The 576,716-nt window shown below is 45.0% G+C and overlaps 2 protein-coding genes and 1 long non-coding RNA gene across 6 annotated transcripts; all 3 read left to right on the top strand.

Moving 5' to 3' along the window:
- Positions 1-14,539: 14,539 nt before the first annotated feature.
- DNER (delta/notch like EGF repeat containing) lies at positions 14,540-199,324 on the top strand. Its single transcript, XM_081142149.1, has 13 exons — positions 14,540-14,833; positions 86,448-86,744; positions 89,170-89,264; positions 91,747-91,913; positions 108,540-108,685; positions 129,637-129,790; positions 137,858-137,971; positions 147,100-147,324; positions 167,975-168,097; positions 176,563-176,676; positions 185,524-185,655; positions 192,638-192,884; positions 198,326-199,324. The coding sequence occupies exons 1-13, from the start codon at positions 14,555-14,557 to the stop codon at positions 198,435-198,437; spliced, it is 2,205 nt and encodes a 734-aa protein (XP_080998275.1). The 5' UTR covers positions 14,540-14,554; the 3' UTR covers positions 198,438-199,324.
- Positions 199,325-214,691: 15,367 nt separating this feature from the next.
- On the top strand, positions 214,692-224,001 carry LOC308559297. 2 transcript variants are annotated; one of them, XR_013999126.1, is made up of 3 exons: positions 214,692-214,802; positions 222,793-222,885; positions 223,437-224,001. It is a non-coding gene; the product is annotated as an uncharacterized lncRNA (long non-coding RNA). The 2 variants fall into 2 exon arrangements; XR_013999127.1 differs by lacking the exon at positions 214,692-214,802 and adding an exon at positions 219,942-220,028.
- Positions 224,002-239,362: 15,361 nt separating this feature from the next.
- Positions 239,363-401,766, top strand: PID1 (phosphotyrosine interaction domain containing 1). 3 transcript variants are annotated; one of them, XM_081141892.1, is made up of 3 exons: positions 239,363-239,603; positions 322,845-322,991; positions 399,706-401,766. In XM_081141892.1, the coding sequence occupies exons 1-3, from the start codon at positions 239,574-239,576 to the stop codon at positions 400,180-400,182; spliced, it is 654 nt and encodes a 217-aa protein (XP_080998018.1). In that variant the 5' UTR covers positions 239,363-239,573; the 3' UTR covers positions 400,183-401,766. The 3 variants fall into 3 exon arrangements, with proteins under 3 accessions (XP_080998018.1, XP_080998020.1, XP_080998019.1); XM_081141893.1 differs by lacking the exon at positions 239,363-239,603 and adding an exon at positions 245,832-245,850; XM_081141894.1 differs by lacking the exon at positions 322,845-322,991 and having other exon boundaries at positions 239,439-239,603.
- Positions 401,767-576,716: the final 174,950 nt, after the last annotated feature.

Raw genomic sequence — 576,716 nt, forward strand, 5'->3', positions numbered from 1 at the left:
ACATGCTGGTGCGGTAGAAGCCATGTCCTTTTCGGGTGTTCCGGGTGCTATTGCCCATCTCCATGAGCAAGGAGGATCAGACTTTGATCCATTCCTCTCAGTCTCTGGGTTTTTTCACCCGTTTTCCCGACTGTATTGAGAGTGTTGTTTGGAAATTCCATACTCTGTATTTCTGATTCTCTGAGAGATGCTTTTGTATGAGCCTCAGGTCTGCTGCGGCAGGTGCTGGCATACACGGTCAAGGGTAACTAGTGACAAGTCACTGAAAACGCTTCCTTTGTTACCTCAAAAGAAAAAAATTTCAGACAGAATAGAGCATTTATATTTCTAGAAAAGGGAGGACTGGCTGTTTTCCAAGAACTTCACATTAATGCTTGTGCAAGGAAAAGTTCTTACCTCTAAAGACTTACCTACATAAAGGAAACATCCTTTAACCATGGGAGCGGCGTTTTTATTTTTACAAGCAGCCTACTCATGACTAAACCTATAACCAATTGCTGATTTGTGTAAAGCATTTTTTCTCTGCTCTGAAACAGTGGTTTATATGAACTGTTGGAACAATGGAACCTCAGACTACGGATGTGTATGTAAAGTGGCATAAATGCACTGACTTCTCCCTGAATGTATTTTTAATAAACAACATTATCCTACATGGTCACTTTTGTTAAATTATGCACAACTAGGGGGTTCTGAGCAGTGGCATGCTTGTCTGGGTGTCTTTTGGAAAGCTTGTTTCATAAGTAATAGTAACCTTAGCCTTTTTTGGAGGCAGGTAGTGGAAAAGTTACAGGAGACATACATTCAGAGACATGATCCGATGTGAAAGCACAACGTTGATCTATCGGCTGCCTCCTGCACACCACACGCGGGAGATCAAGCCCGAAACCCAGGCATGCACCCTGACTGGGAAACTGGCAACCTCCTGGTGCACTGGATGACGCCCAGCCAACTGAGCCACACCGGCCAGGGCCACACATACATCCTTACATACTGTCTTGGTGTAACCGCCTAAGGATAAAACCGTATTTTTCCTTTGATGAATCTCTTGGTCTGTAAAGTGACTAAGTTCCAGGTGAAAGGGGCTGCTAAAGCGAAGCCTACACAGGGCAGGCATGTACGTGAAGGCCGTCATGCATGCAGTGTCTGTGCTGCCAGTTCTCGTGGGGGCTGGATAGCATCATATTTTTGGTTGATGTGATGATGTGAATCAACATTGGCGTGTGGGTGGAGTGTGCAGGATTTTACATGTTAGTGGCAGTTGTTGGCCAGTATTCCAGTAGGAAGCACAATGTTCCTTCAGACCCTCGAGACCAGTGCATTCTGGGGGGGGGGGGGGGGTGTATGTGGCCATTTAAATTATGACTCACATCCTTGCGAAGGAACCTACAACATCCCTTCCTCTGGTCCTCAGCCAGGTTAGAGCCCCAAGGTTCAGCCTGTGCTCCCGCGCTCCCACTTTGCGTGAGAAGGACTGGAAGGGGCAGTGCTGGGGCCTGAAATGCCGCCATCCTGCCTGTGCAGGGAACTCCCAGGCGGGCAGGCCCCAGAAATCCTAAGTGCATATTTGGTCTCCAAGAGTCGGCCTTGGGACTTGGGAACCTTGATGGACACCTAAGGCGTTTGCATCTCAAATGCCCTGTTGTGGCTTCATGGCCCAGGCACGTGTTGGGGATGGAGTTCTCTGGCAGCTCAGGTTTCAGGACTAGATTTTAATGTCCTCTCTGTGACAGATGCATTCATTAGGGACATTAAGAATTTGCAGAAAATGGTGCTAAGAAGTAGGAAGGCAGAAGACACAATTTTTTGAGATTGCAAAAGGGACAGGTCTGTGTGCACTGACTGGTGGTTACGTGTGCAGGTAGCTGCCATAAGGGAGCAGGTTGGTTGAAATGATTGTTGAAAACCCAGTGATGGGAGGAAAGCCCAATGTGCCCCCTTTGGTGTTGCCTTCTCGGAGGGGATCTGGGTCTCTATTTAAAGACCCGGTCATCCAGTCAGTTCTGTTCTGTTCCCAGAGCGCGTCCTGATCAGGCCTTTAAGTAAGACGGAGCGCCCAGCTCAGCGTGCAGGCAGCTGGTACCGTGCAGAGCCGCGGGAAGGCGGCGCGGGACGCGCCCTGGCCCCTCCTCCCGCTGGCCATGGCCCTAGCCCCTCGCTCTTACTCTGCATTTGTCATCTCCAGGCGTGTGCCTTAGTGTTAACATCATTACAGTCCTGGGAGTAAGTCTTAGAAATACCTTCTGGTGTTTCTCGACAACGGGAGGTGGGCATTTGGGTTGGCACGTTGTTCCTGGTGGAGGGCTGCTGGCGCTGATGGCCGTAGTTCCCTCTAGTGGCGGCGACGCACACTGTTGTCTCACACCTTAACCCCCCCCCACCCCGGTGCCACCCCCAGCTGAGCAGCGGTCATCGCGTGTTGCAGCTTTGGGAGGCATTCGGATTTTATATTCCGCCAGGCGTTGCGGTTAATAACAAACAAAACTGTGCGGAGCTTAGGAGCAGCGCAAGGTAAGAAGAGAAAGGCGTAAATTACCTACTCAGCCAGACTGTTTTTATCCCTGTTTCATACAGAAGACTGAGGTTTGAGGACTTACTGTGACTTGCCAGTGTCCCCGAGCTAGTAAGTGACATCGGACATGCTGAGGTGGAAGGGCAGCTGTATGTATCAGGCGCTTCCTCTGTGCGTGTGCGTGTGCGTGTGTGTGCGTGTGCGCTTGTGTAAGAGAACAGTAAGGAGAAAAGTCACCTCACAGCCACAGAGGGAGAGTGACAGGCCCCACTACCGGAACAGTACTGCAGCATTGACAAGCTCATCGGACCCATTGACCTTAAAAAGTACTATGAACATGTTCTGTATTTTTTCTACCAGTGAAAAGGGAAATAGCCCCGCTTCAGGCTTTATTGAAAATTGAGAGCCCTGGCCGGTATGCTTAGTGGGTGGAGCCGCGTCCCATGCCCCAAAGGGTGGCGGGTTCAGTTCTCAGCTAGGGCACATGCCCAGGTTGCGGGTTGGATCCCCAATCAGGGCACTTTCGGAGGCAACTGATGCATGTTTCTCCCTCACATAGATTTTTCTCTCTCTCTCATAAATAAAAGTAGAAAAGCCAAAACTGAGAAAAGGCAAATAAATGTTTTGGCTTAAATAGAAAACAGAGGGCAGAGCCGCTTCTCCTGCCCCTTCGTCCTGGTCCGCACAGAACTGGAAGCAGGAGGCCTCGGGCCTTGTCATCTAAGCAGCCACTGCCGGCCGCCACCTGGACCCAGGCAGCAGCTGGGCCACTGAGAGGACACTGACCTGCCATCCTCCTCTGTTAAGGGGTCGTTGGCCTTGTGTTTGCGGAGCGTGAATAGACGCGGGTGGTTCCAGGACAGAGAATGACACCCGATAACTATCTCTCTTCCACTGCCAGTAGGAGGTGTTTAATATTTTAACGGCAGATTGAATTATTCAGCGGCATTTCTTTTCTCATGCAGGTGATAAAATGTGCTGTGAATCACATAGAGCTTAAAAACAAGTTATTCATTTAAAGGGTTTGGTTACCTTTGCAGTTTCAGGTTGGTGTCATTAACTGGCTGCCTGGGTCTTACTCCCTTTTTGGGTGACATCAGTTTTGAATATGTGTGTGAGCATTTTCGTATGGAAGTTCATTTTGTCCTGGTGTATCTGGTCTCTTAAAATAGTCCTATGGTTAATAGTATGGCAGTTGTCTCGGGGTCCAGTTTAATTGTTAAATGAATGCGCAAGGTGTACAGGGTAGGCCTCTCTTTGCTGTCTGAAGCCTACCATCCAGAGCTGGCAAAGTTCGTAGCCATCACCCGGTCCAGCTTTCTCATGTTCCAGGTGGAGAAAGAAGTCGAAGAAGTTCAGCGACCCGATCATGTGGCTGATAAGTGACAGAGCCAAGACCGAGCCTGGGCTCTCTTTCCTACACCTGGACCTGGACGCTGGGAAAGCTCAGGTCAGAGGGCATTGGCGTCCCCCCCCTTCCCATCCAACACAAAGTCTCTTCCCGCCCCTCGCTCACGGGCCCCTCCTGTTTCTCAACCTGTCCTTGAAAGCTCAACTTATTATAAGTTTCTTCCCATTTTCTTAACTTATGCTGGAAAAGCATTTTCTATTCATTTCTATATCTGACTTTTTAAATCTAGTGACAAAAAAGTTTACTGGAAGTCTGTGCTCTTTTATTATTTTTATCATTGGAAAAATGGATGGTTTATAGAAAATGACCATTCCTAGGGAGTTTTTCTCTCTACTCTCCCATATTTTCCTGAGTTTATTATCAGTAATTTCATAGAAATCTTCCTGAAGCTACTGCCCAAGGGAATAGCAGACTGGTTTCTTATCTAAATGGCCTTTAATTAACGTCGAGGCTAAGTTATGCCGAACGGAAGAGGCCATTTCTGGGAAGGAAAGCTCATCGTGGTGTGGAGGCGTCGGCCTCCTCTCCCCTGGTCACTCTCATGCTCGCACAGCCCTTTCTAGTCGGTCATTCTCAGTAGCATCTAACCCTCTTTCCATGAGGTGGCTCTGAAAATACTTGGGATGCAGTCTCATCTCTTCTTCTGACTTCCCCAGGCCAACTTTTTTTTTTTTTTTTAATGCTAAGCATAACTTAACGTTACTACTTTTTTTATTATTGTTGAAAGTATTACAGACGTCCCCTTTTTCCACCCCTCATTGATCCCCTCCACCCGGGCCAATATTTTTCTTCTCTAGCTACACTTCCTACACTTTCTTAAATTCCTACTCTGTTCCTTTGACAATGCCGGTGTTACTCAGTGTCCCTCTAGTACCTGACATCTTGCCATTTGCTTCAAATGGTAGTTCTTAGACCTGAGGGAGATGCCCTTTCACTGTAGACACTTCACCTACATCCACAGAGCCCGAGAGTGTATTCACTTTCTTGGCTACTGTGTCAACGTGTGAATTAATATTGAACGTGTGGTAGATGTTCCCTCTCATTCTATTTCTTCCAGCTCAATGCTTCCATCCGCCCATGTCCCATTCTAGGTCTTGTCCCTGGGCAGCGAGTCATACGAATACTTATTTATGCTTGGTTCAGAGATTCAGGGCCATGCTCCCAGGGACCGAGGGTGGAGAATGGACTGTCTGAGCCCTGGACTCCTCGCTTAGTGCGCAGAACTGGAGACAGTGCCAGCCACACGCCTCTCCCTTCTTCCCATGTGTTCCTGGGACCCTTCTCAACGTTTGCTACGGTCACTGCAGGTCCAGAGCTCTCTCTGTCGAGGGTCTTTTCTCTCCTTGTTGCTGCTGATCCAGCCATTTGCTGGATGGTTTTGCAGAGGATGGGAAAGCAGCTCTTACAATGACCAGAAGAGAAAGTGACTGGGGGTGGACACAGGACAATCCTAGGTGTGACCATCTTAGAGCCATCAAGACTTGGAGTCTTGACCTTGCCTCTGGGAACAGGAAATGCACAGCGTAGGTGTTTCTCTCTTATTACCTGTCTGTCCCATCACTGGTAACAGTGATACTCTGTGGAAACCTAACACCTCAAACTCTTGGCTCAGAGACACACCATCAGCACCCTGACGTGCTGCTTGTGAAGATGGCTGTGTCCTCTCGTGGGCTCACTTTCCCAGAGATAACACACAGCGACTATTATTTCCATTCCAAGCTGCGCTCTTTCCTTCTGCTCGCTTTGCGTGTAGACCGCTCTTTCCAGTTTCCTGAGGTGGAAGGCTAAGTTACTTAGGAGATCTTCACTCTTTATTTACTATCTCATTACTGATGACCTCTAGTTGTGGAAACGTTTTTATCATGCCTTTAATTGTTGATAGTTTCTCTTAATTCTCTGAGCCTATTTATTAGAGCTCTTTAAAAATCTTTGTTTAGTAAGTCCACAAGAAATCTGCATCTAGGTGTCTGTTGACTACACCCCCGCTGTGTATAAAACATACTTTTCTGTTTCTTTGCATGTCTTCTAATGTTTCTGGTAGAAACTGGATATCTTTGATAATACAATGTAGCAATTCTGGAAATCATATTTCCCCTTCCCAAGGCTTATTGTTGTTGTTTGTTTAGTGGCTTTTTTGGACTAATTTTGTATAATTTGTGTTTTTTATCATGTGTCCACTGGTCTCTGCTTGGCTAGTCTAATGGACAGCTAATGATTGGACCTTGATTTCTTTAAATGCATGAAACAGTAAGTGCCCGAGTCTTCGCTGGGAGACCCTGTGTGTGTGTGTAAATAACTCTACCTGACTTCTTTTTTAAAAATACATGTAACAATGGGAGAGAGAGGTAGAATTCATCAAATCACTCTTTTCTTAGCCAGAAGGGTGCACCCTGAATGAGGACTTGATCAGAGTGGAGGCAGGGGTTGGTGAGAAATCAGGATGAGAGAACAGGGCCGAGGAAGATGAGGCACCTGAGAGAGCGCGCTTCTATTTCCCTAATTTCCTGAAAATCCCTCTTGTGGGTCGGGGCTGATGGGTGACAGGCGTGTGTGTGTTCATGGTTAGAAATCCCGGGAGAGGTCAGGAGATAGAGAGGGCTGCTCCTGGATGGGCGTTGGGAGGCAGGAAACTGCTCCTCCAGGTCCTGGGTCTCTGGTTGGGTCCCTCTTTCTGCCTTAGTTTTAGTGTCAGTGAAAACACTGTTGAATTGCTAGTCTAAGGTTCTTCTGGCTAGAAATTCTATAGTACTTTGAGTTAGAAGCCTGCAAAATGGAGCAAACCAAACTTAAAGTGAGGTAGTAAGAGCTTGAAACTTTTTGAATTTACTATTTTTTGAAAGTATTTTTCCCTTTTTATACACAATGAAACAAAAGAACTACTGAGTCCCACACGGAGCTGAGACGTCTTTACTCTTTACTGACAATGGACTGAGGGCCCTGATTCAGCAACTGCCCCCAGCGTGGCCTTTCTGGGAGCAGAGCATGGTGTGACTCATTGGAGGAAGGAAGCTGCCACTTGCTCCACCAAGGACAGATTACACCAGATGGGGTCGGGCCACTGTCACCAACATTAATAATGGAAGCCGGATGGTTGTGTAGGGCACCAATAACGCGTGCTGACGAATTCTCTTTCTTGAGAGCTGATTGGAGTTCTGCTGAGACCAGGAGCTGAGTTAGCAGCACATTTGTGAGCTGAAATCCCCACTGGGGACCCCAGGGTCTCTTCCAGTTGCCCCTAATTTCCAGGAGGTTAAATTTATCAGCTTAACTTTATCAAGGCGAGTTCACTTTGAGGCAAAATAGTGGAAGAGGCAGTTTCCTGCAGTGCCTTGGAGCCCCAGGCCTGCACTGATTGCGGGCTTTCCCCTCCGCACAGGCCTCCAGGTTCACTCCCAGCTTCTCCATTCACAGCCGGAGGCAATAGCTAGTGAGAGCTTACAACCTCCCCAAGGATGCTGTCAAAGGAAGAGGGAGGGCGGTTTCAAAGGTATCTCCTGTGGCTCAGGAACAGCAGATAAATGGCACCCCTGGGCTGGTCCCCTTCCCGCTAGGGTTGTCACAGGTGCTGGGAGGAGGCGGCTGGTGCGGCCACATGCGAAGGGGAGGGAGGGAGAGTATCCTGCCGGTGAGTGATGCTGCTGGTGAGCCGGGTTGTCATGGTAACGAGGCCTTCTGCGTCCATCAGGACTGGGCTCCATGAGCCCCGATGCTGATCTATGGGCTGAGTTACCTGGAGAGCGAAATGCGAAGATGGGACTTAGATGCGAAGATGTGCGGAAGGGGGTCAGCGCGGGAGGGATTGGCAAGTCCCTAGGCTGTGAACTCCCAGGGGTTCACAGGCCTGTCTCCCATCTTTGCCTGCCCCGCAGCGCCTGGCCCACAAGAGGCCTCCGTCTCTGTTGGACGTGGGCTGCCTCTCAAAACAGCCAGAGGAATGAACCTAGTGGTTGGTTCTGAAGACTCAGCTCAACAAAGGGGGAAGCTTTGGGCAGGGTGAGGGGAGGTCACTGGTCACTGGGGCGTTCCCTACAGGCCCCTGAAGTCACCCTGGCTGGGTTTCCTCCTATTATTTTAAACTTAAAAATTATTATTGAAGTAAAAGAAACACACAGCGAGGTGTGCAAATCATAAGGGGAAATAGCTCAATGAATTCTCACACACCCATGGAACCAGGATCCATGTGAAAACGGCAACAGCGGCATCCCAGAGCGCTGGTATTGCCGCCTCCCTTCCCCCAGAGAGACCCCTTATCCTGACTTGTGACCTTAGTTAATTTTGCGACATTCAACCAGTAGTTGCATGGAGCTGTAGTTTGTTCGTTTTCATTGAGGTTCCACCCTCCAGTGTACGCTGACGCCAGAATCGGTTCATCTGTTCACCTCGGGGGGAGCATTCGGGCTGTTTCCAGTTTGGGGGCTGTTACCAATAGAGCCGCTGTGAACTTCTTAGGTCACGTCTGCTGGCGCTTTTGACCCGCACTTCTCTTGGATGTGAGTCAAACCTTGGAGATTGCCAGGCCCTAGGCCATGTTATGTTTGACGTTGGGAGATAGCACCATGGAGTTGTCCAAAGTGGTTGCACCAATTTGCGCTCCTCCAGCAGCGTCCACAAGTCCCCACTGCTGTGTGTCCCCGCTGCCACTTGTCATTGCCGGTCTTTTAAATTTTAGCCATTTTAGTAGATGTGTAATATTATTCGTTTCCATTTTAATTTTCATTTCCCCGATGAGTAATGCAGTTGAGCATGTTTCCATGTATTCATCGGCCCCTTGAATGTCCTCTTTATTGACTCTTCCTCTAGCTTTCAACACTGTGCCTTACCATTGGAATTTTCGTTTTTAATACATGTTATTGATTGTACTTGCTAGGATTATCAAATCCTGATTTCCATAAACTAAGGACTCCTATAGTGCACTTGTTGCTAATTTCTTTAATGAGAAAGCTCAGCATTTAGAAGTGTATTTTCTCTATTTTCTCCAGCCTCAAGGAGAGCTCTCATTCTTTCGGGATGGCCATCAGGTACATTATATTGTGTATTTTAAAACTACATTTAAAATAAAAAAGGGAAACATTCTCCTGCCCGGCAAAGGCCCAGGCCTGGGCCAGGGCTACCGTGTGGCTTACCCACGCATCGCCCTGCCAGAGAGAATCCAAACGCTGTGTGCATTTTAGATCTCTCAGCAGCGTGGCCGAGCCGGGTGGTGGACACCTGCCCAGGGGCTGCCTTTTCCTGGTGTCCCTGGTCCCATCCGTTCCCTGCGCCTGGACTCTGCCCCGTGCCCAGCCCCTCGTGCTGCCTCTCTGGTTGGACTGTTGGCCTCAGATGCTGCCTGTTGCCTCAGCTGTAGCTCCAGGCTCTGCAGCTTGTGGGCCACTCGTGTCCCCTCCGACCGCCCTGCCACCACCCCAAGCCCTGCTCGGACCACACGGTTCCGAAGTGTTTGGCTCCATCGGTGGTCCTTTGGAATTTATTCCCAGGATGTAAGCATGAGTCAGCATCAAAAAAATCTAAGAATCTTTCTGAAATTGAAAAATGCCCTGTGATCCCTGGATTATGTGGTGAGCATGCCTAAATATTTGATTTCTAAAATTCACCATGGTTGACAACCAGGACAGTGATATAAAATCCTGATGGCTTTATAATGCAGTGTCATAAATGACAGGAAATTCACAACTTAAGCAGTTTGCCGAATAGGGGGCGGGCTCACCTGGGCTAATTGGTATATTCAGAAAAATCCCTGAGCACAGTTGCCCTGATGAGCTGTCGTGCGTATATGAATGCTGACTGGCTGTGTCTGTTAATTCTCGGCTCAGCAGCAAATGGAGTATTTGCTACTGAGTCGTTTTTAATCAGTCTGTGACACCTGCATCTAAATAAATGGGCTTAATCGTGAGATAAACGATTGCGGTTGGTATGGCTCAGTGACACGAATGTCCTTTAATAGTGCAGCCTGTTGTTTGAAGGATGCTCAGACTGCACGTTGCCCCCTGACGCACAGAAGGTCACACGGGGCCGTGATGACATTTGCTGATGACGTGGATCCAGTGCTTCAGGTAATCAGGAGACAGTGACACGGCAGCCAGGACTTCCAGGGGAAAACTTCTGCCTGTTACCAAGTCTTCAGCTTCCCCTAGTGATTTAATTAGATCCCATAAAACAAAGCCGCTTTCTTCGGTGGCTGGTCAGCTGAAAGAGAACAGGCACTGTTTCCCCAGTTGCTGATTTTATGTGGAGAGCAGTTAGGCCCAATATTTTCCGTATTTCTTCAGTGGCATTGTTTTTGGAAATGTAAGTTAGGAATGTATGACATGTACCAAATAAAATAAAAGGCTTTTGTGGGCTGAAAATAGCAATTTGGGTGTCAAATTTATTTTTACTCATAAAATAACTGGAAGTAGCTAACGAACCGCTTTATGTACAGAGTTTGAAATATAAGTTAACCTTCAGCAACACTTCCATCTCTGTTGAATCACTCTTGTCCCTTATTTTTCTTCTCCCGATCACCTGTCACCCTGCCAGTAAGGTGCCCCCCACTGAAGTAACCACGTCTCTCCCTCCACCACACCCATCCCTTCCCCTCTCCCCTTCCCTTCCCCCCTTCCTCACCATCATAGGAAATGGCAACTGCATTTATCCAGTTGTTCAGGACCCAAGCTAGGGGTCCCCTTTCACTCCTTTCTCAACTGTACTCCATGGCCAGTGTGTCTGTTGTTGCTTCTATCCGCCCAGATACATCCCACATGTGACCCCGTCTCCCCACCTCCAGCACCCTCCTGGATGAAGCCACCCATCACTGCTGTCCCCCACCCTCTTTGAAGTCCATGCATCCGCAGGGATCTTCTCATAATGTGAAGTCAACCGTATCGTTCCCTTGCTTCCCCACTGGGGAGAAAAGTCAAAGCTCCATATCACGGCCACAACCCCGCTTCCCTCTAGCCCTTTCTTGCTCATGTTCTGCAGCTGGTTAGTTTTATCTCGGTTGCATGAACCAGCTTCTACAAATCAGTAAGAAAGAAACTAATAATAGAAATACGGGCAGTGGCTCCTCCGAGACGAGACTGAGTTTATTGCTCACAGAGCCTTGGCAAGGTCTCAGAAGGGGAAGGCAAAGCTGGAGCCTACTGGGAATCGGAGGTCTGGTTGAAGGCAGATCTTTGAATTCAGGGGCCTGATGAGGGTTGGGTGAGAATCACGATAGGCCAGGATATGAATGTCCCAGAATGTGAGAACCTCACTGCTAAGAGGAGTGTTGCTTATTGAGACCAGTGGTTCCCAAAGGCCAGTCTATGAATTTGTGCTGGCCTGGAAAGATGTCTTCTGTTGTGTCAAAATGCAAAAAATACAGTCAATTATATTGCATTGGTTTGTGACATTTTTATAACCCTACGGTATAACTCAGTTGAGTTATAACTTTGGAGTAGATCCATGAAGAGAGATGAGCCAAACTGGTTCTTGAAAAATTTCTGTTCCATTAAATCCAAAGGCCTTGGAATCCTTAAGTGGATCCAGCCTTATCCCACAGGACTAGCACATTGGAGCTAGCTGGTCACGCTGCCTGGCTCATAAGGAACAGTCAGATCTGCCCTGTGACTTACCAGTGTGTGACCTGGAGTTATTTCTCATTGCTAGGACTTAGTGGCCTAAAACTACAGTGGTCTGTGTCTTACACCGTATGTCCATTGCAGGTTCCCATTGCTTTACCAGGTGGTCCTCCCTCAGGGACACAGGCTGAAGGAGCCTCCGCCTCTTGGAGTCTTGCTGGTTACCACGGTCACATGACATGCACTGCATTTTAAAGGATCCCACCTGGAAGTGGGGTGTGCTATTCCCCCTCACATTTCATTGGCCGAGGCAAGTAATATGACCCCACCTCACTTCAAAAGGAAGTCCTACGAGAAGCTCTGGGACGGAGGAGAGGTAGCAATATTGGTAATAGCAGTAAGGTCAAATGCACTATCATTCCCTTCAGACCCTACTTTTTATCTTAGCTCAGCATTTTTACTGGTTGAGATAATGTTATGTTTTGGTTCCAGTATGAATTGCATTAGCTACCAAATTTTGAGAGTCTATGGCATTTCCCAAAAAACTTCATCTAACCTGATAGTGGTCCACTGATTAGTATCTTCAGACTACAGTTGCTAAATGGTTTCAAGCCCACTTTTCCCAGAAGGTGATCTTGAGAAATTCTATCATGTTCTTTGCTGAAATCAGATACCTTATTTGGATATTTTGCCCTTGGCTTATTAATGTAGAATCTCTACCAAAAAAAAAAAGAGGTGAGATGGATTAAGGTGAACATTTGATGTTCTGTAAGTTTGGAACAGCATGAACCAAAGGCCTGGATAACTGAGTTTTTAGCTTTTATTTAAACATAGAGCCATTATTTTAATAACTTCTGTTAAAAAGTCAAGGACATATATTAGTTGGACTCTTTAATTGGGTACTTGGGGGTCTTGTAGATGGTTGGAAATTGTCAGCCAAATACCAAATCAGCCTTCAGAACCACAGAAGTGACCCATGTCTCCGAGAGTGACCACAGCAACAATCACAGTGAACACTCGTTTGGTATTTAATGCGGGAGGGTTTGGGCCATGGCAGGCACGCAATGCATATTCCGTTGTCCAGAACTAATCTCATGGCTCCACCTAGAAGTAAGGGGGCAAGAGATGGAGTCTTCCTTTCCAGCTTGGACAAAAATGAAATGGTGTCCAATTGTCTCTTCCATAACATGCCTTTTAAAGATTAAAGACAGGATACTTTAAAAAAAAAAAGAAAAAAAGCTGAATGTTATCTTCAAAAGTCAGAAATAGACCTTCAGAAAATAAAACCACTTTTCTTCCATATTTTTAAATTCATATACACGGGGCTTGCTAGGCAAAAATAAAGTAAACTGGATTGGGATTTTAATGAGCTCACAATCTTTCTTACACTTGATTTTGCTTGCTGTGTGTCTATGTGTGTGTGTGTGTGTGTGTGTGTGTGTTGATGGGAAGGAGTGAACACTAGTCCCTTAATCCAGGGTTTAAGGTCAGAGAAAGAAGGCCTTCTCCAGGGGCACAGTGGAAGGACACCTGAAAGACGAGCCCAGCACCAGCAGAGGGCGCTGGCGTGGCGCAGAATCAGGATTTTTTAGAGGTCGCAGATGAAAGAGCAGGTGTGAGCTGGGATCCGCCAGGAGAGCCGAGTGCCCTCTGCCGCAGGCAGGTCCGTCGGGTTTCAGCGCCCTCTTGCAATGGCCCCATGAATTTTCCGCGTGTCCTACAGCGCACACGCTGACACTGGCTCCCGCGCCCGAGCGGGGCTGGGGGAGCCTGGGCGGCGCGCCTCCGGCCTCCCCTGGACACTCTGCGCCGCCTCTGGCCGCTCACCGGGCACCTGCACGGGTGGGTTCGTGCACGTGCCAGCTTTTACAGAACAAGGTTTGCGTGCCCTGAAAAATTTGCTCAAATTGTCAATCCAGGAGTCACATTTTGCATTCTTTACGTGGGCATCTTAAAAAAACAAGTACCTGGGAGTCTCTGCCTGGTAGAGGTCGGGGAAGGTCAGCAGAGACGGGTGAGCGGCGTTTGCTCGGCGGGGCCTGGCCCCCGAGGCTGCGGGGCGGGAGCGGGCCCAGCCCCGCGCTGCCAGGGGCCCCCAGCAGGTCGCTGCGGCCAGGGTCCCTCCCCCACAGCGCCCTGCGGAGAGTCCTGCCCGGGCCTCTGCGAACCTGCCCTCGGGGCGCCTTTCAGGAGACTCGCCGCGCTCTGGGCCGGGAGTCAAGTGACCCACTGGGGTGCAGTCCAGCCCGTCTGGGCCTCAGTTTCCTCCTCGGTTCAGCGACAGGATCGGGCCTCAGCGCGCACAGGCCGCAGCCGGACGGTTCCGAGCGGCGAGCGAGGCCGCGCCCGCGGGAAGGGAGGCGACTCGGTCAGCACCAAGGACAAGGGCCCGGCGGCGGGCGGACCCCAGGTCACTCCCAGGGGCGCGCTGGCCCGCGGGCGTCAGGGCTCGGCGGGGTGCGGGGAGGGCTGTGCCGCTGGGCAGGCTGGCGGGGTGCGGGGCAGCCCGGGGACGAGGTGAGGCGGGTCCCCGCAGGTCTCCGAGGCTCTGCGCCAGGCGGCAGCGGGCGGCGGCGGCGAGCCCGGGGCGCCCCGCCCTGCGCTGTGCAGCGAGCCCCCGGACCCTGCCCCGCAAACTGGGGGGCGAGGGGGCGGCTGCTCAGCACCCCGAGGCCCGGCGACGTCCTGCCGCGGCCCGCACGGACCCTGCAGCCCTGGCTCCCGAGCGCGCCCAGCTCCAGGCCGGGCCGCTCCGCCGCCGCTGCGCACTCCGCGTCCTTCTGGACACACCCACGGCTCTCACCGCACCTCGCGCCTGGGGCCCCGGTGGCCATTCGGCTCCTCCCGCCCCAACTCCTCCGGGGGAAGGGTCCCACGCCCCTTTCTCCCTCGCCCGCGCCCGCGCCCGCCCGGCGCCCCGCCCACAGGCCCCGCCCACAGGCCCCGCCCGCCGTTGCCCCGGGAACCACGGTTCCCGCAGCTGCAGGAGGCGCCAGGCCCCGCGGAGCAGCCCTTGTCGCCGCCGCCGCCGCCGCCACCGCCGCCGCGCCCCGGCTCCACTCCCGCTCCGCTCCCGCGCCCACTCGGCCAGCCATGCGGTCCCGCCGCGCCCCGGCGCCCGCAGCGCAGCTGCCGCCCGCGCCCGCCCTGCTGCTGCTGCTGCTGCTCGGCGCGGGGCCCCGCGGCGCCTGCCTGGCCAGCCCGGTGCCCGCCGCGCCCCCGTCCGCCCCGGGGCCGTGCGCCGCGCAGCCCTGCGGGAACGGGGGCGTATGCACCCCGCGCCCCGCGCCCGGCCCTCAGGCCCCCGCTCCCGCCGGCCAGCCCAGCTACACCTGCACCTGCCCCGCCGGGGTCTCGGGCGCCAATTGCCAGGTGAGTGGACGTGGCGGCCGCGGGGCGGGGCGCTAGCCCCGGACCCGCAGCCCCTCGGAGCGGAGCTGGCCGCGAGCGCTGCCCGGCGCGGGGCTCCAGCGCGCCGGACACTCGCGCTCCCGCCTGGGGAAGGGGCCGGACCCGGCCTCTCGGTCCGCGTACGCGCGGCCCCTGGCTGACCTTGCAGGCGCCACGTCCCTGCCCACCCGGGCTCTCCCGGCGCGCGGCTCCAGGGCCTGGCCGCCACCCAGCCCCGCTACTCCTGCTACGACCACTGGCCATCAAGGGGCGCGCCCCTCGTTCCGGGGCTGAGCCCCTCTGCAGCCGGAGCGTCCCCCGCGGAGTGTCCCAGGTCCAGGTGGCCCCGCTCCCTGCCCCCGAGGCCCCGTGTGTGTCCAGGGTGAGGGGTACGGGAGGCGGGTGGGGGCGGCCCGGCGCCTGGTGGTCGGCGCTTCCTCGAGGGCCCCGACGGGGCAGCCGGAGGCCCAGAGGGCAGCCGCCGCCGCGCGGCCTGCGGCCAGCCCTGTCCGAGCCTGGGAGGGGTGCTGCACGGCCCGAGGCGTTCGAGGGGGCTTCGCGCGTGGGGCTCGGTGGGTCGCCCTCGCGGCTGGACGCTCCTCGGGGGGCGCGCCCTGGAGAGCTTCGCGGAGGCGCGGGGCGCGCGAGGGGCGGCCCCCTGCTGCCCGCGGGCTCGGGCTTCCCAGGGAATTTGGCAGAAAATGATGGATGAGGCTGGATGACGGGTGTGTTAAAGCTCCGTGAGACCCATTAACCTGTTAACATCGACGTTTTTCAGGATCGGCCGTGCCGCGTGTAGAATCTCCCCAAGTCTCTTCCAGGGCGGGGACAAATAATGACTTTATCTAAAATGATTACATTAAGTCAAGTGAATGTGAAATGTATTTGGGAGCAAATGCTTTCTTTCTTACATTTGGAGTGCGGGAGTTTGTTTCATATACATTTGATACAATGTTGCGAGTTACTTTGAGGATGCTGGAGGAAAGTCCACATGCGCTGTGATACCATAGGGTGGGACAGGATGGGACAGGATAGGACAGGATAGGACAGGATAGGACAGGATAGGTTTTTCATGTTTAAAATAGAGGGGGAAATGGGATTGAGAAGCTTGACCTTGGCAGCCAGGATTATTTTGTTGTTAGGAGCAGATTGTCCTCCTGAATTTATCGTGGTTTTTTTCCCAGTCGGTGTCATGCTCTTTGTTAACTGGTTCCAATGAGCTTTAATTTTGTCTAAGGGGCTGCTGCTGCTGCTGCTGGTGATGATGATGATGCTGAGGATAGGATGTGATATGACCATCTGGAGGGGGGCAGATATGATGACTCTTCAGGGAAATGCCTGTTGGAGTCATTTTCACCATTAGGACAAAATCTTGCTCACCAATTTCCCATTGTTGATCGATGACTTATCTTACTTTGCCCGAAGAAATAAGTTGCCTGAATGCTTCTCTCAGATGTTGTTCCATTTCCATGGCCGAGTTCCCTCCTTGAAAGAGACGGAAGATTCAGAGTGTAGTGGGGACGGACGAGTGCCCAGCAGCTCGAGCGCCTGGGGAGCAAGACTGGACACTGGGAATTTCACTCCACTGGGAGATTTGTTTTTGTGACTCTAAAAATAGATCTAAGCAATCCTAGGGAAAGGCAACGACCTCTCCAGTGCTTCCTAAATGTGGCTAACGGAGAAGCATAGCATTTGCTGTCCCCAGTAGTGGTTTGAAATACAATGCAATTCATTCAGAAAAGAGTCATGAACTGATGCATAAATATTGCAGAACCAGCTGCTTCCAAACAGATCCGGTTGCCCGGGCAGCTCCCACCGAGGCCATCTTGGCCGTGCGGATGCTGCCCACCTGAGCGGAGGCAGAGCTGGGTGTCCCGAGCCCGAGCCGGAGACAGAGCCCGGGCCGCTGTAATTCTAACGGGAAAGCGTAGCAAATTCGGAACCCGATCCGGCTCGGTTACCCAGAAGGACTTGACGGAGATGATTCAGAGCCTTATAACCCATGAAAAATTGATGCCTGATCATTTAAATTTAACCTTTCGTGATTTTGCAGTATGCTCGAGACTTAGCGTTTCCGTGGGGGCTGCAGGGCCATCTCAATACAGACATTGCACAGAGAGAAACAAACCCTACGCACACCCTGTCACAGAGAAGAGAAAGGGATGTGGCCGCTGCTGAGTGTGACTGCTGCAGCGGAGGCGAGTGCTCGGGGGACACGCTGGAAACGAGCTGTGCCTGTGTGGAGGACGCTCCTTGACACAGCCCGCGGCACCCCACCCCAGCTGCAGGCAGTAACGTTGGCGGCGGAAACATCAGAGCCAGACTCCGAGACCTCCCTCCCTCCCCCCCTTGCTCCCTTCCTCCAGCCAGCGAGTTGAGGCAATCATAACCCACTAATTGGGGCTACAATGGATCAGGGCTGCCTTAGGGATTCTCTGCCTGTTTCACCCGGTGACAGGAACTCTCAGGATCTCGGAACTGGGGTCCCGGGAGGCTGCGTGAGTTTGCGTGAGGCGCCGAAGTTAAACCTGTGGTGCCGGGTCACCTAGACGGACCCAGTCCCGCTTCCTCATCTCGGAGATGGGCTCCGCCTCCCCGCGGTTGGAATAAGTCTGATTCTGTGTTTTGATGTTTGACAGCTGACAGCTTCTAGGCCTCCCCCAACCCCCTCTGCCCCAGGTCTAGACAAGCTGATACAAAGCCTAGGAGCTCTGCTCTTTGGTGCTGGTGAGCGGTTCATGCAGGTAAGCCCCAGGCCATGCTAGGCGGCCCCCTCCCGCCCCTGTAGCCCCCCCAGTCTCCTTCCCGGCCCCGGGAGCTGCCGGCTCTCCCCAGGCAGCCTCATTATGTGAGCAAGGAACCTCTTCATACCGGGGTGGCGTGCGTGTGGCGCTTTCATGCTGGACATCCAAACCGAAATCTAAGTGGGTGACCAGCCTGTCCGGTGGGGCGTCCGCAGCAGGGTTTGGGGCCTGTTGCATTAATTGTTGGAAGTCACTGAGCCCCGTGTGGTGGTGCCTCCGTAGACGCCGCCTCTTCTCCGTTTCTTTCTAAACGTGTGCACGCACATTCCGTGCGCTCATTACCTGGCTGACGGGGGGACAGAACAGGTACCCTGCTGTCCCTGTGTCAGGTGGAGAAATCGAGGCTCATTTTGACTAAGGGGCTATTCCAAGATCTCACATTTTGACACTACCTTAAAAATCATACGACACTTAAAATAAATCTAGCCTAAGTTCTCTAACAGTGATTTTCAACCTGTTTCACTGCAGAGCCCATAAACGACTGAAATTCTGGAGCACACCAAAAAATACATTAGATTTTTTGCCAATCTGACAAAAAAAAAAATAGGTATAATTTTGATGCATCCACACTGGGCAGCTATTTTTGTGCTGGATGTTGTCATTTTTTATCTGACAATCTAAGGGGAAAGAGGTCAGTGCCCCTGACTAAATAGTCAGGTGTTGCAGGTTTTAAGAATTCTTGCAGCACGCGGGGTGAAAATCGCTGCTCTAACACGTTTAAACATAGCGACTCGCGGGGGTTCGGTGGAGTCTATGTGGAAACCTAAGCTACAGGGACAAAGTAGTGTCGGTGATGGTGGTGGCGGGTAACTCTTCTCAAGCACTTGCCATGTGCCCGTCACTCACTGTTTTAGGGGCTCGACAGACGTAACCGACCAATTCTCGCAGTGTCCCTTGAGCTGGGTGCTGTCACCGTCCCGTTTTACAGATTAAGTGCCGAAAAGTTGAATGACTGGCCCAAGGTCACACTGCGAGTAAGTGGGAGAGCTGGGATTTGAACCAGGCTTGATTAGTGGGCCGAAGTCCAGCCCCGGCCCTGTCATTTTTAGCTTTGTGACCTTAAGTCAGAGCGACAATCTTTTGTGTCTTATCAGTCAACAGGTCACGAAGTGACTCCCGAGTCTGATTTTGCTTGAAAGCACCGAGCTTGTGCAGCTGTGCTCGGCTGGAGTAAAATGCCACAGGAGTGACAGACGCAGCAGATTCTCCGTTACACTTACCAAGCAGGACCTTCATCTCGGAGTTAGAACTCTGGGCCCTAGTTGCATTTTGACACGCAAATGGACAATAAATAAAAGAAATATAAATATATCTGATGGGTTTGAGAAAATGTCCACTTTTAAAAAAATTGAGGCTGTTCTTCTTGACTTCCTGGCTCATTTGGGGAAACAGACAGATACCAGAGTGGCCGCTGCTGGGCCAGCTTTCCTCTCCCGGTGGCCTCGCTTCTGTTGGGCCCTCCAGCCAAGGTAGGGATTCTTTAAACCTGTATTATTTTGTTTGTAAAGCTTTTTTATTTTAATGAGATAATTCTTTGCTAGATACTCAAAGCTGGCAGATACCTGTTTGTTTTTTCATTTCATGTTCCCTGGGAGTCTTAGCCTTTGGGATTATAATGACAATGTGTCACTTTCTGCACTTGGAGGAAAAAGGAGCCAGTGCAGCTGCCTTTTGTGCAAGTTAATTTCACTCAGCTGATTCTGTAATCCTCTTTTTTTTTTTTAAAATATATTTTTATTGATTTCAGAGAGGAAAGGAGAGGGAGAGAGAGAGAGAAACATCAGTGATGAGAGAGTCATTGATCGGTTGCCTCCTGCACACCCCCGACTGGGGATCGAGCCCGCAACCCGGGCATGTGCCCTGACTGGGAATCGAACCCTGATCACCTGGATCCTAGGTCGATGCTCAACCGCTGAGCCACTCCTGGCCGGGCAATCCTCTCTTCTGATTAAATTTGCTAACTTGAAACAATGGTTCTACTTCAGATGAATCCATTTTTAATTTCATTTTATTAAATATTTTTTGTAGTTTTCTCAGGTTTTTTTTTATTGTTGACACTATTACAGTGCCTCCTCCCCCCCCTTGCCTCCTTCCACCCAGACCCGCCCCTCCCCAGATGAATCCACTTTAGATTGAAGTTTGCTAATGAACAACAACAAAGAATTCTAGTTCTTTGCACAGCATCAGCCTTAGTGGGGTTTTCACACACTCACACACACACACACACACACACACACACACTTCGCACTGTAATATGTGCAAAATGTCCAATACTGGCTGAGATGTCAAGCGAGAGACATTGCTTCTCTCTGGCCTTTGCTTTAACTCTTGGTGACCTTGGGAGAGGAACTGAATGTCCTTCAGCCTCACTGTTCACATCTCTAAGGTGGGCTGACACTGCTTGTCTTATTTTCCATATAGAAAAGATGCAGTTTGTAAGTGGGGACAGAGTGCGTTCTTTCCAGTAAGTGTAAGGAAGTACGGGAGAATGAATTTTAAATCATTTTGGGAAAAAGTAAAATGCTGCGCAAACACAAGGCCTCCTGAGCAAGTGGTGCTTCGTGGTAAAATGCCGGGCCAGCAGCTCTTCGGCGTCCGATTGTTCTCCGTCAGTGAACAGACTCAGCTTGTCCCTACTGGGGTGAGTTGGGCCGCGACCCAAGTTTAAAAAATGGAAAAGTCAATGTATTAAAATTTTGATAAATGTGTATTTCCTTCTATTGCAACATAAATAATTTCTCGGGAAATTCTCAGTGACTTCCAGTTTTCCTGTGACATGAATGGAGCAGCCTGGTCCAAGTCCTGGTAACAATTTTAATCAAAGAAGGAAGCGGCTGCTTCTCCTGGTTATTGAAGTGGAGCAGTTTTCCTACGTTATTTATATGCTGCATTCTTAGGAAACATCAAATTCCCGGCGTGGCCACCTGACAAGTGCATTTCTGTCCTTAGCTTCTTTTCTGAAGCTTCTCATGTGACTCGGTGCCACCCGAACGGTTTGTCCGCGCCTCACGTCACAGGCGTCACGCGGAGGGAGGACCGGCCGCAGCTGAAGGGTGTTGGCCTCAGGAGGCAGAGGCCCGGCTGTATTTTTAGATCTTGTCACTCATTCAAGGGCAGCTGTGGTCAGAGTGCTTGACCCCGAGGCAGGGACTACAGCAGTTGCCTGCAAACAGAAAACCCAGCAGCACAGCTGAGTTTTATGGACAGATTTTCTTTATATTCCCCCTCCTTCCCCTGGCTGCTGACTGGGACCGTCTGGGAGCTTTACCCAACGTGAACGTTTGGGGGTGAGCGTAGAGGTTTAAAATTCCCGCTCAGGCATTACAGGCTTGTCCCAGCTCTTTTTCTGGTCAATCCTTACCAGAGGATGCTCTTTCCATTGATTTTCCGAGAGAGTAGAAGGTAGGGGGTGGAGGGAGAGGAGAGAGAGAGAGAAACATCGAGGTGAGAGACACATCAATTGGTTGCCTCCCGAACATGCCTGGACTGGGGCCGGGGATCAACCTGCAGCCCAGGTACATGCCCTTGACCGGGAAACGACCCCACGACCCCTTGGTGCGCAGGGCCCACGCTCTAACCACTGAACCGCCCCAGCCAGGGCTTCTTAACCCCAGTTCCTCATCCGTAAGTGAGGCGGGTGGAAGGATTAAATGAGCGGCTAGTAAGGGCCCTGGCACAGAGTCGGCCCTCTGCCCGCACCAGCTGCCGTCTTTATTCAAGTGGACACGGTTCTCCACTTTGTGGCTGGGGGCCTCACCTGGGGTCCCACAGCTTGGCGACAGGGTTGGGCGCCTGGGCCCGGGGCTGTGGCCTTTATCACAGTGCTGCGCTCGCCTCCGAATGCGCCCCCGTTCTGACTCCAGAGTGAGCCCAGGGACCACAGAGGAAGGAGGGGCGCGGGTCCCAGTCCCTGCAGCTCCGCGTCTGTAGGGGTGCTTCAGGGGTGAGTTAGGTTTTCTTCCCAAGCAGCGGGAACAGGCACGGGGCTTGGGAACACGAGCGATGAAGTGGCACCGGGACAGAGAGGGGCCCGACAGAGGACGTGCCCGCTGTCTTCGCAGCTCTGGGGTCCCGGGCTCACACTCGCCTGCGGCCCTGTTCGTCTGAGGGAGCGTTTGCAGTTACTGCCGGGCTCCAGGGGCAGGTGGAAAGTCCTTTCTAAGAGGCAGTCTGTGCGGGAGGTGAGCCCGCAGGAGAAGGGTGTGGTCCTGGCTCCGCAGGAACCTGCATGAGTCTGTGGGAAACCCGCCCAGTGAGGGACAGCCCGTGAGGACGGTGGCCACTTTCCCGCAGCGTCCAGGGTGGAGTTCCGAAATATGTATGTGGAGCAAGATCCTATCCTTAATCTTCAAACAGAGTAGAATACTAGAGCAGGAGAATTGGTAAATATATCCCCAGTGTGTTATGTTAGGGAGGGATGGTGGGAAGAAAACCAAACTCTAACTTCAAACTAACCCCCCTATCGTTGCTTAGACAGGACTTTTAGGCTCTTATATTATTTTTTTAAATTAAGGTATAATTTACATATAGTAAAGTTTACTCCGAAAAGCCTTCAGTTCTATGAGTTTGTCCTACAGTGTGTAACTATCACCACAATGAAGATACAGAGCAGCTCGTCACCGCCATAAATTTCCTCGTGGCCCTCAGAGTAAACCCTTTCCCCAGCCCCAGCCCCAGCCCCTGGCTGCTACTGGTTTCATTTTACTCATTTTTGGCATAAGAGTATCCAGCTGTTCCAGGAACATTTGTTGGCGAGACTGTATTTCCACTGAATTATCTTGGTAACTTTGTTGAAGAGCATTTGCCCATGCACGGGTGGACCTATTTCTAGACTCTCTTCTATTCCATTGACATTGTATAGCGATCCTTTTGCCAGCTCCACACCATCTTGACTACTGCAGTTGAATAGTAAGTCTTGAAATCAGGTTGTGTGAGTCCTTGATGCATTTGTTCTCCCTTCCTCCCTCCTCCCCAGTTGTTTGGACATTCTAGATCCTTTGGAACTTGCTTTTTCGAATGGCATAGAAGGGAGGTGGGGACACACAGTTCTCCCAAGCACATGTTGAGATGACAGGAAGGAATGCCAAACATCAGGATAGCATTTCACACCTAGACAGAAATTAGGCTACTTAACCTGGAATCGATAGATGGGTTTAAGAGTACGTGGATGTCCTGAGATGCCAAATTCTGTATGTGTATGTTCTTCCGGGGATGGCTCACAAGTTTCCTGAGATTCTTAAAAATGTCTCCCACCAATAAAAGGACCTTGGGAGGGAGGAAGAAGCAGCTGGTTGAATACATGGGGGACTCTGGGCATGGACCAAGGCATGGACAAGAGCCTGGGACCACAAGGTGTCCCCAGGATAGGGGTGCCGCATAAAATCCAGGATGCTCAGTTAATTTTGAATTTCAGATAAACAATAAACTGTTCTTCCTATATGTCCCAAATATTGTGCATTGTTTTTCTGAAGTTCAAATTTAACTGGGAATTCTGTATTTTTAATGTCCTAAATTTGGCAACCTTACCCGAGAGGCCTAATTCCTGCTCCGATTCCCCACTTTGTTCCGAAGGCTTCATTAATGACACTTTAAATTCTTGCCATATAATTACAGAAGGCAAATTTTATTAATCTGCATTTAAAATATTAATGTACTTCATAGTTCAATACCTTTATGGGCAACTGTCAAATTTGCGTTAGGGCATTAAAAACCTGTGAAAATATGATGAAAGTCCATCCAGAAGCTTACCTTACCCTCCCTCCACCTCATCTGCTAATCTCATGCCTGTGCAGTAATTATTGCTCACATTTTGGTGTGTAGCTTTACAATTTTCTCTCTCTACATAGAAACAAATACGAAGCACACGTAAGTACTCATATATCATGCAACTATTTTATGTAAAAATTAGATCATTCTATGCATACTGTTCTGCAACTTTTTTCTTAATCTTTTGAACATATTACCATGTCTTAAAACAGAAAGCAAATCCATTCTTTTTGATGGCTGAATAGTATTCCACTGTGTATTTATGTAGTCAGTCCTACTGAAGCACATTGTTTCTTCCATGATAAATAATGCTGTGATGACCACTGATATATGTATCACATACATACAACGACATGTGTGTGTGTATATGTATATGTATATAAAAAGTTACATACATTAAGCATTCTAATAAATTTTGCTTAATTGGCATTCAAAAAGGCTGAACAGCCCTAGCTGGATTGGCTCAGTGGTTAGACTATTGGCCCGTGGACTGAAGGGTCCTGGATTCGAGTCCAGCCAAAGGGACGTACCTTGGTTGCAGGTGCGATTTCCGGCCCTGGTTGGTGTTCAAGTGGGAGGCAACCAACTGATGTGTCTCTCTCACGTCGATGTTTCTCCCTTTCTCTCTCTCTTCCTCCCCTTCCACTCTCAGCAATGGAAAAAATATCCTCAAGTGAGGATTTTAAAAAAAGGGCTGAACATTTTTGCACATTTACTAAGAGCATAAGATAATGCCTGTTCACCCACATTTTTGTCCATAGTGGTCTTCCAGAATTTAATTTGTTTTGTGTGGTAATTGAGGGCTAAAACATGGTATCCGATCGAATCTCTTTGCATTTTTGAAATTAGGAAAGAGGGAGGCTATTTCTTTTGATTCGCCTGTTCTTACTTTTGCCTAATTTTCTTCCGGGCTGCTCATTTTAACTTACAGATAGGCAGTAGCCCTTTTTTAATGAAGAAAATCAGCCCCTTGTCCTTTGTATTATAAGTGTTTTTCCCTGATTTCTCCTTTGTCTTTGGACTCTGCTTACATGCATTGTTGTGCTCTTTAGAAGCTTATTATTTTTGGTTCTTATTTAGTCAGATTCATCCATGGGGCGGCCGATAAATTTTAATTCAAGCTCTCGTGTTGGATACCAATACTGTGCTTTACAGTGTTTTGAGAATTACTTGATTTGAGCCAGGAGTTTGCTTTTGAAGAATCCTGTGTTGGCCAAGATGTGTATTGATAGCACCGATCCTATTTGCTCCTTAGGATGTACAATTAAATGTGGCCCCGGTTTATGCCATTTTCAGAAGGGTTGGCATAGATTTTCTGAATCATATTTAAATGTGTGTAATTTATCTTGACTTTTTCTGAGTCTGGAACACTATAACCATTTTATTAAGATTCTTCATTTATTTTTGCAAAAGACCTCAGCACATTTTTTCTTTAATAATTGGCATGGGTTCTTCAGTGTTTTGTTAGAATCACCAAGTTAATTTTAATGGCATTATTGGATAATAGAGCGTTTCTTAAAAGTTCTTGATGCTTAATGGTCTGATTTCAAAGAATGTCTTCATCTGGGCTTGGGCAGAAAAAGTCTCATCTTAATATTCAGCAAAATGCAAATTTCCCATTTGCTTTAATCTCCATATTGCATTTTTAGCTTGTTTCCCCTTGGGAGTAACCTCGTTTCTCCTGACCAAAGATACATGGTCCTCTCTGTTCATTTTCAATCTTTAAAATTGGCCAGTGGGGTGTGTGTGTGTGTGTGTGTGTGTGTGTGTGTGCACGCAAAAAGGAATTCTTTTATTTCTATAGAAAAGCCTCATAATGAGAGAAATAATGAGAGCGAGAAATGAGAACTGATACTAGCATTTCTATGAGGCCTAAAATAAACTCTCAGCTGGAGAGCAGTAAATTTAATATTATTAGGTTTTTCTTTTACAAAGGCGAGGGGAGGCAGGGGGAATGCGGCAGGGGGTAGGGGGTTGGGGCTGTACTGACGGAAAGGGAGTCACTTTTCTTTCTCTTAAGGAGAGGAATTGTGATGATCATGTTCCACCTTAACAGTGTTTTAAAAAAATGATGTTCTGATGATGCTGGCGCCTTGTTAAAAAGTCCAGTTGGATTTTATGTGAAGCTCCCCCTGCTTCCTTCCCTCTCCTTCAGTGGACACTCTGCGTTTTGTGTGCTTAGAAGAGGTTTTCTTTCACGCGCGTCATGGGAATGGAGGGGTGGGTGGTAGGCAGAGGTTCACATTGAGCCCTTGACCCAAAGGTTCACTTTTTGGAACGTCTCTGGGCCATAATCTATCCAGTTTCCAGAACTGCCAGCTCCCTGATGGCGGCTTGATTTTGTTTTGGGGGGGTAGTGGTGGTGGTGTCTGTGCAGTAGGGACCATACTGAGCCTATAAACACCCAGTTCCCACTGCTTTCTAAACAACACCGCCCCAATTGCAATCCCTGAGGACATTAACCAGGCCCAGTTGTAAGAACCAAGTAGCCCGGTGGTGGTTGCTAAGCAACAAATGATCTCCAGGCCTCAGCCCTTTTTGGCTCATCAGTGCAGGGGGTCCCACTCCCCAGCCCACTAGAATTTCTCATTTATACTGAGCTCATTAAAATCTAGCATTAGGAGTGCTCTACATAAACCCACCTGAGCTAGTTCCTTAACAAACAAGTCAGCTCAGATGGTATTTCAACCACAGTGATTCCTGGGGAGCCTTCATTTCTCCTTGTGATGTATTGAATGTGCCTGTTGGATACCAGGGTCTGAGAGAAGGGGACTGAACAGGGTATCTGAAGGTCACCCTGCCAGATGCCAAGGACCTTTCTCAAACTCTGTGCCACCACTTACGATCTGGATGGCCTTGCATAATTTACCAAAGGTGAAAATGAAGAACAGAAAGGTTAAGTAATGTGGCCAAAGTCACACAGTAAGTGGGAGCTGAGCAATAAACCAAAGCAATCTGGGCTGCCTCCACCGTGCTATAGCTGTCTGTTTTGCTTCGGTGCTGGCCAGGGGACTTGCAGGATCGCCACTGCCCAGCTCCCAGTCACCTTGTGAGATTTAGCAGAGGGGATCCTTTCCGACTCACCAGGCATGCTCGAGTCTTTGCAGCTATGCCCCTGGGACTCCCACTGCAGCACTCATCTGTAATAGGCTCTGTGTTAGAGCCCAGGGCAAACTGATAGTAGGAATTAGTTCAGACGGAAAGGAGTTCAACAAATGGTGCTGGGAAACTGGACATCCACAGGCAGCAAATAAATAAGAAGCTGAACTCTTACCTCGCACTACACAGAAACATTAACCCAAAATGAACCAAAGACATAAACGTAGGAGCTAAAACTATAACACTCCTAGAAAAAAGCGTAGGGGAAAAACTTCTTGATATTTGACTTGGCTGTAATTTTGGATATGACATCAAAAGCACAGGCAACCAAAGAAAAAAATAAATTGGACTTCATCAAAATTGAAAACTTTTGTATCAAAGAACAGTATCAACAGAGTGAAAAGGCAGCCCTTGGAATGAGAGAACTATCTGCAAATTGTATGTCAGAGAAGCAACTGATATCCAGAATATATGAAGAACTCCTAAAACTCAATGACACAAAAACAACACAATTCAATAATGGGCAAAGGGTTTGAACAGACATTTCCCTAAAGAAGATATTGGAATGGTCCAAAAGCACCTGAAAAGATGCTCAACACTAGTCATTAGGGAAGTGCAAAGCAAAACCGCAGCGGGCCTGGCCTGTGTGGTTCAGTGGTTAGAGCGTTGGCCTGCAAACTGAAGGGTTGCAGGTTCAATCCCGGCCCCAGCTGGGGCGAGTGCGGGAGGCAATCGATTGATGTGTCTCTCTCACATCCGTGTTTCTCTCTCTGTCTCTCCCTGTCTCTCTCTGCCTCCTCCCCCTTTCCCTTCACTCCACTCCCTCTAAAAATCAATGGAAAAATATCCTCAGGTGCAGATTAACAAAACCAAACCAACCAACCAACCAAAAGCGCACAGGGAGATACCCTGTATGTCCACTGGGATGGATCTAATTAAAACAAACCACCAACCAGCAGGCATTAGTGGGGATGTGGAGAAGGCGGGACCTGTGCGTTGCCGGTGGGGATGCGGAACAGGCATCTGCTGTGGGAGTGGCTGGCGATTCCTCCAGAAATCAGCGCGGAATTATCAGAGCTCCAGCAGCCCCGCTTCCCAGCGTCAGCCCAGAAGACGCGAGCGCGGGAAACTGGACAGGCCGAGTCAGCTCAAGTGTCCCCGCCCGGTGACGAATGAGCAGGAGGCGGCGGGACGCCCACCCAGTGGGACTGTACCCCGCCTTAGGGGGAAGGAAGTCCTGAGGCGCGTGAGAGCACAGGGCCCCGAAGAGGAGCACCTTGCCCTTCAGAAGGTCCTGACTCCCAATGGGGGGACGGCTGGACTCCCCGTCTTCGGCAGGCCTGAATCCCAATTGCTCCCCCTAATCCAGTGGAGCTGCCATCATTTCTTTTTAATTTCTCAGCAGTTTAGCAATCTGCTTGGGAAAATTCAGATACCCCTGGAGGGAAAACTCTTCCCAAATGCTGGGTTTCCTTCTTATTTTTGAGCTGTCCCTGCAGTGTTTCACAGGCCTGCTAGCCATCCCTTATCCCATCCCCCAGTCTCTTCAGAGTACTTTATTTAATTCATTTAATTTATTGATTTTCGAGAGAGAGAGGAAAGGGGGGGTGGAGAGAGAGAAACATTGATTTGCTGTTCCACTTATTTATGCATCATTGGTTGATTCTTGTATATGTCATGACTGGGGATCGAACCCGCAACCTTGGTGTATCGGGATGATGCTCTAACCAACTGAGCTACCCGCCAGGGCTCTTCAGAGTACTTGAAATAACAGTCACCCAGTTATTAGTTGTGCTCAGCAGGATTAGTCTGAATAACTAGGTCCAGCTTAGAGGAAACAAGAGTCTAAAATTGACGTTAACAAACAAGTCACGAAACTTGACTGCCGCCAAGTCGAGTGTAACGCATTCGTTCTTAACCCACGGGCATTGATAAAAAGCAACTTGGCCACATGATGAGGTGTAACAAATGTGCTAAAAATTGCAGTCAGAAATAAAATAGCAATTCCAAGCTGTACAGACCCCCCCCCCCGCACACGCTTGTGTGGGAAGAATCAATCCTATTACTTGACCTGTTTTTCCTTAACACTTGTCACCTTCTACCTACTGTAGGACTGAGACTTTCATTGGGTCCCTTGTTTATAGTCTGTCTCCCTCTTGCTGGAACTTAAGTTCCACGAGGGCAGGAATCTTGGTCTCCTCACAATATAATCCATGCCCTTGGAAAGGACGTGCCCATAGTTACCAGTGTCAATGTTTGTTGAGTGAATGAACGTGTGGTCCTGGAAGGGCAGAGCTGGCATTAAAACTGGGCACTCACTTCAGCAATGGTTTCATCGGCAGAATGAATGTCTTGTCCACAGCTCCTCAGATTGTAGACGAGCACAGGTCCCACCCATCGTTCCCCAGGTCTCTGAAGTAGCAGGAAACATCCCATCCGCCTCCATGAGTGGTTCTCAACCCTGGCAACATATTGGGTGAGCTCCTTGTGCGCTTTAACAATGCAGATACCTGGGCCCTGCTCCAGCCCCGTTACGGCAGACTCTCGGGGATGACGTCTGTTATCAAAGGCGCCCCCTCCCATCCCTGCCCCCCCAGGTGATCTAATGGGCCGCTCTGGCCCAGGGTGCCGGCCCAGGTTATTTCTGTCGGTCACACAACCATTTGTGTGTTTTTCCTTCCCCTTCCATGAGAAATGAGACCCCCGCTCCACTTCTGGAATGTCAGTGTCCCTTTGCTTTCTTGGCCTAGAGCTTGGTTTGGTTTCTTTATTGCTGGCTCCACTCCAAGAAGGGAGCCTTGCCTGAGCAGCGTGGACGGCGACGGTCGGCAGTGACCAAATCCACGCTGCTGAGCCTGTTGCTGTCCTGTCCTCATGTTTATATGTCTGCGGGCTTCTATGACACTTATCCAGTCCCCTCACTCACTGCACCCAGGGGCCTGAGTCTCGGCTCTGTGGCCTTGAGAAGGTTACTTAACGTCTCTGAGCCTCGTTTCCCGCATCTGATCAGACCTAACCGAGCGTACGTCTTGCGGTCGCCGTGAAGGCCGTGGCAGCGCAGGCGGGGTGCGGGCACGGGGATGCTCTGAGCCGTCACTTGCCGTCTCCTCTCTGTCACCAACACCTTTCTGCCTCCGTAGGAGAGAACTTCCCCATTTCAAAGAAAACGAATTTCCCGGTGCATGTTGCTTTAATGTCTGTAGGAAATGGATTCAAATATTTGTAGAATCATCGGATGTATTTCCTACGAGGCATCTAAGGACACACTTTTCCTGGTTCTTTTAGACTGGGCCCCTCGAAAAGCTGGAAAAACAGTTTATTTTCACTCATTTTTCTCTGCAGAGGAATAAATTAGTGACGATGAGTTGTTTTGTCTCTGTCACCCTGTGTTGAATTTAAATGAGAATCGTTATAGTGGAAGGTGAGTTGTGTTCACACTAACGCCCGAAGGTGTGATTTGTGGTTCACTAGTCTCATCGGTGGGTGCGGTTCTGGCCTCTCGTTGGTGAATGGAGATATGTCATAAGACCAGTATTATGGTATAAATGAAGCATTTTGCGAGGGCCTACTTGACGTGTAATGATCTCCCTCAAGACTAGAGATTGGATCCCTTGCTTTGCTGTGTTTCAAATTTTAGTTTTTGTTGCTAGAGAGAAAGTGGGGTATTTCTTACATCGCCTGAGTCAGATCGGTTGGGTTTTGACTAGTAATTCCCTGTTTGCATTATTTGCTATAGTTCTTGACAAATGATTAATAAACATGACACATTCTTGTCCCGCATATGTTTCTTTGGGGAAATTACTGGAGGGAGTTGGCTGCGTGGTTGACGATTTGGTTGATATCTGAGAGTGGAGAAGAAACTTTAACACGGGGGTTGATCATTTGGAAGATTTACTTGGAAACATTCTGAGACTACAAGGACCCACAGAAGGGAAATAAGCGCAGCATTTAGATACAACCACTCCAATCACACTTGCCCAGGCGTGTTGCCTGTAGGAACCTGCATCTGAACGAAAGAAGAAACTTTTACGTCTTGGCACCAGGGTGGTGTGCTGGAAAGAGTTCGAGATGGGGAAGCAGGGCAGCCTCTGTGGTTAGCTCGCAGCAGAGCTGTGGGCAAATCGCCGAACCTTTCTGGGACTGAGGTCACATCATCTCAGTGATGGAGATTTGCTTTCAGGTTCTCCAAGCTCCCCTTGAAACTGCAATCATTTCAACAAACTGAACCACCAGGCAAAATAGAGACAGACTCATAGGTCGAGAGCAGGTGGACAGCTCTGGTGGGGGTAGTGCCTTGGGGGAAATGTGGAGGGATTGAGCCAAAGAGAGAAAAGAGAGAGAGAAGTCATGACGTGGACGGCAGTGTGGTGGCTGTGGGGGGGGGGGAGTGGAGGTGGGGAGGGCAGAGAGGGGATAAATGAAGATGGGAAAAAAGAAACTGTGATCATTTCAAAGGTAGGAGCTCTTAGAATTGTCCCGTGGAGCAAGAGGGCCTTTGGTGGTGTCTGCCCTGCTCCACTCCCCCCGTGAAGGGCGTGTGCGTGTATGTGTACATCCTTTCAGGGTGAAGGAGGGGCCAAGGGACTTTCCGACTGGTAGACGGTGGCATTTGCTCTCATCCGATTCGAGTTCACTGGGTCCGACCTATTTTTCTCTGGCTCGCTACTCTGCCAGGTGGCATCTCCAGCGCTTTCCAGTACGCGGATCCGAACACTGTCATCTTGCTCCCTGTCGGCGCACTTTCAGGCCAAGATGAATAGTGGGAAGAAACATACTTTTAAATGTTTAGGCATTGCACCCATTTAAAGGGCTTTTAACAGGAGAAACAGCTCTAAGCTTTTTACTGTAGGAAAAGCAAGGCTCTGGCAAGTCACCTGCTCTGTGGCTTTGGGAGAAGCAAGGTAGGGATCAGCTAACTCTCTCCGTGGTGGGAAAAGACACCTTTCCCCAGGGCCCAGGAGGGAAGGGGCGAAGGGCTCCAGGACCAGAGGCACCACAGGCTAAACGTGTACTTGCTGAGCCCAGATTCTTGAATCTATTTTAAATATGTGCTCAGGTGACACAGGCTTTCTAATATCTCCTAGGAGCCAGTCTTTTAGATTAAATTCTCTCATATGTTATTAAAGGTCATAGTCCTAGAAATATGGTATTTCATTAAGGATTCCCCTTGCTGCCCGGAAGGTCAAGATCCTAAGGAGATTCAAGTCTACCATCTAGTGGCACCTGCCACAAACTACAGACATAGGATCCCGGGAGCCCAAAGCTGGTCCCTGCGGGATGTGTTGGGCTTGTGGCAACAACCTGTGTTTTGCTGCATCCCGGTTTTCAAGCCGATGCTGGAGAACCTGGCCTTCCCCTCTGTAAACTTCCATAGTTAAACAGGAGGCCAGTGGCCTGTTCAGTGCTGCTGAGGCTACAAATATTCAAACTTGCACGAATGCCACAGGCCCATCTGATGACTGCTTCAGAGATGTCCAGGGTGGGTGGGGTCGGGGGCCAGTGGGACATCCCTAATTGTCGGAGGGAAGGGTGGGCTTCAAGGTGACTTTCTATGACCGTTTGTGTCCAGACTTCTCCAGGAAGGCCCATTTGCTGTACCCTGGCAGCAGAGGTACTCTCAGCGCCCAGATTGTACTGTTCTGTGAAATCAATAAAGAAAACTATTGTTTAAGCGAGTTTGATGAGCGATGAGTGGTTTCCAGCCAGTGCGTTTGCTGATGTGAGTTCACCACGGTAAAGGACCGGTGTGGATTTTACGTCAAACGCAAGCTTGCCAAGCTCATGCTGGTCAGTTGGCCGTGCCAGCCATGTTAACGGGGCTGAAGAAAAGACAAGCAGCGGTGGCAGTTACGCTAACGTTGACTGAGAATCCATCTGGAGATCGTTATGCCCGAAGCTGTGCCAGGTTTGCCAATATTGTGCGCAGTCCCTCTGTCAGCCTCATGACTGGCTTTGGCAGTGACTGATATTAAAATATTGTGACAGTAGAAACATACCTCATAAAGCGAAATGGACCCTTAAGGCGATCGATGCTGGTTGTGAAACTGGTTTATTTTTCTGGGAAGCAATTGGACAACCAGGAGCAAGAGCATTAACATTGTTGACTCTCTCATACCCCTTTTAGGAGTTTGTCCATAGGAAGGAGTTGGAAGTTTGAACAAAATTTTATAAACAAAGGTAGTCATCATAACCTTATTTACAGCAGTTCAGAATTGGGAAGCATCTAAATGTCACATTAATAAGAGACTGTCTAAATAATCGCATAGCTCTGGGATAGACTTTTTAATTGAGGTATAACTGGCGGACAGTATTATATTTCAGATGCACGACACAGTGATTTGGTGTCTGCCATATGCTGTGCAGCGATAGCCACACTAAGTCTAGTTCTGATAGAATTTTACATGGCCATTGTAAAGGACATTTTAAAAGAAAACTTGGTGCCCACGATGGTAAATGGAAAGAAAAAAGGGAACCGTGAGCCAATGTTATCATCACGATTAGGGTGAGGTGCATGGAACGAACAGGAAGGAAACAGACTTTATCCCTTGACCGAGGGGCATGAAAAACAACTGGACCCTGTGACTTTAAATTATTAAAAATTTTTGACTTAATGCGTAGTTTGGGCACATTTCATTGTGAATCAAAGGGAGTTGATGATAAAGTCCACAGGGATGCTCCTCCCTAACATGTTGGTGGCTGGGATTTCCACCGTGAAAGCTGCTTGTTTAGATTCAGGTAGTGGGACATCCAGAAGGTCCATACCTGGACTGTCCGGTGGGGACATGGCATTTAGCCACCAATGGTCATCACTCCCCTAACAGGGATTTCTTCTCTACCTGAGTGGGGGCTGAGATGCAGGCAGAGTGGGGTCTGAAGCTTGGGGGGTGGCAGAAGGCAGGCCTGAGTGAGGTTTCTTGGTAGGTGGTGAGAGGGGCTCCTCTGGTGCTGAACAAACCCCGGTTGGGCAGAGTGAGGGTCAGGATGAGGCACCAGAGCAGAATGTCCCTGGGGTTTGCCTCTGTGGGTTTATTTAAATTTCTACCTGCACCTGGCCCAGGCCCATGTCTCCTGTGGACCACTCCAGGGGCCACTGTGCTGCAGCACCCTAGGACTCCACCCCTCATACCCAGGTGGGGGTGTGGCTGTGCTGCTGAAAGCTGGCTCAGAACCTGGGGGGAGGGTGCTGATGGGGTGGGAATGGTGGGCAAGGCAGCAACATTCCCACAGTAGGGCCTCTGTTTTGTGGGGAAGGAAAATGCAGGTGTATTTTCCTGATAAAATGTGATTTCTGGAGGCCCCAGCACTTTTGGAATAGTAATTTTGTGAGGACACAGGTCCACATCCCTCTCCAACCTCCTTCTTGCCCAGGCTTACCATGTACATCCCATCCTGGGAGAGACTCACAACACAACATACAGGCTCTTTGCTGTCTCAGGCCCTTTGCACATGAAGTTCCCTGAAGCTTCTCTTCCTTGGCTCTGCCATGCCGGCCCCGCTTCAACCTTCATATATCGGTTAATTATCAGCTCCTGAAAGAGCCCTCCTCTGACCGCCTCGTACTGATCTCAGTCTCCTGCTTGCTTCCTTCCTAGTTTTTGCGATGACTTGTAAGTATGTGTGTGTTTGCTTGTTTCCTGTGTCTCCACACCCTAGAGAACCCATGAGGATGGTCGCCGTGTCTACTAGGAGTTGTTTGCTCAGTGCCTGCACAGTACCTGGCATCTGGAGTTGCTCAGAGGCCATTCGTTGAATAAATCAATCATAAATGAATGAATGAAGAGCTCGGAACCTGACTTTTACATTCACAGTCCCTGAAATGAATGGGAAGTGCTCACTGTGGAATGTATGTTATTTGCTAAATTCTCTGCACGGCCAGTTTACCGAATCCTCTTTGGTGATGGTGGCGATGATGGTGACGACAGCAACGGCTAACGTTTATTGGCCAGGCCTGGCCAGAGGGGCACCGTCCTTTGCAGTTTCCATGCATTTTCTCATTTACTTTTTCTAACAACATTAAGAGCTTTGCTAGGGAAGGGACACAGCGTGGTAAATACCACCCTCACCATATGTTTGTTCAAGTTACTACATTTATGCCATTTGTTCAGCGATTGGCTCCAACTTCAGATTCGGGGTAGGATAGAAACAAAAACGACTGATCCTGTGAATATTCATTTGCATACTTTATTTCGACAGAATAGTTTTAATAATTCTAAAACTTTTAAATAACCGCTGCATCTCAGTTGGCCTTAATTTGCCAACGGGCCCTTTATTCATCATTCTCCCCGGAACGGTGGGTTGCCGAGCAACCGAGGAGCGAGGCCTTTGAACTTGTTATTATCGAACAGCCGTGGTCCCGGTGGATGGGAACAAATCAGCAAAGATAAAAACGGGCCCGAATGATGGTAATAATTCAGTGATTATCCAGATTGCATTCTAGAAAATCGCATTTATTCCAAACCATATGCTCAGTCTCTTTATTTTTACTAGGTCAGGAGAACAGCTTTCATCTAAATTATCTTCAACTGTGGATTCTCATTAGAATTCTTCAAAAAATAAATTATTTTAAATTAGTTTCAGTTGGAAAATAGCCCGTGCTGCTTTGATTTGTGATGAACTGTGGGCTGTAAGTAGGTCGTAATTGTGAGGACCAGATTGATAGGAGGTTTGCTTTTTTAATATACTGTAGACTGTGGCCCAGAAAAATTGGGTCGGGGGCAGTACACTTGGAGTCAGATAGGTACGCGTGTTAACTTTGTGACTCTCTGGGCAACTTTGGGAAGATTTCTTAAACTCAATTGGCCTCAGTTTTCTTGTCTGTAAAATGGAGCAAGAATAGCTTCTCTCTTGTAGGGGAAGCCCCTGTAACAGATAAGATCAGAGGACGGTAGGGTGTGTCCAGATAATTTAAGCTTTGTATATTGTGGTCAAATTTATATTTTATCCTGAGGACAGTGGGGAGCTTTTGGAGTGTTTATAGAGACCCTTTTCCCACCCCTCACTCCCACTTTTCCCACCCCCCACCCCCACTGATGAATGGAGGATCATTTGGGTCCTGGGACTCATTGACCATTGCTTTCGTTATCCATTGTTGAGACACAAACTACCCCCAAAGGGAGTACTTAAGCCAATAATCACTTTGTTTATTTGCTCATGAGTCTGTAACTTGGTCAGGGCTGAGGGGCTCCACTCATTATCTGGGGCAGTGTGGCTGGGCTAGAAGAGGTCCACTTCCAGGGTGGAGTGACTTACAGGGAACACAAGTTGGCGCGGGCTCTGGTTGGAGGCTGTCAGGGCTGCAGGTTGGGACCTCCGTTTTCCTCCATGTGACTTATCCATGTGTCTGGGTTGGACTTCTCATGGTCTCAGAGTGGTTGGATTTTTTGTGTGTGGCAGCTGGCTTTCCCCAGAGCAAAGGAGCAGAGGCCTTCAAGTCTTCTTAAAGTGTAAGCCCAGCACTGGCACAGTGTCATTTCATCCAGATCTGAGAGGTCAAGGCAAGTCAGAGCTCTAGTCCAGGTTCAAGAGGAGGGGTCTACACTAAGGTGTGGGTATGGGAGGTCTGGTTCACTGACTGCCACCAAAGTCACGGTTTACCGGCACCTGCACATTACCAGAGTTCAACTTCCCAGACTCTGGGCATTAAATGTTCCCTTCCCCCTCCGGGCACATACATACTGTGGCAATGAAAAACCCTACCTACGCATTACAAAGTCCTCTGGTTGATAACCACTGGCAGTGTATACAAAGGGCTGGAGATAGGCAGTGAGGCTGTAAAGGGTACGTAGCAGAGTTGTATCATCACCATCATCATCATCATCATCATCACTATCACCACCATCATCATCACCATATCATCATCATTGTCACCATCACCATCATCACCATCATCACCATCATCACCATCATCACCATCACCATCACCATCATCACCATCATCACCATCATCACTATCACCATCATCATCATCATCACCATCATCACCATCACCATCATCACCATCATCACTATCACCATCATCATCATCACCATCACCATCATCACCATCACCATCGCCATCATCACCATCATCACCATATGGCATCATTATCATCACCATCACCATCATCACCATCACTAACACCATCATCACCATCATCGTCAAGAATTTAGCTTTTCTGGACTGACCTGATGGCCCAATTGTTTTCCTTTCCTGTTCTTTTTTTTTTTTCTTTAGGAAAATGTGTTTTGATTTCTAAACAACTGATTTAACAAAATTTTAAATACAGCCAATTTGCAAATTGAAGAAAAGGCAGACTTCTTTAGTTCACACACACTCTCTTTGACATTTATAATTTATAGATTTTATAATTTCTTGGTGAGTGCTGGATGATAACATTAATGTTATGAGCTATGAGTAGTGGGGAGGCAGCCAAATGTTAAGAATATCACTTTGGAATTCAGATTTCAGAATTATTTACAGTGGAATGAGCCCCAGTTTTCTCATCCATAGAATGGGAGAATATACATCCAGGAGGGGGGTGTGAGAGTTAAATAGATTATGTGTAAGAACCACCAACTGACTACCTTGCATTAACCATTTTGATGGAGCCACTGTTGTTAGTCTGGATTTTTTTTTTTTCGTATTTGTTTGATAAGAGTCAAACTTTGTGCTACATACTTAAGGTGTTAAATAACCACCTACCTTACCACATACATTTATTTCCCCAGCCTGCCTGGAAATTGTAGCCCAGCTTTGCAGTTTTGTAGCTCACTCTTAGGGAAGGCGATAACATTTACAACCACCCTCCCATCCTGCTTGATAACCGTGGTTTGACCTGTCATTGGGGTTGACCTTTTATTTTCATCACCCTCTGGTTCCTCTGTTCTCTTCTTTCTCTTGCTTTGCAGCTTTGAGATGAAATGACAGGTGTAACTTTTAAAATGCCACTTGCTTAGCTGATTATATAAGTAAGAACAATTAAGAAATAAGGTTAGTGGAATCTTCATGAGTATTTTAATAACCTCAGTGAAATATTTGGCTACAGTTAGAAAACTTATTGGACCAATGAAAGCTGCCTTTAGTAACGGTAATTACAATATGTTCAGTTTTATGCTAAAGTTCTTAGGAGCTGAGTATATTCTAACCAAGTTTTAATTTAAAAATTCTATGTAGAAGGTTTCTTAGGAAATACCAGTCTATAGTCTGCTGAATTTTATACTGGGTTTGGGGGCAAGAATGTGGGATACATTTGTAAACTAGTTTTAAAATACGCTCTCACCTGTTCAGATGTCATTATGATTCTAAATGCAGTGTAGCCTTCAGCTGGGGCCTTTAGATTTCAAATTGTTGGAACTCTCTCTTCCCTCCTCATGTGCCATCTCCCCAGCCCCTGTCTCGCTTACATTTTGAATGACTCCTGCTCCCCTTTAATATAGTTTTCTCTAGAGTATGTGCATAGCATCTGGCAATCTGTTGTGCCTGTTTCTAATTTCTTGAGATGACATTTACTAAATTAAGAAATACGTAATTATAAATGTATTACATGCTGCATAATTTTTAGTGGAGGTGTAATATTCCAAAACCTACTTAATGAACTCCCATGAATTTGAATGAAGATTTGGGGTAAGGATTCAAAAATGTTGAAAGAATAGTGTTTCCTAGAAAATCCTTCCTTGAGTGGGGTTGCATAGCTTCCCCAGGACTCTGGGGCTGGGCTGGGCAACTGTAGTAAAGAATTTGCTACATATAGAATTTACTACATATAGAATTTACATAGAAAAAGAACTGAAAATGTGATGGTGATTTTTGGTGTTACTAGGAAGGAATTTACTATTTAAGGGAAACTATAAATCACACATTCTGCAGAATACCTGATTTCGTGCATGTGGATGCTTTCTTCTAGGAGGGGCCAAACTCCTTCTTAACTGACTTAAGGGAATAACATCAGGGTTGACAAAGAGTGACCTTGACCTATCAGTTTACCCCTGACAGTGACAACCTGGAAGTCAAATGTTCTTCTCTAGTTATTATTAATTACCAGTCTACTATTATGCTTTAATGGTGCCAGAGATGAGATGTTTGGTATCCTTGACTTAGTGTTAGAACTTGGGGGCGGTCTGTTGTCTCTCAAGCATTCTGTACCCTTGTCTAGGTCATTTTCCTCTTAGAGCTTTATCAGTGGTTTTTCTGCATCTGGCTCGTACCAGTCTCTTGAGAATTGATTGTTAATTTTCAGGAATTTTGCAAGCCACTTGATGTTATGTTGGTAACGTGAAATCAGCCATGGTGGGAGTGTTTACACCATGGGAATTAGCAGAGGCTACAAATCAAAGTTCCCTCCTCTCCATAGAGTTGATTGTTAAAGTTTTATCAGCACACCACCACATAGACCTCGCCTTTTGAGACCGTATCACACTGTAACTTAGTATTTTATCCAGTTCTTTGATAATTACTTGATCTCCCCACTTCCAACCCCTACTAAAGCTAGGGGGGACCATGACGGTAATCTTTATCAATGTATCTTCAGCTGCTAACTCAGTGCCCTAGTGCATAGTAGTGGTTAAGTGGATGGATATTCATTGGCTGAATATATACATGTCTTTGGACCTGTCGCCTGTTTTCTGCACATCTGTCAAATTGGACTCTTGTGGTTTTTTTGTTTGTTTTAAAATATATCTTTATTGATTTCAGAGAGAGGAAGGGAGAGGGAGAGAGAGACGGATAGAAACATCAATGATGAGAGAGTCATTGATCGGCTGCCTCCTGCACGCCCCCAACTGGGGATTGAGCCTGAATCCCGGGCATGTGTCCTGACTGGGAATCAAACCACGATCTCCTGGGTCCTAGGTCAATGTTCAAATGCTGAGCCACACCCGGCTGGGTGTGGACACTTGTTAAAGGGGAACTTATGTGACCATTACTTTCAAGAGAAATGATATTGCTTAGAAAGATAAGCTATGTGAAAAGGCAATTGTTAGTTTTGTCAAACAGCTTAAAATATAAGTGGGTCTTCTGATTCTTTAATTTTGCAGCCACTAATACATGGTATTGCTCAGAAAGTGTGGCGAGCTTGCTTGTTTGCCTTTGGTGGGGAAGTTCCAGGCTCGGGCCTGATGTTGGGCACTCTAGTGTTGGGACCAAGTTGCCAGGCTATCAGATTCTGCACTGATACCTGCATTTCTGAGAAAGGACAGAATTAGCAACTACATGGACATTTGGGGGTCGTTGGTTCTTCTCTGGTTACTAATTGCTGATTACCAGGTGCATCCAGGCTGCTATGCGGGAACACAGGAATCACCAAGAGTGAGATCCATGGTCCATTTAACACGGGAGTTGGCTAATGGGGGCCCCAAAGGATGCACCATGGGAGGGGAGCTTTCGTCCCTGACGCAGATTTACAGGCTGGGTCTTTCTGAGAAGCATCCATGACTCAGTGGCATATTAATGTGTCCAGGCTCTTTCTATAGCCCTATCCCTTCAGCCCTGGGACCATATCTTGAGATAAATGAGGGACAAATGAGTTTTATGCATTATTACCCTTTGTAACCATCTGGCGTCCTTTCATTTGTCTTATATTTTGAGTTGTTGAGGGTGTCTCCTGAGTCTAGCATTTTAGGATTTGGTGAGTGAATCCAGAATCATTACTTCATGTTTGTGTCGGTTTGAATCAGACGCCTTCTGATTCTCTGCAGTTGGGGGAGACTTGACTTTTACAGCCTTTCCCCAAATGAGTCAGAGCTTTCACTGCATGTGATTAAGTGCAGTGCGCACCTTGACCCCCAAGTGGACGGGAATCGCCCCGTTTTTATGTGAGAGGCCTGGGCCGCCTGTGCTCCCGGAGGGCGATGGAACTGGAAGATGTCGGGGTACACGGCCAGCGGACTTACTTGCCACGTCCTGAAACTCAGTTTAGAGTGGGTGGCAGAAAGCGAACACGGAGAAGTGAAAAGCAAACGTGGAGACGGAGCTGCGCGGGGCCCCACGCAGCAGGCGGACCAGCGCTGGCCACCAAGGGCCCGGCCCGGCGCTTACGGGGCTGGTTTTAACTGTCAGCCTGGGCTCGAAGCTATGGCGAGCGACTGTAATTCTGTTTCCCATCTAAAAAACATGGAGTGGGATAGGATAGCAGACAGAGGTGTTCCAAAGATAAAGTTGGCACAAGTGAAAGTGCAAAATGATACCTTATATTAAATGTGTTAAAAAATCTTATTTAGTACATTTTATGACCTCCCTCCCTCCCTCCCTCCCTCCCTCCCTCCCTCCCTCCCTCCCTCCCTCCCTCCCCTTTTCTCTTTTTCTTCTTCCTTCCCTTCCTCTTCCTTCCTTTTTACGTTAAAATTTTATATTCTTTTTTATTACAAATTTAACATAGTCTTGTCGAGTTAAGTTATAGGGAAGCATCTCCGCCTTCACTTTAATATACAACATCCTGTCAGAAAGGTACTGGGGTGAGTAATAAGCAACAAGGACACACAGCTCTTAAAGGCTGTCATTTATTGGGGCGCACACTGCGGTATAAGTGTGCCCCAAATTCTGCAAGCATGAAACCAAAGGCGCTTACAGAGTAGAGGTACACCGGGGACCGTCAGCACCACCAGGCGCAATTTATATAATAGTCATTAAAGCTGTCTGTTTGCTCCCAGTAACTTTTTGATGAAAATACTGTGCTCAGCATCCCCAGAGGCACTGGTTTTTCAGAAACTCTCTGCAGCCTCATACAGTGCTGCTTTTTTTTTTTTTTCTTCCTACATGTTACTTTGCAGAGTGGTCAAACCGAAGTGCTATTTTGGGCAGGTGCATTTCTGCATCTTGATGAATAGTTCTGTACAGTGCTTTCAACTCATTAGTCGCCCAGATGGGCATTTTGTTGCCAGTGAATCCTGGTGGGCCCCTCTGGATGCTGTAGTCCTGCTGAAAAGAAATATTGGCCAGGAGCCATTATCCAGACACAATACAGAGCTTTTTTGACACAATAAAGAGCTTTTTAAAAAAAATATGTTTTTATTGATTTCAGAGAGAGGAAGGGGGAGGGAGAGAGACATAGAAACATCGATGAGAGAGAAACATCAATCGGCTGCCTCCTGCATGCCCCCTGTTGGGGATCGAGCCCACAACCCGGGTATGTGCCCTGACCCAGAATCGAACCTACGACCTTTTGGTGCATAGGCCATGCTCAGCCAACTGGGCTACTGAGCTATTTTAGAGACAGTCTTAGTTGAACCATCAGATATTTCTTGTCGTGTGTCTCCCCTAAGGTATCAGGTGGCCCTCTGTCAGGACAACTCATATTTTCCTGCCCAAACAAGACCTTTCCTGGCTTCCTCCTCAGAGGACCAGCATTCGGGCAGTTCCTTTCAGGTGCTTTTTGGTGGTTCCCATTTGGAATCATCTGATCTCTAATTTCAGTCAGAACAACTGATATCAGAGGGAGCTGTTCCTGCACCAGGCCATAGACCATAAAGCTACGTACCTGGATTATATTCTTCTGGCTCCCAGCAGGATTGAGTTAATAGATGGGTAATATTACGCTCAGTTTTTATTGAGGGTCATGGTACGAAATGGCTCCCTGGCTTTGCACTTTCTGTAAAACATCTGTTGAGGATGTTATCCACCATGTTAAATGTCTTTGGGATAATGGTACACATGGAAATTTCCTTTTTTGTTCAGAGCTGGGGAAATTGCATCTCTGCTGACAAAGTCATATGATTAAAGTCAGATGAAAACTACTGTAGATCATGTTTCATCTTTTGCCTTGGTTGTTGTGAAGCTCCCAGATAATTTTTGTGCTCAGTTGTAGAAACTTTTCTAATTTTAGTTTTTAAAATATTATTCCCACACTCCTTCACCTATATTATTTGCTCCCTGTCTTTGGGTTACTGATAAAATAATTTGGGGGGTTTGTTCTATGGCAACTGCACTTTTTGTGATGGGCCATGTCAGATTGAGTTTGGAAATGGGGATGGGAGGGAGACCATGGTTTGTTCTAGAGTTTTCCCAGTTTTCATGGTCATGATCACCATTAGTTAGGGAGAGAGGGGCAGGTGAAGGAGGAGGGATTTTGAACAGGGAAAGGGAGAGAACATAATGTGAGTAAAGGACATTGGGAACCAAGGTGAAAGGCGGGGTTTGAGGGGTCATGGTGAGCAGCCCGGCTATCGTGAGGACTGATGGGAAAAGACAGGAAACCCTTGCCAACAGGATCTGGGTCTGGAGACCAAGTCCATGCAGAACTAGGTTAAGTGACTTCTGAGAAATTTAGGGTTTTTTTTTGTTGTTTGTTTTTTAAAAATATATCTTTATTGGTTTCAGAGAGAGGAAAGGAGAGGGAGAGAGAGACAGAAACATCCATGATGAGAGAGTCACTGATCGGCTGCCTCCTGCACGCCCCGGCTGGGGATCGAGCCCGCAACCCGGGCCTGTGCCCTGACCAGGAATCGAACCCCCATTGCCTGGATCCTAGGTCAATGCTCAACCGCTCAGCCACGGCGGCTGGGTGAAATTTAGGTTTTTGACTAGCGGTGGGATGAGCTGAAAGTGTGATGCAGAGCATTTACCTGCCATGCGTGGTGATTGGAATCGAGCCGAGATCAGGGTGGAAAGATGAGCTGGCAGGAGGTCGCAGAAGTTCCGCTACTCCCGACGAAGGCCCAGGTTTGCAGAGATGGAGCGGGAAAGGCCTCTGAGCTCGGATGTTAAAAAGCAGAAAGACCCACAGCGTTTGGTGGCTCTCGTCCAGCCCTGTGTCCAGGACTGTCCCGGAGCCGACAGTGTCAGGAACCGACGAGCCTGTTTGCTTTCCCTTCGGATCGGGCGAGGCGTCGCTTGGGCAGACTGTATTTAACGCCCAGGGCGGCAGGAATGGTCAACGCTGACGGTTGGCCTTCTTTGCTATTGTTTCAATATCGCATTCTAACTATTCGAGGCTAACGTTTAATATACATTCAAGTATTTTTGCATTACACTGCTGATTAGGCATCCTCCCAACATTATATTTTCTAATAGATGCTTCAGAGAATCACTTTAAAAATGTTAGTGCTACTGGCCATTTGAAATCTCTGTTTTTCGGTTGCTTGCTCTGTCTCCAGCCCTCTGTGGAGCTGTGAGGGTGGCCAGCTCCGTACCCCGTCTGGACTGAACGTTCGTGGGGTTGGTGACCAACCTCTGGAGCGATGGCTGGCTTTCCTGGAATCCCTGGTGCTATGACTTTCTTTTGGATCCTTCTTTAGCTGGTGCCTTACATTTGGCAAGAGTTGCTGTCTTGAATTGATTCTCTAGCCTTGGTGACTTTTCTCAGCATCTCCACGGTGGTCACCCTGTGACTGCTTCTGTCTTAGTTTTCGCAGGCTTCCGATCAGATCTGCCGGGCACGGGCCTCAGCCGTTAGATTTCCCGCAGGAGGAAATTAGCCTTCGTGAGGTTCACGTTGCACGAGAATATGTGGCTGGATCAGCTTGTTCTTAGGGCTGCTCCCCAAGTTAAAGGGCCTGCCTGAAGCTGCTGGTGACTAAGGGGGGTTGTTCTACCGCTTCTCATGATAAAGAACACTAAAGTTGGCTCAATGGAATAAATAAATATATATATTTTTGCACAGGGTCCAATTTAATTTTCCTTTTCATTTCTGTAGAAATTTAGAATTATATGTTACTAGAGCTAAAGGGAAATTAAAGCTGAGGAAGTTAACATATTATTACACTGAGGAAGAATGAATTGATGTCAAGCAGCTGGCGAGAGGGAGAAAGCAGGCATCCCAACCGGGACCAGTGCCTGTTGGTTGCACGCACTGTGACCTCAGGCCTGGGTGCTCTGAAGGTGCCCTTCCTTCTGCCCAGTGGAAGGAATAAGAAATCCTTGCAGAATGCCTCGTTTTCACTTTGGAGGCCAAGTCTTTGGAGGGAAGGCAGTGTGAAATAGACCTATCATGGACTTTGGGGTCAAGACCCTGGTCCTTCATCTACCAGCATAAAGTCGAGTTTTTGAGCTTCTCTGTTCTTTTATTTACTTGCCTTGAGCTTGGTGATGAGCACAACTAACTGGTCTCTTTGGTCAGGTTTTTATGTTGCTTCTAGAGGGGGCCCTACCCAGGGGACTCATCTGCTGGGTTCAGCTCTCGGCCTCACCATTCTTTTTTTTTTAAAAATATATCTTTATTGATTTCAGAGAGAGGAAAGGAGAGGGAGAGAGAGAGATAGAAACATCAATGATGAGAAAGTCATTGATCGAGCTCTCAACCCAGGCATGTGCCCTGACCGGGAATCGAACCGATCGCTTGGATCCTAGGTCGACGCTCAACTGCTGAGCCACACCTGGCCGGGCTCGGCCTCACCATTCTTGAGGTCCTGGATGGTGCTTGCATCCTACCAGTGTATACAAAATGACCCTCTGTGAAAAACCATATTTATTTTAGCGATTTTTCTTTGACTTCTGAAGTTAGGCTAATTGCTTACTCAAAGTATACTTCAGTATAGACTGGAAGGACGTTCTTGTTCAGTTTGGAATAAACCAGTATCGAATAGAAATCTTTGCAGTTGAAAAACCACAAATACCCAACGTTTTATGAATCTCCTCAAAATCAGTCAAGTCAAGAGTTGAAATATGAACAGTGGTAATGAAGCAATTACTGGTTCAACGCCAGTTAACTTCAAGGACTTATTCTGAATGTCAGATTCATCTTGAATGTAGAGAGCAAAGTGGAGATGTCGTTCTCTGTCCCTGATTCCTGTGGCATCTCTTATAATTTATTCTTGGAGACCACCTTATGGGTGAAGCAGTGTTTCTAAGAGGCACTGGTGACCAGCCCCCAGCCCCCAGGCCCACCTGAGCTGCATGAATGACCCAGTACACGTGACCAGTTATCTGCTGCATGTGTTACGTAGCAATGGAAGATGTAAACTGAGGGCACATCCGCTCTGTACAATGTAAGTGAGAGTTCATCTTATTGGAATAATTTGTTAAAATTTTATATAAAAATGAGATTGAAGATAAAAATCTGTCTTTGAGAAATGGATGCTTGACTTTGGACCCATTTTGGTTGTCTCTACAGGGTCCCAGTACATCAGATTATAATTCTCTCAGGCACGTCTCCAGCAATCCGTGTTGTTTAGATAAATGATGACGGTTTGGTCATGTGCTCAGGAAGTGAATCCCAGGACAGGTCCTGGGATTGAATCAGGTGATAGAAAAAACTCACTTTGGAATGATTTTAGTGTATCTGCTTTAACTGTCATGTGAAAACTCTTCTTTGATGAACTTGCAGCATAAAAGGTGCTTGAATGGGGAGGAAGCTTGTGCTCACAAAATCCCAAGTTATGGTCTCCACCACGATTCCTTTTTTGGTGGATCAAAGAAAGAGCTAAAATTGAAACTGTTGTGGATTTTTCCTTTTGCATTTTTCCTGATCAAAGCTGAATATTCTGTTAGGGAAAAGAGCACCTGAAGGTTGCTTTCAATTCTGATCAATAGTTAATTGAGCAGTTACTTGGGGCAAGGCACGGGGGAGGCCCCGGGCAGTTTTTCTCAAAAGAGTGTCAGGAGCCCAGAGTCTTAGAATTGGAGGGGATTTTGGCAACTTTCTGGCGCAGTCCTCTCATGCAACAGAACAAGAACAGTCAGAGCAGACCTGTTCAAGGCCACAGGGGAAGCTGGCTGCGGAGATGCCAGCTTATTTAGTCCAGTCCACTCTCAGGACATTGATCTTATTGTCCCACCTCTGGCAGCTCTACCTGATTTCACAGGTTAATTCACTTTTGCATCCTACTGGGCGGGTTGAAGCTTGATTGCTCAAAACCTGGTTTGGTTTGGCTCTGCTGATCCGGTGAGCCAGGTGTGTCTGCTCTGGTCAGCAGAGGCCAGAGAGATCTGTGTTGTCCTTGGTTTGTCAGGAGGCTGGGCTGGTTCTAGATTCTGAGGTCACCTTCACTTAGAGGCCCCAAGGTGGGAGAAGAGACCAAATGGGTGTCTGCTTCCTTCCTTAGGGTCCACGTGTGTAGTGTGAGAACATGGCCTTTGGACCCAGGCCCCCTGCATCCATGTCTTGGCCCTGCCGCTTCCTAGCTGGGTGACCTTGAGCAGGTTATTTTGCTTCTTTATGCTTCTGTTTTCTCGTCTGTAAAATGGGAGCAGCAGTATTAGTAATTTATCACCAGTGCTGGACAGGTAACGAGTACTCCATAGGGTAACTTATTCATCTCCTTGGGCCTACCTTTGTCTGTTATAAAGTGTCCCCTCCTGGTCGCAGAGTCAGTGAACCAAGGACAGCCTGCATCCCCACTGGGTGACATGGCCTTGGCTGTCTTCACCCTGCTGACTCTGAAAGGCCTGTCCCAGTTCCTCTGATGACATTTGCTATTCTCCAGCCCAGCACCTTGGGGGATAGTACGTGCCTGTAAAAGTGACATAACTATGACCACATTTAGTGCTGTAGATCACTGCAAGTCTTTGGCTATAACTCTAGGATGCTAAGTCAAACATTAATTGAATTCAAAAACCAGTGAAACAAATTAGTTGATGTCATGGACAAGAAAAGCCGAGTTTTCCAGTTCTAGCTTTTGGTGTTGGCCTTGTGAGGACACAGCTGTGGAGTGTCATTTCTCTATTGATTATGATCATGAATCCTAATCCCAACAAATCATGTTTTGGGGAGGCATGTCCACTTTCTCAAAGGGGTCCCTATGGAATGGTGGCATCTGAAGTTCTCATGTAAACATTGACTTAAAAAGCAGGTTTACACTCCTGCTATCTTAGGGTAGTTGCTCTAATTTTAAAGGTACTTTTGGCTTGATTTTATGCTACATTATAAATAAAATATTTGTTTTCTTAACATTTGTGTTTTTCTTCACAGTTGTCTTTCTTATGAAGTCTTCAGTCTCTTTGATATTTCATGTTTGACTGAGGACCACGGGCCAGGTCATCTTTCTCTGGGCAGTCCATAAAGAGTTTAATTCTGAAGGCTAGCTGAAATCAGGTCTCATTTTCTGCCTGTCATAGTTTATGATCTTGGAACTCTAGGATTCATTTTGTGATGGCTTTTGGGTTCTACAGAGAGGCTCAGCACTTCCCATTCTACTACAATGGACCCTGTACTGAGCGACCAGTTGGTTTTTTCCAGACTGATTACAGGAAGTTTGGTGAGGCAGTTTTCCATTTTCTACCTGGTTGTAAAATCTAGGTAACTCTGGGTATCTATAATTATGAGCGGCTACTCATAGCCACCTTCATAACCACTATGTCTTTAGCATGAATTAAGGACTTTGTTTCACTCTTTCAAGAAGTATTTACTGTGCATAGCAACATTCCCCATGCTTAGGATTCATCAGCAAACACAGCAGATAAAAGTCCTTTCCCTGATGGAGCTGCCATTAGAGCCGGGTGGGGAGGGGGTGTTGAAGAGGGTCTGGGTTGGAGAAAAGCCATAAACCAAATAATTAGGGTTTTTAGCAGCATCTATATGCTAGCTCGTTATTTATTTCCTCTTAACTTCAATTATTTTTATTTCATATAGTGGTATTTCTTATGACAGCTGAATCTTCAGCAGACTCCACACAAGCAGCTTTAAGACATATCTTCCTCTTTGGGACTGAGTTTCTGGAAATTGCCGAACAGAGGTGTAGAGTTTCCCTAGGTCAAGGTTATAGATGTATTACCTTCTCTCCGTCTCCAGCTGATTAGAGGACAGACCCAATCACGACATTTTAACTTTCTGCTAATCATCCAAGGCAGAGCTTCAGATATATTTTTGGAGGATGTCATCGAGAGGACATGACCGTTGGTTGAACCAAGAGCTGGATCCATGGAGCTCCTTACCCCCTTACCCTTCCTCTGTCCTTGTGTGTTGTCCAGAATGCACGTCACACCCACTGTTCCCATCGCCAGAGCCATTTCAAGGACGCAGCCTTGTGAGAGTCAGGTGTTGTTGAGACCATCTGGACTTAATGCGTGACCGAACCCACTGTAAACTTTGCAGATCCTGGCAGGCGGGTGCGAAGATCCATTCATCTTGCCTCCGCCCAAGACAAGACTTGTCTATGAGATCCCGTATTTATTTCACCTGCCACCTACCCATCTGGAGCGGTCACCTCTTTCTTGGGTCTCTCCTAGCCCTCTGGGTAGAGGGGCCAGTTTACAAACCACCGTATTCATTAGTGTCACGCGTACCAGTTACATCCTGGGTTCAGGTGACTTGATCGTATTGTTTTTATTAACTTCCCTTTCTGCCCGCCCATGTCTGTAATGAGACCACTTGCCTAGCAGGTTCAAGAAAGGCTCGTATAAATGAGAGGCCACTGTCTCAGTCACTTAAGGAGCAATTTATAGTTCATTAAAATAAGTCATTTAAAAGTGTCAGCTATGCTAAAAGATGGGTCAGAGCACAGCCCAGCTATTTTATCTGAGTCCCATCTGTGTCTGTTCCTAAGGCACAGCACAGGTTTAATAAATACAGCAGGGTGCAGGCATGATATACTGATCCTAATAGAGTAGTTCTGTTAGTATAGTTACAATACAGCAACATATATAACATACAGTAACACATAGTACAGGCTGCCCTACTGAACAACAGGAGAATTTCAGCTCTGGAGGAGCCAGAGAGACTCTTTAGACCCGTTTTTAACCTGGGAGTCGGGGCTGCATTTGGTCATCAGATGGATCATAAACATCGGTGTTTATGTGGAGACGACCCTTAACTCACATCGGACTCTCAAAGTGGTTGTTTAAAGAATGCTCCAAAATTGAGACTCAGAGAAGCACTGACTTGTTCAAGGGCACACAGCGTTCAGCAGCCCAGGTCCAAACTACTAACTCAAAATATTTGTATGGCGGTGAGGTTAAGTGAGGTCGAATGTTTCTGTCCTGTATAAATATCAAATGCTGTGAGTGTGAGGAGCTGGGGACTTGCAACTGAATGCGGTGGGAAGCTATCCTTTTTGTAAGTGCAAACTGTTAGGACTTTCAGAATCTTTTTGAAATTATTAGTAATTTGTAGGTGGGTTTTTGGTGAGTATTAAAACGAGTAAACTTACTGTTTTTTTAAAACAAAGATTAGCCCTGGCCGGTGTGGCTCAGTTGGTCCCGTGCACCAAGAGGTCGCTGGTTCGATTCCCGGTCAGGGCGCAGGCCCGGGTCGCGGCCTCCATCCCCCGTAGGGGGCCTGCAGGAGGCAGCCGATCATGTTTCTCTCTCCCTCTCCCTTCCTCTCTCTCTAAAGTCAATAAAAACATATTAAAAAAAATAAAAAAGATTAATGGCTTAAAAAATCTCATTTTTCTGTGTGGCCCCCGTTTCCAGTGTTTACTAAAGTCTCATTTCAGAGACTTGAAAGGACGCCCCATCCTGGTCTGAGGACAGAGGCGCCCCCTTGTTCAGCTCGAAGCTGCAGGTGCGCGCGCAGCTGTGGCTCTCCGTCAGCGGCTGCCAGGTCTGGCTGCTGCAGGAGTCTCAAATGACACTGTCACATCTATGTAGGTCACTGCATCTTTTAGGACAAAACGCAGATGTAGAAGAGTGGGAAGTTCCAAAAAAAGTGTCACATTTCTTTCAATAGAAAGCTGGCTAATTTTGTAACCTCTATTTTTTTCAGGTCTATTTTTTAAGCCTTTCATTATAATTTAAATTTTAATGATATATCGTATGATGTGAACTAGAAAAGTTACATCCATTTTTTTCAACCTTGGTAGCCTCAGAAATTCACCCAGAATGTTTCTAATGGTTCCTAAGGATGGAAAAAGGGCGGGTCAAGGCAAGCTATTTTCTGAATAGAGTTTTGGTGTCTGGGCACTGATTCTCTGAACTGGTTGTCATTCAGATTAGGGAGTAAAATACATCTATTTACCCACGGTCTGTGTGATGGGCAGTTGGAAAATAAAAACACTCCTCCCCCTACAAAATACCCCTAAATAACAGGCACATTGTTAGTGCTCAACACAGCCTCACTGAATGAATGAATTCATGCTGAATGAATGACAATTCATTTTTTTTTTTCCTGAACAGGTTTTATCACACACAGAGGGGGTGGGGCTCGGTCCTTCTTGCCGGCTGCCTTCCTCACGGCTGCAAGGGCGTTGCTCAGCTCCTCTCTCCCTCTTGGCACAAGTGTGTGTCCCCACCCCTTTCTTTTTAAAAATTTTTTTCTTTCTTTTTTTCTTTATTTTTATTGTTTTTGCTATTGCAGATGTCCCCATTTTACCTTATTTGCCCCCCTCTACCCATCTCCACCCCCCTTCCCTCTGGCCATCACCGCATCGCCTGTGTCTCCGGGTCATGCCTGTATGTTCTTTGGCTAATCCTGTCACTTCTTTCATCCAGCCCCCCACCCACCCTCCCCTCTGACAGCTGTCAGACTGGTCCATGTGTCCTGGATTAACTTCAGGACCCTCTAGTCCTTAGAGACTTTGACTAGCTCCATGGCACGCTGCTCCCAGGGGCAAAACCACACACCTCTTGGTCAGTGTCCCCCGCGGCCTTGGTGTGCCTGGGGAGGTGCCCGCAGCAGCAGCTGTGCCCGGGCTCGCACACGTTCATGGTCACCCTGTGGCCCTCGTTGGGGTCCACGGCCACAGCTCCTCGATGGCCGCCGTGGGGAGGGCCCGAGTCTTCATTTTCAATTTGGGTGAACCATTGGGAGGCCTTTCGAGAGTCAGACAAGGGGCGGTCCTGCCTGGGTTGGGCAGAGCCCTGTAAAGATGCTGCTGTTGGAACCGTGCGCGCGAGACGCTGCCCAAGAAGGGTCATGCTCACGGACGCCCAAATCCACGACTCCTGCCGCTGGCGTCCCGGCCCGAGTAAACGGGACCAGGAGTGCCAGCTGGATGTCCTGGCTTCTCTGCCGTCTTCAGGCAGAATTCCAGCTGCTTCAGACACACCGGGGTAACATTTGAGTATAAGGTCATATAGTCGAGTGAGAGAATGAGAGTGGGGGGACTGAGTAAAGCCAGACACCCCCAAACCCGCAGCGAGTGCTTGTGGGGCAGGCTGGCCAGGTGGCCGAGGCCGCCTGAGCCTTCCTGCCAACCAGAGATCCTCCCAAGCTCCCGCCGCTGGGCTGCCGGGGTCTGGATTCAGCAGCATTCTGCTTAATCCCAGTTTAATCCACTGTTTCCTTTTTTCTCCAAATGGGTGGCTTCGGGGAGTTTTCCCTGTTTCTGCGGCCTCTAAGGAAGAACCGGTTTTCATCAGTTTCTGTGAAGTTCCCTTGTAACGTAGGTGTGATGGTCAGTTTCATGTGTCACCTTGACTGGGCTGAGGGATGCCCGGACAGCTGGCAAAGCAGGATCCCTGGGTGTCGGCGAGGGTGATGCCAGAAGAGATTAGCAGGTGAGTCAGTAACTGAGTAAAGAAGACGACCCTCACCCTCTCTCAGAGCAAACAGGCGGAGGAGGGTGAGCTTGCTGTCTGCTGGAGCTGGGCCTTCGGCTTCTCCCGCCCCCAGACAGCCATCCATGCCCCCGGTTCTTGGGTCTTTGGTCTTAGACTGGAACTTGCACTATTGTCCTCTCCCCCTTTGGACTCAGACTTATACTCTGGGCTCCCCTGGGCCCCAGGCCGTTGGCCACAGACTAACTCCGCTGGCTTTCCTGGGTCTCCAGTTTGCAGATGGCAGTGGACCTGGGGACCCCTCGGCCTCCATAACCACATGAGCCAATACCCATAATAAACCTCCTCTTGCACAAATCTCTATATATCCCGTTGGTTCTGATTCTCTGGAGAACTTGGACTGATGCAGCAGGCATCCCTCAGAATTGGGGAGCAGCAAGCCTGACGCCATCATGACCCTGTTGAGGCGCTGGTGACCCGTGTATGGCTGCTTTTCTCTCAGGCATGGAGATGCTGCTTTGAGAGTCTGGGAACAAGAGCCAGGTTGAAGGATGTCGTGTTTTCAAAAACAACCAGTTGTCTAGGTCTTATATTCCGTTATCCTGTCACATAGTAGGTACTCAGCAAACATTTGAATGGCTGTTCCTTAGCTAACCGCCATGAAACATTGTGGGGGTAAATATCTTTAGTATCATACCCACTTATTTTGTTACTTATTTCATGTAATGTTGAAATAGAAAATCATTGCCTTTATGTGTTTCAGAAAGTAAATGAATTGCATTATAATTTCGTAGCTCCAGGACATCAAGATATTTCAAAAACACATTTGCTGAAATTAAACTCCGCCTGCGAGAATAAATGGGTAAGTGCTTAGGTGTGATAGAGAGAATGAAGCTGATAATTGTAAGTGTTGTAAATAGAAGTGTGGATATCAAGGCCCTGGAATTATTTTAATCATTGACAAGAAGTTTACTGAGAAGAATAGGTTCAAAGAGCTAGATGCCGTTTGGAGTGAGCTTTCCTCCTGTTCCGTCTTGACTCCCCGACACGTGCATTGAAGTTGGCGGTGAGCTGGAGCTGAGCCCATGCTTGGCCGTAGGGAATGTATCTCACCATTTGCCTGCCCCTGTATCATGCACTTTCAGAGGGATGACCTCATTTATTCCCAGCAGCACTGTGAGGTAGGGATTGTTTCTACCGCCCACCTTTTTGGAGAGGACACTGAGGCACAGAGAGGTTAAGAAACATGTCCAAGATCACACAGCAAATAATTACAGAATCTGGATTATTTTTTATAATAATCAGCCCAGGTCTCTTTAATCTGAAAGCTTCTGCTTCCGGCCACTGGTATTCCTGCTTCCTACCAGACTGCAGGCCACACATAATAACCCAGGTAGAGGATGGCTTTTCACAGCAACTTTGTTAATGGCCAAGGTGTCTGCATTAATTTCCTAGGGCTGCAGTAACAAATCACCACAGACTTGGTGGTTTAAAACAATAGAAATTTATTCTCCTACGGTTCTGGAGGCCAGAAGTCAGAATCCAGGTGTAGGCAGAGTCAGCTCCCTCCAAACACTCTAGGGGAGGGTCCTTCTTTGCCTTTTCCAGTTAGTGGTGGTTCTTGGAGTTCCTTGGCTTGTGGCCACATCACTTAATCTCCGCCTTCATCATCACATGAGTCTTCTCCTGGCCTTTCCTGTGTCTAAGTCTCCTCCCCTCTCCTCCCCTTCCCAGGACCTGTCCTTAGATTTAAGACTCATCTTAATCCAGACAATCTCATCTCCACGTCTTTAATTTAATTATATTTGAAAATACCCTCTTTTCCAGATAAGGCCACAATTTATAGGCTCTGGGAGTTGGGACATGGATGAATCATTTTTGGGGGCCACCATGCAATCCATTACAGTGTGCCTTATAGTTCTTTTTATATACCCCAAATAAAACCAAGTTATTTTCTGGGAAGGAACAAAAATACTCACAAATGTGCTATTTTCTGTGAAGCATATATTCTTTATCTTGCTCGTTTAGACTTTCTGAACTGCCTATTTGCCTCTGCACTCCTGGATTGCAGGCTTGGGAAAACCTTGTACAATTTCTTTTCTTTTTCTGAATCCGATGGTGTTTAAATGGCTATTTTCTCCCTCCCCCCATAAAATTATTTTAAGATGCTTTTCTGGTCCAGTTATTAACATTTTTTCCTATTTTTATTATACTCTTTCGATTTCATTCCTTTTGCTTCCTTTATTATTTATTAATTTTTGTACTTTAAAATTCTCTTTGTTATTAATTCATGCACTTGATTCCATTCTTTTTTTTATTATTCTTGATTGGGCAAAGCCTTCCTGTGTTTGAGTAAAGATATTGTGCAGCTTTGAGAGGGGTTGTGGATGGCGACAGTGGTTCCACTGTATATTCCAGTGAGTTCCACAGCAATTTGGGGAAGTTTCCTGGGATTTGGCAATGTTTTAAAAGCTAGGTCAGTAAATTGTTCACTCTTTTAGATGTATCTCGGTACCAGTATCTGAAAGGTCCCCTACAAATTGCCTGCTGCTATTTCAGTGCTGCTTTTGGTAGTTTTTTGTGTATTTTTTCCCCCCAAGTAGAGTATGAGACTATAAAGTCAACTCTTCTAGTTAGATGGAAGTTAAACTGTTCACTTGTGAACAGTGACATGTTGGTGTTCTGGGTACTGGGACCTCAGGGATGTGTTCGAGCGGAGTTTCTGGTGGCTCCCTGGGACATTCCGACTTGACCTTGGAGATGTGAAGTGTGCTAATTTGATGGTAGTTTCTATAGCTAAGAGCTACTTGGTCTTGTAGGGACTGGAGCCTTCTGTTCTAATCCCAAATCTGGGTCTTGTTTGACGCGGGAGCTCATCAGGACTCGAGGGCCAGAGAATCAGAAGTCAGGACCATGTCGGGAGAGGGTTCGACCGCCACGGCCATTGGTAACAAACCAGACAAAATATACCGCCAGATGGGATTTCCAAAATGACTGCTCTTCTCCTTAGGTGTTATTTTATCTTTGTCATAAACACATATTGAAATAAGACCAATGCCCTTCCATACCCTTTGCCTAACCCCCCTCTAAATATGGACTGAAGACAACCTTGGGAAGCTTCCATATAACATGTTTTATTGTTCTTTTTGGCATTTTGCATCATGGCTATGCACGCCAAGGATTTTTTACCCTTAGCCAATTTTAACCCCCATAGTTTCCCCATGTTGTGCATTTCCCCTTAGATTAACTGTAGGGTGTAGGTTACCAAGCATGTGTGTGGCTCTGAATGCTAATATTCAGCATGAAAAGGGAAAGAAGTCCCAGCCTCTGGAGTTGGATTGAGGGAAGCTCAACAAGAGCTGGTCTTACCCCATTGTCTCCTGCTTGGGGATGGGGGGCTTGCTAGCTAACTTAATGAAAACGAGCCTCAATATTTTTCTCATCAATTTGAATGGCTCAGGTATAGTGGGAAAGGAGTGAGAATACTGGAGGTGGGCAGGGAGCTGTTGGCCATAGTCACAATTGTCCCAAATCTACCACAGCCTGGTTCATCTAGTATCTATGAAAAGAACACATGGCACTGAACGTGTTTACTTTTTATGTTCATGGCAAATGGCTCAGGAGAAGCAGTGACTCCTGGCTGGCTTGGGGCCAGTGATTCTTGACTCCACGAGAATAAATACCTGACTTGGCTTCCGTGGCTGACCCTGGGAGCCCGAGGGAGCTGACCCTTTCCCACCCCTCCCCCTGGAAGGTGCTTTGGCCTCAGCTGTCGGGCTCCAGCTGTTATCAGGGGGCATCGCCACCCAAAGACAAAAATGCCAGATGACTTTCTCCCGACACCCTGGCCTGGGACCTGCGTGCTTCTCAGGTACTGCATCACATGCGACAAGAGACCCTGGCTTCCCGAGGGCAGCGGGAAAGACTGAGGGAGCTGATGGAAATGGGCTCAATGGAAACTCTCCCTGCTGTGCCCCCCGAGACGCAGGTCCCAGTTAGCCTGTGGGTGCCCGAGTCGGTAGATCAGAGCTGTAACGGATCCCGGGAGGAGGAAGATCTGGGGTCAGCAGCTGCGCTAACCACGCCGCCCCGCTCGTTAACCCCTCCCCGCGCCCCCTCTGTGCCCCCTCGTGTGCAAGCTGCGTGGCTTTCGCAGGTCCCTTTCCAAACGCTGAGACAAACTGTCACCTTTGTAGCCCGGAAAACCCGCAGCCCGCGAAGGACCGTTTTTAGACCTGCGGAGAGCTCTGCATGGATTACTGTGTTGTCACACCTACAACAACACACAAGGTGCAAGGAGGAAAATCCTGGTGGTTGGTGTGGTTTTCTTGCACCCGCTCCTGCTCACGATCGCTGGTGTCCTTCACACACCGCCTCCTGCCTGTCGCTGGAGACGCTGGAGGGACAGCAGGCAGGTCACCTCTCGTGGCACTGCGTCCACGCTGAGCTGATGGCATTTCATACCAGTGACTGCTCTTTTCTTCCACATCGCTCGTGACCCTGATAGTGGGGAGGTTTGTTTCCTGAATATTGGTGCTCACGTGGTCCGTGGTCCGTGGCCTACTCTGATGTCCCGAGATGTGCGTCTGGCGTCCTCCCCGGCTCACACCAGGAACTTCATGGTAGTTGCTTTTGCGTGTTATCTCATTTATCCTGCAGAATAAATCTGCAAGGTGGTGGCCTTACCCATTTCACAGATGTAAAATGAGAGCGAGGGCCCGGAGGGGCTGGGAAGCCTGCTCCGCTCACCTGCTCACCTAGCTGGTCCTGGCTGACTCGCGTCTGAACCCGGGTTTTTCTGATTCGAGACCTCATGTTCCACTCAGTTTTCCTGCCACCCTTTCTCGCTGATTTAATTTCAAGCTGTTCTTGACGGCGGGGGGTGGGGCTCCATTTGTCTTTTGATGTTTCTTCTAGCTCTTTGATTCTACCTTAAGTGAATCTCTTTTGAGCACAGCTTTCCTTTCTGGAAGTGCTACAGTAATGACCAGTAATAGCTGGGATGTCAAACGCCTGTCACTTTCCTCTTCTAATTGAGACAAATCCATTATGTTCCCCACCGAGCCTCTCTTTCCCACCAGGGTGTCTGGCTTAATTGCCCCGTCACTCCTTTATGGCTGTGACACCGAATCTTGAAAGCATCGTGGTCGCTGGCACGCGGACGCTTGGCTCGCTCTGGCGGGTCGCGCTGACCTGCGTGCCCCTCGCGATCCAGCCTGCCTTCGGTTGCCCGGTGCTTCCTCATGATCCCGTGTGAAACTCAGGACTTACTCTGATGCCACCCACAGAAGGTCCCTGAGGTCCCCCCGGCTAAAACTGTACCAATTCAGTGTTTGGGAATAAAAGACCCTCCATCTGGTTGTATCCTGATAAAATGTGCTGTGTTCATTCTCATTTGCCTCTCGCCGAGTTACCTAAAGCAGACCCCGGAGAGCAGCCTAGGGGGACCTCTCTGCGTGACATCGGACCGAGGACTGCTCGGGTCCTTCTCTGCCCCCAGCTCCCACAGGGAGCTTTCCCTCCTGCAGTTCTGCTCTCTCTGAGACCCAGGTAATACCTTGAGACCCTGCAGGGGGCACAGAAGAGAGTGGTTCCAGGGCTTGCTCCTAGCCAGGGCGTGGAGAAGACACTCAGGTGTCCTCCGAGAACCTCAGGAGAACAGACGATTGAGACGACTTTACTCCTGTCTATCCTATCTGTCCCCGGGTCATCTAGAAATAGGTTTGTGCCCGAACAAGTCCTTCGGTTGCAAGCAACAGAAATGACTTTGGGTAATTTGAACATGAAAGGGATGGACTGAGGCTGCAGAGCAGCTTGCAGAGTGGAATCTGCTTTGACTTACGGAACAATGTTCTCTACTTACAGTGAATGGAAGTTTCTAAACAGGAGGACTGCTTGCCTCCAATGTGTAGCGCCCCATGGTTCCGTTGGCATTTATGGAGCACCTGCTATGTACCCCATGCTGGGTTAGACCCACAGGATCCGCACGTGATCCTGATGTGCCCCGTATCGAGGTTGACAGGAAAACAGGCGCACCAGTAAACAGGAAGAGAAAAACAGAAAAACACAAACTCAGGGATGGGGGTGAAGGCCTCAGTGCCTCCACAGGACACCAAAACTACACCCGAAAGCCTCCCGAGGACAAGAGCCATTCTAACTGAAGGCCCCTCTTTTTTATATAGAAAGACCAATACTATAAAACTGTGTACTTTTCTTTCTTATAAATGTAAATCATGCTGTTTGTAGAACAATGGGAACCTTTAAAGAAGTATAAAGAAAGTCACTTGTAATCTCCCAATTCAGAGATGGTCACATTTTAGCGTTTTTGCCCCAGAATATTGTTTATATATATGTGAATATATCACAGTTTTCAAGTTGGGATCATTTATATACACAATTTCATACTCTACCTTTTCCCTTAAAATTCTCATGAGCATTTCTGCATGTCATTAAATATTGCACAAAAACTTTGCTTTTTAATCGTTTTATTTATACTTCATTATGCAGACATATTGTAATCCATTTAACATTTTTTCTGTTGTTAGACTTTGAGGTGGTTTCTATTTCTTGCTATTATAACTGGTAGGTACCTTTGTATAAAAATCTTTGTGTAGATCTCTGAATACATTCTTACCACAGTTTCAGGAATCACTGAATCAAACAGTAACGGTAATTATAACACTTTTGATGAATATTTCCAGATTGCTTTCCACACACGTTCCCTGGTTTACATTTCCACCTGCCACGGTATCAATGTTCTTAAAGTGCATGCTTTGATGTTACTGTAGTGGATACAAACGGGGAAGCTGAGTTCTGAAAAATTATTTTTTGGTGATTAGTGTTTATGGAAGTGAAATGTTGTCCTTGCTGTCCCCCTGCCCAGTTTGCTTTGGCCACCCATTGCCATGTGACTTGCCCGGTCCCCTCATTCCACCCTGTTACACACCACCCTCTTCAAGGGGTCATTCTGGAACCCTCTGACCACGTCTTAGCCTGTTTTATTTTTCTTCTGATCAGCACTACTTGGTATTAAATGCGTATTACTTTCCCACTGCCTCTGGCCCCCTGCCTGTTGGCTCTGTGAGGACAGGGGCTTGTCTGTCTGGTTCACCGTGGGCCGAGCGCAGCCAGAGCGTGTTTGGTACACAGATGTTGAATGGATGCGCCATAATGCTTGTACAATTCGGTTGCTTTTACGCTGTGTGTTTTTATCCCTCCAGAAAGCCCGAGCGTGACGTTACATAACAAACACCTGCCAGATGTTTAGTCCATCCTGTTAGTAAGCCAGGACTGGCTGGCGCAGGCCTTTTGCGCCATAAATTATGTCAACCGCACCGTTGCACAGATAAGCGCGATGTACTTGGTTGGCATCAGCAAAGTACAGATACAAATTTAGGTTCATTTGACCTCTCATTTTCCATATTGAGGGTTCTCTGAATGAAGCCAGGGTAGCATTTATGTCACATTGTAAGCCACCTGTGTTTCCAGTGCTTTCCTAATAGATTTTGGGGGGGGGGCTATTTTATTTATTACAGATTTTTCTTGGCAATCCAAGCAGTATATTAGTCTGTACTTGTTGGGACTTGTTTAGTCATCACAGTTTCTTGTGCTAATGTCTCAACATGAGAAGGTGGATAGAGTCCACACTCCGGGTGCGGTGATTGGGCTCAGAACCCCCGGCTGTCAGCAAACTGCAGCTTTGGCAGAAGCACGGCTGGGCGGAGGAAGTAGGGAGAAGGCGCCGCCTGAAGTCTCAGGTTCAGGCGGCAGCAGAGGAGGGTCAGCACCCATGCTGCCGAGGACTGGCCCACCCCTCCGTCTCCCCGTGACGTGGCTAAAGGACTGGGTCTCCCTCCACACTTCGTTTCTGGCTGGGGAGGACCCCCCTCTTTTTCCCAGCCGCGCCTTTCTGGACGTGTCCCTGGACTTGTCCGTGCCGGCTGACTGCCCCGGCTGATAGCGCCGCAGGACTGGGCGCGGCGGCTCCTTCATCCCTGTTCTGCCCTGGCCCTAGGAGATATTTCCCCAGCGTGTTCCAAGGGCCCGGATCAGGTGAACTCTGCCCCCACATCTACGCAGGGTGCCCACGCTTCCTGCCTGTCTCCTGTACTTAGTAACAGCAGCCCTTTTAGTCTCAGTCTCCTGGTCTGGACAATAAGCCTCACTTCTGGGGTCTCCAAGTCCAGCATCTTCTGTTCCTCACTCACTCTTTCCCGCCACACCCGTCCTTTGACTTTATCAGGACCCCCAGGGCCTCCGTTTTCTCCTGCGCAGCCCCACCTGGACCCAGGGCAACTCTTTCCCATCTCCCCTTCCCGCTTGCCAGTCGAATCACACGGTCCATCACTTGGCAGCCTTTTGCCAGCGCTCTCAGCTCCCTCACCCTTTGGACATTCTGCTGCACCAGCTCAGCTGAACCGCGGCCCAGGCCTGTCCACCTGTCGACCTTCTTTCCCTTGAACCCAGGCTGTGAAGTTGTGCCAGGGGGAGCACCCATCCTTCGGACCACGGTGTGTCCCTGTCTCCGATGCCCGCTGGGCCCCCGCACTGCCCAGCCAGCCTTCCTCGGCTCCCGTGGACTGTCTGGGCCCCTCAGGATGAGTGAGCGCACCTGGGACGCTGAGCTCTCGTTCTGACATCCCGGCTCCAATCTGATGGCCAAGTCGTTGGGTCTCGTGAGGACTGAACCTGAAGTCCCAGTCTCATTGGGGCTTTGCCTTAGCCACTTTCCAGATGTAAATATAACCCCCAAAACTTATTTTTCTTTTGTAGCATATGGAGGGAATCTCTCCTGTGCTCTTATCCTCTAATGAATGTCTCTGAGTCTTCAAAGAAGAGATTTCAAACTGTAGGAAACTGTCAGAGAGAAGGCAGCCCAAGGCGATTGGTCCCATAATAATAACAAGCCCTGTTTCCTCAACCCGGAAGCTGCTTTCGCGCAGCCTTGTTGTCAGGAGTGGCGGGTAAGGGCGGATAGGCCTCGGTGTCCCGTCCGTGACCCCACCGTCCTGCACGGGCGCTCGATGGTGACCTTACGTAATGACGACCCAGCACGACGCAGCCGCGCGTGAGGCCCGGCCGTGTGTGATGACTCAGCACCATGCAGCCGCGCGTGAGGCCCAGCCGTGTGTGATGACTCAGCACCACGCAGCGGCACGTGAGGCCCGGCCGTGTGTGATGACCCCGCACGACGCAGCCGCGCGTGAGGCCCAGCCGTGTGTGATGATCCCGCACGATGCAGCCGCAGTGAGGCCCAGCCGTGTGTGATGACCCCGCACGACGCAGCCGCGCGTGAGGCCCAGCCGTGTGTGATGATCCCGCACGACGCAGCCGCGCGTGAGGCCCAGCCGTGTGTGATGACCCCGCACGAGGCAGCCGCGCGTGAGGCCCAGCCGTGTGTGATGACCCCGCACGACGCAGCCCCGCGTGAGGCCCAGCCGTGTGTGATGACCCAGCACGACGCAGCCGCGCCTGAGGCCCAGCCGTGTGTGATGACCCCGCACGAGGCAGCCGTGCGTGAGGCCCAGCCGTGTGTGATGACCCCGCACGATGCAGCCGCAGTGAGGCCCAGCCGTGTGTGATGACCCCGCACGAGGCAGCGGCACGTGAGGCCCAGCCGTGTGTGATGACCCCGCACGAGGCAGCCGCAGTGAGGCCCAGCCGTGTGTGATGACCCCGCACGAGGCAGCGGCACGTGAGGCCCAGCCGTGTGTGATGACTCAGCACGACGCAGCCGCGCGTGAGGCCCAGCCGTGTGTGATGACTCAGCAGGACGCAGCCGCAGTGAGGCCCAGCCGTGTGTGATGACCCCGCACGATGCAGCCGCAGTGAGGCCCAGCCGTGTGTGATGACCCCGCACGACGCAGCCGCGCGTGAGGCCCAGCCGTGTGTGATGACTCAGCACGACGCAGCCGCGCGTGAGGCCCAGCCGTGTGTGATGACTCAGCACGACGCAGCCGCGCGTGAGGCCCAGCCGTGTGTGATGACTCAGCACGACGCAGCCGCGCGTGAGGCCCAGCCGTGTGTGATGACTCAGCAGGACGCAGCGGCACGTGAGGCCCAGCCGTGTGTGATGACCCCGCACGATGCAGCCGCAGTGAGGCCCAGCCGTGTGTGATGACCCCGCACGACGCAGCCGCGCGTGAGGCCCAGCCGTGTGTGATGACTCAGCACGACGCAGCCGCGCGTGAGGCCCAGCCGTGTGTGATGACTCAGCACGACGCAGCCGCGCGTGAGGCCCAGCCGTGTGTGATGACCCCGCACGAGGCAGCCGCAGTGAGGCCCAGCCGTGTGTGATGACCCCGCACGAGGCAGCGGCACGTGAGGCCCAGCCGTGTGTGATGACCCCGCACGAGGCAGCCGCAGTGAGGCCCAGCCGTGTGTGATGACCCCGCACGAGGCAGCCGCACGTGAGGCCCAGCCGTGTGTGATGACCCCGCACGAGGCAGCCGTGCGTGAGGCCCAGCCGTGTGTGATGACCCCGCACGACCCAGCCGCGCGTGAGGCCCGGCCGTGTGCTGAAAGTATTATAGATGTTCCCTATTTCCCTCAATTTGTCCCCCTCCACCTGGCCCCTGCCCACCCCCCGGCCTTCAGCACACTATTGTTTGTGTCCATGGGCTATGCGTATATGTATATAAGTTCTTTGGTTAACTTCTTCCCATCCCCCTCACTCCCTCTTCTCTGAGATCTGTCAATCTGTTCCATATCTCCATGCCTCTGGATCTATTTTGTTCCTCGGTTTATTTTGTTCATTAGAGTCTACATGTGAGAGCATGTGATGTTTGTCTTTCTCTGCCTGGCTTATTTCATTTAGCATAATATTCTCCAGGTCCCTCCATACTGTCGAAAAGGGTAAGAGATCCTTCTTTATAGTTGTGTAGTATTCCATGGTGTAAATGTCCCACAGCTTTTTATCCACTTATCTACTGATGGGCACTTGGGCTGTTTCCAGATCTTAGCTATTGTAAATAAAGCTGCTATGAACATCGGGGTGCATATGTTCTTTGTGATTGGTGTTTCTGGATTCTTGGGATACATTCCCAGAAGTGGGATCGCTGGGTCAAACAGCAGTTCTATTTTTAATTTTTTGAGGAACCTCCATACTGTTTTCCATAGCGGTTGCACCAGTCTGCATTCCCGCCAGCGGTGCACCCGGGTTCCCCTTTCTCCACACCCTCGCCAGCACATGTTTGTTGATTTATTGACGGTAGCCATCCTGACAGGTGTGAGGTGATATCTACATGCTTTCCTTGGACCTCTTCTGATGGTTTGGTCATAAAAATCCCTATATTCAGATGCACTAGTACCACGTGGAAAGCATCTCAATTAAAACACCTTGCTGACTGGTCACGAGATAACTCGTGTCTGCACTGACATTGATTTAAGTAATTTGAAACGCCTCGCTGACCAAAATAGGTGACTGCACAGGCTAGTTTTGGCTTGAACTAGCCGGTCAGCAAGGTGCTAAGTGTGTTAAAGCTAGGCCCCCCTTCCAGGGACTGCCCTTCAGAAGGCAGAGATGGGGCCCAGGTACCCAGATGTCACAGGGATTCCCCACGTGGCTCTGCTGTAGGTGGATTGAGGTGGTCACAGACCCACTCTGAGAAACCCCTGGGGTAGAAGCCTGGAGACGTGGCCTTGTGATTTTAGTTTCTTTGAATTTATTTCTTAACCTACTGGCCAAATGTCTCCATGTTTGCTTAAAATAATTGCAAGGATGATGCTCAAGCATGATTTTATCTTAAGAGCAGTGGTAAATATTTAACAACTGAGTTTACAGAAGAGTCCTGGTTCGTAGCATTTGCCAATTTCTGTGGTATAAATACTCCCACTACAGTTGATTTTAAGCTACCAAGGTGATGTTTCTGAACAGAGTTGGCAAGAGATGTGCACCGGCGTGCCCTTACATAGAATTTCCATTATACAGATACCATCGATGTAAAGAACTTCAAGAGCCTAAATGATAATAAAATATGGTAAAATAATTAGGAAGAGATGGGGTTTGAACATGTGTATTAACTTTGCTTTTAATGTAATTTAGTTAATTGTAAGTCTGTTTAATTTAACCTTTAGTAATGGCTGCTATGTTTTAACAACTGGCTCACAAAATTCCTGAAAACTTCACATTCACAAGCAGACTGGCCCCAGCACACCTCTGTGGGCCAAGAATAAAGGGTAAAGCATGTTTAATATCAAATGAACCTAACGGTTAATGAGTTAATCGTCAAAACAGAATAAAAGGAGGCTTGTTATGTCGTGTAACTTTAAATTCTTGATTCAGCAATTTTACACTGATGGGGTTGGGTAAGCATTGTATTACCATTTTATAAACTAAATGATTTGCAACTTTGTGTGTGTGTGTGTGTGTGTGTGTGTGTTTTGAGGGGTAGGTCAGGGAAGATCAGCCGGAACTTTTACTTAATTAGGGTGGAATGGCTGCAGTAACAAATTGACCCAAACAAATAATGGTGCCTCACAAAATTTTTTTTTTTAAATTGAATTTGGAGTGACATTGGTTAACGATACAGGTTTCAGGTGGACACTTCTGGAGTACATCATCTGTATGTTGCATTGTGTGTTCACCACCCCAAGTCAAGTCTCCTTCCATCACCATTTATCCCCCCATACCCTCTCCTACCTCCCCCACCCCCTTTCCCTCTAGTAATCACCATGCTGTTGTCCGGAAAGTTTCTCTCATGTAGCAATGAGAGTGCAGGCCAGTTCCAGGTGGTGCTGGTTACCCCCCCCCCCCCCCCCCGGGGTCTGCTCCACCAAGACGGCTCTGCAGTCTCATCCAGCATCCCACAGGGGTCATTGTGGTCAGCAGGCGGGAGACTGCGCGTGGCCGAGCGTCCCCTCCGTTGGCTACACCTCAGTGACGTGAGCACGCTCGGCTGCGAGCGAGGCTGGGAGGGGTAGCCTGTAGGCGTGCTGGGGAGCGAAACAGATCTGGGGGAGCAGGTGGTACTCCCTGTCTCGTCCCTTCACCCTTGTTCAGCTGTCCTCATGCAGCACAGTTTGGGGAGTGTTGGCCCAGAGATGAGGAAACCTGAATTCAGTTTTATCATTAACTGTGCTCTTAGACAAGCCTCTCTGGGCCTCAGTTTCCCTGTCTGTAAGTCGGGGCTTGACTAGGTCCGTCCTAGTTCTGTGACGGTGCTGATGCAGCCTGTCTTCCCTGCTCGGCACTCCCTGTTCTCGTTGCTTTCCTCCCTGCTCTGCCGGGGTTGGCTTTGTTTACCTCTGGTCCTGATGCGGACCCCCTTCTGCCGGTGGAAATGGTCTTTCCTGTGACTCGCAGCTCTGTCCACCTGCCGGGCTGGGAGCACGGGGCGCTGCTGACTCGGGGTTCCGAGGGCCTGAGCCAGCTGCTTTGTCTCCTGTCTCGGGAGAACCTCGCGAGGCGCAGCTCGGGGAGTTGTGGGGAAGCGGGTCTCGTTTTGCTTCCCTCAGGAAAATGCCAAGTGTGATGTGCAGGTGCAAACGCTTTGTTGCGGCGAACAATGCCCTGAGGAATTACTGTGTCATGGAGCGATGTGGCCTGTGGAGTTAGCTGCCTGGGCTCAAATCCCCACTCTGCCTTTTGGATTTATGTAACTGAAGCTAAATCACTTAACCTCTTCGAGCCTCAGTTTCATCCTTTGTAAAAGGATGTTTAAAGTAAAATAAAAATATAAAACTTAAAAGTATTCATATGGAATCAATCTCGGGGTGTTTTGGGGCAATTAAGTGCACAGAACAGTGCCAAGTGTGTGGTGAATACTATAAAAAGTATTGTTTTCGCTGGTATTGTAAATATAACTATTTCAGAGCACTGGAAATAGAAAGTAAAAGGGTCAAGGTCTGATTAGTTTAAATTGGCAGTTGGTTCAATAGATTGTGCAGAGCAGAGTATTCACCCCAAACACCAAGGGTCCCAGTTATGCGCAGGTGGCCTCCCTCTTCCTTCCCTCCTCCAATCCCTTTCCTCTATGAGGAGTCAAGACGGTGGCACTGAGGGTGACACTGAAGTGCCAGACTGTGTACTGCAGACCATTTATCAGGCCGGCACCTCTCAGCAGGGCTGCCCACTCTGCCTCCTAGACTCTTGGCAGACGTTGCTAATCAGTGTGGGAGTTTTTTCCTGCTGAACCTCAGCACCTCCAAGGAAAGGGGTTATTATCATCTGAACACCGAGTATCTGATATTGTTGAACCAATCAGAGCCCACACTGGCCAGAGGGCTGGGGGTCCCCTGCTGCTCCAGGCCCAGTTTGTGGGGAGATCAAGGGGTTCACAGGGGGAAAAAACCAGGGTGTCCAGGGCAGTGAGAACAGGGGTGGGGGATCAAAGGAGAGGCCTTGGGGGTGCTCAGGGCAGTGCTGAAGAACAGAGTATTTTAGTATGTTAATAACTGGTATAGCTGCCCTTTTAAAGAAAGGACTGACTAGCCCTGGCCAGTGCTGCTCAGTGGTTAGAGCGTTAGCCCAGGCACGGAAGGGTTGCAGACACAGTTCCCAGGCAAGGGCATGTACCTGGGTTGCAGGTTGGATCCCTGACCCCAGGAGGCAACCAATCAATGTGTGTGTGTCACATCGATATTTCTCTCCCTCCTTCCACTCTCTCTAAAAAAAAAAAAAATCAAAGGAAAAAATATCCTCCGGTGATTAACAAGAAAATAACAACTAAAAAAGTCTGGACTACTAACCTGGCACAGAATCGTTGTCAACACTCCGGCTGCCACGGGCCACGTTGCACCTGAGACGAAGCTCAGCTGACAATCCAGTGATATGAGACGTGGCTCAAGAGGGTGGCTGCTGTTGGTAGTTATGGAGAAGACCTTGTAGAAGGATTTGGGGGGCTCTGAGGGTTTGCACTGTCAGAGGGAAAAGGGCATTTCAAGTGAGGAAAGGGGAACAGACGGCCAGTGTGCCCTGAAGCGGGAGGCAGGCCCTGCTCCTGGCCTCCCTGGAGGCGGCTGTGCCAGGTTGCCATGGTGATGAGACTCCTTGGGGCTGGCAGCCCTGGGAAGCCACCAGAACAGTAAAGGCGGTCAGTCCCCCGGTTCCCGTTCCTGCCCAGACTGTGAAATGGCTGTAATATGCCAGCTTGTTTTCTTCCAGAAAGAGTGGGTTTTCTTGGAGCCTTGCTTTATGAGTTCTAAAGAGAAAATGATTCACCAAAAATAAATGTAGTTATATCATTATAAAATGTACTGCGTTACTGTTTTCCTCTTTTTCGAGTCCATGTTTCTAGTATTCAGAAGTAAAATTATAACACTTTCAAAATTAGCCTGCATACAACCTAACTGCTTGAGAAAAATTGTTTTTCCAAATTTATCAAGGAAGAAATACTATAGCGGTTTGGTGAGAATAGAATGAATTGGACTGGGCGGGGGAAGGCGTGAGCTCTGTTCTTGGTTCTGCCTCTTTTCTGTGTATAACGAGGGAGATTTTACTTCCTGCCTCTCAATTCCCTCCTTACAAAGTGAGATATCATTTCATACAAAATTTGGCAAAAACAAAATAATCCATAACTTGAACTATTATAATTTTTTGCTAATCCTCTATTCATATTTGTTCAAAATTTTTAATTAAAGTTGTAATTATGGTCTACACTTAATTTTATATCCTGTCATTTTTCTGTATTGTTTGAGTTTATGACTTTTAATGGTTGCAATATTCTATGCACCATAACTCTGTCACCCATTGCTTTGTTCAAATTTGCTATTTCGATATTCAACTTGGAGCTCTTAGCTTTTCCCACGTTAAAGCTACATTATGCTGTTTGTTCACTGGCTGCCTGATAGGTTTCCCAAGAGCTTTTTCCAATTGACAGTATCACAGGTGAGCGGTGTTGAGAAGAGCCGTGTCATTGAACTCTTGCTGACATTCTGAACAGTATTAATTTATTTTTGCTAATTTAATAGGGAAAGAAGATATCTTGTTCCAATTTGCATTTTTAATTAGTGGTAGGCTTGAACATGTCCCTATGGTTGCCCAGTTTTTAGAGCTTTTATTTTGTGACTTCTGTTTTTAGATCACTTGTGTTTAGGCCTAGTGTGTGTGATTGTCTCGGATGAGACCGATGTTAGCGCTCTGGCAGGTGCTGGTTTTTCCCGGCGTGCCCCTTCTCGGACTGACGCTGCTGGGTCAGCGAGCTGCTTACACAGGGCTGCTTTGTGGCATTCTTCCAGGATTTTTATGTTCTTTTCCTCCCCGTTCTTATTTGAAAGTTACAATTGCTCAGTGAGTTGTCCCTACCCTACACCCCAAGAAGACCTGTTTGAGTTTCGAGCGTAAATAAGTGAGATCTGCACGTTAGACATCGGCAGGTCCTTTATCCAGGAGACGAGCCTTGGTGATCCTTTGTGGGACGAGTTCTTGAAACGCTTCCCTCGCTCGAGGCTGCTGCTGGTTCACGTGCAAGTGGTGCTTGATAGGTGCTGTGTGTAGCTCCCGGCCGCACGTGCAGAGTCGCGCCTCCCGATTTGTAAGATGGTGAATGGTGACAGCGTGGGTGACCGGATCCGCAGCCCTCTGTAGGAGCGTCCTCCCAGGGCCCGGAGGCGGCCGCTCTTTCTTTGCTATCACATTGGTGTGGGAACCAAACACTCCTTCCTTACGAGCTAAAAGCATTCTCTTGTAGCCAATGACATTGTCTTTGGCGCTGACATCTTAGATATTTAATCCTCACGAGAGGGTATTTCTTTCCATTGCTTTTCAGAGAGTGGAAGGGGGAGAGAGAAACATTGACTGGCTGCCTCCCACACGCACCCCAGCCAGGGCCGGGGATTGAGCCGGGACCGAGGCACGTGCCCTGGGCCGGGATCAGACCCGGGACCTTCAGTGCACAGGCCGGCGCTCTTAACTACTGAGCCAAACCGGCCGGGGCAGCAGCTATATTTTGACAAAGTATATTAGCTCCTAAATGTCCTATAGTGCTTATTTTAGTAGGGTCAGGGAAATACTGGCAGAAATATTATATTGGTTGGTACAGAATCAACAATGACTGTAATAAAAATAATTCCAGCTGACACTTGATGTCTCGCAGTCGTCACTTATTTTTCATAACTTAATTCTTAAAATCACCCTATGAAGTCGATGCTGTCACTATTCCCATTTTTAAAGATGAGGAAACTGAGGCATTGGGAGATCACACAATTAACTTCCCTTTCCCCTTGGCCCTTCACTAAGATGTGGGAATGGAAGTAGCTGTGTAGGAAGCATTCTGGTGCCAAAGAATTGAAGAGCTTGAGGTGATGTCTTCGTATCATTTAGTTTATGATCTAGTCTTTTCACCTTTAAGGTGAGAAAATCAGATCCTAGAAAGTTCTTTATTTTTTTTAGTTATGAAAACAGTACTGCTCAATATGCAGAAGTGCATAAAGAATCCCTGCATTTTTCTTCCTATCGATTTACTTCCCAAGAAAATCCCGTTAGTGGTTTGCAGTGTCTTTCTCCAGAACTTTTCTTTCCATATTTAAGTAGCATTTCTAAGTTTCCAAGGGAGTTAGGGCCAGAATGTAGAGTAGAAGGCAGAGCTTATGACGTGAGGGATGTGTTCTTCCAAGTGCCCACATTGGCTCCCAAAGAAGCTCCTGCTCCAGGGACTCACTGGGGACAAGGAGATGGTTGGGTGCTTCTGTGGCCACCAGGTACTATCCCTGGGGTAAGCCTGATTCACAAATTAGCTGATCTTTTCCAGGCAAGCCAATGGTTTCAAGGGATTTTTCCCTGCAGGTATGAAAATAAGGTGCTAACAATAAAAAGTCTTTGTTCAATTATGTATTAGCTTGTGATTTATGTGTAGCAAGTAAATGTGACATTTTAATCATCTGGCCAGATATATTTTCTGCGAGTCACGTAGGGTTCCCTGTTGTAGCTGTTATTGAGTGAATAAATAAATTTCTGTTTAAGAGCAACATGCTTTTTATGGGGTCACCTGTAAATAGAAGATGGACAAACTTTGCCAAAATAAACCTTGGAGAATGGTTAGGAATGATAGATTGTGCTCATAAATGAGGTTGCTAAAAGACACACATTCTGAAATCTTTAACGTGGATTTTTCTGAGCTATAATAACCTTGTAATGTCATGTTGGATACTTTTCGGCTGCCCTTTCTGAAAATGCACGTGTACTACATGCGATCAAGAAATGGCAAAAAACATTGCTTCAAAGATGGACATGGCAAAGAGCAGGGCACCCAGGTGTCAGATATGTTCTCCAAGTTTCTTTCCTATAAAGTGACTGGGTTCCCCTTCACAATTAGCAACTAATCTGTGGGATCTAGGCAATTGAAAGAGTAGATATGTTCCTGCGGGTACAGTACCAGTGGCCCATGTGAGGCTAGGACCAAGCATTGTTTCTGGTGGTTAATTTGAAGGGGAGATAGCTCCTGGTTGTTGGGTACCTAGAAGACTTATTCTGCATGTCAAGAGACATTCTGGTGAATTCATGGAGACAGTGTACTTCAATGAAAAGAAAAAAAATGCTTTGCGTGATCTGGGATTTTGGGTGAGTTGTTTAGCCTCTTGTGACCTTAGTTTTCTAACCTGATTGATAATGGGGTTTCATCCCATTGATCTCTGTAGTTCCCATCAGCTCTAAAATCTCATATTTTTAAAAGGTGAGTTGAATTGGGTAGGTATTCTTTGATTCTCAAATGGACATTTCTATCTGATCTTTTTTTTTTTTATTAACATGGAGAAAATACTGTATGTGCAACATTCAAAGACAGTTTGAGGACTTAAATTTCTCAATATTTACTTAAAGTGAAATAACAACTTAGAACAAGTCCAGACATCATGATTAGCCATTTATATCATCTAATAGCAGTGTGTGATTTTTTTGTTGAATGCACGAATTTACTGATTTACCTCCATACGTGGTAGCTGGTATTCCCCAGACAGGGAAATGCTACTTCTTAGTTTCTACATGATCCTTCCATATCTATCATTAGGCTTCTACAATAAAAGTCACATCGATTCTCTGTGACTGCTTGATTCTCTGTAACTGCTTTTGGTAATGTGCTTGCATTTATTAAAAGGTCTAAAGGCCTTAAATCATGGTTGTACAAGCAAATAGGAAAACTATTGAATTTGTGCTTTGTCTCTCATGTCCATATAATTTAAAAAGCCCATCTATACATAGTATTTTGCTTAGCTCACAAAATATGTATGTGCTTTGGATCAGTTTTGTGGAGTCGAATGTAATGATTTGAGTAGCTGATGTATCCCTCTATCACTCTATTTCCCTCTCGGCCTTTGGATTAATCAGAAACTTCTGGTCCGGCCAGTGTCATCAAAGTTACATGGTAGACAGCCCTCCAGCCTGCCCGTGAGCCTCTCATGTCCAGCAGTGTCTCAGCTCTTTCCTGCCAGAGTCTAACCAAACTGGAATTCCTGTGCTTGTCTTCAGTGTTGCTTTTTGCATTCCTGCTTCCAAACCTTACTGAACTTGTTGATATACATGGGACAGCTTTCCTGCCATGCCCCACAGGCTCTCCTCTTGATTCAAACTCGGATTCATTTCTTCAATAATTTGTGTTCCTACTAATAACACATTGACTTACAAGCTGTCAACTCTTGGAGAAGAGGCTCTGTGTTGAATCCCACCTAGGTTGTTTCCTTGGGCTCCTGAGCTCCTTTGTCTTCTAGACTTTGACACAACCCAGTGACCGTGGCCCTTCATAGTCTACCTGGCCATGACCGTTTGTCTGAGTTGTGGTGGAGGCTGGGTCGGGAAGGGGGTACACACTGAGCTTGGAGGAAGGCGGCAATAAGAGGAAAGCAGGGAATTAGAAGAGTTTGGATTAGGAGGAGGAGGAGGGAGGGACACTTGAAGAGATAAGAGCTGGCCTTAGCCTGCATTCAATTATTTATATTCTGCCTACTCTCCCCCGCTCCCCACCCCTCCCAGCTCTCATTGATTTTTCCATGACAATAAAATAAGAGAACCACTTTGGGGAAGCAAATTTTTCTGAATTTGATTTATATGATTTTCTTTGGTTTGGTTGCAATTTCTATTTAGCCTTGGGCTTAGGGGTCTATTTTAAAGAAATGCCATTATACTAGACATCTCATATAGTCTCGTAGATCCTCAATATAAGAAGATGAAATAATAGTGGATTCTCGCCTTCACATACAAGTACTTGCTTATATATATATTGGAAACCTGAGGAAACGACTAAAGAAGAAATGGAAATTGGAGTTTCAGAGTAAGGAGCCAACCTCAGCAGGAATGAAATGAGGGGCCTGGTCTGAAATAGTAATTTTGTGTAGCCTCCGGAAATGTGCGCAGATGCAAACGTGCTCGGTGGCTCTGCTGTGGCTCGCTCAGGGCTGCCTGGAAGTGAGGGCCGGATGTCACAGCCTAAGAAATGCAGAGAAAAGGGATTCAAGGTTATTTTTGTACTGCCGGAAACTGCTGATCGCATGCGGGCAAGCATACCTGAGCTTGTCCAAATCCGGACAAGCTACTATATTTAAGGCAGGGACCAGTTTGTGCTGTTAATTTGCTAGAGAAATGGAAAGACATGATAGTTTTGCTATAGGGAAACGTTTAGAAAGTCTCTTAAAGCCATTAACTTTTAAAAAATTTATATCATCCCAGAGACACTTTGTTTTTTGTTTATAGTGCAAAGAAGAAAACCTTGTAAATTGTTGAAGAGAAATGACTTAGAATCCTGTAATACTTTCCTGGGAGGGCATGTCCTAGATAAGACATTTCTTTGCTGCAGAACTTCTCCCATCAACAAAAGATCAGAGCTGTCACCATAGAATTTAGGAACCTCGGGTCTCTCGGTTTAGTCATTTCCTGCTTTTCCCCCTTCGCTTTTGGCTTACCCTTGTTTTCCTTTTTGTCACACTCTTCCTTTCATCTGTTTCTTCCTGACCCACCCCTCGGCCAGGTGCTCAGGGGGAGCAGCTCTCTGACCAGCCGTCTGGAGTCCTTCTGACACTTACAACGCTGTCTGCAGAAGACATGTTAGAAAGTTATTTCAATAAAAGAAAAAACATAGGTCAGTGACTACTTTGAAAAAAGAGAAAGTTATTGCAATAAATTCTGATGTCACACATATTTACATAGTTATCGCTTTTGTTTTAACATCTGTAATATTAAAACAGTAAAAGCCCTTTGCTATGCGACCATTGAGGACTTTATTCTTGGAAACTCATAGAACCTTCTTGTATCAGTCCACTAGGGCTGCATAACAAAATACCAGACTGAAGAGCTTAAAAATCAGGAATTTAGTACTCTAAATGTGCCACAGCTTTTTTATCCAGGTAGAAGAGGGTGAAGGGATAAATGGTGATGGGAGGAGACTTGACTTGGGGTGGTGGACACATACCATAAACAGATGATGCACCGTAGCATTGTATATCTGAAACCTGCATAATTTCATTAACCAGTGCCACCCCAATAAATTCAATACAAAATAAGAAAAATTTATTTCTTGCAGTTCTGGAGTCTGGAAGCCCAAGATTCAGAGAGTTGGCAGGTTTGGTTTCTGCTGAGACCTCTCTTCTTGGCTTGCAGATGGCCCCCTTCTGGCTGTGTCCTCACATGGTCTTGCCTCTGCGTGCACGTCCCTAGTTTCTCTTCCTCTTATAATGACACCAGTCCCACTGGATTAGGCTTCAACCCTAATGATCTCATTTTAACTTCGTCTTTGAAGACCTTCTCTCCAAATATGGGTACATTCTGAGGTCCTGGGTGTTGGGACTGCAACACGGGGATTCTGGGGAACACAATTCAACCCATAACACTTCTCAAGGGACCAATGCCCATCATAGCACAAGGTCGGTGTTCCTCCCAGGATTACGCAGGGATCTCTGCCAGGAAAGCTAAAGAAAACACGTGTCTGCAGGAGACGCCCACCGCACACCCAGCACCGTGTAGGAAGGCATCTGCCTCGTTTCTTCACAGTGAAGTGACTGACGTAGGCCCGTATTGAAAGGGATGCCGATGGCATGTAATTGGTTGGGGTAAGGAGAGTGTCAACTGTGTGACTAATGTATGGATGGTAGTGATATCCACAATTATAATTCTGATATGAAAATCTGAGCCAAAAGATACGTGAAGAAAATTAAGTGATAATGCCGCCTGGTTATGCTCGACCCTTCCATTGACGGCGCCTTAGCTCTTTTGGAATCTAACCCTTCTCCATTATTGTGATGTCTCTTGGGAGCAATGCCCTTCCCATACCCCATGCAGGCCCAGGAGGGGCAGGTGGTCCTGTTCCACAGCCACAGGCTGAGCGGGTGGCCATCCGAGTCACTTCAGAAAAAGTCCCAGTGAGTTCCACGTTAGCTCCATCAACCTGTGAATTCCATGTTGGCTCCATCAATCATCTGAATTCCATCATTCTGCTCCCTCCTCCTGACTGCTTTAGATCATTTTTCCATCCTGCTGTTACCTCCCACCTGTTTTCTTCTGTCATTGATTCATTCCATGGTCGTTAGGAGGATGGTTTTTGAGAATGAGACATGGGTTCAACTTCTGGCTTTATCACTTACCAACTCTGAGACCTTGGGCAAGTTATTGAACCTTCCTTAAGTCTGTCTCCTTATATATGTATAAATAGGACTGGCTGGGCCATTCTAGGAGGAAAAGTAGGTGAGATTCTTGACGTGGTGGTTGGTATGGAGTAATAATAGCTGCGTCATTATTTTAATTATTATTTATGCCTAGGGAAGATCCTGAAGGCAATCTCCTGTTTTTCCCCCACAGAACAGTTTATATGTACATAATATTTATAACTTTTTCCTTTTACTTTTTCTGGTTCCAAGCTGAAGCAACCAGATATTTTACTTAAATGGCTATTAGCATGCATTCATGCATGTCAGGTATTTCATGAAATAATGAAATACTAAACGTAAAAACAGACTGGAAATCATTGTAGTAATTTTCTATCCACTATTATTGAATTATTTAAAAATGCAGTTTCAGCTCATTTACCCAGCACATGATAAGACACTCAGAACGAGTTTCTAGCTTCCCGGACATGACTCCTCAACTTCTATTCTTCGTAGTCATTTTTAAGAAACACTTTCCAGTGTGCTCTATATGCCAGAATACAGAACATAATTTAGCCTTTGTTGACTCAAGGGCATTATTTTGAGCCTTAATTATGGATTTCTCAGTAACCACAATGATCTCCAAGTGTTGGGAAGGCCTGGGATGTCGCCTCTCCACCCTGTGGCTGCAGATGGCCAACCTGTTGAGTCCATGTTTTTCCTGTTGGAGATTTTCTTGCCTTTTCCTATGCCAGGTGTCACTTAGTGCTAATGTCCCTCACCCAGCCTATAATAAGAATTTCTCTTTCTAATATATTGCTTCTAATTTATTTTGGTCTGGGGAACCAGATAACTAATTTTGTTAGGTTTGTCTTCAAATTGAGAACAAAATATTCTAATCAAAAGCCTTGTCTGTGAGTAAAATGCATGGATGTTTAATGAATTCTAAATCATGTTAGGATTTTCAGCCATGTTCATGGCATGTGCTAGGTAGAACTATATCTAATTTGGATTGGACTGGGAGACCATTAACAGGTGTTAAAACAAAAACACAAAAGAATTAAAGGGGAATGCCATATCATGTAGCTTGTATGATAGTTACTGAATTAGCATACCTCCAAATTACTAAGTTAAGCAAATTTACTAGTTTTGTTAACCTTAGTCTACTCACCAAGAGAGTATAAAATATGCAGCATGAAAATTTGAAAGGCAACTGGAGCTGGTGCCAAGCAGAAGAACTAAGCCTGTGAAGTCTGCGTTCAGTGAGCTAGGCTGTGGGTTATGTCTTGGTCCCTGGGCACCAGCCTTGTGATGCTGACACACATGGTGAACTACATTTTCACGTGATGGGAGCATCCTTGGAAATGGGTCTTCATGGAGACAACAGAGGTTACATTGAGAATTACTGAGGCGACATTCCAAAATCACATATAAAGTACATTTGAAAAATATTTACTGTGGTTCCATTTTGCAGCATATTTTTCCCAGGGAGGAATTGGTAGAAATTCTTGCCTAAGTGAATTGTTTTTGCCATGTTTTGTCTCCTTTCTAGACTGAAAATATTTTCTCCTTTGGGTCTTTCACGCCATGAAGTTTTTTATGTAACGACATTAACTATTTTCAACTACCTCCAGAAATGGCGAAGAATTTTGGATCGACTATTTCCTGGCCAGTAGTACATGTGATTAAAAAAGTCATGCTCTTTTTGAATGTTTGTTGAAATATGAAGCTGGTGAGCTCTGAAGGTCATTGGGCTCAGACCTCCCTCATACAGGAAAAGTGGGGTTATCTCCATTTGAGGGATGCCAAAACCATGCCTAGGAGTCAAGGGATTTGTCCAAGATCAGAGGAGTGGGAACTAGATTTCAGAGCTGGGCCCCTGTTTTTGTTTACAGCAGACTTTTTCTCTGCCTTCTCTATGAAGTATGGAAATAAGTTACTTAAAATAGAAAGTTTTTCAAACTTTTTTATTAAAAATTGAAGTACAGAGGGATACAACTAATGTGTTTGAGGGGTCTGTCTGCAAGCCCTTTGCAGAGGGCTGCAAGTTGTTGAGAACGGTTGTATCTAAGCAAAGCTAATTTTAAAAATTGCAATTTTTCATTATCTGTTATGAGGAACTTATTTGGAATAATTGCCACAGGTGACAAAGTTTTAATTCAAATAGTAAGCAAATCAGCTTTTAAAATGGTTTTATATAATTAGGTTGCAATTATTTGAATAAATTGGATCTAGACCCTGGAAACTATAACTGTGTCATAATCTCTCTTCTAGAATGTAGATTTATTGTTAAAGAATCAAGAAAAAGCTTTTTAAAAAAATTACTATTCTCCTTATTCTGATTTTTGTCATAAAGCTTATATTGAGGTTCGATAAATTAGAATGGATTTCCTAGTGATTGAATTTGCATAGTTTGAATTTAGTGTGAGGTTGAAATGCATGCTCTTCATTTCTTGATATCTCTGACGGCTGTGCTGTGGTGTTAGCACTTATCAGTCATATTCAGGACTTTCCATGGCAGGTTGTCACACCATGGATACAGCAACTTACACCAGATCCTCCTACCTGCATAACCGTGCCAAAGTCATCCACCCAATGGTTACACCAGGTCCTCCTACCTGCATAACCATGCAAAGTCATCCACCCAATAACTAGGATGGGCCACATTAAACACTGTGAATTAAGGTACTTCAGGATCCTACCTATCTGCTCTTCCTGGAGCTGCTTGCATTGCAGCGACGAGATATATATATATATATATATATATATATATATATTTATATATATATATTTATATATATATATTTGCCACCAGTATGGTGGTGAAGGGATGACCAGTAAAGACACCCTGTCCTTTGTCCTCTAGAAAAATTCGAACCTCTTGCATTGGGCCATTGGGAACAAACTGAGGAGTGGGGCGGGGTGCCTAACTGCCCTGCCTAATTGAGGATTAGGGCTGTGAGCCCTGCACTCCTCCTTTCCTGCTGGTTAGGAACTGTTCCCTGGATTCAGAACTGAGTGACAGGAGGCGATGTCTCTGGCTATCAGAAGAACCGATTCTGTACAGAAGCCCTCTTGGTTCCCAGCCTGCACCTGCTGCTACTTCACAACCCAGCTTCCATTGGCCCTTTGGAAAAACGGCTTCCTCAGAGCAGGCTGCCACTTTCCAGGAATGTTTTCGAGGTATCCATTGTGCTGTCAAAAAAACATCAGCTCTGCTTATGTTCACGGGGAATAAAAAATTAGGGGAGCATAAGGTCGTGAGAGGGGTTAGAAGACAGTTTGAAATCTGTGCTCAAGGAATAGCCAGCGCGGAGAGACTCTATAGATCCCCTGGGACACAATTTTTCTTCGGACAAATTTGGGTGATTTCTATGTACTGCTGAGAATGAGACTGTGGTCAGTGCTACTGCTGGTCCCGATTGTGCTAAAGTTTTAAACAGCTACACATATAGGATGTGTGACTTGAAGTGACTATAGTAATGAGGTAAAGTTAAGCACCTTCCCTGTGCAATTTTGTTTATTGCACATGCCCTTATCTCCCCTGCTCCCTCACCCCCCCAATCTGGCACCAGAGGGGGGAAGGAAGGGGTGTTAATCCCCTCGGAGGGACAGTGCTGCGGTTTCTTGGGGTGTGAAGCTCTAGCTTCCTGGGGAAGCAGGCAGGCTCAGTGTCCCCTACCCTTTGCTCCTTCCCCTCAGTATCTAGCTAACTGCGGTAACACTGATCATCACGGAAGGTCGTATCGCACTGTTTCATTCCCCAACCAGCCTTGAGAAAGTGGGGGTGTCCCCGATGTCCCACACGAGGAAACTGGTTCAGAGTTGCCATCCAGTCAGTACAGTCTCTTAGCTCAGTACTTAGCCGCAGCCTCTGGCTGAGCGAGAACCCTGGCTTAGCCCAAGAGAAACGGCAGGAACGCCTTTGGGGCCTACAGGGCTACCTGTCGGCCCCAGGACACTGGCTCGGCAGCGAAATGTCCCGTGGGAAGGAGCACAGAGAAGAGGCCGGGAGCAGGCCCCTTGCTCCAGGAGAGGGGACTGGGGGGGGGGGGCACAGGCCGGGGAGACCCTCCCTTTCCGCCTAGTCACGTTTCATGTTCTTTTCTGATGTATCTCGATTTCCCCACACTCGCCTTCAAATAGAAATCTGAGGTCCTTGGGCGCCCGGCGTAGTGTGGAATCTTCCTGCCTCCCGCCTGCCGGCCTGTGCGCCGCCGAGCCCTGCCGCTAGCCCGTGGAGCGCGGGATTTTAGGCTGGGTTTCGGAGAGGGGCTGCAGGGACACGAACGCTCTTCAGACTTAACAGGATGCGTGGTCCTTGGTCCCAAACGTGCTCTCAGCGTCACCTACTCAGACCGTCCTTCCTGAAAGGTGAGTGACCAAAAGGAAAACCCCCCGGGAAACTTAGTCGCTCTTAATTTTTTTGGAAAGGCAAACGATAGGGAGGACAACCTGGGTCTGACTTGTCCCTGTGCCGCGTATCATGCTTGTGGTGTGCGTTCCCCTCTGAGTCTCAGGTTTGTCGCCTGGGAAATGGAGCCGGCAGGTTAGCTTTGGGTTTGGGAACAGTTGGCAGCGCTCCTGGCGCCGCTGCAGGCCCCCCTCGGCACGGGACAACGGCTGGCACCGAGCGTGGCGTGACTCCCAGGCTGAGTGCTGGGACCAGGTCGGGCGACCGGCCGCTCTGCGGTCACACACTTGAAGGCTTGATCCCGTTTTCACAGTGGTATGCCCTGGTCGCCAGGCTGCGGCAGTGATGGTGAGGCTGTTGGATTTTGTTTCTTCCCTTTACCGGCAAAACTTGTTTTCGGAAGCAATATTTATAGAATGAGCTGCCTATTTATCTGTACTGTGTTCAGCAAAATTAGATTTTCTAATGGCTTTGTGTGCCCAAATCCTCCCCAGCGGAGTTGGAGACAGTAGAGGTACTGATAGGGGCTCTCACGTCAGGCAGTTTGCAATGCAGATGCTGTAGTGAGGACGCATGTGACTGAATTCTAAATGGAGCCGAGCCATTGTTTTATTTCAGCAAGTCAGTAGCACTTTTGTCTTAAATATGCAAACACATTTTGGTCTAAAATAATTCTGTACATCGGTCAGTACAGTGGCATCCGCTCATGGCTCTGGTTGTGAGTTCTCATTTCTGAAACTTCAGGATTCCCCTCTGCCACCCTCTTTCAAAGCTCACTTTTGAATCAAACAAAGCATTTTCTATTTTATCTAAAATTGTTATATGGTTTTAGCTGGAGAAGGGCCTGCTCATCAGTTCAAAGTGTTATAAAGTCCGGAATAATGAAATTTTCCATCGATAAAGCTTTTATTTTTTGCCTGCCTACAGCATTTATATATGCAAGGGAAGTTACGGTGTCTATAATCTTTACACACTAACTTAATCCACATCCACACAGTCCAACTCGGGGAGCATTATTAAAGGTGATTGTTCCATCAGCATTCTAAAACACATCAGAGGCTGACCTGTGCTAAAAAAAAGAAAAGTGCCCTAATTCTACGTGGTTATGCTGTCCTGATAGTTTTTCCGCCCTTCTAATTTCATGCCTTATTTGGTAATGCTAAATATTTGTGTTTTTAAAGAGATCATGTGGATGATCAGCCTCGTAGAGGGTCTTCAGGATGCAGTACGTCTGTGGTGCTGCTCTGTAGACACAGTTGTCCAGGCAGCAACTCTCTCCTGATCTCAGGTTGAGCTTGTCACGGGGAGGAAACTCCTCTGTGTCTCAGACAAGGCCCTGAAGTGCAGCCAGAATGTTCTCTCCTGCTTCTCTGTAGCGCTGTCTTGTGTCCACAGGGCTACAAAATTAAGGCAGGGTGGCTTTCCATCCCTCGTCCCCCCACTCTGTCTTCACTCCCAGACAGACTGGTCTCTGTTGCTGACCATTCATGTTTCTGTGCCCCCCCCCCCCCCAGGCTGTTTCTAGTTGGCAGGGTTTTATGGGTGACCTCTTCCACGTTCAGCCCTGTTTTTCTGTTCCTTTATTATCTTTTGTTTCTTCTATTATGGTTTCAGAAGTCCAATCAGGTTCCTCTCGGAACAATCCCTGCCTTTTCCTAGACGTTAGCCAGTCGGGGAGCCGCTTCCCTGGGGTGCACCACGGTGACTAATCTGAGCTCGCATGCAGTTGGGGGGCTTTGGCTTGCTGTTGATTAAGAAACAATTGCCGCTGGGTGTGCAGAGCCTGCGCTTTTGGTGGCTTGAATTTTACCCTTTCCCGTCTCAGCTTTTTTCTTAGTGAAGCGAACTATGTGAAGCCGGCCGGTTCTAGAAGGCTCGTCTCTAGGTAAATGAGATTGGACAACGTGAAGATTGTAGATTTCTCGGCCGAGTCGCTGGTTCTTGTCCTCATTTCTGGGAGCAGATGGGTATTAAAATTAGAGCAGCTGTTTCCACTTAAGGTTAGAAAAGCCGAAAAGAGAGCAGGGGGAATTTCTATGCCTGCGGAGAGCACAGCAAAGTCAGGAGGCCGAGCGGGTACGGCCGCACGCGAAGCGCTCCAGCCTAACGCAGCCGCCTTCCCAGATGCGGTGCCCCTGGCTCCTCTGCTCTCACCTGGCTTGTTCCATGGGCACCCACAGAGCCCTCGCCCAGCTTTGCCTAAGGATCCCAGGCTGCCGAGCCTGGCTGGCAGGAAGCACCCTGGCTGGTGGGAGATGCTCGGGTGCTTGGAGCAGAGAATGGAGAACAGCCCGAAAGAAAGCAACGGCCTTTCCCTTGTTTCAGACAATAAGTAATCACGTGCCAACTCTGTGCCTGGTTTTGCAGTTCCCTGCTGCCTCTCACTGGTGCCGTTTGTCATTTCTACCTACTTTAAATAATAAAGAAATCAACACATTTTTATATACTTGGAGACTGCCTTTGGGATCACCAACAAGAGTGGAAGGCTCTTTTGAAAGTGGGAGTCCCCACCCTGGTGTAACAGGTTTGATTCACTCCCAAGGGCTTCTAGGACGGAGGCCTAACCCATTAGAATAGTGCAGAGGCGCTGTGCTCCTGCGGGCTTCCCCGGCCTTCTCGCTTCCCTGGCCCCCATGGCCTCTGGGCCTTGGAAAGTCTCTCTGGAGTCTGCCTGCTGCCCCACCATCTTGGAGAAAAGTCCAGAAGAGGCTTGAGGTGACTTTTGAGCAAAGGCAAGTTAGCTTCATCATTGCTGCCAGCAGCTCCAGGGCTCTTTCAGGAGGGGGTTCTCTGGGTGCAGAAAACTCTCAAAATAGGGGTGCAGTTGGTGCTATTCTTGCATTAAATCTGTAAATAGCTTTGGGGAAAATTCGAATCGTAAGAGTTTTCCAATCTCTCCACATATATATCTTTAATTTCTCTCAATATTATTTTACAGAACTCTTCGTTGAATTCATGCACTTTTTCATTTGATTTACTCCTAGGTATTCGATTTTTTTGATATATTGCAAACAGCACCTTTTTAAAATTTTATTTTTTGTTTCTGAAACATGGAGATGCAATCATTTGTTTCTTTCAAGAAATTTTGAACTGGTATCTAGCAACCTTGCTGAAATTCCATGTTCTAAATAATTGAGCTGCAAGCTGCATACATAATCACAGTCTGTGAATCATGAGTTTTTGTTCCTACTCAGTCCTTACAAGCTCTTTTCATTCTTGTCTTCTTGCGCTGGCCAGGACCTGCAGTGCCATGTTCAATGGAAGCGGGGGTGCAAACATCCTTGCTTTGTTCTCAGTTTCAGGGAGAAACTCTTCAACACTTCACCAATAAGTATTCCACCTGCTGCAGGGTTTTTTTGTAGATACCCTTTAAAGAAGTTCACTTCTATTCCTATTTGCCAGAAGTCTTCACTCTAAACGGATGTTGAATTTAATAAAACCCTCTTCCTGCACTGGTTGAGATGCCCATGTAATCTTCTAGAAAGTTAAATTCCCGGTTTGCTGCAGGCCTCTTTTCCTGAGTGGGCAGGCCGGTAAGAGTTGACACGTTTCCTGTACTCCTGGCGTTGTTGGGCTGCAAAGAGTTTGCTGGGATGTACGAGGGTCTCTGACGAGAGGCGAGACAAGAATGTAGACATTGAAACTTCTCTAAGTTTCTGATTCAGAAAATTATTTTTCAGTGACTAAAAGGAAAAAAGAAAGAACAGCATGTACTTTGAGGCTGGTGTGCCTACACCTGTAAGTGCAGTTGAGGGTTGTCTCTGGGAATTTGGTGAATAAAGAAAGCAGAATGCAAAGGATCTGCCAGGTTTTCGAAGGAAAGTTAATTTGTTCTTGACGTATCTGCCGCTGAAGGGGGCTTGGAGACTCATCCGTATGACCACTGACTCTGCGTGTTGGCCAGCCAGACCGAAGCAAGGACAGTGCAACGTCAAGGTAATGTCCAAGTTTAAAGAGATGCCATGAAAAAGTAGAAAAGTTATTGGACATGTTTATTGTTAAAGGACTCATTCCACCATCAGGAGTTTGAATTCTGCTTGTAATTTCCTTTTAGCCTGGTTACAAATGTGACTCAACCCACATGCAAAAATCAGGACAGGCTGGTTTTTAAGAAAATTGACTCAGAACTGAAAGGGGAAAATGACTGCTCAGATTAGTCTTGGAATAATTTTCAAGTAGACCTAGAGCCCCTGATACAGAAGGAAACAAATGTCAAAACATGGGAACGTGTGTTTCACTACAGCATAGCATCCTCGATCCAGGAACGTGAATGAGCATTTCTATTATTTGGATTTGGAAAAAAAATCCATGGGATGCATTTCTTGGCCGAGTCTACAGCTGGCATAAACGCTGTTGTGATTCCCCCCACGCCTTTAGCTCCTAGTGGGTAAGCAGTTGGAGGTGGAATGTAGTTAAGATCGTTATTGAACAAAGTGAGGAAAATAGCCTTTTTCCAGACGAAAGCTCTGTGACAGATGGACCCCAACACTGTTCATTTGCTTTCAGCAGGAACAATTTCTAAACAGTTTCTATTTTGGACGGAGAAACCAAATAGTAAGGAGTGAAAGGACACTGGAGCTCTCCAGTCCCACTTATTCCTTTTACAGTTGAGGAGACTGAGTTCCAGGAAACATCATTGTATTGGCCAAGATCACCCACAAACGGGGGTGGGACCCCAGGTTTTTTCTACTGTGCCATACATAGCACTTCAGGGTAGCAATTGCTCGTTACTATTTTTCTAGAAACCCTGAACTCCGAATTTGGGAGTCATCTGTGCTGTGGCCCCTTCCCAGCTGGCAGATGTACTCTGAGAAAGAAAAGGGGTGCATTCTGACAGATAAAGGAGCTGGAGTTTAGAGAGAGTTTGTAGATAGTAATACCGAAAGTGAGACTCCAGCGTCTTTTCTGCGCCTCTTCAGTCTTTCTTCCAAGCGCTGAAATGATAGTGGTGAAATTCAGATAATAGAATAGTTATCTTGAAGAGAAATGTACCCCTTGAAGTCACATCAGAGGGTCCAGCTCTACATCAGAGGAGAACCTTTGGCTCTGTATCTAGCGGGCCCTAAGCTTGTGCCATGAAACCATGGCTGGGTTGTGTAAGTTTTTTAAATTGAATTTATTGGGGTGACATTGGTTTATAAAATTATATAGGTTTCAGGGGTACAGTTCTAGAATACATCACCTGTATGTTGTATTGTGTGCTCACCACCCCAAGTCAAGTCTCCTTCCGTCACCATTTTTCCCCCCTTTGCCCTCTCCTACCGCCCCACCCCCTTCCCTCTAGTAGTCCGCTGTACTGTTGTCTGAGGAGGTTTTTAGTTCCTTTACCTTTTTCTCCCAGCCCCCAACCTCCTCCCTTCTGACAGCTCTCTCTGTATCTATGAGTCTGTTTCTGTTTCGTTTATCGTGTTCATTAGATTCCACATATAAGTGGACAGTCCTGCTATTTCAAGGCCCCGTGGTCTGTGTGATTCTTCCCTCCTCTCCCCTCCACAGTTCACCTGTTTCTGAGTTTAGCCTCTGCAGTGGACTGTCCATCACTCATCTCCATGTGGTTCAGTTGATGGGAGGGAGGGTCGGGGCAGAATGTCTTCCCGGGAAGGAAAGGTGGGAGTGTGACCCTGTATAGGGCTTTCACTTCATAGTGCATTATCTACACATGCATTCCTTTCATAGCGCCGAGGTTTATTGTCATGTTCCTGCACATAACTATGGTCCAAAGAGCGTCTGGTTCCGTCTCTGCATCAAGTTGTGCTGTGAAAAGTCCTTTCTGTGATTAATCACTTGGTATATGCCAGCCCAGTAAGGAAGTTGGGTGGGGAGAAAAAGTAGCAGTAATTGCTATCGACGTGATCATGTCCCTGTGCTAAGGTGTCGTCTTTGACGTTTGCCCAGATAAGCCCACCTACCTGTTTCTTCCTTTTGTGAACCCAGAGTTGGTCTACTCTGGATCAGGGCCGGATAAAGCTCAAGGGCTGGGTAACACGTATTGTAATGGCCTTGGGGGCCAGGTAGTCTCCGTGGCTGTTCACTGCTGGGGTGGTGCAGCCAGAACCTGCACAGAGGGCCGTGGCCGTGTCCCAACAAAACGGCATTTACAGAAGCCCTTGGACTTGGCCTGCGGTTGGTGTTTGCCATCCCTGGTTTGCACTGACCGACCCTCAGTTCTGGTGTTCGGACCATGCGCCAGAATCCAGGGCTGCTGAGAGATACGGCTTCTATCTAGGCCTCGCCCTCAGGCTTCTGATGAACACCCTAGAGCTGCAGAATATGTATTTTTAAAAGTTCCTTAATTGATTATGCTGCCGAAGTTATTAATTCAGAGGTCCATTCTGCTTTTAAAATTTGTATGTGTCTTATATACATACAATAGACACATGGTTTGTGTTTCACAATAATATTAAGAACGGCATGATTGTGTACAAGCCGTTCTGCAGGTTCTTTCTTTGCCCTTTTTATCAAGGTGCGTCTCTGTTACTGATATCCAGAATCGATATAATAAATGATGTTGTCCATTGTAATACATTGTACAATTTTTTTTCTTCCATCATGCTGCTGCCTTTTAATTTCATTTCTGGAGTCGTATGGATTTTTAAAACATTTCAATGGAGTAGAATGTGTCAATCTGTTCCTAAGGAATGACTTTGCTTCAGGGGCATTGGCGATGTCTGCAGACCTTTTTGGTTGTCACAACTGTCACGGTTGAAGGGAGGGAGGGCTTCTGCTGGCACCCAGTGAGTAGATACGAGGGGCGCTGCTAAACATAATTATGTGTGAACCACTTCAATAGGAGAAATCGAGGTTCCATTTCTGTGGTCTACTCTTTCCTGAATTCGGTTTTGTGATCAGCTGAGAACCCAGGGGTGCCTCAGGTGGAGGTCTGACTTTCTGCCAGCACAGGAGCAAATGCTAACCGAGTAAGCACGGAGAACACGTCTGAGCCCTCGAGCTGTCCCAGAGCAGCATTGCTTCATTCTGTTTTGTAGCATCTCCAGGTAATAACAAGTGGCCATTCAGAGGTCAGCAAAGGACTCTGGATAAACATGTAGAACATGTGTGTTAACACATGCAAGTGAATTTTATCTCCTGTATCCAGCAGGGTCACATTTCTCTGTAATCACCCTCCAAAGTGATGAGATAGGAACTTATATAAGATTCTGCTTAATGCTGGTTGACACCATGCTCTCGACTAACTTGCAGTTGTCATGCATGCTCATAATTTTGGGAGCCTCTAATTAAACAGCATCTTCAAAAGCTTTGTCATCAGGTAGGAAATTGAGAGGCCGAGGTTAAGCGCATCTGTGGGAGCAATGCCCTGGGCATGAGGAAGCCTCGTGATGGTCTAGGATGTGCAGAAGATTTCACTTTCGATCCCTAGTATCATTTACTATGACACGCAGGTGCAAGTATCAAAGTTGGTATTTTCTTAATAAGCCTCAATTTTATCTATTTTTGCCTTAGAAAGTTTCTTTAACTGACCTGTTCCTGAAATCGCCATTGTTTGGGGCCGCGGGTTTGGGAGGCTCTTCTCCGCTATGTGTGTATCTCTCCCGGATGCCTGTTACCTGTGGAAAGCTGAATGTCGGGGTGACCGTGGCCGGCCGCCCCCAGTAGCCCAAGTAGTTAACGTTCCCACCGGAACAGCGGCTGGGACACACCGAGCTCATCTTCCAGCCCTGGCACCGCTTTTCTTACGAGGGGATAATTGACCCGTTTATGGTCTCCTTTCAGATTGTGGTGGATCCTTGTGCCAGCAACCCTTGTCACCATGGCAACTGCAGCAGCGACAGCGGGGGCTACCTCTGCGCGTGCACCGACGGCTATGAAGGCCCCAACTGCGAGCAGGCGCCTGCCAGCCTCCCGGCCTCCGGCTGGACCGAGTCGGCGGCTCCCAGGCAGCTGCAGCCAGTCCCTGCCACCCAGGAACCCGCCGGCATCCCGCCCCGCTCCCAGGCCACCGTCACCCTGCCCACCTGGCAGCCGAAAACGGGCCAGAAGGTGGTAGAAATGAAATGGGATCAAGTGGAGGTGAGAATGTTCTGTTGTGCATCAGTAAGGTTAAAATAATCCCAGTAATTTTAATGTCAGCAATAAGAATGGAAAACTTTTAAGTTACCCCGTGAACAAAGCCATGCGCCCTAGCGTCTTTCCTCTGTACTTGTTTGGGAAATCTCTCTTGGTTTCCCAGCGGGACATTGGGTTGTGATTGTTTTGTGAGCATAAAAAGTAATTGAGAGAAGAATAGCAGTGAAATTATTTTGGGGAACATCCGCGTACATCTGTGAGGCAATCCTAGATTTGGGGGGCAGATGGCTCACTGAAGGGTCATATAAATGAATGTATTGCAGACCCTCAATTGTTGAGCTAATTTTACTTATGGAATATTATGCTCAACTTTTTCTTTGTTTTTGTTTCAGGTTCTATTTTTGGTGCCTTGCAGCACTTCAGTGGAATTTAGAGGGAAAAAAGCTATTTTTTTGATTAAAAAACTATTAAATTTATTGGGGTGACATTGGTTAATAAAATCATAGATTTCAGGAGTACAATGCTACAACACATCTGTATATTGTACTGTCCTCAAAGTCAAGTCCCTTTCTGTCACCATGTATTTGACCTACTTTATCGTTTTCTACCTCCCCCAGCCCCCTTTCCCTCTGGTAACTACCATAGTGTTGTCTGTGTCTGTGAGTTTTTGTTTCTTTGCTTGTTTGTTGCTGTCTAAAATATTTTGAGAATGCACTGGAGAATGAAATTTGCAAATTTTATTTAGTTTGGCAACAGCAAATTCTATTTACTGACGATTGTCCAGTCTGGGTTTGGCTTATTGTGTTTTCAAGCTTGTCAAAAGTCTCATTACACATAATATAAAATTTTCAGCACATCCCTAAAAGTTGACATAAAATATAAATTTGCTAGCTAGAAGAATTTGGGAACAAATCAAAATCATGAATTTGAGGTGACAACGATAGTGTAATTTCATTCCATATTTTATACTTTATATGACATCTATGTAGACATGGGGCTGTATTTTATTACAGGTTTCGTAGCATAAATGAAAGAAACACATAGATCTTTGTGTAGCACTTTTAGAGTGAAGGGATCTGTTTAGAAATTTCCCTTATGAAAAGAGGTAAGGCAGCATCTCTTTCATTTTCTGGGGTAATTACAACCAGTTGACCCACTTTTTTTTTTCATTACCACCCGATTTATAAAGGCCACCGGATTTATACCCAATTTAGGAAGGCCACCCGATTTGAGGGCCACCCAATTTATGAGTGTCACCTGATTTAGGAAGGCCACATTGAAGCTACAGGGCAGTGTTTTTCTCCTACCTAAAAACTAATGGACTTGTCCTGATTTCATACTTTTAATAGATGCTTTGAAGTTATGATGTCAATACCTCTTTGCTGAATGACTCACTTCTTGAATGTGAAATAGATTTGGTTCCCTGTTTATCAAGGGAGTGTCCTTCAATGAAAATTTCTTCCCAACCAGCCATTCCAGCCTGTTTGTTTAAAGACAAGCTGCCCGGTGGCTGGTAAATGTAAAGTAGAGACACCTCACCTTCCATCCTGCTCTTACTTAGGCAGGTGGAAAGTGCCAGAGGAAGACACCTTCCCTTTGCATGAAGCCATGGTGCTTTGGGAACCTGAGGCTATTTGGAGCCTTAGGGGACTGAAATTCATGGAACTGTTGTTTGTTACACAAACTTATCAAGTTGGACTCACGTCTTCGAATATCCATGGCGGACTTGATCTGTAGCATTTGACTACTGAGCCTTCCGGACAATAAGTTCTAAGTGTCGGCGGGTGAAAGTGCTGGGAATTTGTGTTCTCTGTTCATTCAGTGATGAGGGATAGATGAATGACTTGGTCAGAAGCACCTCATTGGACACAGCTCAAGTATTCACAGTATACTTTCTGATGAGACAACTCTACCCCCCAGCCCCCACCAGCTCCTTTTTTGTACACATCAGTATAATACTTTGGGGCATATTTCACTTAAAAAATGAAGGTGTAGTCCACAGGGAGGAAAAGGGCAGCTTCCCAGTGACCTGGCCTTAGTGTGCGCCCCTGAGACCCATCTCCGCACAGAGCAGGTTACTTCTTGCCTACTGCTTGTTTAAAGGCTCACTCTCCTAGCACAGAGCAGAGGCCAGTGACTCCTGTTAAAAGAAAGAGGAGCCAGCGAACCCCGAGCCCTTCCCTGGGATATCCTATCACAGTTTTCCCAATCCAGGCAACGGGTAGACTGTTCCAGAGAAACTTTCGCATTTTGAGAAACTCAAATGGCAAAGCTTTCATTATCTTTTGAGTTGGTAAGGCTTCACTTGTCCTTTCTCTGTCCCTTCCCCAGCATCATGGAAAGGAGTGGAAGGATGTATCTCATGGAATTTTGCTTTATAATATTATCTTGTACTGTGGACAACTGCATTCTTTTTGTTTTTTTCCAGGTGGTTCCAGATATTGCCTGTGGGAACGCCAGTTCCAACAGCTCTGCCGGGGGCCGGCTGGCATCCTTTGAAGTGCCTCAGAACGCCTCAGTCAAGTAAGAAAATTCTCAGTTGAAAACTATTAGCTTGATACTGTGACTGGATGGTAGGTGGTATCTCTCCATGTAACTGGTCTGTGACTTGTCCATCCAGTGAGAGTCATGCATGGAGATTCATATGTTAGGCATGGCCAGTGTCCCTCAAAAGCTCGAGGGTGCTGTTTATTTCAGAGGAGACTGTTAGAGTGAGGACCCTGCCAGGATGGAGACGCAGAAGTGTGGGATTGGACTGGGTGAGTCAGGTGTGAGATGAGAAACCCTGAGGCCTGAGATAAGGTCCAGGGCCAGACCCTTCACTTCCCAGGTGATTTTTGCTTCCAAAATTCTTTGGCGTCTTAAGATTTGAATGGACCATTGGTTAAATTCCTATGCACCATTTACCCCCAATTTAAAATCTCAGCATTATAATCTCTTTAAAAACAAACAGCTGAGAAGAGAGCATTTTGTTTTGTTTTTTTAAACTTAAGCTCTTTCAAATTACATGCTGCCCATTGCCACTGGTGGGGATGGGGGGACCAGGCACAGGGAGGCAGGTTGGCTGAGCACCTGCTGGGTGCTAGTTGCGGAGCCTTGCTGGGGACCGAGTGTGGAGCCAGCATTAGAGTATCCAAGTCCAGTTGCTATTAACTACCATCCCCTCTCTAACCCCCTCCCCCGGCAACCAGTGGCCATTTGCTGTCCAGTCTCCAGGGGAATAAGGGGACCATGGCCCTGGTTAACCAGCACACTGCATTGGCTCCCCTTTAAGGGAGCAGCGAGCATACAGACCTCTTTCATTTGTCCAGGGTTACTTTTGCCCACCCTGCCTTCTCAACAAGAGAGCCCCTGGAAATATTTGGAAGAGGGACTTTGTTACTTTGCCCCTGCAGCCCCTCCCCGAGCCGGGACTCACCCTGGTCTGGGAAGAGGGGGCAGAGCCGGGACCTACAGTGAGTGAACTCTGGGCACAGGACAGAGTCCCGCAGCCAGAAAGGTGTGGCGGCCGAGGCAGCTTCGCGTTCCACCAGCAGGGGGACCCCGCTCCTAAGGGTTTCACATGAAACCCTCACAGGCCTGAGCTGGTTTTAGGGAAATAAGGTTCATTAGTTTATGAAACCATCTCCCAGCCCTTTCTTCTCTAGGTCAGTGGTTTCCAACCTTTTGCATCTCCTGACACACATAAACTAATCACTAAAATTCTGTGGCGCACCAAAAATATATTCTTTGTCAACTGGACTAAAAAAATAGGTATAATTTGGATTCATTTACACTGGATGGCTATTGTTGGGTTGGCTGTTGTCATTTTTTTATTTGACAAGCTAAGGAAAAAGGGTCAGTGCCCCTGACTAAACAGTCAGGTTTTGCATGTTTTAAAAATTCTTGGGGCACACTGGTTGAAAACACTGGTCTAGGTCATACTATCTTTCATAAACCTTTTCAAATAGTTCTAATTTTCTATCCCTTTAAATGCTTCCCCTTTCCTCCCTCTCAACAAACCTGAAATTCTCCAGGATGCTCTTAGGCTGCAGAGCTGGGAGGAAATAGCGGAGTCTGACCCGGGCTGAGGGCTGACCGACCTCTGGGTGCCCTGAATTCTCTTGTGACGGTTGCTAACCCCTTGTACTTGGAGTTATTTATGAATTTAGTCTTTTATCAGTCCTTTCCTGAGCACCCTGCTGCAAGCCAGGAGCTCTGTGCTGGAGGAGGGGCAGCTGTCTCCTGGGTAGAAACCCAGGGAAGGAAAGGTGGCAGGAGATGGTCAGGCAAGGTCTTGGAGAGAGGAGGTGTGGGGGCGAAGCCTTGAAGATGGCTGTCTCCCCAGTGGAGGAGGTGAGGGCTGGGAGCTGGGCCGGAGCCTGTTCGGGGAAGAGACAGGAGTCCTGTTGCCTGACCATTGGGTTGCAAGGAGGGAGGTGCCAGACTTGAGTCTGAGAGGGAAACTGAGGCTGAGGTTGATCAGTCACCATGGCATCTTATTTTCTGGATTTTATCCTGAAAACAAGAAAAAGCCGGGGAGACCTGAAACACGGTACGTGACACACTTGCGCTTGGGATGGCTGTTTGGGATGCCTTACACCTCTGTAATAAATTTAAGCAGGATCCTTTATGTTGTGTGGGATGTCAGGTGGCTGTTTGGGATGCCTTACACCTCTGTAATAAATTTAAGCAGGATCCTTTATGTTGTGTGGAGATGGAAGGAGTTGTCTCTAAAAGAACTCAGTGTACCTCTTTATTTTTGGTTAAAATTGTTACCCAAAGGTGACTTATGTTTGTGATTTTGTGCTCTATTTTTGATCAAGTAAGAGACAAACATTTCTAACAGATGTGGGAGATGACAGCCGGGAGTGTGCACAAATTGGGGACTTGTTTATTAAGGTATTTTCATCCATCCCTGACACAGTGGATGTACATGTCTCTATGTTTATGCTTAATTTGATGGACTGGTTCTAAGATGAATCTTCCTGGATGGGTCACTCCATTTACACGCTCCTGTTTTCAGAATCCGGCAAGATGCCACTGCCTCGCTGATCTTGCTGTGGAAGGTCACGGCCACGGGATTCCAGCAGTGCTCCCTCATAGACGGCCGGAGCGTGACCCTCCTCCAGGCCCCCGGGGGCCTCGTCCTCCTGGAGGAGATGCTGGCCTTGGGGCCCAATCACTTCATTGGTGAGTTATGGAAAGCGTGGTGTATAGAGACAGTGCATAATTCTAGTTATCAGCACTATTTCCTTCATTTTAAGCGAGGCTCTGCTTATAAGCAGAATTGGTTTCTAAGGTAATACTTCCAAGGTGGCTCAAAGTGGGAAAAGCGTGGGCTCTGGGTGCCGTATTCCAGCCCTGGCCAGAGTGTCTCTGGCAGCGCTTAGTGCCCTGAATGTTGGTTTCTGATTTCCATCTCTTCCGTTGTCCGCTTTCCCCAAGAATCATGGGCCACCAGATGGAGGCATTGAATTCATTGGCTACCAACAAATTCTATGGGAAAAATTTATCTTTGAAATGTGTTTCTCCTTCAAGGGATCATTTAAAAAATTTACTTTGATAATACTATATATGATCTATTAATCACTAAATCACACTACCTTCTCAAAAACGATGCTTTAGGTTCTGATAGGAGATAATGATTTTGAGTAACATTCTTTATTTGTCTAAACCGTTATTTTCCATTTTGCAAGTTGGTGATCTGGTATCTTTTAAAATCCCCTACCTAGGTTTTCTGAGTGTTTCTGTGGCTTGGATGGAGCTCACAGTCTCCAGTGTGATGCTCTGTGAAGGTAGCAGACAGTCTGTTGGGCTCCTTCCAAGGAAGAGTGGCCAGGTTTCTCAGTGGTAAATTGGCTCACACCCACACTCTGCCAGCTCCTTCTCTTTACAGAATCTTTTCATCTTAAAAAGAAACAAGATTTCTCTTTTGTCGTCATTGTGGGAGCCTCGTGCATGTTGCGTTGGCATGTGTTGAATGCTCTTTTTCTTTCTTTATTTTTTTAATAAAGCAGCTTCTTAAAATAATTCATTTTTACAATACGGGGCTCTGTAGACATGAGTACATTTTAGTGAAGACCTGAAAGGCAATTTTGAAGAGGACAATGGCATTCATCTGACAGACGAACGGATCTCTGCGAGGGCAGGTGGGAGAAAACTTCCACACCACAGGGAAAGTCCCGGCATTGTGTTGCTGTGTTTAGTTGCTGCTGCTCCTTTTTGGAAATAAATATGAATTCACTTTCAGGAATCAACTGTCTCCTCTCTCCCCCTGACTGTCATAGATTCCATGTACACAACTGAAGACTGAAGTATTTTAATGTTTTTGTGCAGCAGAGCAGAGTCCCTTCTGTGTCTTTGAGACACAACCTTGGTGTCTGTCACCAGCTTTATGCAAATATTCCCTTTTAAAGTCTATGGTTGAGAGCCTAACGTTAAACTTCTGCATAGTCCAGGTGATGAGAGTAGACTTATATTGGACCTGTTTCAGTGCCACTGCACTTAGTTAGTTTAGCTTTCCTTCATGCCCACTGCCTTATGAGTATCTTTACTGTCTCATGGAAAGAAAGAGATAAGGCATTTTACAGAGCATCTAGCGTCAGTTTCAGCTCTTCTGTCCTCTCCTTAATTAGCCCTCTCTTTTCCCTAAATCTGCCTCTTCCAAATGTCATTTGCTTTATGCAGTGTTTTGGGGTAAATAACTAAATTGGCCTTTGTGTCTGCTCCATGGGAGGTATCGTGGGTGCTCATTAGCTCCCCGAGCGACTCAGTGGCCCAATGGTTTGTGTTTGCAGATAGGAAAGATTTGTTGTTAATGCAGTTGCAGCTTGCCTGTCTTAGTACAGGATTTTTGTATGTGTACTTGTGAAACCTGGGGTTGCTTGAAAACACTGCTGTGATGGATGATCTCGGGTGAGGGACAAACCAGCCCTCTGGTGGGTGGCTGTGCATTAGAAAGCTGTTGGGGGTCCCCATTTCCTTAGGATGAAATCCCCGTTGGACTCCGTAGGTCTTATTTCCTCTTGTCACCTGCTCTTAGTCATATCTCCCCTCACGTCTGCATGGTGGACCTCTGCTCTGTCACCCACTGCCTGCCCCGCCCCACCCTTCCCATGCCTCCCACCCTAAATCTGTTTCTCTTCAAGACCTCGGTGAACTCTCCAAATCTGGAGCAATTTAGGAGAAAAACAAGCAGCCAAAGATTCTATTCTGCGTGGATTCTCAGATCTCCTTAAACTCATAAATTTTTACAAACATGCAGACGACCTGGACCGTTCTCATGGCTGGTTCTCCGTTGGATCAGAAAACCCACGTGGGGCACGTCTGCTTTACCCACACGTCCGTCTACCTGCTGGCTCAGAAACCTCGCTTTTCCTTCCCACTTCTCTTATGGTTCGTTTTGGTTCCACCTCAGCCTGGTATTTTATCTCTTTTCTCTTCTCTGAGACGACTTTCACACTAATGCAGCTGCTCCTCTCCACCCGCTTTTCCCAGCGGTCAGGCTGCCGGAATCCACCTGTTCTCTCCCTCACTGTGCTCCTGGTCACGGCCCACTGTTTCTATTAGTTTCATGGCACATGGACCATTTTTTCTGGTACATTTTTATGTCTAATTTGCATCATAAAAGTAAGTGCATTTTTATGCTTAGCCCAGACCAGTTGCTTCATTTAAGACCTAAAAGCTGCTCTTAGTACCTGAGATGGAAAGAGTGAATGGTGCAACCACAGCCCACAGGAACGTCCTTGCAGGGGCTCGGATCACTTCTTCAGGATTATAGCTACTAAATTAGCACCGAACTCCGGAAATCAGGGACTTCCAGGTCTTTGTATCTGATGTCTTACCTGAATTAGAAACGTCCCCAGTCTGTGCACGACCCCTTTGTGCCTCCTGGGAGCTGCTAAGCGCTTGAAGTTTCCTCGATTCTAAGTGTCCAAGTTTAAAAAGATTCTTGTCCTGCAAAATAATTTCTAAAGCAGTGCGTTCTCTCTGTTTTCTTCTTGAGAAATAAGAAGGAATAACATGGCACTTTAGCAGGTACAATGAAGGGAGGAGTTTCCTTTCTCCAGGCTAATAAGACTGAGCTGGTGCAATGGACCTTCCCAGCCCCAGGGCTATAGATCTTCATGGACTCACCTGATACATTGATCCCACTGGCATCGCGATGCTTCTTTGGAGGTGGAGTCTTTTATAGTCTAATAGTTTATACTACCATTTTTAAAAAAAAATGTAATTTTCAATATACAACCAACTAACTGATGCTGTTATTTTTAGGCAAAAGTCTGTATTTTGGGCTCGGCCCCAGGTTTTGCAGCATGTGATCACATGAGAATACCTATGTTTTTCAACATTCTCTGCTCATTGAATGACGTTTTCTTTGATGGGTTTATCTGCTTCCCAAGTCTCCATATCAAGGAATATAACCTTCTATTTACTTACATTTTAAGGCAGCAGTTCTGTGTTAGTTTGAAAGATATACATCCTATGCCTTCGTCTCCCAGGCGCTATGCTAGTCTGGACACACAAAGATGACTTAGCTGTGGCCTCTGAGTAAATGGGGAAACAAAGGCAGACACAAGTGCTGTGAACAGGGACATTAGAAAGTGTGGGATGCAGGGGAAGGGGCAGCTAACGCTGCCTGGGGGTGGGGAGGTAGGACAGGCAAGGTCCTCTCCTTGGATGTGCAAAGGGCAGAATATGACATTTTGACTTCACAGGAGTCTCTGTCATTGAGATAACTTAATAAGAGTGTTAGAAATTGACTAATGGCCATCACAACTGGAAATAGAATTTAACTTCAACAAGCATGTCATAGAACCTTTGAAAATCCCATCCACGCCTCCAGCGGCCTCTCATTCTGGATATGAACAAAGTTATATAAAGTTAAGTGCTCAAGGTGTGGATTTTATTTCCTGGTTCTCTGTTTATCCTCAGCAGGCAAAGGAGGGGCCTTCTAGTCTTTGACATGAATTTTCAGCAAATCCTCTGGGATCCTTTATTAAAACTTTATTTTCTTAATCATGAGCTCCATCTCTTTCTTCCCAGCTGGGTAAACTATACCTAAAAGCCTTGTCCTTTCAAATGTAAGTTTCAAAAATAATTTAGCTGCAGTTGGGGTGCCTCATCCTCTAAGTATGAAGAAAGCCATTTGGGGTGACGTGTTCCACAGAGGACTGCACTAATTGGTAGGGGTAGTGGTGGGCAGTGTTCAAAAAAGTTCCAATAGAAAAGTAGGGACAGGAGATTTTTTAACATCATAGTTTGGCTGGAGAGCTCCCCAAAGTCATGCCTAGTGGCCGATATTATATTTTTGCATGTGCCTATTTTAGCAATTTTTTTCATTTTTTTAAATCTTCACTTGAGGATATTTTTCCATTGCTTTTCAGAGAGTGGAAGGGGAGAGAGAGAGAGAGAGAGAGAGAGAGAGAGAGAGAGAGAAACATCGACATGAGACATATTGATTGGTTGCCTCCAATCATGGAGGCCAGGGATTGAGCCCATGGCTGGAATCGAACCCAAGACCCTTTAGCCTACTGGCCGATGCTCTAACCACTGAGAAAGCCGGCCAGGGCTATTTTAGCAATTTAGGCATCAGACCTCTAGGTGGTCTTCCTTTAACCTCAGCCATTTCATGATGAATTCTTTTATTTCTCACTCGAGAGTTAAGAGTTAAAAGGCACCAGGAGATAAAGAGGCCTCAGGAGTACTACTTGGCCACTTGGACCATGTGGAGCAGCCAGGATCTGGCTCCCTGTGGAAGACTCAGGGAGGTCAGGGAAGGGGTGGGAAGAGACAAGGGCCAGGTACAGGCCAGGACATGTCAGAAGGAAGATCCCCATGTGGAGTGAAACATGCTCAGCATGCATGTCCTTTGGGCCTGTTGGGAAGGCCACCGGGAGATGCAGAGTCAAATCGGTCCTTCAGCTCTTGCGGCCGTGAAGATTGTCGGCCTGCTAACCTCTCTTCTACACACACTTTCAGTTGTACTTTTCCTGGTGCTATGTCCATTTTAATTTGTATTTCAGTATTTAATGCTATGTATTTTCAGTAAGCCCCTCAATCTTATGGACTGTTAGGATATAAAGAAGTAAGATATCGGTTGGGTACTCAATATTTCAGAATATCCTTTGCTATACCTTGATAGCATTTTCATTGATTTTGATATTGCTTTTTAGGTCCATTGCCATAGGATGGGTATTTGCACCCTAGCTCTGACCTGGTTAAAGCAGGGTTGGTTCTCTGAAATGTCCAAACGCGTCTTCCCAGATGCTGGATGCTGCCAGACTGTTCTCTAACCCGCCCCCCCCGCCCCGCATTCTCACAGTGTTAGGCTCTGCTTAGTTGCATGAAGCCTCCAGTCTCAGATCATTTTCAAAAAAGCTGCAATATGGTATCAGCTCTTATTGGTGGAGCTGGACCACATATGTACCTTACCAGCCATCGTAAACTGGGCCTCCGAGGTCTCTGGCCCCTTAGCCATGCACTGGGCTGGGGTTTTCGTCTGTGAGCTCACAGGTACAGAGACTTCTCTGGCTTCCTGGAGTGAAATCTAACTTCCTACAAGCAGAAGCCCCTCACTTCACAGCTGTCACCCTGTCTGGCTATGTCTGTGGCCTGGACCTGTCTTCAGGACCCCCCAGCACTTCTGCCTTGGATGCCAGCCCCAAGCGGGACTGCATTGCCCCTGCCTCTGAATCTGGTGGTCCGGATTGCTGGTCAGCCTTTCTGGATTTCACCCAAGCCCAGCCCTGTGTTTCCCTGCACAGCTGGCATCGTTCCCCAGCGGACTCCTTCCCCTTCTCCCAAGTCGTCTGCGAAACCTTCGCTCCGCCAGGTTACGCCACCCTTCGCCCCGGGGATCGCATTTACTGCCAGCGTCACAACTTAGTGTCCGCATGTTCCCGGTCCTCTTCGGTATGTTGGTTTTATACCTTTAGCTAGAATTTGAGAGAAGGGACCATATCACCGGTCCTTGTACCATGGTGGCCACATGGTAGTTTCCCGAGTGATTAAACCCTGTTCCTGTGTGGCAGTTACCTGCTCAGTAAGCGCTGCAGGAAGAAAGTTTCCTGCTGCAAACCTCAGTCTTTAGGAGTCTTTGTAGAGTTTCACACCCCACCTCTGTGACATTTACACTTTCTCCCCTTTTATTACATTGAAATGCTTTGGAGGGTCAAGTTAAAGAAAAACGGAGAGAAAAGAAACTTTCTGTCATCCCGTTGGGGATGCTACATTTTGCATTTTGTCTTTTAAGGTACCTCACTCGGGGGCTAGAGGTGAAAAAGTGAAGGAAAGTTTGGAGGCGCTACCAGCTATAGAAACATTAACATCTTTGCTAAAAGCTTAAGACTGAACAAAGGAAATGCAAATATTTCACCTTTCGCTGGTTGTCTTAAAACTACAGATGAAAATGTATGTTGAAGTCCCTGCGAGAGGGGCAGCAGCAACTGGGACAGGTTCAAACAGGAGGCGGGTCCCGGCTGCAGGCCGGCGATCAGCCCACAGCTTACCCTCGCCTCGTGGGAAGGCTCCTGTTAAACTGAATTTTACTTAACTTGAAAGCACACCTCTGTTATCAGTCATCGGCATGGTCCTCCTTGATCTTTTCATTACTGGTAGTGTATTAGGATTTTACAGTTAGTTGGCCTTGAACTTCGCTGCCTTGCTCCTGCCGTCCTGACTATGGTCATGGGCAGCATCACTTACTCCTCGGCTCCTGTTCAGCGTGGTTGTAAATTAGGCACCGGTAGGAAAGACGCCTTCCACAGGGACACGCGTGGTCCCCATAGTTGACCGAGCCTCGCAGGTCCCACCAAGTGCTGGCTGCTCGGGCTGAGATGGAACTGGGCAGGTGAGCCAAGATGAAGGAGACCTCGTCCCGCCCCTCAAGGCAGCCCTTGGGGTGAGCCCCGCAGAGGGGGGCTTGCTGGTCCCCCAGACCTCCCTGCCCCCCAGCAGAGCCTTTCTCAAGCCCCTCGGGCCATTCTCTACACACCGTGGTGTGTGCCAGTTCTAGGAACCCATCAGTAGTAGGCGGGGATCAGTTCTCTGGCAGTGAAGGACCCCGGGTGGAGCAAAGCCAGTCGGAGTCTGTATATATATGTGTGTGTGTGTGTGAGCGAGCTCCTAAGGTGCTGCTGCGGACTCGAGCACCAGCTTCACAGTGTGAAAATAGTTCTCCTGTAGCTGCTTCATTAGTTGGAGGGTTTGCTTTGTCTTGACAAGCAAACTCAAGGTATGTCTTCACAATCATAAATTCTCCCCCCTCTCTCCCCATTCTGCCTTATTTTCTCTCCCTCTGCCTCTCAGCCCTTTTCTTAAAAAGTAAAGATGGCCCATTTTGTTTATAGATTGATGTGGAAAAGTTGAATAATGAAATTCATTTTGATATCTTAAAAGAATTTCTTGTTAACTCTGGAAAGAAATACCTTATTACTTAATCAATACGACTGAATTTTAGCCCATCCTATCCATAGACTTTGATTGAAATATTACTTTAAAACTTTTCCAGCTTCTTTTAATGTAGAAACAAACTGGCTCAGGGCTTTGCCAGTTTATGGTTGAAAGCTTCTCTTAGCTTCTGTCAGTACAGATTTCAACTAAGAAAGTAATTTCTTTAATTGTTTTTTAACAGCCAAATTTCTGCTCCTCAGTAGCATCTCTTCTCTCTTCTAAGTGTTGGGGGGGAGGGAAGGAGGGAGGAAGGGAGGGGGGACAAGGAGGGAGGAGACAGGAAGAGCAGGGGAAAGAGAAGTTGACTGATTCTCAGGCCTAAATTCATAGCCCCCTTGAACTATGGTTTTCTCTCACTAGAAGGTAATTTTAAATTTACTCTTTAAGAAAAATGCTCTTTGACAGACGACAATATAAATAATATTCATACTTTTTTTTGAAAGAACACATTCATGTGCTGTCTGGTTATTGCCTTTTCATTTAATGCATCACTGATATCCTTTTACATTAATGGATATAAGCCCATATTACTTTTCTCAATGACCATATAGTGTTCCATTGAATCAATGTACTGCATTTGGTCTATATGCTATTACACAATTAGATCCTTCCTTCTTTTGGCCTCTTTAGACAGAATTTCAAACATTATTAGAGCCTTGTCTTTGTGTCTTTACTGATGATTTATTTGGGTTAAATTCCCAGGTGAGGAATTTGCTGAATCAAAGGCCCTGTATATTTTGACGAATTTGCTGCACATTAATTATCAGGTGGTTCTTAACTTCCTTCCAGCTTTCACACATGCCAACTGGTTCATTTCTGAAGTTGCGCACGGTCCCACTGCCATCGACTTTAGGCTAGGGGCTGTTGACCAGATTTAACTGGAAGCTTACACCCACCTCTTAGCAACTTCTTTAACAACCTGGAACCTTCAGGGAGCCCCTCAAGAAAAGTGGTCATTAACAGTCTCCAAAAAAAGGACAGTACAAGTCTCTCTAAACAGAAGATATTTAAAGTGGGTGCCTCACACTGTGGCATTTAGACATCCGCATCATGGTGAATGGAATAGTTTATTATATCATTGCATTTTGCACATTAGTGCAATTGTGAAATGCCAGGAGTGGGTGGGGTATGAACAAGTGGTGGCTGCTCTCACGGCCCCTGTCACACTGGTCAAGCTCTAGTGACATTTCTCCCATTTAATATTCTGCAAAGAACATTTGTATTCCAGAGACTGCCCCTCTTTCTCGTAGATTCTTTTGCCTTCCCACTTCAATATCTTGAAGGTAGATATTTAAGTTCCATTTATCAGTCTTTTTATGAGGTCCAGATTTATTCCAGGAAAACAGGTCAAAGGACCTTCCAGAATGGGCTAATGTTTTGAAAACCTATCAAGGAGGTTTTCGAGATGGTCATTTGGTTTGGACACAAAGTCATGGTAGTTGGAATTGCTTTTCACAAAGATGTTGGGTATAAAATTCAGAGCAGCAAGTAATTGGACCAAAGTAGGGCTTAGTCAATGGGAGGAAAGTGTCGTTTGGGTGAAGAATGTAAATAATTAGGATTACATTTCAGAAAGACCCTCTTGCCTTCTCTCGCACGCTCTGACATCTGGGCTTTGAATGCCGTGATAGTTTTGGTATCCGCCTGCCTCCTCAGCCAGCAGTGCTCTCCTGGCTGTCCTGTTTTAATGCTGTAATTGCGAGTTTGACCTACAAAAATTATATTTGCTTGGTAGACAAATGGAAACCTCTTTAAATAAGTACACTGACAAAGACTGTTTGGCTACATCACTAATAACAGATGACAGCCTCTGGGATGCTACCATGTTAACCAAACAAACTCTCCATCATCTGCTCATCTGTCCACATCCCTGTGGATCACCAATAAAGATTTATTGATTAATGACTCAGTGTAGGACACTGGACTCAGTTCTAGGGACACAAAGAAATAAAAGGTCCCAAGCCCTGGCTCTGAGAAATTTTCACCTTCAGGCCGACAGGACATAGTCATTTTGTAACCCAGATAAATCTCGTCCTATGACTGTCTCGTTCATGAAACCACATTCAAATAAACACAGTCTAGTAGCCAAACTATGAATTAAGACACTTGAAACTAAATGAAACTTGTTCTGGACAGATAAAAGAAAACCTCTCAGCCCACCGAGCTGGTGGTCCCACTGAATTTAAGAATTTAATTTCGGGAGAGAGCTGACTGGAAGCCGGGACAATCTAATTCATTCCTTCTTGCTAGGCCCCCGAAGCAGGATCTGCTGCCGTGTTTGTTCCTGGAGGAGGGCGTGGTTGAGAGGGAGCCTTGCCACCTCGGCTGGTTTGCGTCTCTGTTCAGGGCAGCTGCTGGCTGAGGTTGAAGCTGCTCTGCTCTGTGCTCAGCTGTTTCAATGACTGCACCCCCAGGGCTGTTAGCTCCAGCAGCAGGTCCCACCCCCAGAGATTCATATTTACTGGGTCAGGGTAGAGCCTAAATAAGTTTATGAAATAAACTAGATAATTCTGACTCGCTGCTGATTCTAGGCATTTGTGAGCCTGATGGAGAGGGGCCGAGTGGTGGGGACTTGGCTGAAGCTCCAGGATGTGCAGCAGACAGGTAAGGCTGCCTCCGAGCATCTTGGGGACTGAGCCCAGGGTGTGCCTGTGCTTGTGAGGAGACCACTAACATGAGCCAGAAATAGCCCTGCCAATCAGGCCTCATCTCCCAACCTCGCCATGCCTCCCGATTGTCCCCTCTCCAATCACGGCGACTGCTGGGGCTTTCTCGCAGAACATCGGCTGGTTCTATTTTTAGTGTAGTAAATACCTGCCCGAAAAAGAAAGGTGTTATGCATAATTGAAGAGGCACATGCATCTCAAATTAGAAACTCAACAAACACTTGTAAATTCAGGGCACATCTTTCATATGACCTTGAAGTTACCAGACAGTCTTGTCGGTGGCCACTGAAATGCAAGATTTTGTATCAGAGCAGAGCAGAGAGATGTCACAGAACAAAAGCAATCGACAGATCATGTTCACAGTGCTTGCAACAGCCAGGAAGGTAACCGTGTTAATCAACGGCTTTTCGTGTTAGCTCATCTGAGAGCCGGGTTCGCTGACTTCCTCACGTTTATAAAGTCGCCCGTAGCCCAATTAGCTGTGCATTTATAACCTCCCATTACCCTCACACCAACACAGACGTGATGAATTATTTCTGCATTCATACTAATGCCATTAATCAGGATGCATTCACTGGGAATTAATGCCTGGACGTGGTGGGCAGTTGTATTTGAGTTCTACAGGAATTTAGAGATTGATTGACTAGTGTTTGATGAGATGAAACTGTACTAATGGAAGATTAAGTGATACAATTCCAACTGATTATGAAAAGGTGACAAATAGACATTGAAAAAGATTAAATGAAGAATTTCCATTGTATGTTCTATGTGAGCCAACAAAATTTCAAAGGAAAGTGCAAATTAATTTCCATGTTCTACCAATGGGAACTGGCATTAAGAAATGTGTCCAATTAGGATGTGGTTTCACGTGCGATGAGAAAGGGTAGGGTTTTTTTTTTGCCTGTGGCTTGACATTGTCAAAAGGTGATTTATCCCTCAGGTTTTGTTCCCCAAACCACAAGTACTGAGGCACAAATCCACAGGGGTCTGACCAGCTTATTAAGCTTCGCGCTAGCCTCCGTCCCACCTTCTAGAGTTGGCACAGAAACACATCATCGTCCGTGTGTCTGCGGACCGAGATGCGGGCATGGGGTGCGTGCCTTCCCAAGGCCCAAGCTCACGCAGAAACCCTGCACCTCCAGCTGGAGCTGGCATCTGTGACATTTCAAACCTCTCATGCCGGTCATGGGACTTCCCCGACTGTGGACAGTTTTTATAGGTTATAGGTTTGTGCCAAATGACTCGCCAGTCTTAATAGGAAACCTTGGCAGTCTGTTTCCAACACCTACTGCTCAAGAATTTACAGCCAGAATTTTTATTTTGCACGTACGCGTTCCCTTTAACAGGAAAGAAAATGGTCTTTAGCCAAACCACTGAAGTGAGAAATGCAAATCTCATTTGCTATTAATCCCAATGAGGTAGTAATGACAAAGTCCATTTAAGGCTCTTTAGTGTTAATATTAAAGAAGACAAGTGGTAAAATCAACAGTTAATGGCCTGGAGCCAGCCATCCCGGCTCCAACTGATGCTTGACCACACCACTGCATTCCCGAGATAATGACGGACCCCTCTCAGGGCTCTCAACTTCTCATTGGCCCCAAGGGAGGGGAGTTTGCCCAAGTCACTGTTTTAAAAGGACTGTAATGATGGCAGAACATTTTATTACTGTGTTAATGAGCGCAGCTTGGGGGGTGGGCCAGGCAGAGCCTTTGTGCTTGAGTTAGGGGAGTGGGAATGGGGGGGGAGGGGGTTATTGAGAGGAGGGGGAAGGAAACCCAACATTTATTTGTCATGGTTACTAGTTAGTCAAGAGTGTTAACAGATCCCTGGATAACCTTTGGAGAAAATTTGCCTTCGTTACAGTTTTAAAGCTCATCAGGGAAATCACCCAGTTGTGTAGCAAGTAGAAGCGGGCGCTCAAGCCGTATCCCCCTCCTCCCTTCCTCTTCTCTTCGTTTCCTTCCGAATTTTGCGTTGAACTGTGTAGAGTCTTCGGGACTTTTTCTTTGCATGGGCCCCAGTGTCCCACTTGTTCTTTATGTTCTCCATGTGGCAAAAGTCTTACTTTTCCTTTTCGATCCCACGATGGAAAAATCATATATATATATATATGCGTTTCTGTCGTAGTTATGCTTTCTAGTGAGGTTCTGTTATGGTCTGATAACTATGCAAAACTAAGTTTACATTGGCCTGGGAAGCTTGTTTCTGGGTCCCGCTTTCTTTCTCTCTCTCTCTCTCTCCTAAGTTCACCCTCCCCTTTCTGTTGATTTAATGCATCTGTATTTAGTATGAGACCCAAATTTAATCTTCAGCTCTGATGTTTATAAGTACACGTGTCCTGTGTCCGCCCACCAACTTGACTGCTCCATTTCGGGAGGGGTCTCATCCGTGTCTCAAATTTAATATTTTCACAGTGGAAATTCTTGATTCCCGTGCCTGCCACCCAAAGTTGCTTATGCTACCTCTGTTCTGTGTGGCGTCTTCCTTCCTCTTCTATCCCACATCCAATCTATACAAAAGTCGTCTTGATTCTCCCTCCAAAATGTGATATTTGAAAAAGCATAAATCACGTGTTGTTCCCCTGTTTAAAACTCTTCAGTGGATTTCCATTGTACTTGGCATGAAATCCAAATCGTTACTAAGAGTCATGAGACCCCTATGATCAGGCAGGCCCCTCCTAGAGGTGCTGGCCATTGACACACTGGCCTCAGCTCTGTCCTTGGCACCTTCTCAGCCTTCAGGGTTCAACCTAAAAGCTGCCTCCTCCTTGGAGCCCAGTAAACACGGGTTGAATCTTGAATGAATGAGCCCAGCCCTCCCTCCATCTCTGTTCTGTTCCCCACCCCACCGCACGGAACGCATGGTCTGTCCCATTAGGGCGACTCCGCACATCAGCTTCGTAATCAGCATCATGGGCTTGGGCTGTGCACAGTTATGATCTGAACAGATGTATATTCAGGACGATTTTCAAAGAACTCTTAATTTTTCATTTCTTGTGGTTGCAATAAGGAATATAAGGCCCAGAAAGTGAAAAGATGATAAGACGTCCTTTTGTAATAAAAGGAGTAAGAGTCCCTGAAACATTTGATGGAAAGCCTTTGGTTTTCTGTGTTAGTGTCTCATGCAGTTTCTAGCCTGTGATTTGGTTTCCTTTTTGCTGCCGGGTCTCCCTTCCTCCCCCTGTCTCCTCCTTTTATAAGTCTCTTCTAGTTCCCTTTCCTGCTTTTAACTTCAATCAGGCCTTAGTTGGAGCAACTTCATAGCCTGTGTGACCCCAGTTCTTCGGTTTTTGAAAAGACCATGGAAAACGCAGGTGGGGCAAAGCCCACTCTCGACGTCTCTGCAGGCAGAACCGGGGAGTCCTCCTTAGAACCACTTGGCCGGATCTTGTCTCCAGTTGATCAGTTGGCCCACGGACCTTAGAATTCTGAATACGAGGGGAAGCTTTTCTATCCGGTCCTGCATCAGAAATTATGTTGTATATATTGATGTCATACCATTAAGGAAGAGAAAAATTGTGACCATTTGCTCTGCGTTTCTTCTGTGTGAGAAATGTCCATCGGTTTGAGTATTGTGTCAAAAAAATCACACTGGCTTTCAGCAACTCGCAAATGACCACGTGTCGGGCCCCAAAGAATGTCTTTTGTAGAAGATGAGTTCTGTTTCACACCGGATCCTCCCTGCTGTCCCTTTGTAAAGGCACAGCTCCTGATTTTGGCATGTGGGATTTCTCCGGGGCCGCTTGGCGCTCTGCCTCCGCTGCAGGTTGATAAAAGTTAAATTGGACAGTATTACTTTTCATTATGAGCAAGTCCAAGGCTTTTCCCTTAGACATGGTCAGAGGGAAGTGAAACAACTTACTGAAATGATACCCCGACCTGGAAGGAGCCACCGGGCACGTTTTCATCAGTGGACAGTATATTGCCAAAAGTAACATGCTTATCCTGTGGACTGACTTTGGGAGATTAGGTGACATAATTAGGCATTACACAGGAGCTCATAACACACTGTTGCAAAGACTGATTTCTTTAATCATTCACTAAGGGATTTTAGGGCCAAAATACTCAGTCTTATTAAGCAAATAAAGCTAACATTGAAACCTTGATCAGAGTTGTGTGCAAGAACTTCTGAGGCCCGTGAAGAAGGGGATATCAGTGCTGTCCAAATAATCACAAAGTTGCCAGAACTTTCAAAAAATAGATGCATAAAGTGTGCCTTCTGTGGCTCACTCAGATGCCTCTGATTCAAGGTTATTGTTTTTTTTAATACTATTACTTGCATGGCTTAGACTAGTTTTTCTGCCATACCATTGGTTCTTAACTGGAAGCCTGTGTCAGAATAATTTAGGAAGTCATTGGAAGTTTTTTTCATAAAATGTGCCTGCCAGGGGCCCATCCCAGACTATTGGTTCCGAATCATTTGTGTTGGAGCCTGGAAATATGTACTTGGAAGATGTCCCCACAAAATTATGTAGTTTCTGGTTTGAAAACAATCTAAGGCCCACTACTCAGGACTGAAAGCTGGCATGGCAGAAACCAAAGGTGACTCATCTTTGTAACCGTAGCGTTTAACATGGTTCCTGGTTTGCAGGTGGGAGCTCAGTAAATGGTCATTGGGGTAATGGAAACAAATTACCTAGAAGACTGTGCCGTGTGTATTTTTAACTACGCATTCATTTGAGTTTCTACCAGCTAAGTATGTTTAATAGCTGAATAGAACTTAAAAAATAACCTTTGGAGGGAGGTCGCCTCTACAGAATTACAAAGCATTGTGTGGTCTAAATGCATAGTAAATAGACAGATGATACAGATTTTAATAACAATGTGAAAGTAGAGAACATAGCAGGGGTATGAAAAACATTCATAATCACTGACATCTAATTTACCGCTATTATGTGTAAAAAGGTCTTTTCGAATAAGAACTCTGGTAGCATCCCAACATTGTAACAGGCTCTATCTCCTGATCAAGGCTAATCACTAATGGATAAGCAATTATTTCTTGAGGCAGCTGGGATCTATGCATTCAAATAATTGCACTTCCATGTGGGGCGACAAGACATTCTGGAAACTCCTCTTTGGGAATTGCCTATGCCACTCCGTCATATACGTACCCGTATCCTGACTTCCTGCTTGCCACCTCTCTGACTTGTTCCCTTGCCATCGAGGAAGCTTCAGTAAAAGTGGTGTCACAATAACCATCCAAGACGTAAACTAATCGGGGGCCTGTATGTGATGTGAGGACTCGGCACAGATGGACGGGTGGAGCCCAGGGGGTGCTGGGGTATTGAGGAAAAACTCGTGAAAGGATCTGAGCCAGGAGATGGAAGAAGGAGAAGTAGCCCAGACGGGGGGCATCGTGGAAACGTTCACAGAGTTGGGACGAGCGGGACGCATGAGGGTGGCTGGGAGGAGGGGTGAGGCATCTGCGGCCAGTTCGCCATTGAGTTCTCAATGGGAGATCTCAGGAAGAAAGTGACTAGTCTCTGTGGGTGTAAAATGCCACCCTGCAGCCCCTGTCTCTACTGAGACTCTGGGAGACTGGTCTCCTCCTTCCCAACTGGGGGTCGAGGCGCGTCTCCTCTCCACTGTGACTCTCGTTCATTTCCCATCACGACCTTGACGCTTGTGATTTGAGTTCAGTCTTCTGCTCTGCTTTGAACCTCTCTTCTGCCTGTGAAAATGATCTCTTGCATTAATGTAAGACTTTGCCCTTTTAGATTCCTAGTCTCTGGACGTCCCTCAGGACGTGAGGAGTAGGTGACCCTGTTGTCTCAATGCCTGAGACAGTCTCACTTCATGCTTCTCCCCAACTGTAATCATAAAAAGCCTGTTTTGATCTGCAAAGAGCCCCAGTTTTGATCAGTTCTGTGGTCCCCCTGAGAACGTTGGGACTCAGGCATGACTGTCTAGAGTCATTTTCACTACCTGATTCCAGTATGTCATTGATACAAAATACTTATAGTATTTCTTTATTCCAGTTGGAGGCCATATTTATTTCATATTTATTGTTACTTACTATCTATAAATAGCCACACTAGACAAAGATCATTCAACGATAAATATGATTCATCGATGATACTGCAATTAATATTCAACTGTGATGGATCCCGTGTTGTTAGTTGGTTAAAACCATGTAACTTAAACTGATACTGTGTAGGTAGGTTGGTGATCAAGTAAGATATTCAACGATAAACCCAGCATAGACTACGGACCCATGTTGCATGCCCGCCTGTGAAGGCAGAGGTCTGCTCAGGCAGGCTGGCGATGGGGCTCGGCCTTGGGAGGCAGTGCTGTGACTACCCCAGGTACCCAGGAGGCAGAAGAGTTGGGAGAATCAGGCAGATGGCTTCCTGGGAGAAGATGGGATTAAATCAGAGAGGTAGAATCCTAACTTGTCAGAGTAGGGATGGACTTGAGAAGGTGGCCCCCAGAGGGCGAGGGCAGGAACAGAGCCGCAGGATCTGAGCGGTGACGGAGTGCTGGCAGCTCCTCTTCATGGGCCTTGGGTGTTTCGCCTGATGCCTGGGAGGAGTGGCCGGTCTGAAAGGCCAGATGCTACTGTATGTGCTCTAGTCTTTTCCTAACTTAATGCACTTTGTGTTGTTGCCAGATTTGAACGCTGCCTAAACTAAACCCATAGTCTTGTAAAAATAATGTGGGCAAAACTTCACATTTCCTCTTGTCCCATTTTCTCTCAGGTTTTGTGAATGATTCCGTTAGTAAATCCATCGTGGCTCTGCGCTTGACCCTGGTGGTGAAGACCAGCACCTGCACCCCTGCGGAGAGCCGTGCACGTGACGTGGAGTGTTCGGGGAAAGGAGCATGCACCACGAAGCCCTCAGAGGTAAGGGGACACTGGGTAGCCTTAAAATATATGTTAATATAAATGTATTAAAAAAAAACCCCTACATTTCTGGTTTCAATTATATGTGAGTATATGACACAGAGATATATAAATCTCCACATGATTTCTGAAGTAATTATAATGAGTTTGTGCAGTGCTAGCCCTTCTTGCTTTGGTATGAACTAGAGACTTTGTGAGAATGAGTCGCCGTCATATCTGGTGAGAGGATACTTCACAGTTCCGAGTTGATGGGTGGTTTGTGATAAAGCTTTAACTTGCTGTTCTTAGATGCCGCACAACCTGGAAAGGTCTTTTTAAACGGTTACTATAGCACTGCAGGGGGCTGTCCTTTTGAAAACTGCTTTTGTTACAATGGTTGACTATGATGTTTTCTTATAAAAATTTTGAACTGTTGGCCACTATTTGTCTTTGAACTTTGTGTCCAAGGTTGGCTGCTGCCTATTTGATGTTTCCCTAATTATCTGGAAGGTGTGTCAGGGAGTAACAAGGCCTTTCTGCTGGTGTGGGTTTTAAGTTTTCTTTAGATCCAGTTAGGTTCCATGGATCCTGCCTCCCGCCTCCCAAGAGCAAGAGATATGTATTAGGGTTCTTCAGAGAAACAGAACCAATAGGAGATTATATATGATTTATTTTAAGGAATTGGTTCATTGTAGGTCCATTCATTGTGGAGTCTCAATGAGTTCAAAATTTGATTGGGGAGAGGCTGGCAGGCTGAAGACTCAGGAAAGAGTTGCAGTTCAAGTCCAAAGGCAGTCTGCTGGTGAACCAGGAAGAGCTGACATTGCAGATGAGTCCAAAGACTGCTGGGAGAATTCCCTCTTGCCTGGGAGAGATCAGCCTTTTGTTCTTTTCAGGTCTTCAACTGATTGGATGAGGCCCACCCTCATTAAGTAGGGAAATCTGCTTTACTCAAAGTCTACTGATTTAAATGTAAATCTCATCCAAAAACACCCTTATAGAAATATCCAGAATAATGTTTGACCAAATATCTAGGCCCCATGGCCCAGCCTAGTTGACATATAAAATTAACCATCACAAGGTTTTCTCTCCAATTCATTTTTGCATCCTTTCTACTCAATTGCATCCTTTGCCCACACAATTAAAGGAGTAATTTTAAAATTTAGTTTGCCTAAGATTTGCCCAAGGCCCTTAACAAAAAGCCATATTCCAGGCTCCTCACTCAGGTTGTGATGCTTTTTGTTAGGCAGCCTGGTGATTCTGATGAAAAAGTAGGTTGTGGACCATAATTCTGGAACTAGAGGTCTCAGGAGCAGTGTGTGTCATCTTCCCATTCTTGCTGATTCCCTAAAGCAAACATGCAGCATCTTTTTATTCAAGGATTTCACTATTAATACATGCAAGGTCACATGGAATTAATTTAAAAAAATAACTGCTTGATAAGTGATATTAATGGTTCTATATGCATCTCCAAACTATTTTATTTGTTGGCCCTCATTTATATTGATAGATAAATGGGGTCAGGCCTTCATTCTTAAAAGGTTCCTTAGAAAGCTCTCTAGCTCTTGCCTTAGGAACCCATCATCCTTAGACTATTTGGATCAGATACGGAGCTGACTATTCAGACTGTGTTTTGAGAGAGAATTGAACTGGCATCAAGGCTAGGAGCCACTCCCAGATCCCTCTGGAGCCTGTACCTTAATTCTGTCTTCAGGTGTGGGCCTGTGATGAGAAAAGCACTAGCATGTTGGGCTCCTGAAGATCCCTGACCTTCTGTTATCTGCCTTCCTGCTCTTGGAAGTCAAAGTCTCAAGTTCTCGAAAGTCCTAGTCTTCCTATGGCCGAGCTCTTCTGCTTGGGTTTGGTTTATTGGAAATAAATCACTGCCCTGAAGTTACTTCGTTGTCTATCACTTGTTAACACCCACTGTCCTTGTTCTCCAGCCCATGCAGCCTGGGCAGGCGACACTGTTTTTTCTTGTTTCAAAAGCATGTGCCTCTTTGTTAGGGCTCGCAGTAAATTCCCGTCTCTGAGGTTGGTTATTTCTGGTTGCATGCCAAGAATAGAGAGACCAGCATCCCTAAGCTGGGTGCCTGAGCACCCTTTGCAGCTTCCAACCTGGCTCCTCCCACAGTCCCTGCAGCCCCCTGGTTCCTTCCAACAGCTGCTCCAAATATGGTTTTAAAGTGCAAATAATAGAAAAACACACACGTACAAATGGTCTCATCTGTTTTCCTGAAGTCTGACAGATTGGAACTTTAGTTTGATGGTGGTACTTGCCTGTTCCTTCTGTGACATCCTCTGAATTTTTAAGAACCAGCCTGGCTTTGCAGTTTATCCTTCTGAGTTGGGAGTGTTAGGTAATTCAGAGTGACCTGTTATGTGTTAGGGGACCATCCAGCATAACTTCCTCCAAAGTGGACAGAAACACTAACAGGTTCTGGACATATGTTACTAACCAGTCTTACCCGCAGAGTTGTGGCTCCTTCCCGGTGTTAGATGAGACCTGCCCTCCAGTTCAGAATAGCTCCATGGAATAGCTCCATCCTTGTGCCTTGGCCTCCAGGTCTTGGTCCTATTCTCTGCTGCTGAGCTACAGGCATGTGAAGACTTGCCCAGTAGAGGCGGTGCTTGTAGTTACAAAACTGACTTCACCGAGCCCAGTGGTTTTCGGGCTCTCTGGTCTCAGAACTCCTCTGCATTTTAAAAAATGATTGAGGTCCCCAAAGAGCTCTTGTTTATTGGGCTCCCTCTATTGATATTTACTACATTAAGTTACAATGAAGAAATTAAAAACATTTATTATTTCTCTTAATACATCCATCACATGTTAGCAAAATGACACCTTTTTAAGGAAAAGTATATTTTCCAAAGCAAAAAGAATTTAGTGAGAAGTGAGGCCCTGCTTTCATTTTTACAAATCTCTTTAATAGCTGGCTTCAAAGAAGACGGCTGGATTTTTACATTTGCTTTTGTATCTGATCTATTGTGAAGCATTGTTTTGGTTGAAGAAGGGGAAGATAATTCAGCCTCACACAGATACTCAGCTGGCAAAAGGAGAAGTGTTTTAATAGTCTTTTCAGATAATTGAGTATCTTGAAAATACTCCAGAACCCGACGAGCGGCAGATTCATAAAGGTTAATTGAATGTGGGATTTGAAACTGTGTCAGTGATCTCTTGCTCTCTGTTACATAAAATCCACTGGTCTGCTGTGCATTTTGGACCTTCTACTGATGAATGGCTTTTATAACATCACACATTGGTCATTTGGAAAGTAACGGACTTACAAAGAGCTTCCAAATGTTGACACATTTCATTATACAATAACCAAAAAAATCACATCGTGATTAATATCACCACTAATCTCATCAGAAAAGTCTCTACGTGTTGGGGCTCTGTCAAGCTCATAATGAAAGACAAGAGTTTTCTAAAATTCTAATTTTTCCTTTAAGGCTTTCAGGGCCTCAAATTTCATCTCTAAGAAGAAAAACTATCTGTTGTTTTCCTTGACGTGACAGGCTCGCTCGGTTCATTTGAGAGACAGTACCTGCCGAAATGCCAGTCCTGAAGGAGCAGGGTGTGCCTCTCGGTCGCTGTCTCAGGGAGTAAAGGTGTCCCATGAAAAGGGGGCCACTTAGGGCCTCTCAGAAAGACAACCCCTGGACTTCGGGGAGCAGCAGGAATGCTGTGTGCATCCCTCCCATTTTGTTAAGATGTGCAGGGGTTGAGATTTCATAAAATTTTAATTTTTGCTGCTTCAAGGACATTCTAGGTGAAACTGCCCCCCCCCCCCCCCCCCGCAACCTTTTTGTTGCTGTTGCAAGCTCTTTACATCGTAAAGAGCAAGGAGATGGGGGATGGGCCTTCAAACTTTCGGCTGCTTCCCTGGAGAGGAGGCGGGAGAACTCAGCGGGGATCTCGCACTGGGGTATCTGCTCTGTCCCAGGTTAGCCTTTGACATCCCTGACACCCATTTAGAAGCCTGGCTAGTTCCTCGGGAATGTGAGATAAGGCAGATTTGGAGAGGATGCCCGAATCTTGCCTTGACTGGCCAGGAGCCCACCCCGTCCGTGGGTGGGGAAGGGGCAGGACGGGCATCCCCCCAGCACCCGACAGACTGTCCTGAGTCACAGAGCCTGTCTTCCTTCAGGCTGCCTTGTATCCCAGGGATAATCGCAGCCTCCATGTCTGATGCTCATGAGCAAGGAGGAGCTCATTCTGGGCTCGGCTGCCTTTCACATCCGAGGCATGTTTGAGGCGAAGGTCAGCATTTCACTGAGCCACAGGCGTCAGTCCTTCCCAAGTGCGCACTGGACGAGAATTCGTAGTTTAAGGATATTTTTGCCGTTGAACAGGACATTTCCAAGCCAATAAGGGAAAAAGAATCTGTCTCCAGAAGGGGAAGAGAAAGCTCTCTCCGGAATAGGACAGCTGCGCGGTGATGGATAAACGGAGCGAGGTTACCGCAGGCCCTTGGACGGCCGCCGTGAACGCGCTCCACCCGCCCCGGGCGGCTGTGTTGGTTTCCACACAGTCTCTGGGCGGAGAATTCGAGCTGTGTCTCAACCTCAGACAGAGGTGACTATGTGATATGTGCAGTGGGATGTCGCTTAACGCTTGAGTGCGGAGAGAAGGGCGCAGAGGACACCCGTGTGACAGTCTTCCAGGAGCCGGCAGAGGCCCCAGCAAATGTGGAATGTTTCGGAGCTGTCCAGAATTCAGAGGTCATTAATTATGTAGGACATCAGAACTGTCGCCTGCACATCTGTTTTTAGCACAGCCACAATATTTTGGCAGGAGACTAGGGGCAAGCAAAGCACACGGGGAGGAGGAACACTGGTGGCCGCTCGCTCAGCGGCGTTCGTACATTGGGTGGGGAACCGCGCGTGGGAGAGTCTGTGCCTGTAGAGAAACTTGGGAAAGTTGCCTTTTCTCTCTCTGTTCTCTCTCCACGTTATACTTTAATAAGCAAGCGCTTTTCTAACTTCACTAGGATGTTTTTGGTTTTTCATTTCTACTAACCTTCGTTTCTTCACGTGCTTTCTGGAGTACATTTTGCCTTTATTTTTTCCCTCTGTCCTTCTCTGGCCTCGGTTTGATTTAGCGCACATTTAAGTGCTGGTAAGCGAAGTAGAATACGGCGGCCTCAGACGGTGCCAGCTGAACCGAGTTATATAAATCGGGCCAGTTAAACATGGACGCGAGAGGCGTTGGTGGCCAGCGGACGCTGAAACATGAAAAGGAGGAGGGACAGCAGGGAAGCGCCGCCGAAGGGGCGATGAAGCAGCTCGCCCGGGAGCTGCCGTCACTGCTTCCCAGTCAGAGCTTGCCCTCCGATTTTAGGGTTCTCCGCACGAGGGAGCTGTGGAGGACAAGAGATGCGTGGTGATGCCTAAAATCAGAAGCGGCAGCCAACGCTGACTTGTCGGTAGGCTTTTTCAGGTTGCGAAAATAAGGAGAAGTGTAAGAAGCTTGGGCTTCCAGATTTAGGTTAGTGTCATATTATACTTCCATTTTCTACCATAAGAACAATTTATTTTGTAATCTAATCAAATATACCCCATTCAGTTCCTCTTGGTTTAAACTCCCAGGATGCTGATAGGACATGAGTTTCATTGCTGTGCCCTGGTAGAAAGAATCTGCCACTCGCCAGGGCCCCGGGACATGGACGTTTCTCTCACTTCAATTATGAGATAAGGGTATTGAGGCTCTCAGGGAATTAAGGCACTTGTTTCATTAAGGGCTGAAATTTTAAAATTTGATAGTACTGCTCAGCCACTCTGGCTCAGTGGTTGAATGTCGACCCATGAGCCAGGCGGTCATGTTACAGTTCCTGGCCAGGGCACGTGCCCAGGTTTCGGGCTCGATCCCTAGTAGGGGGTGTGTGGGAGGCAGCCGATCAATGACTCTCATTGATGTTTCTCTCTCTCTCTCCCTTCCTCTCTGAAATCAATCAAAACATTAAAAAAAGTGATAGCACTAACTTTTAATTTTGTGTAGATCAGTAAGAAACATATGAAGCCCTTATTATTTTTGTCATCTCATTGGAGAGAGAAGTCAAGGCTACAACAGATATCTCTGTATTTAGAGATCGCTGTCCCTGTACTTGGTCCAGACGATGTCAATGTGGCCTCCACGTTTGTACAGACCATCCTGATGAAATCTGAGGCTTTGTGGCCCAGTGGAGGCCAGTGGACATGGGGGCAGATCAGGGGGCAAGATCTGACTCTGGTACTTACTGAAATTGCATCACATGATCCCCTCAGCCCCGTCGATGATGGGAATGGTGAGACTGTCCACATCAGAGAGCTGTGGCTCGTGCAAGGCCGAGGTCTAGCACAGATCCATGTTGGTGCTGGAGAGTCCTAATGGAATTTGAAATGAGGTGATATATGTGCAAGTGTTGGCTGTGAGATGGCATCAGGATGTGACCAGCGACTAGACCTCAGTTCAGCAACCTCAGTTCTTGAGTTCTGGCTAAGAAGAATTCAGAGTCAAGGCTCAAACTATAAGAGCAAGTTTATTTAGAAAGTCGCAGAGGTAGGAACAGTGAGCCAGCTGGGCATGGGCTCAGGAAACAAGTTACAGAAGCAAAAGAAGGGCCCTTGGAGCCTAGGAGAAAAAGACAAGGAACTTGCCCCTGGGGGAAGGGGTGGGGAAAGGCTCTGGGTGCTCCCTAGAGGGGACCACACTGGGCCCTCCATCTTGAGGGCATTTATCTGGAGATCTCAGAGAGGATCCCAATATTCATTCAGCAGCTTTCCATGTGGATCTTTTCAGGGTCCTGGTCTGTGCTGATTGGTTGGTGCCAGACCTGAGGCAGCCATGGCATGACTTACCTGGTTTTACTGCTTTTCTGGGCCTGGAGTTGAAACAAGTGAGGCCTAGATGTTATCTCTAGGGTTAATGCTTAAGGGAGCAGTCATCCAAGGGCTCACAAGGGAGTCAAATGAGGCCACTCTTCGGCCCCATGTTCCTCCTTCAAGGGGGTCTACTGAATGACTAGCAACGTGCCAGAGGAAAAAAGGTGAGGGGAGGGTCTGAACCTCATGACCAGCCATATGCTAGGGTGGAAAGGTTACCCTGGGGGTGAGGTTCTTGTTTTCCCAGATTTGCCTGTTGCTAGCAAGGCACCCAGGGCTTTCCTCCCTGGTGACCTTCTGTACCTGGCCTATTGTTCTCTTGCTCTGCTCATGTCTGTCTAACTGCCTGCCACAGAAGCATTTTGTAAAGAGCTTTACAAATTATAGGTGGCACTTATGATGTGCAAACCAAAGGAAATGGCATCAGTTGCCTCCACCAAGGGCTGCCTTCCTGTGGCCCTTGTTGCACTTGGCATTCCAACACTGTTGTCCTTGGAGGTGCTTCCACTTAACATCTTCTGAGCAACCCAGGAATGCTCCTGGCCCCCACGACTGATTTTAACTGACTTTAGTGGAAATCATTTGGGGCTAGACTCATGTTTAATTTCCTTCTCAGAGTTCTAAATTTAAAATATAATTGTTGGGAGAAAGTCGATACTCAAATTTCTGAATCGAAGTCACTAGTGCCTGCTCTATATACTAGCATTTTTTGTTTTTAAGATCTGTGCTGTGACAGGAGTTGGGGCCGTTGGTCATACAAATGGGCCATCAGCTGCTTGCCTTACTTATTACCTACTGTTTTAAAGCATTGCTCAGCTAAATATACTTTTAATTTTGTAGTTAAAAAATAGAATTGTTAACAAATATCAATTGTAGCCGGTAATACTCATGAATATATAACTGCTCTCCAGGAAGGATCCTGATGAAAGGGTTTCTAAAAAATGGCAAAACCACAGTTACCAGCTAGCAGTAGTTCTAGGAGATAACTTTAAAACAACTTTTATTTTGAAGGTCTTTATTTCTGAATTGAAAATTCTTTTAAAAAAAATACTTCTAAAAAATAAAAGTAACTTGACATTGGTATAATTGAGTTGCCCATGCTTTTGGACAGAAGGCAGTGGGCTGGGGGTGCCTGCTTGGTGTAAGATTCAAGGATATTTAGGGCGGTCCCTTCATCCCAAATTTTCTTGACACATCCGCCTGGCGGGATGCCTGCCATCCTGCTATTTGAGCTTCATTCCTATGTAATTACAGCATGATTTCCTATTTAAATGCAAATGACCCTAAAATGGTATCCCATTAAGGTGTTATCTATCATTAAGACTGGAATAACTTAGTTCAGTCAGGGGTTGATTTCAGTAGGAAAGGGAATAGTAGATAATTCTAGAAGGCAGGTGCCTCCTGGAGGTGCTGGGTATGAGAACAGGGACCTGGGATGGGGGAGGTGAGATTTATCAAACTTGCCAGCAAATCTGAGCCTTGGTTTGGTTTTCACGTCTCCCTCGTTTAGCAACAGGGGAGGCTGGTGGCATGTGAGCCATCCTGAGACAGCTGCGCTGCCAAATAAACAAAACGACTTTTATTTGAGAGGAGCCTGGGAAGCTCTGAGAGAAGTGTTCATCTGGTGACAGAAATGACCTTGGGCCCATTTCATAGCAGAAGCCCATTTATGCTGCCCTCAGAGAAAACAGGAATTTGGGCCAGCTCATAGCATCTTTATTTCTTTCCAACATCTAAAAATTACAATTGCAAAAAGCGATTAGAGATTGGCTCTGCACCAAGGACCGCTGTGCATGGCAGCCTTTGTTAGCACCTGAGCGCAGGAGGAAGTGAGCTCGGTGTTCCTCCCAGATGGACCTGTGCCAGCTCAAGGGCTTCCACACCCCACAGCCCTGTGACATGGACATTTCATTATCCCCACTGAAGATGGGGACATGGAGGCTCCAGGGAATTCAGCATGCCTTTCCTTTTTTCCAGAGAACCTGTAAAAGAAGACCTGTTTTCCACCTTGCTATGCAGGGAAAACCCAGCTCTTCCCTTTGGTGTGTTTGTAGGGAACACCTCACTTCTGACACTTGTGGTTGCCAAGTGTGCAGAGGTTTCCCCACACCAACCAGGAATTCTCAGACACCATCTGGTGTCCTCCAATTTAACGAAATTCTGACACTATCTACCTGGAGATGGCATCAAATCCCACAGGTGAAGGCCTCAGTCCCACATAACTGCCACACCGCCCTTCAAATGCCAGTCGCATGCCAAGGTTATCTGTCACCCGAGCTCCTGATCAGCTGGCTATAGAGTGGAGGTCCCCATTACCCCTCCTTGGGTTTGGTTAATTTGCTAGAGAAGCATAGAACTCGGAGAACCACTTCTTACATTTACTAGTTTATTAAGCTCTATGATAAAAGGTATAGACGAGCAGCCAAATGAGATTCATGGGGTGAGGTCTGGAAGGTTTTGCATCACCCCTCCCCCCTGGTGTTTGCCAGACTGGAAGTTCACGGACCCCTGTACTGTGGGATTTTTATGGAGGCTTCATAATGTAGGCCCTAGTGCTCTTACCACCTAGGAAATTACAAGGGTTTTAGCAGATCTGTGCAGGGACCTGTGGCACAGACCAAAATACATACTTTTTCTGTTATGTCACTGAACCTAAATAGAGTGTACTATTCTAAGAGTCATACACGACTTAGAAAAGAAACTACAAACATCAAAATGATTAAAATAGGATACACTAACCGAAATTTTTGAAAGGAAGATATAAGCAGTGTTAACGTTCTTACATTAAAGTTTGGATGCAGGTTTCCTCTCTCATTCAGAATGGGAGGGCTAAATGATCACCCACGAGAAACCGCGCCATGTGACTGTCAGAGATTAATAAACAGTTTGAAAGCAAGCAAGACTCACCTTGCCTGTGAACTTACCTTTTGGATGAGTTTGTTCTGGAAATTATGATGATTCTTTTTCTAATTCTCCTGGAGAAACACATTTATTAGATATAACCTGCCATTTGCTCAATATTAAAATGATGAAAGCAACAAGCATTTACTGAGATAAGATTTAATTAAAATGAATGATAGGCCCTTCCCATCCCTGCTGGTGTTATTTCAATTTGTGTGAGTGTAAATTCAATAAAGGGAGAAGTGCATTGATCACAGCAGGGACTCTATAGAAATAAAAACCTTTCACAGTAAAATAGATAGTTCCCCCCCCCCAAATGCTGAAGAAATGTCTTCAGTCAAAGTCCAGAGAATCAGGGATTGTGTAATCAGGCAAAACAAACGTCTTGGAATTGAGGCTGTGATAGAGTGTTCGAGTTATATGTGGACATTCATTTCGGGAGGAAACCGGGCTGAATAATCGCGTCCACTCACCGCGCCGAAGGCTGAACTGAGCCCTTCCCTCAGCTCTGCTGTGTTTTCCTTTTTATTTACAGTCTCTCTTTGAATTGGATTTGAGACTATTCACAAAGGCATGTAAACTATAAAATGTTCTATTTAGAGGAAAATAGATGTGACGGGAAGGCAGAGGAGAATTATGGGCCCAATAAGAGAGGAAATCTAGGCCCGAGTTATAGTGTGCGGCGGGAGGCCTGAGTGCCAGCCGCCGCCGGGGATCGGGACGCGCGTCCTCTGGGGCAGGCGGTGTTGCGTATGCGCTGTATCATTTTAGATCCTTCAGCGGTTAAAGTTTTTAAATCACAACATAAATAATGGAATCTTTGCGTTCCAGCGCATCCCCTTTTATTTTTGCCTGTTGTTGAAGTGAGGTGGAACGGGAAACAAGGTGATAAATAACATAAACTACCCGCCCAAGGTCAGGGAGACGGGAGAACCAGGCACAGCGTCCCAGCCAGCGATGCGGGGTTTCTTTTACCGTCTACGTGGCCGGCTGCGGTCCGCTTCTAATGTTTGTGTGTGTGAATGTCTTGGCAGTGAGACCAAATCTGCCTCCCTCTGCCTCTCACTAGCTGTGTGACCTGGAGCAAGCTACCTAAACTCTCTGATCTATCAGTGGTGAAAGAGAAAGAAGACTGATCTTGCAGGACTGTTGGGAGCGTTAAGTGAATCCTTGTATGGTAGTTGGCATATGGCTTTCGTCAATAAGTGAGTTTGTATCCTGCCCTGTCCCCATCGGATTTACATCAGTAGAGAAAGTGACCACTGGTTGTTCATCTTGACTTTACATTTTAAAATGTAACTCACGGTGAGTTTTCCATCTGAGGTCACCTGAGGAAGATGTTGGGAAGGATGTCCGTTCTTCAGTGAGTTCTCCTCAGTAATTTATACATTGAAGTGTCCATTTTATTAAAGCTTTTTTCTTACCAGTTTCTTTTGGTATAATGATGGAATTTTAAAATAAGAAAGTAGAATGGTACGTCATCTACTTGTGGGATCAGGCTATTTTCAGGGAAATTCAATAAAAGGTGAATTTCCAGTGACATTCATTTCTTCAAAGTCAGACTTGACTTTGTGAAAGGGTTGGGATGTTGCAGCAAACAAGTACACAGAGGGTCGTGACTCGAAGATGCAAGCTGCTTGCATGGAGCTCTTGCGCCTAGTTATGGCCGCGCTCAGAGTGCTGAGAACACGTAAGCTGGCAGGATGTGGTTGGAAATGGCTGTTGAACGTCTCCATTTGGCACATGCATACATCCAGTTTTAGGAAGAGAGGTTTTACAGAGTTTCCTGAAAGACATTTACTTTTTTCTCCCCTGAGTAATAAAGTGAATTTCAATGTCCTTTAGAAGTAAAGAGTGGGACTCTCATTCATTATTATTTCCAGTCTTGAGAATTTAACATTTAAGCCAGAGAAAGGAATTCTACGAATTCACGAATGTCAAGTCTTGAATTTAATGGCTAGGTAATCTACATATTTCTAAGCTTACTTTTAAAAAAAATAAGCTGCTACATTTGCAATTAATGAATCCAAATAGAAGAGCAATGGTATGTCTAACGTCTAATGGGAAAATGAGACTATGTGCTGTAAGCAACGCAAGTATGTTGTTCAAATCACATGTGCAATGAATAGAGCAAGCCCCAGCTGACAGACAGGAATTTTAAAAATGTAGTTTAGGGCCAGTTTCCTTGGAGACAGCTCACTGTGTCCCGACGAGAGGTAGCAGTTTGTCTCTGTGGCTGGATTCCAGGTGTGCCTGGGTGGCCCGGGCTCAGGGAAAGGCTTTTATAAGCACTTTCACATCATAAATAGAATGTCTTAAATGTTGCATCTAATTCTTTGTTTCTTAAAATACTAAATCTGGGTTTAACAAAAGGCTAAACAGCACCCTAGACTGATCTGACCCTTTAATTATAGCTCGCCATGCAGGGCCAGATGAAAGCGCGCGCTGTGCTTACTGCTTTTTATCTAGATTGTAGCTCGTCAGCTCTGTAATTTCAGACCTGAGTGACTACGCGGTATGGTTCTCGTGACCAAGGAGTTGGGATAATAGGTCTCTGGGTGAGGATTCCTGGGACGATGCATCTGTGGCCTCCGTCTCCACCAGCTCAGGGTCAGTGCATTTGGGTGATGGGACAGCTGGGGCTACAGTGTGACTGATGTTGCGTTGTGACATGAGTTAGTTGGGCCTCACTGCCTTCCTTTTCCAGAGTCAGCTTAGAGCAATATAGGCTCTCGGTCAAGGGGCTGCAGAAAGCCCTTACTTGGCACACTTTTGTCCTAGACAGTTGCATCTGGAGCCCGTCCTTTAACCAAGAGCAAAAGATTTCAGAGCTTTCCAACGTTAGGAAACAGACTCTACTTCTTTTTTAAAATATGTTTTTATTTCAGAGAGAGGAAGGGAGAGAGAGAGAGATCAAGATAGAAACATCAACGAGAGAAACATTGATCGGCTGCCTCCTGCATGCCCCCTTCTGGAGATGGAGACCACAACAACCAAGGCACGTGTCATGATCAGAAAGCGAACCAGCAACCTCCTGGTGCATGGGGTGACCTCAGCTGAGCCACACAGCCAGGCCAGGCTCTACTTCTTGACCCTGCAGTTTGCAGAGAGCTAGTTTCGAGAGGTCTTCTGCATTTTGACCCATAGGCTATGTAAGCAGGAATTGCTGTCCCAGCCGAGGTGTGAGCTGGCTGTGCCCTGCTTGTGACCCCAGCATCCTGGGGAAGCTGAGAGGCAGCCAAGCCTGCCTTCTCTGCAAGAAGATTCAGTTGTTCAGAGGGAAATGTACTCAGTTACGTGGTTCCTGTTGTCCAGAGGAGCAAACTTGGGGATCCCTAGGATGAGTAGCACTTTTCCTGGTACTGGGATGTGAAATAAATGTCTGGAATGGGATTGCGTATGTGGGGACCAGGTGATGTGCGCACAGTAATTTTAAATAGATATAAAATTAATTTGGCAAACCACCGTGCCTGCATCACTTAGTTTCAACAGTTATCAACTCATTAGCCAGAGTTTTGACCTTGCAGACGTTCAGACATTTAATTCTGAATAGCCCAGATGTTGTTTGGAACTGGGCTAGCCCATAATGGATATTGAAATTTGCCTAGAGAATCTGTTAGCCAGGAGTGGTTTAAATACAAATTTTCCCCCATTTTCAGAGGTTTAGGGGCTCATTAGTTACCCTTTTGCTTGGGACTGTCCTCCTAATCCTTCAAGTATCCCCTTTAAATGAACGTGTGCTTGAAGACTGTATAAGCAGCTACAATGCTGTCTTAAAAGATAAGATCATCAGAGACAGGAAGGAAGCCGAGAAGAGGGTGCTGTGCCTGCACAGGACTCCTGCAAGTCTGCCTGGAGGAACCCTGTTATAAAGCCGGCCTCGTTCAACAAGCACGCAGACATCTATGGTGCATGATAACTAAGGTCCCTGGCCCAGGCTCACCCAAAGTGTCCAAGTCTATGCGTGAGGAATTAGGCTTTCAAACTTCAGGAGTGATATTCTTACTCCATTTGACACCTTATTTGAATAAATCTGGTAATTCTTAAGGCTAAGAGAAATCAGAATTGGTGAACTCAAAGGACAGTCAATGATACTGGCAAAGAAGGCAGCCAGATAGCAAGGGGTGTGTGTGTGTGTGTGTGTGTAGAAAAATGACTTATATTTGGAGCAGGATCTAAAATACTACAGTTGTGGGCTATTTTAGAGTAAGGGTGAAGGGCACCCCCACATTCCTTTACAGTGTGGAGAGACCATCATGGTGATGAAGGGACTGTGTGCAGCTGAGAGCAGGAAAGGGTTTAGAATCATGATACGGCTTAAGCCCTGACCTTGTACTTTCCTGCTGGGGCACCTTCAACAATTGATCTGACCTCTGTCAAGTCTGTTCTCAAGTCCTAAAATGGATCTGACAATACCCACCTGGCAGATGGGTGAAGATTAATGAGATAATCGAACGTAAGCAAGCTCTGGGAACAGCGATAGCCAGTGTTTGGTCAGCTGGGAGTTTATGTTGATAGCGATGTCCCTGGGATAGCAAAAAGAGATAACTGTATTTTCTGTATACTTTGTTTAAGGGAGAAAGCAAAATAAATTGATTCTTAAAGATGGACATAAAGCTCCTCAGAAAACTTACCTCTCTGGGGTGATTTGTTCAAAATAATTAGGCTTCATGAGAGGTTTAAAACTATAGAGAATGAGACAGAAAAGGTAAGTTGGGGCCAGATTGCAAGGGCCCTGTGTGCCAGGAGAGGGAGTTTAAATTATTTATTTATACAGTTGGCTGTATATTTTATAGAGTATTGAAATATAAAAATACAAAAGTCGGAGTCCGAGAAGATATAAATTAGAAAGCAGTTTCCAAGTTGGAAAGAGGAAATAGGACACAGAGCCCTGGGTAGCTGTTAAAGTTGAACCTTGGGACTCCGAGATCACTACAGCTAAATCAAATAGAAAAAACAAAGGGGGGCAGTCACCTGTCCCGCACTGTTCATGAGGGCAAAGCGTCAGCTCCCATGACCAGCAACATTTTTACTGGCACTGAAATGAGTGAATTTTCTTGAATGGAGCTTCGTAATAAGTGGGGCACCAAAAATGTAGGTATGCAATTTTCTCAACAATGTCCACACAGTAAATGCAATAGCAGGATTAGTAGGGATGTTTCTGTTAGGACCCTTCAATACGTAGTTGGCAGCCTAAGATGAAATAGCCACTCATTGCAAACAGTTCGCTTTCAAGTCAGTGAAAGAGAGAGCAAGAGGTTGCAGAGACTGGGGTCCAGAATTCAGTTTTCTGATGATTGGGTTTAGTTTCCATGGAAAGCAAAACCTTGACATTGAGGGGGGGAAAGACTGAGCCCTATGTAGGTACAATTCTTCAAAATCATTGGTCTTTCCAGCTAGACTTGGATTGAGATAAAAATCAACGTGCATCCCTCCCCCACTCCCTGTCCACTCGTGTCAATGTGCCTTTCGTTGTAGCTCTTCCCCGTATGTGACGGGGTATATGCATTTCTTCTCACTCTGTGATACAAGCTGGAATATGAGCCCCATGAGAACAGGGACTGTCTCCGTCTGTCCTTCCCCATGTCTCTAATACTCACAATATTGGTTGGCATCTGGAGGGGCCCCAAAACTGTTCACTGAGTGAGCGGGATTAAAGAGGAAACATTGGACATCCAGCCTCTGGTAAAGGCAGTTATGCTGTAATACTGAACACAGATACTTGGAAGAGCATCTCAGATGGTAGTGTTAACATCATACTATGACAATTGGAGAAGTAAAGTTTGCCTGATTAAATGGCCATCAACGTCTGCTTTGAGATGGCTGTGGGATTGCTTACAGTCAGGGTTAAGGTGTTATCAGAATAAAATCAGCCATAGCAATGAATCAAGATAACGTAATATAAAGCAACATTACTATGCACAGTATAATTTTGAGTCTTCTAGGGGCACGTGAACCATGGTTTCCAAAGCCTCTGCTGAGCCAGAATCTTACAGTGGCTTAGAAAGTTCTCTGTCCACCAGGGTCTTCAACCTGAGCATCACTGATATTTGTGCCAGAAAATCCCTTGTTCAGGGGCTGGTCCTGTGCGTTGTAGAGTGTTTAGCAACATCCTTGTCTCTATTCACCAGGTGCGTGTAGCAAGCCCCTAGTGTGACAACCAAAAATGTCTCCAGACATCGCCAAACATCTCCTGGAGGGTGAGGTGGCCCCTTGTTGAGAAGCATGGCCCTGCACAATCTGAGCCCCACCCCAATTACCCTCTTCTCTCCTGTCCCACGACTGTCCCTGCTGTTTGCTCTACTCCAGCCACACTGGCCTTCTGGCTCTTTTGGGCTGGGCTGGGCTGGGCATCCCGTGGGTGTCTCTTTACTGACTATCCCTTTTACCTAGAATATCTTCCCTGGGACTCCTCCATGGGGCACCCCTCACCTCTGTCAAGTCTTTGCCCCATTACCACCTTCTCAGCATCCATAACCCCCACCACTTCTCTTTCCCTCCCCTACTTTTCCCCATAGCACTTATCACCTAATTTACTCCCTTATTTACTTATTTTGTTTATGGTCAGTCACCCCCACTGGAGTAGCATCTGCATGGGAGGGCCTTGTACACATTTGTGCCTCCAGCTCCTAGAGCAGTGCCTGGCGCCTAGTAAGTGCTCACTTTGTTGAGTGGGTGAGTAAATGAATGCAGGGACAACTAACACTTTCTTAACCTAGACCCTTTCCAAGTAGGTTTTTACCACAACCCGAAAACATTTCATTAATGTCCAAGTGGAATGTTTGACTTCAAGCTGTTGAGGCAAATTGAGATTCTGCACTGGGTTTTAAAATTAATCTCTCAGAGCCACTTTTCATTTTATTTGATAGACTTTTACATATGAATATACAATAATTTAGCAAGGAAGTGCCATTTTGTAATTTAGCTAAGCTACTTTTTAAATACGTTCATTTTGCCTCTTATGCTGGATGAGTTAATTGGACCTAGATTAGTGATGTCATCATAGTCAGTGGGTTAAATATCTCACTGTTGGCATAACAGTTTACAATATTCAGTGATAAAACAGTTTTTCACAACCAATATACTAAAATCAGTTTCCTCATAAGTGTTCGTGGCCTCTTGAAAGTCAACAGTCTTGAAACTATGAAAAGAAACCTTTTTAATATTTATAGGAAAGCTCCTTATTGCTAGAAAATAGACAGGAAGAAATCTAACTTTATAAATGACATGATACAGAATACACAAAGATTTAAGTAAAATTTTATGGTCATGGGTATGTAAAAATTTTTTTTCCCCATCTTTTTCCTCAAACAATTTGAAGTTTAAGAATTAATTCAGTGTTTTACTTGGTCAAAAGCAATTGTTTCAACAGTTTGCTAAAGTTTTTTTCAAGGTTCTTGCTTAAAACAAAGTAAAACAAAATATATGGCTTTTGTTTTAGCTTTAAATTCAATCAAAACGAAATAAGAAATATTTGATTTGTGGCTTTTAATAATTTACTTTCACAAGCAGCATAGTTTCCATGGAACTCACCAGATAAATCATAGGCAAAATGTATCCCCCAAATAACCAAAGAAATTTATCTGCAATTTGGAACGTTTGGATACAAACCAAATACATTTTAAAGAAGAGCTGCCAAAAATAACGGCCCGTAGTGATTTATTATGATGCTGAAGCCCGCCTTGGGATTGTATGCGTTGGGTGTGCCAGTGCTTATGTTTCAAAGGTGGTCGCACATCTCCAGATGTGCAAAGGGCTCCAGACACGTCCCTGCTAATAGCAGAGGTGTGCTCTGGTGTCCATTTGTGCGCGTGTTAGGGGACAATTGCGCAGTTTGCCCTTCCCCGTTGCTAGTGGGAGTGGGGTCTTGGAGTGCCACTGGAATAAGCATTTCCAGAGGCCCCCCGGGAGGGTGAGATGTGGTAGAAAGCTTTATTTTCATGGAATTACATCCCTGGGTTTCAAAAGTCCCATTTCCCTTAAACCAGTCCTGCAGAAGGTGCAGCTGGGGCTTCAATAGAGCTAGAAGCAGAGCCAGTGGCCAGAGTTCCCGTCTCATGGGGGAGGCGGGTCCAGTGGAGCATCAGGCTCTTCGCCGTCCATCCGTCCGTCCGTCCACTGCATGTGGGGTCCCCGTGGCTGTGGGCCATGTGGGCGAGCGCAGAGCTCCAGAGCCCGCCAGCCAGGAGGCAGGCCCGAGCAGCAAGAGGGGCGGGAGGAAACGCCTTTGTCCAGGAGCTTATGCACCTCAGATTTCACGCTTCCGCCGTCATCCGGATTTCCCTGGGCATGCTTATAACAGTCGGCCTTCCCTTTGCAGGGTTAGTTTACAATGGTATCACGAGGACAGACTTTCTTTGGAATGCTACCGGGGAACCCCGGTGGGGTTTGGGCGGCCTGTCCCTGTGTCCAGTTCAGCGGAGGCAGGGGTGGATCCTCTAAGGCTTTATTGAGAAGGCCGGCCAACCGAGAAGACAGGGAGCATATGAGCATCCAAAACCTGTCTTCAGGAGTGGCCTGAGGGATAGGGTTATTTAGGGAAATGGGGTGAACTGAGGCTGGGAACGGAATGCAGCTATTGTGCAGCCCCTGAGGTCCGCAGGCGTCAGCTATTGTTCTTGGTCATCTGGTGAAGTTTCAATAAGTTGATATTTTGACTGCTGGTTGGGTCGCCCTGACCACGCCTGCTCAATGGTACATTGTTCACAGCTGTGTCACCTCCTTAATTGCTTCGTCTGGGATCAAGGGGAGTGTATGGGCACAAAGGCCTCCGAGAAAGAAACCTAAACTTCTGCTCACATGAGAGTATGTGTTCTATAACTTATAAGTGATATATTTCAGATTAATTCAGGTGCTCAATCTTTGGAAATTTTAAGTGCCCCATCAGGAAGACAGTTCTAGAAAAGCAGTTTCCTATTTAAAAGACTGCCTTTCTAACAGGCCTTGATGTAGGTTCTCCCAGCTTTCAACCACAAAGTCTATGCAAACACACAAGGAACAAACTCATGGCTTCGTGAAAATCAGACAGGATGCCCACTGTTGCCAGAATGCCAAGGGAACCCCCACTGGCCGCAGAGAGGGGCGAGAGATGATGGAGCTCGGAGGCAGAACACCCAGCTCCAACCTAAGAAGGAAAGGCCATAGTGTTTATTCAATTGTCTGGGTTTCTAAGATCTGGTTGAAGAGTGTGGTCCAACTAAAGGAGACTGGACTACACAGATGGCAAGGATGTGGCAGGTTCCTTAACCAAAGGGTATTCAATTAAGGAAATCAACACGCCTATGGAAAACCTGGCGGTTCGGGCTAAATGTCGTGGTTGGCTGCTGAGGTCAGAGGTACATCCACACTCATGGTGTAGTCACGGGGGCAAGGGCAGTCGTCTTATGGGGTAAAATGTCTCAGCATGCAAGGGACAGTTTTTCTTAGAAAAGGAGTCTTTGGGACAGGGCAAGAGAAGTGGAAGGCTTTAGAATGCAGTCATAAAACGATTTTGCGTAATGACCTCTGCAGGTGTCCCTCCCGGGAGTGCAAGTATGAGTCAGTCCACGGAAATTTAAACACTCAGCTCACATATACATAGGTTAAAGATAAAAAAAAGGATTTTTAAATCACGAAACTATCTACGTTTTATGTAAGCTAAAATGGCATTTGATAAAATTCAATAATCATTCCAGCATTCTACTCGGTGGTAAATTCTACAAGCCTCCCTTGAAAATCAGAATTATCCTGGAAGAGCCACCAATGTAGCCACGAGGGCTGGAGGAGGGAAAGCGATGTGGGCATTATCTGCGATTTGCGCGCGGGGGGTGGTTTTATCTAGAAAACACAAAGTCAACTAAAAACTAACCTGTAATGAGAGCTCAGGGTGATGATGGGTAACAACTCTAGCATTTTCATGTCTTTAATAACCACTGTTTAATATGATTAATACAAGAAAGGTATGAGGAAACTATCTCATTAACAAGAGCCACAGAAAAATCTAAATGTACAGCAATAGATTTTATCAAGAAATGGACACGAGCTCTAAGACTTGATTGAGAGACAAAGTAAAGACTGGACAAGGCTGCTTTCTCTTTCAGGAGGGACTGTGCTCTTGTACTTGGGCGGGGAGGCCCTGGGTGGGATCTGTTGGGCAGGGATTCTGGGCTAACACCTGGAGAAGAGGCAGAGTCTCTAAGGTTGGGTTGGAACCTGGGGAGCTGGAGAGGGAGGGAAGGAAGGTGGGTCCAGGAGAGGCTGAGGCTTTGGAACATTCGAGATTTGCTCACCTGCCTGATGTGTGGGGCTTGGAGGGAGCCGCAGGGAAGGGTGCTTTTGTCTGTCTGGTTTTGATTTTTTTAAGCAGTAAGACTTATGCAACTCTCCTGGGCTCCCTTTTCTCCCCCTTCGTGAAAATCTGCAGTAACCATCTATATAGCTTCACACGGGCTTTGGAGCCAGAGTTGCATTTCTTGTAGACACGTCACCCTGAGGGTGGCCAGGAGGAGAGAGAAGGAAGGCTCTGTTTTTTCTGGGTTTTACAGCTGTCTCAGAAATGAACCTTCCAATCAGATTCGTCCTCTGGGTCTGAGTTAAGGCCTTTTACTAAAAGAATGTTAATATCATAAACAAAGAGAAAGCAGGTGACTTGAATTATAGTCCTTTCATTTTCCCTTGCACCCGGGTCACCTGAATGGCTATAGATTGAGGTTGATTTACAGGCTGTTCAGTAAATTCAATGCTTTGGAAGGGTGGTCCGAGGAGGACATTTGATGATGATTTTGTCACAAGCGCTGTCTGTGCTGCAGGATTTTAGTTGGTTGGGGTGACATCTAATTTAATGACTGTAGCACAATATATCTGTTCTAATAAAATTGCTATTTTTATTAGAGCAAAACTTTATCAAGTCAACAAAACTTCATTTTACTTTTATTTATTTATATGCTTAAAATAAAGTTATCCTTTCCATTTCTAGTTTAGGAAGACTGAAAATGATTGAAATAACTGTGAGTAAAGAATCATAAAAAGTTTGAAATTAACCTATACGGACACCTATACCATTTCTTTTAAAGCTCTGATTTTTAACCAGATCATGATATAAGCAATGTGATTGAAAATACTAGTGTTGGTATAATTATAAAAAGAAGTGGTGCTTTTTAACTTTGAGTGTCACAGCCAAAGCATAAACTGTTGACTCAAGTAACATACGCTGTACACTTGTGTGTTAGGTGACCTTTTCCTGCGCCTGCGATGATCAGTATGTGGGGGCCTACTGTGAGGAGTTTGACGCCTGCCGGAGGACGCCCTGCCAGAACAACGCGAGCTGTGTCGACGCGAAGGAGCAGCAAGACGGGAGCAATTTCACCTGCGTCTGCCTTGCTGGTATGGTTTGCGGAGCTAACCGTTTACGTATCACTCGGTAGACTCTGCGCTTGTTAACTAATGGTGGTTAAACAATACTTCACCTGGCTGTTGGACAAGGGGACTTCAAGGTCACATTTGAGTCCATCAGTCTATGCTTTATATACTCGGGAGATGGAAGAAGGAAGTTCCCATGGGGACGCGCATCCTGCCCCTTGGCTGGCTTTCTGACTTTTCCATTATAGCATTTCACCATTTTTGTTCTGGGAGAATGATATTCTCGGTCAAACAGAGGCCTGGATGTTTCAAAAACAATTCTGCAAAGTGGGCACTGAGTGTGGGCTGGCGCAGCGCTGGGTGATTGTGCTAAATAACTTAAGAGAAATCCAGGGCAAGCTACCCAGGTTGTTAGGGAAAGCCACCTAATCTTTCCCTTTATGTTAATTTCCTTTTGTTCATGTATGTTCATTGGCCCGAGTTCTTGGTACACCTTCTCCACAATGAGGCAAGTCGCTAATATTCCTTGATTAGTACAGGGGATGCATGGATATCACAGGAGACTTTCAAATCCTCGAAGCACAATGAGCGACTCTTAGGAGACCTCGGTAGACAGTGGGCCGCAGACTTCAGTGCTCTGCCAGCCACCTTAACTGACGGACAGCGTAGCCAGCTGACTCTAGGCCTTCAAGGAGCAGGACTGGCATTTACCATGAACATGTTGCTATAGCTGTTTTGATGCAGCTTAAAAGCAAGCACTAAATTACTCCTTTTTTAATATCAAATAACGTGACTTCATCCTTCAAAACTGAGATCTCTCCTATTCCATCTCATTCTGTTGCCAACTTCTGGCACCGGGTGGGGATTCAGGACGAGGTAGGCGGTGGCGATAGAGAGGGGGGTGGAGTGAAGTGGGATTTGAGAGATTAAGTGCTCATTGTAAGCGACAAGACCTAACAATCCAGAAGTTTATAAATGAAAAGGTGAAAGTCCTTTACTTACCTATTAACCCAAACTTTATCATATCATAGGGGTAGGTTAACAACTTGGTATATTCTGTCTTGACCTCTGTGTGTATTTCTCTTGCAGATCAAGTATTTTTCTGTATGTATTGACAAGTGATTATAGTATATACATTGTTCTGTAAGTTATTTTTTTCTGGTAGATCATAGATATCCTTCCATGTCAGTACATATGGAGCTACCTCATTCATTTCAACAGTTTCGTAGTGTGTCTTCTCCTAACTTTGTATCTCCAGGTCGGGGGCCCCTCCAAACCCACTTATCTAACTGCCTACTTGGCATCTCCCCGATAGTCCCCGTTGTTCCTCGTGCTCTAGAACAAATCCTAATCGGAGGTAGAAGAGATTTAAAAAATGTTACCCTGGGACCTGAATTCTGTCTGCGTAAGCGGGTTTCTACTTTGTCAGTTCCTAAGTGCTTTCTTTGGGTGTCCTTAGAACAATCTCTGAGTTAAAAGAATTCTTAATTGTACCGATTTCATAAGTGAGAAAACTGAGGCACAGGGAATTTTGTAAGTTGGCCAAAATGGTTAGGGCAACGCTCAACTGTACTGCAGTAACACGTCACTCCCCACATCTCAGTGGCTTCCAAGGAAAGGCTAATTTCTGCTGTGTCGTAGTCGGATGAAGGCACTTGCCCTCCAGGTGGTCACTCAGGGATCTGGAGGGTGTTGTGTGATGCTCTGAGAACAGCGCCTGGAAGTGTCGGATGTCACTTCCATCACGTCATTAGACAGAATTTGGTCACTTAGTCCCTAAAGCTCTGCCTGGGAAGAGGTGAGCATTCTCATGGTCTTCACCATGCCAGGTGTACTTGCCAGTAACTACTGGGGCTGGGATTTGAACCCAGGTCTTCCTGCCTGCCTCCAAAACCCACGTTCTCTACCATCTTCTTATACTTTCTTTCTGTGTACAAAGCCACACTGTGTGCTGAGTACTTTCCTCATATAAATATATGACTCAAGCCCATGCCATTCAACTTCCTCCTCTCAAACAGGTCTCTTAAAAAAAAAGTATGAGGCAATTTTATCCAGAAAGGGGACTGGCTGCTCAAAATGAGGACCTTTATACTAAATTTAGTTCTTCATGTCTCTTGAAAAATTTATTTTCCATTGGAAAGCTACATTTCCTTCGTGGAAGAACTATTTACAGGTTAATTAACATGAACTCATTGATCCCGAAGCTCCAGATACAGACATCAGACCCCACAAACAGTGGAAAGTGTGCTTTCCTTTTGAAAATGTGTCCTGCTGGGCTCTGATTGTTTCACATTTGATTGCCTGACGAATGAATGAATTCAAACCAAAGCACAAAAATCCCCAATAAAGTCTTTTCGCTGAGGCATAGTCTTGCCTCGGTGCTTGTTTCTCTCATGAGGAAAACATTTCTTGGTAAGTGAAAATAGTATTTCCAGCCAAGAAGCTTCTGCTCCAATTTTGCTAATATTTTGATATTTCGCTTTAATCTCTACATCGAATGCCAGTACAGATAGAAGTTTCTGAGTCCTGGGTAATCTGTGAATGTGGTACATTGGATAGTGAGTTGATTAAGTAGCCAACTGTTAGTTTTCATGGTTAATACAATTTCTTGGAAAGCTAGGAGATGGTTTTTAAAATAGTAAACCATTGATAAATGCCATGTACATGTACATACAATATAAAATGAATCACAGAATGTGGTTGGAGCGGAAATTTTTATCAAGTATGATGGATTTTTTTAAAAACTTTCTTGCAATATTTTCAACCGCATCAGTACTGCAGGAGCACCTAAGAGGAGGTTACTGGCTTTGCCAATGGGGTTCGTCCAAGCCATTGGCAGCCTCCTGATTGCATGGATGTGATAGGGCTACACAAGCTGTGAGGTCTCCCTGAAAGAGTACATACAGAATGAGAAGATTTAGGTGTCGTAAGCTGTCTGGCCTCTTTCAATATCACGGCTTCTTATTTAGGTTTAAGGGAAGTAGAATGAAAGGGACTATTTAAAAAATAGCAATGGGTGGTGCTCATGTAGTCCTTAATGACTACAATAGTGGGTACCTATGGTGTCCCTGGCTCTGTGCTGGGAACTGGGGACAAAAATCACCAGCACCTGCTCTTAAAGAATAGGGAAGTATGTCTGCAAACAGTGCAGTGACAGGCACAGTAACAGCCTCAGAGGGTCCCACTCGTGAAAGGAAAAAGCATGTGTCCACAGCGCAGTCCGTAAGGGCTTTCTGACTTGGTATATTTGACTTCCACTCTGGGAAATTTCCTGTTATCTGCATTATATGTGTGATTCTTAAGTGACTAATATTCATCTTTGCTATTAACAACTGTTTGCTGCTAGTTTTCCAGATGAGAGGTCCTCAGGCTTTAGCATGCACCATGTATGAGAGTCACCCGGAGGCTGTCTTAAGACCCCAGAGCCCCTGCTTCTCTGGTCTGGATGCTGCCGGTGAATCTGCATTTGTAACAAGTTCCAGGCGAGCCTCTGCTGCTGGTCGGGGCACCACGCTGGGGGAGCCGCTGCTCTAAGCTGCCTGTTGAAAACAGAGATCAAACAATATGGGCACATTGCGTGGCAGTGTTCAGATGCCTGTTGTTCATTCATTCAAAAATATTGAGCTTCAGGCTGCACTTGGTGGGAGCGGCTGCTGCTCCTGGAGTGGGTCTCACTGTCACTGCTGCTGTCCTGGGAGGGACCCAGGTACATGACCCCTTCCTTTCGCCCCTGCGGGAAACGAAGGTCAAGGTCAGCGGTTTTGCTGCGCTCACTCAGCGGGTCCTTGCGTCACCATCCGAGACCTTTCACCCCCGAAAGGACCTTTCACTGTCCTTCCCACTGTGCCTTCTGCCCATGTACTTATTAGATGTGTTACTTTTCTTCTGACCTTGAGATTGATTTTCCTGATCGCGCTGATGTCAGCGTTCTCTCATGCTTTTCCATCCCGTAGCCCCATTTTATGCTTTATTAATTGCCTCTCACAGGCGGGCCTCCTAGGTCCTATTCTCTTTGCCTTTGGCTTTTAAGTCGTGTTTGCATGCGCTCAGATGCATTTGTCCCCCCGCCAGCGGATCTTACACAGTTTTTCTGTTGCATAATTCCTGCCTTCCGACTTTGATATTGGATGCCCCTGAGACTGACCGTCTCGATGGCACACGGGTCCCTGCTATTTATTTCTGACTTCAGTTGCTACCGTTAGGCATCCGTCTCAGTGGCAGTGGCCGAGCCCCAGCTCAGATCCCCCGAGGGCAAGGCCGGGGCCGGTGGGCTCTCCAGGGGCATCAGGCTTTCAGGACAAAGCCAGCACAGGCCAGGCTATTAAAAGACCGGGATGTTAAAAATAGTCCTCGCCACAGTTCTCACCTTGGAAGCTTTCAGAACAGCTCTCGGAAGAAACCATTAGATTCTGCCTCTCAGAATGAAGGCGACACAGAGGCTATTTTTATTTCAGTAGCAGAATCATGAAGAAAACATCATCTAGAAAAACAGCTGTGTAGGGACGGAGACTGTTTAGGAAACAACCAGTCGATTGCCTTGTTTTTTAATAATCTGACTCACTTGGCCAACTTTGCTGATGCCGTTGAACTCCAGGTGGTCTTCCTTCATCTGAAGAGTACAGGATAGGTATTGATTTGGGGGTGCTGGAGGGGGCGCTCAGGTTTTTTTTGTTATATTTACAGCAATCAAAAGACACCACCAGGATGTAGTTTCCTTCGAAGCCATTCTGACACAGGGAACTTAGCTAGGTTTCCCTCTCCATTCACTGACAAATTTCAAATCACATTTTATACTTAAATAGAAACTAGTATAGAATTAAATACTCCAAGTGTACATCAGACCCAGTGTAGTCTGGTAGCGTGCCCACCGAGTGGGTTTGTAGCCCAGTGCGTTTCCTTAACGGTGTCTGGTCTCCTACCATCTGCCGGCCCTGCTTCCCAGATATGAACATGATTTTATCTAATGTCATTTCTCAGGGTCAGCTGCATAAGCCTCAGTGTAGAGCTTCTCTATGCATCCCATGCGTCCTTGAAAGGCTTCCTTACTGTATATCCCGAGGCACAACTTTTCTCAGATCCTTTTTGTTTACTAGAATGCTCTCTGAAGAAACAATAGACCTTTGTGATTGATCCTACAAGGAGAGGTCAGTGTTGCCAATGGTCAGCTATTGTTGACGAATAAGCTAATTTATTCTTTGAATATCACAATGATAAATTCCTCAGTAATTAAAGTTTTTATAGTCGAATAATTTTTAAAAAAATGATCTTTAACTTCGTAGAGGTTGTAAATACTCTCAAGGATTCTGATCTCTAACAATGTTCTGAAAGAGCTGTTTCCCTACTTTGTAAAGGACCAGTTTCTGTTTAAGGGGAGATGAGAGGCACTGGGACAACACAAGTGTTTTTATTCTAAAAGACCAAGGTCACATTGACCTAAACCAGCATTCTTAACTCCCCCATTGGGGATATGCTGGGCTGAGTAATTTTGTTGCTGGGGACTCGCCTGTGCATTGTAGGGTGTTTAGCAGCGTCTCTGGCCTCTGCCCATTAGATGCGAGTAGCACCCCCACGGCTTTGACAATAAATGATTCTAGGCATTGCTTAATGTCCCTGGGGAAAGAATCACCAGTGGAGAACCACTCACCTCAGGGATTAAACCTGGTCGGGGCTGTTGCAGGAGGCTAGATGAAATTAAATGGGCAAAATGCTCGTACTTGTTGAAGCTAGGCGAGGGATATGTGACGGTTATATACTAGTCTCTCTAATTTAAATATGTTTACAATTACCAAATAAAATATTTGAAGAAAGCATTTCCATCTGGTGGGGACACACGCCTCTAACAGATGCTACCTGAGGGGCTCCTGGCTGTTTTTCATGGTTGCGTGTCATTCTGTGGTCACAGGGCTAAGGCCTTTGTAATGACAGGATTCATGACACTTCATACTTTAAGCCATGCTGCCGCTGAGAAGCTATCATTTGCAATGGGTTATCTTTTCCATAAATGTACTTTTGTAGCCATATTGTAGAACCTTCGAAGGCAGGATTTAAAGAAGTAAAAATTCTTGGCCTCTGCAGCCCGAGCATAACCACATACAGGCTGTGGGTTATGGATGAATATTTACGGTGTTTACTTTATGGCCATCTCTGTGCTTACCTATATGTACATTTTCTTATCGGTCCCTTTCTGTTGTTTTTTACATGCTGGTGGGTGATGTCATGCCTACTGTCGGAGGCATAATGCTCCTTTAAGGATTTCAGCTCAGGAGTTCGGCTCCTTGTGCGATTTGGTGCAAATGACTTAACCTTTCAAACCCTCAGTTTCCTCATTTGTAAAGTGGGCCAGATTATCATAGTACTGACCTCGGGGTTGCAGTGAGGATGAATTAATGTGCGGGGGAAATACCTGCTCAATTATAGACATCAGCTATTAGTTAGAGCCAAAACTTTACTTGTAACTTTCCTCTTAAAACCAGTTCGGTCTCCTCCATCCTGAAGGCAGAGCTTTCATTTGAAAATACGGTTTTAATGTGAAGTGGCCTATTAGAATCATTCCTTCTGGAATTGGGAAATGCCTTTTTGTCGCGGCCTTTGGATTTTCGGTCCACACGAATGTGTCACTCGCCTCCCCGTGCCCAGGGACTGGCCGGAACCTCCTGGCCGTTGGGAAGCATGAAGGGCGGAGCAGGGCTGCAAACAGGAGCCTCCGCGGCCTGGGCTGCGACCGAGGCGCCGGCAATCATCCCTCTCGCAGCATCGGGATTTATTTTTACAAACCTCACATTCAAGTGCTGATGACAGTTTTTCAAACTAATAATTCAGAGAGACACGTTTTTATGTATATCCCAGAAATGTAAACTATTACAGTATGATTATAATTGTGTAGAAAATACCTGTGCATACAATTTCTGTTGGAAATTAGCTCTGTCACTCAAATAAAAGATCTAAGGGCAACTTTTTTTTTCCTTTCTATTTTCTATTTTGTATTTTCCAAATTTTTTCATAACCATTTCCCACTTCAGAATGAAAAACATTGGCATGTTGTTTTTTTCAAACGTGTCTCTCTGGAGGGCTTTGTTTTCAAAGTTAATAAAATATTCAGAATTTATTTAAGCTTTTTGGCTACATAGGAATTCTAATAGGTTTAGGTCCTTACTCATCACAGGTGTGTGGTTATATGACTGTTCAACAAAATCAGCACTGAAGGCTCGCTTTACAGAGAATTTATGAGGTGCATTTGTGATTCAAATAGGAATTAATATTAATATATTGATGTGCTTAACATTGTGTCTAAATCTCTCTTTAAAATGAGGGGGTAGGGTATGGAACGAACATAGAGAGTTTCTTCTAGCTCTAAAATATTGTAAATTAAAAAAAAATTTAATATCTAGAAAATGTTCCTAATGCTTTTATTTTTTTAAATAATTTTTTTTGTTAATCTTCACCTGAGGATAGTTTTTCATTGCAAGGGAGGGTGGAGAGAGAAAGAGAGAAACATCAATGTGAGAGAGACACATAGACTGAGTGTCTCCTGCACACACCCTGACCGGGGCTGGGATTGAACCCGCAACCCAGGTACATGCCCTTGACTGGGAATCAGACCTGTGACCCTTTGGTGCTCGGGCCGACGCTCTAACCACTGAACAACACTGGTCAGGGCCCTAGTGCTTTTTAAAATAGGTGTTGGGGTGGCCTAGGGAAGGTGCCTGTCATCTCAGGTGGGTCAAGCAGAACATTGTGGATTCCGATTTGCCTCCTGTCAGAGGAAGCTATCAAACAGGCTTGGTGGATTCAGTCTCAGCTCCTGAAGGTCCTGGCTGGTATTTCAAAATAAAGGGCAGAACTGATGCCGAAAAAAGTCTGCCTGTGCCATAAAGATTCTTGCAAAATATACGAGTTTTGAACTATGATTCTAAATTGCTATGATTGTCTCTAGTTGCAAAACCAAGTTAGATGAAGGAGTTGGTGGGAGAGGTGTGCTCAGGGCTGTTGCCTTCGTTGGGTGGGTACCGGTTGACTCCATCAGTTCATGGGGTGGTTCCTGGTGGTTTTGGCATAACACATTTTATGAAATGTCTTTCTCGTTTTGTTCAGGCTATACTGGAGAGCTTTGCCAATCCAAGATTGATTATTGTATCCTTGACCCATGCAGAAACGGAGCCACGTGCATTTCTAATCTCGGTGGATTCACCTGCCAGTGTCCAGAAGGTAAATAGTATTGCCCCAGGGAAACCTTTTGTTTTCTGTTTTAAATCATGAATTAATTTGATCAGCTTTGTACTGTAAATTTTTGAAAAACACTGTACAAGAGGACTTCCTATTTTGTTCCATTTATAAAACAAAATATGAGGGTTTTTTTTAGCTCTATGCTAGAATGGCTTGAAAATTATGTTTGAATATTAGACACGACCTTGGAATGTCTGTGATTTTTATTTATATACTGAAAACAAATAACTATGATAAAATGGAATTTCTTATTGAGATTCCTATTTTGTTAAATTATTTGTTTCTTTGATACCAGCTCACATAAAAAAACATTTCAGCATAAAGTTCACCTGCTTTTGTTTTTAAACAACTTTATAACATCTCAGAAATTTCATGTCACCTGGAAACCACGTCTTTAAGAGCTGTTTTTAAAAAAAATCGTTTTATGAGTTTATTTGAGCCAAGCTGACGACAGTTGCTGGGAAGCAAATCTCAGATGCTCCCTCGTCAGAGCGGCTTTTATTTGTGAGATAGTTTTACGTCAGAAGTTTCACGTGAAGAGGCGGGCGGGTGAGCACAGCTACCGAGCTGGCGTCCGGGGAATGGTTTTGTACTTGGAGGACGTTTTGTTTCTAGTTCTGCTTGGGGGATGTTATGCGAGGAATTACTTTAAACCTTTGATGTTGCAAGAATGACATATTAGAGGTTTTTCTTCTTAAAACCAGCATGTAAGCTCCCGATTCACAGACGTGACGTTGACAACACACACAGGATACACGTAGAGCGCGAGTGTGGGAGGAAACATCCCGGTGCAGGGACCGCCCTGGGCGCCGGCCGTGAGGCTGGAGGCGGCGGCCCGGATGGGTGCTGATGAAAGGCCATGGCCACCCAGTGCCCAAGGGCCCGGGGTTCCTGGCAGCGTCTCCTGCTCTTTGAGATTTTGAAGGCCTGAATATCAGCTGAAGGTGGTCCTGGCTCCTGCTCACCTGGGCAGGGGCTGGATGGCTTGGGCCTTGGCTTGTTCCTCTCTAGCTGGATGTGCTTGTGATGACCATGGTCAGGGCACATGCCCAGGTTGTGGGTTCGATCCCGGGAAGGATGCTTATGGGAAGCAATGGATTTTTGTTTCTAACATCAGTGTTCCCCCCCTTCTAAAAAAAATTAAAATAATTTTAAAGTAAATTACAGACATCACGGCACTTCATACTTGTGTTTGCTGAGAATAAGGACCTGACACGCCAAGGGAAGTGACTAGCATTGCCTAGTAGTATTTGCCCTCTGCCCCTTTCATTTATTCTATTTGCCTGTATTGGTTCCGTCTGTCCTGCTTCCCCGTGTTATCCTTTGAGGCCAGAGAATGAGTTTTATTCTTCTCTTGCCCACCTGCTCCCAACGGCCAACCCATGAAGCATGTAGCTCTATATTTTATATTAGCAGGGGGTCAATAAATATTTGTTAATTATAAAAGCCAATAGATATCGCTTCCTATGTCTACCAACTTCTTCGATCGTTACAATAATCCTTTGAAGCAGATACTGTTAATATTTCCATTTAATACAGAGGGAAACTGAGGCACACACAGGAATTCAGTAACTCACCTGAGATCACATAGCTAGAAATTTAAACCCAGGCAACTTGGCAGTAGTATTTTTACCAATTTTCTGATACCATGTCTGAATCTATTCTTAAAATCTATTTTGTGTATTTTTAAAGATTATCTTCATAGCCAGTTATGAGTAAAATAAATGCAAAGTTTGTTGGGTTTGAAAACTTTTTAAGTCTGGAAAAAGTGAGAAAAAAATTTATTTTCTTTTTTTTCCTTTCGTAAGTATAGTGAAATCCCTTTACAACCATCCCTCCCAGGCCAGACGTGGTTGAGCTGGGTTTTCCCTCTGGGCGGTGCTTTCAATCTGCACCGTCACGTCCGGGCCTTTCCACCATTTTCACGTTCATTCTCTTTCCTTCAGGGACCCTTTTCCATCTGGCCTGGGCCGAGTCCTTAGAGCTTGAGCTCCTTGCTGGGTACCCGCATCTTTGACGGCTCTGTGAGTGTGAGTGTGAGTGTGTGAGTGTGTGTGTGAGTGTGAGTGTGTGAGTGCTTCGGGAAGTTCCAAGCCAGGCCGGCCGAGAGGCAGCCCGTGAGGACCATCGTCTCTCTCTCCTTCTGGCAGCGTCTACACTTTAATTTTATCCCTCAGCAGTGGCTTCTGTCTTGTCTTTGTGTTTCTACTTAACTTTCACAAGGTCCATATTTGACAAGTATAGTTTCAGATTCTGGGGGTGATAAGACACAAAAGCAAAACTGTCATGAGTGTTTTCTTATATTTACCTTGTTGAATGACAAGAACAAAGATTAGTAATTAGAAGCTGGGTTTATTGCCTAGGTATTTACTCTTTGCATTGGTATTGTCTTTGTGTTTGGTTTAGGACTTTGAGACCCTTAAATTTTTCAACTAAGTGCATTTTAAGTCTGGAGCTGTCTAATTATATGTACTTACCATCACTGCCTATTGTATTTACCTATATGAATATACTTAAGTATGTATATACATAAAATCTGAATATTACTGTCTAGCCATCCTCTGCTTCAGCATCTCAATTTTTATTCTCCACTCCCCGCTTCAGAATTTGAAGTAGAATATCACATAAATTAATAAGGAGTAAAGAGAGAAATCAATAGAGATGAAAACATTGTCAGTTCTGCACATGTGACCATTCACATCACACAGGTCACGTCTCACGTAATCTAATAACCTTTCTGAAACCTTCCTGCTATAGAAGGCACGTAGTAATCAAAGACTGAAGTGAGAATATGGGGCTCCATGCGACATTTCTCCAGTGTGTTTTAAAAGCATGAATGTAAAGACATTTTCTGGTGTTAACCTTCCGATAGGACTCTAGACACATAGCATTTGTATTAACTGCTCTTGCGTGACAGCCATGAAGACAAGCACTGCGCGCGGGGAGGGACTCATTCCTTCAGTCCCGTAACTGTTACCCACGTTGGGTTTTGCTGTTGGACGATGCAGATCTTATAACTTGGAAACTCCATTGCCAAGTGTGGAGAGCTGGTGTCCTGATTCTGGTCCTGATGACCTAGCAGAAGAGTGGAGTGGCTGCAAATGTGGATCTTTAGGGTCACACTGTGGGTTTGAAGTCTGGACACACCGTTTTCAGCTCTTAGAAAATAGGGGTGATACTGGTACACCCTTCGTAAGTTGGTGTGTGAAATATATGGCTTAGGTCTGTGCTTGGCAAATAGTAAGTGCTGAATAAATGTTAACTATGATGATGATGATGATGATGGAGAATTAGTCATATCACCTTGGGTGAGTCATATAATTTATCTCTCTCCCAGCCGTTGTTTTCTTATAAAATGATGAGGGTTGAGTACTTTATTACCTTTAAGGAGCCCCATTCCTAAAAGTCTTCAATTCAGATATCTCAGTTTAAGAGCCCCTTGCTGGGTCAATAAATCCATCTTGTTTATTCAAATCATGTTTATAGAGAAAAGTTTTAAAACCTCTAAGCGACTCTAAGGAAGGCCTGGGTCTAAAACTTAAGGTTGAGCCGAAGGCCCTGAAACTTAAATCCCATTGCAACATGCTCCAAAGTTTTATCCAAACTATTTTTTGTTTTTCTACACTTTATAGCCTTGAGTAATTTAGTCATATAAATCCTTTTGTTCAACGCAAATGTCAGTGGTGATGCTTTTCATCTTAAAGGGATTTACAGCAATAGTCACACATGTCATAAAAATTATCTCTGAGATTAATGTGTGTTGCTCAGGAAGTGGGCATGTCACCCAATAAGGATTTAGGAGTTACCCAGTTCTAGGATTTGTTTGTTTTCCCTCAGAATCCTGATATGTATGAATTCGCTGAAAGCCCTCTCTTAGGACCATATAAAATTGCATATATTTACGTAAGAAACGTGCCACATGTCCTCATAAAATTACCACGCCTGAATGAAATACTGTTCTTATTCTTTTAAAATTTGACTTTATCCCTAAATCACCATTTCACTTCGGGACTGTAGCAGCTGAGATCCTCAGGGTTCCAAGTGCTGTGTGGTTTCACCTTTTGGAAACAAAGCAGGGAATGAAGACTTAAGTGTGCATTCACTTTTATTTCTATGTTTGGTACATGCTGATTAATTTGTGATTTACAGCTGAGTCCATATTTCTTTTTTTGTTCTCTCTCCCTTTTCTTTCTTATAGCACAGTTTCTCTGAGGTGGTTGAAATAAAAACACTGCGAGGGATTTTGCTGTTTCTCCCGTTAGCAGTGGGGGCCAGCTGCACTCACTTCTAACGAATGCCTGGGTCCCACCCCTCACCTCGAGCTCTTCCCTTTGGGAACCATTCTGATGCCCAGCTTAGGGCTGGCACATGGTAGTGGTAAGTTAGAAAGGCACTCACTCTAGGTTCATGTTGCTGTACTCAGTTATGAATATTAATAATCCACATAGACTATTCCAAGTAGGAAGAAAGATGGGTTAAAAATGCAAGGATTTAAACTTAAAAAAAAATGCAAGGAGATGCGAAGGGTCCATGACTTTGGGGAGAGCCAGTATTTCGGTAAGGCCAAGAGGAGTGTGGAAAGTGGACGCAAATGAAGGCACTGGTCAGAGGCCCCATCACGAATAGTCTTCTGTGCCACACTAAGTCTACATTTCATTCTGAGGCTCCTGGATATCATCTACTTGTGTGTGTGGTTCGATATCTCTAATTGCAAGCAACGTGCAGAGTGAATTAGAGGAGGCCAGGACTGGAAGCAGGAAACCTGGTGTTTGCTCGAGTGACGGAGGTGAGAAGGGCAGAGGACCAGTGTGTAGCACTGGGGACAAAGGCCGAGACGGACTGGGCGGAGGTGACACAAGTTATGTCCTCAGTCACGAGGAAGGGCTGCAGGCTATCAATACCGCAGATTAGGTAAGTGAGTGCCCAGAGGAAGACGCAGGACTTTCTGGCTAAACCTCTGCATTTCCACTGTTAATAACCAATGATTTTTGTTCATACAATTCATCTGCTTTGTTTTCTCTCTTCTGACTTTTATCTATTTAGTCTAAACTGGGGAGAAGTCGATTTCATGGTCCTCTAACTATTTCCTAGCTATTTTTCATTTCCTAACTTAGCTCTAAATTCGTCTTTTTGTCCTGCTAAAAAGTCCTGAAGGTGGTTTTTATTCTCTCACGTGGATCTTCTTAAAAAGTTAAAAGTCCTGCTTGAAATGCAAGTGTCTTGGGTCTTTTACATCGGACGGCTTTGTAATTGCTTTTCCTAGATGTCCCGCTTCTCTCTGTCTCGCATAGCCGTCTGCTTTCTTAGAGCCCGAACAAGTGCGGTCCCCACTCAGTTGTCCATCAACAGCGGCCGAAACCACCTCTCTGATCCCGGCGTCATGTCGCGGGCTGGCTTTGGGCCCGGCGCGAGCCCCCGCTCCTGGGAGGCTTTCGGGCCCGCACACCCCGACAGCCCCCCCTCCCGAGTCACTGCTGCTCTTGGCCTGTGCCAGTCCCAGCGAGGGGTGTGGCCCGGGATGGGGCGACCAGGGAAAGCCCCGTGTAGCACTGAAGCAGGAGGAGCAGGGGCTCCGGGCCGTGGGGTGCCGCAAGGCTCCAGGCGGGGCCGCTTGTCATTCCCGGGAACTGGGTGGAAGGCAGGGGTCAGCTCCTGGAGAGGCTGGTCAGAGTGGTCAGCTGAGCCACGGCCCGCAGGACTTGTGGCCCGTGGAAGGGAGGCAGATTTCATTCTAAGGGCGATGGGAAGCGATGATATTTATACTCTAAGAAAATCATTTTCGTTGCTGTTTGGGAAATTGGGTGTGGGGGCGAAATAGAACAGGACTCTCACCAGAGGAGACTTGGAGCAGACGGGGGGAGAGAGAATTGTGGTTACACCAGGATGGTGGCAGTGAGGTGATACAGAACATTCGGGTTCACAAAGTACTTTGGAAATAGAATCTGTTGACATCACTGATTGGTTAGATCCGGGCGTTAAGGGAAAGGAGGTAGTCGGGTATGATTTCTAAGTTTCTGACTCCAACCATTTGCCACGACAGTGGAATCACAAGTTTACCATATAATTTCTTCTTTATAAACGGTCGTTACCAGGTCAGCAAAAATGCCAGTATTGCTTTATCCCATATCTCCCTTTATCAATCTTGGAGAAACTTCTCGCACTAGATAGCTTTCTCAACAGTGACTTCATGGATGATATTTATACTTGTAATTTAAAATCTTCCAGAGATGCTTTCTTTTGGTCTTAAATATGTGATTTCCATAAGGCATCTGTCTCAGGGGTGCTGATTTCGTTTTCACTTACAGAATGAATGGTCAGCCGGCATATTCATACAGATATTGGTTCTGATACAAAACCTGAAGCAGCAGTCAACTCAGTAAATTATAGCTGCTTTGCATTAGCCCCTCATTCCTTAGAGATTTCCTTTGTCGTTCTGTTTTGTTTTCCATTTAAATCCTTTAATCTTCCACCCTTTTCTAAACTTCCCCGTGTTATGAGTTGTTTTTAGAGGCTGTCACTGCTGGCGGTTCTCCCATGTGTTTGAGTTGCCCTCTGGAGCTCTCGGGTTTTCTTTCTAATATTTCCCGATGACCATCAATCACATGAGGTTGGGACGACCTGAAACAAACTATTCCAGCCAAAAAATGCCACTGTCTTCATTGCTCTCTGCACCTGTGGGTTAACATTATCAAATTGTTTCCCACTGTCTGCCTTCAGGTGGGGGTATAAATTCAAAGATATTAGCTTCCAGTCAGGACCGCGCGTCGCTCCTCCAGCGTGGCCAGTTGTCATTTCGGAGACACTGCTGCTATTGTTCCTGTTGCTTATGCGGCGACGTTCCACACGGCAGCGCCCGTTCGTTGTCTTACATTGAGCTCTTCCGGTCTGGGGGCGCGAAGGTGTCTGTGAATGTGGCTGAACCCAAGAATTTTGTTACATTTTGTTTTTCAATCCTCTTGCCTTTGCCACCATCCTTCTGTTTGCATTTCTGCAAGGGGCATTTTCAGAAATGTTGCCCTGAAGAGATCATTATTGATAGAGTGACCAGTCAGATGAACCTTCCAGACGGTTGCCCACAACCAACCCAAAGCAGCCGACGCTTCTTCCTCCCCACTCTGCACCTGTCCCAGAAGCAGCCCGGCCTCACCTTTCCTGTCTCCCTGATCTCCAGCCAAAGTGAATTCTTTCAAAATAACTGGCATCTTTCTTCCCCATGCTCATATTCAAGAGCCCTTCCAGCCCCAGGACGGGGCCATTGTCTTTGCCTCGAAGCCCTGATGCTGGTGGTTTCGATGGTGTGCCCCAGACCTGGTCCTCCTGGTTAGCGTATGGCTATAAGAAACCCTTTCTTTTACAAACACTTTTGGCCTTGCAGGTTATTATTTAACGTGAGGTACCCAGGGCTCTCTGAGAATATAAAACATTATTCGCATTCTCATCTTGCTCTTATCTCTTCTTGAGTTGGTAATAACTGGTAACTTGTCCTGCGGTCAAAACGGCATGTTGAAGTGTCTCCTTTGCAACCAGAATGAAATGGGAAACGTCTTCTGAAGGATGGGACTCTCGGGAGAATTCCAGTGCAATTAAAGCTGACTGTGTGGTCCATTCTTGGGATGATTTCTAAAATTTAAAAACGACCCAAAACTTTATAACATGTTGACTAACATTTGATAATGTTTGAACTTTCTATTTTGTACAGAAAAATACCAAGCTGATCATGCCAGTTTTTGGATGATGCTTCAGACGGTTAAGTCTGAGAACAACTTTTGCTTTGTGCACTCACCTTTTCCTTAACAATAGCAACAGCACCTGCCGGCATTGCTAGTTCTGTGTGCAGATAGCTAAATACAAACTTAAATGGCAATAAGAACAGTGAAATCGAATATCGAAATAAAAACTGTATACGAACAAAATTATTTAACTCTTGTTTCTAAAATTTGAATAATCTTCATTGAATTTCCAAAATTCTCTTAAAATATCAAAAGAAAATTAGATTTCACTCGAAGCATTGTTAAATACCTACACGGACACACAGGCCTACAGACCCACACATGTATATAATACTGTTAAAACTGAGAAATACGGAAACACACAAAAACCCAAAATAAAAATCACCTGTACAGTAAACACATTAAAAAATTAAAAAATGTAGAACCTTTAGTGAAGTATAATTTACAAATAATGTTACTCATTTTAAGAGTCCAGTTCAATGCATTTTAATCAGTATGCAGAGCTGTACGACCATCACCACAATCTAATATTAGAACATTCGCATCAACCCCTAGAGACTCGAAGTCAACCCTTCTTCCCACCCCAGCCCCAGGCAGCCACCAATTTACTTTCTATATCTTTAGACTTGCTTTTTCTGTACATTTCTTATAAATGAAATTATGCAATATGCATTATTTTGTAGCTAGCTGCTTTCACAGAGCACACTTTTTTGAAGTTGACTTACGTTGTATCATGTCTCAGAACTTACTTCCTTTTCATTGCTGAATAGTTTCCTGTGTATGGATATACCACAGTGTATCCAGTGCAATAACCAACTTTAAAAAATACATACATTCAAGAACCGCCAAGAGTGGCTGCTTCCAGAGAAGGGAATGTGGGGACAGAGGAAAAAGTGGGAGAAAGATTCTTTACTGTGTACTATTTTATATGGGTTTAATTTTTAAAATTCAGGATTATATCTCTATTAAAGCAAAGTAAGGAATGTCTTTCCCCAGGAATGTGTCTAGAATAAGAGGTGAAAGCTCTGCTGCCCCCAGTCTCACTTTCCCGAGGGTAATCACGGTTACTATAGTTTGGGCATCTTTCGGGCCTATCCGTGGACACACACGTGTATGCTGTGCAAATGCGTTCCTGCCCCTGCGTGTCTCCACATCTGAGCGGCCGCATCTTCTACTTCAGGAAGCACCGGCGCTAATATTTAACCCCGGTACCCCCACTAAGCAAGCCTTCCTGCCCGCCTTCGTGCTTACCTGCACGCTGCTGATGGATTCACCGGCCGGTCGAGTCAGCGAGGAAAGGGCTCTGTGCCCAGCGGGTTAGTTATGTGCAAACACGGCTTAACTTATTTTAATGCGCCCTTTGGGGCTGTCTCCCGGCAGGGTACTCCGGCGCCGCCTGCGAGGAGAAGGTGGACCCCTGCGCCTCGTCGCCCTGTCGCAACAACGGCACCTGCTACGCCGAGGGCCTGCGCTTCGGCTGCAGCTGCGCCGCGGGCTTCACGGGCCCCGCCTGCGCCCAGCTGGTGGACTTCTGCGCGCTCAGCCCCTGTGCCCACGGCACCTGCCGCAGCGTGGGCACCAGCTACAAGTGCCTCTGCGACCCAGGTGGGTGCCGCCGTCCCCGCAGGCCCTCCGGTCCCCAGTCGCAGAGGCGCCTGGCCCTGCTTTGGCAGCTGAGCAGACCAACATTTGCTGAATGTGCCTGCCTGTCCGTGTGAGGGACCTCCGCTCAGTGATGACATGCTTTTTCCCTTAGACTTACCCTTGTCAGGGTTTTAAAAAGGCCCTTTCCCCCTTTTATGAGCAGTTCACTATCGCAGAAAAAGAAGAAAATACAAGTAAGCAAAATGAAGAAAATTAAAAACGGTCCCGGTCTTACAGCAGCTTAATTATTTTTTAAGCAATTTACTAAAGGCCGTTCCACAGCTTGGACCGTATTGCATGTCTTTTAATACTGGGCTTTTAGGTTAATGGGATATGTTTTTCCATTTTAATGCACATAAGAAACAGAATGCGCTCCGTTCAGAATTTTATCATCTAGTAAAATTCTCACTCTGTGCACCGTAGGTTATAGGAGCTGCCGAGACTCCTCTTGTAAATGATCTAAAGTTCCATCGCTTATTTTCCAAATGTCTGCTGTGCTTTACTGACTCTTTATTGCGTGAGTTTTGATTCTCAAAAGTCAGAGTGGTTACTAGTGAAAGTCTGTGTTTGCACCACCTCCGTGTGGGTCTGAAATCCGTGCAGGCCGCCCTTTCTGCCCCTGCGTCCCCTCTGCCCATCCTCGCAGGAGCTCGCTCTTCAGACAACTCCCCAGCAGGACTCCCACAGGCGTCCGCAACCCATCCACGTGGATGGCTGATGCCCTGGATTTGCTTGACTCCTGGTTCTGCTCCTGCAGTGCTTTCCCATGGATGCCTGATCCCGACACCTCATGTCACCTGCCAACTTCTTCTGCGGCTGAATCGGCTTCCTTTCCTCGAGTTCCACAGTCACCTACAGTATCATTCGCCTGGTCTTTAGAACATCTTATCCTTGAATGTGTCTCTCCCCCTTGGGGTAGGAGGAAGTGTGTTTTATTAGTAACTTGTGTAACAATAACAGCCCAAGGCACCATTTCCTGAGCACTAATCTTTCTATTTTGAGCTGGATGCTTTGGTGATGCCCTGCAAAGTAGATACGATTGGACCATATTTACAAGGAGGTGTGAAATGCCTCCTACCCTGGTCCAGTCTGTGCCTGTGGCCACACACCCAGTATGGGGCTGAGCCCAGAATCTAGCCCAGCTGCGCTGGTTCCATAGCCCCAAAACTGATCCAGGGGCACACACACTTCACGCTCATGAATCAATCAGAGAAATCAGTGGGAAATACAACTTAGCATTGAAGAACGTTGAAAAGCCTTTTTCGTCTAGACTTTTAATTCTATGGTTTTCTAAGCAATCAAGGGGTTAATTATATATATATATGCTTATGTACACATATATATGCATATATATGTGTGTGTGTGTGTGTATATATATATATATATATATGCACAAGTTCAAAATCTGTAGTGCATGTTGGCAGGCTGAAAACTCAGGCAGGGTTCCTGTATTACAGTTTTGCAACTGAATTCCTTCTTCAGGAAACCTCAGTCTTTGTTCTTAAGGCCTTCAGCTGATTAGATGAGGCCCACCCACACTCTGGACAGTGATCACGTCACTCAAGGTCTACTGATTTAAATGTTAATCTTATCTGAAAATACCTTCCCAGCAACATCTAGACCAGTGTTCGACCACGTATTTGGGCACTGTGGCTTGGCCAAGTTAACATACGAAATTAACTATCACAGTAGCATTTTTGGGTTTCCCATAAACCTCGAGGTAAGTGTCTTCACCTCTACTTATGACATGAGGAGACTTGCGTGGGGTTTCACCTGCCCTGTCCTGTCACAGCCACGGTGGAGAAGGGACTGGCTTCCCCACGCAGTACACGTGCTGTAGAGCCGGGCACGCTGAGGGGGGCCACGCAGTGCTGCCCCTTTGCTGCTGGGAACCTGGAGCCCTAAAGCCACTCTGTGTGCAAACTAAAGAAGCCGTGGTTGTGCTGGGACAAGGGGGCTCCCGCGTGTCCTGAGTCACGTGTGTCCTGCCCTAGATAACACGGTGGCTCCCCCGGCAGCGGTCGGAAGCGGGTCTTTCTGTCGGAGCGTCGTCCGCATCTCCTGCTTCCTTCAGTGGAGCCCCAGCGAAAGAATCAAGTGCAAGAGCAGAGGGCGGCTGTGCTTTCTGCCCCCTTCTCCTCTGACTTCCTTTCTTAACCGTGGAAAATTTCCCGTATATTTTAGATGGTTTATTTTTAAAACTTTTAATGGAATGTAGTTAAAGATAAATGTTGCTTAATATGCTTTAATAATAATAAGATGTTGCTGAATAACAATGTCAAAGGGAGTTTTGAGCCTGTGAAAGGAGGGTTACATGGTCCCGCATGGAAGCTATTCTGCTAGTGTTTCTCCCTCCACACTGGGAAGGGCAGCCGAGGGGAGCAGAGAAACCCCTCTCTGAGATCCCCACTTATTGACTGTCACCACAGGAAATCACCGGGACATCTCTGGGCCTCAATTGTTGTTGTTTTTTTCACGAATAACATCTTAGAACCTGGTCAATTCAATTGCACTTGGAGTCACAGACGAGACCTGGGACAAGCTGCTGACCGCTTTCTTGTTGTGTGTGAGCGTGGAGCGTGCTTTCCGCGTGGAGCAGTAAGAGCTGTTCCCCTTCCTTTCCGCCCATGGGGGTTTCTCCTCAGGCCGCAGAGCGGGGAAGTGCCTCTCGTTTAAGTTCCACTCATCGCTCCTGCTGTTGTCTGATCAAACTTCACTCATGTCCCTTTGGAGCACTTAGCTTGGTGATAGCCGATGTCCAGCCCCCCAGGGGCCTTGAAAAGCCCGAGGCAGCGTCTGTTCCATCCCACGATACCTTCGTCCTTTGGGCCGTCACCTGCAGTAGAGCCTCGGTGTAGGGGAGATAGAATTCCTTTCGGAGGGGCCGCTTCCTCTGGTCATTAGGTGACATTGTGTGAAATAAAAAAGGTCTCTTTGCATCTGGCAAGAATTTACATTTTAGGAGGTGAAATGACAATTCTGAGTGCGGAATTTCTAGTCTTAATCTTTTGGTGTCTATAATTGCTTTACTGCTAGTTTGCATAACAGAGCAATCTCGTGAGAGGCGGTGAAATTGGGTGTCTAGCTGAAGCGTGGCCGGCTGATCATCTTCAGAGAAAGCACCCGAATCCCACTTCGTAGAAAGGCAGCAGGTTGAAAATGTGCCAGGTTGGTAATGAGTTCCCAGCTGACAAAATGCCATTTGAGTGACTGCACTCAGCTCTGCCAGGTGCTTTATTTTCAAACCTCATTTTTAGCTTATCAGGCTGGGGATTTCATTTGGGATTTTAATATCGAATAATGAAATGTCAGCACTGAGTAATTGCTGACATGTTATCTTTCAGTGACACTGTTAAGTGACAGGATACATGTACTCTAAAAAAATTGCAAATTGAAATCTCGAAGACCGGAGAAAGTGAGACCATGTAGCCCTGCAAACATCGTGGGAGGCAGTGCCACAGTGTAGGGGGTCACCCACGGGTGTGACGTCACCTGTGTAAGTGGCAGCCACGTGTTTCATGGGTTCTCGGTACAGTGGTGGCATTTGGAGATGCCTTTTGGACGATGACCGATACCGGAAGGAATCCCTGGTAAAGAGGGAGATGGTTTGCCTGAGTTCACCTGTCCTTGTTCCTGCCTAATTCCCTTGAGTGATTACTCTTTGTTTGGTGAATTGAATTAATCCTGCATTACAGAATGCACCGTAGGTTACTATTGAAGGACTTTAAAGCGCAAGGCATGAGAGGAATTTTACATGGAAATATAAAGAGCAATTTTTATTTTCATGGATAATCTTAGATGCTAATGAATTGCCGTAGACTAGACCTGGGACAAGTTGCTGACCGTGTGTCTATGCGGATTCTCTCCACCACAGGGCTGGGAACGCAATAGATCATCCAGACTATAAAAGAAAGGAAGTTTAGACTTTTTCCATATGAAGTTTTTAAAAAGGAAATTGTACAAATTTCAGGTACCGTTTTTCTGATTTTTTACATAGGCTCTACATGTGGGCTGCGTTACTGGTCTGTGTGGGCTAAGGGACACAGCTGGCATTGAGCTGGCATCGCTGCCTTCTGTTTAATTCAGACTTGGCAATATCAGCCACTCTGATAGTGTCTGCTGGAAACAGAATCTAAGATAAGACTAAATGGTCAGGATTTTAATTGCAATTTAACAGCTATAAAGAAAAAAGTACACCTATAAAGATATGAAGACATCTGGCTTGCTAATAAATGCCAGTCGCATTTAGATTCTTGGATAAGTACAGAGGACAACTTCTTTTATTAACCGGAAAACTTTACCAGGTTTACCAGGATAGAGACAACTCTTGCCTTTAACATGCTCCAGGAGGGGCCTGATCTGCATATCACATCATTTTTGAGAGTCGTAGCTCGAATGGAATGTATTGTCTCATTTGCTTATATCCCCGTCCTGTTACCAGGCCTTTCCTCTGTTACATTCTGAAATGGATCTGCCCGCCAAAGGGATCCCACAGAGTCCTGTCTACCTAACCACAGCTGTTGCAACTCTTCATAATCTGTACTTCACCTAAGAGAAAGTTACAGCTTCAGCCTTGCTCTGCCTGCCCTCCCTGATGATAAGATTTATTGAGATCCTTAAGCATAGAAATGTTCCTACTTTCTGATGGCACCCATTCTAGAGTGAATCCTCCCCAAATCTCCCAACCAGAGTTCAAATCCTATAATAAGTCCCATCGAATACCCTCTTCCTGAGACACCCTAGGGTTCCCTAAGGTGTGTGTGCTCTCCCTGCAATGAGTAATCAATCCAACTTGTTCAACAACAGATGTGTCCCTGGTAGCCTTTGGTTAAAGATCATTGACAGGACTTAGTTGATTGAAATGCTCAAAATACTGAGGGTTCCAATTGATTGAATTTTCACAATAACAGTAGTTCAGTCAGAATTTCCAACGAGTCGGACACTGAAATATTGTTTAGATTTATACACGGGGAAGGGCACTATGGAAGGAAAGTCCTAGGTGGGGGCAGGGTTGGGGGCAAGTTCAGAGAACAGGTCCAGGTGGCTATAGGGTAAGATGCATTGGACCCAGTAATGAGTAGTAATGCCGAAAATGCTCATTGGGGCAGACGGGGGAGATTCTGGATGTTAAGGAGTTTGGAAAAATGAAGACCTGGAAACATTTTGCATTAGTGGTGTATGTGAACTGATTTGTTTTAGGAAGATTATTCTCACAGACCTAGATAATACAGTCAAGAAAAATCATAAGACGGGATCAGGGAGGAGGCTCAGACAAGCAGAAGCGAGGACGTGCATTTCTGGCAGTGGGAACGAAGGATGGACTAAAATCTCATCAAGGAGCAGAGTCAGCTGAGTGTGGCTATCAGCTGAGTGTAGGGCACGGAGGTGAGTGACTCGGGTCTTGCCCAGGCTTTGACTCGGGCAACTCGGAGAAACGGGAATGTGGTAGAGGGGTCTTTTAGGTTTCGGGTACAGCAGGCCAACCGAGTGGCTGTGTCATTAAATAGTTGTCACTTGAGACTAGAACAGAGGCTGAAACCAGGGAAATCAGTATGGGGTTCCTGGCGCTCCAGAGTGTCAAGAGGACTGTTAACACGGGAGGGATGGGAGTATAGAAAGAAAGGGGAGGAACTGGGGGGCGTGCTGGAGAGCTCCTGCCTTGAGCTGGGAGCTGGAAGCCGCGGCAGAAGAGGGTGGGACGGGCCCTGGGAGAGGGCAGTGCTATGGACGTGGGGAGGAGAAGGGAAGCACAGGCCCTGCCCGGGGTGCGGGAGCAGCAGCAGGTGAGGAGCCCAGCCGATGGTGCTCACGGCCGCTTCCGCCACCGTCCTTCCTCTGCATTGTGTTTTGAATCTGGCTATGGGAGGCAGTCCCAGGGGATGTGGGATAGTCACCTTGTTTAGGCTAGGGACCTGAGGGATTACTCTGAGGGGACCAAGGACACTGGTAACGAGTCAAGGGCACTGGCTGGGGCAGCATATGGAACTTTTATGAGATTCCTGACATTAAAAATCTACTCCGAAGGCTGCTTTTTTAACCTTGCTTTAAATGGCTAATCCATATGTATGAAAGTGTTAATGAACTTGCCTCTAATTAGAAGGGATTTCTGCTCCTCTGCTCCCACAGCTCCTGGCTTCCCCTTAAAATTCAAATAGTTCAGAGCTCATTCTTGGCTGAAGGATTGTTGGAAAGGGTGTGAGATTTACCTGCTGGCGGCAGGAGGTAGCAGAGTCTTTGAGCAAATCATTTCCCATCATCTTACCTAGAAGGAAGGTCACCAGTGGCATCTGTTAACCGCTGACGTCACTAACCGGAGCGATCCTGAGGGTGGCTCTGTTTGAAAAACTGGGCAGTGCCTAATTTTGGGAAATTCTTATTAAGCTCATGGCCATGGAGGTCAGGTGGGGACTTATTTAAAACTATTTTGTAACTAAGCCGCTGACTCTTGTTTTGTTTTGTGGTTGGAAATTATTATGATCCAGTGGCTAACATTTTTTGGCTCTCTGAGAATGTCTGGGCATCTGGAATTTAGACCTGAACTTCGGCGTGCCTCTCCCCATGTGTGATGGAAGGGGGCCCGGGCTTGGAGTTACGAAGAGCGAATTTAAGTCCCAGCTTTATCACTGAACAGCCGTGCAATTGGCTTCTGTAAGCCTTGGTTTTCTCATCTCTAAAATGGGGATAAATGTAACGAAGCTCAAATGAGATGATGCGTGTAACCCTGCCTTTCAGAATTGCTAAGAGGATGGTGACAATGTCAGATAGTCCCCCTTTCCTGGGGAAGCCACTGAGAAATTATCAAATCTGTGTTCCCATTCTTCTTGGGAGGTTCAGGGTTGGAGTTGGACTAGAGCCACATGGGGTCTATTTTCATGGCCATAGTGGGCATTCTTGAGTAATGGGTCCAGGTCCAGCTTCTTACGGGATTAAGCGATCACTTGCTGCCTTGGCCCTGGTGACTGATAAGTATTTCAGTGCCAGGGCCGGGCAGAGCTCTTTAACTGGGTGGCCTCTGGACCCCTAGAGTTCTTGTGAAGTGGGGTGCGTGGTGGTTGCATTTCTCTGCCCATGACTCGAGCTCATTAAGGGCGAAGCTGGGCCGGGATCTGGAGCTTCTGTTACCTCAGAGTTAACAGGAGATGGGGTCAAACTGTGACCCTGACTCCCCAGTGTTGAATAACTGCCTGAAAAATGAAACATTTCAGCAGATTTTCTAAGTGGTAGTTGTCTGAACAGCCACCTCGAACACATTTAATTGAGATTCATTAAGACGCTGTTCTGCTCCGCGGACCCAGGCGGTGCGCTGTACCCACGCTGGCGTCGCCCCGACAGCTTCCTCCTGAGCGCTCCCCACGTCGGACTCTGTGCCAGAGCCTTGAAAAACATCTTCTCTTACTTAACCCCAGGTCACAGTATTTCTAGTCTTTTATTGAGGGAGGTGGAGGTGATAGAACATCACGTCTAACCTAGGTCTGCCTGACGGCAAAGCTCTCGACCAGTAGGCTGGACTTAGCAGAAGCCTAGTTATGGCCCCCGAATTATCTGTCTGAGCTATATTGTGAACCTGGATGCTTACCTATGCTCAAGCCAGTCACAAGCAGAAGCTTCTAGACTCCCCTTACACAGCTCCTGAGATGGGTGTCCAGGTGGCCACCTCAAAGCCAGCCTTGAAAAGTGGCCTTGGTTGCGGTCCTATGAATGGTCTTGACTAATAGTTTCTTACCTCCCAGCCCCGAGAAGCACGACTCTGGCTTCAAGGAGATTGAACTGCTTGGCGTTAGGGGGCCTCCTCCGCTTCGGTTTTGCAGCCGATTCAGCTGCTTCAGGATTGATGCTGAGGGCAACCTGGTGTCTGTCTGCTGGGTGCACCCAGTTAAAGAAACTGTTCTTCCTATGACTCAAATGAGAAATGCAGACACAGCCACATGACAGATGTGTCACCCTTTGGCTGAGGCTGTCTCTCTCTTTTTTTCTTGTTAATCTTCACCTGAAAATATTTTTTCTATTGATTTTTAGAGAGAGTGGAGGGGAGGAGGAGTGGAGAGAGAGAGGTGAGAGACACACATCAATTGGTTGCCTCCTGCACGTGCCCCAAGCGGGGCCAGGGATCAAACCTGCAACCCAGGTATGTGCCTCTGACCAGAAATCGAACCCACGGCCCTTCAATGTGAGGGCCAGTGCTCTAACCACGGAGCCATGCCGGCCAGGGCGGCAGTCTCTTTTGATGGGTGCTTTCCATCCCGGGTCCCCAATGCCTAGTGGCAATTTGACCTTTTTCTTACCACCTGAAGCTCTGAAAGCCTCCCGTGTCGATTACTGTACACCAAGGATTCCTTTGATGCTTTTCACCAGGCGCTGGTGAGGTCCCTGAAATATTCTTTCCTCTTCATATTTGATTTTTATATTTTTAAGTTCACTTCCTTGAGATAACTCTGATGTCCTCCCCTTTCAACATGACTCCTTCCCACTGGACTGGCTCAGTGGCAGTGATCTGCTGGGTTTCAGAACCCTGGGGATGGAAACCCTATGGCACTGTGCTGTTCCCGGTGATGTCTGAGCTATATTGTGACTGGGGGGTGACCTGTACCCTGACTCCCAATTAGATGACCAATAAGGAGATTTGTCTGCATGCTCTGCTTTTTTATGGCCTCCTAGCAGCCTTCAATATGCTTTAAAGTCTTCATTGATTTGTATTTGTATAAAAACCTGGGGACAATGCTTTGCATTTCTTCCATTTCTAAAATCATGGCCATTAATTTTCAATTTGAAAGTACATGATGAAAGTTGCTGTGTATACTGAGTGCTTTTACTAAATTGCCTCAGTTTTAGTGAAGATTCAGAGCTCTTAGGTTTCCCTGAAGCAGATTGATAGAGGACCTCTTTTTTAGTTCCAGGACATTGTCATTTCAAAGCACTTACTGATTTTGTAGAACATCATGTCCTTTCGTGTGTCACCAAGTGCCTCCTTGTACAATGTCACCTGCTCCATTTAGAGCCCCGTTTGGCTTTATAGGGGTCGCTGTGGGAGATCCTTAGCTGTTTGTTGATATGCTGATAATTACCAGGATCATGTTTCATTTTTTATTCTCTACCAGATGGTTTCTGATGATATAGCTCAGAGTGAAGGTCCCAAGTCATTAGTAAAAGTGTTTATTTTAGGTTGGGTAAGCCCAGCTGAAAGCAAGGACTGTGCAGTGCCTGGGGGTATGATTCTGGGATAACTCCCCTTCGTTCACCATCCTCCAAGGATACCTTTCCTTGTCGTTCTCTGATGCCTAAAGCTCATGCTGTGGTTTCATTCCTTTAGGTTAGGCATGGTCTCTTGTAGTTAAACCTTTGTATCAGTTAGATCTTGCTATGTAACAAACCGCTGCAAAACCTAGTGGCTTAATATGACCATTTATTGCTTATAACTTGGAGACTGATCGCTAGGGCAGGGCTTCGCTGCTCGGTCTCGTCTCTGCTCACGTGGTGTTGGGCCTACTCACTCATGCTCTGGTGGTCAGCTAGGTCCTGGTCCTGGTCAGCCTCACACATGGCTGGTGGTTGGCTGGAGTGATGGGGGCAACTGGGCCACACAGCTCTCCCCATCCAGCAGACCAGTCTGGATTTCTTCACGTGGAAGCTGGGTTCCAAAAGCAGCAGGAAAGGACAAGACCCAAGGCACACGCGCTTTGTAAAGATGCTGCTCCTTTTATGTTTGCTGCTGTCTCATTGGCGCAAGAGTCACAGGGCCAAGCCTGCAGGCTCCATTTCTTGACGGGAGGAGCTACAAAGAATTCGTGGACCTTTTTTTCCCGTTTACCACAATCTTAAACCTAAGTATGTGGAGAATGTGAATGAGTTTACACACACACGCATATATACAAATATGAGATTGAGAGATGAAAAATGAAAACAGCATGTAGGCATTGATTGCCTGAGGGAAAAGGGATGGGGCCCCACGGTACTTGCTACTCAAGTGATAAGGATTGTCTACAAGTCAACAGCTTTGCTTGCGTCATAAAATTCTGTGTAGACTGAGCCTCATCTCTGCTTTATTTCAAGGAAGTTTTATTTTCCACTTCAGATTATTAATGTACATAGTATACTAGGATCTTAAGCCACCAACCAAACCACACACATTCGATCTTCCCCTGGATTCTGACCTCCTAAACGCATATGTGGCTTATTTTTCGGCACCTGTAATATTTATTCAGTGGAAGCAATAGGAACAGGACCCGGGATTTACTCACATAATTGAGTTCTGACTCCAATTTATTTGCACTTTGAAATTTTCTTTGGAAGGCAGTTGCCTCGAGGTGCAGTTCTGGTGGTTAATTTTAGCTTTAGCTGAAGTCCTGACTGAGAGTCAGCTTTGCCCCTTGTGAGTTGGCAGCCCTTAGGGATGCTCGCCAAGTGGGAGATGGGTGCTTCTAAAAATGTTCTGGAGCGACTATGAGCACTTCCTTGGTGTTGAACAATCTTTAGGATTCAGCATATCTACTTGAGAATGACAATGACTAAGAGGGAGTTAGAGGATTATACTTTTGCATTGTGCCTTCAAATGTCCCAGTGATTTGAGGGTGAAAGTAAATACATCCGGGGGGCGGGGCAGGAAATCTGTGGTCTGTCTGCATTGCCTATTCCATGCACCAAAATTTTCTGGATGGACACCAATCGCAATGTTTTGTTTTCCATTACACAAGTTCTTTGGTACCAAGCTATGTATCCACGAGGCTGCCTTTTATCAGTAGAAACAGCACAACTTTGTCAGAAATAGGTTTGAGAAGTATATTTCTAAATTGTTGGTTTGTAAAAGTCATTATTGTAGATTGTCTATTATTAACATTTTTTTCAAAAATTAAAAAAATCCAACTTTGAGATATGATTGGAATGTAACATGGTTAAGGAATACAACATGTTCATCTGATATATTTACATATTGCAAAATGATTCCCGCCACGGCGTCAGTTAGCATTTCCATAATCACATTTGCTTTTGGTGGTGAGAACATTTAAGACCTATACTCTTAGCACTTTTCTAGCACATAATACAGTATTATTAACTGTAATCTCCATTCCGTACATTAGACCCCCAGAATTTACTCATCTTGAAACTGGAAGTTTGTACTCTTTGACCAACATTTCCCTGTTTCCCCCACTGCCAGCCCTGGTCACCACCACTCTGCTCCGTTTCTGTGAATTCTGTCTGCCACTTTCTGATGGTCTTCCTTTCAGCTGAACGCTGTCCCTGTGGGTCAAGGAAGCTGGATCAGAGAAGTGAAAAAGACTCACTAATCTGAATTTAAGATCATTTCTCCCCATTCTGAGCAGGTACATAAGATTCGCAGTCATGTGGTGAGGATTATAAATGTCAGTTCCGCACCCCGACCTATCCTCATCTTGGCCTTCCTTTTCAGATTTGGCATTTGCTGTCATTTTGAGATTTCTTTGCATTGCTTTTTTCCCTTAAGCAAATCTCACCCAAGAGGAGTGTAGTTTCACTTGGTCCATGTGCCTGTGGCTGGTAGGTCATTGTCTGTAAGCCTCACTGTTGGTTTACTTATATGCCTGTGACTGGTACGTATTCTGACTGCAGGCGTTACCGTAGGTTTATTGATACGCCGAGTGGAAGCCATGGCTAAAAAAATACATTGCTGTGCCAGTCCTGGCTGGGTGGCTCAGTTGGTTAGAGCATCGTCCTGATACACCAAGGTTGTGAGTTCAATCCCTGGTCAGGGCACATACAGAATCAGCGAATGAATGCATAAATAAGTGGAGTAACAAATCAGTGTGTCTCTCTCACTTCCTCCCTCTCTTAAAAAAGCAAACGAAAGGCCCAAAAACATTACTGTGCCGTATCTAGCACTTGCCATAGCTAACTCCTACCACTTCCCTGCATTTTTGAGAATCAGACGGTGTGGGAACTGTTGCCTTCTTTGCAAGCCTATAGCTCAGAGTTAAGCGTGATTCAGAATCAGGGAGCGGGTTATTGAATCTCAGAGCTCCAGGCCCCGCCTGTAGTTTCTGATTCGGTAGATCTTGGGCGAGGCCTGGGAACTTGCATTTCTAACAAGTTCCCTGGTGCTGCTGGTGCCGCTGGTCTGAGGACCACCCTGTGAGACCCACCGGTCTAGTGGGATGAACACCTCAAAAGAATATATTGTGTTAACTGGGTAAGGGTCAATTAAAATAAAATTTAACAAGCGGTTTGTGAAATAAATTAAAGGAATGATATATTTTAAAACTTTTGTTTTCTCTCCAAGTGCTGTGATAGAATCTTACATTTTGATTTTGCCCCGACACCCGTCTGTTGCCTGTGCTGGCTCCGTGTTGCTCATGCTGTGCTTCATACTGGAAACCCCTGGAACGTTAGGGCTTCAACGCACATCTCTCTTCCAAAGCTCCTCCTCTTTCTTACCCCCACTGGAAACCACGCAGTTTCCCGTGTACATATAAACATACTAATCAATTGAGTTTAGGGATCATTTCATTAAAGCATTTTACTTATTGTTTCTAGTAAACACACACAGCACCATCTTTAAAATCAAGTTGTAAAATATTATCTGGTCATTATACTTAATCTTTAATCTGGGAGCTTTAGTCATGGTGTTGCAAGCATTTACATTTTTGACAGTAATTTTTATAGAGGTAGGAAGAAAAATGGGCCACTTTACAATGGAAAATTTTAACTGCAGCTGTGATGTGTTTAGAGGTGAATTTGTTTGTGAGCCGTAAACAAAGATACGAACGTTAAGTTTTATTAGTGAAGAAAATGACATTTCTTCTTTATGTATCTGCATCCCTGGTGCTGTGTAGTCCCCTTTTGTAAAATGAATCTTTATATTTAAGCACATATATAGTTTGTTAAACTTAACATTCCCCCCCTTTATTTTAGCTGGTGTAGATCATAGGCAGAATCCACCCTCTAGTGGCCAAAAGCATCATGAAAAAAAGGACATTCATAAAACAAGGCTAACAAATGGTAGGAAGAGATGGGTTTTTTCATATGAATCGTTTGTGACCTTGTTCTGGAGGCAAATGCGTTTACTTGGATGATCGTTTGGGTCTTTCTTTAAATGGCCCCAGTAGAGGTATTGGGTCTGTTCTCACATAGCCTCAGGGCCCCGTTGGTCAGCACAGTGCCCGGCACATCGTGGGTGATTAACAGCTCTTTGCTGAATTGAAGAATGGCTTGATGGAGGGGCTCGCCAGCCTCCGGCCCGGCTAGTAGAGGCCGCTGTCTTGCCGCGATGGAGGCTACAGGCACCTCGGGAACCCTCGGGGTAGGGCTTGGACTCGGCTCTCCATTTCCCATCCCTTCAGCAGCCCGGGGGGTGGGGTGGGGGGGGTGGCTCAGTAACATGAACACCAGGAGGCTGCAGAACCCAAAACTTCATTTTAGTCTCTATTTTACTGTCCTTTTAATGTTTGAGAACCACAACAATGGAAATATTGACCGATTTGGGTCATTCCATGTCAACTTCCTCTCTGGCCACAGTGCCCCTCATAATGAAAGGGTAAGAAGTTAGGGAGCCGAAGAAGCTATGCCAGCTGTCACTGTCCCCCACACAGCAGCTAATGCTCCGTGTTCACTCACACAGCCTCCCCGTGTTCACAGGTGGTTTCTCGTGTGTGGGTGTGTGTGTGTGTGTAACAGGAGAGTACTTACTCCACAGAACCCTGTAAGATCTCAACACTGCAGGTCTGTTTAGAGCAGAGCCTCTGAGGCTTGATAGGTGTGAGCAGGCATGCTAGCTACTTTCCTCCGTGTTCTTAAAAAGATCCCTATTGTGAACACACTAGCAAAGAGAGGGAATGAGTTGCGCGCGCACACACACACACACACACTCTCTCTCTCTCATACACAGTTTCCTCTGCAGCAAAGCTCTCTGTTCAGTAAAATGAATGTGCTGCCCGGGACACGGCAGAGCTGAAGGGCTCTATGGCGATCAGCGAGTTTGGCCAGAGCGTGAAAGCTCACAGACAGTCACATTGTAATAGCACTGCTTTCCTTTGCCCACATCTTTAACTGCTATGGGTGAGGTGTTTGGAAGACTTGATTTCTGGGAGCTGGCCTAGGCTTGAATCGGGGAGTCTTGGGTTTTTACACTTTATCTATTTGACCTGAAGTGAGAGGAAACATCCTTTGGGTTGCAACACAGCCTTAAAGGAACCGTTCCCCCTCAATCATGTTGGACCTCAGTCTTCCCCGGACACGGAGGTTTCCCAGCCTAGTGGCAGAACATTCAGCAGGGCTCCCTGTAGCTCAAAAATCACCAGGAGCGGGGGGCTCTTACCCCTCTCCTCTCTTTATCCCACCCTTCTGGGGTGTTCCTGCCAGTGGAGCTGAGTGTGTTCCCCTGTGGGTAGCAGGGCTGGAGACAGCCAACCGCAGCTGGTGTCACATGAAACCCACAATCACAGATGGACCCCTCGGTTCTGCCCCGAACTCTTTTTTCTCAGTGACTGCGCTCCCACTGTTCACAAACCTGCACATGCTCGAACCTCCGCAAGGCGCGCTCATGTTGTAATAAGGGCCTAGGACGGTGGTTCTTCAAAGGGGGGGTTTGTCCTTTAGCGGACATATGGCAACATCTGGCGACATTGGCGATCACAGCTGGGGGGTGATGGTGCTACTGGAATCCAGCGGGTAGAGGCGGGGATGCTGCTGTCCATCCGCAATACCCAGGACAGCGCCCCGCCATGACGAGACCCAGACTAAAATGTTGGTGGTGCCGCCGTTGAAAACGCCTGCTTCTGAGTGTCATGTGCTGGATTGTGTCTTCCCCAAATCCCTGTGTTGATACCGTAGCCCCCAATATGACTATATTTGGAGACAGAGCCTTCTCCAAATATAGAGGTAACTAAGACTCAGCGAGGTCGTAGGGATGGAGCTCTAATCCAGTGTGACTGGTGTTGTATAACCATCTGAAACATCAGGGAGCTGTGCCCACAGAGAAGGGCCACGGAAGGACAGCAAGAAAGTGGCCATCTGCTAGCCAAGGAGAGGGGCCTCAGGAGAAACCCAGCCTGCTGACACCTCCATCTCAGACTTCCAGCCTCCAGAACTGTGAGAAAGCACATTTCTGTTGTGTAAGCCACCAGCCTGTACTATTTTGTTGTGGCGGTCCTAGCAAACTAATATACCAGGGAATACATTTTGGGTACAACCTGGGAAAGTAGGAAGGACACACAGGATCAACTGTGTGGCCTTGAGCAAGTTTCTTTACCTCTCTGACTCTTAATGCCTCATGTATAAATTGGGACTAGTCATGGCCATCATTTTCAGTTGTCATGGGGACTAAACAAGTAACACACACAAAGCGCCTGATACAAGCAGATGCCACTAACTTGCTACCAGACTCTGAAGTCCTTGCAGGTGAAAACTCTGCCATTTAGTTTTGTATTCATGGTACCTGGAAGCTCCAGGCACATCATAGGCACCTCTTAGACGTGTGTTCATTTAATCAATGACATTTTGGGTGTGGATTCAACCACTATTATTTGAACACCTTTTCTGTGCCAGATACTGTGGGTACAGCTGTGAACACTGCGATATGGCCTGTGCCGTCAAGCTTATATTCTAGTGGAAGAAGAGAAATAATTAAAGGACTAAGTTAGAAATATGATTTCAGTTATAAGCGCGATGATGGAAATGGGTTGAGTATGGTGGTGATTAACTGGTGGAGGAAGCAATTTTGGGTGATATTGTCAGAAAATTACCTGAATGTGATTTTTTGTTTAGTTTACTGATACAGGTGTGCTTGCTTTTGTGACTGAAATTCCTCTGTTGCTCTTGTGAAGAGATTTTCCATAGTGGGGAACAAGTCTTGGTACAGCTTTCTCTTGATGTACCCAGTAGTTATATTCTAGGAAAACTCGGTGTATCTTAAAGACCGTGCTGTCCATGTGAAGCAGTAGGTTTAGACCCAGAAGTCGATCCACAGGGTTTCACCTGCGTGGCTGTCCAGTGGGACTGTCCACAGCTGTGAGGAGGCCAGGGCATTATCTGCTGTGCAGGGGAATCCTGACATTGCATAATGTTTAATATTTCTGTCCCATACCAACTAAATTCAAGTAGAACCCTTCAATCATTATAATAATCACTCCCCCCCCCCAATCTCCAAAGCGCCCTCAAAAAGGCAGTACAGCCACCATTGAGAGCCATGGTTTTAAAGGTCTCCAGTGACGTCCCAGTCTTGTCATCCACTTGTGATTCTCCAGAATCTTTGACACTGTTAGCCAGGCCTCCTGGTTTCCTTTCCTCTCCTGGCTTCCACGGCTTTGCCCTCCTTGGTCTTTCCTTCCCTTTGCTCCATCCTTGCCCAGTGTCCTGATCTGATCTGGCTTCTTGTTTCTCCACCTGCCTGTCCATGGAGATCTGACCTTCTTTCCTCTCCATGTTCTTCTTTGATGAAAACTTTACTACTTCTAGGTAACTAACTCCCAAATGCTGTTTCTATGCTGCTGAAGTCCATTTTTTTCCCAACTGCACCTGGACCTCCCTAAGGGGCCCCCAGTTAAACATGGCCAGTTGGTCAACTTCCTCGAAAACCTGTCATTCCTTCGTCCGTACCTATTCGTGGAAGTGGCAGCATCTTTCACTCACAGCCTAAGCGTGGCCGCAGCTGGACCGCGCTTTCTCCCTCCCACGTCCAGTCGGCTGCTGTGTGTTACAGATTCCCAGGAAGTGACTGGAGCTGACTGTTCAGGAGAAGACCAGGGTGGTGGTGATGAAGGTCGTCAGTGCCCTGGGAGGGGCCACTCTGTTTATTTTATTTTTAAAAAATTCTTTGGACTAGGTTAATTTTTCTACACCCTGGGCATATTGCCCTGAGCTAATTTGTTTGTCCAAATTAATTACCAGCAGGGGTGGCAGCCTCATTTTTGCAGAATCCTTCTCTTCTGGAAGGATGGCCTTTTTATTCCAATTTAGATCCTTTGGCACCAAGTGTAAAGGGTGCCTTGACATTTCCATAAAGACATTTAAATGTTACCGTCTCTGAAGAAACACTTTTAGAATCTGAAACCTTTATCTTTTTTTTTCCCCCCTCAAAGGCAGGAAAACATCACCAGCTTCATTTTCTCTGTAAAATAACTTCCTCATTTGCTCTGCATGTTGCTAGTAGAAAAAGATGATACTGTTTTTCAAAAACAAAAACACTTATAATTTCATGAAATTTTCTTTTGACTTTTGCCTCTGTAAATACCACCTCAGTTCAGAGGCCAAAATGTTTATAGGGTTTATGTGCTCCTTCCCAGATGATTTTTCAAAGATCTGCTAGCAGAGCAAATACAAGGGAAAAGATGCTGTTTGTGGCTGTGTCTCCACATGGAGAAGAGGCCAGAAGACACACATAATAAAATCTAGCAGGACACACGTACTAAAATCCTATAACAGGAACGCTACCCTGTTGACGCATTTTAAGTTTGCCGCACAGTATTGTTAATTGTATACATGTTGTCATCCCACAGAGCTCTAGGATGTTTTCATTTTGCATAAATGAAACTATACCCATCGAGCATCCACTTCCAGTTTCCCTCTCTCCCCAGCCCCTGGCAGCCACATTTTTCTCTGCTGCTATGAGGTCAATTGCTTTAGAATGAGAAGTATTTGTCCTTCTGTGACTGGCTTATTTCACTTGGCATATGGCTTCAGGGTTCATCCATGTTACGGCATATGGCAAGATTTCCTTCTTTTTAAAGACTGAATGATACTCCAGTGTATACATACACCCTTTTATTTTTGTATCTGTTGATGGACATTTAGGTGGTTCCCACTTCTTGGCTATTGTGACTGATGTGACAGTGAACATGGGAATACAGATATGTCTTTGAGATTCTGTTTTCAACCCTTTGGGGTAAATACCTAGAAGTGAGATTGTAGATAATATGGTAGTTCTATTTTTAATTTTTTGAGGACTCTCCATACTGTTTTCCAAAGCAGCTACACTATTTTACATTCTCACCAACACAGCACAAGGGTTCCAATTTCCCCACATCCTTGCCAACACTTGTTTACGCACCCCGCCCCACGTATGTATTCGTAATGGCCATTCTAACAGACACGAGGAAACATCTCATTGTGGTTTTGACTTGCATTTCCCTGATGATTAGGGATGTTGAGCATCTTTTTGTATACCTATTGGCCATTTGTATTATCTTACACCATTTACAAAAATCAACTCAGAATGGGTTAAAAACTTAAATGTGAGAGACTTGAAACTATAAAACTCCTTAGAAGAAAACATAGGGGAAAAGCTTCATGACATTGATCTTGGCAATGATTTCTTGGCTATGTCACCAAAAGCACAGGCAACAGAAGCAAAAATAGACAAGTGGGACTGGATCACACTAAAAAGCTTCCACGCAGCGAAGGAAGCCGTTAACAGAACAAAAAGGCAGCCTAGTGGATGGGAGAAAATGTTTGCAAACCATACATTTGATAAGGGGTTAATATGCAAAAATGTTGTAAAAAGAAAGGTTTCCTGTTGAATCTAGATCCGGCGTCAGCCAACTTGTTCTGTAAGGGGCCAGACAGGGAAGGTTTTGGGCTTTGCGAGCCATATCATCTCCGTTGCAACGACTCACTCTGCCATTGTTTGAAAGCAGCCATAGACAACATATAAGTGAATGGGCATGGTGGTGTCCCAATAAAATGTATATACAAAAATAGGCCGGGGTGGATTCGGCCAGTAGGCCGTAGTTTGTTGAGCCCTAGTCTAGAACAGGACTCCCCCATATGGCTCTATTAACATGTTAGCCGGATGGCTTTGTTGTGGGGGGCTGTCCTGTGCATTGGTGGATGTTTCGCAGGGTCCTTACACTAGATGCCAGTAGCATCCGGTTGTAGTGATCAAGAATGTATCCAGCCCAGCTGGTGTGACTCAGTGGTTGAGCATCGACCTAGGATCCAAGAGGTCACTGGTTCAGTTCCAGGTCAGGGCGCATGCCTGGGTTGAGGGCTCGATCCCCAGTAGGGGGCGTGCAGGAGGTGGCAAATCAATGATGATGTTTTCTTTCTCATCAATGTTTCTATCTCTCTATTCCTCTCCCTTCCTCTCTTTCTCAAAATCAACAAAAACATGTTTTAAAAAATGTATCGCCACACTGCCAAAGTTTTCTGGGGATCAGAGTTGCTGTTAGTTCACTAGCTCTGATCTAGATGAAGAAAACAACCTGATGGAGCGTAATAAGAAATATTTCCCTAAAATGACAAAAAGGGTGAGGTAGAAGAATTGAGAACCGTGCTCTGTTTGTCTTAGGTAGGTCAAGGTCTCCTCCAAGCAGTCATTATCACCACCTAAATTTGGAAAGCACTTCAAAAAGCAACTGAAACGGCAAATGCTCGAAAAGTGCTCAGTTAATAAATGCCAGTCTGAGCTTGACCTACTTCTGGGATGGGCACAAGAAACAAAACAGTTCAACACTTTAGCAGGTCCTGAGGGGACTTTCTGAGTTTGAGGATTGGCTAGGGGTCGGAAAGCTGGAAAAAGCAAGAGGTTCTAGTTCCCACTTGAGCAAGGGTTTATTTTTCCTGCTTATCTGAATTCAGAACCAACACAGGCAGGGTGATTTTTGAGAGCGCTCACATGTTTCTCATTGTTTGGACAGGGCCAGACAAAAATGGTCCAGTTTCATCACAAATTGGCAGTAATACATGTTTTTGAAAGTTAAAAACAGCATAACACTCATAAGTGAACCTCAAAGAATGTTGTCTTCTTGTCCTTTAGAATAAACACCTGTTTTTGCGACTAGGAGGGTAGGAACCATCTTGAATTCAGAAATTGTTAGGTTTCTTTCTTTTTTCTCATTGCTATGATTATATTTTTAATAATTAAAAAATTTGAGCAAAATTAAAATACTATAATGCAGGTAATCATAACTTTAAATAAACAAAACAAAAATGACAGCCCACTCTTCCTCAGGAATTTCAGGTAAGCCTGCTTAGCTGAGTTCTTTTTATTTTTAAATATTTTTTTATTGACTTTAGAGAGAGAGAGGAAAGGAGAGGGAGAGAGAAACATCTATCAGCGGCTGCCTCTTGACACTCCCTTCTAGGGACCAAGCCTGCAACCCAGGCAAGTGCCCTGAATGGGAATCACATGGGCGACCTCGCGGTGCCTGGGCAGGTACTCAACCAACTGAGCCGCAGGGGCTGGGCTGGGCTGGGTTCTTTTTCCTGACTTGGAAAGCAAAGCAAATTCATTGACCCTTTTCTACTTTAGTCAAATTCTTTCATTAGATGTGTTTTTTGAATTGATTCAGGAAAGGTCCCCATCCTTGAGAGGAGCTGGAAGTCCTGCCACTCTGTCCTGTGGCCACAGCACACAGGAGCCCGCGTGTCCAGGCCACCAGTCCCCCTGAACACGCAATAAGGAGACCACCTGGTGGGTAAATGGATAACTTTTTATTCCTGGGCTCCTGAAAGAGGGTGCTAAGAACAGACTCTTCATAGCCTTCCTGGAAATCTGCATTCCAGTTATACCCCAGGAGACCCAGCTCCCAGGTCCCACCTGCCCGCGCCACACTTTTTGGTGAATCCCCAGCTGCCTCCCTTGCAGGCTGGTCCGGCGTGGGTGGAGATGGGACACGGTTGACGGCGGCCCTCTCTCTCTGTCCCTCAGGGTACCACGGCCTGTACTGCGAGGAGGAGTACAACGAGTGCCTGTCCGCCCCGTGCCTGAACGCCGCCACCTGCAGGGACCTGGTTGACGGCTATGAGTGCGTGTGCCTGGCCGAGTACAAAGGTGAGGCCCTGGACCTCCTTCGGGAGTGGCTGTGTGCGACATCGCAGATTTCTCAGCTTAAATGGGTGAACCTCTCTCTAACTGGAGCTCAAAATAGTTTCAAATAAAAATGAAATACTAGTGTTGGGATGATTTATGGGGCCGAGGAGGCCAATTTACAGGTCTCAGGCTTCCTCTTGATAAACTGGAAAATCCTCTCCTGTCCCTTCTTCTCACATCCTCGCCTGTTCCCGGCTGAATTAAGGAATGCTGGGGGACGGACCGGCAGGCCAGGTCGGAGGACACGGCCGCGGAACGGTGCCCAGCGCTTGCTGGGCAGAGTTGGGGTGCTGTGCTTTTTGGCGGAGGAGGCAGGTGGACTCGCACGCATCGGCCTCTGAGTGGATTCTCGTTAAGTGATTCAGTTGGGAGGGAAACGTTGGCTCATTTGGGCCGATGCCGGTCAAAGTCACTCTGGAAAGAGTGTTTAGAAGGTGTAGGCCCTGCTCGAAGTCCTGAGCGTCAGCCCTGCACCCTCACGAGGGGCTGGCAGCGTGGCCCCCGGCGCCCTTGCCTCCGCCTCCCCGTGCGCTCGGGCCACAGGCAGGGGTGGTGTGGCTTCACTGGAGCCGGCCACCCTCGGAAGCCTGTTTGCCAGCGGCTGCCCACATTTCTCGGAGCCGCAACTTCAGGGCCGCCTTCAGATCTTTGCAGCGCCCCTGTGGGCTCTATTTATAACCGCTTCACTTGGCCTTTGCTCCCCGCGCTGCTTGCTCGATTGATACCATCCGTCTGCCTGGCGACTTCGCGTAGCGGCCGCTGTTGATTCCCTGTGGACGGACCCACCCTTATTTTTGGTGAGCCCCAAGGGTTTGTAGGCACAGAGATGAACTTGATCCAGCCCCCGGATGGAAGGGCCGAAGCTGGGCCAAGTCTTTGCCTTGTGTTTGGCAGATCTGCTGCTGCTGTGGCCTGTGATGCCCATTTAGAGCCAAACTCTGCCGACTTCCATCCACAAGGGCTGATGTGCTGGGTTCACCCACATGGCGTCTGAGCCCTGGGAAAAAGGGAGTCCGCTCAGTTCTGGGAAGAAGACTAAAGGGGCAGTGAATCAGGAGCCCTAAGAAGGCCATGCCAATCGCGCCACTGGCTTCCTGCGGAGCCTGAGTCAGTCTCTTAAACTGCCCAGCCTTTATCTTGCCTGGATAAAGCAAGGACGGGGAAGCTTCCCGCGATCTTGAGATTCCTTGATGACAAAATTAGTAGTGGTGGGTGCACTTCAAATATTTTAAATTCCAGAATTCTTTAGTTTATGGTAGAATTTTATGAAGCAAATTTCATCTTCATAAATGACAGTCATCATTTGGGTATATTCTGAATCTGCTCCCCTCCAGCTTTGCCGTCTTTGAGGCGTTGCTCATGTCATCATGACCGAGAAGGAATCAGTATAGTTGCCTGTGGTGACTCACTAGTCTACAAAGTCGTAGGCTGGGACCCTCCCTAGACTGTTTCACTTCCTCCTCTCTTTTTTCTCAGTGTTATTTCCAAATATTCCCACTTCCCCCAAGCTCTGTATTAAATCACTTACCCTTAGAATATAACTGTTTTCATTCCATCTTCATGGCATACAAGAGAGGTTATCATTTGTAAACATTTTCAAATTTACCTAGTTTTCCACATTCTGTGGTAGTGGTTCTCAGACTTAAGCTTCCATCAGTCTGCTGGTGGGCTAGTTAAAAACACATGGCTGGGCCTCACCCCTAGAGTCTCTGACTCAGTGTACCTGGGGTGGGGCCCAAGAATTTGAGTTTCCGGTAGGTTCTCACGTTATGTTGATGTGCTGGCCCATGCACCACCCATTGGGAGCCCCTGCCCGACAAATTTCCCTGCAATCACAACCACTGAAACCTACCCACGTCCACTAGATGGTCATGTGCTGCTCAAGGTTAATCTGTCACGTATGTTCTAAATTCCACCCCTTCTACCTTTCTGTGACCTTCTCCCATCAATTACCGACTGTGCTGGGTTTGCCTCAAGGAGGTAGGTGACCCTGGAGGGGATGTCAAACACATCTGAGGAGCTGGGTTCTCAAGAAAAGGGTGCAGGTGCTGGGAGCCTTTGCATACAGCAGGGTTAGGGGACAGGGTTCTGAGCAGAGCTGAGGACTCGGTGACCAGCTGAGCCCAAGGGACCCCTCGGCCTATGGAGAGGGTGTATATGCTGGGAATGTGTTGTGTTACCCCATGAGGCAGAGGGCAAAATAGCAATAAATAGACCTTGTAAACTAAGAGAGATGGGGAAGTGGCGGCGGTGGCGGTGGTCGCGGTGTACAAGGGATTAAGAGAGAAGCGGAAGGGCTCAATCGTGCTTCCCGGGTGAGAGAAGAGGGGTGAGGGGAAGAGAGGTCACAAGACCCTGTGCCATTCTCTCCGTGAAGAATGTGCACTCTCTCCCTTTGGGGACCCTTTCTCCTGATAAATATGTTTACATTTAAGATGTGTGTGTAAACTTAGGACACTACCCGATGGGTGGGCTTCAGTTCCTGACTAGTGCTTCCCTCTGGAGTTGGAACTCGGATCTGATGGGTGGTGTGTTGTGGGGGAGGCCTGGGACTTTAACTTCTTATTTTACATTTGTATTTGTTAAGTGGTGAGTTTTACTGTTTACTGTTAAACAATTAAATAAATGAATATAAAAGCTCCCTAAAAGGAATGGATATAATAGGAAGGAAGGCAATGAGGGGGAACTTCTGCCAGATGTTAAAACCCACTCAAATGCTGCAGTTTTGATTCCATTCCCACGTTACAGGTGCAGGGTTGGACAGCGGACCCAAACTGAGGAATGGGCCAGAAACCCTTGTCGGTAATAATAGACGTGTAAAAATGTATGATTCTTAGAGGACTTGCTATGAATGGGAATTTAAAAAATAAATAAATGGTGCTAGAAAAATTGGGCTGCTAAACAGAAAAAATAAATGTTCTCACACTTCTAAATAAATTCCATATGAACTTAAAAACACACAACTTGACTGTGTCCTCTAAATACAGTAATTCCCCCTTTTGTCTCTCTCTTTTCAGCCAAGCTTCCTTAGAGTTGGTGTAGACAGCCACCTCTATTTCCTTAATTTTTATCTTTTCTTACCCCTCAGTTTGGAGCTTGTCCACCCCATTCTTCTAAAATGGGTTTAGCTGTGACTTAGCTGGAGACTTTTCAGTGAAATCCACAAAGCTTTTTCTCCAGCCTCTAACTCCGACTGAGTTCCTGCCCCTTTGCCCCAGTGATCACCTGGGTCCCTGCTTTACCTTCCACAGCTCCACTCCTGCCCCCTGGACTCTTCCCTCCCAGCCCCACTGCATCCTGGGCCTCCGGACACCGGGAGTGCAGTTGGGCCCCAGGGTTTTCTTCTGGATCCCTCTCTCGCCTTCTCTTTGCTCCCACTCAGTCCTCTGACTGCATCCAGTGTCTGAAACCTTGATCCCCAAGCCCATGTGAGTCTACCCTCCTTGAACTCTCCCAGCATCTCCTCTGTATCTGCTATGACAGCTGCGGTCAGCTCTGTAGTCAGTTCTCTCTGGCTTCAGACTTGCTTCTCACTTACACTAAATCATAATTTAGTGAAAGGCAGTGACTACATAGGTTTTGGTTTTTAATTCTCGGCAGCTTTCAAAGCAAATGCTAAGTAGCTATCTTGACTTGAATGGAAATTGCTGCTTGACATACTAATTAGAGGACACTGACTCGAACGTTTTCCCAGTAAGTTTCCACTGCGGATCGTGAAATTGTTGGAAATGAAATGCGTGGAGGGAGTCAGAGTAACCTCCTTTCGGAGATACCGAAATGCTGACGTTTCCTTCAAAACCAGCTCACAGCTAGTTCTTGACCGACTCCGAACCTCATAGTGTCATGAAGTCAAGTGACCTCCCCATTTTTGTGTTTATTTTTATTTCTAGTAGAACAAACCAAATATAACCATTTGGAATTTTTGGTAAGGAGAGTTAAAAAGAAAAAAAGACTTCATTTGTTAGTTGTGAAAATAACAATGATAAAAAAATTTAGAGAAATGTCAAAATAGCTTATTGCTTCACAACAGAATATAAGTAGTCATCTGTATAGTTTCAACCTTTCCCAGTATCCACGTTTTTACAGTTATAATTGAGTATACTTACAATTTATTATTCTTCTGTTCACACTTAACATTGTATTATGCTTGATTGATGTATTGCTAAAAAATCTTACTAATTCTATTTTAAGTTGTTATACAGTAGTCTCATTGTGGTGTATTTATCCATTCCCTTGTTGCATCTGATGTGAGGCTATTATAAATAATTCTTGAATGAATATTTTTATTCCTATAATTTTCATACTTTCTAGATTTTTTTTGGGGGGGTAAGGAGGGTCTCAGAAATGAGATCACTGGGTTCTAGATTTGATCATATATCTAATTGTGTATTTTTAAATTTTAATTATTATTGAATTTATTGGAGTGGCATCAGTTAACAAAATTATACAGGTTTCAGGTATATAATTCTACAACACGTCATCTGTATATTGTATTGTGTGTTCCCTTCCATCACCGTTTATCTACCCTTTACGTTCTTCCACTTCCCCTCACCCCCTCTTCCCTCTGACATTCCCCGCACTGTTGTATATTTTTGAAGACTACAGGAATTTATAATTGAAAAGATGAGAATTATTTGTTGTTAGCTAGAATTATTTCCTCTGTGTAGCCAGTAACAAGGATTTCTGGATGGTTTGTGTACCTAGCCCCTCTGGTGTAATGCCATAGATGCAGAAATGGATGGCAAGGTGCTTTCCCTGTCAGGCTTTTATTTAAACCAGAAGAGCAGCCCAAGGCTGAAACACGGAATAATGAGGCTGAGGCCGAGACGTCAATGTAGGGTCTGAAATAATTTGGAAGAAGTTGCATTCTGGGAGGGTAGACATCATAGAAAGGTTTTCATGGAGGAAGTAAGTTTGAATATAAGATGATGCGCTAAAGAGGATAGTAAATACAAAGAACACTTCAAGGCAATTTTCTTTCCCTGGCTAGCTTTGTTCCGGGAGATAAAATAATGATTTTTGTTTTCAAAATCTTAATCATCACTAAATCGTGATGACAACAAAGATTTATAATTGGTACACCGCTCTTTGAATTTCTGTTCAATTCTAAAATTAACTTCTATAAAGAGCCTTTGGAATAGAGATCGTTTCAGAAACATTGCCTCTCTATTCCTTAACATGAAAAGTATGAATTTTTATTAGTTTTGACTGCATTACAGTTTATTTTTGCTTGAGACTAAACATAAGTTTCGTAATAGTGCGTGCTGCGTCCCTTGCCAACGGGTGATGCGTGTGTCATTCCACAGACTCAGTTTGAAGTGTGGACCTGGTTTTCCCTGACAAAATCGGGTGTTTCTGAGGCAGATTTGGAACGACTTCTCGCTCCTCTGGCAATCCTACCCGTGTGTCAGCCAAAGTACACGGACCGTCGCCCCTCCCGAAAGGACAGGGTTCCGGTGGTATCCCCATAATTTCTCCCATGCATTGAGATACGCCTCTGCTTTAAAGGACCTCGGAGATTTGTGGGGGGATCAGACAGGAGTCAGATAAGTCACGATTTAACACGGTAAACTCCGCAACGGCAGGAACTCGGCCCGCTCTCCGTGCGCGATGGCCGGCGAATGGAGCTCTGTCTCGGGGAGTCGGGTTGTTTTCCAGAGAAAGGGGTCTGAGAAGGCTCTTGCCCTTTGCATGGATGGACCTAGAGGCTATTATGCTAAGCAAAAGGAGCCAGTCGGAGAAAGACAACTATCACATGATCTCACTTATAAGTGGAATCTAAAGAACAAAATAAACTGAGGAACAGAATAGGTGCAGAGGTATGGATGCGTGGGCCAGAAGAACAGGTCTCATTGGGGGGGTTGGGGGGACGGGACGGGAAGAGATTAACCAAAGAACATGCAAGCACATATGTATGACCTGTGGACACAGCAGCCTGGGGAAGGCCTGGGGTGGGTGGAGGGGGGCAAAGGGAGGAAATGGGAGACATCTGTAATACTATCAACAATAAAATAAAATTTAAGAAAAAAAGGTGCATGAGCTGGACTTTGACAGAAGGTGCCAGGTGATGACCAGCTTGGGAAGGGGAGGAAGAAAGCGCTCTTGTCAGGACGTAGGATGCCCCACACTCAGCGCAGAGCGAGCGCCTGGGGCCTGGGGAATGGCGAGGGGCCGGGGAGGGTCGGAGCAGAGGCCGCCTGGCACGTCACTGACACCCGTGACTGCGTGGCTCACCGCTTAAGACTGCTCGCTCGTAGCTCCAGGCATCAAGCTGAGCAACAGGACAGATTTTTTATATCAGGATCAGCAGGGCTTAGGGTAGAGAAATGTGAGTAACGGGGGACTCGCTGGGGACTTGGGAGACCGTCTTGCTTTGCACTCATCGCATTTCTGCGCAGATGAGCTTTGGCGCGCTCTCGCTGCCAGAAAACTCTCAATGGGTCGCAAGTGACCAAATATCTTATCTTTTGAAAAAGAGAAATAACAAGGGATAAAATTATTGCCAACCCCCCCCAAACCCCCACAAGATTGGAATTGCATATTATCTTGGATGTTTTCATCAAATCTGTATTATTGAAGGCTTTTAAGGTTAAGATGTTTAAATATTTAGTCTAGATTTTGCTGGTCGGCCTTACAAGAGAAATGTGGTAATTGGTATGTTAATGTATTATTTATGTCAATACCCTACAGGCGAGATTGGCTGACTAGAGACCCTGTAAAGATTGTGCCCATGGGAATGTTTTCTAGGCTCCAGGCGTCCCTGAACCTTGGTCCTGGCTCCGTTTCCCATCATAACTGAAAGCCTTTGTTGTCAGCTGGTTCCCCACTGGCCAGCCTCAGGGGGACTTGTAAATATGGGGATCCTTGTTTTCTCGTAAACACTTGGGAGCAGAAGAGGCCCTTTTGCATTTTAATCTTTCAGCGGAGCTTGGGCTGCTTGGTAATCAGTGGGAGATAGAAATAGAGCCCCCTGGACAAAGCAGCCCCCCCCCACACACACTCCCCCACCCACTCCCCCTCTCCCCCTCTCCCCCTCTCCATCTCTCTCTCTCAAGAGAGGAATGCCCAGTTTTATGCTAATACATGATTTAATCTTTAAACTACTTTGAGCTTGTATATTCGCATGCATGAGCCTCCCGGGCTGTGGCTCACACAAAGCACCAGAGACGGGCAGGGAGCTAGGATGTGGCTCGGAGGGGCCCCATCCCACTAAGCGCGAGGCCTCGGGGTTGGGGTGGTGGCCGCAGGGGGAGAAGTAAGGCAGGGCTTTGGAAAGCAGGGAGAAAGGCATGGGGAATACTCCCCAGGGCCGGGCGTGAGGGGCTCAGGGTGAAAGGGAGCGAGACGCCGCCCAAAAGGCTTGGCCAGCAGTGTGCGCCGGGCAGTTCTCGTTTTATTTCTCCCCTGTTCGGTCTTCACCCTTGAGCCCGCTTCTTACACTGAAAAGTAAATGAGAGAAGATTCCCAGCACGAGACGTGTCAGTGACTAAATGGTGAGTCACGGGGTGTGGCGCAAAGGAAGTAAATACGGTCCAGCCTGTCGTCATACAGATCCCCGTCCAGGGTGTAATGGGGGGGAGTGGGAGGGTCACCTGCCCCAGGCGCCCACCGTGGCCCCTCACTGAGGCAGCGCCGGAAATCCTGCCTTTGGAAAAGCGCAGCACTGTTAGATTTTTATAAAATGATAAAATATGTACTCATTGCAAAATCATTCCAACAATATAGAAATACATAGTGTGAAAGTCAAAGTAATTCATTCCCCTCTCCGTCCCACTTTGGGCATTTGCATGTATACACGCACACGGACCTTTTAAAATATAATGGGAAACTCACTGTATTCACTATGATTTTTAAAATGCCTCCCTTTTGTTAAATGGGTGCTGAGCTACATATAATTTTGTATATTTCTGTGGCCAGTCTGCGCTCTCCAGACTTGGATGCAGGCTGCCTGTGGTTCCAGGTTCCAGCTCCTTTCCCTGCCAGTCCCAAGGCCCCATTCGTTCCTGTTCCCTCTCCTGGAAATGGCAGAATGAGGGTACTTGTCTCATAGCATTGTCCTGAGGATCAGATCAGATGTAAAGCACAGTGCGGGGTCTGGGATGTAGTATGTGCACAACGCGTTAGCTTTAGTACGTGGGGAACTGATTAGCTCTTTGACGTCTGAGTACCAAGGGGCCCCCTCTCTCTCCAAAGAGCTGGGGCTCATTTCAGTATCTGTGAACAGGGATTGCACTTGTTATTTTCTCATAAAGTGTGTCTTTACAGTAATCTAAAGTGAAGTCTGGGCATGTGCTCGCTCACACACATGCACACACACACCAGGAACCTGCCTCTGCACATCCTAGGAAGTTGAAACCCTTGGCTTTCAAGGCCACTGGAGCTGGAGATTCCTTACTGAGCCACCCCTTTCATGTCTCTATCCGCAGGAATTCACTGTGAATCCTACAAGGACCCCTGCGCTAACGTCAGCTGTCTGAACGGAGGCACCTGCGACAGCGAGGGCCTCAATGGCACGTGTGTCTGCACACCAGGGTTTACAGGCAAGTGACCCAGGAACTGGGTTTTCAAATTTTCCAAAATCCCTGAGATTGCTGCTGTTAAAAAAGCCGAGGAGACTCTGCAAAACGTAAGCGGGCACTGCTGAGATGGTCTTTTTAAAAACAATCTGCTGTTTGTTGTTAAACGAGGCTTTTCCGAAATCAGCATTTGTCCTTAGACTTGCTGAGACTGGCGGTGCTGTGCTCCGGAGCTGTGTCTTTGAAACGTGAGACATGGACTGTTACACTGACACCTGAAGGGTTTGTGTTGGCGGGAGAAGGGGAAGGAAGGATCACACGCGTCCCCTGTAGCAATCGCACTCAGCTACCACTTTTATTTTTGTTGAGAGATGGAGAAGTGACTGGGTTTTGAAAAATGGAAAGACAAAGTGGTGATGGTGGGAACTACTGGTGACACTCTAGGTTCCGGTTGATTGTTAGTGAAGGTAGAGATGCTGCAGGTGGGGGGGGGGGGGGAAATGGCCCAGCGAAAGCAGGTGGGGACGACAAGGGCAGGTTCAAAGGAGCCTTCCTTGGTGGCCACTGAACTATGAGTGGGAAGAGTTGTTTCTGGACTAGGGGACCCACTCTTACCTGGGCTCCTTCTAAGCCACTCCTTATGGGCTTCTGGGAATGCGTATCTGCTAAGGAGAGGCCCCCAATTCTTCATCAGTTTCTCAAAAGGAACCACGAACCTCTGGGGTAGAGAAGATTCCATCCTTTGCTTTGCCAGCAGAGCCCAGGAATCCTGGAATGGAGAGGGCAGGGCAAGTCTGTTTTCAGAGCTTGGCTCAACCAACCAAAGCACCAGAGTCTCTCTGGTTTACAGATTGGAAAAGGTTGACCTAGAAGGAGCCTGTAGAAGCAGATGGGTACTTAAGCTGCAGGAAAACATGTTGTTATTGGCTGGAGAGCACTATGCATGCTCACCTCTCCCCTGCTGAGCCACCATGGCCACCTCCTAAGCCCTGGAGAATTTCCCAGCATCTGGGTCCCCGGTCCATCCCTGGGGAGTCTCATGTGTGCTTCTGGGGAAGATGCCAATGGCAAGATGTGGAGAAGCAGCTTCTGATCGTCTCTGTATTTATCAGTGTCACATCCTGTGTTTTCCTTTTGGCTTTTCCTGGGACTGAGGAGTGGGGTCACACCAGAAAATCACAAGCAGATGGTTTTGTTTTGCTGACTGGCTTATAAACACACACACAGACAGTTATACTCATCAATAGATGCAAAAATAATATTGAGGCATTCTATTTTTTCCAGATATTTTTATCCCACACATCATAAAAAGCATGGAAGAAATATTAGAAAATATTGTGTTATAGGGAAAAAACCCTACCACTTAAAACTCCTCTGCTAGGAGCTAACGGTTGCTAACATCTTGATATAACATGTACATGTATTTGAACATAAAAGGAATCATACTGCTCACACTTTGTCACTTCCTTCTCACTTAAAAATATGTATATCATAACTATTTCCACATTAAGAAATACACTTCTGTTTTATCATTTTTACTGGCTGCCCTTTAGTTCATTATATGAAATATCATGCTTGGTTTTTTTAACCCATTGTTAATTCAGCTTTTGGGGAGCGAACTTTTTTGAGAAATATTCCCTGTTATAAACAACACTGCAATGAATATTCTTGTATGTACATCTTTGTATAGTTATCTGGTTTTTCTCTGAGCTAATCTCCCAGGCCCAGGATCACGGGGTGCAGGAGAGTACTGACATATTTCCACACTGTTTACAGGAGAAAGCACTGCAGCGACGTTCTCTCCTCCCAAGAGTGCACAGCATCTGTTTCTTCGTCTTCATACAAGTACTGAGGCCCATCGTTCTGGTGGCCAAAATGCTTTTCAGGGTTGTTTGAATTTGTAGGTCTTTGATTTCTAGTGAGGTCGAATACTTTTAAAATATATTTATGGTCATTTGTGCTTCTTTTTTTAAAAAAATATTTTTATTATTATTATTAAATATATCTTTATTGATTTCAGAGAGAGGAAGGGAGAGGGAGAGAGAGAGAGAGAGAGAAACATCAATGATGAGAGAGTCATTGGTCCGCTGCCTCCTGCACGCCCCCGACTGGGGATCGAGCCCGCAACCTGGGCGTGTGCCCGGGAATCTCCTGGATCCTCGGTTGATGCTCAACTGCTGAGCCACGCCCAGCCAGGCTGTCTCTTTTTAAATGAACTTTCTATTCATGTCCATCTTCATCCTTGATTTGGAACAGCCCTTTATAATAAGTATTACACGTTTTATCTGCTGTAGGGTATAAATATTTTTCCAGTTATTTGCCTTTTAAATGTATACAAGAGGCATTGTTTTTCATATACCATATTTAAATTTATATTATTAAATCTTGATTTTTTTCTTGTTTTATGCTAGAAAGATCCTATGTATCATGCTTTTATAAATATCCTTACATTATTCCAGTCACCCATGAGTTAATTTTGTGCATGCAAATGTTTAATCCATTTGAAATTTATCTTGGTATCTTATGGGAAATAAAAGGCAATCTCTTCCCCAGAATATTCAGCAAACCTCCAGCTGCCTACTCAGCATTTACTCTTGGACATACCTCACAGACACCTCAAACTTACAGGCTTCTCTTTTCTTCTTTTAAATATTTGCTAGCCCATTACATGCAGTTACTGCCACCTCAAGCTGCCCTGGACAAAACCCGGGGACTCATTTGGTCCCCTCGTCTTCCCCTTGCCTGCATCCGGCCACCAAGGGGCCCTAAAACCTCCTGGAGCCTCTCAGTTCTTTTCAGAGCCGACGCCAGGCTGCCCTCCTCTCCTGCCTGCACCAGGTGGGCCCCTCCCCGCCCCTAGGAAGTTCCCCTTCACCCCTCATGCGTTCTCTACCCTGTGGCGACGTTATACAAACAAGATCCAATCTTCTTGTTCCCTGCTTAAAAATTGCCTGTTGACATTTCATCATTTTAAGAAAAAGGTCAAAGCCCTTAACTTGATCATCAGGACTGAGTGGCCCCGTCTGGCCTTCCCAGGATCGTGCTGGCCCCCTACCTGCTTGATCGTGGACAGCCCACGCCAGGCTCTTCTTGGTAATAGTCTCTCTCCTGCCTCCTGCCTTCCAGTGCCCTCTGCTCGCCAGGCCTGAACTCCCCCAGCCCTGGGCATTTCTTCTTGGCACTCATTCTGATCGCAGGAGCAGTGGGGCATTTCCAGTGTGATTTTATCACTCACACTCACTGGTGTTGGAAAACAACAGATGTCTATTTCTATTCGGGCCTGGCAATCTTTTACACTGTGGAGGACCACAGAATAGCTCCCCAAGTTGTCTGGAGAGCTGCGCTGTTAATGTGCTTTACAGAACACGGGTCCCATGAGATGCTTCACGGAAAAAGTGTCTGTGGCCAAATAAACCTGGGACATGCCACGTGGAGATTCATAAGGGTGTCTGCAAGCTGAAGGCTCCGAGAGGTTGCACAGTCAAGAATCTGATCTGCCTTTATTTTCCAACTATATTTAACCAGCGAACCTTCTTTTTCCCGTAAAAAAAGAACCCATTGTGTTCTGAGAACTAGTGTTCCATAGGAGGGGCTGATGAAGTGCTGACGACCACCATGAAGGGACAATCTGCTTCTGCTCTTGGCATTGCTACCTTGGAACCAAATACTCTTTCTTTATACCTGAGGTTTAGCAGGACTTTCTCTTGGCCAGATGTTGAGTGCTCAGAAGCTCCCTCCCTGGCTGAGTGGAGTGAATTGGGCAGATCATTGTTACATAATTAGATACCCAATCCAATGTCGCATTTACCTTATGAGACTGATTTTTTCAGTTTGGGTTTAAGTTGCTCTTACTTTCTATGTTCTTTAGGTGGGACCTGATATGACTGATTTTCCTCATTTCTAATGTATGTTTTCTGTGTGCTATAAATTACTCCCTCAATATTTCTTTGGCTTTGTCCCACAGATTTTATGTCGTGTTTTCATTTTCATTTAATTCAATGTTTTTGTTTGTTTTTTAGGTTCCCTTAGATTTTTCTCTTTGACCCATGGATTAGCTCTAAGTGTTATATAGTTGGGGCTTCCCCCCTCCCCCCCACACACACCTTTTGACATTTCTGGGTTGCTGGCTTCTCCAGCACCTAGTCTGGACTATAAAAACTCAGGCTGTTCACTGTCACGTTGCTCCTTGGGTCCTGAGGTTCCTAGCCAGTCTGTCTGTCTGTCTCTTGACCTCTCAGAATCTCCTCATGCTTATTTTATATATAATGTCCAGGGTTTTTGCTTGTACCTACTTGGAGAAATAGGAAAAATATGCCACCTCTTTGGAAGCAATATTCCACTGTTTTTTCCATCACTCTGGCTGTTTTTAGAATTTTTCCTTTACTGCTGGGTTTTAACAAATTGATTATGATGTGCCTTGATGTGATTTTGTTGGTATTCATCCTGCCTGGGGTTTCTTGCAGTTCTTGGATCTGGTTTTACAGTTTTCATCATATTTGGAAAATATTTTAGCCACTCTTCCACCAAATATTATTTTATGCCTCCTTCCCCTATCCCGGGACTCTTATTATATCTGTGTTAGACTACTGAAAATTGCCCAACAGGTCACTGATTTCTGTTCATTTTTTTCCTGAGCTTCAGTTTGTGTAGCTTCTATTGCTCTGTTTTCAGGTTTACCAATCTTCTATTCTACAGCATCTAATCTATTAATATCACTCTGTACTATTTTTGTTTTCATTTTATATTGTATTTTTTATATCTGCACATTCTATTCAGTTTGTCGTATCTTCCATTTTTACCTTTATTTTTTTTTCATGTTTTCCTTTACATCTTGAGCAAATTCCTTGTTTACTCACCATTATCTGTTTCTTCTGGATCTCTACCTTTAGAACTTATTTTTCTTCTGGTTATGGGTTACATGAGTCTGCTTCTTTGCATGTCTAACAGTTTTTATTGGATGCTGGTCATTGTTAGTTAAGTTGTTGAGAGATTGGATTTATTGCCTTTCTTTTCAAAGTGCTGGCCTTTTTTGGTGGCAAGTAGGTAAGTTACTTGCCAACATGACTTATCCTTTCAAGGTCATTTTTGTTTTTTGGGGGATGAGTCTATGGCAGCTTTTACTCAGGGGATAGTCCTACCTTCCTGCTAAGGCAAATGTGTTAGCTGATCAATAAAATAGCTACACTCTGACTTGTAAAAGTTTAAATCCCTCCCAGTCCTCCATGAGCTTTGGGAGCTGTTCATCCTTCATCTTGTTTGCTAGGCCCATGGAGTTTTGTTTACTCACGCACAATATTCTGTAACCGACTCAGGGACACAGCATATTTCTGATGTTCTTTTTCTGAGTGGCTCTATCTTCTGTAGTAGTCTGTCCTGCAAATTACAGCTTTCTTGGCCCCCACAAAACCCAGTTCTCCACAGCTCAGTGTAACCTTTGTGCTCTAAATTGGCTCCAGGCAGAGAGCCAGGATGCCTGTGGTCCTCAGCTGTTTTGTTTCCCTTCTCTCAGCAGTCACGGTCATGCTCTGCCTGTTGTCCAATGTCTTAAAAGTGTTTTTTAAAAATACATATTTCATCCACTTGTCTAATTTTTTACAAGGGAGGGCAAGACAGTTTTCCAGTTTTTCCATCAAGGTAGAAAAACGTTCCAAATATTTTTTCAGATCCATTTCATCTGGAATAAAATGCTTGTCAAGTACGAAGGCAGAGTTAAAGTCCCCAGCCCAGTGAGTGGCACATGGTAGTCATATATTTAATACTCGGTATTACAGTTATAATGATTTTTATTGATATCAATTCAGTGTGGGCTCTGTTAACCCAAGGATTTAGTAACGGCAGTGACTTTGGATTTTGTGTTCATTTCCAGTTTTAACTTATAGGAGGAAAGCATAGAGAATTAAATAGCACACTTGTAAACTTGCATAAATACTACCAGATTCGATACCTGCTGCACATATAGCCTCCTAGAAACTGGTAGATTGAAAATCAATGCAAAAGATTTAGCGTTCAGACCCTGATTTCCAGCCTTAGTCAAGTAGAAATTTCATTTTGTATTCCCTTTACAAATGTTATTTGCGCACAACAGTGATTTAAAAGTAATTGATTTTTCCCCAACTCAAATTTTTTAAAAAAAGTAAGCAAGTCAATGAAAAAGTCATCGGCTCAAGCCTGCAAAAGGACAAAGATTTATAAAGTCAATTATGAGTTAAAAAAAAGAAGCTATGATATACTAAGAACTTTTCTAGTAAAATAAGCTAGAATACATATTGCTTGGAGCTGGAATGGTGGGGTGTTGAAATGCATAAAACCATATAATACTCTCAATGTGGGGAAATGTAAATGAACCCAAACTTGTTCTTCATAATTTATAATCAAACTTCAACCACCTCGCCTGAGACTCATGGCCGTAAACACGGCCTCTGTAGGGCAGAGAAGAGCAGTCTCCACTGGGAGCCTTCTGGTTGAAATTTTTCTTGAATGGCTGCACTGTCAGAATCATTCCACATTCCTACCACCAGCATATGACACAGTGAAAGTGTCAGACAGAGAGCCAGCTGGGGGACAACGGACTCAACTAGAAGCGTCGGAGTGGCAGTGTGTCAGTGGCCATTAGAGTGAATCTGAAGGTCTCTGAGAGCCGTGCATCGCTCCAGGTTCTCTCAGAGCACAACTGCTGTGGAGATAGCTGCTAGGTCTTTGGGCCCCTGCCTGTCAGGGACTTGCTATCATCAACCAATGTCATTGAATCCCCAGTACAGCTCTAAGAACACTGGTGATGAAAGTCAGACTCGGGCAGGTTTGGGACTCTGGGTTTTGGATATTTGACAAATGTCTGTAGAAGGAGTTTACCCTATTCTCTCTTGCCATTCTCTATACCAAATCCATCCAATTTACTGGGTCCCAAGAACAAATCTAGGGGTCTTTCATTTCTGACTGTATTAGAGACCCTTAGACATCCAGGACCCAATACACACATTAGGGTGGCTCTGGTCCCTGAATTTGGCATTTACCTCCCTGGGAAAGCTCTGGACCAGAGCAGGACTGGGTGGACTGGATGCACAGCCCTGGGACTGCCTGTAGTTGAAGGAATTACTAGGGAGAAGTTAGGTTGTTCCTGCTGCTGTTGTTGAAAAGACCACTGGGCATCTTATTTCAGGATATGAAGTATCCCATTGCAGGCTAAATGGTTGGAAAGTAGTACTAATGTATATATTTGTCAAGGACTTTGATTTCAACCTTTTAACATTCTTGTTTATGTCTCTTCAAGTAGTCTACCTTGTAATGCCGTTTGTAACAGTTTAGTCTATACCCCTCTCGCTCAGAGCGATTGCCCCATTAATAGAAAGACAACCCTTGAAACACTTGAGTAAGAGGCAATCAATTCCATGTCTCTCCTATTGATGTAAATGACTGTATTTACTGCAGGGAACAAACTCACTTAGACGCTACTGAATCATAGTCAACCTAGTAGGACCTGGAAGTAGTCAATGTTTCATTAGACAGATTGCATTGGAAAAATGAAAGAGTCAGATGCCAGGTATGGAAAGAGTGTGAAATGAAACAGTTGTGGAATATTTTAGTGTGAATTCCTCCTCTAAAGTGGCCTGTGGGTGACATATGGTGGTTTTAGAAATGCGAGGTAAACCCATAGCAGACAGAAAAGCACTTCGGTGCTAATTAAGTCAGCCTGGAAGCAATTACCGAAGTGTATACTGAAACGGGGCCTTTCAAAAAGGGACCAAATATTGATTCTGCTCCATTTCTTTAGTCTACGACTATGGCAGTGCTAGGAGATTTATATATATATATATATATATATATATATATATATATATATATCGCTTTTACATTTCTGTAAGAAAATGGAGGCATATTTCAAATTTTTTTTTCTCATTTTCCAGCTTCTAAGAGAGAGCCTCAGTTTGAAGTCGCCTCTTTTATTCAGCTTTGACGAGATGCTTTACATTTCAGAAGCATGCCCAGTTTGTATTGACTCATCCTATGGCTTTAAGTTCACAGGCAGATGGCTTTGTTCACGTAACTGCTAATAACAAGCTATTTCATGTAAATTGGTTTTTGAGTCGTGGTGACATCTTCTCATGTTCTGGTTTGTAAGTTTCTACCAGGCTCTCCCCAAGGGGGGCAAGGTTTCCCCAAATGTCAGGTCCAGGCAGGGTCGGGACTCCAGGTCACAGTTTTTATTACGGAGGAAGGACAGTCTGCACTGGACGTGAACTTCTCTCGGCCACCCTTTCCCAGGGAAGATTATGTCCGACTTAGGTCAGTGTGGCCCGCTGCCTTCCCTGAGCATTCAGGCCCTCTCAGGAGCGTATCCAGGAACTTGGAAAGTGGAGTCAAGTTTTATAATTGACTAATCTAGCCACACAGCTGTGACCTAGAAGTATCCAGAAAATAGATGTCATGACTCACACTCAAATACTTGGCTACAAAAATATCATAAACTGGGAGTGTTCAGCTATCAGGAGTTTCAGAAAAATAAGAAGATTCAGCTGACTGACTACAACATAAAGTAGAGTTCTTTGATGAAATGAGGAACCCAAATTTGTTTTCCCGATAAACTTCGGAAGGTTCGTTCAGACAGGTGAATCAGCTTTAGTTAACTGGTTCAATAGAGTAAAGGAAATTCTTTTTTTACCAGGGATATATTTTTTTCCTATTTTAGTTTTATTTAAGAAAAAGATCCCCTGTCTGGAATTTTGGGAGAGCTCTGCACTTTATACAAATGGCAGCTGGGCTCCGTGGCTGGAGATCGGCACCCCAGGCTCGGATCTTGGCTTTGCCAGGGTAGCGACGGGTGGCAGAGCCGCTGACGCAGCTCCGTCTCAACACCGCTGCTTCTTATCCCCTTAGGCGAGGAGTGCGACATCGACATAAACGAATGTGACAGCAACCCCTGCCATCACGCCGGCACCTGCCTGGACCAGCCCAACGGTTACGCCTGCCACTGCCCACACGGCTGGGTGGGAGTGAACTGTGAAATCCGTGAGTCTTTCTGCCTGTTTAACCCCCGTGTCCATCCACCAGGGAGGGGATGCTGACCCTGCTCAGCCAGCTCCGGGCCACTCTGAGGCGGCGAGGCCCAGGGGGCTCCGCCAAGCCGCCGTGCCCCCGCCCCCTGTCGATGTCTGTGGGCTGTCGCTCCCGCCCTCTGCCGCGCCCACTCCTTCCTGAGCCTGGTGGCAGCCTTTCCCCGGGATGGGAGCGCACAGTGTCATCCAGAGGTCAGCGCTGCTCCGCGGCCAAAAATGCGCTCAGCAGAGACGCGTTAGAGTCAGAGCACAAAATAGAGGCTCTGTGTTGGAAATGGAAAAGCCCCACCAAATGCAAATTCACTTTGCATTTATGTCTTCAAGTGTCTTCAAACATATTAGGTTCCATCAGATGCCTGGAGAAAGGTCCAGTGAGGAGGAGCGGGAAAGAAAATCTGCAAAACATTTTGAGCGGCTTAGAGCTAAGTGTACTCTGAAGACGAACGAACAGAAGTTTGAAAATGTCACCGTCAAGATTTTACACATTAAAATAGCATGTCTGCTAGGATTGAGGTGAAAATGAGAACTGACAAGGAATTGGGGTTGCCATTGGTGTGTAAACTGCTAAAAATTCAACTTTGAAAGCTGCTTTCTTCTTCTTGCAATTAGCCTGGGCAGTTGGATCTTTCTGGAAAGCCACTCCTGGGGCCTCCGCGCCCTCCCTGCTCATCAGCAGGCAGAGGAGCGCATCTGCCTTGAGGTCGGAAGGGGCAGGTACTCACAGCTCCTGTCGGTCTGTCGGTCTGTCTCCCCGCCTGGCATCTCCCTCCGGAGCAGGCCCTTCTGCCTGCGGCTGGGTGGCCGGTGCTCGGTGCTCGGTGCGAGTCTGAGGTAGGACGTGGTCAGTGTTAGGGAACCTTGTTCACAAGTGTGGGCCACGTTCTCCAGCGGCATCTTGACCAGCAGCGAAGGTGCCGTTTGGGCTTACCTTCCTACTATTTGTCTTTGCTCCTGGCTCAGAGCGGGGTGGGGGGAGGGAAAGAAGGTTAATCATTTTTAGGCCTCTCCCTCAACATTCTCAAATGCTCCTAAACAGAACGACCTTAAGACCAACTGTCCTTGCTGAAGATGGGTGAGAAATACTCTCGTGGTGAAAGAAAGAGGCGGAAAGGGGTTCTGATAGTAAAAATGCTTAGTGCTGCGATTTGGGTAGGACGTTAAGACCCAAGTCGGGTAGGACGTTAAGTCCAGCCTTGGCGGGCCTTTGGTGGGAGGGACTGCAAACCTGGGTCAGCAGGACCTTGCTTCTCACCCTGGCCGTGGTGCTCATGTAGCTGTACGTAGTTGTGCTGAGCCTCAGTGTACTCATCCATGAAATGGGACCAATTTGGTAATTCTATGAAATTTGGTAATTCTATAAAATTTTTAATTGTAGAGATAAACACATAGGAGAGTTGAGTAAGAACTCAGGAACACACAGGATGCCCTCAAGAAGTTTGGAAGAAAAATCCTATAATTACAAAAAAATCTAAATTTTACTTCCTCCCTGTGATGATAGTAGAGGCAAAACATGCACAACTAATAAAAGGATCAAAGAGGCTTCAGGTTCTAGCTCCATCACATTCTAGCTGTGTGACCCGTACCTCGTGGAGCCTCAGTTTTCTCACTTGTAAAATGGTGATAGAAAGGCTGCTGTAAGGAGGAAAGGAGGCAAATACGTGCATATCTCTGCTCTGCCGTAGGCACTAAATAAATGCTAGCTGCCCCTTCTCTTTACTTCTACACTATTGTAGCTCTTATGCTATGAGCTACTCCTGGAGCGGATGAACCTTTGCAATTACCTTTTTAGTCGATGCACACGCAGGGCATGGGCCACCCTGGGCAGCCGAGGGCGACGGGGCCTATCACACGTGTTGGTCCACACTTGGGCTCTCTGTTTGTCTGGAAGAGTGCTTTCCATTTGGTGATCTCATTTGCACTCCCCATTAAGCCAATGTGTTAAAATGAACGTCGTCATAGATTAGGCTCTGTGGGTCCCGGTGTTGGGTGCTTCACCCTTGACCCGAGTGTAATGATGGAGAACATGCGTGGGAGGTTTGTGATGACATGTAGCTGGAGCCAGTGGTCAGTGTCTAAAGAGTTGGATCTGAATCAAATGGAAGGAATCCAAGGACCAGGAGTGCAAGCAGCCTGGCTTGTCAGTGGGCAGGGAAGGTCTAAGAGGCCTCCAGTCCTGTGTGATCCACGGGCCCACAGAGGTCTCTTTCTAACTCTGAGCATCTGCGAGCTTCTGAAGTGGCCAGAAACCAAGAAGAGGGTGCCTGGGGGGTACAAGTTCAGGGCGGTAGATTTCAACAGGAAAGCTCAGATGTGCACAGAGCAGAGAGGGAGCCGAGGCCCACACAGCTCCGTAGCCTTGACGGCTATTGATTTGTCAAAGGCAGTAAAGGAGCCCCCACGGGCGTGCCTGCTGCCTCCAGAGGCCATCTCAGCCACCTCCCTTTCTTGCTCACACTGCCTCAGCCGCGCGGTCCTGCTTTTTTTCCCTTGAACAGGTCGTTTATTTCTGCCTCAGGGTCTGTGCCTCTGCTGTGCCTTCTGCCCGGAGCTCTCCTCCTGTGGGTTTTAGCACAGCCGTCTTCTCAGCATCCAGATCTCAGCTTGAGTTCTTGCAGGTTCGAAAAGCTGAGACCTCCAGTGAGGGGCACTGCACGTGAAAATAAATCAACCTTTTCGGCAGCCGTCACTAGAGAGCCTGCTGCCTCAGTAGGATTTACATGCAAATTAATACCATTTTAGTGGTTCCGTTTGCGTGGCTACCTGTGCCGGTGTTCAGACTAGTAATAAATGTTTCTTAGAAATTTGCCCCATCAGAAATGCTGTCTGGCCCCCATCAGTAATAAGAAGCAGAAATCAAGCAGACCATACAGACTTAGCAAAACTACCCCAAAAGGACCATTCAGGTAATTCTGGGGTTGTACACATATTCTGAGGCAAAAGCAAATCCTAAATTCTGGAAACTAACAACCAACACTGGTGAAATTTTAATTCTCTGCCACTCATTTTTACAACCTTGGGACTGATTACAATACTTTATTTTGGATTTTAATAAAATTTTTGCCTTTCTACAATCAAGGTCTAAAGATCAAAATTCCTATAAATTTTTACCTAGTGGTGGTTTGTATCATCTGTGTAGGAGCTGGAAGGTTCCTACAGTTAGAGTTCCAGTCAGTCAGTTGGCCGATTATAGACACTGAACAGTTGAATCTGTGGTCAAACTATTGAATTACTGATGTTCTGCAGGTAAGAAATAGGAGAATAGGCTATCTTGGATTTATGCATTCAAGTAAATATGAAAGCACTTTGGAAAATATGAAATCTCAAATTGAGTTTAAGCCAAAACGCACATGATCCCTCAGACCCATAAGCGTGACATCTTTCCCGAACGGTTCGTGTGCATGCGTCCCTGGTCAGGCACCTGCTGGGCTCTGAGATCATCCTATCCAGCATGTGCTGGCGCGAGACTCTCCCCCAGCCAGGCTGTAGCCGTTACAGCAAATGATTCATGCAGTGGGACTCCCAGGATGCGGCCGAGTGATGACTTATGAGGCGTGCTCCTGGACCAGGAGGTGGCAGCTGCGGCCACCTGGTGCAGATGAATGTATTGCCTCTCAGACCAAGCGCTGGATTTCTTCCAACCCAGCCTGGCCACTAACCCGATGAGCGATGAGCATGTAAAGCAGCCACATTCACTTATCTTTAGATGAAGGTAAGGTGGGAAAAGCAAAGGGCGGGGCACGGGGGAAGCAGAGGTTTTAGGAGAAAATTTGAGAAAGTTTTCCCCAAAGTCCAATCAGCTTGGAACACAGAGTTTTGGGAAACAGAGCAGCTGGTCAGAAACACAAGCCGTTTAGGCAGCTCATCGGGCCTGGGACAGCTTGCCGAGCACATAACCAGTGCAGTTGCCTTTCCGCTGCAGTGGCCTTGTGGTTGTGAACTCCCTGTGTGTTCGCAGTTAGTATGATGTGTAAGCTATTTGTGTGGTTATGCATCAACCATGAGATTTCATAACTCGTGTGGCCCTGCTGCAGCAATCGGAGCTGAGCCCTCCACCAAGCTGGAGCAGAAAACGGTGCTGGCTGCCTTTGTGTTGATGCTAAACGGGTGTTAGAGCAGATTCTGTGAGTGTTGGGCTCCAGCCTACAACTGAATTTTTCAGAGAATGTCAAAATACTTGGAAATCAAGTGAGTCACACTTCTCTTCCAGCCAGAAAAATGAGTTGTCTCGCTCAGTGTGCCCCAGGTAATGCCAAATGCAATGACTGCCGATTTGGGGATTGAGTCTTGGTTCTGGTTTCATAAAACACCTTCTCTCTTCCATCCCGGCCAGTTGTTTGCAGTGATTTCTGTTGGTCCACCCGCCTGTGTGTGAGTTGGCACAGAAGGAGCTGTGACTGCAAAGTCCTAAGCTGCATGGGCTTTGTGAGCTCAGGCGGGCAGGCTCAAATGGCTACACTAGACTTCCAGCATGCGTGTGATGGAAAGCTCACGAGTTAGAAGATCTGGGTGCAGACTCAGTGGTCACTTCAGCTATCCTGTTCTGAAACTCTCAGGCCCCATCTGGGCTTGGGCATGGTTCCATCAGGCTTCTAGGAAAGGGGTCTGCGGGCTTGGGTCCTTGTGCTCTTCTGCAGGCTGTAACTTTCCAAGGGGAAGATTCCGTGGTCGCTGAAGATGTTGCTAAGATGAGGCTATGAGTACAACAGTGGGAAGAGTCCTGAGGGCTTCCCAGGAAGGCAGGCCCGTTCCCACCCACCCCTAAGTCCCATTTGCAGGCACCGGAGTCCTAACGTGGAAGTGGTGACGGTGTGAGCAGAGAAGGCATCCTCTCTTCCACATGCGTTAACTTCTCTTTGGTTTTGCCTTTTTAATTTTCACAGCTTGCTTTCCAATCCTGGTCGTGTTACCCAGAGCACTCCATTAGTGGGCAGGTCTGTAAACAGGACCTCTGCTGACACCGAGATTGCAATCCATTCTTCCATTTTGCCCCTGCGCATACAGGCTGGTGCTTTTTGGAAGGGCACAGGACAGTGCTCAGCTCGGCATGTGCCACAGAGGGCACTAGCACTTTATCCTTCTGTGTTCCACCACCCAGGAGCTCCTCTGTAGGGACCACCCATGTGCCTGGTAGTGGACTTTCTTTTTTTTTTTAAATGTTTTATGACTTATGCTCACAGCAAGCCCATGGGGTATATGTTGCTATTTTCATCTTATAAATGAAGAAACTGAGGCTCGGGAGGTCAAGTAAATGTTGCAGGATTGAAAACAAGTTTGGTGTGATCCCAAGGCCACACTCCTTCTACTAGTTAAGCTGGAAGATAATAACATGGGTGCTTTTTTTCAAAAAAATTATTGCTCCTTTTAAAATTATTATAAAAGGAATACATTTTTTTTTTTTTTAAAAAAAAGCTGGAGAATGCCTGAGGTGTATAAAGAAGGAAATAAAAATCATTCGAGATCACTGTTGTTAGCACATTGCTGCATGAGAAGAGGCCAGGAACTTGGATTGAGACTTGCATTTGAGCCCGGCCGGGCGTGGCTCAGTGGTTGAGCATCGACCTAGGATCCAGGAGATCGCAGTTCGATTCCCAGTTAGGGGCGTACAGGAGGCAGCTGTTCAATGACTCTCATCATTGATGTTTCTCTATCTCTCCCTCTCCCTTCCTCTCTCTGAAATCAATAAAGATATATATTAAAAAAAAAAAAAAAAAAAAAAGACTTGCATTTGACAACTCGCCCAGGAAGTGACATCAGTTTCCTGGGCCACATCTATAAAGGGGAGGGAGGAGATACGTCTCCTGGTGGTTATGATGATTAAATGTAATGTTTGCGAAGAGCTTAGTCCATAGTAAGAAAACAACAAATGTTCACCCTCATTATCGCTCTGTTCTTCTGAGCTTTTCAGTGTGTAGACAGACATTTTAAACTTACATGCGCTTGTGCTATACATCCAGTCCTGCTTGGTAACCTTCGTTAATTCTGTCTGATGAGCATCTCTTCATCGCACTAAGAGCTGAATAGTTAGGTTGTTTCCCACCGTTTTATTTTTTGAAATTGATTTTTGAGAGAGATAGAGACATGGATGTGAGAGATGCAACATTGATAGATTGCCTCCTGCAAGGGTCCTGACCAGGAATTGAACCCACTGCCTTTAGGTGTACAAGATGATGCTCTAACCAACTGAGCCACACCTGCCAGGGCAGCCAACCTTTTTACTTTTATAGATTGTGTTGTCTATTGTGGAATGAAGAGAGAGAATGGAAATGGGGACCCTAGGTATATCTAACATTTTATTTCTTAAAAAAACACACACTTGAAACAAAATGCTAAAGCAAAAATGGTAAAATATGAACATTTATTAACTTCAGTGAGTACATGGGTTTCTGGGCCTATTTTCTGAATGTTTTTCTAAATGTTTAATAGTTGATAATTTAACATTTTAAAATTACGATGCTGAGATGAACATCCTTGTACACAGGGCTTTGTGCTCTTATGGGACCAATTCCCCAGCATAAATTCTAAAAGTAGGATCTTTTGTGTATAAAAATACACCCTTTAGTCCACATAAGAATTGTGTATCAATTTGTGCAGCCCCGCTTCTGTACTCTTTTCAACTGTGGTTATCAAAAATTTTAAATAATGTTCAGGAACTGAGAGAGGAGTTGCATTTAAAAAAATATGAAGCTAAATAATTTTCTATATGTATTTCTGTGGTGAATTCCTTTTATATCCTTAGTCCATTTTTCTATGGCATAGTCATGGTTTTTCTTGATCTGTAAGAGGTCCTTATATATTAAGGATATTAGCCGTGGAAAAGAAGCCGCCTCAGTGTCGATGGCCCTTACATTTTAAGTTACCTATGCAAGGACAGCAAGGACCTTCCCATCGCAACTGCCACAGCTGGTTTCCAGCCATTTGCTTGTTTCTGCCTTTAGACCTCCAGTGGAAGTCCGGGCACATGGCAGAGAGCCTCACCAACATGCCCCGGCACTCCCTCTACATCATCATCGGAGCCCTGTGCGTCGCCTTCATCCTGATGCTGATCATCCTGATTGTGGGGATTTGCCGCATCAGCCGCATCGAGTACCAGGGCTCCTCCAGGCCGGCCTACGAGGAGTTCTACAACTGCCGCAGCATCGACAGCGAGTTCAGCAACGCCATCGCCTCCATCCGGCACGCCAGGTGGGCCGCCCGGGGGCTGGGGGCCGGGCGGGGACGGCTGCTCTCCCATGGCTTCCACACGGGCAGTCTCAGGACCGGGGTTACGTTGTGAACAGGACTTTACATCCACAAAGAGGGTTTCACAGAATAAAACCTAGGTTCAAAGTACTGTTGAACCTATTGGATGTTGTTGGGGGACAGATAATGAGGCTGCTTTATAAGCAAAGCCCTTTTAATTGGCTGCTAGCTTTCTGTTTTCATTGGATACATTCATTCATTCAATTTGTGTTTATCTGTGCTATAAATATCTGATTCTTAATCACTGTGTTTGAAACATTTTTAGATGATTTCTTTTTGGAATGCCTTTAGCTGTTGCTGCTCTCCAAACAGTAAGCGTAGATATAAATTATTCCATTTGATTACTTTAAAAATGACTAACAGCTATCATTTGGCTGCTGGGAAACCTGTGTGAAAAAATAAGGATGGAAAACTTTCCTTGCCTGGTGAAGGAAGCACAGAGAGTCACAGACAAGATGAACCCAAAGAGGCCCACACCAAGCACATCATAATGAGAGAATCTTTAAAGCAGAAAGAGGGAAGTAGTTAGTTACCTACAAAGGAGCTCCCATAAGACTGTCAGCAGATTTCTCAACAGAAACTGTGCAGACCAGAAGGGAGTGGCAAGAAGTACTCAAAGTGATGGAAAGCAAGGCCCCACTGCCAAGATTACCCAGCAAAGCTATCATTTAGAACTGAAGGACACATAGAGTTTCCCAGACAAGAACAAGCTAAAAGAGTTCATCACCACCAAATAGTATTACATAAAATGTTAAAGGTTGTCTTTGAAAAAAAGAAGAAAAAAAGATAAAAATATGAATAATAAAATGGCAATAAAAACATATCTATCAGCAATTGAATCTAAACAAAATACACAAGGAGAACAGGACACAGACTCAGATATAGAGAACATTTTGACAGTTGCTAGACGGGAGGGTGTTTGGGAGATGGGTGAAAAAGATGAAGGGGTTTTGAAGTACTAATTGGTTGGTACAGTCATGGGGATGCAAAGTACAGCATAGGAATATAGTCAATAACACTGTAATAACTCTGGTGCCCAGATGGATACTAGATTTATTGGAATGATCACTTAATAAGTTATATGGTGTCCAATCACTGGGTTGTACACCTGAAACTAATATAACGTATGTCAAATGTAATTGAAAAATAAGAAAAATGTTTTTAAAAATGGAGGTTGTATTATATAAAACAGGGTCCTTTTTTGGAGGAAAGACGCATAGAGGGACAAGGAGTTGGTGTGGCATCACAGAGTGTGAGTCCAGGTGTCTCAGGTACTTCACTGAGCCCAGCTACTCCATTACCTTACTCTGGATTTTAGATCATTTAACCTTTCACAATACAGTTCCTTCAACTGTAGAAAAGGAATAGCTCTACCTCCTAAGAGAGTTATGACAATCAAATTAATTTATAAATAATAAAGGATTGTGTAAACAGATAACACCATATTTACTTCTCCAAGTCTATCATAACACTAAAAAAAAAAAAAATCAGCTAATCTAACATTTCGTTGACTTTTGCAAAGAGTATTTATTTAAAAAGTAATGGCGACATCCTGTGTTAAAGAACACCATCTTTTCTTTTAATTGGCAAAACAAGCTAAAGCACACAATTCAGAAAGTCAGCCTGCTGCAGTAAGAAGTGGGCTGAGCTTGGTGTCTTAAGATGGGGCTCAAGGGAACTCTCAGCAGCATTGACTGGGTCATTGTATATTGATATGGGTCAGGATACAAGCAGATCCAGATTCTGTCTAAATGGTGCAGAAACTCAGAAGTTCAGAAAGTTTACTTTCCTCAAAAGGAAACCACCAAACCCAACACTCAGATCTTACAGCAGTCTTGCCACTCCAGTGGAAGAGAGAAGTTGGGGGGCACAGAGCTCTGGCCCCATGCCTCGGTGGGGCAAGGGCAGCTTTTCTGTGGGACCTGCACGAGCCTTACTTCTGCACTAGGAGGAAGAAAGAGTTCAACCCTCCCCAAATCAGGCCCTACACAGCTGCCTGTCATCGGCTCCTTCCTTTAAGTGTCAGCTCAGCAACACGGCTTCCAGGAAGCCCTGAGCCCATCCCTGCAAATCTCATCTTAATTGTTTATTTGACTAACGTTCCCACTAGCCCGTGCTTGAAGAGCAGGGGCATTCTTTATTCATCTCCGGTGGGCCCTGGCACATAGCAGACCTTACTAAAATTGGAGGTCTTGCTAAACTTAGGTCTGAAATGGCTGGGCGAGCTTGGTTAGCGGTTAATGGAGAATGTCTGCATCTGCCCGAGATGGAGACTCAACCCAGAACACCAGCTTGGTGAGTGAGGTACCAGCCTGCAGGTGTCTTTGCAGTGTCCTGAGATCAGTGGATGAGAGACCGAGGATGCGAAAAGGAGAGGCAAAGAGACAAGTTCGTTTGTTGTTCAAGAGTTCCCAGAGGGGTTTAGTTCACCAGGAGGGAGCAGGAGCCACGACTTTATACTGGGATGTACTGAGAGACCCGAGAAATCGGATTCTTCCACCCCAAGAGGGTCTGGAGCTAAGTAAGATCCTTTTGCATTCAAGAGAAAGAATATTTTATTTCAGCCTCAGAATAGCTTAAAATAGATCCTTCTGGGCTTCCTGCTTGTATAGCTCACTGGGAAGATATTTACCGAATCCTCTTGGAAGGAAAGGATAAGCTTGAAAGCAGTTACAAGCCTGGTTCTTATTTGGTGCCGATTTTATCAAAAGTATTTACCATGGGATTCCTAACCAGCAAGCTCCTACACGCACCAGTGACTGCGGATAAAACGGTTGAAGTTGAAACATACCTTCCCACATATCTGGGAATGTTCCCCTCTGAAGGTTTATTCAGTTACAACCTGTGGTTTCTAGGTCTCTGGGTGGCGGCCCTCTTGGCCCCCTTTTCCTGGAGACCTTGGGGAGGCGTGAGGAAGCAGCACTTAGGATATGACCCTCTTCCCAGTTCCAGCAGCGGCCTGTGCCTGACGATCATTTCACGGCCTGTCTCCCGCTGCCGGCCGGGGGGTGACCCTGGATCAGAATGACGGCAGCTTGGCAGACACGCAGGACGGAGACGGAGTGGGTCATCTGTGACATTCACGCGTGACTGAGGAAGGGTGGGGTGACTGTGACGTCAGCAAGTCAGCCGGTGCTGGGTTGTCCTAAGAGTCGTTAGTCCCGTGGCTGTTTGCTTGCATTCAGGTTGGAGAGAGTTTGTAACTGGCTGGCGGGAGCGATGGAGCTGAGGTCACACCTGATTGCTCCCTGCTCTGCCAGCTGTGAGTGCCTGAGCCCAGAAAACAAACAAACAAACAAAAGGAGAGCTGTGAAAGGACACGGTCCCTTTTCTCAAACAGCATCTCCTGATGCGGGCCTTTTCTAAGGTCAGGCCCGCCACAGAGTCATTCTCTGTGGCACTTTTAGCTGTTAGCTGTTGACTTTCAGGGGAATATGAACTAGAAGATGTGAGCTCTGTGATCTGCCTTATAGCGCGTTGCAGTATTTTTTTATTTTTAATTTTTTTTAGTGAAATATACGAGATTTGTCATTAGATACGAAGTTTGAAACTAATCCACCGTGGTTAACATGGCCAGAACTCTGCTAAGTCCATGGAGGGAGGGGCTGTGGTCTTCACCTAGGGCCGCGAAATGTTCCACCCTGTGGGCTGTCCAGTCTCCGTGCCTGCTCAGCTCTGCCTTTGTAGGGCAGAGGCATTACGGAGGGACACAACTTGTTCCAGTAAAACTTTATTTAAAAAACAGGCAACAGGCTGCAGTGGGCTTGCAGGCTGTAGTGTGCTAACCCTTGGCCTACACTATACTTTTCTGTAGCTTCAAAAAATTTATATATGATTAAAATTAATTAAATGAACACGATTGGTGGTGTATTGTTACCAATGTATCTAGCTATTTTATGAGAAATGGATATCTCACCTTAAAGTCCTCCTGAAATTTTCAGACGTGGGGAAAAAGCGTTGAGACCCAGTTGGCTTTTGCGCTGGTGCCCCTTTCCGAGCCTCAGACTACGCAGGCCTCACTCAGTTCAGGCATGCGGACCGCAGGCTGGGCGCGTTTATGCGCACAGCCCCGGGCCTTCGCGAGGCTTAGCAGTTTAGGCACGATTTTATCGAAGCCTTTCTAATGCTGCAGTGATAGCTGTGGCTTCTCGGTGGTAGCATGCTTAGCTCTTTATCTCTGCATTTGCCTGGCGCCCATCTGCCATGGTTTATGCCTCTGTGCTCCTGGAGGCCAGTAAATCCTGAGTGAATGTGAATATGAGATGGAAGAATATTTAAAAGTAAAAGATCATGTGAAAAATGCAACGCTTCTCATTTCCCACTCGATTCTACTCTTCTCTATACGTGAGAAGGCAGACTTTTCAAGATATCAAAGAAACAGGAAAGGGGGCAGATGACACGTACGCCATGCTGAAATAAGCCCCTTGATGTCCTAGGGTGCTTATCCGGGCAACCTTTTTAAAATATTAGCTTCTTTTAAAATCTCTTTTCTAATGGGCCCCACTGGACTTGAGACAGTTAAACCATGTTGTCTGTAACAGGCAGGAGGGGTGGTGGGTTCACGTGGAAGGGCGTGTGAATCCTCCTGACTCCAGGGGATTTGGGGGAAGGTGAGTCTTGAATTGAAGAGGCCACCCAGGAGTTGAATTGGCTGTATTGTAATAATCACCATCTCGACACTGGTTTTTCAGCAAGTCCTGAAAGTGGAGTTTGATACCCATGGCTGCTGCCCGTCAGTCCTGCTGTCAGGGAGACTCAGAAGCACACAGATCTGTTGGGACAATGACTTTGTGCTCAGAGAGGAACGTGGGTGTTGGGGAGTGATAGGTGGGTGGGACTGGATGGCACATTCTGTGGACAAACACCTTTTTCGAAGTCATTTCCCCTCTCGTCCCTTCTCCGTGTCTTGGGACCTCAGGAGACTGCCGAGCCTTCGCAGCCCTCCTGCTAGTCCCCCGCGACGGTCTGTCTGTCCAGGGTCCAGGAAAGACCACCCCACCCCACCACTGCGCATTCCAGGTGCCAGAACGAATTAAAATAAACTCCTCTCCTCGTCCTTATGGGCCTCAGAAGGAAAAGACAAATCAATATTCGTTCTTTAAAATCCTATTGTAGAGCTGTCACGGCTGGCTGCTTTGCCAAGATTTAACCTACAGGCTTCAACATTCATTTGGACTCTTGCATTTTGTGAAATCCATTTCTTGCCTCCTGCACTGAAGACTAATATTTTTACTCAGTATTACTACGAGGAAGTCTTAAACTTCTGTACTTACTAGAGGATATACTTGTTAGGATAGTTTTAATATGTTATTGCTACCATTTGCCTTGAGTAGGCCCTGAGATCCAATGTCAATCTAACTAGAGTCCTCTCTCCCCGATTTCAGGTTTGGAAAGAAATCCCGGCCCGCGATGTACGACGTGACCCCCATCGCCTACGAGGATTACAGCCCCGATGACAAGCCTTTGGTCACACTGATTAAAACAAAAGATTTGTAATCATTTTTTGGATTATTTTTCAAAAAAGATGGGATACTACACTCATTTAAATATTTTTAAGAAAATAAAAAGCTTAAGAAATTTAAAATGATAGCTGCTCAAGAGTTTTCGGTAGGATATTTAAGAACTAATTTTCTGCAGCTTTTAGTTTGAGACACGTATTTTAAAAACTGAATTTGAGAAGTCCATAGACTATGTCTCCATGTACTTTCAGCTCTCTAGACCCTGTGCTTCGAGTGGCGTGTGGTCTTTCCACGGTAGACCCTGTCGCGACACCCAGACTCACTTCTGCGGTTGTCACAGAAATAGTCTCATCGAGAAGTTTCTAGTTGGCGTGCGAGTGCCGGCTCTCTGAGTAGTTAGGAAACACGTAGAGTATGACACGTAGTACAGTATACCCGTGACTTAAAAAGAAGTCTGAACTGTTGTTTTGTGAAAAAGAAACTAGTTACCTTTACTCTTCCTAACCCGGGTGAATTGCTTCGCCTCATTCCGTGCATGGGTAGTGACTTCTTTCTGCACCGTTTGGTTGAACCTCGCGGAAACGTCCTTTTGAGTTTGTTTCTGGTCGTTTTCGTAACAGTCGTCAAGCTAGGCCTTGGAAACGTAGGTCGTGGAAGGGCCTAGTGAGGCAAACTGAGATCGAGTGGGATCTGTAGTTTGTTCAAAGTCAAGGTCTTTTCAATGTGAGTGAGCTTTGCATTGGAGCTGTCCGTTGCTAAGGGGTAGTTCAGGAGGGAGGGCCCCGGCCCTGCCGTAGCCAGTGTTTCTCATAGTGCATCTTTATTTATATCCGGGGCATTTTCGTGGCTGTATCTGACTGGTATGTGCTTCTTCTGATTCTTGCTAATTTCAAAGAATATTGAATAAATGTTACCAAGTCAAGGAAGCCCTTGTCTCTCTTTCTTTTAAAATGACGTAAAACACACAGTTTCAGGGGCTCCAGTTCTCAGTAAAGAACACTGTCATGATCGTGAGTCAGGTGGTGCTCTGTACAAATAAAAATACAACAGTGACAGTCCTCCAGAGGCGTGCCACGGCGAGATTCTCCACGCCAGCGGGCTGCGGGGAGACCTTCGCAAACATCCCTCATTTGTACACGGAATATAGGAGGCTCTCGCTAATGGGTTACTGACTTAATGAGCAAACTAGTGTGTGGAACTTGAGTACTGTTAGTTAATAGAAATAAGGTAAATATTGCCCAAATTTCCATTTCAATATTTCCCACTACACTTTGAAAATACCCCCCCTTAACCACCTCTATAAAATAGGTATAAATGCACCCCAGTTACACAGGAGGACATGGTGGGTTACCTACTGTGCACATGCAAACATATAACATGAAAATCACAACTGTAGTATATCCTAAACGTGATCCATCCGAAACTTACATGTAAACTGTAATGCAGATGGAATACTTAATTTACCAGAACTTTGTTCAGTTATGAGTATTGCTCATGTTTCATTAAAACACAATTCCTACAATTTTTAAAATTTGAGATATAAAAAAAGATATAAAACATTTTGGATTTGATATTGTCATTAAACCACCCCGTTTTTCACACTTTAAATGTTCGAAGGAGAACATTCCTGTGGCTGCCAGAGCCCTTCCCTGGGCCTTCTGGAACCCTCCAACCTCCTAGTTATCCGTGAACCATCCCTACCTTCTCGTAAACGTGAAAGATGGAAAAAAACCCCACAAGTTTTCATCTTAACTTGTGCAACAGAATTTGCCAGTGAAATGCAGCGTGTGGGAGTCTTGAGGTTCACTGACATCAGAAAAGCTTCTAGGTGTGATGTGCAGGGCACTGTGGCCTCGAGAAATGTCTTACATGCTGCCCTCCTGTGCCCCTGAAATGAAACTGCTCAGCAAATATCGCTGGGTCCTTAGAAACCTCAAGGCAGCTTAGAGCCAGCCTGGGCTTAATTATGTTTTGCATCTAAATTCTGTGCTGAAGTCCCAGGGTCATTAAAATAATTTTATCTTCACCTGGCAACATTTGGCAAGGCCAAGAGGGGCCTGGAATCAGGTGGGAGGGAGGGTTTTAGGCAAAAAGTACTTAAGACGCTTTTCCTTCCCTCACTTCTCTCAAAACATCTGTTCCTGAGCCTACAAATGACATCGCTATACACCCACTCTCTGATGATTAAATGACATAGGGCAAAGCATTAATATTTTTAGCCTAAGCGTTTGGCAGTGAGCTAAGAACAAAGTGTGGACATGGTTGGTGGGGCACCTGTGGGAACACACACAGACCTTGCTCGCGTCCACCTTCCCATCTTATCTGGGTTGCGGGGTCCACAGACACCTCCATCCGCAGGAGAGCGGTAGAAACGTGGGCGCATGTTGAAGTCTGCTGTCCCACTGACGCCCCCTCGCACCCAGGACAATGGCCGTGCTCTGCGTCGTCTTATTGATCTTCATTTGGAAGCTGCTTAGATCATATGCTCTCAACTGAATCTCCCCAATTCTGAAATTCATTGTATGTGATGCCCCTGAAGGGACTAGTTTGGAAAACTAAACCTTTTATCAATTACAATTTGTCTTTTGAAAGCAAATTAACGGAGCCTACGGCTTCAGGGTATGGGCAGGCTTGTCCGGTTCTGACAGTCTGAGCGCCGACACCAAAGACGTTGGAAGGCAGGGGCTCGCGCACTGGGACAGTCAGAAGTAACAGCTCCCTGAGCACGTGTGCGTCAGGCAGGTGGGAGCAGGAAAAGCCACACACAGGGACCCTGGCTCCCGAGTTCAGGCTTGTTTTGAACCAGACCTTCATCTAAGAAACAAGTGAAGACAATTCCTTGGAAGAGCGTGGCGAAGGGACGGTAAGCGCTGCCATCTGCCAGCTCACTGCAGAGGGGTGGAACCTTACTTGAATCATTCACTTGCTCACAACTTCGGACGAGTAGTTCTGGGCCTACATGTCATAGATTTTTATCTCAAAATCAATAAAAACATTAAAAAAATAAAATCCTTTGCTCTTGAACCTGGTTGAGGGGCCTTGGTCCCCAGCCCCTTCGGTCCCCCCTATCCCAGTGATCCCTGAGGGGGTGGGGGAGCCATGAGACTCTCTCAGAGGACAGCTTGAAAGCCACTGGACTGACTGATATAGGGTGTCCCCAAAAAGTAAGGCAGCGTTTATTAAAATACATTTCATTTTTAAAATTGAGCTATCAGCTGTTAAAGTGTAGAAACATTTTTGGGGGAGAGCCTGTCTATCCCCAGACTCTTCATCCCCCATGTGTCCATCCGGCCATCCATCCAACAGGCGTTAACAGCGCTCAGCACGCCTGAGGCTGGTGCTGGCCATACCTGAGGCAGGCGTCGTTAGCTGTGGGCCACACAGACGTCCTGTTTAGCCCGTGGGCGTTGGAGGCTGGGAGGAAGACAGCGATGAGAAGCGGCCCCTGATAAGGGTCTTATGGGGGCTCCTCGCAGGGACACCTGCAGATCTCTGGAGAAGCCAGGGACGGCTCCTCCATGGGTAACTTCTGAGTCAGGACCTGAGGATGGGTAGGAATCGCCCAGTGAAGGGAGGGGAAAGAGTGTGAGGCCTCAGACTGAGCGGGCACATCTTAGGAGCTGAAAAGTGTGGAGTCCGGGGAGAGCTTCCACGCTCAAGGTCACGGTGAGCACGCGTTGCTCTAAGGCCCAGCAGTTTCGCTCCCAGGCGGAAGCCCAACAGCAACAAAAGCGTGGGCTAAAAGCGTCTCGCACAAGAATGTTTATAGCCGTTTCGTTCATAATAGTCTCTAATACGGTAGAAAACCACTAAAAATTAAAATGGAAAGAACAGAAATACGCAGCAACATGTCTGAATGTCACAAAGTAAACGCTGAGCAAAAGTGAGGCAGCAGAAGACATAACACATGATTCTGTTTGTGTGAGATTTTAGAGCCGCCAAAACCAATTTATGGAGCTAGAAACCCAAAGAGCACTTGCTTTGGGTGTGGAGGGTGGGAGGTTTGACTAGAAAGGGGCCTGGAGGGCAGTTCTGGGAGATAGAAATAATCTATGTCTTGATTTGAGGGATAGTAACAAGAGAGTATGCACCTGTCAAAAGTCTTCAGACTGTACACTTAAGATCTGTGCATTTTACTGTATATAAATTTTTACAAAATTTTTAAATCTGTAGTTTTAATGGGGGGGTGGTAAGGGGTGGGTTGCTTTGTACCAGGACAGGAAGCAAGCCAAGGTCCCGTGTTGGTGGGGCAGGATGACCATGCTACAGAAATTCAAGCAGAAATGAAATTCAGTTAGTGCATTATAAGCCTCAGTTTCTGGATTGAATCAGAAGCCCCATGATTTTGCAATGGAGGTTTTGCAAGAAGGAATTTCCATGCTAGATATTAAAATTTTCTAATCCGAAGATTAAAATTTAACCCATAGACACATTCCCAGACTGCTGTGAGGCAGTAGAGACCAATGGACAACCATCATCATCTTTCTCCTGGCTTAATTGAAAATCTCCAAGTTGCTAAAGAGAATGTTCACAAAATGGAAATCTTTTTATTATTAAACTAGTCCATGTGGAAAATACTCCATGGCCAAATTATATTTTAATAAGGTGATTTCCTACTTTCTCAAGTCAAAAGGCCCTTTAACAATTTGAAATTCTGATACTGTGGTTTCCTTATATTGGAAAACAAGCAACTCTTGCAGTCTTTCAGAAATGTGACTCCCGTGGGGAATTTCAATTTGACTCATTATAGCAGGATCTTTCTTGCAGTGAGAGGGATATAAATCCCTTAAGGATGTATAGGGTATAATACATATACAAAGTGGTCCTTAGATAATTTTAGGCAGACCTACCCCAACACACACACACACACACACACACACACACACACACACATTTTGGTCTGGATAATTGTTTGTAGGGGCTGTCCTGTGTATTGTTGAATGTTTAACAGCATCCTTGACCTCTACCCTCTAGATGCCAGTAGTACCTCCCAGTTTGTCCCAGATATGTCCCAGATATTGTCAAATATCCCTTGGGGGGCAAAATCACCCCTGGTTGCGAACAAGACAATCTCATTCCTTTTCATTTTTTCCCATCTGCTCACCCATTCTCGCTCATGCAGTTCACTCCATCTGCTCATATTACAAATCTCCTGAGTCCCCATTGTGTGTGGTGCAGGTAGTGTTTTCAAACGCCTCCTCGCGACCCACCGGTGTTCCACGACTACTCTAGGGCTGGAGAGCCAACAATGGGCTACTAATTCCAAAGTGTTGAATTCTGTACATGTCTTGCTCTTTCATGATTTAGGCTGATTAAAGGTTCTCTTTGTAACAAAATAACTTGCACTTACTCTTTCAATAAAAATAGCTAATGTTTATTAATGCTAATTGAGTGCTGGCCAAACTTCTGATCAGGTTGTGTAGATTATCTGCTTTAATCCTCACAATAACCCAATGAAGGTGGGGGCTTTTATGAATCCCATTTTTTAGGGGAAGAAACTAAATCCTAGAGAGTTTAAATAGCTTTCCAAGGTCCCACAGTTTTGTAGCCATAGAAACAGTTTTAAAACATGGAATCAGAGCTGCTGCTCATAACCACTATTTATCCATCCACCCATTCGCCCATCCATCCATCCATCCATCCTCCATCCCATCCCATCCCATCCCATCCCATCCCATCCCATCCCATCCCATCCCATCCCATCCCATCCCATCCCATCCCATCCCATCCCATCCCATCCCATCCCATCCCATCCCACACCATCCCATTGGTCCATCCATCCATCCATCCATCCATCCATCCACCCACCTACCCATCATTAATTTATTAGACCTTCTTTAATTAACTCATCCAGCAAGTATTTATTAAGGGCCTATGATACACCAGTAAGCCCTTCCCTTATAGGAGACGAGTGCCGAGGCAGCCGATGGGCCAGGAATTGCTCACAGTCCTGGGTATCACAAATGTCCTCGAGGTTATTGGTCTATATGTCTTAACAGCAGTGGCTGTAGGGAAGCTCCCTTCTGAGTCTCAGTTCAGAAGACAAAGGACAAGAGCTGGCGCCGAGCTTTGGGCTCGGCAGTGGGGCTCCCGGGACAGGCGGATGCGGGCCTTTGCGGCCGTCTTCCCAAGTTCCCCACTGGGCTGCTCCTCCCCGCCCCGGGCCGCGTGAGGCCGCCAGTGGCTATGAAGAAGGCGCTGTCGGAGAGACAGCCACGCTTTTCACACCGACGTGGGCTTCCTGTGGCTGAGAGGTGGAGGGTGTTTGGAAATCATTCTGTTTTGCCCTCACTCTACAGATGAGCCAACCGGAGCAAAGGAAGACTGGAAGATGATTTCCCCAAGGCCAGTGGGGTACCAGTGCTATTAAGAAGCAGAAGATGGGTTCACGTAGCTGGAAGGGAGGGCCGCACATCTCCGGGCACACGGTACACAGTAAATAGTAGCTCCTTGATCCTGACGGGCCTCGTCTCCACGGACCATCCTGAGGTCAGCTGAGTGCACGGAAGACAGAGGTGGTTTGTACAGAGATCAGGAAGGAAAGTCAAGAGAATCACTTTACGGAACTTCGCTTGTCGCCACAGGAACATGTTGGCACAACTCGTCTTCCAGAAGGCTTATAAGTGCTTCAGCTCTGAACTCGGGGGATTAAGTGCAGAAAGCTTTCAGCGCAGAATAATAGTCATGTCGAAAGCAGGCAGCAAGGGACATGACTCATGTGCTTTGTGCTTTATATGAATTTTAAGGTGTGCTACAAATGAATTTACCTTGGTTCTCAGATAATCTCAGATGCTAGTGCTGAGATAATAATTACATGATAGAATAAGATCTGCAATTCAAACAGTTCAATGTGGAATTGTCTTTTGTGGAGGTGGGGGGTAAACCTGTGGCACTAAGGTTAAGTCCATGGTTACCGTACCGTCCATGGTTGGGTGGCCTGGCTGGTGTGGCTCCGTGGTTGAGCACCGACCTAGGATCCAGGAGATAGAAGTTCGATTCCCGGTCGGGGCACATGTCCGAGTTGCAGGCTTGACCCCCAGCAGGGGGCATGCAAGAGGCAGCCAGCCTATCAATGGCCCTCTCATCATTGATGTTTCTAGCTCTCTCTCCCTCTCCCTGTAATCAATAAATAAAATATTTTTAAAAATTTAAAACAAAACAAAAAACACACACAAGTGGGTTGGGTGCTTTTCAAGTCCCTATTTTCAGGGTTCAGCAGAGTCAACCTTTCTTGAAAAGCTACAACTGTTTGGATTGTCTCCATAAGGAATGCGTGGTCTCTACACCATTCCTCATGGTACTTCTTCCCTTGAAGGCAATCACCACTTAACACAGACAGGACCAATTTCCAGCTATTTTCTCCCAAGAAAGACTCATTCTCAGATCCATTGTTTCCAAGGCACCAAACAGCTTTTCCTTTGGCTCCTGCTGATTTTTTTATATGCTGACAGGACTAGATGGTATGGTCGTTCTGGGTGGAAACCTCACCTTTTATGCTTGTCCCACTTATCAAAAGTATCCATTATTTGTTACCCTTGCATACTCTCTTCTTTGCCTCTCCTACCCCATCACATCTGGGTGGTTGGAGAGTGTCAGTGAGCTCTTCCCAGCCCCAACACTTCCTTACCCAATTCCTTTATTTCCATTGTTCCAAAAGACTGTGTTTGTATCAAACCAGTTTCCCAAGCCTTCTTCATTTATGGGAACCACTGGCACGCTTGTGAAAATAACAGGCTCTGTGACCTTCTTCAGTGGAGAGTGATTCAACAAACATCTGTTCTGGGCCTGCGTTGGGCTAAACTTTGGGCCATGTCCTAACAGCTTATGGTGAACATATTGATTCAGATCCATTGTCTTCAAGAAACTGCAGTTGGGGAGGGGATGTGTTGAAAGCTTTGAGTAGAAAGTGGGCAGAGGGTATAGAATGTAGAAAATCCAGACAGCTTTCCGTGCGCTCAAGGCTGGGCCTGCTCCACAAGCAGGTCCTTTGGGTCAGCTCCGAGTAGGTGGGCTGCTATCTCGAGAGAGAAGGTAATGAAACGAATGATTGCCGATTATTTCTGTTCCAGCCTTGTCTATCCTTCTTAAACCCTACTCATCATGTTGGATGTTGCCCAACGATTGACACAAAATGAGTGCTGAGCAGTTTGCACTCGGGCTGGGGCCTCAGGGCATTTTTAAAGGTCATCGCTCATTCACAGTGAACTTGGAAGTAGAGATCACCCATTGCTTAGGGAGACCATCCAAAGACTAGGCTTAAAAAAATGGAGGATTTTTTTCCAGCGCAGTTGCTCATTTAAATCTGTGACAGAAATTAACCCCGATCTCTTATTTTCAAAGACCTCAGAATTTTAATCTATAAATTGTACATTGAATTTATTTGTATTAAAATAGATTTTTCTGTTCAAATTGCTCTCAGACTGAAATAACTACTTTCAGATCCCTGCATGGAAAGGAAGTAGACCAGGCAAAATTGGCAGAAGCCAGGCTTCTTGTCTTGCGTTTGCCTCAGAGTTTGGGGTTCCTTTCAGGTGACTGGGAGATGGCTGATCAATCTAGGGACCTGAGGTAGAGTGGGGGGACCTGGTGTGCCTTGAGACTTGGCTCCATGCGTCTTTTCTGAGCCTTGCCCTGGAAGTGGGTTTGGTTTTCAGTTATTCACTAAATGAAAGGCTCTGGAAGTCATTGCTCATCCTCCTTGCCCTTGCCCCACAGAGTAAAGCACTTTTTGCTCTTACTCTTAGGAGGAAATTTCCTCCTTCCTGAATGGCGATGAGAAATGGCAGTGCTGTGTGCCTGCAGGTGGACTCCCAAGCATGCAGCAGGAATACCTCAAAAGAGGGGGGCCCCCTTTCTTCCTGTTTCCCAGCAAGCTCTGTTTCGTTCAAATGACATTTGTTCAAATGACCTTATTCCTCAGGAAACCGACCTTCTGTTCTCAACTCATATTATTAAGCTTCGCTCTTATCCTTACAAAAGGCCTCCCCCCAAAGTCAAGACATACAGACCCTTCGCCACGTGCAGAGCTTGAGATCTGTCAAAGGGACCTTGATAAGGGCTTCTGCCCTGTGCTTATCCTTTGTGTCCACCTAATACCTGCCTGCTGGACAGTCCGTCTGCTTCCAGTAGGGGTCTTTACCAGGTATTCATCAATCAAAGTCCACTCTGCTTGGCTTCTCTAAGGTTGAAAGGCTTTTCTCCAGGCAGATTTCCACTTGGGCAACAGCACAGGCATTTTAAGTCACTGTTGAACAATTTCGCATTCTCACAGCATCCTGTTTTGTGGTTTCACAGACCGTGTGGAATGCAGAAGCTACTAGTGGGCCACTTCCCCTTCTGGATATTTCATTTTGTTCAGCTAGGAGAGGTCATGGTGGTTATCCTGGCCCATCCCTTGGTGGAGCCAGCTGTGTGGTTGAGCGTAGAGCTCATCGCCTTCTTGATTCTCAGATTTTTCCTTTGTAAAAGGGGGTGGCTCTTGGAGCCCTTTGGGACCTTGAGTTCTGGGATGCGTTTTCTGTTTATTGTCCAAATGTCCAGAAATCCCCTGCCCATCGCCAGTTGATACACAAGTACTTTAAAAGAATTGCTTCCAACAAATATATTTCCTAAATATATTTGCATTTTAACTGCTAGATGTTTTTTCTATAAGTTGCAGAAGATGTTAAATTTTAACACAAATACTTTATTTTTCCCCTTATGGCTTCTTCCATGGCTTGTACTCTCAGAATGTCCTTAGAGCAATGATCATATTTTTATTATATAAAAAGCTTAGAAATGTCAATATGTAATGTCCTAAAATTCGATAGAGTAGTGGGGAAAGAACATAGACAATTTACAGAAGAAATACTATGAATGCAAAAAAATCTCTGTTTAGTATGTCATCTGCAAATGGTGACAGTTTTACTCCTTCCTTTGCTACTTGGATGCCTTTTATTTCTTGTCTGATCGCTGTGGCTAGTACTTCCAGTGCCATGTTGAATAATACAGGTGAAATGGGGCACACTTGTCTTGTTTCCTGATCTTAGAGGAGAAACTTTCAGGTTTTCACCATTGAATATGATGTTGGCTGGGGGCTTGTCATATATGGCCTTCCTCAAGTTGAGGCGGGATTCTTCTATACCCACTTAGTTGAGCATTTTTTATTATAAATGGATGTTGAATTCTGTGAAATGCTTTTTCTGCATCTATCAGATAATTATATGATTTTTATTCTTGGTTTGGTTGCTGTGATGAATAACACTAATTGTTTTGCAGATGTCAAACCACTCTTGCATTTCTGGTATAAGTCCACTTGATCATGGTCTATGATACGTTTACTGTACTGTGGAATTTATTTGGCTAGTATTTTGTTAAGAATTTTGGCATCTATGGTCATCAGGAATATGGGCCTGTAATTCTCTTTCTTTGTGGTGTCTGGTTTTGGTATCAGGGTAATGCCAGCCTCATAGGATGAGTATGGAAGTGTTCCTCCCTACTCAATTTTTTGGAGTAGCTTGAGAAGGACAGGTAGTCATTCTCCTTTACATGTTTGGTAGAATTCACCTGTGAAGCCATCAAGTCACCTGTAAGGAAATGCTAAGTATAAATAAAGTAATGAAATGGCACCTTTCTCTTATAAAAATAGTAAAGTGCAAAGCGTCAGGGTGACCTTGAAGGAGCTGTGAAATTCACCTTCTCCTGTGCCTGGGGGCAGCAGCAGATCCCCTGAAATCTACCCCAGAAAGGCCTAAGTGAGATTATTGTTATTTTTTAACCCATTTTTAAATTTAACATTATTTTAGAAGCATTTTCCCTTCATTAAACATAGTCTGTAAATTCTCTGTTCAAATGTTTATTTCCCAGGGAGACCAGCCACGACCAGCACTAAAGAAAAGTCCCTATTACTCTCTGCACTAATTACTACCAAATCTACGAACACACACACACACAAATACATATATCCCACCAAACGATAAGCTGTGGGACGGCCGGGCCCCTCTCTCCCTTGCTCACACCTGTCTCCTCAGGGCCTGGGCTTAAGATAGGCACAGAGTGGGTGTCGGTGATTATTTGTTGAATGAACAAATGAATGGGAAAATGCTATGTAATACATGATTGGTTACTTTCTAAAATTTTAATCATAGAGTTCTCATTGGACAAGAGATTTCCAGATTTGCACTTGTGTCGGTCAAACTCCAATGATCACCTCTATGTAAACCTCCCTCAGCTTCCCTGAGGATTTCCTTCAGCCAGACCACCAGGTGAGGCCTGTGGGGGGTCTATGCAGGTTCCCCACTGGAGTTCTCTCTTAAGGCAGAGGCTGTCTTATTCATTTAGTACAGGGTCCAGACTACACCAGGGGCTCGAGAAATGTTTGGTGAATGAACCAGCTAAGCAGCAGGTGGAAGCAGAGGAGACGTCGTACCCCGTGGGCCTCGGCGCTGTCTCAGGCCCTCCAGGAGCTGAGGGCCAGGGTGGCCTGACCCCTGTGTGCCGCGCCTGGTGTCCAGATGGTTTCCTTGCCCACAGAGGCCTGTGGGTGGATGGCTGCCAGATGAGTCATTGTGGCCACTGAGAACCTCCAGGGAGCTCAGGCAGCCTAAGGAAGTGGGCTGTCTGCCCCAGGAAGCATTTTATAGATTTCAAGGATCAGAGGGGACCTCAGTGAAGAAATCAGATTTCATAGCCTTAACCTCAGGGGAGACAAATGTCTTCAAGAGTTTTCTGGGCTATAATTGGTCTTGTGTGGAGCAAGACCGCAGAAGCATCCTGGCAGAGGCCATTTGGGGCTCCAGGAGGGAGGTAGGACAAGGGCTGATGGGTTGTGTGCGTATCGGGTGGGAGACTGGAACCTCTGAACACTGGCTGGAGAGCCCGGCTGGCGAGGCAGCGGCTGGCTCCCTGGGCTGGGAGCCTGGGACACCGACAGAAGAAAGCCAGAGCTCCTTCCCACTTCCTTCCCGTGTGCTCTTTCGAAAGTTCCAGTCATCACTTTTCTCTCCCCTCGCCCACACATTGCTTGTCTTGGATTCGGGGTCTGTTTGGATGGGAGTTGGTCTTGGTTTGAACGATGCAGAACCAAGCCCCTTATTTTCCATGGGTACCATTTATGGGTTAGAAATCGGCGGCAAAATAGGAAAATGTGTGTTAGAGAGAACCATCTGCTTGTGGAACTGTGGGCGCAGGTTGTAAGGACATGAGCACTTCTACCAACTGGTGGCTCACAGGACTCGTTCTCTGTAGTGAGTTCGTAGTTTGCAAATCCCGGATGAGTCTGAAAGTTCTTGAGCTCTGGGGGGGTCAGGCTTATGGGATCACTTTCTTGGACCACTCCTGAGTGGCTGTGGCTGAAATCAGGCCACCGGCTGGAGGCTGCTGGCCCTGGGAGCTTCCCACACCACTGGTTAGCATCTCAGCTGGCACACAGACCCCCCTGGCCCAGGAAAAGCAGCTGGGCCCATGGCCGGCCTTTCTCTGGTCATCATTTCAGTGTTAGCTGTTCTGACTGGGACACAGGTACTTTGTTTCCTGATGGTTTAGGTGCATTTTAAATCCTGAAGGACTTTTGCAAAAGTAGACAGCATTTCTCAGCTCACTGTTCACCAGGTTTGGGAGACAGAAGCTGGTAGAAGGAAGGAGGGTTGTAGGAAGCCCCTGTAAATCACTTTCAGAAGCTGCGGGGCTGCTCTCGGACCCGAGGGAAGGAAATTGATGTTTATGGGGAGGGACTTGCTCCTGCTGGGAGCATTTAAGCCTTTGTCAGGCTCTGGTCCGGGGCTCAGCCATTTACTCTGGGTCTATGTGTGCGGAACCACATGAAAGGATGCTCTGGCAAATTGTAAGCTACACACAGCCGAGAATCACAAACCACTAATATCTACCACCTGCTGCACTCATTTGGCATTAAATAGCACCTTGGTTCTCTCTCTCTTTGGAGAGAAGTCACAGTTGTCAGGTCAGGATCCGGATGATCCATGAGATGCCACCCACCTGGCCCTGGAATCCTGTCTGAGACTGGTCAACTCTGGGGTTGAGGGTTACCAATCGGTGCACAGAGCTTGACACCTTGACCTTGAGGGGCATCCTTGCAGTCAGACTTTCTCTCAAGTCTGGCTCTCAAACTGGTGACTTAGGGCGGTCAGATGAAATCCAGGATGCCTAGTCAAGTTTGAATTTGGATAAAGAATGAATATCTCTTTAGTATAAGTATGTCTTATGCTACATACTAAAAAATTATTGGCAACATACTAAAAAATTATTGGTTATCTGAAATTCAAATCTAACTGGGCCTGCTGTGGTTTTATTTCCTACACCTGCCACTGAAGGCTCCACACTGAAAACTCCTGGGAGTCTCAGGAAATACTGATGTCTGGAACCACCCCACCAAGAAAATCTAGTTGGTTTTGATTGGGCCTGAACTCTGGAGATTTTAACAGCTTCTCTACTGATTTGAATATGCTAAGGATTTGACAGCCACTATCTAAAACAGTGACTTCTAAACGGTCCTCAGCTTTGCCAAGCTTCCAGACGTGCTTTTCCTTCTTAATGATCTAGAGCCCTTTAATGGCCTGCTTTCGTTAACCTGACACCATAGGCTCCTCAGCCACCCTGAGCCTGTTTTCTCAACTGTAGATGAGGGTGTGGAGCCAGGTTAATGGCTGATCCTCAACATCATTATCCATCAAATTGCCCCTAAGCGTGGAGAAGTGTGAGCTGTATCCCAAAGGGCCTAAAGCAGCCAGTCACAAGCAGGAAAACATTTCTGAGCTCTCCTGATTGAATCTTAATTATTCCTGTGAATTCTGTGTTTTCCTTTTATAAGAGACATGTGTGTGTGTCAATATACAAATAAGGAATTGTGGGGTTTTTTTCCTGTACAATGTTCACCTAAAATTGACAACACAGAAAGATGAACTCTTTATCCCACAATTTCATGGGCCTCCAGGTTCACCAGCGAGACCTCCTACAGGAAGCCCACCGTGACTGGAGAACCACAGAGGCTGCGCTCCCACGTGCTGTGGAGTTTGGCTCAATGATTTCATTCTGAGGCACTGCCCTTCCTCACCTGGAGAAATAAAGAGCTTGGCGTTAGGCCCCCGTGAGCTTGCTAATCAGCCAAGGCTCCTCCTTCCGCCTTAGTAACGGAGTCGATGAGTAGGGGGCAGGCTTGAAAATGGCCCACACTCAGAAACACGCCGAGCTCCATCTGGAGGAGGCGAAGCGAATGAATCACGGCATCTCAGCGACGGAGTTCTCTGTAAGTACTAACAGGAATGTTTTATGGTTTTTGGTGTTGACCCCTGGAAGTATGCTTACTCTCTATAGTTAGTGAGGAAAGCAGATTATGGAATAATACAGCCTGAAATATGAGAGACAGATGGGCTTGACCGCATCTAGGATGGAGGGAAGAAATTACATTCTCTAGACCCAAATTTACTAGATTTGTTGTAGCACCGTCTGCATCACCTGGGAGCTGGTTGAGATGTGGAATCTCAGGCTTCACCCCGCCCTCCCAGTTGGGATCTGCTATTTAACAGGATTCCTGGGTATTTCACATTCACCGTCAATTTTGAGAAGCCCTGCTTTCGACGCTCTGGGTTGATCCAATTGTAAAAACGACTATCTATTCCTTTTGCAGTATATGAATGAAGTTTAAAAACAAATTTGAAACTGTGCTTGTAAGATTAATTACCTAATCAATGTTTGCTGTAACTGCTCTTTAGTCCAAGCAGTTTCCATCACCGGTGCTGCTCTGCAGAGAAAGGGGAGTAGGTTGGGCCTGACTGGGTCAGCCACACACTCTCTGGGTCCAGCAGTTTCTCTGACCCCTGTTGGTCCCAGTTCTCACACCCTCCTGTGTCTGCATGTCCCTCCCAATGGGGACTGAGTGTGACTGCAGATGTGTCATGTCACTTGGGGCCACGGTGGCCGAGAACTAGGCCTCAGCTGCTGGCCTGGAGACAGCTCTTCCATGAGCTGACCATATTTGCTGAGTGGAAGGCCAGCTTTGTAGAGTTTGGTCTGGTCTGGAAACTGGCAGGGAAATATGATGGTTTCTTGAACTGTAAATAATGTTGAACAGATCCCTTCTTCTGGTAGTTTCCAAAACAGTCTGCTGTAGCCTGCTCAGGGCCTTGGGGGAGTTTTCAGTGGAGGGCGAAGCAAGGCTCTGTTGGCTTTGCTAATAGGATAAACAGTTCTCCTCTGGCTTGCAGACTGGTGGCAGCCCCACTGAGCGCTCTCCCTAAGCGTTTCATCACCCTGTAAGCCTTCCTATGAGATGGTAGAGAGCACAGAGAATGCGGGGGACAGGGCCACAATGTGGGAGCAGAAAGCCCGAACCTTTGGCAGGAACTGCGCTTTTAAGAAGAGAAGAGGGCGTCCACGTGGAATTATGGACCTATTACGAAAGGATCCCAGGGCTGTATCCTTAAGTCCCCCCCCCAGCCCTGAAAGCCAACTCCAGACTTACCCGCAATGGCACATGTGATTCCCTGGCCCTAGTGAGAAATGATCCAAAGGGAGATGCGGGGTGTAATGGGGCGTTACTAGCTCGCGGGTTAAAATGTGTCCAAGTCTAATTAGTAGAACAAAGGATAAACTCTTTGCCTCCACCGGGAGAGACACGGTGGCCTGGGTGACCCAGCCTGGCTGCTCCTGCCGGTCTGACAAAGATGAGCGGGGGACGAGCCCTGCTTTTGATGAGGCCGCGTGAGGTGGTGTCTGCGTTTCCCTAAAGGTCATGTGCAAACACGTGAGCCTTGCCAGAAACCAATGTGTAAACAGGACCGCAGAGGAAGCCCGGGCCCCAGGAACAGCCAGTCCCTGGACGCCTGGGAAACTGAACGGGCCCCTCACTGCCAGCCGCTGTCCCCGATTCTGCGCTGTTTATTTTTACCCTGTGTTTTCTGCCCCGAATGTTCTTCATTTAAACCCAAATGCTCTTTTAATATCAAAAAGTTGTGTTTCCTTCCCCCGACCCCCAACAAAGTAAATGTCTGAATGAGCCGTGCTTTCTAAAGGAAACGAATGCAGGTCACCTCACTCCTGAGTGGGTCAGGGGTCTGTGCAGAGGAAAGAGGCACCAAAATGGAGAGGGTGTCATTGGGGACATCTTCAAGCTCCACACGAGTACCTGATGGGGTTTTGCTGGGCCATCAAGTTGCTGGACTATGTCTGGAAGAGACTGAAAATGAAAGGAATTCTGTCCCTGTGAGTTAGGGATGAGTTAATTCCCTCTTACAGCTGTTCCCGCGTCTGTACGAGCTGTCCCCTCATCCCTAGAACACTCTGCTCCTTCCTCTTTGTCGCTTTCTTCCCAATCTGGCCACCTCTGTCTGAAGGTTTGTGTTATCCTCAAGTCCTGATCTCAACAGGGAGTCACGCTGAAAGGAAAAGGAGCCCAGCAGAAAACAAAATCGTGAGAGGCAATTTTAATCTTTGTTATAGGCTATTAAAAAAATACCTAAAGCTGAGTTTGATGGGGGTGGGGTGGGAGCAAAAAGGTAAGGACCTTCCTTTAAAATCCCCTCTCGGTATGTTTGTCACGCTCAGTGTCTTTCGCTTGAAGTTCATCTCTCTCCTTGCAGCCTCAGCTCCCAATGAAAACGCTCCCCGAACGGGGCCTGACAGCCCCTTGCCTCTGCGGTGTCACAGCTCGGGCTGCGAGCCAGCCTGCCTGGTTCCAGTCTCTGCTTTTTAAATCTGAAACTAAGTATTCCTTCTTTCCTTAGTCTTTTTCTATATCTATAAAATGGGGACAAAGTTTCAATGTGTTAATATATGTAAAGTACTTAGAGCTACACCTGGAAAAGGGAAGCGCTAGGTATGGGTTTAGTGCTATTCTTCTTCTTCATTTGACGCCCCAACCTATTCCTTCCAACAGCTAGTAGGACCCTCCCTTTCCCAACAAAATCCCTCAGCCTCTCTGTCTTCCCATTTCCCACCCCCTCAATGCCCTAGCTCTTCCTACTGAGTCAAAGGGGAGGGGGAGGGAGAGATACTGTGTCTCTCATACCCCTGCATGTGAAACTTCTATTCATCCCTCAGAACCCAGGCATTGCCTCCTCCATGATCCTGAGTAGCCCTGCAGAGAAAGCCCCTCCGTCCTCCTGAACCACGTCTGTACACCTGTCTGCTACTATCTGCTCCGTTGAGTTGTGAACGCCTTTGAGGGGAGGGACTATGTCTTATCTGGCTTCCTATCCTGAGCGCGGTGTTTGGTACACAGGAGGATGTCACTAAAGTTGGCCGAGTGGAATTGAATGAGATCCTTCACTGCTTAGTGTGAAGGCAGAAGTGTTACGAGCTTGGGGGGCTACAGAGGATGGTGTTGAAGGTTATGGGCTGTCCGTCCCCAATGCGGAGGAGCAGATTCCATGGGATTGCTTCACCCTGCGAATGGAGATGCAGTTATGCTCTGAAGGGCTCCTTTCCCTGCACAAGAGATTAATGAGTACTATTGACAGTAAATATGAACATTATCTAATGACTTGCATAAACGTCTGATATATTTGGCACAGTGCCTGTGATAACATGGAAGCCATTCCCCATTTATTTCTTGAAATGAATCTGACTCATTTAAAAATAATAACAAACCAATCACCACCAAAAAAAACCCCATAAGCTGAAAAAACATTTAGTCTCCTCTACGGCTCCCTCTGAGATCATGTGTATTGAGATTTCCCACCCTAAATATAGTGCAAAAACTTTCCTCTCTGATTGAATTTGCCTTTTAAGAAGAGGGGGCCTAGAGGGAAAGTGAGGCCTCTTTAATCCCAGCTGTTAGAGAGCTAAGCTTTTAATAAAAATACAACTGGACACAGTCCTATGTTGAAGCTACACTTGAGTTCTCCTGCAAAGCCTGTGTTGGGTGAAGGCAGTGCCTGGAGGTGCTGGAAAAAGGTGACGACCAGTGGGGTAGGTGAGCATTGCCTGTTCATTCCATGTCAAGGTCCAGATGACAGAAATGCTTTAGGTGCTGGGAGAAGACTCCCACTAAGGAAGACTGGGAACCCAGGTTATGCCCACAAAGAGGGCAGGAAGGGGACTCCACCTGCACAGGGACCATTTAGCTGAGGAGCGAGGACACAGTTCTCATGGACTCAAGTGTGAAAGGTGTGACATTCTTCTTGGTACTCAGGTACAAAAATGCCAAATTAAAAAAAAAAAATCTGAATTAAATTTAGCCTGTCTTAGGTCTCAGCCTTTTCCTTCAATAAGGTAAAAAAATCTAAGACTCACACAATCCTGAGACCCCGAGGAAGAGCCTGGAGTCTCTGGTGGCCTCTGAGCTAATCAAGAAATATGCCAAAAAGCCCATCAGGGGATGAAGGATGGGGGAGACCAGAGGACTTGCCCAAAGTCTCAGGGCCATGACGGGCACAAGGCACTCCCAACCTAGGTCACTGTCCCCTCTCTCCTCTCGTGTGCGAGAGCCGTTCACCAGGATGGTGGCCCTCGGCAGGGCTCCAGCGGAGAACTTGCTAAGTGCCCACACAGCAGCTCTGCGGTGCCAGCATTGACCTCACCATTCCAAAAAGGTTATGAAAGCTGAAGTGATAGGACTCCCTGTCTCCAAGTCTCATGCTCAGAGTTCAGAAGTCACATAGGAAATGAAACCACAGAACCATCTGTAAGTGAAAAAAGTAAAGAAATAAGGAAGCCAGGAGGAGAAAGCATCGAACGAACCCTGACCTGGGCACTGATGACGGTTAAATAGGGTCACGATATAATCAATGATGGGAAGTTTTAGTTGTAATAAGAGGTAAAAGGTTATCTCAACATCCATTTATTGAATGACTCCTCGGTGCCAAGTCCCATGCAAGGTGCTGGAGAAATAAAGATTAATTGGACCTCAAGTTCACTGCCTGGTCTGGGGACTGTCTCTAAGACGCCCAGTACTCTCCGCGCAGTAGATGCGACCACAGGCATCTATCTGTACAAGGCACAAGAGCTGTAGAAAAAAGAGTGATGTCATAGCTTAAGTCGCCTCAGTCAAGTGTAGCTGACATGTTAGTGGTCCTCTGGAATTAAAATAAAATTGACTCCAGCCCCAAACTCACGATTAGGGGGCAGCCAGTGCCCTCTCCAAAACGTCCGTCAGTTCCAGTCCCGTGGACTCCCAGTTCCTCCTGACTGAGAGCCTGACAAATGTCAGAGTCACAGGGCCACCTGCTGCGATTTCTTCAGCTTTTCTTTCCTCGGCTCCATCTGTCCCAGATGTGCAACTCATAGTTTTGCTCCAAAAATGCTTCACGAAAGCTGGCAGAAAGGCGAGTTAAAACACAATGGTATGAGGATGGCACCGAGGATGAAGAGGAAACCGTCGCTGGGCAGGACTGAGAGTGCTGATAGAAGTCTCCTGTGGGGACCCGAGGTGGCGGTGGATTCGGAGGCAGCGGCACTCGCTCCTCCCAGGACCAGCTGGAATTGCAGCTAACGGACAGAAAAACCGTCCCGAATAACCGACTGGCTAGCTGGAGTGAAGCCTTATAAGCAGGGGCTCGCAGAGGAGGCCGCGTGGAGACTGGCAGGAGGCGTGGAGGTGCAGGGGGCCCGCCGGGCTCCCCCAGGCAGCGGTGAAGGTCCAGAGGAGGCCTCAGCTGCAGGGGCTCCGCCTGAGAAGGTGGGGTCGGTCCAAGCCCCGAGCCAGGCTCCCCCGCCCAGGGCAGCAGAACCGGGAAAGGTGCCCACACTGAGGCTGAGAGGGCCACTGCTTTAGGCAGAAGTTCATCGGGTGTACCGATCTTCAAGATTTTCTTTGTTTAATTGACTTTTCCTATAATTTGCCCGTTTTCTATTTCATGGGTCTCTTCTTTAATCTTTATTATTTCTTTCTTTCCACTTGTGCTTCATTTGCCCTTCTTTATCTATTTTCTTAAGATATAAGCTAAGGTAATGGATTTTAGGCCTCTGTTCCTTTAAGTGCAAACACTCAAAGCTGTAAATTTCATTCTAAGCACTATTTTAGCTATGTTGCGTAATATTTGATATGATTTGTTTGTATTTTTACTTAATGCAAACATTTCTCTAAACTAATTTATGTCTTCTTTGGCCCTGACATGGTTTAATTTTCATAAAATTCCAAGATTAGTTTTCAGAAAATCTTTGGTATTGATTTCTAATTTAAGCCCTTTGTGGTCAGATAATATGATTTCAGTCCTTTTCAATTTCTCCAGGATTGTTAATGGTTCAGCATATGGTCTATACTGGTGAATTCTCCTGAGGCTGTGGGAAAGAATGTGTATTCACTGCCTCTGGATGGAGTGTTCCATCAAGGTCCATTAGGTGAGGTTGCCTGGTGAGATTGGGCACCCTGATTTTTTGGTTACTTATCCCTTCAGTTACTGAGAGAGCAGTATTGAAATATCAGGCTATAACTGTAGATCTTTCTATTTATTCTTTTATGTCAGTTTTTGCTTTATTTTAAATCTGTTTAATTAGGTATATACACTATTAAGACTGTTATCTCTATTTGCCACATTGATTCTGTTTTTCATTATGAAACTATTCTTACTCCTGATAATATTCCTTATTCGATAACCCACTTTGTCTATTATTTAGTCACTCTAGCTTCCTCTTTATTAGTGTTGTCATTATATATTTATTTCCATCCTTTTACTTTTCTAAGTAATTATAGTTTAAGTAAATTTCTAGGCAGTATATGTTTGGATCTTGACAATCTGCCACTGCATTGGAGTATTTCAGGCATTCATATTTAATGTCATTATCAATGTTTGTATTAATATTTACCATCTTCCTATTTGTTTTACACCTTACTAATTTACCCTATTTTTGCTTTTTCCTGATATTTTTTTTCAATCAATCAAGTGTTTTTTTATTCCATTTAGTTTCCTCCATTGGCTTATATTTCCTTGTTTTATTTTAAGGTTTACCATATACCTCTTAAAAAATCTACCTTTACATATGTTATATCACTTCACTTCATGAAAGGGACTTACATCAATGTATTTCTGGTTTTCCCCTCACATGCTTTGTGCTGTTGCAATAAATTTTGCTTCTACATATGTTTAAACCCACAAGATATCATTTTTGAGGCTTTAAACTATAAATTATCCTTGAAAGAACTTAAAAATAAAGAAAAAATTATTTATATTTATCCATGTATTTCCCATTTATGACACTCCTTAGTGCTTTGTGTAGTTCCAAGTTTCTATCAGGCTTCTAAGGGATGGTTTTAACAGCGGGTCTTTGGGAAGGATTGGCAGGAATGTCGGTGAAAGAGGTGGGGAGTAACCAGATCCTAGCAGGTCATTAGTGCCATTTTACAGACTTTAGACTTTACTTAGTCCATGATCGAGCCTGGATTCCAGGAAGTTCACTCTGGCATTGGTGGAAACATTTATTTGAGGAGCTTGAGAACACTCAGCTGTCTATTGCAATAAATCAGGTGACATTGCAATAAATCAGGTGACATTGCAATAAACTGGAGAGAATGATGCAGACCCGGAGTGATGTCATCTCCATGGGGATGCAGAAGAGAGGGCTGATCCAAGAGAAATTCAGGAGCTAAAATCAATGGGTTTGGTGGCTGAGTTGATGTTGGAGGAGAGGGGCTTGGAGAGGCCTATGGTCATGACGCCAGCTGAGAAAGCACAGAGGAGCTGGTTTGGGGAGAGAAGCAGTGAGTTCCGCATTGAATGCATTGTGTGTGCTGTTTGTGGGAGACCTAAGTGAAGCTAGATGAATATGTAGCTCTAAAAAGAGGTCAGAGTCGGGTCTTTAAAATACAAAATAATACCTATGAGTATATATCATATTAGACTATTTACACAAGGCAGCACTTGTCAAAGTATGTGGTCAGGGACCACCTACACTGCATTCACCTACAGTGCTAAGTCAAGTTAGCGGATTCCTGGGCTGTCAGTAGGACCAACGACCTCTGTTAATAAACCCCCTCAGCTGATTCTTATTAGTTTTTTTTAAAAAACCCACCCTGATTTAATTTTTTAAATTTAATTTTTCAATTACAGTTTACATTTCAGAGTCAATAGAATTGGGATGAAACCCAATTGGGACAGATGATGAGATTCCAACTGATAACAAAGAAAAGGGGGAGATACTTTTGTTTCTAGCTTCCCCAACAAGATTGGTAATAAAACTGGTTTGTTCCATAATCTTATTAAAAGGTGGCAAGGAAAGTTGAAGATAAGTGGGGGAAATATTAAGAGCATTCAGAAATTTCAGAAGACTATTTTATAGGGACCAAAGTGAACAAACCTGTATACGAGCTCAGAGTCACTGTCAGGCATCTTTGAGCCATCTGACTGAGAACGAAAACAAGGCCAGGAGATTAGTGATGAACAAATGCTCTTCCAGTTTGAATAAGAGGAATTCTGCAAACTACACACTGGCAAATCTGACTTTATTCCAGGGAAAGCTTCTAAAATAGAAAAATAAACAGATGGCGTGGAGCACAGAGAAGAGGAAGCAGTGACTCACTAGGCAAAGTCATGCCAAACTCATAATCATCCTCTTTGTTAATTATACCCCTAGATTGGTAGAACAGGAAAGTTGGGGGAAACCTTCAGAAAAGCCTGCCTTGGTTTCAAAGGAGCATTTGCCAGAGGCTCTCAGGATAGCTTGGTAAACACAACAATGAACTTACAGCTGGATGTTGGGACAGTGGGGTGAAAGTGTGGCTGCTTGAACGGTGACTTCCAAGGAGGTGTTGGTGTCAGCTGGAGGAAATGCTGAAGAGAAATGTTACACGGCTGGGCTGATTTCGACATGTCATCAATTGCTTGGCAAAGGACATGGAAGGCCACATAAAATTTGCAGATGATACAAAGCTGAGCAACAAAAAGAGCTACTATGACAGACGCAGGAATTGAAATTCAAAATTATTTTGACATCTAGAACTCTAGGAAGAAAGCAATGAGAAGAATTTGACAAGGATAAATGCAGACTTCTATACTTAAAACTTCTTGGATACAGAGTATTAATGATCTGCTGAAACTTCTGACCCCTCAGGCTCTAACTCTGACTATAGAATCATGTGTCCTGCCCTTTTACTCCGCTGGCATGCCCTTGAGTTTCTATGGTCTTAGGTGGAAATATAAGAAGTATTTTATCTGTATTTTCAGCCACGCTCTTGCACTCGCTCTGGAGTTGTGGTTGCAATCCTTACTTATATACAACATTCACAATAACAGAGCTCCTCCCTGGTATCCTATAGTCCATGACCCTGCCCTTCAGTCCCTCTTTGGCTGTGTCCTTGAATCAGCTGCTCAACACTTGCCCATTTAGATCTTCATGGTAGTTGACAAGATAGAACTTGGCGAACCCCCTACACTGGCCTTGCTCCAATAATTGTCCTTTATCTTGGGTTCTGTCTGGGCCTTCGCAGTGCATAACTTCTAAGTTTGATACAAGGTTTGGATGTACCTCAAGCTCTTTCCTCCCATAGGCTGGCTGGAAATACAGACTTAGGTACAAGGCGTGAAAGCGACCAGCTAGGTTGAAGTTGAAGCCAAAAATGTGACACTGGTACAAGGAAGAAGAGAGCTAAGAACCGAAGTCTGAGGGAAACCAAGGCAACTGTGGCTAAATAGAGCCTGCAAAAGAGGTGGAGGAGAGGGCCGCGGAACGACGGGGCTGGGGGTTCATCCAAGAGAGTTAGTGATGCCGGAGCAAAGATGTAGACAGTTTCAGGGGAAGGAGAGGATCAATCATGCTGAGCATTGCCGAGATGTCCGACAGGAGAAGACTTAAAATACTTCATTTAGATTTAGCAAAAGCGAGCAATTGCGTTTTCAAATACTCCTGGGGGAGATATGGAGGAAACTGCTAATTGCCAAAGGTTCAGAGGGAAGAGCTTCGGGGAACTGGAGATGGTGAGGTGGCCTTCACACGGGGGTGAGGGAAAGTGAACTACAGGGCAGGAGTTAGAAAGGGGAAAGGGTTAGGTGAGGGAAGTGTGTGTGCGTCATTTCTATATGTGCTCACTGTCATTTATATATGTGGCAGGGAAATGTCATTAGAGGAGGAAACAGAAGTTGCATAAAGTGTTTCGATGGAGGAAACTCCCTACAGGTGCAACTCTGTCTTCTCGTTTCCTCTCACTTCTCTCTTCCATTTTTGTATCCCACTTAGCCTTCCTTCCTCTCTCAGGCCTGTTCTTCTCTATGTCCCCCCTTTTTTGGAGGTCAGGGACCATGCTTTATATTTTTCTGTATTCACACCACTGTCATCCCAGCCTGTTGCCTTGAGTGGGCTCAGTGACAGGTCATGCCTGAATGGAGGTAGGAGCTAACATTTATAGGGGCTGCTCAAAACACGGGCTAGTTACAGAATTGTGTGACCTTGTCATTGTACTTTGCTTAGCCTATAAAGTGCTATTTCCAGTCCCAGTACTAGTTCATAATTCTATTGCACCCTTTACCCAGTACTCCTCTGAGCCACACATGATGATCAATGAACTCTGGGCTGGCTCCTGGAACGGCCGAAACATTTGGAGGAGAGGCAGAGCATCTGCACATGTGAGTAATCTGGTCATTTCTCTTTTTGGTGGGGGAAGAAAGCCAGATCTCCAGTTCACTTCCCCAATTGGCATTCACAACTCTGCTGCTCTCGTGATCATTGGGGATAAAGGTTACAAAAACATACTTCCAAGCTCTGCAAATTTTTGTGCTTAAATGAATTGTTTTCTAATTCGTTTCAGCAACGAAGACTTGGCAAAACCCATCTCTGTTGTGCTGGGTGCCACCAGCTAGTATCTATGTGGGAAAAATCATTAAAATAGGGTATACTTTTAAAGGGTAGACGACCCACCTGGTGTCTTTTCCAGGTACATATTGTTTTGCTGATTTATGCTTCCTCTTGCCCCCACCAAATTGATCAAGAATCATTTTGTTTAATTTTCTGATTCCGCAGTTATACACTGCAGTAGTCACTGGTCGGGAGTTCTCAGAGTCTCCATTTATTAGTTTTAGTAAGAGCACATTTAGTGCAATAACCAGATGTATGGCGGTGCTACTGTGAAGACGAAGAACCTGCACTCAGAGCGATAACTCTCACTTTGACCTTTCAGCAATTTCAGATGACACGAGAAAAAGAAATGACTCGGCACTTGTCTCCCCTCACCAGCGTTCTCAAAACCTCCAGGAGGACCGGTTAGTGCAACAGCAGCTTCAGCGTCAAAACATGGTGCACGAACTTTCTGTTTCTGAGAAAAGACGTAAGTCCAACAGCAGCCAAATAAAAACCAAACCAACCAACAACATAGAAAAGCAGGTGGCTGTGTGCCTGATGGTTCCAGCTAAGGCGTGGACGCCGGTGGAAGGGTGCCTGGACCCTGCCGCTCAGCCGCTTGCAGCCCACCCTTGCGGGCCGTGGGTCATGTCCTCAGGGCACGGAGGCAGCAGCAGCGAGAACTGGCTGAGCTCGGGTTCAGCGGGTGGTCACTGAAGGTCAGGGGCCCAGTTACTAAGGTCACCTCAGCCCCTGTCCCTTGCCCGCCTTCTAGGAGGCTGTTTCTGATTTACCAGAAGGAACATCAAAATCCAAATGACCCATGAATCACAATTACACTTGTTTGTCAGTCTGTACATTTTCAGATTTGTGCTTTTGCTTGTAGAAATTTGGAGGTTTGTCACAAAACTATGTTATATGAGACGCTTGATTTAAGTAGCGCTGCTGCGACCCGCAGTTTCCGTGATGGGAGGGGAGGGAGAGCATGGGGCTGCGGGGAGGCACCGGGCGCCTCTGAGCGGACTGCTCGCTTCTGCCCTGAGCAGCGCGGCTCTGCTCGGCCTACCAGCCAACCCCGGGGCGGAGTGAAGTCGGGGCCCAGTGGGGACGCCTCCGGGGAGTGCCCGAGGGCTCAGGACGGCTCGGAAGGCAGAGCCCGGGCAGGCTGGAAAGACTGGGCTTTTGTTCCTGGAAGCGGGATCCAAGGCAACGTTCGGGGGTGGCGATCCAGCAGGGAAAATTCCCCACTGCCCGACCCTTCCTCTGCCCCCAGAGCTCGGTTGACATTCAATTACAGAGAATGTCTGGTGAGATTTTCAGTATCAAGCAAACTGAGTACTTCTGGTTTCTGAGTCCAACAGTGAAGAAAGAGGATTTCTGATTTTCTCAGAAGGGTGGTATCAGCCCCCCTTGCCTGCAACAGGTCTGCTTTGGGTTGGGTGAACATTTTGATAAGGGAGTGAAACCCCATCTACCATCACTCCCCCCAAAAACAACAGCAAAGGAGCATCTTCTGTGATACAACCGAGGTCAGGTGATTTCTCAGGGGCTGAGCCCCTGAACCACGAGGCTGCTTGCCCTCCGGGAGTGGGGAGGGCTGGAGCTCAGAACAGCGGAGTGGATTCGGTCTGGGGGTGATAGCGAGGGGCGTGGGTAGAGGGAGAAGAGGCAGGTCTTGCAGAGGACATGTTCAGAAGGAGCACAGAAAGGACGAGTGGAGAACTCCTTCCATCATTACCCCACCTCTCTGAGGACTATTCAGTAGGATCGAAATGACTTGCCAACGTACTGTTTGGAAGATGGTGCAATGGGCTGTTGGTCTTCTGGCGGTGGTGTGTGTGTGTGTGTGTGTGTGTGCGCGCGCAAGTGTGAGAGTGTATGGGTGGGGGAGAAGAAGGGAGACCTACCACAACTGATCCCACCATTTGGCCAGCTCTCATTCTGTGCCTGGCACCATGCTAAGCCCTTTACATGTGTTTTCTCGTTTACTCCTCAAAACAGTCCAACAAGGCACTACTGAGCTTTCTGTTAAATGTGTGTCAATAGCCTCCCTCCTCGGGTAAGAGGCTGTGAGCATCTCACAGGCAGGACTGCGTCTCATTTATCTTGTATCCCTACTGCCCATTACACGGTCAGGCACAAAGAGGGTTCTCGTGATTATTTGTTCAGTTGAACTGAGTAGAGAAGGAGACATGACTGAAGGTGTAGATGGAAGTTAGATCGATTGACAGATCAAGTTTGGATTTCATCTTAATTGTTGGGGTGACTGGGGATGTGATAGGGTAGACCAACAGCATGCCAGGTTTTTGATCAGAAAAGTTCATTCTATTTGTCTTGGTTCATAAGCCTCCAGCAGGCAAGACTTACATCTTAAAGCTCAACTTGACTCAGTACTGTATCTTGCATGAGTACATTATTTTTTCTTGACACATTATTTTTGATGATTAGTTATAATGTCAAAGATCAGTTCAGGGTGAGCCCAAGGGGTATCTAGAAGCTCAAGTTCCTCTCTGAGCTGCCCTTTGCCTTGTAAAAGAAATGGATGCAACAAAGCTTATTCAAACTGAGGAACGTTATTATTTTTAACATTGAACTTTCTACAAAAAATGATTGGTTGCCAATTGATAATCAAGATCATTATTGTGACCATAACAAGAAGGAATGGTTCAGTGTATTTCTTTACATCTCCTCTCCACCGTCTTGGAGGAGACGTTGCAGGAGAGGACCACAGAGCTGCAAACGTTCCTGCTGGAGCAGAAACATGATAACCAGCTGTCCCAAAGTCCCTGACTTCGGAATCCGCCCAGATGATAAAAGGAGCCCACGAGCTTATTCCAGTTTTTCTGAAAACTTAGCAGAAACCATACATTTTCTCATGATAAGATCATGCAGGCTAGCTGAGCTAAGCTTATTTACTTTGGGCAAATATTTTAGCAGCCTGATGTGCTAGCCCTGTTCCTCTCTGGCTGATTATAAGCTTTGATGGATAGTTGTGCATGTCTTTGAATAAAAAAACAAGAAGACAATTGAGTAGCTATTTTTCTAAACCATTTTTTATTTTTGGTGGTAAAAATATTTTTAAGCAAATATTTCTCAAGAAACATACAAATAAAAATGACCTTTGGAAAGAATTGTGGGAAAGCCGGTTCATCCACTCCCCTCACTTCCACTGATGGGAAATTGAGGCCCGAGCATCCAGTTGCCCTCCGGGCTCTAGTCCAGGGTCTCGCTCACCCACCTCAGGGCTCACTCACCAGGGTGCCGCAGGCCCTCTGCTGAGCTGGTTGAAGATGTATCTCCCCAGCTATTTTTGTTCAGTATGAGAATATATTTTCTCCAAATTCGATCCCTGCGTTCTGCCTTTTTCAGTGAATCTAAGGAAATGCAAACCCTTTGTTTCTGGCACAATAGGACAGCAATCAAAGGATACCTGATTACATGGCGCTGTGGCCGTGTCGTTGAGGTGACGAAACCTGGCGGGGTGTCCTTTAGTGAGTCATCTCCAAGGCTTTGCCTGAGCGCCTGGTGTGCTCGTTGCCATCTCTTTTCCTCACCTGTCACTGCCGCCTCCTTGCCGCGACGGCCCTGTGATCCCCGCCGCTTCCTTCCAAGGACGCGGCCCTGAAACCGCAGAGCCTGTTTGCTAGGACCTCAGCCTGGGCAGAGCGGCCGCAAACCACTTCTAAACATTCTTTTCACCAGCATTTTCTCCAGGGTAATGGAAGAAAACATTACGCTTCTTAAGGGAAACAGATTGCTGTTATTTGAATCAAAGGAGAGCACACAGCCAGCCTGCGTTTCAAAAAGACAGGTCGCGTGTGAGCGGCAGCTAACCGGGGAAGAGGGGAGGCGGAGGACACGCGGCCGCGTCTGAGGGGGAAGCGCGCGTAAAATACCGACCTTTGGACAATGAAGCGGAACATGTGAAGAATCTTGTTTGTTTTTCAAGCTATTTGCTTTCATCTTCATGAAAAGGAACTCAAGGCCTGAGGAGTGAAACAGAGATTTAGAAAAAGCTGAGTGCGTGAGATAAGATGGAAATGTGACATCCTTTTATTTTATTATTTTTTAAATTGATCTTTATTGTTGAAAGTATTACAGATGTCCCCTTTTTTCCGCACTGGCCCCTTCTACCCCACACTGTCATCTGTGTCCCTGGGTTATGCATATGTGCATATAAATTCTTTGGTTCATCTCCACCCCCCCCAACCCCCCCTCCTTCCCTCTGAGATTCGTCAGGCAGAGAAAGACATTCTTTTATTTTAAAAAAGAAAATTGAAATGTAGCATTTCCCCCCCAAAAGAGTGAATATGTATAACAATGTCACCTGCAGAGCTCAGCCTGTGAAACAGAGGCCTCCTCCCCCGTCAGTTCATCTTAGTGACAGCCCAGGCTCTGTGGCACAGTCACATGTCAGCCAAGTCTTGTGACACTGACGGGAGATCTGGCCAGAGCAGGCCTTACGCGTCTCCTCTTCTTACTTGGCTTTTTCACTTGGGATGGGAAGTTCATTTTTCAAAATAATCGTTGAGTGCAATTTAGGAACGTTGAGGTCAGCCAGCTTCAGCTGCTCATGGAAAGTCGTGGAGCAGTTCTCCCCGGGGCCCTGCACAGCTGCCCCACTCAGCTGTGGTCAGGGGACCGGGGCCTTCCTTCCCGCGCATCCGTGCATTTCTGTGCATGCTCCTTAGGAAAATGCACACCAGTCTCTCAAGTCCATCTGCGGTAGGCGGTTAGACAGACCTGAGCAGAGCAAGGGCGATGGGCCAGGACAGAACATCCTGGACCGAGCGATGGGAGAGACTGGGAGAGCAAGCACTGGAGATAAGCACTGTCGATCAGAAGCTGTCCCCTAAGGCACCCTTCCTCCCCTAGACTGTCTCTGGGCATGCAGGTGGCATTCTCCCCCCACCTCCTCTCCCCTGGCGTTCTGCTGGCCATGAGGTAGCCCCCACCCTTAGAGGAGAGCAAGGGGGCTGGAGGGAAGTCCCTTCTAACTCCCATACAAGGACAGAAGACGACTGGACAGGCCCCGATAGGCCAGCTCCAAGAAGAAAGCAGTTAATCGCCCCTCCGAGGGGTTAAAAGGAGCCCTAGCCCACACCCTGCTCAGCTCCTTCAGCCACTTGCTGGAAATTTCCTTCCCAGTGTACTTTTCCTTCACTTGCTTAATAAATCTTCTCTTGTGAGTCTGAGTCTTGGCTCTGAATTTTTTTTCTAGCCAGAACTCAAGGATCGAGGTCTAGTTTCACCATTTACACATCTGGCCTGAGTGGAATGCGCTTCTTTGAAAATGGGGCTAGTGATCCCTACCTCAGAGTGTCCTCGGGAAGATTCAGCGAGGAGCTGTGCACAAATGACATCAAACAAAATGTTCTGGAGGTTTCTTTCTACCTCCACCTTCTCACCTTTTTTCTGCCTCCACAAATTCTTTTATACAAGGTCTGATTTAGAAGTCTGAGTGAAGAAAGAAAAGCTCATATAAGAAGGTTAGAAATGGAAGCTTTGGAAACTTTCACACACTATTTTTAGTGAATCCAATGGTGAAACATTACTTTAAAAGTTTTTCCTTAGTATATGAATTCTCATTTTCTTTCTCTCCTCATCAGGAAAGAATTTCTCCATAATAGTCTTCCCCTGTCACTCTGGGAATTATTTTCATGTCTTTTATTTTTTACCTTGGAACCACTGGGATAGAACTAAAAACATAGATAATAATTCTATGCTTACCCAATGGTTAATTTTTCAATATGAGAATGGCTTGAAATATACAGGTATGTAATATTTCTCTCTCCATATATATGTATTCCAGTGGGATCACGTGGGCTCACCTGTTTGGCGTTAGCTAGTTGTGGGGAAACCCGCTGGAACTAATACCACCACCACCATGCCCTTAGCAACCAAGGAGGAGTCATTGTTTTATGGGATGAAGCTTCCTGCTTTAATATCTAATCTGTCTTGGACCAACGTATTAGAACGTAAAATGCTTCTAACCCCACCCCTCTTCGTCTTCCCCACCCGTCCCACCCTTACCCACTATATTTGGTGTTAGGGATCCCCAAAGGGCAAATCACAAAGCTGTTCCTGCTCTTCAAATAGATGTGAGTGATGGCAGCGAAATGTGAAACAGGCACGGATGGGTCTTAAAGAATTCCATTAGTGTTATTGATGTCCTACATTATACACATTTAATGGGATCATTAGCCAACGAAGAGAATAATAAAATTTTAAATCTGGAACAAAGCTTTGGTAAACTAATCCAAACCATTTCTTTTACACAGGAGAGAAATGAGACTAGGAGAGGTGATAACTTCTTCAAAGTCACACAATGGCAGGGCTGAGCTTACTGCCCAGGACTGGGCTCTGTACACGCTGGTGGCCTCATGGGTGTCTGAAGACCTTAATTAAGCTTTCCTACATTTCACGATGACATCACTGTGTTCTGATGATCTAGGGAACAAGAGATGTTTATGAATTTATGAACTCATGGGAAATATATTATAGAAAAAAGCAAGGGCTTTCTTGTTATATACTCCTGCCATTATTAATGAGTTTTTTTTTTTCTGGGAAAATATCAAAATTGTGGCATGATGAATATCAGCCCTGAAACTTAATATTGTAAAGCTCAATAACTCATCAGAGACTCAAACCACAGAAACATTGCCACCAGTTCCCTTAATTCAACGCAGTGCTCTAAAATCTGACTTTTAGCTGCATTGGAAATTAGACATCAGAGAAGGGAAGATGAAGTTGACTCACTGTAGGTCGCCTAAGGGACTTGAGAGTGGCTGGCTGTTGACTGTCACACGCCCAATGGGCACATGCATGGAGTGCTCCAAGTTTACGCAGTAGCAGCGGGAGAGAATGTGACCTTAAATAAAAATACTCAAAATTATAAAAGTTACAGAACATTGCTTTTATCTGCATTGCTTAGTGTTTATCTACAGATGCAGTGGGAGTAACTTTATGGTTTTAGTTTCTGATGAGTGTTTGGAATCATAGTTGAACCCAGGCCTGTCTGATTCTGGCGCCTGAGTTCTTACCAGCAAGAGAAAGTTGAGAAAATTATAGAACAAGTGAAAGACAAAATTAACAATTGCCTATAGAATCATCACCTAGAGAGAACCGTTATCAACCATTGGACAGATTTCCTCTTGTTATTTTTTTCTCTTGCCTTAAAGATTTTCTTTGTGTGTGTGTGTGTGGCTACCTCCGTCCCTCCTCCTGTCCCCACCCTCGTCCCTATTTCGATGTCGTTTTTAAGATCATAGATAGGAATGAGGCTGGAGGGTAGAGCTAAAGGGTGTGTGGGGGTGCCTGTGGTGCTTGCTGCCAGGGAGCAGTGATTGTGGGACCTGGGGAACAACGTGAGTCTTTGACAGGACACTTTTGAAGTCAGTGCCTTTCAACAGCTGTGCGGAGAATGAGGGACAGGTGTTGGGGACTTGTTTCCGGGCGCAGTAAGATACAGTTTGGATCATGATGTGCTGTTTACACGCGTGCAAACGTGCAAGCGTGTGCCCCCTCCCCCGCCGGGCGTTTCCCAGGCCAACACCTTCCTTTATTCTGTGCGCGCTCTGACATGTGCTCTCCCACCCATCCCTTTAATATTTCACAGGCTGACCGTGACTCATTAAACCGATCTCACAGCCAGTGGAAAATGGGTTGAAAGCCTGAGTTAGAGGGAGCAGCCAGACCCGCTGCGTCTCGGGCTGACGGAGGCGCTGCGGTGCGCTCAATTCTGTTTCTCACGCCTTTCCGCATGGAGGATGGCTTTCGTTTCAGCTATAAAAGTAAACACAGAAACATTTTAGAGAAGACAGGGAGAATAATGTAGGGAAAACAGTACCCTAAGTTAAAATCCTGCCTCTGTGCTTGTCCGCGGCCCAGGAGGCCCAGCGTAACTGCACCTCCAGGCGAGCCCGCGAGCACAGGGCCGCTCTCCTGGCCCTGCCGGCCACCCTCGGGCCGGCGAGAGCGTCTCCATAGGCCTGGCCTGCAGCGGGTGGGAGAGGGCAGGGCTCAGCGTCGCACGCAGGGCATAAGCCGGACTGTGTAAATGTTGATAGGAATCATTTTTCTATCTCACTATCCAAATGCCTAAAAAATACACCAGAATATTTAAAAAGTGGATTTCTCTGCTGGACTGGATTAGATGGAGTAGTTATGTTCTTCCTGAGAATGTTCTGCATCTTCCAGCTTTTAAAAATTCTGCATGTTATTACCTTTTTTTTTTTAAATTACTTTCTATAATCAGAAAGAAAAAAAAAATGTTTTGTTTTTTTTTCCTAATGACTTTTTAGATGTTAGTGGTTCATTGCTCTTGTGATTTATAAGAAGAAGAAATCCTCACTCTTAATCTTAAAAGCATTTTTAAATCTTTCTGGACGTCCAGATTGGTCACAGGCTGACTGGCAGTTACTGTCCAGCCTCTGCAGTCACAAAAACCAGTCTCACTCCCTGAGGACCTCCTGCTGTGATGTGCCCACTGTCCCAGGGCACCACGAGTCAGTTCATAACCTGGAGGTTATGTGCAGGAGGTTCCTTGGGGAGTTTGCTATGGCGCCAGCTGAATTTTGACAAATTTTCGGTGTGATTGGACAGCATGCTCACTATTTCTCTGCTTATCTCAAGAGCGAGCACCAGAAAGGTGCTCTTTTATAATTCGAATCTACCACAATTACACGTACGTACATGTCCTCAAAAATGTTCCCACCACATGGTGACCATGCCCCAGCCCCAAACTTCAATAGTGACAGTAACCCCAAGCTGTCTGTTCTTTCTATTGGTCCCTTTAAAACCCTTGGCAATTAATCTATTTCACTGTAATTAAACAACTCAGGTGTTTCCTCCCATAAAATTTCTTTTGGCAAAAATAGATTTGAAAACATAATGTTAGGATAATGTTAGGGGCACATCATTGTAAAAATTTAAATTTTGGGAAGCTTCCAGAAATATCGTCTGTGAAATGTCGCATTGGAACTGGGTGCTGTTTGGTGTGTGTGGAAGGGAGGGAGGGAGAGACAAGTGTGCTGTCCGGGCAGGACGTGGTGATGCTGTCCCGGGAGTCAGGGCTAATGCGTATGGAGTCTGAGCCAGAGGAAATCAGTTTCACTAAATTCACATCTTTTCCCTTTTATAACTTCAAGCTTACTTTGTGTCTTAGGTCAGGTTCTCTGGTAGATAGACTCTGAAGCAGAGATTTATGTGCAGGAGGTTCCTTGGGGAGTTTGCTGTGGAGCCACACCTGGAAGGGGCAGAAACAGGACTAGGCCAAGGAAGAAGATGAGTGATAATGGAGTTATAACAGAAGCTTGGCTGACCTGGAGGGAGCCCTGGAGCTGGGGTCGTTCTTCCGAGGTGCCCCACACTACTACAGGCCTTTGTGTCCCTTCATCAATTAGTCATCACATTGGACTGTCCCCAGGGAGGGGGCATAACCTTGGGCAAGTTGGCTTCCTTTGGCCAAAAGCAGAGCCCAGGCTGGAACTCAGATGTGAGCTGTCATCAGCCCACAATCATAGCAGAAGGAGCAATGTGGGGGCGTCTGTGTGCACAGCGTCCACCACGGTCCACCCCTTACAGCTCAGCTCCACTTCCTTCAGATGGCGCGTTCACCCCGCCAGGAACAGTGCCTCTGGGTCTCTGACAAGTCTCTTCCCCTGGAGATTACCAGAGAAAGATTAGGGGGACCAAGCAGAGCCTCATCAAGGCCCAGCTGGTATCATCTCTCTACTCCACTACCTACTCCAAGCTCCGTTCAACCTGGCTGACAACTCTGTCGGCCTTAATGGCTTATGCAGTGAGATGACCCAAACTATCACACCCGAGAGGATCCCGAGTCCTGATCACCAGGTCTGTCTCAGGCCGTGGCTGCCGTATTTATTTATTTTCTGTTAAAACTGGGCATAGGAGTTCTAAGAGGCACCCCAGTGTGTCACATGGGTGTCAAATGTACCCCTCTCTGCTCCCACGTGTAAGAGCAGCCCTGTATCCTGAAAACGCAGGGCTTTCCCTCTGCAGCAGGGTAAATCTCCTTGAGTACTGACCTCTTGGCACGTGGAATTATAATTGGGCAACAGCGATCGCTAAAATAAAAAATAAATAAATTCCTTTGAGGTATAATTTATGTAGAATTTAACACATGTGTGTTAAGCGAAATTTGATGAGTTTGGACTCATCACTACAATCGAGAAACAGAACATCCCCATCATGCCACAAAGCGCCCTCGTATTAATTTGATTTCAATGACTGCCCTCTCCCCCACACTAAGAAACTACTGAATTTCTTTCTGTCACTATACATCTATAGATAAGTTTTGCCCTTTCTAGACTTTAATGTAAATAGAATTACATTACATATAGTTTTTTGTGTCTTGCTGCTTTTGCTCAGTAGGACGTTTTCAAGATCCACCCCTGTCATTGCACGTACTAGGAATTCTCTTTTCCTGCTGAAAAGTATGCTGTTGTAAGGATATACCACAGCATGTTTAACCATTTACTTGTGGGTCGGTATTTGGGGTGTTTCCAGTTTGACCTATGGTGAGTAAAGCTGCTGTGAACACTTGTGTACAAGTCTTTGTGTGGACAGATGTCCTCAGTTTTCTTGGGTGTACAGCTAGCAGTGGAATGGCTGGGTCACATAATAAGCATATGTCCAACTTTATAAGAAACTGCCAAACTGCTTTCTGAAATGGCTGTGCCATTGTATATCCCAAGCAGCAACGTTGGAGAGACCCAGTTACCCCTCTCCTTTTTCCTACATCCTTAAGGTAGAAGCTTAGATATTTGATTCTAGATTTCTTTTCTAAATGTAAGTATTTAAAACTACGAATTCCTCTCTAAAGACTGTTTGGGTTATATTATTATTTAATTAAAATATTTTTAAATTTCCTTGATGATTTCTTCTTTGATCCATGGGTCTTTTAATTTCCGTGTGTTACTCAGTTTCCATATTTTCCAGGCATTGCTCTGTTATGGATGTGTGAGTTAATTCTGTTGTGGTCGGAGACTACATTCTGTATGATTTTAATTCTTTTAATGTTATAGAGACTTGTGTTGTGGAGCAATATATGGTTTATCTGGGTGAATATTCATGTGCACTTAACAAGGAATGTGAATCTGCTTGTGTTGCAAGCAGTGTCCTATAGAAATCAATTACATTAGCTACTCTGCCAAGCAGAGTTCAACGCTTCTTTCCTGAGCGAAGACAGCAGCAATTCTCTTGGTACAGAGGGGTCGCAGAGTGTGGGAATTCAAGGTTTCCAAGGACATTGGCCTGCGTTCTCAGCCCAGTCCTCAGGGTCCCACTCCTTCCCCTCAAAGGCCTGAACTTGGCGCAGCACTTTCTGGAGTAGAGAATTCAGTCTTCTCTGGAGCGCCACTCCTGGTATAGCCAATCCTGCGTCCTGATCCTAAGCTTTCTCCACCATTTCAATGCAGGAGATGTGAGTCTCCTTCTGCGCTGGGAAAGAGGCACCTGGCTTTCATGCCTCCCTGTGGTCGCAGCTGAATTCCTGTCTCCCTCCAGTGCATCCACAGCACTCAGCAGCAGCCATCTGATTCCGTAATCCTAATAATTACTATTTTCCCTAAACCTGGCTAATGCCCGCCGCTGCACCCGTCAGCGCCTTCCCTTCCATTTGTATCCATTTCAGTTCATTGCCAGCGAAAGTGTTAACAATCGCCCGGCTACTGGGCTCCAGAGATGATCAGTCCTCCATCTACTGCCACCCAGTGGGTGGTCCGGCTCCCAGACCCCACTTGAGGGTCTGAAAGGAGGCAAGAGACCTGCATTTGGAGAAATAAGAAAGGTGGAGTGTGAGGCCGCTGCCCCCAAGCCTTCGGCTGCTTCGGGAGGAGGCCTGGATCTGGGATGGCCCCCACTGAGGCCTTTGCGCCTCACGCTGACCAGGCACTGGGAACGGCTGCCCCTAGGGGGGGAACATACACTTTGCCCACCGTTCCCACAGTGGGAGCGCCTTCAAGGGTGCGGCCTGGAGAGAGGACTGTGTTGTTGAGACCATCTGGACTGAACGGGTGACTGCACCCCAGTGAGGCCTCCTTATAAACTTTTAAGGTTCTGGTGGGTGGGAGCAGAGATCTACTTGCCTTGCGGGTGCCCAAGACCAGCCTCGCCTGTAAGTTCCCATGTTTTTACACCTGCCACCTGCCCGCCTGGAGCGTCTGCCTCTTCCTTCGGTCTCTCCGTGCCCACTGTGTGTGGGGCCAGTTTACAAACCAAGGTCCAGCACGGATTCAAGGGTGCAGATAAACTCCATCTGCTGCTGAGAGAAACGGGCAAGGGCAGGACTGCTGGGGGAGGGCGATGCTTGTGCCATCTTTGAAATTACCTTCCACGGTTTCAATGCGGGCGAAGGTGTGAGGAAGTTTCGACTAGAATTGCAACGTGCACCCTGGGCATTCGCCAGTCTTGTGCCGTTTGCCTTTAACCAAGTCTGCAGATGAACTGTGAAGGTTTCTTTTAAAGGGAGGAAAAGGGTTATGGGAGCACCCTGATAAGCTCCTATCACTGTGTAGGGACAAGAGCCCGTGGCTCCATCACTACAGGAAAATGGAAATGGTTTAATGAATTCAGACTTTCCTATATCGCTTATCTAGTGCTGTTTTGGTGATTCTGAAATAAGGTTTATGATATCATGAGGACATTCCCATGCTTGCTCTGCTAAATATGCAACCATAATATATTTTGCTGGCTGTCTGATTAAAATACAAAGGTAAATGAGCTTAAATATGGCTTATCACTTTTGTTTGGGCAACTAAAACAGTTAAGTGACATCCACAAATATTCTGCATGGAAATGACTTAACCAAAAAAAACATGGGCCGCTTTGTGAGACTGAGACTTTAATTATTTCAATAATAAAAAGGGAGAGGGAAGTAATGGACAAAACCGAATGTTTTTGCACACCTACTATGTGCCAGGCATGTTGTATACACTCACTCCGTCATGGCTCTCAACAATTCTGAGTGTTAAGTAATATTATCACCCTTTTTACAGATGAAAAATCTGAGGTCCCAGGAGGAAAATGACTTGCTAAAAGTAACCACCTAGATAATTCAGATGCTGGGACTCCACTGGAGTCTCTCCCCATTATCCTAGTTCCTTCCCAATATTTACTGAGATTGATATATATTTATACATATATTCAAATTATGCACACATTTTAGCTGACTTCTAAAAATCTGTAATTATACCATGAACATTTTCGGCTGCAACACAGCTTCTTCACTATCCCCCTTAATAGCTGCATGCTATTTACTATTTCTTGGACATGTTGGGCCATAATTTACTTCACCTTTCTCCTGATCTAGATGTGTAGGTTGCTTACCTTAGGGTCCAGAACCATAGACAAGATTTAATCTGGCTTGAAAAAATTCCTACGGATGGTTGTAACTCTTTCCCTGGACAAAACATTATTTTTATAATTTATCTAGGCCTTGTCACTCTTTTATAGTTTTATTTTCGGTCATTTTCCTTGAAATGGTATTTATTAAGATTAGACCTGCTTAGATGATCATGGAGGATTAAGGACACGAAATTAAGCACATATTTATTTGCAGAACATTTCTACTCATTGCACCCAAACGCCTCCTGCTTATTTCAAGAATATTCTTTGCTCAGAACAAATAGGTTTATGCTGTAAACAGCACCTCGGGACTCTCCGGGAGGGGATGTCCCAGAACACAGCTGGGAGAGCAGCGTGCATGTCCGCCTCTCGCCAGCAGGTGTCTCTGTTTCATTCACCCTCTGCAGCAGTTCCTCCTGAATGGGAAGGCTTGGGAGCAAAACTGCTGGGCGGGAGGCTGTCCCATCCCTTTCTGTCACCTTCCACCAGCCTCCACCTTTACTCCCCACCCCTCCCCGAGTTTTCTGACTCATGGCATAAAGGTGACTGAAACAGGAGTGTCGTTTGACTTACCAAACTTGACCAAATCTGTTGGCCGTGGGACTGGTAACCGAGAGCAGTCTCTACAGAGCTGAATACTTTTCTCTTTAAATAGCACCGTACTCTGAACTAAAAGCTGTATTCCTGAGTCATCACAATTAATTACACTCGGAGGTGAGAAGGCAGGATTTAACGCTCTAATGGGATGTGAGTTTAGGCCCCGTTATCTCATCCTGCTGCTATTTAAAACAAAATCGCTTTTCCCACGGAGGCCTCTGCAACTAAGGAAGGTTTCAGAGCTCAAGTCTGAAGACATCCCTGGCAACAGAATATTCCTGTTTTAGCTTCCTGAGTGGTTTAATATGCGCATTTGGATTTTTCTAGATTTTTGTCACGCAGGGCATCTCTTTCTGCTTGGGGACTTGATAAAAGGGAACTGGGAGGCTGGGAAGGTCTATTATTTTCATCAGGAATTTTTCAGGTGTGGGAGGTGTGCAGGAAAAGTGAAAATAGTGTCTCAAAACAGACCACAGGAAACATCCAAGATTTATGTCCATGTAGGGCTGACACGCCAACAACTCATCACAAGGGATTTATTGATGGGTCCAGAGCAAGTGGCAGGGACTGGGGAAGGAGCTGAGAAAGTAAATCCTTGTCGTCTCCAGGCAGGAGAGGGATTTGGGGGTGTCTGGGGAGGTTGGGGGGTGTGAGTGAACGGGGAGAGTCCTGTGGCCATTTAGGGAGACAGAAACCAGACTCTCAGAAGCATCTCTCTGGCTTTGCCAGAGGCTCCTAGGGCTCTGAGGGTCCTGGCCCTTCCTGGGTAAGTGACACCAACCAGTAACTGTGTGGCCCAGAAGGAGCTGCCTGGGGCCCTGGAAAGGAGCACCATGGGGGTGGGGGCTGGATCTAAAGCGCTACTGGGTGACTCTCCTCTGGGTGACTCCATGGATCTTGAACTGCGCAAGCCTTGGGAGATACAGGTTTCTGTCCCTCAGATTGCTGCTGGGAGCATCTGATGAGCTGAGTGCTGGATGCTGGAGTGCTCTGATATCACTATACATACACGTGACAATGGACACAGCGTTCCAGACATGGGATGTTAATTTTGACACTGCACAGGCTGTGTACGTGTCCCAGTGTGGTGTGCCATTAGGACCCTTTTCCTGCCAGCTCTGAGGCTCAGGACCCCACCTCTGGAGAGCCTTAGCCCCTCCCCCCCCCATGCACTGCGTTCTCCTTCCCCTCTCTAGACCTTCTGTCCCAGCACCTTCTCCTCCCACATTCTTCCCCAGGCCCCTAGGGTGCCCCCGCAGCTGGGCACCCTATCCCGCCAAGTTTCTGTTCCCTCAGCCCCAGGGAGCTGCTCCTTTTCCAGGTGTTTCCATGGTCAGAGCAGTCAGAGCTGCATGGCAAGAGCTCTGGCCTGAAGTGGTCCGAGTGTGCACTCCAAAGCACTCGCAGTGTGACCTGGATGGTGACCTGAACTCCAGGAGCCCGGTTGGTTCTGTCTATAGATGGGAATAGTAATCCTTATCTTGCCCAGTTGTCAAGAGCATTTGAAGAGCCGGGCCATTTTAGGAAAGGTGGTTATTTGCGGGGAGGGACACTAGCCTCTTGGCCTGGGAGCTGGGGGAGCTATGGCCCGTCTTTGGGTTCACAGAGCCTCCCTCCCGGAGCACCTGGCAGATCTCAGGGATGAAGGATGGGGGACCTTGGGGGGTCCTCTTCATCCAGCTCTAGGCGCCCCCGGCTCAGCTGGCATGCCATCCCTCACTGCATCTTTCAGCTCTTACTCCAGACATTCCCGGGGCCCCCATGTAACAAGCTCTGCCCTCCCGTCTCCCCGCATCAGCCCCGATTTATTTTCTTCCGGGCGTCAATCACCACCTGTCCTAACACTTGCTCCCTTGTTTCCTGGGACTGTCTCCCCAACTACAATGAAGTTCAGAACACCGGACCCCAGCGTAGGGACTGGAGCGTAATAGGTGCTTAGTTAACTGGGGTGGGAAGAAAGGATGGAAGTTTGCGCCCAGCCCAGCGCCAGGCCAGTCACAGGCCAGTCACAGATCCCTGCTGCCCAGGAGCTTGGGACCCCAGGGGGCGATGGTTCCCGCCCCCCAGGAGGCCCCGCTCTCCAGGCCCTCCGGCGCCCAGCCGGCCGGCCCTCTCCCGGACCCCATGCCCCCCGGGGTTCCCGCGGGGCGCAGCGGGGCCGCGCGCGGGCTGCCCGACCCCGCGCCCGGGTGCGGGCTGTGGGCGGCCGGCCGGGCATGCTCAGAGCGCGCAGGTCCGGAGGCGGGGGGAGCGCCCCGCGCGGCCCGGGCGGAGCTGCGCAGTCGGCTCGCAGCTGCGCCAGGACGGCGGCGGCCGTGCCCACAAGTTGCCGGCAGCGAGCGCGGCGCCGCCTCCGCCCGGCGCGCAGCCCCCGGCCCCCCCGCGGCGTGGCGGCTCCGCGACGCGCACCGCAGGCGCCCGCCCCAGATGTGAAGCGGCGCCGCGGCCCCTGGTCCCCGGGCGCACCCCGAGTCTCGCCGGCGTCTCCTCCGCCAGACCCCGCGGCTGGAAGATGTGGCAGCCGGCCACGGAGCGCCTGCAGGTAAGGGGCAGCCGGCAGCCGGGGGCCAGCCTGGAGGAGGAGGTGCCCGCGTCAGAGGGGCCGAGCTGCCGCCTTGGCGCACTTGCAGGGGTTTGCCCAAAAAACGATCGTGTGAGACGCACGGGTAGTAGGAACGGGATGCTGTCGGCTTAACCTAGCGCCAGGCTCCCGGCGGGGCGAGGGGGTGAGAAATTGAGGAACCTATCGCTGGGGGCGTCACAACTTTCGTCTTGGGGGTGCTCGTGTGCGTGTTGGACTAAATGAGGTTGGACTTTCTGGCCATCAATTTTAGATTGCATTCCACTGACACAATTTTGCTGGTCTGGGGTTAGGGTTTTTGCATCCAGATTTTTTTTTCTTCTTTCTTCTTTTTTGTCTTCAGGAAAGACAGAACAAATGATTTTTGAAAGCATCCATTTGCCAGTATAATTTGGAAATCTCAAGCTTGGTTGGGCTTGGTCATGGTATGCTCCTTATTTCCCCATTCGTTGGCGCCCTCCCTTCATCTCCCCTGAACCTCAGCTCCCCCAGATATTTGAAAATCAAAAGTTAAGTTGAGCCAGGAATAATTAATGCACTGGGTCATCCCATCAAAGTTTGTCACAGCCGTCTGCTGAAATCTCTTTCATTTGGATTCTGATGCTGTGGAGTTGGGAAGGGGGTGCAAGTGAGAAAGAGCTGCGTTGTCAGAGGGGACCCTTGGGACCCTGGGATCCCCCTGACGGGGTTTGATGACTTCCTTTTGCCCGCAGATATTCTCAAGAGGGAAGGCAGCTGCTCTGCCAGATAAAAATCCACTGAGTCCTGCAGTTAAACTTTTGGCAGGCTCAGAGCCACATTGTTCTGTAGTAAAGTTTGAAGAAGTGTTTAAGTGGTAAAATATAGCACCGCTGGAGGCTGAGTGCGTCTGAAGAGTTAGGACAGCGAAGGCCAGGCACCCTGGCTGGCTCGGAAGGTTTCTCAATGAAAATCCAAAGCTCCAGACTGCGCCTCGGATGCTGGGAGAGGCTAATCTGCCAGCGCTCACACTGAGGATTCACCTGCTTACTGCCACTGGGGTTAGCAGAAGCGGATGCCCCACAGCCCTTGTCCACGCCTCTCTGGGCCTGAGACAGGTGGGGAGTGGGCTCACAAGGACGGAACCGGGGCCATCAGGCCGATCCCCCAGGGTCTCAAAAGAAAAAGGACCTTTAGTCTTAGAGATGGGGTGGAGGGTGGCCAGCCTCTAGTCCCCTCCTTGTCTTTGTAAGAGAAAGCCGGCGTTGGGCTCTGAATGGCTGGCCAAAGGTGTTGGGGATGTGTTTCATTTCCGCAGTGGCACTAGTTATCTATTGTGCATTCGAACTCCTCCTTTAGCTTGGGTCATGGATTCTGTTCTACAGGAGGGGGTGACTGAGGGGTGGGGTGTTGAGGGTTCCCCATCACCTGAGGTGGGCAGCTCTTAGACATCCTTAGAGAGCTGAGGCCACAGTCGTTTAAAGTGGCTCTTACCTCATAGTGGTCAGTGCTGGCAGAATCTGTGGATTGTGTCCCTTGAAGTTTATTTCTACCGGCCTGTTTCCTTGAGGGACTCCTGTGCCCTCCGGAGCCCGCGACCCTTGGCAGGAGAGAGCTCTGGCTCGTGCTCGCATGGAGACCGTTCCTTGCTAGAAATGTCTTCCTGGCTCTTCTGTGAAATGTACACATGTCCGTTTGGCAGGAGTCTGGTTTATTACAGTCGCGTTTGCAATGCATTTATTTCATTTCGAGGTGTCGTGTTGAGAGGGCCCGGGTGTTGGCTTTCAAAAGCTGATGTAAACGTGACTTATCACTGACTAAGGTCAAATCACTGCTGGGAGGTGCTTATCAATATGGGGCTCAAGCTCATGCTCCCCAAATTTAAATTAGCAGACAGCCTGGTGCTGTTAAAACTCTACCTCAAGCCTTGTGGTTGTAAAAGTGAGCCAAATGCAGGAAAAACTTCTTCATGTTCATGGCTACTTCCCAAAGAGCTGCCCGACCCTTCTTCAACACACACTCACACACATGCACACTCACACATAGTCACACACATACACATGCACACACACACACACACACACTCACACACACACAGTCACACACTCACTCATACACACACTTTGTATGTTTTTACTTTTCGCTCTGGGGGAGGGAGATGTTGAGTGTGAGGTGGTGAGTGAGCCACTTGTAATAATATTTTATTTACATTCCTTGCGGTCATCTTTGTCACGGTCTCTGACGTCCAGGATTTTTCCTTCCCCTTTTGCCCTGGAGGCCCCACTGTATAGGAACGTCGGTTTCCGATTCCTTGGTGAATGGGGGATGCGTTAGCTTGTTAGCTTGCCCAGAGTCTGCGGCTGTGGGGAAATAGGTGATGAGTCCGGCTCTTTAACGAAGCCCCATCCTTTGCATACAAATCTTTTTGACCTTCTCATGTAACCTCATTAATTTTTTTCATTAATTTTTAATGCAAATATTCTCATTTAGATGAGCTGGAGCGAAGGAAATGCTCCAAGGGTGCTTTCCCAGACCTTCCTGTTAGGATTATGGAGTCAATTTATTGTACAGATACCTAGGAACAAAAGAGGCATGGGGAGCAAAGAACGGTGTTTGTTCTTAGTTGGTTTTATTAGCCCCCACTTGATGAGGCCCATTCAAAGGGTCTGTGGCCCAGGGAGTGTCGCAGAACTTTGCCGAAGCCTGACAGTGCCCTTCTAATTTGAGTTGAGCAAATGGCATCTTTGATCCAATTGGATTATCGTTATCAATAACCACTCCTTTGCCAAACAAAACAATGCCGATATTTTCTGATTTGGAGTTTTACTGTTTGACCCAGATCCCGTACAGCCGAAGTGACCGGTTGCCCCATCAGGGCCCTCGCTGGGCAGTTTCTCATTCAGTCACACACCGCGCGAGGCAAGTTCGCCTGCTCCCTTGAATGTTAAAACTCCGGCTGCGTCCCACTCCAGCCCTCACTGGGAGCTTCTGCCTGCGCGGAAAATATAATAGGATCAAAGGGGAGGTGAGGGTTTAAATTACCACCCCGGCTTTCAGAAATCTGAATTCTTCCCTTGCGCCTTCTCTGAGCAGCGCACTTTTGTTCTTGGAAGAGCCGGGGAAACGTATACATTTTTAAAGAGAGAGTGGAACAGAGCAGTAAAGGGCACTGTTCAGTAGGAAAAGGCTAAGTATGATTAAAAAAAAAAAAAAAAAGATAAAATGACCTCTGGCCTCAATATTTAAAGTTTGCATGAATGTCCTGATTGTCTTGATTTGTTGGGCTGGGGGGAGCAGCCAGTGTCCATTAGAAGCGACAGACTCATCTGTGCCAGGGTGTGGGCTCACTTAGATATAAGGGACATGAATTTCTCTAAGCATGTGTCTTCAGTGAGCTGCCAGATACATTTTTCTGTAAGTCAGGAAAGGAGGAGAGCCAGAGAAAGATGAGTGAAGACAGAGTTAGAAGCAAAGGAAGCCAACACATCCTTGCCCTCGGTGTGGATATTACAAGGACAGAGTGGATCGGGACAGTCAGAAACTATGAGAAGTGAGTTCCAGCAAATTCTAATTGCGGAGTCTGTGTGTGACCATCTTCTCATGAAGCATGCCGTAAAGGTTCCAGTTTAATCATTTGCCTGTCTCCCCTGAGATTAAAATTCTCCATGGTACATCCAGAAAATGCAGAGCTTTTATCCATAAAGCTAGATTTTGGTTTCCCAGCCTGGGCCACTTTTTCTGCCCCCCCCCCCGCACTGTGGCCAATGGCTGGCTGTACGTTAGAACTTTCAAAAAAGGGTGGGTGAGAAGGCAAAGCGTAGAGAGCAAACCAGAGCCTGAAGAGCCTTTCTTCTGGTTTCTTGTTAAACTCTTGGATGATAAAAAAGTTGATGTTTTTAACTAAGGACTATTTGGAGATTTTAGGAGGGATGAGGCCTTCCCCCAGGATTGTCCTGCCCTTTCTCTGCCTGGCCATACTGGGTAGATCTCACCTTGGCTTGGGGTGTGGGTTGTTTTAGATTTATTTCTCTATTATTTCGCCACTTCCACTTTCCCCCCGGGAAGTGAGACCGAAGAACCTTCCAGAACTTCAGCTGGAGATCTGGCCCACCAGGCAGAGAGAAAATCTTGGCAGTGGGACACATTCCTAGGCAGACCAAACGGACGGACGAAAGGACCACTGAGCAAGGAATGTGATGACAGCGGCCTGCTTTCCTGGAGCACGAGCGGTGCATGTGGCCCTGTGCCGAGGAGTTTTATTTGAATGACCCAGCTCACTTACCTCCCGTAACCACGTTTATCCCCATTTTATAGATAAAGAAGCTGAAGGCTGGAGAGTTTAAAGGATTTGGCCGGGGTCGGGCAGCTGGAAATGAACTGGGCTGGAACTGGCACCAGAGGGCTTGACTCCAGAGCTTACTCCTAAACCACTTCTCTGTAGCACAGAGGGTTAGACAAGGCAGGACGCCCTACGCGTGTTGCTGCTGCTGTTATTAATAAATGGAATTAGCACAGTGCTGGGCTTACTGGCTCAGAGGGGCTGCCTTCCTGTTTCTTGTTGCAGCAGAGTGGTTGCCTGGGTTGACCACAGGCTACGTTCTTTTTGGTGGCCCAGATCTCTGAGGGAAGTGAGCTGCTCTGTCATTCTTAACCTGAAATTCCCAAGTGCCATTGAAGAGTCTCTTGAGCTGGAGCACATAGCATTTGTTCAAACAGGAGACCTTGGAAGCTGGTGATCAAGCCTGGCCATGTCTCACTCATGCCATGTTTAGACCAGAAATGGGGGGAGGGGAGGAAGGAGGTTGGGGACTTCAGGAGCAATTGCTTAGGAGTAAGCAATCAAAACTCATACAGAGGCACAGGGCTCCCACTAAGTCCGTTCTAGATTTTGTTGTTTTTCTCCATTCCTCGTAGCTGAGCAAGCACAAAGCATTGGGCCTTATCGTTCGTAAAGAAAACTCGGAATTATCATTCATTTACTTCTCTTAGAAGTAAAATGCTATTTGACATCATTGGGTCTTTCTCAGAATTTGTCAGCAAAATCTGTACCAAGTGACTTGCAAAATACTAGGCTTGGAAAGAACTCTCTCCCCCTTGGTTACCCATTGCCTAATGTTGACTTTACTGGGTTATCTTGGGGTGTTCGCCAACTTCTGCACTTTCTTTGATGTTCCAGGTTAGCTCTCTCCTCCCCCCTTCCCAAGCACTGACTCCATTCTACCGTGTCAATTATTAGTCCTATAAAATGGATCCTGGAATAGTCGATCCTGGACAGCCCCAAGGCCACTGGGGATTAGGCACCCTTCCACGGTACTATTTGACTCCAAATAGCAGCAGTTCAGGGACCCGTTAGTGGTCAGCAAATAAAACTAGTCCAGAAACCCTCAATGACTACAGTGTGCTTGGCTCAGCCCCTTGGGCACACATCTAAACGGAGGCTTTGTCTAAGCAGAGCGAGAAGAAATAGTTGAGATATTTGTCCACAGACCTCCTCAGAGTTTAGTGGAGTTACTATCATTTTATGTTAACTTAAAAAAAAAAAGTTTTCATCCTAATTTAGCTGCTAACCAGTGTATTTACCAGATCCAAACCCTCAGGCCAAGAACTGGCAAAGGGCCGTGTCAGGGATGAGGCACAGACTCGCTTTGTGCCTTTGGCATGTTTCAGTGCTGCTGGGTCTCGGCGAGCATCGCAGTTAATGCAGATGTACTCGGGCTGCTCTTCTTCTCGAGGTGTCTTTCTCATACCCGAGGGCCCAGGGCCCCTTCCCTCTCCCCTCACTTGTGGTGCCTGAGGTCCTACTTTGATAATGGAGGTTTCAGCAGTGAGACAAATATTGTCACCTTCTGCTTGTGGAAGCCTGTATATTAGGCGGGTCTTGACTGACATGTATCTTTGGCCTTCCTGACTCACATGGCTACTAAGGGACCAAGGTTCAGATGCAAACCCTGGTCTCCATGACTTATCCTTGTGGGTTGACTTGAGTCCCCCATCGAAGATGTGTTGAAGTCCTAACCCTGTCACCTGTGGCTGTAGCCTTATTTGGAAACAGGGTCTGTGCAGGTGCAATAGAGTTAAGGTGAGGTTGTGCTGGCTTAGGGTGAGCCCTAAACTCAGTGACTGGTCCTTATGAGGAGAGATCTGAGGACACAGAGGAGACACAGGCAGAAGGCCATTGAAGATGGAGTGAGAATGTGGAGTTGTGATACCCCAAACCAAGGAGTGCTGAGGATTGCTGCAAGCACCGGAGGTGAGCAGAGTCAAGGCTGTAAGTGCTTCCCAGAGCCTTGGAGGGTGCAGGGCCCTACCAGCACCTTGGTTTTGGACTTCCAGCCTTCAGAGCTGTGAGAGAATACATTTCTGTTGTTTAAAGCCACGCAGTCTGTGGTAACGTGGTAGAGCAGCCCTAGGAAACTAGCACACTAATGAAACCATGCTGCTTTTTGGCTGTGTTCTCCGTGTTTATCGAGGGCCGGGTATGCCCAACATTTATACGTAGGGACACAATGGATGTACTTATGGAGTGTGCACAGTCTTTTTAATGCTGATTGTGAATTTATTTACAGAGGGCTTAAAAAAAAAAAAAAGACAGGAGAGGAAAACGAAAGCATTCCTTTTCTCTCCCTTATCTACTTCTGGTCAACATTCTAGGAAAAGGCAGCAAACTGGGCCTCTGGAGAATGCAGTTGATACCTGCTTCAGGAGGTCGTTAACTTTGTTAATTAAAATTGTGACTGGTGCCCTGCTGGAGTGGCTCAGTTGCCTGAGATTGTCCAGTGCACCTAAGGTTGCCGGTTTGATTCCCAGCCGGGGCACATAGCTGGGTTGCAGGTTTGATCCCCGGTTGGGGCGCATACGAAAGTCAACTGATCAACGATCGACGTTTCTCTTGCATATTGATGTTTCTCCCCACCCCCCGTCTCTAAGCATGTCCTCAGCTGAGGATTAAAAACTATTGTGGCTGGTACGTGAAAGCTAGTCATGTAAGGAGGATCACAGCGACACTGCTCCAGACAGGCCAAGGCCAAGGGAGAGCCAGGGGTTTACCCCCAAACAGCCCAGCCTGTGCAGGCCTCCGGGCGGCAGCCTCTGGCTTGGCCTCCGAGGCCTGGAAAATGCCTGGGTTCACTTAGAGTCCATTTCAGAGGGGCCTCCAGGACGGCCTCGGAGTGTGTCTTGTTGATTATTTGTATCTGGTTGAATATTTTGTTTTGTTTTCATTTTCTCTTAGTAACGGTATAAATTATTTTAATGAAGAACCCGTTCCTAGTCTGGAACTCACTTGTAAGACAAAAAGTAAATGTCACGAGGAGCCGTAACACCTGCTTTCCTGGGACGAGGCCTCTTCCTAGCGCAGCAGCCGTGGAGGCGCCAGGCCCCGGCCCTGACGGGGTGGGGAGCCTGTTGCCGCAGAGCTGTGGGGTCCCGTTTCTTAGGGTGGAGGGGCTCACGGCTCAACCTGGGAGGGAGTGGCACTGCCTGTGTGTGGGGAGGGAGGTGAGTAGGGAGCTGCCAGGAGCGAGGGGCTCCTTAATTGTCGCCCTTCCTCAAGAGCAGATCCATCCTAATCCCTTCACGACCCGCCTTCCCCTACAGTTTCTTTGTAATTGTGAGTCTGAGGATAAACACACAGATTCCGAAGCCCCTTCTGCCCACCACGTGCTTCGACGCCTTGACTCAGGCCGGCCGGCTTTTCCTCAGGTGTGTGCGACATCCTGGTGCCTAAGCCGCCTGCGGTGTGGGGTGGTGGAAACTGTTGTTTACTTTCTGAGTCTTCTGCGGCTGTTCCCTGGGACCTGAGGAGGGCTGGGACTGTGGGACTGATGGGAAGCTATGTTGCTTTTGACTTAACTTCTTGGTAGCTTAGCGTATTAGTTTCCTAGGGCTGCTGCAACAAAGGCCCACCAACCGGACGGCTTAAGCAACAGAAATGGATTGTCTCTCAGCTCGGGAGGCTGGATGCCTGACATTAAGATGTGGGCAGGGTGGCTCCTTCTGAGGGCTGTGGCGCAGGATCTGTTCCAGGCCTCCTGCCCAGCCTCTGGTGGTTTGCGGGTCAGCCTTGGCATTCCTTGGCTTGCGGCAGCATCATTCCAAGCTTCGCATGGTGTTCTCCCTGGGTGTCCACATATCCCCTTTTTATAATAAAGACACCAGTCATACTGGATTGGAGCCCACCCTCCTTCAATATGATCTTATTTTTAATTTAACTAATCGCATCTGCAAAGGCCCTCTTTCCAAATAAGGTCACAATCTCGGGGTTATGACTTCTACATATGAATTTTTGAGGGACACGATTCAACCCATAACACTTAGTATGAAATATTCTTTTGAGTAGCCTCCATTCACCAATATATTTCTCCCTACTTGGACCAACCATCCAAGAATTTTTTCCAAGTCGCAGTACCGATGCAAAGTGAACGGAGTTACATGTAATGAGGTTGTGACTACTATTTTACACTTGATTAAAAAAATACAAAATAATAAATATCTGCTTAGGGTAACAGGGTAACAAATCAGAGAGTTTAGAAGTGTATAAAGAAGTTAATAATATTGTCTCTTCCCTCATTCTCAATGCTACCCATGAAAGAAACTCATGTGATCTATCCAGTAGTTATTTTCCCAAAACTTTCCCCAGGTTTTTGCAAACATATACAAATATGTAGATACATATTTAGGCGTTCTCACATATTTCAAAACACACACACACACACACACATACATATATGTAATATATCACTCTACAATTCTTTTTTTGCTTTATCATGAAAATGTTTCAAGGGTATCACTTCTGGTCAGTACATGTAGCTCCAACTCATTCCTTTTAGTACCTGCATAGAATTTTGTGGTGGAGCTGGACTGTAATTTATTCAGTCTTCCCTCATTCATGAGTATTTCGGCTGTGTCCATGTCCTTCCCTTTTTCCCCCCTGTAAATAATACTGTTATGAGGATCTGAGCCTTAGCCTTTTACTTGTGTTTCTTTAGACAGAACTGCTAAAATTGGGGTTGCTGAATCAAAGTTTATGCATGTTTTAAATTTCAGCAGCTGTCAGTGAGGACTTTTTTGAGTGTTGTGCTTTTTGATCAAAAGTGTATGTGATTTTGACAAAGGTGCAAAGAAGATAGTTCGCTGGAGAAAAGATAGTTTTTTTCAACAAAATGATGCTAGAACAATTGGATACCCATATGCAAAACAACAACACCAACGACAACCCCCAAAACTTCAATCCATAGCTCACCTATACATATTCAAAAATTCCCTCAAAATGCATCAGCGACGTACATGGAACACCTAAAACCATGAACCTTCTAGACAGAAACAGCAGAGAATCCCTGTGACTTCACCTACATCTGTGTCAACAAGCAAGAGCAGATCCATCACACCCCAAAGTTTCTTTGATTTGGGCAGAGATTTCTTAGAACAATAACAAAAACACATTCAATAAAAGAGAAATTGGGTAAATTGGACTTCATCAAAATTAAAAAGTTCTGCTTTTTAAAAGATATTTATAGAAGAGTATAAAGATAAGACAGACTGGGAGAAAATACTTGCAAGTCATAAATCTATAACATAGGACTGGTACCCAGGCTATATGAAGAACTCTCAAAACTCAGTAATAAGATAACCTGATTATTTAAAAAAAATGAGCATATGATTTGAACAAGAAGTTATATGAATAGGAAGTAAACATATGAAAAGATGTTCAACATCATTAGACAGTAGGAAAATACAAATTAAAACTACAATGAGATACCACTGGACAACTATAGAAGAGCTGACGTTTAAGAGGCTTCAACTGTACCCAGTGCTGGTGAGGGTGTGGGGGAAGCAGAAATCTCAAGAGATGCTGGTGGGGATGTAAAATGATTGTCAGCAGATTAGCAGTTGCCTGGGGCAGGGATGGGAGGAAGGGATTTGAAAAGGGCTTGAAAGTTTTGGGCGTGAGGAATATGTTCAACATCTTGGTTATGGTGATGGTTTCATGAGGTTATCCATATGTCAAAACTCTCAAATTATGCAGTTTATTATGTCAACTCTGCTTACACAGAGCTGTTAAAGTGCCTGTGAAATATTCATTGTATGCCAGGCACAGTGCTAAGTGTTGGGGAAACTAAACACTGCAGAGTTTCTGCCCTCAAGGCTGTGAATTCTGTGTAGCTTTCATTTTCTTTCACTGGAAATTAAAATTCTAACCCAGAATGTAAATAATGTACTCTGTGTTTTTTCTCAGCATTCCATTCTCTCTTTTCAAACATTTCATTTAGTTCTTGAAATGACTTTTTCATCAACTCCAGTTTGCCCAAGGATCTTAGTGAAACTAGTCGTTGAGCAAGAGAAGAAATCCAGACCGAAGGGGGCAGTTCAGGTTGGCACCTTGTCGACCCTTTCTCACTCGGGATGGCCCCTTTCTCACTTAAGAAAGTGGCCACTGGCTCTGGCTGGTGTGGCTCAGTTGGCTGCAGCGTCATCCTGTACAGCAAAAGGTGGTGGGTTCGATTCCCAGTCAGGGCACATACCCGGGCTGGGGGTTCCATCCGCGGTCGGGGTGCTTGTGGGAGGCAGCCAGTTGACATTGCACTCTCCCATCGATGGTTCTCTCTCTCCCCCTCTCCCCTCCTCTCTCTCTAAAATAACAAACATATCCTTGGGTGAAGAATAAAAAGAGTATGAACCTTAGTGAAGAGCATATTGGGGAGCACTGACAAAAATAACTTTAAAGTTTTTCCCCCTCGGGGCATTGGAGCATTTGACTCAACCTCTTTTAAACTAAAGGACAAGATGTAGAGGACTTTGGTGAGCAAGTGTGTAAGGAGGTTATCTTCGCGTGGTCCCGTCTGAGGTCCTGTTGAGGGGAGGGGGAGCAGCAGGTGTAAACTGAACACCTCTTGGCCGCCTGTGCGATGCGATCCCCGAGAATTTCCAAGAGAGGGAGCGGATACCCCAGGCCCTGCTGGAGGAGCGTCCCCTGCCCAAGGCGCTTCAGCGCGGAACCTGAGCTCCTTAAAGTGGACAGACTGTGGGCCTGAGGTTTGGCTCCAGCTTAGAACAGTGTTTCCTTTGGCCCCCTTCAGTGTATATAAACTTTACAAATTAGTCTCCAGGATTAAAAAATTGAAGGGATTTATAAGAAAATCTGGGCTTGCCGATTCTCTTCAAAAATGGGAGGGTCTCAGCACCGGGCAGAGTTGCGGGATCCTGATGATTTTTAGCATTAAATGTACATGGAGTTAACCAGAAAGTGGCCTGAGCTATCAAGCAAGGAGTTAGACCTCCCACCCTCAGCCAGTCTGCTTGGTTCCTGAAAGCACAAAGCTTTCCCACTGCCTTCCGAGTTCGGCTGCCTAAGCTGCAGGTTTGAGAAAGTTGCCTATTGCTCCTCCATTTGACCCCCTTCCAATAAAACTTTATGAACTTTATTGGTAACTGTTCTAAAAATTATTGCACCTTATTATCATCAGAATCAGAGGTGTGTCTATCTGTTAATCTATCTATTCATTCTTCTGTCTAACCTAATCTAGTCTGATCTGTTTTTCCCTCTAGCACCTGTTGAAACCAGAAATTCATCTGAAATAGTTTCTGTTGCACAAGGACAGACAATGGTAAACGCAAAGGTCCTGGCTAATCTAAAAGTTCATAAAATGCAACACATATTAGATGCTTACACAGTTCTGATTAGTAAGAAAAAACACTCAGGTGCTTTTGAAGTTATTTTTAAAAATTAAATATAAAATATTGAAACATTAGAATATGACTGAAATAAAACCTTCAGATACCACTGGTATCAGGCAAGGAGACACTTAGTTGTGCCTAAGAACCTAGACTAAGCGTAGCTAATATAACTGAGCCTGAAACTTTCAGCTCTGAGCTTCCTAGCAGCCTAAGTAAGAGAGGAAAGATAACGGGTTGCTTAGTCCTCATGACCTAACAGAATAATGTGTCAGCTCATCTGGAGCCCCCAACTTTTCCTTAATTTGAAGACCTTGGAAACGATCACGTGGTTCTTCATATGAGACCTCGTAACACAGACTGTTGGGCAATCACATTAGCTGTTGTTTTTGCCAAAGCTGTCCCTAGAAGTTGAAAAAATAAACAAGTCGGTAGGAATGCTAGGAGTGTTTATGTACAAGGAGAAGCGGACATCTGTGTGTTCTTTCCTGCCCAGCTTCATTCCCAATTTCAGGCAACAGCGCCCTAATTTCTTCCCCCGCTGCAGTTGGTGGGGCGGACTTCATCCAGTTTAGGGGGGAACTGTCAACCAGGATGTCCTCCTTTAGCTAAGGGGCCAGTGTGTGCCCCAAACGTCTAGATTGATCAGACACTTTTCTCGGGAGCTGGAATCCTGAGCAGGGGGACAAAAGGCTGAGGGTAGCCCAGGCCGATCATTCTGACCGCCGTGATCTGAAGAAACCCTGTGGTCCTGCCGCATAGACCTGGGGGCTGCTTAATCCCTGCCTTTTCCGGGCTTGGTCCTCCTACCCTCCTTTCGGTCCAGTGTCACTGCTGTCCCTTACTTACTTTTCTGCTCCAGTGAGCCATTGGAGTCCGTTGCTCGCAGCCACAAACTCTGCTTGCTCTGCAGGCCGAGTTCTCCATGAGCCCACGGTGTGCGGCCTTCAGAGTCCCATTCACACGGCGTGATGTGTGCAGCGGAGGCGTGTGGAGAGAAGCGAGGGGTTGTGCTTGGAGGGTCTGTAAGGTACCAGCCCGAAACCCCCGGATGCACACAGGCCCCTCCCGAGGGGTGTCCTTTCCTTGTCCAGTGTGCGTGCTCAGTGAGGGCTTGAAGAAAGGCCGCAGACACTTTTTTCCCTCGGAGTTTTTAGTGCACATACCCTTCCCTTAGTGCCACCAAACAAAAATAGGCCTAATGATCCTATAGCCCCGGCCCACGGCTCCCATGTTCTGGAGAAGATTTTTGTCTTCGTTGTTTACAAGGGTGTAGCCTGACTTTGGCATCTGCTATAAATCTTACGGTTTTTATAACTTGGATGTCACTCTCGCCTTCCTGCCAAATTTCTGTACTGAAAGAGGAGAGTGTCATTTTAAGTAATGATGCTTTTACTGCATCCAAAGTAAATAAGGTGATTTTGGTACACATTACAAAACCAATCCCTGTTGTCTCCGCGTCTGGGGTAGAAATGGTCTCAGGGATGCAAACAGCTGTTTTGGCCAAAGTGGCCGAAAAGACACAGTCCCAGGCTGCCTGAGCCTCAGATCTTGAGAAGCATTTGTAGTTGCTGGTTAAAAAGGCGAATGGCTCCGTGAGTTCACTCTGGGACAGTGCAGGTTCTTCAGCCCAGAAAGTGAAATACCTCCGACTTTGGCAGCCCTGACCTTCTGGGTAGAGAATGTAGCTCCCTAGTTAGTCTTCAAGACCTGCTTTGCCGCTTTGATTTAATAGGAGGCGGGAATCTTCAGAACAAAGCTCTCTGGATCCAGGCAGGTTCATCTGGCATCTGTTAGCTTGGCCACCGCACCCCCCGTCCCTTCCCTCACCCCATCCCCCTGTTTTTTTTCCCAGGAGCCTGATGCTTTGTGGAAAAGGAATAGCTTTGCAAAAGTGCAAATTTGGGAGAGTATTGTACAACCAAAGAAAAGTCAAATTAGTATTCCCCCTGTGAGAATCCTCATGGGAAAATTGCAGTGATATTTAAATATTCCCGTATAGAGTAGAGCCAGTATCTGTTTGTGGATGTTGACCGACTGTCTGAGCGATACAGCTCAGTGGTTTTCTGGAAGCAGGCAGTCTAGAGAATGCAGACTAGAGTCTAAAACCCACTAATTGGGGTTTCCGCCTCAGCTATGCTGGTGGCGAATGGCACAGACTCAGTGCCGGTCCAGAGAACTGGCGTTTTCCTTCATAAGGAAATGTAACGCCCTTGTTGGACAGGGGCTGACCCTGAGATATGTGTGTGTCCTGAAGAGGAGGGGACATGCGCTGGCAGGGTGCCTAGGAACAGGCATGTGTTCCATGAAAACTTGGAGGGCGTCTTTTGGAAATAAAGCTTCACTTGCAAGGATCTCAACCCTACACGTTAGGTAGGCTTACTCTGTGATATGGGGCAACAACCGTGTTTTCTCCCCTTTGTTAAAAATTGATTTTTTAGGGAAAGAGAGAGAGAAACATCGATTTGTCATTCCACTTATTTATGCATTCATTAGTTGACTCTTGTATGCGGCCGGACTGGGGATCGAACCCAAAACCTTGGTGTGTTGGGATGACTCTCTAACCAACTGAGCTACCCGGCCAGGGCCTGTTTGCTACTTTTTTTTGACCCTCTCTCTTCCTTGCTTCTCTCTTCCTACTTTCCTCACAATTAATGAAAGTGGAGTTGTTTCCATTCCTGAGTTTCTGTGAACGCTCTTGTTAACTGCGGAGTCTTTTTGACATTTTTTTATAGCTTTCCCAAGGGGAAGCCACCACCTTCCTTTCAGCGGCCGTGAGCTCTTGGTGGGCTGGAGGTCACAGCCGAACTGGACAGGAACAAATTTGGCTGTTGCTTCAAAGCCATTGCTTTTTGGGGGCTATTTAAAAAAGAAATCATTCTTTTCTTTCTTTTTTGGCTTATGATTAAGAGGGCATTTATCTTTGCATTAGATGGTCATCAAAACTCATTTCTTGAGAGAACAAATGGATTCATTTTGATTCAAGGACTGGAAGAAATTGATATATTGTTGATATCTCATAAAATCACTTTAAAAAGTCTATCTTGGAACTTATCAGATGCCTATTGCTGTATGTAAAGGACCCGCTGCTATTTATCTTTTTTTTTGTTTCAATCATTGGCCCCTCTAAGTGGGACATTTAACTTTGCTTTGATGCTATTAATGCCTACTGGTAAATAAATGTGTGATAGAGCGAATAATTTCTCATCTCTTGCATTTCTGTGGGCATCTCAGACTCAGGGGAATTTTTATGTGGCATAACAATTTCATAAGTGTTAACATGTTTTTTCAAGCTTCACATTCTAAATAGGAGCAGAAGCCTGCCTCAGAAATGTAAAACTAGATTAAATTTGGCCAAAGCAGAAGGCAAACTCATAGTTCTGTTACAACTCACACCCTTGGGGTTCTGGGTAGCGTACTGACAGTGGAACAGACCCAACTAAAATGCTCTCAGTTCTTGACCTATGGGTCTTGGAACTCAAGAGGGTCATGGAATTATTTCAAGACATATATGAACCCTATGTGCATTATATAGACATACCCTATAGGCCAAAAACATACACCTTGAAAATAAATCAACCACTTTTCAAATCCTATGTGTTTATTAAGAAAATATTTATTTAAACTTATTAATGATTCATAGTGGCTTTTGGCCTTTACGCATATTTTCAGTTATTGAGTACTAAAATTCTATGTGTGGCTCAGCATCCTTTTGGATTTAAAAGGGATCATGGTATTTGAAAGAGTTGGACACTATGGATTTGATTAATGCTGAGCACAGGGGAGTAAACACACTGAATTTGGTTGGGATTTGTCTCAGTGTTTCTTCTCATGTCCCTTTCTCCCAGGCCTTACTTTCAACAAATGTTTATTGATCTTTTTTTTGGGGAAAGGAGCCAAACTAAATTATAAGGTGGTTCTAAAGAGGTGGTTATAGGAACTCCACATGCCCAAGAAGGTGTTAGTGAGTTAAATATAAAATAGATTGTTGTTATCATGGAGGAAACTTCCATCCCAAGACGCTGTGAATCTGTGAAAGGTGAAGGATGAGGGCCTTTTTCTTAGGAGCACGAAAGCTTTCTCTCGAGTCCTGGCTAGGAGGATTCTAACAACTCAGGGGCCTGGCCACGTGTTGCTGGGGAGAATGAATATTTCATTTAATGGGGTACATTTTTGCTCCCAGTTGAGTCAGAGTTCTGTTAGTAAGGCCAAGGGGGAAGGTGGCAGGTATTATGTCATCTCAACCACAGGTGCTAAATTTACAATAAGGGCAGATGTGGACAGTGGGGTATCCCCAGATTCTGTGTTTACTTGCCTTGGAACCTTGGTGCTTTCCCCCCAAGCAGCTGGTTTAGTGCAGTTGCGCTGAGATGAACACAGTCCTCCGACATGAACAATCCATTGTTGCCGGTCTGATATGGCATCAGGTGGTTTTCTGGCCCATCTTTCAATAAAAGCATTTTGTCCAATGGCATGTGTTGAGAATTGCCAAGGGTGCTAAAAAAAGAAAAAAAGAGAGACTTTGTGGTTAAAATAAAAATAGCATCTTGGTGTTCAGAAGTTTAGAACTTTTATGTTTACTTGGACGGATGCTATTTGGCTAATTTCTTATGTGGGAAAATTATACTTCGTTTGCATCTCTTGTTCCCCCGCCCCCCCTTTCTACAGGCTTTTGCACACTGGATGTGAGCAGACTATGGAATAAAGCCAGTGAATGAAACTGTGGGTGATTAGGTGGAACCGTGTCTTCCCTCCCTTCTGTGGTCAGTGCCTGTGAAGCAGTGTCCTTATCAGAGGCTAAGCACTTGCTCTGATGCCTGGGCTCAAACCCATACACTGTCCTCCCCTCTCGCTACGTCTTTCATGCACCCTGACCATTTTCTGCGCTTTTATGCTTTGTCGTTTGTTGCTTTTGCTGTGTTGTTCCCTTAAATGAAATGTTCTTCATCACCCTCATGGTCTGCCCAGGGGACCATAATCCTGCCATTGCAGGTGGCACTGTCCCTCCTCTGCCTTCCCTGATCTCCGGGCGCAGTCCGTCATCCCTTTCTTCTGGTCCACACTCTGTTCTTGCGTTGCAGTTACACCACGTAGCTCAGTCTAGTTGTTCTGTTTATTGGAATTACTTGTGGGCTCCCATCTCATAAGTCTCTAAGCCCCAGAGGTTAGGGGCTGGGTCCTTCTTCCTCATTTCGAGTCTCACTGTGCCTGGCACAGCGCTTGGAGTATAAAGCTGGGAACACAATACAAGCCCGTTAAATATGTTTGTTTCTATAGTGCTCCAGTAAGCTAATGATATTTTATAATTATTTGCCATCTCTCTTAATGTCTGTGGAAGGAAAAGCAGGAGGTAGTGTAACATCCATGCCTTTGTAAGTGAGTGAGATGCTAAGAGTAGAGGTTGACTTATGTATTGAGAGAGGGATGGAGAGAGACTGACTCTTTGCATTTATCTTTAGACCCAGTTATTAATGGGGATATGCACAATTCTGTGTGCCCACATTAAGCTCTTTGGAACATGTCCTAAGTCTCCTTGACATTTAAGTTAAAATATCATACATCATATCTACCTGGTACCCAAGTTATTGCCTGCTTATGATGGGGATATTATTTTGTTATATTTAATTTCAGGAATGTAAGAGACGTCCACAGTCAGAGCTATTTATAAATAAAGTATAATTAATTAAAATATAAAATACAGAATCTGTCTTGTTTAGAGTTGCATCTGTTTCTTGCTAATTGATTACAGTGGAGTTTCGGGTGGGAGAAATTATTAGGTTGCCTTTCCTTATGTAGGATAAACTGAACTGCTGTTGGGCACCATCGAGAAACCTGGAGGCTCCAGGGTTACTCAACACATTATTTGTTGTTATAAAGCAAGGGAGTTCTCAAAAATTTTTTGAAAGGATTATTTTAAAAGGACACAGAAGCCAGCTTTGTTTCCATTCACCAAGTATGGTACGTGTTGAGCTTAAAAATAAATAACAGGTATTGTGGATTATAGACCATTGAATAAAATAAGAATCTATGAGGCCATACTAATATACACTGATAAAAAACATAAATATATAGACGAGAAGGAAAGCTCTTTTTTTATTATACAATGTCAACTAGTAAATAAGGCAAAATAATGGAGTTAGAAAATCACCATTTTGCAACCGTCATCATCATAATTGACCCAGGCAAGAATCATTACTGAACACTAAAGTGAGTGGACAGATGTTTCATGGAGAACAGGATATTTGCATCACCTTAGAGTATCTCCCCACAAATTATCATTTGAAAAAAGGAAAATAGTAACTTTTCAGTGGAGAAATCAAGTGGGCATCACCTTAAACAAATAATCAAACTTAGCATCAGCCAGAATGGGGTGAACCATGATCCTGCGCCTACCGATTCGGTGCACCGGGCAGGCCCCTTGCAGAGGGTCCTGCCCCAGGAGCACATACTCCACCAAATAATTGCCCTGTGCTCTTAAAATACCAGTGCTGAGGCAGCCGAGGAAGGGTCAGGGCACTGTTCCGGACACGACCACCAAGGGCAGTGCCTGAGCCTGAATTGGATACTGGACCGGGAAAATAATTGAGTTGGCTGGTGACATAACTTTACTACGGGCGTGCAAGAGAGTGTCCTTGTTCTTGGGAAATGCATACTGGAGTTTCTAGGCATGAGAGGGGATGCGATCAGTGGTCTGTATCTTCCTCTGCAGTGCCCGGGAGGGCAGGAGGGAGGAAGGGAGGAGACAGAAGTGAGAGAGAGATGGAAGGAGGAGAGGGGAAGGAGGCAGAAAATGAATGCGTGAGAACAGGAATATATTCCAAAAGCAAATGTGGTTGTGCATTGATGGTGGCAGATCTGGTAAAGGGTGTAAGTCTTCTTGCTGCGTTTTGGTAAATTTGAAATGATCTCAAAGTAAAGTGTTAAAGAAAAACAAATTGTGTGTGAATGTTCACAAATGTTGTTTCTGGCGGTTTGGGGCAGCAGCGGCCACTGAGGGTGGCGTCTGTTCTGCTCTGCTCTGTCCCTCACCAGGCCCCCGGTGCAGAGCCCGGTGCCTGGCGGAAGCGGGCGGTTCTTAAACATTTGTTTGACGGTTGTGCGCACCCCAGGCAGGGCCTCGAAGTCTCTTGAGCAAATGCCGTTTGCCTGTTGTTGCCATCTTCAGGTTCCCTTGCAGCTGGTTAAGGCCATATAGCTAGTTAGCTGTAGCCAGTGGGATGTAAGCAGACGGGGCCTGCAGGGTAGAGCCTGCTGCTCTGTCCCTCCCGCTCTGTTCTGGTGGGAATGGGAATGTGATGGCTGAAGGCCGGGCAGGTCGGGCGGCTCTTCTAGGCCATCTCGGGGGAGCCCACGCTAAGGATGGTGGAGCAGGGAGCCAGGCGGTTGGACCTCGATGCCAGGAAGCTGCCACACTAGCCCCAGGCTGCTTACCCAGACTTCATATCTTGTGAGAAAGAAATAAACGTCTATTTTCTTTAAACCACTGTTATTTTGCCTTTTCTTTCATTTGCAACTGAAGCTAATCCTAAATGATACCCTGCCCTTCCCGAAAATCATCACCATTGCGTCTGTGCTCCTCTCTGAGCTGTGTATTCAGCTTGTCCCAGATACACATTAACTGTGGAAGCCCTCCAGCCTTTAAAAGCTGCGTCTCTTCTTTTCCTCTCTCTAGTTTCCTGGAGTAGATTCTTTCTTATTGTGACAAGGATTCTGTTTCCCTCCTGGAGTTGGTGGGTTAGTGTCGGTGGTTTGGGGAAAAGCCCCCTTCTCTTTCCTCTGTCACAGGAGACCCTCTCCAGTTTGCAGATTTGCTAAGCTGGTCTGAAAAGATTGTGAGGACTGGCCCGGGGAGAGCTCCTGTCCTCACAGAACCAGCTGGAGCCTGGATGTGCGGAGGTAAGCTCTTGGAATCACCAGAAAATAGGAAACTTTAACTATTGCCGGTTGTGACAACCGGCAATAGTTAAAGTTTCCTATTTGCTGATGGGAAAGTTTCCTATTTTCTGATAGGACTTGGAGCCTGTTTGAAGGTACCCCTTCTGCCTGGGGAGTTTTGCTGAGCACACCTTTGCCCTTTCTGGAATCGCTCATGTGTTCACCGGCTCGGGCCGGGCCTTCCTTTGGAGCTGTCCGTGGCCGCTAAGGGCCGCTAAGGCCTGCGGTGCGGTGCGTTGGTCCCCGCAGGCAGTGGCGGTGTGCGCGCCCGCAGCCCGAACCAGGCCTCACTCGCAGCTGCTCTGTTGTTAGGCTGGTGCGTGAGCAGCGGGCTTAGCGCCGCAGTGTGCGCGTGTGTGTTCCTGTGCGGGGACACGCGGGGTCCGAGACGGGCCTTGCAGGGATGGTGCGTGGTGTCCTGGTGGTTCCTTTAACGTGTTCGTTTTCTCTATGTTCCATGACTGAAGGTCGTGTGTGCCTGCGCAGTGCCCACTGTACTGATGTTTCACGACCTGGGGCCCTGTGCTTTGGAGCACACATCCCCTCTGTAGGCTGTATCGATTGCTGGGGCCCTGGCTCAGGAGACCCTGGCAGATAACTGATCATCACTTGAAGGTAAAGGATTTTATTTAGAGTTGCTATGGGTGAAGTCTTTCAGCTCTTTAAACTCCCACCAGCTCAGACAGGAATCAGGAATTGCTGTTGTATACACATTTTGACTTTATTCTTATAGAAAAAAGAACCAATAACTTACTTTCCTGGGGTCAACTGAAGAAGCCCCTGAACCAGTTCTGTCTGCAAGACAACACAAACAAAGTACCAAAAGAAACAAAGGAGCAAACAAACTACAACCAAATTGCAGGGGGGATGCGCGGTAAGAGTGGCTTAAATATTCCCTTGGCCTGAGTGATTCTGGTATAATGGGAACAGGGCAGAACTAAGAATCAGGAAATTTCCATGTAGTTCCAGTCCGACGAGGTCATCTCTGTATGACCTTGGGCATCTTACACCAACCCCTTTGCCTCAGTTTCCTCATATAAGAAAATGAATCTAATAATGGAGTTCTTCTGAGTGTGAAAGGAGATCATATATATATCAAAGTGTTTTATAACCTGGAAAATATGTTAAAATATTTTTTGGCAGTTAACTAATTAAAGGATTGGTATGCCCTTCCCTGAGACCTCCAATACTGATTTTCCTGTACTTTGTGCTCTCGTTAATAGTAATTATTAAGGATTTGTCAGAATTTTTATATATTGTGCAAAAATCTATTCTGATTAAAATGAATAGTATTCCTACACCACCAGGATTATTACTATTATTTAAAGCTAATGAGAGAAATTAGGCAAAGTATAACAAAGTCAACTTTCTCCCTTGCACTTGAGAGTAGATAGACAACTATGACCCCCAAGAGGCTTGGGGTGTTGCAAGAAACATCATTTCATCTTGGCCCTGCTTGGGATAGAGAAGCATGTATCCAAGAGAGAAACTTTATGAGGTTGTGCGTTCCTAACAACACAGAGAAGGTGGAGTGTGGGAGACTTACATGCACAAGAGTTTTAAACAACAGGCGGGTTTTTAAGAGTGTTGTCAAGGAGAAGGTGCCAATGCCATAATCAGGTTGAGCAGCTCTTTTAAGTGCAAAGAAAAAACCATGTCTACTGGTAAGAGATGGGCTGTGCTACAGGACAGACCTACATGTGGGACTTTGATCTTAGACTGTTGAAAGCAAATGACATTACATTTTTATTACCTGGGGTTTTCCAGGATGGTTTTCCTAGTTCTTTGAGCGCCAAAGTGACTAATGGCATGGCAGATGTCATACCAAATGCTGCCAAAAGCAATGCATGGGTTGGGGAGGATTGTGTAGGAACTGATGGGAATTCAGAGAACAAGTCTGGGAAATGAGGCTCTTAGGAGAAGAGAGAAAAGAAGACGACATGGTTTTAATTTTAAAAGAATCAGGACTTGCTTTTTCTGGTTAGGCAATATGTTGAGATTATGGGGGATGAAGCGATACTTTGCATTTGTAGTAAACACATTATTTGAGGAATGAAAAATACAGACCAAAGAGACAGAAGACAAGCAGCCTTTTTAGGAGCAGTTGCATAATTTTAATCGAGTTAAAATGAAGACAAGTGAAAGGACTTTGAAGGGTTGATTTACAAGGAACATTTATGAGGTGGTCTGCAGAGTTGGAATTTTGGGAAAGAGGGTCATGGGTATTTGTTGATGAAACAGTCACGCTTGGTAGCTTCGAGGGGACTCCCTACAGACAGACTTGATCTCTAGTTCTAGTTTTCACAGCTGCTGCTGCTGCTTGGATGAAGATAAGAATCAGGGGTATTTGGTTCTGCATTTGGAAAAAGTGATGCTCGACTGCTTAAAAATGTGCCTGGAAAAAGGCTACTGAGTATGAGGTCCTTTTGGACCCCGCTGAGTGCTCAACAATAAATCCTGGTTTCTCTGCCTTACATTAAAACCCCAAGTCTCAATGGAAATGGTGGTTAAATGAGGTTGTGCTCATTTTCTGTTGAGAACTAAAAGGAAACATATTTTGTTTACACGATGCTGGTTTTTGCTTTATTCTTATGTTTGTATTAGAAATGAGTAATTTAGTCCCAGAGAAAATACATGTGGGGCTTTCTGCCAAGGCCTGGTGCCAAACATGAGTTTTGTGATTAAACTATCCAATATTAATCTCTGCTTGACAAAAGCCCAATTAAGATTTTTAATTTTTTTGCTTTTCATGATGTAAAAGGAAAGCACTATAACTAAAATGCCTGAGCTGGGAAAAGTTGAGAGTTACCAAATTGGGCTTTGACCAGCGTAGATGTGACCTAGATCTCGTCAAAAGAAAATACTTCCATTCCTCCTGGAGAGATGCAAATTAAAGATGAGTGAGACGAAGAGTGTGCCTCCTTGTTTCTTGTTTTCTTTTATTACTGTCCTTGGGTGGTGGGCTTTGCTGTGAGGCAGACACTTTATTTCATTCCTGTTTTTCCTCTCTGGGCTTTAATATTCAAATGTCACGTATTCATTTATTCCTTCAACACATGTTTATTGAGCACCTGCTATGAGCCAGATACTACGCTGGATATTGTCTTTGTCTTCTGGGAGCTCATAGTCTTAAGAATGCAGTAGACATGTGAACATGCCATTACAGCAAGTGGAATAACAGTTGCGAACCGTGTCCTGGATGGAAACCCTTCACAGAGGAGGGGATGTCGTCTAAAGCAGTAATTGTCGGGGTGAGGAGGTGGCGGAGGGTGTGAGGGAGTTAAGAGGCACGATGGATTGACCGCAGGTTAGCAAGGAAAGGGACTGTGAGGGTGATACTGAGGTTCCCAGTCTGCGCAGCTGAGCTGAGCCAGCCAGGATGTGTGGTAGAAGGAGCGGATTTCTGCTGGGACCAGGGTGGGGACGGCCTCCCAGGTTTTCTTTTTGGATCTATAACTATTTTAGCTTGTGGGCACGGAGTTCCGGTTGTTATGCAGAGTACGCTGAGTCACAGCAAGCAGTGTGAGTTTTGATTTTAGCTGGCCTGTAATTAGGCAGAACACGAAAACTATATTTTAGCTGTTGGATTAAATTTTTTCCACCTCATGATCTAAAGGCAGAAATCTCTGCCTTTAAAATAACTATTTACTGAGCAATAGCTCTCTACCTGCTATTATGCTGAAGAGGTACTTGTTATAGCAAATATTTTACACGTGAGGAAACAGATGCATATAAAGGTTAACAAATTTGCCAGAAACTGTGCAGATGGAATCAAATCATGTGTGTATTAAATGTAAACATAGCCTTATAGTTGATTCTTAAAAAATGACAACTCCATGGGAAAATTATTGAAAAAATTAAAAAAAATTCTATTTTAACAGCAGCAGCTAAATTGTATGGTATTTTGGTCCTTATTGGTCATTTAGGCTGGTCAGTAAAACTTTTCTGCCCATGTGGGAAAAACAAAGCTTGATTTATGCATTTTGTGATTTTTGTAGTACTTAGAAGCAAAAATCAACTTTCCTGTTATCATAGAATGACAATAGAATCCAGAGTTCTAAAATGTATCATCCAACATGATCAGTGTAAAAATATATATATCTGATAGGAAATAGAACATATAGCAAAGAGAAAACGGAATCAGTAAAAACAGATCCTAAGAGGGCACGGATGTTGGAATAGTAGAAAAAGAATTTGAAGCAGCTATTAAAAAATGTGTTTAAGGAACTAAATTTTTTATGAGTGAGAAAATGGAAAAACAACAATAGAGAACTGGAAAGTATACAAAAGAATCAAATAGAAACTCTAGAACTGAAAAGTACACTATCTAAATTTTTTTTTAAGTGTTGCTATAAGGACTTCACAGCAGATTGGAGAGGGAAGAAGAACAGGTCAGTGAATTTGAAAACAAGTCAGTAGGAAGCAATCCAACTGAAGAACACAGAGGGAAAAAAAGACTGAAAAAATTAACAGAACCTCAGCAACTTGTGGGACACATCATGTAGTATAAAGTACCGGTCATTGTGATCCCAAAGAAGAGAGACTGGGGCAGGAAAAAACCTAACAAAGTTTAAATATTCCCCAAATTTATTGAAAAATATCAACTTACAGAGATGAGAACCATAGAAAACCTCAAGTAGGAGAAATCCAAAGTAAACTACACTTTGGCTAATTATCATCAAAATGCTGAAAATCAGAGTAATGAGAAAAATTGCAAAAACAGCCAGAGGAAAACAGTCTGTTACATACAGGGGAACAGTGATGGGAGTTATCACTACTTTTCATTAGAAGTAATGGAGATCAGGAGATAATGGGAGTGACTTCTTTTCAGTGCTGAAAAAAAATAACGGTCTGTCAACCCAGAACTCTATATCCTGAGGAGCTATACCCTGTACCTGAGAACAGGTTAGTTTAGGAACCTCTAAATTAAACAAAGTTAAATGGGTTTTTATACTTTACGACTTGTTGGGAAATTGAGTTCTACAGAAAGGACATCACATCATTACACTTGCCAGTTTCCAAGGTTTTTTCCTTTCTTTTCTTTATTCCATAAATCATTTATTCACAGACTGTCTCAGGGGATTTGTTTTACTTGTTAAACACTTCTGGAAATATGAAACTCCAGGAATGAGATTTGATATTATTTGTTCTTCATGTTTATGTTCCTGGTATCTCAGGATGGAGTGATTTTGTATCTGTAATAATGAAAATGTAAATGAAGTTTTACTTACATTGCATTTTCTTTCTTCTAATGGCACCGTTTTAGGGCTGAATGGCTTTGGGTTGTTGCCAGGGGAAGTATTTTCCAGCAGGGTTAAGTAGCCCAGTGTTGTCTCTTTAGACGGCTTCGATATAGGTGAAAATAGAACTCCCCCTTGAGTTCTCAGTGGATACTTTATGAGTATAAAAGTGCCAGGAATAGCGGTTGGTTTGGATTACAATGAAATCCTTATCTTTTGTGTCTGTCATATGAGTATTTATGTGTGCTCCTATTGGAATTTAAAAATGAAGTGTTGTAAATTAATGGTATAAAAAAGCAAGTCATAAAGGTAGTCTAGAACTATGTTGTGACTTAAGCCATCTAGTTATAATAAAATTTCAACTTCTTGAAATAATTCAGTGAAGGATTGAGCTAAATTTTATTGCTACTGACCAAACATGACCTTCTCTTGTATGTTAGAAAATGGAGTTTAAGATTAAGGTCATCATGTAAAAGATTTGTTTTGAGTCTATTGGTTGTGCTCATTTCCCATTTTTAAGTCCAGTGACAGCTTCCCTAGAAGTCTTAACTTATTACCTTTCCACAAGGACCACACTGAGGCTCCAGTCACACTAACAGTGATTGACAGATGAGCTTGTGTTTGTCTTCTTGCTTGTGGCTGTTAAGGATATGATGGAAATTCTTCTCTCTCTCTGTCTCTCTCATTTTCCCTAGGAATATTTAATTTGCCCTTTAAACCAAAGATTACTAACTAAAGACCACAAAGTTCTTGTATAGGCAGTGATCCTCTAATGGGTGGTCCCAGACCTTTACCATCAATCACTCGGAAACTTGATCAAAATGCAAATTATTGGCTCCTCCCACTGACACTAACCCTGAAACTCTAGGAGTAGGCCCAGCAATCTGTGTTTTAACAAACTCTCTGGGTGATTCTGAGCCTTGCTCAAGTTTGAGAACCACTGCCTAAATAAACATTTTTTTTAAATGTTTTCCCATCTTGCTGGTTTTTTCAACAACAAAGGTAAAGCAGAACCTAACAGTCCTTGGTGGTGGTGGCGGCAGAGTATTGCAGGAGTCCCTTTTGAACCAAATGGAATATTTTAAACAATAAAAATGATTAGTGCTAATCATCAAGAAATAATAGAACTTAATATTTAGAGCACATTTTTCTGTGGGCCAAGCCCTTTGCGTGTCTTATCTCCATCAATTCTCATAATATCGTTGAGGTCAGTACTAATGTGATGGCTGTTTCCGGGAAGGAGGTAGGCTTAGGGAAGATGTTGGCCAAGGTCAGGATGTGTAGTAGGACGGCAGGATTATGATGTTGGTCAGACTTGTACTCGCAGCAATGTCATGACACTGGTGATGCTGTGAGAGACTTCAGACAGTGCCTAACTCCTCCCATCCCTGCCCCTGTCTCCCCTGTGAAGCTAGAGACCTATTTGCAAATTCAAGGAGTGGAGCCAGAGTTCCTGTCCTTGCAGATAAGCTCATGTCTTCCTGACTCATTTGTGACGTACCCCTTTCTCAATTAATATTCAAAGTGACTTTGATCAAGTCGAATGAATCTTATACTTTACGCCCTGTGCAAACAAAGTTTTATGGCCCGTTTTCTTTCAAAGGTTTGTCTCATTCAGGAAGTAACCAATTCAGTGACCTTTTATCTTTGGGCTCTGGTTTGTGGTTTTTGGAGCTTTCCAAGATCAACTGGACAATGATATGTTTTGGCATTTTACGCAGTGAACACAGTATCAAGCTGGATGATTCTGAAAGTAATTAATGCTTGGATGAAGCTCTTATCCTGCTGAGTTATGGTGCCTCCCTTTTTAAAAAAACTTATTGGATGCTTAGAGGCAGGCTTTCAAATTCCATTCCTGGTAATTGAGGGATTTATTTTACCTCCGAGATATTTTTGTCTTCTTGACCAACAAGGAAATAGAATGTTTTAAAGAAGTAAGACAAAGCATATTAAATGGAGAGAAAGGGGCTCTCTACGTTGAAATTTAATGTCATCAATTTTTTTTAACATGAAACTAAGAATTTAAATGAACCTTCAAAGTTACTAATTAATTTGATGCTAGCCCCACCCCTCCCAACATGAAATTCCATTTAGTAGAGGAGTCTAAAAGATGGACATTAATTAAAATTGGGATGATTAATTTTATTATGTGTAAGTCAGAATAAATTAATTCCAATGTCAGTGTAAATTAACTTCAGTGTTAATAATTCCACAGACCTCTGTTTCCATGGTTTGCTTCAGTAATTGAGAGTTTCTCAGACATTCCTAAGAATTCGGAACAAGCCGTTGTGTATTTGGGGGACGGACCGGGGTGGAGAGCATAAAAATGTAGTTTCTTAAGAAATGTCATTTATACTCCAAAGTCTTATTTCTGTTAGGGTGGCTTTCGATTTAAGCAGAGTATCTAAATAGAATGAGAGAAGTTTCTCCTCCTAGTCCTTCCTCTCCGTCTGAATTTATGTCCATTTTTTCTCTTTCTCACATCACATACACGTGGAAACAAATGGGCGGCTTTGCTCTTGCCTGAGAGAGATTCAAAGACTGTTCTTTTTTTTTATTATACAAACTGGGTCATTGCAAATTATTGCTTCATCTCCAACCGAAATCGCCTGCTACCTAGAGAATAATGTTTGTTAGGTTAGACTGGCGTGGCAGTATTTTTAGGGGACACTCTCACGTGAATAGAAATGGCGAGTGGAAGTGTTCATGTGACATTGGTTGGCTTCTTGCCACCCAAGTAATTCAGCACCGCGCTGCTCTTTTTATGGGTCGGCTGTTGACTCTGCGACACCGAGAAGGATGATGGCTGCACATTTCCTCCTAAGTTCTTTCATGCGTTCGTGGAATGAGAAGTTTGGTTCCCGCTTTTATGACTGTTCTCTGGATGTGAAGGGATTTCTTGGTTCCCAAAGTGGATCATTGTCTTACACATGACCTACCAACCAGTTCTTCTATTTGCTTGAATTTACTCATGTTAGGGTGAGGCTTTACAATACCTTAATACGTTAGATTGTTATCTTTATTAGGGGTCAGCAGTGTGTGGGTGCGTGCAAAGGGCTGAGCAGGTTTATTGATTTTTTTTTTTTTGGAGAGAGAAGAAAGGAGGGGGGAGAGAGAGAGAAACACTGATGAGAGAGAAACATGGATCGGCTGCCTCCTGCACGGCCCCTGCTGGGGATCAAGCCCGCAACCCGGGCATGTGCCCTGACCGGGAATCGAACCAGCGACCTCTTGGTTCATGGGTGGATGCTCAACCACTGAGCCGCACCGGCTGGCCGAGCAGGCAGTTCATTAGGTTTTGTGGAACATTCGCTACCACAACTCTACTCTGATGTCGTGTGAAGACAGACAATGCGCAGAGGAATGGACATGGCCGGGTTGCAAAACAACTTCACATATAAAAACAGTGGGGGCCTGTTCGGGTCAGCAGCTGTGGGCGCCTCTGCCCTCCATAACCTGCCCCCCTCCGCTTCAGCCCGACGGCCTGGCCGTTCCTCCTCGAAGAGGGTCGTGTGCTCTCCTTCCCCATCGCGCTCGAGCCGGTCCCCCACCTGAATCCTTTCTTACCTGCTCAAGCCGAGTGCTGCCCCTCGAAGGCCCCGGCTGCGAAGGTGACCTGGCGGCTCCCCTGCTCCCCGCCGGCACCCAGGCCTTGTGCAGTTGGTCTGACCGGCTCGACTGGGCTTCTCTGCCCTTTGCCGTCCCAGGGAGGCCCTGCGCAGCTGGCAGCTGCACTCTCGGTGGGAAAGCGAGGTCCCCTCAGGTGGGGAGGCTGTCCTTGGTGACGGGGGAGTGGTGGCTTTGCCCTGAGCCGCAGCAGGCTCCTGGGAGAATCACCTCCGTGAAGCGCCGACTGGCCACTCTGTCTGGACGTGGCCTCCCTGCCCCTCCGAGTCCTCTAGAAGGTTTTGCACCTACCATCAGGAGGTGCCTCCTGCTTCTCCCTCCTCTCCCTTCTGTTACTTGCTTTTCCGGGGTGAGTTTCTGTTTGGGGGGACCTCTGTTCTTAAAAGAGGGCCTCTTTCTCAAAGTTAACGCCCCTTTGACCCTTCAGTGACTGTCTGCACGCCCATCACTTTCTGAAAGCTGACAGCCCTTACTGATGTGGTCGTAGAGCGAACTGCTTGCAGCCTCGTGCCGGTCATCTTCAGGGTCATATGTGTCACCAGACCTCATGGAGCGTTGTTCCAAGATGATGTTCGTGCCTTTTCCTCCGAAATACAGGCTCTGGTTTTCTGCTCCATTGAAGGACTCCGAGAGAAGTGTCTTGTAAAATATTCTGCCAGCTTTGCTACAAGCTGCCTCTCGTGCCCGGCTAGGATGAGCCCCTCTTTCCCTTGCCCTGAGCATGCCTGGAAGCCAGAACATTGACTGTCTTTTCAGAGGGCTCCTCCTGCCTGGGTTTCCTCGCTTCCCACTAGAATGCTAGCACGTGCTTTCCTCGGGCGATTTCAATCTCTCACGCCTCCAGCCCATCCATTTGCAGCACCCAGCAGGTCTCCAGTGTCCCTGTCATGACCTGTCCCCTTGCTCCAGATCAGTGATAATACTGGTCAGTCATTGCAACAGTGGAGGGGAGTGACAAGGTCACTGTGCTGGTGACTGTTTCACGGATTCATACCAGCCTTACAAAAAGGAGTGTCCGGGAGTCAGGTACAATCAGTGAAAATAATCTGAAATTTCAACTGGAAATAAAAAACCGTATCGGGAAGTGCCCACCTGGCTGCCCACTGGCTCCCCTGCCCCCCGGAGCTGCTGTCCCCGCCAAGTCCAGCTGCAGGACTGCGTGCGGCTCCGCTCCCCTGAGGAACTTTCAGGACCACAGCCCTGGGCAGCTCCTCGGCTCTGCCTGGCTGGGCTCTGGGCTCTGGGCTCTGGGCAGAGCTGCCTTCGTTCCCGTATTTCTCCGCCTGAACTGGATCATGCTTTTTTTTTCTTTTTGCTTTTTTCCCTCCTCTCCAGTGTGGAGCGACTCACCACTTCTAAGGGCTCCTCCTGCCATAGGTGTCAACGTTTTGATGATGAGGGGTCAGGGGTGGAGAACTGTCCCTGTAGGAGCTGAGTGGTAGAGAGGCCCAGGGGAGGCTTTGAGGGTGGGAGGGAGGAGGGAGGAAAACCTGGGGGGGTGTAAGGGGGGCTGCTGGTCAGAGGAACGAACAGTATCACAGCGAGTGGTGCAGTGCGTAAAATAAAGCATGGCCTGTGGGACGACCGGGTTGCAGAAAGTGGGACTTGGCAGTCACTAGCAATGTAAAATAACCGTTAAAATTCATTGAGGGTGGTTATAAGTCAGACACCATGCTAGGTATTCAACATACCTCATCTGTTATAATAATAATAGCTGTTCATATAGGCCCTCGCTTGACAGTAACGTGGCCATCAGGAACCCCAGGCTTGCCTGCCTGGTCCTGTTAGCTTGATGTTCAGTAAAGGAGATGAGCACACACCTGCATGTCCCCCCCAAAATGTCCACACTCTAATACCTGGATCTTCCTGCGTTTGCTTTTATTCCATCTCATTTTTGCCCAAAGACCACAGTGAATCTCTTCTGTGCCTCTTGCAAGCCCAAAGTACCACTTGAAATTCCAGCCGCCAGAGCTCCCCTGTGAAGCTTTGGACGCTGGACCTGAAGTCTAGCTTCTTGTTTCGGGCCCTGCGAGGCTGTGTGTTCTGTCACCTCTGCCTCGATTACTTGTGTTGCCTCAAAGTCTCCAGTTTCTCCTTATCGTTCAAAGTTAAGTTCAAGTTGCATCTTCTCCACGAAGCTCTGGCAGCTCTGGCCAGCACGCCCATTTCTCCCCATAGCATTTATAATGTTTGACGTATAGTATTCAACTTAATTATTGGGCATCGTGCATTGTTTTCCGGGTATTTCTTGCCTAAGTCCTAGCCCTCCAGGGTATATGCTTCTTGAGAGTAAAGTCATTTTTTTCTGCATCTTCCAGCACGATGCTCCATAGTTAATATTCAGTAAATGTTTGTTGATTGACTCACTGAAAGTGATTCTATAAAAATAAGTGGGGCATAGATTTGGTAGTAGAGGTTTTCTCATTGCACAGTAGTCATCAGCAGTCTCACACACGGGCCCTGGCTGCTGTGGCTCAGTTGGATGAGCATCGCCCATGCACCAAGCAGTCGCTGGTTCGATTCCCAGTCAGAGCACATGCCCAGGTTGTGGGCTCCATCTCCAGTGCGGGGCGTGCAGGAGGCTTCGGATCAATGTTCCTCTCTCTCATTGGTGTTCCCCCCCCCCCCGTGAAATCAATAAAACATATTTTAAAAAATCTCACACACTGGGTTTTTTGTTATTGGGACTTTAAGACCTCCAGTTTCTATAACTCTTTTCCCCATCTTGGTCCCGTCTCCTTTACCCCCACCCCGACCCAGTGCATGTACGTCTAAACTAGTAAGTGGTTCAGAAGCCCCTGTGGTGGCTGCTGGCTGGTCTGTCACTCTCTGAAAGTCCCTGCCTCTCAATATTTATTATTCTCACCCCCTCTCCCTGCATACCTAAAGTCCCTCATTCCGCCTTTGAACCAATAATCTGATTAAAAGAAAATAATTTATACATTATGAAAAGCTGATAGGAAATTTTAACTTCTGGTTTTTCATTTTGTAACAAAATCTTATTTTAACAGTTCAAACGGAGGGAATGTGGTCTGCGAGGACATCGTCTGCCTTCTCCTCCTGCCCTTCCCGTTCTTGGAAGGCTGTTGGCGCTTCCCATCTGAACACTCACGGCTCAGCTTCATTGATAAATGGGACACCCATTGGTTTTAGTGGCCATGTGACGATATTGGAAAGCAGGCAATAAATATATTCTCCGATCTCAGTTCATAGTGATTTTCTGCTGCTTCAGTTTGCATTTCAGTTGACATACTTTTTGCCAGTAGTTTCTGTCTTGCACGGGTTAGTGTGAGTAGATATATCCGCTCATATATGTCCCTGGTGGGGCATGGATGGTGGCGCTGGGTGTGGGTGGGTGCACACAGGCGAGGGCGGTAAAGCAGAGGGGTGGGAGACAGGCTGTGTGATAATGGGCTGTGCAGGATGGCGCCCACATCTGGGATATTGAGGTGCAGTGGTGGCAATTCACATGACAACAGCCTGGTTCTGGGAGAGGACTGACAAAAGTTGGAGAACTTTAGTACGGTCGAGAGAGTCCTGCTTTGCAGCCACGCACATTTGGGTTGATTCCTGGCTTTGCTACTTGATCCGCTGAGCGACTTGGGGCGGGATTCTCAGAAGACCTGAGCTCCACTGTCCTCATCTGTAAAATGGGGCTAGTAATCCTGGCTGTGAAGGGTTAGAGTATGGGTTGGGTACCTGGGAAGTGGTAGATATTAGGTAACTGGTAGCCATGGTTTTGTCCCAAGGCTGATGTGACATAGTCCTGTGATGATGGATCCCAGGATGACTTACTGTGCAAAGGGATCCACTCTAAGGATGGGAGCATCCGAATATGTAAATTACATAGAAGTCACATTGGGGACTTGGAGGACAGTTCCCCGTAGACCAAAGGGACAGTTGGCCTGTTGATTGGATCAGGGGATTAACTTGAACTAGACCTCATTTGCTCAAGGCTTGGCCTCGTTGGTTGCCTGTGGATTGAGAGTCTCTCCTTGAATGTGCTTTCGGGCCAGATGGGTGGGCCGAGGGGGGGTGTTCTCCCTCATTCCTGATGCTTGATGGCTGGCTGTTTGCTAGAAGACTGGCTGAGAGGGTGAGAGAGCTCAGTGCCTCCCATGGCTGTGGTTGCCCCCTTGTTGGGTGGCCCTTGTTAAAAAGGTAAGGGTAATTTACCGATTTCCATGATTGTCTTATGAGTAGGTATTGATGAGACTTTTCAGTTAAATAACAAAATGTTATTGTGAAACAAAGAGAAACAAATGAAGGGAAATGACAGAATATTATACATGTGTATATGGCCAAGAACGTATACATATATATTCAGTTGTGTTTCTAGAGTGTATATTTGTGTGTGTAAAATATATCCTTTTGGAGACTATAGTGAGCTGTATTTTGGAAAGAAGACTGTGATTTGATATAAAAACTGAAAATACGTTCCTTTTTCATTCCCGGTAACTCACACAGGCTTCACAGGCAGATATTACAAAAGCCCCAAAGACAGCAATACATTTCTCTTGTTGATTTAAATCCCATTAGGGTTCAAGCTTGTGAAACAAATGTTGAAATCGTACAGCTGACAAACCAGATGACTTAAGGGGCTTTATACCAAAGCGGCTTATGGAAGCTACTCACAGAAGAGCTTCCAATTTAAGAGATAAGTAAGCTTCGGATCCAAATGGCGTCTAATCTGAGTGTGTAATCAGGGCCAAGAAGGGTTCGGATTGCAAAACGCAGGACTCAGTCAGGAATGTCAGCCCTATAAGCCCCCAGTGGTCTCTGCTTCACTCACCAAGCTTATCATTTCTTTTTTCTCCTGTTGACGTAAGAAATGTCCAAACCTGTAGAGACTTTTTATGAGTTTGAGCCAAACTGATGACGATTGCCGAGAAACAAATTCTCAATGGATTGAAATAATGCTCTGGAGAATGGCAGCTTATATTATACATTAGCTTCAAAGGAGGAGACGTACATGAAATCCGTTGGTGGTAGGTTGAGGGGGTGGGAGAAAGCAAAGCAGAGAAATCTCCGGGATTAGATCAAAAGCAAAACGGAGGGACCCGGAGTGTTTTACGTTGGAGGGTACAGGAGAGTTCACATTTCCAGCACATAGATGTATGCGGGGAGCAAGATAACCATGAGGGGCTCTTTGGCTGTGTGCTCTGGTGTCCAGGTTGTGTCCTGACGGGTCTAGAAAAGGAGATCCCTCTGACATTTCAAAGGTGTGTAATCTTAGATGCAAAATGACAATAGGCAGGCTCACTTGAGGTCAAGATTGACCTTTGTCAAGGAAACCACAGGCCTAGGACAGGACTACCCACCATGACCTACTTTTCCTTAGGAATTTTATGCTCAGACCATCCTGTGTGGTTACTTTCGGCCTCTGAGTGCTTAGGGCCTGCCATGCGGGCCTCCCCGAGCGTCTCGGGGGTAGCATGTGGCCCTTTTTCATCCACAGTCCCTTTGACCCTTTCGCTCTCCCGCTCCTTTTTTTATGATGGCAGCGTGCAATGTGATACCTGGCTTTGACATCAAATTATAGTTCCAAACACCTTCATTTACCTGCAGCTACATCTAAAACTCCTTGACCACCATATATTAGAAATGATTACTCTATTTTTAGGTTGGCACCCTATCCCAGGCCAAGGTTAAACTTTGCCATGACTCGGAGAAGTATATGAGCAATGAATTAAAATGTCAGGAAAATGGCACATGATCGGGTGCACTGAGACAGACAGTGGTTTTGCCTCAAGACATTTTAGGAGAGCTTTCTCCCAGCATGCCTTGTATCTTCATAAAAGTCTTGATATGTACCGTATGTGTAAATAGAAAGCCAAATAAAACTTAATAGATCGCCTTGGTGAAGTTACGGAAAGAAACATCTGCTTTAGGCCAAGTTGAGATGCGCTTCTTGTAGAATGAGCGTGTCATGATAGAGCCTACATGAAGCAAAGGGGGTTCTTACTCTTGGGATTTTGAAGGTGAACTGTAGCTCCACCCAGAAAGCCTATGGGCACCTGTGGGAGAAGCCAGGTGGCAGATATGAGATGCCCACCTAAAATCTGTGGATAGCCTACATTTGAGATGTCTGTATGGTGGATCATTTTGATATGAGGAAAACTGTGTAAAAAATTTATTTATCATCAACTAACCATACATCACTTTTAAACATTCCCTTTGTTTGAGACCGTGTGAGGACATTTGATCATTTTGCAAGTTGGGGTAAAAATAAACATGATGCATCTCAGAAAACCCAGGGCTGTGTGACGTCTAGGAGGCGAGGGTGGCCTCAAGGCTACGTTACTGGCAGCCTTCCGAGAGGAGGCGGTGCAGCGGGGGAGGTGCCTGTTCCAGAGCAAATGGTGGGTTTTGTTGCTGGTCACTCATTTATTCATCACAAATCCTTCTCCAGCTCCCACTGTGAGTCAGTCTGTACAGACACGGAAACGTGGTGATGGTCCGGGTTGGAAAGGGGAGCCAGCAGGCCCTTTCCATTGTTCCATTTTGATGAGACCCCAAGTTACTGCCCAGCAGAAGGATGCTGTGGTGTTTCTTGGAGATAAGGTGTCTTTCTCACAGCAAATAATGTAAAGGCCCAACAAGAGAGACGTTCTCTCTCCAAGGAGAATTCCATTTTTAGCAGGCTTCAAAACTTGTGTTTTGCTAATGCCAAAGATACTTCTTGTGGGGAGATTTCAGGCATCATCAAAGGGTATTTCTGTATATAAAGGCATCTTTCCATTAATCTTTAAGATCATTTCAGGAAAATGACTACCAACATGGTTTTAATATACCTTTTTGCTGAAATATGAAAGAGTGTGAAAACTTCTGTCCACATCCATTTCTTAGGTGTTTATAAATTACATATATATACACGCACAAAAGGAGCATGTGGCCATTAAAGAACATTTTTAAAGCTGAAAACTTATCCATACATTTACACTCAAAGATATTTGTTAAAATTCTTTGGGGCACTGCCATTTGATCTATAATTTCTCATCATACTTTTGAAAAACTAAGTATATATTTGTTAGATACATGCACTTATTAAATAGTAAATGTAAATTTTAGTTATTTTCTTGTGATTACGTTACCTGCTTAAAGATATGTGAGCCTCAACATGAAAGACAACATGAAAATAAATTCTTATTAGCAGTTGGCTTGTTCTGGACTCAATTCCAATGACTTGGATTATTTCAGATCTTCAGATACTAAATTGCTAGACCCTCACTGGCCATTGTAGATTGATGATTGTAACAGAAATAAGGCTGCTTCTAATAGAAAGGCCTGCAGCAGTGGTTTAAATAAACAGGGTTACAGTTCCTCCTGTAACGGTGTAGAGATGAGTGACTGCTCGCCTTGGCGGATTAGCTGCTCCAGCGCGGGGTCAGGATGGTGGGGCCTGTCTTCCTGGGCTGTTGAATTTGGTGTGTTCACCTCACCAAAGTGAGGTGAAGTGTGTTCACTTCATCCTCATGCTTTGCAAGACTCCAGTCATCCTATTTCTGTTTAGAGGTGAAGAAGGAGCAGGGTACAGTCCTTTAGGAGGGAGATTCGGGCTTTCCCGGGAGCCCCAGGAGAGGTCTGTTTCCACCTCGCTGGCTGGCGCTGCATCGAAAGCCTCCCAAGGCGAGGGCAAGGGGATCGGGAGAGCGCTCCTAGAGCAGGGTCTGCAATGCTAATAAACTGTCATTGCTGCCACTGCTCGGCCATCAGTGAATATGTAGATGGAGATAGTGCATAGAATGAGGTCATTTGACCCAATCCTGTGTGATAGGCCTTCCTGTGGTGGGGGAAATGCTTAGTAATCTGTTGTGTCCGGTATGGAGCGACTGGCCACATGTGGCTGTTGAGCACTTGAAATGTGGCTATTGTGACTTAGGAGTTGATTTTCAGATTGTATTTAACTTCAGTGAATTCAAATTTAAATAGTCCTAGGTGGCTAGGTGAGTGGCTACCATATTGGGCAACACAGAGTTTGACCATTCAACCTATTTGAATAAGTTTTGGGAGCAATGTTGACATTTGAAAGATCAAGTTCTTTTCTGGTTAAGTGTAGTTTTATAAAAAATACACATTGCAAAATGGGTATTTCCTCATGTGTATGTCTTTATTTTGTGCTTATTTATTTGTGCTTTATAAAGTTAGCCCAAAGATCAGTTTTTATTGACCGAGCACACATTTCTTTGAAAGAAAATTGCTACACTGGAGAATGCTCTTTTATAGTTAAGAAAATATGATTCCATTGCAAATTAAAAAAGTAAATTTTAACCACCCTGTTTTCGTCCACGTCGGCTCTGCTGCAGTAACAGTGGAACAAAATGATCCTTAACGGGGGCCACTCGAACAGCTTAGCTGCCTGTCATCTGCCGCTGTAGAGACTCTGAGTGTATTCTTCCCCCATCACGAAATGGCGCCAGTTGTTGAAATGCGTGAGTTTACTTTGGATGTCATTCTAGTCCTGGCAAGTTTCATGAGAAAGAAATCTTAGCGAAGACCAGGCAGCCTCATGCTGGGAGTCTCCGGCTCCGATTCCCTGGCCCACGTGGGTGTTGGTGAATATTTGGGCTGTGCTGTTTGGACAAAGCTCTGGTGGCCAAAGCTCTGGTGGGATGGCCACGTCCACGCTGGAACAGCATGACATGCGCTAATGGGAAACATCACTGGAGCTTGGAGGTCTAGAGTCTTGGGTGGGATCACGTGGAGTGGGGAGGTGTCTTCTTGTGCTAAGTTTTTTCAGGCGATACGACAACAAGTCAGCTTCTCTTCCCAGCTAGAACTTTCATATTATTTTAGGTTCAACAGCAATGTGTCCTTTGCTTTCTGTGATATTCAGAATAAAAGTATTGACATTCTCAAATGTGACATTCTGTACCCTTAGAAGCAATCTTTAAGCCAGTTCTAGAAAGCTGAGGAATGTGAGAAGCGCTGACTTTTTGACTGGGCCGCAGGCCTAGGTGGGATGTGGACCCGGCCACCTAAACATCAGGCCCAGAGGACTTGAAGTACTGTGACAAGTCTGCTCGTCCATTAAAGCAAGAACTAGATTTGTATCAGCATCCCAGCTGAAAAACGGAGATGGCCAGCTAAGAGGATGAACTGAGGTGACGTTAGGAACAGACTATCTGTGAAGTGGGGACAGGGTTCAGGGGGTTCGTAAGAGATGATGAAACACGAGACACCAGCGTTGGCAGGATGCTGTTGTGGCCTCTGGGTCTAAAAAGGGCCCAGTGGAGCCCAGACCTCTGAAGAGAAGCCACCGAATAGGAGTTTTGTCCCTGGGCAGAGTGGCCCTTGGAGGAAGGTGAGAGAACAGGTAATATACCTTTATAGCTTTCGCCAGTTGCCTCCCATGCCCGCCACTGCCTGGCACCGCTCAGGAGCCCGAGGGCCGGTGAGGGGCACGGTCCACAGCGGGTGAGTGGCCCGGGCTGGTAAATCCCTCACGCACAGCCAGCTCCATCCTCACTGCAGTCTTCCTTTTACTAACCAGACGACGGGAGCTCAGGGAAGTTATGGATGTTTCCTCAAATCCAAGTTGGTCAAGTCAGGCTCTGGCATCCAGGCTCTAACTTCTGCGCCGGGGGAGGGACTGTGCTGTATCAGAGTTGGAGGACTATGGAAACCAGATCTGTGGGTACAGTTGTATTCAGAACCATGGAAGGATACCCCCGCCTTCCACTTCCAGGCCTCATCGCACGAGACCCTCGTGTTCTTGGGAGCTAACAAGGTTAGGTGTTACTATCCGCACTTGAGTGATAAAAAATAGCCAAGGCTCAGGCCCAATGATTTACTGCAAAACAGCACCCCAGAGCTGGCATTTGAGTACAGGTTCTTGACTCCGAATCCATTGGTGAGGCCCGCACACCACACGGCTAGTTAGAAAATGCTGGCAGCAGGACAGGTTAATTGAATTAAGCCAAGAAAAAAGCAAAGCAAATTAAAAACCATGTTATACGGATAGTCTGCTTAAACATCAGTCTTCATTTTGCCTCAAGGATCACAATGTCATTTTGCTCATATTGAAAAGCCCACGAACAGTGACTGCCCATTAGAAAAGAGGTGGGTAAATAACGTGTGAATCAAAACCAAGAGGCAGGAAAATAGCGGTTGAATAAATGAGTAGCACTTTTTAAAGAAAGAGTTAATATAAAATTTGTATGATATATCAAACACCAAAATTAATTCCAGGTAGGCGCCAGAGTGATGTAAAAGCTAAGGTATGGAGAGCCACCAGGAGACAGTGTGACAAAGTGGGGAATGTGGCGGGGGGTCCTGCCTGCTGGGTGCCAGGTGCAGAGTAGGGGCTTTAAAAGGGTTTTCTCATCCCAGGCTCCCTACAGCCTTGTGCAGGAGGTTACTGCCCACTTCACAGATGAGAAAACTGAGGCCTGCAAGCTGCCCGAGGTCCTGTGCAGACGGTGGTGCATCCTAGAGCCTTTATCATTCTAACTCCATACTCAATGCGTTAACCACCTTGGGGCCTTGGGATCATTCCATCCTGACCAGGCACACCATGGAGGAAGAAACTGGAAGTTTATTTTCTAGAAAACCTCTTAGATTTCCATAAAATGAACAATAATGTAGCCAAAAGCAAATGGTCAAACTGAGAAAATAGTTGCATCAAACAAGAAAAACAGGTTAAATTTTATAACAAGTATATTAACAGGCATAAGAAACACCACGTAAATAAATAGATAAAGGGTATGAATAAACATTAGATAGACTCAGAAAACAGATTTGAAAAATAAGCTTATTAATAATAAAAGAAATGCAAATTAAAATAATAATGAGTGGGTAGTGTACATGTTTCAAATGAATAACAGTTTTTTTTGTTTGCTTGCTTGCTTTTTAAGACCTAAGCTAGGGAACATACAGAATCCTTGGTGTGGTGGCAGTGGAATTTGTATGGCCCCTTTGCAAAAGCAATTTGGCAACAATTATAAAGAATCGTAAAATTTCCACACCCTTTGACCCAGCAATCCTACTCCGGGGGATTTATCCTTAGGCCATTATTAAAAAGACAACGAAAACCATGTGTAAGAAAATATTCACTGCGGTCATGTTTATAACAGTAAAAAATTGGAAGCCACGCAAAGGTCCCCCAGCAGGGAAATGATTCAGTAAATGATGAGTCTTTATAGCATCAAATTCATTATGGAAGCTGTACAGTAATATCTTAATGATGTTATAGACTAATGATGTTAATTGGAAAAGGAATGGAAATTGTATTTATGCTGGGCCCTTAAATGCAAAGAAGCCCACATAGAGATTAGCTGTGAGAGTGAATCCAGCAATAGAAAGATACTGGATGCGGCACAGAGCTGGGGGGTGGCTCATTGGGGCCCTGTGGGCCCGCGGGATGTTCGGGGCCGGCGCAGAGCTGGGGCGCGTGAAGGGCAGTGTCCCAAGGTCAGGCTGACCGGGTCAGCTGATTCCAAGTCAGAAGAAGTTTCAGATTCCACCCTAGAGAGTTTGAATGCTGTCCTTAGGGGAGCTGGAAAGCCACTGAAAATGTCATAACTAAGTTTATGCTTCAGAGTGGGAGGAAGCCACTTGGGAGTCCTTTCAATGGCCTGGGCAGGAGGGAATGAGAGGCTCAGTCAGGGTGCAGGGAGCCGCCTGAGAGAGGTGTTGGGGGCTGAACCACCAGCATCTGCCAAGCGTCAGGTGTGGGGACATGGGAGAGGAGAGAGGACGGCTGCCTTTGGCTCGATGGGGGTGCTATTGAAGAACTGAGAAGCAAGATAGTGGGCTCCATTTTGAGCGCGTTGGAAGTAAGGGGCACCCCTGGAAGCTGGAATTCGAGCCTTGCCTTAGGGAGAGAGGGACGGCTGCTGGTGGGCACAGTTGACGTTGGAATAGTGGAGGATGCCCCCGGAATGTGCGTCTTAGGGAAAAGGGGACACCCCAGGGCAGAAGCCTGCGCGGGTCCGAGCTTTCGAGATGGATGGAAAGAAGAATTCATGAAACAGTTGGAAAGGGAGCAGTTGAATGGAGGTCGGTTGGAAATGGACCAGGGAAAGTTTTAAGAAAGAGAGAGAGTGGACAGTGGAGCTGAACAGACTTGGGGGCCCAAGAGGCTGCAGTCCCACAGAGGCCTTGGGTTAGGTCATTGGACCCTGGACGGCACAGGTTACGGTGGAGCAGGGAGTGGGGAAAGAGGGACAGAACCAAGATGACTAAGGGGCGAGAAGTTAAAGGGAGGTGGAGACAGATAAATGATTTTGAGGCACTCAGGACTTGAGGATGCTCAAAGACAGAGTGAGCAGATGCCCATTTGCCTGGGCCCTGGGGGCACTCCAAGGATGCAGAACTTACAATGCCGCCGTCAGGAAAGTCCTGGGCCAACAGGATAAGTTGGTCACCTTACTTACACAGAGATGTGTCAGCTAAAATATCTGTTCTCTGAGAGAGGCTGAAGCTGCCCGAGGATGGCAGATGCATGTACATAATGCAGTTAAGTAGCAACGCAGAGGAACAAGTCCACACGTGCTGCCAGTTTAGTGGCATGGGTGTGGGAGTGCTTACGAAAATATTTTTGGGTTGAAGCAATCTGGTGAAATTTGGAGGGAAAAAAGTTGTTTTTCTTTTAAATTTTTATTTAAAAAAAAATATCAGAGTGGCATAATAAAACCATAGGAAGTCAAGCACTGGTGTAAACATTGACAGTTTTAAGCTAAATGGCTTCCTTATTTGAGTTTTCCAATTACTGTTTTATTTATTTAGTTTTAATTTTACACCAAGGGGAATAAAAAACCTGTAACAACACCTCATTAATTTGCATTAATGGAGAAGTAGTGTGCTGTTTGATGAGTGAAATTGCTGAGTTTAAAGACATAGAGTTATAATAGAACCAAGGAAAGAGTCACAGGAAAGACCCACGTCCTCTGCTGGGGTCGGCAGGTACATACGGCTTCATTGTTCGCCCGGCTGGGCCCTGACGGCTGCCCCCTCCTGGCTATGGGAATTCTAGACCTTGGTTCGGGTCCCCAACCTGTTGGTTGACTGAAGAGCGTGGGCCACTGGAGTCCTGACTTCTGACTCAGTTTCCTCATTGGTTCTACAATCCTTTTGTTAGAATTAAATACAGTGTTTGTGAAGTTAAGATATCCCTGGCTCTGGGCTCTTCCCCCTGGCCTTCTATCACTTGCCAGTTTCATACAAGTCACTCAGTGTGCCCTGACCAGGAATCGAACCTGCAGCCTTTCGGTGTGCGGGAAGACGTCAGCTCCAACCAGCTGAGCCACCAGGGTACCCTCCATTTTTTTTTTTAATCTACAAAAATGGTCAGAACTAGATGACCCCTAGGGGGTCCTGTCCAGTTCTTGAATAATGCATTTTCTCTAGTGTTTGAAGCTTGGACGGAGGATTGATACTTGTGTGTCGGTGGTGATCTGAGAGACTGACTTTAAGAGGAAGTTTCAGTTTAACGCCTCCTGAAAGTTGAAAATTTAGTTGAGGAAGAAAGACGTTAAGAAGGCTACAAAGAAGGGAGCCTGGATCGAGACAAGTTGATCTGACTCTACAAAGATCCATGCAAGAGTGTCTGTTCAGCAAAACAATAAATTGGGCAAATCCGGTGCTTTTGTGCCTGCATCCCTGCTACCCATCTTTCCATCTGTTACTGCAGCTCCTTCTCCCCCGTTTCGGAGCGTGGCCCGTACCTTTGGACCTTGGCCCTATGTCCTCTCCTGTTTTCTCCCAGCGTCCCCGCCTTCCTCTGTTTATGGAATCTGCTTCCAGACTGGGCCCGTCCACTCTGTCCCAAATCCTGGACGCCGGAGGCTCTGGGGAGTGAAGGTCTGCATGGTGTGTTTGGAGAAGGAACAGGTTTGGGGTGACCAGAGGGTCCATGAGGAGAAGTGGAAGATGAAGCTGTAGAGATAGAGTCAGGCCCGTGTTAAAAGGATCTGGGAATGCTGGAATAAGGAGATTGTCTGGTGGTGATAGGGAATTATTGCAGAGTCTGAATGAGTTAAGTCTCAATTGATGAGATTTGACTGTGAGGAGCTGGGGACATAACTATGGGTAGTTTCATGTTGGTGTCTCGGGATTATTTGAGGCTTTTGAAGGTCTTATTTATAAGGCCAGTCATCCCGGCTCCTCTCCAGAATCGTCGACCATACGTTGATGTCCTCCCACTGGCCCAGCACTCGGCCTGGGTCCCTTCTTGTCTTTGGCAGTGTCCTGTCTTCAGGGGGAGCCACCTGCCCACCTGCTCCCTCCTCCCCCTTCTCTGACTCCGAGGGAGATGAACGAATCTTGTTCGCTGCAGAGCCAGGGCCGAAGGAGAGGCTTTGAATAGATCATTTCCGACTGTGTTTCTTCTATGTGCTGTTTTCTCTCCAGAAAGGCACTATCATTAATTAAAGCGCCAACAAACAAAGCAAATCCTAAACCGCTGATCTTCGTATTTTCAAAGACCCCTACACCTCACCAGCATAAAATAAATTAAATTTGGAGCTTACTTCGTGCAGATGTTCATTTTGATGGAGTGTCCAGGCTTCTCTTTAGTGCCTCGAATAGTGGTATCCTGAAGTCATCCCAGAGCGCTGATGGGTCTCCCTGTAGGTCCTGGTTGGAAATAAGCTCTGTCCTGAGGAGGCTGTTCCAGGCTAACGAAAGCTAAGGGGCACGGTGGCCAGCCTGTCCCAGGACACTGGAATACGGATCTCTGGGCACAGGTTATACAGTGCTTTTATTTATTTATCTATTTAAAAGTTGAATCTATTTGTACTTGCGATCTGTGCATTTCAGTCTATGTAAATTATAACTCAATACAAATTGTAAGCACAAAAATGTAGGTTATTAAAATAAATCTTTTTTTATGGGAACTTCCAGGTGCCCTTTTCAGGAGAGGACTTGAAAATCAAAGGGACAGTGGCAATAATAGTACCATCATTGGTGGCTTCGGGCAAGTTACTTCCGCTTTGTGTGTGCCGGCCTCTTCATTTGAGAAGTGGGGTGCTTGCTTTCGGGCTCCCCTTCCCGGCTCCTCTCTCGTTACTTTACCTCCGTAGTAGAGTCATATTCAGTAACTAGTTTGTAAAAACTGGTTTAAGCAACAACAGTTAGAGTATTGACTTTTTAAGAACTCGCCAACTCGAAGATTTCTTGAAACACATTTTCTGAAAGATCAAACTCAAAGGCCTTAATCTCCCGACTCTGATGCCAGCGCCTCCGCCAGTTCTCTGCTCTCTTCTCGGGGTCGCCTGGTCGTTTTCAGGCCGGCTGTCCTGTTGGTGGGATAGTCTTTCTCCAGCCCTGTGTTGCTTTCCCGCCCCATCGTTTTGGAAGCTAACGCCACAAGAACCCGCAGTGCACAAGATGCTGGACATCGGGCCTGGGGAGCCGGCGGGCAGTGTCACCCTGACCTTGGAGGAAAAGCCTTCAGACGTATACGAGCGTCTGCCTCCCCCACGCAGCTGGACGGAGCATGTCGAGGGGACCACGTCCAGGCAGCGTGTGTGCTGTTAGCCTTTTAAAAAGCCCTCTTTGCGTCTTGCTCTGCTGCCTAGGATCCTGCAGTCAGGGCCACGAGGCCAAGTCCTAAGGATTCCATCTTCTGAGAGCTCTTCTGCAGGCCGAGGCCCTTGTCCTCGGGACAGTGCTGTCCCGCCTCTCCCTGGTGTTCCGTGGTGTCCAGACCAGTTCAGCGCGGGTGTTCAGGTGTCCACACGTGATTTTGATTTGGGTTATAATTTTAAACACATTTTCACTGCTTAGAAACCATAACAACAAGGCGGTACAAAGGGCCCACTGCGTTACGGATTACACTTCAACAGGCTGGCGACCAAATGGAGACCGTGAGCACAAGTTCAAGGTTTTAGTTTAAGTTCTAGTTTGATTTTATAATAAAGTGTGTTTCTGTCCTGTATACACGTACTTGGATGTATGATTAACTGTGGCCCTGACTAGGAGTGCGCTCTGGTTTGTTGCTGAGCCCAGACTTGCACTTATTCATGCACTGACCTCGTCCTGAGAACCCCTGACCGGCCATGATCAAGGGCCCGGGGGCGCCTGCCTGGCCCACACTTCGTTCATGGCCAAGTGGCTTTGTGAGAATAAAGAAGCATGCCGTAATCTGGTATACTCGATCAAGCAAGCATGGAAAACTTTACGGCAGAGTTACCAAAAGATAAATGACACACTGGGGAAAGCAGAGTGCAAAAAATATTGATGAAGGGTCTATTTTGGTAGCATTCAAAGTGCTTTCACAGTCAATACCAAAAAGACAGCGATCTAGTAGAAAAATGGGAGAAAGACTTAAAAAAAGTCGAGTCACGGAAAGAAAGTACAAATTTCCAATCAACATGCAAAAAGATGTTCGGCCTCATTCAGTTAAAGAACTGAAAAATGTAGTAATTTTAAGAGTAGGTGGTGGCTACAAAGTGAGATAAAACCTGGTGCTGTTGGGCTGAGGGACAATAGTCACTTTTGTGGCTTATTATTTGTAGGAGTGTATGTTGCTTCTGTAACCCCTTTTTGGAGGGTTTGGGTGATATGTGTCAAGAAAAATCAGGCACTGTTTTAATACAGCAGATTTAATACAGATTAAAACTCTTTTAATCTATAATCCCTCTTATAGATTCATTTCCCAGTTGCCCAAAATAAGTGTTCTCTACGTTGTTTGTAATAATATCAACGATATATTCAAACTGCCAGAAACAACCTAAATATCAATATATGTTTAGTGAATTTATGGTACCATGATTTAACGCGACACTGTAGATTGTAGAGAAAAGAGGGAGGAAGGAAGAAAAGGAGGGGAAGGGAGAGGGAGGGGAGGGGGAATGAATGAGCCAGTGACTTGCTGTGCTGCTGTTAGGGGGGAAATGTTCAATATATAGTAAGAGAAAAAAGTAAGTAATTTGGTGTGATCACATTTATATAAAAAATGGAAGCAAAAGGAAACTCTCCTTATTCTTATTAACTGCATTGAAAATTTCTGGAGAGAAATGCAAAAGAAATAAAAAGCCTAAAACAACAGAGCAACACGAACCCTGCTGAGAGTGATGGACTCTGGGATTTGACACTGAGATCTGGGGGAAGGGGAGGGGTCTTTTATATTCCACCGTGTGCCCTTCTTTGGTAATTCAATTTCCTTTTTTACTCTGAGTGAGCATGTGGATCTTAGTGATAGGAAAACTATTTAATAAAAAAGCCCTTCATTCCTTCTCAGTCATTCTCTAATAAGACCCTAATCCTTCCTTTTATCTGATTCCAGAATTGTATTTTTTAAAGATAGATACTTATAGATTTGTTTTTAATGGACCAAGGCTTCACTAGCCTTTGGATATACTTAAGAAGTAATTACATCGTGACTGACTTGTCCCGGCTGCTCACTGGAGGCTTGGCAGCAGGACCGGTCAGGGTACGAGATCGCCAGGGCCGTTCCCAGTGGTGAGTCCATGCGACAGTTTCTCGGTCAAGAGACACAGGCGCGGAAGTGGACTCTCGGGTCAGATGACTTGGGTTTAAGTCTTCGCTAAAGGAGCTGCTGGAGATATGCCCGCTGTTGGGCAGATTATTTAGCTTCTTTCAGCCTCTGTTTTGCATCTGTAAAGTGGGGCTATTTATAATACCCCCTGCACTTGATTGTCTGAATGAAAAGTCATGCTACTTTTAAAACACTTTGAAGGGAGTCTGGAACATAGTCCCAACCACGTCAGGTATTACTCTTTCATTTTATGTTTATGGGCATGACCACCTCACCTCTATATTTCAGTTTTCTTACTTTTAATCGAAGATGGGTAGACAGGATAAAATGAAAAGTCTCTTCCAGTACAAATTTTAATGATTTAATACCTGTGTTTCTGGCATGCTCTTTATTAACTTCTGCATGGCTTAAGATTATGTCTAGTTGTTACGTTTGATAGTTAATTTGCTGTCTTGATTTTGTGTTCAAGGGTCCTTGGCTATCTGAAGTGATGACACGTTATATGATTTATGGTTTCTTTTTTTTAACTGACAAAAATCATATATGTTTAGTATGTAGTAGTGTCAAATATTTGTTGTGCTGAGGACTAGGGATGGAAAGAAGACAGAGTGTCTGCCCTCGAAGGCATGGGGAATGTGGCTTGTAAAATTTTGGGGTACTGGCCATAAAGTGGACTATGTCAGCCAACATGTTATTGACTGAGAAGGTAGTTAGAGGAAAATTGTGAACAATTTGTCATTCTTGCAGGGGTTCCCAGAGCTTAAGATGTAGAAATTGTCCTTCCCTGAACCAACACTTTTTCTACCTTTCTGATTCTAAGATTTTTTGCCTTTGCGTTTGGCTCAGATCCTCTGAATTTAATTTTCTTAACTGATAAAAGCCACCCCTGCGGGCAGACGGATGGGGTGGACAGATGTGTCCCTTGAGAGAAACAACACTGGAAATGGCCTGAAGCCCAAGGAGTTGAATGAGGGCTGTGGTTGGGTCTGATGTTGGGGATGGGGAGAGGGCTGCCTCCTGTATGCTGGGTCCTCCAGTGTGGCTTTTTTATTTCACTTAATACTCACAGACGCACTGAAAGTTGGGTATTTTAACCACGAAGAGTAGAGGCTTAGGGGAGTCATTGACTTTACTTGCCCAAAGTTAACCAAGTTGGTAAGTCACAGCCTGGGTTGTCTGGAGCCCAACTCTGACCTGCTCCTTCACTTATTTAAGTTTTTTCTCTCTCCCTCTAGTCTCCTTGGTTAACTTTGTTTTATTTCATGAACCGCAGAGTATATACTTAATCCCTTCCCCTGACGTCATTAATTTGTGTTGTTGGTTACAGAGGGGATTAGTTTTGACAGTGAATTTAGAAAAGGAGCTCAGGATCATGGGGTGGGGCGAGGTGAGTGTGAACTTGACGGTGGGTCAGCTGGGAAGCAAGACAAGGGGAAGGGCTGTGATGTGGGGGTTAGAAACCCTGCCTCCTGATTCTCTCCCCTCCACGTGCCCTGAGGGGCTTTGGGGCAAGTAACTCAGCCTCAGTTTTCTCATATGTAAAAGGGCAATAACTTTTCTGTCTGGCAGGGTTTATGTGAAAAGTAAATGTCAAAGGCCTATAAAATGCCCACCTAGTTTCTGGCCAAATCCATTGCCCCCACTCTGCTCTATAAACCTTCATACAGCACCAATGACCATGAGGTCCAGCCCTTGAAAAGGAAACCTCCTGGGATACCTTTGTGGCTTGTTCCGATTAGCAATTATACAAGGAAGTCTTTCCATGGAAATAGACTTAACACATTGGAAAGGACACCTCCAAATCTCATCCCTTTTCCAGCTCTAGGTAGTAAAGAGAACTGCTCAACAGGTATCTTCAGTTCTCAGTGACACTCTCATAGGACTTTTCTCTCCCTGCTCTGTGGGAACTTGGGGTGCTGCTTTTGACAGAGGAGGGAAAAGAAAGGATTCATACCATATGTGACAGCTATAAAAAGATCTTATTGTGACTGCTTCCTGCTTAATTTTTAGGAGAATTTCAAAAAAGTTGTCCTCCCCAAGGGAATTATAAATTTCTTCAGAAGAACCTTTAGGACACCTGATGCAAGGGCACGGAGGACAGATCCCTTTTAGACGTGACTTAGGAAGTGCGCTGTTACAGGGAAGAGAGAGCAGATAGCTAGAACTCTTGACCAGCTATTTCTTCTTTGTTTCCCATTTTACCCCCCAGAAAATGCAAATTCTAAGAAAAAGAGGCCATACTGAATGTCTACTGTAAAACACAAACGTAGTGGGTCTGCGGCTGTTACACAGTTAGCCAGTCTGACACCTTGTACACTTGAGAAACTATAAAATTAATATTAATTTCGGAGGCCCACCAAGTTTCTTATTCATTAGAGGACTCTTTGGTTATTCTCAGAACTTTATTAAACCTCAAATTGACTAAGATATAATTTTCTTAAAATTCAGATGAACCAAAATTTGGCAATAATGCCCAACATATTACGTGTTGCCATTGGATGGTATGCAATGTTGCATAATTATGTTTTCTTTATTGAAAAGTTACTTTTATGAGAACTTCATCCATCCAGAACAGGACCAGGGCTGTCCAGAAGCAGGGAAGAAAACCCCCTGGGACTCATGCAGCTGGCACAGTGCCCATGCGTCACGTTCTGCGGAGGTGACAGAGAGCTCGCAAATGTGTGTGGAAAATGCAGGGCGGTTCTGTTTAGCTTGGGGACAGAGAGTCATACATGTCTTCATGGAAGCCTAGGAATACGAGTGTTCACGTTGGTAGTAAGTGTGATCAATAAAGACCTGCATTTTTATCACACGCTCTAAGAAAATTACAAGCACGCAAAAAAAGTTTTGTGTTCATCACGGTCAACCGAACATCTGGTAGCTGCAGAAGTCAGCTTGGCGCTAGACCGCTGTCCCCAGAACAGGCCCCGCCCAACATGTACTGAATGAATAAATGGGACGAGGGCGGGAGGACAGAAGGAAATAGGAATTTAGACATTAAATAGGAATTTAGATTATACAGAGCGCCTCATTTCTCGTACTCGCCTAAGCGAAACCTGACTAATTTTGAACCTGGCAAATGCTCCTTTGCCAAACTCTCTGCCTTATTGATAACCACGCCCCCAGCCAGCCTCCCGTTTGATCCACACACTTTGTTGTGTAATGTCCGTTGAATAAGCGCCTCACTGAGCCCCTCCCACCTCCTCCGTCCACTTTTGAGGAGAGACCGCAACGTCACCGTCACCGCGATGAATGTTTCTTCCCGACCAGGCAGCTTTGCTTGGAAAGGGGCTTTAGAAAGTATTAGTTAATGAAACTTTCAGCAGAGGCTGTCTGCAGCCACCAAAAGCATGATTAAGTTTTAATTAAACTCTGCTTAATTAAATCCTGTTGGCTGGAAGTCAGTGGAAAAAGTGATTAACCCTCCTGAGCCGCGTCCCCGGGCTTGCAGGTCCCTTTCTAGAGGGACAGCTGCTGCTGCCGACAGGGCTGGGCTGGGGCGGGGGCGCTTCCCCGCGGCCAGGGGCCCCCGGCTCCTAGCACCAGGGTGTGGCATCGTGGCGGCCCCTCTGCTCCCTCTCCTAAGGAACGGCTGCCCACGCGGAGACGGTGAGGCACAGGCCTCGTCCTTGGCATCTGTGTTGGCAAGGCGGCTGGAAGTCGTCTGCCTTCCCCCCCTGGGCTTTTGTGGCGAGCTCTTCCTTCCCGTCTCCAATGGCCATCTTCCCGATGTCCTTACATATTTTACCCCTTGTTCGAAGTTCATTGACTCCCTTTTTGATACTAAATTTTCTGGGAGTCATCTCAAGTGGAAAAAGGGCACTGAGCAAACACGTCGGGCGGGGAGTCCCTAAGAAGTAATTAATTACCTTTTCTGTTCTGAGCGGGGCGATTAGAATGTGATCTTCTGTCTCTAAGCTCAGGGTGGAGGCGGACGGGTCCTTGCTTTGGTGTGGGTGACGGGAACCGTACAGCACGTGGGAAGCGGTGAGTGGCGTGAGCAGCGTTGAGCCGAGAGCCCTTGCACCCCGGCAGGGCTGGTGAGGCCCCTCGGGGACACGCGCCGAGCCCCGGGCGGTGGCGGCACTTGTCGCACTTTGCCGAGAGTGTCCAAGAAAGCCAGAGCCAGAAGCCCCTGACGGGGTTTCACTCACTAAGCTCAGACCCAGTGAAGCCACCCGCATTACGACCAGCGCGTGGTGGTGGCTGAAAGGGACGCCTCAGGAGCCGGAGCCCGCCGTTGCTTTTGATCCAGAGACGCTATAGCTGTGAAGTGAGGGACCCGCAGGGGAAGCGACACCCCTGCCTCGGGCAGTCCCTGGGAGCCCCTCCCTGAGCTTCCGTGGGGGGAAGCGGGGACCGCGTCCCGGGCCTGGAGCGGTGTGCTGGCTCTAAGCCCCGCTGCGGGGCCCCAGCGGGAGGTGGCCGGCGGCCCTGCCGTGCTCGGGGTGAGGCCCGAAGATGAAGGCGGCGGTCTCCAGCCCGCGCTGAAGCCGAGCATCCCTCGGGGAGCACTTCATGCTGCAGATCTACTCAGTACTAGAAGTACTTCATACTGCAGACCCCAAGCTCCTCTGTGGTGGGGGAGCCAGCTGGGCAGAGGCATCGGAATTGTTCCGAGTGGCGATCACAGGGCCAACCTGGGCAGGCCCGACAGGGGGCGGATCTGAAATCCTGGGTGAAGCGACTTGCCTAAGGACCAGTGGCCAACGACACAGCCGGGTCCAAACCCAGCTGCATCGTTCGCCACAGATGGAGTTCATTCTGCTGGAGCCAGGGTGAGACGGCTTGATGCTGTCTGATGAAAATCAAAGACGGCAAGAAAAGAAACTCAGTCTTGTTGAGGACCCCCTGAGCTAACGCGCTGTTCATATGCTTTTATTTGATCCTGTGCTAACACCACGAGTATTTCCCATTCCCATTTCGCAGATCAGCATACTGAGGCCGAGAGAAGTTCGGTACCACGTTCATGGCCCCGTGGTTTTGTTTCATGGGAGAGCAGAGTAAGATTCAATGCCGGGTTCTCAGTAGGGTGACCCCATATCAGTGCCATGCAAGCGTTTCTCTAGATTTCTGCACTTTAAATCTCACTCTGAATTAGATGATGTAGAACATGGCTTTAACTTTTATGTTTTCTGATTTAAATTAATAATTATATTAGTAACAGGGAAAGCAAAATTCAACATAAGCGTTTCCATGGTGTGCCTGAAGAGCACCGAGCTTTTGACATGCTAAAGCCCCAACCCCAACCTGGCCACCTCCCACCTCGCTTCTCAAAGTGTGGGCCAGGGAGTGACGTGTCAGCAGCCCCCAGAGCTTGATAAACAGGCAGATGATGAAGTGCCACCCCCCACCCGCTGACCCAGAACCTGCATTTTAACACAGTTCCTACGTGATTCCTATACACAAAATTTGAGAGGCGCTGCAGTGCCCCAAAGCTGTGGGAAGCCAGATGCCTTCGGAAGAAGTCAGCAGGCTCAGTCTCCTGCCTGCCAGTGCTGGTGTGTGAAGAGATGGCTGTCAGAGCACAAGCCAGCAGACGGTTTTGCAGGTAGAGCTAAAAGTACCGATATAGGACATAAAATGTTTGATTTGGACATAAAATGTTTGACTTATGATGTCAGGGTTAAAGAGCTAGAGTTGGATCCACTGACCTTAGAACATAGAAACATAGAGCGGAGCACTTCTTATGTGTGGGTGTGTATCCAATGCTTTTTGATCAAGAGGTTTATTGCTGAAGTTCCATTAAACTTAAGAGACTTGTCAGATTATAGAATCTACTTAATTTAAGTACATTTCTTATGCCCTGATTGTTGTTTCCCTGTGACTCAGATCCTTTTCCTGATAATTCTTAGGCGGAATATAATTAACATTGATTTAAAATCCATATTAATCATTGGCTATTATTGTTGTTAGAATCTTTGCTATATTTTGTAGTTATGCGAGCAATAACTTAGTAGTAATAATCAGTTTTTACATGTAATTTTAAATTTGCTTTTATGAAGAATGGTCCCAGAGTGTGGCTTGCTGATGAATCTGAGTAACAAATATTACTTTAGCAAATGGTTTTGTATATACTTGTATTTTGGAGTCTGAGTAAGAAAAATCTGCATTTCACCCAAAGCGCACAGGATCTATTTCAGCATCGGCCTGTTAATGAGACAGTGATTGGTGTGTAAGCCGTTCATTCTCTAAGTTTTCTCACGGGGCATGGTTTGTCTCTTATTTGTCAGGGATGGGCCCCAGGAAACAACACTCCCATTCACGATGGGCAGAGCAAATGCACTAAAACATTATCATAGCTGGGATTAGTGGTCCACTATGGATTTATGTCAAGAATGTTAATGATTTGTTTATGAATAAGTGGGCCTGTCGCATGGCGAAACAGCCGCCTGCAGAACTGCTGAATGGACAGTTAGCTTGCAGAGAATCCTCAGAGGAAATAAATACTCTTGCCAGGCCTTTTGCATTTCTTAGATCACTACTGTGCATTGACTTGCCGATGTGAAATGGTGGCATTTAACTTACAAAATCCTGTGCTCGCTATTGCTGGCCTTGTAGCTCTGAATTTGACATAATATAGAGAAAGAATATCTTTTTAGCACTGAGTCTAACACATTTTTTGTAAAAGACTGTGAGAAAGTAATAATTTAGTTAAATCTCTCATTGAGTAAAAACCGCCCCCCTCCAGACTATGTGTTCTTTTTTGAAGTGTATGTAAATCTGTAGAAGACATGAATTTGCAGATTTTAATTGTTAGATAAAAGTCAATTATTCCCAGGTAGAGCACAAGAAATGAAAAGATTATCTAATGATTCATATTCATGTACTTAGATTGGTGTAAGAATATGTGTGTGTATATGTGTGTGTATAGCATGTATGTGTGGTGTGTGTGAGTGTGTGTGCATAGGGCTTATAGTGTAGATGATGGGATTTAATGATGTATATTCTAGCTACTTTTTAAACATTTACCTTTTTATGTATGATGATGTTGGCTTTCTCTTAAGAAGAAATATAAAGTTAAATGTTATTCTATTTATGTAAAGAATATTAACTTCTTTTTGCTTTGGGTTGGAATTAGTATAGTCAAGTTTTTCTTGACTTACATTCAAAGGGTCTTAATAACTTAAATACTAAAGAAAGTTTATATAAAGTTCTAATTGGAATCTGAGAAATTTCAGACCACAAATACGAATTAAAGGATATTGATGTCTAGGCTCCTGTAAAATCAGAAAAAAAATGTGCTTCAGGTTGGGAACAAGCTTGGACACAGTGCGTAGGACATTGCGAGGAACAGAACGGGAGGGGAAGGTGCAACTGGAACAACAGCCAGGAGCGAGGCCTTGTCGCCGTGGCCGGCGTTCGGAGTGTGATCCCGGGCGTGCTGGGGAGCTGGTGGTGGGCCTTCAGCACGGGCTGGCATGTGATCTCTTCTTTCAGAGACAGCACTGTCTGAACGCTGTTTTGGAGAACGGACTGAGCAAACGAACTTGGAGGCAGGGAGGTCAGCGACGAGGCGGTCGCACTACGTCTAGAGGAAAGGTGATGCTCCAGCAGAGGAGATGGCGAGCCGTGGTTAGGTTTGGGATCTACTTAGGGCATAGATCCAGTAGAATTATCAATAGATTAGAAGCGGACTCTCAGAGAAAAAGAGAAACCAAGAGTGTTTCTTAGCTGAAACCAGTGAAGAATGGTGGTACCATTCGCTGAGCTGGGAGGGTAGCTGGGAGGAGAGGGTGGCATGTTTTTAGAGAACCAACTGTGTATTCTGTTGTGGCCGTGTTAGTTTTGAAGCACTGGATCAGACGTCGGGTTAAAGATACCGAGAAGGCAAGTGGATGCATATACACATCTAGGTCACAGAGAGGTCTTGTCCGGGCAGATGGGACTGAGGGCGTTGGGACACAGCCGGGCCTGGAAGCCACGGAGCCGCATGAGATGAGCCTGGAGAGAGGGTGGGCAGGGAGGCGGCCTGAGGGCACAGCTTTGTCTCGTGCTCCACAGTCGACACTGTCCTGTTCTAGACCTTGAAATGTCCTGCCCCATCCATTGCTGCCGAGGACAGATGTGCAGGACGGATGATTGCCTTACGTTTTGTGAACCTTTGAAAGCTACTTATGCTGCATATAGAAATCCCTAATCGATTTTGAAACTTTTATGCAAAAACCTCATGTGTTTTATATCGTATCATTCTACTACAATGGGAAGGATAATAAATTGGGGGAAGATCTGTGCGTATAGTTTCCAAGAAATATTTGTTCGAAAAGCTGAGATTGCTTTCTCAGCATGCCAATATTTTATAGCCTCCCGTTATTTTAAACCTGAAAGCCCTCAGGATTTTTATTTGTCATTGTTGGATTTGCACCAAAGACTCAGAAATTTCATTTCAGTTGCTCATAGCTAACACCACTTTATAAACGTGGATTCCGAGCCATAATACTAGATGTTGAATTCAGGTTTTCATAGTTGTCTCTTTGTTTTTGAATAAAAGAATGAAATTCATTTGAAATGGTTATAAAGCGGTCATAAAAGGAAAACTTACTTAATAAAGAGCAGCATTCCATTCTTTGAAGAATTATGAAGAAAATGTACAGCTTAGGCAAGGCATTGGTGTCCCCGTCTCCCGACTCTGAATCTCTGAAATAAAAGCAAGGTGGGTTGTATTGGTTGTTCTGCGTTATGGTAAGAGATTTGTGTCTGGTCATGGAACCAGGTGGTAATTGTTCACTATCCACCGTGATATGTTTAACACTAAACATGCATTCTTTCTATAATTTTAATTATGTTATATTTGGCATGTATAATAGCAAATTTTGTTTTATCCGTGCTGTGAAAAAATAAATATATGGTTTATAGTATACGTTTACGTAAGATAGGTTAAGTGTAACCCTTAATTACTATTGCTAAATGCTTCTACATTCTTACAGTGTATCTTCTCTTTTCAAGTTTGTTAGAGTCAGATTAGTATATTAATAAACGAATATATTAATACCTAATGACTTTTTACTGGATAGTGGATGTAATTTCCAGGGAGCTTTAAAACAACAAAGAATGCCTAAGAAGCTTTTTTTTACATCTTAGTAATTTTATTATTATTTTTTTTGCCAAGTTTCCATGGACCATCAAAGGCTACCAATTTTTATTTATATCAATTAAATCAATATTATTACTTATCTAGTTCAAATTCCTTGTGTGACTTTTTTTCCTACTTGATTCCTCAGTTTCTGAAAGTGGTTTGTTAGTGTCTCGTTACCGTATTTGTGTGTGATTTCTCTTTGCAGTCTAGTGTATCTTGTGTTATATCTTTTCATTGTATGTTATTTAACATAGAAAGATACCTGATCATTCCAGTCTCATTAGGAATTGTGCTTTTTGACATTAGGCAGCAATAACTGTTTTTGTCTTGTATTCTACAGTTGATACTGTCTTTTTGTTTGTTTTCTCATTATTTTATTTTTAACTCATATAATAGTGTGTCAGTGTTACTTCCTATAATGTTCTAATTGTAAAGATTCAATAAAAGCTCTAACTCGACCTTAAAGAAAGCACACGACATCCATTCCTTCTTTCCTCCCCCCTCCCCTTCTCTTTCGTTCACACAGTTGTTAAGCTCAGTTTCTGTGGGGCAGGAGTCCAGGCATGGCTTAGCTGGGTTCTCTGCTCAGGGTCTCATGAGGCTATGATGTGAGGTGTTGGCTGGGCTGCAGTCTCATTCAGAGGCTCAAGTGGTGATGGATGTACTGAGCTCATGTGGTTGTTGGCAGCATTCAGTTCCTTGCATGCTGATGGATTCAGGGACTTGGTTTCTTGCTGATTGTTGGCTGAGAGGAGCCTCCAGTCAACATGCATCCTTTCTAGTCCTCACAAAAACTTTGGGAGCTAGGTATTCCATTATATGGGTCAAGGATGTGAAACTCAAAGCATAAACATGACCTGTACAGGATTAAATAATTCATAATGGTGGAGTTAGGCTTTTGAACCGGGTCTTGTCTGACATTGAAGTTTGCCCTGCATTGTCTCTGCAGGCAGTTTTATAAGCAGTATGACTTTGAGTGATGTGTAGCCCAGTCCGAGCAACTTTAACAAGATAATTTGATCCATTTAGATTTATTGTTACAACTGATGTACTCATAACCATTTCAGTCGTCTTATTTTGAGCTTTTTTACATGCTTTCTAATACTGCATGTTTTAATTCATTACTTTCAATTTTGTTTTCTCCAGTGATTTTGAAAGTACAGATAACTTTCTATCTTTGAAGATACAGTCTGTTTAACTTATATTTCTTTTCTTATCAAAGTTAACAGTGAAATTGTATGTTGTTACTCCAAGTATAAAATTAAATTCAGCAAACTTCTGTTTTCTTCTTTCCCTAAACTTTCCAGTCTTTGGAAGTATAACCTAAGTGGCTTATACCTAAGCTACTATTATTGAATTCTTGTTTTTGCATTATACATATTTACATTCAAGAAATAGTTTTGACTTTTATCTTTCACTGTGTGTGTGTGTGTGTGTGTGTGTATCTCTTAACCTTAATGCTTAATTGTTTTAGTGATCAGTCCTTCCTTAGCACACCTTTACTATCCTTGGATTTTTAATTTTGTTAGTTCTTTTAGTTTGCATCTTTTAGTGCATTTATAAGAAGAGAAGGAAATGTGGGTGAAATGCATCCCAAGATGTGCTATCTATATAAATGACCTCTTGTATGAATTCTTTATTATTTTATCAAAATTCTGTAATGCTCTGGCCCTGTCCAGTGTGGCTCAATTGGTTGAGCATTGTCGCATGCACCAAAAGGTTGCTGGTCAGGGCACATGCCCGGGTTATAGGCTCAATCCCCAGTAGAGGGTGTGCAGGAAGCAGCTGATTGATGTTTCAATGTTTCTCTTTCTCTCTCCCTCTCCCTTCCTCTCTCTCTCTAAAAATCAGTAACAATATTTTTTAAAAATCTGGAATGCTCTGGTTGAAAATATAAAAAGGCATAATCCCAGGGCTATTTTTTGCAATATTACATTAGCAAAGGTCTGGGAGTATCTCAAGCTCCATAAAGAAAGGATCAGTTTAATAAACCATGGAGCACCTATGCTCTCAGTTCTATGCTGTTATGAAAAGAAATTAAGAATTATTGCTAAAGCATATTGCCAAGTTAAAAATAACTGAAGTGGTGAGGATTGTGTATAGTATTCTATTGTTTATGAAAGGGGTGGAGAAATGGGAATATATGTATGTATATGTATAGTAGTATGTATATGTGTATGAATAAGTGTATGTGTGTATATATTTTTGTATACATGTAGAATGTATATATATATATATATATGTATATATGAGATAAACCAAAGAACTAAGTAAATGGGCTTACTATGGAGAAAGGAGGAATAGGTAGAGGGTCCAGGGATAGAAACTAGAAATTTTCTAAATATAGAAACAATTTTGTGGAACCATGTAAATATATTTACATTATTATATGTAAAATTAAAGCAAAAGAAAATGTGTGATATCTAAACACTTAAAGTAAAATCTAAACAATGATGGTAACTATGTATCAGGTTAATGACTTAACTTCACAGAGAATTATTCCAAATGAGTGTAAAGTGCATTCATCTGACTATCCATCACTAGGGAGATAAACCAAGAAACAGAAGAAAATCTGAAAAGATATCTTAAAATATTCTCACTAAGCACTTCTTTTACTGATCTTTTTACAGTAATGACATTAGAATTGTTTTTATTTATTTATTTATTTTAAATATGTCTTTATTGATTTCAGAGAGAGGAAGGGAGAGGGAGAGAGAGAGATAGAAACATCAATGATGAGAGAGTCATTGATCGGCTGCCTCCTGCATGGCCCCCACTGGGGATTAAGCCCAAAACCCGGGCATGTGCCCTGACAGGGAATCGAACTTCGATCTCCTGGATCCTAGGTCGATGCTCAGCCACTGAGCCACGCCCAGCCAGGCTAGAATTGTTATTCTGAGTCTATTCATGTATATATGTATATATGTGTGTATAATATTTACATGTATGCATGCATAGTATGTATGTATATGCATATATTCACAATGCATATATAAATCACTGTTTTATTCTAATCTATTCTCTGGTACAGTAGCCTATTCTCTATTACTCATTTATTCCATCCCGCGTCTTCATACACTCCCACTCACACACACTAACAAATATATAGTAGGATATATATTCTATTCTATTATGTATATTCTGAATACATTGTAAAATAAAGCATATCAGTGATTATGTTAATGTCACCTTGGCATTAGTAGATATGCATTCCAAGGATTAAATGTGAGCCCTGTAATTCTGAATTTAGATTGGCAACATCTCTGTTTTTAGTGTAATCCTATTGTCATTTCATTTGAGTTCACACTTTCCTTAGTCTTTAAATTCTGTTTCTTAGAAGTGATGTCATCTTACACACTAGGAATTTGCAACAGGGTTTTCTAAAATTTTTTTGTTTCTGTAGTAAACAATATGTGAAAGTCTGCCTCTTTTTCTAGTGTTGGGAATGACATTGCCTTTCTCTTGTTCTAGGATATTTTTCAAAGGCTCTTTCTTTCTTTCTTTCTTTCTTTCTTTCTTTCTTTCTTTCTTTCTTTCTTTCTTTCTTTCTGTCTGTCTTTCTGTCTTTCTGTCTTTCTGTCTTTCTGTCTTTCTGTCTTCTTTCTTTCACAGAAATGTGTAAGTTCATAAAAACTGAGCTAGTAATAAATCTTAGGTGTTCTGCTTTCATTCAATTATTTAGATTTTTTTTTTGGTGTAGTTAATTTTCTTCTAACCTTGAGATTAACTCACCATTTTGAAATTGTTTTTCAAAAACTCAGAAAGTTCATTATACCCTTGAAATAGCTGTGGGCCTGCTCTCAGCCAGAACAGATGAAACCGAATCCCCTGCTGGAATTTTCACGGGCTTTTCTGACCGTGGCTCGGAGGCGAGGGCCCGGAGCTTGCCCTCGTCGGGTAGGAGGCGCTGAGTCCTCTAGGCCAGCGTTTTTCCACCGGGCACAGTTGGTGTCGTCGCGGAACTGCTTGTCCCCCGGAAAGCCATTTTCAGAATAACACCTGGCTTCCCCTTCGTTTCGTGAAACCAGTTTCTCTTGGCTGGGAGCAAACTGTACTTGACATCAGTTTCACTTGTTTTTATTTCTGGAGAAACTGCTCCCAAAGGCCGTTTTCCAGTAAGGCTACAATGTGATTTTATTGAGTGGTTACTATTTATTTATCACACGTTCGTTAAGTTCTTCACACACACACACAGGCTCTGTCACCCAGGACGTGACCGATAAAGGACAGGGCCCTTGGGTGTGACACCTCGGAGACCTGCCTCTCAAGGGCAGCAGCGTCCCGGGCGCTCACCTGGGGTCTGCGCGCAGAACGACGGCGGCTGGCAGTGAGTTCCCGCCTCTCCCGGTGGGAACGGGGTCTGATTTCACGCCCCTCGAATCTGGGCGGCTGCCTTTAGTAATCCGACCCACAGGATGTGGCAGGAAGTGACTTTCTGAGACTTCGGGGGCCGGATGAGCACCGTCCCTGGGGCGCTTTGCAGCATGGCCTCTGGGGGCTGAGTCACCAGCTGAGAAGTGTGACCACGCTGGGTTTCCCGGAGAGGTCATGCCCAAGGCGGGTAGCAAAAGTCCCGCTTCCAGCCCTGCCAAGGCGCCGGACGTGACTGCAGCCACCTCCAGGGGCCCGTCCACCAGCTGAGTGTCACCGAGTCATTGTCTGCACCTTCCAGAAGATAACAGTCACCCAGCTGAACCCTGCCCAGATTCCTGGTCAACTAAAGTGTGAAATTTAGTGGAAACAAAGAAAGTTTGGAGATACCCAGACTAGGATACGTACACTAATCTCGCGAATGCAGCATGAATATTGTGTGTAAATGGCATTTGGAGAAGGCAGCGTGGAACGAGGAGCTGGGGGTGTGGGCCTAAGTTCTGGTTTTGTTCCTAACAACCTGCGGGGCTATGAGCAAGTGACCTGACCTCTTTAAACTTTGTTTTTTTGGATCCAAAACAAGAGAATAGACCTAAATAACAACAAAAGCAAGAACAATAAGTCTCAATGTAATAAAAGCAAACGCTTATTGACTACAAATGTGCCAGGCGTTGAACTAAGTGTTGTAATGCATTATCTAATTTAATCTCCATACCAACCTGGTAAATGATAGGTATTATTATTAATACCAGTTTACAGACAAGAGAATGGGCTTAGAGAAATGAGGGACCTGCTCTTATATGCTCTGTAGAATGTTTTTTAACCTCTAGTCTTCTCTATTCTGTTTCTAAGATTCTTTGAATAATTGCTTGTGAATTAGTTTCCTTTTGTGATAGTTCCAAGAATATCTTTCTATTGTATAAAAATAAACTTTATAGTTATAAACTAGTACAAAATTAGTCTTGTAAAGAGGCTGCAAGAGTCTCCAGCACAATTTATCCTGATTGTTGATAATGGGACAGTTGAAAGAACGGAAGCATCCGAGGGCTCTCCTGGTTCTCAGTCACGTGAGGAAGTCACGCTAGAAAGTGTGGGACACACCTTGCAAACAGAAACCTGCAAGTTACCGCGGTTCACACACAGTCCACAGAAAGGGACCTTGGCAGAGAGGCTAGAAAAGGTGCTCCAGGGACAACTGGTGAACTGTTTCGTGTAGAGGAAGAACTATGTCTTCATCTTAATTATTAGTAAAAAATAAATTACTCCTACATTTTTAGTATTTTTTCCGTTTTGAGTTTTTATGTCCCCTATTTTCTTCTAATAATTTTTCTTTCTCTTTATACTTGTAGCTATGGGGAGAGTTCATGTTATTTTCATTTAAAGAAGGAAGGAGGGAGGGAGGGAGGGAGGGAGGGAGGAAAACCACTAATATTTATTGATTCATTGGCTAACTTTACTTTGTCAGGCATTCTGCTAGCTTCCAGCGCCTGCTATTAGCATAGCACACATGGTATTTCAGGTTTAAATTTAAAAACATTCAACATTTACATTTTTGAGGTTGATTTGCTTTGCCAAAGCCACATGGCTAGTAAAAGGTGGAACTGGGTTTTAAATCCCTCCTCTAAATCCCTGTGTCTGTTACACAGCATACCTGACTATCTCTCCTAAGCCTGCTCTTTAGTTGACGAGATTTATTTTACTTACATTTGACTTAACAGTTCTTTAAAAAAAAAAAATCTTAATCCAATTTAAGAGAACAGATTCACAGGCCGCATAGCATCCCCTGGTGCTCTGAACCTATTAATTTCAGTGGAAGTATTAAGAGTGTCTAAATATAAGCTCATGAATGAACTTGCTGAGTGGATTGAAAAATACCCCTAAGCCTTTTAGGCTTTCGTGGCAGGGTGTGTATTAGCTGTTGAATTCACATTTATTCATTGTGGCGATCTCTTTGAAGCGCTGACGGATGTGCCATTTCATGGGATTTAGTGGGGATGGCTTTCTAGATGGAGCCCTGGGAGGGGAGACTGGTTCGTAAAGTTCCTTCCATGCTCTTGAGACGGGATGTTCTCACCCTGGGAAACTCCCTCTTCTCGGAGCTCTGCGCCCTGTGGCTGTCGTGGGCCACCTTCATTTGGTACCTATTTCCTATAGCCCACTTGTCCTCGAATGGAGGCAATTTTGCTCCCCTCCCAGGAGATATTTGGCAACATCTGGAGACAACTGGGAGATTCAAGCATTGTCTAGTGGGCAGAGGCCAGGCATGCTGCCAGACACCTGACCACCCCAGGACAGCTCACAACAACGAATTATGGGGCCCAAAGGCCAACAGTACCGAGGTTGAGAAACCTTACTCCAGTTTTCAACCTTTTTTCATTATCGACCCCCTAAGGAGCCTTTTTAGACATTTCCCCCTAATAACACCCTTCCCAGGGAATTTTAATATGTTACATTATACACTGGATAGGTACTGGATGACATCTATACTTTATACATAAGAAGAGTAAGGCTTTTTTTTCAGCCACCAAAACCCCTTTCTGCCCGCTTGGGGGCGAGGTGGCCTCCAATGAAAATGCATGTCCCAGGGGAACCCCTTGGGAAATGAGAGGCTTGTAAGGAACCCAGGCCATAGTGACTCCTTGTATGAGACACAATGACAACAACGAATCAGGAAGCGTGGGAATGCCTCGGACAGTCCCGAGAATGCCTGGAACCACAAGGGCAGCTCAGTGCAGTGCCGTCGGAGGTCAAGTCTGAGATGCAGGAGGTGGATACAAAAGATTCTCACATTCTCCCTCTCCTGATTGTCAACAGACCAAAAAATCCCCCCAAATTCTCCTTCCACACAATCAATAGAAAAGACTTCATACCTTCTCTCTACGTGCCCATCTCCCCCCTAGTAGGTCAAGGAGTGAGCATCTCTCTTTCCCGTAATTCATTTGAACAGTACTTAGGGACATCTGTTCTATGTGTGGCAGTGTGCCAAATGCTGGGGATGTCACTGGGGCAGAAGACAGGGACCTGCCCCTGCTGCAGCCTTGATGTCACCCAGTTGCTGGTCCAGCTGCAGTTATTTGCAAAGTACAACCAATAACATTTTGATTCCTGGGCCACCTCCACAATTTTTGCACAACTGTGGGCTATGTGAAATATTTTCTCTCTGTTGTCATCAAAATGACACACCTTATTAGGTAATACATTTATTTAAGAAGAAATGCTTATGTCACTGCCTTGCGTGGGAAACCTTGCAATGTCACTTGCCGTAAGTACAGGGAAGCAATAAAGATAAAGCGAGAAAAGTCCATGAGATAGCATTGCTTTCTGAAGGCTCTGAGCTTGGAGCCAGCACCCTTTGGGCTTAAAAGGAAGACTGGGTCCAAGAGAGGCCTTCCAGGTACATGGAGACTTTCTCCCTGGGTGTTCGGGAGAGAACTGAAGTGGGCGTAACCTTCTCAAGAGGCGACAGGGTGCTATGTACTACCTGAAATCACCTCTTGTACCCCAGGGGTACATTTTGGGACCACTTATCAGGCCCAGCCAGGTGAACTGTGTGCCCCACTTCTGCCCTTTGACTGTCCCCTTGTGGTCTCACTGAAGGTCAGCTGTAGGCATCTGTGCTCCTGGTGCCAAGCACTGTGTCAGGCGCAGAGCGGCAGCCGCTGTTCATCTGTCACTTGCATGGTTGAGTCCTCGAGGTTGTGCCCCGCCGATTGTGCGTGCGGGGCCCCGGCGAGCCCGCGGGTCTGGTTGCTGCGAGCGGGGGTTGGATGCGGCTGCTCTTCTCTGAGGTGAAGGCCCCGCGTCCAGCCCGCGGTGCCTCGGGGCCTCTGCAGCCGCTCGTGTGAGCTGGGGGGGGTGGGTAGCTTGGCTTTTCCACGCGTGTCTTCCCTGTGCTCGGTGTGCTCAGGAGCAGTTCAGGAGCCATTGCCCTAATTGTCATTGAACTTTAAAATGGGAGGAAAGCAGACGTCCTGTAAATATCTAAGAGTAGGCTTGCTAAAGACCAAGGTGACTTCAGGAGCAATTATTTCATATACTCCTCTTTCGTTATAGGTTAAGGGTACAAAATTCAGTATTTCTTTAGCAGACCAGGGGTCCGAGTGGTGCTTCCTTCCTTTCTTTATTTCTTCCTCTCCCCTCTTCTCTCCCCAGCTCTTCTCTCCCCCCTTCCCTCTCCTTCCCCCGCCCTTCCCTTTTCTTTCTTTCAAAGTCTCCAGTCATGAGAATGTTTTCCTCGTGTCCCTTGCTGATAGCCTCTCGCTGACCGCCCCAGGGAATGAATGGAAGCAGGGCCATCTCAGAATCAATTGTTTCTGTTTTAAAGATGAAGAAACAGATTGAAAGAGGTCACTCACACAGCTTGTGGGGCTCTGATCTTGTCGCGTGTCATTTGTGGTGCCCCTGAGGACTGATGAAGTAGCTCCAGCTCTAAAAGCCACAGGTGCAGTGGGCAGAGGAAGGTGAGACTGAAGGTGGCCCCGGAGATGGAGCGCAGGAGCTTGTTACGCAGCAGATCTTCCTGAGCCCGGTTAGAGGGGTTTCCGAGAGCGGAAGGATTGGGACTGGGAAGGAGGGTGAGCAGAAGTTAGAGACCCGAGTGCATCTGCCTGATGCGTGCAGAGAGGATGCCGGGTCGCCTGAACTGCCTGCTGCAGGCTCATGGTCATGAGCGGCGGTGAGACCCGCCGGCTTGGCAGTGTGGGCCTTCCAGCCGTGGGCACCTCTGTGCATGTAGCGTGACTTGAGCAGAAAGTTGGGTTTTACCAGGGTTGGGTTTCCAAGGGAGTTTGATGAAGTGGTTATTAAATGGTATGAAAGGGCTTTGTTATGATGCTTGACCTTGGCTATTAAGCTGGCTCAGGAAGGCTGAGGGGACCAGAGAGAGCTGGGTCACGGGGAGCAGGGGGTAGACAGATGAATGGGTTGATGACCGTGTCTGGTTGAAGATGGTGGGAATCCAAGGTACTTATGGGAGGCAGCTGAAAATAGAGGAGATTGTGGCCCAAGAGTTGGATGCTTAAAATGGAGCTGAGGACTAGTGGCCTCTAAGTGCTAAGATTTTAAATAAATTTCCTAAAATCATTCCACTGTTGTCCCAGGGAGCCTCTTTTATTACTTTTAACTATGACATTCAATCTCCTTGCCCTTGGCAAATTCAGAGGGTTATTAATTTTCATTACAAAACAGTAATCAGCTCACATGGGTGATCCTCGCTCTATTTCTTGTGTGTGGCACTGAAGTGAGAGACAGCTCTGGTAATGTTTACAGGGAGAAATAAAGCAGAGTGTTTCTGAGCTGCTCTATTGCAGTTTAATGGTTCATGACTCCTAAATGTAAAATTAAGATGCTAAAGATACTGTAATTCTGAATTGGAATCCTTTGATCAGCAGTAGTGATTCCTCCGTGGAGGAATATTTGGAGATACGTGTAACTTCCTGGCTTCACTGTCATCTTTTGTTATTTATAATGTAGTAGCAAATGTAATTTCCGAAGATATTTGCCGATGGGGACCGCTGATCTTATCATATCCTTTCCCCAAATTCTCCTTGCCTTTCGTGGTCTGCAGAATATGGTCTAGTCTTTTCTGACCTGACCCTTACCTGTGATTTCCAGCATCACCTTCTGCTGTTCACCATTCTGTGCTGTATATTTCAGCCAAACTAAACTACGTGCTGGACCCCGAATAACAATGCGTGCTTCTTGCTGCTGGGTGTTACCGCTTCCTGTCCTTGGCCTTGTCTCTTAACATCCTGTTATGTCACCTCACCTTCAAGGCCCCAATCCAGGGATTCTTCTTTAGAGGCTTCCCTTCAGTCTTGTGATTCTCAAAGATTAGCACATATCAGAATCCCCTAGAGGGGCTGCTGGAGGTGAGATGACCCATCCCCAGAGGTTCTGATTCAACAGTTTCTGAGGTGGAGCCTGGGAACCTGCAATTCCAGAGAGTTCCCGGGTGATGCTGATGCTGAGAGTCTGGCATCCACACTTTGAGAACTACTATGCTAGAGGGTTGAATTCTTGTTATCAGTTACATTGACATTTTTGAGACTTTTTCCCCCTAAAGTTTTATTCGGTCACACTGCAAACATAATATCAGCAAGTAGTTATTAAGCAATAATTATTTATCTAATGCCTTCTATATGCACAAAGGTTATGCAGGTTGGATGGATTACTCACCGTGAACAAACCACAATATTTGCAACACTTGAAATTATATGAAACGTACTTTAATGTTGGATGAGTCAACAGGCACCCGTGTTCTGTGCATTGCCTAAGGTTTATCATTATGAATGTCAATCACAATTTTATGGTACTCTAGAAAAAATTAGGTCATTTGAACTTTCTGCAAAAGCTGATAAAGCAGAGATTTAAAAGATGGAGACTTCAGATTTGCGATTTGTATATATAGTGCATGTGGGTGTAATTGTTGGCATTTATTAGCAATACAGGAGATTTAGCCATTCCTTTGGACCTGGCTCTTGTGCTTGGGGCAGATATGGGCTTGTTCTGGGTGGGGGCACGTCCTGTGAGGGGCTCTGCTGAAGAGAAGAGGGACAAGGTGAGACCTGGAAGATTAGGCTTTTTTTTTGAGCAAAGGTCCTTGTGGTCAAGAAGTGTCCAGCCTGTTCAGTGGCTTTGTGTTGCTGCCTTCAGGCTGAATCCAGGACAAACAAATGACCTCCTGGCAGCCGCCTTTGCTTAAATCAGCTCAGCATATTGTGTTCTCATAAGCCAGATAAAATCTGGCATTTACTTTGTCTAGTGACTTTTGTTTTTAGTAGAGTTTAAAAAACAAAACAAAACTGGGAATCTTGCATGATTTTTATAATAATGTCGCATTTAAGGGAAAATACAATTTCTGATGGATTAGTGATGAGAATGGTTTGGTTTTTTAAAAGAAATGCTATTATCTGTATGTAAATGGAGTAAAAATTGAAGGGTGTCTTTTATCACAAACTTCCTTTTGAGTCTCTGTCTCCCGAAGCTCCTCTCTCTTTGGTGTTTCCCTTTATCACTCCACTTGAAAGTTTGCTCTGACGGCTTTGAAGGGAAGCGTTTCCTAAAGGGGCACAAGAGTGCAGCCTGCGGAGCCGGACTTCTGCTAATGTCGTAGAAATGCTGGAAGTGAATCAGCTCTGCTTCTGAAGACACAGTGAGAGTCCCAGCCTGCGGGCTCTGTCTTTGAGGACTAGCCATCCTCTGGCCCTCTCCTGTCCCCTTTACCTTGGCTCGTGGGATACACAGGACTTGCAAACCTTCCTGTGGGAACGGGGTGGGGCACAGTCTCAGGCTGAGGAGAGGCAGAACTGAGCTCAGGGCTGGAGGGAGTTGCTGGAGGTCTTGGGACTGAGTGAGGAATGAATTTTCACCCTCTCCAAACATGTGGAAAGCAGAGGGGAGCGTGTGCGAATGAGCCAGCGGTTAAATGGATTACACGCACTTTCTCTGGACAGAGTTTTCGTATCTGACCTTTACAGAGAGGGTCTAGCTTAGGGCTGGCGCCTTAGTCTCTGCAGCGTCAGATTGAGCCTCACCCTGGGTGGCTCAGCTCTTTGCATTGTCAGGGTGCGTGTCCTGCTTTCTCTCCCTCACCTGACTCCTGCCCAGGGCACAGGGACCGTCCCATTTCCTCTTTCACATCTTTTTCTGATGCCTCCAGGCCACAAGAGAGCCTTCCCCCCTCGCTGTTTAGATATGCAGTCTCAAGCCCACAGCTGGGCTCTATGTAGTTGAAACTGAAATGGTAAAAATTAATTTCCATTTGGGCAACTTGCATGTTTTTATAAGTAATAAAACACTTTTAATTGAATAAATTAATAAACATACACAAGAAATGAACCAAAGGTTTTTATCACGGCCAATTATAGAAGACGAAGGGTGGCATTTCGGGCACGGTTTCAAAGAGGACTGCGTGAGGAAGATGGGTGCGCGACAGAAATGAAAGACGAGAAGATAGAGTATCACTAACCACAGGATTATTACTGGTATTTTTCTTGAAAAAAGTGGAGTAAATATGCTAAAACCTTTTATACCACTGTTCAATCAAGGTGCCTTTCTGATCTTCAGCTCCCTGGTCTGGGCTAGAAGGGGCGTGGCCCGCAGGCGGCCGCCTCCGCCCTGATGGTTGGGGCTGTGCGGTCACTCTCGAGGATGGAGAGCTGGGGGCAGACGGGGTGTCGCGACAAAGATTTGTGACCACCTCAAGTAGGAGAGGTTCTACTTTCCCCGCTTCACTTCTCATAATATAAAAGCCTAGAAGTGGGAGGATTTGATAAAGAGAATTGGTTGGCTGTTTCCGTTCGGTGAATACGCAGTTTAAGAAGGAGCAGAGGGGACACGCAGCCCCAGGCTCTGACTTTGACCTCTGCGTTGACGCTGGGGCTGAGGTGGGTGCCCTCGAGAGAGGAGAGGATTTGGGGGGAAGGGTGGTCCCTGGAGAAGACAAATAGCTCACTTTGGGACATTTTGACTTTGGGCTACGTATGGGCTAAGTTATGTAACTTCTTTTGTTCCTCAGTTTTGAGCTCTGCAAAATGGGTTTAATTAAAGTTTTCCCTTTGGAGGGTTGTCGGCATTTCCTGTCATTGCATCTAAAATAGCACCTAAGACGCAGCTCAGTGTTAGGCAAGATGACGGTGATGATGATGGCGATGGTGGTGGCGATAATGCAGTGAGATGCCAGGGCTGTAACTGGGTCGTCATTCCCCCGGCACGTCTGTTCAACACCTTTTCATGTTAATCCTGTCCTTATCAGAGGCCAGACCCAGCAGTCTGCAGAACTCGCCCATCAATAAATAGGCCTCTGATAGAAAGAGGGCCGCTGGTGTGTCACAGGGACAAGTATTGGAATCAGTGTCGAATAGGAAGGGAAGAGAAGTGACGAGGTGGGGAGTAGAGAGCACGAGGGAAGCAAGACCCAGCAAACAAACGGAAACCAAGGGAAGAGAGCAACAGTCCAGTCCGAGCAGTGGATGTCCTTAGCTGTGCAGCGGTTTGCATTGCAGGCGCGGCCACCATCCTGCTCTTGCCCCGTGTCGGGACCTGTGCCTGCTGCTGGCTGCCTGGTTCACCCAGTTAACCTTTTGCAGCCCTGGGCAGTGTCGGTGCTGTAACTGTCCCCATCTACAGCCGAGCACAGTGCATCTTGGGAGGTTAAATGACCTCCCAAGTTCAAGCATCTAAGTAAGAGGTGGAACCAGAGTTCAAATTCAAGGGACCCTTCCTTGCTTGTGTAGAAGAAGTGGAGCTTCTTAAATGCATTCTTGACCTACTGGTGGATTCTTCCTGGCCCGTGATAGCTAATTTTGCTTCTTTCTGTTAACCACATGACTAGGAAGAAAGCACATGAAAAATATCTGTCCTATAAATGAAGTATTTGGGTGCTTAGGGCTTATGCAATTCCCTCCTCCTTTTCATGGTGGGGCTGCATAAAACATTAATGGCATCGATGACATGGTAGCTGTAGACTTCCATGGGGAATCGCTGAAGTCAGGCATGACTAATCTGCAGACTGTGTGTGAGAGGAGCAGCTCTTGCATTTGGAAGTATCCTCAGAGCTGTAGCAGTGTCAGTTAGAGTTTGCTAAACTTGCCCGAATGTAAGCTTTTGAATTCGGGGGCCTACTTGCCTAGTAAAAACAATATGTAGTACACACTGTATCGGGAATGTGTGCTGAATCCAAGAAGGAAAAATTATCTGCCCCCAGGGCAGAAACGGCTGGGCGTGTGACTCAGAGCTGAGGCAAGACGGGAACCGTGAGCCAAATGGAACCAATTCACGTGCATTGGATGTGGACCTCAGGTTGCCCATTCGCTGGTGGAGAGTCAAGTTTCTCCATCCTTCTTGTTTGTAATTTAATTTACTAATTATCTTAAATAAAGAAAAAGGTTGTAGGTACTTGGGACTAAACTGCAAAAAATCCTGATTTTATGAGCATGTTGAACGCAACTAAGGAAATATAAAGTTGTTCTAAATTCACATGCTAACTATGCACCTGTTTTGAATTTGTAGATCTGATTGATATTACTTTTTGGAATAAGTTCAGGGGGCCTGCGTTGCACTTGAAGCACATGATGGAAGGCAGGAGGCACAGGGACAGTGAAATCCGTCTTAAGCAATCAGAATTCCCCCTGAGCGTCTGGTTCATGTCAATAGGAAATTTTATGAGAGAGATTGCACCCAGCTCTCCCAAACTTACCTTTGTGGCTGCCAATACACAAAAGCCCATTCAGATCTGTTTCCTGGGACAGGAAATGAATGAAATGTGTGCCATTCATATCACACAGTTGCCATACCGGGGTTATTTATGCTAGTGCTGTAAGAAATGTATTTTCTAATAACTGAATCATAATATTGAGTGGCCCATGTTTAGGTCAATATTTGCTTGAAGGTGGTCAGTTGAAGCAATGATAAGAATTGGTCCAGTTTTGATCCAAAGACAATTTGTTTAAGACCAATGGTCCTCATAGAGGGACCTGTGCGGTGTGGGGAAGGGACATATTAATTCCTTTTCTTCATCCCTTATTCTCTGCCCACCAGGTGTATTTGAAAATATTTTCCACTTGGCTCTGCCCTGTTCTGAACTACTCTTTTAGGGCTGGCCATTTATTTTCTTTATTTGAAAGTATTTATCAAGTGTCCTACTTCTTGGACATACAGTAATGCTGTTGTTCACAGAGACTTGTGAGAGTTCTTGACAAGCCAGTTGACTCATAAACAAGAACAGCTTTGCTTAAAAAAAATAGATATATATTTGACAAGCAAAGTATGACCTGTGACCCAATAACAAATCAGTCCCTTAAGAACTATTGTTTACCCAAGGTTTGCTTGAGTTTCTTAGTATGCAACACAGTTAAAAGCATGAGTAAAGTCTGGTTAAGACTGGGGGTGGAGAGGAGTGAATTTGTATTGACTTTTTTGTGAGATTTGGTAGCTTCGAGTAGTGTCTACTAGCATCATGTTCTGATTAATTATTGCTGTATAGCAAGTCACCTCCAAAATTAGCTATATAACACAACTACAGCCATTATTTAGCTCACGAATCTGCAATTTAGATAGGGCTCTGTGGGGTTGGCTGAGGCAGCTCCACTGAGGTTGAAGGATCCACTTCAAGATGGCTTATTTCTATGTCTAGCAAGTGGGTGCTGGTTGCCAGCTGGAAGCTGAGCTGGGTTGTCCTGTTTCTTCTCCACATGCACCTCTCCTTGGGGCTGCTTGAGCTTCCTTGCAACATGGTGGCTGGATTCCAACATTAGTGTTGCAAGAGACAGCAGCTGGAAGCTACTAGTTTCTTAAAGGTTGAATTAGGAGGGACCTAGACCCTTTCTTTTGAGGTGAGGGGTGTCAAAAATCTGTAGCCATCTTTAATCTACCACAGACCAGATTGGACTACTTACCTTTGTCTCTATAAGCTGTTCACTTTAATTTCCTTTGACATTTTCTTAAGGTATTTCTTTACCTTAATTGTCCACACCCACGATCACTTCCTTTTTTTTCTATATGCATTTCCAATAGGGACAAAAATTGATTCTTGAAGGGGGGGGCAAATAATCTTAGAATTACAATGGGAATAGCTATATCACAGAACATAAACATATACACCACATATGTGTGGTATTAAAATTTCATGGGGCTGGGGGAGGTAGTTAGGGGAAAAAAAGTCCAAAAATGCTCCTTGGGGGCAGTAATGTAAAAAATTTGAAGAAACACTGCTTTAGTTTCAGCTCAGATCTGTTATCTTCTCTTCCATAAAGCAGGTCCCAACTCAATCCCAGCAAACTTAATTGTTTACTTTTTACATAATTGTAGCTATTTTATTTGTATATCTGCAATTTTTTAAGCTGGTTGTAGGTTGCCTCTTTCTTACTTGACTGAGCTTCTTGGGTGCATACACCATGACCTATAACTAAATGCCTGTAGTAGTTACTTAGTGAAATGAATTTAAATGGACTAAGGGGGAAATAAGTTTTATCTTAGTTTTGGTGTTTTTCCAGAAATAGACACTGGGATGAGTTTTTAAGTGCAAGTAGCCTTTTGGAATGGGCAGGAAATGCTGGTGAGGAGCAGGGAAGGGGGAGAGGGAAGGAGACGAAGCCAACAGAGGTGGTGCTATCAAGCTAGCTGCCCGTGAGTGGAACCTAATCCTGCAGGGAAATTCTCAGAAATGTAAAAAAGTGAAACCAACATCAAACCAAAAAAATTAAAATTAAAAAAAATAATAAAGCTCCACAACTCACAGTTAAGCCTCTTGTAGGACCGAGGCGCTGGGGAATTTTGACTGTCACCCTTTATCATTCATTGATTGAGGCCACCCAGGGGTGTTCATCTGCTGCATTTGGCTTCTGTGTCTTTGGAAAGAGCCCCAGACAGAGAGAAGCAGGTACTGATGGTGGAAGTTATTGGGGGCCCAGGAGTGGAGAGGCCTGAGGACTTAGGGCAGGGCACCCAAAGCATCGGCTGTAGGCGTCCTTAGAACATTGTGACTAAAGTGGTCAGAAGAAAGGTGATGAATGGTCTTTGTCTGAAATGGAGAAAACTCTTATTTTCTTAATGTCACTCTCCCGGACATTGATGTTCAGCTCCGTGGAGACAGGAACCGTGCCTGTCAACACCGTATACCCAGCAGAGTCCCTGACTCAGTAACTAACAGGATTAATGAATAAATGGTGAATAAACCAGCACTAGGACTTGAGATGTGTCTTTTCTTGTGCTCAAAGTCAAGGTCAGAGCATGTTAAGACACAGCTGGTAATGAAACCTGACAAGTGTCAGGGGCTATTTTCCTTCAAGAACTCTTAGAAAACAAACAAACTAACCACAAGGTAGTTTGTTCCTGCTGGTGGCCCGGGCTGCTTATTGAACCATTGACATTTTTGTGGCTGAATAGCCTAGAGTCAGATTCAGGTCCGCTGAACTCAGACGGGTCCAGGCCAGGTCCTGCCCACATACTTTGGTGTCTACTCCTGAGGCATTTAACATTTTCCTGGGTTAAGGGGCAGCGAAAACAAGCCCTGTTGACTGCAGTAGCCAGTGAAATATCTGTGCATATGGAGAGTCCACATGGTGAGAACCTCTTTTTTCTGTTTGGGCTGAATTGCCCCCCAAGTATGTTGAAATCCTAACCCCCAGGGTCTCAGAATATGATCTTGTTTAGAAATAGGGTCTTTGTAGAGGTAACTGGGTTAAAATGAGGTCATTAGGGTGAGACCTAATCCAATCTGGTGTCCTTACAGAAGAGGGACACTTGGACTGAGAGAGGCATACGCAGAGGAGAGCGGATGTGAAGATACACAGAAAGCTGTGTGCCTGGAATGCTACAGCCATGAGCCAAGGAACGCCAAGGGTTGCCAGCAGACACCCAAAGCTAGAAGGGGCAAGGAAACCTTCTCCCCTAGGGCTGTCACAGAGAGCGTGGCTCTGCTGACACCTTGACTTTGGACTTCTAGACGCCAGAACCATTAGCCAATACATTTCCAATACCAATACCCAGTTTTTGGTGCTTCGTATAGCGGCCCTAGGAAGGTAGTTCACTTCCTTTTCTGCTTTTATTTTTGACACAGACTTTCCCAAATGGTTGTCCCCTCCCTCTCTTCCTGCTCCTTTTGCTTGCTTGCGTCTGCTGCATTGATGAATAGTCGACATCTACCTGCGGGTTCCCTTAGGTGTGGAAGGACATTCCATTCTTAAACCACTGGCGGTGGACAGAGAAGTCCTTCTATAGATGCTTGACTGTTACTATAAAGGGAGTCACCCTCATTGAAATGGCCCGCCACCCCCGCCAGGACCCGGGGGAGGGAGCCTCTGCTGCTGCTGCAGTTGGGTGAGGCTCACGCGGGAGGTGGCCTATACCTCCTGCATGGGGCTTCTGGTGGCGCTGAGGGCACAGAGCCTTTCCTTTCCAGGGACATGTGTGTGGCTTCAGTGAACCCAAGCGAGGCGACCAGTCCTGGTCTCTGTACCTGAGAGTTGTCAGCATCCTCCAAATGAGCCTGGATGTTTGTCTGGTTGTGGACTTGGCCCAGAGCTCGTTGGTTGCTGAGGTGATTTTCAGGAAGAGGAGCAGTTAGTTGATTCTAGCTTGTAGCGATATGTAGTCAAGGGCTGGAAAGGAGTGAGGTCAGATAAGGACAGTGTGACCCAGGTGTGTGTTTACTTTGAAGCCATTGATTTTTAATTCCAGTAATGTTGTTTTTCTTCACTCCCTTAATCATTTGTTTATTCATTAAACATTCACTTAGTGATTACTCCCTGTCAGGGATACAAAGAAGAGACAGCATATAAACAGTACATTCAGGTGTTCTAGGTGGTATGAAAATACTGGTTATTGTTCAAAGTACAGTTCAGGCATAAAGCAGGCAGAGGTGGGAGGTGAGGAGTCTCAGAAAAATCTCGATAGGTGTGATCATAACTGAGAGGAACTTCAATAAAATATTAGCATTGCTATCTCCCTCAATGTGGACCACTCTCCCCCACCCCCACCACACACACACTCTCTCTCTTTATAAACCTCATAAAGGTTTCGTGTATAGCAAATGAATTCCGAGGCCTCTGTGGATGGCTTTGCGGCACAGCACTCTCTGCTGAGCCCTGATCAAAGTGGACTCTGGCCTGCCACAGCTCTAGCATGTCACCTTTCTGAGCAGTTGAAGCCTAGGGACAGAATTATTTTTAGCTTCCTTCCAACCTGCTAAGATAATGTTCAGTCCTGTATCAACGAAAACATATTTCTGCAGAGGAATTTTGTATAGCAAAAATGAAGTGAAAATAAAAGCAGATATGCGTGGATGTAAATATATGTGTGTTTATAACATGTATCTGCTATGTCCTAATGAGCTGGATCTACACTGACACCAGAGAGCCCAGAATTTCAAACTGGAACATGAAGATCCCCTGAGGGCTAAACTTTGGGACTGAATGCAGGCCCTCAGGGGAATGTAAGAAAGAACCTTTGGAATCTTAAACTCATAACGTTGTGGTTCTTGTTGAAATTTTACATGGTTTTGTCTGACCTTTTTTCATTCTTTTAGAAGTGTGTTTATGCTGTTTATTTTTTTATTCTCTGCTCCATGCCCTCATGTGTTGTTTGGCTACACAAAACATTAAGAGAAAAACAATTCATTATGAGGAGACAAAGCCATTAACAGAACTAGACTCAGAAATTACTCAGATATGAAATTGAAAGTAATTTTGATTAATATATTCAAAAAGTGGGAAAAGTGGAGTGTGTGCGTGAACATATGGGGAATTTCAGCAAAGAAATGGAAACTGTCAGAAAGAATCAAATGAAAATGCCAGGGAAAGAACAGCAAGGACAGGACAGAGTAGCACAGAGGAAGCCTTTAATGAGCTCATCAACGGACTAAATGCAAGCAAAGGAAGAATACATGAACTTGAAGACAGACCATTGTATTGATTGTGTGGGTTTTTTGTTATATTTCATTGGTGTCTCCTCTGAAATTTATTGTTTGGTTTCTTCTGCTCAGTCTGGGTTTCACTTATTCTTTCATTTTGTTTTAAAAATATATATATAAAGTTGAAGCTGATTTTGTTGAATAGAGAATTTTCTACTATTGGCATTTGTGCTATAAAATTTCCCGTAAGTAGTGTTTTAGCAGCATGTCATTTTTGACATCTGCATTTTCATTTTCATTCAGTTCAAAATACTACTTTACTTTTTGATTAATTCTTTCACCCATGGGCTATTTAAAAGCTTGTTACTTAGTTTCCATATGTTTGGAAATTTTACAGAGATTTTTCTGTTATTTCATTGTATAATTTGATTACTAAATTTACTGAGGTGTTTTTTTTTGTTGTGTTTTTTTCCCCCCCAGTATGGTTGAGAATTTGGTCTATCTTGGTAAATGTTTTTACACTTGAATTCTGTTGTTTTTGGGTGGAGTGGTCTATAAATGCCATTTTTGTCAAGTTGGTTTGTGGTGGTATTCAAACCTTCTGTACCCTTGCTGATGTTCCGTCTACTCATTCTATCAATTTTCGAGAGAGTAGTATTGAAATCTCCAATAATATCTGTAGTTTTTGTGTATTTTTCCCTGTGATCTATTAGTTTTTATTTGCTTTTTTATTTTGGAGTGACTTTCTTATAGGCAGCATGGAGTTGGGTCTTGTTTACAACAAATATTCTATCAGTTTTTCATTAGTGGTATTTTAAATACCTCTCAGATTGATTTTATAGATTATAAATCCATCATCTTATTATTTTATTCTATTTGTCTCATCTGTTTTTGTGTGTGTATGTGTTTACTTTTATCTCTATCTCTGCCTTCTATTTTATGATTCCATTGAATCTTTGTTAGTATGCATTATTCTTTGGTTGATTATTTTAGTCATTGCTTTATGGTTTATAGTATGCATAGTATACACCTTTAACTTATCACAATATATCTTCAAATGATATTAAACCATGACATATGTACTGTCAGATCCTTACAATAGTATACTTTCATTTCACCTTTTCTGACCTTTGTACTAGTGTTACAGTATATCTTATTTATATATATGCTAAAATTCCTACCATGTTGTTATCACTTTTAATAATTAAAAAAAAAATAGTTAGCTTTCAATGAATTTTAAATATTAATCTTCATTCCCTTGTGTGGATCCATTTTTTAAATTGATTTTTAGAGGGAGAGAAGAAGGGAAAGAGAGGGAGGGGGGAGAGAGAAACATGAACTTTTTGTTCTACTTATTTATGCATTCATTGGTTGCTTCTTGTATGTGCCCTGACCGGGGATTGAACCCGCAACCTTGGTGTATCGGGACGATACTCTAACCAACTGAGCTACCTGACCAGGGCCTGGACCCATCTTTTCATGTTTTCTTTCTGCCTGATTGACCTTCTTCAACATTTGTTACAGGAAAGGTCTGCTGGTCATGAATTGTTTTAAGTTTCTTATGTCTGGAAAGTCTTTATTTCACTTTTATTCTATATCCAGAATCCTGGGTACAGAATTCAAGGTTCACATTTTAAATTTTTTTTTTTACTGTTTTGAAGGTGTTCTACTGTCTTTCCACTTGCATTATTTCAATGATAAATCAGCAATCGATCATCTTCATCTTTGTTCCTTTTATTATATTATGGAACTTGATTATGATGTGTCTCGGTGTATTCTTCTTCATATTTCTTGTGCTTAGGACTTGTTGAGATTTTTGTAAATGTGAGTTTACAATATTTTCAGATTTGGAAAAATTCTAGCCATTATTTCCTCAAATGTTTTTTCTGTTTCTCCCTAATTTTCCTCTGGGATTCCAGTTACACATATACAAGGATATTTAAAGTTGTTCCTTAGCTCACTGATAAATTTTCCCCCCTCTTTTCTCTCTGTTTAATTTTGAATAATCCCTATTGTTTTTGTCTTCAAGTTTACTGTTCTTTTTGCTGTAATGAAATCTGTTATTAATCATACCTAATGTGCTTTTCATACCTGACAGTGTAATTTTTATTTTTAGAAATTAGATTTGGATCTTTTTACATCGTAAATATTTCAACTTATATTTTGGAATATATGAAATACAGTTTTAATGCCATTGCCTGATAATTATAACATCTGTGTCAGTTCTGGGTAGGTTTTGATTAATTTATTCATCTTTTCATTATAGGTTCTATTTTCCTGCTTATTTGCATGTCCAGGGATTTTTGATTAGCTGCAAGGCATTTGACTTTCATCTTGTTGGTTGCTGGATATTTTTGTATTCCTATAACTATTCTTCAACTTTGATCCTTTTGGATCTTTTTTTAAAGAATTGCAGGTTGAACCAGGGTGCACTTATCCCAGTGCTAAATATTCCCCACCGCTGAGAGTAGATCATCTTGAGTACTCAACCCAGTGCCCTATGATTCATGAGTTTTTCCACTCTGGCTGGTAGGAACAGGCAATATTACTGGCTCTGTGTGAACCAGCGCTTTAATTTCTAATCTTTCCGCTGGCTAGTTTCCTTTCATGCATACTGTGATTAATACTCAGCTGAATACTTAAGGAGACCCTCTGCAGATTTCCAAAGTTCTCTCTGTGTGTGGATTTCTTCTCCTTTTGGTGTTCCCAGCCTTTCATCTCTGTCTCCTTAGCTCTGGGACTCTGCTGGGTCCTTTCTGTATTTCTCCTCTCTGCACTGCAGCCTGGACGCTCTTTCAAGGTCAAAAACTGTACAGTTGTGCACTTTCATTTGTCTCATCTTTCGGGGATCACTGCCTTTCATCGCCTGATACCCAGTGTCTCACAAACTGTTGTTTCATAATTTTTCCCAGTTTATTTGGTGGTTATAAATGTGAATGTCAGTTTGGTTCCCCCCACCCTGTCTCAATTGAAAGTGGAGGTCAAAAATATTGATCTTTAGCAATTTAACTATATGCAGTGCAACAAGGTACACCACCAGGGGCATGTGGGAATACCTTACACAGAGGAGAATAGATTTCTAATCTCTGGCCCATATTATGTGTGGAATGACAGACAGACATGTTGGCCTTTTTATATTAATACTTCTCTACGTACTCACACTCTTTTAGCTGAATTTTCATAATTTAAATATCGGTGTGACTTTGCGTGGTGAGTATACAGTGCACTACGCAGTTGATGTGTTATAGAGTTGTACACTTGAAACCTGTAGGGTTTTATTAACCAGTCACCCCAGTAAATTCAGTAAAAATGAAATAAATATTGGGGTGAATTAATTCAGCTGTGTGGAACTTTCTTTTTCATGAGTGGGTGAAATTTTTGCCCTGATCTCTTAGCATTTGTCATTTTACATCAGGGCTGCAATTCGAATACCTGCAAAGGTCATACAAGTAGTGTAGAGGAGTGAAGTTGGTTTTGCGTGAAATGGCTATAAAAATAGTCACTTGTATTTAGTATAGGAAAGTATAGAAAAGAATGGTGACAGTTGGGGAAAGAGAGACCCTGGTGAATTGCAGAGGAAAATAAATAAATGAGACCAATTGCATGACCAGCTGCAGCTAATTGTTGCCAAGAGTGAAAGTTGCTTTTGCAGATCTTTTGATCTATTGACAGAGGTGGAAATGCAAATTTTAATTATATATACCCCGATATTTGAATACTTTTCAAATTTAAGCACTCTGCGAATCAAATGAAACATTTACAGGCCAAATGTGACTTTGAGTGGAGGGCTTGTAATCTGTATTTTATAATAGTTTAACTGTCAACATATAGAAACATTGTTTGGAAGATGACAGAAAAAAATTAAATTAGGAATATAGGGAGTGTGTGTGTATTTCAGATCAGGAACAAAAATAAATGTCTATATATACACACACACGCTCACTCCCCTGAGGGAGCCTTTCACAAGCCTCGAGGGTGTTTTGCATGCTCTGTGGGCATGGAGCTATTTTGTGACCCTCCCACATAATCTCTTGAGAAAATCTGTGATATTCAGAAGAAATGCTTCCATAATTGAAACTGCATGAATAAGTATGGGTGTGTGAACATGAGTATTTTCAGTTAGTTTAATAATAGCTATCACTTTAATAGATATAGACAGTCTTTTAAACTTGAAAGTGTCTGAATTTAAGCTTTAAAATTAAGCTGGAACTTTTTAAATAAGTCAATTACTAGGATAATTTGCAGCCATCAGGCAAATGCTGAGTTGGTATAGATATTTCTTTTCTTGGAATACCAGACCAACATGAACTGCATTAAAAAATTTATTCATCCATGTTTTTGCAAATGTAAATATTTCATTCTTTTTTATGGCTAAGTAATATTCCATTGTGTTTCCACTCCTCCTACCAGTCTCGATATGGCTTCTTCTGTATATCCTTAGTCACAGGGCTTCTGTTCAGCTAGATTTCAGGCAGTTCTCAGTGACAGTTATTCTGTAGTTTTGTTGTATTTTTGATGTGGTCATGGGTGGAGGTGAGCACAGCATTTACCTATGCCACCATCTTGACTGGAAGCCCCTCTTTTATTCAGTCTTACTGTTCATTTAATAGAAAAATATATTTTGTACTTTTATTTTGTGTGTGTGTGAAAACGCTAGAATAACCATTTAAAAGGAGAAATCTAAGAATTTATATAAAAAATGAGAAGTGAGAAATCTTACTAAAGGTTACTCTTACTAATTGTGAAGAGTATCACAATTATTGCTTGTCTCATGTGTGGGGCGTGAATATACCTTTTAAAAAAGTAAGTGCTGCCTGGCCAGGTGTGGCTCAGCGGTTGAGCATCGACCTAGGATCCAGGCGATCGGGGTTCGATTCCCAGTCAGGGCACATGCCTGAGTTGCAGGCTCGATCAATGACTGTCTCATCATTGATGTTTCTATCTCTTTCTCTCCTTTCTTCTCTCTGAAATCAATAAAGATATATTTAAAAATAAAATAAAAAGTAAGTGCTATAAAATGTGAAAGTACAACTGAGTGAATTCTTACATAACCCCCAAAGTAATAAACTGAAGTGTGATTATGAACAAATGCTGAAGCCCTACTGGTTTTCATACACTTGTACAAATTAGCAGTTGTGTGGGGAACTGAAATTTTCCATTAATATGATTCACCCACTTGTTCCTTGTTGTTCTCTTAAAGAGAACATTCGCAATATTGTTGAAGTGTGATTAGGGCATTACCGACTCAGTAATTTGCAAGTTAAAACTGACCATTGTAGCCAGCCTTGAAAATGCAACCAGGGATTAAAACCTTAATGCCTTCCCTGTCAGTGAGGATAGTGGCCCCGTTATCTTAGGGAAAGAGGAAGCAGCATTTGCCTTCCAAAGATGCTTTGTATTTTGGATGCAGAATCAATACAAAGGTGGGATCCACCGGATTTGAATTGGTAAAATATGTAAATCCTTGCCTGCTGAAGTGTCAGAGATTAGTGTCTGAATAGGAGCAGGATGAGCCACCTGTAAAATTATACAGGGCACGGCCATTACCCCTCCGCATAATGGGGCTTGATTTAGAGGCTCTATTTTGAGATCTCACATGAAGCACCAAGCTCAGAAAGCTGAGCTTTGTTTAATTTGTCTGGGGCAGTGCCCTAATTTTCTACAACACCATTCACTTCCCTTCTTTAAGAACGAATAACACATCTTCTGTATGGAACTCTGTGCATCTTTCATTTGGGAGCAGCAGCTTTTCCAAGCTTCTCTGTTGGATTCCTCTTCTATGGCCTTTTTAGTAATTCTACTGGATTATGATATTTTAATGTTGCATTGTCTTCATCGCACTTGTTTGTCCATGCAGAGAACAAGCGATAGCATTTTCGATGTGACATAACACAGCATTTTAAAGTTGACAGATGAGGAAACTGAGGCCCAGAAAGCCCAAGGCCATGCAGTTATGACAGGGCTGGTTATAGTTCTGGGTCTTTGTTACCCTGCAGGAGAGCTTGCCACCAAGTTGGGTGTCATTGCAGGGACACAATGTGGCTGTCCCTTGAGACTTAGAATTTGTTTTATTTTGGCTGAATCACAGGCACAAATAACCTGGGGACCACCATTCCCTCTTTAGATTATGATTTGGTGCTTAATCATTAAGGCTCAGCCTATTCAAATAACGAAGTACAGGAGTTGCTCTTTTTAAAGATACTGTTGCTTTTCATTTTTGCAGTTGAACATCTATGAAGTCTTTCTAAAATTTTCAGTGGCTCTATTTTATTTTCACAGATGACTTTTTATTAAAAAAGTAACTTGTATTGGTGAGATGCCTTTAGTGGCAAGGATTGGACATCTCACTCAAGCTCGCTTAAGGCGTAAAAGGGGATGTACTGGTTCCTATTCTCGGCGAGACCATGGCTGACCTGAGTTAGATGCAGCTGGACCCAGGGCTTGGAAACCTCAAGTCTGTGGCGCTCCACTTCTCTGCTGTCCTTGTCTGTGTGTGGTCCCATTCTCGGGCTGACCTTGGCGTATAGGAAGGTCAGCAGCAGCTTCAAAATCATACCATCCTATATGCCCACCTCTCAGAAGAGCGTGTTCAGCCAGTCTTGAGTTTCCTCTGAATCAAGGCCTTTGACTTGGGACATGTAGGCTCAGAAGGTCAGCCCGTGTCACATGTTCTTTCCCAGTGTCAGGGGACAGGGAATGTGACCAACAGCCTCATCCCACCAAAAAGCATAAAGTAGCGGAGAAGTTTCCCCAAGGAAAGGGGCAGAAGAAATGTTCTTACAGCTATCATACTTCTACTACCCGAAAAATCTACATGAGCAACTCAAGTTAAAATTACATAAAAGTGTTAATTTTCTCTAAAGACATGTATTATGTAGACTCAACGATTCATCAGATAATTCACATGTTATTTCACCCCTTACCTCTGTCCTTTACAGTGTGTAAAAAGGACAGGACCTTTAAAGAAAAAAACATTTTTTTAAAAAGAAATCATTTTCTTGATTTCACTTTTAAATACTATCTTACCCTCTCTATGGAGCTTTTCTAACAAACTTGTCACAAAGATGTGCAGTTGTCACTTGGTTCTACAGTCCCACCCACTGTGAACAATCCTTTGACGCAAGCCTGACACTTTTATTTCTGACCCAGTGGTGCCTACTCAGTGTCCGGCCACAGTAGGTCTTCAGCAAAGGCATGTGGAGCGTTGGCAAGCGGGGCATGGCGCGAACCTGCCCAGCAGGAGGCGCCAGGGCTCTGAAGAGCTGAGTGCTGAGGTTTCACAACTCATAGTGTTGAAGTTGGAATTTGAACTCCATTATCTTCCTGTCCCCAATTTAGGGTTTTTAAAATGTTTATTTCTTTTACCTGGCTCTCCAGCCAAATAATTAAGGGGACCATGGGTGTGTCAGTCTGGAACTTTCAGTCTCTCTGTGTGCTCAGTGACTGAACCAAGAGTGAAGACACTGGGTTTCACAGCAGCGACAAGAAGACAGTCTCAGAACTTCTGGGCAGTGTGGTTGCCCAACCCTTTGGGAATAGAGTCACTCCTAGTGCCATCTTCAGGAACTTCCTGGGTAGAAGAAGTAGCTTGTTCAGAGTTTCCAAGGCATGTGTGTCTTTGGCTTATTCTCAGAAAGTAAGGGGGACACTGTGGCTGGATCTGAGCAAGTGAGAGTGTGAGGAATGGGACATGAAGTCAGAGGAGCAGCTGGTCCCTGAGTGGGCTCGAAGGCCAACGTAAGGACTTGGAATTTTTCTGAGAAGACGGAAAGACATGGGAGAGTTTTAAGCAGAAGGATGACACATCGTGACTGGATTTTAGAAGGTTCCCTCTGGCTACTGTGTGGCAATTCTTTGCCCAGGGGCAAGGCTGGAAGCGGCAGGACCGGTTTGGAAGCTGCTAGACCAAACAAAGATGGGGCCTGGACTGGGCGTTGAGATAGCAGTGATGACACATGCATGGATTCTGCACATATTTCAGAACTAGTGCCTTTAGGCGTGGCCCATAGAATGGGTATTTCCTTAGACTCTGGCCCGAGATAGCAGCTAAAGCGGTTCATGGGGAAACAGTGGATTTCCCGGAGTTCGCAGCCCAGGCGGAGAACGGGGGCGGCAGAGTCAGCAGCCTTGGGTTCTTCTGCGTCGTTTTCTCCCTTTTCCGTTCTCTCGAAACTGTCCTCAGAATTGCTCCTCGGTCATCTTCTTTCTAACCCCTTCCCTTCTTTGGTTAAAGCCAGCAGGGGTTACATCCCTAGGATTGCCTCTGTGTAAGCCCCGTGGAGGGCCCGCTCGGAACAGGCCGTGGGTGACTGCCCCCCGCGTGCTCTCAGGACGTCTGCCCGGGGGCTGGCCGTCCCCAGTTCACATCAGCAGCGTCCCGACAGGTTTTCCCTCCATTTTACTAAGAATCTCTTGGCTCCTCTATAACGACCAAGGTCATGAAACAGAGATTTGCTGTTGGGTTTTATGTACAGTTGCACCACGTACTGTTGCAAGCGATTTAACTGCGGTTGGCTTTCTCCCTGCTTTTCAGCACTTTCAGACCATGCTGAAGTCTAAACTGAATGTCCTAACACTGAAAAAGGAACCTCTCCCTGCTGTCATCTTCCACGAGCCCGAGGCCATCGAGCTGTGCACCACCACGCCCCTGATGAAGAGCAGGACTCACGGCGGCTGCAAGGTAGGTGGCCGTGGCCCGCAGAGGCCCTCGCGTGGGACAGATGTAAGGACGTGTGGCCTTAAGACACTTGTTCCGTAAGGGTAACGTTTGAAAAGAATGAAAATGCGAAGCGGCTGACCGAAGAAGGCCGTTGAGCGATGGTCTTACGCATTCGTACCCCGCTTTGTCTTCCGAATGATACGGTATTCTTCATAATTTGGGGGTAACATTCAAGACGTACTTCGAGGAATGTAAATGGAGCCGTGTTCTCGCCATACTTTTTATAGCCCTGGGGGACTTCGGGAGAAAGTTCTGTCCGTAATGATCATTTCTTTTTGTGTGTTTGCTGTCTGAATAAAACATATTTTAACAAGAAAAAAAAAAATAACAGGTTTCTCAACACTTGTAGTCTATGAGGCCTTTGGGGGGTAGTTTTGCATTTTTTTGTTTTGCTTCAGCTCTCAAAATTTATACTGATATCCGTGCCCGAGAACGCATTAACTACGCTTTTTGTTGATATAAACTGTGATGCCGACATGGAAAGAAAACTGGAAATGGAATGTGTAACTCGGTGCGCTTTTGGATTCGTTCATACATGACCTTTTTCACATGAGTTGATGAATATAGGCGTCGAGGCAGCAAAGAAAATATTTTACACGTATTTTGTCATCAGAAACTTGCTTTGGTTTTGAGGGGCAGGAAAATGCCCGTTTCTGGGTTTCTTTGGTAACCTTGGAGATGCAGGCCTCTGTACTGCCTTCCGGGTCAGGGACGCGAAGGTTCGTTGCTCTTTCTTGTCGGAGTGTCCTGTCCCTTCCAGGCTCGTGCATAGCTGTGGTCACCTCGGAGGTACAGCAGCCCCGAGTGAGGTGCACAGAACCTCACACGCGTCCATTCATTCCGCAAGTACTCAGGGGGGGTCCCCGTCTGCCCAGCCCTGGGGCCGTGTGCGCAGCGCCAGCATCTCCATGGTTGGAAGAGGCCGGGGGGGGGGGGGGGGGGGAATACAGCAGACAGGCATCGGCCGGGGAGAAAGCCGGGCTGACCACATCGCGGAGGAATCCTTTAGGCAGAAGGAAGGGGCGCTGACCCTCGGAGTGGAAATGGTCCTGCGTGTTTCAGAAGGGGGAGCAGGGGCCAGGCAGCTGGGAGCTTGGGAAGGTTGCAGCGAGTGCGGGGCGGGTGGGCTTCGGCTAGAAAGGGCCTCGTCGCCACGGCGAGGAGTTGCTCTTCTAGTTACTGTGAGGAACCGTCAGAGGGGCTTAGGCAAGCGAGTTATGAGGCCATTTCAAAAAGCCACTTGATTTTATTCATATTATTTTTCTTAAATTCTACTTTTCAGTGACAGCTTCTGTTCCATATTATTCTGTATTGATTTCAGGCATACAGCATAGTGGTTAGATAACCATATACTTACAGCGTTCCCCCGATATTTCCAGTGCCCCCCTGTGTGTGTGTGTGTGTGTGTACATTTATATAAATACTTACAGACATACACACGCGCTCTGGGAGAGAAATTCGGTGGGAGAGTGAAGCCGTCATTTTTCGGAGACGGAGTACACGGTTCAAGCTCCACGCTGTCATTTTATTTCCTGCGCACCGCCTCGGGTCATGTGCGTTTATTTTACCTCTAACAGGATGTTGAAAACAATCAAAGCGGATCCGAGGAGCAGGCCGCCCGAGCGCGAGGGTGCCTGGCCTCGCTGCGGGGCCGGCGGAGGGGAAATGGCCGTGACCCCGCTGGGCGCAGAGGGGCCGCCTTCAAGGTGGGCACCTCCCCGCGGCGGGAGGAGGCCCCGAGCGCCCCGTCCCCAGACGCCTTGCCGAGGAGACTCGGGCGGAGATGGCTGCAAGCCTGCAATCGGGGAGCCGGGCCGGCGCCTCTCGACTTTCCGTCCGGCTTTAGCATGTGATTCGAAGGGAGAAAACCTCAGTGTGTCACGGTTCAAACTGTACTGTCATTCACTTTTACATTTAAATTTAACTGTAAACGCACTGGGGTTACAGCTCTTAATTCTCAAGGACGGTGTCACATTCCTGTTCCGAGTCATATTCTTTTGTTAAAAATAATGAATAAAAGGTCAGATTTCGAACCTCGGCATTTCTGTTTAATTCTCCAGGCCTCGCCCAGTGTGTTCCGAGCATCCCGGGAACAAAGGGCAGTGTCTGCTCCGGTCCCTGCGCACAACTTAGCTCGCGGAGCGCCAGCTGCGAGAGGCTCTCTCGGGCTCGCCCTGCCCGGGACAGGAGGGTGGCGGGCCGGGCCCAGGGCGGGGTGACACACGGGCCCCCAGAGTGACATGGGCCGTTCTTTCACCTGACGGCACAGCGCCAGCTTTGGGGAAGGGAGAGGGCAGGGGAAGCAGAGGAAAGGGGGGTTGAAATGGGTCATGGTGAGCACCGCCCAGGCCCCGGCCTCCCTCAGGTTCCCCAGCTCCCTCTGATCTGTATTCTCCCCGGGTCCTGATGGCATCGCCCAGCCAGGCCATTCATGTTGCGGGCAGCTGGGGCTTTGTGTGTCTTTCTCTGCGGCTGCCACTTTTTTCCCCCTGCAGAGTGGAGTTCTTTAACTGTGCAGCTCACTGCATCCCAGTAGGGTGCTCCCACCAGAGCCCTAGCTGGAGCCGTTCGCCGTATCAGTTGCTGTGTCTGATTTTGCAGGGACAGCAATGGCTGGTCATCCCTGCCTCCTCCTGCCCAGCACCGTGCAGTCCTAGGCGGCTTCAGCGTGTTAGCAAACACGTACTAATGGTCACTGAAAACCTACTCTGTACATGGGATTGTGGAGAAATCAAAGTAGGTGTTGTGGGTAATGCAGCTTATAGCCAAGTAGAAGCAACAGGTGAGTGCGCCTCCCAAAATCACCCGGGCTTTGGAGACTCGTGTGTGTGTGTGTGTGTGTGTGTGTGTGTGTGTATCAGAAACCCCTGGGGACAGGTTTCTGGACCTTCTTTCCAGGCACTTGGCTTAGTAATAGGAACAAGAGCCTGCACTTAAAAACCGACTGAATTTACATGAAGTGGTACCTGGACCCTGCTTTGAACTTAAGAGCTTGAAGCACATAAAGTGACATGAGTACACGCCCTGTTAGGTGGGAGCTGGGTGGGGAATGGTATGTGGGGCTGGCTGGCACTTGTAGGGTTAGGACGGGTTTACCACTCAGCCCACCAGGGGGCTGATGTCTCAACAAGGGCCTTAGGGCCTCAGCTCAGCTGGGATGGTGCTCTGGTCCCCAAACCTCGCCTCCTCTTGAATGAGGCACTGGCTTGGCATCCTGAGAAGCCTGGCGAAGGCCCTGCTGCCCTCCTCCTATTTGTAAGGGTAGAAACCATGGAACAGTCTAGTATCCAAGAAGGACTTCGTGATTGTTAAACCATAGCAATTTTTATATTACTGTTTTTGAGATTCTTTGCAATCAGGAGTGACAGTAGCAGTCCCTTAGCTCTCAGAGAGGATGTGGTTGGTTTACGGTTTCATGGGGTGGAGAAGAGAAGTTTCGGAGCTGAAGGCTTGGCAGGCAACCCTCAGATCCTACCGTTTCATGCCTGTGCCAAGTGGCCAGCTCAGAAGTGAATTCCAGAAATCCCACTTATAATAAGAGCTCCTGATTTGAATTTAAATTAAGGTTGAGAATTAGTATCACGTGTATCTATTTTCTACACTTATATCCTTGTGTTTATTTGATCAGTTATGTATTTAATTAGAAATATAGTCATGTTTTCTCATGTTAGCCAAAGCCTCAGTTTTTCACCTGTTCACAGAAGGGGGAAACATGAATTATCTCATGTTTTCATGCTCCTCAAATGCATCTTTGTAGCCTTGGTGTAGGTCATTTGGGGCGTTGCATGAATCAATTATACCAACTCTACATACGGTTTCCCTGCAAAATAAGTTTCTGATTTTGATATCAAGACAGAATACGTGTTATATATTTATATAATAATATATAAAGTAAGATTCAGGCCCATGGTCTTTATTGGTTATTTTCCTCTAAGTGCAGAGTAGAAGGTACTTAATTCTCATTTATTTTCTCTTCACTATTTCTCAGACTTCCCTGTAAACATCAAAGCACATCGCCTCTGCTCGCCTCCCAAATACAGGGAAGAAACAGTTGATATGAGCTAACATCTGCTGTTTAAGAGATAAGCTTTTAGGTTTCTGTTCTTTGTCGATTTAGAAATTTGCTGACTTTCTCCCCCCACCCTTTCTTCTTTCATTCCTAATTTTCTTTTTTCATGTCTTTCTTCACCCGCAGGAATGTGTGCTACACCCTCAGCATGTTCAGGTGTTGATGGGAGCACAAAGATAATGGGTTTGGGTGCTTTGGGTTGAAATAACAGAAAACCTAACTTGAATTGACTTAAATCATTGAAATGTATTTGCTTTCAAATCTGCAAATCCAACAGAAGGGACAAGGGAAAGAGATGCTAGAGAGATAACAAAAGAGTGTCCCCTGCTTAGAAGATCGGCTTCGTGACCTGGAGGGAGACAAGGCCACCCTGTAGCAAGGGCCATGGCAGGAAGGGACGTGCAGTGTCCTCAGGTTGCTGAGCATGGGGCACCCTTTCCCGCAGCGCTGGAGCCCAGCCCGCTCCCCTGAACACTCGTGGAGGGTGTTCCTGCCCAGATGAGACGAGCCTCGGTGCGAGGACAGGCCACTCTCCCTGGGGTCCGTGCCAGGCCGTCATGAATACAGGTCGGGTGCCACGTTTAGGCTCTGGAGGGTGCGCTCATGGGCTGGAGAAATCCTGAGCCCTCCCTTTCAGGCCTTTCATCCCAGGTTTCTAATGTGGCAGCCGTTACTCAAGGCAAGGACAGACAGAGAAGCATGACTTCAGAAGAGGTATTGAGGTCACGCTGGCAAAATTTGAGATGTCTGTGGGCCCACCAGTGGGCAGCACCCTAGGGGCGCCTCTGCTGCGTGAATTTGGAGCCTCACAGATGTCTGGGATGGGCCACGAGGAGAGGAAGGTGGGAGACAGGCACACACACAAGCTCGCACACATAAATATGCGCCCACCTCTCATGTTTAAGGACAGAGAAGGAAGACTCACGGAAAAGGGGCAGTGTGAAAACCAGGAGAAGGCCCTCCTCTCCACCAGGCACAGAAACTGTCCCAGCCTGTCCCCCTCTTCACCCCGCTCACAGTGCTCACTCCCCTGACCATCCTGTTCCAGTCTCCAAGCTGGTCCAGCAGAGAGAAAGGATATAACTTCAGGGACAGCGGAAAGACTGTAGCAATAACCCGAGGATTATTGTTTTGGGATTGGTCTTTGTATGTATGCTCGACATACAGACGACTTACGCTACTGCAGCGGTGCCTGGCATGGAAGGGTGCCTTGTTTGTGGTTGTAATCACACTCCTTGGCCACGGATCCTAATGTATGACTTTGAATTCCATGCTTTGGCCTTCCTTCCCATGGAGAGCCATGGCGGCTTCAGCAACGTTCTTTATTCTTCATAAGCTCGCTTTTGTTATTTGATGACTAAGAATCTTTCATACTGGGAGTGTCTTCATTTCCTCTGATGGAAGTGTCTAGAATATAGATGATTATTCTGCCTGAATGCGTGTTGAGTGGGAGCGCCAGCTTCTTTAGAGGGCCACTCTTTCCCATGATTGATGGGTAGTAGAGCTGTTTTCCCCATTGAGGGATTATCTGGCGATCCCTGATGATTCTTTCAAACTATGTATTTCTTAGTGCCCCACACAGTGTGAAGGCTGAGGCTGAAAATGGTCAGTTTTCCTCTAGGGAACCAGACTTGGCATTGAAGCTTGAGCTTTGGACTAATGTCAAAGACGCTATCTCCCTGTATCTCCAAATTTGTGATGTCACTGCCTCCTGAGTCTACTTCTCGCCTTTAAAAACTCTTGGGAGATCAGCAAAGATTTATTAGTGAAAACTGAGAAGACAATCTAAATGTCTAAAATGGATCCAATATTTTTGCTCCATAATACTATGGAAAACGTGCAGTCATTAAAAATTCTGCTGTAGAAATTATACCACTGTGGAAAATGTTCATAATATATAAAATGAATGAAAAGTAGGTTGAAAATGTTATTATTGTAAAATAAATTTTTGTAAAATAAAATAGAACTTATTACATATATGCAAACATTCATAAGAGAATGCTCACACTAAAATATGAACAGAAATGATATATAGATAGTAGGATTATGGATAAAACTTTTAATTTTCTTATTTTTTTGTATTTCCTAAATTTTCATCAATGAACAAACACTACTTTTGTAATTAGTTTTTAAAGTAATTATTAAAGAAAAATATTTCCTTTGGATAGAAGTTTGCCTGGAAAGATATCTGTAAGAAACGCCATTCTAAATGGAACATTTTGGAAAACATTTTGTTTGGCTAGAGTACATGTTCAAGAAGTAAAAATTGTGGTCTTTGTATGTCTAAAAATTTCTTAATCCTACCCTCATTTTTTGGGGAAGTTTGGCCTGGCATAGAAAGATAGACTGGAAGTAATTTCTACTTAAAGTCGTGAAGACACTGCCTGTTGACTTCTGTGTCTTCTGTGTCTGGTGTGAATCTACCTCCTGAATTCATCCAGTTGGAACATCGCAGGTCTTTTTCATTTGAAAACTTTTATTTCTTGGTATGTTAGGAAACCTTAAGTAAAATTCCTACATTCCCTCCAATTTTGGAACCACTTGAGAAATAAGAAACATGATGCAGATGGATTAGATAAAATTACCAGTTTTATAAAACTTGCGTTGGAGGATGTGGCTTAGGTGTGTGGACTCACTGGGTTTTCTAAAGCTTTCAAGTCATTCTGACTGTTTCTCCTTCTATTCATTTTGTCCTTTTGTGGTTATGACTTAAAAATGACCATTATGGCCCTGGCCTGTGTGGCTCAGTTGGCTGGAGTGTCGTCCTGTGCACGGAAAACTGGCAGGTTCGATTCCCGCTCGGGGCACATACTCTGGTTGTGGGTTTGATCCTAGGTCGAGGCATGTGTGGGAGGCAGCCAATCGATGTTTCTCTCTCAGATTGATCTTTCTGTCTTTCTCCCTTCCTCTCTCTAAAATCAGTGAAAAACATGTCCTTGGGTGAGCATTAAACAAAAACAAAAAACCTTTACAATCCAGTTAAGTGGGGCTTAGAGAAGAGATAAATATTTAAGGTCAACTTGCCATCTTTATCCAGAAATCGTCTCTGAACTGTCAAACCCTCTCTAAATTGCTAACTTTAGCTGTTTGAACTTTCCTTGTTTTAAATCTCTATCTAAGATGGAAACAGCGATCCTAACTTACCTTCCCGTATAGAGCGATATTTATAGGACACTCTGAACTTTTTGCAAGAGCAGAGCCCTATAAATAAAACACTGTTGTTTTTCAAATATAGCTCCCCTTGGTTTGAATGGAAAGGTCAATGAACTATAGACAAAAATGGTAGCAAATGAGGTATGGATGTTAAAGCGGCAATAAATAACCCAGATCATAAAAAGGTCATAAGCATTTTTCTTCAATATAAACAGCTATTCTTATTACATCTCTGAGTATTTCAACTCCCGACTACCCAGTGAGTAAATTTTAAAGAAATCCCTGTGACAACAGGTGCAGCTGTGTGCTGACTGTTCATTTCTTTATTTTTATTGAAAATATTATACATTCATTTCTTGGCAAGAAAAATGATGTCTGGGCTTCTGTGCGTCCTGAGTTCTCTAAACGAGACATTAGTCAGATTGGCATTTATGAGTCACCAGCCATCTCCATCAGCCAAATCCAGGGATCATAAAATAATGACTGGGGAAGTAATGGGCACAAATGAAGTTTATTATCCCGGGGAACAGGAAAGCTACCTCGTGAGCTAACGACCCTACTGAAATTATTTTCGTCCGTCCACACTGAAGGATTAATCCATTCTCTTTCGATCTTATGGTTGTGGCGCTGAGGAGCAGCGCTAGGACTCTCCCACGTTGTCACATAGCAGGCCTCTCACGGGCCAGGCAGGAGGAGCTGTGTGTCACAGTAAAGGCGTTTTGCTGCGGGTCCTTTCGCGGGCTGGTTCTCAGCAGAGAGCTCGCAGGTCTGCTCTGAGCCCAGCACTCTGACGGATAAAGTCCCCTCTCTGTCGCCCCTGTGCTCTCTCTCCTGCCAGAGGTTGCCCGAGGTCCTTTCCCTATGGCCCCTCCTTGCGCTCATCCAGCGGGGCCTGGGCCTGCTGGGGCGGGGGGTGACAGGGAACTCAAGGGCCCTCCATGTGAATCTGCAACACAGGCGGATCTTTCTCTTGATGATAAAATGGAACCTTTCCTGTAGCAAAAACCTGGTTTGCTCAACAGAATCTTGATTTCATTTCTGCTTCTTAACAAGGGTTGCCTCTTGGGAAAGAGGGAAGCGCGGGGAGGGTGCTAACTGGAGTTCTTCTGAGAAAAAGAGCCAAGGAAGGGAATTTGGAGACCCGTTAGGACAAAAAAATTACTTTATTCGTTCATGGTCACTAAAAGCCCCTGCTAGTGACATTATACACCTTTTCTTTTCAAATTACACGTTCTTTTAAAGTAAACATTCACTACTGATAACTATAAATTTATAAATATAAAGTTTAAACCTGTGTCCTGAATATATAAATATTTTAAATGTATAGAATGTAAATGTTAGAAGAACGAAAGAAATCTGAAATAAATGGTATCGTATGTATAGATTGTTAATTGTGACGGCTTCGTATTAGCAGTGGTGTAGGCAAGGCTCTGTAATAATAGTGGATGTAAAATCAGATTTGAAGGAACTTTGATAATTTCAGTGTTGTTTAGTTGACCCTCTCAGAGCCGATGGGATCATTAGTTTTCACCCCAGAATGAGGTAGAAGAGATCACGTGCCAGGAGAAAATATATCAGCTCCACCATGTCCTTGTTGTCTGTTTGTGTGACAGTCTTCTTATCATCTTAGATCTGTCATTTATTTGCAAGACTCTCAGCTGGGTTTTGTTGGAACCAGATTATGTGACCCCTAAATCCACGGAGACGGGCTAACAGGAAGCGTCGTGCCCTGAGCAGTCGTGTGAGCTCCCACTCTTCGGAGACTTCTAGTTCTGTAGGTGACACTGATCATCGGGCACATGGCTGAGGGTGTCTGTCTGTATATTAAGCACAAGTAATGCTGAATTTATTTATTTGAAGATAAAAGTAACTGTAAATAGACGTTCTAATGCATTCTTTCCTTACCCTGGGGACTGTCTTGCATACCTCCTGGCATGTGCATAGTGTACTTTGGAGACAAAGGACCTGGAGAACTGTGCTAAAGACGTTGAGGCTGCTTCTTGGCCTTGCAGAAGAGCGTGCCAAGGTCATTCACGGATGTGCGCTGTGGTTTCAAGAGGAGAAATTGATGGGCCGGTGTCAGATGCTTAGATCTAGGCCACATTCCTCGCTTGGACCCCAGACAGTAGAGAAAACCTAGACCCGTTAGGCTGAGTGATATTCTTAACAAACGGATGGAAAATCAAAGCTACCATTCAGCTTTCTTCACGTCTGGACCGATCCTCCAGTGACACTGCTCCTTCTACTAGATCATGGGAGAGACAAGGGAAGAAGCCACAGTCACTCGTGTGGATGTTAAAGACGTCAAAACTAAGTGCAGCTCCCTAGTTTTGGCCGAGCACTGAGGTTTATTAACAACCAGCAGCCAGTTGTTCTAGCCACGATGGTTCGTTAGCCAGGGCAACCTCCACGTTTGTAGATCAAGATTTCTCTGCAGGAAGTACAGGGACTTTCTCAATCCCGGGATATTTAGACTTAGGTGTTTTATGATTTTTAATTTTTCAGTTTTTTAATTCTTGTTCAATAAGGTCACTGCACATGTTCCTGGAAGAGAGCAATGCTAAGATCATCACTGTCTGAACTATGGAAAGTTCTAGTCTAGGAAAGGAGCAGAATGTTTTTGCCTTGGATTTGCAGGATAGATAGATTCTTCACTTAGCTCATTAATCCACAGTGGTTTGTCTTCAGGCTTCAGCATCTGACTCATTAACCGATGATTATGTTGTCCCTGTGAGCGGGGCGGCGTTCTTGTTGAAGCAAGATTAAGAATACATGTATCCTGCCCTGGCCGGGACTCAGTTGGTTAGAACATCGCCCCGATACGCCAAGGTTGCGGGTTCGATCCTCAGTCGGGGCACATACAAGAATCAGCCAATGGCTGCATAAACAAGTGGAGCAACACACAGACGCTTCTCTCTCTCTCCCCCTTCCTCTCTTTATTAATAAGTAAAATTTAAAGAAGATGTATTCTGAGGGCGTGTTTGGTGTGGGGAGGCTGCCCTCCCCCTCCCTTCTTGTCTTGCCGTCTTCTCTTTCTGTTTCTCCGCTTCCTTCCGTCTCTTTCCTGCCCTTTGTCCTCCTTCGCAGTCCCCACGTTTCCCCTTTTCTCTTCCCCCCGCGTCCTGCCTCCTTTCCTGCTCTACGCCCTGGATCTCGTCTCTCCGGCAGAAGCGTGAAGCGCCTCTGGTTAGATGGGCTCAGCTCGCCCCCCAGCCTGAACAAGTCCTTCTGGCCCGGGGGGGAATATGCGAGCCTGGGCCTGGGGCAGGGCTCCTGGACCCCCAAAGGGGAGGTAGGTCTGATGGGACTGTGGAGGGGGACCTGGACTACAGAACAGCAAGGGAATGCCCACAGCAAGCAGCATCTTTGCTTTGCCGAGGAGGAAGTCCTTTAGCCAGTTATGTCCTGCGAGGTGACGAAGTGGAACATTAGATCTTAGGCTGCAGGGTGTCTGGTTTCCTCTCCAGTTTTGGCACAAGGATCACCCAGTTGTCAGATGGGTATTTTAGTGAATGCGAAGCTGATATGCAGGGAACTTTACTGCAGGCTCTTGGGACCCCTTTTGAAGAGGAGGGGTTTCTCCTGAGTTGCGATGGACAGGTAAGGGGGGAAAACTGCATGAGAAATCCCGAGAAATTTGCAATGACAGGGATGAACCTGGAGGACATTATGCTAAGTGAAATCATTCAGACACAAAAAGACAAATATTGCATGATCTCATTTATAAGTGGAATCTAGAATAGAAAAAATAATTGAAGCAGAGGGTGCAGTTGTGGTTACCAGGGGCTGGGGCGTGGGAGAAATTAGATGTTGGTCAAGGGCACTGAGTTTCATTCATGCAAGGTGGATAAGTCCTGGAGGTCTGCTGCCCAGCATGGCGACTGTCTCTAACAGGCTTGTATTGCAACTTGAAATTCGCTACGAAGGAAGACCTTAAGTGTTCGCAGTACACACACCAAACAATAACCTGTGCGAGACGGTAAATATGTTAATTAGCATCATTGTGGTGATCATTCCACATTATATACATATACCAAAGCATCAAGCTGCATGCCTTAAATATATCCAATTTTTATTTGCCAGGTACACCTCAGTAAGGCTCACTCACAGTTTGATGACACTTTATAAGTGCTGGGTGCTGTAGAAGACGCTGGCACACCGGTTCCTCCGGCCTGTGCACCGGCTGATGTGAACATCACCGGTTTCCTCCCTCCTTCCGAGGCTCCCGGGCAGAAGGCAGGGGCTGCTTTCCGCGCTGATGTGACAGTGGAGGCGACAAGCCATTCCCTGGCAGTTATCACTTGGGCTCCTGAGAACTTGCTTGCGTTTCTCCAAGCACATGGTTTCTTACTCCTGCTGCCTCGCCAGTGGTTTCTGGGGGGTGTAGTGTGAGGGAGACCTGCGCCCCTTCCTTTGCCCGTGGTCTATGTACAAAAGAAGATCTTTGCTCCATGTGGCACACAGCCGGTGCGTTTACTTACACCCCAGCAAAGTCTCTCCCTTGCTTAATTCTAGTTTCTCAAACAGAATACTAGGGAGCCTGTCCGGTGCAGCTTCCAATGGCCTCGATGTGCATCTATTTATAAATTAGCCAAGCAGAGTGCTGGTGTGTGAAGGTTCAGTCACCTGCATAATCGAGGCCACTGCGTTTGACATAAATCCCCCAGCGCCATCCTTTCCTGTGTGGGGGTGTCTGCTTGTCTTTACCCTTGCTTTGTTTATTACTGCCATTCAGCCCTTGAATATTGATTTATTTGACAATGTATTGAGTTCAAGCCTCTGTTCATTCCTCTGCTTTAATTCAGGAAATATTATATTTAAACCATCAATACCCAATTAGAAACATCAGAGTGAATTAGTGTCCTTGATTTGAAATGTAGTCCTCTGGTAAGAGGTGAATGTCATCTTTTCTGCTAGAAATTAACTGAAATATGGTTTATGGTAAAGGAGAAATGACAATGCTTTCTCTTCCCCACACGCAGGGCCCCTGGTCCTTTTCATTAAAACATGTACTTACCCAAACAAATATGCACAGTGTAGTTGAGCAGAAATCATTCTGTTCTCTCTGCTCTTTTGTTCCCAGGACTTCCTCGAGTATTAAAGGAGCAGCTTTTTTTCTTTTTCTTTTTTAATGAAGAATCAGAAAAGGCCATTGCCTCCTGTAGTTTATTTTACTTGAAATTAATGACATATGCAAAGGTTTGTGATTTTAAAAAAGATCATGAACTTAATTTATGAAATCTCTTAAATGTAAAAAAAAAAAAATCCCTCATCTCTGTGTTTCCCCTTCAGTGGTATGAGCAAAGCTAAGTAGTAGGAAATGCCCATTTGCCTTAAGGGAGCTGAATTTTTCTGCTGCGTGTACGGCTCATTTCTCCAAGAGAAGCATGTTTACTGTGACGACCTGTGACGAGCTCTGGAACAGGACGTATGAGCCTACTATCCAGTGTTCTCCATTACTGCAGTGTCCCCATTACTGCGAGGTATGGTTTTAGGCTAAGGCAGGGCTGAGAATTTTGAGGGAGTATTTGTCAGAATTTTCTCCAGGGGTCAGGTAGTACTAATAGTTTCCTTGGTCCATTTATGTCCCTGAAGTTTCAGATAGCCAGCCGATAGATTTAAATCAGAGAGAAATTACCAATCCTTAGTTGATTTTTTAATGGACGGCAAACAGTCCATTATCCAAAATTCAGGTAAAGAGGCAGAAGGAGCTCTTTTCATATATAGGAAACTTGTTTGGGGGCATTAAAATTGGTTACGTCCAAGAGAGAGGAATATTACAGTTATGAAATGATTCTTTTTATTAACTAGGGAAATATCAGAAAAATTCATTGTACTAGTTACCTATTGCTGCATTAAAATGACCCTCAAATTAGTAGGGGTAGAAGAAACAGGGAGATGTTGGTCAGAGGGCACAAACTTTCATTTATAAAATGAATAAGTTTCAGGGGCCTGGTTTTCTCACCTACCTCCTGGAGTCCAAGAGAAGAATGTGGCCTAGATCTAAACATCTGACACCAGCCCATCACTTTCTCTTCTTGAAACCACAGCGCACATCGGCGAATGATCTTGGCACGCTCTTCTGCAAGGCCAAGAAGCAGCCTCAATGTCTTTAGCACAGTTCTCTATGCAGAAAAATTCAGGTGATCTGCTTAAAATTATAGTCTTATAGCACAGGATGATTACTGGTGGCTGTTTCCTTCTTTGTGCTTTCCGTAGGTTCACAGTTTTCAACAGTGCACATAAAACAGACTTGGGGATCAGATAAAAAGTATGCTAATGGGCTAGCTCCGTCCTGAGCCATGAAGCCAGAGTCTGTTATTAGGATAAAGGAAGAACACTCATTGGCTGAGGGCTCTCAAAGGGGACTGTTTTGTTGTATCCCCAGGGGACATTTGACAATGTCTGGAGACATTTTTGGCCATCACACTAGGGAGGTGCTGCTGGCATCTAGGGGGCAGAGGCTAGGAAGGCTCCACGTTCTAACTGGCACGGGATGCTCTCCCCCCACCAGCAGCAAAAAATTCCCCAGGCCAAACGTCAGTCCCGCCGAGGCTAAGAAACCTGCTCAGTGGCCAGTTTAAATATTTTCAGTTAGCTCATTGGACACTGTCAAAGGACAGGGTCAGATCACTTGGGTTGTCTCTAATGGGCATAAGGCATTAATTTACTTTCAGGTAACGCTACGATGACCTGATTGCCCAAGGACCTGAGGTGAAGTCGGGCTTTTAGACTCTCACCTGCCATCCGCATGCTGGCCTTTTATCCAGACTGTGCATCTGGAAGAGAAGCGGGCGATAGGTGTGGGGTCAGGATGTTGCTGCGAATTTAGGCCACAGACTTCCATGGAAGAAGTGAAGACAGGTGACCGGAACACAGAGAGCCCTGGCCGAGGGAACAGTGCCACCTGCTGAGCGGGCCTGAGGCTCCGATGGCGCAGGTTTGTGCCTGGAGGCTGCTCTCAGTCACTCATCCTGGCGTTTTCTTCAGCAGGCCCCGCCAGAGCTTTAAACAGCGTGGGGCTGAGATGCCATCAAGGTGCAGTTAGAAAGGGCTGTGAGCGCCCCTGCCCTCCTGCTCCTGATAGAAAACTTAATTGTACTTGAGGACCTGGGATGGATTCCTAGAGGTTGTGTCTGGCAGTTACCGCAAATGTCTGGCGTGAGTGCTGTCAGCCAGTCCCATTTTACCGAGGTAACCAGAAAGATTAAAAATAAATAAATTAATTTATTATTTTTAAAAATGCATTAAATGCACCATTTCCAAATGTCACCAGATTTAAAAAAAAAAAAATTAAAGCACATAAAAATTACCAACATTCATTTTTCCCCCCAGAATTTCAGCTTTGAGCTTCACTCTTTGTACATTTTGAATGTACATTTAAAATGCCTTCATCTTTGCCTAAATATTTAAAATTTTTTCTACAGTACAGAGCATACATTTGAATATGTCTGTTTCAGAATGACTGCGTTTTTAGATAACTCAAAAAACCATTTTGAGCTACAGTTTGAATTGGATGGGTCAGATAATTTGTTACCATGGTGAATATCTTTCTTGAGATTAAATAGTTTGTCTCACAAAATTATATGCCACTGTGTGATATGTTAATTCTTGCTCCTAATTAAACATTTAATTACATAATGAGCATGGATTAATTTGTAACCTGAATCTAAAAGCTCATTCATACAAAAATCAAGTGGTATGTATCGGAGAGAAACGAAGAATTTCTGGCATTTTGTTTCACATTTTTAGCCTTATATGCCAACCGTAAACATGAGGATCTGTGACGCTTTTCAAGGCCAGATAATGATGGCAGAAACTGGATTTCTCATGTTTACTTATTTGTACTGACATGTTGGTTTGAAAGCCAGTTTTATAACGTAGACTGTTCGTGTGATGTCTCTGGGATGGTCTCTGCCTGTCATGTGAGCACAGAGGGGCCAGAGTGTGAAGGGGCTTCCTCTCCTCAATGTCACCGTACTTGGAAGTACCTGGGTTGTGGTCCTCAGGAGATTATTAAAGAGGTGACTTTGGAAAGATGGGAAAGGGCCATATTCATCACCTACTCTATCCTCTGAGATACGTGTATCTGTCTTTCCTTTCCCGCAGCCAATTTTAAGCCTTCCTTTCCCAGAAGTGAGCAGTCTGTGCACCTTTTATAGGAGATGGTCCTACTAAGTGCCATTAAGTAAACGGAAAACAGGGCACCCCCTGGACTTCCAGGAAACTCAGAAGTTAACACTCAAGGACTGAATGTGAGAACAGTACAGATGTCAGTGTCTGAATTATTCTTTTCCAAGATAGCTCCATAGTCATCCAGACAGGGTTTGCTCCCAGCCCCAAGGATGTTATTACTAGATCATAACTGACCTTCTCCCCACTCTCATCGAAGTAGCTTGACAGTGATTAATTATTGATATAGATAAATGCTTCCTGCTTCTTTCAACCGAGGCTGAGTCCTGTTGCCTGTTTCAGAAAACGTTGAGCCCCCTAAAGAACTGAATTTTGCTTGACTGACCTTTGTGGTTTATTTAGAACAACAGTGACTCCTGAGACCTTGGCTTTTAATTGAAAAATAGGATTAATTAATGAAATGGCTGCATTTTGGGAGAAGGAACATTTTGCCTGACCTAGAGTCTCAGAGGAAATAGATCACTCCTCAAGCCTGGCTTTTGTGGTGATTTTTGTGTGTGAATGGGATTTTTTTTACTCTTTTCATGTCATTTTTATTTATTTATTTGCATAGAGAAATCTAGTATTTATTTAAAATTTATTTATGCCCATGTGTTATGGGTTGAATTGTGTCCCTCCCCAAATGAATATGTTAAAGTGCTCATCTCCAGTACCTCAGAATGTGTCCTCATATGAACTAGGGTTGTTATAAATGTAATTAGTTAGGTTAAGGTGAGGGTGTGTTGGAGTAAGGAGAGCCTCCGATCAAATATGACTGGTCTCCTTACATAAAGGGGAAACGTGGGCACAGACGCAGGGAGAGCCTTGGTGTTTCATGTGGCTGCTCCAGGAAGCGAAGGCATCAGACATTAGGGACATTGCCATTGCTAGTTAAGTTCCACTGACATTTATGAGAACATACTTGGTGCCAGGAGTTGAGCTAGGTGCCAATGACACAAACTGAAGCAAGCCTTCCAGGAACCTCGTCTCGTGGGAGAGGTGGCAAGAAACGGATTGGGAAGTTTGAAGTCCCTCTGAGTTCATCGTCACCAACTGTAAACAGAGACATGAAATTACCTAAGAAGCCTACTGGTTCTCTAATTAACTTGACCACATCCTACAGGGACTGTTCAAATCACTGTTGTCCTCATGTGCACTCAACAAATGGCCTTCTACCACCTCTCGTGTGATACTTCTTAAATGATGTTTCTTTTAAAGACTTATGTTATTTTCTTTTAAGAAAGAAAGTGGGAATTTTCCAAACGGGTTGAGATTCCTTTTTTGCTGTCAACATCAGGCAGGTGTCCCTTTGCCACCTTTCACTGTGGTTCCAAGCGCCTCACCTCCGGGGCACGTCGCTGGGACTTGCACACTTAGTGAAAGCTCTGCCCACCGTGGGACATGAGTGCACACGTGTGTCTGCAGAATTCCAGATGGGCTGAGGGCTATAAAGCTATATAGGCAACTCCTTTTCCCGCTCCGTGTGACATCGTTACTCAGAGCTCCCTTCACGGTCCCGTTGTAACTAAGGTTCAAGTGTATTATGCTTAACTTTTAACACCCTTTGGTAAAAGCTGACAGTCGTTTATTTCGGTGATAAAGCCGAACAGATGCAGGAGTGCCAGTGGCGACTTCAGAGCAGAGTGTCCTTGGGAAAGATCCCCTCCTCTGTGACCGCTTCAGTCTCTGGGTGGAACCAGCCATTGCTCCTTTGCTGTCATTTCTGTGAGCGGTGTTGCTGGAAGGTTGCCATGGTTACTTGAGCACACTGGGCAGCTGGACAGATTTTCACTGTAATTAGTGCGAACGCCACAGCCCAGCCGTGGGTACTGCGCAGCCACCTCCCTCATTAGCTCATGCGGTCACTGTGCCAGTGACATGGGAGAGAGTAGTGCTCCCTCTCATTCTGTTCCCTCTGCTTGTACTTTTGGGGGAGAGACCAGGACCAACTTGGGGGATGAAGACACATCAGATTGTTGTTAGAAATGTGCTTCTTAGTGATGCTGTTTGCACATGCTGCTGTTCCCAGGTAGTCATGAAGAGATCCTGTCTGCACAGCTGGGATTGAATATACTTATGCATGACTTAATATGCTACCCCGTTAAGGGGAACTTCAGGGCAACGAAACAAAGATTAAAATACCATTACTGTGGTGACGTTTAGAGTGTGGTATGTACAGGTGCCTGTAATTGCCAGTATGGAATTTTCAATCATTTCACTTCCCATGGAGACATCATGGTTTGGTGGAAATAGCACAAACATGGGGGGCTTTGGAGCCAGGGGGATTTGGGTTCAAGTCCCAGCTCTGTACTTACCTAGCTTTGCATTCCTGGGTAAATCACTCCCCTTTTCTAAACTTCAGCTTGTTCATTGGCCCCTTCTACGCCCCCCCCCCCCAGGCCTTCACCGCACTGTCATCTGTGTCCATGGATCTCGACTCAAGAAAGAGGTTGTCACAGGTAGCTTGAACTGCTATAACAAAATATCATAAACTGAGGGTGGCTTATCTGCAACAGATATTTATTTCTTACAGTTTTGGAGGCTGAGAAGCCCAAGGCCAAGGTGTTGGTCATTTTGGTGTCTGGTTAGGGCTCTCTTTCTGGTTGTAAAAGGAGGCCTTCCCTCTGTGTCTGCACTTGGTAGAAAGAGCCTGCTATCTACTCTCTACCTTCTTTTTACAAGGGCACTAATCTCATTCACAAGGGCTCCATCATGACCTAATTACCTCTAAAGTTTCCACCCCTACATACCATTGCATTAGGAATTTCAGCATATGAGTTTTGGGGGATACAAACATTCAGTCCACAACAGGGGCGTCCTGGTTTGTGACTGATACATTCTAGCCTCCAAAAGAAATAAACTGACAATGTTGTTCAGTAATAAGTCTCTTAAAATTCCAGTCATTTCTGAGTTTGGTGAGTTTTGGACCCTTAAAAAATGTAGAAATAATAAATAGATTAAAAGAAGTAATAATAATAAGTAGGTAGAATTTCTGTGTCCATTTTACAGAATAGAAAATAGGTTATGTCTTAGCAAGCAAGGGAGCAAAGGAATCTTTCTTGTCCTCCTGGACACAGATCTAGATTACGTTTCCCAGCGTCCTTGGCAGGTCGGTGTACCATATGACTGAGTCCTGACCTCTGAAGTGTGGGCAGAAGTGAGCTATTCCATGCTCAAGCCTGGCCCATTAAATGTACAGGTGATCTTTTCTCTCTTTCCTTCTGCCCTCCAAGTGGGGAAGGTTCTAAGTTCGGAGAGGACAGTGGAGCCACAGCCCAGGGACCTTGGTGTTTGACCTGCTGCTTGGAGGACCACTGTCAGACCAGGAAGCTTAGCCTTGGAGTGTTGCATAAACAAAATTAAACTTTTACTTTGTTAGGCCACTAAAATGTTGAGTATTAGTTAAAGAAGTTGTTAGCCTGCTCTGGCTACTAAAACAATGAAGTAGACAAGTACATAAGGCGACATTTGACTTGCAGCCATTTGTCGGGGGCTATGTGGAGAAATTCACTTCAAACATATGTGCAAAGGTACAAAATTAATGATGCTTCTTTTTAAGTTGGTGTTTATGTTTGTACATGCTGTCATCTGAATCTTGTTTTCAAGTCAGAGTAGCCATTGAAACCCCTTTATCAGTATTTTCACATGATAGGAGAAGGCTTATTTCTATCTTAGGCGGTCATTTTAGTGACTTCAAGTTTCTAAGTCCAACATGAAGATAAATAAATTAACATCTTATCCCTTAAACGCTAAATGTTGCATGTGAGTCTGGGATTTAGCTGAGTTTCTTTGGCCAGACCATTCCCAGTTGGTTGTTCATCTCAGGAGCCAAAGCTTATGACTCTCCAACTTGTAATTTAAACTCATTAAATTGCCTCCAGACTCATCTCTTTCATGTAATACAATGGGAAAAACTCAGTGCTTTGGCTTCAAATGTGTTTCTCTTTTATTTTTCTCGCTCCAAAATCTTACCTCCTTTGGGGATGCATCGTCATAATTTCATGGAAACTTTGGGCAGGAGCATCTTTTAATGAAAACTTTTTGTTTTACTGTGGTTTTGTTGTTTTTTTGAGAGACATTTGCTGTTGCCTCTGGCAGGTGGTGAGGCTTTCAAATTCGTGATGCAGTCACATTTAAAAATCTTTGCAGGATGGCTGTAAGGAGAAATTAGCCTTTGTAACTATGCAGAAAATTGACCTGGTAAACACATTAAAGGTAGATTATCCTCTGTTGCTCCCTAAATAGCACCTGAAGAATGTGCTATCCGTGGCCATTTCACAACCTAGCAGGAGCTTTGTTGCCAGGAAACAGAAAGTTTAAATTTTGCTCAGTGTGCTCAGTATACTTTGATGGAGAAAGCCTTCAGTGGTGGACCAGCTGCCTCTGTGAACACCAGCCTCCCACAGGCATATATGAAGCACACAGAGAAATGTGCATGGAGTGTACATATCAATTATGGTAAATCCTCGATGTCCCATATTTAAATATATAAGGAGTGGGATGATTTTCAGCAAAATTGTATATTTTCATGGTTTATTTTAACTTCATAAGTATGAAGCTTCAATATATGTTTTTAGGGCATCGGAGGTGAAGGTAAGGGGGAGCCACTGGGACACTTCAATGTAGTAGAACCATATTCTAGGCACGTTTTTTTGGGTATTTTCTTCGTGTTACTAAAGGCAGTCTCTGCAACATGGTCATATCAAATTTGATTTGGACTGTCAGTTGCCTCAATAATTAATAGGGAATTTTTTAAGTGTGTGAAGAACGAGACCGAAAATGAAAGTGGCTCCTCTTGCTGCCTGTATCAGTCAGGATGGAATGTTATGTTGCGGTAACAAACATCCCCCAAGTGTCAGTCGTCAAAAACAATGCAGGTTTCTTTCTTACTTACATTACGTACCCACGAATGGAGGGCTCTGATTCGTGTGATCTTTACTCTGAGACCCAGGCTGAGGGAGGCTCCTCCACATGGAATTTCACATGGTACTATAACGGGAAACAGAACATGGGGGACCACACACGGGTCTTCAGTGCTTCAGCCGAAAGGAGACACACATCCCTTTTGCTTAATTTTATTGACCTGAGAAAGGTTTACAGCCAAATCTAACTTCAGAGAGTGAGAGTGAAGTGTGATTGTCCTGAATACCAATATAGAAACTGGATATCAGTAAATAGTAGTATTTACTTCATGTCCCACCCCAACAGACACTCACACATCTATAGACATTTAACCCTAAATCCAATTACAAAATTGACTCCCAAGAGAAAATGAAGAGTCTCATTACGGGCAGTTTTGGAAATGTAGCTCAGAATAGGAGACACACGAAAAATTACACTCCTCTCCTGGTTTAGGGATCTTCAGTCAACAGGTCTTTGTTTTAAGGGCCACCCCTCAGCCTTATACTCAATTACAAAGCAGCACAATATAGCCTCTGAACTGCGAAATATTTAATTTGGTCATCTCGTTTTAAAACATAAATTAAATATGACTCTGACTAAATTTTCTTTTTCTTTTAATTTTCTTTTTAAATAGCAGGTTAAATCTCAGTGAGAAATATATCCACAGATGTGAGTCATTTCCACTCAATCAAATTTTCAAGGCCTGTTGAACAGGCTAAAAGGCAAATATGATTCATGAGAAAAAGACTTTAAACATGTGAGCACAGAGAGTTAAAGGTGATGCTATCAGGATTTGCTGCTGCAGAGACAGTGTCAGTTCTTTCTTGCTTGTATCTGTATAAAGCACTAAGATAATCTCGTGTAGTTTTTTTTTTCCATTCCTTTTTGTTACAATATTTTTAAAATTTCTTTACTCCAAATAAGCAAAATGCCAGTTGCCTGGGAGAAGTCAAAAGGAACACCACGGCAATAAAATGGAGCCATTCAGGCTGAAGGAAGCCAGGGCAGATGGATAGATTATAATGAGGGAGATTAATTAGCTAGTATCTATCTAATGCAGCCACCGACAAAAACAAAACTCCACACTTCTCTTTTCAAACTCCTAATTAGGTCAAAAGGAAAATAATAAAATTAACTCAGCATGATGACTGAAGAGCAAACATTTCAATTTTACTTTGCCTTTGCCCCAGGTTTTAATTTATCAAACTCACGCAGAGAAAGTCTCTCATGTGACCATCACGTCTGGCTGTGTTGTATTTAACACAGAGCAGAGCCTGACAGCAATCCCACCTGCCGAGGTAGCATTCCTGAGGGGCAGTTCATTACCTGGCGTTGGTCTACTTTGTGCAGATCATATAGCTAATAAGGAATTTGTGTTCAGAATATATAAAGAGATCTTGTGATTCAATAATAAAAAAAGACAAATGCCCAATTTAAAAAATTGGCGAATAATTTAAGTAGAGATTTCTCCCAAGAAAATATACAAATGGTCAACACACATGAAAAGATGCTCAAAGTCACTCTAGGGACATTCAAATCAAAACTCCCACAAGATAGCACTTTACACCCGCTAGGATGGCTAGATCCAAAAAGGCAGATGGGAACAAGCGTTGGTGAGAATTTGGAGAAAGCAAAGCTCTCGTACACTGTGGAGAGAATGTGAACTGGTACAGCCGCTTTGGAAAAGCCTCTGGCAATTCCTGGGAAAGCTAAACTCGAGTTATTGTGTCACCAAGCAGTTTCACTCCCAGCAATAATACACAAGAGAAAGAATGCCAAAAGGAAGGAAAAATTCCCCTCACACACACACAGAAATGTTTGTAGTAACATTATTTGTGATAGCCAAAAAAGGGCAACCAGCCAACTATCCATCAACTGATGAGTAGATAACAAAAATGTGGTATGTCCATAAAATGGAAAATTACTCAGCAGTAAAGAAATGAAGCGCTAGTACATGCTATAACCTGGATGAACCTTGAGAACATCACGCTAAGTGAAAGAGCCAGTCATAGACACCATAAGTTACATGACCCCATTTATATGGAATTTTTTGAATGGGCAAATCTGTAGAGATAGGGTCGTAGATTAATGTTTTCCTGGGGCTGGGTGGGGGGAGTGGGGGGTGACTGCTAATGGGTATGGGGTTTCTTTTTGGAGTGATGAAAATTGCATTATAATCACAGTCCAGATGTCAGCTGGGAATGTTGCTCCTTTGAGATTCAAAAATAACTGGCTGAGCCCAGCTGGGTGTGGCTCAGCTGTTGAGCATCAACCTGGGATCCAGGCGATCGGGGTTCGATTCCCAGTCAGGGCACATGCCCGGGTTGCGGGCTCCATCCCCAGTCGGGGGCATGCAGCAGGCGGCCGATCAATGACTCTCTCATCATGGATGTTTCTATCTCACTCTCTCCCCTCTCCTTTCCTCTCTCTGAAATCAATAAAGATATATTTAAAAATAAATAAATAATTAACTGGCTGAGACCCCATCTCCTGTGTGACACTCACACACAGATATACTCCCACACGGGAGATATTTAAAAGTGTATGGAGAGGGTCATATATTCCTACTTCTTCCCAGTTAATTCAAGGTCATTGCTTTTCTCATGTATACTGTTCCTTTGCCACCTCACCTTCTTCCCAAGTGTCCTCTCTCTCTATATTTTGCTAAACCAAAGGAAAAATTATATCATTGCCTTAGAAAGCAGGAGTGGCTTCCATCAGTGATGGCTTTAAATAAGAAATAGATGCCCTGCCCATGTCGCTCAGTTGGTTGACCACTGTCCCCTGCACTGACAGGTCACCAGTTGGATTCCAGGTCGGGGGACATGCTGGGGTTGTGGGCTCGATCCCCAGTAGAGGTCCTGCAGGAGGATGTTTCTCTCTCTCATTAATGTTTCTCCCTCTCCCCCCTCCCTTCCTCTCTCTCTGCAATCAATAAAAACATTTAAAAAACAGAAGTACATAACATAAGGTTAAGCATTTGAATTTTTTTCACCCACTGACTACTCCTATTTTAGGGTGCTATTTTAAGGTGTTAAACTCTTCAGCCATTATCCTGATAAAGTACCTTACTCCTGTAGAGATGAATAGTGTGATAGAGTACACAGGCTTTGGTGGGGATCTTGGCCTTGCCATGTACCAACAGTATCATTTTAGACAAATTAATTGGTTTCTCTCACCCCTGGCTTTCTTGACTGTACAATGAAAAAAATAAAAAAACAACACTGACTTTACAGGCTGGTGAGAATAAATGAGGTAAGATATGTAAAGTGCTTTGTGATAGAAGGCTACATGCAAACAGTGTCCCCATTGCCGCAGCACGCATTCTTATGATAGCTGCAGTTCTTCAGAAAATGGCTACGTGAATTCTCCAAGCTTCCTGTCCAAGGACATTTCTCACTAGCTGAAACTCTGAAAGTGATATTCCCTTTGGAGTGAAGGAGGCAGTTCAGGTAAAGAAAAGGAATTATGTGTAACAAGTTAGAAAGCAGCTTGAGAAATAATCTGCTCCAATTGAATTCTTTTTTTGAGCCAGTAATTGTAGTTTCATAAAATTGGGTAAGTTCTTTTGTTCAAGACTCTTGCCCCTGAGATATGCCAGATTTCCTTTCATTGTTGCACTAGTCAAGATCCTAGTATCTGACTGACTTAACCCTTCTCGGTAGGGTTAATGTGCCTTCTAGAAGTGTTTTACTTAAGATTCTTGGATGTGAACCACTTTGCCCCACACAAGCAGCATGTTAACATTGTCTGGATAGGCCAGCGAACACATATGTGGCTTTTGACTCCGTCATTTGTACAGGAAGGCTGGTGGTTTCTGTCCCCTGTTCTTTGTCATTACAAAGCGCTGTCATAATAGCATCTCAAAATATGAGACCAATAGGGTCGTCTCCCCCCTTCATAGAAGGAATATTGGGACATAGAGCTATTAACTGACTTACCCTTACTCTCAGGCTGGCTAGTGACAGAGCTAGGATTTTCTCCTTTCCTGTTATAATAATGACGTCCTCTCGTCATTCTTTTGACACACAGGCATGTGACTAAGTTGAAACACCAAGTCCTTTAAGTCTGGAGAATGCAGGTTAATATTCTAGTGCTCCTCTGAAATAATATTGTTCGTTGTCACCAATCCTGAGCGGGGGAGGCTTTCCTTTCCCTTTTGTTAATCTGCATCTACGTTGGGAAGATGGATGGTCTGAATGCAGAAGAAAACAGAAAAAGAAATTGAATACATCTTATTTCTTCCCATCGATTTATCCATTCATTGACCTCATCAAACATTTTTGAGTGCTTGCTGTGTGCCAGGTACAATTTGAGTCACTGAGGATACAGAGGTAAAGGGAACAGCAACTTTTCCGGCCTCGTAGAACTTCCAGTCTATCAGAGAGACAGACAGGGCAGTGCGTCATGGACCACTGTGGTTGCAATGAGGGGAAATGCCCGGCGTGCAAGTACAGGAGGCCGTGAGCCCTCTAACAGGGCATCTCGCCGAGCGTGGAGTCCAGGGAAGTTTCCTGAAGTGCCCTTTACCTAAGACTGGCACTCTGAGTAGGAGTGGGGCAGGTGGTGGAGGCTGGGGACAGGAGTGGCAGGAAGAGTCCAGGAAAGATGAGTGTGAGACAAGGTCCTGAGGTGGCAAGAATCTTGGCATATGTGGAACAGGGAGGTTTGAAGGGAGAGAGCAAGTGGAAGGGAATAGTGGGCTTAAGCAGGTAAGAGCCACTGACGATCTTTGGTCTTGGTCTTGGAAGAGCAGCGCTGATGATGTAGAAGATTTTGACCTGTGTTGTAAAATAGTAGGAAGTTATTAAAAAGCACTGATGGGTGGGGGTGTCAGCACTTTGCACAGAAAGGAAGAATGGAGAAAGCAGGTTTGCACAAGAGACCTGCTAGGAGATTTTTGCAGAATCCAGGCAAGCGATCATGTTGGCTCTGACTGAGGGTGGGAGGTGGGTTGTGGCAGTGGAGGGAGGGATGATGGCTCTGACTAGATTGTGGAGGCAGACTGGACCAGAGGTGAGGCCTGAGGGAGAGGAGGATTTGGGTGGTAAGTCTCTGAAGTGGGCATGGGAGAAAGGAGAGACGGCATGATTCCATTTACCGGTGAAGGGGAGCTTAGAAACATCTAGTGGATTGGAGGTAAATGTCGAGTTCAAGAGGACCCAGACTGTGAAGGACCAGCAAGCCAAGTTAAGAAGCTACTGAAGAGTTCCAAGCTGTTGCTTAGCAGGTAATTTATGCACTGTGGGAGGTCATCTGTGGCAAAGGTTAGAGTGGGGAGCAGGTGTGGCGATGGGAGCTACAAAGATGTCATTACAGAGGTCTAGGTGCAACACAGAGTGGCACAGTGCTAGAGAAAGGGAGCAGTGAAACGATGGCTGCCCCTCTCAGCAGCATGCCTAAAGAGCAAGAAAGAAAGATCTGCATTTTAATTTCAGTTTTGTAACTGTGTTAGAGTTCTCCAGAGAAATTTATTGAAAGGAATTGACTGACATGATCATGGAGGTTGGCAAGGCCAAAATCTACGAGGTGGTCTGGCAGGCTGGAGACCCAGGGAAGAGGTGATGTCGCAGTTCAAGCCCAAAGGCAGTCTGCCGGCATAATTCCTTCTTGACGGGCAGGGGAGGAGGTGTCATCCTTTGCTCTATTAAGACCTTCAACTGATTGAATGTGGCCCACCCACATTATGGAGGGCAATCTACTTTACTCAGTCTACTAATTTAAATGTTAATCTCATCTAAAAATATCTTCACAGAAATATCTAGAAAAATATTTGACCAAATATCTAGCCCAGTCAAGCTGACACATAAAATTAACCATCACAGTAACTAAAGGCTTAGGTGACCTTAGGCAAGTTACTTTCAATTTCTGGGTCTCCTCCCAGCTTCCTCATGTATAAAGTGATGACATGGGACTACATATCATCAAAGATCTACTCTAGCTTTGAATACCAATCCTTTTATTCTTTCTTTATCATGGAATTAAGAGAAGGCGTTGTCTAATTTATTTTGAGACTCTAATATTTTAGATCCACAAGCCTCCTTTGGCATCTACGCCAACACATTCATCTAATGTATGAGGAGGTTGGACGACTTGCTTAATTCATACCAATAAGTGGCTCATTGCCCTCCTTTCAGGATGCAGTACATATATTCTGCCAAAGCGCATGAAATCAAATTTCTATAGCTGAAATCATCTGTGAAACATGCTTCAAAGCTCTCCTACTTAAAAGACTCTTCACCTGGGTTCTGGTGGAAATTCAGATATTAGCAGATGTTATCAGAATTTTGTGTGTGTGACATCCTTGGCATAGAGAGAGAGACTCTTCCAAGACCAAAGACAAAGCGAAATAAGGTGCATGTTATAAGAAGGCTGAATTACTTAACTCTGGGGAAGTGGCCTCTGGGAGCTGATTTTAGGGTTCCATTGCTTTCGTCCAGGTGGCCAGTTCTGAGAGACAGACAGAATGGTTCCCTTTTCTTAAAAACATGTTAGAAACACCTTACCTCATTCTACTTAAGAGTTTCTAGATGTGAAGTGCATTGGTACAGCTGAGTATGTTGCTGGGAAGGTTTAGAAGTTTTAGTTGTGAACCCTGACATTAATTAATTAAAAAGTAATCATCAGAAGCATTTTCTTTATTAGTAGAGAAACTAGGAAAATGTCTCATTGATGAGAAACTTTCTTTGTTCTTTCCTCCCTGTTGGGGGTGAGATTTTGTTTAGTTTTGTTTGCAAAACGCATATGTGGACTAGTGTGGGCTGGGAGCTTTGTATGAAGGACATAGTTTTAGCATTGAAATAATAGGAGAGAAACTCTGTTAACATGGCTAGTGGACTTTTTAAATTAGTCACCCCATGCTATCGAATAGCTGGAGCAATGTGCAGTTTACTGTCTCAGCTCTAAAGATTTGAGGACATTCAGACACTGATCTTTCCCCTCAGTCACAGCGATTCAGACATGATATATTCGTCTTTGAAGTCTTTGGCTTGTTTTTCTCTTTCCATGCTAAGCTCACTAGAGTTTTGTCTCTGACATTTTGAGACAATTTTCAGAAGATCATTTTAAAGTTATTTCAAATTACTTTCATTCTCATTTTGATGTCATTTAATTTATCATATAATCAGAACTTCAGGCTCACTGCTGCCCTTGGAAGGCTGTTTTAAATCTGCTTTACTTCTCAATCAATATATTCTCTGTTAAAAGGCTTAAGAGGATTTAAAATAAGTCCATTACATTTTTTAAGCCTCTGTCTCGTTGTGGAATATGGTTTCTGATGTTTCGTGGATGCGGAGTGTTCAGTCTGCAGGAAAAGGAAGATAAGGGGAAGAATTCCTTTTCCATGGCCTACGCTGGGGCGGAGGGAGCCAGAAGTGGCCTGTTTGGATTCCTTGGCCTTCATTCCAACAGCAGGAAGGTGAGCTGCGGTCACTCATACAGCAGTCCCCTGGCTCCGTAGCGCTGGCCACACGGCTCTCCGGAGGGACTGGCCTCTGCCTGCCTCACCGTCTTCGTTTCCATCACTCTCTGACATCTACTCTGTGCTCCATAGTTGCCAGAACCCCAAATTCTTTCACGCCTCTGTGCCTTTGCCTGTGCTGTTCCCTCCGCCTAGACTGCCTTTCCCTACCTTTTTTGCCAAGACTCCTCTGACTCACCCTTTAAGACTCTGCGTGGACAGCATTTCCTCCAGGAGATGCTCCCTGCTCCCCCCCCCACGTGGGCCCTATTTGCCCCCAGGACCTCTCTCTAATAGCACTTCATCCTTGCGCTGAAATAGACCGATCCCTCTCGCCTCTGCTTTGCAGGGTGAGGTCACCATTTGCTCGTCAATGCATGGGTGTCGTCTGTCACCCCAGGCAGTGCCCCCCTCAGGGGTGGCTTGAGAGGGCGATCACCAGCTGAACTGTCACGGGAGCACTGGGCTCTTCTAATAAACTGAGTTAGTAATGGATCAAAGCCACAGCTGAGAAGATAATTAAAAAATGTACTGCTTCTGATCCCTTGAATTTTGGGGTCTAGCCCTTTCCCAGGACTCTAACCCAGTTAGAAAATAATGCATTCAATAAATAGAGCAAAACATATAAAATATTCATTTTCACTTTTTCTTTCTTTTTCCATTTTCTTTCTTTTTTTTTAAATTTCAAGACCGTGTACAATTCTTGCCAAAGTCAAAGAGCTGAGAGGATAAGGCATGTGTGTGTGTGGGCGTGTGGGGGTGTGTGTGCATGAGCCTGTGCGTGTTTCATGAGTTCCTTGTCATTCTTGTTTTTGGGTGACATAATTTCCTGGCCATTGAGAGCATTGTTGGGTGAATACTCTAGAGGAGAGCATCTCAGATATAATGTGTCAACCAGACACCTGGGGCTGCTTTTAAGGATGCAGGTTCAGACCCAGCAGGTCTGGCGAGGGGCCTGTGATTGTGCATTTCTAATTAGCCCCCAGGGGACATCAGTGCCATCAGCCCACGGACCCCACCACAGGCAGGGTAGCGAGGCAGAAGCATTCAGATGGTGTCTCAGCATTTTCACCCAATGAGACTTTTAAAGCGAAACTGCTTCCTTCTGTTGTGAAATGCTCAAGTCAAAAAGCCCCGCAGGTCGCTTGATTTGGGGAAAGCTGAGCAAGACTCGTTGTCTGTCCAGCTCATGCAGGGCGCTCGGGAGTCGAGGCCAGCTCCTGTCGCAAACAGCACGGGAGACACCGGATTACTTTCCATCTTCTTCCCGCTGGTCAGGTTTACAGAGAAAGGAGGCACGTCTCCCCATTCTCCTTAGTAGAATTCCACTAAGGGTCTGGCCATTTGGGGCATTTTCCAAGCCAATTTCAATGCCCCCCATTCCCATTAAGCGAGGAGCTGAATGCCCTTGAAGGAGACCAGCCTTGTTTCCTGAGGCTAGGAAGCCTCTCTCTTGTTCGATGTTTTCAATAGAACCTGTTCTAAATTGTAGACAAGAACATATAAGCATCTTATTAAACTGTTCACATGTGTGATCCTGCTGTAAACCATTGCGATCCTATTGAAATTGAGTTTGGAGTATAAAATAGATACGAGGGTCCGATGTTCTGGCTTTACAGTGTAAGAAGAAAAGCTTTCATAAAGAAGTAAGCGGGCGATTATCTAACTTCAGATGTGGGTGAGAAACCGCTGAAGTCTTTTCCTCCAATCAGTTTATACTTCTTTCAGTTCGATCTTTTAGGCAATGAGAGGACTTCTAGAAAGGAGCTCATAATGTCAGGTTCTGGTCAGGGGTGTGCCTCTCCCTGTCACTTGCTCGCAGGCTGAATTTTAACTCATGTCGCACAGTCATGTTCGATTAGGGGGCATTCAAAAAGGAGATTTCAGTTTACGTTCGTGTGCTTACTCCAGCTCCTAACCACACCAGCTCTCCCCCTTCCCTGGGTTTCCTGCGTATCTTTCCCCGTGCATGTCCACGGGCTCCTGTAAGTGAAGCTATTGGCACCCACCTTCGGGTATTGAATGTCCTGCCTCGCAATGGTCTGCGTCAAAGCCAGTGGGTGCCAACCTGCCTGTGGAACATGGTTAATAAAAACCGCATCTGCTGCCCAATGCGTAGGAAAGCAGGGGCTAAAGGGGGAGTCCATTCTATGTTTCTACCCTCGCCCCCTCCTCCTCACCTGGTCCGTTACTTCTCTTTGAATTAAAGTTAAATTTTTCTTCTCTCGTAGACACATGTTCCAAGAATTCCTCGGCTGGTTTCTGACTCCCTGAATATAGAGAGCAAGGTTAGGCACATAGGCGAGGGTCAGAGGAGGCTGACCTTCTAAACTGTGTCCACGGTTGAAAGATGCAAACGGTGTTGGAAAGAGTCCTGGTTCCTGAAAGTTCCTGGGCGCGCCCTCCCCCGGGGCGGCCCCGCGCACCCGCAGGGCCCGGCCTCTAGCTGTTGGTCCCGGTGAAAAGAGAAAGTCCTCAGCACCCCCTTAGCCCCAGAGGAGGGCAGTGAGCAGGGAGCCAGAATGCGATGCTGCGATTCAGTGGGCGAGAGGGAATAAAAACTGGAAGAAAGCGGGGGCTCCGTGAGAGCGAATTGCCCCAGGCTGCCAAAGAAAACAGTCTGTCAACTCCTGACTCGCTTTGAATAGGAGGCCGGTGGCTCAGACGCGGGAGAGCCGCGTCCCAAAGGCCCAGTGAACTTGATCTCGGAAAGCAGAAGAGCCAGAGGTCAGGGTGGCCCCCAGCGAACCGAGACGGACCGCACTCTCGCGTATTCGCTTGTGCTTGGGATATATTACCACCCCATTTCTTCCCCACCATTTCCAGGAAAGAACATTTACTGCCTGTTCAACCCCAAAGAAGGTGTGTCTTCCGATAGAAATAGAATATTTGGGGCACATGGTGGGCTCTTAAAGCTTTAACGAGGGGAAGCTACTCAAGAATGCTTAATGTGCTTTATGTATGAGTACAGTGGACAGGTAGACTTTATTTCAGGCCACGGGGAAGTCTTGTCATGAAGAAACAGTTCCCCTTGTACAACAGCTTCCAAATTAATTTAACCACGGGACCTCTTTGCCTCCCTTTAATCTTTCCCTGTTTACAGAGGCTCTGGTTGGTGAGGCAGATTGAGCGGGGATGCTTGTCTGTGTCTGTCGTTTCACAAATGAGGGAGTGGGCCAGGAGAAACGGTGGTTTGTTGTCCACGATTCCTTGTCTGGAAGGACTGAGCCGAGATTAGGATCTCAGTGTTTTGCACAGAACCCAGCCATTGTTAGCTGGTGAGATCTGAGTCGTAGCCCCCAACAGGAGCACTTTTTGGATATCCTATAACATAGGTTTATGCTTCATTAGGACCTTGAAGGATGGCTTTGCACTGACCGAAACTTCTCTTGGACCCAAAGCTCAAGCCTGCTTCAAGAGACCTGAGAAGCCCTGGTGGTATAATAAGAGCTTGACCACACAGAATTCCTAGCTCTCACTTCAGGACGACTCAGAGAAATATCATGTTCCATCTGACTTGCAGCAGTTTTATTGAAAGCAGATCTTCTGAGGACTTCCCATTGCTTCTCTTTTCTGCAGAATCAGACCATTGTGGTTTCATTGCAAGTCCCGTTCATTACCTCTTAAGTAAGAAAAAGAGGGAAGCTGTAGGCTTGTTACATTAAGGAAGGAAAGGAGAATTTATAGATACTATTAATAGGGGAAAGCGATTATTAGAAGGTGCTTCTACAGGATGACTGATGAAGCTGAAGTCCCTCTAACGATTAGTTGGAAACCATTCCTAATGATGCTTCCCACTTTAAGATGCTACTTGATTTTTTCAGAACTGTATTTGACATTGTCAACTAAATGAGTTATTTTAGGCAGAAACATTGTAGGGTTCATGTAGTATCTGATTCTCATGCTTTAGGTGAAGGTACTTGGGAAAGAAAGAAACGTAGCAACTTCTAATTAAAAGCATATATTTCCCCTCATAACTGCAAAGGCAGCCCGAGACAGCAATGTTAGCAGTGACACCCCAAGTTAAATGCTCAGGTCATTAGTCAAAGTGTTCTAGACCCTGATTTATATCTAGTCCGACTTTCTTCAGTGCATTCAAAGCTCAGTATTCCCATTTGTAATGGAGAACATTGGGTTATACACCAGACGGGGACTCTCGTTACTTCTGCAGTGTTCCCACCAAACTTCTTCAACCTGAGATTCTCACTAAGGTACTTCTTTTTTATTTTTTATTTTTTTAAATTTTATTATACATTTTTTATGTCAATTACAGTTGACATTCAATGTTATTTTATGTCAGCCTCAGGTATACAGCATAGTGGGGAGACATTTATGTAATTTACAGAGTGATCCCCGCAGTAAGTCCAGCATCAAGTGAGATTTCACACAGACGGTCAACAGAGCTGTGTTTTCATTAGCACTTCATGAATTTCTATCTTGAAAGTTGCTTAAAGGCTTCATTTTATCTCGCAGCAGTGGTGGACTTCAAACATGGCTGTTTTTGTAGATATGTTTTATTTTTTAATCAAATAGAGGGTAATTTGAACAAGCTATTTTCACAGCTGAGTGCCCCATGCTGGAGATTTATGGTGTGTTTCATATGTTCTTACTTAGCTCTCCACTCTTGACGTGTTTGTCTTTCCCGGCACATCTGAATGTCTTCTTGTAAGCAGGACCCTCTTCTTCAGATCCAACTGTGGGGTTGTTAGTACAAGGGCTTGTTACAGGGATCCTTAGTGAGGGGTTAAGAGACATGGTTCAGAAGTTATTTTCTTTTCTGACCAAACATACGCATGATAGTTCCCTCCCATGGAGAAATAACCCAGACTTGAATTTCTGAGAGCTTTGAGCACTTCGGACTTTGGTGCCTTTGATATCACCCGTCTGATGCTCTTTAGAGGGGCTGCATTGTCATCTCCCAGCTGAGCCTCTAGGCGGGAGAGAGAGAGGATTCTGAAGCTGGAGTCAGGGACAGTAATGCGGCCGAGTCAGACGTGTAATCGAGAAGCTGTCTTTTTTATGTTATGCGGTCAACTTTTAGTGACATTGCCCCATGACATGGACCTTAGGTGAGTGGATTGAGATGCCTTCATTGATGCTGTGCTGAGGGACAATTGCTGAGTGGAAAGTCTTTCTTTTGAGTGAAGACGACAAGTTATCTTTACTCCATTTAGCAGGGATATTGCCTCCCAAACAAACTATGCAGACTAATGCTGACATTGTCCAAAAAGTGCCATTACTCAATAAAGTGCCTTTACTCAATAAAATGAGAATATAAAGGAATGTATTAGCAAGTGCTGGCGTTGTGATTTCCTGTCCTAATTCAGATTAATCAGTTTTTCTAAAGCAATAGAAGTAAAATTACAATAGTTCCTTCGACCCAGCCTCTGGTCTAAACAAATGTCTGCTTAAATGCGTAAGAGTAATTCTAAGGCAAATATGGTTACTTTACTTATGGGTAATTAGACAGTTTAGCTTATAAACAAAATTACAGGCTTTGCTTGTAGACATGCCTTTACCCGTTACTAACGTGAGTTTTCTCCACACCATTTGACGTGCTTCCAGAGTCCCCACGTGTTAGAGGTCACATGCAAGGAAGCGACTGTAATTTGCTTTCTCTCACATTTCACTGATGCAAAATGTCTTACTCTTCTCAACTTCCACAATTGGACAGCAAATCGAGGAAAGGAAGTAGATTCGGACAATCCTGTAATTAGCACTTACTTAAGGGTGTGTGGTAACTTTATGATGATAAATCCGGGATGTTTTATGATTACGCCTATGTCCAGAAGAAGCGGGTTTCAGTGTGGAGCCTCCAGTGAGCCCGATGAGCCCGCCGGAGTCGGGGAGCTGCTGGGTGCAGCCGGGGCGTGCAGTGTGGGATGTACTGACAGAGTCTAATGTCTGTCATGAGCATCTCCGTAGGAATGGTTTCTGATATGAAAAGAAATTTGCTTATCAATGCAAGGAAAACCACCGGTAGGTTAATTTTATGCAAGCATCTTTCACTTTCTAACTCCTCAACAATGGAATTTGTCATTGGGTTTCTGAAGGAACATGCATTTTAAAAAGGAACGTGTTAATCAGAAATTCCTCCAGATTTGTGCAATAAAAATGAAGACGCATGGATGATTTTCCCTAAATGTTATAATTGGAAGGAGGCTTACCTACCACAACATGTAATCCCCAGTGAGTCTCTAAATTCTACCATTAGAAGATTGAAAATGTCATCTCTTTGTGTCAAGCACTTTTCTCTCACCTTGACCATGAGATGCAAAAAAACACAAGATAGCAGAAATACACAAAATCTTTAATTCCTCAATCTTCCTAGATGTTTTTCATTTCTAGGTCTCTAAGAGGAGAAACCAGGGTCTCTCTGTATTGTATGGTTTAAGGATTAGGAAAGGACAGGAGGTCCTTTGAAGTGGGACAGGGGAGGGAAGCAGAGTTCAGTGACTCACTAGCTGTGTGGCTTTGCCATGTTATGTAATTCCTCAGTTGTTCCTGACTTCATCTGCAGGGTGCTGTCTTCCATCAGAGTGTCCTGGGGTTTTGATTAGATAATACATGTAACATACTGTATGACATAGCACCTGGTCTGTATTCAATGGTGACCTAACTAAAATCTTCAAAGGATAATACTTGAAAATGTTTGAGCAAAAAGTAACTTCATAGGTGCCTTTTCATCTGCAATACCAACAAATAATAATATTGTGAGTAAAACAGAATAGCAGCTCACATTTAGTGAGTGTTTACTTCGTTCCAGGCTCTTTGCTCTTTCACCATTTTATTTTCTATCACAGAAATCTTATGGAGCAGGTACAAATGTATGACCCAAAATGATTAGCAGAACGGGTGGTTCTTTCAAGCTGTGGTGAGCGCCCAGAATGCGGTGGGATGCAAAGATGAAAAGACATCAAGAGTGATAGCTCTTGATTTTCTCAAGGTTGGTAATTAATTGGACCACAAAGAATCCCAACTTTTACATCTGGGAAGAACTAGTATTTACTGAACTTCATACATTTCTATTCATTTAATGCCTCTGTCAGCCTTGAGAGAGGTAATGTTACAGGTAAAGTAGCTGAGGTTGAGAGAGGCCGAATGCTTATCTATTGGACACACAGCTAGTAACTGATAGAAACTTGGCTACATCGAGGGCCCATTCCAAACCCATGTCCATCCTCAGGCCATGCTCAGGTGACTAGGGCAATGATGGTGCCACTCACAGAAACAGGAAAACCGGGATCCCGGACTTGAGTTGGGAGATCCAGTCAATTCAAGTCAGTTTTTCTGATAGAGTTGAGCCACTGCAGTGGGATTGGCCAGATGGCAGTTGGGTCAGCTTTAAGAGATGTGGATTCAGGGACCATTCCCAGACCAGTGATCAGAATGGCTGAAGGAACAGTGGAGAATCACTTTTAGATTTAGAGAAATCTCTCTGTCACTCTCTGCCTCTTTCTGTGTGTGAGTTTGTGTGCACATGCATGTTTCAGGGTTTCTTAATCTTGGCGCTACTGGATCATTCTTTGTGGGAGGGCTGTCCTGTGCATTATAGGATATTTAGCAGCGTTCCTGGCCTGCACACGTTATATGCCAGTAGCACCCTTACCACCACCGCCCAATGTCCTCACAACCAAAAATGTCTCCAGACTTTGCCAAATGTCTTCTTGTAGAGTGGGGGCAAAACTTCCCTGGGTTGAGATCCACTGCTCTGTGTGTGTGTGTGTGTGTGTGTGTGTGTGTGTGTGTGTGTATGAATGTATATATGCATATGTGTGTGCTTTTGGGTGTGCGGGCATGTACATACACATATATACACAAATGCATACACACACATATAAATCATTGGGGAGGAGAGCGGGTAGATGGTGTTGATAGCCTTGGTCTGCAGCTCTTCCCCTTCCTCTACCCATGCCCGCTGCCATCTCACTTTCTAGTTTCTCTCACTAGAGGGGCAGATTCAGCTACCTTCTTCTTTGAATCCGGCTCATCTGTGTGATTGCAGGTTCAGCTCCCGGCCTCAGGAGGCCATGCATGTCTTCCCTTGGCCTCCCACCCCGTTGCCGTTGCTATGAGAAGGACGTGACTGACATAACACAAACAGGACAAAGAGCTGCCCCGCTAAGGTGCCCTCGTCAAGCCCAGCTTAGAGCAGAGTCCCAGCCATGTGTAGATACATGAATGAGTCAATGAGATCCCTGCTGAACCCCAATGAGCAGATGCATAAGAAATAAAATATTGTTTGTCGTATTTCACTGGTGCATCTGACATTTATGTTGCATGGAAAAAATGAGCTGGAAAGGGAAGGAAGAAGAGAGACCAGAAAGCAGAGGGAGAAACAGGGTTTAGAAAGGAGGACCGGGGAGAGAGCATCCCAACCATGAGGAGGGGGCTAACACGAGAAGAGGCCCTGCCGTGTGTTCCCTGGGCATCATTTTTCACCTTGATATGGAACATTTTCAGTGGAGTTGGGCACTGAGATTGGAGCAAAAATAAGATAGTGAGAAATAGTTTAAACAGGATCTGTAGACGATTCTCACCCAGAGCTTGACAAGGAAGAAAAGTTTTCAGGAAGATATACGGACACTAAAAATGTTACTAAAAATGAAATGGTGACATGAGCAGGGCACTTGGTTTTTCTTTTTCCCAAGGGCATATTCGGGCATGAGTTGAAGCAATTTGTTTTTCAGGGCATCCCCAAGAGCACTGTTGGGGACCATGCTGGCTCCGGCGTCGCGAGCAGAAGGTGCCTGTGAACCCGAGCCCCCCAGCACTGGGGGAAGAGAAAGGCGGAGATGGTGCTCAGGGGACAGTGCCCTCGGGCCTCCCCGCTGTGCCAGCCCTCGGGGCCCCGTGGAGGGCGACACCGGCCACACGGCCTCTCGGCTGCACTGGGCAGACGCCACCTTTCCCGGGAAGCAGAGGAGGAAGGCGTGTGGGCTCTTCGCTGAAGGTCGCCTGAACCCTTCGTGGCTCTTTTCTTTTTAACTTGCTTCACCCCGTGAATTGTCCCCTTTTGCAGTTTGCAAACGTAAGGGTGGGTGGTTAGCTGAACTGCCTAAACCCCTCTCACCCTTGTCACTTGTCTCAGGCAGATGCCCTGTGCTGGGCTGTCTGAGTCCCTCACTGGGCTGTCTGCCTTGTCAGTCATGGCCCTGTCCTTCCTTCCTGGGCCACTGGCTTGCAGTGGAGACCCTTCAAGGACTAGGCACTGACTAAGTGCTTAAAGATTAAGCATTAGTTTGAGGACTCTAAACCCATACTTGAAACGAGTGGGTAGAACTTGGTGGTAAACGTGTTAGATCTCTGTGAGTACAGTAGGCATTCGTACCAACAGGGGATCAGTGTGGCACCGGGCGGGTGGCATTAGTTTCAGGATGACGTTGGAGCGGCCTGGGGCTTTCCAGGCAAGGTGCGTGTGCAGGATGGAGCTGTGCACCTTCAGCGTGTGTTTGTACTGGAGGAACCGGTTCGCGAAGGCCTGGTAGGCCAGCAGGGTCAGGCTGAGTCCTGGGCAGCCGACGCTTGCTACTCGCAGGTGCCAGTGACAGATCCAGATGGGTCATTGCCACTCACTGCAGATACCAAGGCTGATGCTCAAGTTGTCTGATTACTGTGACTGTGATAAATTATGGAGAGTTTGTGGATAGTTCCTGAAAATGTAAGAACGCATCAGCTTTTTGACCGGAGGGAGTTCTTGTGACTCTGACGTTGACTAGATTCTCTTAGTTATTCATGTCAGCCCAAACACCTTGCTGTTTTTAAAGGCAATTGCATGCCCTTCTTGCTAGCAATCGTTATGTGAAGTTAGTGCTCACGGTCTTAGAAAATAATTATTTTCTAGAATGAAGAATCGATTTTATCCCTAATGAGTAATGTTATGTTAATTGTGTCTAAATGGGAGAATGTTTATTTTTGTATTATTAGATATGTAGTATAAGTAATTATTTATGGATACTCAGTGTAGAAAAGAAAAATCTCTTTGAAAGTCCTACACAGGGCTTTCTTTTGTGTAAAGTGTTGCACAGGAGAAACTGTAGTAGGCAACAGAGGGGATGGGTAACAGATAGAGATGAAAGCACACCAAGCTGCTATCAGAGCTTTCAAACCTGGGACCCAACAGCGGAGCCTCAGCAGGAGGGTTTAACATGAATGGAGGCTCCCAGTTCTCTCTTTCACTCCCGCCACCATCCTGATTCCTGAACAGGTCAAAGCTATTTGGCAGTAGCACAGTGCCTGGCACACTGTACATGCCTGCTGAATATTTGCATGGCTGAGTCATGGAATGAATGCACGCGTGAGCACATGAGTGAGGACAGGACTTCAACTGCCCCTTTGCTCTCATATCTTGCCTGGCTTCCATTTCAACCCTAGTTTACTGAAATACGGCTCTCGTGTACCTATTAGGATTAATGGCAGAAAACAAAAAGCATTGAGTATTTTAAGTGGAAAATGATTTAATGCAGGGCATTGGGTTCTTAAAAACGGCTGGAATGGCTGGAGAAATAGGATTTGGGAGGCTTCTTGTACTCTTAGGTTCAAAGCACTGATGGAGGGATCAGGAAGGTGGAAGCTGCAAGCCACTGACCCTATAATTGCCCCTTGACAGCCATCCTCCCCCATGAGGAGGAGACAGGGACACACAGCCAAAGCAGGTGGACAGTGGTCTCTACCACCCTTCCAGATGTCATGAGAGGGTAGGGAGTCATAGACCTAATTCCAGCCTGACCGGTGCCTTGCATGAATGTATTCAAACATTCAGTAAAAGTTGGTTAAAAGGAATTTAATTAAATTAGGCTGTATTCCACAGATTCCAGGTTTGTCTTGAGCGTTTATTACCGACCCTGTGCTTCTATTTCTAAGTTGATTAACTTATGTGATTAGACATGAAATAACAATGAGGAACACATTACCAGTGGGCTGACATTCAGGTGGTCTGAGTGGGGGCTCCATAAGAAAATGATTTGGGGTCATTGTCTTCATTGTAGGGAGATTTGAACTGAAGGGTCTGGATTGAGTTTGAGCTTTGCACGGTAATTACAGCTGAAATCAGATTTAACTGGGATACGTTAAATAATGACCTTTGACCAGGAAATAGCAGTGGGAATCACTCACGTATGTTACATATTTGGGGTACAAAATCGTTTCTACCAAATTGGTATTTTACTTACTTAGAGAGCCACAGGCCACAATCAATCTCAATTTCAGTCTCCCTCCCTCTCATTTATTTTCTTTCTTTTTACCCTCTGCCCCCATTTATCCACCGTGGAGTGTTTTACAACAGTCCACACAGAAATGTACCTTCTAGTTGCTGATAACTGACGTCTTCCAGCTGGCAAAACAGAAGCCACCACCGCAGCCTCCGGTCCACATTGCCTTTCTTTAGAAACAAGAACTCCTTTCCTAGACCAGTCATGGAGAATTGGCCCTTTAGTATTTCAAGTATCAAGTGCATCCTATTTGGTAATTAATTATGTATTCCATATATGTTTAGCATTGCTGCCATTAATTAACATTCCTCCTAGCATAGGTTTCATAAAATAAAATCTGCAAGAAGAGTCCCCTTGTGTAAGACGTTGGGGAAGCCTTTATGTTTTTACTTAATTAATGTGACAGTAAGCATTGCTCACTTGAGGAAAATGCAAGTCTAGAGATCAAGGTTATTCTGGTGGCTCGATTATTACCTTTTCTTTCTAAAGGAGCCCAGTCTGTTCGAGGCTGATACAGCTAAAATCCTAGTAGAGACTAAAGGTGTAGGGCTTAAATAATTGAGGACTAATGGCAACTCCAAGGAACAGGGGATACCAAACACATTTTAACCAGCGCCTTTCGAAGTGTATACATGAGCCGGTGTGTTCAGATGCCCTTTAATAGGTAGAGCTTTCCCTGCATCAGTCAGGTAAGAGTTGAAGGCAAGCGGCCAGGGAGGGCCACCGAGGAGCAGCTATCGCCGCTGATGGGCTAGAGAAGAATGGGCAGCTATGAGATCTCTTCTCGCTCCCCTTCACTTCTATTTTACTTTGCACATCCTCTAGGATGAAATCAAGGCTCTTTTTCTGTCTTCTGCCTGCCAATTTGAAGTTAGAATTGAGATGTCAACCGGACTTTCAAGAGCAGAGATGAAGAATCTCCCGAGGAAATTGTGGAAGTAGCCAACACCAGCAATACTTTGATCTTAAAGGCAAAACCATTTAGTTCAGTGGTTCTCTTATTGTAGCCTACTCTGTGGCTTATAAATACCGACAGAAGAGCAGCTGAACAAAGATAAATTCCTACAAAGCGAGAACAGCCTCACAGTATTCGTGGGAAATAGTGGACGGGCTTTCAGCCATCACTCGGGAGGGCGGGGGCCCGGCCTCCGGCGTGTTGGCTGCCCCGGGCTTTGTTCTTTTGCAGTTTGACAGTAAAACACAACTGGAATGAAGGACTTGGTGGGACCGAAAACTACACTCAAGTTCCTGTGTGTTTAGCTGTTGACACACTATGTGGTTAGGCTCCGTTTCAGCCCCATGGTACAAATTTCTTTCCCTAATGGTGGAAAATTGAGAAGGAGAGAGTGTTTCTTATTGATCAGGGGCTCTCGTTGCCACTTCAGAGGACGCACTCTGCCCACGCCTCCGTTCCTCCCCAGCACCCCGTTGCCGTATTCTCCACCTTCCTCCCCTCTCCTTACCAGGGAGAATTCCTGGGGCCACGGTGTTGCCTCGTTTCACATAATCACCAGGCCTGGCTGATAATAGTTGTTCAAGAAACGTTTTCATAGTGAGACATGCAAAAGCAAAAAAATAAAAATAAAAATAAATTCATCGCTGACCCTCCCCAGATGCCTTTTCTCTCACAGAGACCCACCTGTTTCATTAAGAATCTTTGCATTTTTGTAACCTTCAGAAGATAAGATGTTTATTTTTTTGAGTCATTTTTTGTTTTGGTAAATTTTAAAAGTATAGGAAAATACAAAAAGCCCATATTCCTATTATACAACATTAACCACTAATTATAATTTCTCGTGTCCACTTTGTCTATTTTTTTTCTTCTTATTGAATTTATTGGGGTGACACTGGTTAACGAAATGATACAGGTGTGCAATTCTACAGCACATCAACACTATATTGTGTGTTCACCGCCCCAAGGCAAGCCTCCTTCCATCACCATTTATCCCCCCTCTACCCTCCTTCACTGCCCCCCAGCAATCGCCACACTGTTGTCCATATCCATGGTTTTTTTCTCTTTTTCCCCCCTTTTCGTTCAATCCCTGTGTTTAGAAACTCCCGAAACTGTTTGCAAGAAGCTGTTCGTGAGAGGAGCTCAGCCCTGTGCCTCGGGGCCTAGTTGCCGCCCAGGCCATTCTCTCAGCCTCGCGGGAGGGCCTCTCCGCAGCTCCAGTCTGGGGTCCTGCGCAGAGAGGGCAGAGCCCCGGGCATTCACTTGCTTTAGTTTCTGCTCATTGAGGATGTACAGAGGGCAGGCACTATCCTGGTTTCTAACAGTGCAGATAGGTGTTGCTTGGTTTTAAACTACTTCTAGATGGAATCCCACTGCAAGTACCCTTCTGTGTGTTTTTTCTTTGGTTTTGCATCATGCCTGTAAGAGCAACTCTGAAAATTATGCGGAGTTCCACTGCAGCTGGATGGAAGAATGCATGCATTCGTTAGATCATGATAGACTTTTTTTATAGCAAATATCTGGTGTGATAAGCATATGATGATCTTTGACTCTTCCCACAGGGACAGAACACCTGATGTCATTTGATAAGCAGTTATCTAGAGAATTTGCTCAATGTGGAGTGCAGCGTGTGTGCCTCAAAACTGTGGAGCCTTAAATGCCTCAACTGTCTTCTTCATGTGATCCAGTAGTATTCGGCGTCATTTGGAAAGCTGGAACAGTATTCATCCTGAGAGCAGTTTGTGGTTGGGAATTGCATGGTGGCCACTGGCTATCTTCTCAGCATGTGCTCGTGTGTGTGTGTGTGTGTGTGTGTGTGTGTGTATTGGTGTTGTGATGGAAAGAATGGTGCATACAGATGGTCTGAAAATATCCAGTATGCTGCCCTGTATGATGATATTTCTGCTTCAAGGAGAAAGATTTATAAATACTGTTATAAATCACTAAGGCCACAGTTAAGTATTTTTTGTGGGGGTGAAATATAAGTTTCTGTTACTTTAGCAGTTACATCATTTAAATCCTCTCTTTGTTTTACTTTTACAAAATCTTTAAAAACAATAGTAACTGAAGCTAATAGAAAATAGAAATCATCTAAACTAATTATCTTTTAAAAATAAAGATGTATTGTTTTTCCCACGTCCACTACATTTTAAAATAGGTCCTGAATTTAAACGTAATTAAGCAGCTCAAAAAAGTATATGGATCATAGAATCTATAAAACATCAGCTCTTATTTTTTTAACAATAAAATAAGATCTGAATATAATTGTATGTATTTGAAATAAAAGGCAATTTTCCCATTGATTTGTTTTTCAGAAGCTATATTCATTTCTCCTTTGAAGGCTTCCTCATGCCCCCAGTAATTTCAGGTTTACTCGATTTATAGTATCATATGGATTAATACAATTTAGTATAATTCAGATCAACTGAAATTGAAAGCAAGTTTGTGGTTTGATGAACAGTGGTATCTGGTTGACTCACTGAAAGACAAGGGGCCATGTTGATTGGTGAAATTTTCTTTCCATTTATATCACAGGTTGCTCAGGATATTAAGACATCACAAATATATATTTTAAGCAATGGTTGTTCATGGGTATCTTCTAACCACCACTTGGCTGATGTTTCCAAAATAATCAATCACATGATCCTGAAGCTTCTAAATGTTTCAGAATCTGAGTGCCATTATTGGTCTGCCCTCAGCTCTCTCTTGGTTTAATTCAATCTAACAAACTTCAGTTGAGGACCTCTTAAAAGTACAAAGCACGGGCTTGGTGGCAAGACTGCAGAGATGAGTGAGATAGCTTTCCTGACTCTAAAGACATACTCTCGTGGAGGTCAGAGAATTATAGACTCAACCCATTAAGATCTTTCCTGAACTTCCCGAAAGACGAAGGAAGTCACATGGAATTGTGATTAAAGTTTCCTCATTAGCATGAAGACAATACTCTTTGTATCTCACAAGGATATATAGTGTGAGGAAGAGAGAGATTTGTATGCAATAAGCTTATTTTGTGTGTGTTTTTAAGCCATCTGTAGCATTAAAATAAAATAGATGAAATTATCATAGTTTATTTACAGAGAAAATAGGGTGTATTATTTTCATTCATTTTACTAGTTAGGGAGCTTATCTTAAAACCCAGAAATGAGGAGGAAAGTGGAAGAAGAAAACCTCTTTTTAGAAAGAGGTGACTTGGTTTCCTACTGGCATGAACCACCTCCTTTGAACTCCCAAGGAAAATACAGCAATATTTTTCTTGGGCTGTATCCTAAGAGCGAATGAGCTGCTTGCTAGCTGTGAATTATGCAGCTTTAATGCACTGGAGAGAGAATATGTGCTTTTCTCAAAGTGGCTTGAGACTTAATGCTTTGGATTTCATCTAAAATGCAACGTTACATTATATCACGTCAGAGTTTGCCACCGGGTCCCCATCTCACCCTGTGTTGTTGAAAGGTTTGCCATCTTTGCTCTGAGTTTGGAGAACCCTTTTTTTAATGGTTACGAAACAGATGTGGTGGTTGAGAATTGGTCGCCTTAGTCTTGCTACAGAGTCGGCGTCTCCACATTTGTTATTAATCAGGAACATAATTATATTTGGAGCAAGGGAAAGAAATCATTTATCGTGGCAGGCCAGGATGAAACAGCCCCAATTCATAGGACTGCAAACCTACCAGCTGAGCTAAATCATTACTGCCAGCCCCATCATTTTAGCTTAACCTGGAGGTGAATCAGAGAACTGTCGACACCATTATCAGAAAGAAGATATTTTCTCCCCACTTACTAGCATGATGAACAGTGAAAATGTCCCATACAGAAATGCCAAGAGAATATTTCCACTTTGTATGAAATGGTGGCCATGTGGGCATTTGATAAATAATGATGATAACTAACACGAGAGGTGACCGATAGCCAGGAGACGAGTCGTCCTTGGCTTCCAGTCTGACGCTGTGCCCTCTCAACCCCGAGACGGCCAGTGGCATGACCAGACGCCCTCATTGTGTGTAGACCTAGTTTAGAGCCTGCTTGGAGCAACCACAGTAATAAACACTGGGTCTGTGTCAGCCAGCAGAATGTAAATATTTAAAGGGTCCGATTGGCAGTGAGCTGTTTCAAGAGCCTTCTGTTTATAATCATTCAGTGAAGTAAATGTTTCCTATTATACAGACAGCATGTGGTGGGTTACTGAACTTCACGGCCTGGATAGGGTAACGCGAAGAATGCAGAAATCTGGCAGCCATTGAACTTCTTTTTCAATAGCCAGCCAACCCTTCACATCTTTCTGCCACAAGGGTTGCCCCCGTGTCAGGTCCCATGTGGTGCTGGCTTTTTTGAGCTAATGCACGTGACTGAGCGTGTTGCAATCTGAAATACCTTTGACAGCTTGCTTGGGTTCATAGGCAGTGATTCTGCTTGGAAGAACCACATTGGCTCTGAACAGATGACCTTCGGATCCCAATAGCTTCCCTGGGTCAGTTCCACTTTCATGGGACCAAGAGATCTTTTCACAGTAGAATCATTTCTGACAGTCACCAAGGGATGACAGAACACCCACATATTTTGACTGATTTTAAATAATAAACATGTAGCCTTCATTTTAATTTTGATTGCTTCAAGTTCTCCGCCTTCGTACTAGTGTTTATGCCAACATTGATTCAGTTTGGGGGCAAACTCTGAAAGTCTTTCTCTTTATCTGATTTAACATCCTGTTTGCTGGTAACGTTGAATCTCATTTTTCTTTTCCCAGCATGGACAGTGATGAATTGCAGCTTAGCCACTTAGGCTTCCAGGACCTTGCACTCTTGGTGTGGGTGTGATGATCACAGCATTGGTTGGTATAAAGTAGCCACTCAAATGCATGTTGCATTAATCAGGGACCTCATTATATTTGGAGTGAGGAAAATGATGGAATGGATAGGGCTCATATTATCAGAAAATAAGGTATTAAATTGGACTATGGAAAGGAATGGGTTCTCTGAACAGCAGGGCAAAGGTTATGTCTGTGGTACCGCATTTCCTCTGCCTGCCTTTCCCAAATTTGCCATCCTCAATGCTCTTCTCTTACTTCATGGCTTTTGTTTTCTGCACCGTTCACCTGCTTTATGAAGTCACATTAGGATAATGTATTTGTTCAGTTAAAAGACCTTCATGTGCATTAATTAATATGTACCAACTTAATACTTTTTGAAGGGCCCATTAGTTTTCTGTTGCTGCTACAACAAATAATCACTAACTTTGGCCTAACACAACACCCATTAATTTTCTCACAGTTGGATAGGTCAGAAGTTCTGGTGGACTTGGCTGGGCCCTGTGCTTAAGGTTTACAAACCTGAAATCAAGATGTCAACTGAGCTGCATTTTCATATGGAAGACTTGAAGAAGAATCCACTTCAAGGGCATTCAAGTCGTTGGCAGGGTTCAGTTCCTTTTGGTTGTAGGACTGTGGTCCTCGTTTCCTCTTTGGCTATCAACCAGGGGTCAACCTCTGCTGCTGGAGGCCGCTTACATTCCTCCATCTTAAGACCAGCGGCAACACTGGAATTCTTTTCATGCTCCAAATCCCTTTAGTCTCTTCCACAGTGGGAGGCAATTCCTTGCTAAAGGATTTATGTGATTAGACCCACCTGGATAATTTCCTTTTCTTAAGGTCAACTGATAAGTAACCTTAGTGACACTGGCAAATCCCTTTTGCCCTGTAATGTAACTTAATCACTAGAGTAGCACCAGGGAGTGAAGTCAGGGGTCTATCTATGAATTAGAATTTTGCTTACCACAGGACAGGAGGAGCAGTAAATATCGGATTAACTGTGCATAGAAGGTCTTTTACTTTTTTTTTTTACTTTTTTTTTTAACTCACTGGCAATGGTGTGAGTTGTCTCCTCCTCTTCAATATAACAGTCCACCTTTCAGCTTCATGCTCTTTGCTTCCAGGGTCCAAAGGAGGCTCTGAATTACAGACATGAGCAGTTCTCAGGGACCCATGCCCACATTTCAGAAGCTCCCAGTCTTGACTCCGTGGCAGAAATATAATTTTAAAAATACAATTTTGAGATGCCTGAAAGAATACTGAGGTTTTATGCACACTTTCTGTTAGGCTAAGCTTCTAATTTTGTGTTTTCCTCTTTTGCCTTAAGTACTGCTGAGATTACACAGTTTCTCTGAAAAGCCAGATGAAACTGCAGACTGAACAGGCTTCTGATGCACTTTGCTCTCGCCGATCTCTTCTGGCTTTGAGAATCCGAGGGTGGTTTTCCTGAGCTATTTGGCAAATCCTTCTGCTTTCAGCTGACATGCACCACCTTCTGCGCACACCACCGACCGTCTGTTTGTCTGGCATCGAACTTCCTGCAGCATGCCTTCCCTTGATGACATAAACACCTTTAGTAGCGGGAACCAAGGTGGCTTCGTAAAGTAGAAAGTCTTATTTTGTAATTCAGGACAAGAAAGCTTAGGGGATCTCACATTGCACCTTCTCCCTGCTCCAGTAGTTTCCTCCTGCTGCCAAATGGTTTTTGCTAAAATCCCATTTGCATCAGCGTGCCCTCCCCCTCCCAGGCTCTTCAGTGGCTCTCTGCCGGCTGCCAAATCAGCTCCAAGCCTCCAGTCAAATTTACTTCTCCCTGTTTCCTAGATTAAAGCTTCTGCTACAGTCAGGTTATATCTGACTGGAGAACTCTCCTGAATCTGTTATATGCCTTAGCCTTGTACATCTGATGTTGCATCATTACTCTGCCTTGGCTCATCTGTCCTTCCCCGTGGGACCTGAAGCTTCTCCTGCATAGTAAGCAGGCCTTACCTCTCTCTAGAGCGGGGGGGATCTGCATAGTCAGCCAGGTGGCAAGACTCAGACGACACTGGTAAACTTTCCCGAGTGGACCCATCAGAAGTTCATTTGATGAATATCGAGTCCCTACTGTGTTCCCACGCTGTGCTGACGGCTGAAAGATGCAAAATTAATAGACTATGACTTCGGCCTCGGGAAGATCCTGGGTGCTGGGGAGTGACATGGTTTAGATAATTCGATGTGTATGAGTTACGCGCACAGAGGTCAAAGCACCGGATTGCACCTGGTGGGCTCGGGAAGGCTGGGCGGGCGCCTTGGAGGAGGTGATGTCTGGACGGTGTCAGGATGAGATGCACTTACAGAGTGACTCCCACGGGTGGGATGGAGGGTGGGAGAGCCAGGACGAGGGCACACCAGGTGTGTAACGTAACGTCCATCCCTTGTTAGGGCCCGAGAGCCAGGGTGAAGGTGAGGCTGGGAGCGGAGGCAGATGCAGCCTTCCAGAAGGCCTCAAAGCCTTGAGTGCTGCCCAGCAGATAGTGAGCAGCCACGCAAGGGTTTTCAGGAAGGAACAGGACGAGATTAGTATTTTAGCTCTTTTTTTGGTTTTCTTTCATGTGAGCTGTGGGAAGACAAGACTTTGCCTGAGTCCACTGCTGGCCAGGGGGCCCGCTGGAGGCTCGGGGTCCCTGCAACATGTCCCACACAGGGTGGACTGGAGGAGATGGACACAGGAGAGGGCAGGGCTCGAGTCCTGACTGGTCCTGCCCTGCCCTCACCTGTCCTCAGGCTGCACCGGGACCTGGGCTCCCTCACGCCCTCTGGCCAGCACAGTCCCGCAGGCCTCCTGCCGGGCGCACCCCCAGCTTCCCTGCCGAAGGCTCCTCACCCCGCTCTCTCTCTGCGCCCTGTGGCCTCCCGCACTGCCCTGCGCCCGCGCATCTAATTCTGTTTCTGCCTAATGTCCGCTTTTCCTCCCTGATAGTCCATCAGGGAACAAGTGTTAGAGTTGGTCACTGGATCCGGGCTCTGTCCTTTCAGCCACAGGACTGATAGATTCTTGCAAGAACACGGAGAAAGATGTGTCGGTCCTATTTCCTTCCATGGCACTGTTCATTTCCTCGAAGGCAACGGCTTGAGATGCTGAGAATGCAGCTGTTGAGCTCCAGGGAGGGACAGAGCACCTGGTACTCCGCCTGTCCGCGTGTGCCCGAGTGACAGGGGCGCTCAGAGGGCCTGTGCCTGGCCGAGGGCCTGGCGAGCCGTCCATGCAAACCAGACGGAACCGGGGACGGTAACTCGGCGGGGAGACGGGCGGGTGAAGGCAGGAGGCGGCCTCGAAGGGCACGCTTCCACGAAACCTTTCAGAGCGTCCCCACCTTTTGTTCCTTCAAGGATATTCTTTCGATGAGTTGAAAAACTATTTAATAGAGACGTTTATTTTTAGTGAAGGAAAAGCTCCCTTTAATCCTAGAATGGTTCTGTTAAACAGGGGAAATGGAGACAAGGGGTAAATATTTAGAGTAAAACAAACCTTATAGCCGTCATGGCAAGTAAGAAACGTTCCCAGAGCTTTTCTAGGGCTGAGACAGGCGTTAGGGCCGCCGCCGCTGGCCGCCACCCACCACCCGCCACCCGCCACCTGCCACCCACCACCCGCCACCATGCTCAGGTGCGTCCTGGGCTTTGGCTTAAAACTTCCTTTTGGTTTTTGATTTACAAAAATGTGAAAAGAACAACAGAACTAGGTCCTTTCAATAAACTGCTATTCGCTATTTTCTGTGTTTCTCCTTTCCTGTTTTAAACAGATGTTCCCGCAGGGACTTGATATTGAAAACAATTTTGCCTTGGACACTTAGCATCACTTGTTTGGTTTAATCGATGTTATAAAGGCATTTTAACTCAAACTGCATCTACCTCGGCATTTTTGCCAAGTTCCCTCATTATTCTCTGCAAAGTGATTTTTTTTTCTTTGCAAAGAAGTTGGGGAAGGAGAATAAAAATTCATTGAGACCTCACGTCCCGCGCATTTCATTTGGCAGCCAGCCCATAAGATGGACGTTCAAGTTCACGTGCCTGGAAAGGCTCGCGGGCTCGGCTGGCGCCGTTGGACTCGATCGGGGGCTCTTTGCGCCTGGACATCGTCGCCTTGAGTGCGTGCCGGTCTTCGAGTGTGTCCCGCGGTGGGAGGACAAGGCCGAATGGAAGGCAGGGCAGGACAGGACAGAAGGCTGAGCAGCGACGTGGCCCGAGAGGCTGACGGGAACGACGTGGGCTGTGGCGTTGGGAAGTTGCTGAGGATCAGCCGGGGATTCGCGGACCTTCCAGAAGCAGAAGCCGCCCGTGAGGACTAAGCCGTGACTGGGCGCTGAGCAAAGAGCCGTGGGCTCCAGATGGGCCGCGGGCTCCCCTGGGAGCTTGCGGCAAGCACAGGCGCCTGGGCCCTTGGTCTCAGGGCTCCGCTTCAGGAGGTCTGGTGTGGCTGAGCGGGGCCCCCCCTTCATGTTATAATAATTATTTAGTTAACTTAAATTTGTTGGGGTGACATTGGTCAGAAAAATTATATAGGTTTCAGGTGGACACTTCCACAACGCATCATCTGTGCACTGTGTTGTGTGCTCGCCACCCCGAGTCAAGTCTCCTTCCGTCGCCGTTTATCCCCCCTCTACCCTCTTCTACCTCCCCCACCCCCTTTCCCTGTAGTAATCGCCATACTGTTTTCTGTGTCTATGAGTTTCTGGGGGTGTTTTGGTTAATCCCTTCACCTTTTCACCAAGCCCGGACTGGAATCTGACCTGCCACCTTTTGGTGTATGGGACAACACTCCAGCCACCTGAGCCACGCTGGCCAGGGTTAGAGCATTATATAAAAACAAGAATGGTTTCAAGAAGTGACAGTTCTGATTCCTTGGTTAGCTCCTGTGCATACCTTCAAAGTTTGGCTCTGGTGTTACCCCCTCCGAGTGCCTTCCTTTGACCTCTCCTGTCCCTGTGCCACACAATGCTTGGCAGATTGAACTGGACTCACCTGTCTTCCTGAGAGAGCACAGGGTCTCCGAAGGCGGGCACTGTTTGATTTTTGTGTTTTGATCACTAGATAGTGTGGCATATTCAGGCACTCAATAAATGAATAAATGGATAGAATCTTGGATTTCACCATATGCCAGCTCCTGTTGTGCTCGTTTTGATGATTTATTTATGACAATGTATGTGTGTGTTTGTGTGTGTCTTTAAGCATGGTTTTATATGCTTGTTTTCCTTCTGCTGCAATGGAGTTAGAGGTAGTAAGTCTGCTTGTGAATCATGTGGATTTTCTTGGGTTACATGAAAAAATGCAAATTATGCTGTTTCTGTACTCATGAAATATTTTAGTTGGGGCCTATACTTAAATTAATAGCTTACTGTCAAGCATGCAGATTACTTTCATCAACCACTGGCAAATACATGTGACCACTGGGGCGGAATTCTTGGAAACATGTTGGAAGAGATTACGAAGTGGTCAGGAAGGTAGCATAGTCTGCTGGACTTAACATCCAGGGCCATGCCTTTACGCAGCTCTCTCATTTTTCTAACTTTTGCTGGATTTTTAAAAAAATCACAAAACGTCCATTTGTAGCTTCAGTTTAAAAAGAAATATAATGAAAAGAATCATTTCTCAAGAGGATATTATGACCTCAATAAACCTTGGAAAAGTCTCCTTATGGTTTTCATTTTTTTAATTTAAAAATTGCCATGCGTGTGTGTGTCTGCGTGTATGAGCTGCATGTGTGTGTGTGTTTGTGTTTTGCTTGGCTGAGGGGTGGAAATTGTAAGCCATATGCAGTTAATATTCCTTATAATGGCAGACACCACCACCAGCACACGACAAAGCCACCATTTCTACTCTTTAGGGAATCTTCATGCAAGATCAGAATTGGTCACAAAAGTGAGAAAAATTGTCACCAACATTGCCTGTCATGTATGTTCTATCTGCTCTGGAGAAAGGAGTTTTTTTCCTGCCTTACTTAAGGACTGTTCTAGGACCTAATGCTGTTTGTCACAGGAAGGGAACTCTAGAATCGTGGATTCTTGCTGGCGGTCAAAAGATTTTCCCTCGGGGTACTCAAATGACTAATTTTCACTGAAACCGGTCTCTGAAAGTCCCCGGTACTTACCACTCAGCCATGGGCTTTCCTTCTAGCACTTGAGGAATGCCCTCTTCATCAATACAAGCCATTCAAGTACAAAGCGAATTATCAATAAGAGGCCAGTGACTGGCACGTGGTTTTGGCTCTCTAGAGCCAGCTCACTTAAAACACTACTCTAAAGTCATTGGGTTTCACGGTTTCCATAGTCACCATCTGCTCTTCCACGGAGTTGCGGTGACATCCCAGGATTCCTACGCATTTCCCCATATGCTGGCCCTTATTTTACGGCCTCTCTTCGCAGTCAGCATCCAGGTAAAGTAGGCTTTACTTCTCTTTAGTTATGTTTTTAATCCAAAGAGTGGAAGATCAGTATAGAAGCGTCTAGTAGTCTTATGTCCCATGACGTCCTCAAATTTCTCTTCATCAGAGAGAGAATGGCACAGTCTAAATAACTTTAAGCCATTAAAGGCAGTGGGCAGTTGCAGTGTAGCTGCTTAAAAACATCAAAAAGTAAACTTTGTGCCCACCCCACTCCATCCCTTTTAATTGGCAACTTTTCTTTGTCAAAAATTGGAGAATTTACAGATTTAAAGAATCCTGAGACAGTTGATTAGTCACGTTTTAAGAAAGTTGGAAGCGTAGTGCTTCCTGCCACTCAAAAGAGTTTCCTGAAAAGCACAGCCATTTATGTGCGGCCCAGACCATCGCTCTGTTCTCTCTAGACTGTTAGATACAGAAAGCCAGCTTATCCAAAACGGAATTCTTTATTTCCCTTCCTAAATTGTTCTTTCCTTTGTGAGAGGAAGCGCCTCCCATTCAGCCGAGTGTCCTAGAGGCCGCCTCACTCTGTGTCATCACCCCGTGATCAGCAGCATCTAGTCAGTCGTGACTCCCTTGGTTTTACTTCCCACCAGCTTCTCCTCGCCCCTCCCTAATTCGTCCCCCGGCCCCCTCTGCTCTAAGCACTGCAGCGCCCCTTCCCCTGGCGCCTCGCCCCGGTGCCAGGAGAAGGGCGCTTCTCTCAGGAGGGGACCTGCCTGCTTGCGGCTCCTGAGCTCGGGAGACTGCGAACTTCATGCGCCTCACACGCGATTCTTCCCCAGCCTCCACACCTCTTACTCCTTCAGCTCTGAAGGTCTCACCTTTGATCCCCTCCTCTGGGATGCCCCCCCGTTTCCCTTGGTTTGGGGCCCCCCTCTGAGCCCAGAGGCACCCAGTGTTTCCCTGAACACAGCACCTACCACTGATCGTAGTGTCTGTGTGTCTCCGTATCATCCGCTGGGCTGTAAGCTCTGAGACCAGGGCCTCTGCATCCTGTTACATTCCTAGGACTTGAGAAATGCCGGTGCTTAGTACTGACTCAGTAAATGTCTGTTGAAGGAAGGAAGTTTCGCATTGTGGGGATGTTACAAGGTGGGACTAAAATATCATTCAACAGATTTTGCAGTTGGTTTATCGAATTATATTTGCTGGAATCCCCATGTGAAGTGAAGGCATCCTGATATTTATGTCGTAAAAGTGTTAGCTGGGACCATTTGATTTTCTTGATGTTCAGTCCTTAAGTCCTTTATACCTGGTTGGGTATAAAGCACACTGAAATTAGATTCAGAAAATGCTTGGGTTCAAGCCCTAGTGATATCCCTTAGACTTTGGACTGGACAAATCCATTGACATTTCTGAGACTCAGTTTTCTCCTTTGTTAAATGAAGGTGATAAGGACCCTGAAGTTTACACGTGTGCTCAAATGTGAAAACGCTTAACCTGGTGCCCAGAACAAAGTAGATATTCAGTAAATGTTCATTTCATGTGTCGTAAAGGGTGAGAGCTAAGAAATACATTTCATGTCGGTCAAGATGTTTTCGTATTTAGTACATGAATTCAAGTCACTGTGAGACATAATTTACCAATTCTCTCTTAAATTTCCTCATTTTAATTTAAAAACTAATAATACAGCTTTAACCGACTTAACCAGACACACACAGCCACACACACAGCCCCGCTGGTCTCATGAATTCTCTTCTGTTTCTTACCCATTTCTCATCCATTCCTCTCTTTGTGTCTCTCCTATAGAAATGCACAGCTCAGCCTCAAGGAGAGGCACAACCCTGCTCTAAGTTAGCTGTGTTTTCTCTGGTTTTGAGCTAAGGAATCTTGAAAGAGCTCAAATTTATATTTAAAAAATTTCATTGACACTGAAGAAAGACAGGAGCGTTATTACTCTACAGGCAATTTCACATGCATTGCCTCCTTTTTAAAGTTTCTCACAGCTTTTGTTTTTGTGTGACTCCATCACTTTTCATGGATTTTTGAAGCAGCGGTAATGGAGATTTCTCTCTCTCGCATATCTCGCAGTTGACAGAATGATCTTATTGACGCGATCCCATCAACAGTAGGAAAAGCAGACTTAGTTTCTGCCCTTATCGAGCTCTCCCCCACCCCTCTTTTTGAACTTACTCTCAGTTTAATTAACTTAATGAATGGGATCAAAGGCACGTCTTTTGAGTTGGCAATCTTCTCAAGCATCTTTGAAAGCGCTGTGACCCCAAGGTCAGAAGAAGACGAGTGGCAGAGAGCTGTAGTTCTCACGGAGGCGCTGGAGAGGACCCCCTGAGAGTCTGGACCGTATGTCCTGGGCACCGCCCTGGGCACCGCCCTGGCACATGGCTCATCAAGGCGAACATCCATTTAACCAGAAGAGAACCCTCCTCTCACGGCAGCCCGAGGCTGAGCTGGGGTTAATAAGGGTGCTACTTCTGAGCTGGAAAACGCCCGTGGACGGCCAGAAGGCAGACAGCAGAGGGAAGGAGGGCATCGGAGGGCCGCTGCTGGGAGCCCATTTCTTTTTCTCCTTCTCAGGATCTGGTGTTTGCCACTAAAGAAGCAGAACACTTTAAAGGCGGTGGGCAAGGGTGCTGGCTGTGTTTTTGTTGATTTCCTAAGGAGACTTTCGACAATAGCCCATTGTGTGTTCCCCCCGGGTGATGTCATGCACGGGACTGGGAAAGAGCCCTCCGGGTCCAGGTGTCCAGCTAAGAGGCGGCCCTGCAAGCCCGTGGCACTGTATTTATTCCGGCCACGCTCTGCCAAGGGGACACATAGCCATTCACCAAGGCGTAATTGACCTTGCTAATTGTATCTGCCTCGGGACGGAGGAAGGCCTTGCATTTCTAATTGCCTTCTAATTCTTTTGTAAACATTTAGGTCAGCAAAATATCACCGTCCCATTCCTAATGCATTTTGAATACTAATTTAAAATATCTTCTGCGCCTATCCAGCTCTTAAGAATGCGTGTAAAAAGAAGGCTAGGATCATTCTCTATGCAGTGGTAATTTTGAAAAGGGCATTATTCTATGTGTGCCTTCACAACCTCTCTCTGGAAAATTAAAGAAAAAAGGCCCACAGACAGTTCTTAAGGCCTTTTCTACCAACTAACTGAATGTGCAATATCATTTTAGCCAGACTCTTATTCATGAGTGATAGTTGTAATATAATATTTAGGTATTTTACTTGCTAAATTCTGATTGTTTCCCCATAGATCATTTTAGCTATCGTGATGTTGGGCATGTTCTCATTGAGGTTTAGTTCTGTGTTCAGTATTTAGCTTTATTTAGATGGAGCAGAAAGCAGCAGCTTGTTTGCAAGAGGAAGGGGCAACCAGACAGAACCAGAGATGAAAAGTGAGTGTTTTTATTAACTTGTGTGCGCCTCTGGTTTGTTTGTGTTTGTCTGTTTTTGGTGTTGCCACAGTGGTATTCAGCACATCTCAAGGGCAGCAAAAATAATCATCTCTGTCTGTTATGTTAAAGTTGTGTATACGACTTTTTATTGGGAAAAAATATCTTGGACAACTACTGTGTCCAGTAAAGCCGCAGTCCGGCTGAATAGACAGATTTGTCGTTTTCCTACAAAGGAAGGAACAGCGCCTGCTTTGCCTAGAGGGAGCGGGCGATTCCACCTCTTTCGTTCCCTCCAGGTGGTGAACATCGGGGAAATAAGGGGCTCTAGTATTAGTCTGTGAGAAGATGGACCGCTAGGGACACTGATGTGACTTCACTTTAATCAGGCTGGCGAGGCAATTTATTAGCCTGGAAACTGATTTCAGCAAGAAGCGTGTGAACATCTTATGACTATCAGATTGCATGTTGGTTTTTCCAGGAAAGGAAGACAGAAGGAACTCAGATATAGGGAATTAATTTGATTCTGGGCTATTGTCAGGGATAGGTTATTATTTTTTTTTAAAAAAGATTTGTTTATATTGTATTATTCTAAGGCCTTGTTAATGTGCTACACTGAGCATTTCAGAGTCTAGTTTCCTAAAGAGAGACCAATTAATCATCCAAACTATTCTTTCTTCCCAGAGAGAGATGTTCGGAGGTCAAAGACAGGTAGGAAGTATGCATAACCAAAGACAGCCCATCAGTTCTGTGGCCGCAGTATTGCAGCGTAACAAATTGCCCCAAACCTGGTGGCTGGCTAGGCAGCAATATTGTGGGCGTACAAGGGAAGGGTTTGGCTGTTAGTTGGGTCTGTGAATGAGTCAGCCTCCCGAAGGGTGGTCTTTCCCAGTGGCTTTCATAGCTTTACAACATTCTTTGGCTAATCTGGATCTAGGAGCTTTGAAAAGGATTCCTGAGAGCAGCCACTGCGATTTCGTTTGAGAATAAGAAAGATTATCTCTGAATAGAGGTGCCTACCCCTCAACATTGTGTGCAGTACACAGGTAACCTGCCTCGTCCAGTTAATTAAGAGTTCGCTGGAATTTGAGATCAGGGCTATTGAAATGAATGTTCAAACGGACACGAAGTGGTTTCCCTCGCAGGGGCGGGGCTGGAAGGAGGCCCGGGATGTTACTCAACCGGCTTCTGGACAGGACAGAATTTACACATCAATATACAAGAATTTTTTCGCATTGCTGTCACTTTCTTACAGAATTGCAAAGTTGTTCCCATAAAACCAGAATCTGCTAACCTAGAGCGCTGTTTTCCAGAGTCTAGAAAATGCAGTTTCCATGGAGACCCTGCGTTCCTCTCTGTGGCGGCCTGGTCACCTTGCGGTGGACTGGGACCACCTCTGCCAGATCAAACGTCCGTAAATACTGCTCTCACCAGGTGACTCACTCCCGCCAAACTTTCCTTGGCTTCCTGTAATTGAGTCTCTCTAGGCTGAATCCCCACCATTCATCCAGTTCTTTATAATCTTTTCCATGCCCATCACTAATGACCCTTTTTCCTAAACACAAACACTGCCTTGGTCAGATGACCCTCTGCCCTCCACACGTGTAATTTCTCAGCCAAGCCTTACGTGGACTCTCTCCTTTTTAACTCACTCCACTCCTTATTCAAGGCTAGTGTTCCTCAACCTTGTTAATCTTTGTCTCTTCTGACCTGCTGTTGGGTGTCTTAGTTGCACCCAACAACCATCCCTTCCTCACCCGCTGTCCTGTATTGCAGGGAACAACTACATGCCGCCAGCCCAACTTGGTTGCAAACTCCTTTCCTGTCTTGATTCTCTCCCACCCTCCCTCCCCCATCATGAGCATATAAAGCCATAGGTTCTATTCTTACTGATCTGTAAGCATCTCATTCTTGGTTACCGCCATTCCTTTGTATGATTAAAACAAGAGTTGAATAAATGGAGGGAGATGGAGAAATATTGTATTTCTTAAAGTTGTTCTTAGATTCAAAGGATTTTTCTGAATCTCAATCCTTAAACTTTCCCCTAGGAGATCCTGAAAACTTGGTCATGGCTACTGGTTTAACCTTAGAAAAAAATGTACTTCTTGGGAACAGTCACTTGATATTTCATTATCGGAGCAACTGCTCAAGGTGACCGTAATCCACAAAATTACATTTTATATTATGCCCAAAGGTGATAGTCCAATTTGTAAGGTAAAAAGTTCACTTTGCTTGGTACGGAACGAAGTGACTTGGACTCCCCACAGGGGGAGAGGGCATGGCTGAGCCGGAGCCGCCTGGGCTTGCCGGGGGGCACCCGCCTCTCGGGCTGCCGCAGCCCCGGGAGTGGCAGGTGCCACTGGTCCTGGTTTGCTCCACAGCAAACGAGGAGGCGCCGTTTTTCTCTTCCATTGAGAAGGCAGAAATTTTGTCTGTCTCATTCGCTTGTGTCCCTACATGCCCACAACAGCCTCTGGCATGTTTCAGATGCGCCGAAAATGTGTGATGTTTAATGAACAAGTGCCTGCTTTTCATTCTCTAATCAATGTAACATGGTTAGAGTTCTGAATTTACAGTTTTTGAAAATCCTGATTTGGTAGTATTCAGATTAAACCGTTTCCCCTGATAGATACAGAAACTCAGGCAAGTACCCCAGTTTTATGACAAATATCCAGTCAAGAAAAAGAGAAGTTAATATAATTTGAACCAAAATGTGGCACATGTGTATTACACATTTATATACATTTATGTGCTGACAGATGTTTCATTGGTAGAAATCCGTGTCCCACCTAGAAGGGGCTATATTATATTTGTGTTTACTAATGAGTGTTCTATTAGGTTTTTGAGGCACAGGCTTTCATTCCTTCCTATCGTAGTTGGTTAAAATACCACTTAAAAATCATATACTTATTGATATAGTTTTCATCATAATTATAGTTGGCACACCAAAGAATATAAATGTTGTTTGAGACAAACATGTGTTTCAGTATTGGATCCTGTTGTTGAATACAATCCCTACTATAAGGGAAACTTTTCAGATGCCTTAAAGTAAAATTCTGTACTCTCCCATTCCTCAGCCTCTATCAATATCCACGTGGCACTAGCTCCTGGAACTATTATTCAATGCCATTCTCCCTCGTGTCAACTAGATGCCGGGTAGCCTTCAGGTAGTTTCAGACCAGTATTTTTTCTTCCTACTTGACATGAGCATTTCCCACAGGTCAAATTCGACGATGGATAACCAAGTAAATTTATTTCATACAGGAGGGCTTCTGGGGGAGAAAATGGCCCAGCGCTCAAATTTGTCTTCGAAGCAGCGAGCACTTTATCGATCTCCATTTGTTGAAAAAGGGGCTCTCTAAGCCAGACTCCATCTAACACAGCAATTAGGCCGGAAGGGCCTTGGGCGCAAGTAGAAATGGCTAATTAGCTCTTTAGAGGAGTACAAACATGAGGTGGGAGCGTATTGCTCAACATATGGTTAAAAGAGAACTATCTTTAAAATAGAAAATGTAACTGGAGAGTATTTCCCCATCACCAGCATTATAAAAATGTCTAAAAGGTCTTTGACAGGGGCACTCAAACATGAGCACTTTCACCCGGCCTGTGTGGCTCAGTGGTTGAGCGTCATTCCATGTACCAAGGGGTCAATGGTTCCATTCCCGGTCAGGGTGCGTGCCTGGGTTTCAGGCTCGATCCCCAGTAGGGGGCGTGCAGAAGTCAGCCGATCGAGGCAGCCAATCGATGTTTCTTTCTCTCATTGATGTTTCTACCTCTCTCTCCTTCCCTCTCTCCCTTCCTCTCTCTCTCTAAAAAATCAATAAAAGACACAGGAGCACTGTCGCTGCATTTCTATGTGAATTCCCAGGAGCCTCGAGAAGGTGGCTTCTTGTCTGTCTGTACATTCCTCTGGGCAGCGGTCACCTTGGGATCCTCAGGTGCTTCCATATACACATTATGTTTATTCCTGTTACTGAGCATTTGGCATTATATATAAGATTGTCAAACCGCTTTAGCAAAATTATCTTTTGGGGGTAGGCAGTGGAGGGCGGGAACTAGCCAGGGCCCTCTAGACGTGAGCAGCAGTGGGACCCTGAGCCAGGAAGACCTGGGGCCTTTGTGGGCCTCGGCTCACGCTTCTCTGTTCTCCAGCTGAGCTGAGACGAAAGCGCGCTCCTGACACGCAGTAGGGCTTCTGGCTAGGAAGCCGTTTAATCCAGGTCCCTGGGAAGGGTTTAGAGCCATGTTCCCGGAGGAAAAGTGTTACCTACCAAGTGGCCTGAGGCAGTGGGAAGGAGGACTTGGGACCTGGGTGAAGGATTGGAGCTGGACAGCAGGCTGGACCACGTCAGCTTGTAAAAATCCTGACGGCGACTGCCTCCACCCTGGTGCTTCTTTTTGAGGCTTCCCAGGGCGCTGGCCATTTATTCACATCACCTCATGGAGTGTCCTTCCTGCAGCAGTCCTGTACCCTGAGTACTGATGTTCTCATTATGGGCTGGCCTGTGGGCGTCTTTTTCCCCACTGCTGCACCCCCAGAGTCTGCCAGGGAGCAGACACTCGAACATTTAGTGACTGGATCCTCACTTTATAGACAAGGAGCCAAGACTCAATCACTTGCCCAAGACCAGGCATCAGTTAATTAGCCCAACTACTTGCTATAAAGTCCATGACTCAGGTAACGAGAAGGGTTCAGAAATCTTAGGATCCAAAGGCTGTTGTATTTTGCATATTTATCTGTCTAAATGGATTAAAATTTTCTTTCTGTACCTTTCTTTTTTATGAAATTCTACAGTTTGATTTTATTTCCCCCATGCAACAGGAAAAGGGAATAGGTATTTGCACTCAAAAGAGTCACTAAGAGGGACCAGAGTTTCCCAGGTGCCCAGGGTTGTGGTGACAGTTGGGAGTGTGCTTAGAGGACCCTAAAAGACAATCAGAAACACAGAAACACTAGAGTCAGCCCATTTTTTTCTACTGGCCCTCCTGCCAATTTCCGTTCAAACTTTTATATTGTGTACATTCGCGGGCCTGACAGGTTTCTCATCTATTATGTGTAACAAGTGATTATTTTCTTCACAGCAAATCTCAGGAGATGCTCAGAGACTTTTCCTTTGAAGAGCAGTGATTGGCATCATGACTCCGATTCCAGCGCCACACTAGTAATGTGTCATTGCTTGCTCATGAGTGGGCCTGTGGGACGTACATCCAGCTTCTGCTGGTTGGAGCTGGGACACTGAACGGCTAGGTGGCTAATGGCAGCGTAGGTGTGCCGCTGAGAGAGTCCTTCCTGTATACAGATGGCTCCCGACTTGCAATGGTTTGACCTAATGATTTTTCGACTTCACAATGGTGAGAAAGTGGTGTGCGTTCAGTAGAATCTGTATTTCGAATTTTGAATTTTGATCTTTTCTGGGTAGTGATACTTTCTCACGACTGGGCAGTGACAGGGAGCCACAGCTCTGTCTCTTTCACGAAGGTTGACAGCCAGTACTCCGCGGTGCGCTGTGTGGCCCGTGTCCTAGGCATGTTTAAGGTAGTCTAGGTGACCCTAGGATGTTCGGTAGATAAGGTGTATTAAATGAATTTTCAACATAAAGTATTTTCGCCCTATGATGCGTTTACGAGGACATGACCCCACTGAAGTCTAGGAGAGTCTGTGCTGTGCGCACTCACTAGTGTACACACAGCACTTATGCAGAGTGGCCGCGGCTTCCTGGGGCTTTTCCAAACTCAGCATTATCTGGCTGTGAACTGAGAGTATATTCATCATGTAAATATTTGGAAAGATGGACTTTTAAAAAAGTTAATCTTGTTAAGGACCCAGGACTCAGTTCAGCATAGTCTGTAAACTCTCCAGAGAGCACGGCCTGTCTCGCCCTAGAATCGTGAATTTGCTGCCACAGCTGCCCCGAGCCCCTGAGTGCCCGGCTTGGAGCTGGTGGAGTTTTAGGGCGCTGCCGGAGAGCCTGTACCTCTGACAGCTGGAGAAGGCGCCCCGGTTTTCAGAGCTCGTGGCCTCATTTTGCGTTGTAAGGGGAGGGAGATGGGAGAGGAGAGGCCTCTTGCTCTAGCAGCGATTTCACAGACGTGGCCTCTGCGCCTGTTGTACGGTCTGTCGGCTGCATTTTCACAGTCTCCTAATGCTTCAGAAAATGCATTTCTGTTGAGATTCATGGAAAGATAACCTAAAGAATCGGAGCCATCACTTGGGAGAAGTTCTGTAGCCAAATGATTTATCGCTTTGGCATTCTTTCATATTTTTCATCTTCCGTGATCAATATTTATAGAGATTTGACTGCACAAGGTTAAGGATACAGGAATGTGTGCATGTAGATATGAGGGTGTATATATAAATATTTATACATGTATATATGTGTAAATCTCAGTGTATACATTTTTCCTGAGATAGTGATAGACTAAGTGGGTTGTTAGAGAAGTGAGCGCTTCTGGGAAAAGGCTCTTCAATATCCTGACTCTAATGCAGCAGATTATTCCCAGCATTATAGATGACTTTTTCTGATTGTCCCCTCCGGTTGAATTTTAAAACAGCATGAATACAGAACAGAAAGTTTCTTATGATCTTCTGAGTGCTAGAAAATTAATCTCAGATTTCTGAGATGTCAAACTTGGGAAAGAAATGAAAACATACCTCTTGTATCGTAAGCTCTTGGTTATCAGTTATCCGAGCTACTGACAGTTGATCGCTAGGTAACTCAGAAGTTGGTGAAATGCGTTTGGCTGCGTCTAGGTGCTCACGGGTGTGTTTTTGATGTTCTTGAGTTCTCCTGCATTTCCAATAAGTTCAGGCTACAGACCAGAATTGCCATCATCACTTGAATTAGCTATCATTGTCCTGGACGTATTGGCCAATGGAGCGAGATGTAGAACCAAGTGAGAGACAGATATTGGAAAGAAGATGAACAGCCCTCTGCAGAAACAAAAAAAGGGGGGGGGGGCAAAGTAATTCAACACGTCATTTACCAAGGAAGAAAGAAAGATTTCCATTACGCATATGAAACAATTTAATCTTACTAGCCATCGAAAAATAACAGGGTAGCATTTTTCATCTGTCAAATGGGGAAAGATGTTAAAAATGATGATCGCTATTGTTGAAAATGTCTGGCATGTGGAAAGAGCCTGATAAGTAGCTATTGGGAATAAAAATTGGCGAGATGTTTCTAAAAGGCAATTTAAAAATATACATCAAAATCTTAAAAATGTGCACTTTCATTGCTTTCACGGTTCATAGTTCTACTTCTAAGACTTTACTATGGGCAGTGTCTCTTTTCTTCATTGCATTACTAATCCCTTTGAAAATCTGATGAAAGTGTTGACTCCCCTTGGAAACATGCAAATGTATGATCAGTTGGCATTGAATTTCTCCAGTCATGTGGTGATTGCCAAGTTTCAGCAAAATGACAATACTTTATACTGCAGGATTCATTTTGCATAACCCCCAATACTGTTACCTTAAACATTATAAAGAATTAATAAAATCAAATCTGCGAAACTCCATATTTAATATATTACAGGTATGAAATTACTAAGATTAAGCCTAAAGGAAAATCTTATCCATATAAAAATTGAAACTAGTGCGGCATGCGTTGGCAGCCTCCTGTGCCTCAGTAGCCGTGGCTCCCGCTCTGCCCCGGCTCCTGTGCCCCTGCCCCTGCCCCCTGCCCCCTGCCCCCTGCCCCTGCCCCCTGCCCCCTGCCCCTGCCCCCTGCCCCCTGCCCCTGCCCCCTGCCCCCTGCCCCCTGCCCCCTGCCCCTGCCCCCTGCCCCCTGCCCCCTGCCCCTGCCCCCTGCCCCCTGCCCCTGCCCCCTGCCCCCTACCCCCTGCGTGCTGGGCTGCATTTCGCGTCCCTGGGCTGATGGCTCCGTGGCTCTTTGCGGAGCTAATCCGAGGGAAGCGATTCGGGATCCGTCTCCCGGACAGTGACCACACGCCTGCTGGGGCTGGGAGTAGGACTCTCCTGACTGCGGAGCAGCAGGTGCTTCTAGAAACATAACAGGGCTTCTTGCTTCCTCTTAACCCACCAACACTGGAAACTTCTGCTGCGGTGCAAGTGCACTCCTACTGAAAATAATGTACTCGCTCAATTGCTTATTCATCTCAAAAATGTCCCCCGAGTCTGCTCCATTCCTTCGTATTTTCCCAACATTCACAGAGAAAGAAACGCCCCCCTTTTCTCTTCTACGAATACGCCCAGCAGCGGGCCTCCTTCAGAGCCGCAGCACCTAGCCCCTGATGTTAAGCACCGGCTTCGGTGTTTCTAAATATTTCACATCGCCGTCCTTCCTTAAACCTAGTTGGAGCATCCTGTAGGAGCTTTTTCATTGTGATCGTTCTGGTTTGGGACAGAGAGTGGCTACATGGTCAGAAAGTCATAATATTTCCTTGGGCCGAGCTCAGTAGTTCGCAGAAAAGCTGTGGTTCCAAGATGACTGTGAACTAAGAATATAAAAACGTGCTGGGCCCGTCATGAAAAATTACATTCACATCAGGCATTGGTGTCTGTTTGGAAACAGAGAGTAAACCTGACATTTAAAGCTCTCGAGTGATTACAGGTTTGACTGCCAGCGGTGTCCTTTCGGAGGAGGGGCTGCCCGCTTGTGGAAGATCGGTGAACCTGTCAGATGCCACTTCAGTTCTTGCCTGTAGGTGCACCAGGACCCTTAGACTAGCGTTTGTCACAGGCCACTAACAGATTGATCCAGTCAGCTCGAGGGGGTAGACTTTGATCACCAGCAGGTCCTTGGCTGGATGTGTCTTAAAACTGAATGTACTCTTCAGGATATGAGCATTGTTTAGTCAACTACACATACTCATAAAAAATGTTTTTATTTTCCATTTAAATTAGCATTGAGCCAGGGCAAAAGTATTCATTGATCTTCTTTTTAACTTAGTGGTGTGAAATAATTTCAGATGTGAAAATGTTGAAAAGTTATTATAAAATATTTCCATGTGTACCTTTCACTTATATTCCCCAAGTATTCAGTTGACTATGTTTTCATTCCCTCCCCCTCTCAGTAAGATATTATGCCCCTTTATTCTTACAAACTAAGATAATCTCTTACATAACCATTCTGATATATTCTTCTGTGTCTATATCTATGTATATCTGTATCCTTATATATAAAGATAATCTCTTATATAATCACCCAAATCAGAAAGTTAACATTTATACAATACTAACATCTAATCCAGACACCTTATTCGTATTTTGACAGTTGTGAACTAATATAATTTATATCAAAAGAAAACTCAGTGATGGTCCAGGATCCAGTCGAGATTACACGAGTGGTCTCTTTAGTGTCCCTTAATCTAGAGCAGATCCTCGCTCTTTCTCCGTCTTTTTGTCCACTAATTTTTGAAGTTTAAACAGCGCCCCTCCATTTGGGCGCGTTCAACATTTCCATGATTCGGTTCAGGTGACTGGCAGGGAGGTCACAGAAGTGGTGCCGTGTCCTCCACAGTGCACACTGCTCTGTCACTTGGCTGTCACAGGGTCCCTGAGGGTTCTCCACTGAAGACCTCTTACTCCCCACTGGTAATTCATAGGGGCCTGTGGGAGATACTCTGAAGCTGTAGAAATACCTAGTTTCTCATCAAACAGGCAGCTCCTAGTCTTAGCACTCATCGAGGCCTCTTCTTGCCCCAAGCAAGTGCTACTATGGTAGTTGCCGAATGGCGGTTTTCTAATCTCATCATTTCTTCTACCTTAGATTTGCATTCCATTATAAGAACTTTTTCTTCCAATGATTTATTTTTAAACTACTTAGATCAATATTAACTCATAGATTCTTTTTTATATTGTGGGTTTTAATCATTACCATCATCATTATTATTATTTATTTTGATGGGTCAAATTGTCCCCCGTCTGGCCAACAGGACTCCTTCAAGCTGACTCTGTCGTTTGGACAAGCTTTTGTCATTCTTTGAACACTTTGCTACTTTCTGTCACAGCATGCTCTTTCGGGAGAATCTTATACTTTTCATGGGCCAGCTCTGGAATCAACTGTTTCTCCAAAGAGGGCTGGTTCCTTTCGGTGAGACTGATATTTAGAAACCTGGATTTGGGCTTTCGATAGGCTCATTACTAGTGACACGTCACTGCTCACAGAGTCCCTCAGTAAGAAATATATGCTAAGAAATATATGCGTGTGCGTGATGAGTGTATTTACACACAAGCACACCTCTATATCAGTGGCAACATCTGCCTGTCTCATCATTTGTTTAGATCACTCCAATTCCAGCCTGATGCCCCAGGGTTCTTTCTAGACTTTCCCCTTTTCATATTTCTAACACCCTTCTCCAATGATGAGAAGCCTGGTTCTCAATATTCGCAATATAGTTACTTTTAGCTTAATCCTTAATTCACATGAAGTAGGTTCAGGGTTGCAAACAGATCCTGCTTTGGAGAACAGGCTGCCCAACTAAATCCCAATGTTGGTTTAGAGTCCTTTCTGTCTTTAACTTGAGAGCACGTAGTCAAAATACTGTGTTAAAATGTTTCTTGGGTATGTTTTTCCTCTCTTCCCCGAAGTTATGTTTTTCATTTGCATTCTGTTAAGTTTACTCTTTTTGTTGTGGTGGTTGCTCCATTTGGAAGTTTTCTTCCCATCGCCCTTGATTGCATTATTTTATTGACGTGATCCTAAGTGCTAACTGCACAGAAGATAGACTTGGACAAGTGTCACTTCTCTGTTCCTTCTGCCCTATTGCCACCCCCATCATTTCAAACCCCTTCCCCACCACGACCTCTGCTGCTAACCAGCCTCTGGTTTTGCTTCTTGTGTTTCTTTTCTCAGAAACGAGCAGACGTAGAAAGGTATGTTTTTACTTCCCCTTTTTGCTTACATAAAATAGATAGCTTTTTTTTCCCTTTACTTCTTTATACATAATATTCCTTGTAATTCACTCCACGTAGAAGTACATAAGCTCTTATTATTTTTACACATTTGTAATAGTACGTTGGATGGATGTACTGTAATTTATTCAACTGCTCGCTTTGTATGAGCATTTGGATGGTTTTGTATATTTTATAATTATAAATAGTGCCATAGTGGATAAACATGTGATTGTATATTTTCAGATTAATGGAGGGCCTTTTCACAGTAAATTCCCAGAGAGGGAATTGCTGGGTCCAAAGGCATGTGTAGTTTTGTCATATATTGCCAATTCCCTTGCAAAAAAATTATATCAATTTACACTCCAACCAGCAATATATGAGAGTGTCTGCCTCTCCATAGCCTTGCCAACATAATATGTACCATGCTTATTAATTTTCACCCACCCAATAGGTATAGTTTTGTTTGCTGTTCTCTAGAATCAGTCAGGTAAGACCTAGTCGAGAGGTTTCATTTAGTTTTCTATAAAATATATCAGCATTCTAGTTGACCACACATTTTTAACTATACAGCAGATATTTCTATCATACATTTAAATATTGCAAAGGATACAATTTCTATCATATTTTAAATATTGTAATTTTAAATAAAATTGCTACATGGCTCTTTTCAACATAGTCAAAATAATCTAAATACCAAACTGCACCTCTTTAAAAAACAGCATGAACAAGCTCTTCTTTAACAATCATACATTTTATAAGTTTCTTTTCCTTCCTGGTCTCCAATAGCCCTTCCCCCACCCCTCAAATGTCATCCTAATATTTAAGTGTATCCTGGGAAGTCTTCTATTGATTACCCTATGAGATTACACAAAGAATTAGATATTCAGATCAGAAATCTCATCCAATACCATACGTTACTAATAATTTCAGGAAAACAAATAATCAGAAGGCACAAGTAAAAACGTGGTGAGATCTGGGGCCGTCAGTGTGGCGCTTTCAGCCCTTTCCTGCATAGTCTGGCCCAAATTAACACAGAAGATACCGAATACTGTACGTACTTATATTAGTTATGCAGAAGAAGCCCTTTCGATCTTTAGTATCTTTATTTTATACTTAGTTACACAGCCTATGAGACATTTTCCTGGAAGCTATGTCCTGTAACTCCACAGATTTCAGGTTTGTTGGCCATTAGCAATTCTAGGCAAGCAGGTCCATCCTGCAGAAAGCGTTCTGTAGATCAGGACTTGCCTGCCAGCAAACAGCAGATGGTCAAGTTGACAAGGAGACCAGACCAGGTCATTTCTTGCTTTTCTGGGTCACCTCCTCTTTCCCTGATGAAAGGAGAGAATAGATTTCAGGACTGTTGCTTAATCACTTATTTCCCACCTTATCATATTTCCTGTGCAAGGAAACAATATGAATAATTGAAATTTTCAGAAGTTATTTTCTGTGACAATATGTCTTTAAGATTAAATGTTTGAATTATCTTTGCAATTAGTATGCATACCCATAGATCAGAATGACATAAATGTATTTCAAATTTGATAAATATTTATAAATAAAGGGTAGTTTTGAACGAGATGGATGAGATGACATTTTTAAAATTGAAATTGTTATTGAGATCATTGATTCACATGCAGTGGTTAAGACGTAATGCAGAGAGATCCCATATATACTTTACTTACCCAGTTTTCTCCAGCGATAGAACTCTGCAAAACTATTGCATAATACACATTTATACAACCCACAAATCTTACTAAGATGGCCCAATTTTACTTGTACTCATTTATTCGTGTGTGTACTTAGTTCTACACAATTTTCACACGTGTGTGGGTTCGTGTTTTCACCCCTACGGTCGACACCGAGATGCTACCATGTTCCTTACAACACTGGCCCCTCCTGTTGCCCTTTGTAACCACACCCGCCTCTCTCCCATCCCTGACCCCTGGCAACCACTGATCTTCTCTCCATTTCCGAAATTTTGTCATTTCAAAAATGGTGTATAAGTGGAATCAAGCAGCATGTAACATTTTAGGATTGTCTTTTAGTTGTTGTTATTGTTACTTGTTTGTTTATTTTTTACTCAGCAGAATTCCCTGGAGATTCATTCAAGTTGTTTCTTGTATCAGTAGTTCATTCCTTTTTATGGCTGAGTAATATTCCATGGAATGGATATACCACAGTTTACTTAACTGTTCACCTATTGAAAGACATCTGAGCTGATTCCAGTTTTTGGCTATTACAAATAAAGCTGCTGTGAACATCCACGTGGAGGTTTTTGTTTGAACATAAGTCTTCATTTCTTTGGAATGCTTGGTAATTCCGCGTTTAGTTAGTCTCCCTGTTACCTCTCTTGCTTCAAACCTCCATTGGCCTTCCTTCTGTTAAGAGCTGTAGACTTGTAGCCAATAGACTGGTGTGTTTCTTTTCTTACCTCCAACCAGATGTTGTCTCAACACTATTTTTCTAAATGTCAAGTGCATTAACTGGCCCGCTCCTAATGCGTTGTGCACTAAGAAAAATGAATTGATAAAGTGCTACACAGACAAAAATTGGCAACATTCCTCACCTGCCACTTTGTTTGCTCCTCGGATGCATTTGTCAGGGTAACTCTCAAGCAGTCTGCTTGATACCGATTTATCATTTAAAGAATATTCTTGTTGTGAACATTTTAGGGCCTAGAGAGCTCTGTTGAATTTCTATCCCTTTCCAGAAGGGGAGATATCAGACTTGTTGTGAAATAAATTGTTCTTATGCCACTGAGTGGAACGGTGCCAGGTTTGACCATCCGGCCAGCTCACCAGAAGGGGCCAGATGAGGGAATGCATGTTTCATTGTGGTGTCATTTTTATTAAGTGACTTTGTCTTCAGGAGCATACTTCAGTGCCTTTCAGATAAATCACTTCTGTCTTCACACATCTAAGAGCCATTTGACAGGACAAATTGCACATTGGGACTGCTTTGATAAGCACAAATGGGACACAACATTTCAAACCACTCTGCATCATTGGAGCTAAGTTATAATATAAATAACAGAAATAAATCTGTCACTTAAACACCTAATTGTGAGACACGTGCTGTATTTCATAGCTGAAGCAATATTCATCTCTGTTAGAGTGCAAAAATCGTACGTAATCATTCCTCAATATTGGGTCTTAGTGAATTTATTCCCCCCCACATAGTATATATTTACATAATAAAAATAAAATATATTTCCCAGTTATATTTCTATTAATATTTTCATAGATTCAATCAACATAACCCATGAAAATACTTGGAAAGAGCTGCTGGACAATAAAAAAGTAGTCTCAATATCTATGACTGTAGGAAAGTTACTGGAATTTAAAAAAAATCACTAAACAAAGGCATATGTGTAAATGTGCCCCAGAAAATATGTGCTTTAGAAAATCTGCATTCTACTGCCAACATCGTTGCTGCTATTAAAAAAACATTAAGAATAAGTCTTTGAGACTTTCTGGATCATCACCACCTCCTTTGGGGTTGACAAAAGCATGCTGTTAAAGTTCGAGGCAGGCTTCCCCCGGGCCGTCAGGCTCACTTGCTGCCCCTTGGTCGGACAACCAAGCTGGGCCAAGCAGATATTCGGCAGGAGACTTTGAAGGGTAGCCTTGCAGGGAACAGTAAGAATTGGTCGTCAGCCCAGTCCGGCCACCGGACAGCTGGGTCCACTCTTCCGCTGATGAGTGTTAGGTAGATCTGCCAAAAAATAGACCCAGAATGGCACCCATGGCTCACTCTGAAGAAAATAAACACCTAGTTTTGTTTCCGAATCATCTGGGCTTGTGGTGTGTGACCCACAGAAGCCTGGGGGCTGAAGAGTAGGACCCCGGGGCTGTTGCAGCCACAGAGGATGCCCGTGGCCTGCTCTGAGTTGAGCCCAGGCCTCTGGGGCTGGCCTTCCAGGCCCCCGCTGCCCCTGGGGAGGAGTGCGCCGAGCCCTGCCCAGCATGGCCCTTGGTGCCTAGAGCAATTCCGCGTCACGTGTTGTCTGGCCTGTTGGTACACGACCCACGAGAGCAGGGTTGGGGCCAACCCAGCACATGTTTGATATTTGCTCTTTGGAATTATTCTTTGAAGTGGGGATTGTTTGCTTTGTAAAGCACCATTTCAGAGTTCTTTAGGAATGTGATATCTGAACATTTAGTATGCATTCTCATCTCCTTCTTTCAATTATTGATGCTAGCATCAGAATTTAAATCTCTGGGCAATGAAAACACGTTCCAGGTTAAGGACTCTCTGACTGCAAACCCTTTTCAGAGTATTTTACAAGAGGCGGTAGAGCATCTGTCACCTTTTCATTCTCCTGACCAGGACTCGGTCTCAGGTGGGCACTTGAAGAAATGGCCAGAGAGAAAGTAGATGGTATAAACATGAAAAACAAGCGGTCTGTGTACCCTTCAAGGAAAGGAAATCGAGGTCGTGGAAGGTCCTTGGCCTTGAGGTGGAGAACCTATGTCCCAGGTCTTGCTCTTGGAGCAAGATGACTTGGGGCAAGTGTCCTCATCTTGGATATCAGAATTATCATCTCTGCATCACAGGCGAGGGGTTAGGTTGGCATGAATGGCGATGAAGAAGTATATTCAAGCTGGGATCATAAATCTCAGGGCTTGTCTTTTCCCCTTTCTCTGAAATTAGAAAAGGTGCAGGTGGAAATTAATGTGGGAGCAAAGACCTTGGTTCTAGTATTTGGCCCCAGGTTAAGAACAGCTCTTTTTCCCCCTCATGTTTCATCTTGTAACCCAAAGGCTATTAGGACTCCTAGTTACGGTGTCTTCATCCTGTGCTCATATCATGTGATTTTATGTCTGCTGTGGAAAGGAAGTTCCCACAGACAACAAAGAACACCAAGACCTTTCATGTCCCAAGAAAGACCTCGAGAGTCTTTGTTCTTCCATGGCATCCTGGAGAAACCCCACAGGAAACACCAAAGCCGGACCTGTGAGGTTGGGAAACTGGGATGATCCAGCCTGGACAGTGGAAGATCCCCAGGAAGCCAGGTGCCTGGGGTCTTCTGTGGTCATTCATCCCACCTCACATTCTTGTTTAGGGGCCCTCCACTCCCCCGGACTGTCCTTTATAAGGTGAGGTGAGTCGGGGTCCTAAACAAGGTTAGGGTGAAATAGGGACCGGCCACCAAGAGGAAGGAATGGGAGGAATGGTGCCCACTCGGCCAGAAGGATGTGTGTCCGGCAACCTTCTGTGTGCTGTTTTGTCACCCTTGAGCAGGGAGTGGTGACTCAGGAATGGAGAGCTGGCTGGGGTGTCGGAAAACTCAAGGGTGTGAAGGGGAGGTTCTGAGGACACTGGTCTCTCCTGATCTGCTGAGGCTGCAGACATGTGGTGGGCCCGTTGGTCCATGGCCTCTGTATTTTCCCATGCTGTGGATAGTCTCAAAAAATATCTCCAGTTGGGATTGGGCTCAGCCCATTCACACATATTGCAAACGTCTGTATCTGGGGCATTGGTTTATGCCATTGAATGACACATGGGGAAAAACTTTCATTTTTTGCTCTGTTGATTTCTCTCAGAATGATTCATTCTTAATACATGTCTTGCCCAATGCCTGGTTCTGAAACCAGAGAAAAGATGCTAGTATTTACTGCATATTTCCAACTGGTTTTTCCTCCTGAAGAGTCTTCTCTTCATCTTCCAAGTCCCTTTGTTCCAGCACCCTGGGAGGTGACAGCTAAAAAAGACAAATCTGTCTACCCTTTTGGACATTTGGCCACCGATTTCTTGACTGGTGTCTCTTGTGTACTTTGTGGCCCTGGAAGATTGCAGTTCACTGCTTTCGGAGGTGGCAGAACAAGATCCTCATTGAGCAGACCTGACATCGGTGGGCGCACAGCCGTGTCGGTGGTGGGTCCCCCGGAGGCAGCCGTGCACACTGAGTCCTGTGTTCTTACTCACAGGGCAGTGCCCGCAGAGGGTGTGCCAGGAAGCCTCCCACAGGAAGACTGTGGCAGGAGGTGCTCTGTCTGTACATTTAGACTAAGTCCCTGCCACGGTGACGGCATAGGAGGGTACAGGAATGACGCCCGCATTTCAGGGTTGCTGTGCAGTGAGACGCAGGTAGCCTGGGGTCCCTAATCCCCAGAGGGCAAGGCCGCATGCACAGCAGAAGCAAATTGTTGGTGTTCCGAGACAACTAATTTTAAAAAGTTTTTATTCTAGTCCCCTTGAAAAGCAGAGCCTTAAGCTACATCTCTCCTATACTATATCTATATTCACTTTTTTTTCAGCGACTTAGAGTCAGCTACATGGGTTAATGCCAGACTGCGGGGACTTTCGTGGAAGACTCAGGACCTGTCAGGCAGGTGGTAACTGGAAGACGTAGGCGCACGCCATGCGGGTGCCTGGCCTCGGGCCTGGGGGCAATAGCACGGCTGTTCTCAAGGGGTCCTTCTGAGGGGGGCTGTGTTGGGGCATTGTTTTAGCATTTTGCATTCCGTTTTTAAGGAAACTCTACTTAGATAATCGCTTTTAGTCCGTTTCTAGGGAAACTCTGTTCAGATCATTCTTTTCCTATATTTCTTTAAGAAGTGCCAACCTGTTGGCATGTGTCTTTGTATTTATGTGCCCTCATGGGATTTCCGACAATGTTACCGACTCCACAAAGGCAAGAAAACAGGAGTTTCATGACTTCCCAAGGGCGGCCCAGTGGCATAAGCCAGGCCCTGTGACGCCTGCTCTGTGTTGACCAGATGCCGCAGGCCCAGCTCATCTCTGGGGCTGTTCGGAAAGGCTTGGGCAGGGTTGGCTGCTTTGAATCAGGAGAAGACTCAGCCACGAGCCTTGCCAAGGCCCGGGGTGAGGAGACCCCGTGCGTTCAAGCGGCGGCAGCTGCCGTCACTAGAGGGCCGGCCATTCTCTGGCACTTGGGGAGCCTTTGTGCTGATTCTGTGCTGGTGGGAAGGGCTTGTCCGCCCACCGCAGCCTCGGGGACTCCTCTGCAGGCACCAGCCGGGGGCCCCGGGGGCATTTGGTGTCATGCTTGGCCCTCGTGGGTACCACAGTGGAGTCACCCCCTGATCCTCTCACAGCCCTGCACCTCCATTGGCAGGCTTGGTACCACCCTGCAGGGCGAAGCTGATGGAATATTCCAGATCAGGATCGAAGGACATATTTATGCTTCTCTTTTCTCAGAACACGTGTGGGAAAATGTCAGAAGTCTGGTGTTCTTGAGATTAAGTTGCATTTTCTTTGATTTCATTTTAAATACACATTTTCTGAGTTTTAGAAAGCATATATATTACAAACAGATTATATATTCAATAGGATTATGTTATATACATGTATTGCTTTGTTATCTGTGCGCCATTTTACCCGACCGTTGTGGAAGTTTTCTGAATCTTACTTTCTGCGCTTACAGGACAGAACACACATTTAAAGAACTGCCTAGGCCTATGTTGTCATGGAGAAGGGTGGCACTGACAAATCCCCCCACAAAAGACTTGTTCATTCCCTGCAAGGACCACTGTATGCTCGTGTAAATCCAAACTTTCTCTGAGAGCCCAAAGGTAGGAAAAATGAATGAGGGGTTGAACGTAACATCAGCTGTGAGAGGCTCTCGTCTGATAGCAGAATGGTCCAGGAATTCAACACATGTCTTCTTAGGCTACCTTTTCTCTGCAGTTTTCTTCACAAATAATCGGAATATTCCTGAAACCCCAACACTTGGCAGTAGGAAGTATGCCTCCCGGAGCTCCTGCCTGACCTAAGGTTCTTGTCTTTTAAAATGGGTTAGTGGTACTAATCTCCACCCTGAACCCCAGGGTTGTCAGTGCACCTGTAGATACCAAGTGCCCCTTCCCTGGAACGTGATACAGATAGTCCTCGCTACTCTCCAGTGTCTGTGTGGCTTGATTTGTCTGAGGATGTCTGTCACCGGTGACCTGGGGCCTCATGGTTGGTGGTGGTGTGCCAGCCAGGTGACCCTGGCGAAATGGGACCACTGAATAAAGACACTTTCGTAATAAGTTTAATTTCAAGAGCTTACATCTGTGTATTATGTTGTACCTCAGTGTTTCAGTGTTTTTATAATGTCTGCCTATTATTTGTAGCTTTCATTATTGCCCTATTACACTTTCTGCACTACTAATCTCTTGCTCCATTTTTCTCTCAAGCACACTTCCAAAATAAAACTTTTAAGGGAGGGCTATATTTTGTCTTCGTTGTCAAAATTTTACTACTGTGAAATTGCTTTCTGTTGGAATGAGTCATTTACCACTTCTAACAACATTTTAAAGCTCATTCTTTAGTTATATCGCAGTAGAAGACCCTGCGTAATTTTTTTTTAATTGTGTGTGGCGTGGGGTGGGGAGGGGTGCACAAGCTTAGGGAAAATCAAAGGAGTTTCTCTCCTTCTGAAGACTTTGTGTATCAAATATAAAGCTATTTCTAGTTCAATGGATAGTAAAAAGAACATGCTTTCACTTCAAGCACTGAACTTGTTTTCCCCATTTGCTTTTGTTGTTGTTAATCGTCACTCGAGGATATTTTTTCCATTGATTTTTAGAGAGAGTGGGGGGGGAGGAAGGGAAGGGGAGAGAGGGGGAGAGAGAGGGAAAGAGAAGGAGAGGGAGAGAAACATCTCGTATCGATTGGTTGCCTCCCCCACGTGCCCTGACCTGCCAGGGATCAAAACCCAGGTACATGCCCTTGACCAGGAATCGAACCTGCAACCCCTCGGCGCACGGGCCGATGCTCTGACCATTGGGCAACACCAGCCAGGGCCCCATTTGCTTTTAAACTTCCAGAAGTAAAGATGCCACAGAAAGGAATGAGGGGCTGGTACATGGTACAACTTGGAGGAGCCTTGAAAACATGATGCTGAGTGAAAGAAGCCGGACACGAAAGGTCACGCCCTGTACGATCCCACTTATGTGAACTCTGAAGACTAGTAAATGCGTAGAGACGGATGGGTGGGGGCCAGGGCCTCGGGGGGTTGGGGGGGGGCGATGGCGAAGGCCTGCTTAATGGGCACGGCGTCACCTTCGGGGGTCATGGGAATATCTTGGGACTGGTTCGAGTGGATAGACGTACAACATTTTGACGACTAAATGCCATTGAATCACATGCTTTAAGATGGTAAGTTTTATGTGATACGAATTTCGCTTCAATAAAAAGCAAGGCCGTTAAAAATAATAAAGGTACCACATACAGAAAGTACGCTTTCAGTAAATGGGAGTCAAGAGCCCTGTGCTGTGCGTTTGCTCGCAAAGCTGCCGTTACCCAGCTGCCACCCGACCGACGAGTTGCCCTCGGGGGAGAGGGCGTTCAGGCGTCCGAGTTGCCTCCGCCTTCAGGGCACTGTCAGCTTCGTCTCTGAAACGTCGCCGCCGTGTGTCCCCGTCCTTTCCCACCGCTCGCGCTCCAACCCGGCCGCCCTCGCCGCCTGGCCCGCGCACCCCGCTGCCAGCCGCCCTCCCATCAGCCTTCTCCGTGGCACCAGCAGGCCTCCCAAGTTCACAGCCTTGGCCCAGCCCGGGCGTCCCTTGGGCTGTGGCCTGCTAGTGGCGTTCCAGCAAGAGCCGAGAATCCCTCCTCCCCAGACTGACACAGGGCCAGCCCCCAAAGCGCGGCCTGTTTTTATCCACGGGTCCTGGACCTTCTGTCTCCTCTTCAGGGCTGTCTGATGCCACCACCTAATGTGTGGTCCGGCCAAAGCGGCCTATTTGCCCCCCTGGGGGCTTTCCCCACTGCGGCCGTTGCCTTTCTTCTCCCTTCTTGCACCACCTTGACTTGCTGGGCTCTCATCTGGCTTTTTAGGTGACAAAGCCTTTAAGTCCAGTGACTCTTCCCTCTGAGGCCCCTGCCACAGAACGTTCCTTCCACTGAATGTTCAGGGCACACGGTAGTACCTCTTGCTGCCTTTTTCATGTTTCCCTTACATCAAATTATGTCTGTGCAAGTACAGAGGGCTAGCAGTGTGTCCAGAATCATCGCCTTGTGAACAGTGGAGCTGGGATTTAAATCTTGACTTTGCTTGCCTCTGGACAAATATCCAATTGCTCCCCACTGATTTTTGGGCCACCCGTCTTCGCTCTCCCCCTCCCCCACGCCCACCTGGCATATTGCCATTATGCGTAATGGTTTCTGAAAAAAATATTTCTAGAACGTGCAGCTCTTAAGCCTCTTTACTAAGGAGCTGTGTTTTTAAAGGGACTATCCAATTAACTCTTGCTTAAGAGATAAAGCACTAGAAGTTGTAACTGTTTAACTTCTGTGTTCTGAAATTTTGGTACTTGGCCTTTATAATCCCACTAAATGTCAACACTGATTTGGAATCACTGTGGCCAAATGTCCTTTGTCAGTTCTCACCATTTCCATGGACCTTTTTTTGGTCCGGTCTTCTTTAAATCCATAGTATTTATATCTGTGCAATTAATTTTACACCGAATCGTATACTATTTTGTGTTATTTCTTAAATGACTTCTTCAGTGCTATGCATTGCCATAATAGGAGCAGTCCTATCTATTTTGATGAATGAAAAATAATGAAAGAACGAAAAATCCCTTCTTGGGATTCTTAAACAGGTTTCTAAGAAGCCACTATTTGAATCACTTGAAGTTATTTTTCATTGCTGCCCACCCAGCTACTTGATAAGCAAGGATTCTAAGTCTCCAACCATCTGTAGATCTTGCATTTATTATTGCTATAGCCAGATGGTGCCCATCAATTCAAAAACTGTTTAGGTTGAAAAACAACTGTATTGCTATATTTTCAAAAATTATCTTGGAGGGAAACCAATCATGTTTTAGCCATAATTTAAACAGAACATTTTGTGTGTGTCCTTGGCATTTGCTAGAAGCAAGTAGCATAAATGAAATTGAACATTGACAGGTTTGGAAAGAGAACCAGACTAGGAGGTGTTTAATAAGGATTTTGTTTTTCAGAGGCGCCATACTTTTTACTCCTTCCTAGCATTAAATTCTGCTTGTGTTTGGTGGAAAATAATTGTCAAGTGGCTTTATGATTTTAAAGAAATGCCAAATGACATACAAGATCAAATCGCTCTCTCTAATATGAGTTTAAAAGGGGGGGGGAGGGAAAGTAGTTCTCTAGAAATAAGATTTTTTTGAAATCCAACTCTATTTAAAGAATTTTAGTATCTTTCCCGAATGGGCCATTTGTTAGGGAGAAAAGATAAAACTTCAGATGCCAGTTATTCATTTAGGGAGCAGGAAAGATGTCTTTTCACCTTCCCGTGTGACACTGTGACAGGGCATTGAAATGACCGCCTAGAACGAAGCGTTCACTGTTGACCCCTGTCTTGTTCCCCCTCTCTGTCCTCTGCAGGTCACCTACCTGGGTAAAGTCCCCACCACGGGCATGCAGTTCTTTTCAGGCTGCACAGAGCAGCCCGTCATTGAGCTCTGGAGGAAGCACACACTGGCCCGAGAAGACATCTTCCCGGCCAACGTCCTCCTGGAAATCCGCCCGTTCCAGGTGTGTCTCCATCACCTGGACCACAGAGGGGAGGCCACGGTGCACATGGATACCTTCCAGGTGGCCCGCATCGCCTACTGCACCGCCGACCACAACGTGAGCCCCAACATCTTCGCCTGGGTCTACAGGGAGATCAACGACGACCTGTCCTACCAGATGGACTGCCACGCCGTGGAGTGCGAGAGCAAGCTGGAGGCCAAGAAGCTGGCCCACGCCATGATGGAGGCCTTCAGGAAGACTTTCCACAGCATGAGGAGCGACGGCCGCATCCACAGGACCAGCTCGTCCGAGGAGGTTTCCCAGGCGCCCGAATCCGACGACGGCTGAGGGGACGTCGGGGCCTTCGGAGGGGGCAGCATTGGTCCAGGCGTTCCAGACCCTGTGAGGAGGCAACGATTCAAATTTCGGATGAGAGACTGCCAAACTCTTGGCCGACCAAGCTTTTAAAATTCAGAAGAGCAATTCTAAATCTAAAGAAATGTATTATTAAAGTAATTACGTTACATTGAAATGTGCTGCTGCTGTGACTGTGAGGAGGGGGCAGTGCGGGTGGGGAAGAAAGTTCGAGACTCTCTCTCTCCTTGTTTTCTCATTCCCCAGTGCCTCCCTGCAGGAGGGCTCCATGCTGATTTTCACCACGCTCAGGCAAATACACGAGGCTGTTATTTGACGGGCCCTTCCAGTTTGCCTTAGGACGCCCAGCAAGAATGTTAGATGTACTCACCGGGTCGGTGGATCCGACCCTGAGGCTCCTCTCCCGTGTTTCGGACCCTCTCCTCAGCCAGCCGCTCAGCACAGCCTTCACCCAGCTTTACAACTAACAGCCCGATAGCTGGCAGTTAATTCACAGTTAAAGATAATGCTTTTATTTACATGAATATACCAAGTAGTACCCTCTTATTGTATTCACTTCATCTATTTTCTTAGAATCCTTGCAACTACTAATACCCCCCCCTCCTCCTACCCCCCCACTCCCCCCCCTCCGAGCCCTTGCCAGCATCCCCCCGGGGATGGCTCTCAGCATACACTGCAGGACACCAAAAGGGAGGAAGGTCGCTGAGCAGAGGAAACCGACCATCACACCAGCTAGGAGTTTCAAACAAGCGCCACCACAACAGAAACCTTGGCAAGAGGGAAGGCGTGCTCAGCAAGTGAACAAACCCCACGCAGGCTGTCCTTCTTTCCAACCCCGACGTATGGTAACTTATTTTGCCGATGGTCCTGTGTGATGAGTCCTTCCTGGCAAGCTTCACATCTGACTTGGTGTCACCAGCGAAGCCTTGCCCCCATCTCTCAAGGTTGCACTCCAGTGAGTTCTCTAAACTTGGCTTGGCTAGAGAACCGGTGTTCAGCTTCATCTAAAGAGAAATCTGACCCTGTTTTCTTCAAATTGGGAACATCTCAGGGTCAGGACCGCCAGTGCGTTCACTGTTTCTAATGAGAAGTTCTCGCTCAGCCTGAGGTTTCTCAGTTTCATGGATCTTTCGAGGTCATAAGCGCTGAGGGTCAGCATGGAATGAAATGGAAAGCATTTGTTAAAATACTTGCGTTTAAGGCCCAGAGCAGATGGCTGGTTTCCCAGGTAATGCTGCTCATTGGTCCAAGTCTGTTTTTCATCCTGGTGATATTAGGGGTACTGGGGCACCTTACAGAAAGAAGCCTTAAATGAGAGCTAATTGCATCCGGAGAGCAACTGTGTCGGTGTTTCGGCCTGTGTATCTGTGTCCCCATATGCGTCTGTGTTGTGTCCATGTGCCCGTGTGCGGGTCTGGGTTTCAGGCATGTAGAATGCGCATGGAGTCAGACTGAGGAGAACCCGCCTCTTGGAGAAATGCTTGCTGCTTTCCACACATGTAAACTGTCCTTTAGCATAAATGCATACATTCTTTAATAAAAATATGTTTGCATTAATAAAGCTGAGGTGTTTCCTACTTTATGTCTTTCCTTTTCACGTAAAAAGAGAGCAAACTGAGTAGATAGGGAATTCTATCTAAGCATGCGTTTAGACTTGGTCATAAATAACCCATTCCTTGATTGTGTTTAAAAAATTGCATTTTCTTTTCCTTCTTTCTTTTTAAAGTTTTTTTAATTGGATTTTTAGAGAGAAAGGAAGAGAGGAGAGAGAGAAACAGTGAAACATGTATCGGCTGCCTCCTGCACGCCCCCTACTGGGCATCGAGCCCACAACCCTGGTCACGCGCCCTGAGTGGGAACCAAACCGGCAACCTTTCGGTGACAGGGTGATACCCAATCAACAGCCACACCGGCCAGGGCTGCATTTTATTTTCTCACGCTCAATTTATATTTAATTCCTGCCCCTTTACTGAGATGGTAGCATGTCAACAGTGGACACAGTTATTTAGAGGGCTGAGCTGATTTCAGAAGAGCCTTCGGAACACTTTGCAAATGATCGGAATTTATAAAATCTCACCTACACCTTTGGAGTTCCTGCACTGAAATCCCGGGAGGTACACATCAACTGATTCCTCCTGACAGGACTGGTTAAAAATGTCTCCTCCAGGCCGTGATTTCCCAGAGTGGCCCATTTTTCTAGCCAGGCAGATGGCCCAGGAGCCCATGTGTGTTGAGCAACGCCCTTCATGGATCAGTAACAAATGTAAGGGCCTCTACAGTGAAAATATGGTGCCTGCTGAGGAATGAACTCCAGTAAGAATCCCTACCTACCTCCCCTGATTAAAATGGCATTTTCTCTCAAGCTGAACTTTCAATTTCAGGTTTACTCTGTCATTCTTGCATATGCTTCTAAGAGGGGGAGAAAAAAAGCAATAAAGAGCCCAGTGAGTATATATTTCAAAACAATGCCATTTTCCTCTCTCGGCACAAGTTGAATCCCAAGTGCACATCTGGTTCTTTATTGCAGAAAGCATTTGCTGGGGTTTTTTTCAGGGTACTAAGTGTGATGTGCTAAGGAGCTGTCTCTGATAACATTGGCAGGAGCTTTTGCTTGAGATGATTCGTAAGCAGTTTAAGGATAAATACACAACATCTTTCAAATAGCTGATGAAGTCTTTCGGCAGAGTCAGGACTAATCCCCCTAAGAGGGGTGGTTCACCCTGGCGTTAATATTTTTTAATGTTTTTCTATCCTTTCTGTACTCTCCTTTCTATACTGGCTGTCACAAGGCACTTGCCTGTACTTTAGCTCAGATGCCCCTCAGAAGGTGAGTCTGGCAATTCCTTTAGAGATGAGGAAACTGAGGCTCAGAGAGGTTACAGAATTGGCTGAGACAGCACAGCTGGGATGTGTTGGAAGGAGACTAGAACCCTTTGAATTCTTTCTGGTCCAGAGCTGTTGCTCTGTTTAGACAGGATCCACCACTTGTGAATTTTTTATTTCCACTCCTCTTAAAATGCTCTAGTTTGTTTTAAATTAGCCTACTAAACACTATAAATAAACACTGTTTGCTGTTCACTTTCGGAGTCTTTTTGATAGCAATAGAAAGCGTTTTAAAAGCAAACAAAGGCCCAAGAAGTTTGATTTCAACACAAATGACATCCTATGAGGTTTTGCTTAAGTATTTTATTGGCCATGGTTAACAGACAAAATACTCTCTCCACCCTAAAAATCCAAGATGCATGCTTTGTTTTGTTTTTCTCAGGACATGTGAAAACTGGAATCAAATCCTTTCATTATAGGGTTCTATAGCATCCTGTAATTTCCCTTCATGTCGGTCCTTGCAGTTCTCAATCCCATTTTTATTTGTATAATTATGTAAATATTTGTTTAAGCCTCTGGAGTAGAAGTATCTTGAAAATGGGGATTTTGCCCCCCTCTTGACACATTTTATCCCCAGCTCCTAAGGCAAGACCAGGCATGTAAGGAAAGCTCAATAAGTGTCTGTTAGCAGGAAGGACGGAGGGATGGACAGACGGGATGAAGTAAACAGCAGTCTGGAGCCTCTGGTTTGCAGGCCCAGTGCCGAGTCCTGGGCCCGGGGGTTCCCTGCCCGCTTTCCCTAAAGGTGAGCAAATGGCCTTTTACTGACGCGGAGCATCGTCCAGGAGGAGCCGGGGCTGCGTCCGGCCGGAGAGGCTGGTCGGCGCCAGCTCGGATGGAAACGCAGCGAGTTCCCCGGGGAGGGGCAGATGCGGACTCTAGGGCCCCGCGCTTAGGGGGTTTCGGGGTGTCGGGGCTCTCGCCGACCGCCCCCTTCTGCGTGAAGGGTGATGGCGAAGGCGCTGTTGTTTTCCGACTGTGGCGCGAATGAATGAACTGGCCCCCCCCAACTTACCCTTTGGAAGACACTTCTCTCCCCCCCTTCTGCTTTCCCCACGTTTCCTTCCCCCTCCTCTCCCTCCTTTCTCACCTTAACTATTTAATTATTCGCATGGCACCATGCAGATGGTCTCTGATTTTAATTTTTTATTGCCTTTTTTTTTTTTTTTTAAAGAGAGAGGGGAAGGGAGAGGGAGAGAGAAACATCTACGTGAGAGCCAAATATCGATCGGCTGCCCCCCACCTCCTACCCGGAATCGAGCCCGCAGCCTGGGCATGCGCGTGGGCCGGGGAATTGGGCCAGCAACCCTTCGGTGTGGGGGGTGACACCGACCGACTGAGCCACACCGGCCGGGGCTGACTTTCTCTGATTTTAGCAGGAAAGAGCATATATGCTCGGAATCTGAGATCACGTATTTTGACTCGTGACACAAAATTTGACAAGATTGTAGAGCACAGCAGATTGATCCTGAATTGCTCTTATTTGTTGTTATTTTTTAGTTAAATGGGCATGGTGAGAATTTAATTCTTCAGATATTACTATTAGCATTTCAAAAATGTGCTGTCTTCTCTTGTCCCAGATAACCCTAGGCTGAACTGGAGTGAAGGTGGAGATCCCAGTAATTGTCAAATTCATATCGATCTTCAAGAAACTTTCTTAACAGTTGCCAAGATTTGGTTTCTGGAGTAATTTTATGGGACCCATTGTTCAATGTGAGAACTCTGGGTGCTCCTTCTGAAGAGTTGCCCTCTGATAACAGCCACCGGGACAGAACTATGCAGAAACCTGAGCTCAGAACGAAGACGATGGGATGGGTTACGGCGCATTGCTGAGAGGAGGAAGAATCTAAACCGTCTTATTTTGAACATTTACAGATCAACCATATTTGTTAAACTTGAATTTCAAACATAGTCTTGTCCACTTGAGCAAAGATGACATTCGCAGAGAGATTTGGGGGAAATGTTTCTTTTGGAATGTCCTAGTAAGAATATTTAGGTTTTACTTAAGCACCCAAAATTGGTCATTCAAAAAGCATTTGAAGACTTTTTGCTTAGGAAACATGGCTTACGCTTAAACACTTTCTCAAGTTCCTACTGAGTGTTCAATAGCTTGGCTTAGAGGCTACTGTAAGAAGGCACTGATGTGATGTGAAAATGGAATTACTGAAGTATTACATTTTTCAACCCCTTCATAATAAATTACCAATAATGATCAATACTTTCATGTCTATAACTTCACATAAGAACTATTGTCTAGCCCAGCTGGTGTGGTTCGGTGGTTGAGTGTTGACCTAGGAACCAAGAGGTCACAGCTCAATTCCCGGTCAGGGCACATGCCCGGGTTGCGGGCTCGATCCCCAGTCAGGGGCGTGCAGGAGGCAGCCGATCGATGATGTTTCTCTCTGATCAATGTTTCTATCTATCCCCTCCTTTCCTCTCTCTCTAAAAAGCAATTAAAATTTTTTTAAAAACACAAAACAAAATGCTATTGCCTAAATAAAAATGTGTTCACTCCTTTATCTGTCTAAACATGCACGTTAGACCCAGGCTGGGTTATTTGAAAGCATTTTGAGATTTGTGAAATAAGATGTGTGGCTACACAGGATTTGCTTGATATCCAGCCTGTCATTAGGTACCCTGGTTGCCATTCCAGAATATTCTTTGTCCTTTGGAGGCAAAGTCTAAGAGAAACATTTAAGGAAATGCCCACTTGTGAGGAAGAGCCAAGAGTTCACTCCAGTCCAGGGTCATGTTTTTTATGTAAATTTAGAATCAACCAAAACCAAGGCTCATCTCAGATACGGACATAGTGGTTCTGATTCCAGTTTGCACAGAAAACAAAATCTAATAACAAACTTCATTATGTTCATAATTGGATTATCTTCATGTAGATGCTATTATGGGTGTAAAAATATTTTAATTGGGGGCGTAGGATGGAATTAGACCTTTAGTTCAGCCTTTTGCCAAATACTGCCTTTCTCCATTTTAATTGCAACAGCTTTTCCTAGAATTTAGTCCTGCACTGTTAGAAATTAGCACAGTAAAACCTCATTAATTTAGATAAAACTAATTAGGAGCTTGTGGTTTTGGCCTTGCAAAGCTCAAGTTTTATGACTATTTTTAATAAGCAAATAAATAGGATTAATAACGTTATTGGAAGTGTTTGCCTACTAGGGAAAACACTTCTGCATATTAAAATAACAATTTACTGGACATGTTGTAATTTCAGGATAAGTAGAAACTGGTACAACTGAAATTGGGACTTTGATGTACTGGTTTCCAGACACCCTTCATCATTTATTAAAGTGGGTTCTTCGATAAGCAACAGATGGTTAATGCAATTCTTGGATTCAGAGCCCTTAAAAGTAATAAAATTCCTTTAAAAAATACTTACCATTTACATACATCTCTGCCCTTATTTAGCATAAATGTTTGGTCTCATTAATCAAACACCCTCCCTCTCCCCAAATTGAAGTGATTAACTCCCCCATTTCTCATAGAAGCATAGCTATTAAAGTAATTAATATTATCTTTCTGATCATCCAGCTTTAATAAATTTCGATTTGCTACTGGTTTTGTTTTCTTAAATTATCAAGACGCTCAATTACGGTGGCTGGCCCTAAGAAGCTCAGTGACTCTTCAAGATTATATAATGCATCAATTACGGTCAGTTATCTTCAGTGCTCCGGGCTGTATTTAAAGATCTGCGTTGTGTAATTTTTCAGATCTGTGACTGCGTTTATGGTCTGAGTGGTTCCCTACCCGTCTGACCATCGCTCTGCCTCCATCCGATGCATCTGGTGCAGGGGATCCTGAGGGTGACTGGAGCCTGTGCCCCCCCAAGCACCTGTGACGGAAAGGACCAGGGGCCGCGCTGGAAACCAGCCCAGGCTCTGCCAGCAGAGCGCGCGTCTTGGCCTGGGGGTGGGGGTGTCCGTCCAGAGGAAGGGAGTCACCATTTTGCAATCTTTCTGCCAAGAGAGGTCCCTTTGTGTCATTATCTTCCTAGAAGGTAGATAGTTTTTCTCTCAGTGCAGGAAGTTTTTTCACAATTCACCTTAAAATAGCAGCTATGAGTTTTACCCATATTTTTTTCAGACGCATGAGCTATGAAATGATGGACACCACGCCACATGTTTCACAAACAGAGGGCACTCGGGGACCACCAGTGACCTTAGAGCCAGCTCTGACTAGTGCCGTTGTGTGAGATGGCAGAGTTCACGACGTGACAAGCATGGCCTGATCTTGTCTGCGTTCGCGGAGCCCGGCTAGTGGCTGACGCATGGGAGGGACTTGTAAATGCTGTGTAATGAGTAAAACAGAGAACACAGACTCCATCTGCTCTGCAAGCATATCCGGTTGCTAGGGCTGCTCTACAAAGTCCCACGCACTGGGTGGCTTAACAACCGGGCCCTCAGTTCTGGAAGCCAGGAGGCCGAGGTCAAGGTGTTGGCCGGGTTGGCTCCTTCTGGGGCTGTGAGCGAGAGTGTTTGACGCCTCTTCCCAGCTGTGGTTTGCTGGTCACCTCTGTATTCCTTGGCTACTACTCAGTCACCTTGCTGTCTGTCTTCATGTTCACAAGGCCTATGTGTGTGTGTGTGTGTGTCCAAAATTCCCCCTTTTATAATGACATCGGTTTAGGACCTCATCATAACTAATTACATCTACAATGATCCTACTCCCAAGTAAGGTCCCACTCTGAACTATGGGGGATTAGAACCTCAACATATGAATTTGAGTGAGGGGAACACCATGCGACCCATAATGGTAAGATAGGCAGTGATACTGAGCCACGCCTCGGGGCTCCTGGCTTAGAGGGGCAGAGCAGGGTGTCACTTCAAATTGTTCAATTCCAGATTCAGCACGTTTTCAGCTCCCGCCCCTGTGGGAAGTCCTCCCGGTCTGGGCTTGATTTTTCTTGACCAGCCAGGGTGGTGGTTGGGTTATCAAGGACAGAGCAGATAGTTCTTAGAAGTATATTTTTACTTAAATTTCTCGAATTTCCTTGTGAAATAAAATTAACATGGTTCTTAGATACACATGCACTTCAAGGAGACAAAATTCCCCTGAATTTGCCCTTTCCCAGCTTTCGTTTCATTCTAATTGTTTCCTTTTATTGCGTTGGTGTCTGGTAACCACTGGTTTCGGCTGTCTGCCGAGGGAAATGAGATTGTGAGGGACGAGCAGTTTGAGAACTAAAGAAATAAGCAAGTTCAAAGCAGTCAGGACGGCCCTTTCTGTGTGTGATGACATTGGCCAACTCCTAAGTCCAAGTTTCCCAGGCTGGGCCAACGCTGGTCCAAGCCAGTGCCCGCAAGTCCCCTCACGGAGGCCCTTGTTTTTTTCGTTGGGGATGGGTGTTTTCCAGGCATCTCAGCGTGATCCAGCTAAAATCCCCACATCACAAACAGAAGAAGCCTTTGAAGGCCAGAAGTTGGGATTTGCCAGTAAGGCAGGGGTTGTGGCTCGCTGCTGCGTCTACAGCTCCAGGTCCTGTGGTCGTGCCTCGCTTTGTCTGGTGTGTTCTCTGCGCTGTGCTGAAGAACCAGGTTCCTTTGCCTCACTGTGGTGGCACATCTGTCCCCGCACTTAAAGAGCATCGTCAGTGCCACTCTGTTAGGCTAAGCCCATACCAGCATTCGACTGGCCAGCAACCGAAGGACTTCTGTGCAGCTGGGAGAATTTATTGCTAAAAATCATTTTCCAGGCAGATTATTCAACTCCTTCTTTTAAAGGTCAGACTTGGTTATATTATGATTAAAGTTTCCTTTTTTATAAATTGCCTTTTTCTCCACTATGGGCTACCATCAGAGGACTTGGAAAAATTTTTTTCTCTGAAAAATTAATAAGCCTTGCAATTCCTTCCAATCCCCAGAGTGGCTTATCCCCAGTAGGGCCCCTTTTCACACATGCAAAATGCTTAACTTCCCCTGGGAAGTTTTTTTGGTCCCTGCCCTGGCACCCAAATACATTTCCCTGGTCCCATCAGAAAATGCGTTTTAGCCCGGCCGGGCGTGGCTCAGCGGTTGAGCATTGACCTAAGATCCAGGCGATTGGGGTTCGATTCCCGTCAGGGCACATGTCCGGGTTGCGGGCTCGATCCCCAGTTGGAGGCGTGCAGGAGGCAGCCAATCAATGACTCTCTCATCACTGATGTTTCTCTCTCCCTCTTCCTTCCTCTCTCTGAAATCAATAAAAATATATTTAAATATATATATATGTTTTAGCCCTCTTATTCGTCTATGCACATCACATGATATTTAAGTGAAATAAAAGTAGAAGCAGACATTTATGGAGTGTTTGGCATGTATCAGACTTTAAGTGTCTTACTGTCACTTTCTAACTTGATGGACTTCACAAGACGCACATGCAAAGACAACTGTTATTACCCTTATCTTGCAGTTGAGAGAAGTCAAAAGAGGTATTTGCTAGTATCACCATCCGAGCGAGGTGGCTTGACTCCTGAGCCCCCCGTCTTATCCAGCGTCCCAGGTGAGTAACGGCTTTTGGCCCAGGGTCTTGAAGAGAGCGGCTCAGTCTGGGTAAGTCGCAGAGATGTGCCTGCAGCCTCGCCCTGCCCTGAGCCACTCCCGTCGAGCCAGCGCCTTTCTTCCTGGTAAAAGAAATCACTTTGGAGCCCGCCTCCCAGCTTTCATTCCGAAAGGCCCAGAGATTGAGAAGAAAGATCTACCAGTGTCTCGGCTACCTTCACATATTACCTAGTTCAATATCAGGTGGTGTTAAAATTTTTCAGGTTAAAATATTGAGACCCAGAGAGATTAAATGGTTTATCCGACTTTCCACAAAGCTAGACTAAGACCCAGGATGCTCCTCCCAATTCTTCGTGTGGAGGGCACCTTCTGCGCCATGGCAGAGACTCTCTCCAAATTATTGGGATTAGGGGTGCCTAATAGCCACCATTGTTTTTATGTTTCCTTCAAATGTTCACGTCTCACCCAGTTCGTTCCACAGTGGAAACGCAGAGTCCAGCCTGCGTCCAGGACTCCAGGGGGAGGGAGCTACCGACCGGATGCTATGCACAGCGCTGCTATCCAAATAATTAGACTCCAAAAAAAGAAGACAAAGTACCCAAGCTGTCCTGAGTACAGTTGAATCTTAGTAACTGGATCTTTTTTATTGTTTCCCAGACTCTTTCATTATTAAACGTGTCATTTCATGCACTGCCATTTAATCAAACATATACCATTTACCCCATTGAAGCTTGAATGATACAAAGCAAATTTTCATAATTGCACTAAAAGCGTCAGCCAGTGTATCACCATCGTGATTTTTACAACCCTACAGTTTCCAAGACCTGTTCTGCGTGTCTGCCATCAGCATTTTTGTACGTATCAACCCGAGAATGTCCCCGGTTCCTTACTGCTCTCTCCGCGTCTTCGGTCATTTATCTTCGGTCTCCCGGTTTTAAAGGAGTCTATTCAGATTTACAACCAGATGGTCATTCCAGGGGGAGGGGTCACAGCCCTGGCTTTATGTTATAGCTTCATTTTATAACCTAAGGAAACGTGTTTATAATAGGGAAGAAAGGAAGTCGTAATCTCAATATGGTATCGTGTTCAGAACGACCTCCTCATGCTGATTTGATTAGGGAATAATTGCCCCTCCCAAGGTTTTTCTCATGTTTGTTAATAACCGTGTAATGCTGTATATGTATTTCATTTTAAGAATTACTTCTGGTGCTCTTGAGTTTCTGAAAGAAGGCACAGACACAACGTTGGTTGCCCCGGTGAAAATTCTTCCCAGAAGACACAATGCGGTAGGAGACGGTCACCGGCAGCGGGTAACGTAGAGCCGTTTCTGCGGGAAAGCATCCGTCTGGGAAAGCCACGGTGCCGATGCATTTCCGTATGACTGTTGTCCCGGGTCGGCGGCCATGGTGACTGCATCCTCGGAGCAGTTGTTCCGTAGGAAATGGAGGGGCCTTGGGCGAGAACCGCCACGGGGAGCCTTTGGCTGAGTTTCCCGGCGGCCGCCTCGCGCAGCCAGCCTGGACCAGCCCACGCTGCCGGTTCCACTTGCCGAATGAAATGCGGGGGGGTCAAGGGAGAGTTCAGTCTTAAGACAACTGAGAAGACAGCCTCTTCCAGCTGTCCCGAAATAAACCCACGACGAGCTGATGGCCGCCCTGCTGTTCTCGGCACCTGTGACCTGGTCATCTGGCTCCTCACGTGCTCGGGCCAATGCCCTTTGTACACGTGTCCTCTCTGCCCGGAGCAGTGCCAGCTTTCCGTCCTCAGTCCCCGGTCTTCAGCCCAACCCCTATGCTGCAGATAATTCATCTTCAACCATTTAAGGAGTCGTCAAAGTCCCACACTGTCCTCTGCCAGAGTAGTGCCATGAGTTTTCTACCTAGCATTTCTTATCCTGGCTGTGATCTTGCTTTCATTGGCCGGCTCTGTGAACAATGACTGTTGATCGTCTGCTGGATTGTGCGTTTCCCGAGTACCCACCACATCCCTGCCTTCCAGACGGGTCCCATGAATAGTTTGGGGAGGAACCGATGCCTTGGTTTTACAGTCCCGATGACTGTGCCTGGGACCACCCTATTGAGGTTCGCCGCTCGTTCCGCTCAGCAGCAGTGGCCGGGCTGGTGGGCGGCGGGCTCTGCCGCCTGCGTCGGAGCATGGTCTGCGACTGCGGAACAGAGATTTCATCTGTTTGAAACTATCTGGGTTGCGTGGGGATCAAAGTCCGGGGGATTAGAACAACTGATTCCTTAATCAACGGAGCCAGAAGGACTTCAAAGAGATGTCTTCCTGGGAAAGATTGGGCAAGAGTACAGAGGAGGTCAGAGCCTGGATGTAGGAAATGCTAAATCTTCTGTTCTGACTTTATGAAGCTCTGTTCCTACCACATTGCAAATGTTTCCAGTTTAGTTACAGGCATGTGCCCAGAGAGAGCGGTAATGACTTGAATTATAAGTTTCGAGAACCAGGAAAGGCCTTAGAAAACGGTTTAACGCTTTTTCCCCAGATGGAGGCCGAGAGAAATCCAGTGACGTGCCCACAGTTCCTGGACCCGTGACAGGGTCAGGTCTGGAATCGGCATTCTTTCCGTCAGGCTAGGCTGCTGCTGCTCCTGACAGCGAGCCTGCTCCCCGTGTGCCCGCGGCCCCTCCTCGGATGCTTTGCCGCTTAGAAGAGGGGCGACCCGCAAACCCCTGGCCCTTCTGGGATCTCAGGCTGTGATTTCCCACACGTGGAAAGATGAGCCATGCTGGGTGATGTCTAGAGAACTGAAGACCGTTATTTCTCACCAGCCCTCTGCGCTTCCCAGATTGGGTTTCCTTGGGCACCGCTACTCAGCCTGAGCCCCGTCCTGCAAAGTGCGATCTGAACGTTCAACATTAAAAATAAGCAGCACTTACGATATACGAGATACGGCTCTGTGTTCCATATAGTAACCAATTTAACCCTCGCTGGGACCTTACTGGAAACACTATTAATTATTTACTCCCATTTTCCATATGGGGACACCTACACCCAAAATCTTGCATGTCGTGTTCCAGTGGGGACTGTCCTCCTGGCGTGCAGAGAATCACCTTCTCTCTGTACACAGAAGATGTGAATGGAGAGAGAAGAACAGGGAGAGAGAGAGGAACAGAGCTCTCCGGTGTCTCTTACGAGCGCACTAATCTCATCATGAGGGCCCAAGATCCCGACTTCATCTAAACCTAATTACCTCCTAAATGCTCCATCTCCAAAAACCATCCCCCTGGGAGTTAGGGCTTTAAATATACGTCTGGGGGCGGCAGGAACTAACATTCAGGCCATAACACTTTCCCTTCTTTGCTTTTGTATTACCTTTGCATATAAACCGTAGCCGTTTATTTTTAACTTTATGGGAGCGTAAGGTATCTCAGTGTGGTTTGCAGCATCCTGGTGGTCCCTGGGAACTTTTATAGGGGGGTTGCAAGGTCAAAACTGTTTTGATAACGGTGCCAAAACCTTATTTGTTGTTTCATTGATTTTACATTTGTACCGATGGTGCAAAAGCCACGGTGACCGAGTCTGCCAATATGGACCAGTGTCACTGTCCCCTTCACAGCCACAACCTTACAGTTAAAACAAACAAAAAAAAATCTGCTTTACTTTCCTGTAAGAATGTTCTTAATAAAGCAGAAATCACTGTTAATTTTACGTAAGTCTTGTCCCTCGATTACACTTTATAACATTCTGTGCAATGAAACGGGAAGGACACGTAAAGCACCTCTGCTGAATATGGGAGTGTGGTGGTTGTCTCAAAGAAAACGAGCTCCGGGTTCAAGAAATGCCACCTTTCCATAACAGAGACACCCACGGAGGAACTCAGGTTTCTGAGATGGGAGCATTCGGCAGATACTTTCTTGAAAATGTATCAAGTGAACCTATCACATCAAAGAAGACAAGTAATAATGTTTGTTGCCAATAGAAAGAGTCAAACTTTCAAGCATTTTGGAAAATATTTATTCAGCATTCTGAGCCCGACATCTTTCCCCAAACCTAGAGACTTTTCTGATAAGTTTAGTAGTGATGTTAACAACAAGATTTCTCGATATTGCACAATCCAAAAAGTGTCAACATTTAAAATTATCTGCATTATTCAGTGAACCAACTGATGTTACAAATGATGCACGGGTAAAAGAGTTATTTAAAGTACAAATTAAACCACTGGATTTGAATGTCAGAGAGTAAGGAAAGGTCATTGCTATGGTTTTACATTCCACACGGCAACTATCCTTTAACAAACTACAACTTTTCAAGTTTTTCTGGCTAAGAAAGAATTTCCACAATTACTGAAAAGGCTTATATTAAAATACTGCTTCTTTTCCAACTACTTATTGTGTAAAGTCCAGATCTTTATATACTTCAACCAAAATAACATATCTCAACAGATGAAATGTCAAAGCAGATGTTAGGATCCAACGCTTTTCTCTTAAGCCAGACAATAAAAGATTTGAAAAATGTAAAACAATTCCACTCTTCTCACTAATTATTGGTTTGGTTTCAGTAATATAGTAATATTTCGTTACAAACTTTTCCTTGATGTTAGAATGTAATCGGTTTATTTTTATGAATTTTAAATGAATTAACTTTTAAAACGCCTTGGTTTTTATTCTAACATGGCAAATATTAGTAGATGTCGCCTGCAAGAACAGAAGCTACTTGGGATCCTCAATAATTTTTAACAAACCGTGAGGTCCCGAGACCGAGACGTTGGAGGGCTGCTGATGGAGCGTTTAAGAGCCTGGCCTCGGGGGCCAGATTGTCTGGGTCAGAATTTGACGGCCTTTCTAGTTACATAACCCTGGGCGCCTTCCTGAACCCCACCTGGTTATCGGGCCCCCCTGGGCTCCAGTTTCCTCATCTCTCAAAAGGGCATGAGAGGAGCACCTAACTCAGGGTTGTTGTGAGAATTGCCTGGAACATCGCGTGAGCTCCATGTCACCGTGAGGCCCATAGCACTAATAATCACATCATTATCGCTCAGACGTGAGGGAAACTATTATCGTGAACAGCTATTTTATACGTTTTAGTAAGGAAAGGGCAAAGGCCACGCCGTAAGCCGGTGGGGACTCTCCAGAGAACTCAAGGCTACGCATGTGAGTTCCTTTAGGCAATTCAGCCGTCGCCGTTTTTAGGGACCTGGCCACCGCATATTGGGATCCTGTGTTGCCCAGCTGCCTGGGGTGGGCGGCCGCAGGGCTGCCCCCGGCCTCCTTGGCTGACGGCCTGGGGATTACTGGGCCTGCAGGTGAGTCTTCGCTCATGCCCATTGCCCTGCCTCTCAGCGCCCTGTGCCACGGGGCTCGGGGAAGCCCTGCCTGCTGTACCCAGGAGGACAGCCTGGATCTGCCCCTTGCCCTGGGGGCCCTGCCTGCTGTACCCAGGAGGACAGCCTGGATCTGCCCCTTGCCCTAGGGGCCCTGCCTGCTGTACCCAGGAGGACACCCTGGATCTGCCCCTTGCCCTGGGGGCCCTGCCTGCTGTACCCGGGAGGACAGCCTGGATCTGCCCCTTGCCCTGGGGGCCGAGCTCCTCCAGCTCTTCTGCCAGGAGGGCCCCGTCCAGCCGCCTCTCGGGCTCCTCAGTGTCCAGGGCATCGGGCAGCACATCTCTTGCCACTCACTCAGCCGGCTCTCAATCTATTTTTCTCAGTGACGGACTTTAAATTTCACCTTACTACTCCTTCTCTCACTTTCTCGCCCCTTTCGGGACATTTTCAAGAAGAAAACTCGAGACTAATCTCGCAGCCACATGGCAGGCCGGCCCCCGGTTACTGTCGCACACTCTGCGGGAGCAGGGACCGGGCGAACGCTATCGTCACGTTGAGAACATGGGTCTGGAGCTGCTGAGAGCACAGGAGCCGCAGGAGAGTAATATAAATATTTGCTGTTTCTAAGTGGTGGTGTGGTTCGATCCTGTTCTCTCACCGACTAGGGACAATGTGTCACCTGAGGTGGTTTTGGCTGATGTCACGGTCCTCTAGGTCGAGTCACATGTATCCTATGGGAACAAGAAAGCGAAGCAGCCGCGGCCCCCGGAGCATCATTTTTGGGAACCTCTCCGAATCCTCCCTCCAAGGTGTGAGCTCCATGTTGCACGTCCCCTGCTCTTTCCCAGAAATCACATCATTCATCTGACCTCAGCCATCTCCCCCCCCGCAAGACAGGTACGAAGGATGGAAAAGAAAGAAAGAAGCGATTTGGAAACACTTAAAAGGGAAAAGAAAAATTGGATGGTCTTGAGAAGGGTATTTAATCGAAATAGCTTCCCTCGATAATACACCTTCGCTTTTCCTCTGGTGTCTCAGACTCAGGAAACATGGTTTTAATTTCAAATACTACCTGCTATTAAATGATTTTCCACCAAAGCGGAAAAAAAGAAAAGAAAAAGAATACATAATGGATTCCAGATTCAGCGCAGCTTCAAGAAACACGAGATATTTCAGAGCCCCGGAGAGTAATGAAATGCTAGAAAAACTTCAAAGCTCACCCCCAAGAAGAAATGCTCGAATTCACATCGGGAGCTCTCTGGGCCGTTGCTCTGACCATGGGAGGGGCGGCCTTGCTGAGCCGTGGAAACAGGTGAAAAGCGGCCGGTTACGCAGCCAGTTTCCACGGCTGCCCTGAGGGCTGCCCTTTACCTCCCGGCCCGCAAACCTCGAGCTAGAAGGTGAGTAACGGCCAGTCTGTGCTGGATGCGGCCTGGGTGCCGCGCCGAGCTTCGGTCACGTTGACTCACCACTTGCTTCCTGTGCCAGTGACACTTGGGTGGTGGGGGCAGCTGCGGGTCTGAAGGGCACAGAGCAGAGCGGGAGGCTTCCGTGGACAGACTTGTTCATGTTTCTTACTCCCGATCAATGGTGGGAGCTCAGGAGAGATTGTCCACTATGGTGAGCCAGGATTTTATTATTTATTTATTTATTTATTTGGCTGCAAAAAGCTTTATCATTTTCATTTGGTTCAATGCAGCTCCAGGGTAGTTATAAGGATGCCTAGTGGTTTTGGGGAGAGGCTCAGGCAGAAGCCAGACACCAGGGGATGCAGAGGGGCCCCTCAAAGGCCTCTGGGCTCCAAAGGCTCCTGGTCCTGCTTGGGGGTGAGCCTTTGGAGGAGACGCTGGCCCAGCCCAGCCTGGGGCGGGCCAGCTGCGGAGGTGAGTCAGGTGTCACCCATCTTCTCGATGAGTTTCACCTGCTCACCCAGGACGCGGTTCTCCAGGAGCCACAGAGCTGAGGGTCTGTGCGGGCAGAACCCAGGGCCTGCGGGTCCAAAAGGCCTGGCTCAGGTTCCTCTCCAGGACTATGGCGGCTTCCATGGCATCCTGAGTGTCACCCCACTCATCCGGGGAAGGTGTCAGCACGTCCTCGAAGAGAACTTGGCCACCGCGCTGGTTTTGCATCTTTAAGAGATGCTCAGACCCTCAAGCTTCTTCTCTGACAACTCACAGAAGTGCCCCTGCCCTCCAGAGCCACATCCTCTCCGTGGAAATAGAAGCCCAGAGAGAGGTGAGCGTGGGAGGCCCGCAGAGGCAGGTTGGCCAGGCGGTTGACAGGCCTCCACTTGGGTGTAATAATTCTAGTGAGTTTGGGAGCTCATGGTTGCTCGGCAATAAGGAGTTAAGATAAAAAATGGTGTTGGCTGGTCTCGGAGACTGAGGATGGCTCAGGTGGTTCCCAAGGTAGCAACTGGAAAGAGGTTGGAGGGTGGTTGGAGGCTGGAGGCTGGAAGAAGGGGCGCCCCTGGGCCTGTTCTGTCCAAACACTGTTGAAGCAAGAGACAGATCCGGGGCTGCGAGGGCACTGCGCCGTTTGATTTTTTAATTGGAGCAGATGTCGACTAGACACACATGTGAGACTGATGACCAACACTATTGCTACAGGTAATAAGATAAATAATAGTGTCAACACTTAGGAGAGCTGGCAAAGAGTTTTCTGCTGGAAAAAAAAAGGTCTGATTGGATGAGTTAGGTGTTGACACCCACCAGCTGGCTCGTTTCTCTGTGAGGGCTCACCCAGACCTGGAACATTCTTTGCCCTGCCTTGAGGTGACCTGCCACATTCTTTCTCTGAAGGGACGCTGAAGACTTCTGGATTTCCAAAAAGTGAGATTAGGCAATTCAGCCGTCACCTTTTTTAGGGACCTGGCCACTGCATATTTGGGATTCTGTGTTGCCATGGAAAGGTGGCTATGGGAAACAAAACAAAACATAACAAAACCCACAGGCAGGCGTGAAGGAAGAGAGTGCTCTTAAGTGCTATTAGGTGGAGAAAGAAGCTGCGTTATAGGAACTTCAATGAGAACTGGATGGCCCACAGCAGACACTCCCAAAGCCTGTGGCCAGGAAGAAATGATGGTTTCATCAGCTTATTTGAAGACGAGTCTTGGGGCCTCATACACCTGATACACTATCATTTATCTCACCCAAATTCCAACTCCACCACTCATTAGCTAGATGTTAGGTGTATGAGACCAGTCTGTACCATCTTCACAGTTTTATATTTCAAATATAAAACTATTCTACAATAAAATGTGTATTTGAAAATGTGATATGCATTGTTTGAAAATGAAGGTCAAAGAAGAAATAATATAAAAGAGAATGGAAATAAAATGGGGTAAAAGGCAAGACTTCATTTTCCAAAATCTCCAAAACAGTATTTTCAGGTGGAAATAAAATGGAAGGAATTGCTAAATTTTAAATAGAAGTTAGCAAGAAATAAAGGGACATTTGTTTGCCGTCCAAACTAATGTAATTTTATCCTTGGGCAACTGGGAGTTGAGAAACCTCCATTAGTAAGTGTGTAAGAATTAGTCCCACGATGGGCAGGCGGGGACAGTCCCTCCACCCTCCTCTTGCTCCGTGTGCAATGGAAGCCTTGGCGGATAGGTCTGGTCACAGCAGAATGGGCTGCTAGGTCATTGACATCTGCGATTGCAGGTGGTAATGGAAATACCAAAAGCTGCATCCTGGGAAGGTGGTTCTGAAGAACTGGGAGTAAAATGTCATGAGTAAGGGGAGCGTCAAGAGCCCTCTTTTGAAGTATCTGGTTAAGCGTGATTGTTTGATTGATTGCGGAAGCCCAAGGCCAGTTCACTTGTGTGTGCGCCATCGTTGAGTCCTGAGCCCATCCTCTTGGCCTTCAGTAAGGACTGGAACATGCATCTAGGAAAGAAGATAAAAACTCATTTTCAAATCTTTTCATTCCTTGGAGGAACACCATCATTTCTCATTCATATCAGTTATTTCATCTGAGGATCATGGAGCGTGACCTCAAATGTTTTCCAGATGCCTAATGGAATGTGTGTTGGAGGAAAATAACTTTATTTTGTTTGCTGCGTGATTCAGCTCTGTTACTTATACTACAGAAGAAAAATGGGATCTGAGAACATCTTTTCTACTGTATATCACGTTCTATTAAAAAACAGAAGTAGAAGATATATAGTAATACATAATAAAAGTAAAAATATTATCCAGGCAAAAAAATTCCTTTATTCATGATTCTCTCTTTGGTTATTTTTGGTCCTACATATGAGTGACGTAGGTCCTTTTTGAAGTTCTTCAGCTAATTAGCTTATTTTCATTCAGTAATAAAATTTTCTCTTTGTCTCCATCGTAATCCTACCCAAATACTTTAGTATTACTTAGGTACATTACTCAGCTATGGTAACTAATACGCTTTGCTTCTTATAGTATTAAAGATCTATATCCTACTTACTTCTAAAACAAACCAAGTCACCTAGTAATTTTTATGAGTGTAACCAAGCCAAATTTTCCCTGCCCATGACATGGCATCCTGTATACGAGGTATCCTGTCTGTCTCCATGTATACAAATTATGTCACTTCCTGCTGTGCAGCTGATGAAGGGGTCGTAAAATTCAAAGGAAAACCATTCCTCAGTTCAAACTGACATCACTAATTTCTTACCTCTTTGAGACTTGGCAGTCAGGGTGTCAGGTAATAACTTAAACAGGAGAAATCCCAGCCTTCCATAAAGTTGACTTTCTGTATTTCCATGACATGACATGATGTTCCCTCAAGTATAAAACATGTTGAGTCATCTGGCTCCTTATTTACTTAGTTTAATTTGATGGGTTGTCTGAAAGATAATTTATAGAGCTGTTGAAAGCACATTGACTTCAGGTCCTGAAGCTGCCACAGTTTTCATGCTTCAGGTGTTTGCATGGGAAACTACTTCTGGCCAACATATGTAAATGTTTCCTCACTGGTTTCTTCTCAAATGTTCTTGCCCAAGCACTGTGAACTCATAGCTGCCTCGTGTGGGCCATACTTCAGTGGTTACATTACAAGGAATCCTTCAAAATAGAGCTTCCACTTCAAGAGCAGAAAACATTAGGCAGCTGAGGCAAGTAGGGAGACATGAGAGAAATGTTTTAATCCTGGTCCTGGCTGTTACTAGATCCCAGATAGGTTACTAGTGGTTTTAACCTGCTCAGTTATTTGGTGGTAACGTAACTACAGCACAGATAACTCAAATAATGTGCAGTCATACCTACTTCCTAAAGCTTCCCTAAGGATGATTTCGTAGGACAATCAGTTTAAAAATTCAGGAATAAATATCACGATTATTCTTCGGTAGAATCTTAAATGCTTGAAGAAAGTGGTTATATATTTTTATTATCAATATTATTGTTGCTGGTTGCTCGGGAAAAGAAACTTAAGTGGGCTTCAGCGAGCATGTCTGGAATATCCATGTCTTCCTCACCATTACAATAGCAACAACTATAATGATTCCAAAACAATGGGAATACTAATGGTAGTTGTTACCATTGAGTACCCAGTTTGCATTAAGCTCTGAGCTATATGCAGCATTATTTCTTTTTTTATCCCATTATGTAAACAGTGGAGTGAATGCTCAGATAATTTGAGTGCATTGCCAATGACACACAGCTAGTTAACGGCCATGTGAGCATTTCAGCCATGTGGCTCTGGCCTACTAGTCCACTCTCTTCTCTATCATGACTCCTTTTTCTTTGTAAAGTGTCAAGGTATCAATAGTGAAGACAATTTTAACTAATGGTCAGGCTTCTCAGAGGTTATTAACAGCAGCAGTAGCAACAATAGAGTCTTTCTCTCTCTCACACACACACATTGAACCTCAAGAAACTTCAATGGGTAGTCAAGGCTTAGATAAGATGACGATTTATTTATCTCTCTACAAAAACATTAAAAATCTAATTTTCACAAATTAATGAAAGGAAATAAAATATAGAAGAAATGGCATATTTCACTTAAAGACAGAGAAAACTTTTGAGAATCTGAATAAGTAAAGCACATGGAAGGCTTAATAATAGGTTTTCAGATATTTGGGGAAAACCAATTATTTCCCATTTCCTCTGTGAACAGAACAAAAAGACTTGGCTTAAAATACAACATGAAGGCAATTAAAAAGTAATAATTAGCTGTGAATTAAGAGTTAGGGTAGGACCCTGATGATGCAAATGGAGTCACAGCTCTCTTAGTCTTAAAAACATGGAGAGCTCATTGTTTCCTAGGAATGATTCTTTAATGCTTGAGAAATAGTGCATCACTGTGGTTAAGAGTCAGGGTTCTGTAATCTGACTGGCCTGGTAGATCTCCTGGCTCTACCTCCATTTGTGAGCTATGTGAATTTGAGTAGGTTACTTACCCTTCTTAAGCCTCATTTCTCTCATTTCTATAGAGGGATATATTATCTATAATAAAAATATATATCGTGTTTTTAACACAGTGTTTGACACATAGTTAATGCACCTTAGCTATTACTGTTGCTGTTGTATTTAGATATGGTCTGGACTGAAAATAGGACTGTGGGTTCCGTTGCATTTCTATTTCCCTCCAGGCAAAAAGACATGTCATGAACATTTGTCATGTTTTGGCTACCAAGAATTTGTATTTGGCAGGAATTACAAATTTGGTACAAGCCACAGGGAGGCAGATATGTCTTCTCCCGACCTCTAGGTGTTAAGGTGGAGCTGTGATCTTGGTTGGCTGATTAAGTGCTCCAGCCTGGGTTTTGAGTATAGATGAGTGAAGTGGTGATTGAACAGAGGTCATTAGAGATTCTTTTCTGGGAACAGGAATGAAGGTGGAGTGGACTCTCGGTGTGTGACTGGGGATTATGGAACATGGTGGGACAGCAGCCAGTCTCCAGTGGTAATGGTTCAACAGTAGCCTCCTAAATGGACTATTTCTGAGGTGGACTCTTGGCCGTTCCTTTGGCTCTTGTCTGTATCCCAAGCTTGATTTTTTAGTCATCCTCATGATTGTATGATATATTTATCAGCTATATCCACAGTAATTCTGCATGACAATCTCCCTCCCCCTAGAAAAAAACTCTCAATGGTATTTAACATAAACATTTATTTCAAATTCCTATGAATGCACCTTGATAGGGAATTGGCTTTTCTAGGCTGGCCTTAATGGGGCATGGGTCCTCGCTGTGTTCAAGTCCAAGTCTGGGCCACATTTCCCTCATCTCACCTGAACGAGCAGCTATTGGAGGCATTTCTGGCTGATGGTGAAAGGCAGGAATGTACAGGAGCGGGCCCCGCTGAGCAAGCGCATTGTCAACATCTGCTAACGTGCCATCGGCCAAGGCATGCCTCATGGGGAAGCCCAACATCAGTGGGGTAGGAAAGTACACACTGCCTCTTGTGGGAGGAAATGCAACGTCACGGGACGTGGATCCTGCAAAGCCTAGGACTGTTTATAGAGAGAAGGGTGGAGAATTGGGGACAATAAAGACATTGACCACATATGAGCTCCTCTGTATCTTTCCAACTAAAGTCTTTTCTGCTTAAATCAGTGTTTATTTCTATTTTTTGTAGCGAAGTACCTTGATATATAATACAGAGACTATTAAGGGAGTGGATTGTGTTTCTTTATAGAGTTTGGGGAAATCTCAGCTTGTTGTCTGGCCTGCACAGAGCTGAAGGCAATGGAAACCTACTGTCGTCCTGTGCATTAAAAGATAGAAGCCTGGTGGCCTAGGAGATATAGTTGCAACATGATTTGTGAAATTGTTGTCAGTCTGACCCAGGATGGAGTCCCCATTGAAGGCTACGGGGTGACAGCTGCTGTAGAGTAGTATAAAGGACGCCCATTATTCAAAGAGTGCAGGGTGGTGTGTTCACACCTAGCACCACTGGATAACTTAAAACAGAATAATAGGCTCAGCTCATTATATTTTTGCTTAAGGCACAAACTAAAAAGCTTTATATGACCATTAAAATAATGTTTTATACATTTTATATCTGCAGTGCTGAGGTCTTGAGCTGAAAATAAAAAATAGAGAGGGTTCTATGCTTCGTCAAATTACAACACTGGTTAAATATACAAAGTTTTCAGCTCTCAGAAGGTTGAGGAAGAACGGGCTCCTGAGAATTGGGATGGTGGGTCATGTGGTGACATCTGGAAGAACTGGAGCACCCAAGCTTCACAAGTGGGCTGTGGCTGCCTCGCCACCTGAAACAAGCTCCTTTTCCTTCGCTAAGCTTTGGTAAAAGACACTGTGTCTCCCTATTTTGCGAAAGGGCATCAGTTTTCCCCATCCCCGCTTCTCACCTCTTGTTTGGTACAGAACTTTAGGTAGAGTCAGATTGCATTTTCCTATGGGTCTAAAGAAGTCTCACACACAGAGAAAATTACATTTTTTTTGGTTAATTTGTATTAAAAAATGTAAGCAGTATGTGTGGGAATGGATTCCAAGGATGTTAGAACAAATAGGAAAAATATAAATATAGATCAGATTCATTTACTTTAAAATCTGGAAGGCAGAAGAGATTCTGGATTCAATATGCTGGAGCAGCGGAAGTGGTTTTGAATGCAACTTGCGATGCCATAAATTCTCCTGTACAGCAAAGAGGGAGGCATGCTGGACTGAGTTTACTGTGTCATCCATTCACCACTCACTCTGTGTATAGTCTGCAGGGAGGCGGAGGAGAGTTGCCCTCCCAAACCTTACAATGTCATTTCTGAGGGAAGCACCGGCATTTCTGAGTAATATTTCAGTGGTACAGGAATCCCCACCTTATCCGTGGGGAACATATTCTAAGAACCCCAGTGGATGCCTGAAACCAAAGGTAGCACTGAACCCTACATATTACCATTTTTTCCCCTACACATACATACATTTTTACTTAAAGGGAGCAGGTTATGGCTTCTCTTCAGCATATCCAAGTTGCCAGCGTCACTACTCTTGCTCTTGGTGGCCATTCTTAAGTAAAATGAGGGTTACTTGCAGACTAGCACTGGGATCATTTACTGATAACTCGGACAGCTACTAAGTAACTCAGTCAGTGACTAACCTGGTGTGTACAGAGTGGAGACACTGGACAGAGGGATGGTTCACACCCAGGCCAGGCTGGAGGGGGACCATGCGAGATTTCACCACCCTACTCAGAAGGGTGCACAGTTTAAAACTTATGCAGTGTTCATTTCGGGAATTTTCCATTTAGTATTTTTGGACTGAGGTTGACCACGGGTAACTGAAACCATGGTTAAAGAGGGACCACTGTACTCTCCGTAAGTTGATGAGTGTATTAAACTCAGAAAATTTAAAAAGATAATATAATATCAGAAATGAAGATTAAATTACAAGTTGCCTAAGAAAGAATAAAGTAACTGAAAACAATATAAGGGGCATTTAAGAAAAGCAGGAAAACAAAGACAATAATAAAAATTAGATTTAAGAAAACAATGAAAAGGGTCAGAAAGAAAGTGGTTGCAATGAAAGTCAAACAAAGAAAAAAAAATAACATGTAGTTGGAGTTTTAAAGAAGTTTTAAGAAAGCAACAATAATGGAACAAAAATAGAATTTAAATCTATAATTTATTTTTAATTTCTACTTTTAGTAGTGACTAGGAAAGCTCAACCAGGCAAAGTCTTCTGCAGACAACAGCTATAAACTGAAAAAAATACAAAGAATGGTTTCGGGAGAGAGAAAGGAAGAGGACAGATTTACAGAGTCCATGCTTGGAAGCAACCGTTGTATAGCGTGTGTTCTCTATGACTCTTTTATGTTTGTTTGTTTGTTTTTAGTTCAGGGAAGGTACAGTTGCTAGAGGCACTGGTGGAAAAATTACAGTCTTTTTGGCTACAGAAACCAGCAAACGCAGACGAGGAAAAGCATCGGCACTGGTGAAGGAGATACATTTCCAAATAAGAAAGAGCCAGCGCGGGATATTTAATTCATGTCTGCCGCATCCCTGGAGGATTTCTGTACCATGTATGGTTGAAGTAGGCTCCGAAAAGCTTAGCTAAAAAAGTTTTTATCTGAGATTAGAGCTAACTTCCAGGAATGAATTGGCAATGGAAGTGCAACCAAGTTAGATATCTACTAAAGCAGGCAGCCACACCAACCTGAAACCCTGCTCTCATCAGCAAGAAATAGCAACCCAGAGTCTCCTTAGCTTAACAGCAGTACTGTCCAGGATGCAATCCAGAATTACCTGACAGATGAAGATCTAGGAAAAGAATTCATTGTCAAAAGAAAACTATCAATGAAACTCCAGATGGCTCAGATTTTAGAATCAGCAGACAGGTATTTTAAGGAAGCTACAATGTCCTCAATAATGGGAAAGAAAATATGCTTACAATGAATCAAATGACATACACAGGCTGAACGTAAAGGGATAGAAAAATATATTCCATACAAATGGAAACTAAAAGAAAGCAGGGATAGCTATTCTTACATCAGACAAATCAACTTCAAGCCAAACACTATAATAAAGACAAAGAAAGTCATTATAAAATGATTAAAAGATCAATCCAACAAGAGGACATAGCATTTGTAAATATTTATACACCCAACATAGGAGCATAATTATATATAAAGCAAATCTTAACAGACCTGAAAGGAGAAATTGACAACAATGCAATAATAGCAGGGGACTCAGTATTCCACTCTCAATAATGGATGGATCATTCAGGCAAAAATTAAGGAAACACAGGAATTAAAATACATGTTAGAGCAGAGGGACTTAACGGACGTTTACAGAACATCCAGTCCAACAGCAGCGGAGAGCAGATTCATCCCAAGCTCACACGAAACGCTGCCCAGGACAGATATGGCTAAATGGTCAAAATTAACATTGCGGTTGGGCCGCCGACGGGGCTGAGAGGGCACCGGCAGGGCTGTGGCGGGCCGGGGCTGGGCTGGGCCACAGGGATACGATGACACCTTGGCACAGCTGTCAACTGCCGAGTGCTCAGAGAGGAAGCCAGCCTGAAGAGCCGAGTGCGCCCCCTGCCTGGCATGGGGTCTGGATCTGGGAGGGCTGGTCCTGGTCCTGTGTCCCGTGGCTGAGCCTCTGTCCCCAGCTCCTACATACAGAAATCTCTTCGGACATCTGGCACAAGCACCACGCGACCCGGGGCAAGAAAAGGCCCTACCACGTGAAGCAAGGATGCGAGTGGGGTCGCCCTGCTGCCAGCACTGAGACCCCCCCGCATGCACCCAGGCCCCGCTGGGGAGTCAAGCGCCGGGCCTTGAGGCTGGACGCTGCAGCTTCTCTTGGCCTCCCAGGGTGGACAAGCAAGGGAAGGGATGTGGTGGTGCCTCTGTGCATCCGACAGTGGACCCGTCCACACCGAGACCCTGGCAAAGAACAGCATTGCGCTCACTGACCGCTCACCTTACTGGCAGGGGTGCAAATCCCACTAGGCAGTGCCCGGGCCGCAGGATGGGGGCCAACCTGACCCCCGAGGAGGAAGAGATTTTGAACAAAACGCGATCAGAGAAAATTCAGAAGCAATAAGGTGAAAGGAAAAGCAGTGCCCAAAGAAGCAGTCTCCTCAAGGAGCCTTTCCCGCAGGGCCAGCTTCCTGCGGCCTCGCCCCTGGACCAGGCCAGCGTGGCCCGCACATGGCGACACACTGAGGGCAAGGAGCTGGGGGTGTCGCCGAGGAAACTCGAGGCCCAGGGCGCAAGTCGTTCCTCCTCCCTTCCGTCTTAGCTCGTGGAATAAAGGCGTTTATTGTTCTAGAAAAATTAACATTGCCAGCAATTGGGCTAATGAACAGCATGTACCTCCTGATGCTAGGCACTGAAAAGACGGTCTCATTTCCACTGTCTTCCTGCCAACGAAGCATAACTTGGATTTAACCATAAGGCGCCATCAAAAAACACGAACTGAAGGCGGCCTGAGCAGCAACTGATCTGCTCTGTTATTGTTTGTTTGTTTGTTTTTACTATGAAGGACTTTATCGTAGAGCTGGCAACATCTGGAGATGTCTGTGAAATTAGACAGTCTCATTCCTGTTAATTTCTTGGTTTTAATCACCTTTTTCTATGGATATTTAACAAAATTCTCTATTTTAAGAAAATGTACACTATAGTATCTAGGGGTAAATGGGTACCATGTGTGCAAATTCCTTTCAAATGGATAAGAAACGAATAATAAGAGAGAGAAAGTGGTAAGGACAGGAGGGAGAGGGAGAGAGGAGAAAGAAAGGGAAGAGTGAGATGATCCTGGGTGAAGGCATCAGGGGACTTTTGTGTGTCCCCTTGCAACTTTTATGTAAGACTAAAATTACGTCAAAAATAGAAGGAAAAATAAACATTTTCAGCGGGAAGAACTGTGGTGATATAGACGCCGAGGGAAGGCCCCATGATGCAAGACTTGAAAGCTGCGTGTGTGCTGATCCCAGCCACGTGTCTACTCACCTTCCAGCTTGACTGGGGGAGGCCGGATTGGCCACTGAGAGCCCATTAGTAACTGAAAGTTTAATCAGGGGATGACACCAATTAAAGCTACTGCTCCATATGTGGTCTCCTTATTAGAACAAATCCACAGAGCCCTTGGGACCTGGCATGTAGCTAATTACTTGGTGTGTGGTTTTTTTCAGCGCTGGTAAAGAACAGCTACTAGATCACAGTATGAATGGCAACCTTTCCTTGAGTTAATGTCAACCACCCAGCTGTGTCCCAGGTAAGCATCTTGACCAGCAGACATGTTGTTTCAAATCAACGGGAATGTGAAATGGGTATTGGAGGGTGGAGATTTTTATAACCGCTGTGGCCTTAGGATAATTGTAGATTTAAGAACTGAAACATCAACCTACATTTCCTTCTTAATGTGTTCAGTATATACTTATACATTTAACTAATTTCCTTTTTATTTCAACTCCTTCTATTGACACCAGATTTACTGGTAAATGTTACCGTTTTGCTCATGGTCCATGATAGGTGGAGGAGGCTGCTGGACGCTGAGTGAGATGCAGCGGCCCAGAAGCTTTAGTTTCGTCTTCTAGGAGGGAAGGTAAGTGTATTTTCCGTCGTATGAGTGGCAGCTGAATTTTAGTGGGATCTTTTCTTTTTTAAGCATAAGAATGAGAGAAAAGATGTGTGGAATTACCCCATGTCTAAAGGTAGGATCTGGGGGATGTTGTCATTCTTGTCGGCCCAGCGTCTAAACTGTGACTCGTAGAAGAATGATTGAAACCTGTGGCTATTCAGGGAGCATCTGTGTTTGGCTGCCACAGACTCGAGCGTTCATAGGAAAGGGATGACCTCACCAGGCTGTGGTAGAGTTTTGGCTGCGTCCGATATCCTTTAATTACTATCCCCCGAGCCTGTTTTGAACATTACTAATAATGTTGTAAATTACTCAATATGATTTCAATAAACCCAGTGTCTGATTAAATTAACATGTTGTATACAACATAAACTAAGCTGCTGTAGCAAAGAATCCCACAAATAGATTATTTTTTTTATCATATTAAGAGATAAGATGTATGTAATTCAGAACTGTCAGTCAACTTGTTACCATTGGGGAGAAGTCCTTGTCCCCACCGGTTGCTCTTGGGAGTGGAATTCTTGTGATTTTCGGAGAAAAGGAATTTTCTGAGACTCACGTGGGAGGATGAGGTATTGTAGAAAGCTGTATTTCTGTGGAATTACACCCCTGAGTTTCCAAGGTACCATTTCTCTTTGCCCCACCATACAAGAAGTGTAGCTGTGACTTCAATAGAGCTAAAATCAAAGCCGGTGTCCAGGGTTTCCATTCCATGTGAGGGCATAGTCCAATCCAGCATCACGAGAGTTTAGTTTGTGTTCCCAAACCAGCACCTTCCCTGGGTCACCGAACCTCGCTGCACATGTGTCTCTCTCTCCTTTGTCGGATCCCCTTCCCCCAGTGATCTGCAGGGAATGGGCTGGTAGCTCCCTGGGGAGTGTGAAATTGCTGCTTCCTGGTGAAGCTGCCCAAATGACATGCCTATAATGTTTGACCTTCCCTTTGCTCCTTTCCTATTATTAATAACTAGCCAATTGCAACAGTATCAAACTCATCTCCCCAACCTCTTGCAGGGGATATCAGAATCTTATCTTGATGTCCACATCTTGCTCTAGTCTTCATATCTGAACATGGACCACCACCACCATGTCCATATTCCACCCTATGGAAGGGAAAGAGAGCATAGTGAAAGGAAAGCAATTTCTCTGTAAAAGAAAGGATGTAGAAATTTCATGGATAATTTTTTTTTGCATTTGATTTTTGATAACTTAGTCATATGACCATTCAGCTACAAGGGAGGACAGGAAGTAGAATCATTAGCTGGGATGCTTTGTGCCTTAATACAACTCAGGACAGTGAGCACTTCCACTGTTAAAGCAAGAAGAGGAAAATAGATCCTAGGGGATAATTATTATAATGCTGTGTCACATTTGGATGGGATTAACTGCTGTTGTTTACAATAAAAAACCCCTGAATAGTACAGTCCCTTTATAGCTGTTTTTAATTTTCTGTGCAAATATTTGAAACTATGGATCTGTTGTTATAGGGAGTTATGATCAATATTTTAATATTCTCTAGCATCTCCTTTAACCTTGGTGAGTCTGTCTACAATACACTTACAAGATGATTTCTGTTTACAAAAAATTTTCATTTTTTTTTCCCCCACAATACATCTGTGTGAGAAAGTTTCCCGTTCATGGAGGGTTAGTAAAATGAGAATAAATTATGAAAGTAGAGGCCAGACTCTGCTTTAACAATGAGGGATTATTTAAAACAAGCTATATTCTTTGGTCTTCTCTGTTTGCATCCATTTGTTCAGGCACACAGGTACCTACGTATACCACACCTATTTTTAAAAGGATTTGAAGTGCCTTAAAATTAAAGTGCAAGTAAAATGAAAACAAATTGGAACAAGAAATCTACCATAAATGAGCAGTGTGTGTGTGTGTGTTCTGAAAGTACAAAACTGGACAAGATAAGTCATAACAGTTCAACCAATCCCTACGGTTTTCTTAAATATTTGCTCAGATTATAAAAATGAGGGACTGGAGAAAGTACTAGTGTAGCACAAAATGAAAAATTGGAACGTACTAATTAAACATTTACTTAAAATATTTATTTGAAAAGCTTTTTATTTGGATTTGACACCCTCACTTATAAATCTAACGTGGCCTGTTGTCAGTTAAGCCACCTCCCTTCCTTACCTACTGTAGCGGCTCATCCTTAGGCAGGATGGTCAAAGAGCTTCCAGGGAACCTGGGGTTTTAGAAGATGCCTGTGTGGTGCTGTCATGGTGCAGGTCTGTGTGTGGCCTCGATCACATGCTTTAGTTGACTGTAGACATATATTGCGATCATCAGATTATTTAAGGAATTATAAAGAAGACAAGAAGAGAATTGCAATGCTTTCATCCTAGTGATAATTTGTTATGGTAAGTCATTTTTATACTTATTTCCAATGATGAGCATCTCCTGGTTCTGTTCCACCTCTGATAGGAGGTCTCAGTTTTCCAGATGGCACCTCTCAATTCCACAGTTGAACCAAGTCTTTCATTTCATTGATCCCACTCTAAAATGAAATTGAGTTCCACAGCCTCAGCTCTCATTTCTCTCCACCTGTAATGTGTTTCTTGTACTCTCAAGTGGAAGGTTGTGAAGGAAAGGGTCATCAAGTTCTTGATCAGCATAGCCTGGGCTTTGACAGTATACATGTACTCACAGAAAAAGTCTTACCATAAAATTTTTAATTGGAACATGGTCTGTTGATTTTTTATTGTGATGTTGCCATTCTGTGGCTGAGAGAACTGGTTTTAGAAGAATGTCTACCTGATATGGCATGAAATTGGGTTATTAAAAAAGCATACAAGGGTGCAGAAGCATGAATACATTTAGCTCTTCTTGGATGACTAGTATAGTGAATGCCCTTTAAGAGTAGATAGACTGTTCATTGCTAAAGGTTTTCAGGTGGATCCCTGAAATTTTAGAAAGAAATTGTTATTCTTATGAAAAGCCCATTTGGTGTTTTTATTTTAAAAGACTGGTGAATAATAATATGAAGACCTTGGAAATTTAGATTTCTAGAACTTATCTTAAAACTCTCACATGCTCTCATCATTTAACTACATAGAATTTGTAAATTTGATTAAGGACAGGCTTAAAATCCAAGTTCATTGGTGGAAATTTAAATAAGAAAAAGAGGCGTTAAAATATTTCATGTGATCTCTGATGAGTCTTGATTTGATATTGTATTAGCTATTACCAAGTCTAGTTCTCTAATATATAAAGCTCACCCTTCCCCCCTTCCTTCCTTCCTTCCTTCCTTCCTTCCTTCCTTCCTTCCTTCCTTCCTTCCTTCCTTCCTTCCTTCCTTCCTTCCTTCTTATTAAATTTATTGAGGTGACATTGGTTAATAAGGTTATATAGGTTTCAAGTGTACATTTCTATGATACATGATCTATATATTGCCTTATGTGCCCACCACCCAAAGTCACATCATCTTCTATCACCATATGTTTGGCCTCCCTTAAGCCCCCTTACACTTTGCTACCCCCTCATCCGCCTTCCCTCTGGCAACCACCATGCTGTTGCCTGAGTCTATGAGTTTCAGCTTTATATCCTGCATATGAGTGAAATCATATGGTTCTTAGCTTTGTCTGACTTACTTCACTTAGCATGATATTCTCCAGGCCCATCCGTGTTGTTGCTAACGGCAGTATTTCATCCTTTCTTATGACGGAGTAGTATTCCATTGTATATATGTACTGCATCTTCTTTATCCAATAAACAAATACAGTAAAGTTGCAGGATACAAAATCAATATATAAAAATCCATTGTATTCCTATGTACTAACAATGAAATGTCAAAAAAGAAATGCAAAAAAAAAAAAAAATCCCCAAAAAACCACCACAATTTCTTTTGCAATTGTAACAAAAAGAATAAAATACCTAGGAATAAATTTAACAAAGGATGTGAAGGACCTATATACTAAAAACTTCAAAGCATTATTAAAAGAGATTTAACAAGATACAATGAAATGGAAAGATATTCTATGTTCATGGATTGGAAGAATCAACATAGTTAAAATGACCATATTACCCAAAATATTGTGCAGATTTAATGCAATCCCCATCAAAATCCCAATGTAATTTTTTAAAGAAATAGCACCAAAAAGTGTCATCTTTGTACGGAACCACAAAAGACCCTGGATAGCCAAAGCAATCCTGAAAAAAAGAACAAAGCTGAAGGTATACTACCTGACTTCAAATTATACTACGGAGCAATGATAATCTAAACAGCATGGCATTGGCAGAAAAACAGACACACAGACCACTGGAACAGAATTAAGAGCCCAGGAATAAAACCACATGTATATTAGTAAATAATTTTTGACCAAGGAGCCAAAAACATATCATAGAGAAAAGAAAGCCTCTTCAATAAATGGTGCTGAGGAAATTGAGAAGCCACATGCAAAAGAATAAAACTAGATTACAGTTTGGCCCCATGTACAAAAATTAATTTAAAATGGATCAGGTCTTATATGCAATTTATTGTTTCAGGTTTTAAATATAATCACATAGAAGAAAGCATAGGTACTAAACTTATGGAGCTTGGCCTTGGAGAAGATTTTATAAATTGAACCCCTAAGGCAAGGGAAGTAAAGGCAAAAATAAGTGAATGGGACTATATCAAACTGAAAAGCTTCTGCACAGGAAAGCTAGTTTTTAAATCAAGAATTCTCCTTCCACATCCTCCATAAAAAGGGTTTTGTGTAGATGGTGGCCACATCTTTGCAAACAGAAACTAAGTAAGTGGTCAAGCTCTGGTAGAATATTTGAAATTTGAAGTATTTGTATCTGACGTCTGAATCCAGGATATTGCAAGGTCATCATTTTTAAACAAATTATATCATATGAGTAAATGATACCACGTTGATTCCTGAAGCTGAAATAGATCAGTCCTTATGAGACAGGACTTTTTTTTTTTTTTTGGTTTGAATAACCCTGCGAAGAAGTTCATCTGATAATGGTCGCTCAATGATTTCTCTCTCCCTGCCTGCTTTTCCTGTTCTATGCTTATGTCTTCTTGTCTCTCTCTCCCCTCCCTCCTGTCATCATCCCACTTCCCTCCTTTACTTTTCCTTTTCTTCTCTTTTTACCTCCTGATCTTCTCTCTCTCACCCTCTCTCTGTCTCTCTCTCATCTCTATCACTCTCCATGGTTAATAAAGAAAAAGTTAAAATGGAAGTCAGCCAAGTAAGTTGGAGAATAGAGCAGTTCATACTCTGATAGATCCCTATAACTCAAACTCCTTCATTATGTGAAAACAAGATTTTACTTCAGTTTAATAAATCAATATGCTGGAGAGGCAGAACCTTCTCTCAGGAAATAATATTGCGCATGTATGGTTGCTCTTATAAAATAAATTACAGATGAGATGATTATCTTTTGAGTGACTTAGAATATTTTGACAAGTACCCTAATCAGTCATGTTTATGAGCACATCTTTCACCTCCTTTGCTAATCCAGAAACTCATATGAGACTTTTAGACCCTACGGCCAAGTGATAGGAAGTAAGTTATTAATAGGTGGTAGTGGAATGACCCTTATGAGAATGACCCTAAGCTTCCTTTAAAAGAATTTGCTATCTCCAGGACCATGAAGGGAAAGAATAGCTAAAGCTGTTCTTTCCACGAGATTTGGTTGTAGATTATGAAGGCATTAGAGTTTGGTTTGCCTAATGTCCCTTTTTTGCATGTGGGATCCCATTCAAGATACCATATTACATTCAGTGATTATGTCTTCTCTTGGCTGGGACAGTTTCCCAGACTTCCTTGGTTTTGATGCCTTTTATAGTTTTGAGGTATTTTGACTCAACTAGAATTTGTCTGATGTTTTCCTCATGATTAGGCTGAGGTTATGGGTTTTTGAGAAGGTCAGGTTTCTCCGCTGGAAGGCCACTCTTACTTTTCCTCTTTTCATCCTGTCCTCTCTGGAAGGAAGTCACTATGCTAAGCCCACACTTGACTGGGGAGTTGTGTTCCCTTCCTTGACGTCGGAGCATCTCAATAAGTTATTGGAAATTCTTCTGCATGAGAAATGCATATTTTCTGCCCCTCATTTACTTATGTTTGTATGGACCTCGGGATATTTATTTTATGCTTTAGGTTATAGCCCAATACTAGGCAGCTGGTATTTTCAATTATATATTGTGAATTTTATTTGTAGCAATACAATTTCAAAGACACTTTGGGGGCTCAAAACTAAGATTTATAAGTTAATATGCACATTACATGCCATAAAAATGTTAATGGTGCAAAGTATTGTTTAAATACCAGCTAGATTTTTCCACATCTGCATAATATAGTTTACATATTTTTTGGTATTGACATTACACAAAATTTAGAGTGTCAAACATGCATTTAATGTTTATAGTAAAAACACATTTGTGGCCATTAAAATATTTGGAGACAAAAGCATCGCATTCCAATTTGTAAAGATCATTTAACCTCTACCCTGTAATTAAGAATGCTTTGTATGATGCCAAATCATAGTTATAGAAACTAAGTTTAATAAATATTGAATAGATGTTCTGTATTAAACTTAAAAAGAGAAAAAAAACAACCTCTGGGATCATTGCACTGAAGTCAAACTATCAACATTTCAAACAAAAGAACTCTCACTATTTTTTACTAAATACAACCTCTTTCATATTCTATGAGTATTAATAATTCTAATAATTAATGGCAAATTTTAGAAGAAAATGAGCCATGCCAAGAAAGGATTGATTAAAAACCCTTGTCTTGCTCAATCATTTGTCATTCTGAATGGATCTTCTTGTACTCTGCTACTAAATGAATCAGCAGTCTTCCAGAATCCCACCATGAAATGTGGATAAGAGGAATGGACGTATTGCCGTTAATGAATCATCATTATTAATGCATTATGAACATAGCCTGGCAAGGCAGTGGTTCTCAGCCTTTGTAATATCACAAGCTATTCTGAGACTTTGAAGAAATCTGTGGATGGATCATTTCCCAGCAAGAACACTCAAATCACTAACTGGCTCCATGGACCCTCGTAAGATCCGCAAACGGTCTATGGGTTCCCTGATTAAAAATGATTGCTGCAAGTCCTTTGCCATACCTGAGCAGGGAGTCATGGCAAGAAAGGATCTTGGGTTTCCCTCTGCAGATATGGGAGCATTAGACCCTGATTTCTTCCTGACCTCTTTTGGCTCTTTATATTCTCCCAAGAACACGTAACACTGAGGTGGAAATTCCATGAAGGCAGATATGGAGGGAACCCCTAAGCTAAGCACGCTGCGTAGAGTGAGCTAAACCCTCGATAAACCTGTTCAATAAAAGAATGGATTAATGGATGTGTGAAGGCAGTAGGACCCGATGCAAGCTCTCCTTTTAAATTCATAATACCACCACCACCACCAACACACACACACACACACAAACACACACACACCCTCTAACTTTTATACCTTTCCTTATAAAATCAAAACTAACATAGGGCAGTGAGAAAAATTAAAACCCTGCAACTTCTAAAATTTTATAAAATGAGATGTAGCTTAGTAATGCTGCTTTTCACAAAAATGTCCCGCTCTCTCTGTTGGCCCAGTCAACTAAAGTATTAGGATGTGTGAGTCAGCAGGAGAAAGCCTTAGCAATATCACAGGAAAAAATGTCAACTTGTTTTAGGATGGAGCGTATGAATAACTCCCCCAGCTGCTCTAGGTCACAGTGCTTAATGCTTTGGTGACTCACAAGACTTGACCTAGCAATCCTGAGTGTGTACCACTGTTCCAAGCAATCCTCAGAGCTGGTCCCAGCTAATCCTAAATCAAAGGAGATTTATATCAAGTCACCAGCGCTTTATAATAGTAAGCCAGATGCCAGTGTAAAATTTTCCTGGGTTCAAGAATATCCAGGTCAAATGATGAAAACATCGGGCACATTTTCATATTTAGCTTTCATAAATAGCTCACAGTCAGCCTTTTTGAAAAAACACTTCACATAGTAATTCCTGAAGAAAAATTTCCAAAGAGCTGAACTTGTTCACCCAATGTTTAGACACATAAAACAGGAGTCGTAACAGGAAGGAACTGGCAGTGATTGTTAGAATCAGTTTCATATGTGTTTATATAATCATAGAAGTTTGATAGTTTGAAATGTTGTTAACGTGATTATTTTAACTTTTCATTATGGAAAATTTCAAATATACACAAGAGAAGGAGAAATAGGATAATGAACTCCTGTATACCCATCACTCAGATTCAAAAATTATCAACACAAGTCCAGATTTTTCTTTCTTATTTTAACCCATTTTTTCCAACATTCATCCCCCAACATTAGATCATTTAGAAGCAAATAGACAGCCATATATTTTTATTAATAAGTATTTTAATATGTATATCTAGAAAGATCAGGACTTTTAAGGCAAACCTATCCACAATAGCATAATCACAGGAAAATATGAAAAAATAAAAGAAATTCCTTAACCTTATCTAATATCCAAATGATATGCACATTTGAGAGGAATTATCTATTTTTTTTATTTTAAAGATGATGGGATTATATAAATGCAAGTCAGAAGTGCCAAACTCACTAAAGTTATTTTATTTGGGAATGGATGTTAAATTTGTTGTTTTACTTTATGTAACGTATATATTATATAGAGATATATATAGAAATTTGCCTTTTAATTTTTTTGCAGAAGATAAATGTAAACAAAACATAACTTTATTACAAGGGTAGAAATAAAAGGAACCATAAGAAAACAAGAAGGTTGGTGTAGTCACAGGAAGCAGTGGGCATTCCTGTCTGATGATTCCTCCTTTCTCCACGAAATAGGAGACGAGTTTATCTGCTAAGGATGGATGGAGATGTGATAGGAGTGGGCATCTTAAGAGAGTAGGGGAGGGCTAAGTAGATACCTAATCATAAAGAAAAACTCTTGAAAACTTCATCTCAAGGCACAGCCTCATTCCATAGCATGAAAGAAATATAATATTCTTGATGTAAAACTTCAAACAGATTAATAGATGAATAAAAGTCAAAGTGTACTAAGCTATTCATCTTATATAAAGGGGGCACAAACCAAACATTTTAATTTGGTCTTGATATTTAGATACATGTAAGTCAAGGAGTGCATCTGAAAACTTAAAGGTATCTATTAGAGTTATTACTCACATCTAGACCTTCACAAACACTGATTAATTTAAGCAAAGCAACCAGCAACAAAATCCAAAACAAGAAGATTACATATTAAAGCTCAGAAAAAGGAGATATCAATGAGCAATTAAAGGAAAAAAGAAGAACTTAAAACTAAGTGATGATAATAACAAAAGTAAACTAGTTAAATTCCCTAATTAAAAGTCAAAGGCTTTCAGATCAAAGTATAGCAATTACATGCTGCTCAGCAGAGACAAATGTATAACAGAGGCTGGAAGGCTAAATGTGAAAACTGGGGAGAGTTCTGTGCCTCAGTTCCTTCATCTACAAATGGGTATAAAAAGCACCCACTTCACAAGGTCCCCTCCCTTCAATTTAAATGAGTTAGTATATGTAAAGTACTTAGAACAGGGCATCTGACACACTGATAAGTAGTTATATGTTTGCTATTATTAAATTTATCAGTAGTGTTAATATTGACGGGAAAACAAGAAAGAAAAAATAGCTATTTCATATAAGAGGGGAATTTTAAAGCTTATCTAGGAAAGGAATGCTGTGCTGCCATTAAAAATGATGGCTGGGAAGACCACATTAACAATGCTAATGATATAAGGTTAAATAAAAAACAAAAACACAAGTGATAATGTATATTACACTACGACCATTATATATGCTAGGTTTCTAAGTGTATGAATAAATGGAAGTTTATGCAAATATTAATTGTGGAACATTGAAAGTGGGTAATTTATTTACCCATTACTTTAATTGCCTCTTATTTTTTTAAAAATATATCTTTATTGATTTCAGAGAGAGGAAGGGAGAGGGAGAGAGAAACATCAATGATGAGAGTCATTGATCGGCTGCCCCCTGCACGGCCCCACCGGGGATCAAGCCCACAACACAGGCACGTGCCCTGACCGGGAATTGGACTTCCATCTCCTGGATCCTAGGTCGATGCTCAACCGCTGAGCCACACTGGCTGGTCTGGGCTCTTTTTTATTTTTTAAAGTTATCTTTTTTGAGTTAAAAAACACTCACAAGTGTTTCTTCTTTAAAATAAGATGTTCAGATTGAGTGTTTCACAATCTTTCTCATCAAGGTTGAAAGGGCATTTTGTTAGGTCTTTCATTTTATTGCCTTTCTCTCTGAGATGATTAAAGTGATTGGAAGAGAATTGAGATCAGAATTCAGAGTTAATGAAATCATCATTTTATTTCTTTTTGGGTGATTCGACTGGCGCTGGCCCATAGCTGCAGGATCATCTTGGCATGACCATCGAGATTTCTGGCAGATATGTCCCACTTATTTTCTGTTACATTACTATAATCAAATTACACATGGTTGCAAGTTTCCGCTGACTCTTTATTATTATTTATTATTTTTTGCCACTTTTGTTCCCATGTATGTTTGCTCTCACTCTGCTAAGGGAAGTGGATTGGATCGGCCGTGCTGGAAGCTGATGGCCTTTACTAATTCTTCCATCTTTCTTTGTAAACAAGTTCAATCCCATCAACTGTTCAGACACTAAAGCATCCACACTTAGGGTGTTTCTGAGATGAAGGTGCTCTGCTGACCTGCACTGGGAGTAATCTTGGTGAAATACACATGGATTCAGCTTTGCTCATGTCCATGGAGGCTGGGCCAGTGCTTGGACAGACACATTCTCATGAGCATTTCAAACAGGCCCCGTGGCGGCTCAGCGGAGCAGGATCCAGGGACAGTTCTATGTCACCTTTTCACTTCAGGTGGATTGTCACACTCCCCTTCGTCTGTTGGTGCAAACACAGGGCTTTTCACATCAGCACTTGAAGCTCAGGCTGACCTCAGCGTGTCTCCTTGAGATGAATACTTGTAACCAGGAGAAAGTGGGTTCAGGGACTGGTGAGGACACTTGACTTGGCTTTAAATGATGTTTGGTATCTTTCTCGCAGTGCGCTTCAATTTGGGCACAGCCATTGCAGAGATGTGGCTCATCTCCCCTTTGATTGATCACAGGCAATTCTGAGTACCAGATAACTCTCCTTTCAAACCTGCCTGCGAATTTAAACTGCTGCTGCTCATGCAGGAAGGTGACAGAGTCAATTTGGCTTCTTGGAAGAGTGTTACCATTGTTTCGCAGAGAGGATGAGAGAAGCATGTCTAATCTAATTGTCAACCAGTAATAGAGTCACTTTAAGACAGTCTCTTCTAATGGAATTTCATTCCCAGCTTTTTAAATAGTGCCTTCTGAGTAATCAAGACAGGCTGGCTGATTCCTAGTGCTGTGTGGTCTGGGAAGTGAGACTGGTCCATGAGCCTATTTCCCAACACCCTTCCCTGCCCTTGGTTACTCTCCTAGATGCTCAGGGGCGGGGACGGGGTGGTAAAGATTCCTTCTGCCAGAAGGTTTTGGGATGAGCCAGAGCAGGCTACCAATTTAATCAAATCCCCATGGCTATTTGTTTTCCAAGGCTAAATTTTACTCCCTATTATGTTTCTGATCCCAAATTATGCACACACACCTGTAAATTAGCCTATCAGAGATCGTCAAAGAGCTCATGTTATGAGCATGTTCTTGTGTTAAAATAGGCAACATTAGATGTTGCAAACTTGAAATTAAGTCATCTTCTGTTGTTATTGTCCTCTTGGAAAACTTAAGTCACCTTGAGTATAAAGTAAAAAAATAAAATAACATAATAATTGAGGTCCAAAATGAGGAGAAATTCTTGGTTTTCAGCATCCCTACAATCTAGTGACCACCAGGGTCCATGACTTGGGAGCTTACACTGAATGGGTAGAACTTTCTCAGCTGGAGGTAAACCTGGATTCTCTGCACTTATCTATCAGGAATCTTTTTATACAAATGTATTCACAGGGCAGCAATGGAAACTTTGCTACCTTCTTAGAAAACTCAGAAATTCAGACATTTGTGATGCTTGAAGCTCCAAAAACAAGTTTTAATTTCAAATTTTTAAATCCAAAAATCTCTTAATTTTTGTTTCCCAGCTCTCAAAGACTGGACTGAGAGCAGGCTCGTTCCGGTGGCCCACTCTTCATACATCCTTGTGAATGGGTGGCTATTTTTATAGGGTTGATGTAACAACGTACTACAAACTGGGTGCTTCAACAGCAGAAATGTAGTGTCTCATGTCTCTGGAGGCGAAAGTCTAAAATCAAAGTGTTGGTTGCATTGGTTCTTCCTGAAGACTGTGAAGAAGGACCTGTTCCAGGCCTCTTTCCTTGGCTTGTAGACGGCCATCTTCATATTCACACAGCATTCTCACTGTATGCGTGCTTTTCTTCAAATTTCCCCTTTTTTATAAGGCCAACAGTCATGTTGGATTAGGACCCATCCTGATGGCCTCATTGATTAACTTGATTATCCATGTCCAGAGCCTATCTCCAACTAAGGTCACATTCGGATGTACTGAGGGTTGGGACTTCAATATATGAATTTTGGGGGGAACACAATTTAGCCCACACCAGTGAGCATCTTCAGACCTGGGTTTCTCTCTAGGGCATATGATAGTCCTGTGACACCGAGCTCCTTTCCATTCCATTCCATTGGCTTATACTTTACATACTGAAGTTCAAGGACCAAAGAAAGCCATGTGCCTTGAGCTCACCCCCATCTCCCTATGTGCTATTTTGATCCAAGGATTCCATTCTTTCTTCCTCAAAATTTCTGTCCCTGTATAAGATAGCTGGAGCTTGAGAGGAGCCCAGTGAATAGTATCCCTCCATCCTTACCTGAATTTGGAATCAACTGGGAAATAAGGTAGATGGCAGGTGAAAATACTATTTTAATTTTAATAATGCTGTTTTGGAGAAAGTAGCAAATGTCCAGGGGAGAATGAACCCAGAATGAGACAGACATACCCACCAGTCACAGGAGGGTGGGACCCCGATAGGTATTCTCACATCCTGTAACACTTTACAGCATGGTGAACAGGCCAGAACCCACACTTGCTGAGCACAGGGCTCTGGAGAGCGAAGGGAGAGGCAGAGACAGGGTCAGACATATCTGGATCCTCTCTCGGCCTCATCAGTAAGTGATTTTTTTCCCCTGGGAAGGAGAGAGGGCGCAATGTCACACCAACGGGTCCCCTCCACAGGGAAGAAGGAGATGCCTGGCAACCACCCCGCAACCACCCCTTACCAACAGCAAAACAAATAAACAAAAAGCCCCCCAAAAACATTTTCTTGCCTCTCACTGCACACTGGCCGTCTTCATCTCCCATTTCTGTGCTATTTGCTGTTCTCAGGCTCTCAGGGCTTTGGTGCTGTGTCTCAGGTACACAGAGCCCTTGAGTGTGGCAGCCCTTGGGGTCAGTGATCCCCAGGAAATGCCACCATGTCCCTTGAGCAGCCATCCCAATGGACCTGTCGGGTGTACCCCATGCTTCTCAACCTCGTTGATGTGAGGGGGGTAGCAACAGCCAAACCACATTCTTTTGATAGTAATAAAATACATGTTTATTTTGAAATATAAGTAAAAATAACATGGATTTTTTTAGATGAAATATAAGAAAAGTGGCTGCTGTCACTGGCTGCTCTGAGCTGTTCTCCCAGTGCCTTCAGGCCACGCAGGGACTCTGTTGGTGTGGGGGTGCATGGGGTGCGTCTTGGTTCAACACTGGGGAAAACCCTGAAGTGGTGAAACACTAGGACTCTGGAGTCAGATAAATCTGTGTGCAAAGCCCATTTTAAAGCGAAGTGACATTTTGTAAGTCACTTAAATGAACTGAGGCTCAGTTCTTTAATTTACAAATTGAGACATAATTAAATTCTCTCACCTCATAAGATTATGTGTGACACGATTGCGATCACATCCACTTAAGTTATTAAGGCAGCAACTGGCACCTAGTGTGGGCTGCTATTGAGATGGTCCCGGCTGCATGGGCATGTTCATCCATCCATTTGTTTACGCATTCGGCTGACCATTAGTTCATGTGTTTACTCATTAAGTCACATCCATAAATCTTTCAGCATCTATTCTGTACATAAATACTTCAAGCCAGCATAATAAACACTAACACAATTCATTACAAATGTCAATAGCACCCAAGTCCAGAGCTGGGCTGCACTAAAAGCATTTGGAAGTACAGAGGAAAAGAAAATAAATGTCCTTAAATATGTCACTGAGATTGGTCTTAGTTATGGAAATTCATAGAAAGGAGCAAATGAAAAAAATTAAGTTATTTTCAGAAATTTCAATAAATATATATGTTTTGGAAAGTTATTTTTAAAAAGTTTATTGTATTTTAATATGATAAAATATTTAATAATATAGTTATTTTATATTTTACTCCTCAACATATTTACATATATTATAATTATAGTTACATTATATAAATATATAATAAAATATTTTAATATAAAAAATTAATATATTATTGAAACATGGCATCTTTATTTTCAGTTCTTCATAGATCTAACGCAAATTAGATTCTAGAGGCATTGACATGAGTTGGGAAAAATATGACTAATTTTCATGATGAGAGGATGTCTGTTGAACTTCACACAGCACACAGTGTGGTCTCAGCGGCTGGAGACAGGTGGAAGGGAGCGGAGGAGGCAGTCACTCCCAGAATGCACTGGGCGTAGGAGGGGCAGGGTTTGCACCCCAGCCCCGGGGGTTACAGCTGTGCAAGCAGGTAAGCCCCGAGCTCTCAGCAGCACTCCTTTCCTGCCTTTGCAAAGATGCATTAAACAGTAATTAAGCGAGCGAAGGCTCTGTGAGCCGTGAGTGAGCGAATGACTCACGCGGGGGGCCGAGGAGAGGCCTGTGTGGCGTTGGCAGGCGGGCATAGCCCTGGGAAGCGAGGGCTGGCACCCCGTGTCCCTTCCTTGTGCGTCTACCAGGCTGTTACATGTCCAGCCAAGGCTGCAGCATTTTGTTCTGAGTAAATTACTCCATAGTTTAGTTCTTCCTTAGTGACCTGCCCTTAAACACAGCCTAGGGTGCTTTATGGTCTTCTGTGGCCTTAGAAAAATCTCCCGCCCAGTATGGTCTGCACTCAAAGGGACTGGTCAGGGTGGGGCTCGCCTACCTTCCAATGGTCTCAAGTGTTCCCTGAAAAAGCTCGGTTCCTGCGACCTCTCCTAGCACGTTTCCACATCGGAGGGTTGTTATTTCCGTGGGACCGTGTGAGGTGACGGCCCAAGGGAAACAGTCCCAGGTAATAAACGATGAAGGGGGACCACGTGGGCGAACTCCTTGTCGGCAACCCCGAGGCCTTGCGGTTGGGCGCTGAGGGAGGGCTGCGGAGGGCCCGCTCCCGGGCTGCTTCTCGCAGCGCAGCGGCTGAGGTTTCCGTGCTCCCCGACGGGTCAGGAGAACGGGCTGGGGTGCTCAGAGAGGGGAGTTTGGTGCTGGGCAGGGCAGTTATTGAAACGTAAGCAGCTGCGGCAGACCATGCCGAAGAGCTGGGCCGTGCTGGTGTGCCAGGTGGCCTTGGCCCTGGTGGCAGCATTTATTGAGCACTTGCTGTGTGCCAGCCGCTGTGTGCACTCTGCTTTATGTACACTGGCTCATTCAGCTCTCACAGCCACTATTTGAGGCAGGTTTTAGTTTTCTGGCATATTTTTTCAGAAGTGGAAAAGGAGATGTGGATTCAAGTAACACAGTTTATAGAAGGCAAAGCTGGAATTTGAACCCAGATCTCAAGAACTCTGAGAGCACATTTCCAGCCATTCCCCCGCATGCCTGTGGGGGCCGCAGGGCTGCCTGTGTGAAATACGGCTGTAAAAGAGTTGGAAAATTCTCAACACCGAGCCCTGAATGCTGACCTTCTGGAGAGAGGACATAGTTTTGATGACATTCAGGAAGGAAAGTTTGCATAACAGTGAAGAGCAGGAAGGAACCCCAGCTCTGGAATCACTAGTTGTGTGAAGTTCATGAAATCTCTGTGTGTGGAGCAATAAGGGAGATCATAATCATATTTACTTCATATAGTAAAGACTAATGATACCTTAACGCTTAGGTCCATGCGTGTTCTATGGTAATTCCTCTTTCATGGAGGAATTATTTCCCAAGACAAGAAGGAGTGAACATGAGAGTGTTTAAAGTAAATGTTATGTCTCCATAATTATTAGTTAGTACTTAATCCATATTTATTGGTGAATATTTACTTTTGATTGCAAGTGATAGACCGCAGATCAAACCATCTTAAGTAAAATCACCGAGGCCACGTGCTTCAGGTAAGGCCAGAGTGCACTGGTCAAATAACGCCACCGGCCTCTCGTTCTGCCCCCTCCTCTCCTGGGCTTTTCTCTCCGTTGGCTTTATCCTCAGGCCGACTTTCTACGCGGGGTCCCAGGTGAGAATGGACTAGCCCTGCGATGAGGGAGGCTGACCTCGGGATGAAGGCCAGTTTCTGAAGTCCAGACTCACTTGAGAGCTGCACAGCGGAAATGGAGAGGAGGAAAGTCCCTAAATGCAAAGACAAAGGCCAGCTGGTACACTTGACCCAGCTGTGTGGCCTTCGTGAAGGCCGGGAGCCCCCCGCCCAGCCTTTGTTTCCTGTGGCTGAGTTTAGCATTGGCCATGTGGTAAGTGGTGCCCATGGAGATGTTTCAGACGCATTACCAACTGGAGGGAAGTCCTAGGGAAGAGCATCTTCCTGCATGAGACACGTTATTGGCTTCATATCCACCGACAGCCAACAAGCCTTTATCAAACAATTTCCGAACCTGAAGGATCCAGTTGACACTCATGCAAAGCTAATCACAGCGCAGCCCATGCCACGGTCGTGGAAATCTCCCGATGAGCAAGGCCCGGGCCAGCTGCAAGCACGCATTTGGTGGGGATGTTGAGTAACAATGCAGAACAGTCGAGAGAATGGATCAGCTTTGTAATCGGTGGAGGGCAAGTGGTCTATGTGGGGCAGATTCTTAAGGTGTTTTTTATTCCCTCAGTGGCCTTCCTTTGGATAATTTCACTGTTTCTTAGCCACCTTTAGGAGCCAAAAAGGGATACAAATTTCTGGTTAGTGTGTGTGGTTACCACCGGCTTGTCAGAGAGAGGGGTGTGCACCCACGGGATGGAGAGAGGCTGTTACGGGGTCTGATGCCATCAGAGGAGTTATAGCTAGATGAACACAACCCCCTTTTCCTACAGAAAATCATGCTGAGGATACTCCAGACGACACGTGGCTGCAGATGGCAGGCTCTCCTTGGCGTCAGGTCTTACACTGGGAGGGTGGAGTCCGCAGAGGTAGCAGGGCCTGCGTGTGCAAGGAAACTGGGCTTCATCCTCGTTTTGGGGGAGCATTTAAAAGGTCTTGAAAAGGTGCCAAAATGAGATCTGCCGTTGGGAAGGAACATTTGGACAGTGATTGAGGAATCAGTGGGAGGAAAGCAAGAGGTTTTACTCTATCTCGAGTACAAGCTAGGGGTCTCAAAGTACAAAGTGTGAAGTGCTGGTGGGCATCCTGATGGCACATAGAGTTCAGAGCAAACGGCATATGGTCATCCCTTGGTATCCACAGGGACTGGTTCCAGGACATCCCACAGATCCCCAAATCCAAGGATGCCCAAGTCCCTTATACAAAATGTAAGATTTGCATGTAACGTCCTGCAGTATACTGTAAATTATCTCTAGGTTACTACTTATAATCCCTAATGCAGTGTAAATGCCGTGTAAACAGTCGTTACTCTGTGTTGTGTGGGGCGTAATGACAAGAAAAGGGAGCCCGTGCATGTTCGGCCCAGACACGACCATCACCGGCCTAACTACATAGAACATGTCAGCAACAACCGAATTCTTTTTTAAAAATATTTTCAATCCGTAGCTGGGTGAGTCCATGAACGTGGAACTGCTGGTATGGAAGCTGACTGTGGAGAGGGACAGCTGGGGAGGGTGTGAACGGGCGTCTGGATTGGAGAGGGGCTGTCGCCCTGGGGCGCAGGATTTCACAATCAGCTGGCAACTGGCCCTGCTGGCCCCCTCCCCCTCCTTTTCCTGTGACCCCCGCTCCCGAGCCTTGGTGGAGCTGCCTCTAGAAGCAGCAGAAAGGCCGGGGCCACCACCTGGAGCTGGGCCACCACCCAGAGCTGCAGGTGTCTGTGTTGGGAAGGGTGTTTGCGCTCACCCTGCACACGGGTGTGTCTGCTCTGAGAATTTGCAGTAGACGGGACCACGATGCCACGCTGTGGGGACCTTGCAGAGGAGGAGGCAGGAAGCCCTGTGTTGTCTTCACCCCTGAAGTCACCAGATAGCCAGCTGCTAGTTCCAAAGCTTCCCATTTTAAAACACGTACTTTGAGAACATTTCTTTACTCTCCTGAATTAAGGTAACAGATCGTGTAACCTACCTACACACAAACATAATTTGAAACATCAATACAATCCCCTAATTATATTTTGAAGCAGGAATCTGGAAATTAAATCACAATATAATATATTTCAACGTATAATTGCTTGGGAATGACTACATCGAAGATGAAAAAAACCAACAAACAAATGAAAACGCTTCTACGGTTTCTCAAAATACTCGCCAGGGGCCTGTGCTGCGCCCCAGCCGACAGCCACCGGGCAGCCCCAGTGCCTCAGTTTAGGGGGAGACGACTGTATTGTGGAGGGGCTGAGGAGCTCCCCCGGACGCACAGGGAGCAGGGCCAGAGCGCAGGGCCCCCAGCTCAGGGCCTTGCCGCCCATCAGCCCTGAAAGGGGCTCCTGGCATAGAACCCCGGAGGCCAGCCCTGCCCCAGTGACCAGTCTCCAGAGCAGGAGGAGGCAGTGTGGGCCCCAGGGCTTCTCCTTATGCCCGTTGGGGCAGAGGCACAGAGAAGGAGACCGGGCAGTCAGAAAGGCTGGGATCAGGCACTCTCAATGACCTTGACGGTTCATTTTCTCACCTGTTCTTTCATTCACTCATTCATTCATTCATTCATTCATTCATTCATTCGCTCGCTCACTCACCCACCCACCCACCCTGGACTTTCGGGACTGCCTCTGCTCCTGCGGAGTCTGTGTCTCAGCAGGATGCTGTATATTAGGCCAGGTAATGATAAGCGCAGTGAGGCAAGTAAAGCGGAAACCAGGGGGCTGGAGAGGCAGTGGGCAGGGGGGGCACTTGTAATAGGCTGTCTACTCTCTACAGGGGACATTTAGCTGCGTCTTAAATGATGTGAGGGGACCCGCCAAGCTAAGCTCTTCAATCCAGGCGGGGGGACCAGCAAGCTGAAAGCACTGAGGCGGGACAGAGCTTGTCAGCGGTAAACGCCAGTGCTGGAGTGAAGGAGGCCGGTGTTGTTTTCCTGCCCACACCCCAGAACTCTCTCTCCTCCCTCCCCTGCCCCAAGGTGGAGCGTGTGACTCCGTTGTGACCACTGATATCTTCTTCTATGCACTTTCTGAAGCTAAGACCTGGGCAACCCCAGGTGAGGCCTGTCTTTCTCAGGCCTAATTGTTCAACTTCCTCTTTGACTAAGTGAGCCACCCCAAACAATCCCGATCGTTTATGTTGTTCCTCTCAAATACGCATCATTAGTTGATTCTTGCACGTGCCCTGACTGGGGATGGTGCCCACAGCCATGGTGTATCGGGACAGCTCTCTAACCAATTTAGCTACCAGGCCAGGGCAGCACCAACAGCTTTTTAAAAAGAAAAATTTCTAAATCATTATTTAAAGTAATATTTTAAACTACCACGTATGCTTTGGGGAGCAAGAATTGTGATACCCATGAATATCTCTTTAATTTTTTCTTCCTTTTATGCTTTTCTAACTTAAAGCCTCTCTCTTACCTGCTTCGTACAGTCTTTTCAAAGCTCAGAGCCTCCCTTTCCGTGCATTTTCTCACCTTCCCTCTGGATTGCTGGTTGCCCAGATTTAAGGTCGCTCTCGGGTACTCTACCGTAAACAGAAAAAAGCTTGTGAACCTTGTAACACTTGGCTTCCAGTTTCCTTTACTGTACAAATCTCTAGTAGCATACACATTTTCCTTGCTAATTAAAAAAAAAAATGGCTTAAATCTTTCTCTGAAAATAAGTGCATTTTCTCTGAACTATGTCTTATTACTTTATACTTAATGTGATGCTCCAACCAGCCCCTTTTCATCTGTCTTTATGCGAAGCTTTCCCTTTCCCCTAAACTTTGCCCTGGTTTCTATCCATTTTTCATCATCGTTCACTATAAAAAAATTCCCTTTTCTGTCCAATAAAGCAAAGGAGCTGGCTGTTCTGAAGGTTCTCTTTACAACCCCAAGTCCTTGTGGCAGAGCACGCAGAGATTTCATCGCAGAAGTATTTTGCTATTGGCATCACCGAGGGCAGTGTCCTTTAGGGCGATGAGTTCAGTGAGTATAGTTTGGACGTGTGTGGTGCTAAAAGCAATCCGGAGCACTTCCCTATATCTGAATGTACATAGTCTCCAGAAAAATCAATAAACTAGGTATTTTTATATCCATTACAGAGTGTTTAGACTGCAATTCCTAAAAGGTCACTTTTGGCCAAGGCCTCTCAAGTGAGTGAGAGGATTCTGGCCTGGGACTCAGGGCTCCCAAATTGTATTTCAGGGCTGTTTTGTACAAGAATGAGGGCTTTGGACAGCATTAGTCGGATTTGTGTTCCAACCGTGGCGTGACCGCTCATTTAGTGTTATGCCTTGGGGCAAGATTAGTGATTTATCTTCTGCATCTTTAGAAACACACCGAGCATATGCTTCAAAAATCATGGTGATTATTGTTAGTGCCGACCGATGTTACTCTTATGATAATGTTTCCCATCACTTGGAATTACCCAATGCTTTTGTTTAGCAGGAGTGCAAACTACGTTGATTGTCTCTCCTTTGGAAGTTTATTTTTTAATTTTTTAAATATGTCTTTATTGATTTCAGAGAGAGGAAGGGAGAGGGAGAGAGAGAGATAGAAACATCAATGATGAGAGTCATTGATCCGCTGCCTCCTGCATGCCCCCTGCTGGGGATCGAGCCCGCAACCCGGGCGTGTGCCCTGACCGGGAATCAAACCGTGATCTCCCGGATCCTAGGTCGATGCTCAGCTGCTGAGCCACGCTGGGCGGCTGGGCTCCTACGGAAGTTTAGATGTTATTAAAGATATCTTGAACTATGATTCCTGGACTTGAGGTGACTGTGAAAAAAAAAAAAAATACAGGAAGGCTTGAACTTGACCAATATCAGCCTATTTCTGTTTGATGTCTAATGAGCGTAGGGAACTCGTCACCCTCGAACTGATTCCTGGTTTCTGTCCACTCACAGCTGCTGCCCCCTGGCCTTCCTTACACGGTTGTGGTACTCTCATCCTGCCAGTTACCCAGACTAAAAATTTCAGAGTCATCCTGGATCCCTCTCATTCTCTCTTGCATCATATAAAATCCATCAGCAAATCCCATTGGTTTGAACTTCTCACCTGGATTATTTTACAACCCCCCAATCTCTCTTGGAAAAGGCCTTGGGAGACCAAGGATATCCTTTCAGGGACATGATTTAGATCATGACACACCTATTCTCAAAAATGTACAATGCTCCCCATTTTATCCAGGGTAGGAACCATAATCTGTACTAAAACCTTGCAGGCCTACATGGTCTGGCTCTCAATCCCCTCTCTGCCCTCTCCTATTTTTCCACTTAATTTCTCAGCACCAGCCACACTGGCCACTCCCCCTCTACTCCGTCTCTAACTTAGGTCTTTGATGTAGCTATTTATTGTGCCTAAAATGCACTCTTCTCACGTTGTCAAACACCCACCTAGTCAATTATTGTGCATGTGTACACACACACACATATATGCACAAAATAGCTTTTTTGAGATATATAATTCACATACCACACAATTCACCCATCTAAAGTATATAATTCAGTGATGTTTAGTTTATTCACAAAGTTGTGCAACAATCACAGCGAAAGAAATTTTGTGACCATTTTTTTCTGCTTCTAACCCTAGGGAATTATCAATCTACTATCTATCTTTATAGATTTGCCCATTATGGGTATTTTGTAGAAGTAGAATAATGCAATATGTGGTCCTTTGTGACTGGCTTCTTTCGCTTAGCGTAATGTTTTCAAGGTTCACCCATGCTACAGCATGCGTTAATGCTTCTTTTCATTACTGAATAGTATGCCACTGTACTGATATGCCACAACTTATTCACCCACTCATTGATTGATGACCATTTGGGTTCTTTCCATTTACTGGCTATGATGTATAATGTTGCTATACATATCCATGTACAAGATTTTGTGTAGATGTATGTTTTCATTTCTCTTGAATTTTTGTTTCTCTAAGAGTGAATTTGATGGGGCATATGACATCTATACTTCTGAGGACGTTTGGACCGTTCTCCAAAGCATCTGCACCATTTTATATTTCCACCAGAAGTATGTGAGGGTTCTGATGTCTCCGCATCCTTGCTAACACTTGTTATTGTCTGTCATTTTTATTATAGCTTATTAGGTGTGAAGGAGAATCGTGTGTGGTTTTGGTTTGCATTTCCCCACTGGCTTATAGTGTTAAACATTTTTTCACGTGCACTTAGTTTACTGCTGACTCTTTGGAATCTCCGTTCTAATTTCACCTTCTCAAGGAGGTCTATCATGAACACCATATTTAAAACTTCTATTAACTGCCAACCCCTGCACTTTCAAACATCTTTTATTACACATCACTTATTGTCTCAAATACCACGTGACTTATCTATTATAGTTATGTTCAGTGTGTGACGTCCTCATTTCACTCTGATCCAAATGTGAATATTCAATGAGAGCAGCGAACTGTGCTTCAATCCTTGACTCTATCCCAAACACCTAGAAAAGTGTCTGAATGATTGAAGGCACTCAGTAAATATTTATAGAATAAATGAATGGAGAGAAAATCAGGCCCAGAACAGTTCGAGCGATAATTATGGTCAACTGAAACCTGCCCAAGTGGAGCCTGGGTGGAATACCACTGCTGGTGCCTCATCTGCAATAGTGATGTGCCAGAAGCTTTCCGACACTTTGAGCTTGGCCACTTTTTGAATTGGTATTTCTGGTCTACCTTATCAACGGTATTTAAGGCCACATCTAAAATACATATGAGATGTATTGTGTGTGTGTGTGTGTGTATATATATATATATATTTTTAATTCTCACCTGAAGACATTTTTTCCATTGCTTTTCAGAGAGAGTGGAAGGAAGAGAGAGAGAGAGAAACATCAATGTGAGAGAGACACTGATTGGTTACCTCCAGACCAGGGCCGGAGATTGAGCCCGCAACCAAGGCACCTACTCTTAGGCCAAAATCGAACCCGGGACCCTTCAGTCTGAAGGCTGATGCTCTATCCACTGAGCCAAACTGGCTAGGACCTGAGAATAATTTAAAAAGTGTTCCCAGTCATTTCTTTTTCGTACCTTTGATTCTTTTGTACCTTTGAATCGGTGACAAGAGGGTTTGTGAGCTCACAAGCATTTTTCATTTCCAGTGAAACCATAACTGGATGACAACTTTGAACTGTCATTTTTACCTCCAATGTGAGAAATTGTATTTATATAATCAAACATTCATTTGAGACTTTTTTGAAAAGTAAGAGCAAAAATGGAAATGGAGTTGAGGAGAGCAGCACACATAAACCATCTGTGAGTACTAGGACTTGGGAATAAGACGCTGTTCACCAGCCAGTAGAAGTATCTTCGGCCTTGCACCCCTAGCACCACATGTGCTCAGGTGGTGTGGCCCTAAGAGCTGCTCTGGGCATGAGCACATTCTCCCACTGCCTTATGCTTTTCCATATCAACCTACTGCAATAAACAATGGTGTTCATATGGGAGTGCATGCATTCTAAAAATAGTGATGAGTGTTTTGTGGAAGTAATAACCATTTTCTTAATAAAATTCCTGATGACTGTTTGATGCTGCTAGAGACAAAACATTTCCTTCTCTCACAAGGGGGAACAGATTATTTATAATTAGTTTATTGCTAAGAACGCTTTTGATCTACTATACACATTTATGAGGATAATAGCTTTTTTGGATACATCTTCTTTGGCATAGTCATGCTTCCATGGGGCTTCAACTTGTGAACTCACTAACTTATCTATCTAGCATTTTAGTTTTGGCATCAGAATAAAACAGAAAGCCAGTCGTAATCTCAAAGATGTAATGCTCTGTGGAAAAAACACACCAATATTATGGCAAGCGAGGGCTTGGAATTCTTATTACAGAAATAAATATCCATCAACAGCATACAATTTCAGATTCCAATGGCCAAATTCTCTTTCACCTGTGGTTTTGCTCTGGTCACCATCATCATTGACTTTTCAACATAAAGACTGAAGTGAGAACTGGCCTGCAGGAGAACTAGTGAAGAAATACTGATGGGAGACTCTGCTTAAGTGAGCACAGTAGTGAATCCTGTGAGGTTCAAGTCTGACAAGGTTAATGAGAATTATTAAACAGAAAACTCAAGAACCGAAAGACTAATCAAGCTTCCTTCTTCTGACAAAATGTGGCTCTAAATTTGGAGGAACCGTATGACCTCAGGAGCATAATCCAGCTTTTGTCCTTTGTGTTCAATGGAAACACCAAGTTGGGAAACTTTGAATAAATAATTGAATAATTGGGAACTACAGTAAACAAAAGGCACATTTAGGCAAACTTCCCCAATCTTGGTAGTCCCTTGCCTCTCCGCTGCACTCATTTGCCATCTGGTTAGCTTTCTTTAAGCTTTTAAGAGCACCAACTGAGAAGATACTTTAGGCTAGGGATGGGGAACCTTTTTCCTGCCAAGGGCCATTTGGATATTTATAACGTCATTCGCAGGCCATACAAAATTATCAACTTAAAAATTAGCTATGAAAAAAGCTCCTAGATTTATTGACTTTCGAGTCCCACCTGCAGTTGCCTTGGCAGAGCCAGACCAAATGATTTCACTGGCCCTATTTGGCCCATGGGCTGAACATTCCCTGCACCGGCTTTAGGCAACGTTTGACTCACATATCGATATGTTCATGTACCTTACGATTTGGGTGTTGTCGTGATCGGTGAGCATTCCCAACACTTCCCCAATCCCCACTGCTGCACACTTCTTTCTTTATTGCACAGCATCTTGACCAGACCCATTCCTGATAAGCCAGTGTTAGTTCCCTCGTTTTGAGGGACTCCCTCCTGATCTTACTTGGTTCTGGAAGCATGGCACGCCCTTTGAATGAAGAATAAACCTGCCTCCTCTCATCACACCAACAGCAAGAGAGTAAACATGGAGCCGGCCCACTCCAGTTCCATTTAGATGTCCTTATATCTTGCTAAAGGCAAAATTGGTCTAGTCCTGTTGGAAATCGGGTGTCAAACCATATTCTGTGGTGTCCCTAGGGTGTTATTTTATCTTGTTCTCTAAGGGTGGAATGTTGTGGCACCACAGAGGGGATGAGTTTCCAAAATCCTAAACTTCATTTTAGTTTCTGTAGTAGCTTTTCTTCGTTTCATAAGCTTATGGCATTTCAAGTTACTTTTTCTCATGTTTTCTTTTAATTTGGTAGCCTAACTCAATGGTCTATGATGTATTTCGAAAGATGGTGGAATAACATCTACATCTGACCTCATTTTGTGACATGAACATCTTGCTTTCACATTAATGGGTGAAATTGGAATCTTCTTCCCTTGAAATTAGGATTGACTCAAAGACTCACTTTGAATTCTATTTACAGAAAAATGCTGACAAAATAAGCACTATATAAGATTACAGTGGACAATGGGATGTGGTGGAAATAAGACTGCATGACTTCTAAGGCTAGGTCAGAAAAATCTCAGAGCTTCCACCTAAGTCTCTTGAAATATTTCCTCTTCTGATGCTTCTTCTTGAAACCTACTTCTGTGTTGCAAGAAGCCCCAGGTGCATGGAGAGATCATGTGTAGGTGTTTCAGTAAACAATTCCTACTGACTCCAGCCTTTAGGTTGCCCCTGCACACATGTCAAACGTCTAAGTACTCTCCAAATGATTTCTGTGATGAGCCGTTTGAGTCTCCCAGCCAACTGATGATTCTCAGCGGTGGCCAAACATCAAAAGAGGTGAAAGCCATCCCTGCTGTGCCTTTCCTAAGTTCTAGATCCACAAAATCCATGAAGATATTAACTAGTTGCTTTATGCCACAGTGTTTTAGGAATGGTTTCAATGCAGCAATACATAGTTGTAACAGAATTGGCCTTACAGGGCTCACCACATTTCAGGGTCTGGAGGCTTGGAAATTGGACTTTGTGGGCTCATTGAGAATAGTTTCATTTTCCAAGGGCAGGCTTACATTAGCCAAACCCATTCTCTTGATTCATAAAATCAGAATTTCAATTCAATTTATAATGAGAAAGCACTGTCTCTGGAAACTGAATACTCAAAGACTGTACTGATCAGAAATTTCTCTATTGTCAAAGTCCTTCTCACCATATTATAGGACGTAATTTGAAGTCTCCTTGTTACAGAACAGAAAGAGTTTGCCCACCCAGCACTGGCAGAGCCAAGCACTAGACACCGAGAATTGCAGTGGAGAATATTGGCCATTTTATCATTGGTCAGAAGTGAGGTAGTGTAATGAATCATTTCTTCAGGTCTTGAGGACAGCTCTGGGTTATTTTCCTGAGTTCCTCTGACTGGTCTCATGGGAAAGTACCAGGGGATTGTTCCACCTTAGGGCTCAGGAACTGAAACATAACTTAGGTCAAGATGTTATCTTTAGCCTGCAGAGGTCTTAACCTGTGACCATTAATCAGGTCCAGGGAAATGCTAGGTCTCTGAGGGCCAAAGACACACACAGAGAGATTATTTCTAGAGCTAGGATTTATTCTTTTTTAATTTTTAAAAAAATATTATTGATCAATATGAGAGAGTAAGGGAGAGAGAGAGAGAGATTTGTTGGTCCACTTACTTATGCATCTTTGGCTGATTCTTGCATGTGCCCTGACTGGGGATCAGATCCGCAACCTTGGGTGTCAGCACAAGGCTTTAACCAGCTGAGGCACCCAGCCAGGGCTCTAGAGCTAGGATTTAAATCTAAATTTAATGAAAGTCATAAGGACTCTCAGTTTCATCCTTAATAAATTGAAATCAGTAAAAAAATATGTGTGGTTGGATGGAATTAATTGGATGGGCTTAATGTACAGTGGCCTCAGGCTTCATCTCATTTTATAATCTCATCATAAGGGTGGTTTTGCACTGTCCATTGGGCTACAGCTCCTTGCCATCACCTCAGTATCGGCAATGCCTGCCCAGAGGACTGGGACACGAAAAATACGAGGTTAAACTGCCCTTCTGCCAGCGCTGTGCTCGAGTGGAAGCTGGCTGTTCCCCTGCAACTCGCATTTACTCTGCCTCCGGGGCTCACCCCCTTCCCCTACCGAGGGGAACATCCTTCTTTTCGTCATGTCAGGGAAGCCGGCGGGGCTCCGTCGAAGCCTCTCGTATCTGGGGACCGTCTTCATTCTGCAGGTGCGTTGGGCTCCTAGTGCTCTTCATGCTTGTACCCTTCATGCTCCAGAAGCCTTCAGCCTGTGCCCGTTCATGGAGCTCAACTACACCCGGGAGCGGTCCGTCTATCTAGAACCCATTGTGCCTATGAAGTCTTCTGCACTTTTAAAAGTTTAATTCAAATGTGATGTCACAGCACATGGAAACTATTCCTAGTCGCCCGGCGTTCACAAGCCTAGGCCCCAACTCACTCCTTGTTTCCTGCTTAATCAAGTCAGCCATTGGCCCAGTTATGATGCTGGCATGTCTTACTTTTTGAAATTGCATGATTTCATTGGGATTTTGTCATATTGACAGTGAAATCTAACCTTTCCAAACCCCGTTGTTTCCAAGCATTAAAAAAAAAAATCACTTTCTAATAGATTTTAAAAGGAGAGGTTTACTGTTGCTTCTGTCACTGAAGGCTTGATCCTGGACCTCAGATTATGTCGTTACGATGCTGATATTCTTTCTGTTCTCGTCTTTCATTGATCTTCACTGATACTTCAGATGACTTCATTCCTGTAGCCTTGGAAGATGATTCTCAAGCCCCAAGCTATATTATCTTTGTAGCCTCCCTCGCATTTTTGAGGAAGAACAAAGTTATCTGTCCCAGCGTGTATCACTCGTTTCGGGGTGGGAAAAGTAGAGAGGTCATGGAGCTCGTTGGCTTGCCCAAGGTCCCCCGCTCCTGACTGAGGCAAACCTTGAGCTCAGGCTCGTGGACTCCACAGTTAGAGCTCTTTCAACATGCCGAGTCTCTCATCTTTTGATGTCATCGTATCCAGGGTGCAGCCTACGCACATGTTTGGGGTATCAGCAAAGCAGAAGTTCCTCACAAATTAGAAAAACATTTAATATATATATTTTAAAAGTTTTCAGTTTTGCATTTTGTTAAACTTCCTATACTCGTTTTACAGTTTTTTCTGTTTCCGTTTTGATTGATATGTGTGTGGGAGGCAAGCCAGAGGTTTAAACATCTGACCTTGCATGTACCAACACACTGGCTTGGCAGAAGTAAATTCTTGGGACTTCCATATGAATGATAACTGTTAATGCTTGTTTCCTTGGTCTTGAAGATATCTCTGAAAGATAGGACCACACATGGAACAAAAATAATGATTTAGTCTTTATCTCAACCATTTCTTGGCTTTGGTGCTGCTAGAGGCAGTGGGAGGTAGAGGGGAGGGAATGAGCGTCAAGCATTGATACTAATGACATTTGACTCCCATGGCCCTGCACCCCTACATGGAGACTGGTCAATTCCCCCCGCCTATCTCATTCTGGCAGGTAGACGCCATAGATAATAACTCAGAATTCTTTCTCCTTGGAGCCAATTCTGAACTGGTGGTCTGGAGAGGAATGCTGTATTGAATTACCCACTAGTTCCAATAGAATCGCTTCCAACAGTAATTAGGGCTGATGGAATGCCCGTTTCTTAAAAGACAGCACCAAATTCCAGATTTTTCCAAAATGAAAACCTCAGCTCTCTTGCTCACATTTCTCTTTTTCAGAGTGTGGAAAGATCCTTTTGCAAAGAAGTAAAGCATGTTCTTATGTGCGTAAAGGCTGCCTCCATGGGTTTTCTGTGTTGTTGTTTTTTCCCCGTCGGTACCATGAGCCTCCCATGGTATTCAGAAATGTTATGGGAAGAACTGAGACGTGAGGAGGCTGACCACTCTGATTAGAGGGTCCCTCTAGTTCAATATATAATATGGTATCTTGGCTTTGAGGTCCAGGGGTGGCTACATATATCAAAGTTTGGTGAATCTGAGAAAAACTGTGTTTAATAGAGAGTTCTCTCAATTGTCCAGAGTGAAAAGACAGTGTTATCTGCTAGACTAAGATCTTTGGCACTACTCTCATCAAAGGAATAGAGAAAATTCTACTTCTGACAAAGATGAGGTAACGGCAGTTGCTGCAATGAGAGCATCCATTTTTAATTGTTAACGTGTGGCTGGGAAATGTTCTGAGGCGTTGGCTTGGCTTTATGATAGCTTAATGACTCTTGATGGGAGCCTAGAAAGTTCTATCAAAAGGAGATGTAATGTATCATTTTAAAAAGTGACCAGAATCCTTTCTTATTGGGTTTATAATATTTTTTTTTACATTTCATGACTCCAGGATGCTTAACAGTAGCAACTGGATATACCATATAGCAATAAGGACCAGATGGGGCCTGGTAAAGCAAGCTGAAACACATGTGCTTGAGAAGCTGTTACTAACATTATAAGCCATTTCTGTTGGCTTGAAAAGAGAGAGCCACACTTACCATGTTTTTGGGCCAATTCTCGCATTAAGCAATTTCTTGAAGGAACTGGATCTTTGCTATTTTTCTCTTTTTATGAGATAAGTTCCAAATGAGCATCTTGTCCCAGATCCTTAGAAGTCAGAAATGCTATTACCATATAGTTCATTTAAGAAAGTCTCTCTAAGGTCTGAATTTTTGCATTCTGGACGTAACAGAACTACTCTAGTTCACCGTTTCTGTCACCCAACATTGAAATTTTCCTCTCTTTTTCATGCTTTAGAGAGCAGTGCTGAGGGTTAACTGCAACAATTACTTTCAAGGCCGAAATGCCGCTTTAGGAAGAACCAGTGACGAGTGTTTATAAGCCCCACGGTTACTTGCAAATGCCTGTGCTAGTATCATATCACATGAGAGAGAGTGAAAACTTGAAATCTTGCTAGATTATATAAACCAAAAGTTTACCCATAACCCTTCTGACCCCAGGGTCCACCTGTAGACCGAGTCTCACTTTATACAACTCGGGGGGGCAATACATCCTGACCTGTATTAAAGTGGGGAGGGGGGCTGCCAATGCATCCAAATCACTGAAGATTAATAAAGAACAGAGAAGAAAAGTCAAGAGGCAATTCGGCAACGTGGGCTTGGGGGTTGCAGACTTGGGCTTAATCCCGGACTGATCTCTTCACAGCTGTGTGACTTCAACAATTTGCTTGACTTCTCTGATTCTCACTTTCCTCGGAGAAGAGAGCAGGGTAACGGGGCTCACCAGTGCAATCTCTAGAACCCCCCAGCCTGCCTTCCCAGCCTGGCTCTGCCACTTACTGTGGCTAACCGTGGCCACACGGGCAAACTGTCTCATTGAGACTCTCTGGCCTTCAGCTTCCTCTCCTGTAACACAGGGATAAAAGCAGTGCTTGTCTCATAAGGCCTTTGTGAGCGTTATGTTCACGGAGCCAATCCTCTTTCTAGATGCTTGGCACAGAGCTGGCCCTCAGCAGTGAGCCATGAGGAGGCAGCACAGTTACACAGCCCCTTTCTTATCCAGAAAGAGAGAATAAAGGGACAGTCTGTCCGTGTCTGAAAAACACGAACTGGCCATAACTGGTCAGTTCATGTCTTTCACTCTTGTAACTGACCGTAACATATAAGGTTTTAGGCTCCCAGGAAGTCAGATTTTATAAGGCCATCATTCCAGCGCCCTGGCCTACAAGGCTGGGTATGAGCAACGGTTTTGAGTGGCAGCCGACCTGAGTGTCCCACACTCCATCTGCTTATGAAAACCCGAAGGTTCTGGAAAGGGAAGTGGCATCCTCCATAGACACCTGAACAAACCAACTGATCCCAGGCAGACGTCATATTAATTGAGCCAATTGCTAATAATGTGATGGTAATTTATATTAATGGGGTAAAGCTGTTACTGATTCTGGGCTGAATTGCTGTCCCTTTGTCACTAAATCTTCACAACCCTCAGAGATGATCAGCCCTCCTTTCTGGGGGTATGAAGGCCAGATTTCTTAACCCAGTCTACACAGCCTGTCTGGTTTGACTTTGTAGACCTGAATGAAGTTACTGTCTCCTTTTCCACAACACTTCATTCATTCATTCATTCATCCATTCATTCATCTGTTAGCCTTTCATTTATTCTGCAGATATTTCCAAAGCTCACAGGTGGTGCTCCAGCAGTGACTTTAGCACATCCATGTCCATTTGGACCTTCTGTTCTAGTAGAAGAAACAGGCAACCAAAATCAATGTATAATGCCACAGTTAAAAATAATCCAGAAGCCTGGCCGGCATGGCTCAGCGGCTGAGCACTGGCCATGACCCAGGAGGTGGCGGTTGAGCCTTGCTTTGGCTGGAGTAAGTCTAGTTGGGTTTTTCTCTTTTTGCAGCACCGCCAAGTATCATGAGTGTCTTCCTTAGTTATGAGACTGTAACTCCGACAGAAAACGGGGAACAGAGAAGGGTATTTTTAGAGGGGAGAGATTTAAGCTAGGGTACAGTTACTTTATTTTAAACATTTAACACAGAGAACACAGTCATGCAAAAGATAAGAACACGGAGGGGCCTATTGATCCCTTTGATGTCAGAGACTGAGGCTTTTCTTTCAATTGTCTTATAAATAGGTCCCTAATGAGTCAGAAGCTGATCAATTAACGTATCCACCAACTGTTCCTTCTGTAATCCCTGAAAGGTTGGTTGAAGATACAAATATATGATTAATTGTGACTGAAATACAGACATTTCTAATTATACAGAACAGACTAAGCCTACCATGTTGAGGTGCAGCAGATCCACTAGGCACAATAACTTGCTCTTGTCAACAGCCTTGTTTCATTTATTCTGCACCACCTGGCATGAGCCATGCGTCCACATACTCTCCTAGCATGAGAAGCTGTGCTATTTTCTTTTATAGTAAAATCTCGCCCCCGAATCCCAGCAGATCTGTGGTTTGTAAAATCCCTTGCAAAGGCTGCAAATGGTTCATAGTTAAAAGCTGTTCTTTATGTGAGATTCATCTGAAAACCCAAAGGTCTCTGCCAACAATAAAGTCATTTGAGACTTAGCAGGCACATACACATTGAGCAAAGCATTTAGATATTGTTTTAAGAGTATTTAGTCATTTGGAGGTAATTAAAAGATAAATGAGTGTAAAGCTTTTAGTAATATATATTGATTTTTCATGAAGGGTTCCTTAAAGTAATAGAGAAGGTGATGACTTATTTTCTTACAGAGCATTTAGAGTCGTTCCGAGGCAGGAAGGCAGAAATGCTGTTTGCTATTTCGCTGACTTGACTAGATCGAATTAGGTATTGATTCTGAATTCTGTGTGAAGTAGAGAGTGAGCAAACCTGAAGGGAGATAATGGGTGAGGGCCCAAGCTTTCTCCAGCTCCTCCGTGATGAGGTTTTGAGTTATAACAAGAAATTAGTGGGTAACCATTTCTTAAAGAAGTTGGGTAGCAGGTGTATAGTGATATCAATTAATACAACAGAATAACTGACTTAGAGTCAGTTTAAATTCGTAGGACGTCTGAAGAGTAGTAGAATTCAGCACATTCCCCATCACTTGCTTCTAGATACAGCCACTAAATTAAATCTAGACCACCCTCGTTTTAAAGGAGTACATTTTGGATAGACTTATTTACAATTAGAGTATTGATTATGTCTACGGTAAACATTTGAAAGAAATGCACTTCCCTACAGATTTTAAATATTATCCCCATCTATGGTTTGCATCTTAAAGCCACTTAGTAAATTTATTCCTGATCTATAGGGCATAAGAAACACTGTCTAGTCACCAAATTTTCTATTATTTGTAGGTCAAATAAATGATGTTCTACTATATTAAAAATGACTTCAAACCATTATTTGACTTTCCCTGAGACTATATAATTGCTCAGCTTCGTAGCTGACAGTGATGTGATTCTCACAGTAAACATGAAAGAAAAAAACTTTAAGAGGCAAAATATATACCCAACATTCTGGATTCTCACTGTGTGGCTTCCAACAACGTCCTTTACAACTACTCACTTAAAGACATGGTACAGGCCGAGATGAAAGAATGGACATTTTCCTACCCCTGCTCTCAACCTGCATCATGTTGGAAAAACGAAACATCCCAAAGGAGGCCCAAATTTTACTCCCAAAGTATGGCGTTTCTTTACATATGTATTTCTGAAAAAGTCTTGTTTCACAAAGAAAACCCAGGATTGGAGTGACACTTCCTGTACAATAAGCTATGTTTAAACAGCACCCTGGATTCCTTAGCAGGGACTGGGCCTCAGAGATGGGGCTGCAGATTCCCTAGAAGTAAGATAGGGAGAGGAGCGTCTTCGCAGTGTCGGCCTAACAGAGAAGTTCTAAAGGGAAGCGGGAAGCTTGTAGATGTGTTTTTAATTTCCTGGAGGGAAACAATGTTCATCTGAAATCGATTTTATGGATGCATTTTAAAAGCTAGTAGATCCAGCCAATTCTATTTGACCCGTGAACTTGACTTTGGGCCCACCCCACGCTTACCTGCACCATCTTTCCTTTTAGACTTTCAACCACAGCAGGTTAAGCAGACACGAACATCTGCCTACAGAAAACTCACCTAGGTTCCTAGATTCCAAGGGAACCAAATAAAAATGGAATTTTAGAATCATTGTCTTCAAGTTTTCCACTAGATTTCCACCAACTCCATCCAATTTATCTAAAGACAAGAGCGCTGAAAGGTTTTAACAATGTTTGATTATCTGGAATTGTAGTGAGCTCTGCTAGTCATGAAAAGTTGGGGAAAGTTCTAATTCTTGCCTCCTAATGCCAAGGTTAATAGGAACCTATCTCCCACTGCACCCATATGGACGTGCTGGATAAATTACAGCAAAAAAAGATCTGCAAATGTCACCTCAAAGGAAGAAATGGATAGTCCAATGTTCGGTAGATGAGGGAAGGCCAAGTTGGGATGGGAGAAAGGAAAGGTTGTCTGACAGTTAGGGGCACAGACTCTGGACCAGAAAACCTGGGGCCAAACCCTGACTTCTGTTTCCTGACTCACTCCAATATTAGCAACCAATCAATGACTTATTGGTCAAATTAGAGATCATAGTGGAAGTTGGAAAACATTTAGAAATGAATGTAAATGTAAACACATATCAAATTGAACTGGATATGGCCAAATTGCTATGTAGGCAGAAATGAATAGTCTCTAATCTATGTAGTAGGAAAGAAGATTTAAAAAATAATTATTTAAGAATCCAAGTCAAAAAATAAGAGTAAAACTATGGAAAAAGGAAAAAGAGTAATAAAAATAAGAGCCAAAATTAATAAAATAGAAGCAAAGAAACAGCAGAGGGGATCTACAAGGCTCGGAGTGGGTGCCTTTAAAATACACAAATGTCTGACAAGATCAACCTAGAAAAAAGGAAAGAAGAATATTAGTAATGTAAAGAGCATTTCAAGGGGAAACGTAGAAATGTTTCAACATTATGAATGTGTACTAAAGAATTCTATGCCAACACTCTTGGAATTTGGAAAAAATCAACAATTTTCTAAGAAACATCAGAACGTATATTATTACCACAAGATTTAGGAGACCATGGAAAATCTAATATTCTCATCACCCTTAAAAAAACCCAGATCAGAAGTCAAAACCGCCCCCGCCCCGTCTCCCGCAAGAAGCACACTCGCGAATGTCCTCGAACACGGGCCCTGGACAGCGAGCCCACGTACCGCGGGAGGTCGAGGGACACGCCGTTCCAGTCTGACACACAAATGTCAAAACGTAAAGCGAGGGGGAGACTTTTCCATCTCGTTTTATGACGCCATTATGACTTTGAACAGGGGCAGGGCGGCCTCAGTGCTGAATGTGGGTGCGAACTCCCGGGGAAGCTTCGCCAGGCTGGCCCCCGGGGTGGGTAAGGACACTAGGGCCCAGCGCCAGCAGCGGCGGAGCCTGAGCGCGGCTCCCGCACGTCGGGGTGCCTTTGGCTTCCCCAGGAGAGAAGCCAACCAAACAGGGGCGCTGTTACTCCACAGGCAGGATGCCCAGGGCCGGCTGTTTTCGGGGTCAGTTCTGGGGCGCCACCGTGTGACCCAGGGACCAGGTTCCACGCCCTTTCCTCGCTTCAGTGCCCCGTGTACTCCTGGCGTAGTTGCAAGAGAGAAGTAGAGAGACTTAAACTATTCAAAAAGGGGAAAAAGGGCCGGGCCCCCCCATGCTCTTTGGCCGGTTCCCCACAGATATACCTTATGTGTCGCTGGCCAGGGTCATGTCACTCAGGCATGTTTACACCAACCGCTGAGAGGGAAAATAGAATAGCTGTATTTGTTTACGACTAATTAGAATTCATCCTAGGAGCTGGGGACCGTCCAGCTCATGAACCGCATAACCCCCCTGTACCTGAACAAAACCAGTTTTCCGATCTACCTTAGATCTGGAATAACGGCTTGGGCGCAGCATGCGGTGCTGACACACAAAAGGAAAATATGAAATCGGGTGGATAGTTACAGTAAAACAGTGGATTAAATGTCATTGCTCAGTTCTGAGTAAAAGCAACAACAATGAAACCACTTTAAAAAGTGAGGAAGGGAAAGAAAATTGACATGATCAAGGCAATCCTCCAAACTTCTAAATATCTTAAAACTTATTCTTTAACATTTAAGAACTAAGCAAGGATGCCAGCCGGCTCTTCTCGCTTGTATTAAATAGTTTTAATGGATATGCTCCTCATATATCTGAAATGAAATGAAAAGAACCTGAAATGAAATGTAAGAATTGGCTAGAAAGAGACAAAAATGCTATTTTTGTGTGTGTGATAGTATGAACTCTGCATGATGTTAGAGACTAAACTGCCAAATTAATATAATGCATAAACTTGCTTTAAGGGTTTGTGGATACAAGATCAATGCGCATATGTAGAACACCTACCTGCCCTTTGGTTACATTGCTAAATTAAAAATGCAACTAAAGTACAAAAAGATTTCATCTACCGTAGCAACAAAATAGCAATAAATCCTCAGAAATCCTCGTGGAGAAAATTCTAAAATTTTATTGTTGAAATTAAAAGTCCTATTTTCTCAAATTCTTAAGTAAAAAGGAAATAAGTACACCAATTTTATAGGATTACTTTAAGGATTAAACGATGCAGTCATTTACCACTGTTCCTTGCATAACAGTCACCCAAAAGAGAAGCTGTTACATTAATTTTTACAGAAATATTTTGTTATTTTTAAGAACTTACAAAATAGCTCCTAAGAGCCCTGGAGTTCCTTGGAGCAATTTGAAAACCACAGGATGGCATTTATAGCTTTCGGCTAATCTAAACCAAATCCAACACCCCTTTGCTGGCCTAACCCAAGCGGGACCTCTCCCTTAGTCATGAATTCTCTCAACACTCATGTACACAGTTTGCCCCGTTGCCACCTGTCAACCTGCGTGTTTCATCTTTTTAGCTGTATAGTAATAGGAATGCTTTGTCCCCCAAAAGAGAACAAATGCTCCGACTTTGTGGCTGACCCTTTCCCTTTCTTTTCTATCCCACGCAGCACCTGGGACTCATTCATTTATTACACAAATACTTTCGACCGACTACTCTGGGCCGGTCACGACTCTGTTGACTACACTCGTCCAGGTTCATGGGATAAATCGATAAACAAGCTCTACAAAGCCCCCCCTCCTGGAGGCCGCGTTTCAGTGAGGGAAGCGAACATTGACCTGGAAACCGAGGAAGCCGGCCGGCTGTCGTGGCGGTCCCCCAGCTGTCCCCCGGAATCCTCCCCCCTCCCTGGGCACACCGCTGGGCGCTGCTCCCCGGGGGCCCTTGCATTAGGCGTGACCCTGGGACTAAGTTTCACCAGTGTGATGGGCAGCCGTGGCTGCCACTGGGAATTGGAGTAGAAAAATTAGATACTGAGCTATGTACAAAATATTGAGTTTTGCTGCCAAAGAAAGAAGGGAAGTGGGGCGATATTTTGCAAGAGCAGTCAAGCTGGGGGGCTTCGCTTTCAGGATGGGCGGATGGCAGGGCGCTCGTGCACTGAGGGGGTGGCCCAGCGGGGAGACATGGACACTGTAGAGCAGCGGGGAGGGGACACCTGGGACACCTGGCACCGCGGTCCTGGGATGTCAAGAAGGGATGGAACCTTGCAGGGCGGGGGAGGCCTCTGGTCTAAGCAGGAGCGCGGGTCGTTCACCGCCAAGGACAGAAGAAGTGGCGGGTTCACGAGCACAGAGGCCGAAAAGAGTGCCAATGAGGTGGTGGGGCCTGTCTGTCCACATTCTTTCCCAACTGTTAGGTGATGCTTAAATTTTTCGTGCCATCGACAGAGAGCGAAGGTGGCAGAGAGCAGACGGAATAGCAAAGAAAGCGATGCAGTCATTGGACAAGGGGAGGGGTTTAGATTCATTCCCAGAACCTCAGTCTCTTCATCTGGAAAACAGAATTAAATAATAACACCTTGTGCGAAATAGTGCTGTTAAAGCCCTTGAACAATGAAAAATATAATACAGATGTTTAGTGTTATTCATGATCAAATCTATACAAAACAAAATAAAAATACTTTCTTAATAAAAAATAGCTGTGGATACACATAACTTGAAATTTCCCTAAAAAGACGATAAAATGAAAAATCATTTATCACTTGCCAATGGAGATGCATTTTAAACTGGTCTATTATAGGCATGCATTCTCTAGGGATATTCTCCAGCAGTATTTAGGTTAAAATTAAATTATTACATGGAAATTCCTTGAAGTCAGAAATATCTTGTTAAGCCTTCAGTGTTAAATGGTAGCACCTCACCTAGAGTAGAAGTTCAGTAAATATTTTGGGGTAAATTAGTATAACAATGCTAGTCTGCTAAAAACTATTTATGAAAGAAGTAGGGATGGAAAGAAGGGAAGCACTGGGGGAGGGAGAGAATGGATCAGATGAAGCCACATTCTAGATCCTACTGACACTTCTTTTCGGATGCAATGAAATGTATCCTCGTGTCTCTGACATTATTTCTAAGTCTAGTAACAAAATGCCTGACAACCAAACATCTAAGAATGCTCTCTCTCCTTTGAGCTATCATTGGATTTAAATTATGGACTCACAGGCAATTCTGAATAATTACTGGTGGGATAAATTAATACTTCAGGTTTAATTTTCTCACTTAAAATTTCCTTATGAAGCAGACAAATTTTTTTTTGTGTGTACAGCTGAGTCTTAAATGAGATGATGAAAGAAATGGCAACTGAGATTAATGAACAAATTAGTCTCTGTTCGAGAACTAACCTGGGAAGACAGCATGGCTGTTCTTATGTTTGGACCGTGTTAATGCTATCATTCCTGCTCATTGACAACTAGCTGTATGTGAATTAGTGCTCAGTTTTGAGGCAAAAGGACCTTCCACATTTACTTCATAATTCTTAATATTTTTCTTGTTAGATGTCCCAGCCCATGACTACATCAGATCGTTCTTTGGAAAAGATAAGTTTTTCATCTGATGCTATTGAGGGCTCCAGCGAAGGAACTGAGGAATTCTTTCTAAGTCATCGGACTTACTACATAGTATTGAGGGAAAACAAGGTCAACTGTCTTTTTATTTTTAACACCTTTATCATTAAAGTATAATTTGTACGCCATCTAATTCACCCATTCTAAGTGTACAATTCAATAAATTTTAGTTAATGTATAGAATTGTGCAACCATCATTATAATCAATTTTCAAACATATGTGTCGTCTCCGAGAGACCACAAGGCCTAGGTACAATCACTCCTCGTTGCTACCCCAGTCCCAGGCAACCGCTGATCTACTCTGTCTCTGTAGAGGTGCCTTTCCTAGGCATTTCATATAAATGGATCCTATACTATTGCAGTCTCTTTTGTCAGACTTCTTTCACTTAGCATAATGTTTTTGAGAGCCATTCATTCTTCAGAGGTCTTTCACACATACTTAGATTCCTTAGAGGCCTTTCCATAGATGTTCCAGCATTTATTTTATTGCACTTCCATTTCCAGTGCAGCTCAGTCTTCCTTGCTGACTTGTGCAATCCTTGGGGCAGGGATGTCCCTTCATCATTCCTTGCAGAGTACCACAATGCCATTTGCTATGTTGTTGGCACTGGTTTAGAGCTTGTTGAGTTCATGAGTGAGAGACGGGGAAGGTGATTTTTTACCTTCTGCCATTTGCTCCTTGTGGGAAGCAGATTAGGCGGTGGAATTCATCCTACGGGATGTTTATTTAGGGAGTGGGCCCAGGGGGAGCTGAGCTGTGATATATACCCTAGCGCAGCCTCAGTCAACCCCAGAGGGAGCTCCAAAGCTTAAATGACCTGTCAGAGTTGTCCCATGTAGGGTTGCAATGGCCCGACCTGCATAACCCCTTCCCATTAGTCAGTCGCTGGACCTGGGCCAGCCTAGGAAGGGTGCAGCCTGGGCCCCTGGTTTTCTGCAGCTGAGGAAACCCCTGGAGGAGTTGACAGGATGTCCTTCCCGATGGGGGACCTGGGCTGTGCATCAAGTCTCTACATTTTCTCTTTGCCAAAACCTTAATTAAGGCAGTGTCATAATCGCATTTTGTTTTATCTTCCAGATTTTCTATTTGTGTTATGAAACATCACTCTAATATATATTAAATTCTGCTGCTAAAATAGTATTTTTATGTTTAACGAATATATATTTTTTAAGTTGCATCAAGTACTTGTCAGGGATGTTCAGTAATTCTAGTTTAAAATGAAGAACAAACAAGGCTTCAAAAAATGAACAGGTTTTTAGAAGGATCCTAAAATTATTCTGTTTTGCAATTTTGCCAGATAGTTCTTCCCCTGTCAACATATGCGGGAGAAGTTGTTGTAGGTTATTGAAACCCTCGGATGAATAATTTATCAAATTGTCAGCAGCTGCTTTTTCTAACAATAGATTTAAACGGATTAGTCTTCTTTCATTTTTCAAACTTAAAAAAAAAAAAATTTAAATTGGCCAAAAGTAAATTCATGAGTCTTTTCTACAACTGCTGTAACATCAAATTTGGCAGGGAGTTTTTTAGTCTCTGTAAGTACAGTATCAGAACTGAGAGAATTTTTTGTACATATTTAATATTTTATTTTCAAAACCTAAAATCCCCATTTGCCTGAGACCTACTGATCTTTTGGCTTCAAAACACTCCTCCCTTTTCTGCTTACACCACTATCGTTGTAAAGTTATTTGTAAGCCATGAAGTGCTGTGTAGTTCTTTATTAGGTATTTTCCAGGAGGTGTAGCCAATCAACAAGGAGAACTTTCGTCTTCTTTGGTGCCATCTCAATGGCGATGTTGGCCGTTTCCTCTTTACTCCAAAACCCCCATACATTCTACCGACTTGAAGGGTTAGTGTGTACAGACATTTTCATGGGCATTATATTAATTCTCACATCAGCTTTGTAAGGACAGTACTTCACTGACTCTTTAGATAAGAGAAATTTGAAGTTCAGAGTGAGGTCAAGTGACTTGTCCAAGGTCTTGGAATAAAGGAATATCAGTCCTGATGGGCGAAAGCTGAGGCCAACCCTCTAGTTATCATGTTCTGAAAACTTGAGTTGAGCCACTGTAGTTACATTTAGAAAAGTTATAAGTATTGTTCTTGTTATAAGCACAGAGTAAGTGGTAGAGCTGGACTGGCTAACCCATTGTCTAACTTTGAAGCGTGTTTTAGAGGGTTATAAGAATTGACAAATAAATATAGAAAATTGCATTGGATTACTTAACTCAATCCCGAATTCCCATAACATCAGTTCTCTTGACAAATGCTCCAATAAGGGGTTACACTTCAACAGGGCAGACTGCACACATGCCTTTATTCCCCCTGAAAATTCCACTAAAAAGAGACTGAAGGGCACAAAAGGTATTAACCCCACTCGTCAAGGAGGCTGGGGCAGGGCCTCCTCTGGCAGGTGTAGTGCAAGCACTGCTCCATCTGCTGGGCCATATGGTGTAAATGACAGAGCAGCTTGCACACGAGTATGGACCTGTCCCCAAGGCCCCCCTGCCTCTGGGCGCCACTCAGCCATTCTAAACCGGCACCCTGCCCGCGTACTTGGTAAGCGACGGGCTTCATACTCAGCCTCTGCGAGCGCAAGTCGCCTCCAGAATTCAGACAGGCCTCCTAGGCGCTGTGCCTCTTTCTTAGGGAGAGAAGACGGGAGATGAAAGACCCTTCCCTTCGCTTTGGAGGCTGCATCATCTCAGCTTACCTCGGACCTGTCAAGCCCCAGAAATGTCACTGAGGTGGCAGGGGGCTTAAATTTGGCTGCATTTATTTCCTCCTCTCTGGTATGCATGTGTTTTCTCAGGATATTTTTACTGTCTCCACACGGCATTTAATCAGCACACTATCGGCACTGTGATGAGTTAGCATAAATCTTGTGAAACGCAAGATGATGAAGTTGTCCCTGGCCTAGATGATAACACAGGATTATAGATTTGATGTGATCGCAGTACAGTGAAGGGTGCTCTTGCCTTTGTCAGGTGAAAGCAAACTATCTCTAGTAGCTTATATTAATAAATGTAGGAAAAAACACTCCTTCGATCAGTAGCTGTGTGCTTGGTTATAGAGACTTGGTTGATTGACTCCAGCAAAGAAACCACATCCAGAATTTCATCTTCAATTTAAGTTGCCACCTGGTTAAATGTCATTCCTCCAGAGCCATTTCTCATGCACACGGGATAAAAAGTGGGACTGGATGGGTATGTGGCTGGGACTTCGCAATCCTTCCAGAAAGAAACAGTATTGATTTTTATGGACTCTTTCGACAAGCAGGGGCAGAGCCAGAGGCTTCCACCTGACTTTTCTACTTCGCTGGCCCTCACGTCACAGGTCAGGAAAACAAGATGGGGATTCTGCCACTTGCTGAGGATGTCTTTTCTAACTGTGTTATCCAAGACCGGAAGATAACCACATATACGTGGGCTTAGGAACGCAAGAGACCCATTCTAAGCTTGATTAAAGGCAAACTTTGCTAATCCCCTGGATTTCATAGGCCCCAGCTTTGACAGATGGACCTTAATCTTGTTTGAACCCTGAGGAATTAGTGTCAGTTAAGTATAGTAATTAAGTCTATCCTAGCAGTTAAGTCAGTGTCTAGTAATCCCAACAATTTCTGAATACTTTCCTTTATTCAATTTACTCCCTATGGAGTGATTTTGGGTCCCATTGGAGAAGGTTACCAAGAAAACATACAGTGTAAGTTGTGGACACTGTATCAGGAGATTTAAGTGAAGAAATTCACTGGCTCACTCAGAAGCAGTCAACAAACCTCATGGTTTTACACTCTTTATTACTACTATAGTGTTCTATTATGTCAGGGCTTTCATCTTTCAAAGACATATCTTCTAATAGGTATTTTATTCCAGGTGACTAGAGGTGATCATTATAATGTATCTATAGTTTTGTCCCTGCAGATCGTAGGACTTCCCACTTGCCACACAACATAGACATAGGATGTTATTACTCTAACTTTGGAATCTAGTCATATCAGAGAACCACATCCAGGTTCTTAGCCTTAAGGCTCTATTTCTCTGAGATCAATTCCATTACTATCAACTGCATCAGTCAGGCCTTGGTCAGGAAAAAAGAAACCATTCTTTGAATTCTGGCCATAAAATGTTTGTATAGAGTCAGGAGCTTGCGGTACTGTTGGAAGAGCTGATTGGGTAGCAGAGAGCATCTGGAGAATCGCTGGGAATGTGACAGTTAGACTCTGCCCGAGGCAGGAGAGTAACACTGACACCCGTGTGAACCTGTCAGCAAGCCACGGTGAAGTTAGGCCCGCACTCACCTGGCCGCTCCGCCTCCCGGGACAGTAGGCCCTGGTACCTGCTGCCTTCCCAAGCTCCCGCGATGGCCAACTCCAACCTGGACCCCACAGGGCAGGTGACTCTGAAAAACATGCTGCTTGGCCTTTAGTGGGGGTGGTAATTGTGGTGATGAGCTGATCACAGAAAATACTGCATAATGTCTAAAACTAAAAAATAAACTAAATATTAGAAATACGAGCTTGGTGTTTGGAAGGGATAGCTAGATGCTGTGTATCGCTTCCTAAATGAAGTGAAAACTGGCAGTAGAATCATATATGCTAAGATACTATTTATCTTATATGCCTTTAACACTATTTGATTTTTTAAATTTATTTATTTTTTGTTAATCTTCACCTGAGGACCTTTTTTTCCATTGATTCTAGAGAGAGTGGAAGGGAGGGGGGATGGGAAGAGAGAGAGATGAGAGGGAGAGGAACATCGATGTGAGAGAGCCACATCAACTGGGTGCCTCCCACACGTGCCCCGGGGGTGGGGAACCTGCAACCCAGGTACAAGCCCTTGACAAGGCATCAAACCCAAGACCGTTCAGTGTGTGGGCCAACGCTCTAACCACTGAGACACACCGGCCAGGGCAACACTATTTAACTTTTAAAAGGATGTGCAGGTATTACTTAAAAAAAATCTAGGGCAATGGGGCTCAGGAATACCATTTTTCAGGTAAGTTAGAAGACTTTACTGTGCACATCTAAAACATTCCTATGTAGATTTTAAAATCATTTTATGACTCTTTCCAACGAATTGGGGCATTTTTGTTGGTTGTGCTGCTATATTTGCTTAAGTTTCTCCATCTCAGACCCAAAGAGATAGAACGTCCTCCAATGGCCTGCATTCAAACTTGGGACATGCTGCATATCAGGGGCGTTTTGTTTCTTTTGGTGAAGCCATGACCAGAGCGGGCAGCTCTTACTCCAGGAACAAAGGGTCAGGTGTCAGTTTAACCCCAAATACGACCTTGGCTGGCTGTCCATAGGACCAGGTAATGAAGGGCACTTTCTGTTCCTCGTGGTAGGTTCCAGGCCTGGTTGTTTAGGAAGGCCCAGCATGGACGACATTATTTGGATGAAGATTATGTGCTAAAGGCAGCGATCCGCTTGAGGTTGTTTTGGAAATCACAGCGGGAGAGTGTGGCTTTGCATATAGAGGTCATAGAAGGAACTAGATGGAACTTATTTCAGAGCCTTCAGAGATAACTCTCAAAGCTTGGAAGTTCTTTTGCTTAAACATTCTTTTGGAAGGGGAGGCTTTCAGAATGGAGTTAATTGAATTTTATTGTTGTTGAAGGCTTTTTTCCTACATATTAACCAAAAATGGCTCAGCAGAAATTAGAAGTTTTTTAGAGAAACAGAATTACATAATATATTAAGTGTGCATGTTTCGGAAATAGACTCTCTGGGTTCAGGTCCTTCTGCTGCCTTTTGCTAACTAAAGTTCCCCTGAATTGTTCCAGTTAAGCATTGGTGTCTCTTGCCTAAAATAAAGTCGATACTCTCTACGTCATAGTATTGTTGGGAGGATTCAAAGACCTGATAATGCAGGTAAATTGCTTAGACAGGTTTCCAGTGCATAAAATATTAGCTCTCCTTACTATGAATAGGTTTAGACTGTATTTTTTCCAAAATATATTGCACAAAAGCATGTTTATTCACTCTGAGGGAGAATGTGTGTGTTTGTGTATAGGCGAAGCCTAGGAAATTTAAAATCATGACATGACGGTATTCAGGCTCTTATCTTTTGGTGTTCTTTGAAGGGTAGATGATTGGGAACACTGTACAGTTGTTGAAAGGAACAAATTAAATCATGTAAATAAAGGCACATTGCAAATCTGTGGAGGCTCTAACACAATGTAAAGAGAGCTTGCAGAGTTGCAGTTGATAGAAAAAAAAGCAACCGTGTCTACTCTGTTCAATATGCTTGGAACACCATGACGAACAGTAACATAGTTTTCCCTTGGGGCCTTGGAGAGCCTGGAGGGGGCAGTGGCTTTAGTATCCCTGTGTCCCAGTGCACTGATAGAAGAATGACATGCTCACAGAATGCTTCAAGCACTTATTTTTTATCATTACTATAGGACAGAACAATGCCAGAGCGATAATAAAAAGAGTTCTCTTAGCCCAGATTTTTATCTTTTACCAATGAGCATGAGACGTGCTCAAGGTCACAAAAGAGTTATTCCCCAAGTCTGTACTAGAACAAAGTTCTCCCCATTTCCAGTTCTTCCCCCCTCTCAATGTTGACGCTAACCTACTGTATTAGTTTGCTAGGGCTGCTGTAACAAAATTCCACAGCCTGGAGGACTCAACAGAAAACATTTTCTCATAGTTCTGGAAGCTGGTTTCTCCTACAGCTTTCTCCTTGGCTTGTAGATGGCTTCTTTCTCAAGGTGTCCACCGTGGTCTTCCCTCTCTCTCTATACACCCTCTTCCTATTAGGACACTGGTCATGGTGGACTAGGGCCCTACCTTTATGACCCCACTGAACCTTAATTACCTATTTAAAGGCCCAAATACAGTCACATTGGGGGTTGGGGATTCAACATACGAATTTGGGAAGGACACAATTCAGCCCGTAAAACCGACCCATGAAAATACCGCTTTTCTAATATTGTTCGAATGTTCTTCGTCTGAGTTGAAACTTTTGCTGGCTATGTTAGTGTCCAGGTCTACGTCACAGGCACATATGTAAGCCTAACCATCCCGTCTTGGCACTTAACGTTCAGGGACTAGGTCCATCCTGCCAAACAGAATAGACGAAAACCATATTTTCAGAACAATTAAAAACTTTTCTTTCCATTGTAAATGATCGGCACTCTTTGTTATATCAGTGGAGCAGGAAATACATCTCAGGTTAAATGGAAAAAGTTGTGAACCGTATTTCTCATCACAGTTTTATCTTAGCACGAATAGCACTGAAAAACGCTTCTAAGTAAGGGTTCGCCGCGTTATCGAAGCTTGGTTTTTATAGGTGGAGACTATCAGAGAAGGGAACACCTAGGTGGGAACAGGGTTTGCATGCTCCAGGGAGGTACAGCTGGAGGTAGAAATGCGGCTTGCAGAGACAGGGATGGGGGAACGGAGATATTTCTTTGTGGGCCTATCATCTCTACAACAAAACCTTTTCTTCCTACTCATGAATATAAATAGAGGCAAGTCCATCTCTGTTTACAAACTTATGTCCACCACGTAAGACAAGCTACCTGCAGAGCCTGCTGAGGGGGCACAGCCATTTCAGGCCTACTCAAAACCAAACATATGTAAATGCTCTAACTGCTGAGAACCATTTTTTAATACAAGGCAGGTATTTTACGGAAATATATAATTATTTATACTGTATTTGGCGTGCTTCGAGTTTTGATCAGAGCTGACACCGTTGGGGTGGGGGAGGGGGGCAGATGTGCCCGGGGACAAGGCTGGGCACCTGACTCCAAAGGTAGGCAGAGCTCCTTCTACCACGAATCTTGGTCCATTTTGCAGAACAGGAGACCCCAAACTCAGAAAGACTAGTGGCTTTTTAAAAATCAGTAGCCTGAGAAGGGCTACTGATGTCGGAATTGGAGATTCTGTTTTTGTCAGGCTATTGACAACTTTGGGTGCTTGCTTTTCTTGTACACAGCTGCCAGCAGGGACAGAGGTTCCCTTCTCTCCTTGGATAAAACCGAAACCAAATTCTTAGTGTCTTTCCCTGAAATATGATACGACTGGGTACCAATGACATTGATTTCTTTAAGTCAGGGAAGACACATCTTTATTGCCTACGTGGACCCTGCAAGGAAAGAAAAAACAGTTGGGAACCTGCCATCAACCAAAGATACGTTTTTGGTGCTCGGGTTTCACCTTCCCTGGTAAAGCATTACTCACAGGAGCATCTTTCACAAAGAACTATTACTGGCTTTTGCTTTGTTTTGTTTTTTTATTTGTTCCCCTTTGTTGTGGAAGTGCTGCCAAGTAATGAGATTGTCTAAGACAGCTTAGGGGAGGAGGGAACGTTCTAGATCAAATGCAGATGGGAAAGTGAGCTCCCGTGCAGTAACTGGATGCGATTTCACCCGCTCTGCTCTTTGCTTCTCGGCACAGGCTGTGTGGTGTTCAATGCTAATGCGGTGCCAGCATTTTCTTTACTATTTAGACAAAAGGAACCCTGATGAGATATTTCTAAGCCTGCACATGAGTTTCCATAGCAATCCCTGCCTTGGAAAAAAATTAGGATAAAGAACTCCTCAACATCACTTGAAAATCTCCACTAACTCACAGCAACAGGTTTCCACCGAGCCAGCCGTTTCCGTGGGGAAGGCTGATTGGATTAAGTGTCCGCGACAGAGAACTTTCTTTAGCGGTGCCATCTGCAGCCGCAGTTAGCTTGAACTTGCGAAAATGAAGAGTTTGACGGGAGGTGTGACATTCGTCTCTGAGGAAGGAGCACCGTCCCCGCTCTGCGTGGGCGAAAGCACAGAAATGCGCCGCCCAGGCATCGCGGAGCCGCGGGACCCCGCTGGGCGCTCCTGGAGGCTGAGGCGGGGGGGGGGGGGGGGAGCTGGGCATGAACTTGGGACCCGAAGTCAGGCTACGAAGCAGCTGACATCACACTTCCTACCACTAAGATAGCTTCTCCTCCAGGGGAGCCAAACGGGCGTCTTTCCTGCGAACCCAGAAACCAGAGCGCCCCGAGGATGGAGCGGGGCTAAGCGGTGCCAGGGCTTGCCGGGCACCTGGGTTTCTAGGAGGCGGGCCCCTGAGAAGAGCTTTAGGGAAACAGCCGATGGAGGCCGGCTGGCTACCCCCCTCCTGGAATTCCAGGGAGCCCACGATGGCCTGAGGGCGTGGAAATGCAGATTCCCGTCGGCCTGGAGTGCGGTGGCCTTAGCGCCTGCGTTCCCAGCCAGGCGACGCTTGTCCCACCCGCCGTAACAATCTGGACCAGTGACTCTCGACCTGTTTCATCTCATGACATGCATGAACTAATTTCTCAAATTCAGCGATATGCCAAAAAATATATACTATATATTTTTTGCTGATCTGACAAAAAATAGGTATACTTTGATTCACTCACGCCAGACAGCTATTATTGAGTTGCCTGTTGGCATTTTGTATTTGATCATCTAAGGGGGCAAAAGTCAGCGCCCCTGACCAGTCAGGCATGGCATGTTTGAGAAATCCTTATGGCACCCAGTGCGCCTGCTGCAGCCGAGAGCCCCTGACGGAGACCCTCGAGCCCGGGAGAGCGGGGGCTGGGCGGGCGGGCTCTCTCCGGGCCTCGGCCCATCACAGAGCAGGCCCGAGAGCGCTCTGCCTTTGCAGCAGCTGCTTACTCTCCGTGCCCTTCCCGCCCCTGCTCGCTTGGCATCTGTGCCACCTGGAGGTTCCCCGGGAACTCTGGGGATGGGAGGAACAGGAAAGGGTGGAATGATCTCAAGTGGGGTTTCTCCAGAGACCAGAAGAACGCTCCCTGGGAACACTCGCAGCCCATTTCTTACCCCTTCCATGTTTCTGGAGACATCACCTTTTGTCCTTGGCTTTATCCCCTGTGCCAGGAGTCGCCGGGACAACACTCTAGACAACAACCCCCTCTAGAAAGAAATTCTTGCTCTTCTTTTAACATCACACACTAAGTTTAATATATTTTATGCATTAAATTTAGTGCTTGTCACTAAAATAAGTCACTGCTTTTAAAAAGACATACTTTTTTCTTTTAAAATAATGGCTGAAGCTGCTATATGAGACCCTTAAGTATTAAAGAAATAGGCCATCTAATTGACTTTCTGCTGGATTGGAGTTCAGGAGATCTGGCTTTTGTTCTTTGCTCAGTCTACAAATAATTCTGTGACCTGAAGGAAAACATTTAACTTCCTGAGGCTCTATCTCCCTATCTTGCAATGTAAAGATTGGATGAGGTGATTACTTAGGTGCTTTCTGCAGCTACAATTCTGGAGTCCTAGTAAATACAGTAATTGAGTTAATATAATGCAAGAGTAAATTTCATTTTTTGCTACCATTGTTTATTTTGGAAGATTGCTTAATTTTTGCCGTATTACTAGTATTACTGGTCCTATCATAACTCTATGTTTAACCTTTTAAAGAACTACCAGACTGTTTCCAAAAAGGCTGCCTCGTTTTACATCCCCACCAGCGTGTACAAGGGTTCCAGTTCTCCACAAGCTCAACAGCACTTGTATTGTCTGTCGTATTGCTTATAGTCATTGTGGTGAGTGTGAAGTGGTATCTCATTGTGGTTTTGATTTTCATTTCCCTGATGATTAATGATGCTGAGAATATTCTCATGTGGTTATTAGTCATTTGTATATCTTCTTCTGAGAAATGCCTATTCAGATTCTAGGCCCATTTTAAAATTGGGTTATTTGTCTTCTTACTATTATGTTATATGAGGTTTTTTTACATAGTCTAGATACAAGTCCCTTCTATGATTTGCAAATATTTTCTCCCAGCCTGAGGGTGGTCTTTTCACTTATGTAATGATGTCATTTGAAGCCCACAAAAATTAATTTTGATGAAGTCTAATTTATCTATTTTGATGTCATATCTAAAGAAACCATTGTACAAAGATTTACACCTATACAGAACTCCTACTCTTGAAAGAAATCTTTTTTAAAAAATATTTAAAACATGTAGAGTTCCAGAAACTGATATATTAAGCATATGAGTTGATAAACAATTTAGAGCGGTTTTGACAGAAGGACGGTAGGTCACTTGGGAAATTTTCATACCCGTAGGCCATATGACACTGTCCATTCCCTCTGTCACATCATTAGGCCAGATTGCAAAAACACATTATAGATGTAAGTGCCTAATTATGCAGGGAACAACTTATCTTCTAAAGAATATAAGTCAGCTGGAAAACATGCTGAGCACAAAATTCATAAGGCAGGGGACCTTGTGTGTTATTTCCCTGTGACTAGTTTATACTGAGAATCTTTATAATAGTATCTAGAACTTTTTGAATGTTTTTAAAAAACTTAATTAACTGAAGAACAGCTGGATGCTCATTTAATCCTGCCCCTCTCTTGAAATCTCTTAGACTTGCGTAAAGCGATGCTTATTAATTCAAATGACTGCCGTTATATCTTACCGTGCTTTACATTACCTAGACCTAATGAAACACTTTGCATGAAAATCAAAGTTACTTTCTATTTTTTTAAGTGCTGAAAGCTTCTCGGCTCAGCTGCAAATGTATGCTTTGATACTCTGAAAGCCCAAAATCAACTTTTTCTTTTACTATAAAAATGTTATTATAACAACATTAAAGAAGAAAACTACCTCACTATCGTATCATCGGAACAAAATGCTGCATTTTGCACGTTCCGTTCCACTCTTCGCTTCGCGCGTGTATATTTTTACTCATTATAACCACAAAGAGCAGATTATTTTCCAACAGGGTTTGAGGACCCTGTATTTCCAATGCCCCAGTGCACGGAGAGGCTGGTGTTGACTTGAACAAGAGGGCTGCAGATTTGCACAGTGACTGCTCGAGGCCGCCTGTGCTGTTTTATAGACAGAGCCAAGGTGGGAGCTGGTTCTGAGGCCTGTTCCCTCTGGTCTGCGTGATCCTTGCCCACCCTCGGGCAGGGAGAGGGGGGCCCATATTCTCCCCTTAAGCTATGCAGTTGGCCCCGGCTTCCTCTCAGATTTCTTCGCACACCACTCCCCCCACCTGCCTCCCCTCCAGGTACCATCGCCAAGGCCTTTCCTCCCTCGAAGCTTTTCACTCACTGTCCCTCCCACTGGAGACACCCTGTGCCTGCATCTTGCGTATTTGTCTCTTCATGTTTCAGCGAAAGGTCATCTCAGGGAGACCCTGTCCTCGTTGAGAGTTCCTCTCCCTCCTCCCCGCCGCATCCTATCACTGGGTCTTATTTTCTTCATAGTGATTATCGCCTGTAAGAATCTATCACCTAAAATCTGATATTTACATATATTTATTTATCGCCTGTTCCCTTTCTGCTGGCAAATGGATTGTCTCGGTGAAGCAGGCGTCCTGTCTTTTTCTCTACTATAAACTGGTACCTGTTACCACACTTGGCAGAGTCAGCCGTCGGTAAATATTTACCGAACGAACGAATGAGTGAAACCGCGCACGTTAGCGAAGCTTCTTCCCAATCGAGGGTCCTTTCTGCCCCGCTTTCTGTTCTGAACGGAGTGGGAGCAGAATGCTTCTGTTTTTATGTTCCATAATAGATGGGAAAAAAACCCGCAAAAAGGAAAGCACTGAAAAATACACGGGTGGAGGGAAGGGAGGTTAACAAGGGCATAATGCCTTTGAGGAAAAGCTCTGGTGTCGTATGGGGCCAAAAAGCAGTCCCCTGGGAAGCATTTTTCACTGCCCGTGGTCAGGCAGAACTATGGCGTAATAGCATCTTTCCTGATAGATGGGTGGTTCGCCTCACTACTTGTCACTGTATAAGTTAATACTGTTTCAGTGTCATTTGTTGCCTTTTCTGCCTGTTTTTGAGCCTAGAGAAAAATTGCCCAGCAGTTAGGAAAAAAAAAAAAAGAAAGAACGCCTCCTAGAACTTTGATTTAAACTTGATGGCAAAAATAAGCTCCGTTGTGGTTAGGTCTGAATGGATTGAAGCTCTGAGAGTGAGCTAGACGGTCATTGTCACTGATGACTTTAGGTAAAGAGTCATGCCGTCTGAGGCTGGACTCATCAAGAACTGAATTGTCACTTCTATGTCAAACCGTATAGTTAAATGCGTTGTCATCCTAGATCACCCGAATCTCTCAGAAAAAGACTTAAATAACAATGGTGAAATGAACTAAAAAGGCAGCCAAAAGCCATTTTTGGTTTGAAGCGCTGGGTCTCCTTCCTTCTCCCTGGGGACACTGCTGGCCGCCGAGCGTAACCGTTGAGTTCTCCTGGGCCTCAGGGGCTCCGTCCAGCCTCGTCCCGTGAGCCTCTCCTTGGCCCTCCTCAGGCCTTCCCGGGGGCGTGGGGCCCGCCGGAGAGAATTCGGTGTCTGTTCCATCGTTCACTTCAGGATGGACCGTGTCCAGGGTCGTGAAGCAAGTCTCAATAAAGTTGGACAAATTACAGGGCGGAGCTCAGTGACAGTGACAGATCTGTGCAGCCTCCCCTCTGTGAAATTATGTAAGGAGCATCTCTAAAAACCACGGGCCTAAGGAGATGTTACATGGGAAATTAACAATGTTTTCAGCTAACTGATAATGAAAATACAACATAAAAACTCCTAAAATTAATAAGGAAAGGTCCTACTTCGAGAAGCTTGGCAAAGGGAAGCAAACTGAGCTCAGATTAGAAGGAATAAAATAATAAAGACGAGCAATAATCAATGAAATAGCAAAGCGAGGTTGGCCATCCTTTCTATATGTGTAGGAGCCCTTTGACGTTTCTGTTTTATGCTAAGTTATTTATTAAATTAGAAATTTGGCATTTCTTGGCCTGTATTGACGTTTTTAAACATTGAGAACCATAGCATCGCCCGTATTGCTCTGCCTGAGTTGTGTTGCTGAATTTTCTCCCTACAGGCCTTCCTAAAGTCTTCAGTCTTAGTGCTTTTCGCTAGGAACACCAGGGGCCACTCGTGAGGAGACATTGACACTGCTTTATCAATACCATCTTCTCTTATCTTGGCTGCGCCCCGGCCATCAGTTCTTCACCAGGAGTTCAGCGCTGACCGTTTCCCTCTGTGCTTCCCACGAACTTCGTCCCCTAGATCTTTCTGTGTCTTGCATGGCTGCTTTAAGTTCTTATTTGAGGACAGCATTTGGCTCGTGACATATATTTATTACATTTTTGTAGCCTACGGTGATGAATGGATCATGGTTTTAATTTGTTCCATTTCCCCATAATTCAGAATTGGCTATGCGTCAAGTTCCGTTTCTTTTTCCTTTGGGGGGCATGAATATCTCTTAGGTGGGTAGTTTTTGGATCATTGCACATCAGTTCAACTCCTCCCTGACCTGCTATTTTTGGGACGCTTGTGGCAACAAGGGCAAGAGCCGTGCTTTAGGCTCGCAGAAATTCTCTTATGACATAGGGTTTTACCTTGAAAGTGACATTGTCTTCGGACTGCTTGGCCAGCTGCTAAAACTGGTAGCTGCAGCGTCGCCCCTAAGGCAGAGCACGTCCCCTCGGCCTTCCTCACAGGCAGGCTGCTCCCTGTGAGCATGGCGCGCTGGCCGGATGTCCCTTACTGCCTGCTCTGTCCCCCCGACGGAGCGGCCCGGGCTTGGGGCGGCCTCCGCCACGAGCCTGGCCTCCCACCTCCGTGCTTTGACTGTTGGCGTTACCTTGAAAGCTCTCTCAAGATCCAAGGCTGACCCTCCCTTGGCTTCGCCCGGCAGCCCTGTGTGACCCTGGCCTCCTCGGGCCGCCCCTTCCCTGTATTCTGTCCCCTGGTAGGACAGATGCGCCCTGCCGTCTGCAGACACGAATCTATGGACTGTTTTCTGTTCTCCTGGATGTCTGGCCAACATCATCTTCACCACCGCGGTCAAATCACAAGAGTAATATTTTTGTTTCACTAATTAGTAATCCTGGCCGGCAGTTTTGATGTTGGCAAGTGACACTGTGAAAGCAATATTTCCTCTCCTTGTCAGTGCGAGCAGGCGAGTCTCATCAGATTCCCTCTTCTAGTCATATAATACAGTAAATAAAAGGCTCGCCTCGTTAATCATTAGACAGTCAGCTCTAGTCCCATATTCTGCCTCTTTCCTGCCAAGGGACCTCTGCCATGGAGACACTGCCTCCCCTTGTCCTTCCCCACTGATCCAGCTATTTATATCCTGATGCAATATTTATAAGATAAAATGTCAGTGGCTTTTGATCTAGCTCTCCCTGAAAAGAATGTCACCAAAGACCAGACCAATGCCTCCTCAGGCCCCATCACGCCCGGCTGCGCCAGGCCAGCCTTGTCTGAGATGCCCTCCTACCCTCCTCTTTTCCAAAGCTCCCCTATCTTTCAAAGCTCGGCAAACATCCTGCCTTTTTAAAAAGATGTCTCTAACTGCCAGGCACACAGCGAAGTCTCTCTTCTCTGACTTCTTCAACTCCTCTCTCCTTCCTTCTTGTGGCGCTTTGCTGTGGGGGCTCAACCATGCATTTGGAGACGCGCTGCGTGCACTGACGTCTCAGTTCTGGGGGTCCCCCACCGGGTAACCCTGGGGACCTAGAATCTCAGCGTCTTAACCTAAAATAGAAGACGCCTGGGTCTTATTTATTTTTAAAATGGGTGATGATAAAATTTACCTTATATGATTTTTATTAATTTCATTAGCAGACGATGCTGGTACTTAGTAAGCATTATATAAGCACCAACTATTATTTACAAATATGTTTATTTCAACAGTGATCCATTTAGCACCAATATGTACCAAACACTGCGTTAGATGTTTCAGCCAGTGATTTTTCCTAGGGGAAGGCGAGATTCCAAAAGTGTTTTGTTTTGTTTTTAGATAAATTGTATAGTGTGTCATTCATTTACAGCCTTGTTGAGGCACACCTTCCAGACAAGAAAATGTCCATATTTAAAGAGCACAATCTGATGCGTGTTGGCAGGAGTGTTCTCCCAGAGGACACCGCGGTGAAGGCACCTTCACCCCTCTAAAAGGCTGCCCAGCCCGTCTGCAATCCAGCCTTTCATCCGCCCGTTTCCCCAGGCAGTGACTGATCTGCTTTCTGTCCCCGTGTACTAGTTTGCACACTACAACTGTCTTAGCGAAATCAAGGAGGAGTCTTGTCAGCTCCTCCCTGTTGTAGTGCTAGGGGAGCTAGTCATGGTTGCTGGGCCACCCCACGCAGATATTGTGACCTTAAAATATACTGTAAATAAAAACCAAGGTGCTGCTTCAGCACCTAAACAATACACACGGGTGACGAGTGCCCGGACAATCTGTTGGAAGGGAGTAGCCCTGCAGTGCTCCCCGGGTTCAGGCCTTACCTGTGTGGCCATGGACTTCAGATGACCTTTGTCTGGTCAGTTAGTTTAAGCTACAGAACCAAAACCAACAGAGACGGACGGACGATTCAGATTCTACTGAGCGTTCCCGAGATGTTTGGTTGCTCAAGGATCTCATGTCTGTTTTAAGAGATTATTTTTGGAATCACAATGAACATAACTGTGGTCTTTTTAGAAACCTTTTTGTGCTCTAGAAGATGCATTAATCTGAGGAGTATAACACGTTTTTTGTTTTAATGTCACTCATTTTATAAAATAGCATTTGAGGCAGAAATGAAAATGTTGAACTCTGTATGTTTTAAAGGTTACATCTTTAACAAGAAGGAATCTGAGCTTCATTGTGTGAGGTACTCTGTTGTTTTGATAAGGCATCTCTGTTCCATTTTAATTAAGTTTTCAAAAATTTTACACTTTTTACACATCAGTTGTAATATGCTACCTACATTTATGAGATGTAGTTCCTGTTTTTAAATGTTGTCTTCTTTACATTTAAAATTTAGGTGTGAAAACTCCCAATCTCCATTAGCATTAACAGTAAACAAAATTAATTCTACGCTTACAGTAATGGTGGTTTCAAATGTATCTTCCAAAAATTTACTACTTAAAATGGAAAAAAAAAAAGTAAAGAAAGAATTTTTAAAATTCCCAGAAATTGCAACAAGGTTTACTTCTGTGCTGATGAATGGCTCCTTGAGGAAAATCAACCCTCTTATTAATACAACATCTGGCTTGCATCTTGCATAAATAAAAACACAAGAACAGGATAGAAGGAGCGGAAGGAGGAGGAAGGAATGTGGGATTTCTAGAATAATAATCCCTAACAGCCAAGAAATCTAATTAGAAGAGATGTCATTTAATGAGACTTTACTCAGGAAATTTCCACAGGAGAAGGCAAAGCCTCGTGGGACCATGAGGAAAATACTGAATCAGTTAGGTGATTAAAAAACAAAAACTAAAACTGAAACAGCGTGCGACGACTCCAGGACCCCATTCAGTCAAGATGGTGATGATCGGCGGCGGCCCTGGGGACCGCTTAGGACTTTAGGGGCAGAGCTTCGCGCCTCGGTTCATCTGTTTGAGGGGAGCTCTGCTCTTCTCATTTGCAGGGGCCGACTCCCCTTCTCCCTCTGCACTGTCGGCCTGGAAGCAGAGAACCAGCCTCATGTAAGATATAAACAGAGGCCACCTCTCCGCTGTCGCCTGGACGGGAGGACCGGTCCCTCCTCTGCAGGAAAGGCCATTCCCAGCAATTTGGTTAGAGGACCGGTTGATATTCAAGTTGAATGTCATTGATTCTCTAACTCAATCTTGTTGTCGATCTTTCCAGATCTGAAAACGGGAGCAGTGAGTTAAAACTAAGTAACATTGGAAGTGACTAGTATCAAACAGTAAAAAATCAAACGGTAAAATAAAATAATAATTAAAAAAAAACCAGACGGAAGGTTTTGGGTGGCGTTAGTTTTGTTGTTTGAAGAATCAGTGAGCTGCCTTGAGCCTGGCAAGGTAGCCTGGTGTCACTTTTCATCTCGCTGAGCTCCACATTTTCTGGGAAGAAAGTGTGGCAAAAGAAATGCCCGTTTTTGTGCAGTTTACAGAATTTCCTAGATTCTGGAGAGATTTAGAAGAGTCACACAAACTAATCCATGTAATAAAATAGATATATAAAGTAAAATATCAGGAAGGTGGGAACCTTGTTAAAGATGAAAAATACCACTAGGACACCAAATATGGTTTTTGTAGGTTTTCTAAAATCAGACTCATCAGAGTTTATGCTGATGAAATATTTTCTCTGCCCTTCTCCCGTTCATCATGTTTATTTGTGACTCAGTAAGAGCTTTGCTGATATACAATACCAATTCACATTTTCAATGATATTTTGGCGATAAGCATTACGTTCTCCAATTAAATGTACCAATTAAGTCAATATGCCTTTGAGTGTACATAACTTTCCACCGACCAATTCGAAGAATTTATCCTGATTGCATAACTATGCAGAAACAACATATGTAGAAGAACATTTATTTTAGCATTTTTTAATTTCATTTTTTTATAATAGCGAAGATTAGAAGCAAACCAGATATTCTCTGAAGAAAGAGTGGGTCACCGATATGGTAGCACAGCCAGGCCGCAGGATGTGATTTAGCCCCTTCGAAGAGAAGAGAGTCCAGCCAATTCTAGGCTTTAATTGGCCGATGGTTCACGTGACTCAGTCCCTCCCCAAGACTCCTGTGCTCTAATGCACAATCTGAGACACGCACTAGAAAAGGATGTTGACAGGTATGAGGACAGATTCTAATAATTTATTTCTATATCTCTATTGAGTCACCCCTGAGTCAATCACACCACACCTTAGAGATACCCACATAGATGATCCACCCAACCGTGGTTCCTTGACCTCTTTAGTGCTAGTATCGTTCCCTTCACCATCCCTGCACTAAAATTGTTACATCCTAAATATTTTGTCATCACCATATCTCAGTGTCACGGACCCCTTGCCTCTCATTCCCCATCCAGCTGATTCACTCTATTCCTCTTAACTCAGAAATTTGCAGACGTCACTGAAAGTGGGCCACCAGCACCCCATTTGCCTGGTTTTTCAGACAGTGAATGTAACCACCGTGTTTTCCTGATGCAGGACTGGAGGCAGATAATGGTTATGTGTGCCTGCCCAAACCATTAGGTAGAAAGTGGATGGAAATCTTTCTAATGAATGTATCATGTATCGAGGTGATGGCACCTCAACTTGCTGATTAATCTTAACCTTCAAAAGAGGTGCAGGGGATTGTGGGAAGACAACCGTTACAAAATCACCCCATGGGTTCAAACAGTAAAATTAAGAATGTGGGAATGCCACAAGACAAAATACCCAGCTTCTTCAAAACATAAATTGCAAGCAGGAAAAATAAGGAGAGAGAAACAAATAAAACTGCAGACTTATGAGACATATCAACCAAACGCCATGGGTGGAACTTCTTGGATCCCAGTTTTAAAAATTGAACTGTATAAACATTTCTGTGACAATATTCATGGGATATTTGGGGGAAATTTGAATACTAACTGGGTATTTGAGGATAATGGGTTTATTGACAGTAATTTTAGGCTCAAAAATAATAGTGTTTATGCAAAGAAAAGAAGTATTCTTACATTTTATAGGTGGTTTCTTAGCGTCTGCAGATGAAATGCTATGGCATATTGAATGTGCTCCTAAATATTCTGGGCTACAGGGGAAGTGGGTGGGAAGCATAAATAAAACAGGATTGACAATGTGTTGACAGTTATTGAAATTGGATGATTCAAATTGAAGTTTGGGATTTTCCCCCCAAGAGCGTTTTTATGGCATCCTGGCAAATCCTAAAATTGTAACTTGCTGTTCAACTTATGGGCCTCTGTACTGCAAAGCCTCTTAGGGATTATTTAGATAATGATTGTGTTGATGGGTGGCTCTATTTCCCCTCCTTTATTTAAGACAGATTTTAATGGCAGCTAATATATATATATATATATATGCCATTCTAGTTATGTCTAGGAATCAAAATCTGTAATTAAAATAAACTATTAGCTTTAACTACCAAAGGAGATGCATTTTTAGAAATAAGGTTGATTTTTGATATCAACTGAAATTGTTGATACTAGATATTTTTAAAAAATCTACCCATTTTTGTGTATCCAATGCTTAACATTTTAAATTTGGCTTTTAAAATAGGTAATGTATTTCCATGGATCACTCATGAATAATTATCTGCAGGTTTATTTTGCACAGTGATCCAAATTTTGTGGAATAATTTACTCATTTCTCTCCCTTTAGTCTTTGGTCCAGGAAGGATTTTTATTGTTTCATTTATTTTCAGCATTCACTGCAAAATATTGGACTTGCTGCTTAAGATGACACCTCTTAAAACAACAGTTACAAATCCCACAATGAGCCAGAGGGTGCACGTGCTTCCCCACCTTGGTTAGCAATGCACAATAAACTTTTGAAAGAATGATTTTCATTCCGTCAAAGTGGCATGCATATATACTTTAACACGTCCAAAAGTACTTTAAAGAATTTTAACAAAACCCAGTGCTTTTCCTCCCCATACTTTCTATAAGTCACTGCCCTCCAGTCAAAGACCACCAGGAATGCCCCTGTGGTCGGGCGAGATGGCTTATTAGTCTCGTAGCAGGGGGACCACACACCATGGGGTCTGCGGCAGGTCTCCAAGGGGGTGTTAGAAAGCCCCATAGGATGCGTGAACTGAGGACAGGTTTGAGATCAGGTGCTGTCCCTGAGCGGGGGCAGTTCTACAACAGGCTGTCTTCGCCCATTTTATCCAGGAGGGGAGACTAACGCTGTCACTGGTAAAGGAGTAGCCGTCACTACTCTCAGCCGGGAAGAGGGGCATCGGGTCCGTGTTGTAGCTTGAATGATGCCCACGCCTGGCCTCTGACCAGACAGCGTCACGCCGGGGCCCTGTTTTTATCACGGTCCATCTCGGCCACAGAGTAGCCTTGTCTGCTGTTGATGTTCTGTGAGGTTTATGGTCAACAGGAGGACACCAAGCCTGCAGCTCCTGGATGTCAGCGTCACCTCTTCTCCTTCTCCCTCAGGTCCTCAGCTCACCCTTTCCAAGTCCCTTTTTCTGAAATTTTACAAATATCCTTCCAGCTCATCTGCACACATAAAATCTCACACTGATTTCTTCTTCTGGTAGGGTTTAGTTTTTTTCCCACAGTCATCCCTCTGGTCCCTTTATCCCCTAACAGATTTATATGATAATTTTTAGTTAAATGAATATTCAGTGTTTCTTTTGTGGGTTTGCAAATATTAGTCACAGTTGAATATTTCAGAGAATTATGATGTTTTCCTTCTTTACTTTCTGTTTTTCTTGAAATTAAAATAGTTGCTTTGTGGTGTGTTGTTTGTCTTTTTCATTTCCTAGGCTTTCTTTGTACTTAATGCTAATTCTCCCAAACTTCCAACAGCTTCAGAGGACAATTTTGCAGGAGGTCCGCGAGATCAGTTCGTGTCTGCAGGCTTTTCTTCCTTCATGAGTCTCGATGCCTCCCCTGGAGAGCTCACTGTCCTCTCCAGGCCGCTTCCACCCCAGGCCTGCTGAACACTGTCGTCGGGTTACCCCCTGAACTGTCCTTGGGGTTTGCTAATCTAGCAGTGGGTTCTCTGTTGTCTAAATGGCGCGCCTTCCTCTTTCTTGGTTCACTAACTTATGGTGGAGCACGTCCTCTGCTACTGACGTCCTTGAAAATAAATTCCTTGATATACAACTGAACCTATAACCTTTAAAACTGAAAACAGTAGACTTAATCAATTTAAAAAGTATTCACTTAATTGAGTAAATGAATGAGTCTTTATTGAACATTTGATATGGGTAAAAAGCAACGTAATGGAGATTATTGTTCCCTATTTTAAAATAAGTATTCAAAATACAAGTAAAAACATAAAAGGTATATATATTTTAAAGTTTATATTGATATTACACGCATGTAATTGGTACTCAGTACCAGCACAGACCACAGATACTGGAAACAAAAAAACTTCAGTATGAAAGGAAATCTTTGACATGTAAGCCAAAATCAAGCCTTGATGTCCTATTTAGGTTACAAAAATTTAAATATATATTTTTAAATCCTCAGTTTACTTAAGCTAAATAATGCATCTTTTGGATGGTTTTCTCTAGCAACACTAGAACTGGACTGAGGTATCTAAATATCAGGTCTTGCCTGACTACTTGAGAGAAGAACCCAGAGAGCCTTCTTTCATTCAGCCTTTGAAAACAGTTTTATAAACAGATGAAATCAAAAGTTTTAAAACAAGTCATGATTATAGCAGAAATGGTGAAACAGGACTGGTCACACATTAGATGGTGTGTAATTTTATTTGTATGTGTGAATTATAAACTGTAGGAAAGTTTTGACTGTTCTGGGCAAACACATTTTGTCTTCAGTTTGTGCAAACCGTGGTAGAAAGCATAAAACCAGGCTCGATCCCCGCTGGCCTGGAACTACTATTTTCACTTCCAAGAGGACTGAGATCTCACATTCTTGGCTCTGAAGCCAGCACGAATTGTGCTCCTTGTGATTCAAAGAAGATATTGGCCATCTCTCCCTCAGCCCTGAGGTCACCTTGTCTGGGCTGGAAGCATGACACAAAGCTTACGCTTGTTCTCATTAAAATTTTGCCATTACCAACAGACTTTATTGTCTCAGGAGACAAACGGCAATTCGTCTTCCCGAACCAGGTAAAAGGATAATTCTGGTGTTTCTTTATGGAAATGCCTTTGGCTTGCTATCAGAGAATTCCTTCCTAGTTCAGACTGAAATGAGGTGTGACGGCTTCTGCTCTTGGTTGGCATATTGGTTTTCTTTGGCCGTCATTACAAATATGGTAGACGGAGTGGCTTGAACGACAGAAGTTCATTTTCTTAGGTTTCTTCAGGCTAGACATCCAAGACCACGGGGTCAATAGATTTGGTTTCTTCTGAGGCCTCTCCGCTTGGCTAGCAGATGGCCCGCCGCCTTGTCACTGTGTCCTCACAAGGTCTTCCCTCTCTGAGCACACACTCCTGGTATCTCTCTCTTTTTCTGTCTAAATCTCTTCTCATAAGGACTTCAGTCATATTAATTAAGGCCCGCTCTAAGGACTTTATTTTAACTTACTTACCTCTTTAAAGACTATCTCCAAAATGTAGTCAAGAGTGAGGACTTTAACCTATGAATCTTGGGGGACACAATTCACCCCATAAAAATGGAATGCCCATTTTTTAAGTCACCCAGGAGATACTGGACCAAACTAACTTTGAGCCTCTTTGACAAAATATTGGCAAGTCCTCTAAGTTTATCCAATAAAAATCTTTCTAAATCTTTCTCTCTGTTTTCTGATTCATAACCAGGTGCCTATTTCCTTCCCTGTTCTTCTGCGGTGGATGTGTTCTCCCAACAAGTTTGTTAGTTTTTACCTGTGCACATGCTCGGTTCTTTTCTAATCCCACTCCACTGTTTTGTTAACACCTTGCTATTTATTTTTCCAGTGCACTCACACAGACACTACTTTATGAATTCATTCCCCCCACTCTGTATATCCCCACCTCGGCAGTCTCATTACTTTTACGTCTTAAAGCCACTTCACCGAAGGCATGTCTATCATTACGCAGATTGATCATCTCTTTCAATAATCAGAACAACACAGTGAGTTCTGCTTTCATTTAAAGTGGAATAACCATCACTGCCATTACAATAGCAAGAACACAATGGATAAACTAAAATTCATACTTTTTAAAAAAGCCACCAAAATGTGGTGAATGAATGGAAGTCTAAATAAACTAAATTCCAAACAGGAGAAAAGCCCTTCCCAGAGGAGTAACGACAGCTGCCACTCTCCCACGTGGGCCCCTTCCCTGCTCTGGTGTTGGCTCGGGCAAGGGGTCTGTTCGAAGCACACGGACTTCTGGGCAAAGAAGAATGAACTGAAGATTGAGTGACAGAATGCCTTGGCATGATAGATAGAGGGACAGAAATAAATCCCTCACTCTGAAAATCCTCCTGCTCTGGGAATCTTGCTGATCAAGCGGTCGTGGGGAAATAGCAGGAGAGCAGAAGGGACCTTGCATCACCCATGACTGGAATTTAATCTAGAAGTGGAATGAAGCTAGCCCACCTCCTCCTAGCTCAGATTCTGACAAGATTAAGAAACGAGCCCCTCAGAAAGCAGTCAGGGAAAATTAGGAGTTGAGCTGCAAGGCAAAGGGAGATTTATGGAACCTCCTTTGAAACCAGATAGAAGCTGAAACTTATTAACGTTGCACCCAGGATGGTATCGAAATGATCCGCCTACACCCTCAATGCCCAGCAGAGAAAAGTGTGAATTCTCTCACAGAAAAATGAAAGAAATAAAAACATATCATCTGTACTTTCATTCCTACTGTTCCTTTATACAAAAAATTTAATACACATGGAAAAATTATGAGATTTACAAATAAACAGGAAAATATGATCAATTGAGGCAGACTCCTGAATCACCCTGATTTTAGAATAAACAGATAAGAAATTTAAAAATAATGATTATGAATTAGTTAAAACATTTAGAGGAACGATGGATAAAATGAATCAACAGATAATTTCTGCAGAGAAATGAAAACTCTAATAGCAAACCAAGCAGAAATTCTAGAACTGAAAATTAAAACATGTGAAATGAAAAATTCATTAGCTATATTTAATATGATTCTAGAATGCATAATTTAAAAATCCAAGAATCAGATATAGATCAATAGAAACTCAGAAGACATAAAAATAAGACTACAACTAGACACGTCAAAGCAAAACTGCTGAAAACCAAAGGAAAAGAGAAAAATGATAAAAAATCATCGGGAACAAGAAGTGACATCCCATTCAGCTGAACAATTGGCTTCTCAGCTGAAACAATGATACCCAGAAATCGGTACAAAGTAAAAACAATAATTAACCCACAATTGTACATCTAATAAAAGGGTTCAGCATAAAGGGAAACAGAAACACTTTCCGGCTGACAGCAGCTGGGACGTGTTGCCAGCAGGTCCGCGCAGGAAGCAATGCGAGAGAGAGAGAGAGAGAGAGAGAGAGAGAGAGGAGGTGCCCGGCCCGGCGAGCTCGCTGGCAATGCACTCACCGAAATGCAGCACCGACTGCTCAAAGGTAAAGCAAGAAAGGGCTGTGGACTTTTCAAAAATATAGAAGTAAAATCTGTAGCAGCGATAGCAGAGCGAGAGTAAAGGAAGGGATATTGTTACGGAGTCGGAGTGATACACGGGCTATAACAGGTCAGGTGGAAGGTGACCGTTTACGGCGGACACTGCGATTGCTGGAAAACCAGGAAAACCGGCACAAAATGGCAAAGCTGAAGACGTCAACAATACCCAAAGAATACGATTCAGATTTTAAAAGGAGGAAGAAAGGACCAGGGAATACATGTGAAAGCTAATGAACAAATAAGAAGATGGTAGGTTTTATTACTTATTTAATTATACTGGTAAACACATTAACGTAAATGAACAAGCATTTTAACTAGACTCCGTAGGCTTAGGGGTAGATTAAAAATACCCTTACAGCCCTGGCCGGTTTGACTCAGTGGTTAAAGAGTCGGCCCTTGGACCAAAGGGTCAAGGGTTCGAGTCCAGTCAAGGGCACGAACCTAAGTTGCAGGCTTGATCCCTGGTCCTGGTCGGGGGGTGTGCGGGAGGCAACCAACTGATGTGCCTCTCTCGCCTCCCTGTTTCTCTCTCTCCCCCTCCTCCCTCCCTCCCACTGTTTCTAAAAGAAAAATAAAAAATCAATGGAAAAAATATTCTTGGGGAAAGATTTAAAAAACAAACAAAAAACCCTTACACATGCTTTTGTAACAGGGACACTTTAAATATAAAGACATTTGCACTGAATATAAAATTATGGAACATTCATCAAAGTAAACTTATGCTGGGTCACAATACAGATCTCAAATTTAAAGAGATTGAAAACATGAAGATATGTATTCTGGGACCAATGAGATTAAATTAAAAATCAGTAAAAAAAAGATAAGTAGAAAATTCCCAAATATCTAGAAATTAAAAACTGTATTTCTAAATAATCCATGTGTCAAAGAAGAAATCCTCAGAGAAATTAGGAAATATTTTAAACAGATGGTAATGAAAACACATTTAAAATTTTTTGCATGCAGTTAAGTTAGTGCTCAGTGAGAGGTTTATAGCTTTAAGTACATATCTTAGAAAAGTTTATAAATCCAAAATCAATGATCGTGAAAAGAGCAAATTAAAGCCGAATAAGTAGAAAGGAGGGAATATTAATAAGAGCATAAAGCAATTAAATAAAAATAAAGAGGACTTTAGAGAAAATGAAAAACAACTATGAAAAGAAAAACAAAAGCTGATTCTTTGAAAAGGTTAATAATATTGATAAACCTCTAAGAGAAATGAGCAAGAGAGAGAGAGAGCACATAACATCCATACTATTATCATCTGGGATGGAAGAGGGATCTCACTATAGATTCCACAGGTTTTAAGGGATTATAAGGAGTTATTATGAACAACTTCATGTCAGGAAACTCAATAATCAGATGAAATCAACGAATTCTTCATAAACCATGTTATAAAGCTAACACAAATAGATAAAGAAAAACTGAATAGTATTATGTGTTGTAAAGATATTGCATTTGCAAAGACCAAATCATTCATCAGAGAAAACTCCAGGTCTTGGTCACTTTGTTGGTGAAATCTCTACCCAACATTTAAGGAAAAAAAATAATAGCAACAAAATATCAACAATAAACACTTTTAGAGATAGAAAAAGTGGAAATATTTTCTAGCTTTGAAGACAGGATAACCCTGATACTAACACCTGTGTAGACTATTACATGAAAAGAACATGATAGGCCAACAACCTTATGCTGACAGGTGCAAAATTTCCTTCACGTATTATTCAGTTGAATCTAGCAACAACAAAAAAAGGGTGATATCTTATGACCAAATGATGCATGTTCTAGCAATGAAAGGTTTTTTGTTGTTTTGTGTTTTTGTAAGGAACTTTCCATCACAGTCAATGAGATAATATCAAACACGCTTTCCCTAAGATCTTGAGCAAGTCAACCAAGTCTACTCTCACCAGTTGTATTAACATTGGGCTGGAGGGTCTAGCAAGTTCAATAAAGAAAGTAAAAGAAATAATAGACATAGAAATTTTAAAGGATGAGGTAAAATTGTATTTATTTGTGGGCCACATAGTTGTATATGTAAAATACCCAAAGTAATTCTCTAACAAAATACTATAAGTGAATTTCATTAGGTCCTAGGCTACAAGGTCAATAGAAAACATGCATTTTTATATACTAGCAAGAAGCCACTGGAAAAAGTTTGATAACAAAACCATTTACTGTATCATCAAAAAACATCAAATCCCAGGGAAAATTACAGTGAAAACTGTTACATCTCTATACTTACGACTACAAAATATTGCTGAGAGAAATTGAGAGACCTAAAGAAGGGGGTTGGAAGAATCAATATTGTTACAGTGTCAATTTGATTTGATATAATTCAAATGAAAACCTCCCAGCATCCTCTGTAAAATTTGATACATTGATTTTAAAACTGACGTGTAATTCCCAAGGATCTAGATGACAAGATCATCTTAAAGACAAAGGACAAAGTAAGATTTACTAAACCTGATTTGCTATGTGACTCCATGTATAAACTGGAAAGATGAAAAGTCAGAAGAATGGATGCTTCGAGGAGAATGAAGGAACACTGTGGGATGAATCATATAAGTTTTCAGACTTGTCCAACTGAAATTAACATTTTTTTCCTGCCTTGGACTAATCCAGTCCTTTTAAATGAAGTAAGGAAATAAGAAAGAGCAACCCCCAGGCATAAGCCCTGGCTGGGTAGTTCAGGTGGTTAGAGTGTCGACCCGATTGTGGGTTTGATCTCAGGTCTGGGCACATACAAGCATTAACCGATGAATGCATAACTAAGTGGAACAACAAATCGATGATTCTCTCGCTCACGCGCTCCTTCCTCTCTCTCTCAAATCAATAAAAAAAAGATTTAACAAATAATAATTAAAAAAACAACAACCTCAAGGCATTCATCAATAGGCAAGTTTTCAGTGGACTCCTTGTTTTCTTTGAAACGTTCCCTGAGATCACTTTCTGCACCAACTTGGCCTTTTCAGTTTTGGGCTTCGCTGTGAGAGAGAAGAGCAGTTTCTCTATCTTTCTGAAACGCTTCCTCAACTGACAGTTTCTAAAGCAAAGCGGGCTTTTGTGAATTTTCCTGGTGAAATCTCCATTGAAGATTAGTTGAATGTATAGCGGACTTCTACTCGCAACCACCTGGGGCAGAATGCAGTATTTAGAATATTCTTCAGTGGCCCCACAAAGGGTAAATTAACTCACCACATGCTCATGGCAAACCACAGGTTGAACTATTAGACTTAAATCAAGAGGGAGGCCAGGGAGCAAGAAATATATTTGAAATTAAGAGCTAACCAAAATGTATGGAGTGTACTGAAGGATTAAAAAAAATGTTTTGTTGTTTTTAGAAAAGAGTTTAGCAGAGTTAAACATTTATCTTGGCTTGCATTGTAGAAAATGTCCTTGGTCACTTTTTATTTTTTAATGCATCTCATTTGGGGTGGTCAGATGCTGTGCACCACCATCAACACTTTTATGCTTGGCCTGTGCCTGTTTATAACAATATCCTTAAATCATGATAATTGTGTTCTTTGTGTTTTCCATCAGAAACCTTGTATAAGAGAGCACAATTCCCTTACTTCCACTCATGTCTTCCTTTTGGCCATTCTAATATCGTATTAGACTAGATAACTGTCTCAGACATTGTTTGGAAATTTTACATTCCATGTATATATATTTTCTTTTTGGCCAAGGGATATTTACTTGGGCCATAGACAATCACATCTTTTATCTCTTCCCTGGTGCTCTAATTTTTTTAGACTACCCAAAGCTGATATTTTGAATTAAGGATCATGTCCAGACATCATGACCAGCGCTCTGCTTCATTTTTTCACATAGAATTAAGTGCTGATATGAATTCCAGTGAGCAAGTTAAAGAAAATAATGGGGGGGGGGGGGAAGCCTCAAACACTCCTTATCTTGAATCTGAATAATGGAATCATTTGACAAATTTCATCTAATGAATTCATGTCCAGATTATGTGCTCAGTGAATCGTGAAAAGAGTAATCCATTATAACAGACGCCAAATGAGTGCTGGAGATGGTATGTGCTGTAGTATGATTTCAATTTTGACTGGAAATACTTCCCAATTTATGTTCCCTGGTGGTATTCTGTTTTCTTTCTCTGCACCCTGTCTGTAATTAAGACTGTAGAACAGCCCTTATTAGATAAGAGCTGAAGGGGAGAAGCTCAACCCTTTTCTTGGGGATCTAGTAAGAAGAGACACAGGTAGGACTGCAAAATCAGACAATGAAATAATGAAGTGATGCCTTTAGAAGAAGCCCCCAACGTGGCCATGAACATTAAGTCAGAGTTGCTGGCAAGAGGGGGTTGACCATGAGCCTGAGATAGGACTGTTGATTTCTTCGTGGCCTCTGCAGGGAAATCATGGAATTCAGAATTTACTGACTGCTCTGTGAGAAGGTGCAGAGAGCTAGAGAGAAATGGCAAGCCAACTGGAGTCTGGGTCCAGGACAAAGAAGGTTCCCCTTGTGAGAATTTACAAGTGGACAATCAATTAGTCAGGACCACAGAGCCTGGCAGTGGGGCCAAAAATATCTCAAAGGCCAGCCCTGACCAGTTACCTCCCAGTGCTCATCAGTACAGAGAGAAGTTAGGCCTGTTGCTGCTGTCCACCAGAGAGGACCCAGAGGCCAATGAAAGCAAGATCTGTCTAACCCCCACTACCCGTAACCTTAGCCCTAACTCCCACGTACAGCCAGACATCATTTGGAGAGGACAGGAGGGAGGAGACGGAGCCCACAAGAAACGGCTTTCAATTGAAAAAGAGAGAGGGAGATGGGTTATCCTAGAAAACATTGACATAGCACATACCGGTCAGTCTGTAACTATTTCATTGTTCGGTGGGGTGGGGACCTGTGCAAAAGATCAGGACAGTTACATGAAATAAACAGAGCTGCATTTTCTTTGGCCAGCTCAATGCAGCATGAGTGAATTTATGACCTGCCTACATAGAAAAGAAAACAAAAAAACATCCCCAAACTGGAAGGCAATTGTCCACATTATTAACAACGTGAATATCTGTCCTGCAGGTCAGTAGGGTTTTTCTTCCGTTTTCTTCTCGTGAGAGGCAGCGCAGAAGGTCGAGGCCGACGGCGTGGGCGCTAGGCTGGTTGCCTCGTCTGTAAAGTGAGGCTACGGCAGCATCTATTTCATAGGGTTGTTGTGAGAAGTAGAGGAATTCATGCACGTAGAATATCGAGTGCAGCACCTGTCGTAAGCACTCCATAAATATTAACTGTTGTCATTTCCGATATAATCCAAACGGATGCTCTAGGAGTTCAGATGAGAGTGAGGTCACTGCAGAGAGGAATGGTCCAGGAAGACTTCCTCGGAGGTAGAGCTTAAGCTGTGCTTTAAAGAGGGGAAGAGCCTGGGGCAGAGTTAGCAGGAGGCCAGGTCCTTCCACTCAACTGAGAGCTAAGATACATGGGCCGGAGTGAACAAAACGGTCTTTCAGGAAAAGACAGGTGCCATAGGTGTCTAGATCTTCAACTACTCGGGTACACACTAGCTTCTGGAAGAATGTCTCGCATCCCATGTTCCCCCCACCCATTTGTCCCCAGAGGCTCGGAATGCATGACGACCCAGAAATATTTCACTACATCAACAGGGGCCCTGGAAACTAAACTTCTAAAATGCTAAGAGTAAGGCTGGATGTGCCCTAGATGGTCCGAGGCCTAGGGTAACGGCAGAAACTACCCCCCCCGCCCCCACCAAAGCTTTGGTGGCTCTCACCCCACCCACCATCCCTGCACATAGGCCAGCAGGGCATGTCCACAGGCAACCAGGAGGCCATCCGTTCTGACAACTCCAGGCACGCATAACAAGGTCAGGAACAAAAATGGAATAAATCCATTGAAAACCGGGTTAGGAAGAAAGGGATCTCTGTTACCTTGAGGTTCCTCCTCAACGTTTTAGGTTTTCAAATTGTACGCGGGCAAGGCAAAATGAATGTCTGTTGAATGAATCAATAAGGGGGGGGACAGAGCTTAGGAAGCAGGCCTCTTGAATCTAGCATGTGAAGCGGTCCTATATTATACCCAGTTCAACTCGCCTTCATGGCTGGGGTAGTAGTGCCGTCCAAGGGCCCGCAGTTTGCTCTGCTTTGGCCCCGGCCGTTTAAACGCAGCTCGTCCGCACTAGCGATGAGCTCTCTGTCTCTGGGACGCAGCCAGGTGAGCTTCCCGTGAACCCCCGCCCCGCTGCTTCTCGAGTTGACCATTCCGCCTGGCCGGTCATCTTTGGGATGTCCTCTGACTCCGATTTCATGATCTTTTTCGACATATTTATCTCAATTTTTTTTCTTTTACCTTATTTCCTCTGCGCTCAGCTGCTGATTTTAAATGAACGTGTCCTGAGGAGAAAGTGGAGGAAGCCGTGAAAGACGATTTTGCAGGACTTAGAGGTTGACCGGATAGGAAGCATGAACATTAATGGGCAGTACCTAGCATTTTGGAGGCTTATGGACAAGAGGATCTTGGTGAAAATAGGGGAAATTGTTTGGAGGTGGGAAGAAGTGATGAGGGGAGGGGGGGGGAATAATCTGATGCAGGAAATGAATTATGTCTCCCCTTGTATCATATTCTAGTCTTTTTATAAGCATTGACTCATTTGACAGTGTTCGTGTGAATTAAGCACTGTCATAACTTCTGTATAAAGAAGAACACTTAGGTGCAGAGAACCTAAATGATTGTCTAGGATTTCAGGACTAGCAAGTCAAGGTTTTATTTCCCCTTGACTGAGTTGGCCAACTGACTCCAAGTCAACTACTCTACTAGGTATTTAAAGGGAGCTAGAAGCTTCTATACTTGTTCCAGCATTAATTCAGACCCCTCCACCGATTCAGAGGTACACAAGGATGGACTGGAGAGAGTCAGGAAACCTGGTGTCCTCTTTAGACTCTCTGCCTCCTGAGTAATTGATCTTATCAATTAAATTCTTGCTTTGAGCAGGAGAATTCTAAATGCAGCCTTGGACGTGACTGTCCTCAACTCCCTTATCTCCAAGCCCTCTTCCTGTCCTAACAGTCCAAGATCCATTAAACACGATGTCCAATAAAAGTTATATGTGAAAGAGCCAACATACCAGACAGGAGAAGGGCTCATCTCCAGGGCTGTGAAAGACTTCCTTGTAGTTCTAACATTGTCAAGACACTAATAAATATCATAAATCCTTAAATAATAAGGAAACCCATGAGAAGTGAGCCACTTGTCCCAGATGACATGCTAAGTCAGAGGAAGAACTTGGCACAGAACCCAAATCAGAATTCAGAACCCTGCTGTAACCGCCGGAACTCACTACCCCTGATCTATTAGCCACCAAAATAAAAGCAGCTGGAATCCATTGATAGTTGGACTCTGTTGGAAATTCCTTTGTTTCTAATGTATTCTAAAAGTATGTTTTGAGAGCTCTCTCAATAATGCAGGACACTGAAAAAGTTTTCTGTGGGCTGTTTGTAAATGTGGGTTATATGATCCGCGTCTTTGAGCTATAGGACGAAGTATTTTGTATTCTACGCTCCACATTTATCATCTTCTTAATCGGATATTTTGGAAAAAAGGGTCTGTGTACTGAGGTCTCCTGTGTTTGCCGGTGGTGCTCAGCTTGTTTAAATTATCAGATGTTTTTACTAAATTATAATTATCTTTTACTGAGGCCAAAGCGCAATTTGGCTTGCAGCGAGCCTCATCTGGCTAGTGAATCACGAGGACACGCTATCGATTCAACAGATTACAAAGAAGTCGTTTATTCACAGTCATCATAACTCACACTTTTGGTATTTCTTAATAGCACTGATAAGTTAAAGTTTGCAACAACTCATGAGGTGTTGATTACACCGAACGTTATGTAAAATAAAAGACTCGCTCTAACTCCAGATTATACTTGTTTTAACAATCTAAAGATTTTTAGAGGTTCTAGCAGGAGAATGAACACACTCTTATCCTCAAGTGAAAAACAGTCCTCTAATTGAGGAGATTTTGTTTTGTTCATGTTGTCTGTGTGTTTATTAGGAGAAGCTTTCTGAGCACAGTGTATAAACAGGGTAGTTAGACAGCAATAAATCCCTTCCAGGCGGCTCAAGTAGCCAAGTGAGTGCTGTCGGGGAGGCCGGGATCCCAGCCTTTGAAGCAGCTCTTGTACAGACACGTGCACATGGAGGAGGCTTCCTCCCTTCTCGTGTGGTCTCTATCTCGTGCATTTAGTAGGTCCGTGTTGAACACAAACTGTAGGGCAGGCATTAACAGGTACACGAGGTGAGAGCCGTGTAGGCCTTAGCCTGTCCTCGGGGGTAGAGAATGACTCCAATAGGAAGCAGTGACAAAAAGGGCCAGGTGGTAACAGGACAAGCCGCAGGTCGACGGCAGTCGCGAGTCAGACGTGTGTAGATAGAGTAAACATTTTATTTCGCTCATAGGTCTCAGTGCCTTTACAGGCCCCAATTCTAGCTCAGCAATGAAAGATATCAGAAAGTCATCTCAGGTAAAAATTCAATGTGAGGTACCTATTTTCTCCAGTCGGCGTCAGTCCACTGTACAATCCTGAGCTCTCTCAGACCTGTGCCTGTATCCACTGCCGTCTCTTGTGTGACTGAGAAGGCATCTGATGTTCACCTTTGCACGAGGCACATACAATCCCCTGGCATTCAGCCAGGATCCCGTCCGGGGGTAGGCACTGTCTCAGAGGAAAAACTGCTTCTCCTTGCATCTCCAGCAGAGTCCTTCTCAGGGCTTTCTCGGGAGCTGTGAGCTGGTTCAGGATGTTAGCCAACTTCCAAGGCACGACCTTCACCCATGGAAAGCTCTGAAAACCAAGAGAAGTTTGACAAAAGTAGCTTTTTTGAAAAACGTTTTTATTGATTTTTAGAAGGGAGAGGGAGAGAGAGAGAAACATTGATCAGCTGCCCCCTGCACGCCCCCTACTGGGGACTGAGCCCACAAGACGGGCATGTGCCCCGACCAGGAACTGAACCAGCAGCCTCTTGGTGCGTGGGACGACATTCAACCAACCGAGCCACACAGGTCAGAGCGACAAACAGAGCTTTATGGAAAACAGGGCCTGACGTGGCCCTCTCCCACTCCCCTGGCTACTTCTACTTCCCTGCTATTTTCCCCTGTACCCACGCGACGCTGGCTAGATCTCTGCACTTCCTGACATCCTGCAAAGTTGGCCTACAAAGTAATGCCCAGTCTCTCATGTCCAGTGTCACCCTAAAAGGTGAAGGGACAGTGTCTCAGGGGCTCGCACGCCCCGTCATCACCACGTGGGGGAGGACAGGCATGCTGTTTCCACTTTCCTTCACACATTCTCCTATTCCTCCTACAGCAACTTTTTCCAGGGGTGAGAAAAATCATTTTTGTTGATTTCTCATTGCTGGATAGGTCTCTGTTAAATGTAGTAGTTTTCATTCTTGATTCTGAGCTCTCATCATAGCAATCACATGGGCTATGACGTGTGATTTGCCAGAATTAGGTGAGTGGGGAGATAGGGCGAGTGGTGGAGAGCAGGGACCAGCCTGTAACACAGGGAGCAAGGAAGGGAATCCTCCACTGACATTTCACATGAATGTGTTACACTAGTAATTTCTTGGTGTGCCGTGGTTAGGTAGCCTTACATTTTTATCTGCCCGGGAAATATGCAGGTTATTATAGCTTTTGTTCCAGTTTTTGTTTTTTAAATTATTTTATCATGGTACAAATGACAAACATGAGATCTCCTCTCTTAACAGACTTTTAAGTGTACAATACAGTCTTGTTAACTATCGGGACAATGTTATACAACAGTTTTCTAGAATTTATTCATCTTTCATAATTAAGAATATATGACTTGCTAAGGATTTAGTAAGTCATTTCTCCCTCTCCCAGCCCCATTCATTGAGCACTCACAGTTTCTAATTTACAAGACTTGGATCTTTTGACAGACAGATTCAAAAAAATATCATGCTCAAGTGGGGACTAATTCACATGTACCCTAAGCTCAAAAGCTTAAGATATAAAGCCAGACTTAGAGTCTCCCCCTATCTAACTATCTATATTTGTCTACCTATCTGTCCTTCTGTTATTTATGTGTGCATATATGTATGTATGTAATGCATAGATGCATTCTCTCTATCTGCCATCCATCCATCTATCTGTCATCCATCCATCTATCTGTCATCCACCTATCTATCTGCTGCTTTATCTTTTCTGATTATGGGCAATAGAATTCACCCAGTCATGGAAGCCTAGAAATCTGGGGTTATTTTCCACTTTATGACTTCTCTCATTCCCACGCCAAGATTATCACGATGGTCTGCATATCTTCATGCAAAACTATATGTAGCAAAAGCTTGTCCTCTGCTATAGCCGCCTCACAAACATCGTGTTCAGATCCTAATCATCTCTCACAGAGGACATTGGCAAAAGCCTTCAAAGTTTTCTCTTTACTTTCTCCCCTTCCAGCATCCTTTGCATGCTCTGTCACTAGAGTGACCTTTCAAAATAATGCTTCACGTCTTAATCCCCTCCTTAAAATGTTTAGAGCATTACAAATGTATAGAGCAGTGGTTCCCGGAATGCGGTCCTGGACCAGATGCATCAGTATCTCTGGAAATGCAATTTCTTGGGCTACACCCTAGACCTACTCTGGATCTGTGTACAGGGACCCAACAGTGTGGGTTCCAACACTGCTGATTCTCCAGATGATTCTGATGCACACTGGTGTAGAGGCAAAAATACTCCTCTAGACAACCTCACCCAAATTGTTTTCCCTATTTTTTTCTATTCCTCCGGTGATACTTCTCTGTGTATTTGCACATGCTGTTTCCTTGTTTGAAATGAACTGTCCCTCCAGCTCATCCACTGCTACCTTTCAGATGAAATAGAATTAGGATCTTCTCTAACTGTGGCGGCCTGGGGGAGAGGGGAGGTGGTCAACGTAAAAAGTCTCCTCTTACCTTCTCATGTGGCCCCGCTCAGTCCCTGCGGCCCACTGGGGGCTTCGGGTTCATCCCCAGGTTCTGGGATTTGCACAGTGGTGCCCCGTCTATGGAGACTTGCAAGTGGGTCTTCTTGTGAAAGGCACTGGAGTTGGGAACAACTTCTGTGGCTCTCTTGATGACATCACCTCAGCCTAGGTTCAGTCCGTTTGTGTGTCTTGCCCAGGACTTTGCATGAGAAGCCAGTGATGTAAACACGTAAACTTGAGGAGGTAGCAGCTGTAGCAACGTTTGTGGCCCAGGGTCTTGGCACTGGGGCTCATGGAGACTCCACGTTCCAGGCCTGCAGCATGGCGAGGCTCAGCGTGGTGACAGAACCTCTCAGGCTGGTTCTGGAGAGTGGGCTGTCCTTTGCCTGACTGCCCTTCCTTCATGCTTGCGCGTCCTTCCAGCCTGTTCCTCTAGTTCCCCCAGCGATGCTCTCTAAGTGTGTGTACATTCTTGTATAGCCTCAGTTGACCAGTTATTTCCTATTGCTTGCAGATAAAAACCCTGCCCAGTATATTTCTCCACTCAATCTTTTAGGGCATGTACTTATATTTTATTCCATTAAGTTATGGTTTATTTACTTTTTAAACTTTTACATCTTAGAATGATTTGAAGTTCAATTGGAAATGAGAAATGAGGTAGGAAATCCATGTTTTTCTTTCTATTTTTTTTTACCCTAAATATGTGAAGTTTCCCAGCTCCCTTGGTTAAGCATTCTATTTTCCCCATTGATTTTAAGTGCAAACTTAAACATATATGAAGTCCCAGATGTCTTTCTGCACTCAGTTCTGTTTTGCTGATTGCTCTGTGCATTTTTGTAAAAATACCTAAATTTTCCCTACGTCTCACATACTTTTTAGAATTCTTCAGATTATTCTTATTAGCGTATTTTTCTCAATAAGTTGCTAAACCCCTTATGAATTCGCATAGCTATTTATATGAATTGCATTCTCTTCATAGATGAAAATAATAAACATTTGAAGACTTGACATTGTTATAAATGTTTAACCCTCTTAGTTAAGAGCCAGATAATCCTATTTATACTCTTCTATTTAAGAACAGGGTAAATCCTCTCGTATTCTTCTGTAAAGAGCATTCTTCGTTGCTCTCTCTACCCTCTCCTTTCTGATTATAACAATGGACTCATGGGTTTTAAAGAAATTAAGTGTGTTGTAATCCATCAGTGTCATTCCCTTCGACACTCATATATTCCCCCGTTTGGCCAGCGGGGGCCCCTGCAAGGCGGTTTCTATGTCCTTTCGACACGGTTCCATTAATCTTTGAACGCTGACCCCATTAATCCTTCAGGCAGCATTCCTGCAGCGGGTGGGATGTGGAATTATGTATGATTGAGTTAGGGAATGGGATATGATGAAATCGCCTCCTCCTGTCCCCTTACCTGATGTGATGCCGCATGTAACCCCCCCCCCCACCCCCACGCATATTTCTCAAGATTGTTTTACTCTCTTCTGCCCTGACAGCTTCGGCGTATTGCAGGGTTGACATTACTCCCGCTTTTGCCAGGATTTACTGTATCTAAACATTCAACAAGAATGCTAACTGTTCGTTTTAAAGAACTTTGTGACGTATAGAGCCTCCCTCGCCTGGGATTTCCGCTGATGTGGGGACGACTCGTCTCTGCTTCTGATTCTCTGAGGGACGTTCGCTGGGGTCATCTGAGGGCTGCAATCATATCTGCACACAGCGTAGAGATCCAGTTTATAAAACTGATGCCCGTTTGCATAGGAGAGGACTCTCCCCCCAAAATAGTTCTGAATTGAATATTTTAAAATTAATTATGGAAGTTACCTACAGGAATATGTGCCATGATTTGAAAGTTCATTCATACGGAAAGAATTCTAATGGAAAGCAACGTTACCCTGCCCCGTTATTGCCCACCCCAGGTCTGTCTCCGGATGAAACTGCGTGTGTTCTGATAACTGAGACCCTTACTTCGGTCTCCAAATGTGAGTTTAATGCTGCTCTTTCAGTTCTCAGGTTAGGTGTCCCCGCTGGCTTTTGGCTCTGACCGAAAAGGGACAAGGGGCTGGAACGCGCTCTCTCCTTCCCCGCGTTTTGCCCAATATAGGGCCACAACTCTTCTCAGGTTCCCCATCGGATACGTTTATAACGTCAAGCAAAGTTGAACTGCTTTCCTGGGGCTGCACACACACTACTACAGGCTGGCGGACTCGAGCAAAAGCAGTGTGTTGTCCCAGTGTGTTCTGGAGCCTGAGAGTTTAAAGTCGCGGGGTCGCCAGGGTCCGTCCCTTCAGCCTGCAGACGGTCCTGTCCTCGCTGTGTCCTTTCACATCACCTTCCCTCTGCTGACTTCGTGTGGAAAATCCCATTTTTATAAGGACACTGGTCATACTGGAGTAGGGTCCACCCTCATGGCCTCATTTTAATTTGATTTCCTCTATAAAGACCCTATCCCCAAATAAGGTCCCATTCTGAAGTCCTGGGAGTTAGGATTTCAACAAATCTTTCTGGAGGTGACACAATTCAACCCAGAACAATGACTATATCTTTATCAAGATTAAAAATTCTCTCAGGACACCCCCCTTTGTTAACACATGGCCACGCCCCAAGTCAACAGGGCAATTAAATATATGCCATCTAGAGGAAAGTAAGGCCACAATTCAGCAGAGATAAATAATTGGGAACAAAAAATATAGCCTTTTACCACCATTTTAGTGAATCTTGGGAGGGAGGGAGATAAAAACTGTGCTCAATCCATGATTCATATGGAATTGGTCAAGTCACTTAATTTCTCTGTCTCAGTTTCTTTATATGCAAAATAAAGATGAAAATAGCATTTTTATCAAAGGGTTGTTGTGAAGATTAAGTGAATATAATGTAGGTAAAGAACTTAGTCCAGTGCCAAGTGCAGAGGAACCACTTAATAAGCGTTTAGCGATCGTGATTCTGACTCTGACCGTAAGTGCTGCACACAAGGAGACCTTTAGGGGAGCCTTTAAATCTGTCCTTGTAACAGATATTCTTCCAAAAGGACCCGAATAAATTTCACTGTGGAAACCACACCACTCGAAATGTATATAAAGCACGTACGCACGCCCGCCCTCATAAAACCACTCTACTTTCCGTCACCACTGGGATCATAGTGGGAAACACTAAAAAAAATCTGGGGAATATGAAGATTTATATCTATTTTCAGAATATACAGTGATCGGTTTAAAAATGACTCAGATTCAGAACCCTAGCACTTGCAATAATTTTGCTTCTTTTGTTTGTGTTGTACGAAACCTAAATATTAAACAACGTTGACAGTTTGGCAGGAAAGCAAAGCTTCGCTCTGCATCTGGCTTCTCTGAACAAAAGTATGTAAAGGAAAAGGAATGTGACTATTCGTGCTCCGTTATTCTTAGAAAGATAAGATCCAACGTTTGAGAGTTTAAAATGATTTTTCCCAGCTTGAGGATATATGTGCTCCCTTTCATTTTGTTTGTTTGTTTGTTTGCTTTTGTTAAGTAAAATGTATTTATTATATTTTAATGAGTTTACCATTTGGAGCATATGTTTTATGCTGTGTAACCAGATTATCTGACTTTGTGATAAGTCGCTGGGAGAGGTGTGTTCTTGCCACTGCCTACTGCAAAGTTCACTGAAACCATGAAGTTCATGACCCAAAACTCTACACCTTCTCAAATTCCTGCCCCCAAAAGAAATGTATACTTTTAAACACTATAATTTATACCAAAATGCTTTTATGTAATAAAGAAATGTGCATGGGAAGCCATCCCACGTTTGCTTCTGCCTGACAAGACATTCTTTTGTCTCAGGAAAGAATGGTAAATTATCTGTAAATAGTCTAAGATAGTATTGTAAATAGTCTAAGATGATAATGGTAATAATGCTTTATATACATTTCAAATTATTAGCCAAATATTATTAGCTTTAGAAGTCATTTGCAGATAGGGATACCATTGACATTCTGGTATTTAATATCCAGTAGACTTTTTCAGTAGATTTGGAGAAAAGGGGGCTGAATAAACATGTTTACTTTCAGCACAGGGAAGAGAGAATCTGAAATTCAAAAAAACACAAAAATCAAGTGCTAAGTCCGGAGATCTTTTCATTCACTAAATATCCTGAGGAATTAGCTAAGAAAATTTAATAACAGCAGAAACAACTCACAGAATGCAAATCCTCGGATCCCATCTCAAATTCTGTGAACTTTGACTTTTCCCTGGAAATGATCAAGGGCCTGGAACCCAGTAGAAATTAGCCCTCCAACATTTTTGTTTGTAAACATGAAGCAGCCGGGGGAAGAGACAAGGATCATGTTTGTGGGGGGCCGGGGGGGGGCGCCAGGAGTGGAGAACGGGGTTCTGGTCTTCATGCTGAACTGCCTTGCTAAGTAATTTTCATACTTCATTCCTCAGCGCCTCTGTCAAATATGACCCTTACTGATGTTTTAAAAGATCCTAATAGTATTTTCAAATGTCTTACATGCTATGTCGCTTTATTTTTTATTACAGATTTGAGTTTTATTTTACCAGAAAATTACAAAGATATGTGGGCCCACAGTTTTCCTTAATCCATAGGAGTGCCTGGCGTGTGCCCCTCTGCAGTGCCCACTGCTCTGTCTAGTGCGCTCTTGGCGTGGTGTGCGCGTTATTGGGAGCTTGGTCTGCCCAGGGTTTAAGTCAAGCTGGGTTAGAACAGTGCAGCCATCCCATCGTCTCATACACGCATCCGTTACTCCCCTCGAGTGGAAAGATACATATTTGAAATAACCACAGTCAAGGCGATACCACCCTCCCGCTCAACTTCGACATTTCCCTCGGTTTACAGGGACAGGGAAACCCATTTGAGCTGCTTGTCGACATCTGGTAATTTGTAGGGTCTTGAAACAATCACATTAGCCCAGCAGAAGACTAATTGAATGCAGACAGTGTCTCTCACGGCACAACTATGCATCGCAGAGTCAAGTTCGCATCGCAGAAGAGGATTCTGGCAGCTTCCGTCCGGAGGGAAGCGTGTCGGCCGCACTCGGCGCCGGGCTCCGGTGACGGGGACCTCGAAGACGGGACGGCTGCCGGGGAGGCTGACGATGTGGACAGTCAAAGGAGGCAGAGCTACTGGACTTAAAGAACATGGAACACAACGTGCTTCTAGAAACGGAAGAAAGAAAAAGAAGCTTCTGTTTATTTTCGACGCTGCTATGTCTACTTGAGGAACAGCCTGCTAGCCCATTGCACGGATCCGGATCGTGTAGTAGAAGGAAGCAGGCCCTGGGCCTCTGCTTGTAAAACGTGTCCACGTCTAAGTGCCCAACCCTCAGGCTAAAGCTGCTGCAGGTGACAAGTGTCTGCTGAAGGCCCATTATGTCCCAAGACAGTGCTGGGCTTAGGGGGCACCACAGAAGATAACTAAAAGATCCCGACCATGTAAAGTATAAGGCACACGGCAAGCTCATGCGCTGGGCATGGAAATATATAGGATGGTGCGTGCACTGGAGAGTGACTACACCTGGTAAAACACAAGAGTGCACATGGACAAAGGAGCAGATATTCCATTTTTAAGAGTTTAATCTAGAGCAACTATTGCACTCTTAGCTAAGGAAACATGGGCAGGGATGCTCATGTAGCATTCTTGGCATAAGTGACGAATTGAGAATAATTTAAATGTCTACACCTAGAAAATGAATAAATAAGAAATGGCATTACTAGGTTTATAAGTAGCAATGTGGATAGATCTCAGAAACAGGATCCTGAGTTAAAAAGAAGTAAGATGGCCCTGGCTGGTGTGGCTCAGTTGGTTGGGTGGTGACCTATGCGCCTAAAGGTTGCCGGTTCTGTTCCTGGTCGGGGCACGTGCCCGGGTTGCCGGGTTGTGGGCTAGATTCCCTGTAGGAGGTGTGCAGGAGACAGTGGATTGATATTTCACTCTCACATCCATGCTCTACCCCCCTCCTCTTGCTTTAAAAATCATTAAAATAGTTTTTAAAAAGAAATAAGATGCATAAAACAATATTTATGTAAGGAAAAGTCCAGCAAATCAATACTGAATATCCCATAGAGGTATACTTGTATATAAATATAAAAACTGTGAAGATGTCTACCTAATTTGTTACGGTTGTCTCTGGGGGTGGGAAGAAGTTGAGTGAGCTAAAATTCCAAAACTTAGATTATTTTATAATAGTATGTTTATTTAAGACATAGTGGAACTTTAAACTTGATGATCCTGTGTCATAGTTCCGTGGTAGTGTTGATAGCAGGCTTTGTGCTCTTCTATATTTCATAAGCATTCATTGTCCCTGCTCTCACAGTGTTTAAAATTTAGGCTGGGAACTGAGACTAATACACATAAAACATTTGGAGAATATTCAAGTGGTAAACTCTGTCATTGGGTTCTCTAAACAAAGGCATTTCAGAGAAGAAAGAGAGGGACTCCTGAGTGTCCCCAAAATTCTTTCGGGGGTGAACAAATTTGAAACAATTTCCATATTAACACTAAGATGGCATTATTTATTTTTACTCTCCTACCCTCACAAGTATACAGTGTAGATTTCCAGCAGATATATGATGTGGGATATTGCAACAAATCACATGCAGAATCAGATAAGAGAACGCAGCTGTTGTCTATTAAGTCAGACGTTAAAGAGATCTGTGAAAATGTAAAAACAATGCCATTCTCAGTAAAAACATCTTTGATTTGGAAAATAGAGACTTTTCATAAAACTGCATTGTTTACATTCACATGTAATGGTTTTTATTGCTAAAGAAATATGTATTTTTACATTTTCTCAGTTTTAATTTGTAATACAAGAAATATAAGTAACTATGACAAAAGCTCTTTTAAAGTCTCAATAATTTTTAAGAGTTTAAAGTGGTCCTGAGACCTCAAGATTTTAGAACTGTTTGGGCTAATTATGCTTGAAAGTGATTCTACAAGAGTTGGTATGAAATTCATCAGAGGGCAGTAAAGAGCACATTTTAAATGGGGAGGACAGGATATGCAAAACCTTTTAGCCTGAGGCGCCCAAGAATCAAATCAAATCAAATTAAATTAGAAAGGTAAGGTAAGGGTAATATTGATGGATGGAATTTTGTACCTGGAGGGGTATTTTAGAACAAAATTTTTAATAGTAATTATTCAGTAAAATTCTTGTTTCAAAAGTTCTGTGGTAGATACTAGGACACCTGTAAAGAAGAAAAAGTCTCATTCTCTGTCCTGTAAAAACTCATGTTTAATGCATACTGAATCACCAAGTGTTATAATAGAGACAGGTACATTGTGAAGTGACAGAATCCAACACATTACAAATTAGTCTTTTTAAAATTTTCCCACTAGTACTTTGCTGCTTTATAAAAACTTCTAGAAAAATAAAACCCTGTGCTACAGCTTTGGAGAAATGCATATAAAGTTGCATGTTTGTTGCACTTCATTTGCCGTAACTCCTTTAAACTAGATCTGTTGCACTCACACCTGTGGCCATGAGGATTGTATCAGTCAGGATAGACAAGTTAGCTGTGGTAACAAACAACCCTCACATTTCAGTTGCTTAAAACAACAAATGCTTATTTCTCCCTTATGCTATGTGTCTGTCCGTTGCAGGTTGGTGGGAGGCTCTGCTCTGTTTATTCCACATCACTTTGTGGCACTGCAGTCTCAACATGCATCACCAGGGTTCCCTGTGATGGGGAGGGAGGCTGGAAAGTCAAGGTCTAGCAATCATTACAAAGCTTTCCTGAAAGAGAGGCATATAACCTCCTCTCGTATTTCATGGCCAAGGCTAGTTTCATGGCCTTGCCTAAATAAAAGCAAGGGGTAGGGGGACTGATGGGGAAATAATATTTCATTTAACTCAAAGTAGAAGTTCACCAGATATGAGGAAAATCTAGAATTGCCCACCACAAATGCTGCTAAAGAAAAAAAAGCCACAGTAAATGTCTAATTCTAGGCCTGCGAATGTCTCCAGCTTATTCAAATTCAAGGAATGGGTTACATTTCTTCAAGCTGAATTGAACTTTCTATAATGTCAATTTCCTCTCCTCCCTAACCCTTTCAACTTCATTTCTTCGTTTTCTCTTATGGTCTAATCACTCTTGGACGTATTAGTCCAATTCCGACTATTTACCTTTATTCCAAATGGACAACTTTTTTGGGATACTTTTAATGTTAATTGCGTCTCCATTCTATGAGTTAAAATTATGGTCAAGAAACACTGAACTCCCTCTCCCGGCCTAGCTCTGCGCAGTCCCCGAGTTACCACCAGCCAGGCCCATCACGCCTAGTTAATCTCAGGGACCAGAGATTAAGAAGTATCTTAATTTACTGGTGTCTCTATACATCAATCTGTCTGCAGGTATGCAAATCTAATTAAATACTTCCATTGTGGTCTTTTTAAAATATGAAAACAAAGGCATATCTCACATTTAATTATGGCTAGAGCCCAAGAACCTTAACCCTTTTTGTTGCTTGTATAGGTTGGTGGTAACTATTGGTTAGTACCTGTTTGCTGAGAAATCTAACCTCCACTGCTGATCCTTAGACGGTCCTGCTTGGGCAGCGGACAGATACATCTGGAAAGCTGTGCTGGCTGGCGAGCCAGTGCAAAGGCTCTGAAATCAGATAGATTTGGGTCTGTTACTTGGATCTTCTCACCAGAACCAAGAGAGCCCCATAAAACTGCCAATCTCTACTGAATTCTGCCCAGGTTGGCTCCTGGAGTCACATTCGTTTGGATCATCCAAAGTCATCTGTTGAGCATATCAGAAAGGTCAGCTCCACGGCCCTTTCCAGGGCTGCTGGGCAGAGAGTACAAGTTGCTGCTTTTTTCACTTTATATTCATTCTAGGAAAAAATAAAATAAAAACTTCATCCAGGAAGAGGGTATGAGACACGAGTAACGGGCCAAAATAATAGAATTCCAGAAATGGATCTTGAAAGTCAATTAGCCTCCCATCTGAAGCTTGGATCTCTTCTGCAGCACCCGTCCAAGTGATCATGAGCTTAAAACTCCCCCGTGCAGCAGAGCGGCTGCCCGGTGCCATTCACGCTGCGCTGGAAGCCTCCAGCTGCTGGGATCGCATCTTACTCTGTGCCAATGTCTGTGATTTAGTAATAGAGATATGCTTTCATAGCTGAAAAGAGCTCTGCTATTATGATTCCTGAAAAGACGTATTTTACTGTCCTGCTGCTTCTCCTGTCAACCCCGAAAAGTAAGGAGCGTTATTAGACAGCTGAGAAGACTGAGGCTGGTGAGGCTAAGCGACTTGGTGAAGGTGGCGGTGTGGGGTACAAACGGGGGAGGAATGAATGGTGATGCTTTCAAATATCACTGTGGTAGAGACAAAATACGGCATTGATCTCCTCTGTCTGAATGCACATTTATACACGACAATGGTTTTGTTGGTAATACAATATTTTATCAAGAACGTGTGACGTGGTCTCAAGCCGACCGCTATGGCTACCATTATTATTTGGCGTCCTATTGCTAGCTTTTAGGTTTCCTGTGCGTAATTACTCTTTTCAATCTTTTGGTGAAGCTCAGTGCCAGGCAAATAAGTGCTCAAAATAGATGTATTTTACTATCCCGTTGCTTCTCCCATCACCCCCAGAAAGTAAGTATATGAGTGGTGAATGAGTGTATGCATAAGATAGTCTTCCTGCTCAGCCAGTGTGGCTCAGTGGTTGAGCATGGACCTAGGATCCAGGAGATTGCTGCGGTTCAATTCCTGGCCAGGGCACATGCCCGGGTTGTGGGCTTGATCCCCGGTAGGGGGCGTGCAGGAGGCAGCCGATCAATGACTCTCCCATCAGTGACTCTCCCATCATTGATGTTTCTCTCTCCCCCTTCGTCTTTCTGAAATCAATAAAAACATATATATATATATTTTTTTTTTTTAAAAAAGATAGTCTCCCTATAAACTTTAACCAATGGGCTAGGATTTTTGCAGAAGAATTTTTTACTTTAATAAAATCAGAGCCTACACTTAGTCTGGGAACCATGTGTCCAGCAGAGCAGCCATTCCACTAGGTATGCATGAAATCATCAAGAGGCACAGCCGTCTCAGAGGTCATTTCTCTAACACAACACGGCCAACAAACCAATCAATAACCAATCAACCCACCAGAAACACGAACCTAGCTCTGAGCCACTGGTGACTCATTGGAAATTCAGTCTGTTAACATATTAATCAACTTTTCTGTGCTGTGTGCTTATGACAGTGGCATTTTGCTCTCCCTGAGACAATGTACCGAGTCGATATTCCTATATCAATGGCCTTTGTTAAATAGTGGGAAAAGTAAACTGAGGCTTCCTGTTCCTGGGACAAAATCATTTCTCCCCCCTAAGACTTAGAAACTGGATCACTCCGGCTAATTCCCCAGGAAAGCAGCAGCAGGTGTGGAGGGGCCTGAGGAAGGAAAGCTGCCTTATTCTGGCGTGCAAGGCAGGCTCTGGAGCCTCACTTCATTTCTTCTTGTTTTTATTACTTCCAATGTTCCTCTTTCACAAATTCGAGTTTCTGCCATGAATTACACACTCCTAGATGCTTATAGTCAGAGAGGTTTAGATTTACGTTCCACTGTGACGCGTTTCCATTTCATCAGCAAAAGGGGAGCCCAGTACCTGCCTAGATTGTCTGGAGCCTTCCGGGCCCAGGACCTTCTAGCTGGAAAAGCCTCGTTTCCTATGGCTCTGGGGCCGAAGCTCTGTACCCTGTAAGTACACGGAGCCCAACTCACCTCTTTACACACGTCCTTTTGTCCCTTCAGTGATCCAGATTCAATCTACTCAGAGTTGGAGGGTTGTGGGGTTGGAATAAATGCCCCGAAGGTGAATTAGAAAAGTACAGAACATCTCCATCCCTAGCAGACTAACTCTTCTTTTAGAAGGTACGATGGTCTGGGTTCCAGAAAGCTATAGTCAATAATAATAGAGAAAGTCCACCTACATGCTTATGCAAGCAGAATTAAAAAGCAAAATGTAGCCCAGCCGGTGTGGCTCAGCGGTTGAGCGTCGACCTAGGATCCAGGAGGTCGCGGTTCGATTCCCAGTCAGGGCACATGCCTGGGTTGCGGGCTCGGTCCCCGGTCGGGGGCGTGCAGGAGGCAGCCGATCAGTGACCCTCTCATCATGTGTGTTTCTCTCTCTCTCTCCCTCTCCCTTCCTCTCTCTGAAATCAATAAAAAAAAGACATATTTTTTTTAAAAAAAAAAGCAAAATGTATTGTAGCATGCACTCAATCTACCTGTAAATGAGTGTTTTTCTTTTTGCCCACACTTGAAGTAATATATTTATGAAAAGCCATAGAATCAATTCTTAAGGTGACAATCTTTAGATCGCAATTATGTTTTACTGCCTTCACATTCTTCCATTTCTCCAACTCTTCTTGTCAGACAGCTTTAGAATCCAACCTTTCCTTCTCCTCTGACTGCATATACTATTTATTTGCCTTTGTTTTTATTTGGGGGGATCTGGTCCATTTTCCTCCCTTTCTCTGTCATTACCTGCTGACCGACTGCTGCGAGACCTCCAGGGTTCCCTGACAGGCTCATTAGAGCAAACGGTGCACATGATAAAAGATTGGTTTTTGCGCAAGCAGATAACTTATTCTCTTTCTGTTCATTCCTGGTCTGTAATTAGACTAATAATGGCATGTATCTCAAGGGGTTGTGAGGCTTAAATAATTTGTACCAAGGGCTTTGTACAATGCGGGGCACGCAGTAAACTCAATAAATATGAGGCTTATTACTAACCTCATTTTTGTCTTTGTTATTTAATAAATGCTATGTAAGGCACTGAGCTAAGTGCCGTTAAGAATACAAAAGATGAATAAGACATGGTTCTCGCCTTCAAAAAAATACCATCTGGTACTGAAGGTGAGACCCATGCCCAGGTAGCTAAGACGAGTAGTAGAAAATTCTGGAAGTGTACTAACAACGAAGTGCTTGGGGGGCTGGAAGACGGGTTAAGATTCCCTCCCTTTGGAGGAACCATTGAAAACTGTAATAAAATGATAATATTGTGTATCTGACTCTTGACAGAGGATTTAAAAACACCTGAATATTATTATTAGATATCATCTATAATTTTGATAATAATAGCACATGCTTTAATTTGTATAATCTTTGTTTGTTGAATGAGGTTGTACATTTTCCACTGCTTATTATTAGCATTTGCGTGTCTACGTGACTTGTCGCTTTATGTGCTCACCCTGTTTCCCCTGAGATTCTGTGCACTTTTTCTATTGTTTTGTAAAAACACTCTATGTTTTATGGGTGACAAATATTATGTTAATAGATTTCAAAATATCGACCCATCCCTGCCTATCTAAGATTAACTAAATCCATTAAATTTGGCTGTATCTCCTCCTATGTGCTGCCGGATTCTACCTTCTAATTAATGAGATGTTTAAGTGAGACTCTGTATCCACTTCAGCAATTTCCCCAGAGGCCAGGAGAGAGAAAAATTTTGTATTCCGGAGCTCCCAAACTCTGGTGCTAGGCGACTTATACAAGATTTGCAAATAAAGACCTGTTTTGCCTCCTTAGTCCAACGCCCACATAGAAGGTTAAAAAAAAAAAAAGGCCCATGTCGAAAATGGAAAGAAAAAGGTAATTTCTTTGGAGAGTGTTGTTGGCATTTGTGGTATTTTCCCTCCTTCCACTCCCCACATGGAAGACAGGATGGAGGTACTTTTCCTTACCTCAAGCTCAGTGAAAAGAGCTTCAATCTGCGACATGTTTTGGGGGAGAACATCAGTGTTTGGCGTATTGCATTCTCCTGATCTGGTCAGAGTAATACCTCTTTCAGAACACGCCCGGTGGTCGGGAAAGGGAGGGGTCTCCTCTCCCTCCCACTGAACCCGGGTGGGGTGGGACTGCTCTGTTAGGATACTGAGGGATGCGATGGGACGTCTGAGGCTATGTCATAAAATGGTAAAGCTCCACCGGGCTCCCTTTTTCTGGGGTAAGCCAGCCCCAGGCAGGGAGGAGGCCCGACTTAGTCCACATTCACAGGCTGCTTGCAGAGCGACTGAGGCCCAGCCAATGGCCTGCATTAGCAGCCAACATATGTACATGCACTGCGTCAGTTAGCTTGGGCTCTCATGACAAAACACCATAGATGAGTGGTTTAAGGAGCAGAAATTCATTTTCCTGCAGTTCTGGAGGCTGTAAGTCTGAGATTGGGGTGCCAGCATGGTTGGGTTCTGGTGAGAGCTCTCTTCCTATCTTGCTGTTTTCTCCCATGGAACATAGAAAGTAAATTCTCTGATATCTATTCTCAGATAGGCACTAATCCCTTCAGAGCAGGGCCCTACCCTCATGACCTCGTCTAACCCTAATTACCTTCAAAAAAGCCCTCTCTCCCCCCCTTGTTGGTGTGGCTCAGTGGGTTGAGTGTCCTTCTGTGCACCTTCTGTGCACTAAAAGGTCATCAGTTCAATTCTCCATCAGGGCACATGTTCATCATTTAAATGACTACAGAGTATTTAGTTGAGTGATATATTTTAATTTTATTTAACCAATTTTTTTACAGTTGAACATTTTTGTTATTTATACTTTTTGGCTATTATGGAAAACATTGTGTTAGCTATAGCCAGGCAGATGACTATTTAAAGTTGGATTTATTTCCTTAGGATAGATTCCCAGATTGAAATTACTGAGTCAACAACACCAGACATTTAAAAAAATTTTTGATGTATCTTGCCAAATTGCAAATTTGACAGCATTAATCAATTCACAATTCTAATGGTATTTATGGGAAAGTTGTTTGTGCTTTACTTTGGGCAGTATTAGGCATTACTTATTGAACTTTATCCTATTTTTGTACAGAAAATCTGATTTCAATTTTTGAATGTGCATTTCTTTTATTGCTGCTCTAATACAGTTAAGGGTGGAGTTCCTTAGAAATTATGTCTTTGTGGTTCTCATTTTTTTTTCCTTTGCAGAGATATTCCAGAAATGTATATTAGGGACCGAACGTAAGGTTTGTGTTTTATGTGGAGGGATATCTGGCCAATAAATGAATGTTGGCAAGTCACTCATGCATCTAAACTCATCCTATAAAACATGGTGAGGGAGATTAGAAATGACAGTGGAAACACTACTTTCCTTTTGGCAGCCCTTCCCCCGAATTATCTAACAGCATTTATGCTCGTCGGAGTCACTCTATTCAATATCACAGGCCGTCCTCGCTTCCTTGCTGGGTTTAAAATAAGTTGAAGTTGGCCCATGAAAACGGTCATTCTCCTAGATATTTTTGAAAGGAAAGAAAAACAAAAAAAGCCCTTAGTACCAAGAAATAAGTGTCATCAGAAAGCTTGGGGAAGGCAAGGTTAAGGACAACCACGGCTAATACCTGGGAAATCAGGAGCCACCGGAATCCTAGGGTGCCACCTCCAATTATCTCGCTGCCCGCTGTTGCGAGCGATTCACTGGACACCTGAAGCCACCAGGCTCCCTGTGACAGCAGCCGTCCCCAAGCCAGAGGAAAAGAGTGGCTCTGCTGCTCCTGTCCACCCGCATGGCACAGAATTGTCTCTCTTGGGAAGAATTAGTAGCAGCATCCTATGAACGAGCGCTTCTGGGAAATGTAGCCACAGGATTTTAGCCTTTGAAATGTAGGGAAGAGATAGAGACCGGGGTGGTGTTGAATTGACAGTGGATTTTAAGTATAGTAGCCTATTCTCCTTGCTCATTTCCTGCTGGGTGGCAGGGCCCAGCACCCACTCCAGTGAAGGATAGAGCTTGGTTGGCATGGCAAACCCCAGCGACAGTGAGTGCGCTAGGGCTAAGCACAGAATTTGTAGCTTTTAAGTTGTGTAGGGGGCATGTTTCTATGTCTCTGCCTTCTATTTATTTATTTTTTTTAATATGTTTTAATTGGTTTTAGAGAGAGAGAGACAGGTAGAAACATCAATAAGAGAGAAACATCGATCGGCTGCCTCCTGCATGGCCCCACCTAGAATCCGTCCCGCAACCCAGGCATGTGCCCCGACCGGGGATGGACCAGCAGTCTCTTGGTGCCTGGGCCGACATGCAAGCACGCAGCCGGGCTCTGCTTTCTGTATAACATGCACAAGAAAACGTGTAACTGAAATTTGTACAGGCAGCCTTTTGAAACCTTGGAAAGACCCCAATGAAGTTGATATTAAGGGAAAAATATAGAGGAGACAGAAAAAAAGCCACCCTTTTTAAATGACATAATTATACAGATCTATGAAATATGCCTGAAACTGCCCTACTTCTGAGTATCATATGTATAATCATAATTTTCAGTATTTTTTAGACTAGTTTCTGTCTTGCTTTTGTTGAAAACATCATAACTAATAAACCTGACTAAATGTCTGTGCTTTGCAATCTGATAAGCTGTACTCCAAGTGACAAAGGAGATAGGTAGACAGGTATTTTCAGGAATTCCTCCAAGTGATTATTTTCATGGTGGAAAAACCAAGTAGTACAGCAAGTCAAGCCTTGTGGGGGTCATTGAGCCCCTTGGTGGACTGTCTCTCATAGGCAGCTACCAGCTCTGAGTGGATAGAGAGTCACATCCCTCCAAACCTGTACTTTGCAGGAGTTTCTGCTATGAAGTCACCTGTGTTCTTGCTATGGAGACTCAGCCTGAAGACACAAATGAGACCTCAAGGGCAAGATCTGACAGTAAATGTCACCAAGAGTTGAATGGAACCCTGTCACTTATGGAATACCTTTGCAGATGTCCTATGCCACCAGAGCGTGGTGACACTCTGTCCTAAGGTGCCCAGTGCATCCTGGTTTGCATGGAACTTTCTTGGCTTTTGCACCTAAAAATCCAATCCTGAAAAATCCCTCTATCCCTGGTAAACTGAGATGGTTGGTCATCTTACCTGGGTCATAGACCCATCCATCACTTGCCAATGTGAATCCTTGTAGAGGTGGACTCACCTCCCCGGGTCTCCACTCCCCATCTGTGAATCAAGCAAGCTTGAAAAGCTGGCCTCCAGACCAGTCCCGGTTCCAAGGACCTGTACTTCCTTCAAGGCCTGATTACTCTGTTAGGTTCCATGGGGTCAGACTCATCACAGTCACCTAGCTCTAAGCATCATATTTTACAGACGAAGAGACTGAGGCTTGGGACGTTCGGTGACTTTCTCAAAGTCATTCTACTGGCTGAGCCGTGGTTTTCCCACCCTAGAGCTGGCACTGACTTGACCCCAAGCTCTTCTGTCTTCACATCAAGTAAAAGTTCAGAGTGGAATGATGCTTACTATGACAACTACGCATGGACCCAGAGGGCTCTTCAGCTGAGCTAAACCCTCCACATTTATCTTCAGCTCCTTAGACCCACCTCCTCTCTAGGCTGTTCTCTGCAGTCACCCAGCCTATTTATTTTCTGAATGGCACTATCTTGACTCTGTACGTGGACGCGAGCCAACTAAAGTCAATCCTGTGCCTGAGCTAAGAACTATTTCCTTCTCTCTCCAGGCTTCAAAGCACCCCGTGTAACATTGTGTATCTCACCTTCTCTGAATCCCTGGAAGGTCCGATGCGCGGTCGCTTACTGTACTTCACGATTTCCAATTTTCTTCCCTAAATGTCACAAATATGGCATGCTGTCTTAGAGCATTTTGCATTAGAAAGCTTTATTAGTCATCATGGTTTACTTCAGGAATGGAAAAAAAGTTCTCTGTCTTAGCTTTTCCCATTTTAGCTTCAGAGGAAAACATTTTTTTACTTGCTCTTAAACATTCTTACTCTGAGTCTAGCACTTAATTAGACCACGTTTGTAGCCTAGATCACATCTTCTGCCGTTTCATCTCAAGTCCCAGAACTCGCAGTTTCACCGGGCAGCCACGTTCTGGGGGTACAGGTTTCACTGTGTCACGTGAATTTCCCAGCCACGTGGTGTCACTGCACAGAAGACGCCTTTTATATTTATTTAATCTGACCAGGATTTGGAAGGGCTAAAAGAGCCCCACGAAACTTTATTTTCCAAGTATTCTCTATCTTGTAACAAAATCCTTAAGACGTTGGGTGTTTTCCTCCTGTTTGTCACATGGAGCTTCCGTAATGGCCTGTGAAGATAGTTCTTACTTGGAGTATGGATGAAGCACATTTGGCTGTGGGGAACAGAGCACCCGGCGGGTGGCTTGAACAGCAGTTCTCTCTTAATCTCACACGACAGGCAGTTGGGAGGCGAGCCATTCCAGGGTGGGCCCTGGCGTCCGTGACCCAGGCCCCGCACCCTCCTGCTCTGCAACCTTCAGTGATTTATCGTCTTCGTGGCCTCAGAATGGCAAGAGTTACAGTCTCTGCACAGCGTTGCGAGCAGAACGGAAAGTAGAGCGACAAGAGGGGCTTTTTCTTCTTGTTTTCTTTGTATCAGAAGGAAAACATTTCCCAGAAACCTCAAGCAGACTTCCTCTTACGTCTTTGCCAGAACGCGGTCCCCTTAGCCAAACCGAGTCCAAAATCCACTCACCATGACTGGGCTCGGGTTCCGTGCAATTATGGTGACTGTTGCTACTGGGACAGAACTGGGTGTCGGCGGGCAAGTGGGACTAGAAACTGACGGCTAGGCCCTTTCGGTTTGCAACTGTTCAACCGGGACTCGGCTTTCTGATCTCAATCCTTTTGATCTGACCTAGGCAGGTGAGGTCTTTTTTCCAACGTGTTGTAAATTTGTGCTTTTCATGACCGAGTCCATGCAAGCATTTTATGTGCAAGATGCGCTATGATTCCGAAGTGGAGACAGTGAGCAAAGAAGTGAAGGGCTCCAAAATCAACACTGATGGGCACCGCTGATTGCTTCAAAAATGCATCCCGTCTCTGAACTCTCAGTGACTCCAGTTCTTTATCAGGAAAACAGAACTGGCAATTCTTTTATCATCCCACTGAAGAGGGGTAAGGAATGCCTAATAGCTTTGAAGTGCTAAGTAAATGTTAACAGAATGAGGGAGAGAAGAGAAGCTTGTTTCCAAAGCCACTGGCAAACCTGACCTGAGAAGCAAGCTGGTGTTCCCGGTGCTTAGATGCTTTGCAGCAAGGGGCTGAGGGCTCCACGGGACTGGCTTTCCCCTCCCCCTCCCCGTTCAAGCCTGTATCTCATCGGAATCATTTGCATTTTGAGCCCGACGGCCAGATGGATTTCCAAACCTATGTTCAGAATAATCCCAAGTTTTTGCTGTTACTCATAAATAATCAATAGCGGCGATAATGAAAAACACAGCGGGATGCTCTTCCAGGCAGCCATTCCCGCAATCTCAGGGTGAGTGCTCCGCTGTTTAGGGCGCAAAGCTGTTCAATTGTGGGAGCGTACGCACAGGTAAAACAGAATCTCAAAAGGGAGGAATGGAGGCTTTTGAATGTTTCTTAAATTAATAACTTCAGGCTCGGCCTCTTTAGACTCACAGGTGCCAAATTCTTATCAGCCTTGTTTTCAAAAACAGCAAAACCAGATATGTTCTTAAATGCAGCTAACAGGAATTAGAACCGGGTTAGGAACATTTCACTCTCATAGCCTTGCCTCTGGCAATCACTGAACCTTAATACCATAGTTCCTTACGCAAAGCTCTCCTCTTCCTCAGCTGCGTATTTATTGGATCCCAAATTCCCAGAACAAAGGGTAAACCATCCTCCACATTTCCATGCCCTTGGGGAGGCAGATTTTCCTGCCAGCTGCTCTAATTTGGAGACAGAAGAGTCTCAGGGAATAAATCTCCAGCTTTGTACCTCTGAAGCCTCTTTCATTGCCGGTTTTTGGTGTGTGTCACCTAGAGAGCTTGTGTCCTAGGTTCTGACCCCAAAGCTCATGGTGAGTCAAAGGACCCTCTGAGCTCCTACTGGGAATCAAGCTTACATTTTTACTTCTTTAGTTGATAAGTCAAAGAAGTAGTCAAGTGCAAAAATAGGGTGGTATACTACTGGTGAGTGCTTTAAAAATAAAATTGTCATTTTATATATGTGTGTATACACACACACACACACACACACACACATGCATTTATACCAATGTAAAATATATACACTCACATATAAGCATATATAAAGATATATACACATGCTGTCATATGCATATATATACAATGATCTATAAAATGTATACACATATACATATAAATATATATGCAATTATATTTGTAAATGTATACATGTACAATCATATACATTTGCACTGTGTACACATATATCATTATACATATGTGTGTATATGAGAGTGTACTAATGGGTTGATGTGTGTGGTATGTGTGTGTATCCACATATATATAATTGTGTACACACACCACACGCAATGTACAATTATTTTAATTGCCAAAGTATAATTTATAAAGTAGTTTTATAGAGGAAGGAAGTAAACGGAGAGCTTTGGAGATTATTATTAGCTATTCTTCTGTTTCCTCTTGTGAAAGATCCAATTCCAGTAACAAAAGTGAAACCATGGGTGGGAGAGCTCTCAGGTTTGCTTGACATTTATAAAGTCAGGCTGCTTTATGGAAGGTCAGGTGGCCTTCTATTCAGGTATATATCTTTGTCCAGTGTCTTAGTTTTCAAAAGAAGCTCTTGCTCAAAGTTTAGCTCTGCTCTCAGAGGTTTGTCAGGGCCTAGGACCCCAACGCCTTGACTCTTCATGGATGCTCAGTTCAGGGAATCTTCTTTGAGAACCTTCTGAACAATGTTTTTATCTTTTTCTATAGACTCTCGAAAATCTACTGTTGATTCAGTAATACCAACAGAGAGCTGTTTTACATCAAGATGCTGGTAAAATTATTTTAACCCAATGAAACTCTTCATTGGCTACCTATTATTTTCTTTTCTAATTTGGGATGTGCTAATAAGAGCAGAAAGGGTTTACTTATCCCATTGGTTGCATCCGTGTCAGCAAGATTAAAGTTCTGAATGGCATCCCAGGAACTCTACGATATAATGTGTTCTCAGGATTCTCTCCTTTGGATTGAACCTTTGACTTAATAAAACTTAATTTGCTACTTGCATTTCTAAGTCCATCATGTGAACCTTGATTAAGGCAAATAAATTTATGGTAATGGATTAGGAATGGACCAGCAGCATTTTATGATGTGATTCACAGGGGACCCAGGGTTCCACGCGGCCCGGCGTTGTCCCGGAATCATAGCCATTCCAGCTGCGATGCGGTGTAGTACCTGGGACGGTGGAGGTGCAAAAGTTTAAGTCTTTGGGGAGAAATACTAAAAGGGAAGTTTATTCTTTGAGCGCTGAGGACTTTCTCCCAGGCTTCCTTTCTGTCCCCGTGCTCCCACACTCTTGAAAAAAACGACAGTAACAGCACAGCCTCTGCACTGCCAGCTGCTCTCTGCTCCCCCCCCAGCTGCGGGCTGCCCTGCCCTCTGCCACGCAAACGCCCCATCACACTGCTCCCCTGGCTCCTGCCAGCGAGGGGCTCGGGGCCACGGGGAGCTCCAACACCCGCCCGCCCCATGGGGCACCGCCTCCCGGGAATTGTAGCTCTTCCCGGGCCCAGCTGCTTTTCGGGGAAAGCCACCCTGCCAGGTCCAGTGGCATTTCCCCGGACGCCGGCGGGTCAGCCCGCAGAGCTGGCTCCAGGGGCGCGCGGCCGAGCAGGTGCCCGGGGCCTGGCGCACAGAGGGCCCGGCGCTCGGCCTAGGCTCCGTTGCCATCATCTCGAAATGGGTAAGAAATGGTGAAAACAGGCTCCTGCGCTTTCATTTTTTACTGTGCCTGGCAGGCCGTGCAGGCTACCCTGCCAGCGGGCCTCCCTGGCCCCGATGTGTGTGAGCACCGAGCTCGCAGCCACGTGCGTGGAGGCGAGGCGGCCGGGCTGCAGACATCGCCGGCCTGGGTTCGAGGGGAGGGGTGGAGGGCGCAGGGAGGGTCTGCCATTCTCCCCACGGCCCTTCCCCACAGGCCGCCCGGGCTCCTTCCTGGAGCTTTAGGGCCAGAAGACGGAGTCCTTTTTCCCCCTCGTTCTGCAGCTGAGGCTGAGCATTTAGATTTTTATCAAGAATTATTAGGATGTGAGAGGGACTTGGAAGACTTTGAAGCTCTTGATGAAAGGCCCCTAGGAAATGCTGGTTTGAATTTTTACTGAAAAGGCCATGGAAATCTAGCCTCCTTCAGTATGTACCCCAGCTCACATTTCAAAGCACCGAAACATCATCATAAATTCTCTGTCAGGTTCTTCCCTTAGAAACCAAACCGAGCATTTTCTTCACCCCACATTTTATTTGTGAGTTGAAATTTTTATTCTCATTTATTTTTTAAAAAAGGAGATTATAGGTACAGGTACAGGGACAGGGACAGGTATGTGATCCTGAGACCAAAAAAAACTACCTGTGGTTAAAACGAAGAAAATCTGAAAAAAAGTTAATAATGCATCGATGTAGCCTAATCGTTAAAAATGTGAGGTGGTAAAATAGGGGAAATGACATCAGCGGTACATGGGAACTCTTGTACCATCTCCACAATTTTTCTGTAGACCTAAAACTACTTTAAAATAGAAGGCTTATTTTTTAAAAAGTAAGAGTATGTTTTATCCTATATTTAGTCATATTAAATTACTGGAAAGCTCTCTTGATTAAGTTGTTTGGCTGAGAAACAGAAAGATGCGCTTGGTGAACATTTCACACCCGATGTAGCGATGATGACCTCCTAGAACATGAGGGAGCCGCGCTGTCCCAACGAGCCTGCCGCGTCTTGAGGCGCCCGCCTCCGACTGCAGGCGGGCCCAGAGGCGCTGGGCACCGGCTGATGGCGTCTGGTGACCAGGCCGGGCCTTCGGGTCTGGTCACCCTGAAGCCCCCACCGCCCCTCTGTGCCCGCCTCCCGGGAGCAAGGGTGAAGGGGCAGGGGGTTGATTCGGTGTGTCCCGAGTGAGTTAAGGGGGGCAGATATCAGCGAGTGTTTCTCTCACATTAATTGTAATTATTCTACACGCCTGATGTGCAATGGCCTTCCGACGTTTCTAATTAGTTCTCTCAGTACAACTTCTTTATTATTTCTTAAAAGTGGCTTATGTTTCCAGTTTTAGCAAATACTACCATTTGTAATTTTTGCATATATAATAGGGAGGTAAACAAGTGGATATCTGTGGAATCATGGCCTGGTGGTAATTCAACTCTTTGAAAACTGACCTGCTGTTTTCCACTTTCTCCTGTTCTTAGTAACAATAAAGGGTAAACATAGAGAATATTCTCAAAGAGTATGTACCTCACCATTTTGATGGTGGCTATGTGGGAGTTATGTGGTTAAGGGTAATTTAAGTTTATCTCTTTTTTTAATGTTATCTTAATATGTTTTTATCCTGAACATATATTACTTTAATAATTGGGGAAAAAAAAGCACTAGTTCCATAAATCACAAAATATACCACAACTGAAATTTAGGTAGGAAAATCATAATCCAAGGAGTATAATGACCCCTCTGATTTAGAGAAAAATGGACATATAATGGAGACTGGTGACCTTGAAAAAAACAATAAAAGACCCATATTATAAAGCAAAACCTTAGCATTTGAGCCTTTTATAGGTATTTAGATGCTGAGCTGGCTTTCTCATTTAGTGTGTGTATATATATATACACACACATATATATACATATATATGCACATATACATATATATACATATATACATATATATACATATATATACACATATATATATTCCATTTTGTTCATCAGTTTATTAAGTTATTTAGGTTCCACGTATAAGCGAGATCATGTGATGTTTATCTTTCTCTGCCTGGTTTATTTCGCTTAGCATAATACTCTCCAGGTCCATCCACACTGTCCCAAAGGGTACGAGATCCTTCTTCTTTACAGCTGCGTAGTATTCCATGGTGTAAAGGTCCCACAGCTTTTTATCCACTCATCTCCTGATGGGCACTTGGGCTGTTTCCAGATCTCAGCTATTGTAAACTGCGCTGCTATGCACATAGGGGAGCATATATTCTTTCTGATGAATGTTTCAGGATTCTTAGGATATATTCCTAGAAGTGGGATCGCTGGGTCAAAAGGCAGCTCCGGGATGAACTTACTTTTTAGAACTCTTCAACCCTGAGTACCCCATTCGATGGGCATCAAGACTAGTATCTTTCTAAAAAAGCTGCGAGTATTTACAAGATAGCCAATGTTCATTTAACTTGACATGTTTCATCAAGGAGTTGAACCATCCTCTGCCTAGATCTGGAGGTTGTAACTGCTCTCAGACTGTCTGGAAATGTCTATATTTAGTTTTCCATCAGGTATCTTCCTCTAATATCTTTCATGCCCATATGGTATATTAACAACAAAATAAACCAGCCACATCTCCGTGGAAACAAGCACAGATGTCTTGAAATATGTCTGCAAAAAGTAGTCACCAACGAACAACCCTGTATTTCTTTAATTAATTCAAATATTTTGCTGTCAGCTCTTTCCCTTTGAAGCCACAGATTGTTTTTCATTCTGAGATATACTTTCTTCCTAATAATAGAAACAGATATGTCTCTTTGGCCCCACTGTCTCAGGATTCAGAAATAAGATTCCTCTTGAAAATCCCAGGCTGCAGAGTAATTCATCTGAAATCACCATTTGGTGCTTTTTATTTCCCAATAAAGATTGTGCCATAGTCATATGAGTACCTTCCCTTTTCTTTTGCCATATCAAGCATTTTCTTCTGGAAGCATTTCTCGTAGATGAGCCAAAATATATATTTCCATTTAATAAGTGCTCAGAATCTCACATAGCTCTGTTCTATCAATTATGCACACACTACCTAACATTTTTCTTGCATTCATCCAATATGCGTGTTGTCCTCCAAATATTACTGCAAACCAGCAGACCACAGACCTTTCATTTTTCTCTTTATTTTATTGTTCATGTGGATATAGTGTCTAAAATCTGACATGAGAAATAGATTTTACTTGCCAGGATTCTAGTTTGAGAACAGATTTCATTTTTTTTCCTACCAACTCTTAGCCTGTGTTAAAGAAATATCGATCATGCTCTGAGACAAGCAGACTGAAGCTTAACACTGAAGAAAATTACCATATGAATTTATTTTATGGCATAAGAAGGTTATTTTAGAGAACATATAGTTTTATTAGTAGCTTATTAGAAATATTAATATGCATTATTTTTTTTTTAAGTTTACTGATAAAATTTACATGAACTCGAGACCCCTACAAGTCACATGAATGGGAGTGGAAAGAGGCTTAAAGACCATGCCGACTAATGCAACAGGTGAATACAAAGCTTAAATAATGTTGTTCGCTTTACCAAATTGTAGCTTTCTGGAAGACTTAGCAGTAGGAAGACAAGCTGCTCACACACAGATGCTAAGAACACCCATCATCTCATCATCTGCTCTCAGCCCCCAGATGAGTTGAAACACAAAATAAAAAAAGATAAAATTCAAACCATATTTCCCCTGTGTGGCTGGTTTCTGTGGGAAGCAATACAAAAACAACACAGAAGACATAGTCCCAGTCTTGAATTTGGTCATGTGGTAGCGAAGGTGAAATATAATCACATAAATCAGACTCATAATACTTTAAAGCTCTGTATCAATAAACACTGATTTTAACCAATAGTGATGCTAAAGAAAGGGTAGAGATGTTTGTTATGAAGTATAACCCATTAATTATATGATAATTCTTAAAATTTTCAGAATTTGGTATAATAACTAAATTCTTCTCATTAGATGAAAGGTCACACGCTTTAAGGGAATCTTATAACTCAAATTATTATTTCACTAGAAGAAATCTTATCTTCACAGTGTGTAAGCAAGTTTCAGTTTCGGTAGGACAAAATATTGATGTGTATTTATGAAGCTTTACTAATGTATCTTGCGTATAACTAAAACCCCAGAGTCAGCGTTATTTAGGACAGATGAGTCATAATGCATCCAGTATGGAAATTTTGTGCCGCAATTTCAATGCTGTCATGATCAAGGAATCCACAAGTTTCTGCCTTCTGGGACATCTGGAACTACAAGTCATGACTCTGGATTTGATTTCTGGACCAATGTCTAAAAATTATGAAGGTTGTTGCATGACTATGCCCCAGGACCCCTAAATGTTTAGCCCCCCAAGTTTCTATATACCAACACTACACTGACAATGGCAATGGAAGCTGACCCTGAGAATTCTAGGAGATCAGGCAAAGGTGAAGGCTTCTGTTAGCATTTTAATCTTTGGGACTCGTCCTATTGACAGGAAAACGGATGTGGGTTATGTTTAATGCTGAAGGACCATGCTACAAGGCAGGAACAACTCATGAGGAATAGCGAGCAGCGGGGCTTACTCTGCATAGTCACATATCTGTCGTGAGGCCAGCCGTCACCAGGCACGCTAGGCTTGGGTACTGAGTCGAGATGGGGAAACTGCATCGTTACCAGCCAGTGATGTCCGAGCAGATGGAAGTCAGGGGAAGGAGGCTGGGTGAGGCCGCCTGGGTGTCGGAGCTGCAAAGTCAGGTTTCCTGTGGGAGAGAAAGCTCATCTCGTCCAGCCAGTGTGGTCTGCGATGGCGGTGGGAGTGCCGAGGACACAGGGGGCTAAGCTTCTCTGTGACCCTGCACAACATCGGCCAGGGAGCTGGAGCCTGGCGTGCTCTGGGTCCCTCAAAGGAAGCTGTGACATGGCACTGCGCTGACTGGGACTGGTGTCATCCACCAGACCGGGCAGGAGGTTCGGGACATTCAAAAAAAACAAAGAGGAGGATACTGATTTATAATGTTGATATCAGGAGGCTGGGATCATCTTGCTGGTGGATAAATGGAAGCAACAACCTCCAATGTCCTAAGCTAAAGAAAAACGCTGAGTCTGAAGAGTTTAAGGGCCGAGCCCACTTCCACGCCTGCCTGGGTGCTCCAGTCTGTTCAAGGAGCGAGAGGGATTCTTTCATTGTTGTTGTTGGCAGTTTCTCTTGCTGTGCAGAAGCTTTTCAGCTTTATACAGTCTAATCATTTATTTTTTTCTTTTACTTCCCTTGCCTTTGGGGTCAAATTCATAAAATCCTTTCTAAGACTAAGGTCCATGAGTTTAGAATCTACGTTTTCTTCTATGTAATTTATTGTTTCAGGTCTTATATTTAGGCCTTTGGTCCATTTTTAATTAATTTTTGTACATGAGGCTAAACAGTAGTCTAATTTAATTCTTTTGCATGTGGCTTTTCAATATTCCCAGTATTGAAGAGGGCTTCTTTTCTCCATTGTATATTTTTAGCTCCTTTGTCAAAAATTACTTGCCCATATCCATGTGGGTTTACTTCTGGGCTCTCAATTCTGACATATATATATACATACATATATATATGTATATATACACACATATATATATGATACTATTCAGCCATAAAAAAGATAAAATATTCCCATTTGCAACAACATGGATTGATCTTGAGAATATCATGCTAAGCAAAATAACTCAGACAGAAAAAGTGAAGAAATACATGATTTCACTCCATATGTAGGATAGAAAACTGAAAGCAACCATTGAACAAACAAGAAGATAAGCCAGTCAGATAAAGACAAGTACCATATGATTTCACTTATATTTGGAACAAAATAAAATAACAAAGTGGAGACAGACACATGGATACAGAGAACAGACTGACAGCTGTCAGAGGGCAAGGAATTGAGGGATGGGTGAGAAGGGTGAAGGAATTAAGCGAAGAAAAAAAAAGAAAGACGCACGGACACAAACAGCAGTGTGGTGACTGCCAGAAGGAAGGGGGTGGGAAGAGGAGCTAAAGGGCAGAGAGGGTCAGACATACGGTGACAGAAGGAGACTTGACTTTGGGTGGTGGGCACACATGCAATATACAGATGATGTATCATAGATTTGTACAGTTGAAACCTGTATATTTTTATTAACCAATGTTATCCCGGTAAATTTAATTTAAAAAATAAAAAAATAGAGAGATTCTTTTAAAAGCTAATGCAGATCTGATCAATCCCCTGCCTAAAACCTGCAATGACTTCTCTCACGCAGAGTGATCATCTGAGCCCAGAGTGGCTCCGAGGCCTCCCATGACCTGGCTGCCATCTCTTCCCCGCCCAGCTCAGCCTGCTTCTGCCACTCTTTCTGTTTCCCAGGTGACCAGTGCAGAACCTCTGCAAGGATTTTTCTCTCTGCCTAGACTGCCCTTCTCCCAGACGTCTGCTGGCTACATCTGTCATCGTCTGGGTCTCAGCCCGAGGGGCACCTTCTCAGTCATGTCTAACCCACCCTCGTGTTGGAATGTGGTAGCCTGCATGCCCTTCCCCATCCTGTGATTACCATCTCTGGTTTTCCTCCTTTCCTCCAGCTTCTGCCATCTTCTTACAAGCTATGCAATTTAATATTATGTTTCTTGTTATTCTTTCCTCCCCTAGAACGTAAACCCCGTGCAGATAGAGATCTCTGTGTTCATTAGTGATGCATCTCCAGCACCTGGAGCTTAGTAACAACAGGGACATAAGCAGACACTGAAAGAACAGGCTGGAGGAAAGGATAGTTACACAGGAGGCGAGTGGTGGCCAGAGGACTTGTATCAAGTTGCTTTCCTCTGTTCACTCATCAGATGTGGGCTCTGAGCTATGTCATCCTGTCCTGGGAAGAAAAGAGAGCCAATGACTAAGCCGTTCCTGCGGCCCCTGCAAACAGCACTGGCTACAAGATGGCCTGCAACCTTGGTCTGCTAGGTTTAAAGCGCAGCAGTCTAAAGAATGAGGCCTTTACGCGTCCCTGGCAGTCCCATTCTTTCCCAGCATAGATTGTACTTGAGCCTTATCAATCAGAGGCCCGTCTCCCCTGCAGTTCCGTGTGCTAATGACATTAGTTCCAGATGCAATAATAAAACTGTCATCAGCTGAAAACCCCAAGCTGCCCTTCTGCGGGCGCCTCCCTTCCGGTGCCTGCTGTCGGCTGAGCGCCTCCGCGCCGTCCAGGGCGATGGTGTGGGCGCGGGGGTGGGCGGTGGACTTAATTAAACCATTAACCTTCAAACCAAGAAAAAATCCACCCACGATGCAATTTGTCATTAATGTGAAATATGGCTCTTTTAAGACGTTCTCATTCCATTTTTAGAACACAGACATAATTATCATGCCCAGCTGAGCGTGTTCCAGAAGGGGAGCTAAATGATGGCACTGGAAGGCGCTCATAATTGGGATGAAGCCCTCTGAGGACCGTGACAATGATTTTGATAATTCCGCCCAGTTTCGAGTCTCTCTTTAGTGAGCCTGTGACCTCAGCCCTGCATGGCCTAGATGAGATCACTGGGTCATGACAACCAAGGCTCCCTGGCCAGTAACATTGAAGCCCCGTAAGTCGTTTGGAGACACTATGGCCAAGGCCATCGTGGCTAGAGGTGAACTTTCACCCAACAGGAGGTCTGGAGCTTGGACAAGAGAGTGAACAGTCAGATGAGTGGCCGCGGTCAAGCGACCCGGCTAAATTCAGGCCGAGCGACAGGCCGGAGACCCCAGCAGGATCCTTCAACCTGCTCACAGAGAGGAGCCCTCCCCACCAGCTTTCTCTTATCCGTGGGCTTCCTAAACAATTATTCCAGGATCTGTGCTGAAGGCAGTTTCTTTTCCAAGTATCCTATATACCTTCCTGGCCCCAACGATACTAGGAAAATGTGTTAAATGAAACGCAAAAGGCTTATTCCTATTTTCAACCCCCATACATAGTTGCAATGTTAGCCCTCACAGTTCCATTTTGATGGGGTTTTGAAGGCTCAAGTCCTTCTTTCCCACATTCCCTAGAGTTTGAAGGAAGAAAGGAAACCAATGTGTTATGGAATTTGGTCCCAACAAGATTCTGGCCAGGTGTATATTGATATTTCTAAGTGTGTCAAAGAGCAAAGGGAAACTCATGCCAAGTCACACATCTAGAATGGACAGAGCAGGAGCTGGCTTCTCCCTCACCTCCAATGACCGCCTCTTCCCCTCTTCCCAGGGAGGACCTGAGGGGCCCCATAATTGCTCCTCAGATGGCCACTTTCACCCTCGGCATGGTGTTAATAGATATATATGTGAGGCTTAAGTCAGAGAAGCGTTATAGAGTCCAGTGTTGAGACACAGTCTCTAATTTATATTGAACTAAATTATAAGAAATCTAAGTGACCGGATTCCTCTGCCAAAAGAAAAATTGTGCAGAGGTGTTCTTTTGTCTTTTTTTTAATCTGTGAAATTAGAATAGAGGAAACCAGGAAGAGGTGAGAGTAACTGACATAAATAAATATCCACAAATTGGCACCAACGTCATAGGACCGGTTCTTTATCTTCTTTGACATCCTCTCATTTGGAGATTCTTTTAGAATGTTTTCTAAAGTCTCAAAGGAAAATTCCTTTTAGATTAGTATTTCCCAATCTGCCTGCACGTTAGAATCACTTGAAGGAGAGTTCGAGAAAACACAGACACCCCGAGATTCTGATGTAACCGATCTACGGTGAAGTCCAGGCATCAGTGTTTTTTTGAAAGGCTCCCCAAAGGATTTTATTATACAGCCAGGGTTGAGAGGCACCGCTCTTGCTTAAAGCCACATAACACTAAGCATTAGTTATTGAGTAGAGGGTCAAAAACGTTGTTTTAATCCACTCTCAGCATGTGAACATAGACAGTGAAATACATTTCCTTTGCCAATGGAGAAAACATCAGCTCGGGTAAGGGGAAGTGTCAGTGCTTTCAGAATGCAAGAGGTGGCACCCAGTGCTAGCAAATTATAACAGAGGATGTGGGGCAGATGTGCTTTTGATTAGGCTGCGTTTTCTAATCATCTGGTGGAAATTGTGTTCAACAGACTGTGTCTGACTTTGTCAGAGGATGGAGTAGGATGTGGAATGAATATGTGAGAAGCCTGCCTGTAGGAAAGTCAGAAGAGCTGGAGACTTAAATTCAACATCTGGGATAAATGTAAATAATTGTGAAACTCTATGTATATTTATTTATTTCACATCTTCTTTATCTATTCATCTATCAGTGGACACTGAGGTGGCTTCCATATCTTGGCTATTACTAGTAAGGCTGCAATAAACATAGGGGTGCATATATCTTTCCCAATTAAAGTTTTGCATTCCTTTGGACAAATACCCACAGGTGAAATTGCTGGGTCATATGGTAGATAGTTCTATTTTTAATTTTTTGAGGAACCTCTATATTGTTTTTCATAGTGGCTGCACAATTTGCATTCCCACCAGCAGTGCAGGAGGGGTCCCTTTCCCCACATGCTCACCAACACTCGTTTTATTGATAATAGTCATCTGACAGGTGTGAGATGATACCTCATTGTGGTTTTAATTTGCATTTTCCTGATGATTAGTGACCTTGAGCTTCTTTTCATATGTTTATTGGCCATCTGTATGTCATCTTTGTAGAAATATCTGTTCAGGTCCTCTGCCCATTTTTTGGTCAGATTATTTATATTCCTGGTGTTAAGTTGTATGAGTTCTTATATATTTTGGATATTAACCCTGCATCTGACGTATCATTGGTGAATATCCCTACCATGCAGTAGGTTGTCTTCTCATTTTGTGGATGGTTTTCTTCTCTGTGCAAAAACTTTTCAGTTTGATGTGGGTCCATTTGTTATTTTTTTTCTTTTGTTTCCCCTTGCCTGGGGAGACGTACAGTTAAAGGAATATAGTCAATACATTTCAATAACTGTGTGCGGTGTCAGACGGATACTAGACTAATGGGGGTGATCACTGTATAAGGTATTTAAATGTCTAATCACTAGGTTGTATACCTGAACCTAATATAATATTGTAGGTCAACTATAATTGAAAAATAAATTTAAAAAAATTATCGAGACACAGGCCATGTTGTTGGGGAGCCTTCCCATTACTGGTGGATAAACAACTACACAAGTATGACATAAGGTAGAAGAAAAAATAGCACCTGGAGACATACAGAGAGAAATGAAAGAATGGTTAGGATGCTGAGGGGGAAAACAATTCAGAGGAGAGGTTTCAGAGACACACACACACCCCTGCTTTTATCCTGCCAGTTTTCGCCACTTAGCATATATGTGGCCTTAATTGAGGCAATTAACCTCTATTTGAACCCCAGCTTTCAGAAACCAAGCTCCACACATTGCTGTGAGGATTAGCAGTCATGGATGAACACGCCCATTACAGTCGATAGGCACTTTGGAAATGGCAACCTTTGGGTGAAAAGATAAAAGGGGGACTAGTAAGAAGTTAGCGTGACTGATTTATTACTCAAATTATGACACTTTTATTATAAAAGGGGATGTTTTAATAACATACTGCAATACCAGGCTAATGTACAAGGTCTTGGACAACCAAGATACACAGTCACTCTAGAAATGATACTAGTAAGAGCTATTGTCAGGTATCATCGATTAGGAATTAAGGGCATAGGATTTAAATCAGACTGCCTAGGTTCAGGTCTTGTGTACATCACTCAGTAGCTACGTAACCTTGAATCGGTTAATTGACCAGATGGAATCTACGTTCCCTCAGTGGCACAATGGGGATGCTCACAGTACTTCATAAATAAGTGTGCACATTAAATATATAATATTTGTAATGTCCTCAAGATGAGTCTACAAGATATAAGTTATCAGGAAGTTTTAGTCAATGTTATTACTGTCAGAAGTGGTGAAAGATTTACAATCAGAAATAGGAGCAGCAGAAGAAAATAGAAGTCAATTGTTGCAGAAGAAAGAAAAGATTCAATTCACCAGATGTGGAAACTAGGGGAGCCATAGTGACTTTTGAGAGAATAATATGCTAGTGTAATGGGACCTAAAGACGGATTGTAAACATTTGCACAATGAGTGAGCAGGAAAGAAATGAAATTGTTGCCTGTAGACGGGTCATCCTAAAAATCACAGCAGTGAGAAATGAAAGCCAGATGGTTGGAGGCTGAAGGGGAACGTAGAACTGAGGAAAGGGAGTGGGCTTCCTTATTCCTTCTTAGGGACCAAGAGAAAAGCAGGAATGGAAGGGATGGGCTGGAAGTACAGGGGATGTTAGGGGTAATTAATTATCAAAGTTCTTGAGGCAGAGTTAGAGTCAAGGTCAGATAGATGGGATCCAATCTTAGAAAGAGGGGGAGAAATTGCCCTTCTGTCTATTTGCTATGTTTTCTGTTACTGGAATGAGTTAGCAAAGAATGGGAGGGGACATGTTGGTATGAAAATCCACCTTCCCCGGTAGGTTCTTGACCCTCTGCTGCTCTCTTAATCATATCTCCCGTGTGGCTCTTCTTCAGGGCTCGGTCTTGCGCCCCCTCTAATTCTCACTCTCCACATTGCCCTCGATGATGTCAGAATATTTTCAGTTTCTCCCCTGTTATGTCAAAGATTCTCAGAATTCTAAGGGTGTCCAGAGTTTCCAACGTTTATGTCCAACTCAACGTTTCGGGAAGACTCTGGGATCTCACACAGGTACCTGCAGCCCAGTATTATAGAACAGAGCTCACCCTCAAATCTCTCCTTACCTCCCCTCACCCCCAGAGGCCCTGCTCCGTAAAAGTCTGAGCACAGGTTCTGAAGTCCGAGTGCCCGGTGTGAATTCCAGCTCCGCTGTGTCTCACCCGTGGGACCTCATGAAGCTAGTTAACATTTCTGTACCTCTCACTTTCTTCTGAAAAGGAAAATAATACACTTTATCGTCTTTGAGGGGTTGTGAGGATGAAGAGGAAAAACATGATGATGTTGAAGAATGCCTGGTATATAAGTGCTCAGTTAATGATAGCTATAATTGCTATTTCAGCATAGTTATTCTTTTTTTTTGGGGGGGGGGTCTCTATTGCCTACCCACTAACTGCGGCTAGAAGCCTGGGGGAATGTTTCTGATTCTGCTTCCTCTCTTTCTGTATCTAATCAGTGACTAACCCCAATGACTTTACCATCTAAGCATTCCTTAAATTTGTACTCTCTTTTCATTTCTGATACTATTCCCTTAATTTAAACCTTTATCAAATATTTTCTAGATCACTGACAGTCTCCCAAAGACCTCCTGGATTCCAGCTGTGTCCCCCTCAAAACCATTTTAAACCCAGCCTCTAGTGTGACTAACTTAAAAGTCAAATATGACACTATCACACTCGAGTTTAAAACCTGTAGAAGGCTCCCATGTCTACCCAAGTAAGTTAGACCCTCAGCATGGAGTGGGGACCAGAGGTTTGATGCCAAATCCCTAAGTACATGAGGAACGTCAGGAGTCCTAGACCTGAATAAAACAGAAAGGCTAAAACAAGACTGATTCAGCTGGGATTCCCAAAGAAAAGCGGGTGACGGTTAATGTGGAAAGTGTAAAGAATAACAGCCCCTTCTTCCCCTACTTTCTTCCTGATTGTGTCATGCCCCCACATACATGTACATGCACACACTACATGAAAAAGAAACAGTGGAAGGTGATCACGCTCTACTGAGAGTGAAAATGAGAGTAGTGATGTCATGGCAGGTTTTTACTAAGAAAAAAAGAAAAAAAAAGTGAAAGGAAACTAAAAGCATTGGAAATACAGAAAAGTTCACACTAGAAGTAAATAGATGTTTGAGTGAGGTCATTAGAAAAATAAATAGTGATCATTTTTGGCCTCAGGAAAAATTTTAAATATAAGCTATAAATAAATATATATATAACATAAATCTAAGGAAAAATAGTGGTAGATAATTTTTAAAAAGAGGTTGAAAACACAGAAATAAGCTATCTAATCATTGATTTTAAAATGTTAGTAGGACGGAATAAGACTTGAGTTAAAACATCCTAATGTAGATCAAAAGAACATGTTGGACACTGAGCTATGAGAGGAGAAGTTGGCTGACAGTTTTAGTTGGATAATTAATGAGCACCTAAGACAAGACAGTCTCAAGATTCATGCTCTAACAGTAGTGTAATGTCTGGCTTTGAAAGCTCCTATCTCAGTCAGGTTCTGGTTAAAGGCATATGATCTTCAGATACTGTTAGGGATTCTGGACTGTAAGCTGAGGACACAGAGAGTACTTTTGAGTTCTGCCAAAGTTATGAGTCAAGCTCAGAATTGGGAACATATCATGTTGGTGTGTGAATGACAATGAGATGAGACCACACAGCGGAGGTTGGGATTGCACGAGGAACCGGAAGAACAGCAAAGGTCAGGGGTTACACAGAGGTCGGGGTGCTGGGCAACAATGCTGAAGGAGGTCAGCAGAGGCAACAAAGGGACAGAGGGGTTGCTCCTGACTCAGGGGTCAGGAGGTTTGTAGGACTGATGATACAAGTAGTGTGAATGACGTTCTAATTCTAGGACATAGCATGTTGCTATTTTTTCATATTTATGCAACGTTATGCCTCTATGAAGTGAACCTGTGGGTCTTCGTTTCATCGAGAAGCCCATTAAAGGCCTGCCAGTGAGACCTGTCTTCATGAGAACAAAGGGTGGGAATCATCTCATTGAACATGAATTAAGAGTAGCGTAAGGTGCTTTGGGCTGCAAATAGCAATGAGCCTAGAGGTGGCTGGTTGCAAACTTGGTTTGCTCAGCAATATGACAACATCATCACAGACCCAGGCCCCTTCCATATTCTCACTCTGCTGTCTGCACCACATTGGCCATCGTCTTCCACTTGGCCCCTTCATGGTCACAGAATGCCAGCCAAGCCTTCAGATGCCCCACCCTTAGACAGCTGTCCACACACAACCTTGCTGAGAGGCAGGAAAACACGGAGCCTCTTCTTACAACATTTTTTGGTAATAATAAAAGACTGAACAGATTTTCACCTGCATCTTGTTGAGCAGCACTTTTATCATATGCCTATTCCTGTACTGATTTTTGGCAAACGACATGAAATCACCATGATTGGACTATATCAACTGTTACTCACCAACTGGAGCTATGGAATAAGTCATGTTCCTGAGCAGGTGAGAGGGCCTAGAAGTAGGAGGGGAATGACCACCATGTTAGTTGTGTTTGTCTTTGGAGGGTTTCAGTTAGTTGTGTTCGTCTTTGGAGGATTTCACTATCCTTTGAAGTTGCAACGTTGGGGAAAAGAACCACATCTGAATTAAAATTCTCAGAATAACCACTCTCCCTCATTCTTGTAAGGTTTGGCTCTCACAGTGGCTGGTGTTTCATTCAAGTAGAGATTGGGGGAAGTCAGCCTGGCATGCCCTGCCATTCTAACTGAAGTTTACAGCAACACACTGAGGGAGACCCAGATCATTGGACACTCTTTCCATAGCTAAAACATGTCAACAGTCCTTTTCTAACTTGCAAAAGCAGAGATTCAATGTGAATGTGCTTCCAGACATATCTGCAAACCAAGGCTGGAAACGTGTTTACCTGCAACTCTCCGATCAGCCCACTTAGGAGGAAAGACACTCCAGGCAGAGTGAGATCATTGCAGGATGATTGCAAAACACAGAGCTAAGAATTCGTCATTTGTATAAACACTTTTAAATAGATGAGCTTGAACAGAGTCAAATGTATAGTGATGGCCTAGAGTAAAATTTTAATTTCTTAAGTTACTTGAACAATGGCATTCTATTTTTGGCAGTCTCAACATTAATGGGAAAATAAAACTGTAACTTAGTCATAAACTTTTTAACTGTTCCTGCCTTGCAAAATATACTGTAGTAGAAGGTATTTACCCCAATGTTATTTAAAGTTGACTCTGTAGAAGTCTCCAATATTGTTGATATTGACATTAAGCTGATTATTTTTTTAAACCAGCATATATCCTTGGAATTTAGTGGTTGGGTATGGGAGGGAGGGGGTGAGAGTGGGGCCTTTCTCCTAAACATCAAATACTACCCCCCCCAATAAAACCTACAAACCTTGATAGATTAATTAATGGTGTTGATTAGTTGAATTCTAGTTGTTAGAAATTTGACTTTAGATTGTTCTTTATAGTTTCTACTCCATCCATGACTCCCCTCTGTTATATCATGATGAGCTCACTTTCCTGGGTCCCTATGGGTTGTGTGGAACACAGAGATGGCCCAGGCACTTCTTTTGGCTTTGTAATTTGCATTGGACTAGCTGGGCTTCCACAGAAGCTGTGGGCATTCAGTGGAGCACAGCACAATATCCCCATTTTGTAAAGGAGCAAACAGAAGTTGGAGTCTAAACACATTTTCTAAAATCTCACAACTACTGAGTGGTAAAATTGAGGTTTAAGCCTTGGTATTTTATCTCTAAGTAAAGAATTCTTTCTACTCCTAGGAGACATTCTTCACTTATACTGTCCAATCCTAATTTTACATGTTAAGTTGGAGTTACCATAACTACTCTCAAACTTGTAAGAACATGAGCATGATTTCTTTAGGATGCAGAAGAGCTGTGATAATAAGCTGTCACTCTGTTCTTTATTAACGTGGTGAATTTCTAAAGGAGTAATCGAAGAGGCGCTTAACTGAAGTGTTGTCTCCCGTCACCACCCACCACTTTCCTGGTAAGGGCGGGAGGTTGGACACGAGTGTTGTTCGGTGTATGTGGACGTTGGAAATAGAGCAGAAGACCAGCACAGGATTCGGGGCTCAGGCTTTGGAAGCACAGAGCTTCCTCTAAGCCCAGCTTCCCAGCTGCCTTTGCCCCACCCGGCCCCTGCCCCGACTCTAGACCCTGAAGACTAACCCGGGAGAGTCCTCAGTTTCATCCTCACGAAATTCAGCCAATAATAACTAACCTCCTGTGCTTTTATTTACAACAGTCAACTGGATGTAGTTTGAATATTAGCACAAAGGAATCCAAGCAAATAAACTAGCCTCTAAGTGCAGAAGACAAGTCCCTGGATAGAAATTCCCAGCACATCTTGCAAAAGCTATCGCTTTATCTCCTAATGCTGGTCCCTTTAAGTTTCCAGCTCTATCTCCCTCCTTCTGGGAAACTTCCCCCTAACCGGCAGCTTTTCCTTGTATAGAGGCCCTTCCCCGGGATGCACATTTGCACAGGGTCATTATAATCGCCCTCCTCTTCCCCATGGCTTCCTCAGCTACGCCCCTTCTCCCTCTCCTCTCTGCCACAGCCAAATCCAAGAGCCGGCTCTGTTGAGTGTGTTTCTGCTTTAATTTCCACAGCTCAGTTCTCTACTCTTCCAGTTTTTGCACTACCCCACCCCAAAACTAACCTTGCCATTTATCATCCCAAACGGGGCACTTGTGAGAATGAAAGGTAGGCTAGTGGTAATGATGCCTTTATGACATAAATCAGGGCTTTCCGGGGTAATCGAGTACTATAGGAATTTTACAAATAGGCCCCTCTCACTCCTTATCGGACTGGATTATCTGGACGTATCCCACTCTTCTTTAGGGCGCTCCCTTTCCTACTACCTGCGACAGTACCCCCCCTGTTTCCCCATGGCCTTCCAGTTGTTGTTTATCAATATTCTGGGGCTCCTACTCTTCCAAGTTGTGACGTTTTGTGCTTCTCTGGGTTTGTTCTAAGTCTTCTACACACTCTCTGCCCCTGGGAATGACATTTGTTCCCATGACTTAAATTGCCACCTTATGCTCTGATTCACAAATTCACGACTGAAACTCAGAGGTCTCTTTTGATATTTTGATGCCAAGTCCTTTTTTGGGATATCCTACTGTGTGTTACATCCCTTCTTTGGGCTTTCCCACAAATACCGGAAATCTAACATGCCAAAGCCTAAAGCCATCTTTCCCCTGACATTACTTCTTCCCCTAGTTAACCCATTGCCCAGGTCACAAGACTGACAATTATGCTTCACTCCCCCCCCCCGCTTCTCGCCCTTCTCGCCCTGCCCCCCTAAGCCTGCACCCGCACCCGCACCCGCAGTGCAGTGTCTCAGACCCTTTCTCCCAGGCCACCCCTCTTCGCCAGCAGCACTTTGCACCTGGAATTCCGCAAGCTTGGCTTCCTTTAATCAGATTTCTTATAGCAGTCAGAACTGGCATCTCACATTAAATCCCATGCAGGCGCTCTTCCGCTTGAACTATTTCAGGGGCTCCCTGTTCCTTTCGGGGCGGAGTCCCCGCGTGATCTGATTTTGTTCTTAGTTCCTGAGCTTCAGCTTTTTTAACTTAGCTTGCCATTACCAAGTGTCTCCAGCTCCTTGAAGGCTCCATGCTCTCTCAGCTCTACATTTCTCACAAAAGCTTTTCCCCACGTTGGGCTCATTCTCCTGTGTTCCCAGCCCTCTTTCATTTATCTCCGGTTAAGCCTAGATGTTGCTTATTCCAAAGCCTCCCTAATTCCAATAAGCTGGTTCCAAATGTCTCTCTTAGGGAAACTCGGAGCACCCTGTACCTGCCCTGCCATGGTGACATCACATTGTAATGCGATCGCCTGCTTACTGCTCTTCCCCGCAACTGGAAATGTAAACATCATGCGATCTGAGAATATAATAATAATTACTATTGTATAATTACTAATATACAATACTGTGTAATATATAATACAATATATGATAATACGCTATAATTATATGCAACCTCCCTGAGCTCTAACAGAGAGCCTGGAATAAAAACATTTCAGTTGATCCTGAAGGACTGGAAAACTTGAACACTCCAAGTTAGGAAAGACATTCCAAGAGGAAGGAGAGCATAGAGTAATGCCCAGAGACAGAACGTTTGGGGACACAAATGAGAGAGTATATTTTGACAGGAATAGTAAGTAGGCTAACCCTCAGGAGGACAGATCTGTAGGAGAAAGAGCCCAGCTGGAAAGCTAGTGGAGTAATAGGGGTGAGAGGGATCAGCGTGTTTTATGAGACTCTGAATATTACATGGGACCGCAGAAAACATAAGGCCATTATGATAGATAAGACTGATTGTCTGAATATGCCAATGAAAATAAATCAACAGACAAAAGAAACAAATTATTATTTTGTGGTTCCCTCCTGGCTGACAGCTTGACACACTATCAGGGATTGAGACAGGACAGCCTGTGTTAGATTGCAAGTATCCAGAGATTCCTGGTGACCTTTCTGTTCTATCGCCCAAAGGCCAATGAAGTGTTTTGTTTTCCAAAATGCAAGTAAGATGTTAGAAATTCATGGGCACGCAGGCATAGGCGATGGGTTATGCATTTTGAAAGCTGGTTTGCAAAGACTCGGACACCAATGGTATTACTGTAGGTTTTTTCACGTGTACAGTCATCTTCCTTCTCAGAATATTAAACTGGAACCTCAGACATGCAAGTCATAATCTAAATAAGTCTATTTCTATTCGTTAATGACATTCTTAATAAATAGAGCAAATTATTTTCTCCAAGTCACTGAAAATAATTCTAAAATATCCTCCCTTTTAGATAAAGTGTTTTAACTAGAAAAAAAGGAAACCATCAAAAGTAGAAAAAGAAAATAATCAGCCAAAGTTCTTTCTTAAAGAAAACAAAAAGTTCCTGCCGCACGCCAGACACTTGCCACACGCTGTTGAAGCAGCAGATGGAAACGGTGACGAGCTTCAGGGAAGTGGTGAGAAAGGCTGGGGGTTCCTGCTGCCCCCCGATTCCCATCGCACACGGGAAGCTGGCACCCAGTCACTTCTTACCCCAGCCCCAGCCCCAGCCCCAGCCCGAACCATCCCTTCCAGAAAGGCAGCACTGCCCTTCCAGGGAATAGGGGGACAGGAAGGCAGGCCACCGTCACTCAGGAAGGCAGGCCACCGTCACTCTCAGGAAGGCAGGCCACCATCACTCAGGAAGGCAGGCCACCGTCACTCAGGAAGGCAGGCCACCGTCACTCTCAGGAAGTTCCCCCAGACATAGTTTTCAAGTGGAGGGACACATCCACTTTCCTCATCGTATTTTATAAAAATGAAATAGAATAAAATAGAAAATGCAAACTTGAATCCCATATTATAAGGCGAACTATTGTTCTATTAACTTCTGTTTCAGTCCTGTGTGTGTGTGTGTGTGTGTGTGTGTGTGTGTGTGTGTGTGTGTGGTTTTACTGGGTCATAACGCGAATTACAAGGTCAAATACGTTCCTTTCAGTTGGTCACTGTCAGAAATGAGTGAAAGCCCCTGTGCATCCCAGCCCACCTCCCGCAGAGATCTGCACCTCCGTGGCGGTGTCTGGGGCCCGCAGCACGGGCGACGAGCACCGCTCACTTCACAGCTCGCCTGTCTGTGCGGGGAACCATCAGGAGGAAGTGCGCTTTCCAGCTCTCCCTTCCATGGCCTAACCCAGTAAGCTCAGCCTTCCAGCGGAAATGTATGCGAAGGGCCAGTCCTTGCATTAGGAGAGTTAGTTGTCACCGAATGTCACTACTTGCAAAATTCAGACCTGCACAGGCCCTACACTCTATTCCTATTTGCTGCCTGCCGACTCTCACCCCGGTTTCCCCCACTCGTCCACTGGCTAGCTTTGCACAGACTTCTTACTCAGTTTCCAAAGACAACTTGGCCTTGAAGGTTGCACTGGCACAGCAGCACGAGCTTTCAACGTCCTCAGGAGGAAAAATACCAATTACTAATGGGAAAACATTGAAAAACGCTTAAGGATTTGAAGTTAAGGTAGAAATTGCTTTATGAGTGGCACCGGGTCCCCAGTTCTCCTAATGACGGAGGATTCAGTTAGTTTCCTCATTTGGTGTCACAGCCCTGGCACCGGGCAGCCACCTTCTCTTTGTTTCCCGAGTTGATCCTTTGAGGAGGGGACACTGGCTCCGGTCCTTTAGGTGCTCTGCGGACCATGCCAGTGCTGAGTTAGCAGCGGCCATGGCAGAGCCTCCTGTCCAGCCCTTTTCCAGGCTGTGGTCCATCCCTGTGAGGCAGTCCCTGAGCCTGGCTGCTGTGAGGATCGCAGCACTGGGCTGTGCCCTCTGTCTTAGTCTGTTCTGGCTATTATAACAAAGTACCACAGACTGGGCACCTTATAAACTTCAGAAACTTACTTCTCCCAATTCTGGAGGCTGCGAGCCTAAGATCAGGGTACTAGCACGGTCCCCTCTTTCAGGTACAGACTTCTCCCTCTACCCCCGCATGGTGCAAGGGGCCAGGGATGTCTCTGGAGTCTCTCTCAGCACTAATCCCATTCCTGAAGTCTCTGCCCTCCAGACTTAATCACCTCCCAAAGGCCCCACCTCCAAGTACAATCTCCTTGGGGTTTAAGTCTCAGCATGTGATTTTGAGAAAGGGGACCCTTTCAGACCCTTAGCACCCTTTCTCATGGGTTCTCTTAGCTGTTGAAGCAGAAGAAAACCAGTTGGTTCACCAGAGAGTGGCAGTCACCAAAGAGTCACAGATCCCTCCTTCAGTCCACTCAGACCAAGAGCTCAGTTTGCAAGTGGGAATGAACCCTAGAGACCACGGAAATAAGTAAAAGCAAGAGACGTAGAAGCTGGAATGATGAAAGTGCACTTGAGGAGACCTAGGGAATGATGGTGCAGGACTTGGACTTGGACTTCATCCAGAGCAGGCACACGTCATCTCTTTGCATTCTAACAGTAACATCAGAATAGTGCATTATACTTCACAAACGATGCCAGCATATGTTATTTATTTCACCCTCTCAACAGCACTGGGAAGCACTTTGAGGACTGTTTCACCCCAGTTTTACAAACCAGGGAGTGAGAATCTGAGAGGTTAAACCATTTGCCCCAGTGTCACAAAGTATGTTGATCTCAAAGCTGAAATGCAAATGAGAAGCTATGTCAAGTGAAATACCTTGTAAGTACCAAGGGAGCAAGGATGCCAGAGTCGTTGAGATTGCATCCAAATACAGGACAGGTTGATTAACAACTCAGGGATAGCAGAAATGGGCTAGGAAAAGAGCAACCTACGTTATCAGTGACCCTTGGATAGGGGGTCAGGTTGAAGAACAGGTTCAGAATGTGCGAGTAAGGAAAATGACAAATGAGCCACACGCCGGAGAGAAGGCACGCCAGGTTAGCAATCACCGAGGTAATAAAGCGCTTCAATTATTCAATGTCAGCTTGGATTTCCCTCTACTTCCCCTGGCAGCCTGATAACAGAAACCTTTCAAATCAATCCTGCTCTCCCGCAGATCTGTCACCATCTCATTACAGGTGGCTCACACGCAGTCCTACCGCTTCTGGGCGCTCAGCGCTAACGAGCTAGAGCTTCAGGTCCCTCCTCCCGCCCCCGGGTTCAGCCTCATGCAGAGTCTCTTACACTAAGAGCATCTCAGGGTCTCAAAGCTGCCCACGGGATGGCCCGCACCGCGTGTCTGGGGCTGAGGCCTTAGCCAGCACTGAAGATAGTCCCCAAGAGTGGCGCCAAGGAGCAATGGCAAGGGCTCATTATTTCTAAGCACATTAGAAGCAGAGCTGCTTCTGGGAGTGGATGTGTGAAGGAATGAGAAGGGGCTGTGTGCGTGTGTGTGTGAGTGTGAGTGACTTAATGCCATCAAACATTTTAACTCTCAGTATGCACTACTTGGAGAAAAATGCAAAATTAACTTTAGAAATCCAAAACAAGAAGAACCGAGGTGAAGTGAAAGGCAAGGGTAGTGAAAGCATTACTCACAGGGCAGCGCGGAGGGCAAGCTCACGCTGGCGCAGGTGCAGATCTGCGGAGCTGTCTGCAAGGCTGCGGCCTGGAAGGAGAGGGGCGTGGACAGAGGGACCGTCTTCATTTTCTTGTGGGCGGAGTATGGGGAAATAATACCCATTAGAATGTAAAACACCTGCATTTTTTATTCTCTTTTCCCTCATTCGCTCATCCATTCATTAGTTTACTCCATTAAGCAATATTTATTGAATGCCTACTATGTGCAGGCACATCTGTATGGGGGAAAAGAGAGGCAGAGCCCCAGCTCCGATGAAGCTGACATGCTAGTGGAGAGGTAATTAATAAATAAGTAAACAAAGAAATAACGATATGAGCCCAGTAAGGAGGAGTTTTGCCTGGAGACAGCCTCTCTAACACGGTCAGGATGGTGTGGGAGGCAGTTCTAAGGCAGCCCCAAGGCCCCCTCCTCCCGATACACACACCAGGATAATGCCCCCACCCTGAGTGCTGCCGGGACCCTGAGAATAATGGGATTTCATTACTGAGATTATGTTAAATGGCAAAATGGATCTTGGAGATATAGTTAAGATCTCTAATCAGTTGACTTTGACTAAATCAAAGGGGAGATTTTTCTGGTTGAAGCTGACCTAATCAGGTGAACCCTTGAAAAGGCTCCAGGCCTTCCCCGAGTCAGAAGTCCTCTCCTGCTGGCCTGGAAGAAAGCAAAAACCTGTATTGTCATCAGCTATGGAGGGCGCTGAATTAACTGGGACCTTGGGGTGGCCTCTAGTTGTTGAAAGCTGCCTTGGTTGGCAGACAGTTAAAAAAGGTGGAGTGGGGCTCCATTCCACAACCATTAGGACCTGGAAGATGTTGGGCGAGGACACCAATCTCCAAATGAGATCACAGCCAGCTGACACCTCGATTCAGTCCTGTGAGACTCTGAGCAGAGAGCCCAGTTATGCCGTGCCTGGATTTTGGACCTAAAGAAACTGTAGGACTAGAAATGGATGTTGTTTTAAGCCACAGCGTTTGGGTAATTCGTTATGGAGTGATTGAAAATGAATACAGCATTATATTAGCAGTTATCGATTTTGCTTTCCCAAAAGGCAAGCCAAGCAACTTAACACTCCCGGCCAAATCCCACCTCTCCAGGCTTTCAGAATTTCACTTTCAAGAGAAAAGGCGGAGCAACCAGAAGCTCAGATGGGGTTTGCTTTCTACAACCGCATTGGAGAATGCCCGGCAGTCGAAGGATGGTTCTTCACTGGCACAGCGCCCTCCCCTCGCTAAGAAGCCCTGGTCACCACTTCATGGGGACTGGGCTGGCTGTCACACAGGAGCACAGTAATGTCACATAGACACCAACTCCTGACTTGAAGAGGAGGTGTGTTGGCTTCCTTTGTCTCAAAGCTTCTTAGTCTAATGATGTTTATGGCCCTTTATGACAGCCCATTACCCCCAAAAAGGGAGGAACGCAGAAAATGAATATTTTATTGGCTCCCATACAGTGGGCATGGCCTGAAGTAAAAATAAATGTTCTATGACATCCATCTTTATAAAGTGCATTCTCTCAAGCCATAAAAGGGATCCAACAATTCATCTTTGCATGACTCTCAGCTGTAATGATAGTAAATAATTGTGGTCATAGCCTTAGATGGTCCTTGTGCTGGGGAAAGTTTTGCTCAGGTAGTAATAATGTCCTCTTATTCAACGGAGTGCTATGAGCACCCTGGCTGGGGATCTGCTTTATTTTAACACTGCTGTTAGATTTTTCTGTCAGATGAAGACTGAATTATTTTTATGGGGTGATTTAGGATTTTCTGCAGAATAATGACTTTTAGAGCCTATCTCAGAAAAAAAAATAAAACGATTAGTTAAATGTCTCAAACATTAAAAATTAATTTTTCTGCAAGTGAGTTGTAAATGACACCGAGAAGATGTAAATGACATTGTGGTGGTGCAAGTGACTAACTGGAAATGGCATTGAGAGGATTATCCAGAAAGGCAATAAAACAAAGAAAAGATAGAACCGTCAAGTCCAGGGAGAAAGAGCAATATCCAAAAGGCGTTTACGTTGCAGGATGGGCTGAAGGCTCAGTGGGGACGGATTTTAATCTTTTTTATCCTAAGGCGGATCGACTTACTGAATTCTCCTATCCACTGTATTACGTTTTTACTTGATGACCTCGGATTTTCTAGATGGAAAATATTAATGACTTTATTCATTTCGGAACATAATTTAAAACGATCGACCACTCCTGTTTGGAAACCTCGCCTTTCCCGCCTTCTCTCCCTGCTGCTGTCGTTTTCGCGGCGTCTTTGGTGACCGAGCCTCACTGATGTCTCCCGGCGCTGTCCCCCGTAACCCGGCGCTCCGGGCTGAGGTTGCCTGGGGTTCGCCCTGGAGCACGTTCCCTCCCTGCTCTCCCCTCTCCCCGTCTCTGCCGCTCTTACGCGCTCCCGTCACTGCCACGGCCACTCCCGCGAGGGCCTCCGGGCGTGCCCGCTCCTCGGGCGGGAGGGCGGCGGGCGGGCCCGCGGGCAGCAGGGCGGCGCTGCGCCCCGACGGCAGGGGCCTTCCCTGCGGCCCCTGGACGGGACCCTTGTACGTCTCGCGGGAGCAAACTGGGTGGCGTGGTTAACCCGAAAGGCCAGGGAGTGTGAGAGGCTGGGCGCCTTTAGCTGGGCATGCTATCCCTTGGCACAGGACAGGAGCCCCGCGGGCAGCGCGCAGGCCTGAGCGGGCGTTGGTGAGGCCGGGGCTCCCAAATCTGTGTCTTCGGTCTCGGCCCGCTTTTGGAAATTCAAACGAACACGTCAAGTGGCGATTGAACATGTTCAGTTAAATATCTTTGAGCACCTCAGAGTGAGCCGGTCCAAAGGGATATTTCTCACTCAATGTTTCTGCCTTCCGTGTTTCCAAGTATGTATTTTTTGAAGAGATGTAGGAGAGGACTTACCCCGACGGCCACACAGGACGCTGCCTCGGGAATGCCCGAGATGTACGTGTCGGTGTGTCACTGCCCCCGGGAGTCCTCTGGCTAGGAGACCACACCAGCTGCACCCCTCTCCTTCCTTAACTGTGCTCGGTGCCAGCCTTACCCACGCTGGGCTCCTGGCCTCAGCAAAGCTCGCTCTGCCCTGTTTCTTCGTGGGCCCCGCCGGCCCCTGAGTTTACAGGCACCATTCAAGCAGCGCCTCGGTGGCGGGTGAGAGCCCCGCTGTCTCCCTGAGCTGACATTGCTCTTCTCAGCTGGGGAGGTGAGGGTCCTGCTTCTAGCACTAGCCAGAAATTATGCTGAGCGGCCTTTACAGTTTGGATCGTCCAGCTTGAGCTTATGAAATACCCCAGAATGGCAGGCCGATATTTTAGCCAGGGTCCCTAACTCCCTCGTCAGGGGCCGTGCTGTTACAAACCCATTGCCAGTTCACGGTGGAAAGCTGAAAGCTGAGCCACCACTTCTGACAATAAAACAGGTCATGGCCGTGTGGGTGGGGTAATATTCTATTCCGTAGAATATATTTCTAAGCTAATTGAAAGAACTGTTGACTTTATTATACTTTTAAATTTAAATAGGATGAGCAAGCTTTAAAAGAAAGTTATTTGTTATTTAAATGACATATCCTAGATCAAGCGAATACATACTTTTTGAGATATGGAGGAGCAGGTGGCTGCCAGCGTTAAGCCAAGGTAACGGTGGAGGTACTTTACTGGCAACTAATCTTATCTCTTAGTTCAGAGCTTTAGGGTTTGATAAAGAACCATTCAAGGCTGTCTAAGCAAGAGGTTCAATCATAGATTAAAGGGTGGCATCAAAGGTATTATAAAACAACTTTTAGGAAAAAGAAACTATGAAAATAAAGGTACCGAAATATTAATGTTGAAGTGAATGAGGTGTTGAGATATTGCTTAAGATGAACTCTTCTGATGAGTTAATTTGTGCCGAAGGAGGGTTGGTGCTCATGATTATAAATCTCTGGAATTTGAGGAGAAATACCATTTGCGGCACAGTTGGAACATACCCGTCGCTCGTGCTTTGGGATCCAGATCATAAGACCCATGTGGGTCCGAAAGCATGAGCAACATGTTACCACGTTAAAAATGCAGTGTCCTTCGTGTGGAACTGAGCTTCAGTTGGGAACTGACAACAAATAACAGCTTATTTTAGCTGTTCTTCCTCAGTCATGTGCATTACTGAGAATGTTTTACTCTTTTCCCCACTTATCTCCCTTTTCTCAACCAAATCCTTCGTATGCAACTAAAGATAACATTTCCAGATACTTTTCTATCCATATATATTACATGGCTAAAATTGAGATCCTGACATTCTGCTCCGAAAGACACCCTCTTGCTGGTTTTCCCATAATTTTGTTCATCTAGAATTTAGATGCTTAAATCGATGGTGTTATTTTCCCCATTGACCTTTCATTTTCTTTCATAACCAACATTTTTTTCCCCATTAGTGAATGTTTTTAGTTTTGCTTTCAAAATATATCCAGACTATGGCCATTTCCAATCACCCCAACTGACACCACTCTGATATAAGCCACTGTTTATATTGATTATTGAAATAGCCACCTCCTGGGTCTCCTGGCCCTGTCTCCCCAGAGCAACCAAAGGGATCCCACTGAAAAAGGCAAGCAGGTCATATTTTTTCTCTATTTGAAATACTTTATTTCCATCTTATCTCATTCAAAATAGAAGTTTCAGTCCGTATCATGACCTCCCATTTAATGAAACAGCTAAGTATCAGGTAATTTCTAGAACTGAGACCTTCTAGGGAAACCACCTGAGAATCCAGTCCCTACATGCCCTAGGGTCTTATTCTAGGATTGCTCCAGGATGTGTCTTCTTCCTCTGATATAAGGGGTCAGAGGTGGGGTGGGGAAGGTAGTTTCAAAGGGCTTGCTCAGTTTTACAATTGGTTGGCACTTCTTGGTTTGGTGGGCTTTGCACGACCTTGTTTGTTAGGTTGTTTTTTTTAAAAAAAAAAAAAAAACACCTACAGAGACCTGTGCAGTTATTCCAGAGGGTAATGTTTTATGTCCACTGCTACATACAACTTTAGGATGAGCTGACATTCTGCTCCAAGGTTCAAAATGTTGTTCCACTTGGAATTCAGAGAATACCACATGGCTGACTTGCAAGGTAATCTATGAGAATGATTTTTTAAAAAATCCTAGAACAGTTGGAAGAACTCTTTCCCCTAATTTCCAGAATGAAAGAATCAGAGAAATGTACCTGCCAGTCAAATGAAGATGAAACAGTGACTCTGGAAAAATATTTCTTTCCCATTATATTTTCGTCTTCCGCAGTAGAACAGAACCAAGACTGTAAAGTAAGTTTGACATGTATACTGCCAGTCTGCTTATGAACCCCAGCTTTATCACAGCCCAAAGAGATAGACGATAGAAACCCATAATGCTTGTCTCCGAAATCGCAGTTAAACGGAAACTCGGCCTGCAGGAAACGAGAGATGAATGGCCTTTCATAAACATGTTTTGATAACATAATCTGCTCATATAAACAACTGGCAGGGCATCCTTCTGGGATTCTTGTTAGCCAGGATTGTCAAAGCTGCAACGAATGGATTGGGTTTCAGAACTATTTCTCAATTTTGTGCTGTTTGGAGGAAACATCTGTTTACTGTATGTAAATGAACAAGACATTCTGTTCTTTCAGGGACCCAAACAAAGAGCCTTTCAAGTGCGCCAATTTGGCAAATAAGGAAACAGAGCTCCTTCAAAGGACTGCAGATGAAGCTTAGCAAGAGATAGAGTGAAGATCACGGCTCCTTTCCTCTCTTGAAAATTCCTATATTTGAATCAAGCGAGGAACAGGCATTTCGCCCTGATTGGGACCCTGTCGAGAGTGTTTGGCTCTCTCCTCGCTTCCCCCTGGCTCTTCCTCTGGTCATCAGAAGGCTGATGCGGGGAAGCATGTTGCCCCCTGGCAGAGGTGCGCGCAGGCCGCGGGGGCCGCTGGGCAGAGCACCTCAGCTCAGCTCCTGTGTCCACCAGCCCGCGGGTCCCCCAGAAGGCCAGAAGCCCAGGCAGCTTGCAGCAGGTGGCTCAGCAGGTGCCTTCCTTTCACACCCTCTTTGGCTTCTTTGCACCAGATGAATGTGTTCATCTTGTACGGACTAATTTTTCATCAGCTGAGCTTGGCTTAGGGCAAGGAGTCCTTACTCCTGCTGGCTGGAGACAGCCATGAATAACGGGGGAGCCAGTGAGATGCAACTCATGTGCAAAGACTGGGAGAAAACTCTCACTCACTGAGAGCCCACAAATGTGGTTTTGTAGCTCAAAGGTAACTGCTTGCTTCCTTACATTATAACTCTTAGGAAAAAACTAAAAATTCATATCATACAGATGCCTAAGAATGCTGACCTTTACTCATTATTATTAAGTATCTCAATTACTTTATTATTTTTTAAGATTTTTCAGTTATAGTTGACATTCAGTATTGTATTAGTTTCAGGTGTACAGGATAGTGGTTAGACATTTATGTAACTTCTGAAGTGAACCCTCCGATAAGTCAAGTTACTCTTCAATATTGAATATATGGACACTTTTATGTTCTAAGACTATAGCCTCTTTTTTACACAATAAACAATGCACTGTAACGAGAAATTTACAACACTTTCTTCAAAAAATATTACGGGTATCTAACTGATAGTCTCCATTTTCTACATTTAATAAGACACTAGGTAGCCATATAGTAGAAAAATATTTTATTCATGGTTTCATTTCGAATGGAGGTGATACATGTTATTGGTGTCTTGACAACCTTATGAAAGTTTCTGATAAATGTCTCTTGTTCTGCTCTTCCTGCTCTTCCTGGGTGTTCTGAACCTCAGCAATAATTTTATTTAGAGCTGACTATATGAAGAGCCCTCATTTTGAGCTTCTAGATCCACCCATTTCTCTGTGATTTAGACAAGGGTTTGATTGGGGGCAATGCAAACTGGCCCCATAGTATATTTTCTTTCAATGTTGATAAAGTCGGAGGAGCTCTGCTTTCTTCATGGCCACATTTCATCACACTTCAGCTAAACTTTGGTCTTGCTTTTTATAGTGTTTGGTTTCTCATTCTTAATCTCCTCTCTGGAAAAACTGTGTGAATGGTCTTAAAACAATACGGACATCAATGATGAGCCAGCCAAAGAAAAGCATGTGTAAAAAATAAACAATATTCATATCTCCCCCAATCTCAGGAAAATAAGTAGAATTTGGATAGAGGGGAGAAGGGGAAATCATTGATGCACAGCTGTGTGTTGTGTGTGTGTGTTTAGATTTTTCTGCTTCAAATTTCTGCTGTGACCGCTGGCTTCCCAGAAGTATTGGAAAAAAATGATGATCTTTCTTTGCCTCCCAGGAAATATCTGCCAATTTTGATTACACAGAACTAAGAAGACCAGAGTTAAAGGTGGTGCTATCAACTATCATAGTCTTGCCATGCCCTGGTCCTGGATTGCTCTCCCTCCGGCCGTCTGAGAGGCTATTACGTCCCCTCCTTAGATCTGTGCTCGAGCGTGCACTCATTCAACCCCATTGCTGAGCCCTGCGCCAGCCCCCCGAGGCCCCCGCACGGCTCATTTGCAGCCATAAGCATGCCCTGCGTTCCTGGGCGCTAACACCATACTGTACGATATCCCACGTGTTGACTCTGTAGCTGGAGAAGGTCTCTCACCCCCTGTAAGCGCCACAAGGCCGGTCTGTGCTCATTCCTGTTGGGTCGTCTGCAGGTACCCAGGACAGTGCAAGAGGCGTGTTAATCGTTGCTGATGACTGAATCATAGATGTTGTTGCTGTGATTGTTGCTAAGATGAAACCAGAGATGGTCGGGAGTTGTTGAAGACCGAGTCATAGATTTTGTTGTTGTTACTAAGATTAAATCAGAAATAGGAGCCTTATCTTACGCAGGTGTTAGGTCTAAAGTCAGAAAGCGGGTTAAATTGAATTGAGATGCGATCTGGGTGATGTAACTTCATTCTTCCAGTCATGCCCCACCTAATGCTGGGTGTTCTTAGGCTATTTCTTTTGTTTGTTACTGGGTTCTGTGGGTTTTTTGGTAGCTTTCAGTAATAGTTTTACTATTTTTGTTATTATTATTATTGTTATTATTTATGTGTGTGTGTGATGTCTGAAGACAGCCCGAAGCAGAAGAGGGTCTGGTCTGTCCTGGGAGGCGGGAGTTAATTACCTGAATGAATACTGGTCACTATTGGACCCGAGACTCACCGAGAGCGGGATTCTGGCTTCTCCACGCTGCGCGCACTCCCCGGGCGATCCCTGGTCCCGGATTTGGGGCTGAGCCGCTTCAGCAGTGACAGTTATCTGAAACAGCAGGGCTGCTCTAGGTGTGGCCCCTTGTTAGTGTCCCCTTGGCTTGAATCGGCATTAATTGCTTGGAAAATGAAGGCTCTATTGGAAGAGAAACCTGCAGGGTTTCTAATGCTCGTCTTGGTACCAATTCGAGCCGCTTTCCTGCACGGTTTCCAGACAATAGTCAGCCTTCCATGCCCAGTCAGGTTCCACCACCGTTCATTACGCCAGGAGAAGAGAGACAGTGTCTATTTTTGCAAACGCTTTTCACCCTGGTGCAAAGTCATCCATCTTCTGCGCACCGTGGCAGAAAACTGAAATAAACATTTTTGTGTGATGAACCCCAGTCCCCTGTGACTATCTCAACGTTGCTTTGTTGCTAGGACAGCTTTGTATCAGAATCACGGATCTTTAATGCCCGTGAGATGAAATAGGTTTTGCTTTTATTTATTTTTTCCTGGGGTAGAGTTACTTAATTTCCCCCCTGTGCTGACCAATTAATTTTGCGTCGAATTGTCAGCAGTGTGTACACTTATTTGTGGTCCTTCAACTCCAATTCCAAACCTTAATGGCCATCCCAGGGTGTGATTTGCGTGTGAGCCAGGCTGAGGCTGGAGCAAGAGAGCCTGGGGAGCGCTGTAACTGACTGCTTTTCTGCAACATGCTGTTTTCACGCTGTGTGTCTGACTTGCACACAAGACTGCGAACACTGTTGGGGCCTTGTCCCCATCGGCTGCCCAAGGTTGCCTTGACAATAACAAAATCATGGTCATCATCCACCTGAGGTGGGTCCTGGAGACCCTGTTCCCACAAGTGGCCCCAGCACTAGGTAAAATCATAGCTGTCAGAGTGGGTGAAATCCCAAGGCCGATCTGATTTCAAGTAAGTAAAATATTTGGATTCCATCCTAAAGCTTAATCAACTGAGGAGGTAGGAGAAGTGATGGCAAGTGATGTGTGCTGTCCTGGGTGGGATCCTGAAAAAAATGGGTCAAAACTATGAAAATCTGAAAAAGTATGGACTTCAGATATAAGAATATATCTCTATTGGTTCATTAACTGTAACTAAGGTACCACACTAGCCTAAGTTGGTAATAATATGAAAATTGTGTGGGGGGTACATGGGAACTCTGCACTACATGCACATTTTTTCTCTTCTTTTTTTTTGGTAAATCTAAAATGTTCCTAAAATAAAAAGTGTATTTTAAAAATACAGTGGCTTAAAACCATTACCCAGATCTGTATTCTACGGAAGAATCACTAAGCTGACCTTTTATTCTAATTGGTTAGGGCCTCTTTCGTGTTACAAATTCTTAAAATATCCAATGTGCAGATTCTTTGCTTAAAAGTCTGCAGTCTTGCCCGGCCGGGCGTGGCTCAGCAGCTGAGTGTCAACCTAGGATCTAGGAGCTCGAGGTTCAGTTCTTGGTCAGGGCTCATGCCCGGGTTGTGTGTTCAACCCCCAGTTGGGAACGTGCAGGGAGCAGCCGATCAGTGACTCTCTCATCACTGATGTTTCTCTCTCTCTTTCTTCCTCTCCCTTCCTTTCTCTGAAATCAGTGAAGATGCATTGAGAAGAAAAAAAAAAGTCTGCAGTCTTAATCCCTGCTGAGATTCTGTCTGTCCAGAGCACAAATAGGATCAGCCACAAGCTGACTACATCCAGGACTGGGTCTATTCCCAGGCCCCTGGCTTCCCGGGAAAGTTTCTCACTGAACATTCTCACACCCTACCAGTGACCAGATCCCCTGCTGTTCTGACACATGAGCCCAGCCTGCCTCAGCTAGTTCCCCCCAAAGTTCAGGGTCTTCGTGGGAGTGGGAAAGCCCTCAGGGAGGGGTCATTTGGACAGGCTGCCCCCTCTGGTGCAGGGTAACCTACAAGGTCTTGGGTAGTCTCCCTGGTCTCCACACCACTTTGTCTGGACTTGTGTCTCCCTCGTTGCCAGGAAATCCCAAAACATCACACTGTTTGTTCAATATGAAAATATAAACTTGGATCTTCTAGTCCAGCCCTCTCACTCCACAGCAGGGAAAGTAGAGACCAAGAATGAGAAGTGCCCTACTCCAGGTCACACATTCAGCCAGTCACAGAGCTGGAAGCAGACCGAGTGGGTCCAGAACACTTCCAATGTGGGGAAATAACACCCAGAAGCACATGTTTAAAAACAAAAATGCAAAATTGACAGTTATGAAAAAGTACAAGTTTGTTGGCTATTTTTGCTTCTTTTATTATTCCATATAAACTAATGAATTACTTTGTGAGATGTAGTGTTAAATCCCCTTGAAGTATCAACTAGATTTACCTTTAAGATCACAATTATTTCTGAGAAAAATAATATCTAGTTTTTCTTTTAATGTTAGGTTCTTTTAAATTTATTCAGCTGCTTGAAATTATACATTGCTGAAATGAAGCTAGATACTTCTACATAATCCATGAGTCAAATGAGAAATTATAATTGAAGTTAGAAAAGGTTTTGAACTAAATGATAATAATATTCGACACATCGAAACATATGGGATGCAGCTAAAGCAGCTCTTGGTGAAAAATTCATAGCTTTCAATCCTTAGCAATGTCATTTTCCTGAAATATTCTACAGTGTTACTGCTCACATTTGGTTTATCAATGACTTTATGTATCAGTGTATTTTCCTCTCTAACATTCATTTCTCAAATTAAATTCCCAAGAATTTACACTCTGTTAATAATGATGAACCAGGAGCTTAAGCGTTAGTTGAACAAGGAAATACAGGTTACAATAAGTACTCTTTTTCTTATAGAGTGCTATTTCTGATAGTTTTTATAGATACATATAATTAAGAAATGATTATCATTGTCTAAAAGCACAGAACAAATTTGAGATCACTTGAAATAATGGAACAAGGTTATTTATTATTTCATAGTCTTATGAGATTTTGGCATGTTTCCTTACATTTAATTTAGTACATTTGGGTTTCCATGGTTGCCCTAGACATACCAATTAAATTATCCTAAGTATTGTGTCTATCACTGTGTTATTGTCCTCAATGGCTTCTAATGATAATGTTCACATATACGTATTTGTTTGAAAGGCAGTAGCAATATTCAAGTCAGTACTATTCCCTACAAATATGCACCTTAAAAACATTAAAAATTCCCCAGGTAGTAAATTTTGTTTTAGAAAATTGAAAAACACACACAGCAAAAGAAAGGCATTTATAATTCCATCACACAAAAGGAATAACCTTCAGTAATTGCTATATATTTTCCAGATTTTTCACATATTTATATTAATTTCCGGCAAAGCACCAGATTAACTGTTTAGTATAAAATACTTCAAAATGGCACTTAAGTTAGAATGTGATTTAAAATAAATACCTAAGTACAAACTGTTACTGTGTCACTAAGCATTAAACCCAGCTGTTAATTAACTTTTCATTAAGCTTTTCTACTTTAAGCGAACTTTTACATATCAGAGTTCTTTGCGCAAACAGTTAAGCAGAAAGGTAACACAGTGGTTCCCCGAATCTGCAGGGAATACTTTATAAGTCCCCAAGTGGATGCCTAAAACTGTGGGTGGCACTGAACCCTACACAGACTGTGTTATTTCCTATCGACACATACCTATGATAAAGTTTAATTTATAAATTAGGCATAGTAAGAGGTTAACAACAACAAAAATAAAATAGAACAATTACAACAATATTCTGTAATAAAAGTTATGTGAATATGGGGTTCCTCTCTGATAACTGATCTGATTGATAACCTGATTGATAACTAAATGACTAACAGGTGGCACATGCAGCATGCATACGCTGGACAAAGGGGAGGGTTCACGTCCCAGGCGGGTCGGAGCTACAGCAGGAGGTTTCATCCCACTGCTCAGAATGGCAAACAATTTGCAACTCATGAACTGTTTATTTCTGGAAGGTTCTATTGAATATTTTCTGACTTCGGTTGACTATGGGTAACTGAAACTGAAGAAAGCGAAACCACCGATGAGGGGGAACTACTGTACATTGGAAGGCTATTCGGAAACACTGGGATGGAGAGCCAGATTTTAAAAATGCTCAGGGACCAAAGAAACTAGTTGGCAGGAATCACTGCCAGATCATGCCACAGAAGCCCACTGGTGTGGATGACACAGCTGTCACCACAGCATTCAGGACACCGTCATGGCCACCACCACAGCTGCACCTCCCTGCACATCAGGTGTTGCCAAATGAGACTAGGAGAAGACTTCATCAGATTCAAGCAGCGTGCAGCAGAATTACTTCGGATGTGAAGAACGTATTGGAACGCCAATATGTCCTTAGAGGTAGACAGACAATTACGCAACATACAAGAGCCATAGAAATGAACATATTTAACAAAGGTATCTGTAGTCTTAGTGGTGCTTTCAGGCCCTCATTGGTGGATGGGAGAAACAAATCATTCTAATTTTTTAAAAAATATATCTTTATTGATTTCAGAGAGAGGAAGAGAGGAGAGAGAGATGGAAACATCAATGATGAGTCATCACTGATCGGCTGCCTCCTGCACGCCCCCAACTGGGGATGGAGCCCGCAACCCGGGCATGTGCCCTGACCGGGAATCAAACAGTGACCTCCTGGATCCTAGGTCAATGCTCAGCCGCTGAGCCACGCCCGGCCGGGCTCATTCTAATTTTTAAATCGGGACTAGTGCTACATGGACTAGGACAGCAGCCCTCTCTTAAAAACTTCGACATAGTGACTATGAAAGGGACTCAGCAGGTATTATGGGGAAAAAATAACTCCTGTGCATAGGAAGCCCCAGTCCTCAAACTCAGATGGGATCTCTGGTCGATAAGTAACTTCAATCAGCAGGATCAGTGCCTCTCTAGTTCATAAGCATCTTTTCACCCTGGGAAGATCTAATCTTCTATGAAAACATTTAGGGGAATCCAACGGGGAGTATTAGCAGTTTTGTGCTAAGAAGGATTCTGTGCAATTTAGCATGTTAGATATTTGTAACATCAAAGATACTATGCTATGGTACAGTAACTCAAAACGTTTAATGGGGTCTATTGGTTGAGATTTTGAGTAGAAATGTACTATGATATTGGCACATGCAGGTTAATTTAAGATGCACTATCATGAGAAAGAAGTGTTCCTGTCCTGAGCGGAGGCAGAACTCTGCAGTGTGATGTGACCAAAAGCCCCTTCCAGGACATAATTATTAACATACATGGTAAAATGCTTGAACACTTTTCTGATAGACATTAATTAGCTTAAGGACCTCTTCTGAAAACCCCTCAGCTGACTTTCTACCTTGTGAAATGCCTCGGGACTTTTAATCACTGTTTATCCAGACTCCCAATGTCTCCTTAGCAAGAATTTTAAAAACCCAGCCTAAAATGGTTCTCTAACCACTTCTCCGGTTATGAAATGCTACTAAAGTGAACTCTTTGAATTGCTCAGAAAGCCTATTTCCTTGCAGCAAAAGTTTGACCCAGGCTGGAAATCAATAATGTTTATAGTCAATTCATTACATTACAAAATTTACCATAGTATTGGAGATTTTTTTTTCTGTCGGTCAGAAAACAGTTCTTAAAAAGAAAAGCAGTGATACTAAATTTGTAAATTCAGTTAAAATTGTTTCAAGGAATGTGATGTATCTAATTTGTAAATAAGACCAAGTAGTTACTCCAGGCTGCTCTAAAAATGGTTGGCCAAGATGTTGTTGATTTATAAATAGGATAATTAGATTCATAACTTGACGTTACAATTTAATGATAAATTAGGTTTTGGGATTTGGAGTTTTAATAATTAATTACTAATTCTTTTTAAAAAGGTTGTCTCCTGGATAATCGCTTCAGTGCACAAAGGCCTCCCGCAAAGCCATTGAAAATGCCTACAATGATCCCACCAAAACTGGTATAATGAGGGCTCTGCAAGCATGGGAAGGAGCTTGGATACTGAGAAGCCAACACAATTAGCTAATGACAGTGATGAGAGATCTTTTTTGTATCCTTGGACGATTTTCCTGGAACCCTCGACGGTTTTGTCCTGATGCCTGTCTGAGGTCAGCTTTGCCTCTGGGGCTCAGGAAATAATCCCACCCGACAGGCCAGTGCTGGATTTAGGGATCGCCCGTCTCTAAGGTGAACCCCAAGTTGGGAAATGAGTACAGGACCTTGTGAGAGTGAAATAAACGTGAGCAGGTAGGAAGATGGGAGCTACCTGCTGCCACGGCTCTTTTCAAACGCTTCTGAAAGGGGGGTCACTCCTTCAGCCTCACTCAACAATTACCCAGAATGGATTCATGGAGCAAATCTTTTCTTAAAATTGGTACTTAAATCTGTTCTTCTCAAACGAGGTCCTCCAAGGAGGAATTAACATAAGCAGCTTTATGTCTCAGCCCTACGGGGTTTTGTGTTTGTTTGACTTTTTTATGTTCATTCTTTCCCCCATGCATGGAGTAGGAATAAGAATTTTGAAAACGAAGGCACGCACCGTGCTGTGTCCAGCCTGAATGTCGCCTCGTCCTAGCCTGTAAGTCCCCAGAGCATTGTTGGCTTTCATCTCCCCCCACTCACCGCCTAGTTCCTAGAATTTGCAACATTGTATCGCTCCGTGAATACTTGAGCGGCTGAGCGCCAGGAGGAGCCGGTGATGAGGGGGGTCCCGTAGCAGCTCATCCCCCTGCTTGCTCACGGTGATTTCGCTCTCCCAGGGTCGGGTACCCATTTCCCCACCCCGGGCTCACCTTGGAGACCGGTGGCCCCCAAATCCAGCCCTGGCCCTCAGGTGGGTTATTGCCTGAGTCCCGGGGGCAAAGCTGACTTCAGGCCGGCGTCAGGACAGAGGTGTGGAGGTTTCGGGCACCCAGGCGGCTCCAAGGCGGGGCACCCCGTGTTCAGGGGGGTCGGGTGCCGGCGGAGCTCAGGCGGGGGGCGAGCGCTGAGCCCCCCTTGGCGCTGCAGCCTGCGGGGGTTGGCGCAGCTCAATCCCGAGTGCACAGGCTCGTGCCGTGGCCTTACCGAGGAAAGTGGGTCCCCAAAATCAAAGACGCCCCTTGTAATAACAGTAGGAAACCGTGATGGAGAGTCGGCTGCTTTCCAGAACCTCTCGGAGTGGTTCTCTCGCCCGTGCCAGGGACAGTTATTGCGTCTTCACCTAAATCAAAAGGAGTCAGCGCCAGGGGAAGACCTGACTCCATCTGAATATCCCACATAGACGGGGTCGGCCCTGCGATTTCAAAACGCATCTAATGAGAGTGTGTTTCTTCTTGGTGGTAAAATATGTAATATTCTAAAGTAAAAATAGTGTTCAAATTATAGAAAGACTATTTAAAACATGCTTTAATATTTAAAATTAAGTTATGTATCACTAGGGTTTTCATTTTTTAATTTTCACTGGATGCAACGGATATACTACATGAATATGTATCTATAGCATGTTCCAATATAAAAATATGTTTTTATCAGAGAAAAAATATTAATACGTTTTGTAGCTCTCAAGCGCCTATATATAGCTAGTTATCTTTTATTGTGTTGTTTTATGGTTCGTATTTATGTTCACAACAGGAACGCTTTATTTATTGCCCTTTATGGAATTTTATGTTTGAATATGTTAGAAGAACACCTCCAGCTAAAACTCCACTATAGGTTTGTTTTCTTCTTTCACATTTTTTTTTTAATCCTCACTGGAGGGTGAGGATTTTTTTTGCATTGATTTTTAGAGAGTGGGAGGGAGGGAGGGAGAGAGACAGAGAAGCATCGATGTGAGAGAGACACGTCGATTGGTTGCCTCCCACATGCTCCCCAACTGGGGCCAGGGCCAGGATCGAACTTGCAACTCAGGCACATGCCCATAACCCGGAATCGAACCCGGGACCCTCTGGTGCGCAGGCCGACTCTAACCCCCGAGCCATGCCAGCCAAGGCCTCTTTAACGTTTCGGATGGTGCTGCCTTAGCCACCACACTTCACCATCTTTTCCACCTTTCTCTGCTCTCTCAAAGCCGCTGGAAAGCTTGCAGTTAGAAACCAGCCTTCCCCTCATATCCCTCAGCCTTATGGGAACGTATTTCCTCTCCTGAACACCGAGAATGGTGAAAGTGCATCTCTGCTTTTGAAAGAATTAATTTCTACTTCCAGAAATTTCACTGCAGTTCAGCAGGTAGCTAGGGGCCTTATAGAATGGGGAAGGTTGTTTTAAAATCTTCATCAAAACAGCCCCTGAAGTAAAGCAAGCGGAAGTTTTAGAAGAAAGAACCCATGAGAGCCAGGAAGGTGGTTTGAGAATGCAGCTTCACCGCCTAGCCCGTGGAGGTAGATGGAATTACGACCAGTTCGGGGTGCTGTCAAAATGCATGAGGAAATACCCACATTCCGTCCCGATAAAGCCGGGCAGGCGGTGGACCCAGACACGTTTGCAAGTTCTGATAGTGTAAAAAAGTAGGCTGGGTGGGGTGGGATTCTCAAATTCTACAACCAACAGAGCAGGCTTTCACATCTCCAATCTGCGATTGTAACATTGTGGTATCATAAAAAATACATATTAGGTCTTTCTCCTTGGCTCCTGAAACCTTCATAATTTCCTAAATCATAGAGGTCTTAGGAGCATCTTTTGTTCTAATGTTTGGTCTTTGGGCCCAGTTTCTGACACACAGCTCCTAAATCCCTTGGAATTCCCTGCGTCACTGGAACATCTCTCGTTGGGCTCCCGGGCAGCTTCAGAATGGGGGCTGGTCACCAGAAAGACCAGGCCATGAACAGAAGCTGAGAACTTTCAGCCGCATCCCTCACCCTTCAGAGAGGGGCGAGGGGCTGGGGATTAGGGTAATGACTGATCATGCCTATATGATGAAGCCTCCATAAAAATTCCCGTCTCAGGGTTTGGAGAATTTCCTGGTGAGTGAACACATATGTGTGCTGGGGGGATGGCGGACCCCAACTCCGTGGGGACAGAAGCTCCTGCGACTCCTCTGGACCTTGCCCCGTGCATCATGCATCATGGTCTCTGTTGTATAATAAACCAGTTGTGCAAGTGTTTCCCTGAGTTCTGTGAGACCTATGAAACATCATAACCATTCTGTCCAACCCACAGAGGATACATCCAGACAATGGAATATTGCTACTAAAAAGAAATGAGCTATCAAAACATGAAAACACACATAGGAACCTTCAGTGCATAATATTAAGTGAAAGAAGCCAACCTGAGAAGGCCACATGCTGTATAGGATTCCAACTACAGCAACCCCCCCTTATCCGCGGTTTCACTTTCTGCGGTTTCAGTGACCTAAGGTCAAACATAGCCCAAAAATATTAAATGAAAAATTCCAGAAATAAGCAACCCATACATTCTAAATTGCATATCATTCTGAGTATCGTGATGAAACATTTCACCAACCCGCTGCACCCTGCCCAGGATGTGAACCATCCCCTTGTCCAGAGTATTGACCCTGAAGACACCCTTCCCGCTTTAGTCACTTAGTGTCTGTCGTGCTTATGAGACTGATTGTCAGGGTTTCACTGTACTGGTGTTCAAGTTACCATTATTTTACTTACTAATGGCTCGACAGCCCAGGAGTATAGATGCTGGCAATTTGGATACACCAAAAAGAAGCCATAAAGTGAATGTATATATAGGGTTCAGTAATATCTGTGGTTTCAGACATCCACCGGAGGTCTTGGAATGTATCCCCTGTGGATAAGGGGCGACTTCAGGATATAATATTCTGGAAAAGACAAAACTATGTCCACCAGAGCGGCGAGTTCTCTGCAGCCAGTATAAATATTCTGTTCTGACTAGTGCGTAACTGCAAAAGTCTTTGAGAATTTTTACCAAAAATATTAAATTACTTCATCACTGGAGGGCCCCTGTGTCCTTTCACATTCCAGCAAATAGCCTGGTAACCTCACAGGAACAGGAAATGAACTGAATTCATAAAATGTAATAAACATTGCAAATGAGTCCACCTCTCTGCGGCAGCCGGTGGAGGTGCGGAGCCCTGGAAGCTAAGGCCAGAAGGAGTTAGACGATTCCATCAGCCTCCTGGTGACCGGGCAGGAAAGTGGCTGGAAGGAGAGACTCCATGAGGCTCAACGCAAGAGCCTTCGCAGACGGATAGCAGAAAGGCTGGAAACCACGCAGGGAATGCAGCCCCTGCGCTGAGTGACCTCAATGGAAATTACTCACCCAGGAGCTCCTTCCTGCTGGAAACTAGTGGTCAGGCCCTGAAGAAATTGGCAGTTAAAAAAAACAAAACTCCAGGATAGACATTTTGTTATTCTGAAAGTCTTACAGTCATGAAACTGGAGGGGAAAGATGGAGTGATCCTTCTAGAATTAAAATGAGTTTGACTTTGCTTCTTTGTTTTCCTTTTGAAACATCTTAAATACCATTTTTAATGGCTTTTAGGAAGCAGCCGTTGAGTCGGTGAGTCTTAATTCATGCGCTGACAGTTTGGGTGGGAGCATTAGCTGCATCTCATGTCATTTATAAAGTGTACTTGTGTTAAAGGGAAGAAAAAATAATGCTAAAAGCAGAACAGCGAGTCCTCAGATTTCAGGCAAGTTCTTCAAAATACAGAAGAGCCCCATTTGAAACTGGAATCAGTTTTTGTCATAGAAAGAAGGGGAAACTGCGTGAAGGATCACAGAAGGCGCTACACTGTAACCACTGAGGCTCACATGGTAACATGAGGGGGAAGGTATCCGGGGAGCCTCAGCCAAGGCTCTTGGAGTGCAAACTGCTGGCTGTGAGGAGGGAGGTCGCTGCAAGGAAGCAGGTCGTCTCCTAGAGCCCAGGGCCCTGCCCGCTGCCCGGGAGCTGGGACCAGGCTCTACCTGTAAAACTGTCACTGCCACACCTCCTCTCCTATCTCTGCCTCCGGGACCCGCACACAGGCCCCTCCGTGTATGGCAGGCAGGACACAGGCTCGTCTTCTCCCTTCTAAGGCTCCGTGTTAGGCTGACCGGACTGGTCTCGGCTTTAATTCCAAAACCCATTTAATTGGCCCAGTTTTGTTATCGGTGGAAGTGGAGTCCTTGGGATGCCACGAGGAAGACAATTTCCTGAGGCTCCCATGGGAGGATGGGGTTTTGTGGAAAGCTTTATTGATGATGTAAAATTGAGGGGGTTCCCCTCCAAGGTCCCATCTCTGCGGGTCTCGCCTTGGGAGAAGCCCAGTCTTGTCTTCAGCGGGGCCAGAGCTAAGGCCACTGCCCGGAATGCCTGTTCCATAGTCAAGTCCAGTCCAGTCGAGCGTCTGGCCAGCTTAGCTTGTGTTCTCAGCCGCAGTCCTTTGCATGTGGGGCCTGCACAGCCCCGGGCCATGTGGCTGCTCAAGGCCACAAGGCTTTGGAGCCAGAAAAGGCGAGCACACGGGTGGGGGTGGGTCAGGGAGCAAGAGAAAGGGCAGACAAGGCTGAACAGGGAGAACGAGCTCTGCCCGGGGATTTTAGCCTCCAAGATTTGGGGAGTTTCTGATGGGGTCCACCCCCTAGCCGATCCATTGTCCCCCAGGCTAGACTGACAGGCAAGGCCGTCCCCTGCGCCAGGCTGACTTCGCTGCACTCGCACCATCTCCCCTTCTCCCCCCAACAATCCAGTGCCAGGTGGGGAAGGGAGGGGTGCTGACCCCCTTGGCAGCCTGATGCTGTGAGGCGGTGGCTTCCTGTGGGGCTTCCCAGGTGACCACCCAATGCCTGACTTCCCCTTGCTCCGTTTCCTTTGATTGAGATTAATAACTAGCTAATTATGATGATAACAGTTTGCATCAGGTGTCCATCCAAAGTCCAGTTGGCCGCTAGGGTCGCGTTCCTATGGCAAGGATGCAGGTCTTGGACAAGTGGTAGTCAGTGCAGAAATCCAGAGTTTTGACTCATGGCGTCGAAGGCGACACCGCAGTCCAAGGTGACTCCAGCGGTGCAGTGGGTGGTGGTGGTGGTGGCCTGGGGGACACAGCCAGTGTGGCCCGAGGTAGGAGTGGGTAGAGAGCTTTTTTGTTATTGTAGACACCACTGTTGGGACTCCCATGGAAAGGTTTCCTAGGAGCGTTCTGTAAGGATGGCTCTAACGTACATACCTGGACGTCCCATGGCATGAGTATCTTTATATTTGTGAGGTCACAGCAAGAAGTCACTGTGCTAATGTGCTTACTCCACTGGCATCGTATACTACAGAACTTCCTCTGGTTAATATTGTTTCACGCATTTGATGATATCACAAGGCTTATTTCATTCCTACTGGATGAATGTGAGATGGAATCCTCTGTGGTTTTAATTTGAATTTTCCTGATTATTAGTGAGGGTGAGAACCTTTCCATGTACTTATTAGCCATTTAGGTTTACCCTCTCTGAGTTGCCTAATTATATTTTCCCATTTTCTATGGCAGTGGTTGTCTTTTATTTATAAGATTACTTTTAAGTGTTCTTTTAAGCTTTTATACTGAAGTTACTCGTACATTTTTAACTTTAGATGAATACAGTTTAAAAGGTTTTGAAGGCTCTATAGTACTTTATATTCAATCATAAAATCAAACACGTCCATCTTACCCAAGCAGATACCCAGCACGATTCCAACCACCGAGGATGTCACACGAACGCCACAGCCGGCCCTCCGCAGGTGACAGGTTCATGCCACGCTGACCTCACAGGGCAGACAATGCAGCGACGTCGGGTCTAAAATACAGTGTCTTCCATCTTCCTGAGCTTCTGCGAATGTTTCATTTTTCTGAAACAAACCTTTTCCATGTTTCTGCTACATTTATTCTTATTCCTGTTTTCAGATTCAACTCAGTCACGTCCCATCTATAAAGTTTTCGCTTAACCGTCTTAGGTGCTGTGCTGGGCCCTTCCTCCGGGCCTGTGTTCCTGCAAACACTGTGATGCCCGAGGACGGGGCCCGTGTGGTGCATATTCCCAAGCACCAGACGCATGACCGGCGTGTAACAACGGTTTGTGGAATGAATGAACAATTGGTGGAATGAAAGAAAAGCTGGGGTGAGGGGGGTGTCAGACACCATCCAAACAACTATACGGAGCATCCCCCCCAAAAAATGTATACACACACTTTGAATAATTACAAAGGCAGTGTTTATTAAAATTCATTTCATTTTCAAAACTGAGCTCTCAGCTGTTATAGTGTGTATGCCTTTTGGGGGACCCCTGTATGTTCCGATATGATAAATGTGATGGGTGTACTTTGGGTCACGGCACATGCTTCCCTGTGGGGGTACAATGTCCCTAATTGAATGGTTCATTCTCATTTCAGGGCCTTTAAAACCCCTTTCCTTCCCCGGACCTGACACCTTTTAGTATGTTTGAGACGGATTTCTAATAACTGTGATCTATGACCATTTGACCTGTTGCCACAGATGCCATTTGGAAAATGGTCATCTCTGAAAGACAAGCATTACAGTACTTAAAATGTGCTTTAAATTTCAGGACTTAGCTTAATTTGATCAAAGATGCTTTTCAGATGCAGGCTCAGGAAAAATGTCAAAGACCCCCCCCCCCCCCCGGCCGAATCCATTTTCTACTAAAAGTGCATCTGGCAGGTGTCTGACATGGAAAAGGTAAAGCGAAATTCATCACCTGCTTTTCACAGCTGCACTCGGTGAGAAAGTGACAAATAGGCCCCCGAAAGGATTGTGACACTCTTGATACGTAGAAACCTTTCTAAATTGCTTTCCTGCCCGAGAGTCGTCGAGAACGTCCTGCTGTAATTTATTGTGAAATCGGGAGTCACTCAATCACTTCAAGGTCAGATTCACTTTAATTCATTATTGCTTTTATTATATCTAGTTTAATGCCGCTAAGCATTTTAAGTAGTTTAGGAATGGCAAGTATTTCCACCAGAAGATATTAACTAGAAATAATTTTCCCTTATGTTTTTCCTTCTCAAATTGCAGGCATCGCATAAACATTTCTCTAAAATTAAAAGAATTGACTCAAATCCCATGTGCCTCTATGTAAGGGTGAGTCAGACATCCTAGTGTGTGATGTAACTTCCTGCGTGAAAATTAAGCCCCTTTGGTTGTTCCATAAATACGACTTAAGCTCCACGGCGAGGAGGGTGCTACATTGCGTGGTGTTCTCTGCTATGTCCTTGCTACATGGAACAGAGACTGGAACCTACATGGAACCTACATGTATTATTGAATGAGGCAGGGATCGGTGTAGAACACACCTGAGATGAAGAAAACAAAGTTCAGAGAAATTAGGTAACATTTCCAAAGGTCAAGTCCTAATGGCAACCCAGGAGCCTGATTGGAGATCAGTTGTTATTAGCTGCTCCATTCTCCTTGGACAATGTGATATGTTTCATTCCCCTGGAGCTTGGAAATACTAAATCCTGCTCATCCAGGGCCTTGGCTTTGCCTTCAGAAGGCCTGGGACCCAGCTCTGAGAGTAACTGTGGGGCTCTTGGCAAGGTCTTCCATGTATTAGTTCCCTGTGGCTGCTGTAACAAATCATCACAAACTGGCTGACTTGAAACAACGTGTATCTATTCTCTCACCTTTCTGAAGGTCAGAAGTTCAGAATCAAGGTCTCGGCAGGGCCACGCTCCTTCTGGAGCTCCCAGGGTAGAACCTGCTCCTTGACTCTCCCAGCTCCCGGCAGCTGCCGGCACTTCTAGGCTTGTGGCCACATCACTCAGGTCAGCACCTCCTGATCCCTCTCCGGCCACTCTTCACTCTGCACCCTGCTCTGAGGATGGTGGACCTCACTCCGCCTCGCTCCTAGAAGGGCACGTGCCATGGCATTTAGGGCTCACCCAGGTAACCGAGGCCAATCAACCCATCTTGAGTTTCGATCCTTGACTTAATCACATCTGCAAAGACCTCACCCTATAAGGTAACATCCACGAGTTCCAGGGCCTGGGATCTGATTTATTTAGGAGCCACCGTTCTTGACACTTAATCTGTCCAAGTTTCAGTTTTCTTATCTGCAAAACAGAGATAAGAACCCAAAGCACATAGGATGTGGCTTTCTGATGGTTAAATAAGAAACATAAATATAAACTAACATAAACAGACACACACAAACGCGGCATGCTCAATAAACAGAGCTTAAAGAAGGCTGTAATTTATCTTCATAAAGCTTCGCGAGCTGTGCACATGCTTCAGCTCTCCGAAATTCTTAAATCCTTATGGATATAACTAAATTTACATTGAGTTTTATTTTGTCTCACTTCATTGCCTTTCGCTTTTTCCCTGGATGTTTTGCTTGTCTGTCTCCAAATTCCTTAGCTAATATATTACGTTGTCTTTGTTGTAAAGAGTTCCTTGCCTGGAGGAGACGACTGTAGGAGATGATGGACGTTGTATTTTTGGATGAATCAGACATGACGAGAGAACAGAGAGGGTGGTCTGAATTCTGCCTGGGTTTTCCCACAGGAGGTGGCTACTTCGCCCAACCTGCCTCCCGGCCCCGGGGGCCCACATTCCCTTTAAGGCGACCTCTGTCCACCTTTGCTGGGTTCACGGCAAGAGAAATCTTAACTGTATTGATACCATCTTTTAAAATTTTCAACTGGGCACCCAAAGCAAAAGTGACTGGACCCAGCGTCCTTCAAATATGTTTGATTGTTTCCTCATGAGGTTTCTGTTCTGTTACTTTCTGCGGATCCCTTCTCCCGGGGGAGGCATTTGGCACCTCGGGGTAAACGCTGACGCAGGCCCGCCAGACACGAGACGGGAAAACAACCCGGTGCGTCCACCGGGGAGGGCATGACCGCTGCTGGTTTTGACTTTACTCACGACGAGCTAAAGCGTGTCCTTGAGGAGAGCACGCCACCCGGGACTCAGCGGGCCTGGCGGTGGGTGACTAAGAGGCCCATCAAGGGCACCCGCGCGTCGAGCCCGCCGCCCTCCTTGCTGGCTGTTCGGGCGTCGTCCACACCGCGCTCCCGGTCCCAGGAGCGAAAGGCAGAGAGGACTCTGGGTTGGTTGACAGCCTCCTAGCGCGCCCCTTTCTCCTGGAATTAACACTGTCGCCGTTACCTTCCCTTTACCGTCGGACTTCCTGAAATAACGATCAAACGTTCCCTCCAGCACCTACTGCACTTAGCTCTTGCACCCTGAATTATTCTACGGGCGTCACCAAACTGAAATCCACCCGTGAGAGTCACCCCCCTTCCTGGCCTGTCCTAAATCTTCCTCGGTAGCCCTGCCCGTCTGTCATGTTCCCAGGCGTCTGACCCGTCTGTCCCCTCAAACCCCTCACACCCCTCACACCCCTCACACCCCTCACACCCCTCCCTCCCTCCCTCCCCTTTTCCATGCCCCCAGCACTGTTCCAATTCCATTCTGTTTCACTTTTTAACTTTAAAATTTGTATTCCTCCTTCCGGAACATTCCTTACATGGTTGTGACTCGGTGTCCCTCTCTCTCTCTACTCGCTGTCCTTCGCGGCCACGACCATTTTGGCGCTGGGCGGACGTCTCTGAGCCGCTGCGGCCGGCGGTGGGAGGGAGGCTGACGGAGGGAGACGGGGGTCCTCCCCCAGCCCGGCCTTCTCCCTGCACATCCAGGTCCCCCCGCACATCTCTGCTTAGGTGTCTCCGAGTCCACATGCTTAAAACAAAGCCCATCTCCTTGACCGTCCCACCAGCCCTTTCTCGTTTCTCAGTCTCTCAATGCTGCCATGTATGAATCTTTCAGTCAACCGGATTTAGTACCTTTGATTCATCTGTATTTCTTTCCTTCGGCTTCCAATCAATTATAAAAATCTACAAGATCTGTCTCGACAGGGCCATGCACCAAATGGCCAAATCTACGTTTCCAGCTCTCTTTTCTGCACGCTTAAAGAGGAAAGCTAACATTCGTCCCAAGTCTTATAATGGCAGAGTGCACAGTGACTTCAGTGATTTATTTTTAAAAGGAGTTTCCCATCCTCTCTAATTATCAAGCGTGCTTTGGAAAGGGTAGTAAGTGACTTGCCAAATGCCACACCTCTATCTAGTACTTGGCATGGCCAGGGGAGGGTTCCAGGTCACCTCAGGCCAAGCTTCCTAATTTTTAAAAATATAACATTATGTGTTCTAGAGTCCTAGAGGTTTTCCAAGCTGCTGTGGTGCTCCTTGTATCTATCCCCTTACAGGATATTCTTACAAATACACTCCCTAGTTAAAGCAATAACGCCTCTGGCCTCCTTGGGAATCGTTCCCACGACCCATCATTTCCCTCCGAAATGCTCATCCCAGATCCCCGGTGAACTGAGCACCGGGCCAGGCCGCCCTTTCCCAGCGGAAGAACCGCTTCCTGCTGAAGGCCGACTGTCCTGTCTTCACACCGCTCGCCAGGCGCCAGACACGGGGCACGCGTCAGGGTCACTCGAGTCCCTAGGTCCGCTCCTGTCAGAGTGCCCACGCCCGATGCGCGTCTCCTCCTGTCCCACGGCGGGGCCTCGACCCCCCCGGGGCGCAATAGAGAAACCTGTGCAGAGGGAACCTTTCCTGGACGGGCCCCTGAGGTTTCCATTCAACGGCGTGGAAGTGCCCGTCTCCAGTGGAGGACTTTACACGCACCGAAGGCGAGCGACCCGCGCCCCCAACACGCTCCCCAGCGTGGGCGGCCAGCGCGGCCCATCGGAGCGTCTGACGCGTCCCTGCCCAGCCACCTGCCCTCCTGGCCTCAAGTGGATGCATCTCCGTCCTGCTTTTTCGGCTTTTCTTTTTCCTACTTAAGTGCAAACCCCCCCCCCCCATTCGCTCCCCGGTAAAAGCAGGTTCACAAGGAAGCGGGAGAAACAGGCCACACATTCCCCCAAGGGTCACGGGCTCCCTTCGACGGGCAGCTGGACTTTCCTCCGGACACGCCGGACTCACGTTCAGCTGAAAATTGAGGCTAATATTTATTTTTAGCCTAGAAAACATATACGGTCAGCGTCTCAGCTCCCTAGAGGAGAAACAGGAAAATCTCTGTGTAGCAGCTGTTCCGTCGAGCACGAGACGGGAGAGGCCTCCCTTCGTTAATTTCCGCCCCTCACTCGCTAAATATATTTTTACCCAGAAATGATGTATCTGCGATAGTTTCTTCCTCGACGAGAAACCAGACATTGTGAAAGATAAAGCCCTAAAACCCTTTCCTTTCCCTCTGTACCTTCTGGATATTGTTTTAAAGTGTGAGGACATTTTTCATGGAATTTAAGACACTCTTTACACAACCAGCTCTGATAACAGTAAGGGATTCTGTGGCCCATAAAGAACATCGGAATGTGAGAAAGTTTAGATTTTGTCGTTTTCTTTGTATAACTCTTTTTATGTTTCCCCCTTTAATTTAAAATACTTGTGTTCATTTTAAAAGGATAGTTTTAAAGGAATAATAAAAGGAGTCTTCATGAAATCATCGTTCAACTTAAGAACTGGATCGTTACTTATGTATCAATCTGCGGCTTCTTCCAAATGCCATTTCTTTCATTCCCCTTATTCCTTGGGTTTTTCCATGAATTCGTTTTTACTTTTATAGTTTAATCACATTCGCCTACACCTTAAAATGCTGTATTGTAAGTTTTGCTTGTTTTAATTTTATAGAAATGTTATCCCGCCGTAGGAGTCAGCTACAACTTTTTGTTACCAAACGTTACGCACTGATGATCCTATAACTCAATTTTCATTGCTCTCTAATATTCTATTTTTGATATAAGAATTTATTGATTAATTCTCCTTCGTATACATATTTTTATTTCCATTTTTTGATGCTGCAGTTAATACTTCTATTAAAGTTCTCGTACCTGCCCCCAGGTGCACACCTGTGGAAGTCCGTCTCCCGGTTACTTGTCTTTCCTTAATGATTTTTAGGAGCTCATTACCTATTTTTGGTTCTATGCCTCAGTGTTAGGTGTTACAGGTAGCGTCTCCCAATTTGGGGATTGTTTTTTCGCCTTCTTTATGGTGTCCTTCAATGAACAGAAGCTCTTAATTTAAATTTAATCAAGTTTATCAAATTGGGATTTCTCTGCCCCATCATAAATAGCCTCCTATATATTCTCCCGAGAGGTTTGAAGTTTGTTCCAGGCAGAATTATCATTGCTTATGGCATGGATAAGAATATAATTTCATATTTTCTTATCTTTAAAGTTCCCGGCATATTTTATTGAATTTACATTTTCCCCATTACTCTCTAGTGTCACTTCCATTGTCTGTTAGCTTTTCATGTTTACTGCACCTTAGCTTTAAATCTGGATTTTCATCTCCTTGCTGTAGGTTATGTGCAGGGCCCTGCTGGCACCTCGGAGGCCAGTGCACCCCTGTCTTTTTACGGCATTGCAAAGCCCTCCCTTCTTCGTAATCCTTGTGAAATGGCCCCAGTTCAGCCCCTTCTTCTGGTCCTGGTTGTTGCTACACCTTAATATCTGGTTCCAGTTTTGTGATGCTCAAACACGCAGACAGATGGAGAAGTCAAGCAGACAGTGATCAAAATATCAGTTGCTACAAGGAGCCTGTTTTTAGTATGTCCAAGTGAGTTCCGACTAGGCTGACCCGACCGCAGGCAACAACCACAAGCTCTGGGAAAATATGAAAAATGTTTTGTGTGCTCAGGAGCACACGAAAGCAGGCACATGCCAGAGGGGATACCAAGCGGGTACCTGGGTACTCTTGAGAAGCCAATACCAACTAAAATGTAAAATTATGGATAAACATAAAAGACTATATTTTCCTTTCAATCCCTTTAAAGCATACGACTCTTTAAAATCTAAAGTTATACTATTGCTATGTGGCATTTATATCGCATGCATGTTAATACATGTGAAGCCTGTAGCATAAAAGATAAGGGGGTAAGTGGGCTTCCACTGTTGCAAGATTTCTCCATTTGGCACGAAGTGGTATAGTATTCGCTCTGAGTAGGCTCCGAAAAACAAAGGGCGAAGCATAAAAAGTAATGCAAAGGACCATAACTGAATGGCAAATAAATGAAAGTAGGATTCTAAAGTTATTCAAATAATTTAAAAAGGAAACTCAGTGGAACAGAAAATCGAGGAAGGAGGAAGACACAGAAAATAATTAATAAAAAGCAGACCTGTCCAGCTGTGCCCCAAATACATTCATCGCGATGGTCAAAGGCAGGGATGTCACAGGGGCCTGCTGCCTGTAAAAATGCGCCCTAAACACGTCCAGTTGAAAGCCAGTGGGTGACAAAACCTGCAGCAGGCGGACAGCCCAGGAAGGGCGGAGGGGCCGCGTCTCTCCCCATGAAACAGACTTAAGGAGAAAGAGCATTTCCAGAGGTGAAGAGGGATCCTTCATGATGATAAAAATGTTGACTTCTTCATAACCATAGAATACTGATAAATATGTGCAAGTCAGGTAACAGTGCTTCCAAAGGCTATGAGCAAAAACTGACAGCATTCTACAGAGGACTCGCCCATTTTCAAAGAGATTTTAACTCCTCTATTTTTAATTGATAGAACAAATAGACACTATCAGGAAGCTAAAGGGGAATCTAGGCAATGCTATCGAAGGCCTTGCTGTTGGTATTTGTAAAAACGTTACCCCAACAATTACAGGACACACAGTAGGCCGTGTGCTGAACCGTATAACACGCTTCATTAATTTAGAATAACTGAAATCACACAACCTCTTACCAAGATGTAATTGAATTAGAAATACATAATAATACAATATTTAGGAAAATAGACTCTTTGTAAGTTAAACAATATAAATGGATCCTCAGAGAAATCACACAGGAAAGTAGAAAATATTTCTAACTGAATGATCGTGCATGAACATTTCAGCATTTGTGGGGTGCAGCTAGCTAGAGAGAAGGAGGTGTTCAGCTTCATATGCCTTTATTTATAAATAACTTAATGCCAATAGATTTGAAGACTTAAAACAATTCAGCCAGTTCCTTGAAACATATCATTTATCTGCCGCTCTTCCTACCCTGTCCCCTTCCCTGCCCTCTCCTAGCTTTTCTCTTCCGTGTCCTGTCTGTTTCTGTCTGCGTCACCGGGTGCCCTCTGTGGACGCCAGGTGAAGCTTAGTCCCCATGAGACGCTGGAGCCTGAGAGGAGGGAGCAAAGCGAGGCTCAGAGTCAGAGGTAGGCCCAGGGCTCCCCACACAGCGCCTCGGTTCCACTTGCCTGGCTTATTTATCTCCACTTATAAAGGCAGAGCCAGCAGTCGATTTTAAAGTCTCACTTGGGTAATTTATTTAAACACTTTTTCTAACATAGGCTTTTCTGAACTGATGATGGACATCTAGGGATGTGATGAGTGGGCAGCGAAAAGGGCAAAATTAAGGAAGGAAAAAGTAGAAGAAAAGAGGAGGAACTGGTCTGAAATGAAAGATGCACTCAGGGTAGTTCAAGGCCGGTACGTGCCTTTTGCCCAACAGAAGCGCCGGTGGGGAAGGCAACGCCCATAGAGTTGTGGGTTCCAACTCTGTGATCATCTGGAAAAGTGAAAAGCTGAAGAGTGAAGCGATCAGTGGCTGCCAGGGGCTGGGGGGTGTGAATCGACAGAAGGCAGGACAGTGACACTAGTCTGTGTGATACTGACATGGTGAACACATGACATGATGCGTTTGGCAAAACCCACCGAGCCGCAGCACACGGAGAGCGAACCCCGAGGCAGACTGCGGCCTGCAGCTAAGAATAATAATAATGAACCAAGATTGGTTCATCGGTTGTAACCAGGGCACCGCTTGTACCAATGCAAGATATTAATAACAGGGGAGGTTGAGAGGGACAGGGAGGCTATGAGAGCCCTGGACTTTCGGCTCAATTTTTCTGTAAACTTACAACTGCTCTAGAAAAGAAAGTCTATTAATTTAAAAAAAAAAAAAAAGCCTTTTAAAAACAGCTATCCAGGAGGAGAATTGACCAATATCCAGATGTCCCAAGATACCTCAATTTTAGAACGTAGTGTATGGTTGTTAGATAGGCTGCCTGCTAAACGACTGAGTCCCGGTACATAATGCCGAGTGTATTTAAATCATGAACAAAGAACAAAGAAAGATGATTCTAATATAAATTTCCATTTTTCTCTATTCAGTGCAGACAGCATGCTCATGCCTTTAAGTCGGGGACAGATGGCTCCGTGACAGGCGGTGGGTACTCACATGTGTGTGACTGAATCTCATTACGACCTAACACGAAAATCAGAACAATGAAAACCACGCCCCTGCCAGCCCAGAGGGGGCGCTGTGGTGCAGAGCTGGTCCAGCAGACGTGACCTGCCTTGGGCAGAAATTGTTGAGTCTTTGCTCAGTCAGGGTCTGGAGGCAGCATGACTTGGGGTGGTCCTGGAACAAAACCAAGTCTGGCTAAACATAGGCACTGAATTATTATTTTTTTAAAGGTAAGAGCAAGGAGATTTTCATGCAGTCTGAGAAATCTGATGATGAATGTTACTTTCATTACCTCTCATTTCCTTTGTCCCTTGAAAGTCTAAGGAAGCCGATTCAATTTAAAAACTAATTTCCAATTACATTAGTTATTTTTGTTAGTGTGTTTGCCCTCAGTGTAACACAGGGGAGACCATCCCCTCTCCTTGCTTATCACTATCATCTTGCTACAAGTCTTTGAAAATGTATCTTATAAACCACATTCTACCTCCTAAGACACATGCAACCAATAAAGTCTCAGCTTAATCCACCTGTCTCATTTCAACAACTCACCAAATTTCAATATACAGCAAATATCAATTACACAGACTCCCTTTCAGCTTAGAATGTAAATACATGATAGGAACCAGACTGGCTTGAAAAGCATTGAAAATACCAGCAATCTCACATGTTGGTGGGACTCATTTAATTAAAAATATGCATCCATGCAAGACTGTTCAGAGAGTAGAAGCAGTGAAATGTTTGTGTGGTTTGGTTTTTCTTCTTCAAAATTATTAACAACTTTAAAAATCCAGGTCTATTTTGAAATGATCACTCTGTGGGCTGTAAGCAACCTGGGACAGGTGGGGTTTCAGGAAATTCTTTCATCCATAAGGGGGAACAAGCTTGGTACCCCGAACCTGCTCACACTCCAAGTGCTGTGAATATTTGTGGGAGAAACTGAGTTAATAAACCGAGTTAATACACTACAAGGGAGGAAAGGGGATAATGAACCCCTCTCTGTGAAACCGAGGGGCTCAGGCAGGAGAGCAGGGGTTGAAGGGACAGATGAGGCTGGGTGGGCATTAGGACAGGAATCATGGTGAGCATCTGTTACACAGTGTGCTGAGGTGGGTGCAGGTGAGACGGGGTTTGTTTACACAAGAAGACAGACTAATTTGAAGTTTCTTGAGACAAATTCACAGAGGTGCCAGGTAAAGTGATACGGCTCAATTTCCAGTGCACAGCTGAGGTGCCATGAAAAAGGGAAATCCCCGAGTGGCAGACATGAAACCCAGGGAGAAAAATTGTGAGCAGAGGTACAGCTTTCCTGGGAGGTGTCAGGAAGGGACAGTCACGGAAGTGCAGGACTGGGCTGGCATTTCTTTGTGGAGCCAGGAATAGAGGCCTTCAGCCAGCACAAAGCAGGCCATGACTAAGAAAGGAAAATAAGC

This window comes from Miniopterus schreibersii (assembly GCF_964146895.1).
Source record: "Miniopterus schreibersii genome assembly, chromosome: 7".
Classification (NCBI taxonomy): Eukaryota; Metazoa; Chordata; class Mammalia; order Chiroptera; family Miniopteridae; genus Miniopterus; species Miniopterus schreibersii.

Excerpts from the sequence above, each read along its gene's own strand:
- DNER (XM_081142149.1), top strand. The coding sequence starts at position 14,555 with ATGCGGTCCCGCCGCGCCCCGGCGCCCGCAGCGCAGCTGCCGCCCGCG. Across the intron at positions 14,834-86,447 it reads TCTCGGGCGCCAATTGCCAG|ATTGTGGTGGATCCTTGTGC; the intron begins GTGAGTGGACGT and ends GTCTCCTTTCAG. Across the intron at positions 137,972-147,099 it reads CACCTGCCAGTGTCCAGAAG|GGTACTCCGGCGCCGCCTGC; the intron begins GTAAATAGTATT and ends GTCTCCCGGCAG.
- PID1 (XM_081141892.1), top strand. The coding sequence starts at position 239,574 with ATGTGGCAGCCGGCCACGGAGCGCCTGCAG. Across the intron at positions 239,604-322,844 it reads CGGCCACGGAGCGCCTGCAG|CACTTTCAGACCATGCTGAA; the intron begins GTAAGGGGCAGC and ends CCTGCTTTTCAG. Across the intron at positions 322,992-399,705 it reads GGACTCACGGCGGCTGCAAG|GTCACCTACCTGGGTAAAGT; the intron begins GTAGGTGGCCGT and ends TGTCCTCTGCAG.